This window comes from Rattus norvegicus, chromosome 3, assembly GCF_021556685.1.
Source record: "Rattus norvegicus strain SHRSP/BbbUtx chromosome 3, alternate assembly SHRSP_T2T, whole genome shotgun sequence".
NCBI classification, from domain to species: Eukaryota; Metazoa; Chordata; class Mammalia; order Rodentia; family Muridae; genus Rattus; species Rattus norvegicus.
This window is the reverse complement of record NC_141536.1, coordinates 60,730,911-61,303,793: the sequence shown is the minus strand read 5'-3', so window position 1 is coordinate 61,303,793 and position 572,883 is coordinate 60,730,911. Positions and strand designations below refer to the sequence as shown.

The following is a 572,883-nucleotide window of genomic DNA, read 5'->3' as shown; positions in this document are numbered from 1 at the left end:
AGGAGACAGAGGCAGGCAGAGGTCTGAGTTTGAATCCACCCTGCTCTACACAGCAAATTCCAGGCCAGTTAGTGCTCACAGGTAGCATTTTGGGGAAGTGTGTTACATATTTCTAGGGATTTCAGATATCTGTGTATTTATTAGATTACCAGTATCTGGAAGATAATGTTTTTTTACTATCTTGAATCAGTGATGGTTGTATACAACTAGAGAAAGTTAATTCCTTCATAGTTTATTCTTTTAAAATTCTGTTTAAAAGCAAACATTTAATTTCTATTTCTAAGAGCACCATAGAGAAGAGACATGTGAAGAAAGTAAAAACCTCTGCAACCCACCAATGCCGGGATCATGCAGCAGCATTTGGTGCATTTCCTTTGCGCTTCCAGTAGCGCATGAATACCCAGCTTAATCCCCATCCTTGTCCTTACACCTCACACTTCCCTTGATGAACACTTGTTTCCTGTGCAAGCCAATGCGAGCCTTTCGTGATACATGGAGACCACTCTTTAGGTGACTTGGTGGTTTTACTCCCGTTCCTTCTCTCTGATCTGTGCCATTGTGAGCAGTGGCCACTGTTTACCATTTTGGTGGCATGGAATCTTGAGGGTGCTGATGGTAGAAACATTGACATGGAGTTATCTTTATTCTTTGGCACATGCCGTGCTGAATTACCCTCCCTGCAGCTGCGATGGGCAAATTCATGATCCCTTCAGCCCCAGCACCCAACATGAATTTTTTTTTTATTCAGCAGAGAGGGTTTTAATTTTTTAAAAATCTTTTCAAATCTCAGACAAGACCAATTGCATTTACATGATGAACCGAAAGTAGGGTACTGATTAGAGGCATCCACTGTGCCTTGCCATTGGTGACTTAACTACTTTTCTATACTTCTCCTTTAGAGCCCTAGCATTTTTCTTACCTGATTGAAGAAACTTTTCATAAAAGTATTAATTCACCATATTGGTAGCATGCATTTTCCCGTTTGTTGTTTAGCCTTTGTGAATGACAGTGATGTTAACACTCACATGACTGTGTGACCTCTGTTAACTAACTAGCTTTGATTTTTTTTTTTTTTTTGGCATGGCTTTGATGCTTCGAAAACCCTTTAGCCTGAGTTCTATTCCTCTAGTACAGTTTCCACTTGTGCATCTCGTACAGCCACACGTAGCTCTGGTGTATTGTACGAGGTGGAGATGGATAGATTGCCTTCACTCATGTCAACTGTTGTGAACACCGCATACTGAAGAGTTTATCCCTCCCGTTATCTGCTGGCAGCATTTGAAATTATGTTGAGTTTATCAATCCCTAGTCCGAAGCTACACTGGCTATTCCAATCTGTTAATCAGTTTGTTGTTCCTTTGCCAGTACCACATGGCTTTCCATTCTGCTTTAATGGAGACAAGAAGGGTAAGATTTTTGGTTGGTTGGCTGGCTGGTTGTTTGTTTGGTTGGTGGGTTGTTTGGTTGTTTGGTGGGTTGGTTGGTTGGTAGGTGGGTGGGTGGGTGGGTTGTTTGTTTGGTTGGTTGGTTGGTTGATGGGTTGTTTGTTTGTTTGGTTGGTTGGTTGGTGGGTTGGTTGGTTAGTTGGTTGGTTGGTTGGTTGGTTAGTTGATCGGTTGGTTAGTTGGTTAGTTGGTTGGTTGGTTGGTTGGTTAGTTTGTTGTTTGGTTGTTTGGTTGGTTGGTTAGTTGGTTGGTTGGGTAGTTTTATTTCCATATGTTTTGGCAGCATTGCTTATGAATAGCATCTTTCAGAAAGCACTGTTCTTATTTTGCTTGGACAAACAAGGAAATCTCCATAGGTGAACATAGATGCTGTCAGATCGGTGGGAATGGAGAATTATATGACTAGTCAAAGCTAAGTGGAAAGGAGGGGAGGGGAAGGCAGCATCTGACTGAGTGGATTACCCACACAGTTTACAGCAACACAGTGATCTGGAGAATGCTACAGAATGCAAAGGAGAAAGAACCAGCTACAACTGGAAGAGAAGAAAATGGAGGGACAGTGTGATCGTTCTGAGAAGGTGGTAATGACAGCTAATCCCATAGCTGTTTTCAACATTTGCAGTAACACTTTTGCTTGTAAAAAGCAAAGCACACTGGAGTCAAATCCCATGAAATCAACAAGGCACACAAAGAAAACAGAATAGCTCCATTACTGACAGAGAAACAAGTGACCCCGGCCCTGGACCAGCACACCACAGCCTCTTGTTGGTGCTATTTTTTTTTTTTTTGAGCTACGTTATTGAATTCGTATCCCTGTATTTTCCTTCCAAACCCTCAACACTAGGTAGGAGAGAAAGAAGATTAGAGAGAAAGGGGGATAGATCTCCATAGACTACTTCCTGCTGATTAGGGGCTTCAAGTTTCCTCAGGCAGATCCAATCAGCATTGTCGGGATATCTCCAATTTCTTCTTTTGGTCAAACTGCAACAACACAACCAGGACCAGCAGAGGGAGAAGCAGCCTTCTTCTCAGAGTGCCTCAATCTCTCTCAGGGTTCTGACATGTATCCCCTCTCCACAGTCCTCAGAATTAAACTACCTAAGCTGTGCAGTCATCACACCCCTGCTAGTGTGTGAGGCGAATCAGACTCGCCTGCTGTGAGGCGGCCTCTGAACCCACACCTGGGATTAAAGCAAAAGCATATTCATATAACATAACTGGGTGTTTTAAGAAACCAAAATTCTCACTACAACTTCTCAGTTACAGCGTGATCGAAGAAATTTACAAGTTTGCCTAGCTGCTTCTGCATTCAGCAGTATTTAAAAATCTTTTTTAGTTTGATAAAACTCAATCTCGTATAGACTTATTCAAAATAAGATGTTTCAGACAATAAGACACAAATGGAACAAACTGAGTTTCCATGATTTACAGCCTTTGGTTGAGACGCCCGCTTTGGGCATCAGGTTGGCCTGGGTTAAACCTTAGGCACCTTGTCGTTACAGTGGAGTTTTTAAATGTGTCTGGGTCAGTGTCCTCAACCAAAGGAGAGCAACAACAGAAGTGCTACTTTCCTGGTAATTAAAGGAGGGAGCTATAAGGTGTTTAGTGAGCAGCTGGTTTGTAGTCAGTGTCCTACATTAATATTTCCGTGTATATTTCTGGACATAAAGTCTCTGAGGGCAGAGGCCTGTCGTCTTCCTCAGGTTTACTGTCTCGAAAGCCAGTGATATACATCCCAAATTCTCGGAAACCATGTGGTGTTTCCTCGATGTTTTGTTGGTTTTTTAAGGAAAATGGGTATTTGAATAGGATTTAAAATGCCATTAAGCTTCTGTTACCTTTTTTTGTTAGATATTTTATGCATTTACATCTCAAATGTTATCCCCTTTCCCAGTTCTCCCCTCTCTCCCATCCCCTACCCTGCTTCTATGAGGGTGCTCCCCCTCCCACTTACCTACCCTCATCTCACTGCCCTGGTATTCCCCTACACTGGGGAATTGAGCCTTTACAAGACCAAGGGCTTCTTCTCCTATTGATGCCAGACAATGCTGTCCTCTGCTCCATACGTGGCTGGAGCCATAGTGAGAATTGCTGATCTGACCCCAATGAGGAGCTTTTCATTTCGGAGTAACAAGCATGATGTTGAGAAGGTGAGAACAGAGAAGATTGGCAGTCTTGTTTTGAGAGTCCATTCTCCAGATGGAGAGCCAGGCCTCTGTCCAGGATCCTCTGATGTAGCTTCACCTAGGACGGGCTTCAGGCTGCCAGCCTGAGCCAATGCCCTAGGCTGTAAGACAGCTCTGCCGTGATGCCAGGTTTTTAGACAGTGAGGGACAGGGGGCTGAGGGCAGGGGTCCAAGGTAGGTGTGGTGTTTCGTGATGGAGGAGACCAAGAATTCTACCGTGCAATTTGCCATGAAATGGTTCTATTGTAGTCTACAAACTTGGAAATCTAATCTAGTTATGAGATGGAATTCTAAATAAAACACATAACTGTCATCATCCTGGAATATACCTTTTCAATCAAGAGCTAGCTTCCTTTTAATTCTTTGATTTAAAAGCTTTGTTTCCAAAACAAAAAAAAAAAAAAGGTTTGAATTCCTACTTGGGTTTGGACGGTCGTAACGAGCCACTGCCTCGACCATGATACTCCCTGCCTTCCTAAATGTCAGAAGGAAAAATCATTAAGAAAACCATCCAAATTGTCGTTTTGCCAGCCTGTCTGCAGATGCCAATGGGGAGAGATTTTACTTCGTGATTTACTCTGCTTCATTCCCGTGTTTTGCCTGCCCTGTTTGATCTGCCTCACACATCCATCTGGGTCTGGGAGTGACTAAGGACAGTAGCCAAGCCACCCTCACAGACTGGACATGCAATTGTCCATCAGCTCCAGAGTGGTTTCAAGATGACAGAGCAACTGTGGCCTGCGCTCAGAGCAGGTCATTGTCCTTAGTGTGCTCTGTGCCCTCATCTGATGAGACACTGAGGACAGAGGTCAGGTCCTGTGCTGCTTTTGGTTTTTGTAATTTTACTCCTTGTCAATCCTTCTTTCCTTTTTTTTTCTTTTTTTAATTTTTTGTTTTGGTTTAGATAGGATCCGACTTTGTAGCCCACTTTGGCTTGGCACTGTCTATTGTGAACCGTTAGTAGGGAATAGCCAGCCAGGGCTGGAAAGAAACCGCATTTCTGCATAGCAGCTGGACTATAAAGAGAGACCACACCCTCCCTTGCAGCTGGGGTGCCACCTCACTGCCTTTATTATCTCCCTGGGCCAAGGACCATCTGGGCTGAGGGGGATGAAGTAATGGGAGAGGGAAGGAGGGACCTGAGGAAGGAAAAGGGAAGATTAAAAGATGGGAGAGTTCAGGATCCTGTGAACGACCAGCAAAGAGTCCACAAACCGGTCCACCTACTCTGGATACTCCGCCCTTCTCTACAGGGTGTTTCCTGCCCTAATAAATACCTGGTCTCACCTTTTCTGAGTCTTTACTTTGTATCCCTAGGTGTTCAACTCTTATTTCGCCTCTGTGAAGACGGTGGACACCTGGGCAGTCAGCCCAGGCCTTTGTCTTGTCCATTGCCCTATTGTAGCACAGGCTGGCCTTGAACTAGAAGCCATCCTCAGTGCTGAGCTACAAGCCTGTGCTCCAGTGCCTGACTGCTTGTGTCTCCTTATAAGGTTTCTTTCTATGCTCTGACACAGAAGGCCCCACCACAGACTGCTCCGCTGTGGAGAGTGGAGAGTGATCCAGCCATGGACACTAGAGATTTTTATCTAACATTTAGGAGAGAATTTACTCTCTCTGAGACTGCAGTAAGAAATTCCCTGGGAAGCAGCTGGGTTCTTGGCTCGTTTGCTTCATGAACCTGGATGGGCCCTCTGACTTTCCTTGCTTCAGCTTTCCAACTCATGACAGTAATAGAGTCCGAGCCTAGAGTTCAGGCTGTAGAGAGGCCCCGCTCCATTACAGCTGTGTGCTGCACAAATCTAAAAGGGCTGTGGCAACCAGGTTGCTGACAAAGGGGAGGAAGGCCTTTATAAGCAGTGGGTGAGGCTCTGAGCTTTCCCTGCTATCTGCTCTCCCTGGGAGCTCAAACACAGCGGATGGATGCCAGAACCAGAATCCAAACTCTACCTAACAGACTGAGTTAGTGTTTGAAGTCTTTCCTTTCAAGAGGGTGGAGTTTGCGATAGGAAGCCCTTTGCTCCCAGCGGTGGCGGGGGAGTCAGGTGGGGTGGGGTGCGGATGACCTACTACTTTTGTTTCCATTGGGATTTCCAGCTTTCTGTGAGCCTCTCTCATCTCGCTTCCTGTTTTTCTCAAAAGCTTGTGCATATAAATATCGCTTTCCCTGCAGGTGTCAATAACTCCTTTATTCTTAGGGGCAGTCTCTGCCTTTCATGTGGGTTCTGGGACACCCACCCTTCTCCAGTGATGTGTTAACAAAAGATTCCCATAGCAGGGACTTGCTTCTGTGTGAACTGGAGCGAAACATATTTACTTAGAACAAGGACATGGGCCTTTAAAAATAACAGTTTTTTAAGCTAGTTACAGTCTTCTCTTTTTTAAATCTACAGTTGTAGGGGCTGTAGAGATGGCTCAGAGGTTAAAAGCACTTGATCTTAACAGAAGATCCCAGTTTAGTTCCCAGCTCCTATGTTAGATCACAACTGCCTATAACCTCAGCTCCTGGGAGTCTGACCTCCTCTTCTGAACTCTGTAAGTAACTAAACACACCCCCAAGCCCCCACCCCATGCACACACGCACACACTCACCCTGCACACCCCCATCCACACATACATACTCATAGACACACACACCTTTCCATCCCCCACATACACACCTCCTGCTACCCCATATATACACATACATACACACCTCCCCACCCCCACAAATGTACACACAAATGTACACATACCTCCCCTCCATCTTCCCCACTTCCCCCCATACACACACATACCACACACCCATAGGCACACATATACACATCCTTGTCCACCACACACATACGCATACTATACACACACATACACACACACATACACACACACACACACATACACACACACCATACACACACACACACACACACACACACATTTTAAGAAATGAATCTTAAAAAATATCTATGGTAGATCTTACTAAAACATCTTTGTCATTAAACTTAGGCCTGAAAACTATCAGTCAATCATGAAGCCACCACAAATAGCCGAGAAAACCCAGAATAAAGTTTCTACAAGCACTTACCATGTTTAATAGTCTATAGATACATCAGTCTCCTTTTTTTTTTTTTTTTTGGTTCTTTTTTTCGGAGCTGGGGACCGAACCCAGGGCCTTGCGCTTCCTAGGTAAGTGCTCTACCACTGAACTAAATCCCCAGCCCCAAATACATCAGTCTCCTTAATTGTGTCTTAATGTTTCTTAATAAAACACATATTATAAAATTCTTCCCTTCTAACCTCTTATTTCTTGCTTGGACTCTATGGGTAAGAGCTACACCACTTGGGGCATCTGAGTTTTATGCCATTAGGTTTTGGGTTAGGTCATAAGTCTTCCCGGTAGAAGGCACAGAAGTGTCAGCTCCCTAAAAGTATCCCTCTGGCTTCCCCAGAATGACTGTGGCCTTGAGACCTCCCTGGGGATTTGAGCTGGAAAGTCTCAGCCTCAATGGGAGTTTAGCAACAGTAAAGGAAAACAAACGAAACGCAATTTTCCAAAATCAAGTTCAACAGATCTCGTGTGTGTGTGTGTGTGTGTGTGTGTGTGTGTGTGTATGTGTTTGTGTATGTGTGTGTATGTGTGTGTATATGTGTGTGTAAGTGTGTTTGTATGTGTGTGTATATGTTTGTGTATATGTGTGTATGCGTATATGTATGTGTGTATGTGTGTATGTGTGTGTATATGTGTGTGTATTTGTGTGTGTAGTGTGTGTGTAAGTGTGCTTGTATATGTGTGTGTAGTGTGTGTGTAAGTGTGCTTGTATGTGTGTGTGGTGTGTATGTTTGTATGTATGTGTGTATGTGTGTATGTGTGTATGTGTGTATGTATGTGTGTATGTGTGTGTATATGTGTGTATGTGTGTATGTGTGTGTAATTGTGTGTATGTGTGTATATATGTGTGTGTGTGTGTGTGTGTGTGTGTGTGTGTGTGTGTGTGTGCATTTAATCGCCATCTTCCAGACTTCTAGAGGTGGATTCTCCACACATTTCCTCATAGGAGAAGGAATAAGAGGGACTTCAGCTATGTTAGGTGCTGAGTTTGTAGATCAGGACAGGCAAAAAGTGATGTGGCTTAAAGATTTAAGATGGTTTGTGCAGGAAAAGTTTTTTGATGATTTTTAAATAATTCCCACCCACCAGCTTGAAGTATCATAAAGGATATTCTCACCCACAAAGGAATTTGCCAGAATCACCAAGATTCCTTTGTCTTTTATTCATTTTAACTTTGCTAATTTTTGAACTCTTTCTACATTATTTTAACGCTTTTGGTGATTTCTTGAGAAGAGCTGTACATTCGTATGTGTGTGATGACGGAGAAGTGTGGATTGCACTTCACACACCGGTCGGGGGAGTCCTCTTCTGCCTGGATCTCTTGACCAACTTATGTAAGCATTTAACTTGCTAAGTTTTCTTTTGCTTATCAGTTATAGGTAGCAAAGGCATTGGATATAAAAGTTGCTTGTCTGTAAGCATTCTCCCAGATCTCACGGAGGAAACTAAGGACTAAAATAGGTCATTCAGCAGTCAGTTGTAAGGAAATCTATGAGTTCAGTTCACAGAGAGAATAAAGCTGCAGGTAGGAGCCTTTATCTTTCAGACAAATCATTCTTCTTCAGCATGGCTTAGGTGTTTAAAACGAAGCAGCTCACCGTGGCCCTATGTGGCCTTTGCTGTACCAGGTGGTGTGGTGGTCATCTGACATCTCTTTGTGATGACTTTGACAGTCTCTTTCCCACAAAGAGTTTCTATAGCAACATTAAGTCAAATGATGCTATTCTTTGGAAGTGAGCCCAACAGCTTTCCATCTCAGAATGAATTCAAAAGCGTCAGTATTTGCCTTACCAATAGGTTTAACACATAATCGATCATCCAAATGGAGTCCTTTGATCGTGACAGGGGCCTTAAGAGTAATTATGGCAGAACAGGTGTAAACCAGGGTCATCTGAGCAAACCAGGACCCAGTGGCACTTACTCAAGAGGCCCTGTGGGAGCTAGCCAGAAACCTCTCAGTTCTATCTCTGTCTCCTTCTCTGGCCTCACTTTGCTCAACAACCTATTGGATGCTTTTCAAGAATAAAGACATGCCCCAGCTGCCTGGGATACTCTTTCCCTGAGATACAGAATGCCTTGTTCTTTCTATTTAAACCAAGCCTCTACTCCGATCTTACCTATTAGACCTCTACTGACCCTCCTAAATGCCCTCTTCCCCCATTCACTCCTTCCTAGCCCTGTCTGTGTGTTCCTTTGTAGTTCTCATGATGGTGCTCTGTCTGTCTGTCTATCATCTGTCCACCCACCTATCATCTGGCTATTCAGCGTGTTTCAACAGACATATATTTGGTCTTCCATGATGAATGAAGATACACATGAGCACATGTATGGAAGAATAAATTGCTGATGAGGAGACTGCAAATAAAACCATCATAATACGCTTGTTGGGGGTTATTTATATTTGGGTCTGTGTAATTTGTCTTTGTGAAGTGAAAAAACAACATTAATTATACAAACACCTGGAAGTGTTTATGAAAGAAAAAGGAGCCCAGTCTTCGTGTAGAGTCGGAAAGAAACAGCGTAATGGATGCCATGTTCATAGATAAAGCTGAAAAGACCTGCACAAAGGGTCTTCCAACGTCAGCTCTCTCTTTATTTCCTTAAGAACCCACTATTTGAAACTCTACCAAATTCAGCCATAGCTTTATGATTCCCCATAGAGGGACATTTCCCTGAAATTCAGCTTATATCAAACCAGCCATTTCCCCTGAGGGATGAACAGAGAAGGTAAACTCTGCCAGATCGCCTATAAACTTCAAAGGCAGGAGAATGCCTGCAAGGTTCTCTCTTCGTTTTTGGCCTCTTTTTTTTTTTCTTTCTGATGTTGATAGGGAGTATAAATAAACTAACTCAGAGGCTTTTTACAAACACTTTAATGTGACTAAATCCACCTGAGCAGCGTGTGGCAATGTCCTTAGCACCAATGTATTTCTTACTAACTATTCCCTAAATATGTGGTGGGGTTGACAAGCTGTGTGACTAAGCCCTATTCTAGATCAGTGGTTCTCAACCCAGGAGGTGTGGCCCCTTTGGGCGTCAAATGACCCTTTCACAGAGGTCACCTAAGAGAATTGGAGAACACAGACATTTACTTGGTGATTCATAACAGTAGCAAAATTCCAGTTAGGAAGCAGCAATGAAAATAATTTTATGGTTGTGGGTCACCGCAATGTGATCAGCTGTATTATAAGGGTGGCAGCATTCGGAAGGCTGAGAAGCACTGCCCTAGAGCAAGGCTAGAGGAAGGTGTTACAGAAAATAGATGTCGATGCTGTGATCTGAACCACGTGGTTTCTGTAGATTTCTAAATTACTGGGAGGTGGAGTCCAAAAAAAAAAAAAGGAAAAATGTAATTATTCAAGTCTTTTGCAAGTTTTAAGACCAGGAATTAGAAATAACCCACTTTAAATGGGTGCATGCAGCTTTCCTTAATGTTCATGTCCACCAACGCAGAGAACCTTTTTTTCTTTTTCTTTTTTTTCATTCAGTACCCTGGATCTGCTCCATCTCATTAAGGGAAAGGTCATCCACACACAAAATATGTTGCTGAGTGGCTGGATTAATCTTTTAACAAAGTCCTATTTCTAATTCCCCTTGCCCTTCTGTCTTGGGTTTAAACTAGCCTTTCAGCCGCATGCTCTCCTTTTTCTGTCTCTCCCTCCTTTCTGTCTAACTGACTGCCATTTCAGAAGTCCCTCGCTGTCCTCCAAGCCTTGCACACAGTCTTCCGTCCTAAGTGAAGCTTTGTGAGGGGAGCAGCTGACAGCCTGCGGTCTTTGTAGCTCGCTGCCCCAAATTCCCTTCCACTCTCGAGGGCCTTTGTGCAACTCGTGAGCCGTGCAGCCGGGGTTAACTTAGGGTGAAAGCGTGCTGTTTGTATGCGGGTTGATGTTTGCTGTTCTGGTTGGCAAGGTGGATAAGGACCTTAGCAATACCCGCTGTGCATTTAGTTTAAGCCATGGGTGTTCTGGATCAGCCGAAAGCTGGATGTAATTGAATTGTTTTGGTTTACACAGCCCGGTTCCAAGACTGGCTCAGTGGAAGAAACGGTCTTTAATATTCTGAAGTGGTTATTTCTCCACGAGCTCCTCAGCCCCGCCACCAAATGAAACCAGGGTAGAGTAGGTTCTACACTGTCCAGGATCTTGGCATCTGCTGACCAGAGCTCACTCCGGCTGCCATCTTCACGGTGTCGGGTGAAGTCTAGGAACAGGGATCTTGGTGATCAGAGCAGCAGGCAGAAGCCCAGGTTCAAGGGTGTACAGTATGCAGGGCAGCCAGGGCGTGCTCTTGGAAAGAAGAGCAACGGCTGACACTCACGTACGTGTGCACGCATCCTCCCACACCTTTCAACTCAAGAATACGTTCATAAGCCTTAGCAAAAGAAAGCAATGGCGCTTACTCGGCCCCCTCCGAATCAGCTCGGTGTCTAACATGCTTTAACTCAGAGCTGGGGGTGGGGGCGCTGCACAGGGAGTGGGTTCCTTTGGCACCGTGTATGGCTCCGTCCTCCGGTTTATCTTTCATTCCAGGGCTCTCCAGTGGTTTCATCAGATTTGGAGTTAGTGTCTCTGATGTGTTTGCCTCTAACCTCTGACCTAAACTTCAGAAGTGTTATTTTCAGCTGTTCTTTGACAGGGATCCAACAGCTGCTGCTTAATACCACAGACAACTTCTGACAGGGGCAGAGCTTCTAGCAATAGGATTAATCTGTGGGCCTCACTCTGATTTGAAGCTAGTTGCAATTTTTTTTCCTCCAGGTAGAAATGGGGATTTACAAAACGGCGGGTGGGGGGGGTGGGAGTTGGGGAGTGGGGAGCCAGAACACTGCTAGGAGGCTAAACAAAGGAAAAACAAAAACAAACAAAAAAGGAAACAAAATGTGCACAAACAAAGAAAATACATCTCTTACAGTTAACAAGAAGCACGGAAGTGCCGAGCTTCCTAACGGCTGTTTGCTCGCTGAATTTGAAAATACTGTTCAGAAAAACTGTCTCAGAGAAATCCTGGGAATATGTGTAGCTCTTGATCAATCCTGGGTGAGATGTTTAAAAAAATACGCCTAAGAAGCTCTGAGGAAATAGGACCACTCCACAGACTTCATTTGGCAAAGCCTATTCAGTTTTAGAAAAACAGATTTTATTTTGAGCAATTTTGTGACTGAACTCCTCAAACAAATACCAGAACTGAGAGAGAGAGAGAGAGAGAGAGAGAGAGAGAGAGAGAGAGAGAGTCATTTTTAGCACTTTTCTTTGCGTGAAGAAGACTTGAAAGAATTGGTATCCAGGTCAGTGACTTTCTGGTTGCAAAGTCCATAGTTACAACTGTTTAGTTTCAATGGCAAAACTAATTTGGGTTGTCAGGATGTAGGTTTTTTTCCATTAGCTATCAGACATCAGCTGATAGGCAAAGAGCTCAGAGCTGTCCCTCGAGTTTCGGATAATGGCAAAAATAACAGGCACTTACTGATACCATAGGGGTGTGGCGCTCTCTCTCTCTCTCTCTCTCTCTCTCTCTCTCTCTCTCTCTCTCTCTCTCTCTCTCCCCTTTCCCCCGCCCCCTCGATAAACTCAATGGGGCTGTCTATTTTTAACTTCCTGTTCTTTCCTTTTGGCAGGGTAATCATTGTGAGCACAGAGCGTTTCCCTGAATGAGTCCGGGTAGCCTCATGGAAGCCTTCTGACATGACCAGCAGACAGCATCCCTCCCAAGGCTACTCAGGGTTTAAACCCTGCTTCTGAAGTGACATGTCCTGCAAAGAAAGTCCCCACGTGGGTGTTTCCACCACCACTGTCAGCTCTGTAGCTGTGCAAGCTGGGGACTCCAAGATCGTGATAGCCGTTGTCAAGGTAAACTCACAGCTTTCTTTTCTCTGTGTGGCTGGGGGGGCTCTTTGAGGAGTGGCTGAGAGCCCTGGAGGATAATGCACTGCATAGCAGAAGACAAATAACAAGTAATCTTCACACTTAAAAGTGACAGAGGACTGCTAAGTTTCAACAAGTTACCAGTTGCTTTTCAGCCTAGAAAGCCAGCGCCTCAGAACAAACTTTACTGAGCACTTTCAGTTTGGTCCTTAAAGGCAAGGCGCATGTATGTGATGGGGGGTCAGGAATTCCAGGCAAAGGAGAGTCCGGGGGCCGGGATGGTGCCTGTGATTTTTGAGTGGATGTCATGGAGAATGGAGGAGGCAGGTCAGAGGGAGACACTGTCCTGAGCATGGGAGAACTAGAATCACCAAAGCAAGTGCCTCCCAGAACCGGTTTTCACTGGGCAAGGCAATGCTAAATACTTCTCCACAGACTATGTATTAGACTGCCTCTTGGGAAAAGGAAAGTGCAGGGACTTGGTGCTTAACTCTGTGTTTTATGTCCAGCTGTTTGCAAAGATGGCCACACATTTGGGGGTGGGGGTGGGGTTTGTAGAAGGCTCCCATGATTTTCTTCCTGTGATTGAAATCATCATGAAAGATCTTCTGGAAAATAAGCTTGCTCTTTTAGATGATTTGCCACCCAAAGAATTCATGCTTAATGAAAGCAGACCTGGCAAAATAATAAATAAATAAATAAATAAAGAAAGAAAGAAAGAAAGAAAGAAAGAAAACAATAAAAACCCTGACTACAAGGCCCGTTGAATTTAATTGCTGCAAAATTTTATAGTGGTGTGTAGGTGGTAGAAAGGAAACCGAGCTTGACATTGAGCAAAAAGCAATTCACTGAAGAAGCTTGGAAAGCAGGGCTCTGCTCAGGGCGACGTTCCCAGGACTAGGAGAGACTTCTACACAACAAGCAGGACCTCAGATCCACTCCCAATCCTCCCCTCTGCAGAGGTGTGAGTGGGAATTCCAAGGCACTGCAGATTCCCCAGTGAAATCAGATCGGTCACTTGCACACGACTGAAAGACGCTTTAGGCAACATGCAGATTCCAGCAGGGATGGACGAGAAGCAAATCTAGGAGTCTTCTTTTTAAAGTAAACATTACTTCTCCTCAAACTTAAGATACTCTTAGAGTAGACTGAGTCACAATGCTTAGGGAGTAACCTATGGGATGGTCAGGGGTACAAACTGGGACAATTATATAGGAAGTTCTTTTAAGCTGGATTCTATGTCTCAGAAAGGGCACCGATGGTCCTCTCTCCAGCTCCTTTACCCTACTACCATCTCCAAATAAAAGGCACTACAGCCTCCTTAGAGAGCGAAGTCTGTTTGATGGGTGAGAAAGCCTGGGTCTCATCTGTTGTGAAGCAACCTCCCGCTTTACCTGTGTGAAGGGTCGCTCACTGTCCAGAGATGTTTTTCGTGAATTCATCCAGTGACTTGGGGATCGTCTAACCCACACACTTCTCATTTGGGAATTAAGAGGATTCAAACCTGCCATCCATGAGAAAATGTGTCCCAGAGATGAGAGAAGAACGCGGCATTTAGACCTGTTGTGTTTCAACATTAGGCCACCTCTCTCTGTGGAAGGAGAAAGTGTTTGTGGTGCAACTGGAAATTATAATTTAGATGTGGGAAAAGGAGAAGGGTGGGGAGGAGAGAGAATAAAAGTTCACTTCACGTTTTTTGTTTTTAGTGTGGCAAATGGGTGCGGCTCCAACTGGCTGAGGCACAGCCCAATCTCCTAGAAATTGGGAGCAGTCAAGATGAAACCAGAAAACTGCTTCACGATCACGAGCTCCTTCTGGCCAAGCTTAAGGTAAGAGCAAAGTCAACGCTCCAAAGGAAGGTGAGGCCCGTTCTCGCCTTCCTCTGGTCCCACTGCTGTGACTCACTTTGGCCATTTTAATCCGATGCTGTTAGAGAATGGAAAAACCGCTGCTGCTGGGCGCAAGCATCAGCCTAGGAAAGAAACAACGAGGGCTGGACAAACAGCTCAGATGGTGGAGTGCTTGCTTTGAAAACATGATGACCTGGGTTGGATCCCTAGAGCCCACGGGAAAACGTCAGGCGCCGTAGCACAGGAAATGGGAGGATCCCTGAGGTTTGCTGGTCCAGCCTAACTGGTGAGCTACCCGCCAGTAAGAGATGCCATTCCAAACGAGGTGGATGGTACTCCTAAGGGTGATCCCTGAATTGTTCTCTGGCCTCCACAAGGACACACGCAGAGAAAGACAGACACACCGACACACGTGCATGCCCAATAAAATACAAAACAAGTCGTATTTTTAAATTTGCCCTAAATGCAATAGAAAACACAGAGGCACAATACTTCAGTAAGAGATCCCCCTCCACGGTCCACCTCAGTGAAAACAAACTCCAAGATCTTTTCATTCCATGCATTAAGTTTCCAACACACAACATCAGAGCTAATCTTTCTTTTGCTAGAGGGACCTTCTGATAAGAATAGTTTATACCAATCATTTTTTTTTAAAGTACCTGATTTTATGCTTAGTACTACTAAGAGTTATTGAAACCGGATCACATTGTTAGAAAAATTAGGCCCAACACATTGTGGTTAGTTAAGAATGTAGAGTTAACACTGATTCGGGATGCCAAGTGAGGAGAAAGCCAGCTACATAATTTGCGAGGTTCTGAGCAAGGTGAAAATGTGCAGGCCCTTGTTCTAAAAGCTATTATAGTTCTGTGTTTAATATCTGTCTGCTTTGGGTACTAGCAGACAGGACACACGGGTGAGTGCAGGCTATGAATGTGGAGTATCATGTTTAGCTCACACAGTGAACTCTACGGGGAGCCAACTGGTTGGGGGGTGGGTAGACAGACAATGCCCCTCCCCCAGAAGATGGCTTCCTGTTCCCAGATCCCAGCATTTGCTTCGTGATCTGTGGGATTCACTTAGGGAACACAAACTGAAAGAGAAGCATCCTTAACTTTTCCAAGACAGTGACAGGCTGAGTGTGAAATTCCCATGATGCCTTCCTCTGAACAGGGCAGTAGACTGCAGCTAGTTCTCTGTGTCCTGAGCAAATAGATGTCTTTGTTAAGATCAAAGAGGCTTGGTGAAGATTCAGAGTCCTGAAATGGTCTTCGATGTCAGACTTAAATAATACTGGCTTCTCTATGTTTCTAGGCTGAAACGCGTGGTTGATTTCTAATTCAGAGTCAGGTGTAAACTGCATCTAATTTATAGACTGTGGGAAAAGTAATTAATTGGGTAAAACTGACTGAGACGGTGATAGATGAACAAGTATTGAAGAAGGCAGCCTCTACAACCTAATATTTACTCCCTTGTTTGACAACTCCGTACTCTGATGTCTGATCTTAGCTGTCATTCAAGGCAGCAGGCCCTGTCATCACAAAGTCTTGTGTGTGTTGAAAGAAAGAACGCCGAAAACAAAACACCATTATAATGTGAAAGAACATTGGACCAGGAATCAAAAGACCTTTGTGAGGCTTCAGTCATGTCATAAGCGAATGTAACTTGACAAATAATTCAAGGTCTTCCTGTTACAAAGAAAGCTTCAATACATCCTTGAACCTACTGTTCTACGAACTACAGAAACCCAATACCGTTCCCCGTTTGTTCCTGAGGTTTGCTTCCCCATAGTCCTTGGGTCCCCGTCTCCTTTCTATGCACCTGCCAACATCCGTGGGAGGTAATCTGGACCTGGAGCTACATTCCTCTCTCAGTTCCCACTAACTCATGCTGCCTGGTACTTTCCGGTTCACTGATGAATCATGAATGGTGGCTCACAGCAGACTGGGCCTCTGGGGACTATGGCTCTCATCTCTCATATCTTTGAGAAAACACCACAAAACATGCTGTGCATGTCTTAGATGGAGCACCCTGGATCTCAGCTAGGAATAAGGGTTCCAGTTAATAGGTTCTGATTGCCTTTCGGGGCATTTTGGGCTCTAGATTCTAAATACCTGGTTCTTTGGGGCCAGACTTCAGAAGGCTATGGATGAGCTACCTAAGTCTTCCAAACTTCAGGGGTTTTATCTGCATGCTAAGGAGACAGATCCGAGGCTTGAATCTGTTGGATTTTATCATTATGTGCCATGAAATCTGGAGTCATTTTCGACCTCCCTGCAAATGGGTCTAAAACTTAAGCTCTCGGGCGAACACGCATTTTGGCTTTACCTGTGGTTCTAGTCATAGGCTCTGAATAGCCATCTCTCATGCTGTCCTTCACCAGGTTGTTTGCTAGGAACTCAGCCAGCTCAGCCCCTGAGTAGCTTCTTTATCAGGTCTATCTTTCAAATCGCACCGGTATTTAATCTTTTGCTTAATGATTGTAAGAAAGAGAGGAGGGGAATTATTAAGGAGTTTGGATCCTATTTCAGATTTGCCAACTTAAGAATAATGGGAATTGAATCTTTCAAATGGATCCCAACTAATTTACTACTTATTATGCTAGCGGGGCCATCACCACTTAACCTGTGGCAGAAAATTGTTGGTCTCAAGTTAATTGTAATATGAGGTTTTCAAAGGAAAAGGCTGGTAGTCGTTCAAGAAGCCAATCATATTTCATATTTGGTGTCATTCTAGGCCTTTCTCAGGGACCCTGCAGTATGTTCCAGTTGTAGAGGAAAAGATTTTTGAAGGGGTTCTGGGAGAGCGTAGTAGTCAAGGGGGGGGGTTTTAATCGTAACACTCATCCTCTCCAGCATGAGGGCGTATATTTAAAAAATTAGGGTAATAACAGTTACCTTTACGCTTCCAAAAAGAAGATGTGGGAAGACAAATGTGGAGCTGCATGGAAGTCCGTGCTGTCTTTAAGAGGGAAAACGGTGGAATTATTATGCTAATGAGGAATACATCAGACTAATGTGAACATTTACTAAAAAAGCTATTTTGTGCCTTCCATTAAAAATTATCTCAAACCCTCAAGTGGAAGAATAAGGGGATAGTGTTGGGAACACGAGGTTTTCCTTAGCGATTCTAATGCTTTGGATGTCTGTGCCCCGAGGGATTTCATTTTGCCTTTAGCTGTGTACTTAGCCATCCCTCTGGAGTATCCAGAGAAAACACACTTCCCTGCTTCCAGTGGAAGAAACAATCAAACAGAAAGCATTAACTCCCAAGGCTTCTAGATTCCCACACTGCACTGAATCATTTCCAATGAGAAAGAAGGCATCCAGGAAGGAGACTAGGGGGACACATGCTGGGTAAAGACCTGCCTGTGGCTGCTGTTGACTTTGTGTCCTCAGGTAGGCGCAGAATGGTCAATGGCAGAAACGAAGAGGTGGGGGGTCCTTGGGGATGTTGCTTAGGATGCCGCTTTCCTCCGTGTCCGTCTTTTAACTGCATCTCTAAGTGTCCAAAACAATGCTATGGTGCCAAGTGAGTCTTGGGCACCAGCTCCTTGTTATGGGCGAGTGACCCTTCAGAGAGATTGCAAACCACCACCCACTTGACCTCTTGTTTGACTCTCAGAAGTCTAGTGCTTTCCTGCTTCAGATGGGATCTCTGGCCCAGTGTGGTTAATACTTAATCTTATTTCTAATTACTGATCTAGACACAGGCGCGCTATGAGTACAACATTTGAGTAGCAAAGCAAAATCCTCCTGTTCAAATTTGCCTTAAACAAGAGATAGTGTCAATTACTGAAATTAAGCTATAGGATTTGCTCAGAATGCATTTAAAAACATGTTTTATTGCACCAAGATATAAACAATATTAAGTTTACCATCTTATCTACTTAGATGACTACAATTCAGTAGCGCTGATTACTTTCAGAGTGTTACAACCATCAACTGCATTTTTTTAAAAAAAAAGTCACACCAAACAGAAACTCTGTATCTCCTAAGAAATAATTATTGTCTCTGCTTCCAGTATGATCTATTTTCTCTGTCTATGAATTTGCCTGTTCTAGACATCACATAGAAATGGAATACTGTATTTGGCTTTGCTTACCTGGCTTTTTTCTTCTCATATGATACTTGCATGTATTTTGTACAACAATTTCATTTCTCCTTGAATAACGAATAACAAAAAAATGAATGAACGAACGAATGAATGACGAATAACAATACATTGTAATGGTGGTTTTCTTTAGTATACCTGCATTTTGCCTGTGGCCTATGGTATGAGTTCAGGAATGGAATTTCCTAAGTGTTCTGCCATAGCTGTGCTCAAGTTTTCCGTTATGGAGTAGTATGTGGATGGTTAGATTTACTGTCGACTTGACGCAAACTAAAATCATCTGGAAAGAGGGAACTTTAACTGAGAAAAATACCTCTTTCAAATTGGCCTGTCGGCAAGTCTTTGGGGTGATTTTCTTTTTTTTTTTTTTTTTTTTTTTGATTCTTTTTTTCGGAGCTGGGGACCGAACCCAGGGCCTTGCGCTTCCTAGGCAAGCGCTCTACCACTGAGCTAAATCCCCAACCCCTGGGGTGATTTTCTTGATTGATGACTGATATGGGATGGCATAGTTTGTGGGCAGCACCATTCCTGGGAGGTGGCCCTTGGTTGAATAGGAAAGCAGGGTGAGCAAGCCATGAGGAGCCAGCTGATAAGCAGGGTCCCTCTGTGGCCTCTCAATCAGTTCCTGCCTCCAAACATGACTTCCCTCCATGATGGATAGTGAGCCTCTCCTCCCCAAAGCTGGTTATGGTATTTATCATAGTGACAGAAAGGAAACTAGGAGTGTGTGTGTGTGTGTGTGTGTGTGTGTGTGTGTGTGTGTGTGTGTAAGAATACAAACACATGTGATCTATGCTTGTGGAAACAGAGGTTGTCACCAGGTTCATCACTCTCCATGTCAGTTTTTGAGATAGGGTCTCTCACTGAACCTGGAGGTCATTGATTTGGCTACTCTGGCTGGCTGGTGAGTCCAGGGATCCACCCGTGTCTACTTCCAAGCACCAGAGTTATAGCCATATGTCACTGTGCCTAGCTTTTACGTGGGAACTTTGAACTCATGTCTTAATCCTTCTCAGCAGGCACTTTACCAACTGAGCTCTTTCTCTGACCCCAAATTTTGAAGAACTTTTGATTTCGGATTTCAGGATGAGGGAATTGTTTAGTCATCTGTCTGAGGGCATGCAGATTGTTTCCTTTCTGTCTTCTGTAAATGGTGCTGCAGTCAACACTGGGACAAGTCATTTGCTTGGAACATCTAACTCTAGTTCTTTCAGGCTGACAAGTAGCAGCACGATTGCTGGATTGCATGGCCTTTCCATGCTTAGGTTCTGAGGAAACGCTAAACTCTTACCCCTGGTAGAAAATAAGAAGTTTGGTTGATGCAATGGTTGGGTTTAAATGTCAGCTTGCCACAACTGAGAAGCACTTGAGCAGCGAGTCTCAATTCAAGGGTCATCTCCATCAGATTGGCCTGTGGGTGTTTGTAGGGAATTGCCTTGATGGTCTTTATCAATAGATGTGAGAAGACACGCCCCAAACGTGAATGGCATCTCCTAGTAGCAGCCCAGATTAGAGGGGGGAAAAAAGATATGGAAGAAGGAAGAGTATGTGTTTTTTTGCTCAACTGACCTTACCTCTCATCACTGTATTTACCCTGCTGCTGCTGTTTCTAATTCCTCAGCTGATGTTAGAACCAGCTTTTCCAGGAACCCAGCAGTCCCAATCTAGTGCCAAAAGCCTGAAGGATTTCTGGAGAGCTGCAGGCCCTCTCTTCACCTTGGAATCCTGAAAATCTGGTTCTAACTTAGGGAGGTTTCTATTGACCTTTCTACTTTCTGTTCTAGCAAAGTGAGAACATGCTACCTGGCTGGTGAGACTTGGGGGAAAGGAGTGGCCAATGGGGAATGAAGGGCTCTTTCTGAGGCTCATGGTGGACTGCCCTCTCCCCTCTCTGCTGCTGCTGACCAGGCCGGATATCTCCACCTGGTAGATGCAGACTACAGTCCAATCCATGACAGCCATGTCCCCAATCTAATTCTTCTTGCAGGCCGGTTCCAAGGTGGGGCCTAGATTTTGGAGGTGGGAGAAGAAAGCCAGAACAGTCTTGTCTTCCAGTTCCTTTTTCTCATTAGTGAGAATAAATATCTTGAGCCATACTTGATTTTGATGTCAACCTCCCAACCAATATGGCACATTAAAGGGAGATGGCCAATGGGCTTGTGCACAGAAAGCATCTGCCTTACGTTTCAGTGATCATTTTGAGTGAGGTCAGTGAGATAAGGTAGGGACAAAGCAGAAGCTCTGGAGAACTTTTCTGACACTTTGCTATTAAGAAACTTCTCTACAAAAACAAAAACCAACCAACCAACCAAACAAACAAACAAAATTCTCCCAACCATGAAACACTAAAATTTCCTGGTGATGTTCCTTGTCTCCCCAACATTATTCTAGTCAGCAGGTTGTTTCTTTCCGGGGATATTTGGTTTCAGTGAACAATATATGCTACAGAGTGACCCAGGCAGCTAATTTTGAGTAGAATTCGTTAGAGCTAGAAAATTCCAGGGATAATCTGGTAAAAATGCTGTTTTTATAGATAGAAAGGAGAGATTATCTTAGTCCATTTATGCTACTATAACAAAATATTGCAGATGGAGTAATTTATAAAGAACAGAAATTTATTTTTCACAGTTGAAGAAAGCCAGAGTTCTGCTCCCAAAATGGTGCCTTATGGTGGCACCATGCAAAGGACAAGAAAGTTGTGTCTTCTTCGGAGTGAAGGGAGGAAGGCAAAACAGGACTAAATTGTCTCTCCTTCTGGCTCCTTTCCTGGCAGACATTAATCCTTCTGTACAGCAGAGACCTCATGATCTACTCTTTTCTAGAAGGGCCCAGTTCCTAATGCTATTGTACGAGGGTTCACGTTTCCCAACCTGGGAATTTAAATTTGAGGGAACACATTCAAGCCATAGCAGAAATGCTAATTTAGCAGATCCTAGAGAGTCCATAACTTGTTTCTGTGATATAGGAATTGAAAGAGTATCTATTATTGATGAAATATTGATGTGAGCTCACTTTTGGAAGCACAGAAATTATAGAGGGAGGCATTTCTTTAGACACAGAGATGGAAGAGACTTAGCTCTTGGTTTAGGAGTAAACATTGGGATCCCTGGCAAAAGCTGAAGGGTCTACGGGAAACGTGAGGCCCAAGCATGTATATCTACGTATTTTTATATCCTGAGAAATCAATGACTTTGATTCAGTAAAGAGAGATCTCCTCCTTTGTGCAGGAAACAGATCATGTGCAGGTTATAGCAGATACTTGACATCACTTCTGAGAACTCAGAAGATCTAGACCACAGCAAGATTGTGGTGAACTAGAAATCCTTTAAGGTACCCTACCCTCCTCTGATAGAGAGTGAGGGTCTATGGCCCTTCTCTCCAGGGTATGCGGACCACTCCCCTTCCTTGAAAAACACAATGTAGCATGTTGTTGTAGGGTCCCCAACTTCAAGAGACTGACTACGTGTGTAGTCTGTGATATACACAAACACTGTGCTCTAAGTCATAGAGCTGTGACACTTAGCATATACTCCACAGGGGAGAGAGCTCATCAGCCCTGTAGAGTGATGGCCAGTGATGTTGCTGGGCTCCTGGGCAGCATCTGTCAAGATCCCAAGTAACCAGCAAGTGATTTGCCAGCCTTGTGAGGGGCTCTCCAGCAATCATTGCAACCACACCATGCCTCTGAGGCGCACAGAAAGCCTTCCTTGTCTCCTTCCCTAACTGGGCAAATAAATGACTGCCTCAGGCAACCAGAATTTGGGGTAGCTTATGGCATAGCAACAGAAAACGAGGACAAAGGGTATCAGGAGCAATCAGCATCTTCTAAGGACAACGAAGGCAGCACGTTGCGTGAGTAATCACAGGCAGAAGAAGATGAGAGTTTTTATAGAAGCAGTTGAGAAATGTGACCAGACTTCTCCCAAACAGAAACTGGTGTGGATGTACCATTGAGGGCAGAGCATTCCTCGGAGGTTTGTGTTGCTTGTTTCTTGAAGGAGAAATGAATGAGCATGCATTCGAAGATTGAATCTGTAACGACACTCGGATGTTTGGTGTACATTCCACTCCAGCTTTGTGATCAAGAGGGGAAGAGTTATAATTACAACTCTACACACAGAGATATGCGCAAAATATTGTATGCGGAAGGAGGATTGATTCTGTCAGGGAAATCAGATAACACTTGATGGAGAAGGCAGTTTATGCTGCCTAGGAAGTGAGCATGAGTGATCAAGACACCGCAGATAAATTCAAAGGGAAACCAGGAAGCGGGCAAGAAATATTGTGATGCATGTGACAATTAAAAGTGTGTGTGTGTGTGTGTGTGTGTGTGTTGCATGCATTTTGTGTGTGTGTACATATGGTGTATGTGTATAATTGTTTATGTGTGTGGGTGTGGTCACACAAAAGCCACAACATGTATGTAAAGGTCAGAGGATAATCTTGAGAGTCATTTCTCACCTTCTACCTTATTTGAGGCAGACTCCGTGTTATTCACTGCTATGTAAGCCAGGCTAGCTAGCCTATGAACTGGACATCCTCCTGTTTCTGTCTCCAATCCTTGAGTAGGACCTTAGAGCTGATATATATGTGCTCTACTGTGCCTGACTGGATTTCACAGAGTTTCTGGGATCCCGATGTGGGTTGTCAGGCTTTTCCCCTAAGTGCTTCACCTACTTCTCCATCTCCGCAGTCACAACTAGCTTTTTCGAGGCCTTACTCTTACAGCCTCTGACCTATAAAGTACTTATTTTAAAAGACAGCCCTCTGGGAAAATGTAATCTTCAACCAGTGACAGTAGAACCCATAGCTCTTGTTGGCAGTGACAGACAACCTGGTGGTCTGTGGCTTGGAAAGTCAGGATGACAGACCTGGAAGAACCTGACAGTCCTGGATGGAGATGCCCTTGTGATAGAGAGCAGGTGTAGAACATGACATCTCTGCTTTCCATTCCCAACATGCAGGCTTCCATTATGAGTAGGATAGCAATACGCCTCTAAACTCTAACAAGAAGGTGACAGGTTCTTCAGTTTAGGAAAAGACCTTCATTCTATGTAACTGAAAATGAAGGATTCTTTGTTCTGTTTTGTTCCTTACAATCCCTGCCTAATTAGCATTAGCTCAAATGCAATTTTGACTTTAATACATAATAATGTATAAATGTGACAAGCTCAAGGGATCTTAAAATGACTTGGCTCTCATCCATATGACAAATCCATCTAGCCATTAGTCATCAGGAGACTAAGCAGAACTCCACAGTTAGCCCTGGCTTCTAAATTACTTGCACCTCCCAATCTCTGTACTGTAGCATGGTGGCGTGTGGCCCTCTGCTCTCCTCCTCAAAGCTACCTGCTTACTCCTCAGGATTCTTGGCAAATGTTCATTCTATCAGAGGATCACGAACACATTAGTGGAAATAATATAGAGACTTTTTTCTGACCTGCTTGGACTTGGAACCAGTAAGACATGTTCTAGGCTCACTCAAGTGCTTGGGGTGAATTGACACCCTTTTCTCCCCTCTCTGTGGTGTTCCCACTTAATGGAGAACAGTGGTGGGGAGAGCTTGGCCCAGTGAGTAAAGTCAAACCTTGGCTTTTCAGTCCCCACTATATATTTCAGCCACTAACTTGAGCTAGGAAAGTGAGACTTCAAAGAAGGCAATTCCATACCTCATGTTGTCCAGATGCCTCATATCATCCACATGATGATCTGATGGTCGTGGAAGAAAGCCGAATGCCTTGTCATTAGATGAGAGAAGAACTGGATACCTCAGATTCAGTTTTATAGAATGTATTTATTTTTTTCTGCGAAGGGTCAACCCAAAGCACACCCTGAGTTTTCCATAATTGGAACTGGAGAAATCTGAAGTACCCAAGGCTATTGCTTACTGCTTTCTGAGTGCGTGAGTGTTTTTGGTCCAGTGGTCCCACAAGCTATTAAACTTTTATTAATGTGTTGAAAAGAAAATGCTTTGCTAGAGCGCCACACTTCTTGGAGCAGCGATAAATAGGAATATTTAATATAAACGGCAAGGGCCAGCCACATTTGTAACTCAAAGTGTGGAGGAGACATGTGCAAATTTTAGGGAGTTAAATGCTTATCTGGGAAAGAATAAATAAATACCCTAAATTGATCTAGGCTTAAGAGACTAGAAAAATAAGAGCAAATTAAAACCAAAGCAAGCTGAGCAGGGGAAACTACAAAGAACAGAGATCGATGCAATTGAAAACAGAAACACAATAGAAAAATCAATCCGGCAAAAGCCAGCTCTTTGAAAAGGTCAATTAAATTGATGAACCTCTAGCCAGACCAAGAAGGAAAAAGAGAGAAAGCAAAAATTACCAATATTAGACATGAAGACTTGGCCTTACTATGAATCCCGTAGTCATTAAATGTATAATGAGAAAGTGCCAAGAACATCTGTCTGTACATGAATCTAACAGCTTAGATGAAATGAGCCGAGTCCTTGAAAGCATAAATTACCAAACCCAATCAAAAAGCAAAATAAAAAGAAACAAGTGAAAGTAATTTAATAATATGCTTAATTTACTCCAATATATACCAAATATTACCATTTAGCAAGTAATCATTTTAGAATTACAGATGAAATATTGCATCAGACCAGTGAGATGCTGTGACTTTAACCTACCCCTTGCAAATGATTACTGGTCACTGTGTGTCCAGGATGGTAGATTTGGGGAATAAAGGAGTCTACATCTTGGGATTTCTTTGCCTTGTTTTCTACCTCAAGGGCAACTTAGACTCAGTGCCATGTAAGTCCTGAAAAAGAAAACAGTGGCCAGATATTTCTGTCAGGGGAATTCAATTGTTTTTTCAAAGAGAGTTTTCCATTTTAACTAATTTTTATAACTAGTTAAGCAGTATTGTTGAAAATGGTTATAGGAGGAATACAAATGGTTTTCTAACGCAATACTTGTGAGAAATACTATGTAAATGTGTGTGAATGTGTTTGTACCTGTGGCCGAGAAGCATATGTATGTGTGTGAATGTGTTTGCCTGTGTGTTTTGGGACTGTTTGAAACTGATTTTGCTTTCAACAGTAGTTTTCTCAAACTCCTGGAAAGATGGCTCAGTGGTTAAGAGGGACTGCTCTTTCCGAGGACCCGAGTTCCGTTGCCAGCACACACATCAATGCAGCTAGTTCTAGAGCCAGGGGATCCGATGCCTCTGACCTTTGCAGACACTCGCAATCACCAGCACATACCCACACACAGATGATCACATATACATAGAACTAGAATTTAAAATATAATTTAAGAATTTTAAAGGAAATCGCTATGATGGTTTGAAGTAATGGAGAGAAAACTGAGTGCTGCTACAGTTTGAAAAGCCACCCGCAGACAACTGTAATTAAATGGCGGGTTGCCTGGCTCTCACTTCTGGCAGCATTACCGCACATCCCATTAATACTTTTATGTGTAATTAATTTGTTGTCTGTTGTTCATTCATGGCTCACATATTGCTCAGTGGGTTTCTCATGGTTGCATTGTGCAATGATGATAACATCAGAGATGAAATGCAATTCCGAGTCTAAAAATAACTGAAATTGTTCCTTAAATATGTTTTTGCCTAATTGTGCTAAATGTTGGCTAAAAGGTCATTAAAGGTTTTGTTACTTGAGTGATGGGTGCTATAATGACAAGTGACGATGTGCTTTCCGTGACTGGAAACCCTGGAGGCTTTTGTATTGTTTAATTCGTTTCTATATATTTCACATCTGACTAGTTTTCAGTAATGGCATAGGTAATGACCCGGATGTTGAATAATAAACAAAAGGGGTAGTGTGAACACGGTGATGAATCGCTGGGCGTTCCATCCAGTTTCCTTTTAATACTTAGGGCTTGGGGAAAAAAGAGGGGGTTCACTGTCTGGATTTTACGTGTAAAAATAAAGGTAAAGGTTGAAATATTCTGTGAAGTCTCTCAACCAGGCTGGCAACAGCATCATCTGAATGCCTCAGAAGTGAACTGGTCCTCAGATCCAAGCCCTGAACTATGTACCTGGGAAAAGTGATGGAGAGTTAAGATTAGGACGTCGAGGAATCAATGCGGGATTTTCCTTTGCTTCTAAGAGAAAACAGTTTCTGTATCACTGAAGATTTACCACTGGTCTACAAAGGAGTTTAGCAAAGTATAGGGAGATGGAGCATTCTCAATCCTGATAGGCCTGCTCTGTGCCAGTCAGTAGTCAGCACGACTCATTGCTTCTAATAGAGGAAGTTTGGTTCTACCATTGCAAAGGAAACAGGCAAGCAGGCAAACAAATAATGATATTGATGATGACGACGACGACAACGATGATGATGATGATGATGATAAAGAAGAAGAAGAGGAGGAGGAGGAGGAGGAGGAGGAGGAGGAAGAAGAAGAAGAAGAAGAAGAAGAAGAAGAAGAAGAAGAAGAAGAAGAAGAAGAAGAAGAAGAAGAAGGTAAAAATAATCAACTAGCTAAACTTGAAAATAATTTTTTTCCATAGTTGATAGAACACCACCAACTCGTTGGTGCCTTGTGCTTCTGTGAGATATCCTGTGTGTGCGTCACTCAGGGTTGGTGTGCATGGGGTTGTAGATGTGAAACATTTAATAAGTTCTTCCTTCTCTTTAAGACGTTTTAGAGGTGATAATGGCTGTTCCCTGTATCCATCTCCTGTGCCCTACACATCCTGAACTGAGTATTTAATCCTTAAATCAAACAGGTTCAGAAGTGGCTAATGACCAGTCCCACAGTGGTTTATGCCAGACCAAGTCATATTGCACAATAATATATGAAACCTATGTTATGAAGTGGTGAGGGATAATTTGATAGAAAGGATAGGTGAAGAGTGGAGAGTGTTTTCGGATCTTGAGGGAAGTGATGTGCTAGGGTGAGAGTCAGCAGCTATGAAGGACAACGGAAGGAGGATGCTTGCAGGAATATTAGATTAGGTAACCCAGACTCAGAAAAGCGAACATCACATGTTTTCTCTCTTATGCAGGCCCTAACTTTTAATGTTTATATGTACATGAAAAGGTAGTGTGAGCGTGGGCCTAGACTACTAAACTAGGCAGAAAACCATGGAGTGGAGAAGCAGGAGGTGTTGAGGAAAGGTAGGAGAGGTCAAAAGGTCAGACAAGATATTAAAAATTGAAAAGCACTATAGAGGAGGGAAGTGGGGAGAGAATCAGGAGGAGGAGCAGAAGAGGAAAGGGCCACGATGACACCAAGCTCTTTACATGCTAATTTTTATGAATACTACATATCTAAATAGAGTAAATATTTTGCAAAGCCTTTTCTATATTTTAAAATTAAGAGCAATTAGAAGTCAAAATAACATACTTGGGTAGCAAGGACTTGGTCTGGCATAAGCCACAGTGGAATTGGTCATTAGCCATTTCTGAACCTGTTTAGGCACCTATCCCATCTGAAGGTGTCCTGTCCTGTTAGATTGTTTTAAGAATTGGTTTTAAGAATTAGGGTTGGGGGATGGGCTTAGCAACACTGTGGGGCTAAATACAAGCAAGATACACAAAGCCCCACAAAGAGCCCTGTCAGGCATCAGAAGGTGAGACTCATTGGTATGGAAGACACAGGCTAGAGCCAGAAGATTGTGTGCACGCGGCTCAAGATTGGGTTTAGCGGTGGTAGTCAGGCAGGGGGTAGATTTGACAAAATAGTTTCATGTCAGTTTCCTTTGTAATTATTTACAGCGCAGCTGAATGGGAAAGCTCTAAACTTAAAGATGTAATTGGAAGCCATTAACATTGAGATTTACACCGCAATTCTGATGGAAATAGCAAAATGAATCAAACCTAAAAGTCCTTGATAGAGTTCTTAGCACAGTGTGTTTGTTTAGTAGAAATGGTTTTTTTTGCCAGTGAATTATAAATAAGATGTTTCAGTATCAGTTTATTTTACATAAAGAGAAAGAGAATAGTCAAAGATTATTCCACACCCTTAATCCTGTTGGATAAGAATAAAGGATACCCCAATGACATCATTATGCTGCTGCCCATTTGCAATCAGAATATCCTATATATGTGGTCACTGCTAATGTTTGCTAGATGGTCAGTTATCAAACGCGAAAGCGCACCAGTTTAGTGAAAGGAAGAATGGACAGAGAGCCCAGGAGAAAAAAAAGTCCTTTCCTGATATCTGACTGCTCTGTTCACAATAGCAAGAACCTGGAATTAGCCTAGATATCCACCAATGTAAGAATGAATAGCAAAATGTGGTTCATATAATGGAATTTTATTCGACTCAAAAGAAAAAAGTGGAACAATGAAATTTGTGGGAAAAAAAATGGATGGAACTGTAGAATATCAAATTGAGGTGACCCAGGCTCAGAAACACGAATGCTGAATGTTCTTTCTCATATGCAGAACTGTAAAAGTAACTTTTATTGTCCTATAGTAACTGTCATCTCAGGGGCTTACTGCTTCCATCTAGGCCTAGTCCTGGAAGGTTCTAGCCTCTGTATAATCAAATCTAGGCCTAGAATATTTTTAGCCTCAGACTTACTGCTGAATAAGCTCACCCTTTCTAGTTCTTTCTGAACTCTGGCTGGCTGGTTGAACTCTGCTATTCTGACTCAAACTCTTCTCCAAGCTGACTGATTCAATCTGGCTTCCTTTTCAGCCTCTGACTGAATTGCTGTGCTTGGCCTCAAATTAACTCTGACAATCTGTTTTAATCTTTTGGCTCCTTCTCATTCTCTGACTCATTCTGTCTTTACCTGTGTCTAGCTTGTTCTCTCTTCAAGCCATCCCTATGAAACTCTTCCAGTAAAACTGTCTCCTTCTCTCTCTCTCTCTCTCTCTCTCTCTCTCTCTCTCTCTCTCTCTCTCTCTGCAGCGCCCCTCAAGTAGTTTCCCTTTCCTCTCTCATGAGAATTGGGCATATAATATTGTGTCAAATTTTTCTCTGATTCATCACTTTGTCTGCCACTCAATTGGACATCACTTAGAAACATGGGTGCTTCCTTCTACAAACTAACTTAACTGTCTTGTTTGGGGTTAAAGGTGTGCGCTAAGGACTGAGCCTCACTACTACTAGAAACAGTTTGTTTTGTTTTTGGTTTTCATTAAATAACGCAATCACAATGTGATCAAATGCCCTGCAGCAGAGATCCTAGCTTCTAGTGTTTGTTTGTACATGTATGCATGGTGTGTATGCATGTGTATGCACACATTTACCCACAAAAGTGCATGACCTGTGTAAGTACACGTATGGAGATCAGAGACTGTGGTGGTTTGAATAGGCTTGGTCCATGAGAAGTGGCACTGTTAGGCGAGTGGCCTTATTGGAGGAGGTGTCACTGTGGGGGTAGGCTTTTGTGGTCTCCTGGTGCTCAAGCTCCACCCATTGTGGAAGAGAGTCTCTTTCTCTGCCTTTGGATCAAGATGTAGAACTCTTGACTCCTTTCGCACCACGTCTGCCTGCACAATGCCATGCTTTACATCCTGAAGAGAGTGGACTAAACTTCTGAAATTTTAAGCCAGCCCCAACTAAATGTTTGCCTTTATAAGAGTTGCCTTGGTCATGGTGTCTCATCACAACAGTAAAACCCTAAGGCAGAGATCAACTCCAGATGTCATTCCTCAGATGCTGTCCACCTTGTTTTTTGGAGACTTGTTTCTCATTGGCTTGCAACTCCTCCAAGTAGTGTAGGTCTCGTGTACCACAAGCCCCAGAAATCTCCTTGTCTCTGCCTACCCAGCAGAGTATGACAACCACACCGCCCATACCCAGGTCTTTTATATGTGTTCTGGGGATCAAACCCAGGTCACGGTGCTCACGCAGCAAGCGGTTCACCAGTGGGCGCTATCTCCTTTGCCCCAGATTGCACATTTATATGTGCTTAGTTATGTGTGAATGAATGTGGGCAGATGTCTAGAAACGAGATAGGGAACCATGAGAAGGGGAAGGGGATGAGAAGGCTAGTACAATCCATATGATTGGAAGGTGAAAAGGGAAATCCAGGTGGGACAGAGTCACATGGGCTGGCAGAGAGGTGAGGCAGGAAGAGGAAGGGTTTGGTTGAAGAAGATCAATCAAAGTGAAGTGTGTATAAAAACACAAAAAGAAACCCATCTTCTTTTTAAAAAAATTCAAAAAAAAAGGAAGAAAAGACAAGAGATGAGGCTATGGAAAATTTGAAGCAAAAACATTCAGAGACAGGGCACCCAAGTATGAGGGAAAGGAAATTCCAAGACAAAAATATAAAATAACATTAAAAATAGCAACACACTGGAAAAACTTAGTGTTAGATCTGACAGCCAGAAAATGGTTGCTCTTGTGGATGTCTGTAGGGCATTCCTTTCTTAGTGACCACGCTGCCCTCTGGGTACTTGTTGTAATTGTCATCTCCCTATAATCCACTCCAGCGTCCTTTTCTTCAGAGATGCAAATGTTCCACGTTGCCTTGGTTGTTGGTCTGTGAACACAGGCCCCTCCCTGAGTCCCGGCCCTGTGTTTGGGTTATATGTTAAATAAATGTTTATAGAATGAGGAAGGACTGAATGAACACATATCTACTCCATAACTGGGCAAAAGAAACACACCAAAATGGATCCAGGTAAAGAAACACACTGGAGAGATCACTGGAGCCTCACTCACAGACTTGCTCCTCTTGAACTCGCCAGTTGGAGGGTTTGAAGAATCAATAATTAATGTATAGGACATTCTAGTTCCTATAAAACACATGGTGGGACTGATGAATTATTAATACTATTAGTGTTTCTGATTTGTATCATTATTCTTCTAACTGAGCTGGAGGATGGATTTCCAAAGTGAATTATTGATACCCTCATTTTGGAATGCCAAAGAGTCCTCCCTTGTGAAGTCTTTGCTGAGCCCTGCCCTGCTCTTTGCCTGTCTTTCTCCACAGAGTTTGCTGGGGCTTCTCAGTTCACACTTGTTAGATACAGTGCATCACACCCGAGTGCTGGCTTCATGTAAACTCGGTCTGTGTGAAGTGCTGTAAGTGCGCCTTACGCAGTATTTACACCTACACTATCTTGTGCACCTGACAAAGGCCACATCCTTATCCCATATGGGGCAAGACTGCTTAAAGAAAGGCCTTCTGCAGTTGGTACTCTTGACTCTAACATTTAGCATTGCTTTTAAAATCGGTTTGCTTGAATTTTTATACATGTATATGTTTCCTGTAATACTGCAAGCTTTCCTCTGTGTAGAGACTGTATATCAATACCTAGTTATTATCAGGTTCATTTTTGTCTAAATTCTCCATCTGAGGTTAAGTCTGTAAGAGACAGCATCTTATGGGTGGAGCCTGCTAGTTTTTCCTGTCCAGACCCGGATCCAGTGTTGTTATATTGTGGTGTAACCTTTGGGGAGCTACTCATCTCTCACCTTTTCAGTTTCCACACCTTTTCAGTTTTCACACCCACTCAGAAGGTGGGTGTTAGAGTTTAGGAGTTGAAAGAGTTAACGCCTTTAAGACAAGGGTTACATAGAATGAGTGTAGAATGATTGTACCCATCACTATTTTAGTTGGCTATCATTTTCTTCTTCCATTTCCATGTGAATGTGGTGGATGTGTGTGCATGGTGTGCATGTATGTATATGCATGTTTGCATGTGTGGGGCACATGTGTGTGCAAGTGCATATGGAGGCCTGAAGTTGACATCCAGAATCATCCATTGGTGTTCTACCTTATTCGATGAGGTAAAGTATCTCAGGCAAGTCTGGAGCTCACTGGTACAGCTACTCTTGCTAGCTAGCCAGCTTGCTATAAGGATCTCCTGTCTCTTCTTTCAGAGGTTTGGAATGACTGACAAGCAACCATGTATACTTGGCATTGGGTGAGGGGGAGGTTCTAGGGATCCAAACTGTAGTCCTCATGGTAGTTTCAGCACATTGACTATTGGGTTATCCTGAAGCCCCTATCACTATTTGAAATTTTTTAATCAATTAATTTTTATATGTATGAATGTTTTGCCTACATGTATGTATGTGTACTATCCACAGATTACAGAAGAAGGCATCAGATTCTCTGGGATGTGAGTTGTCACTGGGTGCTGGAAATGAAACCCAGACCCTCTGGAAGCAAAGCCAATGCCCTTAATGCTTAAGCTTCTCTCTAGTCCTCACTGTAATCCTCATTTTACAAACGAAGAAACTAGTGCACATTCCAGACAAGCTATTAGTCCAGTTCTTATGGTTAGGAAGCACTTGTCCTGGAACCCCAAGCCCATTATGGTTGCCTTTGTGTCAAACAGTGACCGGATGCAAGCCCTTCAGTCATTGGCTGGACTGTAAGGACCTGCTCACTGAGGAAATGTGTAACAGTGAGAGTTAAGGAACATGGGCTCCTTCTCACCTGACTCAGTAGGACCACTCAGTAATATCTATGTCACAGTTGTGGGTCTCATCTGATTTAGAGGAACCAAGTTGCCATAGCAACAGAATGGCTTGTTCCAGCAGGCCAGACAGAGTCCATTCTGTCTGCCTGCTCTGTGCTGGGCATCGCCAAGGACATGAAAGAAATGTAAGAGGCACTCTTGGCTGCTAGAAGTTTATAATGTATAATGCATAGAGGACAAAGTGACCCTGTTAGGTCCATGAAGCAATTAAGTAGCTGCGATCACAACATCAAGGCTCGGGATGATTAATTGAGTCCCCAGATGAAGGACGCTGATAGCAAAAACACCATAGGCAAGTTTGGGGGAGAAAAGAAGTTAATTCAGCTGCAGCGGTTTCATGGAGAAGGTAGCATTTAAGGACAGCTTTGAAATAACAGTGTTGTTGGGGTCAGTGTGTAATGGAGAAGAAGTTTCTGGAAAGGAAGACGGCTACTCTCAGGTCCGAAGTGGCTGCTTCCGCTTTGCTCTGTTTCATCTCGAGAACAGATGTTAGCTTAGGACTTAGGTTTATTTATTCTTCTGTTTGGTACAAAAACTTCCTAATGTTCTAGCTTTCATCATGCCTCAGAAAATAAGTCATTGCCTTTACTGTTGTTGTTGTTGTTGTTGTTGATCAAACCTGAAGAGTTTCAGTTACCACACAATGCCATCCTCGATAAGTCTCCAGGGGTTTGCTGTTTTCAGTCACACTGAAGAGCTGGGAACAGTGGGGAAGGCAGTGAAACCTCAACAAATCCAAGGGCACAGAAAGCTCCTCAAACAACAGAAAGACCATTAAGAATCCCAGCTAAACACCTGTAGGTGATTTCTAATTACATTATTTACTTCAATTCACGGAGCAGACCTGGGAGAGTCATTTATATGCAAACGCCAGGCAAGGAAAAAAATAAGAAAACGCATTTATGAAAAGTAATGGTGGAGAGGTTCAGGGTTCATTTGAAATGTTTCTAAAATACCGTCTTTCGCTGCACAAAAGAAATGTTTCTGAATAACAATTATGATGCAGCAAATCGAGAGGAAAATGCCTGATTTTATTTACATTTAATTTATACAGGCTCTAAGTCTCGAAAGGTAAAAGTTGTGGCAATTCCGTTATGATGGAGTTGTTTGTGGTCCTTTAAACAGGTTTGAAAAAATAGACCAAAAAAAAAAGTCCTTATTTGGTTTTTAATCCAAATGGACTGGTGTATGGAGTTTTCCAGGTTTTTGTCTCCCTGTCATTGCTATGTGGCCGGCGTTTCCGACTGACAACAGAACCATTTGATGTTTTACCAGCGCCTTGGCGTTAGCACAAGAAGCCTTGTGGATGAAAGCGTGGGCACGCATTCTTAATTACCTCAGGACTGCGGATCCGCTTTCAGGTAGAGGCTACTGGGGGCTTCCACCCTGTGCTTGGCACGCAGGGCTCTCCGCAAGCCTTTCAATGGGAGTGAGCCAGACCTTCTGTCACGGGCCAGTCCAGCTGAGGGGCAGCCTTCGAATAGGGAGTGAGGTGACCACCGCCAAGCATGATAGGTTCAAGAGATGGCGTGTTGTTTCTCTTTCGCCGGGAGGGTATTTTGAGGTCAGAAAGTTGTCTGCATACAGTCTAGGCACTCAAATGGCTTACAAATGGAGGCCTAAAGGACAGGAGGAGCAAAGGAACGCATCGGAATCCTGTATGAGGAATCATGCGATTTTCATGGCATTTACTCTTAATAGACTTACGTCTTTGTCACCGCTAATAACTGTGATAATGCGGTGTTGCCGACTTATGGATGGCTGGCCTATGCTAGGTGCTGCACCACACAGCTGACCCGGTGACATCTCATTTTAAAAGTATTAAGAGGAAAGCAATGTTAGTGCGTATCTTCCAACTGTGAAAAACCGAGGCTCAGCGATTATACAATCTAGATGGGTTAGCAAGCAGCAGGCTCAGTGTGATTCCAGGTGACAGTTAGAGGCTCCTCCCATGTTTGTCTCCTCCTGCATTTCCTGTGCAGGCTCATCCTGAGCCACACTTTCAGCTGTCAGTGTCATTGTTTAAGATTATCAAGAAAGTGCTCTTTGTTTGACTCTGAGTAGAGAGGGTCACACCCTCCTGTTGCCTTTTACTCCCTCTACCTCCCTTGTTACCCGAGATTTTAGGGAAAAAGCTTGTTCACTCTTCCAGTCCCAACAAGCGAGGCTCAGCCACGATCTTCCAGTCCCAACAAGCGAGGCTCAGCCACGATCCACAATGCCCAAACTAGAAGCATATGTAATGGAAGAAACCAGAGAAAGGTTGTAGAGTCAATGTGGCCATGTACTGTGGAAACAAACAATTCAAGGCGTCTAATGATCCCATGTCTGCCTTCAGGGCACTGGCATAAGATGTAGTTTTGAATAAAGGGTAAGAGGTATGCATACCTGGATGCAGCCTGGACGGAGGTTGGTCCTGCCCATCATTGACTCATCACTGCCTTGCCAGCCTCTATTGCCTCCTGAACTCTGGGCAATCTCTTCCTTTGGTTGATGTGTGGGGAACCTTTAATTTGCTGGGGTCTTTTGTTTCAGTACTCTAAAAGTGGAAGGGAGGAAGGCTGGGGACACTGTGACCTTCAAGTCTTTTTTTTCTCTTTAAAACCAAAGCTGGCTTCCTCTTTAAAGAGTGGAGATAGTAACATGAATGTTTAAAGAAATAAAGTCCCTCAAATGTGAACCTCCTCTGTGGTAACATTGCTAGCACCTGCCAGCACCTGGGAAGAATTTACTGGGATTCTCAGGCTTGCCCTCATAGCCCTGAATCGCCATGCATCTGCTTATTTACTCTTCAACAGTTAAGGCTTCCGCAGCTGCCACCGGAAAACGCCTTAACAGCAAACCGTGTCTGTGCGCAGGCAGTGCCCTCTGAAGTCAGTGGAACAGGAGGACAGAGCATAGAAGAAGCAGCCAGGATCAATGCTGACATTGTTCCCTTGAACACTGTATCATTTTGGGTTACACATTAAGGAGCAATATGGTCTGGAGTCTCTTCCAGGGGAGGGAACTGAATCTGAGAGGTGTTCAGGGGCTTCTTAGCCTCTATCACTGGGAAAGCTGGAACCCAACCAAGGTCTTTCCGTTATGTTCTGTCCCAGAGTTTCCTGAGCAAGCTGGCCACAGAGGTCTCATCATCTCTAGACAGAGCACTTGATCCTATGGAAAGAGAGCCCCGTCGCATCACAACTAAAAATAAGGATGTCTTGTTTTCCGGCATGGAGGTCTGCCCTAAGGCTGGCCTAACATGGCGTATTCTATTGTGCAGCTTCTGAAGGCCTTGGGTGTAATTGAGTGTACACATGTGAGGACTCCACAGAACTGATACAAAGTTCACCAACTGCATTATGCAAGAGTCGTACCATCAGAACTTAGCTTTTGAGCATCTTGGATGGTTGAAGAGAACAAAAATAGCTACTTGAATTTGCAACTTGGAGTTGCCATCTAAGGAACTCTGGATTCTAAGCGGTAGAGGACGAGTGTCTTCATGGCTAATCAATATGAAGCCCTTTCTCGTATCAGACCTATTTAAATCACCCTCACATTGCTGTGAAGTAGTCAAGAGCTGTCCTGATCTATTTGAATGTCCATTATAGTCAATATTGATTATGAAAGGATGATCTCCTACTGTAGAATGTTCATTCTACTTCTGATAGGAGGCAGAGTATAAAGAAGATAGAATGGGAAAAAAAAGATACATAATAGTTTATTAGTAACTTTGCTTTCCTGTGTCCTGCTAAATACTTTTCCACATGAAGCGTCTGTAGTTAAAGTGGAATTACTTTCACAAAAATAGAAATATCCCGTCTGAACAGCAGACTACGTGTGCATCAGTGATATCTCCAAGCTGATGGGCCTTTAGAATAGATGCTTTTCTCTCATCATTAATGTTCTGCATGTATGAAGAAAAGGCTGCTGGGACATTTGCTTTTGTTCAGATAAAAGATGCTTTGCTTATTGGTGTGTAGGCCATGAGCATGTTCTTATTGACTTCTGGACTCCCTGGGTGATCCATCAAATATTCAGAATATTTACATAGGAATATTTGGGACATCCATTAAATATTTTATTGTGGTTTATATTAAGCATTTGGCCTAAGTGAGACCTTTGTTATATGTCACATTGGCTTGATGGGCACAATTCTATTTTTAAGTCACTAAATGGTAGTCATCATAGGCAAAGTTGAACCTGGAGCATAGTAAGCCAAAGGAGGACATGGGTTTTGGGTATTTATAATTGAATAGAGGCTAAGCCTACAGTTTTCTCTTTATTCCTGGTGTGTGTGTGTGAGGGGGGTTATGTGATGCACACATGTGAGTTTGCACATGTGCGCACATGTATGTGAAGGCCAGAACAGGATGCTGGATGTTCTCTCAAGCTTTCTGCCTTACTGTCATGAGGCAGGGTCTTTCAGTGAAGCAGAAGCTGGATTTTTTTATAGGCTGGTTGGCCAATAAGCTCTCCAGATCCACCTGCCTCCATACTCTCATATTGGATTTACAGGCACACACAGTCAGTATATAGGTGCTGGGGATTAGAACTCAGGTCTTCATGTTTGCAGAGCAAACACTTCTTACCCACCATGCCATCTCCTCAACCCACATTTTTATTTTAAAGATGCACTTTTAAGTAATTATTAAATGGAAAAATTGAAATAACCTATCTGTACAGGCTAGTTTTGTGTGTCAACTTGACACAAGCTGGAGTTATCACAGAGAGAGGAACCTCCCTTGAGGAAATGCCTCCATGAGATGCAGCTATTGGCATTTTCTCAATTAGTGATCAAGGGTTTGAGTGTTTATATAGCTAGTTATATAGTTTATATAGATCGTGAGTGTTTATATAGTTTATAGAAAGGAGGGTGGAAAGGGACAGCGGCGTCCACAGGAGAGAGGAATTGCTCTTGGCTGATGTGGGTAGAGGGCCTCATGGAGGATTGACATTGAGATTGGAAGGCAAACAGGCTTTTAGATAAGCAACAATAAACACGAGGAATGTTCTAGTTCCAAAGAACAGCAGAGCCCGTGGATCCCCAACGCTCCATGCAAGAGATTGACAAAAATAATTAAACTTAACTACTTACTGTTTCAAAAATGTTCATTATTCTTTGCTTCCAAAGGTCCTAAACTAATTACTTTCAGCTCCCTTGGTAAAACTCAGGTGAATTTCTATAAACAAAAGGACTGCCTGTTTCTATTCCGGGTAGACGATGTTGTCAGGTTAACATATGCAGGATGTGCCACATCTATTTGGTCTTTTAGTAAATTGCTATTCAGGGCACCATTTAATGCTCCACTGAAAAGAAAGTCGGTAATCTTTTTTGTGCTCTGTATGGCAGCTCAGGTGATACAATGACCATAAAATATGCTCTACTTAAAGCTGACTATTGAGAAGCCACACTTAAAAAGACAGAGTACATTTTTTGAGGAGTCTGGAATAGCCTTGGTTTCCCATGCTTCTGCAACCCAAAGGGAAAGTAGTTCCTGTAGCATCTCTTTAAATAACAGGTTTTATGATGTTGGCCAGAATGTCTTTTTCTCTGATCCAATTCCAAGTTACTTTGCCTGAGTTTAATGGCCAGACAAGTGGGAAAGGAAAACTTAAATTAAGCTGGCCTTGACTGAGTCCTGAGGCAACTCATTTTTCATGGATTGCTCGTCTTAAAAGCACCATAGCTCATTGTCAACACCAAGTCTGCTTACGCTGTAAACCAGACACCCCATTTGTTTTATGAAACAACTAGCTTAAAAAAAAACCATATTACTGCTGCTGTCAATTAATCTGAGTATTTCATTTGGTGGCTGCCCTGAGGCTTCTTCAACCTGAGAATGGATTTTTCATAACTGAGAATATGTTGTGGCTTCTTTCTCAGAGTAAGGACAGAATTTGATATTTTTTCCCTTAGACTTTGGAAACAGAATGGAGTCAATGTTGTCACCTCAGGCAGTGTCCAATTTCTCTATATGGTATTTTGTGTAACCTGAGTGCCACTTTCGTTGACTTAAAGGTGACAGCAAAATGAAGAAAGGGTTTATTTAGTAAAGCAGGTATAAGGAATAAGCATCTGAGAAGCCACCGAGGAGACCCAAGAGAGGGTACCCAGAATACATGACTCCCGAGGGGGGCCGGGGGGGGGGAGAGAGAGACAGAGACAGAGACAGAGACAGAGAGAGACACAGAGAGAGACAGAGACAGAGACACAGAGACAGAGACAGAGACACAGAGATAGACAGAGACAGAGAGAGACACAGAGACAGAGACACAGAGAGAGACAGAGACAGAGAGAGACACAGAGAGAGACAGAGAGACAGAGACAGAGAGAGACAGAGAGAGAGACACAGAGACAAAGAGAGACACAGAGACAGACACAGAGAGAGAGAGAGAGAAAGAGAGAGAGAGAGAGAGAGAGAGAGAGAGAGAGAGAGAGAGAGAGAGAGCGCTGCGAGCTGACCACACAGGGAAGATACACTTGTAAGGAACTTGTAAGTGCTTGGATGTCTCTAGTTTACAGTGGGGTCATCTGGCTCTCTCACAGGTTCTATGTATCACAGCCAAAAGATGCACCTAGAGTGAAATTATTTACTTGTTTAGGAGAGTCAACTATTCAGATACAAATCCAGAAAAAGCTGGGAGAAATTCCACTAGCTCGCTACTGATAGGTGCCTACTTTAGTCATAAATAATTATTTAAAAGCTCAGGACAAGTGAGATGGCTCAGTGGGAAGAGGTTTTTGCAATGGAACTAATGACCTGAGTTCAATTCCTGAGACCTACTTTGTGGAAGAAGAGAACCGAAACAACTTGTTCCCAAAAGTTTGTCTCTGACCTCTGTAAATACACCATGGCATACCGCCCACTCCCACCCCACAACAAATAAATGAATGCAATACAATTTTAAGGTTCAAAGTAAGGTGGAATCTCAGGGTCACTTTGATTTGCATTTCCCTGATGGCCAAGAATGTTGAACATTTCTTTAGGTGCTTCTCGGCCATTCGAGATTCCTCAGTTGAGAATTCTTTGTTTAGCTCTGTACCCCATTTTCTTTTTTTTTTCCTTTTTTTTTTTTTTTATTAACTTGAGTGTTTCTTATTTACATTTCGAGTGTTATTCCCTTTCCCGGTTTCCGGGCAAACATCCCCCTAATCCCTCCCCCTCCCCTTCTTTATGGGTGTTCCCCTCCCCATCCTCCCCCCATTGCCGCTCTCCCCCCAACAATCACGTTCACTGGGGGTTCAGTCTTAGCAGGACCAAGGGCTTCCCCTTCCACTGGTGATCTTACTAGAATATTCATTGCTACCTATGGGGTCAGAGTCCTGGGTCAGTCCATGTATAGTCCTTAGGTAGTGGCTTAGTCCCTGGAAGCTCTGGTTGCTTGGCATTGTTGTTCATAAGGGGTCTCGAGCTCCTTCAAGTTCTTTGAGTTCTTTCTCTGATTTCTTCAACGGGGGTCCCGTTCTCAGTTCAGTGGTTTGCTGCTGGCATTCGCCTCTGTATTTGCTGTATTCTGGCTGTGTCTCTCAGGAGCGATCTACATCCGGCTTCTGTCGGCCTGCACTTCTTTGCTTCATCCATCTTGTCTAATTGGATGGCTGTATGTGTATGGGCCACATGTGGGGCAGGCTCTGAATGGGTGTTCCTTCTGTGTCTGTTTTAATCTTTGCCTCTCTATTCCCTGCCAAGGGTATTCTTGTTCCCCTTTTAAAGAAGGAGTGAAGGATTCACATTTTGATCATCCGTCTTGAGTTTCATTTGTTCTAGGCATCTAGGGTAATTCAAGCATTTGGGCTAATAGCCACTTATCAATGAGTGCATACCATGTGTGTTTTTCTGTGATTGGGTTACCTCACTCAGGATGATATTTTCCAGTTCCAACCACTTGCCTACGAATTTCATAAAGTCATTGTTTTTGATAGCTGAGTAATATTCCATTGTGTAGATGTACCACATTTTCTGTATCCATTCCTCTGTTGAAGGGCATCTGGGTTCTTTCCAGTTTCTGGCTATTATAAATAAGGCTGTGATGAACATAGTGGAGCATGTGTCTTTTTTATATGTTGGGGCATCTTTTGGGTATGTGCCCAAGAGAGGTATAGCTAGATCCTCAGGCAGTTCAATGTCCAATTTTCTGAGGAACCTCCAGACTGATTTCCAGAATGGTTGTACCAGTCTGCAATCCCACCAACAATGGAGGAGTGTTCCTCTTTCTCCACATCCTCGCCAGCATTTGCTGTCACCTGAGTTTTTGATCTTAGCCATTCTCACTGGTGTGAGGTGAAATCTCAGGGTTGTTTTGATTTGCATTTCCCTTATGACTAAAGATGTTGAACATTTCTTTAGGTGTTTCTCAGCCATTCGGCATTCCTCAGCTGTGAATTCTTTGTTTAGCTCTGAACCCCATTTTTTAATAGGGTTATTTGTCTCCCTGCGGTCTAACTTCTTGAGTTCTTTGTATATTTTGGATATAAGGCCTCTATCTGTTGTAGGATTGGTAAAGATCTTTTCCCAATCTGTTGGTTGCCGTTTTGTCCTAACCACAGTGTCCTTTGCCTTACAGAAGCTTTGCAGTTTTATGAGATCCCATTTGTCGATTCTTGATCTTAGAGCATAAGCCATTGGTGTTTTGTTCAGGAAATTTTTTCCAGTGCCCATGTGTTCCAGATGCTTCCCTAGTTTTTCTTCTATTAGTTTGAGTGTATGTGGTTTGATGTGGAGGTCCTTTATCCACTTGGACTTAAGCTTTGTACATGTACCCCATTTTCTAATTGCGTTATTTGGTTTCCTGGAGTCTAACTTCTTCAGTTCTTTTTCTATTTTGGATATTAGCCCTCTATCAGATGTAGAGTTGGTAAAGAACTTTTCCCAATCTGTAGGTTTTATCCTATTTACAGTGTCCTTTGCCTTACAGAAACTTTTCAGTTGAGGGATGGGGCCTCTACCCATCTCAAAATCTTTAATCCAGAATTGTTCCTGTCTAAAGGAAATGCAGGGACAAAAATAGAGCAGAGACTGAAGGAAAGGCCATCCAGAGACCATCCCACCTTGGGCTCCATCCCATCCACAGACACCAAAGCCCAACAGGATTGCTGATGCCAAGAAGTTCTTGCTGACAGGAGCACTATCCTGAGAGGCCCTGCTAGTACCTAAGACAGGGGCAAATACAGCCAACAATTGGACTGACCCCAATGGAAGAGTTAAGGGAACAACTGAAGGAGCTGAAGGGGATTGCCACCCCATAGGAAGAACAATTATCAACTAACTGGACCCCTCAGAATTCCCAGGGACTAAACCACCAACCGGAGTACACATAGAAGGACCCATGGCTCCAGCTATATCTGTAGCAGAGGATGGCTTTATCTGGCATCAGTGGGAGGGGAGGCACTTGGTCCTGTGGAGGCTCAATGCCCTAGCAAAGGAGGATGATAGAGGGGTGAGGTGGGAGTGAGTGGATGGGTGGGGGAGCACCCTCTTAGAGGCAAAGGGAAGGAGGAATGGGGTGGGGAGACTGGGAAGGGGAACAACATTTGAAATGTAAATTAATAAAAAATAGGACCAAAAATGTTAAAATAAATGAAATAAAATAGAATGATTGATAATTTTAATTTGTAAGTATTCGTATTATATAGCATACTAAATTCCAAAGATTAGACTGTGTTTATGAATATAAAAATCTTTTAAATAAATATTAAATATAAAATATTTAAAATCTTGATTAATTGATTCTTGAATTATGGGAAAGAATGTATCTGATGCTTGCCACAAGTGGAGAAGTTACTCAAACTTCACATCTGGCACCTTGTACATTTCAGAAAGACAGGGTCTCAGCGGATTTGGAAGTCCTGTCTGTTCTTCATCTAACCCTCCACAGGAGGCTGTACACCTTTCCTTCCAACTTGAGCCAGAATTCCACCTGTTCCCACTGAATAAAAGTTCACAAACATTGGAGTAAGAAGTAACCTCATTCTTGTCCAGTGATCAAAAGATGTCAAGAAATTAAAGTGTCATTTTTCTGTCACTTGCTGATTCTCTAGTGGTCAAAAGGGTAACCCTGCAAGAGCGTCTGGGTTAGATCTGATCAGTGCAGCTGTCAGTACGAAATGGTGACTTCAAGTCTATAGAAAGTCTTTATCTAGATATACTAGTTATCAGGATTACCCCATATACTCCTCCTTATCATGTCTCTAAAATATGAGTATTTGCATATAGTACTTTTCGAAGAGGAATGTACCATTTAAAAGTAAGTTTCAATACTACAAATAATAGGCCTTTAAACAAGTGTAAGAAGTTTGTAAGGGATTTGGTATCTTACCTGCTGTGCCATCTCCATGACCCACTTTTTTTTTTAAAGATTCACTTAAAAAAAAAGATTCACTTTTAAGGAATTATTAACTGAAAAAGATTGAAATGAACTGTTTTGTCAAGATACAAATTTCAAAACCCTGTTCTTACTTTGGCTATTTACCATTCGCGTAGACTTTTGTTGAGATGGAAAGATTCGTTGTCTGGTGAGGCACAGAGGGAACAGGACAGGCCTCGTTTTCACTGAGCGCCCTGCAGAGAGCATAGGTGGAGAGGGCAGCCGGGACTGTGAGACAGAGGAGAGAGGGAGAGAGAGAGAGAGAGAAAGAGAGAGAGAGAGAGAGAGAGAGAGAGAGAGAGAGAGAGAGAGAGAGGGAGGAAGAGAGAGAGATAGCAGACAGTGAGAGAGAGAGAGAGAGAGAGGAAGAGAGAGGAGGAGAGAGAGAGGAAGAGAGAGGAAGAGAGAGAGAGCAGACAGTGAGAGAGAGAGAGGAAGAGAGAGATAGCAGAAAGTGAGAGAGAGAGAGAGAGAGAGGAAGAGAGAGAGGAAAAAAGAGGAAGAGAGAGATAGCAGACAGTGAGAGAGAGAGCAGTAAGAGAGAGAGAGAGGAAGAGAGAGGAAGAGAGAGCAGACAGTGAGAGAGAGAGAGGAAGAGAGAGGAAGAGAGAGAGGAAGAAAGAGGAAGAGAGAGAGAGCAGTGAGAGAGAGAGAGGAAGAGAGAGGAAGAGAGAGAGCAGACAGTGAGAGAGAGAGAGCAGTGAGAGAGAGAGAGAGGAAGAGAGAGGAAGAGAGAGAGCAGACAGTGAGAGAGAGAGAGGAAGAGAGAGAGGAAGAAAGAGGAAGAGAGAGAGCAGACAGTGAGAGAGAGAGAGCAGACGGTGAGAGAGAGAGGAAGAGAGAGGAAGAGAGAGAGGAAGAAAGAGGAAGAGAGAGAGAGCAGTGAGAGAGAGAGAGGAAGAGAGAGAGGAAGAAAGAGGAAGAGAGAGATAGCAGACAGTGAGAGAGAGATAGCAGACGGTGAGAGAGAGAAGGAGAGAGAGGAACAGAGAGGAAGAGAGAGATAGCAGGCAGAGAGAGAGAGAGAGAGAGAGAGAGAGAGAGAGAGAGAGAGAGAGAGAGAGGAAGCAGTGGGCAGAGTGTGGAAGACTAGGTGTGCCGTGGAAAGACGCTCCTCCTCAGTTTATCTTGCAGATGATGAAGAATCACATGTGTTCTGTCACCAGAACTTTATTGATGACATCATGTAGCATGTTACAGAAAAAAGAAAGAAGAAACCAACAAGAACAAACAAACAAATCTACCAAGGTAAAATTCACAGGCACCTTGACAGGTCTGTAACTAGGTGTAGTTCTGAGAACTCATGAACTTTTAAATGCCCTAATATCTTACTTATGAATTGGCGTCCTATTTTCTTTCCTTTTCATAAGGGTGCTTTTTGTTTTGTTTTGTTTGTTTGCATTTTCAGTTGAATAGTGCCCATTTACATTGGGCCATTTGTCATGTGAAGAATGAACGAGAAGAGTATCTGTAAGACAAAATTCTTTTCCTTTGGCAGTCTGGGTCAAGTTTGCTAAGGTTGCATAAGGAAGTCTTAAAGTATGTACTTTTAATTAATGCCTGGTGATTGCACGCATTCACGGGGCACAAGTAGCACTTCCAGCCACATTACAGTGCACAATAATCAGTTCAGCATAACTGATGCTTCATCCACTCAGGCTGCTGCCATTTCTTTGTGTTGGGTTCATTCAACGTCTTGTCTGCTAGCTACATAAAACTGTTTCATTATTGTCGAAGTTAATCAACTGCGTTTGAGAACACTCAAGGTTATTCCTCCTATCCAGTCCTGTGTTCTGTCTCCAGAGGAGTCACTAAGTAGATGCTGCCCTCAGCCCACAGCCGTAAGTCAGGGTCAAATGAGGATCCCAGCAGGGATTCCCAGTTCTCATCCTCAGAAGTCTGGAGCCTGGGAATCTGCCTTTTCTAGAATGGGGGTGTGGATACACCCAGTTACTGCTTGACTTGGGGAACATGGAGCTGTAGAATTAGAATAGGAAGGACTCAGCAGTAGAGACCCAGACTGAGAACTCAAAAGTAGTCAACAAACTCAAATGCTATGAATGCATGTTTATCACGTCTGCTGTGATGGTCAAGATGCAGCGTCATAGGTCATTTGGTGCCCTTGGGAAGCTGCAAAGTGTAAAGTACATACTGGAGGGAAGACTGTAAAAATGTCTGACAGCTGAATGGAACAGGCATGGCATCACTCTGACGTTAGCAAAAGAGATGGTCAACAGTGCAGTTGTGTGCGTTGGGGTAGCCAAGGAGTCTAGATATGCCAGTGTAGTAGAGCGTGATACAGACAGCCTATACAACTGTTTACTCAGACTTAGGCAGGTTCATTAACTTGAGAATTTAATTCGGGGGCTGACCACTGTGTGGGAATATCTGCTTAAAGAAGATAAAAGAATGCAGAGGATGACATTAGTCATTCTGTAGCACCGCCGTCCTCAGAGTTTATAGTTTAAACTCAGGAAACATATTCCCTTTGTCATTTATCACTGTGGTGTGGCTATGACAAATAATCTAAGTGACAGCAGGCACAGATAGCGATTGCAGTTAACCAGACCTGCATTAAACAACAAAGATAAGTGCAATCATTTGAGGCTCAACTTGACATTTATTCCATGATATTTGTCTCAAATATTTTTGGAAATAAATGATTTAAAATATTTCCTTTTTCGAGTTGGCAGAAGAAGGGATGGTATGATTTCATGTCCTTAGTTCATATCTCATTAGAAATGTCAAAGCAAAGTTCTTATTATTCTTTAAAAAATCACATTTTTTCTTGTTTTGTTTGCTTGCTTTTGATTTGTTTTGATCCTCAAATATCATAGAGTACAAATCTTACATAGACACCATGGATGTGTGCTGTTGTCAAGGCTCTGGGTCTCTGACTTCTGGGTAAGTTCTACTCGTGGTTAGTAGGATGGCCACCAACCTCCTCCAATTCAGTGGCACAGGAACTGACCATTGCGAATAACCTTGTCATAAAGGGCTCTGTGGAACTGGATTTCCCAGGAATTTTTAAATTGTTATTTTTCATTTTATTATCATTTTATTTTCTGAATCAATTATGTTTTAATCCACAAGCTGGTCGACTTATGTATGAGCTAAGCCAATGCCACTGGCTTCTCCTGTCGGTGGGTGAAGGTGAGGGGGGTGGCTATCATCATCTCTCCTGCATCCTTCACATACAAGAGGGTTCTGTTCTGTTGACAGGGAAGAAAAGGAATAGTTTTTGTCAAAACAAGTGACGGGGAGGCAGGGAAAGAGAAGGAGGAAGAGGAGGGAACGAGGAAGGAAAGGGAAGGGAACATAAACAGACACTTTCTATAATGAGTTAATTTGCCAGTTGTGTTTTTCTGTCTATGGAAGGAAGAGAAAAGTCAAAGGCAAAGTAAATTATTGCCTGAATAGACCTGAAGAATGAAGAAAATGTCTTTCTTCAATGTATGAAGAATGAATGTTGTCTGGCCTTTGAGTAAAATTATGAATATTATAGGCTTCTCACTAACGTAAGATCTAACTTTAAACCCTTGTGAGAAATGTTCCACATACAAAGGTAGACTCTGCTAGTTCTTGTGCCTTGCAAATGTACCCAGCAAACAAGGACTCTAGTGGATCTGTGGCTATGAGCTGTAGAATTAAACAAGACCATAGAAGCCACCTAGTCAACATTGTGGGTGGGTGCTGACTGCCTCCGTGCCAGTGTTTGTAGAGTGATGTGTTGAAACACTCTTTGGACACTTTGAATGAAACTTTATTTCCCATCTATTAGTTTTATTCAGTAATGGGATACCATTGAGCAGAAACCTCCAAAGTTGTTAATTTAGCTTATTTTCTTCACCCCCTCCCTCTCTCTATTGATGTGAACAACAGATTCCTATCCATGATATATTAAACAATACTACCTCCATTGAACAAGTGACCTATGTTCAAGGCTTTGTGGAAATTTCCAGGCAGGGTATTGTTAGAGGAAGGAGAGGGGAGGATGCTATGGGCATCATTCCAGGTCCAGGCCCCTCTCTCCAGCTCAGAGCCTCAAAGGGAGGCTTCAGGAATGGCTGTCTGAGCTAGCTGATGCCTGGGGTGACATCCAGTGTGGCTTCTCCCTCAGGCCTGGCAGAAAGAGTCTTCATTGAGGTTATAGACAAAAGAATATGGCTTTGCCTTATTCTCTGGAAGGTAGGAACAGACAGAGGAGTCCAGGGAATTGGCTTCTGCCATGTTAGGAAATACACACAGACTTGAAGCAGGGTGGGCTAGTGAAGCACAGATCCCATATTTCTTGGACTGTTATTTGTTACTTAGGGGGACAGAGGCTCTTTAAAGTGCATAAGAATTCTCATTGCCCTGTTACATGTGGTTTTTACACAAATAGATTACAAATGCAGACCCCTAGACATATCCTTGTTTTGGTTTAACCTGCTCTGTCTTTTATTCCTGAATTGTATATATTCAATACATTTTTGGTCATTGAATATTATTAATTTGCTGTGTTGAGATTTTTCTATCCTTCTTATATTCACTGAAATATTTGTTCAAATTATATTCACAAGAACACCTGTGAATAAGTGCTTATGGAGTAGAGCAAATCCATTTACTTTAAAAAATAACTTTATTATCGCAAATGCTCAAAATTTTGAGTAATCACCACCAATCGTGTGTGGGTGAGAAGACTACAGGCATTCCCAACTGTTTGAATAGAACACTTCTACGATCCCAAATTAGTTTCAGAATTTGAAAACTCTCAAGTCAAAAGGTGTTTTAAGGGATGAAGGGGTTTTGTGTCTGTGTTTTTAGACCATTTTCTTTACTTAGGAGGTGTTTTGAATTGCTTGACAGAAAATATAAGATGTGGTTACATAAAACTTCAGAAAATCATTATCCAGATATATCCAAAAAATAGAACGTTCAAATGGCATCCTCATCCTGATCCTGACATGTTCTGATTGATAACAAGTGACACTTGGCAATACAGCCAGAGTGACAGTTAACTGGACACCACTTAACTCAAACAGAGATAGTTCACCTGTCACCAAAGGGCTAGCACTGTTTCAGTGTGCTCATTTACAAGTACTGTATGGTGGGATTTTAAACAGACATTTTAATTATTGGTTATTTATTTACATTTGAAATGTTCCACTTTCCAGTTTCCCCTCCACAAATCCCCATCCCTCTCCCCCTGCCTCTATGAGATGCTCCTCCAGCACCCCCCCCTCATTCCTGCCTCATTGCTGTAGCACCCCCATATGCTGGGGCATTAAGCCTCCACAGGACCAAGGCCTCTCCTCCCATTGATGCCAGATAAAGACATCCTCTGCTACATATGCAGCTGGAGCCACTGGTCCCTTCATGTGTATTTGGTGGGTAGTTTAGTCCCTGGAAGCTTGAGGGTCTGGTTGGTTGATATTATTCTTCCTATGGTATTGCAAACCCCTTCAGCTCCTTCAGTCCTTCCCCTAACTCTTTCAATGGGGTCCCTGGGCTCAGTCCAATGTTTGGCTGTGTACATCTGCATCCGTATTAGTCAAGCTCTGGCAAAACCTCTCAGAAGACAGCCTTACCAGGCTCCTGTCAGCAAGCACTTCCGGAAATCAGCAATTGTGTGTGGGTTTGGTATCTGCAGGTAGGATGGATCCCTAGGTGGGGCAGTCTCTGCTCCATTTTTTTTTTTTTTTGTCTCTGCATTTCCTTTAGATAGGAACAATTCTGGGTTAAAATTTTTGAGATGGTTGGGTGACCCCATCCCTCAACTGGGGGCTGTGCCTATCTTTAAACAGGTGTATTAGGAAGATTATTGATGTTTAGAAGAACCAGCAAAAGATGACTACAAAAATTGATTGAGAATTTTGCATCAGCAATAATTACATCTGCTTCCTCTTGTTCACCTTCATTGGAAAAGGGAGGCCCTAGACATGGATCAAAAGGAACTTGTGCATGTTACCCTAGTCCTTGCTACAGTCTTCAGTCCAGATGAACTGCATGTCCCAGATGAAGTACTCTATTCCCACACACAGATCTCCGAAAGTCGCCATCCAAATTTTATGTTGCTGTTGGATTTACCTTGAAATCCAAATATGATTTAAACTTTTCACAACTCATCATTGGCTACATTTGTATATTTTACTTTTACATAATAAGTATTTTACTGTCCATATGAAAATAGGTTATGGAGTTATTTTTATACATGAAATAACCATATCACCATAGAGAATGCATTTGTATTTATACATAAAGTAATCATCTTATTGTAGATAATTAGTGAAAAAATAAAGAACAAAATAGATGATTAAATCATGTTTTTGAAAAAAATTTCAGAGATATGTTTTGGTACATAGTTTTTAAAAAGTGGATCATTGATGCTTAAACTCAAAATATATTGTCTTATATTTTCAAGTATTATTTCTGAAATCACTTATGGGTATTCATTATCAGCCCTTCAGATCATACATAGCCTTTTGTTTCCTAATTATGGGTATAATAGTTTTAATTTATCCTTACCAGTTTACAGTATGTTCTCCATTCATTTGTTTTATAAGTGAATAATAATAGTCAATATTAATGAGAAGGTATACATGAATATAAAGGAAATTAAAGTACCATCTAAAATCTATTGACTGTTAATATCTGTCAGGTGCTACCATAGGGACTCACATAGATCACTCATTTAGTCTTCATAACTTTACAAGATCAATATTGTCTGAGATTGAAACATGCTGAGAAAAACTGGTTTATGAAATGTGCAGGGTTTGCAAAGTGGCAGAGTCAGCCTGTAGGCCTTGGTGCTGGTTTGTGGCACTTAAGGTCATGTGTGTGCTCTAGCACCAAGATACACTCCTAGCCCTAAGTCTAACTCTGAGTCATGGTGTTATGTAGAATGCCTGCTATAAATCAAAAGAGGCTTGACATATTGCTTCTCACTGTGTCCAAAGGAAAAATGTTCTCAGCCTCTGGAGAGATAACTGTGTTTTTGTTGTTGTCATTCAAAAAGGACTATCTTCATACATGAGAAATAGGATTACTTCAAACTTTTCTTCATGTGAATTTTTTTCTGCACATCATAAGAAAAAAATAAATTCATAAATGAATTTTTAAAATAGAAAGGGGGAGATATCAGGGCAATTTCATGTTGTTTTCTGTGCTGAAGAAAAAGACCTTTATGCTATTTTCCAAACTAAACGGACACACCAGTCAGATTATCTCGCCATTTGCTATTGTAGGAATAGACTTCCTATCTGTTGAGATTCCTCAGGAAGTATATCATGACCCTTTGTAGTTGTGATGTACCTTTGCAATGTGTCTGCGGTGCTTCCCAGAAACTGTCCTGTATCTTCCCAGCTCTTGTATTTTCCCTGTAGTTTTTCCCATTTCCTAGGAGGCTTTCTGACTTCTTTATTCAGTCCATTCAACTCTGTGAAGCTTCCTCCTCTTACCTCCCACCAGTGAACACACATCTGGAGGGCTGAAAAGTTTCTTTGTGAAGATCCTTAACATCTAATATAAGCCTGTTGACGTTGCCAGCACCCCCACCCCACTCTTTCTCTTAGGATAACTCTTCTCCTGCATTGTTCTCAAACTGTGCTTCCTAGTTCCCTGAGAATCCACAAATGTCATGCCAGAAGACCCATGGGTACCTCCGGTAATTTCACCTTTTGGATGCTTATCATGAAATGCTATAGGCTGTTACGATCCAATGCGTCCACTTACACTTGCGCTTCAGTTTTACAACAGAGCAATGGAAGAGAAAAGCTTGGCTTTCTAAGAATGGCTTAAAGTACTGAGGGTCCACAACTGTCTGAGTTCCCAAGTTCTTCCGATTGAAGAACTGGATTGCTCTAGTTTGGAGGTTGGCGGCTGCATGGATAGTCCCACAACTCAGCCTGACTTTCCCACTGTGGTGCACGCTAGGAATTGCATAAAACAAAAGGTCCCTGTTCTGTTAGTTGGTGGTCACTGCGGTGAGTAAAGAGCAAATTGAAATCTATTGTCACTGGTTGGTGCGAATCTTCTGGAGAACAGGTTAGTGCCTTTATCAGTTTCCTTGAAGTGTTGATGGCCCACCAAATCTACCCATTATCAAGAATTTAGTTTGTGGAAATAAGAGCACTTCACAGATTTATAGATGAGGAGAGCAAGGAGTTAGATGGAGAGATTATTGGAATGAACTCAACCCGACACTTCCCAGTAAAGATGGAAACCAGATTTGGAGTTTAACCATATGAGAGTAGTAATAAATCATGGCGCTGCATACGATGTTACATTTGGCACTAAAAGGATATTTTCCTACTATTTCTTTTCCGTTAAAGGTCATAGAGTAATATTATGTGTTTTGTCCTGTTTAAGAGTTAAATGGGGACTATTTTAGGCCTTGTTGATGATCTTACCCTTTGAATTGCAATTCTCTAAACTCTGCTTTTGTGACATGAAAATAGCCATAAATTCAGAAATGATCGTGGCTGCATTCCAATAGAACTTTATTTGTGATCACTGAACTTTCACTTTTGCAGTTTTTAAAAACATAGAAATAAAATCTTAAACATTTTCCTCTAATATTATCCTTGGTAATGCCACATACAATTTCAGTGTATTTTGGCCATATCTCCTCCCACTCCTCCATATCCTACCTTCATGTGTTCATTTTTCATTATTTCCCGCCTAAGTCTTCCCAGTGCTGATGAGATGTAGAAGTGTTCGCTCAGATTCTGGGCCCTAGTATAACACTGTTGCAAGGTGAAGAATACCTGTATGTTAATTTTACAATCAGAAGAAACAGTTATGGTTGCTATACACCTGAAGGTAGTTTTAAAAGGTTAAGGCCCTAAATTCATTCAAGAGAGACAGTCGAGGGTCTGGGAAGATTCACAACTCTGGTGTCTTGACCAATGGGGGAAAAACTGTTTGGACAAGCGCACCATGGGTGGAATAAGGAGAGATGTGTGACTACAGGGAAGAGACGTCTAGGATGAGTTAGGGATAATTATCTGTAAAGGAGAGGATTCCTGAATAGAAGTAAAATCATGTCCTGAGGCTTGATTTGCTGGGCTATGACTGAATTTTATCTGCAGCAGGAGCATGAGGACAAACAAAGGAAGAAACTGAGGCATGAGGTAGAAGCAGGGAAGGAAAGGCTTTGTAGGAAGCAGGCTATGTGACTGACTAGGTCTTGGAATAGAAGGGAACTGGAGAACAGGAGGAGAGAAATGAAGGCTGTCTCTTACAAGCGCCTCTTCTGGGTAGTCCAGTTAAACATGGCAATGGCGGTGTGAGGAGATTCAGACATTTTGAATTTGAGGAAGTTGTTGAATCAAGTTTTGGTAAAGATTTTCAGAGGAACTTAGAGATCAGGAAAAATATAAAATTTATAGAACTTGTAGGCATAAGAGCAGAAATCTTCACTTGGAAACAGGAGGGAATAATGAACCTCCTCATCAAATATGATTTGCATTTATCAATTATTAATTATCTACTAGACTTTCCTGGATCACATAAGGTTTCAGGAATCTGGGCTTAAAATGTGGTCCTTTCTTTTCACACTGACTCATATATGTCGTTTTCATGGTCTTAGGCCTTGGAAGATCGTGTGTGGGGACTCTTACAGGAAGCAGACAGGACGGCTGAAGCAAACAAGGAGCAAAGTGAGGTATACGATGCCATGGCCCAGACTCTGGGCGAAGCATGGGCCACCCTGGTCTCCATGCTTGAAAGAAGAAGGGAGCTCCTCGGACTGACATCTGAGTTTTTTCAAAGCGCCTTGGAGGTACGTGTTTCAGAAAGCATTTGCTACTCCGTAGCAATGCAGACAATCAGCACGCTCAGAAATGTTTGACAAGCTAAAACAAATGTCACACACGTTTAAGATGGCAGGATAAAGGATATGTAGACAATACATTTTGTAATGTATATATAGCATAATATAATATATACACACATATATGCATTGTATATGTTGCATAAAATATATACATATATGTATTGTATAATATATAAAGTATAAATAAAATTAATACTTTTTTTTCAGAGCTGAGGACCGAACCCAGGGCCTTGAGCTTGCTAGGCAAGCGCTCTACCACTGAGCTAAATCCCCAACCCCAAAATTAATACTTTAAATATAGATTATCAGTCATATAGTTAGTTAAGTAAATGCAGAACTCTTACACATGTCACTTTGATATAATTCCTTCTTTAGAAGAGAGCAATATAATATAGTTTAGAATCCAAATGCTATTACCATACAATTATTGGGGAATGGCAGTGTGGAGGATTTTTATTGGCTAAAAGTCAGAGGATTAAAAAAAATTTCACAATATTCCATAGAATGTTTGGCTTGTAAATATCTCATCTTAGAGTATTTTCCTGAGGAATATAGGCGCTGTTCTAAAAGTTTAAACCCATTAAAATACAAGGAAAGGAAGAAAAAGGTCCTGAACTTCAGATTGTTTCTGGCTCTAGTTGGCCGCATGAACCTGGGGGAAACAGAGCTTAAAAATGAGGCAGATTCAATCTCATGCAATAACCAACCTTACTCAGAGCGTCTGACAAGTTACACACCGCAGGTTAAGAGGCATCACTTAAGCAAAGCGTCCAATCACAAGGACAAGCTGCACTGCGAAAACATGGTTTTCAGAGGCACACGAACGACAACAGCTGAAGTAAATTCTGCTACACTGGGTAGGAGCAGGAAAACACATTCCAAGAGCAATTCTGTGCTTTGAAGAGACCAAGGTCAGAAGACTCTTGTCTTGTTTTCTCACAAGCACTTAGAATTCTCCACACACACAACTTCATTCCTGCATTATGTTCCAACATAGATGAATGGCCACTGAACCCTTCTGTAATTTTTCTTATTTTTTTTTACATTTTTTTCTTCGTGGAGGTTATTAATTTTAAAATGTGAGATTCCCCCTATTTTTTCAGAAGATATATATTTTGTGCCAGACAATTACTGGAAACTTCACATTTTTAACTCCTCTGTCAGTGGTGGCAACATCTTGTTGTGCGACTGCTACTTGGTTAAGATAAAACACTAACTTTGCAAATCAAGATGTTCTTAGAAGGGAAAGTCAGGCGTTAAATCCAGAATTACAAAGGTAAAGAGATTAGTCACAGAGCCTCAAATTTGAGGTGGACAAGATGCTCCACGAACTGATTTAGAAGAGGAACAAAACCCGCACTGTAGCTCTTAGGACACACGCCACAGCGCCATGCTGAAGCGCTACTCGTTTTATAGACCGTCTTCGGGGAAAATTCAATATATGGTCTCCTTTCTTGAAAGAAGAAATAAGCCAGCTGAAATATGCTCACAGAAGCCAAATTACAGCTCTAGCGGAGTCATTCCATCTTTGTGGGAGGGGAGTAAATGTCACCGTCTTTGAAACTCAGCACTCTTGAGATCGGCAAATCGTCTTTTCCTAATGTCGGGCTCAGTATTTGTTTCTCGGTGTGGTTTAGAGTTAATGATAGCTAATTTTCTCCGTGATGTAGAAATAACTTCCAGATACTGCAAGGAGTAGAAGGAGACACTAAATCGAACCAGATCAACTGGGCACTGTTATCCGTCCACTCAAGTGAGCTTTCATTGGGTCTAGGGAAATAATGAAATATGTCGGTATTATCGAGCTTCCCATTCCGCAAACCGCTCAGACTGAGTGGAGGGCGGAGTCCTTCATAATCTGCGGGCGGCTTCTCTATGGCAAAGCAGTTTTCACCAATGATCAAGAAGGATGAGGAAATTAATTTTAGTTCTTGTTGAAGTCCCCATTACCATTCCTACTCTGGACAAGCATCAGAAAGAGACAGGGAAAAATAACCCACAAGATAAGAGTTAATAGGAGGTCGAGGAATTTCAGACCATTGTTTTTGTTTCGGTTTTACCAATTTTGAGTAAAGAATCTGAAATAGAAATATAAACTACACCATGGCTGTAAGTCTTCTGTACTGTTCTTCTGGAAAACAGCAGATAACCTACAGGGGTTCTTCTTTTGAAGATTCTCTTGGAATAATATCTTTAAAAAACCGGATGAATGAGAGACGGAGAGCTTGTGTGCGTGTGATCCCCTGTAAGTTTAATCACACCAGAGTTCTTTAGAGTTGGAAGAGAAGTTAGGGTGAGCTGCGGTGGCTATTATAGGATAGGATAGCATCTGACTCACGAGCTTAACTGTCAGATGGGCGTCTTCTCAAACACTGCTGTGTCTGGGAACAATGCACCTGAGTGACAGTGGCCAGTGGCCTGACATACAAGACGGCAGAGGCCTTGGGTGCTTTTCAAAGTGACGTGCCCAGCAGCGCCTCTCCTCATTCCATACCACTTAGAACTGCATTTTCTGAAGCTGCTATAGTACTCAAAGTGTGATACATCCTCTTAGTCAACTTGTCTCATAAAATATCAAATACCACCAAATTCAAAGACGGTACTTTAAAGAAAGCAAAACAGGAAGTCTAGTGCAGTGGGCGGCTTCTTTGTCTTTCTCATGGATACTTTGCCTTGATTGTTTTGTTCTAAACCATATCCAAAGGTGGACATTTTACCAGGCTCTTTATGAATTATAATAACTTCTACTGAACCTTGGTGTAAAAACATATGGCCTGTATGTAAATACGTGTCCCAGCATGGGGACATTGCAATAGAATAATTACCTCTACTTTGCCCCACCTAAAATTTATGTTTAAGATTATCTCCCTGAGTTATCTCAAATTTACTTAAGAAAAATGTTTTTGAAAATGAAGTTGATCGTATTGGTCAGCGTGTGTGTGTTATACACTGTCCTTGACGTGGAGAAAGTCTCCAGTTTTCATTCGTGATTTAGTCACACAAATAAGGCACAAATACCATGGACACAACTTCAAGTAGAGTTGCCAGTTACAGCTTCAAAGATTAAAGCTCGCCTCTTCTCTCATCCCCTGCAGCATTCCTTCTTATGAAATGAATTCATTTTATTTTAAAGTTTATTATGTACTTTTATATTAAATTTCATTTTAAATCGATTTGTTTTCGTCCTCCATCTCTTCTCCCTTTACACGTGTGTCTGTGTGTGTGCACGCGTGTTTTCTTCACGAACATTAGACTGCTATTCAGAAACATCTATAGTTTATATCTAAGCTTAAACACACAGAGGGGGGGGGAAATCACAATATTTAAGTAGATTTTTCTCTGAGCAAAGTTAGATTTACTTTGATTTTATAGAGTATTTGTTAGCCAACCTTTTGTCGATTTTTGTCAGTAAGTTTTCTGGCTATTCTTTGAGAACTATCTTAGAATATTGATAGTTACTGAAGTTATGGCTATAGGGAAGATATAATCTCTATATAATCTTTCCTATATAATATCTTTATAAGGTAATTCGGGGTGAAAATGTACTAGATATTTGAAGATTGTTTATTGGGGTATATGATGTGTTTCTAGTTACAAAGGGGAAATGGAGGAGAAACTGTGGCATTTCGTATGATTAGAAAATGTAAATACTTTCACAATAATCTAGATTAGAAAATACTAACATGTGCCCCCCCTCTCATATTGAGTCATCTAGGTCATTGGTATATGAGATCCATAAGTATAATAAAGCATTCTGCTAGCTTTTTAAAAATCATTTTCATGTCTTTCCCTGTGCTCTTTCCATAGTTTGCTATAAAAATAGACCAAGCTGAAGATTTTCTGCAGAATCCTCACGAGTTTGAGAGTGCCGAAGCCTTACAGTCACTTCTTCTGCTTCATGACCGACACGCCAAAGGCAAGAAATACGGGTTCCCCCTTCGTCTCAGCTCTTGCAGATTTCCAAAAATGTTAATATATGATTCTTATGAATGGCGGTATTTGGGGTTTTCCTACTGTCATACTTTTGTTTGTTCCAAGAAAGGGTGAACAGAGCTTTGCTTTTGGCCACCTTCTGAAAGGAAGCACTAGTTGTAGGTGACTGCAGGGGAGGTAGAGAGGGCCCGGGGAAAGTTCCTGGGCCTGCTAGAGCTTCATCCACAAGGACAGAGGCTGCTGTGTCCCTCTATCCCCAGCATCTCTCAAGGTGCACAGGATCCTTAAGCTCTACTCACTGGCTGAATTCGGTAACCGTTCCTTCTAAGGGTAGATAAATGCAGACCAACCTTTAAACATCAGCCTAAAAAGTTCCTCTTTTCATCATTTCAGTGAAAAAGAATGTGGATGGAAAGTCCGATAAAACACTAGGCAGAGTGCTTTGGACTCTCAGAGTGTCTAGAAGTATAACTGAGTTGTCAAAGCACAGTTTACATTCCAGGTCTTCACCACAAGACTCGGGCTCCGTGGAGAGGAGGTGTCACCTATGAAAATAATGTAGATAAATGGTTTGGAGAAGGCTCCTTTTCTTTTTAAAAAAATGTATCATAATCTGTTAATGGGCCTAAGTAAAATGCCTTCGTAGATTTATCACAAATTTTTATTTCATTGTTAGTGTTTGTTCCATTTTATTTTGACTTTTACAAAGACTCCATGTAGTCGATATTTGTCACTTTTAACTTGATTTGATCCCCAAAAGTTTGGCCATGCTGGAAAAGGAACAAAGCAATAAAGTGATTTTTTTAAAGACACAGTGCACTCTCCTCTGTCTCTGTCTCTGTCTCTCTCTCCCTCTCTCTCTCATTCTCTCTGTCTCTCTCTGTCTCTCTCTCCCTCTCTCTCTCATTCTCTCTGTCTCTCTCTGTCTCTCTCTCCCTCTCTCTCTCATTCTCTCTGTCTCTCTCTGTCTGTCTCTCTCTTGTTCTTTCGTTCTCTGTCTCTCTGTCTCTTTCTGTCATCTGTCTGTCTCTCTCTTGCGTGTGAGTGTGCATCCACGCACACACACACATACACACACATACACACAAACACACACACACATACGTGCATACTGCATATTGCTCTCCAACTCTCTATAAAATAGTTCTTCATTATTAATTGCTTGCTACAAATTTCCCATAATAAAGTGATTAATAACTCTGTCTTTCCAGTGTAAATTTTTATGGCAGCCTACCAAATGCCTAGATGTGTTTCTCTGGTGATTTCTCTGTCACACCTGTCACTGAGAGATATAAACAGTAACAGTAGACTCAGCACTAAAGCATCAGCTGGCTGTTTTGACAAGGCAGCAGTTATCTCCCTGGGTCCCCTGAGGCTAAGCTGAATCACTTAACATTCCTGGTAGGAGGCTGGAGAGACTCAGGTCCAGTGACCAAGATGGGTTCTGTGGCCTCAACTCAATCTCACCCAGCCAGTGTGATTCTCACACAACTTCACTCACTGGAAGCGAAGTAACTTTACCCCATGGAAGTGGGGACTTTCCCATAAATATGTGGTGTTGAAGAGGAGACTGTTTAATATTCCTTTTTCTGCACTTGCTGGTATCTTCAGATTTCATGGGGTCTGTGCCACAAAGAAGCCAGCTGACACAGATGCACCCTGTTTTTATTTGGAAGCCTGAGGCTCTGCTGTCCTGACAATGGACCCGTGTCTCACTTCTCAGTGTAACCTTTGAGAGTCTACTGAGCATCATCTAGGGTTGACAAGATGGATGAAATGCTAGCTGAACACAGGAAGCATACTTTGTCTTTGGTGGCATGAATCTTGGCATAGTTTTAAGCCTCTCTGTGTGATACTGAAAGATTGTAGGGGGCAGTGATCAAAAGGACTGGATCCTAATGAATAATGCCCAGTGGTGGCTTCAAGAGCTTTGTTTTTATAAGATGGGATTTAGACTAATCAGCCCGTTCAGTGGGATGTGATTAAGATGATATAATTTGAAGTGCACATTAATGCATAAAATTTCTGATTGCTAGGCAAGGGCTTTGTACCTATCATCATCATTAAATTTATGGGAATAAAGTGTGAGTTAGCAGTTCTAGCAAATTTGTGAGTTGCTGAGCAATTGAGTTGTATAAAGTATAAGTATTGATAGCAAAATATAACTGAGAGCTATGATGAAACTTATCTCCAACTTCCCTTTTCTTCATTTAGCTTCACTTGTGTGATCACTGTGTCCCATTGTGTCAGAACAAGATGACTGGGTTGAGGTTTCTGCCTTTCAGAATGTTCCAGAATGTTCCATCAGGGTACAATGCTTTAGATAGCTGAAGACTAACATGGCCTCACCCATCTTCTCTCCTTTTGAGCTAACATTGTCTTGTTAGACTTTTTCGAGAGAACAGTTTGCTGATTACTTTCCCATCTTCTGTTTTGAATTCAATGATATAGAAGAATGTTTCTGAGCAGTTCTTGATGAGGAACCCAGGGTCCTGCCATTATACTGTACTAGAATCAGTAACAAGGGCAGTTATTAGCTGAATATTACAGCCAAGACAAGAGCTATGAAAGAAAGTAATGTTGTGCTATGGAAGTGGTTAATAGGAGTATTTGGTTGAGTTTATTCTTTGAGGAACTGACAACTGACAGGCCTGAATATGCATAGAATAGTGGTGTGAGGAAGAGAGTTAAGGTAAATGACATTCTTGACAGAGGAAATAGGCGAGAATATAGAGGCAGGGGGAAGCATAAATGTGTGAAGAATTTACAGAGGTAAGATGGAGCCTTTTGGAAAGGAAACTAGAAATTAGGTTGTGCCAGATGTGATAATCTACTTTAAAGGAGCTAGCCCTCCATCTTAAAGCAATAAAGCTGTAGGTGAGAGAGGACGACAGGAAAAAGTTGGAGGTTGGCATCGCAAAGGGAAGAGAGAAATGGGGGACGGAGATAGAAATAGGTAGAAGAAGATGGAGTAGGAGAGAAAAGAGAGACATCTCCTGGGACAAATGCCTCTTATCTTAGATGGGGCACTAATCACAGACTAAAGGAAACACTCATACATTTAGCTTGGTGAAATGATAAGTCTATTGGGGTAACTTACGGGAGCATGGCTGACTCAGAACCAGGGAAGCCACCTCACCAGGGTCATGACTTGTAAAAGCTACATGCCTAACAGCTTTCTGCTGAATTTGCAGACAGATTTACTGAAAGGACTCTTGCCCAATAAATATTTACAGTTCATGTAAACATTCCACCCCCAGGAATGTTGTAGATCTTATGACTTTAGAGCACTTGGGTCTTGTAAGTTTAGTGAAGTTCCTGTGCCTCATAAGTACTATAGTTTCCTGAGTCTCAGGAGCCTTCCTCCTCCCTTGAGGAAGGATTGGGAAAAATAGCACTAATCACAAAGCATATTTGAAAGGATCTCTGTGGCTAAGTGTGAAAAATGGATGAGTGGGTTAGGGTGGGGGATGCAGTCAAGAGAGGGTTGCACAAGTCCAGGCAGCAGGTGACACATTGGATCATGAGATGGAGAGAAGTGACATAAAGAAAGTGAGATGGGTGTGTAAAATAGAAAAATCATAGATGGCCAGATAAGGGAAAGCATGTGTCAGAGAATTCCTACTCCTGGCTTGTAAAAAAGTGGACATACTCTAAGCTGTTTCTTCCACCGATGCTGGTGTATAGATCTTCAAAGCACTGCTCTCAATCCTACCTACCTCTCAGTACCCTCTCCTCCAGGGGATCCTTCAGTTCTTAGGATTTAAATCCCCATTCTACAGTATACAGTACAATCACTATAGAAGTTGTTAACTGGTGATCCATTTGACAGACACATGTGTTTGATCACATGGGATTAAAAAAGACAAAAAAATTGTAAAGCATTTAAAATATTTAGACATTTACTTTCTTTTCAATGTATCTTCTCATTAGCATGCTATTTACACATAGTGAGGCACACAGAAACAACTGCACAGGTGTTCACTACTGTATTTTTTTTCTTTCCGACTTTCTTCTAGAACTCTTAGAACGATCTCTAGTCCTTTTAAACAAAAGCCAACAACTCACTGACTTCATAGAAAAATTCAAGTGTGATGGATCTCCTGTGAATTCTGAGCTCATCCAGGGAGCTCAGAGCAGTTGTCTGAAGATCGACAGCCTCCTTGAACTTCTGCAAGACAGGAGAAGGCAGCTGGACAAGCACTTGCAGCAACAGAGGCAGGAGTTGTCTCGGGTTCTGCAGTTATGTCTGTGGGACCAACAAGAAAGCCAGGTAAACATAACTGGACGTGGGGTGAAATCTCGGTCTTGGCCAGTTAGTTATTCTATGGCCTGGTGATGATCTGAACTGGTATCGCAATTGCCATGGTAGCATGTGTTAGCGGCTAGCCTAAGAGCATTTTCTCCTATGTACTGTGAAGCCTTCCCAAGTAAGTATGCATATGAAAATGAAGAGTCCCATCTCCCTTTCCTTATTGTGTTAACACCGCAAATGGAGGAATGTCTAGGTGAACATTTGAAAATAAGTGTTCTATCACTGAGCTTGTAATCTCCCCTCTAGATCATTACTTTGGGGCTTTCCATTTTTTTTTTTTGGTTCTTTTTTTCGGAGCTGGGGACTGAACCCAGGGCCTTGTGCTTCCTAGGTAGGCGCTCTACCACTGAGCTAAATCCCCAGCCCCCCATTTTTTTTAATTCTGAAGTATGAATTATGATTTCCTGGGAGTCAGAAAGATGCACCGAATTGTGCTCAGTTGCTGCTGGTGCCATTGAAACCAATCTGTAAGTGCAAAATAGAGTGAGCTTTCCTGGAAGACGGGTCCCATCCCAGTGGGAAAAGGCAGAGCTTTGCTCGGTGTCTGGATGTTTGTGGTTATAGGAGTTTAGAACTCCGTGGGTTTGCAGACTCAAGAGAGCTCATTATTCAGACTGTAGATATACCGTAATCATTTCAAAGTTATAGTGGCCAAAGGCCCTGATCTAATGGCTGGTGTGTTTACTGCAACATTTCTGTTTGCTCCAATCCCATGCTCACAGATGTATAGATTCAGTGGCAGCAATCATATGGAGGCTGCCCTCCTGGTCAGGATGCATAGGAGAGGGTTCTTTCTATGTTTTCTACTTTTATAATGCAAACTAGAAGACAGACATACAGCTAGAAGGATATGTGTGACCAGGAGAATTTGGTTCTTATGACAGGCTATAAGTGAGATTTAACATGTAACATTTATATTTTTCTTATGGAGGAGCTGCTATTTGCTGTTCTCTAAGTGTATCTGTAAAGATACACACAACAAAAGTCAGGGTCACTTTACCTCTTAGTCTTTGATATTTGGTGGTGGGTAACTCTCACTCTGGAGGAGAGTGTCGGGGGAACACTAGGAAGCAGAATCTCTAAGGTCTGCCACCCTCCTTTGAGTAGAATACTCTCAGGACATCTAAAATGTCACCAGAATTTGCAAGGTGTGCCCCAGCATGTGAAATTGTTGTCACTTGAGAGGTGTGAGACCGTATGATGAGAGAGTTATAAGTGAATAATGACAGGTCCAATTGAAAGTCCAGTGGGATATGAAGGTTCGCATTGCTCCATTAATCAGGCGAGCCTCTTGCCGAAGCTACCACAGGTTAGAGACCCAGTACAGACCCCTCCGGCCATATATTCTACTTGCATCCTGTTACCTTCTCTTACAGGCTCACCTTCTCTGTAAGCTTCCTCTTCCAGCATCTCCTGCTGGCTCCCACCTACTTCTAATGCTCTACTGCCTGTTCCTCATTTCCTGAGCCCATCTTTATCCCCCATCCCACCTTCACACATGTGTCAGTCAGGGTGCGGCCATGGAGCACCGTCGTCTTTCACTGACAGTGGGGGGTTTACCAAGATAAGCATGTGCTCAAAACTGTTCATTAAACAAATGCTCCTGAGTTCTTTGTCTTCTGCATCACAAGCAGGCCCATTACAACACATGCTCTTCCTTCACCCTTCCTGCTCCCCTATTCCCAATTTAGCTTCTCTGGCATCCAGTTCTCTCTTAATCCTGACCTGCCGCCATGTTCCCAGAGTGACCGCCTTTGTAAGGGAATTTCTCAGTGATCCTTTTCTTCTTAGGTTCACCGTTCAAACCCTTAACTCTGATGTTTCCAAGATGGACTCAAAAGTCCTCTCACTGTCATGTATAGGAGATTGTCGTTCATTTGTGTTAACCCAGAGACCCTTCCTCTCCCAAGGAAAGACACGTCTAAGAGAATTTTGCTAAGCAAGAACAATCGCTCCAAAGGTGGAAACATAGTTACAGTAGGCTTTATTTATTTCTTATTTTTGAGATGGTAATTTTGCCTTCCCACTTCACTGCTGCTAAACTAATCAGTCACTTCAGTTCCTGCAGTATAAGAAAAAAAAAACCAGAATCAAAAAGTTCTAAGTGAAAATATACTAGCTCAATTACATACTGAAGGAAAGTTGAGGTATCTTGACGTCCTTGGGAAACTGAGATGTTTGGTGATAGCTACAACCAAATATGGTAGGTTTCCTTCCCCTCCCCTCCCTTCCCTATACCCCCTCCCTCTCCTACTCTCTTCCCTTCCCTTCCCTTCCCTTCCCTCCCCTCCCTTCCCTCTACCCCCTCCTTCTCTTACTCTCCTCTCCTCCATTCCCTTCCCTTTCCTTCCCTCCCCTCCCCTCCCTTCTTTTCTCTCCCTCCCTCCCTCTTTTGGAGGTTGGATTTGGAAAGACGCCCTTCATCTTTTAGAGAAGTTTTCAGTTGATAGGGTAATTGAGCAGAAGGTAGACATTTTCTATACATCCCACCCCAGCGACCGTATCCTCTACCTGAAGAGGACGTTAGCACCGCTGATGTTCAAGCATTAAGGCATCATTATCATCTAGGGTACTGTATCCACTGAAGTTCAGCCTCAGTGTTGTACACTGTGTGAATGTGGACAGATGTATAATGGCCGATGTCTGTCGTTATAATACAATGCAGAATAACCTGACTGCCCATCAAGTCCTCTGTGCTCTGCTAGTTTATCCCTCCCTCCCCAGCTGTGTACACTGGTCCCCTTTACCTAGATTGTCTGGTTGAATTATACATTATGTAGCTTTTCACGCTAACTTACCTTTCACCCAGTAATAAGCAATTAAGTTTCTCTTCTGTCTTCCCATGGCTTGATAGCCGATGGTCTGTCTGGGGCTGACTGATATCCCATTGTCTGCATATACAACTGCTTATCCCTCTACTCACTTGCTAAGGAACATTTTAGTTGCTTCCAGACTCTGGCAAGTGTGAATAAACAGCCATGGGTAGGTTTTAGTGTCAAGTTAGATTTCAGTTCGTTTGAGGAAATAACAAGGAGCATGTGTTGGACAGTGTGCTTAGAATATGCTTCCTGCCATCCAAAGTTAGCTGTGTTTTCTGCCAGCAATGAAGGAGATTTCTGCATTCCATTTCTCTGCCTACAGTGGATTCTACTGGCCTTTCCAGTAAACATATAGCAGTATTTCATTGTGATACCTTATCTTTAAACTGAGAATAATACAAAATCAGCGAGTTGTTCTAATAACAAAATGCAATAGCGTGCACAAACATATAGCACACACTAGTTTCTCTGTTTTCTTTTCAGCTAAACTTACATGAACTCCTTCCCCAGGTTTAGTGATACCACACACGCTGGGGCCCCCCGATGGTATACATTGTTGGATGCCCCATAGGCCTAGCAAGAAGATCCATTCATGGAGAAGATGATGGATCGTCCATTTGTATTCCATTCCTAACAGTCACGAGCCAAAGCTAATATAATTATTGGGTAAGACTAAACAGTGCTTAAATATAACTCACTGATGAGTAAGATAGTTATGGCCTTAAACACAAAGTTAGACTTGTTCTCTTAAAACGGTCCATGGCACATTTTCTCTCGCTAACTGCAGTGCAGCAGCAAGAGCAATTAATAATAACTATGCTTCGTGCTTATGAGAACACACATCCTCCGGCCAGACTGCTAGGTGGGTTTGAATTATGGCTGCACCATTTATCAACTGAGTAACTGAGCCATTATTTAAATTCTCTGAAATTCTATTATCTCTAAAAATGTATATAAGAACAGTAATTGGCTGGAGTCTTATTAGGATGACCAAGTAAGTTTTTTTTAATGTCCAGTACTTATGGCAGTACTAGGCATATAGAGACTGCTGTATCAGGACAGCACTTTTTGTCCTTGTACCTTAGAGGGAGAGTGTAGGTTCAAGATAACACCCATACTACCCAGAGCAGGTAAAGATTGGTCTCGGACTGAAGGACAATCTTGTTACTTACTCTGGACTCATAAAAGTAAAGCCAAATAAACAACTTTTATAGTCTTAGTAGCCATATTCATTGACGGGCACTCAGTTACAGTTTTTTTAAACATCAGTATTTTCCTAGCTGTATTGCATACTAATTTTCATGTGTTGGAAGTGTGGGGAGCACTGTCCACTCAGATGATTGAGGTAAGCATTTGGCATATGGTCTGCCCATTCTGGACTTTGGTTCCAGCACAAGTCTAGCCATGTTTATGAACATTGTGTGTGTGTGTGTGTGTGTGTGTGTGTGTGTGTGTGTGTGTGTGTAACAGAAAAACATAAGCAGAACCAAAGGCGATCAACTAATATGGCTTTCATAAATAACCAAATAGTAGACATATCCTTGGGTCAAGAGAAGAATAAGAAATTTGATGAGTCTATTGTATGGATTGTAACATGACGTAAGCAGTGTCCCCTCGGTGAGGAGGTAGAGCTATAAAAGTTTTAAGTGTGCAGCCTTGATTGCTATCAGTCTAAGTAGACGTTAATGTAGTATCCAAAAAGCTGAAAATGTTCTGTTCATAGTTCTGTAGATGATATGATATAGATGATATAGATGATATAGATGATATAGATGATGATATAGATGATATAGGTGATATAGATGATATAGATGATATAGATGATGAGATAGATGATGATATAGATGATATAGATGATGATATAGATGACATAGATGATATAGATGATGATATAGATGATATAGGTGATATAGATGATATAGGTGATATAGGTGATGATATAGCTGATATAGCGCTGCACTTGGCTGCATGGACACTGGATGGAGAGATTGCTAGGGAGTTACGGAGAAGAACGTGATATTCCTGTACAGTGTATCTGATAATCCTAGAACATGGTGGAAACTTAAGAGGAGAGTCTTGTTGTGCTGTGCTTGTTTTATGGGGCATAAGGACTGGGAACAGATACGTTAACAAAATGGCAGCTCTGTCAATTATTCTATCCACTTAAGAAAAAGAGAAAGGAGGTGACTAAACAGAACAAAGACCATGGATGTCTGACCATCTGAGGCATCTCCCCTAAGGATTATTTGAGACAACTGATACTTTGGTGACTCTGGACGCTTGTGGCCTGATGCTTTTGAAAAGGTCAGTTAATTCTCTTAGGAGGTAGGAAGCTAAAAGACTGGCATGATAGCAACTAGAGATGTTCATTACTCACAAAGGGAAGTGAGTGGAAATGAATTCCTTTTCTGTCTTATTTGGGATGTGATCATCTGAAAAGCACAGTCCCTGGGCGCCTTCCTTTATCACTGTTTTTCATGTGTAAGACAGTGTGTGCGTGTCTCATGCCGACAGACAAGCAACCTGCCCTTTCTTTCCAGCCATAGCAGCATCTTAGTTAGCAGATAATCTGCCTCATTAATGAAAATCAGAAGCAGCATGGAATATTTTGTGCATAATTAATTATCTTGGCAAGAAGATTTATGAATGTAATTTTTCTCAATTGTTCCAATCAGACATAAGTGAGGCAAACAAATATACTAAAACTGAGTTATTCGTGGCCTCTTTATGCAAGGCAATGCCAAGGGCATCTAGAGAATTAAGACAGGGGGCAGGTCTACCCAGGGTGTACCAATATATATATTTGTGTATGTTTTTGCAAGGAGGGGAGAGTAACAGAGTTTTTGGGGACAGCACAGCCATTATGAGATCCCATATTCCCTATTAGCTACAGAGATGGCTTCTGAGATACCCTGTAAATGTGTGGCTTCGATGTGATCTTGTGCCTATGAGACACTTCCAACATTTGCTTATTTGTGTGTCTTCCGGCACATGCTGCTGCCTCCTCATTTACCGAAGAGTCCGAATGAATGGCCAACGTAAGTTATTATGAGACAGCGTAGACGGAGTTAAGAAGCTTAAATTTTTTTCTTTAAGTACATTTTTCTAATATAGTCTTCTGTAAGGCAAAAATAGGCGGGAGCGAGGGAGAGTTATAATTAGCTCAGTGATACTGGAATCTGGGAGTTTGGTCCAATAGCAGACATAAATATCAATCCATATGTAGCTTAAAACTATCATAGAATTTTATTTTGGCACACTGGATGTGCCTGGAATTCTTCTTTAATTCCTTGTTAGCAGGAAATGCAAAGTATCTTAATGTTTACAGGAGGAGCTTGGCATTCTGAAAGCGCTAGACGCTTGCTGACTAGAGTGAGTGCTGATTGTCATTGCTTCAGCCTGGTCAAGGGCCACAGCACAGGGGCTCTGGGGCAGAGGGCACGGATACCTTTCTAGGCTTTTATACTCACCAGCAAGGCTATTAGCCTCTATGTGCTATTTTTTCTTTGTGTGAAATGAGGCTAATAATGGGAGCTATCTATTCACTTGTTATAAAAATAAAGACATAATTATGTATGTAAATATGTGGAATGCATAATGCTTACTAGAGCACTACTTGATATCTAGATGTTCAGTAAATCTTCAAGCGTTCACTGTATGTCATTTTCGAGCTGTAGCAAGAGCTGGCGTGAAGCTGCACTTTATCCAGACCCCAGCTCATGTCTAACCTGCTAGATGAGTTAGCCTCACTCTATGTGCGAGAGAACAGAAGCAGCTGGGTATCTGGCCTAGTTCAAACATCACCCTTCTCTGCAAAGTAGTTAAAAATCAACTTCTGTTGCTGTGAAGAGACACCGCAACCAGAGGAACTTATACAAGGAAGCATTTAACTGGGGCTCGCTTACAGCTTCAGATAGTGAGTCCATGACCATTAGGGTAGGGGATGATGACCGCAGGCAGGAAGCATGCTGGAGCAGTAGGTGAGAGCCTACATCTGATTCATAGGAACTAGAAGGGGCGGAGAGCTGGCCCTGGCCTTGGCTTTTGAAACCTCAAAGCCCATCCCAGGTGACATGACTCCTTCAACAAGACCACACCTCCTAATCCTTCACCTACTGGGAAGGAAACTCCGAATATATGGGCCAATGGAGGGGGGTGGTATTCTCATTCAAACTAGCAAAATCTCTTTAACTCTGCCTTTTAGCTATTTCTTTAGCACAGTTATACTTGTTACGTTTGACCACATGCTCATTAGACTCATTCTTGTCACCTGTATAGATTACCCATATTCAGCCCTGCTGCAAAATATTAAAAAAATCCCAGAAATAAATAGTCCATACAATTTAAATAACATTTTTTACAATGTATTATTATAGTAGTTCCATTTGGGGTGTGCATATTTTCAATGGGGAAGTTCTTCTAACAACTTGTGTTAGAACTAAAGCTGTGTATGAAATCCACCAAGTTGTCTGGCTTAGGAGTAGGGATGGTGATGTGAGAGAGTCAAGCTGTGGTCTTAGTCCTAGTGCCTGTCTCTCTGTCTCCACACAGGAGTAGAGTTGGTCCAGATCTCCAGGACCCTAAGAGTGTGTCTTAGTTCATTACTGTTGCTGTGATGAACACCATGAGGAAAACAACTTGGGGGGTGGGGGATTTATGTGGCTTACACTTCCATATCACTGTTCATCATCGAAATAAATCAGGGCAAGAACCCAAAATAGGGTAGGAACTTGGAGGCAGGAGCTGATGCAGAGGCCATGGAGGGATTCTGCTTATTGATATGCTCCCCATGGCTTGCTCAGCCTGCTTTAAAACCCAGGACCACCAGCCCAGGAATGGTACTACCTAAAATGGGCTGGGCACTCTCCCATCAATCACTAATTAATAAAATGCCCTACAGGCTTGCCTGTAAGAAAGAAGACATTTTTTAAATGGGGTTCTCTCCTATCAGATGATGTTAACTCGGGTCACGTTGACATAAACTATCCAACACAAAGTGGAACTAAGTTGTGTCTGGAATACTTTGCCTTAGGTAGCTTTGGCACTGTGATTCGTATTGTATAGGACTCCATCCTCTTTCTTGAATAAAGAGGTTTTTCCATTGCTCTGAATTTCCCCACAATGAACTAGAGGTATCATTGAAAATAAAATTCAGGTCTAGAGACTTTTTAATTCACCGGACTATGCAGCTTTCTGCTAGCAATTAGGTGTAGTTAAAGAGCCTGCCCAAAACCTAAAACAAAAACAAACAATCCCACAATTTGAGGGCAATATTGAAAAGGAAAGAGCCCTTAGTATCATTATACTTGGAATACAGATGCCAGAGGGCATTATATGCTAATATAAACACAATAATTAAGTAGATGGCTTTTTAAATGTACATTTTAAATAGGAAGATTATCTGTGAGGGTATTTATAAAGTAACCAGTTTTTCTCCTGACAAATGGTTCCAGCCGCCTGCCTGCCACCTGTCACCAGATGCCTAGGATTTGAGAATCTGGGGAGACAGTGATACTTTCCTGCTGACTTCAGTAATTTGAGAAAGGCTTACAAATTCTGCAAAAGAATGTGACTATTGTCCTTCTCAAACTTGAAACTAGGCCCCCAGATAATAGGCTAAAAAATTGTATCAATTCAAAAATGTTTCTAAAAATAGAAACAAAGTACAAAATTTTGGCAACATTAAAAGATGACATTGCAACAAATCTAGTTTTTAACTTAATAATTAGCTTCACAGAGATTCCATAATCAGGCACAACTGGGACAAAGTGGTTTAGACTGTCCCACTCTGCATGTGGACAGGTTTTAGTTATAGCCAAAGGAAAAGGTGACCTGGGCAAAGAGCAAGTATGTTCTACAGAGATGTCTGGACTGATTGCTCATAACTGTTTTTCTTTGAAGGTGGTTGAATGGTTGGCTTCTTGAGGTTGACTGAAACACCACCCCTTGTGACAAGTGTAGGTCAGCCTGTTTGCACATCTCGCTACTATCCTCTATGTATTGAAAAGCCAGTTGAGACCAGATGACTCAGGTGCACAGCAGCAATCCAGCTCTCGAGTCCTGTGGTACAGAATCAGCAATCTGGCTCTGCTGCCTAGTCTAGTGTACGTTCCCACCTGATGTGACAGGTGGGTTTCTCACGTCTTCTTATCGCCTCGTTAAGCACCACAGCACATTTGACCAGATTGCCTAATGCAAGATAAAGACAACTGTTTCCTCTGCTCTAAGCAAAAGAAAGTAGAATCAAAGTAGACATTGGAACTGTGACACCGGCTATAATTGCAAACATGTTGGTGTTTATGGTAATTGGATGGAAGACTGTCAAAAATGCTTGGGCCGAGGAAGATAAAAAACAAAACAAAACAAAACAAAAAACCCCACAGAAAACCTGATGCCCTTTTTATTCTTTGCCAATCTCTTTCTTTCCTTTTTCTTTTGTCTGAACAGTAGCTGGTTCTGTGCCAAGAACTGTTCTGTACAAGGAAGAGAAAACCAAAGTAATTTGAAGAGATCATTATTTTTTAAATGTGTTTCTGTTAAGATGGTTAGAATGCTTTCTTTCTTTCTTTCTTTTTCCTAGCTCGCCTTGCCTAGAATAGTTTTAAATAAAGGTAAAAACTAAACCTCATCTCAGTTTCTAGAACAAATTGCTGAAAAGAGAAGCAGGTTGCTTGTGGCAGTCTGGGGCAGGGTTTCTGGCTTCCACAGCCCTTCATCTTTTTTGCTTCCAGACTTTTTGTCTTTGACCTTTACAGGACACTCTATGCTTCTTATATCCTCTGTGTTTTAAACCGTGTATCATTCACAAAAATAGAAGTCTTAGTTTGAGTGCTATCGACCACCTCTGCCCATGACTGGTTTCTGACGGCTTGACACAAATGCTTCCACTGTCCTCTCTAAGTGCAGTTTCTGTTGTGCCCCCGATGGTGCTGTCATGTTCCAACAGATCCTATGGTTGCAGCCTTGTCTTACTGTTTTAATGTTAAGAATGTTCGTAGACATGGACTTCTCCAGAATCCTTTGTTTCAACATTAGGGTGTGATGGGGAGAAAGATAAATACTGGAACAGAAAACATGGAATCCGACCAGGGAGGGCATTACTGCCCCCAACCCTCCTTGCTGGTTGCATGAACTTGGGCAAGTGATTCACCCTTGTTCCTTGGTTTCCTCATTGGCTGTCTCAGTTGCAGGAAGAGGGTGGACAATGGCTGAGGTAACATTATAAGGTGCACAGAGCAGTGCCTGTTGCCTCTGAGAAGCTCACCATCATCTTTTTCTTTGTTTATTTCTTTTAGTAGGCATGGTTGAGGTAGAATGTGCAACTGATAAGCCCTTCCTTGTCCAAGGCTAGCACACAGCAGTCTTCAACTTCCTGTTTAGTTCTTAGTCTGGTTCACCCCTCCCTTCAATTCTTACATACCCTCAGTTCCCCACACTGAAACGAACCAAACCTCTTCCAGTAAAAAAAAAAATAGTTTTTAATAAGCTGAAGTGAATAGTTCTGCCGTGTCTGCAGAGGCATCTAAAACCACCTTCCAACACTTAGCTGATGAGATCAGTCAACATCTGCAAAAGGCTCCTTAGATCTTCACCCCAACCTGGACGTCCTTGAGTGTGTGCTACTAATACCTCACTCCACCCTTCTCTTGGCTCTGCTGTGTAAATTCTCCTTAATTAAATCTGAGTCAGTCTTCAAATTTACACTTAACAACTAAAGATATTCTGAGTTCCGTTGACTAACAGCCAGCCAAATAAAATATAATGCAATGGATATATGTGGTTTTAAATATCCCAGTGGTTAGAAGTGTAAAAAGGAGAAATATTTAAAAAGTAGAAAGCCACATAACAAGTAAAACATTATCTATCTATCTATCTATCTATCTATCTATCTATCTATCTATCTATCTATTATTTACCTCAGCATATCCAAACATATAATTTTGATAGATGATGAGTACTAATATTGCTAGTGAGATTATTTGCTCTTTTTAAAATATCCAAAGACCATATTCTCTGATGTGCAGTTCACACGTACAGCCCTTTTCAGGTTAGACTAATCGTAGCCCAGTCAGTGTGCTATGGTGGCTATTCTCCTGAGCAGTGCAAGTCTACTTGACAGAATTTTTCTGCCAGTTTTCTTAAACTTTAGAAATAATTCTTGATTTTTATTAACATCCCATTTTTTCTTCCCTCCCTCTCTCCCACTTTTCTTCCCTCCTTTCCTTCTATCCTCTCTCTCTCTCTCTCCCCATCCATTCGTCTTCCTTCCTTTCTTCTTATCTTCCTTTCTTCTTTGTATCTTTATTGACCCACTTCTCTCTGTCTTCACCCTCAGCCACCCAAAGATGTCTCAGCCACCCAAAAGATCTGCCCCATATCTCCTCTGACTGAATCCTGTCTCCTCTAAAGACCTAGAACCCATGCCAACCAACAGAGTGATTGTAAGTTCATGAGTTGAGTCAGGCTGGATGGTAAGGACAGAGACAGGCAAGGGAAAGTTTTCATTTCTCCCCTACCCTATTGATTGATACACAGATCCAATTTCCAGTGACCTCTCTGAATGTTTTCTGTTCTCTCTTCCTCCCCACATGCCTCCTTTTGTGGCAGTATTCTGCAGAAGGGTTCACTGGCTGGACTCATCACTCAAGCTTTTTGGATGGCAACTGGTGCAATTTAAAGGCTTATAAAAAGAACCCTTGGAATAGCCGTGCAGCTGTCTGTAGTAACTGCTTGTGGGATGTAGTGAGTGACTGACTGGGTATCAGAGCACTGTGGTGGATACTCTTGTGGTTATTTTGTGTCTTATTTTAGCTGGAGAAGGACTCTGAGCCCATTTGTGTGCAGCTCAATAGCACAGGTGGTAAACCTAATCTATGAGGCCGCTCATGTGGCTGAGTGCCTCATGGTAAGATATAACTGGCTAATGACGATCTACTTTAAGCATTCATACTAGTTTGTGTTTTTTCCTGAAGTGTATCTGGTCAGAAAAAAAGGGGTCGTGTGTCTTGAAAGGCAGAACAAAATATACTGACTATCGCCATAGTTTTCTACTTCCAAGGCACTGCTTGGTAGGAGTACTAGCTTTTGAAGGGTGAAATAGTGTCAGTCAAATCTACAGGATGAAGTCAGTCAACACTATTTACAAATCAAAACCAGCTGTTGTAACAGTGTAGACCTTCAATCCCAGCACTTGGGGAGCAGAGGAAGGCAGAACTCTGTGAGGTGGAAGCCCACCTGGTCTATGTGCCAAGGTCCAGGGCCAGCCTTTCCATATCTAACTATATGGTAAGATCTATATCCACAAAAGAAGGAGGAGGAGAAGGAGGAGGAAGAGGAAGAGGAAGAGGAGGAGGAAGAGGAGGAGGAGGAAAGACCAAAGGAAAGAAAGAATAAAGAAAGAAAGAAAGAAAGGAAGGAAGGAAGAAAGAAAGAAATCACAGAATCTCTCTCCCTCCCTTCTAGATTTCATCATCTCTGACATGTGTTAGATGACAAATTTTTGACTCACAAATTAAATAGGATTATCTGAGGCCCTGGGCTTCTCACCTGTTTAGGGAGATTAAGGAACACCTGCTTCCTCCTTTGTTTCATTCACTCAGCATTCATATTAGCTGGCCCACAATAAAACATTCTTGAGAAGTCTACCCCCACCCCAACTTTAGCTAGGAATAGAAAACACTCACTTCTAGTCCTCAACAACTAAGTAATCTCCGGGAGATACTTATATTTATGCTCTCTTTGAGGAAAACTCCCTAATCACTCCTCTGGTCACATTTTTGTAAGCACTCACTGGTACTGTTGAAAGAAACTATTTTACATAAAAGTAAAAAAAAATTTAGTGCTCTTCATTAAGTGCCCTCTGTGGGTTCTTATATGTATATTGTACTTATCTAGTTTTAATTGGATACCAGAAAAAATGGCTTCAAGGAATAATAAATATATAAAAATACTATATACATGTTTATATAACGTGAAATATGTATCACATACATTACCAATATTATGAAGAAGATTAATTTCACATGACAATAGCTACAGGGTAAATGTGGGATTTTTGTTTGCACTGATAAAGGGCAAACGTTTTGGTAAGCTGGAGAAACCCTGTTGCTTCATAACTTATTCCCTATTCTGTGCTGGGAAAACACTGAGTTAGTTCAGACCTTCTGCTCCCAAGATCAGCTGCCACACCAGCTCCCTCATGGCCCACAGGCATTTTAAGGCATTCTATTAGGGTGAACCTAGTCTACTGTTGCCATCTGCGGAGTGTGAGGCACATTTTCAGTTTGGAACTTTAGACCTGACACCCTTTCCTCAGCCGCCTGTTTCATGCATTCTTTCCTGTTACAGGAGCTGGAAGAAGGCCCATGACTGTGCAGACAAGATAACTAAGGCCTCAGAAAGACACAGTATGACTCTTGGCTAAGCCCACCATTTGGAGCAGGCTGCCAATTTTCATCTTTGAGGTTGGCAACAATATCCCCAGATAACAGGGCTGAAAGACTGTAGGTTACATGAGCATAGTGGTGGGGCACAGCGGAAGAGCATGGATTTTGGAATTATGTACACTTGGGGCAGATCCTTCCTCTGCTGTTACCATCTGTCTCTAGATAAACTGCTTCAGCTCTCCAAATTCATTTGCTTCTTCTGTGCGTTCATCTGATTATATTGCTCTTGTTGTGGGCTTACTGAGAAAAACGAAGGTGCTCTCAAACAAACTGGCAACATATCTACGTTATAGCACACTCTCTTACAAATTAGTCATTCTGATATGATTCAGGGATAATACTATACAGAAGCAGATAGTACACATCTAGCTGCAATTCATTTTATGGCTATCAAGGTTCTTGTGTTCAGGAGTCAAGTCAAAAGTCTCGCATGAAGTTATAATGTCTCCTAAAATTCAGTCTCGCTAAAAATGCAACCCTACAGGCTTAACGGCAAAATGCTTGTTTTGTTTGTATGAGATCCTGGGTTCAATGTCAGCATTTCTCCAAACTTAATCAATTAAAAAAATTAAAGTAAATATTTACTGCTGCATTCAAGTTTCACCACAAAATTTGGTTGTTTTGATATGGTGTGTCGCGTACCCTATACATGTATCTGGTATCTGAGTCCTATTCTTACAATGTCAGTGGAGTTTAACAACGGTTCCATTTCATTTCTCAGTACAGATTTCTGCCAGTGACTAAAAGTGAAGTACTTTTGTATTTTCTTTTTGTATACTAGAAAACATGATTCCACATACACTGTTCAATATCTTTAACTGGGTCTGTGTAACCATACCCAGATTCGTGTTTATATATAGAAAGAAACTTCTATTGAAAAGAAATCGAGATGTATGGACTGCATGGGATATATTGTTGCTTTCTGAGAAAATGCTGATTCATTTCCTCATGCCTTATAAATCCACTGAGCTGCCAAGGGAGCCGAGCCCTGTACTCTTATCTGATTTATTTCATCTATTTTTCCTTAAGCATTGAGAGGCTGAAATAAGAGAACATTAAAGACCTGGATGATAGTAACATCCTATATAAATCATTGTATGTAGAAATACATTGAAATACTTTGTTTTGAAAGGTACTACTATGTCTGAGTTCAAATCCTCTATCCCAATCGTTTAAATATTGGTTCTTTCTTCTCACCTCTTTCCCAGGTTTCTTGTTGGTTTCAGAAAACAATAAGAGATCTGCAGGAACAGAGTCTGGGTTCATCCCTTTCAGACAACAAAGAGTTAATCCGTAAGCACGAGGACCTGACCATCAAAGCAAAGGTAAGATACATTATGGTTAGTGGGAAGTGCAAATGGGATTGCTCTTGAAATAGGCTTGAATCATTTATAGGGGACAAAAAAATGAACAATCCACTGTTTGCATAGAAATGATTGCTAGAGCATTAGGTAATGACACGACCCAGTAACTTCTAGACAACAGTAAGGCAACAGCTTGTACACACACACACACACACACACACACACACACACACACACACACACACATTCACATACTTATTCACAGACATCTACATACATACTCACATGTCATAATGATCACAGACCCCTAAGAAGTTTATCTTTTTCATTTTTTTAATGATTTGACTGAAACAAATCAGAAACTTGGGTATAGAGAGTGTCCTCATCAAAGTTACATCTTATCCCAGGCAGAGGTGGAATTCAATTCTGTCCAATCCAAGGCCCCAGTTCTTCAGTATTAAGCTTCACGATATTTCTGCAGGTTGTTTCTTTGCTGGTGCGATGGTTTTGTTTGGTTGTTTTCTGCACATTGTACTGTCACCTTGCTGGTTTCCCCACTTGCTTCACATTCCTCTGTTTCCTGAGAAAGTGGCTCCCAGCCAGGCATCATTTGCAGGTGGTCTGTAGAGAACTAATGGGAATTACACCTAGAACATCATAGGTGATTAGTAACACGTTAAGTGAGGTCATGAAAGCTGTGAAACACTTATTAGTTGGTGGCTGAAAGCAAGGAAGAACAACCATCTACTCATTTGAGACTTGATGGAAGGCTTGCAGGGCTAGATTTATTTAATTAGGGTTAAAGATTCTAAGGACATGATATTCTTAGTTTCATGTGACCTTCTTGATGTGGTTGAATGCCACAAGTATATTGTAGGCCTTCAAAAGTCTAGTCTCAATGTTTAAGTGACTGTTAAAACGTGCAGTTGTGAAAGACAATTTACCCTGTAATGACTGCTCATATAAAACATTTTCAGCTTTACTTGCATATTAAGGCTTTTCATTGAAGTAATATAGCAATTTATTCTATATGTATCAAACTCACACTTTATCAGTGAGAATGAACCAGGAATGATTCAAGTTGCATAGGATACCTACTTTTAAAATCACACGAACAAAGCCATCATGCTCACATAAGTTAGAGGTACTTGGAGTTTAGTGACTGTGCATATAAAGTTATGAGAGTTCTTTAGCCTGGAATATTTGTTCACATATGACTTTGGTTCTAAGAGTGTACTGCGTCTGGGGTTGTTCACAGTTCACATTTGAAACTACAGAGTATATGAAAAGAAAAGGGTCATGAACTTGCTGTGTCAGAAACCTAGATGAACACATTTGTTTCTTTTCACGATTGTCAGAATTATTTGAATAAGAATGAGACAAGCTGCAGCAATGTCAAAGCAGTAATTTGCCAGATATTCCCACTTTCCTTGAAAGCCTTGGTGGAGGTGAATATTCTAACTTAATTACTAACATTAACTCTGGTCACATGTGTGTGTGTGTGTGTGTGTGTGTGTGTGTGTGTGTGTATACTATATATGTATGTATATACAATATATATACATATACATACACATGCACACACATATATATACAATACACACACATACAATACACACACACACACACACACACACACATATATATATATATATATATATATATATATATATATATATATACCCTACAAGAATCACTGTATGGATAAGATCATATCCAACAGGGCTGGAGAAGCAGTGTTGGCTGTGAGTCAAGCCACTGCAAGGCCACAGGATTGAAAGAGAAGCTATAGGGTTGAGTCCAGCTTCTGAACTAAGAGGTCATGACTGGTTCCAGATGAAGGAACGGGTGACTGAAAGGATGGCAGTTGAAGACAAGTGATCATAAGGTCAGACAGAAGAAGATCTGAGTAGAGAGTGTCTACAATGTAGACTAGCCAAGTGGAAACCTCTGGGGCAGCTGAGGGTTCTACACTCTGGCCAGTTAGCCACCATCCACTGCACAAAGAAACTTTTCTGAAGAGGTCTGAGAACTGTACCAATCTATAGGTAGTAAGATACACATTTAGAGGGAAGTTTGATACTCTACCACTTTATAAAATATTTATTCTTGGTGCTTGTAAGCTCTCCCATAATAAGTAAAATCTGGTTTTCCTTCTTCCTTTTTTTTTTTAAATAAAAAGAATCCTCAGCCATAAGCTTTGTCTTATTCCTCAGCTAGCTCGTAATTTACTTAACCCATTCAAACTAGTCTGTGTCTTCCACATAGTTTGTTACCTCTCCTCAGCTTCATGTGCCAAAGTCCGGGGCGAATCTCCTCCGTATCCTTTCCTGAGTTCGTCTATGTGGCTGGTTACCTCTGCTGAACTCCCATGCTTCTGACCTCCTCTCTGCTCCTGGGTGAATCTCTTGGGCCTCTCACTGAGCTGAAGTGGGTTGTATCTCTGTACATCAGAAATCAAAATGAAAATACAGCAAAACGGGGTTTATGTTCCTGCGGTGTCATTCAGAACATTGGGTACACGTTGCTTCTCCATGCTTCATTTTCATAGGCACCTGGAAAGAGGAAACTTAGGAATTTTGGAGAAAATTCTTGTGCAAACAATTACCTATGGAGCAGTAGTCCCAATCTGTTGTTTGCTTTTCTCTCCTTCGGCCAGACTTTTGGGTGGTTTTCAATAATCTCATTCCTTTGAGAAAAAATTCAATTTTTATATGTTCCAAATTGGATGCAGCACACTGCATTCGGACCCTTGTTTGCGTGGAGGTGTGTGGAGAGGGATGGGAAGTCGCTTTCAAAGAGATGTGATCAGAAATAAGGCATCGAGTGGGGATCATTACTGAAACTCACGTAAGTAATCAGGTTTACAGGACCTGCGCTTCTCACAGCGAGACTGGCCAGCAAGTCTTTTCTAAATAAGCTGTAAAAATGTCTCCATTGTTTCTTGCTGAAATACATTCAAATGAAGAAATGGGGTAACTTCCACAGCTCTCGGTTAGGTTTCAGAGTGCATTGAAATAGTTGAGCTGAACCTTGAAATATGAGTCCTTGTTTTAGCTATGCCATCTTTAATTTTCTATTCATGCATATAACTGAAAGGGGAATAGCAAACGTGGATGGTTTTAAATCCCCCTTGAATAGCACCGTACGTTAACTTGATGTCTTAAGGCTTAATTGCAACTTAGAGGTCAGAATCAGTTTCATGTTCCAATCTGGGCCCCCATGTTGTCAACCTTCCCTTCAGTTCAGCCCTTTGCAGTTGGTGAGGTGTGGAGTATTGGGACCCAGGCTTCTCAGCACTGGCTACTCACAGAGTCCTGAGAAATTCTGGAAGACTGTTGGCATCTGGATCTCATTGCCAGAGAATCTGTGTAGTTGTTTTGGGTACATAAGGCTTAAAAAATAGAAACAGAAATAACTCACTGTCAAGCTTAAAATATTAGAGTTTTAAATTTAAAAAACATAAAACAACAAAATAACAACAACAATAAGAGAGTTTGGGCTCCTCTAAAGCCTCAAAGGTCTCAGGGGCTGCAGAGGTGGCTCAGTGGTTAAGAGCACTTACTTCTCTTGTAGAGGACTAGGGTCCAGTTGCCAGCACCCACTTGGCAACTTACAACTGTTGATAACTCTAGTGCCGGGGTATTCAGTGCAATCTCCCTGCATTGCATTTATGTGATGCACTTACAAACGTGCAAGCAAAATACCCATACGCCCATCTACATAAAATCAAAATAAACAAAACCTTAAAAAAAACTTCAAAGTTATGGCATCCGCAAGCCCACTATTCCACCTAGACATAAAAGGTTTTGGCTGGAGTCCAGTATTACCTGTTTCTTGGTTTTTTTGGTTTGTTTGCTGTTTTGTTTCTTTGGAAAAGACACATACACCCAAGAACTTCCCACAAAACACGCTGTTCCCCTTTAATGATGAATACGCCTCATCTTCCTACCTGTTCATATTTTGTACCAGTGAGTAAGCATCAGCGTTTGAGAGCCAATGGGCAATGAGATGCCCTCCAAACAAGGGAATCTGCTCCGTGGTAGAGATTGCGCTGTAGGCAGTCAGCATGAGGGCAGATGAGAAGGGAGTCTAGAAATACTTCTGGAGTGCAGTGAGGAGAGAAGTGGCTTTAGAGGTAGGTCCTAGTCTCTAGCGATGGAGATTATTAATCTGCATCTTCTAGGGAGACTTACAGCCATGCAACCCAAGAGTCTCTCCCAGATTTTCCATCAAACCTAGAGGTAAAGCCTGTGTGTAACAATTCCCCCATACAAAGTTATACTCATGATAAAATGTACAAGAGACTTAGAGGTTTTATTCATGCATTCCTATACTCTCCTGGTTCAGTGGTGAACCAGGAGAGTGGTGGTACTCACTTACAGATGAGTGTATAATGGCTGTATTATGCATAGTCATGTGTATGTATATATACGTATATGTATATGGTTTTATACATACATACATATATGTGGAAGAGAACAGAAAATAGATGCTCACACAAAATCACGTACATGAATGCTCACAGTAGCAGACAAAGGGTAGAAGTAACTCAGATGTATGGATAAAATAGTGTAGTATATCCTTATAATAAAATATTTCTCAGCCCTAAGAAGTATTACACCACAGTGAGAACAGGCTGGGAGAAGCCAAACATGACAGGTCAGTTTGTGCACATTCATTTATGCAATACATACAGAAGAAGGAAATGCCTAGAGACAGAAAGCAGTGGTTGACTAGGGCTGGGGAGGAGGGCATATTGACTGTTTAATGAGCCTGATTTGTTCTTTGGGGGGCCTTGGAAATTATTGGTGACACACAATGTTGTAAACTTACTAAATGCCACCAAGGGTAAATTTTATAATCCTCTTATTTATTTAAGTGCCATTAAGAATCCATATGCCAAGCATTTTGCTGAACGTAGTTGTATATGAACACATTTAATCCTTAAAACAACCAGACACGTAGGCAGCAATTACTGTCCCGCTTTTACAAAAAAGAGAATAAAAGTGAGTCCAGTTTTTTATTTTAGAGCCTGAGATGGCACCAGAAATATGCATATGTGTTGAATTTTATCTTTATGTCTTATACTTACTTCCAATAAGAAGAAATATATGTATGCACTGACAAACTGTGTGTGGTGTTAATGTTTTTATTTCTTTTATGGTGTTAATTTTCTATGATTAGTTTTGTGTATTTTTTCACAAAATAAAACTGTATTGTTCAATTATAAAGACAGAATGATAAGGAGATTATAAAGAGTCACTTATACTGGCTGTATAGGTGGGAATTATGCATACAAATTATTCAAATCAACTTGCAGGAAATTCTACTTCATTTTCTTGTCTTATAATAGAAAGCTTCAAGGTTGACTTTTCCCCTTTGAATAAAGTTTCTGTGGGACCACAGCACTGGCACTTTTCACAAGATATTCTAATGATATTATTTATAGGAACTTGGGGCTAAGATCATAGAGCTAGTTTATGAAGTCAACCACAACTGGAAAATATTTTTCAATGACTTGGAAAACCAGACCAGCTGATGACTCATGGAAGCTGGTCTTAACCTTGAAGCTGGTGAATGTGAATGCTACTGTACCAAGTCATGGGAGGTAGTGTGTCTGTACAGTTTGCTTCTGAGAACTGTAGAGACCATGTGTACACACACACACAGGCACACACATGTATGTATGAATGTATGTATGGGCATACACACATGTGTGTATGTATGCATGTATGTATGTATATATGTATGTATGTATGGGCACACCCATGTATGCATGTATGAATGTATGTATGTATGTATGAATGTATATATGTATGAGCACACACATATGTATGTATGCATGTATGAATGCATGTATGTATGAATGTATGTATGTATGAGCACACACATATGTATTCATATATGAATGTATGTATGAATGTATGTATGCATACACACATGTATGTATGTATGAATGTATGTATGTATGGGCACACACATGTTTGTATGCATGTATGTATGTATGTAGAATTGCGGTTATATGCTGTTTCTGTTTAACTCACTGGGGAGTCACCTCAGTGACTTCTATACACATTTTATACTCAAGGGGTCCAGTTGCCCAGTGTCCCCCCAACACTCGCCTTTTCTGTTTTGTTTTATCATCCTGTGCATGGAGAGCTAGTTGCTTGAGACTTCTTGCCGTTCTCTAGCAGCTGATGACTTTGTAGCCTTTCCCCATGGTCGTTGTCCATTGTGTACATTGCTTTGAGGAAATTTCCATAAAGTCCCTCTAACCATAGCATCTTTCCATGAGCAAAAGCTTTTAATTTTTATAAAATCCAATTATTTTAAATGCTGGAGCTTATGGTTGTCGTGTGTGTGTGTGTGTGTGTGTGTGTGTGTGTGTGTGTGTGTGTGCGCGCGCGCTATGTCTGCTAAAATCCAAGACCACAAAGATTCCTCCTGGGTTTCCTCTAAGCATGCTATAGCCTTATCTTCTGTATTCAGATCATTATTCTGTATGGCACAGGTTACGGTGTATGGCGTGAGGCAGGGAACGAGCCTCATTCTTTCTCTCTCGTGTGGTTCTCCAGAGTCCCTGCAGTTTAGGAATTGAACAGAACAGTTTTCCTGATTGAATGATCTTGGCGCCTCTCTCAGCGGCTGCAGATGTTGGGTCTTCCTCTGGTTTCTCATCCTCTTCCACTAATCTGCATTTCTGTTACACTGATGTGCCACATCACTTTAATTTGAAAGAAAAAAAATAAATTTGGACGGATAAGGTCTCTTTGTTTCTATTTCAATATTTTTAAAGGCCCTTTTGGCTTTTCTGGTTGCCCTGCACCTTCATGTGAACATTAAGATCAGCCTTCTGCTTCTTCAAGCAACTCCCTGAAGAGCTTGACAGGAATTATTTTGTATCTAAATATTTGGAGGAGTATTAACTGTCTTAATTCCTTTAAATTCCTTATTGTATGTATGGTATGTGCCTGGGTGTTTGTCTGCATGAATGTCTGTTTAACACATGCATGCAGTGTGCACAGAGGCAAGAAGACGGTGTAGGATGCCCTGGAACTGGAGTTACAGATGGGTCATTTGTCACTGTGTAGATGCTGGGAGTCAAACCCAAGTCCTCTGGAAAAGAAGCCAGTGCCCTTAACAACTGAGCCATCTCTCCAGTCCCTAGTATTGCCATCTTCACAATATTGAATTCTGTGGTCCATACTCACATATGGTCTTTTCCTTTATGTATGCGTTTTCTGGATCTCTCTCCCCTTTCAACAATGATAAGTAAATGTCAGTGTACTAGTCTTATACTTTTCCCCATTAAATTTATCCCTGGCTATTTTACTCTTTCTTATTTTACAATAATAGAATTGTCTTCTAGTTCCCTGTTCAGACGGGTCATTGCTGCTCTTTAGAAACACAGTGGATCGGAGCTGGCAGTGCATTAGTTCTGGGAGGCTTTGACTATTCCACTGGATTTTCGTTATGTGAGATCATACCATGGGCAAACCTCCTTTACAATCTGGTATGCATCTGTCTAACTGGGGGGAAAAGACTGCTTTTTCAGAGATCTGTAGGCCAGAGGTTCTCAGACTACAAGAGGATTTGAGGTACACAGCTGAGGATGTGGTCGCCACAGTGTCTGCATTTGGAGTCAACTCCTATGTAGTGCTGGGCTACGAACCACACTTTGGAGGTCAAAGATATAAAGAAAAACACAAACAAAGCAGCAGCAACAGCAACAACACACCAAACCAGTGGAATCAAAGACAATGTAAGTTATTGACTTTCCAAAGACAGTGTGAATTGTAGCCAGTGTTAGAACACACAAGGTGTAAAACATCTGTCTTAGATTGATGCATATGTCTGTGAGTATTTGCCTGTGTGCACATATGCGTACCTTGTGTATGGCATGAAGGGTGACTGCAAAGGTCAGAAGAGGTCATCAGATCTTCTGGAACTGGAGTTATAGACAGTTGGGAGTCACTAAACCCAGGTCCTCTGCAAGAGCAACAAGTGCTCTTGACCACCATGCTACCTTCCCAGCCATGATAATGCAAATCTAACTAGATACTATAAACGGTAATATAAATAGCCTCTGAGGTTACGGACAATATTGTCCATGCTTGGGACTTAGTTTCTTTCTGCCGCTTATTTCTCGTCCCCCTTGGACCCATTACACAGGTGATTGTAGATCAAAAGATAAGCCTTCGAAATTTCTGATTATTCCTTTAAAAATGTAAGGGTAAGGAGTGGGGATGGGCCGGAAGGAGTTGGGGGAGGGGAAAAGCATGATCAGAGCGTGTTTTATGAGTGAAGCTGTGTTATTATCTTCCATAAGTATCACTGAAATGGAACATTTTGTGTGAAGGAACTACTTGTCTATTTCTTCGGTGCCTCATGAGGTGTGGGGCAATATCCGGGATCAAAATAACCAGTTTTCAGGCTGTCCAAATATTTGCTTAGTGTGTCACAAGCGTGTGGAATGCTTTCTTTTCTTCCTGCATATATTAACTCATACATGGAAACTCACTATTGAATCTCTAGCTACTCCCTGGTGTCCTTCACTGAAGATCACAACATTTGTGAAGTTATGACAGAAACAGATTCCTTCCTTAACTCAATCGACATCGTATCTAATGACTGTGAAGAAAACCCTGTGAAATGGAGGAGAATCTGCTCCTTTTACACAGCTCTGTCTGCACTGAAAATCAAATCTGAACTGTCTCAAGGCAAAATTAGCTGCCTTCTCCAAACCTTGAGACACCTGCATCCTTACATCTCAATCCCTCTGTCTTCATTTTAGTGAATGATTAGTTTTACTTGCCTGATTTTTAGATGAACCTCCCAATTATAAGCAGATGTCATTTTTCACAGAACATAAATTAGAAATAATTCCATCACTAAGAGTCACAAATCTGTATGAATCGTATTGAGTTTGCCAGTGAGCCTTGGGAAAATCCATCAAACAATGAGAGTCTTTTTTTTTTTAATTTTAGTAACACAATTCTTGCCTTTACTTGGGGTTAGTTTCAAGCTCAGCGAGCCACATCCTTTTAATTTCCAAGGCGAACTTGCGTTTTAAAACTCCCTCAGAAATATGCTGAGTTCCAAAACTTGGAGTGCTAAAATTGCTAGGCTGGAACCATCATCTCTGGAGCTCTCAGCTCATTCTGTCTGGGCTCTTGTTTTCTTTTTTGCCTCCTCTTCTTCCCAATTCTTTATCATTGGTCAGTCATTAAGTGGAAATTCCCACAAAGCACAGCTTCTTGTAGTTCCTCTTTTAATGATGCATAATCACAGGGTAACAGTGAAATAAAGTCCACTTTAAGAGGCTGCCTGCAAAGACGTTTACTCAGTGCTTAACATGGTCATGTCCCAAACCACTATGACCGTCTGAGTTACTGTAATGTGTAGTTTGGTGAGTACCCGGTTCCCAGCCGTAAGTTTTCTTCTTGGAGCCCATGCCTTATTTCACAGCCTCATCCTGAGCTGCTGTCTCACAAACTCCACTCCGTTCTTTGGCTGTGTGTACCACTAAGCCTGGACCACAGTGGCTGTTGTCAAGTCAATCACCCTATCTCCATGTTAGAGTGCTGTGGTTCTGCCGAGTCACAAGCTGTATCAGATCCAGAAGGGGAAATTCACAAGTGAAATTCCAGTCTTGACTATGTTTTGTTTGAAGGCAGATGATGTCTTTCTTATCATTAGAGGCAAGGGTTTGTTCCTATCATGAAGAGAGGAAATATAAACATTCTACATACAGCTATAAAGGTTTTACATGAAAAATTTAAAATAACTACATGGGTATTCAGAAAAGTTGAGGAAAGAAAAAAAAACTAAAAAATGCGTTGTTTTTTTTTTCATTTTCCCTTGACATCCATGGCTCCATTGTCTAAGACAATAACACGAGGAATGGAGTAGAGCACGGTGTGTGAGTTCTTCTTCATGAATCAGGATGATGGCCAACATTACATCAGAGATATCACACATAGACACACGCACGAGCACACAAACGCACACGTGCATGTAACGTGCACATCTCCCCACCCCGGCGCATCAGGTCATCAGAGATATTTTACATTTATGATAGTTTGCTATATGAACCACTCATCAAGAATAAAACTAAGGAATTTCTTACTGGATTTATAAAGCAATTTAGATTTTAGGTTTACAATTCATCAAGGCAACAGCATAACTTTAAGAGTCAGGTTTGCTGAGTTTGAACACTAAAAACTCCCATGTTTATACAATCCAGCCACCATTTATTGATGAGACTGTAAAGAGTTGTGGGCCACTTGTTCCTGTTGAACAGCCCACACCGACAGACCTAACATTTGACTGGTTAGAAGTATTATTGCTTCTCTCTGACTTCAAATGAAAATTTGGTTTTTTTAAACAAAAATTTCCACCCTACCAATAAAAATTATAAGTGAATATGAAATGAACCTAAAATATGTTCTTAAAACTTTCCCAGCAGATATCAATGGATTTACAACCATTGTTCTAGTTTTTAATCTGTTGATCATTGTGGGCAAAACACAAGACACCTACCTTCTATTAATTTATTTCAAGAAGGGAGATTTGCCCCGTCATTTCCTCTATGATTGATTTGCTCTTGGACCCCCAAGAAGTGCCCAGCAGACCCTCCAACAAGCCCTGCAGGTCATCCACAAAACTACTTCACTAGCCCATAGGCCAATAGGATTGTGGATAAATTATGTTTGACAAAAAAAAAAATTTGGGCCAGTCAGGCTTTAATTAATTTTGATTGAAAATAGAAAGGCCAGTCTGAATGAAGTCATAATCAGCCAGGAAAAAAAATGTTTGAAGGGGGCAAGAAATCTAAAGTATACGGCAAAAGATGAGCCATTGAGGAAAGGGTGGTGGTTCTCAGAAAACATAAATCCTGCCCCCACCCAATTCCTCCCATTATTAAACTCTAAAACTAAGGGCGAACAGGTGGATTCACTGGAACTGTCTTCTGCAGATTTGTTTATCGTGTGCTTTATTGGTTTTACAATTTGCTTTCAAACTTTATTGTGTCACACGGCCGTTTGCTTCAGTTCAGGGCACAAGCACCCGTCCTGCACCACTAGACCATGGGCTCCACTCAGGGGCCAAACACCACAGAGTGAAAAAAAAAAAAAAAACCAAGAAACTTCCAAGCTGGGATTTTTGGGTGTGTGGCGTGGTGTGTGTGTATGTGTGTGTGTGTGTGTGTGTGTGTGTGTGTGTGTGTGTGCTTGTTTTGTTCTTCTTGAAATGAGAGAAAAATTTTAATTCATATTTCATATTCAGAAATTAATTTGGGGGTTTCTGTCCATTTCTATTATAGCATATCAATCCCAGCCCCAGCAGGGTTATTTATGAATAATTATTCTGATAAACCAATTTTGGGGAGCACTTCAAATCCGAGAACGTGAAGAACAGCAGAGTCGTTGAATTAACACAAACCACTCCAGAAGCCAAGCACCCGCCACGTGGTGGTGCCGGCATTGATTAGCTAGGAGAGAGACCACGAAAGCAAACGGTTTGCCTGGAGCTATTTAGCAAGTTTGGAATAAAAAGCATTCTTCCAGGCCCACTTCCTGTTCACTTCCAGAATTCTCTACTGAAAGGCTAAATTGGACATTTCTTTCATCCATAGGCGAGACCCAGTTCTTTCTGTCTCTGGACCATGCCTTTGTAGAAATGTGCACAGAAGGGCATAGTTCACATGGCCTCTGGGCACCGCACTCTGCGTGCCGGGAGAATGAGGGACTCCTTTTTTCTCTACGATGACCCTACAATTGTACAGGTCAGCCTGGAAACCCCTGGAAGGGAACATGATGGGGGGGGGGACCTATGGAGTAGTTACTGTCCAACTCAACACAATCAGAATTGCACTTTCTGCCTGCTGGCTGCCATTCTTCCAAAGCATAAACATTTCTTTCAAAAACATGCCTGCTCAAAGCAGACTTTCAAATGTTCTCTGATTAAAATTGCCAGGTTTGTTTGTACCATCTGCTAATGCAATCACGTAAAATTCTGATTTTCTGTCAATGAGTTAATCCTCCTGACGCTGAACCAAATGGGCTTGAACAGGAAATGGGGAGCGCGCAGTAAGACGGCTTTGGACTCAGTCGAGCTCTGGGAGCCATCCGTGAACTCAACTTGGGCTTCTGCCCCATCTGGTTTGGGCAGAGATAGCCATGGCCAGTCTTTCTCAGTCTCTTACACATGCAGTCCTGTTTGCAATTTGTCTATCTCCCCTCACCTCGCAATTACATTTTGATATCGAGCACGGGATGAAAGTGCATCCTAAGGTATTGAATTATCAGAGCTTCTCCTCGGTGGGGAAGTTTTGTATGAAGAAAAGCTTATTACTTGCACTGCCCTAGTTACTTCTTTTGTTTTTCAAATTGGACTCGTGAACGCGTTTTACGTTTTGAACCCACTTAATGGGCAATCTATAACTTCATTTGAAGATCTAGCCTAGGACTGTAACAAAAATAAAAGAAAGAAAGAAAAGAAAGAAATCTTTCCCTCTTCTTGTCTGGCCACACTAATCCCCTTTAAAGTACCTTTCCCATCAAGGGAGCTCAGAGAAGCACAATTTCTATGGCAAATGGAATACCGAGTGGTCCAGTTTAAAAGGGTTACTGTGAGTGATAAATGAAAATATTGGAAGGACCCGGAGAGACACCCTGATATATTGCCACTCTGCTTTATTGGGTCGGGGATATTCATATGCTTCTGTCTAATTGGGAAGCCGAGGAAATGGAAGACCTTGGCTTCTGCCAGTGGGGATGCACCCTGGAAATGTTTCACTGCAAAGTGATTAAAACGCTGTAAGAAGTTCAGCAAGCAGGAGGCAGGGGGAATGGCTCAGCGAAAAGGAACTCCATTGCATTCCTCCAGCCTTGACAAGATTGACAAGTACATATATATATATATATATATATATATATATATATATATATATGTATGTGTATATATATATGTATATACACATATATGTATATATGTATATATATACACACATACATATATATGTATATATGTATATGTATATAAAAAAGATATACATATATTTTTTAAAGTGTGATGGATTCAGATGACTCTAGAAAGTTCTATCTTAAAAAAAAAAAACATAGGGGCTGGGGATTTAGCTCAGTGGTAGAGCGCTTGCCTAGGAAGCGCAAGGCCCTGGGTTCGGTCCCCAGCTCCGGAAAAAAAAAAAAAAAAAAAAAACATAGAATGGTTAAAGTGTCCCCTCGGAAAAATGCCTGGGGAAATACATCATTGCAATGGTATAGAAATGCAGCAGGAAGTGCCTGCAGATTGCCCAAAGAAAACAAAGCCAATTTTCAGAGAAGATTGGTTAGAATAGCGAATGTGCCCAGCTTCATTTAATGCCCACGGAGTTCGCGTAAGAATGTAATTAAGAATGAAAACAGATAAGCCACTGAACCTGGTTCTCTGAGTTTCTTCAGAAGGCCAGGGCCCAGTCTCTCTAGCAGGATTCAAAACAGCAAGTGACAGTGTGTGTTTGGAGGTGGGTGGGTGGGTGGGGTGGGGTAGGCAGGTCCACACACTCGGCTCTGTACCCAAACATTCTCTCTCATGTGTCTTTAGTTATGAGTATTTTTTTAAAGAACAAACCTTCTCATTATTTATAGAAAAGACCTTTATTATTTTGTCCAACTGGTAAAACACAATTTCTGTTTGGGCAGTACATTCTTTATTATATTTATGTAGATAGGTAGACTATATCTATACTAGATAGAAATATGGCATTTGTTCTGTGAAATGCTTTTATCATCACAGAGGCCTCGTCAGGGCCCTACGGAAGTTTAACCATAGCAGCTCTCTCAACTAATATGGTAATGATGTGATGGAAAAAAAGAATGCTATATCATCCTCTGTGGAGAGCTGGGGCAGGGATGGTGCCCTGACTCAGATACTCACACACACGCAGGTGAGCAGCCTATCCTGATCATGGGTACCAGCCCAGGTGTAGATTCTCACTCTTCCTCATTGGTGCCAAGACCTTGACAAGCACATAATTCCTTTGAACTCTAGTTCTTGTGGTTAGAACGTGGATAGCGGCTTGGGCCTTGTGGGGTAGTGAAGATTAAGTGAGTGGCACAGGAAAAGTGGTTAGCACAGTGCTACGGAATAAAGGAGAGGCAGAGCTTAACCCTTGGTTGGTAGTCAGTACAGCGTCGTAAAGCTTCAAGCTACCAAGCAGAACACACAATGGCTAGGAACCATTTCCCCATGTTCTGATTACATCTGCATTTTCCTTGCACACAGCATGCTAAGTGAGCTCCACATTTCACATGTATGAAGGGTTTCTCCTTGCTAACAAATGCAGGACATTCTAGTCAATGCCAATTACAAAAAAAATTTTTTTTACCTGTTTTATCCTGCACCCTTCTACATTTAAGTATTTCTTCACCCTAGTTCGAGGTTAATTAGTTCAAGATCTTAACAGGTTGCAGAAATAATGGCACAAAGACTTGCGATGGATCAAGTGGGTCCTTAAATGGATGAAGAAAGAAGAGGGCTGGAGAGATGGTTCTGTGGCTAAAGTACATTTCAAGCAAGCATCGGGGCTGGAATTTGGAGCCCCAGAATTGCACATAAGTGGCCTATAATTGCAGCCTAAGATGTGCAGAGAGTGGACCCAGAGAACAGACTCATTATCAACAGCCATTACATCAGTGAGCTCTGGGTTTGATTGATGCACCCTATCTCAGAAGACTGGTTGAAAATAATCCTTCTTCTCAACCACAGGCCTCCACGTACCCACACTCCCGTGTCTACACATGCATACCAAAAGATACCCATACATACACGTGCATAGCACACCATGCATGCATACATAAAAATGGAAGCAAATAAGAAAAAGCAAAAAAGAAAAGAAAAGCAGGAAAAATTGGGTTAGCAGGAAAGCCAGTAGACAGTTCAGGCCTCTTAAGCACAGGTGTGTTTCCAGACACTCTTCTACCTAGACAATTGGATTCCTGAGATGATTAGCAAACAAAGGGTTTCTTTGTCAAGAATGTTTACCCAAATATTTCGAATGACATTACCTTCCAGGAAGATCTTGGCACACGGTCAGCATAGCAGACATTTGAGAACTACTGAGACATAGAATCCTGTTCCTCTTAATACTGTTTATCATGGTACCCAATAATATTTGGAGAACAACCCACTACCCTTATCTCAACTGGGAAAAAGGGACACTCATTCACGAAGATCAAATATTAGATGACAGGGCCCATGATAGAGCTGTTGGAAAGAAGTGTGACCATCCTCAATGAGGGTATGCTGGAGACTGCCATTCCGAGAACATTTGTTCTTTCTCAACAAGTCTGCTGGTTTTGAAGCAAGAGGGCTAAACGCTTCAGAGATGAATGCCATGAAATACAGTTCTGTTCAAGTGGGGACACAGAGATCTTTTTAAAATCTTGAGATGCATGTAGTACAGAGCCTGCACCTATGAGCACAGCTTTTCTAGGCAGTGAGAATGATGGAGAATTTGGAATCTGTATCCTCAATTCCCTGAAAGGTATCACAGTACAGAGACCCATGAACTAGCCTCTGTGGTCCTTCGTTGGGGCCATGTCAACATGTGGAACATACTTTTCTAAGGCTGCACAAACACTAGGGAAAAAAAAAGCAAAACCAACAACAACAATAATAAAAAACACAGCCAAGCTGAGGATTTTTGAAGATTATAGTCACAAGCCACACTTAAATCAGGCTCTGCCCACTTCCCCCACCCCCAATGCTAACTCCTTAACCGACCTTCCTTATTTTCACATCACTCAATCAAAATAGTTTTCTATTGAACAAATACTGAAACTGTTTCCATGGGCATTACAAAAGACTATGTACAATTTCTGCATTTAAGGCCCACTCATTGTCACTGGAAATACTACCATATTGTGTATGGTATTGTGATTGAAAAATCATTTATGTATTTCATAGTGAAAGTATACAGGAAGTTGTATGAAATATCAATTTGCATATTGCTAAAGAATGAAGCTACATTTTATCCTTAGCTTGCAGTCCTAGATTGTGGTGTGTATGTAGCATTCACTGGTGTCGTGTGAGAGTCATGGAAACTGTAATGACCCTAAAATTAGACTCATGCTATACAACACAGTATAACCAATGAAATTTAGTAACAGGACACTTTGCGTAGCAGAAATGCCAGGACAGAGCCAGGCTGAGATGTTTGAAGTCTGACGTTACATTTCTTATGCTTCACGAACTGCCCCGTGCTTTGCTCAATGTCACTTGAGATCAGTGTCAGAAAACACACCAGCAAGGCAGCCATCTTAGAGGTAATTGTTACTTTATGAGGCTGAATCTGACAACCCTTCAATTTCAAGAAACGAACTTCCTCAAGAAGTGAACAGAAATACTGGTTTATTCCAACTTGTATTCTCTCTCTCTCTCTCTCTCTCTCTCTCTCTCTCTCTCTCTCTCTCTCTCCCTCGGTTGCGTTTTAAATCCTCACGCCACTAAAGGTAGAAAGCTACTTCATTTTCTGACACGCTTAGACATCAACAAGTGTGAAGCATTAATATGCAAAACTAGGACCAAGAAGAAAGCAGTGCGTGGTATTTATTTTACAGTAATGGATCTCAATCTCTCTGTTTAGGCTAACACAAAACCAATAGCCACAGACATTCCATTTCTCTTCCTTTGTTGAGCATATTTGCTCCATTGACAAGGAGCCTGAATTGTGGGGCAGGTACTCTTGTTACACTTGAATGAGTACGAATAGAACAAAACGAGTCAGAGATGTGTTCATTTAGAGGCACAGGTAATGGGAGCATAGAGGTAATGGTTACAGGAATGGATGTGACCTGCATGTAGGGTGACCCATCAGTCACTCTGTCCTTCCCCCATCTTCCCCTTCTGGTGCCTGTTTTCTGTATCTCTTTCTCTTCTGGCTGCATATTGGTTCTCAGACACACAATGTTACTTCTACATGGTTTATTAGACTTTATAATTGAAAAACATAATGACAGGTTTTGGGTATATGTCCCCCAAGACGTACCAGGGATTTCAGGCAGGCGTCTTAGTTCCAGTTGCTATAGCTTGAAGTAACATAGACAGGAAAGCTGACAAACAGAAGTGATGCATCTACCAGATTCTGGAAGGTTCTGGAGGTTGGAAGGGTGAGATGTGGAAGGGACAGGTGTTCCTTCGTGGTGAGGGCTCTCTCCTGGGTTGTAGACCAACTTCCCCTTGTGTTCTCACGCAGCAGAAAGTGATGTAGGAAGACTACTTTTAGAACAAGGATTCCACTGTTTGACCCAATGACTTCCCAATGCTCCACCTCCTGAAACCATTACATTTTGGGGGATTCTATGCCAGTCAAGACTTGGATTTGGGGACAGTGGCACAAACATTCAGCTCCTGACAGGGTCTGTGTACTGTCACTAAAGAGAACGTTCTCTTGTAGGAATGGGATTTGGCCATGGAGAAGCTGAAGAGCCAGGCTCTGGGGATTCTGCTGTCAAAGGACTTGACAGAAAAGGAACATCTGCAGCTCTCTAACCAGAAACTCAATCGGCTTCAAGAAGAGTTTGGACGACTCATGGTGGACAGGAAAGCCTGGCTGACAATGGCGCATGACTTCTTTACCAGTGCTAACGAGGTCTGTGTGGGGCCCAGATGACGATCGTAGGGACTCAGTCTAACCAATAAGAGTCCTACTGTGTTAGCTGGCTACGGAACGTCCCAGAAGGCTCGCTTTCTGTGAGAAAACTAACGAACTGAGGGAAGCATTTCAAAACTATGAGATTGTGTTCTGATGGGTAACGAGTTTATTTTTAAAATAACTCCAAAGCCAGGCATCTTTAACTGTGGGTTTGAGGTCCAGCCTGGTCTACTTGTTCCAGCCCAGTTCTACAGTGAGACCTGTCTTATAAATAAAAAACAAAGACATAAGCAATAAAAAGAAAATAATTTGTAAAAAGTTTCATTTTAGAGCTAATATTGGTCTGTTTGGGATAGATATTATTCTCCGCTTTAAAGTGTTTCTCACAGACATGAGGAAATATTACAAAATATATCCAGTTAAAAAGAAGCCTTATCAATGTTGCCAGTATGCCCCTTTGTTGTTTGTTTTAAAGGTAGTTCAGGCTGGCCCCGGAGTCCCCAAGTAGTGAAGGTCTGACCTTTCTGTGTCCACCTTCCGAGTTCCGAGACTGCAGGCATACATTGCCACTCCTAGTTTACTTAGCTCTGGGAATCTGTGCATGCTAAACCCGCACTCTACCGCCTGAGGTACATCCCTGATTCACTCTCGTTCTTTTAGAACATTTTTCTTTAGTTTATTAAGTAGAGATACCTGCGTATTGTGTCTTTTGCATATGAAGCCAGCCCTAAGGTCAGAACCTGCCTCACCTCAGACATCCTGCCTTGGTCTTAAATTTTTAAGTAAGGCAGAGGGAGCCTCGACACAGACCATCAATGGGTCTTTCTGAGTATCTCCTGGCTAAATGCCCTCACTGTTGGAGTGAGCCCTCCTGGGGGTGGTCAGTTAGACGTTCTTAGGTCAGAGGGTGGAGTCTTGTGAATAGGATTTCCACCTTCTGCCACTACATGAGAGCACGTGAGGTTAGTCTGCAGCCCAGGAGATGGCCCTCATCACAACGGAACCCCTTTCTTCCTGATTTCAGCCTTCCAGCCTCCAGAGTCATGCGCAATGTGTTGCTGCTGTTTATTCGCACGGGTGGTGTTCAGTGTGTGTGGCTGGGGGTGTTATTTGGAAGGTTTTTGACCTTTGACACTGTCACATAGACTTCCAGATGCTGCACTGGAATTGCTTAACCAGCTACACATCAGCAATTTAAAGTTAGACAAGATAAAAAGCAGAGGATGAGAGGAAGCTCCCGGAAGCTTACATTCTCCGTGCATGCCCTGAAATCCGACACTGGCACTCTGAGGATAGTGAACCGTATCTGGGTTCTAAGACAGTGAGAATGGAATTACAGCAGACCTATTAGAGAAGGACGTCTTGGCTAATTGAACTTTGGGAGGAATCTCTCTGTTTTCACAAAGGAAACAGATACAGCACAGAGCTGGAGTTACTGAACTAAGTACATGCTAATTACTCCTTAGTTTTCTCTTCAGCAGCCCAACTTTCAGGTAAGAGGTTGTAAAATCTCCATCACACTTTTAATCTACAGAATGAGCTGGCTGTTTTAATCTACAGAATGAGTCAACTGTTACCTCAGCTAAGAGAGAGCAGAATGGAATGTGTTTCTATAAAACAATGCTTCTAATGGAGGCCGCGTAGCTCACAGCTCACATAGATGTCTCTCCTTTGCTCCCTCTCTTGTTCCCTCGTTGTTTTGCTTCCTCTGCAGTCATTATTTGATGCCTTGCCATGGTTATCTATCATCTGACTTTATTCTCAGGCCCCGAGGGAACTTGTAAAAGTTAGAGTTGGTGGAGGAGAGGAGGAAGGCAAGAAGGAGACAGGGGAGGGAAAAGTCAAGAGTGGATATGTAGGACCTGATCAGCCCTGCGTTCAGGAGGTTCCACTCATGAAAACACAGAGATGGAGATCGATGCAATAAGCAAGAGGTTTAATAATCCAGTACACTGGGGTGACCCTGTACTGGGGACAGAGGCGACCCTAAAGAACAAAGGCCCACACTCTTTTTTTTTCCCTCTGGAGCTGAGGACCAAACCCAGGGCTCTCTACCCAAGCCCTCTACCACTGAGCTAAATCCCCAATCCAGGCCCACACTCTTATACTGTTTCAGGGTATGGGCTTTAGGTTACAGCATGAGTTGGTTATTTCTCATTGGTGGGGTCTATTACTTTTTGAATTCATTGCAGCCTATTGTCCTTTGAATTCATTGGAGGCCCTTGGTGGGGAAATACCTTTGGCATGCAGAGGGGGTGGTGAAGGACCCCTGCTAAGGGCGGTTAGCTCATTTCCTAGAACAGGGTGTTTTCCTAAATTCCACCAGGCCTTTGCCTAAGGCAGCCTTTGTCCTTACGTTTGAATCTTACAGATAACTTTCTCAATCTCATACAATAATGCAAGCCTGGTCTGGAGAACAGAACTCTCATATCCTTAACCCGGAAGAATAGATCCCTAGACTCCCCGTGTCATCTCATGGTTTGATGCCACAGCACAGTAACTATTCAGCTTAAAAGTCGGCTGACATTGACCAGTGCTCTAGTTTGTGGCCAGATGGTTCTCAGAAAGGCTTAAGGTTCTTTCTTGTTTAAGGTAATAATATTCGAATTAAAACTAGAAACTCAGTGTGAAAGATGATGGATATGGGAACTGGGGTGTGGCCAATGCCAGCGTCTGTAGAGTGAATGGTTAATTATGTATCCACGTACATGGCTTCTATGCTATTAAGGTAAAAGAAATGAAATTATGTAAAGTATAAGTCTCTGTAAGCTAAGAACTAAACACTAAACTCCTCTTATGACTTTTAAGTAACATTTTTCCTCCTGATTCATAGATTAGACTCTCCAAATTTTATATATATACAAAATTACTTTACCTGATCTTGGCAGGAAACTCATCAATAAATCTCTAGAGGGCTGGCTTTATAAAAAATTATTTTAACATCAAAAGTCTTTAAAATAATTTTCTCGGCTAGAATTTCTGTGCATACTAGTAAGTGGGGTAGTGCTTAATTTATTTCATCAATTGTTTAGCTCAGAAGTGCTATGTTTTTCCCTTTGAAAATTGCCTGTGCTGTGTCCGGAGGACGCCGGATTTCCTTGCTGTGTGCACTTGTGTTTGTAGGTGAATTCATGCTCCCAAGCGCTGAGGACTCGGTTTACCTGACTTTTAGGCTCTGGTGCTGTCCTTCCATGGGTGCTGGCAGCAGATGCATAGGTTAGGGGTCAGCGTTGAGGATGGACGACAGCATCAAAACAGTAGCTAGGCAACAGCATGCAAATGTGCTCTCTATGTCCTAGTTCCAATATGGGTGGTGCCCCACAGAGGAAGGTGTGAGGAGAGGAACTCTCCACTCAGGGTATCTGCTGTTTTATAGCAAACAGTAACCAAGTCTGCTCTTTGCCTCCGGGGGTGACATAACCTCTGATTGGGAAGACTGCTAGCTGCAGAGCCTACTGAGAAAGGTGGCCCGCTAAAGAGGTCAGGGCCTTCATTCTTGGCATACAAGAGAGAGGGGTGAGAGAGCATGCATGCAAGTGTGTCTGTTGGTGCTATGGAGGACAAAGAAGTTTCTGCCTGAGGGCTCTTACCGCAAAGAAATATGAATTAGTATCTCAGTAAACAAACGCATTGGCTGAAATTATTCATGTTGTGTCAAATGCCAGTAAGCAGAACATGCTGGTGCTGTGGACAACTGTGCCACTGGGATGTGTGAATGTCAGCTTACTAAAAAGTGGGACAGTTGGGTTTAAAATGTACCTGTTGAGAGGCTGACCAGGTGGCTCAATGGGTAAGAGCGCTTGCTGTACAAATGTAAAAAGTTCAGATCTCAGGATCTTCATGAAAAGTCATGCATAGTCCTGTGCATGCCCAGAACTTAAGCATGGTGGAGGGCAGAGATGGCAGGAAAATGGGAGCTTGGTGGTTGACTGCTTAGCTGTGGGTACCTTGAAAGACCTTTTCTTGGGGGAATGAGGCAGAGTGACAGAGTGGAAAGCCTAAAATCCTCTGACTTCTACATATCCATCTTCACACATGTGCCTGAACACCACCATTACCACCCCCTACTGCTCACTCCCCATCCCTCCCCTACACCACCATCGCCACCCACACACCACTCTAGTCCCTACCCCTACATGTTACTGTGACTGCCACCACCACCACATCAAACAGTATGTTTCAACATTGTGTGAGTAGAAAGGGAAGAAGGCACAGTTTCTCTACAGAGTAGACAGTACGTTCTCATATCATGTATACTTACATTTCTACCATGTTTATTGTTCCACTCATCCCTCAACTTCTTTTCACTTCATTCATTCCTCTCTACCAATTCTAAATTGAGTACACAATTCGTTTACTGAAGTCACTAAATAAGCAGTATGGCCAGTCCACAGCAATAACAGCTCCATCTTTAGGCATTCCTGTATTTATTGAATATTTATTGAGCAACTTCTCTGTGACAGGCACTGTTCCTAATCCTCAGGATACATTACTTAGAGCCAAATGTGCAGAAATCTATTGGTCAGTAGCCTACAAATTTTGAGATCCAGTAAGCTGTAACAATCCCCTAACTGTCCACACTGAGAACAAGTCCCCAAATATCTTGACTTCGATAATCCCACTGGTACGTTGTTGTAATTTGCCTTAGGAGCTTGGGACAATTACTCAGAATTTGTGAGTCTGTTTCTCAAGCAGAGAAAATGGGAGCAGTGTATTGTTCTGGAGAGATGGCTGTTTGAATCGGACTTAGCAGTAGGTGGCAATGTTGAGACATGGGCCTTAGGAATGCTGCTCTGTTTGTCCTCTACAACACACACAAAGATTGAACCGGGCTACTTAAGGAATTGATATACCTCCTTTTCAGAGTTTCTTCCTGCATTTGGTGAGCTCATTTGTCGAATCATTGGGCAACAAATTAGCTAGTATTGCTGATGGTTTACATTGAGCATGAGCTGGCTGGAGAGGAGCCCCTCTCTCTGAATTGTACCCTCATAGCTTGAAATACAAGCATCACATCTGTTACAGAACATTCCTTGATCCTTCCAAATTTTTATCCTTCTCAATTGTGGATTATCATGTGTGCTATATTCCCAGCATTTTCGTGGACTTCTCTTAATACCTGTAGACCATCCAAGTTACAACTGTTTGGGGTTTGTGATGAGTGTCTAGTGTCTTTGAAGATCGGAACAGCGTGAGCCTTTTATTTATGCAACAGTCATGGCTGAACCCAAATCTCTCAAGCGTGGCCCTTGGGTTATCAAGATTCTTGCCCATACTTCCTGTTCCCAGGCACATGATTTCTCTGGGAGAAGCAAGCAGAAGAAACAAGCAAAGTCCGTTTCCTGAACGTGGTCTGATCTTTGGATGCTCCGTATGAGCGCAAAGGGGAAGTCAATCTGGAGCACTCGAAGAAACCCCTGAGTACTCACAGGAAACGAAGTGACATGGCTTCGTTGCGTCCCTGTCACTATTGCAAATGTGGTGTCTTTTAGAAGATGTGGTTGCTTTTCAAAACAATTATGCACCAGTAATGCCTAGAGCTACGTTTCTGTTTGACATGAAAACAAAATAATTAAGCATGACATTTGCTGTACTTTTCCCATTTACATATTCCTCATTTACCATTTAAAATACATGCATCTTAAGCACCATGGTGGAAAACAATTACAATGGCCTAATTATTGAACAGATTGAAAGAGGAAACATGACCAGATAGAGAACCTGAAAAGTATTATTGAGAAAGAATTTCTTAAAATGATGTAAATAAAAATCTAATTGTTAGAGATTTTTTTTAAAAGTTACTTTTAGTCGTTTTATTCTTGAGCACCATGACTCATCTTTTTGATAGATTGAGGTAAGTATGTGTGCGTGTCTGTGCACATGAGTGCAGGCTCTAGAAAGGGAGGTGAGCTGCCTTGGAGCTGGAGTTATGAGCGCTTGTGAGCTGCCTAACATGTCTGTTTGGGAACCAAACTCCAGTCCTCTGGAAAGGCAACACTGGCCCTTAAGCACCAATCCATCTGCATGGTCTCATCCTTCTGGACCCTCGTGGGTTATTTACAATACAGAGTGGTGAGCAGTAGGAAAGCTATGGTGGATTAAGCCCAAGGCAGTGGAGAGCACCGACCAGAGCCCTGTTAGGGGAAAATGTGTCAAGGAAGGTAACCACTGAGTGGAGCTGGGAAGGATGACTCACAAGGAAGGGGGGAAGGCTGGAAGATGCAACATCAGCTATGCTTGGGAGATGTAGGCTAAGCCATTGCCTGAGGTGTGGAGGGATACACCTCAGATCAGATGTGAAGAGTGACAGAAACACTAGAGAGAGCCAGGGTGCAGTGAGGAATGTGGACACCATGATCAGGAGTGTGTGTGTGTGTGTGTGTGTGTGTGTGTGTGTGTGTGTGTGTGTGTGTGTGTTATATGTAGTTGTTGCTATTATATATCATTTACTATATAATATATAAGAAAAATATTTAAGGACTTGAAAAGTTATCTTAAGTCAAATCTCACCCAAATAACTGATGATGATATCATCATTTAACCTACCTCCCTTCTGTCCCTCTGAGAGAACGGTTGACTCTGGGTTAGGACCTTTGACTTTAAAGCTCAGGCCAGGTTGTTTAAACCTCAGCAAATAGACAATGAAGGTGGGCAAACTGTTAGTACAGAAGTAGTAAATAAATATATGATCGAAAGGTGTGGAAACTCTTCAACGTCATTCATCACAAGATCCCTAAACCCAGTTCAGGCTTAATCATCTGATTGTCAAGATAGTCAATTTTGGGGTGCTATAAATCAATAGTAGGGTGTTTCCCTGGTGTCTCTGAGGTCCTGGATTCTACCTCCAGTTCTGCAAATACAAACAGAGATATTTCATTTTATTCCTACTCAGCAGTAAACATTTTTTTCCAGTAATTTTCCAGTAATTCATAGTAAGTAAATCTGTCAGTGGCCCTTTAAGTCATGAATGTATTCACTGGAAGTCCTCCCATGTGTCCTTCCACACTACTACATATCTCTTTTGGCAGTGAACATGTTCAGGCTTGTGGTAATCATTTCTTGGTAGATTTATTTTTCCTTGCCCAATTAAAATTCTTTGCAGCTAAGAAGCACGTCTATCTTACTTTGTATTTACCCAAACAGTCTAGTGCCTTCTATTTAATTATTTGAGCCATTGACAGCACGAAATACAAACTATAAAGGAGTGGCTGGTCTGCTGGAGACTAGGCCGCTCTGAGCGTGACAGCTCTGAACGTCATCAGAGCTGCTGTGGCGACTTGTACGACACCTTCAGGACAAAACCTACTGGTTATTGACATATTCTCATAGTAGAGGAGGCATTGGCCCCTCACCTGGGGTTCTCGCCATTGCTTCCGGTACATAGATATATAATTTGCTCCTAAATGTACATAGTCTCGTCATCTCAGGGGGAGCTGGTGATTATAGTGTGTGCAGCAGGTAAAGGGACCAGCGTCGACCTCTTAAGCTATGGGAAGGTTGTCATCTGTGCTGCAGTGAGACTCTGCATTGATGCGGCTGCTTTGCAGTCATGCATGCTATGGGAAGGTTGTCATCTGTGCTGCAGTGAGACTCTGCATTGATGCGGCTGCTTTGCAGTCGTGCATGCTATGGGAAGGTTGTCATCTGTGCTGCAGTGTGACTCTGCATTGATGCGGCTGCTTCGCAGTCATGCATGCTCCTATGAGTAACTCCATGTTCGATAAGTAAGCCCAACAGACTCATTGGTTTCCCGGGTTGGACCTTGAGAGAATTCTACTTACAATATAAGTAAACATTTTTTTCCAGTAATTAATAGTAAGTAGACATTTGTTCCCATCTCCCCAAGAAAAGTTTATACAACCAAGAACAATATACTATGTCCTTCGTAACATTATATTGACACACTGAGATAAGATCAATTTAAAAGGAAAAATCTTACTAAGATAACGAAAGAACACAGATTGCCAGTGCAAGTTCTGCGTCACACCCGAGCAGCTAAGTAGAGTTAAATAAGAGAAAATACCACATGTGTCACCCTTCCACCGACTCCAGGCAGTACTGATTGTTTATTTATTATTCCTGTCATGTTCCTCATCGCTCAGGAGAGAGGTTGACTTCATCATCTCCTCATGCCACCTAGTGTTCAGAATTCTTACGTTGTCTGACAGAACAAACAGCTGGTTATATGGCATGTAGATTTAGCCTTTGAACGTGAGTTTTCTCTTCAAAAAACAGTCGAACAACCCCTCATTTACTTTAGAGAATATAATTCCATAATCTTTTTAGGGTAGGTGACGAGTTATATATGCATTTAAGGGTATAGTTGGAGTATAAAATAGAAATGATAGGACACTGAGGAAAATTTAGAAGTATTTATTAGCATGACTGCTAAAATAACATCCTGGAGCCAGGCTGGGGACGAATTTGGCCTGACACGTTTACTAACCACGTGGCCTCGGATATGTACCTAACTTCTCCCCGTTACTGACATCTTCATTTGTAAAGTAGAAATCCTAATTCTGCGTTCTTCCAGGATCTCCAGCCCATCCCAGTATGGTGATACAGGACTAGGGTGTAGCCCAGCTGAGGGCTTGCTGAGTGAATGCACATCAGAGCACTTGCCCTAGCTCTGTCATTCCATATGCATTCCACATTGCTTCAGCCACTCTAATGTGGCAAATCTATGTGCATCACGCAGTTGAGTCTCTAGTCCATAGATATTGCTGGATATTCCTTGAAGGGATTAAAAACAGAAACAATTCACACGCGATGATTTCCCTTATGAATAGAACAAAGGTCATCCTAAAAATCACTTAAGTCAATGAAGATGAAAGAAAAACATAGTGAATAGACTTGAGATACCTAAAGTTCTACTTAATGAGTCTCATTTCATCTGTAAGATGAATTTGCCTCAGGAAGCCTAAGACGTCAGTATGTAAATTTCCTTCATTCTCTTATGGATAAAACACTGCTGACACACGCATTCGATTTAAAGCTTCTTTTCCAGCATTTTTCAGCTTGTGGAGAAAACCTGCTGCGCAACAAATGCCTTTAAATACAGCTTAATAGGACCACTGTCTACCCGGAGACCGGAAGGGATGGTGCGGGGCAGCAAAACAACTTTGAGAAAGTAGGAACCCATGGGGGCAGTGGAGAATTGGGAAAGGGGACCTGAAATCCAGTTACACCTCTTCATTGGTTTGCAAGCGGGAACAATTTTGGTCAAACGTCCTGAACATGAGTTACTTCAGCAGCCTGAGCCACCAGCGGGTGTCTGAGGTGCTGCTTAGGGAAGGAAAGTGAAGACGTGGGTCCTTATATAAGCCGCCCAGAGGAGATCGGACTCTCTGACGGCAGTGGGATCAGGGGCTCTGATCCGAAGCTGTTTTGTGTCCTTGGGTGTTTTCCAGGGTGTGTCATTTTGCTGTTTCCTAATATTGACTCTTCCACATTTATTAGTCAAAAATCTAACGTTGTTATTGACCAGCGTCTTTGGGAACCAGCATGGCAGCAGAATTACTCTGGATGGCTCGTGGTTCTTAAATCATGGGTCTTGTCGATATTTAAAAAGAGTAAAACATGCCATTCCCCGATACCATCTATGTTTGATTTGGTAAAGTTGAGCTTGGGTCTGCATTTAACACAGTGAACAGGGGAGATTTTTATTGGCTTCTTTAAGAACAAAAGCCAAGCAGTTCCTTAATCTTTTCCAAATTAGGGCCCAAAGGAGCTGACCTGTCCCCTCCCTGTGTGGAGGGACGGAGCGGTAGCATGTGAGATGCTTTGGATGCCTGGGACCCAGCAGGAGAGAACACTGTCCTTGTGCTTTTATCTCTGCCCCAACCCCCAGTCTAGACATAAATGCTTATTCACTCTGGACATATAAGGCTGAAGAAGCAGGAGGCTATGAAAAGAAAGGCCAAGGGGGAGGAGACTTTAATTCCAAGAGAGTCTGTCCGAGGCTCACAGTGTTCTTATCTGCAGGAAGACCTTCTGTAGTGTATTTGCAACAAAGAGATCCAGTATATCAAGTTCCCTACAGGTCGGGTACATAAGAGATCGGGTCCGTTCTATTTTGGGAAGGGTAATGCTTAGATCATTTCTGGAATTGGCACATGGATTCCTCACCAAATTCTACACGGGAATGAGAGAGAGGAATTTTGCATACCATTCAGCCAGTCACAGAGAGTTTGATTTTGAAAGAAGACTTCTTTCCAAAGCCTGAAGGTTTAGCTGTTATTTTTGTGTCTACAGAACTATCCCTATTATGCTTAAAACTAAGTATGCTGGTTAGTGTTGTCAACCTGACTCAAACTAGAGTCATCTGGGAAGAGGGAACCTCTGTGGAAGAATTGTCTCCATCAAACTGGCCTACAGGCATGTTTTTTTGGAGCATTTTCTTTAATTAATGGTTGTTGTCGGAGGATCAAAGCCACCTCAGGCAGTACCATCCCTGGGCAGGCGATCCTGGGTCAGAAAACAAGGAAAGCGAGTAGCTGTGTTTCTCCTTGGTCTCTGCTTCAGTTCCTGCCTCCAGCTCCTGCTTTGTCTCCCCTCAAATGACGGACTTTAATCTCTAAGATGTTATAAACTCTTTACTCCAGAGGGTGCTTTTGGTCTTGTTTTATTGCAACAACAAAAATCCAACTAAAACATTAAGTAAGGAACTCCTTCATAGGATCCTTCTCCCTCCACTCAGAGAAACATGTCCACTCTGCACAGGTTTGTGTTAAGCTAATGAAAGGAAACCTGTCATCTCCTTTATATTGCTATTATATTTTGTCATTTGCTTTATTATGTAGAGGAAACCATGAAATGTATTCCTAACAGTTGACCTATTTGCAAAGAGACAGTGGAAGAAAATCGGAGTTCTTTGATTCCAAGCTAATGAGTTACCTTTGCTTTTGATTTAAGACTCTTATTTCTAGTGCCTAGCTGGCCCTTCAGTTTATCTTCATTCATTTCGGAAGTCATACCTTTATTATAGCATCGTGACTAAGACACAGTGACACTGCATGTGCATCCAACAGCCTTGCACTTTTAGCTCTGACTCCTATGAAGATGACACCATGGTTGAGGTCTGAGAGAGGTCTTTCACAGAAGAAAGCCCCGTAGAATGAAATTCAGGCACCAGGTGGCTGCCTTCTTCTAAGAGATTCTTTTAAAGATGTGTTCGATTGATCAAAATTTAGAACAGCAGCTAACGGTGTCTGAGTACTGCCCATCTGTCCTCATTCTTAGTTACTTTCATTATTTTTCTTAATTTTCAAAACAACAGTGAGCATAGCATGATTTATTATTAAAACAGAATGAGGTTAGCTTTGTAACCAAGAAGAGATACCATAAATTCTCCATCCCTCCCCCCATTGGTAGAAGGATACTAAGACTTCTCTTTAAAGGAGGAAAGGAGACCACATCCTGACCTTTACATGTGGACTTTCCATTTATCTCTTCCCTTGGTGGACCTTGGAATTTGTCAATCTAAACTACAAATATAACACGGAACAATTCACCAACCTTAAACTGTAAGTGGGACTTAAGGGAAGCCAAGGTAATTTTAGCCACCAGAAGTTTGCTTTAGGCATTGACTTTAAATCTTATCCTTGATTAACAAGAAGCACCATTTTGTCCTAAATAGACAACCCCATATTTAAAATAAAATTGAAATCCTAGAAACAGAGCTTGCTCCTCAGTGATGCCTCAGTGAGCTATGGGAAAGTCATAAAACCACATCCTCTAACATCGGCATACCGCCTGACTTTGCTCTGTTTCTAATTGCAAGAAAAACAGGATCAGGTAAGAAAGGGTCCTTGGGTATCAAAGTTTCTTTAAAAGACTTAAGTGACTAAGAGAGCAAACCTGAAAGATGTGAGGACATTGGAGGAAGAAGAGAATTTCACCATGAAAGAGCATCTGAGAGATTTCTATAGATTTTAACTCTGTCTAGTTGAATTTGGCCGTTCACTTTGGGGCATATCAAACTGTCTTCTGTGAGAATGAACTAAGCCCCACCTTGCCTCCCTCAGGTCTCCACTAGCCTACCTCTTCTTGTCTCTGATGGTCTGGGATCTTCCCTGACAGTCTTCTGTGGGTACCCCTTCTCCATTCTCCTCAGAGGATTCCCACTTAGCAATCTGGAAAGACTAGACTTCAAGGCTTTTGCTGGTGTTACCTGGTGTTGCATGGTGCTATATACCTTTTATGATAGACCTGTTCTTCAGAGTGGTATAGAACATTCTGAAGGGTGGCTTTCTGCAATAGCACTGACTGGAAGACGACTTCTCTAGATGGTCAGCCTTTTATTGACTCACTCGTTCCCTCTCTAGCCCAAAGGTCAGAAATGGCTATCAGGAGACCGACAAAGACTGCACTCTGCTTTACCTTTTTTAAAAATATCTTTAAACATTACAGTCCTCCTTATTTTTCTTATTTTATTTTTATTTGCATAGTGTATGTGTTGGGAGGGGTATATAAACACAAATACAAGTGTCTGTAAATTCCAGAAGAGGACATAAGGTTCCCTAGAGCTGGAATTGCAGAAGGTTGTAAGTCTCCCAATGTGGGTTTTAGGAACAAACCTCAGGTCTGCTGCAAGAGCAGTATGCCCTCTTAACTGCTGAGACATCCCTCTAGCAAAATGCTTCAGTGTCTTAATGTCACCTAAGCCTCCATAGCCAATAAACAGCTCCTTCATATTTCATGTTAATTTTGTAAACTCCATCCTCTACATTGGGCAGTCAGTCTGTTTGCCAATGCAGGAAAAAAATGGAGTTTAAAAATCTTATTTTAAGACAAAACCTTGAGCAGAGGTGGCTGGAGAGATGACTTGATGTTAAGAGCATTGGCTACTCTTCCAGAGGACAGGGATTCCGTTTCCAATACCAACCTAGCACTTCACAACCATCTGCAACTCCAGGTCAAGGTAACCCCATGACCTCTTGTAGTCTTCATAGGTACCAGGTATGCAAGTGATACACAGATATGTATGGAGGCAAAAGACTCATACACACAAAGGAAAAAATGTAAGATAAGGAGCGCCTTTGTTTGAAGGGGCTATGTTCTTTCTATATATCTGATATTGAGCCTATCAGAAACTATTACTTTGCTCCCGCTCTCTGCACTATTCCATAACTGAATTATAATCTCCCTCCTGTGGGCATATGGATGCCTTGGTTGGAATAGGTCAAGGTCATATTTTAAAGGCAAGGAGGAAAAGGACAAAAGTACTTTTCTCGGTGTCTCTCTCGAGTGCTTCAGGTTCAAAATATAATTCTTCAGGAAGCCCCCCTTTCAGACTTATTACAGAGATATTCAGGCCATGAAAGGCTACTGAGTTTTTAATAGCTCACCCATTGTATGTGTACAGTATAAAATATGCAAACTATCAATCTGACTCTCTGAATTTCATACCGTCTTAGCTATCTGTGTCATACAGATATCGTCTCAGTGTGAGTGGTTTTTGGTGACTTTGTGGTGTTGTCACTTATTAATGTTGGACTAAGCTCTAAGTTCCCCTACGTGGGCACTGCACTGCTGTTTTTCCCCGAACTAAGACCTATTTTGTCGTGGTTGCTGTGATCAAACTGCTAAGTTGAATGGCCTGGTTTAATCGCTAGTGTTTCGTGTACACATTGATGTAGTTTTAAACTAAAAGAGTAGAAAATAAAAGTATGGGGTATTTTCTTTGGCAGGCATTTGATGTACTTGGAAAAGTTGAAGATTACCTTAAGCTCCTTAAATCAGAGGGTTTAAGCCTGCCTGCCTTGGCAGCAAAACATGAGGAATTACACAGAGAAATTAAAGACTCTACAGCCGCCGCTCTGCAAAAGGGACGGACCTTAATCAGCCAAGTAGACTCCTGCCGGTGAGTAAAGTCTGTTTTATCCCCGGTGTAGCAAGGTTTTTCACAGTTTCCATAAACGGGTTAAAAAAAAAAAGTTGAGCGAAGGCTTCTGTTTGTTTGTTTGTTTGTTTATTTATTTATTTTATTTTCTGCTTCTGATGTGTGGCTGCATTACGACGTGGCTTAAAGGGTTCTATTGAATTACGCTCAACAGCAATTCCAAACACAGCATCGCTCACCCAGAAGTGAAGCCACAGCCCAAGCCTGAGGACTTAAAAGATGATAAAGCTTTGTCTCTGAGTGTGTCTGAAGAGGGGGGAGAGAAACACTAAACTGGGAGGGGCTCTGCTTCTCACACTTCCCACATAATGCCACCCTCAAGCCCCTCACCGCCAGGCTTCCCGCCCCCTGGGTTCAAGAGCCTTCTTTTTCTCTATTGCCTCATTTTTTTTTCCTTTCTAGGAACAAAACAAAAAAACAAAAAAAAAAACCCCACCAGAGTTCTTCTTTCCCTTTGACCTTGCTATTTCACTGAACAAAACCCCCAATAAAAGGTAACTATTAATAACAAAGGCTCGCACTGAGTGAGAGCCTGCTATGTGCCAGGCACCGTGCCAAGGGCTTTAGGGACATTATCTCATTTAATCCACACAGCGACTCTATGAAACACAAAAAATGTTTTCCTTCCACAGACAAGGTGACTGTGACACGGGTTTTTAAGAAACTGACTAACAGGATCACACAGCCAGTTTGTGACAGAGGCAGCTTTTGAATCCAAGGCACAGGCTCCGGTTTCCATGCTCTTGGGCAATGGGCCAGGAGGATCACGTCAATGAGTGTGTTCAGTGGGTGCCTTAGAGGGAGCTGAGGACTGTGTGGGCATGAGGGGCATTGGGAAAGAGAAAGAACGTATTTGGGAAGTGTGAGAATTTGAAGCCAGGGAGACAGCATAGCTCTTGGAGCAGGTTATCAGCCAGGAAGAAAGGAAGGCAGCGCTTCCACTTGAACATGAGGAGATGAAATCTATTTACCCAAAGAGGTTGGACCCCGGCTCTCATTTTCCCCCCTATCTTCCATATCCTTGAAACTCAAAAACACAATTTGAGGAATGAAGTGGGTGGGATGTGGTAAACGTGATTTCGTTTCCTTTTAGCCTCCTGGTCTGCTCTTTTCAGCTGTGTTTTAAGAGCAGACGTGAAAGCCTAGGCTTGGGAATTTTCTTTCCAAAACAGTCTGACCTGGACAGAGGCATTGGATGTGGGGATTAAGTGGTTGCTATGGGACCATGCAAAGCTGAGATTAGAATTAATCCAAGATCTCCCAGCAAAAGCCAAGAATTGGAGGCCATGACAAGGGCAACCAATTTCCACAGGGATATAACTACCAGTGACAACTGCGGGTGCTTAGTGTCTTGAGTTAGGTGTTGCATCAGATCCAGATAAGGCTGGAGCCCGGGCAGGTGCCATCTGGGCCCAAGGGCGCCTGTAGCGGTCGCTTCCCTCATTTCCCCTCATGGTCCATGTCTATTCCTTATAAATGCCTTGAGCTGTGCAGACAGCTGTAAGATACAACAGGCATTCGTATGTTAGTGTGGGTCATGTGGCGTCTAGAGGAGGGCCGAGGCCTGCCATTATCACTGGGTCTCATAGTCTTGCTAAAGTCACCTTTCCCGTCAAGCGAGTCTTTGCTTGTGCTATTCTCTCTGGCTTTGGGGAGATTCCTCATGTGCGAGCAAATAAACCCAGCCAAAGATCCCCCCTCCTGACTTCTGAGTGCTGGTCTGAGTTGTCCCTTCCTGCCCTGTATTCCATCCCACAAATGCTAGGTGCTGAGTTTCTCTGAAGATTGATCTTGACGTCTCTATAAATTAATTAATTACATCCTAATATCAGCCCCTGCTCCTCCCAGTCCTTCCCGTTCATGGCTCCTCCCCCTATTTCTAAGAAGAGGAGCCCCCCTGGGTATGTTTGCCCACCCCACCCCTCAGGACAAATTACATCTTTACCGACAGGCAACAAAATCAGAAACAGCCCCTGCTCCAGTTGTTGGGAGACCCCCACGAAGATCGAACTGTATATCTGCTACATGTGTGTGTTTGTGTGGGGTGGGGTGGGGGTGGGGTGGGGTGGGGGGTAGGTCTAGCCCATGCTCACTCTTTTGTTGGTGGTTAATTTAAGACCTCTGAGCTCTTGGATCTCACTTCTCTGAGCTCTGATCTAGAAACTCTCCCCAGGCGGGAAGCTGGTACCATTCCAGTCTTGTGGTTTTGCCTCCCTTCTCCGGGTCACACCTTTGTCTTTTCTCAGTCACTTGAGGGCCAATGACAAGTTTAACTCCTGCTTCTTAACTCAGACACAGAGTTTTTCTGGTTAAGATTGATGCCTCATCCCTAGAGTCAGAAAGGTGGTCACGGATTTTCACTGGTAAACTTTATCTGGTTTGCTCTGGTCTGAAATACTTTAATTTCAGTACCTAAATTTTTGATTGACAGGCTTTGTGCTTTTACTTCATGATCCTCTTCCCCTCCTCCTCTCCCCTCCTCCTCTTTTGTCTTTAGTACGGCTTGCATATTTATTTACTCATCCAGTCCAATTCTTCCGCCTTCCTCATTCTTCCTAGTCTTGATTTTTATATTCCCCCATTTATAGGAGGTAGTTTGGGACTAATAGAAAACCTGGAAATTAGAACCATTGCAAGAAAATTAAATTAACAGCCAACTAGCTTGATTTTAAAGAGAATTAGAGTATGTTTCTGTCAGCATCTCAGAAATGTAAGATTGCTTCATAATAGTACCAAGATCTTGTCTTGCCATGGGATTTGACAATTTTGCAGATCAGTGTCACTTTCATTTTGATGGAGGGAATGAAGGTAAAGAGAAAGTGGATGCAAAATAGAAACCCATTAGAAACCAAATCTCAGTTGCAAACCAGAGGGCAGCACGGTTCCTGGCCTCAATTCCATACGCCCTGTCTGGGATTTGCTTCCTATCTCCATCTGATCCACCTCTACACACCTGGGTTCCCGGAGACAGAAGGAACTTTCCAGCCACAGCCACTCTGGAGTGAAGCTAGGGTTTAGAGTCGTGGCAAGGACGACAGACAGACAATTGGACACGTAAAATGTATACATGAAGTATCACATGGGCTCCTAGGCTTTGAGATGCCAGCCATACCACCAGGTCACAAAACGATGTTAGCAGATGCTTCCAAAATAGCCTGGATCAGAAACCTAGGACTTCATTTCAAGGAGTTTTGCTGTGGGTATTGGGAGTGCCAGGATAGTGGTGTGACTTTTAAAGTTAACTCTTTGGGTCTCTTTCTTCCTCTGTAGAATGGAAATTCCCATTTAATACTTTCCATTAAATAACACAACACCATTCCTTGCACATAGAAAGCACCCAATACATAATTACGCTAGTTTTCAAAAATCTGTACAAAGCTCCTTCAAAGCAAAATGCTAAGAGTCACACGACTGTTTCAAATAACATCAGCAGGGTGATTTCAAGAGTGACACACATTTGAATTAGGGAGGAAGGACGAGTTAAATTGCAGAAGGCAAGTATTCCTCGTCAGATATCAAAGGCAGAATTTAGAACTGGGATATCGGCAGGTAAAAATTTCAGATGCCCTTTTATTTAACTTCTTGTTGTTGATAATGGAAGAAAAATCTGAGTTTACATTTGCGTGATGTGAGGAAATGACCGCTCCAAAGTAAGGTTGAGGAGGTTTTTGTTGTAGATATGAGGGAGACTACAGCCACAGGCATCTGGAAGAGTGCACAGCAGGTAGAGAAAGCAGTAGATTAAATAGGATCAGTAAATTGAACCAGGCCATGAGGATGGTGGGAGAAGAAGGAGGGGACAAAGGAGATGGAGAGGAGAGAGGAGCAAGAGAGCACATGGGTAAAATGTTAGGCTTCTATAGGAACAAGAAGGGAAAAGGGAAGCCCATGAGCTGGAGAAGTTTAGGGTAGAAGAGAGCAGGGTGAGAAGAACTGGGAGGGGCCATAGGTACTAAGTGAGCCCTTAGGCCAGCATGCACTTTGGTATCCTAACAGTCACCTCAGTTGGCCATTTCTTCTGAGTTTCACTTGAGCCTGTTAATGTTTATCTTAGATAAAGTGTTCTGGATACATCTGAGATGTTTGTCATGACTGTTCTGTAAAGAATGCCATCCAAGGGACAGACTCCCACTATTTTCATATCCTGGAATCAAATACGTTTGAACCAAGCAACCTCACAGAATCAGCAGTGGTAATGCTCATATTTCCCTGATTTCTTCTAAGTCTAACCCTCAGTCTAATGATAATTCTGCTTTGTTGAGTGTTTTTTTTTTTTTTTTTTTTTGAGCTGGGGACCGAACCCAGGGCCTTGTGCTTGCTAGGCAAGCGCTCTACCACTGACCTAAATCCCCAACCCGAGTGTTTTTTTTTTAAATCTGTTTTCGATGGAAACATCTGTCATATGGCCAAGAGACACTGCGTTATGATTTTTGTGTTGCTTTGCATGCAGTTATGTCACACGTTATTTATAATAGAATGTGATAACAGCCGAGCTTAGACTCACAGCAAGGCCGAGAGCCCTCGGCTTCTGGTCCCCCTCACCTACTCCTCCCTTTGTTCTTTTTTTTTTCGGAGCTGGGAATCGAACCCAGGGCCTTGCGCTTGCTAGGCAAGCGCTCTACCACTGAGCCAAATCCCCACCCCCAGGCAAATCCCCAACCCCCATTCGTTCTTAATGAAGGTGGCCTGCTAGCACACAGTGTTTGGTCTCACACCATAGGAAGCTGGGGTTGTTGGAGGTGCTCAGTCTGAAGCTTACATGACAGTGATGACTGGGAGCGAGGGATCTCCGTCTCTTTCTCTAAGCTCTTTCTCTAAGTGCAGTTTCCACTTTAGGACTCAAAACATAAAACACACGGCAGGGCCAGGCTACCTCCTAAGCCATTCATTTGCCTCTCTTGTTTGTTAAAGTTCACCTAGGAGTTACACTCGAGCGAGCGAGCGAGCGAGCGTCTCTTAGCTCAGTCTCTCTCCCTGCATGGAAGATGGTATCGCGCTTCACTCTGTCTTGCCATGGCGAAGTTAAATGTGTGAGTTACAGCTTAGCCGGGTATTCTGCTTCTGTGTAACTTTCAGTGTCATCTACTTTGACCCAATGCATGTGGCTTCTTTGATATAAATTTTTCCATCCTTTGTATTTCCCAGAGTAAGGAAAAAACAGAGCTAATTGAGATTGTGCTTACCTCCCCACCCCATTCTTCTTCCCCCTACCCCCACCCGCTCAGTTTTCATTTATATTGGCTACCACCACCTTTGTTGTTACTACAGATGATAATGAACCTTGGGCCGAGTTTAGCCCATTCTTTTATTTCTTCATTCCAAAACCACGCTCAATGTTTAGTAAAGCAGGTGGTCCCAAGTACCTAATACCACATGTGTCCTCATGCTGTTTGCATTGTGGTGGGAAGAGTCAGTCTGTGAGTGAGATGCCCCTTTGTAGCAGGATGTATCATATAAAGCGACTGTGTGGTGGGACTGTTTCAGGCTCTGGGGTCAAGGGAGGTCTGGCTAAGACCAGCAACCATGCAAACCCCTGAGAGGTAAGTGAACCCCCCTCCCCCCAAAAAAGCAGCATTGCATCAGGAAAGACAGTGTCGCTGAAGGAGAAGTAGACAAGAGGAGGAGGGAGCATGAAAAACGTGGCGAGAGTTGAGGGGACTTTGTTGGCAAGCTCATTAACCATCACAGGAAACACTATCCTTTATACAATACTTGATGGATTTAACGATCACATTCTATCGTGTACCTGATCCATCATTGTCCCCGTTTTACAGAATAGAACTCGGGGCACAGAGAGGTCCAACAGCTTGCTGCGGTTATGTGTCGCACAGCAGCAGGAAGTGGAGGACTGGGTTGCTTGTCCGAATCGTTCCGTTAGATTGCTCACTATGGCTCTCTCTCCTCTTGTGATTCAACTTCCATTGATCACCAGGAACCCGCTTGCTTCGTGGCCATGGATTCTTTTATTCTAGTGTTCTCAAGGAGTATCCCATCTCTGTCCGGCTTTAGCTCGGGTTCCATTTTCTCTGTACTCTTCTTTGGTTTGTTTAAGAAAGTATTGACCATGCAGAAAATGGCCACAACCTCAAGGCTAGCCAAAGATATAGAACCTGTCTCAGAATTGTAGGAACCTACTGGTATCCAGGCAAGAAGGTACACATTGAGTATATGTGCTGTAGGAAACAGGACCCATGGGGTCAGAGGCTGAGAACAGAGGAGTCAGAGTGAAGTTGATGGAATTAGAGGGAACGCCAGGGAAGAGAGTGTATCTTCAAGCCAAGACGGCCAGAAAGAGCGCCTACTATGTAATACTTTGTATCCTTTCCTGCCTCTCACATCCACCCATTTTGTTCCCTTCTCACTCGCCACTCTGGCTTATCCCTGAGTCCTTTCTGTTGTCCTGTATCAGCTCCGTCACAGGACCATACTGTCTAGAGTTAAACCAACGAAGGAAGCACCCATCTTCCTTTCTGGATATTTATTCACAGGGTAACTTCAACTATTTAGGAGCAGGCATGACATCTGAGAAAAGCCACACCACAGTAAAAATGCATCGTTTTAACCTTAAATGGTAAACAAAAGCAGTACCATCCCTCCATGGGGGGAAGGGCACATTTTCTCTTGCCTAGAAGATTTGTTTGTGATTGCATTCTCTGAGAATTCCACCAAATACTTCAAGATTTAGAAATGGCTTGTTTTGGGAGGAACATGGTGGTGCACAGCTTTAATCCCAGCACTCAGGAGACAGAAGCAGGCAGCCTCTGAATTTGAGGGCAGCCTGATCTACAGAGAGAGAGAGAGAGAGAGTTCCAGGACAACTAGGGCTACACAGAGAAATCTTGTCTGGATGCTCCCCCCATACACACAAGTGCTAACTGCTCTTAATGGAGTTTGATGATATATTTAGGTGGTGAATGACAGATACTGAAATTTGGGAGATTACAAGGTTGAGTTCTTAGGACAGTTTGAACTTTAGAAGCTGTTCAAATATCCTTGTGTCTGTAATAAGCTGTTCTTTCAGATGTTGAGTAAACGGCAGCACTGCAATCTCAACCTGCTAGCACTTAACAAACAATTAAGGCTGATGACTTTGTTTTCCCTTCATTTTGAAACTCCTAGTATAAAATGTATCACAAAGCTTAGACTGCATTCAAGGAGTAGCTATCAATTTATTCTTCACAAAATATGGACAAGTTAGTCAGTCACTCTAGTGCAAATTTACATCATCATCATCATCACCATCATTATGATGGTGATGATGATGATGATGATGATGACGACGACGACGACGATGATGTGAAGTTGCCTGAATCCTGTCGTGGGTAAAAAGCTTGGGAAGAGCAGAGTCAGCAGAGGGAGGCTGCCTTGAAAGGTGAGAAAGCTTGCCCTGTGTGGTTGAGGAGTTCTCTTAACTCAGGGGGTTTAGAAAGAGAAGATAGAGAAGAGGATGTCTGTAGACCCCCTTATGAATGGGGACTTCCTTACAGTACTGGTCAGAATATAGCCAACCTGAAGATAACCTCTGCATTTGCCTTAAGTAGAAAAATGTTGGGCCAGTTTAAGGGGGATAGCGTGTTACAGGACGACGTAAACACACGTGAAAATGAATTTCGTGAAGGCTGTGTAATGATAAAGTTGGAAGTAGGTAAACACAGACACCAAATTGAATACATGACCTAATACAAACTATGTGCTGGACGTGAAGGAAATATAAAAATCAAGTTTATTGTTATTACATAACAGTTAGCTATATACTTTCCAAACGATCTCAGATGTGTGAATTTGCCCTTTACCTCTTGCTGTACCATTTTGTCGAAGCCTATCACAGAAGACATTTCGGGCATCATCCTTTTGAATGCTGCCTTCATATGGTTCATGTTTCTCTCTTCAGTACTTGCTATAGGAGGCTGTGGGAGTCTGTCAGTCTGTCAGGCAGACTGTCCTTCATGGCTCCCTCTGGCTGCCGCTCTCTCTTGTTACATTCGCCTATGTTTTCAACCATTGATCTTTCTGAGTGGTAGTAACTGATATTCCCTTTTCTAGTATTTCCATTATTTTTTGGATCACATTTTGTTTTGTTTTTGAGTATTTTTTTGTTTTTTCCTTTAATTTCTTTTGAGAATTTCTCGTGTGAGTGCTTTATCTACATCATGTCCACCCCATGTCCCCACCACTGCTGTTTAAGTTCATGACCCCTTCTTCTATAATTATTATTGTTAAATATATATACATATATGCACACATGTCTGAACACATACAGATAGACATTCATACATATAAACACCAACCCAGTAACTCCGTTCAGTGTCGTTCACCTGTATGTTCACGTGCCACGTGTTCACATATGTACACAGTACACATGGCTGACCACTTGGGACTGGATAACCCATGAGGAAACCATATCCTCCTTCTCTCAGAAGCCACTGACTGCCAACAGCTCTTCATGGGGGAGGGGTGGGGCGTTGTGTGTTACTGGGTTTCCTGCCCTGTCATCTTGAGGGTTGGTTTTCCCTTTGCCTCTCCTGACTTCAGGTGTGTTTATCTCTGGGTCACTCCCTTCATTTGAGCTGGAGTGCATTCCTCTGCTGCTGGCTGAGGGTCTTCTCTTTGCTTTGCCTTGCCTTGCTCATCTGGAAGATGGTCACACTTTCCCTTGGAGGAATGGGATTGGTTCTTTGGCGTTTGGCTGCTTTGCTCTCCCCTTATTGCTTCTTGTTTCTTACTGGCTTGGTGATGATATCTTCCGGAAGTCTCAGCACCTCCAGTCCAGACTCGGGCTTCTGTAGTCAGATCAAGGTCACTTTGGCTGTTGCCTGCAGTGTTTTTCAGTTTCCTTTTATAAAGAGAACTCCACGGCTTGAGTTCCTGTAGAATCCCAGCTACGGCATTGTTCTCACAGGACACGTATGTTGATCCTCCATGGTCTTATAATGATGAATCCTTCATCCATTAGCGCCAAACCTCGGGAGCCCGTGACTTCAGCCTCTCTTACTTCTTTCTTATTTTCTAGGCATTTATTATTATATATCTACAAAATGTGTGCGTGTACGTGTATTCTATGGTTTGCGGAGAGAAAGTACCGGAAATGTATATAACAAATCAGCAAAAATGAGCATACTTTTAACATTTGCTGTGCAACCAGCACTTTCTCAAAGCAAAGATAAAAGGGAGACATAGTGCTTGTCTCCTCCAAAATGAAGATAGCAACAAACAAGAAAGGACACTGTTCAGGTCTCGGTTAAAAGGAGCAGCAAGCTAAAGACAGGAGTACCTCTCCCTTCCCCCATCCTCAGTGTCATTTGCCACAAACAGAAGAAGATTCTGGTCAGCTGATCCCTTCTGCTGAGACAGAGTAAGCTGTCAAGTGCTCGCCATCTGGTCCAGCTCCTAATCCAGATGGGCTGCCAATAGTAATTTATGAAAGGGTTGCAAGCAACTTGCCATACTCCGGCATGAATCATTCGAATGCATTAACTTTGGGATTTGCTCCCCTCCCCCAGCCTCTGCTTGCGACAGATGCAGAGATAGGCTGACTGCTTCCCTACAGTAAACAGAACAGTCTATTTGGGAAGCAAAAGTCAATATGTCTTTCCTTTCTGAAGAAAAAAAAAAAAAACCATTTATCCCCCTCCTTCCCTCGGTTGACTTAATGAATACAGGATTAAATACCACCCCCGATGGAGCTTCTAACAAATGTCTGAAGAAGACTTCTCGATCTGACACATCTGAACATCTGTGATACTGGACTGTCAAAGTCAACATCAGGAATGGTCTGACGAGCCTCGAGCTCACACGGCTGACAGGCACCCACAAATCCTTTCTCAGGGAGAAAATCCAAAGGTCAATCAATGTATCCAGTACAATCCGGAGTCACAGAACATTAGCCCCTTGGTCATCTTTTTCTCTTCCCCAGCAGATGCACACATTCAGTGTGCTTTCGAATGGGAACGGGGCAACAGGGCACCGTGGTTGGCTTCAGTCAGATTTCTTTTCGTCACCATCAATCTGAGTTCCACTGTTAGTTGAGTACAGCTGTAGTGTAATGGCCCTTGTTCCTTGTGAACGATAAAATTCTTTTCATTTATCTTCAACTCATGTGAGAATGGCTAGAAAATTGAGGAATCATAGTTTATCCTTTGTTCAAGGCATTTACTATTAAGGCACTGGAAACCGTTGCCAGTGTGTGTGCTACCTATTCTTTAAGGGATTGAAATTAAGTCTGGAATCAGCATGGAAGGTTCTAAATGAAAAACAATGGCATCTGGGCAGCTTGTAATCTACAGATCAGGGTCTCATTAAGGAAGCCTAATGTAGGGGAAGGGGAGGGAGGGTTATGGTCATGGGATTAGGGATGGGCCAGGTACTATCATTATATGCCTCCTGGAAGTGAGAAATAGAAGAGATTAGCATCCAATCAGAGGGAAGCAATCTTCTGAGGACTGAGAGAGACAAAGGGTTGGCTTGCGTAAGCAGGGCGGTCGGTGATTTCTCCAGCCCAGGAATGAATCTCCCACTGCAGACAGCAGTGGGACAGAGTGGATAGTGACTCTCGTGGGAGCAAGGTGACTCAGAGTGTCCTCATAAAGCTTCATTAGGGGACAGACATGCACACTGAACCAAACTGTTTGTGTTAAGATTGCTGAAACCTAGCCATAAGTGCCAACACACCGAAGAAGAAACCAGGTATCCTTGGTGGCCTAAAATGTCTGCCATGGTCTAAAATACAGCCATTTTCCCACAGGTCCTAGGATACTATTGCTGTGAAAATTAAACTCCAATTTCAGGATGTCTTACTTTTTCCCTTTTAAAAAAAAACAGTGTGGTTTTTTTTTTTTTTTAGAATTTTGTATATTGCATATTGAATTTTGGTCATTTTTGCCCTCATTACTGTCTCTTATCTTCTTTATTCCCTCACTGAAACTCCTTTTCCCCATGAGCCTCTCTCCTACTTTGTTTTTTTTTTTTTTTTTGGACCTGCTGAATATAATTACAGCTGCTTGCATGAGCATTACTAGGGAATTATTACTGAAACCATGGACCATTTATCAAAGGCTATACATACCACTGAAGAAATGATATCTTACCCAAAACCCCATAACTACCCACAATCCCTCAGTGGGAGGTGAGGCCTCATAAGCCCTCTATCCCTTGCCTGAAGAAATGTTGATGGCCAAATCTTATTTTTCTCATATCTGTCTGTCTGTCTGTCTGTCTATTCACTGTATATTCAAATTGCTGTCCTCCTTCCCAGCACCCCCTTCCACCATCCCACCTTCCCCCTCCCTCTTTCTCTTCTGAGAGGGTAGAGTGCCTCCCACCCCCACCTCCACCGTATCCCCCCCATACGGGCACATGAAGTCTCTGTGAGGCTAGGCCCATTCTGTCCACTGAGGCCAGACAAAGCAGTCCATCTAGAAGAACATATTGCACAGACAACAGCTTTAGGAACAGCCTCTGCTGCAATTGTTTGGGGCCTGCAAGACAATGCTGCACATCTACTGCATATGTGTGGGGAGGCCTAGGCCCTGCCTGTGTGAGTTCTTTGGTTTGTGGTTCAGTCTTCGAGATCCCCCAAGGGTCCAGGTTAGTTGACTCTGTTGGTCTTCCTATGGAGTTCCTATCCCCTTCAGGGCCCACATCCTTTCCCTAACTCTTCTGTAAGAGTCACCAAGCTCCATCCAATGTTTGGCAGTGTCTGCCTGTATCTGAGTCAGCTGCTGGATTGAACCTCTCAGAGGACAGCCATGCTAGACTCCTGTCTGCAAGCATGAGAGTATCATTAATAGTGCCAGGGATGCTTATGTAGGTTGTATGCGGGTAAAGATAGCTACATAGAGTTTACGAGTGCAACAGCTATGTCAGGCCCTAACGACCTGCTTTACAGTACCCCTCTCCACCCTCCATCTCTTACCCTCCTTATACCCCATCTATGTTCTTTGAGCCTTGGACGGGCTAGTGTCCCCCCACTGTTGCTTACCTGACAACTTAAGAATGTTTACATGAACTACTGCAAAAGGAAGAGTCTCTGAGAAGCACGAATCTATGAGTTTAAACATGAGTGTGTAAGTATTCAGAATGCAGTTTGACACCATGTCCTTTTAACAAGACAACAGTTAGGTTCTCCCTCTAGAGTCTATGGCCTCCTCAATCAGAAAGTGGTTGGTTGCTAACATAATAGGTATGTCGCTGCTGTACCAGTGGGGCATGTCTTGACATTTTTAGTATGGCTACTAGACATATTTTTCTCACTCCTTAAATATATGTATTCTTTTCCCTTAAACATTGATTGGGCAGTATTTTATTGAACTTTAAAATTAATCAGTCTAGAGATGTAGTTCAGTTGGTAGAGTGCTTGCCTAGAATGTATGATCTCCAGCATCCCATAGACCAGTGCCTGTGATCCCAGTACTCAGGAGATGGACAGAGGGGGATTAAGAGTTCAGGGAAGAGAGAAGCAAAGATTAAAACAGAGACTGAAGGAACACCCATTCAGAGTCTGCCCCACATGTGGCCCATACATATACAGCCACCCAATTAGACAAGATGGATGAAGCAAAGAAGTGCAGACCGACAGGAGCCGGATGTAGATCGCTCCTGAGAGACACAGACAGAATACAGCAAATACAGAGGCGAATGCCAGCAGCAAACCACTGAACTGAGAATAGGACCCCCGTTGAAGGAATCAGAGAAAGAACTGGAAGAGCTTCAAGGGGCTCGAGACCCCACATGAACAACAATGTCAAGCAACCAGAGCTTCCAGGGACTAAGCCACTACCCAAAGACTATACATGGACTGACCCTGGACTCTGACCTCATAGGTAGCAATGAATATCCTAGTAAGAGCACCAGTGGAAGGGGAAGCCCTGGGTCCTGCTAAGACTGAACCCCCAGTGAACTAGACTGGTGGGGGGAGGGCGGCAATGGGGGGAGGGTTGGGAGGGGAACACCCATAAGGAAGGGGAGGGGGGAGGGGGATGTTTGCCCGGATACCGGGAAAGGGAATAACACTCAAAATGTATATAAGAAATACTCAAGTTAATAAAAAAAAAAAAAAAAGAGTTCAAGGTCCCCAGGCTACAGGGAAAGATTGAGGCCAGGCTCGGAGAGCTGAGACTCTGTCTCAACCTTTTTAAAAAATGTATTAACCTTCCGTTATTATACGACCATGTGCTCAAGGCTGCAAGGATTATAGGAGTAAGTAGGGCACCAGCCCTTACCCTGGGAGAATTTGCAGCACAATAGATACAGTGCCTGATAAGGAACAAATAAACCTCCTAGGTGGTTGGAAAACAAAATCAGAAACAGACAGACTCTCTTCTATTGGTTTTGGTTTGTCAAAATTAAGATGATGGTTTTGCAAAGGTGATATTTTTACTGAAGAAATGCTTGATTTTTGGTTTTGTTTTCTTATTTTGTGTCCTCTGTGCTGGAAGGACCTTTAAGATATGCAATTTGAACAAGGTATTACATCCCTCTAGTGGCCATTTTCCAGACTACATGCAGACATAGCTTAGAGAAAACAAGCAATTTCAAAAGAGCATGCCAACCAGGTCAATCTATTTGAATGCAAGTAAGCAGCAGTCAATAAAAGAGCACCAGGAGAAAAATACTTCATTATGCTTTAGGCCATGTGTTCCAGGCTCAGAAAGAGGGCAAGAAGATTGGGGAGAAAAGAATCGACTGTAAGATCAGATTCCCAGGTTCAAGTCTTGCTTCTGCCTTTCCGTGACTGAGCAAGTTAGTGAAAGGGGCAAAAAATTAAAATTAAGTGAAGAGCAATTGAGGAAGACACTCAGCATTGACCTCCTGCCTCCACATGCATGCACACCTGTACACACCTTACAATATACACATGCACACGTGCACACAAACATGCACACAAATGCACACACATACAGACAAACATGTACACACAAACATGCACGTACATGCACCTACATACACATGTGCACATACACACATGTGAACACACACATACACACATACATACACACAAAGCTACCTGGGAACCAAAGAGTAGTATGAATAGTGTTTTGCTTTGCTAGATTTATTGACTGACAGCTGCTGTCCCCCAGGACAAAATTTATAGTTGTCTTCCAATTTTCTTCTTGGAGGTGTCTATTCTAAGTGTGGTCAGTAAGCAAATGTCCAACTATAGCAGATGCAGGATGCGTGCTGGGGTTGGGGATGAGGAGCCGCAGGTGACTAGGAAGTAGAAGGAAGCATCCATCTGGGCTGACATAGTTCTTTTTTACGAGTTCTATATTATGAATTTAGTAATAACTTGCAAATTGCCACGTGTTTCTGCCACTTCCCACCGTCCCTTCCTTTACCCTTTCCTCTGCTCCTTTTCCATGGTGCTTGCTACACCATCACGTTATCTTTCTCATTCTAGATTTCAGTATTCTACCGAAAACGTGGAACATACTACTCATGGGACAACTGGACTTTAAAGGCCTTTTTAGTACACCTAAATCCTAGTCAGAATAACTCATATTGCCAGGATCTAGCTTTTGCAGAATGTGTGGGTTTCTGTCAGTAAGAATTGGTTCTAAAAGTCTCCTGGTGTTTTATTATTGTCTTGACTGACTTTAAGTACTGAGTTATCAAACTAATTGTTCTAAATGTGCCCGGAACATTGTATATAGGAATAATATTTCTCATAGTAGCTTCATGTCAATTTCATAATTATTCTTATCTGGGACCCTTGATGTACCCCAGGCACATCCAAGCACGACTCTCTTTGGAACTATCTCTACAACCATTCTAGTGAGGTTACTGTACCCCTAGGTCTTTTTTGATCTTGTCCTCATTTCATTACTAATTTATTTTTATTGACTCATACATTAATCATTTGAGGTCAAATTCCTGAAATCTGTACCTAGCTCCAAGATCTTAAAAAAAAAAGAGAAAAACTAAAATACTAATTCTCTCAGGAGAATTAAAGAGCTGTCATGTTAACTTTTGCTAGTAGTTGAAGGAAAATGGATGGAGGGAAATTAAAGACAGACTTCTAACAGAGTAGGCAAGGGGCTGTGTTCTTTCTGCTGTTGCACTTCTTGCATGGTGGAATCTTGGAGATGTTTGGGAAGCCTGTGGCTGTTTCTGCAGATGGGAGCAGTTGGAACTCAACTCAAAGCTGGTTTGAAAGGCAGTCCTTTTATGAACCCCCATGTCACCTTCGTCTCATGAGGTCAACATATCAACATAGGTTATAAAAATGATAATGTGAAGATGAAATACGGACAAGAATATTTGATACCTAATTGCTAGTGATAACTAGGTATTTATCTAGTGAATGTAGCCTTGGGCATTCATAACCACTGAGAACAAAATATATAAATATTTTACCCTATTGGGTTAGCAAATGCTTTGTTAATTGGCCGATTCGCATTCCTATTCAAAGAGCATCTTGAAATAAATGAAGCTTTTAAATGATACCCCCAGGAAAACTTGGTAAGCATGCTATGCCTTTCACCATAAGATCCTCGAAGTATCTTAGAGAAATATTAAAAAGTAAACCTTTAGAAAGGATTAGACCTGCTGCAGAAGCCATAATTCATCCTTCCCTCAGGACTGACGGATGAACAAAGGAGCATACTCTGGCTTTGCTGCCCACTGTAGCAGAACTTCCATTATCCGAAGGCAGTAGCTTGTAGCTTGTACCAACTCGTACTGCCCATGAGGGGAGAGACCTGTCTCCAGATGTTTCCTCCTCTCAGGGCTTCTGGGTCAAGGTCAAGTGAACTAACCACTGGCTTGTTCCCTTCAGCGCTCAGGTGACGGGAATTCATGAGACGATGGGACGCATTCAGAAGCGAGTGGATCGTCTCAGCCAGCAATGTACAGCGCACCAGGAGTTTGCCCTTAAGAAACAGCAATTAGCAACGTCAGTGGACGACTACCTAAGGAAGGTAGTTTTCATAAAAGAATATATACACACCTTCTATTTGGTGTTCATGGATTGTGTGCCAACTGTGAGCACTGTGGGATGGTGGGGCACGTCTCTTTAGACTTCCTGCGTATTAGATAGTGGGTCTGTTAATTGGGTGAACAGTAGTTGCAATTCACCACTTTTGCCCCGGTTGCCAATAGTAAATGACTAATGTCGTTGGCTATTCCAGTCCTGAACGCATATATATCAGAGTTATATACTCCCCATAGTTCTGTGTTAGCCACTTCAGACATGCACTGAAAGGGCTGGGGCTTGGTTTGTATGACTCTGAGCAAAGTCACATGCTAGCTGTCATCATACTGGCACAACTGGACAGAGGACTTCAGACAGACAAATAGTTATCAACAATTTCGAGGGTTGTTTCTCTGGGAGAAAAATATGTTGTCATCATCATACTGATTGAACAAAACCAATGCAAGAGACACAGTCATCCATGTAAAAGCACTTATGGGAAAATCCTCTCTGCAGAGAGATCAGCAGCTTTCTATGGAAATACTTTCCTTCCTGTCCACTGAAGACACAGTGGTAGTGAACCGTGCTGTAGACACTGCGTCTCAGACGTTCAGCCATCTTTTTATTCAATGCAACCTACTCATATACTCGAACATTTAGGAGCAGAGTTAACAGACTTCATAGGACCTGGCATTAAATAACATCCCTGCTAGGTTGCCTCCCCTCTGTTATCGACCTGGTAGCTCACGACTGTGAGCTGTACCTCATTGCCTGGGTCCCAGGAGAGTTTAAGCACGGGAGCAGCTGTGGTGTTGCATTCCCTACCACTTGAGAGGCCAGCTAATTTGGTGATTGTAGAAACACAGCAAAAATTTAAACAACCGTTTCTTGTCTTATTGCCGACTTAGCTGTGGAGAGTGTGTTTTCTACAGAAAGCAAGGGATGAAGGAAATAACTCGAGTGGAGCGAAGCCCTTCCAGGGTCACCTTAGCCACTGGTTCCTGTGAATCAAAGATCAAGTCACAGTTCCCTCACCTCATCAGCGAAATAATTTTCCGCTTTCACTATCTATCACTCAGCCTGGGCGTTTCCCAGAGCTCCTCAGCCTTAAGTCCAACTGCCGGTAGGGTAGTCTAACACCTCGATTTGGAATGTGTGCTTAGGTGTGCCAGCCAATTGGTCTCATTCACCATACAGATGAATTCATCTCCGCCAACGTGTTAGCAAGTGTCTTATCATCCTCTGTCGGTAATAAAGAAAAGCTCTTCGTGGGTATGTGGGGATGATAGATTGTAGTCATTGCTGTTAATGGAAGAATGGATCTATAATTTGCCAGTATGATATTACAGGAAGATCAGCATTATCAAAATATGAAATTCTTCAAAATTTAAAACTATTTTATACCAAAAATTATATACATTTAAAATGCACTGGTGATGTATGAAACAGTATCTCCTTATATGTACACTCCTTTATATAAGTATACATTATTAAGACTACGATATATTCTCTATTCGCCAAGGTGGAAATGTCAGTTCAAGAAATGAGGTTGGTTCTTGCTACCACATTGGATGTCAGTTCTAGTCCTTCTGAATCAGAGAAGATTTTAAATAAATATCTGGAATTGGATATCCAAGCCAAGGTAAATGAAAGTTATTTCCAGGACCATAATGTAGTAAATAATTGTCTAAAAACACTTTCCAAAGTTATGGGTGGAGCTTAATCCCAGCTCCTTTAAAAGCTGCAATTCTAAGTTAATACAGATAATGACGTGAAGTCACACACACTGTTCTATGTGTCTAAGTTATGTGTATTTTTGTGTCCATGTATTAGCATATTTACTTATACTCGTTGCAACTGTGATGTTTAGGTATTTAGCTGGCATTGGTTCTCTGCCTGAGAACAGACTCAGGCGTTAGCAACATTTTCGAGGCGCCAGACTAGGCAGGAGAGCACTCCTCTAAGACTGAGTTTACAAGAATGAAGTCACACAGGATTTCCAGAACCAACAAACGTCACTGTAATCTCTAAGGAGGCAAATCGAAACTTGCTGTACCCTTCATATTCGGACATTGAGTGCCTGCCCCTAATTATTGTGGATCCGCTTTGGATTCAGTGACTCCTGGCGGGGGGACGCTTCTCACCCTTCCTCAGGCTGTGGCCCTTTAACACAGTTCCTCATGTGGTGACCCCCGACCGTAACATTGCAATTTTGCTGTTGTGAATCATAATGTAAATGTCTGATAGGCAGAGTATCTGTTAGGTGACCCCCAAAGGGGTTGTGCCCCACAGGTTGAGAACTTCTGCACTAGAGGTTCCAAAGCCACACTGCCTGCCCCACAGAATTTAAATTGAGTTCCTCCCCTACCCACTCACCTGCATCAGCAAGAAAAGCCCTGTTTCTCCTGGTTTCCACAGAAGACTCTCGCTCAGAACAGCCACCTACTGCAGAAGGCCTCCCTTGTTTTTCTTTCCTTCTTATTAGGATGGGATTTAGAAAAATCTTCATTTTTAAGTGCCTAAGCCATGTCTGAGAGAATTCTCCCTTTAAATTTTAGAAGCACGAGAGAGAACTCAGGGGGAGAAATCCCTTGCTCCTCTTTTATTCTGCAGTGTGTTGTCACAAAGCAGGCCAGGCAAATTGCGATTCAGTGCAGCCAGTGGGGTTCCCGGAAAGCAAATTAAACACAACCTGAGGAGAAGGGATTCCTTGTGCTGCAAGTGAGAGTGCAAACATTTTAATTCTGCTGATTCCTCCCTTGTTCTCAGGACGTTTTACAGGGGTCTCTTTCTCTTAGTCATGTATCACTTAGTGAGGAGGATACCTTCTGAGAAGCGTGCTGTAATATGGTTTGGCTGTTGTGTGAACATCACAGTGTGCATAGGCAGTCATTAGACATCGTTCCTTGATGCCATGGAGACATGTAAACCCCATGTCTGCGGCTGCTGCCAGCACAAGAAGGTCTACTCTCTTACGGTCCGTTTTTCGTATGTGCAGAAGAATGCTCCAACAATAAAAATAGTGCATAGCAAATATATGAACCAGGAACATAATTAGGAAGCATTATGTGTTGCCAACTTTTATATGACTGGCAATAATAATTTTGTTTATACACCATCAGATTAGACATGCAGGTAATCTATTAAAAGGGACCAGAAAGACCAGCTCTCCCTAAGGGCAATTAACTAGGAGTTAAGCACTGCTAAATACTCTTTAAGAATGCTAATGCTATGACAGTTCTTTATTGTAAGCACCTTTTAATGTTTACTTTCCCCACAAATAAACTAAGCTATTGGGGACCCTGCCAGTTTGAGCTTTTGACTGATAGCTGCCCTATTTTGACTTCTTTGCATCCTATTACCTTGAATGAACAGGGCTGAGAGCTTAATAACCCCTCCTACTGGCTGCTGGCTAAACTGTCAGTGGAATCTTGGCCTTGGGCACTTCATGGATGCCTTAAAGAAACTAGACTTGGCTACAAGGAGTACAGCAATCAGGACTGTGGCTGAGACCACAGGTTTCTGCCTCCGCAGGCCTTGCTCTTCTAGACCAGGGGTCCCAACCTATGGGTCGCAACTCTACTGGGGAGTTGCTCAGCAGACATCCTGCATATCAGATTGCATTACCATTTGTAACAGTAGTCACATTACAGTTATGAAGTAGCAACAAGAATACTTTTATGGTTGAGTGGGTCACCACAGCATTAGAAACTGTGTTAAAGGGTCGCAGCATTAGGAAGGTCGTGAACTACTGCTCGAGACACTACTACTCTAAGCCTGTACCATCACCAACAAACCTCCCTTGAGCCATGCCCTCCTAATGGCCCTGCCCAGAGCTTGCACAAAGGACTCCTTACCCACTCCACCTCCCAGCGGCTCTGAGTCTAGTAATAACTATTCTCACCCAGGTCTGGGAGGAAGAGTAGGACTGGGCTTCAACACTAAGCTTGTGAAGCTGTGCCTACAGGAGGCCTAGGAGTGGTGCTTGTATAACACTTGTGAGTGGTAGAACAGGAAAGCTCACATATCCAGATTGTCTCTGAGATATAGGATCAAAATCTTAAGCACCAGCCTGTGTGTCTCTTTACCGCCTGTACAAGATTGTTCATCACTATTGGGGGTCTGAGGAGTTCCTCTCCTTCGTGATATCCCTCTGTGTTGCAACAGTAGGACGCAAGAAATTCCTCTCCTGAATATCTCGGTTGGCTTGTGGTCTGTATCATGGGCAGAGCAGGCTGAACTGAATTGTATAATGGGCGGAGAAGACCCCTGGGGCTTCCGGCATGGGTGGCAGAGGAAACAGCAGCTGCAGAGAAGCAGCAGAACTGTAGAGTTTCAGAGAGTGCCCAGGAGCTGAGAGCCTGATGCTTGGAGTTAAAGCCTGCACAGCAACACCAATGGCAGAACCCTAGGATAGCTAAGAAAAGTCCGAGAAGCCGAGAGGCAGGGAAGTTCTAAAAGCTGGACCGGAGGGTTCAAGCATTCTAAGCGAGGCTTGCTAGAAGTTTAAGAGTCCTACCATGGACTAAGGAGCCCAGAGTCCCAGCACAACACATCTCAGGAGCTGTCAACTGCTTACTGGGTCTTGATTCTCTGTGTGCTAGAGTATTATGCCTCTACCTTAAGCACCAGAACAGAAGGGCTTCAGCTTTGGACGGAGCCAAAGAAGGACTGGAGATGGTTTCAGATTCAAATGCCTTTGCCACTTCCTTTTTGGAATTCTGCAAGTTATGCCTTTCTTTGATTGAGGAAATTCTCAGTACAAGTTCAATTAATATCCGTAATAGATGGATGAGCCGAAGGGTAATGGAATGTGAACGTTCACGATTCCCCTGTCAGCTCCTGACCCCCTGTGCTTTGCTTTCATAGGAGACAGCACATGCATTAGAAGCAGCAGCAAAAATCACGACAGAGAAAAATGAACTTGAACTCAATGAAGTGGCATTGCTTCCTTTTAAAGTGAAACGGCTAGAAGAAGAATTAAGCACGCTTAGTCGAAGCGTCAGCTACAGGTCACAAGTCCTGCAAACTTACATAGCATTTCGAAAGTCATCCGAGGAGGTATGGCGTAATGTTGACCTTTAGCAAGATGGCCTCTGTCTATCTTTCTGTTTCCTGTATAGAAATTCCACCCAAGTGGAGAGTTTGTGTTCCTGCCAGTGCTTGTACTTATACCCTTTACTCTTCATGGTACCATCTTAAACCTCAAAGTAATTTTGCCTAGAAAAATATAAATAGGTATGTATAAATAATTTATTATAACATGCATCCTTATTCCTATCTTAAAGAAAAATTGTGAAAACATCCATCATTTACACCATTAGACCATAGATACTTTGAATACTAAGAGTAGTAGAGTAATGGGGTTCTTTTGTTTAAGTTATTATTATTATTATTATTATTATTATATTATTATTAACTATATGTGTGAGTTTGGGGTGGATTTGAGTGTGGTAACCACAGAAGCAGGAGGAGGCTGTCAGTACTGTGTGGATCGGGGGCTACAGGAGATTATGAGCTGCCTGGTGTGGGTAATGGACCCCAGGCCTAGCTCCTCTGTAAGAGCAGTCTGTGCTCTTGACTGCTGAGCCATCGCTCTAGCACCAAAGTATGGTGCATTTCAAATGAACAGAATGGGAAGACAGAGTGGATCGACTCATTCTTGGAGCTACCTTGTTTGATGCCCAGATGCCTTGAATGTTGCTCCAGGCTTCTTCTGAAGCTTCATTTTTGACATGGTTAGAGTAAGCTCTGCTAGTCCCTCAAGTGCACGGAGATTGCACTTCTCAGAGGAAAGCTTCTCAAGGGTGGTATTGGTCATGAGAAAGTCTAGAGTTGCTCCTCACTTAATTCTGGCTCCAGAAAACCCTGTGTGATTGCAGATAACCCTTCTGTGAAGGTTTACAGGCACTATGTGGATGGGAGGAAGGTCTTAGCTTGGCTTCTGGTTTCTCACCTCTGCCTTCCTAATACTCCTATCCTCTCTTCCCACCAGCAATCTAAACAGAGCACCATTCCAACCTAATTTGAAGCCTTGATGTTAGAGCAGCTACAAAGCAATGCCCAAGATGGTACCTACCTATTACCATGCTAGGCACCTCCTTCCACATCCCATCTTGGCATTTGGATCCAAGATCATCTGGAGAAATGGAGCTTTATAAACAACACTCCCTGAAACACATGTCCTTCAGTTTTCCCACTTCCACTCCATCTCCTTCCCTACTTGATAGAACTTTCCATCCCCATCTGTCACCCCCTGTACCCCTGACCTTCCCTTTTCTAACTCATCAACTCTTGGTCACTCATTCCCATTATACCCTCTGAACCAACTCCCTGCCTTCTACCCCATGTGAATCCTGTCAGCTTCCGACACTCAGTCAGTCCAGCACTCTACCTACTCAGCTTCTTTGTCAAAGCTTCCAGACACAAAAGGGGACAACTGGGATGATTGGTGTGGTTACTCATTTATGGGTCTGTGTCTCTGCTGGGCTCCCATTGGCTTATATTGCTTGGTGTTCACAAGGACCTTATTCTGGTTTCCATTCTCAAATCTCAGCTGATGTCTTTGGACTTCAGATACTGTAGGAGACAGTGAGACCATTGAGGCTCACTGTCTGGACTTCCTTCTACTTCCCAACTTACTGAGGTATACTCCCTTATCTCTCCCATGACTCCCGGAAAGTGACATAGTCCTACTGAGCGAGCCCTGATCAGTAAGGGGGAGCCCTGTGTAGTCCATTTCCTTTGAAATCTTGCTCTCTGTCCGTCTATCATTTTCTGCCCTTCGTTATAAACTCTTGGAATGGGAAGATGACATTCTTCTACCTGTTCATCCTCCACAGACTTCCTCCCACTGCAATTCAGTTCCCTCCCTTGTATGGTCTGCCATGTGTCACCTCTTCTTGGCATTTAGCATCTCTTCTGAGATACCTATCATGAGAAAGTCAACCGTGGCGTTTACATTCCTCCTCCTGCTCGAGTTAACCCAGCTGCCTATTCTCCTTTCCTTTGGTGTTTATGAAAATTATCAAGGTATGCTTTATTAACATAAAGTTTACAGTGTAGCATAAAGTGTTTCAGTGCAGTGATATTTACTGTATTTATTGAATAGTACAACCTTAAAGCATGCCAGTTTGAGTACTGTCCCAACTTTTAAAAGGCGATTTATTAATTTTTACTTTTATGTGCATTCGTGTTTTGCCTGCACGTATGCTTGTATGAGGATGTCAAATCACTTGGAGCTGAATGACAGACATTTGTGAGCTTCCACCTGGTGCTGGGAATTGAACTTGGGTCCTCTGGAAGAGTACCTAGTAATCTTAAGCAGAGTCATCTCTCTGGTCAACCAGCTTTCTACTAAGAGCCTTATTTGACATTTTAGTTATTCCCTGAGGTCAGTATCTTCTCTAGTCTGTCTCTCAATGAGCACTTACTTTGTGCCCCAGGCCCTTAATTCCTGACTCACTGTGTTCCTATGATTCTGTGTCTTAGTTACTTAGCATTATCTGTTCACAGATGAGGGAAACTGAGGCTTGGAGAAGTTTGGCATGAAGTATCATCAGCTTCTGTCCCCCTTGCCTTTCCTGTTTCAAAGGCCACACATCCTCGTATCTACTGAGACAACCACAGAGATTTCTGCATACCTTTCTCTCAATTTTCCCAAGGGTTTTACCAATCCAAGTGCTCATCACTTGCTCACTATTGGCTGCATCCAACTAATGAGTCTGTGTCATGATTCTGCTGGCTACAATAGAATGCAAAGTGAAGCATCCTACCCAGCCTTATCTTTGATCCTCCTGGACTCCTCCTTGTCAGTCAGCTGAAGAATCTGAATTTCCTTCATGCTGACAGCATGCCAGTGACTCCACACTTTGCTTTTGCCACAGTTCCTTCCATCTAAGACCTCCGTTCGCTCGTACCCTAGAAAGGGACAGACCAAATGTCACCTGCTGGAAAGTTTTTCTGTACTTACTCCATGTAGAGCTGTTGTTATTTCCTCCATATGATTTTGCTTGTGTGTACATGGGCATGTCTTATTGGCCTTTTTCTCACAGAACTAACTTTGGTCTCTAAGGAAGTAAAGAATTCTTAGTAGGGAATCTTAGAATCCTCCATGGAATGAATGAAAGATCTTGAAACCTTCAAAGTATGACAACTCTTGCTTGAAATCTCATACTGTGTTTCCCTGGCTTTTGTAACTTAGGCGTTCCATGACTTTTGTCTTAGTAGTCATTAAATATTATTCAAAATGCATACAAATTAGTTCCAAATGCTTTCTACCAATTCTATATCAGCCCATTACTTGTTAATCTATAGTTACACATTTGATTGTATATTAACTCTGCTCAGGAGAGTAATTTAAAATAATTGAGTACTGCTAATAATTGGTTAACAAATGCTTAAATGTAGTTCCAGGGAGCCAAAGTAGTATGTCTTAATACAATTAGCTTGCAAAGGTTCTTAATATTAATGCTTACCCAGAAAATTTGTCATTGTTGCTACCTTTTTAGTATGGTTCACCATGATTAAAAATAAATTGTATAGTAGAATGCTCAGCCACAAATGGGTATATACTTCACCCAACCCCTCTCCAAGGCCCAGAGGGTGAGCAGAGACTATAAGAGCCAAAGGTCCCAGAGAAGTGCAGGAGAGCAGTGTCCTCTAGACAGGACAGGAGCACTCTACTTGTGAATTCATAGGAACTGGAGTTATGTGCATAAAATCAAGCCAATCAATGTTCTAGCATGGAGGGTGGGGGAGGGCTCTAACTGAAGAGCTATTGATAGTTGATGGCTACTGGGGGTGGGGGAGAGTCAGTTTTCTTTTTATTTATTATTGCATCAAATCGTACCGTATCATAAATGTGTATGGGTGTTTTACTTGCATGTGTGTCTGTGTGCTTCATATATGCCTAGTGTCGGTGGAAGTCAGAAAAGGGTATCAGTTCCCCTAGTACTGGAGTTACAGATGGTTGTGAGCCATCACATGAGTACTGGGAATTGAACCTGAGTCCTCTGGAAGAGCAGCCATTGTTCTTAACCACTGAGTCATCTCTACAGCCCTGAGATAGTTTTCTTTAAGGGGTAACCTCTGGTAGGTTGACTGTGCTTCAGTGGATGGTCCCACCCTGTGGGTAAAGATGGGCAGCACCCATCAGACTCTGTAGGTTATAGCTACAAAACAAAGAAGAGAAAAAGAATTTGGGAGGGAATCGGGAGGTGGGGGTGGATCTGGGAAAACTGTAGAAATAGGTGGTGAGTGTGATCAAAACACATCGTATTACATTTTCAAAGAATTTATAAAATATTACATTAAAATAACAAATCACAATACTCTAATATACAAAGTACTAATTGTCTTTTGTTGAATTGCTTTTTTCCTGATTTGTATTTTCCTGATTTTTATTTGTTCCTTTATTTATTATAAAACTCAGTTTTAAACAGAGCAGCCACCTGATCTCTGAAATAAATTATTCTCATTGTAGAATATGCATAAAAATAATCTAGAGTACAATAAATATTTCTGATTGGCAACAACGACCTTACCAACTCCTTTTGTTATGCAGTGGGACTCCAGTCTGTCAGCAATCTGAGCAGCTTCTCTTGGTTTTCAGAACCCTGGAAATAGTCAATAATTATTTAAAGAATGCCGAAAACTGGAGTTTCAGTTTAATTTTATACTAGCTCCAAAGGGACTCTGTATCTTTTTTATTTAAAATATTTCTTAACTCTCATCTGCCTTCTCCTGTTTTAGGTAGAGGAGCAGCTTCAGAGCCTAAAGGAATTTTATCTGACCGAAAGCCCTTGGGAAGATGAAGACGATGCTGTGGTCACGTGCCAGTCTAACTCTGCCGAAAGAAAATGGCAGCTATTTCTAAAGAAGAGTTTTTTGACCCAGGACTTGAGCCTCGAGTTCCTGAACTTAATAAGCATGGTGAGAATAACATTAAGAAGCCAGTGCCTTTTTGTGGATATGATTCCTCAAAGTCAGAATCACGTTCAGCTTGTCCGTTAGTTAGCCATGCTGCCTGAGGAAGGCCTCCTCATCTTCTGTCAAGCTAGACTTGTTCTGAAGCCCAACATTCAGAAGCTTTACTGTCGCAGAGCGCATGTGTCACAAGAAAGCTGCTTTAGCCACCCTGAGTCAAGTGCTATGTGATTATTAGTATAGACTTCCCAGAAGTCTGTGCGGAGGTTTTGAGTTATGTTGACAGCAAGGTCCTTACAAAATTTACAGGGACCCAGAGACAGTGATTAGGATAAATCTTTGTTCTGAAGAATTTCTTCCCGGCTTAACAGATCCATATTTTTAATTACAACTTTTAATTAGCTTGCAAAATAGTGGGATTTCAACGATTGATTTTATCCATTTTTGACGTTGCTTTAACGCTACCTCCAACCCTGTGTTCTTCTTCCTCACTCCCTCATACCCACCCCTGCTTCAGCCTCTCACTCCCAGTATTCCCTCCCTTTGTGTTCACGTGGCATATGCTCTGTTATCTCTCCCTTGGCATCTCCTCTATGCCCAGTCCTTGTAGAGATCCACTGCATTTAGAGCTACGTCCTAAGCCTTGGTTTCCCTGAGTTCAATGAGCAAACCCCACAGGGCCCTTTATGTCAGCCATTCATGTATCTGAAGCTGCCTAGAGAATCCTTAAAATGTGGTTAATTCACTTCTCCCTCAGAAACCTCATGAATTTCCCCAAACAGCTCGTTTTATTGTTGGAAAAATGCTAGCTGTTTAAAAAGGAATGTTTTTAAAATGTTAAATAAGTCCGTCTTCGTATCTCGTACTGCACCTCTGTAGCGAGGCAGGCATAAAACCATCCATAGGTAATTTCTCATACATATGAAATCCTTTCCGACATTGAAAGCAGTTGCCACGTTTAATGTGAGTCTTTCCTACAGCTACACATTTGCAAATTTATCTTTTATGATGTAGTTTAATTTCTTCCTTCAGGCTGATCTGCTTTGCCAAAATTTCTGCTTGCTAAACCCATTCAGAGGCCGAATGGCAATCAACCAGACATTTTCCTTGTAGCTGAGACACGAGGGTGCTAACACTTTAAGCAGTAATCTCTCTTAATTGTTCTCTTATTACGTGTCGATCCAGTACCACTCGTGTGACCTTTGAAATCCTAGATTCAGTTTAGTCAGGGCTTTCTGCATCTGCCATTTAACTTTTCCATAAGATGTGGGCCCGGATGGTTCTCACCTTACTTCATTTGGCCTTAGCCGGCGATTCATCTTGTTAAACTAATTTAGATCTATCTACTCTCTTCACTACTTCTCTCGGGTTTCATTCTGTAGATTTGTCAAGCCAGCCTTCTATAACTGTAATTACTTCTTTAGCAAAAATGTCTGAAAGGAAGATTGACATCCTAGTTCCTGAAGTAATACATTGATTAGCAGGTTTTATTAAAAAAAGGAACAATTAATGCTTTCCCCCTGCTTTAATCTAATCACCACTGTGCCTACGTGTGTGTGAGCCACAACTCCTGACTCCGTTTTTTAAGCCATTCTTCCCGGATACCCAAGCGATCTGTAAGCACAGATCTGAACACGTGGTCAGTGTGAAACTTATCCATACACTGAATGGCACCCCTCAGAGAACTAGGCCATCTTCCTTTCTCTAATAGTCTAGACCTTCTTTCTATAGAGGTTTAAAGATGGCTGACATTTGCCATTTTCTGGAGAGCTGGGGAAGGAATCTGGAGACAGAAGTCACTTGGCGGAATCGGGTTGTAACAGTCATCTCCTTGGCCTTCAATCACCAATTTTTTTCTTTGCTTTGGCTTGTGTTGTTTGAAGAACATGAGTGATGAGCCCGGGTAGAAGCACAGCACTGAATAGTTATAAATTAGTTCACACCCTCGTTAGGCAGCAGAAAAAAATCTTAAGTGATTTATTCATATTGGGAAACCAAGTTATTTTTCATTTGAAACATTGACTCACTCTATACTTTTTAAATACTTGCTTGACTTGGTGTATCTCCTGCCATCTCTAGTTTAGGCATTTATACTTTATATTACAAGAAAATTAAACTATTTGCAATTTGTCTTTTTTTGCATAGTCATTTATTGCCGAGTTTTGGAATTTTTTTTTCAATTGTGGAAATGCCAGGTGGTCTTAAAGGTAAATGTAATTGTTGAGGTTTTCACTCACATTCATTCTTCATCTTTCCCAACACTTCCTTGGGCCATCTTCATCCAGGCTGTGTAGAGTGTGTCCCAGTCACCTCCCGTAGCTGAATCTGGGGACACTTCTGCTGTATGGGTTTTCTCTTGCCTTCTGATCTGCAGTCCTGTCTTTTATCCAGGTTGGTGAGTCCTTACTAAGGGTCAGGAATCACATATAAATAATCAGATGACATTATCTTCATGTGGAATGGTTTGCAGAAGGAAATGGATCCAAACTCGAATCTTGTATCTATGCCTAAATTAGCAAGTTATTAGGAAATCCCATGTCATAGAGTTCCTGGAAATAGACCATATCATCCCACTAACTTCCACAGAGTCTGATATCTTGACGTCACCATTGTTACTTTAAGTTCTTTTCCATATTCTAGCAATAGGTTCCTTGTTGATAAAAAATAAAGTCTACATAATAATTAAGTTTACTGGTTGGCTGACCTACTGATAGGTGAAATTGCTGATAAAGATATTTCTCTTCCTACACACAGAGCACTGGTCGTGTAAGAGCACACTGCTGAAGTGTGATGACGGGTTAGCCAGGGGTAGGGAGATGGGAGCTGGCTCTTTGTCCCGAGTTGGGTATGTTTCTGAGACTAGTATTTTCAAGCTTGAAATTGATTTTTTCCATCTAAAGTTTGTCTGAATGAGATTGACTTTGGCCAGAGTTCTGGCAGATAAATGTGCCAACGTATTAATCCACAGTGGTGAATACTGAGAATTCTGTCAAGCATTAGCTTCCTCGCTACCAAGGCATCTGAAAAGAAAGATCAGAGAGCAGTCCATGGTACCTGGATATAAACGTAAAATGAGTGGATAATTTAACACCTTATTTAGACTACATTACAACAAGAATTTCCAGGCACTACACTGAAGTAAAATGAGGGTCATGTTCACTAACCAGACAGAAAGCAAATTATTGATACTAACTCTGCCAAATTCAAAATCACTTACACCCTGCTTGCTAACCATCAACACGTCATATGATAGCTTGCCTTTTCTAGGCCCTACTGAGACCACTGTACCCTTAAGACTATCGATGAAATACATATCGATAAAAGTTGTCATCGATAAAAATACAATTCCCAGCTTATATTATATTAAAGGATATTTTATTTTTTAATAGCTTCTTAATAATACATAAAAGATACCATGACTTTATAACATATATAAAAATATACTGTAGTTACTCCCACTGTGGTCTAATGTCTCTAATAATTTATGAAATTTAATAATCACAATTACAGAATATAGAATTTTATTATTCAATCCCCCCCCTTAAAATCACTGAAACACTGCTGAGGCCTTTAAAGACTCTGCACCTGATGTCTACAGAGAGACTGTAGGTCTAAGCGTTTAGTTGTGCCTCTGTACACAAACTCAGGCTTGTCTGTGTCCTGCTTGGGTGTGATGAAGTACTTGCCGCCTAAAATAGCCGAATGCAAAAGAAAAATATATCTCTTAGGAAAGAAAGCTATTACACGGATTATTAATTCAACAGGCAAAAGAGAGTGAGATATTAAATGTTAAAAAGGAAATGCACATTGTGGAGAACGTGATGGAAAAGCAAACAAACGGAAGGGAAGAGCTCAGCCGTCTCCGAATGGCATGGCACCTCAAAGCCATGGAAGGCAAGCCTGTGAAAGAACGGTGGGAAACGTTCAAAGAGAAACTTAAAAAGGTAAGGCTTTGGGTGGGCAATGGCTCAGTGCAAGGCCAAGCTTACGTAAAGCTCCAGGTTTGTACCCTAGTATGGAAACAAACGAAAAGGAATGTCGAATGTTACCTCTCAAAGAATACATTTTCATCTGTGCAACGTGCTGGAGCCTTAAAACCATGAGGCAAGAGAAATCAGCCCAGCACAGAAGCACAGAAATCGAGTGGCTCTGCTTATTTGCAGCCCTGTAGACAAATTCAGAAACGAAGATCAGTACGGATGCTACCAGAGGATGCAAGGAGGGAGGAGGGAACGGGGGTGCTGCTTGACAAGTTTGGAGGTCCTGTTCAGGTTGATGAGAGCACCTGTAGGTGATTGGTGGTGACTTAATTGTATACAAGAAAGGGTAAAATTGTGCATTTTGTTATATGTTATCATGATTTAAAAAAATAACATAAGGGCTGGAGAGATGGCTCAGAGGTTGAGAGCAGCCCTGACTGCTCTTCCAGAGGTCCTGAGTTCAATTCCCAGCAACCACATGGTGGCTCACAACCATCTGTAATGGGATCAGATGCTCTCGTCTGGTGTGTCTGAAGACAGTGACACTGTACTCATATACATAAAATAAGTAAATCTTAAAACCAACAAACATAAAAACCACAGGAGATCAAGGGATATGTGTGACCTCTCTGGCAAGGGTCAGTGTTTACAAGGCTTGAAAAGCTCTGCACACCGCATCACCACTGAGGCGACCACATGTGCTGAGTTGCGAGAAACACGTTCTTAATTGTCAATGTCTGTTCCAGACAACTCACAATGTAAAACTTCTCCATGAAGTTCTGATGCCTGTCTCTGCGCTGGACCTTGGAGGGAACCTCCAGAGCATGTCAGATCTGCGAAGAAGGTGGATCGCAATGCAGCCTCAGCTCCAGGTGGAGATGTCAATGAATGGATTTGGGTGAAGAATCTCCCCAGAGTCCCCAGTTATAGTTTGCCTTATAAGCATCCCTTCTCTTTAACAAAAGTACTCCCTTTCTCTTAAACCCTATAACGACAGGTTTTCTCACTGCTCCCAGACATACTTTTGTATTTGATGATACCCAAACATGTAAGCCGTAGTGGTGTATCCTGAATATATTTTCATCATTAATTTACTTTATATTTCAAGTTAATTTATTGATATATTTATCATGTAGTCACTATTCCCTTAGGGAGGGAGAATTAAGGCCACCTCAGAACAAAATTGGCAACCTCTGACCTTTATTATCACTGGTCCACAAATCCCTGGTATGTCACTATTCCAGTGACTCACAAGCATCCGGCTCTGACCACACCCCCTTCCGGATCATTTTTTCGGTGGGCTTCAGTCACCTTTCAAGGAAGCTCTCTGAGGACAAGATATAAAGTCATAAGTCAGGTCGTAGGCCCTTAACTGATTAACCCCAACCTCCACCCATACCCCTGCCGTTCTGTGACACAACTTTTAAGACAAGTTGACTGTCAGCATTTATTTATGAGACAGAGTCTCAACCCCAGGCTAACTTCAAGCTTATATAGCCAAGGGTAGCCTTGAACCCTTGATCTTCTTGCCTCCATTCTCCCAGTCCACATGCTATTAGATTTCTGGGTTTTGTTGAAAAACTTAAGACACATCTATCTGTTACTACTAAATACGTATTGGCTCTGAGGAACTCCTGAGTTAGCTGTTTGGAGATTCCTTTGGGGGATATCTAATTGCAGGTTCTGTTAAGATAAAACACATGTGAAGCGTAACCACTGTACTCCGTACACACATACACATACATGGCATCTCAATCCACAGCAAACTCTCCTATCCAAACTCACATGAAGTGGGACTAGCCCAACTTGCTAGATCCTGTGTGGTACACAAGCTTAAGAGCCATTGCTATAAGTATTTAGTTCTGTTGCTATGATATCTTCCACCTATTTGAGGTCCAAATACTTAATTTGAACTCGGCAATCCTAGGCAAGCCAGTCTTCTGAAGATTATGTCCCTAGCCTACAGCATTTCTTTTACTGTTTCCTTTGATACAAGATCCACTCCTGGGATAAGAGTAGAATTCTCTTGAAGCAGCGTGGCATTTGGAAGCTCTCCTCTAGGGTCTGGATTCCTACATGGGATGCCTGAGCAGTGCTGACTGAGAGGGAAGGCCGTTGATCCCTTCTCCATGTGGTAGCTATTTGTGGACGATGGCATGACAGCCTTGAGGCAGCAAATCTTGTGCGCTGTTCAGCTGGTGGCTCATACTGATCATTCTTTCCTTGTGGAGCACAAGTGATTCCCCTGATGTATTTTTATACTTCTCTATGTGTCCTTATCATACTATACGATTCTACTCTATATTAAATGTCCGAAGAAGTATATTGACTTAACAGAAGTCCAGTGCAGTTGATATATTGTAGACGCATGTGGCCTTCCATTTTTACCTCTATCTCTGAAACCCCTGCCTTTATCCCCCATGTTGCTTACAAAGTCCTGAGAAGATAGGGACTGAACCGCGTGTCTCTATGTCTTCTTCATTAAGCACAGTATCTGGGTCTTGAGAAGGCTCATAGGGATCTGTTAGTTAGCAAGTGAGAAAATGATGCGCTATTTAGACAATCAGAACATTCACTGCAAAATAAAAACTCACTTCCTGCACGACTTTCATTCTTTCCAGCAACTGCATGAGGACGTTCAGCAAATCATGAAAGAGTGGGAAGTGCTAAGTGGTCAGGGAGTTCCTTTGAAGGAGAAGGCTGAACAACTGAAGGACCTTATCCATCTCCATCAGAGGCAGAGAGAGCGAATCCAGGAATATGAGGAAATCCTGTACAAGACAGTCCAGTTCCACCAGGTCAAGGAAGAGGTAATTCTTGCTGGGGTTGTTTAATAAAGGTTTTGACTGTGCAATAAATGAAAAACAAATCACTCGTCTAAGTCTAAGAGGTTCATTCACCCTGACGGCTAATTCTATTTCCCACTATTCCTCTATCCTGCTTCATACTCTAGCCAGGCTGCTGCCTTCCCTGCCCTTTGAATATGGCACACGCATTCCTACAGCTAAGCCTGACTCCCAGCTTGGCCCTTGCTGGCAGATCTCTTCTCTCAGTTGCCTCCTTCCAGCCGCCCTCTCCCAAGCAGTGACCCTCTCTTCTGCCGTGGCACTCACAGGCCATGTCTGGCGCCTCAACTTGATTTTACTATTCCCACTCAAGTCTTAGTTTTGGGGAGGAGGGGTGGTCAAAACCCAAGTTCTTTCTTTTTTATTTTGTCATCCCAAGAAGCTTTCAGCGTGACGTGCTCAGGAAAAAAAAATTCATTGGTTATTTCATGGCAGTTCACAACCATCTGTATCGCCAGTTCAGGTCTCCAACACTCTCTATACACTTGGTACGCAGACAGGTATGCAGGCAGAAACACTCGTACACATCTAAAAGGAAAATATTTTTTTCCCCCGGAGCTGAGGACCGAACCCGGGGCCTTGCGCTTGCTAGGCAAGCACTCTACCACTGAGCTAAATCCCCAACCCCGGAAAATATTTTTTGAGTTTACATAAACCACAGACTAAGAGCTTGCTAAAGTTTGGGGTCGTGGGCCCAGAATGCATCGCCTTCTTTCACAGATTTGAAAAATGTGACCTGATCCATGTATTCCTGTTGGGGTCACACTACTGCAATGTGCACCTCTATCGTCATCCATAGGATGGATGATTCTGGGTGGGCTAGTGAGTGTCTCACCAAGCTAGCATTACAGAAAGTGGGCTTTGGGAAAATCCAGTTAAGGGCTAATGTTCTGAATTCCAGCTGACCCATCTCATCAAACCAAGAGAACTGGAGCTCCTAGCACAGCCCATGGAACTGGAAGGTTCTAAGGAGGTCCTGATGCAACTGGGCCGTTCTCAAGGAAGACGGGCACACATAGACCATCTCCATCGGCTGGCCTTATCCTTAGGAGTGGACATCATTTCATCCGTGCAACGACCTGTAAGCGTCTTGGAGTATCGCCATTGCTATCTCTCTCTCGCCGGTACTATGAAAGAAACAGGCAGATTGCTGAGTATATGTTAAATATGAGTGGTTGCTTTTGTGTGCGGTGCTGGGGATTGAACAAAGAACCTCATACCAAGCGAATCATTGTTAAGCCATCCCATAGCCCCAGTATGTTAAACTTTAAAAGGCAGAAAGTCATTAATCATTGGGGTGAATATTAGTTCTAATTTCCACCACCATCAACAAACAAACAAGCCTAAGGAGAACAGTCTGAGCCTATAAACCCTATTTTAATGCATCTTATTCTCCTGTTAATTTATATAGAGCCACGATCTCAGGTGGGCATTAGGTTTCTGCATTTGAAATGTGTCTAAAGCAACTAAGAACCTAAACTTTTATTTAATTCGAACTAAGTTAACTGTAAATATTATTGTTGGAAACCTCTTAATCCATTCAGAAACTACTTGAGCATGTGACTCCATGTAAGAAACTGTACGTTTTGAGAAATTTAAATCTACATCAATTATTTCTGATAGAAATTTAACTACAACTGAGAAAAATTCAAACAATACACCTATTAGATTTCGAAGATGTGAGGTAAAAAAAAAAAGCTAATACTTCTATATTGGATATGTGATATAAAGTGATGATATTTGGGCATACATGATAAACTAAATTATACTATGAAGGTTAGTTTTGCTTATTTCTTCTTTGACTTTCAATGAGACAATTGGAAGTTGTCCAATTACTTCATGACTTGTAATGCATTTCTGCCGGGCAGTGATGCTTCAGGATTGCAGGTCTGGAAGTCTACTAGGTCCTTGAGTCTTACCGGATGAGCAGCCCCATCTTATAGAGGAAAAGTTGAAGTCAAAGACACTGGCCACTCATCCATAAAAGCCCAGAGGGGATGCTCCAGATCCTCTGTTTCTGGCCTGGGCTGTGGCACCAGTCTTTTTACTTGCTTTATTCCACTGGTCAGATGTTAATAGAGGAGCCTAAAAGATCAGAAAGCACCTTCTAGTCAAACATTCATAACTAATTCATAACTAATACACTGAACTCTGATGTTTACGAATTCCCTAAACTCGTACTTTGAGAGGGAAAGGTTATGTTTACTTCACTACGAATAAAACCACATGTCCAATTTTACTTCAAAGCTCACTTAAGATCTCCACCAGGCTCTATGTGATATAGAGAGCCCAGCATCTATTCTTTAAGTTAAAAGGCAGAATATACGAATTTGTTACTGTTAAAAAGAATTGACTTTTGCCAGTGTCAACATTTTCTAAAGAGTTTTATTATATTTGTAAAGTTATTGTTTTAAAACTAAGAAGGTAGAATGTCTCACTTTGCACACATAACACAAACTGTGCTCCAGCCCTCTCCTGGCCTCGGTTCCAGCATCCTTCCTGCACTAGATAGAGATTGGAGCACTCGCATAATGAACCTGAGGTTAAACTCAAGTTGACGGGAAAATTACAGCGCCGTGGCAGAATGTTTCTAATGCATATTTTATGCTTTTTGAAGTAAAAATTAGACCTTATCATGAGTGGCGTCTCTGAGGAGTTGGGCATGATGATGAGAGTCAAGAATAGAAACGTCTATTCCATAATGTTGAGTGTCTGGCTTCTTTCTCAAATCATTAGATTCAAATATGTTTAGGGTAAAATAAATTAGGACCCTATATCTCCTTTGAAGCCATTTGTGAGCATTATAATGCAGGCAAATGGTATATTATGTGGCCATCTCACGGGTTCCTCTTGTTATTTCCACATCCTTCATTTCCAGAATTGCTCGAATATTTCTGCAAAGAGCCTGCAGCAGCAGCTGGAGGCCCTCGAACTGGATAGCAGGGATTGGAGTGCCAAAGCCAAGGAATATGAACAGGTCCTGGCCTGCAGCTTGGAGTACTGCACCACACGAGAGGAGATCAATGAGGTAGGGCTTTGAAAGGACACCTTGGGTCCAAAGCATGTGTCCCAGTGTCTGTGCATGTGCATATATAATGCTTACACACACACACACACACACACACACACACATACACACACACACACGGTGGGGAAAATATCAGAACTCGGTTTTCTTACCCATGCCCTTTTATTCTCTGTAGCCTCAGAGTACCCAAAGCTTGAGGAAACATCAAACTCCCAAAACTGTCAACGTTAGGATGGTGTCAGTGCATAGAAAAACCTCAAACACAAGATTGGAGATCTGGGACCTTAGTTACTGCTTTTCGTGTGTGTGTGTGTGTGTGTGTGTGTGTGTGTGTGTGTGTGTGTGTGTGTGTTCTAGTCTGTGCGATTGGACACAGCTTTTTCAGGGCACAGAGGGAAGGGTGGCACTGTCCAATGTGGTAGCTTGCTCTAGCCTGCTGACATTCTATTTAAGTTGCATTGACTCAGGGTGTAGGCAGTGCTGAGGGCAGAGAGAAGGCACTTCTCCGGGAGACTGCAGAACATTTTCCAAAGTCAAGTTGCTGTTGATGTAAACAGATGCCTTTTCTGACTAAAGAATTTTCAGGGAAAAGGAAAGGGTAAGAGGTCCTCTATGCTCCTACATCCACACAGATACAACTTCCCCTTGACTCCATCAACAGTTCTCAGCCAGGACACATATTCACTTCCAGCCCCACAGTTGAGATTTGCATTCATGGGCTGTGGGTTGCCTGACTAGTGCTGAGCATAGTGGTTTTCCATCAATCATGCACTTGCTCTGGGGAAGACACAAGGAAAATGACGACGCCACGTCTGTCTGTCTTTCTGAGTCCACTGAAAAGGGGGCTGAGGGGAAAGGCAGCTAACTTTCTTGAATTCTTGGTTTATGCCCCATCGGCATAATTTAGGTCCACCGGGTACCGATAACCATTAACTCACGGGTTAAAGAGTGGGTAATGGAGCTTTAATGATGGTTTGCTCTGGAGCTCCTGCCCTTCTGGCAGATCACAGGCGGGTGCAAGAGGGCACATGCTGGAAGGAAAGTGAGAGATGGGGAGAAGCTGCTAGGATCCGGTTCAAAAGGAGGGGCGAGGGAGAAGGCGCTGACTTGGCTTTTACCATAGCAGTGTGCTCCGACACTGCCTGCTTCCCATTCCTGGCCTGGTTCACTTTCTGGTGAGCCCACAGTGTATTCTGCCCTGTACACAGGGAGCAGCCTCTTCCGCTTCCCTCTGCCACAGTTTACACTTCTGTTAGCTCTGTTTCGTCCAGAGCTTCTTGGTTCTCCCAGGGCTATGAAAGATTCATGGCCATTTTCAAAAAATGATCTTTTTCTAAATTTCCTTAGTTCTTCCCCTCCCTTTCATCTGCTTCTTTCTCCTTTTCCTTTGCTTTGCCCAAACTTCTCTCCCTGCAGAGATGGCGCAGCTCTGCAACTACAGAGAGAGAGAGAGAGAGAGAGAGAGAGAGAGAGAGAGAGAGAGAGAGAGAGAGAGAGAGAACCGGTTGGTGAAATGCTATGTGCATTTCCAGTCCCAGTGAAGCAGGCTACATAGGTTCCCAGCCCCGCCTCTCTGGGTTTCCATGTCCCTGAAGAGCTGTGGCATTTATGAAGCTTGGTTCCCCTGCTTAAAGCCTCCCAGAACTTCTATTTACAGGGACAGCCTCATGATGAACTAGCATTCAGAGCCAGCCCAGAGGACAGATGACCCTTCCAGTCATAGTAGGGATGCCCCAGGATTGTCTGTACCACTTCAGGAATGAGCAAGCAGAGACATGCGGGTTTAGGAATCAGGTATCACGTTAACACACTCATAATTACTGAGAGAAGTATCATTCTCCATCGCTTCTGCTTCTAGTCCAATTAATCTTCAGGCTATCCTTTCGCAGTTGAAAGACCTTTGAAAACCTTGGGTAATTTTGACTTTTGTTTGTTTCTGTCTTTGTGGAGATACAGCAGGCATGTTGAAGTGGGACATCCATACGCTGAATTTTACAAACACCAAACCAGTGGCAAAATAATCAGGAAGAATACTTTTTGATGACCTTTAGCAAAATAAAATGAAGTTATGTCTTATTCTACTTTGGACCATGACTGCAAGAGGGGACTTGGTTGATATTTCCATGGTGACAATATTTGGCATCTATATGTGTCATTTGTTTAGACACAGGTATCTAGAGTATTACATAAAATGAAATGAAGCCAAGTAAGATAGTACATGCCTGCTTTTCGGCAGAGAGAGCAGGAGTTCAAGGCCAGTCTTGGTTACAGAACAAGTTCGAGGTCAGTATGGGCTACATAAGACCCCATCCCAAAACAAACAACAAAAAATTGAAATGTAGTGTGTGAAGTGATTTTTCTGATACAAACAAATAATATTCTGCCAAGGAACTAGACCATACTTAACATTTAATTTTTAAAGTTGATCATAAGACACACTTCTACTCTCAATGTGACCAAAATCATCCCCAAAAGTTCCCAGACACTGAGTTGCAGTAGACTTTGGAGAATGTCTGGCTTTATGTCTTCATTTTCATATGAGAACATGAAGATATATGTGTGTGGGATTCATCTTAACAATGCACTAGAAGATTGCAGCGCTTCTGTCTGTAGTTTTGGGTTTTTTTGGGGGGACGGTAAACTTTGAGTCAAGATTCACCTGCCAGCCATGAACTATTGGGATGAGTTAGTCTCAGTATAGTCACATCCAACCACATCTATTCCTGCTTCCCAATACATCTATTATAATATGTAAGAATGATCTGTCACAATTGATTTGATTGTTCCCAGAAAACGTTTTCTTTTGACTTTGCTGGAACTAACTTAGTGCTCTTCACTCAGGCCCTTACAGAAGGACTTTGTACCTCAAGGTGAGAGAATGGAAGCCACTCTAAATGCCATTTTAAAAATAAGATGTGATTTCCTTTAAAGGCATGTAACAATGCCTTTTGTGTCCATTATCTTCGCATATTTTTATGCACAGGAAGTTTCTGAAAAACTCGTTTTCTTCATGTTTACCCATGAGAAGCACAACTGTCAAGCTGCCAAGTTTTATGGCATTTCCCCCCTACCCATTTCATGCAAGGATACATTTGTATGCATAACGGCTCAATAGCACTTTGCATTTTCTTGCTTGGCCATGTGAATATATCATTAACACACAAAACATTCTAGAAATTTCCGAAACCATATTACATTACAAAGGAACATCATTTGTTTATAATCTACATTTTAAAAGTTAGTATGCTGATAGAAAATGTGTTTCCTTCTTACAAGCTGACCCAAACAAAATGTATCCTTATATTTACATGATGTTAATGGGGATTTATGACTTAAAGGCTCCCGTTTTGTGTCACAAACAATTACTTTGCTGGGAAGAATAGGATGACAGAATCAGGCCGGTATCCATTTTCTCAAAATAAGTTTTCCACACAAAAGCTTCCAGACTATTATATTACCTTACCCTGGAAAATCTCCTCTAGGATAGCAACATCTTTCCTATCAGAGAGTAAGAAGGAAAGGATTTAGCATATATATTCCACATGGCAGGCATGAATTCTTCAAATCCTGTTGTAAATTTGAACGGATTGGTCACCTGAGAGCCAGACACATAAACTGGATCAGAAGCAGTAGATCTTAACTAAGGAGTGTACTTTTATATAACACGAATAGGTAATAGAATGAAAACCACGTTCCACTGTTTGGCACTTTGCCCCTGACAAAATGAACATGGATAGCCATCCTTGTCAAGAAAGGACACAGAAAAAAGTGTGGACAAACCACTGGATGGGGCATCACTGGGAAAATTACAGACAACATGCGTTGTCCCCATTCATAACCCAAACTTGTTCTTGAAAAAAAATAGTAAATTATCTTTATCCAACAAATATATTTAATGTGGCTACTCTGAACCAGGCTGTAACACTACAAATGTCCACAAAACACCAAAGAGTCTTGAGAAAATTAAAACCCACATGGCGCTTCACAATCAGAGCCGTTTGCTCAGCAGGCCCTGACCCAACTGGATTTGGGTGGCATGGATAAGTGGACAGGAAAAACGACAATTTGTTCAGAAAGTGTTCATTCCAAAGACTCAAAATTTTAAATCGTAATGTTTGACAGTACTGTATAGGCTCTTCTGGAGGGTCTGGACGACTCACATATAAATTATAGTTACTGCTTGCCCGAAGAGAACGAATAAAATGCATTAAATGCATTATGAAGATGCTACGCATTCAAGATAATGTTTACTGCTGAGACTGGCTGCTGCCTGGAATTTGGAACAGGTCTTTGCTTTACGAGTTGTCTCACTTCCTGTTGCTATGCGGCTTGGAGCTGGAGGATGTGCTGTGGTTACCGAGTGGGAGAAGAAGGCCAAAGAGACTTCTCCAGAAATCCGTCCAACATTGAGACCCAGTGCCTTCCAATAATATTTGCAGCGTTTCGTCCAGATTAGATTTTGAGTGTTTGGATGTCTTCGTTTGGAATTCAAGCATCTCTGGGTGGTGGTACATTACAACATTTCATTACGGAGAAGGAGCCTCCGAAAGCGTTGTCATCAGGAGGGGGCAAACAGAGGCTAAGGAATAGAGCTTTTGAAGGGGATGGTAGAGAAATAAAAACCGACTGCTCATTTTGAATTTGGGGGTTTAGCCAGAAGTACACCATAGTTCTAATGCAAGCTTTTCTTTGCAAACCCATTGCCTTGGCTTTAAATAGACCATGTCCCTCACACCAGTTAGTAAGACATTCCTGTGAAAGCTGCCTCAACCAGCTTAGTCAAGACTAAGAATAGCAAGCCAGGCTAGCCTGTCGGGAGCCTCTTACCCTTCTGTTTCCATAGAAGTTTCCTCATTTCTAGTCCTGAAAAGAGACTTACCGCTCACTGGGAAAATTGTGAGAGGATAAGTTTTGTAGTTTCAAAACAACGCGGAGCAGTTTTAAGATTTTAGAATTTTTTCTAATTATGGCCATGTAAGTTTGGGCTACTTTACTCTATACAAACATGAAAGAGCTGAGCTTGTACAAAGGGGGAAGAATCAAATTACTCACTAAGAAAAAAATATCCTAACATCCATAATACATACATTTTGCTAATGTGTATTATAGCATTTATAGATTGCTAATGAATAAACCATTCTTCTTCCCCTGCTGTTGGTGCATGTGGCTGCTTATATACACAAGCGGGGCAGTTGTCTGGCCCATTTCCACCATGCCCTATTGTTGACAAGCTCACTAAAGTTAGAAGCAGCTGCATGGACAATGATACCTCAGGGCAGTAACCAGAGCACCCAGTTCCTTTAAAGCTATGATGCCAACTTACGTGGGGATTAGATTACGTTTTCATATTGGAATGTGCAGGTAAGAAAAATGTGGGGTGGCTGGATTCACTGATGCTTAGCGGTACTTCGCCAGCACTTCCTTCTCCTTGTATGTATAGTGGGCTTGAATTTGCATTGAGGGAGGCCCAAGAGATTCGATTTTGACTGGATGTCCAACGTGACTAAACAAGAATAGTGCCAGCAACTCTGTGGTGCGAGCTCGTGTGTCAGAGTGAAGCTATCCTGTTTCACATACCCATAGCACCACAGGCATTCGTTCGCCTTCTAGATCGCCTTCCGTGGAAATGCATGCATGCTGGTCATGCAGAAATGAAGTCATTCTTACCAGGCATAAGTCGGATATTTCTAAAGTCAGTGTAAACTAAAAATGTGCATGGTTTAGAATGAGAGTGTTAGAGATCCGTCTCCCTACACTGCTCATGCAAGCACTCAAGTAGACAGTAAGCCTTCCTGGTTGAAAAAGCAGATAAAACCCTTTGGCTATCAAGTTGATGTTAGAGCCTCTCTTTCTTTCTCTAGACGGATCAATAACAGAGACACAATTCAGTAAATAGGTAAGGTGCAAAATAGTGTCTTCCAGTGTAAAATTGTCAGTGACTGAACACCTTAGTTCCTTTTGTAATGTTTATTTCATGTATTACTTCATCGAATTCAATTTTGTGTGTGTATGATATATATATATATATATATATGAGTGCATGTTTGTATATGTGTGTACAGATCTGGCATAGTACATCGTATGCATGGGAGCCTTGTATGACCTTGTATGACTCTTGTACCTTGTTTGCAACAGTCTTTTTTGAGCTTCTGGGTTCCTGGGGATCTGAACACTGGCTCTCATACTTGTGCATCAAACTTAACCCACTGAGCCATCCCCAAACCTTTTTCCTGTCTTGTCTTTTCTCTTCTCTTCTCTTCTCTTCTCTTCTCTTCTCTTCTCTTCTCTTCTCTTCTCTTCTCTTCTCTTCTCTTCTCTTCTCTTCTCCTCTCCTCTCCTCTCCTCTCCTCTCCTCTCCTCTCCCTCCCTCCCTTCCTTCCTTCCTTCCTTCCTTCCTTTCTTCTTCTTCTTTTTTGACCAGCTTTCACTATGTAATCTAGATTGTCCTTGAATTTGTTATCCTCCTTCTGCAATGAAGGACTGGGGTTTTAGGCAAGCACTCTCACACACTAAATAACTTGGTTGTTAATGATGGCACCATTTGTAACATTACCCTGACGATCTTAACCACTTTATGTGTGCTGCTCAAGGGTGTTTCGTACATACACCTTAGAGTGCACTAGAGGCATTCTCCATCAGCACAAGTTTGTAAACATCTCAAACACCATATCTATACAGTTAAACAGTAACTTGCCACTGAAGGACTTTTAAAATAGCAGTCTCCGGCTGCCTCAGATATGGCATGTAGTAATTTATAGTTGTAGACTGAAAATAAGGGATATAAAATATCTTACCTCAGTTTTCTATTAACAACTCAGGAATAGTTTCTTTATATTTGAGTATCATAAATGGCATTTCATTTGTCCCTTCCTGCTGGAATTAACATATGTGCATTAAAACATCAAGTGTCACAGAATGTAGATATGTATTTAATAGCTATTTCATAACTATACCAACTTAATAGAACATTTTAAATATTTCCTGGTCTTCTGATATAGAAGTTGTTTTCAAAGTCTGAAGTTATAGCCTTTTCCACTCTTTCTGGACATCGTTGACTTATCTGCTAAAATGGTTTATATCATCTCCGTTCTTGATTCTGTCCATAGTGTAAAACTAATATTCAGCAATGTCATTTTCTAAGTAAAAACAATCAATATGGGTTGAGTATATGGATATTCTATGAAAAAAATTGTATAATAATTTCTCCATAGTCAGATCTGCCAGGGCCTTGCTGATGGTTTGTTCCAAGAACAGTTAAGGGTAAAATCAATGTTTTATTTTCACACCATGGAAACTTTGGAGTGAGCATTTGAGAAATACATTTTCTAGGGCAGATGTATTTTTCTATATTATGAACCTAAGGTGTAACGTGTGCATGGCTTTTATACACTCTCTGGTAATTTGTTTGCTGTCATTGAAAAGAATTTTAATGTATCTCTAACTTTTCTTTCCATCATTCAGATTTATCAGGCATGACATGATTCCTTCTTGTTGTAAAAGTCCCCATATAATCTTAGGTTTATGTTTTCTTTGTGCTCCCTTTTGCTGATAATATAAAGTGAGAGTTGCCTGGAAGGGTACTTAGCCCTCATGCATATGTAGAAGCAACAGAAAGTGGAATGTCTAAAAGTACCAGGTTGCTTAGACTTTTAGTGCACTGGTAAAGATGAACTGTTTGTAAGACCTTCATAATATGACCTGCCTGGACCAATCAGCATTGCCCTCAGTGGCAGTGACTCTGGCTTTGGGTTTTTTAATTTGTTTGTTTGTATTTTCAGAGTTAATAGTCTACATTTAAGAAGTAAAGCTATCTAAATTTTGCTTGTGTGAATAACTTTAGCTGGATAAATAAAATTCATTTCTCACTAAATCTCACATACTGTACTAAATATTCTAACCATCAAATCTCTCACTGACCTCTTCATCATGAAGCTCCTTGGAGCCTTAATAATTTTTTTATACATAATGACTGTGAGAGAGTACTGTGACATGGAAAGATCTGAGACAGTAGTAGCCTGCGTAAAATAGAACGAGTGTCAACATTTATACCAAAGATACAAATAAGAAAATTCGAGTTGGCAAAAGTTTATGTTCAAGATGTTAGACACTTTCTTGTTTAGCAACCAATGAGATGGCTGTACTCAATTAAAAATCATACACCAGAAATTACTCTCATCGAAGGATGGGTGTCCACCTAAAGATTTGGCTTTGACTGAAATTATTCTGAACACATTTTTAAGATGATGAATTTGAAAATGTTTAGCTATTTTGATTCATACAAATGAATATTGACTTTCTAATTTTAAGGGGATGATAATTTTATGTTTATTAAATTATAGCTCAAAGAGTCATTCAAAGATATAAAAAAGAAATTCAACAATCTGAAGTTTAATTACTCTAAGAAAAATGAGAAATCTCGAAACTTAAAGACTCTTCAATATCAAATCCAACAAGTGGAAACATATGCTGACAAAATTCAGGTAATGAGAAAGTAGTGTGTGTGTGTGTGTGTGTGTGTGTGTGTGTATGTGTGTGTGCATGTGTGTGCACACATGTGTATATGTGTGTGCGTGCACGTGTATGTGTGCATGCACATGTATGTGTGTACACATGTGTGTGTTTGTGTGTGCACGTGTCCACGTGTGCATGTGTGCATGCACATGTGTGTATGTGTGTGTATGCACGCACATATGTATGCATGTGAATGTGTATATGTGTAATTTCTATAATTAGTGCAAAATAATTGCAGTCCAGGCATAACTATTTTACAGAAATAGTTCTCGACATGAGAAGAGTAGTTTTCTAATTTTATAAAAATTTGACTTCTTGTAGGAAATGATGATTTATCTCATTTTCCCTTTAAAAACAACAGCATTAGTCTCTATAATTCAGAGTTGGCTTTCCTGGAAAGGTTTTGGTTATTTGCTTGGTATCCAGTCATGCGATGCTGATTTTAAACAGATGGACAGGAGAGTGTTCATAGAGTAATACATGGCAGCATTCTACCCAGAGAACAGTTTTTATTGCATGCCATCAAGCACAGTGCCATTCTGAAAGCTCTCTAGCTTACTCACTTTTCAAATTTCTTGCTGACACATAAAAACAAAAGAAATGTGCGTACTCTGGGGGGTACCATGTATATTTTAGAGCATGTGAATGTTGTGTATCATTTAAACCAGGTGAGAACTATCTCTACAAATGCTCATTTGTTTATTCCAAAAACATTCCAGTCCCCTGCATTTGACTATCGCCGTGACCACCAGCATGTGTGCTTGCCCTGGCTGGCTGCAGGAATACATCAGAGCTTCTGGCTTCATGTCTGTAACCTAGCACCAATGATGCATGTTGAGATGTATGTGCTGAGTTAGCACTGGAATAGTTTCTGCCAAACACACAGGTCTGTGTGTTTCCATGCTTCTTATCACTTTTTCATGCATGCGTACACATGTCTCTCTCATGCCCCCTACCCTCTTTCCTTCCTTGTCCCCGCTCATGCCCAGAGTGTCTACCATAGATTCCAGAGATCCCAATAACTACACACACACACACACACACACACACACACACACACACACACACACATGCACACACAAACACATAAACACGCACACACACATAGACACACACACACGATCTAGATGATCTAGGTTATGTAGGCTTTTTATAAATACTGACTGGATAAAATATCTTGGAGAAAACCTATTTTTCCAAAGTACATTTACAGTGATTATAATTTTAAGATATCAAAATGGCGGAGGCAACAAGTTTTCTCAAGTTATTCTGTCTTGCCACTAGCATCATACATAATATACAATTTCCTGTTAAAAACCTTCTTTACCCCCACATATAGGCTTTAAGGAAGAAAATGGAAAAGGTTAATAAAAAGACATCCGATTCAGTCTTAAGTTATCCAAGTAATAAAGCTAACACCCTTGTGGAAGCCATGGAGGATTTGAAAAAGCACGTCGATGACTTTGACAAAGTTGTGACAGATTATAAGATGAATTTGGACCTGACTGAGCATCTCCAGGAAGTAATAGAAGAGGTATTTTCTTCTTGTTGTAATTCTATTCTTGCCATAACATTGCTTCAGAAAGTACATTGTCCTGAGCATGGCGTGGTCCCAGTAGCTGGAGGCAGAGGGGAGTTTGCAAGCTCAGGTACAGTTTAGCCTCTATAGTAAGACACCGTTTCAGGAAAAAAAATCTTGCTTCTTTTAGACAATAAATGCAGTGTTGGTTATGCTCTCATGACAGCCCTGGTCATGTTTCTCTTTGTTATTGATTTAAGGAAATTCCTTGAAGTTGAACTGTCAGGTCAGAGGCGATGGACGGCACAAGGCTTTTGTTTTTCTGCACTTGTCCAGTGGCTCTTGAGAAAGCGCTGGTTAATTTACTCCTCCCAGTACCATAAGAGTTTCCATTTTCTTCATAACCTCTATTCAAACTGTCTAACCCCTGCTATCACAGCCACTGGTAGAAAGCTGTTTCAATACTCAAGCAGTATACTTAATGTCACAACATTTGAAAGCACTTCAGAATAACCGGAGACGGGGAAATCTCAGGTGCTCCACTACTGGTCTTGTAACCTTTGTTACTGCAAGGGTATGGTGGTACTCCACCTAAACTACAGGATCAGGTCGTTGCCTCACATTTTATATCAGAGAAACAACACCCGAGAGCCTTGTGTGTTCTTTGTCGCCTATTCTGACATACAGACTCTCTTTACAGTTAATACAGTTGAGTGTTTGGACTTAACCCCACATTATGAATGATTATTCTGTGAAACATGATGTAACAGGGTTGCTGAAGCACCTTGGCACTTACTTAATGCTAGCTTTTCAGAGTCCTGTTCTGCTATTTTTTTTTTACCCAGCACAAATGCCTCTGGCCTGGGGCAGACATTCCTCCTGTCGCGGTTATTATTTTTTTTTTTAGAGAAAAATTCTTCATACCTCCACTGTGCTTCAAAATAATGCCTAGGTTTATTTCCTGAAGGTAGAATTCTATTCTTTGGGTGATACTTCCTTGATCCGTATCTAAATTTCATCCTTAAAAGAAAATATATCATTAGAATATTGCTAAGAAAAATTTTCCTTGTGGATTACTAGCACTGTTTGTTGATTACACTACATTTTGAGTGTTGCCCACCCAGTGTCTTTATTCTTTTTAGAGAGCAGATGGTTTTGCTGCTTGCTCTTAAAAGTGTACAATGGTGTCTTAAGAACTGTATTTTAGATAAATCTAGGAAGGCAAGAGAATCAAAGCTGTTTCTATACTTTTGCCTTCTAAATTTTCTTGTGTGTATTCTAAAATATGTGCCCTGGTACATGCGAAAATAGATATGACTGTGTGCTGATATTTTCTTTAACATGACTTGGAAAGTTTAAAGACTACATGAGCATGAAGTTTGAGAAAAATCAAGATCTGAAGCATCCTTGGTGCGCGTGAAGAACTTCAGAAGGACAGGTCTCTTTACTCTGTTTTCTTCCGTTTGAATCTAGTGTAACTTTTGGTATGAGGATGCTAGTGCCACTGTGGTAAGAGTTGGGAAGTATTCCATGGAGTGCCAAACAAGGGAAGCTGTAGACATCCTCCACAGGCAGTTCCAGAAGTTTGTTACTCCCTCAGTGCCCCAGCAAGAAGAAAGGATTCAGGAGGTCGTCAGCCTTGCTCAACGACTATATGGTGAGCATCTGTGTGACAGTGATTTGCCACTGAACAAATCTATTCTGAACCTGATCCAGCAGGAAGCAGATCAAAGCCCTCCCTATCCCCACCTAGGCTGAGAAAAGTCTCAGGCTCTCTTCTACATCTAGCAAAAGTAAACAGTAGGGAATAGCTTCCCTACTGTTCTCCCCACAGCAGGAGATGAAGCCTGGTTTTAAACTCTGTGGTATTAGCCCTCCTTCCCTATTCGCTTTGTGGTCTATCCTTTCTATTCTCAGAACCAGGACCACACTCTATAGACACAGAGTATAATGTCCCCTAAGTGAGCATACAAAGATTCTGTGACGCTGGTACAAAGCTTCCCCTAGGGTTTTCGGTCCTCTTGTTCCCATGAAATTAGATTTGTGGACTTGAGAAATGACTAGAGAACTCTCCCTAAACACACAAGAGAACTTGTCGCCAGAACTCTGTTGCCTCATGGCTTTCTTCTCCTACATTATGAGCAGAGAGTAGAAGAAACTTCTTCATAAAATAAGTCCCTTGGTGGCAACAATGCTAAGAGAGCAGTTCCACGGAGTCTCTGATGGGACTCCTCTGAAGCGAGATCCCCAGGGACCAGGCCAAGGCAGCCCAGAGCAAGACATTAGAAGGTTGTTCAGAAAGCATCCTCTGGCTTCCCAGAGCTGCTCCAGGCAGACGTTCAGTCTGCAGTATGTTGCCCTACTCCCAGACAGACGCAAAATGCCTAGCAGGATGCACTGCACTGCCTAATGGGCAATTCTTGAGAACAAATTGTTTATTATTTTCCAAAGGAAACATAGTAGCAATACACAAACACTAAAATATTAGCTGGAAAGCTAATGAGAAGAAACAGATGTCTCTCTCTCTCTTTCTCTCTCTCTCTCTCTCTCTCTCTCTCTCTCTCTCTCTCTCTCTCTTGCTGTTATGTAAGCGCTCTAAGGGGAAGTCTGAAGGGCATCACTTGCACTGCAGATGTCTGTTTCTATTTCATACCTGATAGTATAGACACTCCTTTGTCTGTTTTCCGTGCTACCAAGGAAAAGAATATAATACGCTGTATTACAAACAGGGCCTGTTCAATGTCAAGACAAGGTAAGTACTTACAAAGACCCTATAAAGGTTACAATTTTCTATACTTAGCAGAGTTCTGTGTCCTGTCTTTTGGGTATTCTGACTCTAATTACTAACTGGTATATGCATTCTTTAGTCATTGTTTGGATTACCCCCATTGGAATGTAATCTCCATGAAACACAAAGCCTGGCCTGTTAACTTGAGCATCATAGTATATACTAAAGGCTCAATAACTGTTGCAGGAATAAAGGAATAATTGAACACTATGATTGAAAATATGAATTCTATGAGTTTTCACACACTTATTATGGACTCTGCAACCTTGTGAAATATTTTATTTATTTTATGCCTCTCTCTCTCTCTCTCTCTCTCTCTCTCTCTCTCTCTCTCTCTCTCTGTGTATGTGTGTGTGTGTGTGTGTGTGTGTGTGTGTGTAGATTACAGACCATTTAGAGGTCAGAGGACAAACTGCAGAATTAGCTCTTTCCTTCCACCCATGTGAGTCCTGGGAATTGAACCCGGGTCACTAGGCTTTGGCAGCAAGCACCTTAATTCACTGAGACATCCCAACAGACCACGGGGCTATACGTCTTTCCACCTGCATTACACAGTCACTCTGGGGATATGAAATAAGGTTGTGCAGACAAACATCACTGAACCCTGAACACTAAGATTTTGCGTTTATTTTGGGTGGGGTAGAGAGATAGACGCCGCAGTGACTGCATGGAGGTCAGAGGACCACCTGTGGGAGGCAGTCCTCTCACAACACCATGTCGAGCTCAGTGCCCTAACACAGGTCACCAAGCTTGAAAGCAAGTGCCTGTCCCTGCTCAGCTGTTTGAGCAGTCAGAATCCGAACTTTTAATGCAGATAAATTTATCTCAGACATTAATGGTGAGTGCCTGCTATGCCTACTAGGCCTCAGGACGTATCTGCACTGTTTATGAATAACTAAGAAGATACTGCTCCTACAGCCAAGAAACATGACTAGGCCTAGAAGTCACCGCATTGCAAACGCTCGTCTTTTGTTGTATGTGTGACTTTTAGCTTCTGTTACTGGTGTTCGGGATTGAATTTGGGGCCTGTCATGGTTAGTTTTGTCAGTTTAACACAAACCTAGACATGCTTGGCAAGAGGAAATCTCAGTAATAATTGCCTCTGTTGGATTGGCCCGTAGGCATGTCTGTGGGACATTTTTGCTGATTGACGTGAGGATGCCCACCGTGGGTGGTGCCATTCCTGAGCAGGCGAGGCTGAGTTATATAAGAAAAGTGATGGAGCAAGCTAAGCATGGAAGCTTATCAGCGACATTCCTTTATGGTCTCTGATTCAGTTCCTGTCTTGAGTTCTTCCCTTGGCTTCTCTCGATGATGGATTGTAAACAATAAGCTAAAATAGATCGTTTCCTCCTCAGGTTGCCTTTGGTTAATATCTCCCCAAAGCTACAGTAAGAGAACCAGGACAGGGACTCACAGGTATTAAATAAGCACTTGGTTCCTTTTACATCCATGGCCCAGAATAAGAAGTGAGTGTTTCCAGCTATCACTGGCTTTCAGATTGGTCTTGAGGGGACATGCCTATGTGGTTTTTTGGTTGCCTGGGTTCTTTTGGATTCAGACCCCTCATCAAATGTGAACCAGAGGCCAACCTTGTCTCCCACTCTGCACAGCGACAGTGCCTCAGTGAGTTGTCCCATGTCTCACTCTGCAGAGCCTTTTTCTCTGAGACACTCCCACATACCTGCTTGCTTTTATTCCCTGGATTTTCAGTCTCAGTGGAAAACCCCCACTCAGATCCACATTCCTTGTGTTTTCTCCTAGTAGTTTTAACATTCCAGGTCTTGCAATGGATTCTTCAATCCATTTCAAATTGATTTTTCTAACTCATAACCTGGGGAAAGATGTTAGTCGAGGCCCATTCCTCTACTATATAAGATAGATGATAGATAGATAGATAGATAGATAGATAGATAGATAGATAGATATGATATGATATGATATGATATGATATGATAAATATAGAGATGATAGAGAGACAAAGAGAGTACGGATAGAGATAGAGAGATGCGGGAGATAAAGATATGTAGGAATTTTTGAGCATAGATTTACTGTCTCATCTTGGCCTTGAATTAAAATATTTCAGAGAATTAAAATTACACACATCTGTGGCAGACAGGTTCAAACCAGATGATGGAGGGCCTTGAATGCCATCCTGGGAAATGTATGCTCTCCAAGTGGTGGAGCATTTCTGAATGCCCTGGATAGGAAACTGTGATCAGCCCTGTGTCTTAAAGGCACTAGTGTAGTGTCATTATTTAGGCTTCATACAAGTGGCAGTGGTGCAGCAAATGCACTCCTTATTTTAGAACTCCTGGGTTAGCGAGTTTCCACTACTGTCTAGCTGGCTCAGAGTTTCAGAGCTGTCATTCCATGCTTGGCTTGTTCTACTTCTTTGGGTTGGGTTAGGTATAATGTTTGGCAACAAGAATGTGAAGCAGAAAAGGCTTCTCTCACTTTACAGCATCCAGAAAACAGGAAGTGACAAAGGAAAGCCTTATAAGATATTTCTTCCAAGGCAGCTCATTTCCTCTGATCCTCCCCACTTTCCACAGGATCTGCTACCTCTCAATGGTCAATTCAGTTACTAACTGATCAACAAATGAGTCCATTGATTCTGTCAGATGTCACCGGATCCTTTCCACAAAAAGAAAAATGTTCCGTCTCTGAGCATAGCATTGAGGACCAAGCCTTCAACATGCAAGGCTGACATTGATATTTCCTAATCAACCCACAAGCTGGACATGGTGATGGTGCACACCTATAATGCCAGAATTGAGGAAATTAAGATTATATATATTATATATATATATATTAATTTAAGACCATGTCTCACCTTCATCCTCCCCACCCCACAACCCCATATCCAAATATATCTAAACGATAGCACTTGGCTTTTAAAAGTGCCTGCATTCACTGAGTTCTGTTCAGTGTGTGCTTGCTAGAAGATTGTTATCCACCAGCATTTACAAAAGACACATAGGAGATGAATTAGCATCCAGTTTTTTTTCTATTTTCTCATTAAGAATTCCCTTTACATTTGGGCTTATCTTTGCTTCTTCCCAGGTTTGGAAGAGGGGCAGAAATACGCTGAGAAAATCGTCACAAGACACAAGGAGATTCTTGAATCTATTACTGAATTATGTGGGTCTCTCGTGGAACTTAAAGAAAAACTGATGGTAATTTCCTCTTTCTAGAATATGCATTATCAAGTGATATAAATGAAAATGTGTTAATCAAATGTCTTCTGGTACAGGGATGTTCTGCTACACGTTCTCAAGAGACACAATGTGCACGTTTGTCCCACAGCATTCTAACATAATTATCTAGGGGGTTGTGATAAATAATCCTGTTTCTTTCCCATCACTCCAGAGAAAAATGTTGCTGGGAATGAGGGCTAAACACAATTAAGGTGTCTCGCTTACATTTCCATGGGTCGTATCCCAGACGATAAATGGTGTGCTGTTAAAACCAAAGTTTATATTAAGGAGTCTCGTGTTTATATTAATAAACAATAGAGGTGATAGTTTTCTTCCTCCAGATTATGGCACCAAAGAAAATAACACTAATGTTGAGGTACTGTTTTTGTTGAGCATTTAGTACTAAGGAAGTAGTAAGCTAACCATCCCAACCTTCATGGAATTAAAATAATATGATACGTAAAAAGAGGGTAAATACTTATGATGGCTATGATGGACAGACACCAACTAATGGAAAAATGCTGTTGTGCTCTGAAATGTTTTGATTGATGCTGCTTTGACAACTGAACGAGGTGAGCTGGTTTAGGGTAATAGCTATGTCACCAAGAATGTAGGTTTTACATGAGAACTCAGTATGGTAATAGCCACGTTACCAAGCATGTAGGCTCTACATCAGAACATAGTAGGGTAATAACTGTGTCACCAAGAGGGTAGGTTCTACATCAGAACTCAGTTGTCTTGGAATACCCTTGAGTTACAACTTGGGTAAATCGTTTAATCTCTATGGGACTAGATTTTCTAAGCCCCTAAATGGACACCACAGTGGCCCCAAGGCTTGGCTGGGAAACTATTCACTGTTACTGGGTGTATCATTGCTGTGGTTCATGCCTACTAGTGAACTTACAGTTCTGGTAGAGTTATATATTCCATGGCAAAGAGTTTTATGATTTTTCCATGTCATAAACTTGAGCGTTGATTCAATTTAGGTAATCTGGAGGAATGTTAACTCAGCAGTTGCATAACCAAGTCACAGTTCCCTTCTGTGAAGCATCGAGATTTGTCAACTTATTTTCTTTCCACCATTATTTTTCATCGCACTTTAGTGAACGTCTTTGTGCTTGGATTTTTCATGCTTTTGCTGTATTCTGTATTATGGACACATACATTCTCCAACATGGATTTCAAAATTTAATTGAAATTCTACTGTTTCTAATATATATCCAAAATGACTTTTTTATAAATATTTAACAATTGCTAAAACACTGGTAAGGTGTGATCAAGTTACAGATCTTACATTATCTTTGTGAACATTCTACCTCTACTTCAAACCATTCTCCATTACACACATGTGTAAGTTGAAAATCCTTCTTTCTCTGACCGTGCGGGCCACCATCTACAGTACCCTCCTTTGTATTGTGCATCTTCAGCTTAGTAAAATCTTGTCTTTCCAAATGCTATTCCTTGCCATCCTTCATTTCCATGGCTCTGACCTTGGAAGAGCTGTTTCTGTAACCTCTGTAACCTGCCTCTAATCTCTCGTTTTCTATGCCTTGGATACTCCCTTCAGTTAGGATTATATTCCTGTTTTGTGTTTCCATTCTGGTATACAGATACTCTTCATCCTACTTGTAAGTCTCTTGATTCTATATCTTGTTTGATTCCTCTTCCTAAATATTGCTGGGCTCCTGTCCTTTTATGTTAAAAGCCCTTGGCTACACAACCTGTCTATGGTTTTGTTGCCTTTCACCTTCTCCATTGCTTCTTCATTTATTGCAGGTTCCTGTCTCACCTTCCTTAGTGTTTCTAGTACTAGACTTTTACTGCAAACACATGACCCTCTGGTTATCCAAATCTTACCCATACTGAAAGTTAAATAGAAATATCCCCTTCTCTACACAAGTCTTCCCTATTCCTCCCTTGCTACTCACCCGTAACACTTGTGCTCTTTCTCTTCTGCCTTAGTCTGTTTCAGCTGCTCTGTCAAATACTATTCACCTGGTGGTGCATAGGCAACAAAAATGTGTTCCTCACCACTCCAGAGGTTAGTAAGTCTGACGTCAAGACGAAGGCGGTTTAACCATTGGGGATTCTGCTTCCCTATAGTCACCTCATTCCAAATTTATGCAGTCTGAGGGCAAAGGGACTCTTAAATCTCTTTTACAAAGTCACTAATGCATTTCTGAGGGTCCCAACCCTTCTTACGTGGGAGCTATTAAAAAGATATGCACAAAATGTAAAGGATAAAATAGTGATAAAAAAATCCACTGCTGTTTGTGTACCAGTTTGACACTTTTGCATACTTATTAAGGCTCCAAGGAACCTCAAGATGGAGATAATATCTTCTTTGTTTGATATTTTCTGTTTTCCGGTGTTGTCTGTTTATGACAGAGTCTCACTATAAAACCCTTGGCTGTCTTGGAACTCACCATGTTGACTAAGCTGACCTCAAACTCAGAGATCCAAGTGCTTCTGCCTCCTTAGGCTGGGGACTAAAAGCGTGTTCTATGAGTGTTGCTTTCCTTCTTCCAGAAGGAAGATATGGGTCCAAAGAGATTAGAAGTCCCTGAGTCTTCACAGTCACTGCGAGTAGATCTGGAATTTGAAGTTACATCTAATTTAACACCTAGAATTCTTTCCACAACAGCTGTCAATGTGCTTTAGATTCCAAGTGTGAATCAGTGCTGAGTGGCTCATCTAGTAATACAAACCAGTTTCATTTTAGAGTAGAGATTCAAAGCTGAATTTCCCCAGTAGGTTATCCCCACATGCTCTGAGCAAGTGTATGTGCACTTTGGGGAGTGTGCCTGTCTCCATAACACAGGACAATCTTCTACTATTAGGCAAACATTGTTTATAAACCGTGTGCTCCTTCACTTAGGGCACCTGTGCCTCCATTTCTCCTCACATACACTTGGCCCTTGTACTGCCCCCTGCCGGTTTGTAAAGCCCCACTACCTCTGTGACTAAAGCTGAGCCTCATAAAATGCAGGAAGAAGTAATACTCACAGGAGATAGCCTGTGTTTCCCACTGTTCTGTTTCCTTCCTCTTTTTCAATATTCTTCCAGTTTGCTTGTGTGGATTCTCGGGCTCTCTTCTTTATTCTCCTCCAGAGACCTCGTCAGCTCTTCCTCCTGGATGCTCTTCAGCTTCCTAATGGCTTAACCTGTCCTACACAGTGATTCCCATCTCCAGAGAGTGTGCTTGTAGGAGCATCCTATGGTAACAGTCACTTCATCCTTCCCAGGGTCTTTGAACAGTTGGTTTTACTGGCAAAGAGCTTTACCAAAGGGCTGAGCAAGAGGAGAGTTGGGAGCTTGAAGGGAGAACATTGGTCTCTTGTGGAATGCATTTACTGAAAAGTTGCTGTTGGCTTATTTTTTTTTTCTGAGTGGTTAGCATATGGCATTATTTCTCCAACTTTCCTGGCTCTCAGTCTCATTAAACTTGCTTTGTACAGCAGGGAGATGTTCCAAAGGTGAATTCAAATTTGGAAGATTTCCACGGCAATTCCATTGATCTGCTAAAGGAGCCAGGGAGGGATGAGCAGACAACATTCAGTGAAGAAAGGAGTGAGGTAATGAAAGTATTTAGCTTCAGCTCCGTGTTACTTCGCCTTTGCAATTTGTCATTGTTTATTTAAAAAAAAAAGAATCGGTTGTGTCTCACCCATCAAATCGTTTGTAAATATAAACTCTGTGTGAGTTTTCTCATCCCTACCATGCTAGCTACTGTTACTTGGGCATTCTCTCTCAGGTTTCTCTGTGTATCCTCTCTACTGAATCCTACAGTGATAAGCATTTCATAGACATGTTAGCCTAGGCTGGCTCTACTCTCCCATCTCATGCTCCAGTGCCCTTTTATAGTCAATCTGACTTCATTTTATTTGAATATCTGTTAGATCATTACCAAAAAGGGAAGTTTTAAAATTGTTTTACACTACCCATTAGTACAAAAAAACCAGGTTCCATATTTTCCCCTAAACTCCAACACTTAAAGGATATCTTTAAGTGCCTGTAGTAAGGCACTGAATTCAGTTGAGATATAAATACTGTTTAAACAAATGTTTAAACCTCTTATCACATACATGTAGATTAAAACAACTAACTAGGGGACTACAGATACTCACGAATACAAATGCATCATGCTTTCAAATGTCTTGTCTAAGTGGCCACACCCTTCTGGGCCTTCCCTGTGAATATATGCTTTATTTGTAGCTTCTAGATTATAGTTATGCTTTTTTCTTTGTCGATGTACTTGTTTCTAGTTTTATTCTTCTGGATGAACAGCAGACCAAACATGATCCTAGCGGCCTCCAAATTAACAAATTATACTTCTCTGATAAAAGAGTTACACACGCACACACACACACACACACACACACACACACACACTCACTCACACTATTTGTAAGTTATTTCATGAGCCAAGATTTCTTGCAGTGAGTACAGTTCCTCTGGATTCTTTACAGGTCTTTATTCCACAGATTGAATCTGTGTCAGAGTTCAGAGCAATCACACAGCTCCTAGGCAGCATTAATACCATTAAGCAAGCTCCTTTCTTGAGTGGTACAATTTGGAGCCATTTACACCTGGGTACTTAGAGTACCAAAAAAGCTGGCTAGCCTTAGTCATCTGTCTGACTTCAATCTCCTGTCGAATGGTCATTAGTTATTCTTATCCAAGTCAGGGTGTCTCGTCTGCAACATTTCTGGCATTTTACCCAGAGAAAGAACTTCTGTAGGGGGAGAGAAGGTCTTATGTATCATAAAATATGTAACAGCCTTGCGCTCCTTCTGTGAGCCCTCCTTGTTACTCAGCCTGCCAGGGTATGTGGACTGTGGTATGAATATCCTTTAATCTACAGCTAATGTCCGTGTATGAGTACGTACCACGTTTGTCTTTCTGGATCTGCGTTACCTCATTGGGGATGATTTTTTTTTCTAGTTCCATCCACTTGCCTGCAAGTTTCATACCATTATTGTTAACAGCTGAGCAATGTGCAGAGTCCCTTACTGTTTCCTGCCCGATCTTCACAGCACTGCTGTCTGCCCAAGCTGGACTAGAAAAAAGATGTCAGTGGGCATAGCCAATATCCCACTGGGGAGCAGTATCATCCCTTACCCATGTACAAAGACGAACGGTTCAAATGATAAAGAATAGCATTAGATACACCGCAGTTCGAAATCTACAATTTTAAATATTTTTTTTTGATTTGTGACAATAGCATTATTTTTTTAGCTCTATATATTTTCCTATGTTATGTATTAGGCACATTTGATAAAGACCCGGAAACAAAAATCACTGCTGCTAAAGCAACCGCACGTCTTTTATACCTAGTTAAAAAGGTTTTTTATCTCGCTTTTATCTATTTTCTATTAAAAGGAACAGATGCCTCTAAATACAACAGATGCAACTTATTCTCATTGACAAGTGACTTTTATTTTAAAACAAATTAAAAGCCACACTAGATCATCAGCTCTTCAGAATGAAAGTGAAGGTCCCCAATTATAGCTGTCAAGAGTTCTCACTGACATCATTTCCCACCCAGTCTGCTGCCGTTGGTACAGACAGCATAATGAATGGGCAGCAGCGTGCTTCATTTTCAGGCAGCTCAATCACGCTTACCCTCTTATGGTCTCTATTATTTACGTATAGGTCAGATGTAATGATTCTCCAAAACCTCCAACGGGCAAATTATAGGAAGCCCCAGGTAGAAGCTTAGGATCACACTGCACTCAGTCCTGATACTCTTAAATGCTGTGAATCTTCCTCCAAAAATTATTTGAGCTGGGAAAAAAATGCCAGTTCTACAGAATGATTATAAGAAGAGATTTATGACAGGGACTTTCTCCTAGAGATGCTGAAGCCCTTCTCAATTATCCTGACCCCCAGACGGGGTAGAAGGCATCAATCACACCAGAGTAACTCACATAGATAGCACGGGCACGAGATTAGTACTGGTGTTTTATCCCCAGGCTGGGTGCTGAAGCTAAAGCCGTAACGATATCCAAAAATTCCCAAGGTTAAATGGGGGCACAGAGTATTAAAGGACTTGGCTAAAGCATGGAACCACTTGGTAGCTGATGAGGGATTTGGATGCCAGCACTGAGAGGTATAGAATTTAGAGCTAGGAGGTATTTACCAATCATCTGATGAAATCTCATGTGAGAATTGAAGAAACTGAGACAAAGGGGCATTAAATAGTCACCCCCTCCAAAATGACAGAAACTAATACCAGAGGCAGGCAGGTAGCCTGGTCCTTTGGGTTTCAGTAAAATACCTTTTCCACGAGGGCCAAGAGGCTCTCCCAGGGACTGCGTCCTGAACGTGAGATGTTTGTAGTGATGCTGAGGATGCCCATGCTGACGCTTCCCTCTTCTGTCTAGCCTGCTGTGTGCAGGAGAATTAATAAACGGCAGAATGAGAGTGCTTCTCTCTTAGACAGTTCAGTGGAGTGTGTTTATCTGGCTTGGAGGATGGCCCCTGGTTCTTCTCTTCGGGTCATGGAACCAGTGTTAGACTTTGCAGATGCCTTGGAAAACTAGGAAGAGTGAGGTATTCTCTTTGCTTTTCTGCTCTCTTTCCTTACCATGCTATGCAGGTGCCCAGTGGTCTCTGGTCCCTTTTTATCAGTCCATGAGCCTTCCATGGGCCTTCTTCCCAAATGCCTTTATACATAAAGTCCTATGCCCAGTATTTTTATTTGCTGTCCACTAACCCCAGCAATCCTATTTATCCTAAGGTAAGAACACTGATATAGAGATATTTAGGAATGCAAAGTGTCTTGTGTTCCTTTACCTGTGTGATGTGCACGTCTCTCTATGCAATGCACTTTGAGGATCAACTGACCCTGAGTTAAGTCAATGGGTCTTCCAGATCTGGCCCTACTTACAGGCAGTGGTTAGAAACCCAATTGACTGTGTTCAGCTGTGGAAATTAAAGTTCACCAGTTATGCCAGACATATGAACCAGGGCAATGGGTGTGTAATTAATTAAAAAGTCAATTTATCATTAGGTATATAAATGGCCAGAGATTTTAGAGGAAGGGTACACCTAGAAGTACCACTATGGCCTGTGATGCCAGCTCTGAGGAGATGAGGCGGGAAGATCCCTAAGGCCTGCTGGTGACACACATCTGAAGGGATAATTAGTAGCCTGCATGTATCAGATAAAAATAAAACAACAACAATATCACGGGAGGAAGACAGCCAGTGTGTATGCCTGGCACCCAGATCTGCACATCAGTGAGTATGCACTCATACATAAACATATATGCTTGCTAGCACATTCCTAGCAAAAAAAAGAAAAAAGGAAAAAGAAACCACAAAGCTATCTACACCAGTTTAGATGGTGGGAAAAGGGCCTCAGCATGGAAGCAGACATCAGAGAAAGATTTATGAGAAACAGATTTAGAACAGGGTCCTGGTCAGCAAATCAGAGCGGAATTTCCTGTCTGATTTCCCAGAACTCATCAGAAAGATGCAAGTGTCTTATAGAAACAATGATCCCATGCTGGGAAAATTAGAAAAGATAGTCGCTACCTGTGCCTGCTTACATATACCTCCTTCATAAATGAAAAGTGTAGACATTTGGCTAACTGTACCTCCTTGAGCTTTGAAAGCAGTGATTGTAACATTTTAAAATGACTTGGAGGACCCCCTGCCCATTTCCATGTTGATAACAGAGGCAGAAGGACCAAGACCCAAATGAATGTGGTCAGAGAAAAATATTTACATAAAATGTATCTTATTTTGCTTGCTGAGATGACGGCTCTGTGGGTGACTCTTGGTTAGCATCAAAGGCATAATTTACTGTGCTTTCAGGAAATCACTTATTCAATAAACACACACGGAGTATCGCCCTCCTAAGATAACTGAAAAGAAATGGGAACCGAATAAGGTTTGTTTGGCCAGGGGAGAATTTTGCCTATGACTGTTAAGTAGTATTTCAAGTCACTTGACTATGCTTTGAATATTTTTGGTCATGGTCATGGGACCATTTCCAGTAGACATTTGGAGTTCAGGGACTCCTGCGCCTACTCCCTGAGGCTTACCTCAGCTTTTCATCTCACACTGAGTGTCATGTTAATGGGAGGCTGGGGGAAGAAGTGTATCCACCTAATGAAAACTTGGCTCTCCTCCTCTGAAGGGGCAGGCGCAGGGAGCAGATGTGTCGGCCATCAATGGAACAAGAGAAGATGGGCTTCCCGTGGGCTTGAGGCAGTCCTTTGACAAAGAGGACAGTGCCCAGGGTCTGACCCTGCCAGAAGACACGCTCTCCGGAGAAGACTCTGAGTGTATCTCCTCTGATGACATTTCTTTGCCTCCACTGCCAGTGACCCCCGAGTCCCCTCTGGCACCATCAGACATGGAGGTAGAAGAACCTGCCAGTTCTTCAGCCCTCGCCCTGCATATCAGCGGCTACAGGATGCGTACAGGGACAGGTGGTCTAGGGAAGGCCCCGGAGTCTGTTCTGCCCCCACCCACTGCTTTTACTGATGGGTACCATAATAAGAAAGACACATTTACAAGTCATTTTGAGAGGCCCTATCCACAGTTCAAAGCTGAACCCTTATTAACCTCCAGAGGGTCAGGAGAGATGAGTACCAAGTTGCACGTCAATGTGAAATGTCCAGCGCGCATGCCCCGTGAAGTGCACGACAAAGCTTTGCCGCCAAGCTCCCAGGCTCAGGAGATCTCGCTAGGAACGCAGGAGAAAGTGCATGCTGATTCTAACGTCACTAAAACCCAAGACAGGCTGCATGCTGCCCTTGATGTATCCCCTGGCCTCAGCTCTCAATCAGACACCAGCAGAAGCCATCAGAGGCAAGTGGGTCCCCAAGGAGACAGGAAAAACTCATCAGCAGAAAAAAGCGTGGTCAGCCTAGCTGGCCAGGCGCCTCATTTCTCCAGGCTGCTGTCCAATGTAACTGTCACGGAAGGTTCCCCGGTGACTTTGGAAGTCGAAGTAACAGGATTCCCAGAGCCTACACTGACATGGTGGGTAGCCTATAATGACAAGCCATAGACAGAAACAAATAACTGCTGAGAGGATCTCATTTTGTGTGGACTAACCTAGAGGTTCAGGGCTGGCTGACTAACCCTCAGGACACTCAACCCTGCATGACTCGATCTTACGGCACACCTCTGTTTTCATTTAACTAAAAGCTTTTTGGTGCCCTGGGAGGGGGGAGTAACCATCTAAAATAATGATTGGACGCCCCCCCCCCACACACACCCTCCAGAAGCTCCGGAAGTTGATTCTGTTTGGTTTTCTTTCCATTTAACATTCCTCATTTTTTAATAACCCGGTCTTGACATGCCAACCCTATTGTCTGCTTCTGCATTGGAATGGCATCGTCTTAGCATGACACCCTTCAGGGGATTAAGAAGCCTAAGACACCATAGACTTTTTCTTCCCCTTTTCACTCATTTCATCTTCCCGACAGAACCTCTGGCACCTTTGTGATATTTATTTTGCTAAGGTTCCTTTTAATGAATACCTTCAATATGAAGCATTGAACTAGTGCTATAGTCACTCCAGGAGCCTGAGAATAAGCTCCTTTCTTGGAAAGTGACGTAATAACCTGAGCCACGAACGGTATGACCTCACTCTAGAAACATGATTGTCTTTTCTTCTTTGTAAGAGTAAACCTTAAAGTCAAGGCTCTGAACCCCTTGCTGTGAATAGCAAAGTCGTGCTAGCCTTTTCCAAGGGGCTTGCTTCTAAACCTTCACAAAATTCTCATCCTTAAGCAACTTCGCTTGAGAGCAAACTAAGGAGAGACGGTGAGCTTTTACTGACAGGCTAAGATAAGTGTGCTGGATTTTCTTTATCAGGAATTTTCCTGAGAGTCGTTTTGGTTTTGCATGTCTCATCGATGGTACTTGACTTGTGAAGCAGATGCCTAAAGAATTTAGGAGCAGATTTTGGCACTCAAATAGTGCAAGAATCTGCACTTGTGTACGTGCAGATGTCAGCACTTTTTGTTTTGCTATTTTTGCAATTGCATGGTTTTTTTTTTTACAAATAAAAACTTTTGTATTTATGAATTCAACAGATATTTATTTCATAATTAAATACTAGTTTATCCCAAGGAAAGATATCATCTGAGGTGTTTCTTCTTTTTCTCCATACAAACAAACAGCTCCATTAGGGTTAGCACATCCCACTGAAGAACTGTGGTGTATGCATTGTTAGAGAACTACTGCAAATTGTGAAGCATCAAACCATTTGTCATCACATCTAGAGTTTTGCCTAGTGAACAGTTGACAGGCTAAACGAACATTGTGCATTCCCAGAACACTCTGAAGATGCAAAAAAAAAAAAAAATCAATTAGGTAACGGGGACAAAAATCAACTCTGGGAGCTGGACCAAGCATGAGGACCTGATTTCATATTAAAAGTTGGATACAGCGACAGGCACCTGTAATCTCAGTCCTAGGGTAGTAGAGGCAAGCTTAATTCGTGAGCTCTAGGTTTTGTGGGGAGACCTTGACTCAGACGATAAGATACAGAGCAGTAAAGGAGGACATCAGCATCTGGCCTTGACACACACGCATACATACATACACATATGCACATGCATCCATGCACATACACACACACCCACACAAATACATACATCCCAGACACATACAAAGAAAACTGACTTGGCTTTCTCATCAGTCCTTGTATAGAAGGATTTATAAACAGACGTAGAATATGAGAAATAAATTCTTTGCTGTCTCAGATGATCCAGGTAAGTATTTGTGCACATAGAGAAATTTTAGCAATAGGTAGTTAATATTCAAGATGCAATGTCACAAATACATTCTATAATGAGAAGTCATTGTCTCCTAATGAATTTAATTTCACCAATAAAGTGAGTTCCTAGCAGCAGGAGTGGTTGGTGTAAAGCCCCTTCTTTTTCATTGTGCATTTGTCCTGCTGGGAGACTCTGGCAAATTAACACTGAGAGCCAATCAGCCTTCTCCCATACCGATGCCAAATGGGAGTCAGGAGTCACGGGTGCTGCTAAAAGCTACAGAGAGGATGAAGTAGGCTGGATACGCAAGTGCCACTTCACACTCAAGCTAATTGTTGGTGCCCCTGTATGACCAGATGGCCCTTGGTGAACCAGTAAAACCAGATGGCCTGCGCTTTGATGTATTTGTTTGTTTGTTTTTGTTTTGTGTGTGCGTGTTTTAAAGAATAACTGGATGTATGTCTTTTCATCTATAATATTTTAACTGTTAAATGTTATCACAGAACTTTCATAAACCTGATCTGAGTCAACCAAGGTAATTTCCTGGCTACAGGTTCATAAACAGTCTCCCTTGTCTCTCCATAGCTAGACAATCCCTGCTGAAGCTAGGGAAGAGCGCAGTGCGGGGCGGGCCTGCTGGCAATAGCCGGGAGAACTCGGGGAAAAAATGGAATCAAGGAGTGACCCTGACTTAAAACTGACTCTCTGCTTTAGGTTCAAGAAGGGCCAGAAACTGTGTGCAGATGGACACTTACAGGTTTTGCACAAGGACACAAAGCATTCGGTGTTCATCCCGAAGGTATGTGAGGCAGATGCTGGCCTCTATGTGGCTCAAGCCCAAAACTCTAGTGGCACCCTGTCTTCCAAAGCCATCCTCCATGTGACAGGTAACCATGGGCCACCAATTACAAGAATAAACTGGATTGTGCTGTGTATCATCTATGTCAGCGTATCAGTAATATACTGGCTACTTACACAGTAGTGATATGTTGCCATCAATGGACATTTTTATGAGCCTAAAAGACAATATGGTTGTTTATTTTCTCATGCATCACACAAAGCACCCCCTAACACACACACACACACACACACACACACACACACACACACACATGCACACACACCAATTCATCTCCACTTTGACTAATCCCACTGCTAGGTGGAATAATTGTATTTTCTCTACAATTCAACATACTTGGGGAACACGGGAAATTATATACAGTGAGTAATGATGCATTCTGTACTCTAGGAAGAGAAATATTCTGTATAATAAGCTGATCTCTTGTTTAAAGGCATGTGAATGCTCACAGAGATCACAAGGATCATAGGGTTGTGATCTAATTTTCAAATCCAAATTTTTGATAATTTCTCTTTAACCGTGTTCACAAACCATCTCTTTGTAGGGCATTACATCAAATTGAAGTTGTGATTCTCAAAATTGTATTAGCTCTCCTTTCAACTGTGCTTTTCCCATTTTGATCTTGTTTACTGAGCAAACTTGACCTGTGCTGTGTCAACATACTCTACATTCCTGAGTCTGAGAATGTCACTGTCCATAACCATTCCACGAGAAGGTCTCTTGGGCTTGATGTTGGAGAACAGATGTGCCTTTAGCTTCAAAGTGGAGTCAGCCTTTCTGTTAGCTCTGCACGTCCTATGTCGAGATGGAATACAGGCTGCAGGAAGAGACCAGTTTTCTCCCCATTCTTCCACTGCTGTGTATTGGCCACCCTGTGCATATCTGTAGGCGGGCCCTACTGCGTCTGACATTGCTGCTGCTGCTGCTGCTCCTGCTGAACACTCGTGTAGCCATTCACAAGGCATCTCAGTGCCTCACCTTCTCATCTGGAAGAGGGGCTCATCTACCTCTTGACAACCGCGTTTTTGTCTTACGTCCTGTGGTGATGCGGCCAGTGGAAAAGTACTCAGTGAAGACTCATTACAATGCTTGGTATGATTTGCCATCTTGCTACTCATCACCCATTAATTCCCTTTCAAATGCAGATCTTTTAGAATATTAAATGAAAAGAGTGCTGTTAATATGTAATTCCCCACTACTCCCTTGGGGGAGGGTAAGACTGACGTTCTATGAATTAGAGTTTAAATTCCTTTCTAACTTCTTACAACTACATCCTTTTCAAAGGCTTTGGACAGTAACCTCCGGAGGATATAGTTAGTGTATTTTAGGGGGGAGTCTGGGAAAGATAGGAGAAGAAAAATCTAGCCTTCTTTTGTGCAATTATTACTGTAATATTGAAGAATGTTATATGGCTTTCTAATATGCATTATTCAAAAAAAGAGAGGCATTTGTTTTCATATTTTAAACTTTGTCATGCTAGGGTAAAATCTTCAGTTGAAAGAATAATTTATTGCAGAGTTTTGATGAAGGGAAGAAATTAATTATGTTGCTGGAAGACTGTCTACAAATAATCAAAATATTTAAATAGGATGTATTTGACGTGGTATTAAAAAGCTACTGAATATTGTGGAAGATAAGAAATGTCTAGTAAAAAGTTGGCTATTTTTTTTCTTGTGCTGTGTATTGCATTTAATTAAAAAACTGTAACTGTTTTCTATCAACTTTTGACAGAAAGCTATTAAAAATCATATGTATAATCATGTGTGTGTGTGTGTGTGTGTGTGTGTGTGTGTGTGTGTGTGTGTGTGATCCTGAGGACCTCAGTCTTTTTGTTGTCATCATTTTGTCCAATTCTAAGATTTTCCATATCTTACCTAGCTGCTATGGCCCATGTGGAAGCTAAATCATAAAATCTGTTCATGCTCAAAGGAGGGAAGCAGGTAACAAATTCCACCCCACACACTTTGTGGCACTTATTAATCTGATGAGGTCTCTGTTCTGATGCCATCACCCTGGTGGTATTTATGTTTGAAGACTGCCTGAGGATGTGAAATGCAAGCTCACTTTACCTGTTTCGCTTCAGTTAATATTCTTCCTTCAGGGAGCCAGATGACATAGACCTTCATCGTGATGTATGACCCACTACGACCTGTAAACCCCGCCCCCCAGGATGCACATTTGTGTGTATGTATAAACTGAGCCTCTGTATTGGAGAAAAATACTGTGTGGGTGTTCAAGGTATAATTCAAACAGCTTTGTAAATATCTCATCCATCGAGGGTATGAGCGGGCTATTCATGTAGCAGTGAGGAATTAGAAGCTAGCCGCAGGCTATTTTTATATTCATTTTGAAAAACGTAAGTATGGGTATCCTTACTGCTGGAGCTTCTATCTTTACTGGAGTTTTCCCTTGTGAAGGCGTATTGAAACGCCAGGTTTAAGGTTAGCCCCTGATGAGTTATCCGTCTTCCAGTGACCAGCTTCCCACCTATGTTTACAAGCACCACCCAGTAAACTCTGTGGGCCACACATACAAAGAAAATGTGAAAATGACAAAGGGATTTGTTGGAAAGAACATTTTCAGCAGCAGAGGAGGAGGGTGACAGAGGGGATGTGAAAAATGACTAAAATTCATCATGTACAAGTGTATGAAACTCTCAAAGAACTAAAATGGAAAAGAAATGTGAGAAAAATTCAAGTAAGGCTTATACTACATTAAAGGTAAATACATAATTTATGTCTATCTACTTCTAGGAACTATTCTAGACAGTAAATATAACAATATTTTCAGAAAGGAGATCAAAATGGAATGAAGGTAAAAAAAATTATATATGTGCTTAACATGTCAAAGGAAGGCAGAGACGTGTGATTTGGGTTGCTGGGAAGGGGGAAAAAAATCACTGATATTCCAATAAAAACATGTATCGACACTGGGTGGTAGTTTTACACTTAGTTCCAAAATAAATATACTATAGGAATTCTTTGTGTTTCTGGATCCTTTGTAACATGTAAAACATTTGAAAGTCATGACTTCAGGTAGATTGCTGTCTGATTTCCCTCAGGCAGTGAGTAGTTCCATCACTACCCAGCTAACATCTCAACTTCCACCATGCTCACTGCCCTCTCCTCCCCACAGTTACTCTGTAGGGCTCTCCTTTTCCTAGACTCCTCTTTATTGGAATTCCTTTATTATATTCTTCCGTCTTCCTGTGGCTTCATTTCTGCCTATCCCCCATCCGTCGGAGACACCAGGAAGCCTTCTGACCTACCCAATCCAGTGCAGACAGGCCTGCCTTGTGCAGCCACCTGGCATCTGGCCCATGTCATGCACCTCAATATACAGCGTAAACACCACTCAGCCGAGCCTCTCAACAGACCAAGCTAGGGATCTCAGCAGCATCCAGGACAGCCCTGTTCTTTATGTCCCCAGTACCCATAACATACTTATGCTTAATAAGGACTTTCCAGATGAAAGGTTGTCGGAAATATACAAAAATAAACCCAGCTGGATGTGTCTTAAATCTCATTAGAGGTGTTGTGGGGGATGTAAGGGTAGCATGATTGCTCTCCTATTGTATGCACAAATTCAGGGAGATTCAGGTTCTAGCTATGAATCTTCCAGAAACAATCCCCCTTCATCCATGAGACTTCTACAGGAAATCTTTACCCTGGAAGCTAGACCCTGGCTGAAAATTTAAACCCAAAAATAGATAATTGTGGGGTCGAAACAACAATGAAGGCGGAGTAAAGTGTAAGCTTAGATTTTCTTAGACCCGTTTTTAAAAAGGGTTCTTAGCAAAACACCATGTGAGTCTGTATCACCTGACGGATCCAAAAACTTCTACTTCAGTAAAGTCCTGCAATCATTCCTCCTTGCTTTGTGAATGTGGTGTTGGGGATCAAACTCGGGCCACCTTCAGGATGGATAAACACTCAGCCACTGTGCTACACTCCCAAGACACAGTAAAGGATTAATCACTGTCGAGTCTGCGTGCTTCCCTCTCAATAACTGAATCCAGTCCACCGTAGGGTGTGTACCCTTCTTTTGAATACTGTATGAGTGGTCAGTGTGGTAACTGTGGTAAGGGTTCCATAATCTCACTGGGAACAGTTCTTTTTTGAAGTTAGTAGTTCATAAACACTCATAAAAGCAACAAGATCTAAAATCCATAAACTATTTGAGTTCTAAATGAAGGCAGGCAAGGATACTAGGTCTTGTCCCATTTTACATTGATCTTTATTGATGAAAATGCTTTGCTAAAAAAACAACCTTCTGGGGACTTGGACATTTCTGTTGTCCATCAGGTTTCCAGGTATGGCCATGAAGCAAATTAAATCTTTCCTCCCAGGATACTGTGATGTGGTGCATGTTATGGAAACGCCAAAGCATGACAGGCCCTTTTCCATTTATAACAAGCATAGCATTGAGCTGCATCAGGAGTGCAGAAGATTTGCATTCACTAAATGAAACAGTGTCCCGCTTAAAGCAATAACAAATCATTTTCCCCGGCTAGCCTGGCAGGAGATGAGATTTGAATGCTGCCTGCTGTGCGCAAATTCACCCTAGACCCAAAAGGCACAGAGCTGCTCATCTGGCTTCCCCCACTAGTCTCTACACTGTTTTGTACCAGGCAGAGTTTCTATGACATCACAAACCACCTGAGCATCAGTGGCGGGTGCTGGATGTGTGACACTCCTCCCAGTGAAGTCTTGGAAGCAGGATTATGAAATATGGATTTCAACCTGGTGATTAGATTGTTTGGCCAGCAAGTTCAAGGGCCAGTCTAGCTGCTGAGTTGAAATCAATCAAGGTTTCTTGATCCATCTCAAAACAGTAAGGTAGAAAAAAAAAACTGAGGAAGACCTCCAACTTTGACCTTTGTACCCTCCCACTGCATGCATGCACACACAAAAGAAAAAGAAATAGGCACACGTGAGAGAGGGGGAGAGGAGGGGGAAGGAGGGGGGAGAGATCGAACATCAGGGCAGCCATAGAGATAGAGAATACCCACAGAGGGAAAGCCCCTGTGTCAGCAGAGGCTGAACTAGAGATCTGTGTCTGCTATAAGCCTTGAGTCCCTAGAGATTGTATGCAATAGAAGCCAACAGAAGAGTGGGTGTGTTCTCCCCTAGAGACCCAGACAGAGCATGGTCTTGCTAATTAGTACTTTAGGGTTTTGTTTCTGTTTTTGTTTTTTTTTTGTTTGTTTGGGTTTTTTTTTGTTTTTTGTTTGTTTGGTTTTGGGGTTTTTTTTGTTTTTGTTTTTTGTTTGTTTGTTTTCCTTCGGCCTTTAAAACTATAGCATAAATTTATCATTTTAAGCCACATGGCTTGTAGTATTTTGTTATAGTAACCTCGGGATTTGGATGGGGGGTTAAGCTCATGCTGAGCCATTTCAGTCAGTTAACAACCATCACTTTTTTTGGTGATCTTTACCTTAAGTCAACCATGGTGCTAAAAACTCTAGTAAAAAAGCAAGAGCTTCCAGACATGGATTTGTCACTTGTGTGTTTATGTGTACCTAAGAACAAAAGGGAAACAAAGGCAGAGCATACACGGTCAAAGTGAGGGTGGAAAATGGGCTCTCCAGTAGGAAACGAAAGGAAAGTGTGGTTATAAATGTAACCAAAACAGGACTATGCAGTCCAGTCCAGTGGAACGAAGGAGCAGAGGGGAGTCTAAGAAATAACACTGCTAACAAACAGAATATGTACCCTAGGCCAAACAACATTGTGTGCTTGCTTTATTGATACACAAAATAATCAAAATAATCAATCCAGCTGCTGCAGAGTATGCACTCCTGCTGTACTCTCATGGATCATTTGCCAAGATAGACTACACCCTTGGCTGAATGTTATATTTTAATAATAATAATAATAATAATAATAATAATAATAACAATAACTAATAATAAAAAGAAGCATTGGTAGAGGGAAATAAACAGTCTTTAGAGGGAAGTTTGTAGTACTACATGTATATACTAGAAAAGAAAATATCCACAAAAGAAAAATAATTGACCAAAGGAGCTATAGGAATAAGTAAGAAATATGTGTATTAGAATATATAATCAATGACACTGAAAATAATAAAATAACAGACAACCAATGAATTAAAAAATTGTTCTTGTCGACCAATAAAAACTGATACATTTCTAGCCAAGTGTAGTTTTGACTTTTCATGTTGCTTTAACAAAATACCTAACAGAAGTGATTAAGGAGGAGTGAGTTTGGGCTCAGTTTGGAGACAGAGACCACCGTGGTCGGGAGACAGGCCTCAGGTGTGTGAGGGAGCTGGTCCTGTGGTCTGCAGTCTGAGGCACTGAGATGCATGCTGGCATTCCACTGTTTCTCCTTTGTGTCCCACATTCCGACCTGTAGAACAGCACCATCTACATTCAAGGGGGACCTTTACCTCTCAGTTAAACTCTAGAAGATACATCCAGATGTGTGTCCTTGGTATTTATAAATCAGATCAAGTTGTTAGCCTTAACCATCATACCAGCTTAACCAAGAAAAGAGAAAGAACAAAATACCAAAGTCAGAGATGGGTGAGCACTGTAGATCCACGGCACAAGAGAATAAGAGAAACTGTTAGCAGCTGGATGGTCATGGCCTTGGTAACTAAAACGAATCAGATCAATTCTTGAGTGAAATAAACTAGTAAACTTACCTCAGGCAGAAATAGATAACCTGAGAGCCTTCTAGCTATTGCAGAGTCTAAATCAATAACCCGTCCTAATAATACAGCACAGGATCGTATATTTTACTGATAAGGCAACCAAGTACTTAGGGAAAAATAATACGAATTACCCATAACCTTTTCTAGGAAAGAGAAACAGTTCTTTTCAAACCATCCTATGAATTCAGAATTACCCTAATAGTAAAACCAGATACATATTTACATAGAAAAAAGGGGACCTGCATACCAAAGCCAGTAAGAAATTATACATTCTGGAAATAACTTTTTTTCTAGACGTACAACACATTCAAACAAAAACTCAGTGACTTCATCTATAGGAGGAAAATAATAGAAATATCATATAATGCTAATTCATGGAGAAATAACATTTGACAAGATCATTTTTTAAAATTCTCAAACAAACAAACAAACAAACCAAAAACGAGCAATAGGAGAAACAGCTTCACAGAGAACACCGACAGAAGGCATAGGCAGCTTTCTGTTTCAGGGCAAGGGCCTGGATACCTTCCCTGAAGTCTGAGAACAAAGCAAGATGTTATTCCCATCACCGGAAACCGTAGCTAGTGAGTCTCACACAAATAGAAGGTAGAGAGATTGGAAAAGAAGTGAAACAACTTCATTGGTGGATATTGTAATTCTCTCTGTAGAAAGCTCTGAGGGAATCTACCAAAATGCTCTTGAGGTAGTGAAGATAACCAGGTCTTGAAGAGCAGATGGCCTGCAGCATCTGGGAGACCCCGGGGAGCCAGGGGCTATCCGAAAACGAACCGCAGCAAACCATGTTTTCAGAGACCACGGCGAAGGTGGGCAATTGGATCCTTACCCTTTGCGCTACAGACGCTACAGAAAATCAAAATCAAGTTGTAGCCTTCCTCTCTTTCTTTTCCTCCCGGCTGCCTGTGATGTCTGAGTGGACCTTGAGGAAGGTAAATTAGCAACAGGAGGCAGTGTTCATCAGAACAAGAGGACATGCTTGATGAGAAGCAAGAATCAAATGTGGTCGTTTTTGCCAGCCATTATCACCATCAAAAGAACCAAGGAGACATTTTATTTAGAAAAGCTAGAAAACCTGGTTAGGGCCTCCCATCTGGTGTGAAATTACAGGGTACCAAGGACATCAGCTTTCCCCAACAATTAATAACCATAGCAGGAGGGAAAAAAGCCTTTTGGACTCAGAAGTCACTTCACAGAGGGATGGTTTGTCACTTCTAAGCTGCAGCAGGGAGTGAAGCACTGTAGTTCTGCAGGCAAGTCCTTTCCTAACAGAGACAATGGGAGCACGCTGCTAGTATATTCCTAAGCCTTTTCATTAGGAACCTCTGTTAAAATACACCACCCATTTTATTATGCTTGAAACGGCCATGTTTCAGACTCATAACTCGGCCTGTTAATTAAGACTACAAATGACTACTTTGGCAATTATAGTTAAGTAAAAACTTTTCAAGGGAGCTAATTATTTTGCATTATCTAAAAGTTAAATGTAAGTGCTTTCTTCTTTTCTATTACTCAGGTCCTTGAAGGTAATTTTGGTCTGCATTGTAAGTCATTTGTCTAAACTAGGACAGTGCTGTTTTTTGTCATTTAAGGGACAATTCATGGATGGAGCACAGAAGCCAAGAAATCAACTGGAGTTTTCAGAGGCTTTGTTCACATAACCAAACACGCAGCAGAGCTCCTCGAAGCCCCACCAAGCACTTGGAAACAGGTTCTTATAATGTGCAACCAAATACTTATTCAAGACTTTGCTCAAATCCATAGCAACACATCGCATAATCACACAAATACTGGTTTGTTACTACAACTCAAAATGGATCACGAGGAACAGGTCCTGTGACACATACCACTAATCCCAGCACCCAGGAGCAGACAGAAGCAGGAGGGTCATAAGTTTGAGGCTACCCTGGACTACCTACACAATGAGTTTGAGGCTAAGGTGAGCTATATATTAAGACCCTGTCTCGGGCTGGAGAGATGGCTCAGTGGTTAAGAGCACTGACTGCTCTTCCAGAGGTCCTGAGTTCAAATCCCAGCAACCACATGGTGGCTCACAACCATCTGTAATGAGATCTGATGCCCTCTTCTGGTGTGTTTGAAGACAGTGACAGTGTACTCATCATATATAAAATGAATAAATAAAATCTTTTTTAAAAAGACCCTGTCTCATTAAAAAATAAGAAAGGAAGGAAGGAGGGATGGAGGGAGGCAAGGAAGGGAGTAAGGGAGAGGATGAGGGAGGAAGGAAGGAAGGGAGAAAGAAAGAAAGGAAGGACGGACGGACGGACTGGGTAAGTTCAGTGATAGAATCCTCTTTTAGGGGATTCCCCTGGGTTCATTTCCACAGGAATGGGAAAAGGAGAGGAAGTATGGAGAGAGAGAGGGAGGGAGAGAGAAAGAGAGAGGAGGAAGAGTTAGAGAAAAACCATCTCAGAGAATCTCAAAATGAGAGCCTGTGTGGTCTCTAAATACAAGGCATTGTTCTTACCAGCTTAATCACTGATAGGCAGCGGGTGTGTCCGGCTCGCACACACCAGCACCTGTGATTGGGTAAGGACTATTTGTTTGGTTTCCTTTCATTTGTGCAGCTGAGGATGGAATTCAGGGTTTTGCAATGTGAGGCAGATGCTTCACCATTGAGCTATCTCTGTAAAATCCATTTTGGATATTAGTGAACTAACTCTCTCTCTCTCTCTCTCTCTCTCTCTCTCTCTCTCTCTCTCTCTCTCTCTCTCTCTGTGCGTGTGTGTGTGCCTGTGCGTGTGTTATAGTAGAGGTTCTTGTCTGTGTGAATTTAGTAACTCACCAAAAGTCCAGGTGATATTTGATGTCATCAAATCAGAAAGCACCTCATGTTGACAGCCCCTGCATCCTGAGCAATGGGAGCCCACAGTTAAGGAAGAATAATAATCTTGGAGGGTTATTTACATTTTTCTATTCTACAGATAAAATACTCAAAACACTCTAGTGTTTAAAATGAATGCTTGCAAACTAGCGTGTTTCAAACAAGATCTCCAGTCAGCTGTCGGAATGGGGGAACCCTAAAAATATGTGCGCACATGTATCCACTCTAAATATAAGTCCATTTAAATTCCTCATAAACAGATATTCAAAAGGGATTATTTCCAGTTAGGACATAGATGTTACTTTTATTTCAACACAAGAACAACGTCATAAATCTTGGTTGAGACCCAGCTGTTGGCTTTTAATTCATTTGGCTGTTGTGTTTGAATTTTCCTTAAGTAGTGGTATAGATCCTTAAAAAATATTTTCCCAGCTCACTTCTCATAGCACACAGCTCACAACGCACATATGATCCCTGCAGGAACAAATGCTTTAGTGTTCATCTCCTGTTTCTTGCTAATGGGTCCTGTGGATAATGCAATGTGGATATATTAAATGTCTATAAATAACAGATCCACTCACCTGGCTTTAGCTTTAGTGGGAGTTCTTTAAAATGTAATTTAGCATTCGTTTCCTATAAGGGTAATAACTCATTTGCTGAACTTACTCAACACGTGGCAAATAAGAGATCTTTATTCTTCTTTTTCTTTCTTTTTCTTTGCAAGCTTTTTCTTACAATTTATTGTATAGAGACAAGAGAGCCACATTTGAGAGTCAGTTCTCCTTTTCTGTAGCTCCTGGGGACTGAGCTGATGTTCTCAGCCTTGGAGGCAAGGGTCTTCACTCAGGAGTGGCCTTGCCAGTCCAGGAGATGTTTGTTCTTGTATGAATATTGACTGACAAATGCCCTTAATAATGCAATTGCTAAGCTGGGAACAAGGGGGCAAAACTGGAATTCCAGCAGTCGGGATGTTGAGACAGGAGGATGGCAACAGGTTTGAGCCTGGCTTAGGCTACCTAGGGGATGCCATCTCAATGAAAAATAAGACAAAATGAGAGAACACGATTGTCCCAGCTCAGCAGGAAACATCATCATTGTGGTGGGTGACCTTTGCTCCTATTAAACATGCTCTGGTTTAATAGGATAATCTGGTGTGTGGCAGTAGGCAAAGCAAGTGAGGACAGTTTCTAACGTGAAAGGCACTTGATGCTTGGTGTGGTATTTCCAGTCTCCATGCGTGGACACAATAGGACATGGGCCTTCTTCTCCTAGTCAGAAGCCAGGCAGGTCAGTCCCTATGCAGTGCAAAATCTTTATGGTTATGTCAGTAATACACAAATCTGAAATCAGAGTATAGTTGATATTTGAGTTTTATAACATTGACTATATACACTATTAGAAGTGAAATTATGACCAGGTTTTATTTTACTTCTTTTATTAAGGATACCTTTATCTAATATGGAATTGCCATTTAGATAGGAGGTTGCTGAGATACAATAGCTTCTTTGTTTCTGTTGCCTTAAAACACATGCTCCTTGCATTTCGTGAATTAATGTGTGTGTGTCTGTGTGTGTGTGTGTGTGTGTGTGTGTGTGTGTGTGTGTGCGCGCACGTGCATACACCCCAGATGGTGCCAGATGAAGACATAATATGTGCACATACAAACAGGTTAGTAATTAGCATCCCTAAGCCACAGCCCTAAGATCTTTAATGCAACAATGCCACTGATGTCCAACAACTTTGAATGATGACACAATTGGGACATCAGTCCTAATAGCACATTAAAATGTATCACTATGGAAATTAACACAAGTCTTCTTCTCCTCCAGGGAAATACCCCTTTCAACCAGGTGAACATTGTCTTTCTGCGTAACAGTTATGAAAATGCACAATGGTATAATTGAACACAAAACATAAAAACCATGTTCCCATGTAGATTCATGAAGGGCTTCAGGGATGCAGAACTGTCCAAGATTGAGACCCTGGACACATAGCCAGCAACATGTCTGCCTAGCCAAGGCCATGAAGAAAAATTAAGTTTCAGGCAATTAAGAAAAAAAATACTAGCTTTTATTATACTGAAGTGGAATCAGTGTATTTTCCTTTGCTTTTGGAAGAAACTTTTACATTTATAATGCTTTCTTCAAAATGTCTCTTATAAACTAATGCTTTTAAAAATTGTTTTATCTTCCCTTTGATGCATTTTAGATCTGTTTTTTTTCCCCAAGAAAGAACTGTTAAGTCGCCATTTAAAATGAAACATTTTAAACATTTAAACATTGTATCTCCCTACCATAACTAGAATAAATATCACAATATCCTTCTAAATTAAACTTCAGGCCTGGGTAAACATATCTTGTCAAACTCAGATGTTATGTGTATTGCTGCTTTCATGGGAAGAGGTGCCATGTTTAATTAAATACCCAGATACGAACGGGAAGGGTGAGTTCGTAAATGGCAGGTTCTGGTTGCCGGAGCCACAGCAACTCTGCAAGTGACAAGCGCAGAATCTTGTCTGACTGACATGGCCCCTCCTACCTCATTCTCCACCAGGGCAGCCAGACTAAAGGAGGTGAGAAGCCAGAGGCCAGCCACACAGGGCAGGTCAAGTAAGAAGGATAAATATAGCACTGCCAGCTCCCAGAACCACCAGCTCTCAAAGTGAGCCAGAGGACGGAGCCCAACTCTAGCTTCCAAGAGAAACAACCTCACCATCCTAGTCAGCTGTGCAGATGTAGGACCCAAACAACAGTCAGTGGTGTCTTCCTGGTGGCTATGGATCAGATAGCCACAGAGAGGTATCAGTTGTGGTACTTAATCACTTGGCAGTTTAATAAATGCGTGCGGTCACTGTATTCTTAGACCCGGTAACGTGGTAGAATGATTCGCTAAAGTTTTGACCTCAGTATGCAAGGACTAGAAAGTATACACATAAACTATAAAAAGCCATTTTGCATAATGTGTTGGGTTTTTTATGATGAAGACGTCTGTGTATTCATTAGAGTTATTTAAAGGTGAGGAAAATGCAGTATTCGTGGCCTAGCCTTTTAAGCCAGGCTCCTCAGTCTTGGCATTGTGGACGCGTGGGGCTGCAGGATTCCTCACTGTGCTAGCTGATCTATGTATGCACCGTGGGATGACCAGCAGCACCCAGGGGCTTCACACGGCAAATGCTTTTGTTGTCTCCTCTCTCAGCTGTAGCAGTGTAGAAGACCTTCACTTAGGGCCACCTTTTCTGAAAACTACTTGAAAGATGCATGCCAGCACTGATTTGGTCAGGATCAAACAAGCGCTATTCAGCAAAATTTAGACAAAAAAAAAAAAAAAAAAAGAAAAAAAATCAACAATCACTGTCTCCTTCACAGAGCAACCTCACTTTCTGTAACCTTTTCTCTGTCTCTTCTTCCTCTCCTTCCTTCTCTTTCTTCCTCTCTTCCTCTCTTCCCTTCCCTTCTTCCTTATTCTCTTCTTACTTCCGCTCTTCTAGATAGATTCATTTCATTTGAACAGATTTGTTGGGAAAGTTAAATTTCTGACATTCTCCAGCAAAATTATGATGATTACGATTGAAACCATTGAACAAATGCCAGCAAAGCCCAACAGCTGGAAGTGTTTGTCTCCCTAGGATTTTAGAGGAGGAAGTGTAAAAAGTATAATTTTTCTTGACAAAAAAGGGCAACTAATGCTCTAAGAAGGTCTCCAGAATTACTTCTGTGTGCGTGTGTCCTGTGGTCTCCAGAAACACAGGCCTCTACTGTCTGGACACCCTTGGATTCATCCACTACAGAAAGTAATATTTTAACAGCTTAAAAACTTGTTGGGAGCAAGGCATGGTGGCACACCACTTTAATCCCAGCACGGAGGCAGAGGCAGGCCCACCTCTGAGTTTCAGGCTAGCCTGGTCTACAGAGTGAATTCTGGGACAGTCTGGGATATGCAGAAAAACTCTTTCTTGAAATAGCAAACAAACAACACCCCCCTCCCCAAATAAAACGACAAAAGACCTTTTGTTGGGATCTTCGTTGGCCCCTTGTTGGGACCTTTCTTTCCTTTTTGTTATATGAAGATCGTAGAATTTCACACAGTGACAATACTTAGGAGTCTTGATAGGAAGTGACTTTCATAAATTTTGCTTTTGATTCCCCTTTCCCCCCCACAAATATGGCTTATGATTTTTTTTTAGTCAAGTCACTAGATATTAGTATTAATACGTTCTAGGAAAAAGAAAACTGATTTTGTTTATGCATACTTCTAAGAGTAAATATTGAAAACATGGAGTCTGTGTCTTATCTTGGCATTTTTAAAATTTAAATTTAGTACAAGGCAAAATTCCAGAATTTCTAGAAAGTGCGAACTTGTGACCTCCAGGAAGAAGGGTTTATTCCATGTCCCACAGTGACTGAAGTTCAGAGCCGCCATGACTGGCTTCAAAGATGACGTCCAAGAGAAAGGTATAAGAATGTGACGTGGCTTGCCCTTGTTTTCAGAGATGTCTTGTACCTTCACAGTTGTGTGTATTGGCTTTCCGCAGTTACCATTCAGCACTTTGAAGGTGACTCATCGGTGAGATTACACATAATAACCATGGAAACATAGAAGATTTCTAGTTCCTGGAAACACTTCCGTCCTGAGAATAAGAAGGAATAATTCGCAAACAGCAGTTGCAGCTCAATTCTCCTTCAGGCGGCGTTCTCAGGTACACGAGGGAGGAGTAAATAGAATTCACAAGACGATACATGCTTTTCTCTCCAAGAAAGAAAGCAGTGTCACATTTCAGACCAGAATTTATACCTGAGAAGCCAACAGCCATAGCGAAAGTGTTAAGGCAAGAACTGGAGGCTGGCTACACGAAAGAATGGGACCAAACATCCCGAGCACAAGCTGTCTCTACGCATTTATTTTACGTATAGAATTAGCCACACTCCATATAAGGACTGGACACCTTTCAGCCCTTTATTTTGTTAGCATGCATCGATTGCACAAAACACAGTGACATTTTTATACATGCTTGTAACATACTTTGGTCATGTTCACACCACATTATCTTTGTAGCCTTTGTCGGGTATTGAATGTATTCATGTGTGTACACCTATGCACACGTGGAGGCCAGAGGTCAACGTTGAGAACGTTCGTCAATGGCTCTCCATCTTGGTTTTTGAGACAGGATCTTCCACTGAATCTAAACTCACTAATTTTGTTAGACTGGCTGGCCCTGGGCTCTCCCTGACTCTACTTCCCTTTTCTGAGGTCTGTTCCTCCATACCTGGTTGTTTTGTTTGTTTTGTTTTGTTTTGTTTTGTTTTGTTTTGTTTTTTTTTGTTGTTGTTCTAACTAGGCATCAAACTAGGTCCTCATTCGAGTACAGCAAGCATTCTACGGACAGATTCATCTCTTCAGGACCAACATTAAAACCTTTAATGCACAAACAACATTATGAATAATCCCAAATCCCATCTCTGATTTATTATGCCGCAGATTTTAATCTGTTCCTAGGAAGCTATTGCATAAAAATAAATTTTAAAAAAAAAAGCACTCTCATTTACCCAGAGAGTCAAATCTAAAGTTACTGTTTTGGCTTTATTTTTTTCATTCGCTTCCCAGGATGACATACACACTAATTATGCCAAGATACTTACCTATTTTGTTTGAAAATTAGTCCAGAATAGGCCCATTGAGAATGGCTAGAATCCAAAGCAGTGCCAAAAGTCAAGGATGTGGCCCCATAGGAACCCTCGTTTATCATGGAAATGCAAAAATGGTGCCGCCACTTTGCAAGTCGATTTGGCATTTTTCTACAAACTAGACGCTATTTACCATATGATCTAGCACCAGCAATCCAAGGAAGGTACAGATTCAAACGAGTAGAAAACCTTAGACCGCATGGAAGAAAACCAATAGCAATTTTAATCATAATCACTCAGACGTTGATGTCACCAAGAGGTCCTTTAAGGAGTACGTGGAACTGGATTACACCCATGCTGTGGAATATTCAGCAGTAAATAGAAATGAAGTGCCAACCACAGAAATTCATGGAATAATTTTAAGTGCATATTGCTGAGCTTAAAACAAATGCTCATTTGAAGGGGCTGCAGACCATCTGGCTCCAACTGCAGTATAGCCTGGAGAGGCAGAATGTGGAGGGAGGGAATAAAGGCCTACGTGCTTGCCAGGGGGTGGGGAAGGAAGAAGGAAGTGAGTACGGAGTTGTCAGAAGATTTTTAGGGCAGCGAGATTATTACGTATGATACTGTAATTGGGACCACATGCCATCACACGTGTTCGTGGAAACCCAAAGGATGGATATATAAAAAGAATGCTGGTAATACAAAACTATGGGCTTCAGTTAACAATGCGTCAGCTTCAGCCCATCCATCGAGACAAACGCATCACATTTAAATGTAACTCACTAATGCACTAATGCTAATAGGAGAAGTTGTAGAGGGATTGTGGTGCTTTGAATAGGAATAGCTCCATAGGCTCATAGATTTGGATGCTGGGTTGTTAGGGAGTAGGGCTACTTAACAGGAATTAGACATAGCCTTGTTGGAGGAAGTGTGTCACTGGAGGGTGGGCTTTGGGTTTTCAAATGTTCAAACCAGACCCAGCATTAGCTTCCTGCTAGTCTAGATGTAGAACTCTCGGCTACCTCTCCAGCACCGTGTCTGCCTGCGTGTTGCTGTGCTTCCCGGCATGCTGGCAATGGACCGAAGTTCAGAACTGTAAGCCACGACCAATTAAACGTTAGAAGAGCTGCTGTGGTTACAATGTCTCTTCACAGCAATAGAATACCGACTAGGCCCAGAGGAGTTAGAGCTCAGAGAGTTCTGCTCACCTGAGTCCGGTAAACCTAAATTTGTTCTAAAAAGGTGAAGAGTCCTCATTGGTAAGTGGATCAGGACAAAGCAGCAACAAATGTTTGAAGTGGTTTAAAAAAAAAAAAGAAACCTAACCAAAGTTTGATTGTTAAGTATAAATAGAGTAGGTAAAGTTTTAGAGATCTCTTAAATGATTCTTTGTTGACGTTCTATTCTGGCTTGGTCTCATTAAGGAGACCTTAACAATCTGTCTCCCACACAAGAACAATTTGTATAGCACCCTATCCTCCCATTTTCCAGTTCTGGGTCTCTCTGTTGTTACTACAGGTTGTAGTTTGACTCTTGGTGTGGAACATTACGAAAGTAGTCTTGGTTCAGTTGTGTCCTACTCCCTCTCAAGAGCCAATTCCAGTGCCGTTTGGAATCCTCAGTTCGCCTTCAGAAGCTTCATTCTCCAGGCATCTCCGTCTATCACGTGGTCGTGAGCCCCTACCCCTTTCATCTTCAACTTGGAATTCGAGCTAAACAATGAAGGCAAACTCGACCCACCCATCACCATCATCACAGTGAAGATGCTGCCTGCTTGCCCATCGCTGTGAGGAATTGGGTGACATGTCCAGCTAAGCCTTGAAGAATGCTCCCGCTTCTACTCTTTGTGCTCTCCGCCCTCCACAAAGGACTTCACATTCTGCTGTCCTATGCAACTTGGTGGGAGATACTCTAACATTAGCAGGGACACATTGCAGCCCGGTTTGGACTACTTTCTGAACTGTGCACTCTCCTGCTGCAGTTTGAGATTTCAATCACAAACTCTGGATTCTTTCATGTGCTTAGCACTTCCAGGTCAATGTCCCAACATCTCAGTTTTGCTCGCATCAGGAGCTATCTTTCCTCGAGCTGTCCTTTCCCCTTAGCTCAGAAAATAAGCTTAAACGGTATCTCAGTTGCTTTGAACAGGAACTCCTAGACTCATCCTTATATCCATTTCTCTCACACGGGCCATTTTCATCCATAAAATGACTCACACACACACACACACACACACACACACACACACACACACACACACACACAATGTATTTGTTAATTACTTTTTATTAAGTAGATTTTATATTCTTGCTTTATTTTTAAATTCTGTAACTGATTTAGACACTTTTTGTTTAGTAGCAAAAGTAGGGCAGGCTCACAGTACAAACTCAAACATCTGGAGATGACAGCTATATGATGGGCTTTCACCACAGTCCAGAGTCTGTTGCTTTCCCATTGGAGTTTACAGCCCAGTAGGAGAACCAGGTAATAATGAGAACAGCAAAACAAACAACAGGCAAGTAAAAGTCCAAGTGAGGGACAGTCGTGATTGAAAACGTACAACCTGCATATCATCCTGCAGCTTGTTCTTCACACACTATCATGGCCATCTTTTCTAGGACAAAGCATGGATCTAACACATGATCCCTTATCGCTAGGTAATAGCCACATCATGACTATACCGCATGACTATAAAGTCATTTGGCCACTTTCTTGTTCTGTAACATTTAAGTTGTCAAGTGTCTTCCACGTCAAACAATATTAGAATAAATGTATTTATATCATACCTTCACACTGTGAGGCAGTCAATCCTTATTCATATTTTCAAGTCTTTTCCTTTTGGGGAATATTGCATCATCCAGAACTCGAGAAGTCCAAGGTTTCCCTTGTGGATTAATGTTAGTAGTTACTTAAGAAGTTTCATCTACTTGGAGGTTCCCCAATATTTCCTTATGTATTAGTGAAATGTTTTACTATTCCTCTTCTACTTTAGAGGTTTATTCCACATTGTTTGAGATATTTCCTTCTTCTGAATAAATACTCAGTTGCACAGGTCTGTAATCCCAGCTACTTGGGAGGCTCAGGCAGGAGTTCAAGGCCTGCTTGAAGAACTTAGTATGATTCCATCTCAAAATAAAAAAAAAAGAAAGACTGGATTGGGGCTGTAACTTAGTTTCGAGTGTTTGATCCCCAGCACCCGCACCCCAAAATAGCTGGCCTTGCTAGCACAACTGTAGACTAATTCATCGTATGCTAACTCCTCAGAGTGTCTTGAATCAATTTCTAGAACACATTGGCTACTTTTTATACTAGTGTGTCAGTACCTGGGGTGGTTTGACTGACATGGTCTCATTGTAGGTTATAATTTGTAGCAAGCCAGATTCCTTTTTCCAGTTGCTTTTATTGTGTAAGAGATTCCTAATATCTGCTGTGTTGGTACATAAACTCTCTGTTGGTAGACAGCTAGGTTGTTTCCCACTTAAATTTCCTATTACAACTCCTCTGAACATGCTTTTCACCATTTAATTCAATTCTCTGCGGCACAAGAGAGAGAAACGAGGCCGGAGGTCTGGGATAGAGTTTAGTCCATCAAATGCTCCTCACAAGCTTGAGAACTGGAGTCCAAACCCCAATACCTACATTCCGAAAAGCAGCGTTTGGTTGCACACACCAGTCATCCCAGCACTGGATGAGTGAAGTCAGGAGGGTCCCTGGGGCTCAGTGGCCAGGAAGCCTATCTTTGCATGATTCTCAAGTCAGTTACACGAAGACAAAGAACAGAAAATCTGCTCACTTCTGTCTTTCTGATTTACTCTAAGCCTACCTAGTAGAGAGGAGTGGGACTAGCTCCCACATGTGCTGTATCATAACACAAATCACATTCATGCTTCCCCCGAGTTAATTGCTATAAACTATAGTGCCATTCACAAGATCTCAAACTCACTAGTGTCAAGGATCTCAACAACTTGTACCTGTAGTGAAAACAATTTACGCTTATTCCAGACTAGTTTACAAATAAATGAGACTCAGACTATGGTTATTTTATTTGGCTTCCACAATCACTGGGGGTCACTCCTAATCTACTATTCTAACTGCAGACCTAGCTACCTCCCCAGCAGTGTACCCCAAGACACTTGCTGTTTCTCCTGGCCGTGTGTTCATGGTCCATCTCCACTCCTGGCGGCTTCATCCTCCTTCTCCTTCTTCTTCTATCCCAGTACTCCTCCTCCAGTCAGGTCACTTCTAACCCACCCACCTCTAATCCCACCTCTAATTAGCTGTAGCCAATTTTATTTAAACAATAGTTTTAAATCAAGGAACAAGGTTTGCAAAATAAAAGGTCGTAAACATGGAATGGCACTGGTAGGCCTAGGCCTTCAGGCACAGAATTTAGCATTGCAGTGCATAGCAATAGACCAACCTGAACCTGGGTCCCATGGATTGATTGTATTGATAGTCAGATGTCTAACCTTAGTCCCTCAGAGAGCAAATGTTTAAGCTGACTAATCCTCTCAGTGTCTTTATGTAGCAGTAATTCCTACTCAAGTTGCCAAATACCATGCCCTAAAGTCGTTCAGATAAAAATCTTAGAAACTGGTCATGTTGGTGCATACCTGTAATTTCAGCACTTGGGAGACAGAACAAAAGGACTTCAAGTTGGAGACCAGCCTGAGCTATCTGGCAAGACCCTGTCTCAAAGAAAGGACTTAGAGACCATAAGAACAACAATGCCAACCAACCAGAGCTCCCAGGGACTAAACCACCATGCAAAGACTACACATGGACAGACCCATGGCTCCAGCTGTATATGTAGCAGAGGATGGCCTTGTTGGGCACCAATGGGAGGAGAAGCCTTGGTCCTGCCAAGGTTGGACCTCCACTGTAGGGGAATGGGGGGGGAGAAGGGGGGAGATGGATGGGGAGGGGAACACCCTTATAGAAGAAGAGGAAGGGGAAGGTATAGGGGACTTATGTCTGGGAAACTGAGAAAGGGGATAATATTTGGAATGTAAATTTAAAAAAATCCAATTAAAAAACCCAATTTAAAAAAAAAAGAAATTTGTGCTTTACTCAAGAAAGAAAGAACGGGCTTAAAGAAATAGGCACAAAATAAATGGTTACTTTGTTTCTAATGTCAAAGACAGAACATGACTTCTTCAAAGACCCTGTGCCTCAGACCTACTGAAACAATGTGTACCTGGAACCTTCAGTCTTGTATCTGCTGATGACACGTTTCAAGGGCAGATTTAACCTTCATGTGACCTTCTCCCGGTGCCTTCCACTTTCTCAAACGAGAAAACAAAACAAAACAAAAATCCATGCTAAGACCAGTATTCTACAATGCAAGAGTGTGATTATCGGGGTTGGGGATTTAGCTCAGTGGTAGAGCACTTGCCTAGGAAGCGCAAGGCCCTGGGTTCGGTCCCCAGCTCCGAAAAAAAGAAAAAGAAAAAGAAAAAAAAAGAGTGTGATTATCAAACTGGAACTGAGCTTACTTTGAAAACTATAAATTACTTTGAAATGAGAGTTGCCTGTTGTCAAGGCCAGTGGGAATTATTATTATTATCATTATTATTATTATTATTATTATTATTATTATTATCAATAGGTACATGAGCTTTTGTAAGCTGTTTGAAGCTATGGTAATCACTCGTCAGGTGCTATACAGAACACCAGGGTACCAGTCGGGGAGGACCTTAGTCCTCAGCTTTAATTCCTATGAATGAAGCCCTAAGAGGGCTGATATGACCATTTGTACATCATAGATTCTTGGTATGGATCAAGAAGAAGCCCCACTTCTATTCCTAACTTCTTAAGCATGACATGAGTCTCATTAATTCATCCTTTAGGCATATTTAGGAAGTTGCCTTGAGGGCTTATGTCCTTGAATTTCATAAAAAATAGAAAAATAACAGTAATATCAGTATTTTCAATTAAGTCATTAAACTTGACATAAGTATACTAAAGACTTCAAATCCCCTCTTTATAAAGTATACATAATGTATAAATTAATATATTATATATAATAAATATAATAAACAAATTAATATGTATTAATTTATCATTCTTCCAGGGAAGCTTGATATATTGTTCTCTGTTGAAAATTGAGTCTTTGTGCTTGTTGGTTTGTTTTTACTTTTTGTCTACTTCGTTAACTGCTCACCAATGTATCAGGTCAACTCCAGCAAAAACGGTGACCTTCTTGAATGGAAACGGTCTTGTTAGTTTTTGCCAATGTGACACAAACTAGAGTTACCTAAAACGAGGGAACTTCATTTGAGAAATTGCCTCCTCAGACTGGTTTGTAAGCAAGTCGGAGTAGCATTGTTCTGATCACTAACTAACAAGGGAGATGGGAGGGCTCAGCCAGACCTGGGCAGGTGGCCCTGGGTTGTAGTTGAAAGTCAGATGAGGAAACCAGGAGCAGCCAGGTAAGCACACTTGCTCTGGGGTCTCTGCTTCAGGTCCTGCCATGAGCTTCCTTGGATGATGGACCTTTAAGCCAAACAAATCCCGCCCCCCCCCCCCGCCCCGGTTGTTTTTGTCAGTGTTTATTCATGTTTGGTTTCTGACCCAGGGAAAAGGGACTGAGGGGCATATTTTATATACCAAAGCTTCTAGAATCTCCCAGCATCCCTCAATCCCTACCTGGTTTATCCTGTCTACCCTTGACCTTGACTTTCCAGCCCAGCTGAACTACCCATCCTCCAGGGGTCCTTCCCTATATAATTCAAATACTTCTTCTTCTTCTTCTTCTTCTTCTTCTTCTTCTTCTTCTTCTTCTTCTTCTTCTTCTTCTTCTTCTTCTTCTTCTTCTTCTTCTTCTTCTCTCTCTCTTCTTCTTCTCTCTTTCTCTCTCTCTCCCCCTCCTCTTCCTCTCTCTCCCTGTCTTTTCCTCTACCCTCCCCCCTCCTCTACTCTCTCTCAATTCCTAGTTTCAGAAAGAAAACTGGAACAGTGATTTTCCGTTGTTCCTTGTCCTTGGTGTGGTTTTGCCTTTCTATTTTCACTTCTCTTATATTTTCTATGTTTAAAAAAAAACACCCCAGGGGGCTGGAGAGATGGCCCAGAGGTTAAGAGCACTGACTGCTCTTCCAGAGGTCCTGCGTTCAATTCCCAGCAACCACATGGTGGCTCACAACCATCTCTAGTGGGATCTGGTGACCTCTTCGGTTGTGTATGAAGAAAGCAACAGCATACTCACATAAAGTAAATAAATACATCTTTTTTTTTATATTTCCTTTTGTTTAATTGGATATTTTTTATTTACATTTCAAATGTTATTTCCTTTCCTGGTTTCCTGACCATAATCCCCCTATCCCATCCCCCCCCTTCTTCTATGAGGGTGTTCCCCCTCCCTAACCACTCCCCTTCCCACCTCCCTGACAAAAAACAACAAAAACAAAACCAGTTCTGTTGTTGAATGGACTACAAACACCCAACCCCAGTTCTCCCCTGCGAGCTCTGTTTAACTTCAACCTGCAGGACTCTGCATTCCTGAGCAATTAAGCTGCTCCCAGGCCCCGGTGCTTGGCTTTTTTTTTTTTTTTTTTTTGGTCTGGTTGCATTGCTGCATAGCCCTCACTCTCTTAACCAACATCTAGGTGGAGAATGTTCAGGTCTTCAGCAGCTCTAGTCCTTGGCGCTTGGAGACTCAAAGGACTCACTTGAAAAGGACAGGAAGAAAGAAAACACGTCTCTGAGCTTTCCTTTGTTTTCAGAGACAATGGCACTGCTGTCAAGGTCGCCAGCTTTATATTCTGCCAGTTTGGAACTCCTGAGTTAATGAAATGCTGACACTAAATGCTCACCCTAAATGCAGTGGACGGGTTTGCATGTCTGTCCTTATGGGCATTGGATAAACCCATGATTTTCTTCTCTGCAGGCTTCCACAAGATTCTGGTTTTGCTTGGGCTCAGCTTTAAATGTCATATCATCTTCCGAAGTCCTTTGGGGAAGGACATCCTGTGTGGCCATGAGGTCACTTTTGAGTCGTCAAGGGTTTATTCGAATACACCCTCTTCCATATTTAATCGGACAGTTAGATACTGTCAAATCAGTGTTGGGAAAGCACCGGAAATATTTGTCTTGTGTCATGCTCAACAGGAACCAAACGACTGTGAGCACCCGTGGTGTGTCAGGTTCCCACTGCCCTGGCACTGTCCTTGTGTCACTTAATCTTCCTGACAGTTCTTTGAAATGGATATTATAATCCACAACCCACAACAGGCAAATCAGAGACTCAAGTTGCCTATAGCCCACTGAGAGTCAAAGTAGGACTCCCTCCAAATGGCCCTGCAGTTGGTGCTGTGGAGAACTTGAAGAATTATACTTTCTGATTTCTTACTTTGTCAAATGTTTGTAAAATGATATTTTTGCTTTTGGATGCTAGTTATGATATTAGATATGGTACTGACCAGTAGCACAGGGTGAGGAGTAGTAGAAACTGATTCCTTTAGCCTTGCTGATGAAGAGACAGTCTTCACTTAAAGTTTAAGCAATGATTTCTGCCCTTCTCCCACCCCATGTAGCTTCTCTGACTTTGTCACCTACAGAAGGCACATGTGAACAAACACAAGCTGCTGGACTCAGCCCTTCCTTCCCTGTGCACTTCCTGAACTTGCTTTGTTGTACTTCCTTGTGGTGGGTCCATGTTTGCCTGTTGGAGTTGTGTGAGTGGGGGAAGGATTAGACAGACGCTGTGTGAATACACACAGCTGGGCTTACTAACGCACAGACTCCTGGGGGACAGATGTTCGATTCCTGTGAATTACCATGATCCCATTGCCAGTAGCAATGTATGCTTTATATTTAACAAATATATATTTTAATAAAGTGTAAGAGGCACTAATGTTGCTTGTTTCCCTTAGATACTACTCTTGAAATTGAGCATTAACATTGGACCTACTCCTCAAATGACTCTCAGGAAGTCAGAACTGTGGTACGCGGTTCTGTATAACACAAAGGAAGTCTGAAAGCAGCAGAAGTGGGGAATGAGTAGCCCTTCGAGTTCGCGGATGCTCTTACCTTCATCTCAGTCACTGAATAGTAACAGTTTATCAGTTGTCTGGGAAGACCTTCTTCCATAGGAGTTTAAACAACGAGGCTGTCTTCTCTGAGGGTGCCACTGACCTCTAGCACAAGGCTGGGCACAAAGTCACCACCCAGTCCATATTAGTTGCCAGGAAAGAGTGACAGACTGTAAGTCACAATAATTTAAACTGTTCAGCACTGAGCATGTGTTTGATAAAATATTTACTAAATTACATTGACTGCGATGCTCAAAGGGAGAATCGCGCCACACATTCCGAAACTAAGTAGGCATTATATTTGAATTAGCAGCTGTTAGGGATTATCTGTGTGACTCCCTAGTCAGGATACTAAATGGAGATCTTACAGCATCAGCAAACTCCTCAGTCTGAGAAGCGGCTCATTTCCAACGGGTCGACTTGCTAGGCTCCAACTCTGCCATACTTAATGCAAAAGCTAATGCTTCCCGTGGTGCTAGACACATTCTGATACTGTTCAGAGATCAGTCACCCTGCCTCTTTTCATGGCACCGCGTGAGTGTTTGCTGATTCCCTTTCCCTTCCCCACTCTCCCTCTCTCCTTCTTAACTCTGAGCGTTCTCTAAACATGAGCACCCAAAGGCAAGTACCTCAGCCATACTGAAAGGTCTAGAAAGTTCAAGGACAGCGAACAGACAGGCAGCTCAGGAGGAGACACACATGACTTTAGGCTTGCAATATATGATGTGTTTTCATGGCTTATCTGCTCCCGGAATTGTGCTGGGCTGGGCTCCGGATCTCTAGTCAGTTGTTCAGTTGTTAGTTGTAGTTTCCAGGACTAAGATGGCTGGACTTGCCCTGATTAAACATGACAGGACACTGACATACTCCAGATTAGAAACATATATACTGCACACACACACACACACACACACACACACACACACACACACATACACACACACAGAGAGAGAGAGAGAGAGAGAGAGAGAGAAATAAATGCACAGATGAATTTTAAATAAATAGCAAATTATTTTGAGCACCCCAAACAAAAAGTTGACTTATTGCCTATTATGACTGACATGTTCCCTTTTATCAGGAGTCTCTGTTGGATTCTTGGGAGTCATTGTCAAGGTACACAACATGAAGCGGGCCCCTTAGGGAAGAAAGGGATGGAGTGAGTTATAGCAGGCACAGTCTGGTGGGGGTGGGGCTTGGTGGCTCCAGGACAGAAGGCAGCACTTAGGTGAAGGAGATAGCTGTTTAAATAAGGACGGGTGGTGTCAGCTTGTTATCAGAGCTGCACCACTGACAGTCGCTGGTAAATTGAAGCTGTTAAATGTTAATGAACTATCACTCTATAGGTAAGCAGGAGACAGAAAAGCCTCAAAATGTTCAAAGTCGACTGCAAGGCCAATTTATCCCACAACAGGGAACTTTTTTTTTTAATTACAAACATAAGGAAACCTAACTTAAAATTTAATTTTTTTAGTCTACTTTATTGATAAAAGTGTCTTTCCTTTATCAATGAGTCAATTTTCTCCGCTCTAAGCAGAATTTTACAAATCCCTGAGTTGAGCCACAACAAAGGCTGTTTGATATGATCTTTTGTATTTGAACTGTCTGTTGCTTGAAATTAAATTCACTCCTAAAATAGCAAGTATATCATGCCCTAAGCACTTCCCATTAGTGACAGCGAGCTGCAGAGATTAGGAGCTCACCCTGGTACTAACCTTACACCGAGTAAAACAACACTGTGGATAGTTTAAGCTTGGACTTCACCAGGCAGCAAGGGCAGCCTGTGGGTATCGGTAAATATTACTGGCAGGCAAAAATGAACTCTCGTTAGAGCAAAGGCATTGTCCCATACAGTGCACTGCATACATTATGCAGACTTTGCCTTTGGGTCTTATTTCCTGCAGAACTGTGCCACACATAACTCACTAACACTGGGGTGGCTATTCCATAGAACCAACAGGACAAATGGGTTCTCTTCAAGTGCTAAGTTTATCAGAGAAGATGAAACCTATGTATGATATAAATTACTTCATCAGCTGTCATGATTGGCAGGTCCATTTGGTTGGGTTTAGAGGGCAGGGAACAGAAGTGGAGCCTGACTCACAGAGCACCGGGCTCAAGTTCAGGATTCTTTTAGATCTACAAATGTCCAAAAGTTTTATCCTTTGTCACATTCTGGCTTCAGGTCCACCTGGGTAGATTTTTCACGTTTGCAACAAACACTCCTGTCTCTGAGCCCCTGTTGAGGTCGTTTTTAAAATACAATTCTATTTCCTCGGTAAAGCCTCTTCTAAAAGGCTAAATTTAGCACTGCCAATCAGAGGAACAGGTGGTTTGTGCTACTCCCAAATAGGTCCTCTCCCATCATGCCTTCCTAACGGAGCCAATCACAGAGCCAGGCTCTAAGGATGTTGGGCTGTCAGCAGATCTGGGAAATATAAGGGCCAGCCAGCCCCTGGCTCTGGAGCAGTCGCGCATTCCCACCTCGCCTCGGGTGTAGGGATTGCATAGAAAACAAAACTACACAGTCCTGACTGTGTGGTTTTGTTTGGAGGGTTAGAGGCTCACCGATTCATGTCGGAGATGGTTGGAAAAACCAACTCTACGTAGGACGTCGTTTCAGAACCTTGGGCTTGGTCCCACCCTTTTTGGGCACTCTTGAGAAATCAGGTGAGTGAGAACCAGTTTGTTTGACTCCTAGACCTCTTTCTGATTGGTTGCTATTTGATGATTTGAGCCACGAATGCCTTCTGTTAAAGGTTTCATCTTGCTGACCTACAGTGTGAATCTGCATTTTAAATTTGGTTTTGAAATGTACATTTTCTGAAAGAAAGAGAGAGAGAGAGAGAGAGAGAGAGAGAGAGAGAGAGAGAGAGAGAGAGAAATCAAGTACTTATGCCTATAACCATAGTCAACCATTCTGATTTTTAAAGAGATGCCCTAGAACCAGGAGTCTGAAGTGGGGGCTTAAATGTTTGCTTCCTTAGTAGACTTGTCTGTGGAGAATGTACAAGGTCATGTGACCAGGTGATAAAGCAAGGCAGGCCAAGAATAGCACAGAGAAAACCCATGTGGCATCAGCTACACCCAGTGACTTTTTAAGGGAATCAACTGCTAAGGTATCTGTTGCGGACTGTGGAAGAACACTTGTCTGCTGTCAGTCAAGCCGGATGGTTTATTTTGGGAGTGTGACATTTGAGATGCATGCCTGCAGCCTTAGGCCTCCAAGAAGCAAGTGCTCACAGAAATAAATTTAGTCTTCCTAGACAATGAGAATATCAAACCTATCTGGGCTCTTTAATTCCCAACATTTTTATAAGTTTTCAATGAAGCTATAGAATTGCTTTCTAGAAGATTCCAAATCTCATTATGCATTTTAATTCAACCCACAATCCAGTTATATGGTGTGAGATAATGTTAATGCTAAAAAGGGTAAGAAATAAAAGATTCTTAATTTCTAAATACACTTTGATTTCCTATCTTCCTGGGATTAGATTACAAATTGTAAATGCCCGTTATTAGATAAATACATAATTATACGTGGTTTATCTAAGGAGATAGCTATTTTTTGAGAATACACTGGCTTGCAGACAGGAAAAACTAGACATAAGATGTGTTCACCCGAAAGATAACGTGCTGGAAGCAAGAGTTCCTGAGAAATGGTTCCTGGAAATTTTTGGGTGACATCTGGATTTTTATGGGGTATGAATTTTGTCTCAAAAAAAAAAATCAGTTACAGGACTAAGAAGGATATTGCAGGGTAACATTTAGTGAACAAAGACCGTTGTGAAGGATAAGAATGAGGCAATTGGCAATTCTGCCCTTTAATGTCAGAACATTGGTGTGCTTCAAGGAACTACTTAGGTATTTATGCATAAGAATTTTCTCATGTAGTCTCAGAAAATGGTAGATGAAATACTTTCCTCCACTTACAAAAGGGCTTAACTGCAAATTTTACTCGTTTTTTTTTCTTTTTGTTGTTGAATATTTCACATAATGAAGCACAGATCTTTTTATTCCGATGAACAATTCCCACCAGCCCTCCGTTATTCGGTTCACACACAGCTCCGTTCATGTGAAGAACTCAAGGCTGCATTTTTCTTTCAGACCTATAATAAACTTTGGCCTGTTACATATTCTTCCTGAATATTACTTCAACGGCATTAACTGTGCCATTGCATACAATGTACAGAAATACTAGGGTGTGGGAAGCTCCTCATGCTGTCGGAAAGAGCAAAAAGCTTGAGGAGGAGAAAACACTTGCCAACACTTTTCAAGTCAGCCAACTGCTTGCAAAGTACAGATTTTTTCGTTTGGGCGGTGATTTTAAGTAAGGGGACAGAGCCTGAAGCAAGGTCACCTTATAAAACGCTGGCACTACGCGTGAGAACTGCTGGGGAGGGAACTGTTGTTTATGCGATTGTGTCTTACACGCTGTGTCGATGCAAAGGTTCATTTGTCACACCACGACTCTGAAATCCCTTGGCTGCTCCTGTGTTCTAGCATGGTTTTCCCTTTCACTCTGGCCCAACCTGAGTTCTCGGTGTTAGTATGAGCGAAGGTTCCGACTCTGACCACTAGGGGGCGCTCCTTGCTCTGTTTGTCCAACCAGGAGAAGGTGTCCTCTTGCTCTAGTGCCTCATACTGGACAAATCCATTTGGGGAAATACATGTCTGTCTCCACCAAGAAGATGCTGAGGGGCCTTGAGCATCAATATTCTTACTGGGTTTTTCTTTTTTTCTTTCCAGAGTGCCTAAAAAGATGACTACTCAAGCACCGACGTTTACGCAGCCGTTACAAAGTGTTGTGGTACTGGAGGGTAGTGCCGCAACCTTTGAGGCTCACATTAGTGGTAAGCTCTTATGAAGGCTTTCCCTTCCCCTTCCACCTGCCTCCTCCAATACACGGAACGTTCTCTTTGTCTTGAAACCAAGTTTAAAAGCTGCTTTTACTATGTAAAATTGGCATAACACGACAGAAGGGTCATTTTAAGGGCACACCATTCACAGGATGCTGACAATATAATGACTTAAAAATGCTTTGAAAATGTTTTATTCATATTTATAGTTCTACAAAGCAAAAATAATTAGCATTAGGTTAAAATTTGCTGTCAGAATCCAGCAACTAAGAAGGATCAAATTTGGTCATTCTATATTTGGGTTCGGGGGCAGATCCAGCCTGACAGACTAGAACCCTAGTACTGTGGGATTCAGTGACAGAGATTCTTGGTAGATAGTCTGGGAACCCCAATTTTATACATATAAAACACACGTTTTATATACCATATTTAATAAGATGTATATTTTATGTATCATTATTAAATACACAAATATATGATATAATTTAACATTATATAATTTAATATATAAATGTTATAGTAAATATATACTATATATTGTAAATACATGCAATTATATATTTATATGTATATAAGGCATTCATCACAACTTTCCATAGGAGCAGACACAGTGACTACTCATGATATTTATTTTGTTGTTTTTCCATCTTTATTAAATTACTCTAGTGAATTAAAGAACTCCCTTTTGTAATGAATGGCAAGACATAATATCGTCTCTCTTTTTTAGCTTCTTTATTCAAAAGGGTACAAACATTTTCCCAATTTATTTAAAAGGAAATTCACCCATTTCTTTTTTCTTCATCTCTTGTTTTAGGGATGATTCTAGACCTTGCATGATGTATAACAAGTGGGCCTTGTCTGTAAACTGTACTGTTATTAATTTCAAAATGATTTAATCAATCTGTCTTCTTCTATAGTACCATACATAACTGGCTGTGTAAGGTTATAGGGTTAACTGATATTCACGATTAGTTCATAATTTAATGTATCCCTGTGGTGAACACATTTTCTCTATCTTTTTAAAATGTATGCTTGTAATAAAGATATTAACTAAAGCTTTCTTTCCATTTCCTTTTTCTGTATTATGTGTGTCTTACCTACTTCATAATGCTTTGCAAAAACATCATAACTTCACCCATCTGCTATCGATGGAAATCAGTTCAGCTTTCCTCTTGCATGATGAACTCTTAATCCCAAATGATTCGCTTGTTTTTCTTCAAGTCCTCTGTAACTTCTAAACTGAGCAGAGCACACATGGTGTCTGGGGATTTTCTCCTTTGTGTAGCAGTGAGCTGGCATATTCGCATCCTCAATTCCTTCTAATTATGAGCCTTCAAGCTCTTAGAGATACGTCACGGTTGACATCTGACACCATCAAGTTAGTCTAACAAACTTCACTCTCCCATAATGGGAGGTCAGTTGATATAAGGACAACACAGGAACATGCTAATACCATCGCCTCCTGTCTCAAGGACAGCAGTCACAAGCATTTATGTCAGATGCAAAGTAAACCTTTCCTGAAGTAGCCTTCCAAATTCTGAACACACTAGACTTAAATGAAACATGAAACCACCGATATGGTTCTAGCAGTGAGGGAAGGGAATCTGGCTTTCCTCTCACTGGAAGACTGGGTTTGGCTCTAGAGTTAACATGAGGAACAGCCTGCCCCTGTGAGGACATTTTTGCTGCAGTGACATTTGCAGAGACATTCTGGACGGTGTCCCTGAGACAGCAGAGGAGGGGACCAAGCATGCCCTTCTGAGGCAGAGCTGTAAGATGGCCTCGCTGCCTCGTGTTTTCAGAGATGGCAACTGTCACTTTCTCCTTCAAAGTTTCCACAGCTCTCCATGCTTAGGAACCCCTCTCATCATTCTAATGATGTCTCCGGAACTAAAGCCCATAGAGCACTGACCAGAGGATAGAAGATGAAAGTTCTACCCAAATTTGTACCACTGATGGCTGAGAGACCTTGGAAATATAGTGAAACTTCAGTCAAACCCCCAATCTATAAAATAAAGGGGCATTTTATAGACTATGTAATCTGCCACAAATGGCCCACAGTTTTACATTTCTAACTTATGGCTGTCGTGGTATCACTGTGGGTTCCACTCTGGCTGCTTGGCTAGGCTAGTGTAAGTTGCATTGATGAGAGAGAACAGAGGACTGGGCAACACCCACTCCAACATAAAGATGGCTCTGCTTGCCTTCCAGGTTCCCCAGTTCCTGAGGTGAGCTGGTTTCGGGATGGCCAGGTGATTTCAACTTCCACTCTGCCCGGCGTGCAGATCTCCTTTAGCGATGGCCGCGCTAGATTGATGATCCCCGCCGTGACTAAAGCCAACAGTGGACGATACTCCCTGAGAGCCACCAATGGATCTGGACAAGCGACTAGTACTGCTGAGCTTCTTGTGACAGGTAAGTTGTTAGGCACCAGCCTATCAGCTAGGCCAGAGGGCGTCTGTCTCCTGTGCAGGACAGCAGTCCAGATAGAGCTCTAAGCACAAGGGAGGCCGCTCCCAAGCTGAAGGTGTATCTGTAGGATAAGTGACCACGATGGCATTGTCCAATTCTGTCCTCTTTGAAGGTGAAGCATAAGGCATCTGAGAAGCAGGGTCTCTGTACACATCACATACTCAAAGTATCTTGAAGAAACACTAAACATCCTGTTCCTCAGCCAGTGGAGAGTTTAGAGCCTGCCCGTAAAGTTATCAAGGAAGGAGTGATCTGGAAATCACTGGGAGTTTCTATTTTAAGGAACATTCCCGTAATTCTGACATGAACAGGCCATAAGGCAGGCATTGAAAGTATTGCACAGTAAACATCCTCAGAAAAAGGCCAAATGCTTTCATTCAAATATATGACACCACTTTCCCATAAAGCCATCACCTTGGCAGGTTCTGTCCAGGAGCAACATCGTGTCTGAACTCTATCGTGTATTAATCCCATGGTCATAAATGACCTCAACAGGAAGCACACCAGGTCGCTTAGGGATGAGCCTTACGTGCACTCAGAAAACTCAGAACGGGAAGAAGTACAGTACCTTAGAAACACCTTGGGTCACACTCTACGCTTCATCAGGGAGCTGGAAGCGCAGAAGGGCGTATCCGAACCTGGGGAGTCCTGGCAGTTAATGGTAGTTGGAGGAAAGGTATCACTGTTTCCAGCAGTGGAGCTGCTGATCAGATGCTCTTGTACAAAGACCCCGATTAAACTCAGTTTATCACACACAAACAGAAGACAGAAGAAGGGTACCAGTGGAAGAGGGAGGAGGATGAGAGGAGGGAATCGGAGATTAAAAAAAACAGCTAACATCCATTGCAAAATGTTTGCAAATGCTAAACAGTTAAAAATTAAAGAGGAAACTTCTCTCTTAATATAACTAACCAAAAAGCCTTCTTTTTTTTTTTTTTTTTTTTTCCTGTAGCGTAGTTAACACAAAGGCGTGGGTGGGTTAACATTTTAAATGCGAGTACATATTTTGGTCATTTTATTATCAATCTAGTTATCTAGTTGGAGGATTTTTTTAAAATCAGATTAAACCTGAATGATTCAGTAAGTTCTTGGATACACTCACCTTACTAACCACAGGGATTCACTTTGGTGAGACTTAAGTAGCTTGCAAAACTACCTTAGCGTCCTAGCGAAAGGCAAGGTCTGGGTTAGTACAGCAGCATCTGGACGTTTTGGTGAAGCATGAAGGGCTAGAGAGGTAGCCAAGCCGTTAAGGAGCTCACTCCTTATAGAGGACCGGGTGTGGTTTCCAGTACCCACGTGGTTGCTTATAGCTCCAGTTCTGGAGTATTCTGGCTTCTACGGACAGACACCTGCAAACAGAGGGCACACACAAGCTTGTCCACACATGCATATACATGACTAAAAAATCGAAAGTAATCATGGTAGCCTAGAACCACTCACAAGAGCAAAGCGATTGAAACTGAATCGTGAGCAGAGGGGCCTTCTGCTCCTGCTTCTGCTCCTGCTTCTGCTCCTGCTGCATTCTAGATGTTTTCTGCTGAGTGGGAGAGCTGGGATAGTCAAGGATGCTGGGCCTGCGCAAGTCAATCCCTGCTTTAGGACTCAGAGCTGTCGGGAGCACCCGACTCCCGGGCCTGATTTTCTTCTCTGCCCCTGGCAGCCGAGACCGCACCACCCAACTTCAGTCAACGGCTGCAGAGCATGACTGTGAGACAAGGAAGCCAAGTGCGACTCCAAGTGAGAGTGACTGGAATCCCTACACCTGTGGTGAAGTTCTACCGGGATGGAGCCGAAATCCAGAGCTCCCTTGATTTCCAAATTTCTCAAGAAGGCGACCTCTACAGCTTACTGATTGCAGAAGCATACCCTGAAGACTCCGGGACCTATTCTGTAAACGCCACCAACAGCGTCGGGAGAGCTACTTCCACTGCGGACCTGCTGGTCCAAGGTATGTGATGGGGCTTAGAGAGAGGGGACCTACAGTGGGAGCTTGTGGGGCTGAGGTTCTGCTCGCTCCCCCATATGGCTATCCTGACAGTGTTAGCGCGAGCTAAGATCGAAGCGGCCTTTTCCAACCCCCAGCAGAAGGTCTCTGGCAGAGGGTTCTAAGAGTTCTATGTTGAAGCTCACTACAGTTGACCAAGTGATAACCAGAACATGTGTCAACCGAGTAATGCAAATCTGCATGTTGTTGGCAAATAACAAGATATTTAAATAAGCAGTCCACAGAAATTCCTCTCTATCAAACACTTTCTGTTTCTCCATCTAATGTATATTCACACAAAAGCCACAACCGTTTTCCTATTGTTACATACAGGAAATCAGGATGACTTTCTAGTCCCAAGTAATGGATTCTCTTAAAAAAAAAAAAAATCACGTTTTTTCCCCTCCTAAAAACGCTCGTCCTTCCATTTCTGTAGGTGAAGAAGTAGTGCCCGCTAAAAAGACAAAGACAATTGTTTCAACGGCTCAGATTTCAGAAACCAGACAAACCCGGACAGAAAAGGTAATTTTCCTATCAAGCAGCTCCCAGCTCTCCCCATTCTCGCTTCCCTGGCTTTTCCCACTCACCATGGCCTCTGCTTTCATGTGTTTTAGAAGATTGAAGCCCACTTTGATGCCAGATCAATTGCAACAGTTGAGATGGTCATAGATGGCGCCACTGGACAGCTGCCGCATAAAACACCTCCCAGGATACCTCCCAAGCCCAAATCCAGGTCTCCAACACCACCTTCCATTGCCGCCAAAGCACAGCTGGCCCGGCAACAGTCCCCATCACCCATAAGACACTCCCCCTCCCCGGTCAGACACGTGCGGGCACCGACCCCATCTCCAGTCAGGTAAGCCTTCCCTCAAGAGACTGTGTTGTTTGTGCATTTTTACAATTAAGGGTTAAGCAGTCAGAAGCATGTGAAGGAAAGAGACCAAGAAATCCTCAGATGTGAGCTTTACAATCCTCACTTTCTGTGGACGTTTACAAGCTCTGGTTCTGAATTTGTATTTGCAGTCCATTCGACAGATACACATTTGGAACCAAAATGTGACAAGGCAAGTAGGGGTAATGGTTACACAGAATTTAGAGTTAAATCCCCCTGACTGCTTGCATATAGTTTGACTTGAGGTGCGAGTTTTAATAATAGCATAATCACTATGACATGTGGTCTGTCACCTCAGTGATAAGTTCCTTATGTGTGTTATCTCATTAAATATTTTCAACCCCTGGAAAAAAAGGTGATTCCCCAATATTCTTGGTAAGAAACCAGAGCTAAAGAGGGTAGGGGCTTTCCCAAGGTCTTAGTTATGTCCTCCGTAAAAGAAAGGGAGGCACAGCCAGACTGGTTTGGAGTGTTTTGGAAGAAATCAATGCGCTCATCAGGTGAATTTATCCCTAGGAAATAGGAAACCTTTATCCAAAACGCTCACACTCTCAAATAGTAAGCAAAAATGCTCCAAATATTTTCCATATGTTTATGTTATTTTCCCCAAGAAGAAAAGTAAATTTCTACCCTTAGCTAAAATGTAGGTATTTTCCAGGGTGAGCCTATATCATCAGCGCTCGGAAATTATACAATCATATACAAATCACTCACAGCAACCGAAACTTTGGGATTTAGTCTATAATGAGGCTTTTAACATGATGAGCTCTACAAAATTTGAACATACACACAAAAAGTCTATTTTAATCAATTCAAATGAACTTTTAAAATGACATAGATCAAGTTCTCTTGCTAAGAAAGCTAAAGCGCCAAAATGAGATTGTTGGCCTAAAAAAGAAAAAAAAATCCAAATTCACTGTAAAGTCGCTGTGATCAAAATAATATGGTGGGCGTAGGGTTGGCCTAGAGGAAGGTTGCTCATCTGGCACAGGTAAGATCCCGTATTGATGCCCACCTGTGTAAAAAGGAGAGTGACAGACAGCACATTAAGGACACAGACTAGAGAGCACAGATGTAGATGTAAGCATATAGGGAATTTGTTTTTTAATCAAGGGGAAGGGATTTTACTTCACAAATAAGACTGGCCTAATTAGGTGTCTGTTGGGAAGAAGGCCAACCTGGGCTTCAACCTCAGACGGAGTGCCAAGTAAATGGCATCTTGATTAAGGTTAAAAAACTAAAGGGAGTCCAGCAGGATGTTTTGGGGGCAGTGGCACTCACCACCAACCTGAAATCAATCCTTGGGATCTCACTGGTGTACAGAAAGAGCTGACCCCAGAAGCTGCTCACTAACTCCACATACCCACACACACACTCACTTAGACACACACTCACATGGACACACACTCACATGGACACCCATTTCACATGGACACGCACACAGACACACAGACAGACATACATGCACACGAATGAATGAATTAAGCACGAACTAAAAATGAAAAGGATAGAAGAAATGTTTATGGGGGAGAGCTTTTAAAATTAGGTTTGCAGATCCACAACCAAACTTAGGACATCTCTATCTCTATGGCGAAATGCAAGGTCATTGTTTGACTAAATAGTACATTTATGTGTGTGTGTGTGGGGAAGCCATGCTCTTTTCTGAGGATGAGTCATTGTTGCTAACTGCTCACAAAGGACACCAACTAGCTACAATGTGAACAATGTCAGACCAGAAACAGTTTGCAGTCTTCATGCAGGAACAAGACCTTGTAAGCCATCTAAACACAGGCAGTTCTAGAGGAGAGTTAAGATATAGCTATCCCGGCTCGAGACCCCATATGAACAACAGTGCCAAGCAACCAGAGCTTCCAGGGACTAAGCCACTACCTAAAGACTATACATGGACTGACCCTGGACTCTGACCTCATAGGTAGTAATGAATAGCCTAGTAAGAGCACCAGTGGAAGGGGAAGCCCTGGGTCCTGCTAAGACTGAACCCCCAGTGAACGTGATTGTTGGGGGGAGGGCAGTAATGGGGGGAGGATGGGGAGGGGAAGCCCATATAGAAGGGGAGGAGGAAAGGTTAGGGGGGTGTTGGCCCGGAAACTGGAAAGGGGAATAATAATCAAAATGTAAATAAGAAATACTCAAGTCAATAAAGATAAAAAAAAAAAAAAAAAGAAGATATAGCTATCTCCTGAGAGGCTGTGCCAGAGCATGACAATACAGAGGCAAATGCTAGCAGCCAACCATTGAATTGAGAATGGGGACCACATGGGAGGAGTTAGAGAAAGGACTGAAGGAGCTGAAGAGGTTTGCAACCCCAATACCAACCAACCAGACCTCCCAGGGACTAAAGCACCATCCAGAGAGTACACATGAACAGACCCATGGCTCCAGCTGCATATGTAGCAGAGGATGGCCTTGTTGGGCACCAATGGGAGGAGAAGCCCTTGCTCCTGCCAAGGCTGGACCCCCTGCCCAGTGCAGGGGAATTTCAGGGTGGGGAGGCAGGAAGGGGCAGGTGGTTGTGAGGGAACACCTTCATAGAAGAAGGGGGAGGGGAGATGGGGTAGGGGACTTGTGGACAGGAAACTGGGAAAGGAGATAACATTTAAAATGTAAATAAAAAAATCCAAAAAAAAAAAAAAGAAAGAAAGAAAGAAAGAGAGAGAGAGAGAGAGAGAGAGAGAGAGAGAGAGAGAGAAAAGAAAAAACAGAACAGAACATAGGGACTACCAGATATATTTAGGAATTCGACCAACTAATTTCTAATGAAAAAAACCAATCATACAGAACAAATTTTAAAATGTGGGGAATGATATAAATGCTCAAATAACATATTATAACATGTTAAGTATCTTCTAATTTTTATTTTGGTCACTTAAAAATGATTGAAGGTATTTGGGCAGAACTAACATGAAATCTTAACCAAAAAGCTCAGTTTTACAAAGATACCTATCATTTTTTTTTTAAAAAAAAATGTGTTTACTCTCAGGCTGTCTACTGGTTGTATACCATGAAATCGCTCACAACACATGCCAAATGTAATCTCTGAGAGATAACAGCTTTTCTGTATTTTATACTCAAGCCTGAGGGTCACTTAGAATTACAGATGCCTGACCCCCATGGAGCACAGTGGTCATCTTAGCCTTCTGAGAGTCTATTAGTAGGGATCCAGTTACTTAGTCTGCAAATTTTGCTTTAAAATAATTACAAAATATAAATGCCAGCTTCTGAAGAAAATAATGGTTATCCCAGATAGACTCCTTCCTAAAATGTTCCATGGCTTAATTTTGATTCTTTTTGTAGATAAAGCAAGCATATTTCACTGGACGAGGTGCATTGTGGCTAGCTGTGACCCAGTGATTATTTTTTTTTTTATTGTAAGTGCAAAAATAAGCACTTTCCGGTAATGGCTCAAATTACATTGATTTTCACAGTCATGGGCTTCCCTGAAGCCTGCTGTTAATCAGTCACGTAATGCTAATCATGTCGCAAGCTCTTTCTGAATTAAACCCACTTAGCAAGGAGCAGCAAGAACAAAGCAAGTCCAAACCCAAGCTCCTGTCTCTCTGCCTTTCTTCAATTGGCGTGGACTCCCTACCATTCTAACCTGGTCTTTGTTAGATCTCCAGGGCAATTTCTTTTCACGATAGAGACACATTCGTTAGCCCACCCTTACGCTTGACTACTGTTTCTTACCTAAAATGTAAATTGCCCCCCCCAGCACAGATAGCCTTTTATAAGAAAATGATTAAATGTTTCTTCATGAAACAGGTTGATGTAATATTCTGCCAAGTTCTCTTGTATTTTAGAGAAAATATTACTGGACCTTCAGCTTAATTGGGGCAATTGTTTTATTTATGATTGATGTAGACTACATACCCTATGCAAATACCAGAATACATTGATAAACATGGCCTCGTGTGAAGAATTTGTAAAGCAACACTGCCACCAAGAGGTAGAAGAGGAAAACAAATTAATTGAAAATTAATTTTGAAAACTGTGTTCAGATAGTTGATCTGTACTTAGAATGATGGCTGACAATAACAATGTGGCTTTTGGGCTACCACTGTCAGGATTCAATGCCCACAGCCGTTGACAGGTCCTATTTGCACTTTGCATACACACACGAAAGGCAACCACGAAAGTATTTTGGAAGAAGATACTTTATCAATTTAATGAAAAGGCTTCGAAGTAGCCGACTGACCAGATAGTTCTAATATCATATAAAGGGAATTCTCAGTGTAAGAAGTTGATGATGGGGAGGATAGAAATAAACCTAGAGGAATTAAAAAGGGTTAACCATGGGTACTTTGGGCTAGAACAGCAGTCCCCTGCTGCAGAGCTCAGCCAGTTCCCAAAACAATTCTGCAAAGCTCAGCAAGAAAGCTTCCGCCTGACCTGGGAATTCACAAGACACTGAAGTGGTTTCGACTGTGGAGAGATAAGGGGAAAAGGGACAAGGGGGGCGGGAAGGACAAAGGGAGGAGGAAATGTGGGTTATTTTTAGTCTAGAGTGGCACAAGCACTTAGTTACTAAAACCATGTGACACCCATCAAATGCTCTCCCATCCCCAACTGGAGCTGGGAACACACTGTCCTTTCTATGGTGGTCGGTTTTTTTTTTTTAAAGCTTATTAAAAATATTTAATGACTGATATGAGGAACTAATTACACAGGACGTCCTTCATTTACATATATTTCAATGTGCATGCCCAGGCTACTAGCCAACATGGTCCCTACTCTTATTTTTTTTTATTGGATTTTTTTATTTACATTTCAAATGTTGTTCCCTTTCCCGGTTTCCCGGCCATAGGCCATAAGCCCCTCTCCCATCCCCCTCCCATTCTTCTATGAGGGTGTTTCCCCTCCCCAACCACCCCCCTTCTATTCTCCCTTGACATTCTCCTGCACTGGGGGTGGGGCCAGCCTTGACAGGACCAAGGGCTTCTCCTCCCATTGGTGCCCAACAAGGACATCCTCTGCTACATATGCAGCTGGAGTCATGGGTCTGTCTATGGTGGTGTTTTAAGGAAGCTCCTTTAACTCTCTGTTTTCCCCCTCGGTGCCAGAAGGTGAGGTGAGACACACAAATCTTTAGCTTACTTAGAATTCAGTCACATTCCCTTCCAGGGTGACGACAGATAACCGTGGGGTTTATTCGGATTTAAAACAAACTGCTCTCAGGTGCATTATGTCCCCTCCAGATAGGTTATGGAAACTCACATTTTAACACCCCGCCTTAGAGCACTGTCAAATTCCCGTTCTATCATCTAAACCTCACCATGCCTGCTGGCGTGCCTTGCCCTCATGCTCTGACCTCTGCCCTTGGGTTTCCAGGTCTGTGTCTCCAGCAGGGAGGATCTCCACTTCCCCCATCAGATCTGTTAAGTCACCACTGCTCATCCGCAAGACTCAGACCACCACCGTGGCCACAGGCCCCGAGGTGCCTCCCCCTTGGAAGCAAGAGGGCTACGTGGCCTCCTCCACCGAGGCTGAGATGAGAGAGACGACGATGACAAGCTCTACCCAGATCAGAAGAGAAGAGAGGTGGGAAGGGAGATACGGTGTCCAGGAGCAAGTGACCATCAGTGGAGCTGCGGGCGCTGCGGCCAGTGTGTCAGCCAGGTCGTCATTCACGGCAGAAGCCGTCACTACTGGGGCTAAGGAGGTACAGTCAGAACCCTTTCCTTTCTTCATTTCATCTTTGGTTCCTCTGAGCCAGTTTCAGGCATGGGGTAGCCTGCACAGGTTAGAGAGGCGATACATGGGGGGGGGGGGGCAAATCTATAATCAATATGGTGTCCTTTATCGAGGCATCTTTCATCTAGTCAAAGACTAATCTGGGAGGCTGTCGTAAAGTATGAATTTTAATGATGGCAGACCTTGTTTTCCTGGGCAAAATGGGTAATTACGAATGCACAAATTTTGCTCTTCTTGGTAGTTGAGGTTTTGGAACTTTTCTACAAGTTAAAGTTGTTTTTGAAAGCACTGTACTTGTCGATACAGGTGAAACAGGAGACAGACAAGAGCGCAGCTGTCGCGACTGTCGTTGCTGCTGTTGATATGGCCAGAGTGAGAGAACCAGTTATCAGTGCTGTAGAACAAACTGCTCAGAGGACAACCACGACTGCTGTGCACGTACAACCTGCTCAAAAACAGGTAATCGCAAGGCCACCAGGGGGTGCTGGAACGCCCCTGGCTCAACTCCTGCTTCCAGTAATTGGACATTCAAATCCCCTGCTGAACCAAACAGTGCTGAAGGCAGGAGGCCACCCAGTGTGGCCCAGGCTTTTAGAGCTTCCTGAGGAAGAAGGTGGCTAGAAATATCAAATGTGTTTAAGCTGTAAATATCACAGGAGCAGACCAGGTCAGAAGAAATACCTGGGCTACGTGAGGCGAGCAAAAGTTAACTATGTTTTCGAGGCATCCAGGGACTGCGGGAGCCTGGCAGACAAGGAAGAAAAGGCCGCTCAAAGTCTGAGGGCGGTTCCCACCACAGCTAGCTATGGAGACTACTATCTCATGGCAGGCGTTAGGTTCCTCTAAGCTTCCCGGAAGGACCATGGCTTTTACTTTCCTCAAAACAAATGTGACATTTTGATTCACGGCTGCAAAGCAATGTGAATGCAAGGTCACCGGCCTCCTGGTATTTAAGTAGACTCTGTTATAATCTAAAAGCTCTTGCACTCTCCTCCCTGTCCTGTGGGTTAATTGTTACACCTTGGTCCTGATGTAGCATCATACGTTTCTGAGTGGCCTGTACTGAAATGATTCCTTTCTTTTGTTAATTGAAACCAGATGAGAAAAGAGGCGGAGAAGACCGCAGTAACCAAGGTCGTAGTTGCTGCAGATAAAGCCAAGGAACAGGAACTAAGATTACGAACCAGAGAAGAGATTATCACAAAGCAAGAGCAGACGCACATTGCTCATGAGCAGGTGGGAATGATGTTTGGTTTGCGAATGCACCGGTGCGTGGGTTAATTCCAGGGCCACGCATCCAGTTTCACACAGTCATGTGTGTCAATGTCTACTCCTGAGCACTTGATACCCATGTCCCTTAGAGTCACTGAGTATTCATACTGGAAATAAAATGAGGATTTATCTCATCTAACTTCTTTTTTTAAATCCCTTACACTGATTATCGGTTAATTATACGGCTGTGGATAGGGAACAGGCAGAGTTAAAATGGGGGAAGGCAGAGCAGGTGCTGTGGGTGTAAGAATGTAAGGGAAAACCAAATGTGTTACCTTAAAATCTTGGCGCTGCTTTCTGACCCTGTGGACATTAGCACGTGGGTTTCATATAGGATGTGTAGCGTATACCCCTAAGTGTAGTAGGACGAAGAGTGGGTGATTGGATTAAAAGCATTTGGGGATAGATGGGAGAAGGCCTGTTGGTCCTGGGAGCCAATCGTCTGTAGGATAATTTGAGCAGAACAATTTTCAAGTCCCTTTCTACCCTGTGGTCCTGAGGTTCAGTGATGAGACACCTGGGCATGGGAAGGACTCGCTCCTCAGACATCAAATGGAGGCAGAGCATCCTTCTGTGGCTCGGGCTTTGAACAATGCTTTTACTAAGATAGATGCCAAAACTGCCTTCCCATTGTGCGTCTCAATTTTAGACAAGCCTTGATATTCAAAACCATTATCATATATAGGAAAAAAACCGACAAAATAGAGTAGGGAGGCAGACTGTAAATTATGCTTGGATTCTCACATTAAAATAAGGGTCCAGGCAAAATTACTTCCATAGTAATATTCTGAGCTGTCAGATTACTTTCAGCAGATGAAATTAACACCTATTTAAATTACCCTATGACCATCCATGGAAGGCACAAATCTTGCTAAGGTAGATTGCAACCATCTGTAAAACCTGCAGTCCTGGACCCAACATCCCATTCCCTCTAAGGAGACTAATTTATGGTTCAGAGAGCTAACGAATGTGTTCATATTAATTGAGATATGAAGATTTAATTAATGATATTGGAAACGGAGTTTCATTCTTTCAGTTTCCTACGTCATTGTGTCTAAGATTGTGGTAGCCCCGTTGTAGATTTGGAAGCAATAAGATTCTGCTTTTAATCGTTGATTGCAGATAAGAAAAGAAACCGAAAAAGCATTTGTGCCAAAGGTAGTGATCTCCGCAACCAAAGCCAAAGAACAAGAAACTAGAATCACTGGAGAAATTACTACTAAACAAGAACAAAAACGAATAACTCAAGAAACAGTAAGTCCAGCTTTGAGTTTTACAAATGGCTCCTCTCCAGCTACCAGCTGTGTGTACATTATACCCAGAGTGTCAGACCAGACTCGCTTGTGTCCCTTTCCCTCCTACTGTTTGCCCGTGTCTAAGGTTAGAACTCTTTTGTGTTCACTGTCCTGTGCCCACGTGAGCAGTTTATGTAAACTCTACTCAAATGGTTTTGGAGGTATATCCTTGAACTGTAGGTCATCACATAATATAAACAGAATGTGCACCTCACTTCTGTCCGCTAGCCACTAGCATATCAGTTTTAAACATGTAACCTGAGTCCTCAGTCACTCAGATTGGGACATTTAGCCATTATGCAGCGGTGAGACACATGCCTGTCTACACTCATCTGCTGACACACATGCACACACCTTAGCCCCAAGCATCTTATCTTAGCAGCAGTGGGCCACTAGAGAAGACAGCATCTGTAATTCCTGGGTGATAAACACTGGAAGAAACATATGGGATATGGGAAGTCACACACACACACACACACACACACACACACACACACACACACACACACATAATTGATGTCACTAAAGTCTACTTTTCTTCCCTCTATCAAACCTTGAAGGGACAGGAATTTTATTTTGAATTCTTTGACCCATGCTCTTCTCGGAGCTCTTGGTTGATCTAAGAGCTACTTTCTTTTGAGAACATTGTACTTGTAAAAGGCTAAGCAGAGTCCCAGGTTTCCCTTACCTTGTCCTTGGGATAAAAGAGACTTCCCATGGCCTGGGAGTCAGGCTAGATGAGATTTGGAACATAGGAATCTCTATGACCACTGTAACATAGCAGACTGATGAGTTCAGTCAACCTCATTTTTCAGTCTTTCCTTATCGGCAGTCGTAGCACAAAGATATCACCTTTTCGGCCCTGGTACAATTTATTAAGCTTGGCAGCAATGTTTATCCCTCAGAAAAGCAATGGCAGGTGGTAAGCGCACACGTAGACCTCTGAAACGGGGATGTGACATTTTCTTTTCTTTTTTCTTTTCTTTTTTTCTTTTTTTGAATTTTCTAGAATCCTTTTATTCATATTCGTCACTTCCCATTCTCATGGTTGCAGTAAACAATGTAATTTAGAATGAGATACGCTTGTGGTAGCCATTGAATTAAACCCTATGCTGCTTTATCTTGGCATCTTGTTTTTAACTTAAGTTTTTTTTTATTGGATATTTTATTTATTTACATTTCAAATGTTATCCCCTTTCCCGGGTTTCCCTTCTGCAAATCCCCTATCCCTTCCCCCCTCCCCCTGCTTCTATGAGGGTGCTCCCCCACCCACCCGCTCCCCCTCCCCACCCTGGCATTCCCCTACACTGGGGCATCATCTTCATAGGACCAAGGGCTTCTCCTCCCATTGATGCCCCTTCAATTCCTTCAGTCCTCCCCTAACTCCTCCACTGGTGTCCCTGTGATCAACCTCATCACTAAGCCTCCAGCACTCTGACTGTGGCCTGGCCATCTTACCATTTCTTATGTGCCCTTTGAAACGCAAATCTTCATTTCATTCCACAACATCAGCTAAGGCAGGAAACTGAGACAATTGCTGCATCCGTGGTGGTTGCCACCGCCAAGTCCACAAAGCTAGAGGCAGCTGTGGGAATTCAAGAGGAAACTGCCATACAACAGGATCAAACTCACCTCACTCATGGACAGGTGATGACTTCCTGGTGGTGTGAAGTGTCACGTGCCTCATGTCACCCGCAGCCATCCACATCATCACGGCTCTGCAGCGTCACTTCTCTCCACAGTCTCATGGCCCCTCACCACCCATCTGGCTTTCACTCTCATTCCTAACTTTCGCCTTTTCTTTAGAATTGCTACTAATAGATTATAATTCCTCTTAATGTCTTTCTGAATACCGAAGGTAGACTCCAGTATTCAAGACAAAATTAGGTAGTGTTAATGGAACTCTGCCTAGATTACAATATGTCGCATGTGACAGAGAGAGGGGATATGTATGTCTCAGTTTTTCTTTTCTAATCCCATTTTTCCTTATAGCTGTACCCATTTTGGCATTTTTGCCAGCAAAATGCTGTGGATAATCAAGACAATCCAATGATGTTTAATTAGCTGTGGATTACAGGGAAAACTCTGCCTCTTTTCCCAGTTAATTTGTTTTTTTTTTAATTAGAGACTCATGAAATTTATTGACATTTTCTTACCTTTCTCTTGAAATCATATAACCAGATAACAAAGGAAACTAGGAAAACAGTGGTACCCAAAGTCATAGTTGCCACGCCCAAGATTAAAGAGCAAGATGTAGTATCAAGAAGTAGAGAAGCCATCACTACCAAAAGAGATCAAGTTCAAATAACTCAGGAAAAGGTGAATTAACGGATGTGAAGAGTTCATCTTTAAGCTAATGTCCAGTAAACCATTAACTATCACACAGTATTATTAATCCATTTCCCTACCAGGTTCATAACAAAATATAGTAAATATGTGACTAAGTACCGCTAGTTTTCCCTTCCCGCTTGGTGTTCACCCACCTGTAACATTTGTAACTCATTTTGCTCAACGCCATTATTTGCATGAACATCAGCATTTTAGTTTAATTTTTAAAAGCCACATAGGAGAGCATCTAGAGGATATTTTGCAACTAACTTTGCTACGTACAGTGATTCTCAGTCATTCTATGCAAGTGTGGCTAAGGGAGTATTTAACCCTGGGTGATTTTTTTTGTCTTCGCATCCTACAAGCAGGGGAATGGAGTATGTGCGTTTGTGGGGGGGAGGGTCATACTCTGTTTGTCTGAAGGCCATACAACTTAAAACTTTGCTTTTACTGTAATGATCAGAAGAGAAAGGAAACCGAAACAACTGCCCTGTCTACAATAGCAGTTGCTACCACTAAAGCCAAAGAACAAGAAACAGTTCTGAGGTCTAGAGAAGCCATGACCACTAGACAAGAACACATCCAAGTTACCCATGGAAAGGTGACTGTGTTATTCCAGTGTGGAATCCACGATAATCTATTAATACCAGATCTCATCTGAAAACCCCCATCATAACACATTAATCCCAAACATCAATCTTCTTGTGTAGGAGATGCTGTTAATCAGATTTATTTTCAGATAATTATACCATATGAAACTAAAAAGTAAAATGATCCATTGTTCTTAACCTAGCAACATATTTTTCTTCCAGTTTTGTTGTTTTCATTTTAATAACCTTTTGTTATTAACATGTAAAAATCCTCCACACATTAATGACTGAAATTGCATGTGGGGTAATTTTAAGAGACTCGACGAGCAATAAAAAAATTGCATATGAGCAGTGAAGGGCCTTACAGCAGTGGTGTGTGTGTGTGTGTGTGTGTGTGTGTGTGTGTGTGTGTGTGTGTGTTGAAGAGTCATGTGTTCAATGCATTATGCTACAATCTAAGGATTTACTTCAATTATATATAATTTTCTTCACATGAAGCTCTATCTTTTTTCCTTCTGTAAGTATTAGAGGTGAGAGAATTATAGTGGTTTCCACAGAAGCTGCACAAGATGCAGTACTGAGGAAATATATATAGAGAGATATCCAACCAGAACTGTTCCACATAAGCTGTGAAAAGGTTACCATATCTAATTGTAGCTACACAAACCTTATGAATTAAAATACCTTCCATAACCATGACTTCCCTCTAAATGAGCTATCTACCAGAGTTTACTCTCCACTGGGAACTGGCCACTAATGTTTTCTTCTTTCTCTCTCTCTCTCTCTCTCTCTCTCTCTCTCTCTCTCTCTTTGCTTTTGCATTGTTTGTATGTGCTTCTGTTTCTTCTCAGTGTTGATTTCTATCACAAGATAGTCAATTTTTTTCCCAAGACAAGATTTAAGATAAGATTTTCAAACCTTTGTCTAAGCCTGATATTTAATGACACATCTGCCTCCTAGAAGTCTCATACGCAGGCAACAGGCTTTACCATGACCCAAATTTCAAGAATTGTGGTTAATTTTCCTTTCTGTCCCTATTAGCATAAATACGTCTGTCTTGTTTTCATTGTTGATTTGTGAGGAATGGAGGCTGAGGAAATCCCCCTCTCTCAGTTAATAATAACCACTTTAAAGTGTGGTGATCCAGACCCCAGAAGGACTAGCCATTAAACAAGAACAAATATATTTGCAGGAGGAGATGAAAGCCCGTGTCGTGGAGGTGAAACACAGATTCATCAGCTCATGTAACGTCTCATCCGTCAGGAACCCATGTGCTCCCTCCCAGTGGTCCCTTTAATTGCTTCACTTGTCAACCAAATGGGAGAGATGATTTGTTTTAGCCTGAGACCTCCAGAGGCAGAGTTAGCATTTCTAGTTATAAAAGACTACACTGCACAACACTTTCCTTAAATTAATTCTCAGCATTTAACTGGTGTAAATTGGGGTCTCCTGATCCAACTTATGCTTATGCTTATCTGGGGTCCAATGGTACAAAGGATACTTAAGTCTACTAAGGAATAGGAAGGGCCACCAAATGCCATGTGCATGTAGATTTTGATCTATCTGAATTCAAGGAAGAGGTATATATTTTCCACAATTTAAAATATGCTAACGTGGTTTAGACTTCGAGGGCATACTTTTAAAATTAGGAGCAATGTTTATTATTGTGCTTGTGCAATTTTTGGTCAACTGAAACCTTGAGTCAGTTTTCTCATCATTAGAATGAACTTAAAACCTCCTCAGATTTCCTATCACAGTCTGCCCAAAAGGTACCAATGAGACAAAATGAGAATTCAGTTTCTCTAGGTAAAGTAATATGCTTGTATTAACTGAAGATGAACACACAGAAACATCTATAGAGTCAACTAGTTGTCCACATGCTTTTATAAAAGAAACCAACAAATAAAAGTAATTGGCAAGCTTGATCTAGATAGCGTGGCTCCTTCCAAAATTCAGTGTGAAGGGAGGATGCTATTTGCAGTCTTTCATGGCAGATTAGATTTTTATACTTCTGAGAAGGAAATTCTCAATAAAACCCATGCTCATTAAAGGCTCAAACCCATCTTCTAAAAGGCCATAGTTATGCCTTAAATATGGTTCCGAGGCTACTCCTTAAAGGGCTTCTTTACTTGAAGCACACGTCAGATGCATATTAAACTGTGCTCAAAGCAGACGTAAAGACTGGGGATTAATAGAAAGGTACAGCTTTCCTTCTGAAGTACACTGGACGGCCCCAGCCACGTGGCCTCTTCAAGTTTTCCCGGAGCTGCACAGAACTAAAATACGCATGCCTCGTCAGCGGCTTCACTCGCCTTGCGAGGAAAACGCCTTTGCGAATTGTGTTCTCGCTCGTGTTAATCAGATTCATAGGAAGGAGGAAATAATATTTGTCTTCGTCTTGGCTTTAACTCCCAGCAAAGATGAAAACAAATTGAACTTCAGTGTGAAAGGTCGTTCTCTTGATTCCAAACGTGATAACGCTTTCCTTTCAATCACAGTGTTTTCCTTCGTGTGCTTTAAGAGAGCTATTTTTTCTAATAGATTGAATGAAGCTATCCCCCCGTGAGCCGTAAGTAAATCCGGGTGCTCGTTCTTTGATCGAGAGCTCTCTTTTTATCTTGCGTTTGCATACAGCCATGTCGCTCTGCAGCAATTGATTTTCCTGGATGTGGGGATGACAGTATTTGAGTAGACTTTTATCTTTGCTGTTGTCATGCCGACACCAGACTAAATGATTGACAAAATAATAGGAATAATCGATGGAGACAGCCTGCTCCAGAGTCCTTATTTCCCAGGTGCTAATTGACTGTCTGCCTAGTCTAGGTAAATTCCTTAAAATACTCAGAACGTCCTTAGGATTTTATATACATATTGTCATATTGTGCTGTCCTGTCTTGCGCGTGTGTGATTGACTGTCTAGTCTCTCGTAGAGAGAGGTAGTCTATCTACGTAGGAGTCTTTACAATATAATAATTAATGAAGCTCAGATTCTTGGAAGAGCTGAGTTATGGTTCTGAGCAATTAACATTGTGATATAACACAAACGTTCTACACTTACCATACCTTTGTGTGTCTGAGTGAGTAGAGGGGCTATTCCAGGAGTCCAAGTGTAGCGTTGACATGATCATCTACTGACTTGGGAAACCTTGTCTCCAGGTGGGCGTTGGGAAAAAGGCAGAAGCCGTGGCAACCGTTGTAGCTGCTGTGGACCAGGCCCGCGTGAGAGAACCCAGAGAGCCCAGGCACGTGGAGGAATCCTATTCTCAGCAGACCACTTTAGAGTATGGCTACAAAGAACACATTTCCGCCACAAAGGTGCCTGAGCAGCCCCAGCGCCCAGCCTCAGAGCCCCACGTTGTCCCTAAAGCAGTCAAGCCTGTTGTGATTCAGGCTCCTTCTGAGACTCATATCAAAGCTACTGACCAAGTGGGAATGCATATATCATCACAGGTAAGTCCTCTGTGTGTGGGGCTGCAGCCACATGCGCTGGGAGCACCTGGTGAGCAGCGATGTCACTGAGCTTCGTTTAATGCAGGTCAAGAAAACTACAGATATCTCAACAGAAAGATTGGTCCATGTGGATAAACGCCCCCGCACAGCAAGCCCTCACTTTACTGTTTCAAAAATTTCCGTACCTAAGACAGAACATGGATATGAGGTAAGATGTAGAGGATAATAATTATATATATACATATATACATATATAATTATATATTATATATATTATATATAATTCTTGCTTGTGATGTAGCTAGAGCACTTTTGTGTAGCCACTTTTAGTCCCTTTTAGATGAGGGACAGGATGTATGGTGGACTTAGATGCTCTGAGCTTTGTCTTCTGACAGAGATCTCCTAGGGAGAAGCCAATACAACGTAGTTGTCTTTCACCCCTGAGGAGATGAAATCCACACAGGTTTCTCTCTCTCTCATTTCAGCTATGGTTCAAATTCAGTTGCTTTGATGGTAACATATTGCTAATCATTTTGTACATGGTCGTGGTTTATGCAGCCTCATATGCTGTGAGACACTTTGAGTAACTTAAATGAATATGTTTTAGTAAGAGAAGACAGCGAGAAGTCGGATATTCACAGGATGGCAAAGTGAGGATGTCTGTTTTCACCTGTCACATAGACTTGTGGCTGTCACTCAAACGTGCAATCACAAAATATACCTAGAGTTGATCAATTAAAAAATAGTTTGAGTTCCCCATTATAATGGTTTTGAGTGCATCGTTCATTACCATCCTATGATAGTTAAATTGTGGAATGACACAGCCCTGCATTAGAGTCCTGCTAAAGCCCGTTTCTTATTAGTTCTGCTGTGTGGAAAAGCACAGGACAGCCCTCTGTCTTAATCACTAGAGTTTGAATTATAATATAAGGACTTGTCCTCTCTGTCCTCAAAGGATCATTAGCAAGGCATAACACCTGTGTTTGGGGACATTCTCAAGTTACTACTGAAACCAAATAACCACACACATACCCCAAAAGAGAGACAAGGAGGAAGCGGTTGAAATACTTCTCTGATGTTTGCTTTCAGAACTCATGTGAACTCATGGCTGACATCCAAGTGTACAACCACAAAGTATCTCTTAGAACTTATCAATATTTTAAATTGTTATCCTGAGTCGTCTCTGGTAGTGCAGGTTCCGAATGCAGTGTTCATCAGAAGTGAGCGAAGACCATTCCTGACCAGGCTCTAGAAGCATCATAAAATAAGGGTTACCTCATGCAAATCTTTAAAGGGACAGTTTTAAAGTTTTCTAACTAGACAGAAGTTACCAATAGCTTTATGAATTGTTTAATCTCTGCCTTTTGAGTAATGAGAGTATTTGGTCATAGAGAAAATAGACCAAAGCCGGCTCTGGTACATGTGTCTGTAAAGCCAGCCCTCGGGGGCAGACAGACTGAGGCTCATTTCTGAGATACCAGTGCTGAGCGTTTCCAAATGGCTTGCCTGACACCTCAGTAATTCCATCTCTTTGCTCCTGCATCCAGGCATCGATAGCTGGTAGTGCTATCGCCACATTACAAAAGGAGTTGTCAACCACGTCTTCTACTCAGAAGATCACCAAATCAGTGAAGGCACCCACCGTGAAGCCCGGAGAGACTAGAGTAAGGGCAGAGCCCACTCCTTCCCCAAAGTTCCCCTTCGCTGACGTGCCGGCGCCAGATACTTACAAGAGTCAAGCTGGCATTGAGGTGAAGAAGGAGGTCGGGGTGAGCATCAGTGGCAGCACTGTTCGTGAGGAGCAGTTTGAATTACTGCGTGGACGTGAAGCCAAGGTGGGTCACTGAGTTATGGTGGTGACTGGCCACAGGGATGCTTGTCCCCCTTTCCTGGGCTCATGCTTCATTTTATCAAGCGTGCTCTGGAAGGTTTTGCAGAAGTAACTTTTATTATGTTGTACGTGCTGATGGTTTGCAAGACTTCCCTTAACTCCTACTGTAGGTAACAGAGACAGCAAGAGTGCCTGCTCCTGCCGAAGTCCCCGTCACTCCACCTACCTTAGTCTCGGTGAGTAGACACACCAAGAGTAGGCAAACCCCTTCAGCATGTGCTAGCAAAGACCAGCTCTCTGCCCTGTTTGGCCAGGAAAGCGGAAGTCCATGCAGCCACCATCATATTGTTGTATACTGGTCCTGATACACATACAGTGTTACATCAGGACCCATGGGGATAGAAAGAGCAGGCACCCTCACTGCCCCCTGCCATGAGCCTTTGATCTGCCATCAGACACCGTTAATAAAACATGACTCTCAGCTCGCTGATGGGCAGAGCATAAACCAATCATCTCTTATTAGGGATCTCTTGGAAGAGCTTTGTTGACTGGTGGTGTTCGCTGCTGTGCCCTTCAGCTCCTCTAGAATTTAAACGTGAGGATAACAGAAGCCTCGTGATGATACGGTGTTCATGTAATTCCACTACAGAGATTGGGACGTGCCTGGCATTGATTTGAAATTGAAAAAATTCCAGTTTCCACATCGGTGCTAAATTGTACTGGAGGCCTCCTTGTAGGGCATTTTGTGCCATTTAAAATATTCAGGCTCCAACCATGTATCTGATCTAATTTGTAGAGGGGATTAATGAATCTGTGCACTGGAGTATTCCCCCTTTCTTCTCTTTTCAGGGCTTGAAAAATGTGACTGTCGTAGAAGGCGAATCTGTCACCTTGGAGTGCCACATCTCTGGATACCCATCCCCCAAAGTGACATGGTACAGAGAAGACTACCAAATCGAGAGTTCCATCGATTTCCAGATAACCTTCCAGAGTGGAATTGCTCGTCTCATGATCCGCGAAGCCTTTGCAGAAGACAGCGGACGGTTCACGTGCAGTGCTGTGAATGAGGCTGGGACCGTCAGCACTTCCTGTTATCTTGCTGTGCAAGGTCAGTGGCTTCTCCTCCTCGATCCTCACTTCTGCCTGGGTCACCTTTTCCAGCAGCTACACACTTCTGTAGCAGTTTCTGTGCACATCAGAATAGAATGTGTGGATGTTACAAAACAGATGACAGGGTGCACTAACTCCCCACCCTACCTGTGGTCACTAAGGGGGCAGATGGCATGCTCACTTCAGTGCCACCTTCTCTCTTCTAGTGTCAGAAGAGTTTGACAAGGAAACAACTCTGACTGAGAAATTTACCACAGAAGAGAAACGGTAAGCCTCTCTTTCGCCAGCTTAGTTGCTGCTTTTGCATGGTTTTGACGTTTCTTTCCTGTAGTTAGTGGTCCGTTGCTGCCCTGCAGCTAACAGAAACAACATTCTCTCTCCAGCTTCGTGGAGTCAAGAGATGTAGTAATGACTGACACCAGCATCACAGAGGAGCAGGCAGGGCCTGGAGAGCCTGCCGCACCTTTCTTCATTTCAAAGCCGGTGGTCCAGAAACTGGTGGAAGGTGGGAGTGTTGTGTTTGAATGCCAGATCGGTGGCAACCCAAAACCCCACGTCTACTGGAAAAAATCTGGTGTTCCTCTTACCACTGGATACAGGTACTTTGATGCTTGGATAATAGAATATGTGTGTATATATAGATATATAACTATATAGATCTTCTAAAGAGTATGTAGATATGGAGATATCTGGAAGAGAAGTAGAACTCGCATTTCCCATCAATACCTGAATGTAGATTATCTCATAATGAAGCCTGATTAGTTATTCTGAGGTGCTTTATATTCCTAGAGAGTTTAGAGGGTTATTTTTATGGTACAAGAGATTGACATAAGGCATCTTACATGCTTGACAAGCACTCTACCATGAAACTATATTCCCAGCCTTTCATACAGAGTTTTCTCAAGAAATAAAACTGAGGGGCTAGGGGAGACATAGTTTACAATCCCAGCTCAATTAATTGACAGTGTCGTAAAATGGTATATTTTACATACCCAATTCCAGAAAATATTTGAGAGAACGTACAACAAATTCACACTAAAATTAAGTTGCTAGACAATAAAATAGAGTTTATGTAATGGAGAAAGCTAGTGAGTTATGTATGTGTATTAACACACATTTACACATGCATATATAAAACATATAACACATGCATGTATTAACACACATTTTCAATGGAATGAAAGGACAATGTGAACACATAGGTGTAGTTTCTTATGAATTGAAACTATGGTGTACCAGGGTCTAACTACTGAGGTATTTAGAATTTATAGTTTGATTATTCATTTTAACCTTTAAGTGATATAACTAGCAAGTAGGAAGTTCCAACCATTTAGATGACCACATCACTGTCAGCATAAGTGCGGACGCATTATGTGGTGTTGTATTCTGGTTTGTTTTGTCATGATGCTTTTCCTTATGTTGCCCAGATGGGCCTGGACTTCTGAAATCAAGCAACCTTTGTACCTCAGCCTGCCATGTTTCTGGGACTATAGTAGCCTGAATAATGTTTGAAATAAAGACATTGGGCTGCTGTCCCTCTATATACATCGCATGCCTTTTCTCGGTTTTCTAAAGTTTATGAAACTTGGCAGAGCTTAGACACGGGCCTTAGTCACTGACTTCTGTACCACAGAAACAGTTAGACGTAAACTCGGCTCTTTTACTCTAAGAAGGGCCGCTCATGACTGATATGTTCATTGATCCATTCCCACAAAGATACAAAGTGAGCTATAACAAGCAAACTGGGGAGTGCAGACTGGTGATCTCTATGACGTTCGCTGATGATGCTGGAGAATATACTATTGTCATCCGAAATAAGCATGGGGAGACTTCCGCGTCTGCCTCCTTACTCGAGGAAGGTAAGTAAGGGCAGTGCTGAGTGGTCCCTAGGAGAGAGGCTGTGTGTTGGCAGAAAGACACGTGGCAGTTTCCTGTTTGCACCCATTCCTTTCAGCCCCCCGGTTATGTACACAAGGCTAGAGTACTTCGTGTTTGGTGAAGGACACTCTGTTATGTTCCCTGGAAGATGCAGGGACCCTGCCCCCGGATGCCTTGCAGGTCCAGGCAGCTAGCGTGCTGGGCACGGAGGATAGTGGCAGACTGGAGAATGTGCTCCTTGCCTCCGGAGAGCAAAGGCACCTCACTTCCCGATTAGTGTTGCCTGGCAAATACCAAGCTTAGTAGGATCTTCCAGTAAAAGCTGAAAGTCAGGATGTATCAGTGTCCATGATTGAAAGAAGAAACAGTGGTAGTGTTCATGCCAAACAAAATGTGTTCTTGAGCCACCGTTGGTCTCTGCTGGCTTTTCATATTTGCAGAAGGCCATCCCGTAATCGGTCTCACCTGCTCCAGACCCCTCAGAGGAAGTTATCTTTTTTAATCCTCATTTAGCAATTAATGCACAGAAACCTCCAGAAGCTAAATGAATTATTAATAGCTCCATAGAGAATGAGGAAGACCTATGTCTGGGGGTCCCAAAGGGCTGACTTGCTATCGACTTCTGTGCAAAATAGTTTTACTTGTTAATGTGTATTACCTTTGAGATAAAAATCTAATAAACATTTATGGAACAGTTGTTGGTAATAAAAATTTGGAAAATTTGGCCTTGGTTCATTTATCTTAGACATAGTTTGCCTGATTGGATATCGGTATGGATGCTTTCAGGTAAGAGCACCAAGTGTTGACTTACATGTTCTTGTCCCTCAGCCGATTATGAGGCATTGATAAAGTCCCAGCAAGAAACGCTTTACCAGACACAAATGAGCACGTTTATTCAAGAACCCAAAGTGGGAGAAATAGCGCCTGGATTTGCATATTCTGAATATGAAAAGGAGTATGAAAAGGAACAGGCCCTAATTAGGAAGAAAATGGCCAAAGATACTGTGATGGTCAGGACTTTTGTTGAAGACCAAGTGAGTATGGCAACAATGACTAAACCAACCATTTCATGAATCGCATTTTCTCCCATAATTCCCCAGTTTTAATATAACCACCCTCTGCCATTTGTAGGTCACATTCACTGCTAACAAGTTTTTTTGATTTTCATAATATGTTGCACTGGGTATTTCAGGCTTGGGAGGGTGTATGTGGAAAATATGACTTTAGAAACAGGGATTACAAATTCAGAAAAAAAAAAAAAACTCCAAATATTACCGTAACCAACTCTACAATGCCATGTTCTCTCTATCTCTATAACAAATACCCACGAATAGCCCAGACTCTGGGAATACTGTTTTATATAACATGCCGCCACATCCACTGACGCCTTCTACGCAGAATAAAATTAAACCAAATAAGGAAACCTAGATTCCCCACACAGTTAAAACTGTCAATAAGTCTTTAACACTGAACCTAGTATGTGTCTTTAAAGCAGTTCTATCACGAGGAGGTAACCTTTCATTAAGCTGCCACCTTTTTACCTCATAGGAATTCCATATCTCTTCGTTTGAAGAGAGGCTTATTAAAGAAATTGAATATAGAATTATAAAGACGACTCTGGAGGAGCTTCTTGAGGAGGATGGAGAAGAAAGGATGGCCGTTGACATTTCTGAATCTGAAGCTGTCGAATCAGGATTCGATATAAGAATAAAAAACTATAGAATTCTTGAGGGGATGGGAGTCACTTTTCATTGCAAGATGTCTGGATATCCGTTACCCAAGGTAACATAAAAATATTTACGGAAGGAAGCCTTCGTGCTGCGGTAAAGCTACAAACGAGTTATAATTCCAACTGCTCAGTTCTAGTCGGTTCTCACGTACATGATTCTCTCTGCAGATTGCGTGGTATAAAGACGGCAAGCGCATCAGACGCGGGGAGAGATATCAAATGGACTTTCTGCAGGATGGCAGAGCCAGCCTGCGCATACCCGTTGTCCTTCCAGAGGACGAGGGCATCTATACCGCGTTTGCCAGCAATATCAAAGGAAATGCAATTTGCTCAGGGAAACTCTATGTGGAGCCTGCTGCACCGTTTAGTGCTCCAACTTACATGCCCACCCCAGAGGCAGTGAGCAGAATCAGGTGAGACCTGAACTCAGAGTCGAGTGGTGTTGTGCTTTAAACACCAAACATCCCAGGAGCAAATTACTACCTTATGAAAAACAAGTACCGAAATAGCGCAAAAGCTGAGCACTGGCAATGCAGACAACTGCCAAGGGATTTTTCTCTCCTGCTCTTCGATGAACAAAGGGATTTTAATCAGTATAGCAAACCGTTTTCCTATGTATCCAACAGAACACTAGCACCCGTTCATTTAATGTGTGGTCTTAATGAACGATTCCCTGGGTTTATATAGCAACCCTGCCATGGAGTGGGTGTTGCTGCTATTTTGGAAATGGGAACACTGAGATCCCATGAGGCTGTGGAAATTCATCTAATTCACCCAGACTGATAGTCACATTATAAATGCTAGCCAGTCTGAATGCAGAATTAGCACAGTTTTGCATTTTTGTTAGCAAATATAATTTCTACCTTTTCCTCCTCTTAGATAAAATAATATCTTTCCTATATTTGTTTATTTGGTTTAACCAATAAACACTTATTAACGTAGTTTAGTAATCGAACCAAGAGCATAGGATGACTAATTTAGATAAAGGCCAACTAGAAAGAAGGTATTATGAGCTGCCTAAAATTTTGAGTCTGGGTACCTGTATGTGTTGAATGATCAGGTTTCAATATAAGCAAAATACAGTGTTGTGGAATATAGTAATATATTATTCTTGTGCGCTCAATGAGTTCGAGGTCATTCTAGACCACGCAGAAGCAAATTCTAAGATAGCAGTAACAATTAAGACAGAAAGGGCTTTGTTCCTGTGTTGTTTTCTACATGGCTTATGAAAAATTGCCGTTTACTTTTGATTTCCAGGTCTGTCTCTCCACGTTCAGTGAGCAGGTCACCTATCCGCATATCTCCTGCGATGTCCCCTGCACGGATGTCCCCTGCAAGAATGTCCCCCGCACGGATGTCCCCTGCACGGATGTCCCCTGGACGCAGGCTGGAGGAAACAGATGAATCTCAACTGGAGAGACTCTATAAGCCAGTCTTTGTATTAAAACCTGCTTCTTTCAAATGTTTAGAAGGACAGACTGCCAGATTTGACTTAAAGGTTGTGGGGAGACCCATGCCAGAGACGTTCTGGTTTCACAATGGTAAGCATGGGACAGCTTTGCTCGTGAGTCACTGGAATAAGCTTATATGTGTATATCCAACAATGAAGAAAAAACCTGACCTTTACACTGTGTTTTTGTTTTTGTTTTTGTTTTTGCTTTTATGTAAAACCAGGACAGCAAATTGTCAATGATTATACACATAAAGTCGTCATTAAAGAAGATGGAACTCAGTCACTGATCATTGTCCCTGCGTTGCCCAGTGACTCAGGAGAATGGACCGTAGTGGCCCAAAACAGAGCAGGAAAATCCACAATATCTGTGACTTTAACTGTGGAAGGTAAAACAAGAGTTGTATTAAAATGAAAACATGCTATTTTATCAGTCATAAACAGGTATTCCAACCCGAACTGCTCTAAACCGCGACCTTTCTCTTTCAGCTGTGGAGCACCAGATCAAGCCAGCATTTGTGGAAAAACTGAAAAATGTCAACATAAAGGAAGGTTCCAGGCTTGAAATGAAAGTCAGAGCTACAGGCAACCCCAATCCTGACATTGTGTGGCTGAAAAACAGTGACATCATTGTACCTCATAAATACCCAAGGATCAGGCATGTTTGAAAAGATAATTAAATTAAACTCCTTATACAAACCTAATAGTCAAATAAGCAGAAAGTGCTACCACTTTATTGATGGTTTTGTTTTCTTATTTTCAAATAGGATTGAAGGAACCAAAGGAGAAGCCGCTCTTAAGATCGATTCCACCATCAGCCAGGATTCTGCCTGGTACACTGCCACAGCTATTAACAAGGCGGGCCGGGACACCACAAGGTGCAAAGTCAACATTGAGGTTGAGTTTGCAGAACCTGAACCAGAACGAAGACTGATTATCCCACGAGGAACCTACAGAGCAAAGGAGATCAGTGCCCCAGAACTGGAGCCTCTCCATCTGAGATACGGTCAAGAGCAGTGGGAGGAGGGCGACCTCTATGACAAGGAGAAACAACAGAAGCCATTTTTCAAGAAAAAACTCACTTCCCTCAGACTGAAGCGCTTTGGACCTGCCCACTTTGAGTGCAGACTGACACCAATTGGCGACCCAACCATGGTGGTCGAGTGGCTCCACGACGGAAAGCCACTGGAGGCAGCCAACAGGCTCCGTCTGATTAATGAATTCGGGTACTGCAGCCTTGATTATGAAGCTGCGTATTCCAGAGACAGCGGCGTCATCACCTGCAGGGCCACTAACAAATACGGGACAGATCACACCTCTGCTACTCTTATTGTAAAAGATGAGAAAAGTCTAGTGGAGGAGTCTCAGTTGCCTGAGGGGAAGAAAGGCTTACAGAGAATAGAAGAACTGGAGAGGATGGCGCACGAAGGTGCACTTACAGGTGTAACAACAGATCAAAAGGAAAAGCAAAAGCCAGACATTGTCCTGTTCCCAGAGCCGGTGAGAGTGCTTGAAGGGGAGACAGCCAGATTCCGATGCCGAGTGACAGGCTACCCTCAGCCCAAGGTCAACTGGTACCTCAACGGACAGCTCATCCGGAAAAGCAAACGGTTCAGAGTCCGCTACGACGGCATTCATTACCTGGATATTGTGGACTGCAAATCCTATGATACAGGCGAAGTCAAGGTCACTGCAGAAAATCCTGAAGGCGTCACAGAACATAAAGTAAAACTCGAAATCCAGCAGAGGGAGGATTTCAGATCTGTCCTCAGGCGTGCTCCCGAGCCAAAGCCTGAGTTCCATGTACACGAGCCAGGAAAGCTTCAGTTCGAAGTACAGAAGGTAGACAGACCCGTTGACACCGGCGAAACCAAAGAGGTGGTGAAGCTGAAAAGGGCTGAGAGGATTACCCACGAGAAGGTGTCCGAGGAGTCTGAGGAGCTCCGCAGTAAATTCAAGCGCCGGACGGAAGAGGGGTACTATGAGGCTATCACAGCCGTGGAGCTGAAGTCTCGCAAGAAGGATGAGTCTTATGAGGAGCTCCTCAAGAAAACTAAAGATGAGCTGCTGCACTGGACCAAAGAGTTAACAGAAGAGGAGAAGAAGGCCTTGGCTGAAGAGGGCAAAGTCACCATTCCAACCTTTAAACCCGAGAGAATTGAACTCAGCCCTAGTATGGAGGCACCCAAAATCTTCGAACGAATCCAAAGCCAGACAGTTGGCCAGGGATCTGATGCTCACTTTAGAGTCAGAGTTGTGGGGAAACCAGACCCTGAATGTGAATGGTATAAAAATGGTGTAAAAATCGAGCGATCTGACCGAATCTACTGGTACTGGCCAGAAGACAATGTTTGTGAACTGGTCATAAGAGATGTGACTGCGGAAGACTCGGCCAGCATCATGGTAAAGGCCATCAACATAGCTGGGGAAACCTCGAGTCATGCATTCCTACTTGTCCAAGGTAATCTGAAGATGTTTTGTTTAATAGTTCTCTCTCTCTCTCTCTGTCTCTGTCTCTGTCTCTGTCTCTCTCTCTCTCTCTCCCTCTTTCCCTCCCTCCCTCTCCACCTCTCTTCTCCCTCCCTCCTCCTTCTCTCTGCTTATGAATAGCTCTTATCATATTTAAATGCTTTTCTTTTCCCATTATTCAAATTGAAAGTTTAATTGTATTCTCATCCCCACCCCCATAGCCAAGCAATTGATCACTTTCACACAAGAATTGCAAGATGTTGTTGCTAAGGAAAAGGACACCATGGCAACATTTGAATGTGAAACTTCAGAACCATTTGTCAAAGTAAAATGGTATAAAGATGGTATCGAAGTTCATGCAGGAGATAAGTACAGGATGCACTCGGACCGAAAAGTTCACTTCCTGTCTGTGCTGACCATTGACACATCTGATGCTGAAGACTACAGCTGTGTACTTGTGGAAGATGAAAACATCAAAACAACAGCGAAACTTATTGTGGAAGGTAAAAGAAATTAGTGACTGCATCGTTTGCGGGAGTCATCGTTTAAGTCGTTCCATTCGTTTACATCTCAAATGATATCCCACTTCTTGGTTATCTCCCCACCATCCCCACATCCCACATCTGCCCTCCCCTTTGCCTATATGAGAGTGCTTCCCCACCCACCCACACTCTCCCACTCCACTGCTCCAGCATCCCCCTACACTGGGTTGTCAAGCTTCTCCAGGACCAACGGCCTCCCCTTCAATTGCTGGAGTCATTGCTTTTTATTCTATGATAAAATGAGCTAGACATTTTTCCTTTCATAAAAATAACTTTAGTGAAATTAGATACAAACTTATTACCAAATGTCATCAACGTACATTGCTAATAGTATTGAAATTTGAATTTTTTAAAAGTAGTATTCTTTTCTTCCCTCATTTTAAAATGTCTTGATTGAAGCATATCTCCCTGATTCCAAAAGAATTCAAAAATTAAAATAACTGATTTGTATTAAAATTTTCTCAGCCCACTAGCAGAAAGATATGTGAAGAAGACAATCTTGAAAGTATAAGTCGGAGATAACAGATATAAGGCAACATCTCTATCCACACTCTAGTGGCATAACTCTCCCAAGACATTAATTCACCTTCATTTTATTCTTCAGGTGCTGTAGTTGAATTCGTGAAAGAACTTCAGGACATAGAAGTCCCAGAGTCATACTCAGGAGAGTTAGAGTGTATTATATCCCCAGAAAACATAGAAGGTAAATGGTATCACAATGATGTGGAGTTAAAGTCCAATGGCAAATACTCAATTACATCCCGCCGTGGGCGCCAGAACCTCACAGTCAAGGATGTAACCAAAGAGGACCAGGGAGAGTACTGCTTTGTTGTTGATGGGAAAAAGACAACCTGTAAACTGAAGATGAAACGTGAGTCTTCCCATCCTTAATAACTTTACTGTGCATCATCAGTAGGGTTAAAGATAAAATAATAACATTCTTTTCTTTCCATCACAGCCCGACCTATTGCTATTCTCCAAGGACTTAGTGATCAAAAGGTCTGCGAGGGTGACATTGTTCAACTTGAAGTCAAAGTCTCCTTAGAAAATGTAGAAGGCGTCTGGATGAAAGATGGCCAAGAAGTACAGCACAGTGACAGAGTTCACATTGTAATAGACAAGCAGTCCCACATGCTGCTTATTGAAGACATGACCAAAGAGGATGCTGGGAATTACTCCTTTACTATCCCTGCCCTTGGACTCTCTACCAGTGGGAATGTCTCTGTCTATAGTGAGTCTTACATAGTTTTTTGTTAATTCTTACTCTTTAAAAATGTTTATGATGCTGGGGACCAAACCCAAGGTATTTCACATGCAAAGCAAAGTCTCTATGTTGAGCTATAACCCCAGATCTAGTTTTATGTTCCCATCGGTATTGAGCCACAGAACTTGAATGTGCAGACATTTTAAACAAATTTCACATTCATAGAATTCTTTCTGTGTCTCTTCTTTTGCAGGTGTTGACGTGATAACACCTCTCAAAGATGTCAATGTGATTGAAGGTACCAAGGCTGTACTTGAATGCAAGGTCTCGGTTCCAGATGTAACGTCTGTTAAATGGTACCTAAACGACGAACAAATCAAGCCTGATGATCGTGTACAGTCCATTGTCAAAGGCACCAAACAGCGACTTGTGATTAACCGAACTCATGCTTCTGATGAAGGGCCTTACAAACTGATGGTTGGCAGGGTTGAAACCAGCTGTAATCTCTCTGTAGAGAGTAAGGATGGTTCTCTGCAACTTGTCATTCCTTTAAGCATTTTACAGTCTTGCCGTAATAATGACTACCGAATGTTTTCTTTTCCCCCTAGAAATTAAAATCATCAGAGGTCTCCGTGACCTGACGTGCACAGAAACTCAAAATGTGGTCTTTGAGGTTGAGCTGTCCCACTCAGGAATTGATGTTGTATGGAATTTTAAGGGCCAGGAAATTAAGCCCAGTTCTAAATATAAAATTGAAGCTCATGGGAAAATATACAAACTGACAGTCCTGAATATGATGAAGGATGACGAAGGAGAGTATGCATTTTATGCTGGAGAAAATACAACATCTGGAAAACTTACCGTGGCAGGTTTGTACATCGATCATTCAACCTAAGTTCTTCGGGGAACTAAGCAACTATTACATTTATGAAGTCCTTGTTTCCCATTTTCCCACAAATCCCCATCTATCTCCCACTGCCATGCCTCTTATCACACTGATCTAAAGGCTCATAGTGTCCTCACCTCCATCTCCACCAGCCTAATCTGTGAGTGTTCACTCAACTCCGATGCCATCTGTAAGTCAGTGTCAGGTGCCACCTCCATGAGAATTTCTTTAATCTCTCCACTTCCTTATCCAACCCCAGGATTCTTTTGTCATCATCTCTTTCAATGTCCTTATTAAGCACTTGTCTTATTCCCTATTTCCTTTCCCACACAAGAGCATATAGCGCTTGCATGTAGAATTAATGTCTTCTTACTCTTCTCTGTGTACCCCTCAAGATAGAGGATCAGTAAATGTTTGCTAAACTGAGTTTCATTTTAACTTTGCTTCAATAAAGATTTGTTTCTTTTTTAAGTATTCTTGCTCCTTAAAATGTTTTTCTCTTACTTCATTTTTGTGAACCCAATGAATATTTTCTATTATAAAACAACTTGATCCGTGTATCTCTTATGACATGAAGGGGATGCTCAGCCTTTCCTATTTGGCAGAAATTATTAGCTTTCCAATGAAGATTCATAATTAGTCCACTTGTCAACACAGAAGTAGAAATCATCACTAACATTTTTTTGTTCATTACATTTGAGTGTTGAGGAATCAGATTCACAGATTCAACCAATCTTGTATGTAAGCAGTTCATATGGTAAAAGTGTGTTTTAGTTGGCGTGAAAGTCTCATGGTCTATACTTTATGACCTAGTATTTCCTTAAAGAATTGGCCATAAAAGACCATCAAATAAAGACTATCAAATAAAATCTCAGGTCCTTTACTTTTATAAGGTATGTTACATATCTTCTTAAGTGTGTAAAACTACAGGCTTTAAAACCCTATGTGATTTTACTTGGCATTTTAAAAGTACCTACCACAGGCAAGATATTATAAGAAGGAAGTGGATTTGTGTCTTTTCTTGAAGAATTCAGAGTTTAGAGGAAACAGATGCCTAAGCAACTAAGTAATTAAAGCAGCAACCTCTCCCCATGCTGTTGGGGAGAGGCTCCAGTAGAAAACACTGGAGAAGAAACTGTACTTTCAAACCAAGGATCTGGATATATAAGAAACATGTTTAATGCTTCTTTTCAGAACACTAACAAATGCTGGACATCATTATAGGTTTGTGCTTATAATTCCAAGGACTCGAAAGGCTCAGGCAGAAGGATTTCCATGAGTTTAGAGTCACACCATGTTACAGAGTAAGGCAGTGCCTCAAATAAGCAAATAGTAAACACGCTTTGACATTTTGTTCAGCAAAATTTTCTCAAATTCTAAGGAGAATATACTAAGGATATAATTCCTAAAGGACCAAAGAGTATGCTTTCAAACACAAGAAATTGAGTTGAAAGTTGTCTGTATGGCATGTTATGTGTAACAGATTTCAGAATTTGGTAGTAAACCTTTTTGCCCCTTTGCACACTGTATTTTCTGTTTTCTATTTTCTGTCATGCATACTTAAAATAAGGAATTTCTTGGTACTTTCTAAATATAGGTAAAAATTCATGTTTAAAATCATGTTTTACAATTTGACATTTGATGTGAGGTTACGCGATGATTTCTTCAGTCTGTGAATATGCTAAAGGACTCACCTGTGTCCTCTGCTTGCTCTGAAGGAGGGGCCATCTCCAAACCACTCACAGACCAGACTGTGGCTGAATCCCAGGAAGCTGTGTTTGAATGTGAAGTGGCCAACCCTGAGTCTGAGGGAGAATGGCTGAAAGACGGAAAACACTTGACTCTGAGTAACAACTTCAGAAGTGAATCCGATGGCCACAAAAGGAGGCTTGTCATCGCTGCCGCCAAGTTAGATGACATTGGAGAATACACCTACAAGGTTGCAACCTCCAAAACGTCTGCCAAGCTGAAAGTTGAAGGTGAGTGACATAAGGACAGCCTCACCCTTCCCAAATCCTGCTACTGCCCTAACTGCTACCACTGAGAAAGTCAAGTTGGTGAGCATTTAAAGCCACATACATCTTCAGTTAAAAACATCATCACTTTATCAACTTTTCCTTATAAACCCTTTATGAGAATGTTCAAATTTTTCATCAGATATGTTTTTGTTTGTTTTTGATAAAATCATTGCTTGAGGCCTTTGAAATAGCTGCCTCAGACACTCTGATACCACATTCCATTTTTACCCATCTCCAATCATTTTAGTAAGCTGTTAGTGTATTATAGGCAAACTTCATATCACTAAAGTACAGACAAATCATTGCATAATGTACACTTCCAACTGGAGCTCAGATTTTAAGTGATTGCCAAGTGTCTTTCAAAATGAGGGACTGCAGAAATATAAAATTCTGGCTAACCATTCTTTTCCAAGCTAACCAGCTTGGAAGTGACCAGGTTCGGAACTTCTTTGGCTTGCTGGTCATCACTGACATTATCTAAACCAACTCTTAATTCTGCTGCAGCTGTCAAAATTAAGAAGACTCTGAGGAACCTCACAGTGACAGAGACACAGGACGCCATCTTCTCTGTTGAACTCACACACCCAGATGTCAAAGGGGTCCAGTGGATCAAAAATGGAGTTGTCTTAGATTCCAATGACAAGTATGAGATCTCGGTCAAAGGGACACTTTATTCTCTGAAGATTAAAAACTGTGCCATGGCAGATGAATCTGTGTATGGCTTCAAACTGGGAAGGCTAGGAGCCAGCGCCAGACTGCACGTTGAGAGTAAGTTGACTCAAACTTGTATAGGTAGACAACCTGTGGTTACCGCTGTGCTAGCTGCAACCCTGAATGTCTCCAACTTTCTCCATTAGCTGTCAAGATTATTAAAAAACCAAAGGATGTGACTGCCTTGGAGAACGCCACCGTTGCCTTCGAAGTCAGTGTTTCCCATGACACGGTTCCAGTAAAATGGTTCCACAAGAATGTGGAGATTAAGCCTAGCGACAAGCACAGACTGGTTTCCGAGAGAAAGGTTCACAAGCTGATGCTCCAGAACATCTCCCCCTCGGATGCTGGGGAGTACACAGCCGTGGTGGGGCAGCTGGAGTGCAAAGCTAAGCTGTTTGTGGAGAGTAAGTGTTTGGCAGCCTCCGTGGCATCTCCCCAGGGAGTCTTACGCATTTGCGACTCCGTTTTCCTTCATCGGTGTCTAAAAGTAATTAACCAAGTCACTTTCTGATTTCCCCCTAAGCACTGCATATCACGAAGACTATGAGAAATATTGAGGTTCCTGAAACCAAAGCAGCCTCTTTCGAGTGTGAGGTGTCCCACTTCAATGTCCCTTCCATGTGGCTGAAGAACGGTGTGGAGATCGAGATGAGCGAAAAGTTCAAGATAGTGGTGCAGGGGAAACTCCACCAGCTGATCATCATGAACACCAGCACTGAGGACTCAGCAGAATACACATTCGTTTGTGGCAATGACCAAGTCAGTGCTACCCTGACAGTGACCCGTAAGTAAATATATAGGTGTGTGCGTGTGTGTGTGTGTGTGGATATGTGATGTATATGTGCACATACACATATGTAAATATTTAGCAGACTTACTCTTATGAATCCTACACTTTTCCCACAGTCATTGAATCTATTAAAGCATTCTTGATAAGACATCTTCTGTGTGCTCACAACGAGTCTCTGCTAGCCTCTTCATCTGCATAAAAGTTTCTAATTGCAATATCATCAGAAGTCTTCCTAGAAAATGATCTGGGTCTATCACTTTGTGTCCCTGTCACTCTCCCAGCTGGTCTCCACTCATACATGGACGGTGTCGAAGCTCCCATCTCTAAATTATAATCACATCAGCACATAGACCAAAAGCATTAGAAACTCGCATTCTGCACCCGTCACAACCCACCATGTCGTTACGCCGCATATCCAGGTGTCTCATTTTTATTCTCCTCTGCAGCGATCATGATTACATCCATGCTGAAAGACATCAATGCTGAAGAAAAGGACACCATAACTTTCGAGGTGACAGTTAACTATGAAGGCATCTCTTACAAATGGTTAAAGAATGGTGTGGAGATCAAGTCGACTGACAGGTGCCAGATGAGAACCAAGAAGCTGACACACTCTCTGAACATCAGGAATGTCCACTTCGGAGATGCTGCGGATTACACTTTTGTGGCTGGGAAAGCCACATCGACGGCCACCCTTTATGTGGAAGGTATGAATTCCTAGATGTAGCCGTAGGGGGTATGAAGTCGAATATACCACGTGAAGTATTAATCTTTCGATTAATGAATGGATAAATAAAGTGAGGTATGTCCATCCAATTTGGGTGGTAATTGGAAATTAAAAGGAATTACCAGCACATATGAGAAATGATAGAGGCCAGCCACAGAGCAACACATGCTGTATGAGTCCATTTATATGAAGTGGCCCTGATACACAACTCTATCGAGACATAGATCATTAGCTTCTGTCTAGCAAGAGGTCATGGGAAGTGGTCTTGCATATGATGCCTAAGAACTGTCTGATATTTTCTGGGAAAAATTAAATGGTTTTAAAATTATGGTGATGCTTATATAATATATACCATGAAAGCCATTAAATTAAACATTAAATCAGAACTGTTTAACCTTTTGGCTTCTCTGGGCTACACTGGCTTGGCCTAGGTGTCCACGGTACATCACATGTATTAACCACATGAAGACATGTACATGTTTATTTTGCATGGCACTGTAACAAGATGGTGTCTTGTTCATGTTTAAGAACAATGAGAAAAATTTACAAACTAAGTTCTAAACCATTCTCAAAATGTTTTAAATACGCTTATAGATTTCGAGTTGGGCTACATTCAGAGCTATCCTGGGGGTGGATTCAGCCCCATGTCTGTGGATCAGACACCCCTGCAAAAGGATAAATCAAATAGCATGTGACTTATATATCAATAAAGATGTCAATTGGTAATTTTCTATGTTCTGTTTTCCAGCTCGTCATATAGAATTTAGGAAACACATTAAGGACATTAAGGTTCTAGAGAAGAAACGAGCCATGTTTGAATGTGAAGTTTCCGAGCCTGACATCACTGTCCAGTGGATGAAAGATGGCCAAGAGCTTCAGATAGTGGACAGGTAAGTCACTTGGCGTCCCCGCATCCCCAACTATTCCAACTTCCTTTTGAATCCTATGGGCTAAGCTCCCACTTCCTTCCCTCCACAGAATAAAGATTCAGAAGGAGAAATATGTCCACCGCCTTCTGATTCCATCGGCACGCATGTCTGACGCTGGAAAATACACAGTGGTGGCGGGAGGCAACATGTCAACTGCTAACCTCTTTGTAGAAGGCAGGGATGTCCGCATCCGGAGCATTAAAAAGGAAGTCCAGGTATTGTCTACATACTGGGTTTTTTGGCAAACCATTCTTTCTCCGCTCTTATGCTTTCTGTTTTACTTTTCACTTTTCTAATCATGGTATTTTAAAGACTGAAATCTTGTCCCCGTGGCTTAGATTCTTATGCTGCCATCAGTTGACTCAGCCTCTTGTCAGTCAACAAGTATCCATTATCCAGCTGATTTCTTCCATTAAGAGAGATGCAGAGGAAACAGCTGTAGATGGGTTGCAGAGATGGCTAAGGCATTAAGAGCCCTCATGCCTCCCCAGAGGACCTGGATTTGATTCCAAGCACCCACATGGCAATATATAGAGTCTCTAACTCCAGTCCCAGGGACTCTGACGCCCACTTCTGGCCTCCTCTGGCATTAGGCATGCAAATGGTACACAGGCATACATTCAGGCAAAACACCCAAACACATAAGGTAAAATAAAATATAGACTTTTAAAACAGCTGTATAAACTTTGCCATAGAAGAAGTGACTATTTACTGTGAAGCTTCAATCAGGCACAAACTAGCCGATTTTTTTTTTTTTTGAGCTGGGGACCGAACCCAGGGCCTTGCGCTTCCTAGGCAAGCGTTCTACCACTGAGCTAAATCCCCAACCCCCTAAAGTTCACCTCTCCTGTGCTGACCATTACGGGCTAGGTCATTGTGTGCACTTTTTTTTTTTTTCCCCCGGAGCTGGGGACCGAACCCAGGGCCTTGCGCTTCCTAGGCAAGCGTTCTACCACTGAGCTAAATCCCCAACCCCACAAACTAAAATTTAAATTGTGACACTCACACATTAGCTATCAATAAGAAGAACATCTAGGAGATAGCATATTCTCAGGTTTTTTCCTGTGAAGAGGTATGTAGGGTTTGCGTGTCTGTGCATGCTTGCTGTGGGCCTAAGAGTCGTCCCAGTGTGAACAACAATTCCTAGCAAGAATGCTGAGCAAACACTTTTGCCATCTGTCTCAGTCATTGTTCTATTACTCAATGAAGAGACATTGAGACCAAGGCAACTCATATAAAGAAAGCAATAATGTATTGCTTACAATTGCAGAGAATTAATTATGATCATCCTGGTAGGAAGCAGACATGAACTTCCAGGTACTGCTGAAGAAGAAGTTTTCCAGCATGATCTATAGGCAGTAGGCAGGGAGAAAAGACTCAGCCTGGCATTGGTGGTTGGAACCTCAAAGTCCAGGCCCAGTTACACACCTACTTCAGCAAGGCCACACCTCCCAGTCCTTCCCAAACAGTTCCACTAACTGGTGACCACACATTTGAACATAAGAGCCCATAGGCCCATAGAGGTCATTCTCATGCAAACACCCCACCATCCAGTGTGCTTATTGTGCTTATCCTGTGGGTGCTGATCTTTCCAGATGACATAATGGAGAAAGAAGTATGTTCCAAGAAATTAATTTTGAGTTTAGCTCCATCATTTTTCTCTTCCAGAAAAACAAACAAACAAACAAACAAACAAAAAACCCACTATGCTTTAGAGAACCTGTGTTGTATTAAAAACATTTGCAGTGAAAACTCATACAATCCAGCTGAGTCTCTTTCCCCTTATATTCTAGCTCTGAACCTTAGTTTTCTTGCTTTTAAACTGTAGTCCATAAAGTTATAGTTCATTTAGTGTGAAATCAGACTGAAGAGTAGCTTTAAAGACCTCTAATAATCAAAAGCCCCCAGGTGTAAAATGCCATCAATTCAGTTATTACTTATCAAACCATAAACAATTAAAGATGAAACGATTGTCACTTGGGCAGCCTCCCTCATTAGCGCAGGTATAAGCTTGATTCCCTACATGAGAGATTTGAGTGCTATTTGTCCAAAATATGAAGGAAACATTAAAATGTGCTGTAGTCAGCCAACTTGTTGGGCCACGACGTACTGATTTTTAATGCCCTGTAAGTGAAGAGCTTTAGAAATGGATTAACAGAACTGAAATCGGATCCACTCTGTTTTCTCTATTGTTTCCTCAACAGGTCATTGAGAAGCAGCGTGCTGTTGTGGAGTTCGAAGTCAATGAAGATGACGTTGATGCCCACTGGTACAAAGACGGCATCGAAATCAATTTCCAAGTTGAAGAACGACACCAATATGTGGTGGAGAGAAGAATTCACCGGATGTTTATATCTGAAGCGAGGCACAGTGACGCAGGCGAATACACCTTTGTGGCCGGCAGAAACAGGAGCTCCGTGACTCTCTATGTCAATGGTACGCAGTTAGACTTCAACCCATGCCGTTACTACAGTAGTGGTGCCTGAGAGTTTTCTAACAAACCCACGGCACTCATCTGGATATAACTGCATCTGTGTTCATACTGGCCCTGTGGGGAAAGAGAGCAGCTGCTGAAAGGGTTACTGGGATGTCATTTCCAGGAGGCACCTGCTGGCCAGAACGCCATTTGTTTGATTGACACTACTGAACATCCACTGCGTGTCAATTGTAATATACTCCAGATGCCTTTTCATATACTGCATTAAGTTGCAGCTTTCTGTCCTAATGGTTGAGGTGTGAATAACACTTCTATACAAGCAGTGAGGGCATTTTCAGTCTTCATTTTAAAGCTTGGGAAAATCCAAAGATCTCCTTGGAGACCATGGAGTGCTTAGAGAGCCACAGGCTCTCTCTGCCCCAGGCTCTAAGATCAGTGCTTGGTTTTGGAGGTGGAATTGTTCATCTCTTACCAGGAGCTTCCTAACAGTCCTCGGGAGGGTCTCAGTAAACCTCTTTCCTCATCAGAAACCCTAGCTCTGAATTTAAAGCTTGTCAGGACCTGAACCTAACCTAGAGACAGAGAAAGGAACAGAACCGGTCTCCTGGCCACACCCCTGGCTGTCTTGAAACAAAACTCACCTTGAGTCAGATGGAGGGGAGTTGGGAGTTGGTCTTAACACTCATAAAGATGGTCGGTCCCTTGACCGTGCTCTCCTGTGTCCCTGGGAGATGCAGTTGCCATGGCATCGCTTTGTCTCCTCTGCAGAGGTAGTAGAGTTGTGGAAGCATAGAGGAGTGAAGAAATGTAAGAGGCTGGCCTTTATTTTCTTCTGTCTGCGGTCTCCTCATCCAACACCGAGACTATACGCTGATGAGCATAATCATAAAGCTGAATTTTGTTAAATTTTTAATTGCACTCTACTGATGTAGAATAATATCCAACCAGTCCATGCTTACAGGATATATCCCATTGGCCTCTGTACGTAACAGCAACTGTGGCTTAATCCATAATACTCACTTATAGAATGAACAAACCTGGATTCGATAAGCCCCTTCACTGTGGAATTTGCTCAAATGACTTTTAAAAATAAGCAGGATATGAGGATTGTTCTAGATGTTTAATTGTCTATTAGTGTACCCCAACATCACACCAGAATGACAATGCTATACATAGGTACCTGGCACTCTCAGCACCCCTCTGTGAACATTTTCTTTTAAAAAATTCTTCATGAAGTTATTTCCTTTCCTTGAAAGAAAAAAAATATTCCTCTTAGTGCAAAGAATATTCTGATATCCTGAAACAAAGGAGTGTAGAGATGCACACTGCCTACTTCCTCCTTCATGGGCTGCTTTCCGCCATTGTCTTTTAGCTCCAGAGCCTCCCCAAGTCCTGCAGGAACTTCAGCCTGTCACCGTACAGTCTGGCAAGCCAGCTCGCTTCTGCGCTGTGATAGCAGGCAGACCACAGCCCAAGATTTCCTGGTACAAGGAAGAGCAGCTGCTTTCCACGGGCTTCAAGTGCAAATTTCTCCACGATGGGCAGGAGTACACGCTTTTGCTCATTGAGGCCTTCCCAGAGGATGCAGCTGTCTATACTTGTGAAGCCAAGAACGACTATGGAGTAGCCACAACATCAGCTTCTCTTTCTGTGGAAGGTAGGAAGGCCCTGGGGCTTCCCAGCTTACAAAGAGGCCCTTAGGAGCCAGCCAGAAGCTCTCCCAGGGTAGTAACAATAGACTGTCCCCAACTCTGAAAGCACTCTCTTGGGATGTCCAGCCAAGAGGGCTATGTGGAGACTTAACCTTGACAAGTTCTAAGGTCTCTTTCTTTAGTTCCAGAAGTTGTCTCTCCGGATCAGGAAATGCCAGTTTACCCGCCTGCCATTGTCACGCCACTTCAGGACGCGGTCACTTCTGAGGGGCGCCCAGCGCGTTTCCAGTGCCAAGTTTCAGGGACAGGTAGGCACTTCATAAAAATGTACCCTTACTGGAGTTTACAGAGGACGCGTAAAGCATAGTGTTCTTAATCTTTCCCACCTTGTAAACATCCCTCACAAATGATGTTTTTGAACCTGAATGGAAATCTAACAGCAGATATATGAAATGACTTAATTAAGAATTATATCTTCATTATACACACACACACACACACACACACATATTTTGGCTTGTATTATATATACTACTTGTTTGTACCTTTGAAAATGGTTAAGATGGTGCAATTATTCTTTCTGAAAACCTTTGAAGATTTTTTTTCCCCACAAGTATCTTTAAAACATCTATTTTCCTCATGGTTGTGGCTACATTTTTAATCTCTTAATTGGGAAACCATGGCAAAGCTTCAATTGTTATGAATTTAATTGAAGTAACCATTTTATAGATTTCAAGAGAAATCACTTATATGTGAGGTATTATGTCTATGGACAAGGCATGTGGAAGGTATTTCCCAGTTGTGGACAAAAGTTTAAGCTTTAAATACAAAGGAGAGATTGGAATTGTGAATTCATATGAATTCTTCAGTCCTCTGTCTCTTATGAACCTAATGAGAATACTATTAAATCTCAGAATGTGTATCTCACAAAGGCAGGGATTGGCCTTTAGTGTCTAGAACCTGGTGTTTGAAAATAAGAGTTGCGCCTTCTAATAGGGAAGAAGGTCTAAAAAGCGTGGGAATCCTTGCCCAAGAAGAATACTTTGTCCATAGTAGAGTAAATAAAATGGCGAAGTATGAAACGAATGGCTGTAAAATAAATAACATCAAGCACTTCAGATCATCAACAAGGCTGAGTTAAGAAAGAGTCAAGGCTGCATTTAACACAATGCTTGGCATATAACTACCATTCAATCGCAGTTGTCTGCTTTCGGTTTTAATTGTGGGCATGCATCTCAGATACCAGCAGCAATTCCCCTCTCTTGACTTTGAAAAAACAATTAAAAAAACCAACAAAACAGTGTAAATATGATTATGGTCTGACTCAGATGCTCACATGATAAATCAATGGAATGAATGATTGATTTACCCCCGGATGAAAAAAAATACTTCCTCATTTTTCTTGGTGTGTATGTGTGTGTGTGTGTGTGTGTGTGTGTGTGTGTGTGTGTGTGTCTATGTGTGTAGCAACACTACAGGGGGATTCTCAAAGCGTGGCAGTTACTGTTTTGTTTATTATGCTGCTTCCATTAGTTGATAACTCAATTTCTGCCTTGCTAAGAGCTATTTTCCTAAAGAAGTTAGTATTTCCATAGATCTTCTGACCTAATGGCGTCTTCCTCTGGGATGGAGATGCTAATTTAAGAACCTAATAGACCTGCTTCAGTATATGAGTATAATTAAAGTATGATGTATGTAAAGCACCTGTAGGCATGGTTCCCAAGTGACCGGTGCTAATGTCCTCATCTATTAGAGCCTTAGAGGCTAGCACTGGATGGAAACTGAGGGCCAATTCTGTGGTCTTTGTGTCTTAGAAGCACAGTTTTTGAGACCTGCTGAATATGAGTGCAGGACAGCAGCTTGATAATGTTCTTCTGATACAGTCATTTCACTCAAGAATGAAATATATGCTAACTATTAAATGTATTTACGAATTGGATCTTAGAGAAAAAATTTATATACACAGAGAGATGCATGTCACTAGACAGCAATAATTATAACACTGCATATAACAATTATGCATTTACAAACCATACTATAGTTTTATCTTAAATGTTACAGCAACGCGTTCTGAATCTTCTGTAACACTCTAAAAATCAATAAAGAAGAATCACTTTGGCACGATTGACGCTTGATCAGAGAAGACCTTGCAGCTTTGTGACTCATTAACTCCTTATGTGTGGTACTATTTATGCACATGTAAACACTGTCCCCTCATACAGACATGCTTTTAATAGGATATAAATTAAGTTCATGAAATGGCACTACCTTCCAGACACATTCAAATTAATGAAGTTTTATTACTGAGACTGAAAATATTTACCCATCATACCCTGACCATGTATTTCCTAAGGAAGTGGATCATGCCTTCTACAAATTGGAGAGGATTCTGAGTTTTCAAGTTCCTTTGTCCTAGGGACAAAGGGAGGAAGGCTTTGTCCTAGGGAGGAAGGAAGCCTTAATACTTTCTGAAGCTTGAGCAAACAATCTGGGGCTACTGTCTCCTTGGGAAAACGGTATTTGCTGAAGGTCTCTGGTGCCCCCTTCTGGTAAAAAAAGGAAATTTGGAAAAGCGTGAATGTGAGTGGCCAGATGAAGCTTTTGCCTTCCAAGAGGTGAAGAGACACACGGGTGACTAGAACACATAGTCACAGACACTGTCACATAAACCGAGTGTTCTCTGTCAGAGAGAGAGAGAACTGGAGAGGTGTGTGCACTGAACAAAGTGTAGTAGGACTAGAGTACACACAGTGTGACAGGCAGAGAAGGAAGCTTTTATAAGTCACAGAGAACTTTGAATGAAACCTGTGGATAGTTGGCGTTTAGTGGAAACACAATGGCAGGAGTAGGCAAGAGGCCAACGCCAGACAGCAGAGTGCCCCCGTTTTGTGCCTGGATTTTATTTAGTTGATCTTCTTTGCAATCAAGGAGCAGCTCAAGGCGTAATAAGCTTCTAAGCACCACAGTCTAGCCCGTCTTTAGACATCATCCTGGGTTGGGCAGAAAGGTACAGATGGATGTTGGCCAGGAGAGAAGCTTGGATGGTGTTGATGAGGCCTTTATCAAGGAGACCCGGGACAGGAGGAAAAGAGTAGCTAAGGATTCAGGAAGAGGAAGGTATGGTTAAGGAGCCAGATACAAGGGTGAGAGGGAAGGAGTGGGAGACCGGAGAGCCTCCCAGAAGCCATAAGCTGGCAATGAGCAGCAGACTGTGGCAGGCCAGCCAGATGGACCGCCTCTGCCAAGAAAGGTTTTAATTTCGTTTTTCCCTCCACTTACTGCATTGGTTGTTAGCAGTTCCTCTCTCTCTCTCTCTCTCTCTCTCTCTCTCTCTCTCTCTCTCTCTCTCTCACACACACACACACACACACACACACACACACACTCGAACATGCATGCACACACACACAACACATGTATACACACATGCAAGGAATAGTTCATGGAATGGCTGTGTAATTCATTGTGTCATTTGCCTATCACATGCCCTTGGCCTTTTACTGAAGACACCACTGATCTCCTTTGGCATCTGTTTTCTCTAACAACTCCCTTATCTCAGTGGCTTGTGAGTCATTCCACACGTGCTGTGTCACTGAGCTCTGCCAACCACTGTATGCAGTGTTTAGTCCATGAATTCATCCTATCTGATAGATGAGGAACATGATTCAGAGATATTAAATGACGTGGCCTGGGTCAAAAGCTAGCAAACGATATTATCACATACCATTTTCTAATTACCGTATAACCTAGGGAATGTCAAAGATTGTATCCTTAGAAAGAAGATCTTGTACTTCATAAATAGTGGCTATCACTGGGAGGAGGGTGACATTCATAGATTGACAGTGGCAACAAAATTCTGAATGATCGGGATACTAACTAGCATAGTACTCGGTAAGGAAATGGTGTCCCAACTGTCTGAGATGGCTCAGTTCTGACCTTAACCACAATCGACTAAAAGTGTATATTCTTGTAAAGTACAGCCATGTGGTAATATTTTATTTCATCCTTGATTTCTATATTTTCTTTTCATGAAGATCGCACAATGGAAACATAGTTAAAGGAGTTGAAGATGCCTAAACTCTGAGGTTTTTTCTTCTCTGTCCATTTGAGCACAGCTAATTACGACATAACTATTTTTGCTCAAGTCTTTTGACATCAGCTCATTGGTCATAAAATGGAGAGATATAAGGCTGTCCACTTGAGGCTTGATGGGATGTTGATTTGTTTCTTGATTATTTACCTTCTGCAAGCTGATGTAGGTGCTTGCCTGATATTCCATCAATTGGAACCCTGGCCACAATTTCCAGATCCTTCATAGTGCTTCACAAATAAATTCTTTCCCAAGCCACTGATGCAAATGCCTGAAAAGAATAAACCCCATGGCTAGGATTGGTATCACATGCGTGAAATTTCCAACATTAGGACTTTAGAGGCAGGAGCAGGAAAAGCCGATGCCAAGGTCACCAACCTAGCAAGTTCAAGGGCAGTGTGGGAGACGTGGGACTCTGTCTCAAACAGCTGGGTTTTAAAGAGTGAAATGAACACTTTAGGGTTTGAAACATTGCACCTAGCTCAACAATTGAACAAGCTGGATCTTTCTAGAATCATATTCCTTTCTGGAAGATGAGAGACAGATAGCGCAGGTGTGGTGTGTGCAGAAGAAAAATATAAGATCCTTAAGCTAAAAAAAATGGAAAATGGTCTGTAGCCTAATCAAGATTGTGTTTATAGATAAATAGAAAGATACCCCTCATTTAAAAGATTTAAATGTTTTCTTCTGCAGATTTGAAGGTGTCTTGGTACTGCAGAGACAAGAAAATCAAACCATCTCGGTTCTTCAGGATGACACAGTTTGAAGACACTTACCAGTTGGAGATTGCTGAAGCCTTCCCTGAGGACGAAGGAACTTACGCTTTCGTTGCTAATAATGCTGTGGGCCAAGTGTCCAGCACCGCCACCCTGAGACTGGAAGGTAGAGTGAGATTTTTAAGAACTTCACAATACCAGTAACAGTTACTAAGGACGTCACATAAACCATTTGTCCTTCATTCCTTCCATTTAATTCACAATTTCCATGTTGTGCAGTTTCTGCTCCCCGTTCTCCGTGGGCCCTTGTCTTTTTACTTGCCCTGCTTTCTCTCCATAAAGCTTTGTGATGTTTTACTGTCTCCGATGGCTTCTCTGCTTCCTGATCAGCATGTATCAGACTGTAGCAAACAGTGCTGGGGGGAAATGGGGTATATTTGCTTTCTTACTGAGCCAGGATAGAGATCTGACCATCTTCACGTGGTGTTGACAGAAGTCTGATTTCACTAGCATTACGGTAGACAGTTTCAGATCTGAGCACAAGGTAAATATACTCACCAAGACTAACAGGACCCAGACTAGAGCCACACTGCTAAGGTGCCTTAATGTTTCTGTTCATTAGTTAGAGTATAGTCAGAATCAGTTTCTCAATCACTGAGGACTTTAATTCAAAACAAGAGTAACAGTGGGCTGGGAGTGTGGCTCAGTGGCACTTGCCTGGCACGCTCCAGGTCTTGAGTTTTTTTCCTCAGCAACACACACACACACACACAGTCATACAACACACACTCACACACACATACACACACACACACACACACACTCCTAAACATACACACACATCACCCACACATAAATACATATAAACACACATATATACACCACACACACACTCCTAAACACACACACACACATCACCCACACATAAATACATGTAAACACACATATATATACACCACACACACACACTCCTAAACACACACACACACATCACACAGACATAAATACACATAAACACATATATATATACCACACACACATACACAAATACATACATACACACACTAAAATAAAATTTAAAAATTATAAAAGAATTTCACACACAATCATGTTATTTTTTTATCAATGTACTCTACATGAAGTATAAAGAAAACAAGGATTTAGGGAAACTTCCAGTTTCTTCTTTAATTTTAATGGTTATAGTGACAGATTTTCTTAATAATGAGTCTAAAGTGGTTTGCAAAATAGAAAGGCTTGATTTAGACACAGAGTGGGAAAGTTAATTCCTGAATCTAGTCGCACTCTCCACTATTACATCCCTGGTCTGTGGCATTTCCTTCATTCTTTCAACTGATCGTTTCACCTTATCTGTCTGGAAAATGGTCAAGAATTTGTGCAACTTAGATTCCATAGTGTCAAAGCCTTAGGATCAGATTGAATTCTAGATCATCGCTGAAATCTATGGTAACATTAAAATAGACAATTCCAAATGAGTTTTTACTTAAACAGGGAAAGGCACTAAAAACTGGCGTGCTTCTTTTCAGGATTTAGCAAATCTGAAGGAGTTACACCAGAGTCTCAGTGGCATGCCTCGCCATCAGTTTCACTTATGAAGGAGGCCCTTGGCCAAAAGCCCATCTTCATCCAGCCTCTGCCAAGCCTCAGGGTGCACAGCGGGGAGACAGTCAGATTTCACGCGAGGGTTTCTGGTGTTCCCAAACCAGCAATCCAGTGGTTTCATAACCACCAGCCAATTCTACCATCAAAAGATGTAGTTTTCCATTTTGAGGAGTCCACAGGCATGGCTTTAATGCTTATAGTTGATGCTTACCCAGAGCATGCTGGGAAATACACTTGCAGAGCAGCCAATAGCGCTGGGGAAGCCACCTGTGCAGCTACACTCACAGTGACTGCGAAAGGTAAAGCCCCTCTTGCTCCAAGGACTTTGATTTGCTGTCTACCACCCCGTTGCTACTAATAAGAGTCCCCGCTGCTTGCTTCACTGTATACGTCGATCGATTCCCGCTTTACTAACCAAGTAGCATGCAGTACATCTCACTAAGCCTCCATCTGCAGGCTTAACCCACATAGTTGAATCTGATTGGAACATGTGTTTCGTGAAATAGGAAACCACTGTTTTGTTAGACAGCAACTTTGTTTGCCTGGTTTCTTTGGGAGGAGAGGGGTTGACTTTGCCAAAGGCGTCTGTTACATCGCCTCACCACCAAATGATCTTTCTGCTTAATAATATATTAAAGCATATGATGGAGAACGAATGGTTTACCAAATGTAGTCAGCTAAAGAAGGTGGAGATGGAGAGGGAACCAGATTGTGTTACTTTGCAGGCCTGAAGAGAGGACAGAAGGAAGGAGCCAGATGCCGCATACTGTCCCCATTAGCCTTCAGAAACCACCCACTGCTGACCGTTGGCAGTGAATGTTCTCCTGTGGGGTCCTACATTCTAGCACACTGCACCTGGCATGACCTTTTCACATGACAGTGGCCTCCTTCATCTTCTTCTTCCGTGCCCTTTGTGTCACTGACCTAGGCAAGCAAGGAAGCATAACATTCTTTTCTTTTTCAGGTGGCTTAAATATATAGTGCAAGCTCCAGATAGACAGTCCTAGGAAGGACGTCAGAGTCCACAGACAGCAGCCACTTCCTCTTTCACTGAGGAGGGTTGCAAAATAGCCCCAAAGGAATGAAGTCATGTCAAAGATCATTGCATGAATACGAAGTGTAGCTTTTTTTAGAACGTATCTCAGAGCTCTTCCTACACAGCAGCCTCTGTTCCACGATGCCGTGCCCTGTCCTGAGTGATCAGGGAGATCTGCCGGAAAGTCCAGGGAGAGAAGGGTATGCTGAAGGTTCTCCTGCCTCTTTGGGACCTCACTATTAAGTGTGGCAACACTGCTCAGTTCCTCTGTAGTCTAGATGACTTTTCTGTTGATAGAATCTAGACTCACGAAGATGTAACCACAGAGGCGTCAGAGTGGGGCAGCCACGGAACGGAAACATCAGTGTGCTGGCATAGGCAACGTTCAGCTAGTAGACTAAGGACTGTAGTGCTGTGCTGTGCAGTGATTACAGAGAGACGGCCTCAGCAGGGCTGGGTGCAGAATTGGTCACATGACATTTAGCCATGTATAACTTTTTTTAGTTTCACCTTCATCATTTTATGAAGCTTCCCAGGTGACCAAACTGAGTCAATGATCATGTTCCTTAACCCACCTCTAGCATCTAACCCATAAGTACTTTATGAAGGTAGGCTAAGTCGTTGGCCAAACTTGTAGGAGAATTTAACTCTCAGTGCAGATTCACTTTGAAAGCTAGCGTCAGGAAATCCAATTTATTTGGCATGGACTTCTTTTTCTGCTATTTATCAGAGACAAAGCTTGAAAATAGCACCAAATAGGGCTAAAATATTGTAGTTGCCAGCTTCTTCTTGGGTAGTTATCATTGTGTCTGGCGCTGATTCGAACTTCAATTGAATTGATTCCATAGTAAGAGTTAAACAGATTACCCTAATGATGAGTGAGTGTCCCATTCAGCAGTCACTGTCCTTTTCTTTCAGGCCTGAAGGTTCTAGATTTATATGGGGAAGCCATGAAAACAGAAAATTGGATATTGACAATAATAGGTTTCTATTTGGACTACGATTAATGGTCTATAGATAGTTTTTCTATAAATGATACTGCTTTTACAGTCTTGTATTCTCTTGAAATTATGGCAATTTTCTCCTGGCAACATCATGACTTAAGTTGTTATTGTACCTGAATCTCTATTGTATCTGAAAGAATGCAGAAAAATTTGTCTGAGAGAAGCATAATTTTCCCCTTATCCATGACCTTGCCTCTTAGGTACAAATATGATGAGAATGTCGTATCTGAAGTGTCCAGAGCTTGTGTTATGTATCTATAGGCAAAGGACCTTTACTGGGTCACGTGGGAAGGGGTCAAGCAGATGTCAAGCATCCTAGGGGTTATGGGAAGGAATAGCCACAAATTCCTCCCTGATCCTCTTCAAATGGTGGATGGATACTAGAGATAACAAGGGAGCAGTAAAGTTCTGTCTTGTGTATAGCTATCTCTGTACTGAATTTTGGTTCTCTTTCTTGCCAATTGGGAGAATCAGTTTCATTCATTCATTCATTTACTATGTCTGCAATCCCTCTCACCCAAAGTGGAGTCTTTGCCGAATCTGAGATTTTTGTTCCTTGGCAATCTCTGGATCTAGTTCCATAACGAACAATGCAAATGTCTAAGCAAACAAAGTGGCCCTGTCCAGAGCACTGGCTCTCAGTCTTACTAAAGTTTTTGCTAGCACAGTAATCACGCAGAACGATTGTTCATACAGAGGGGCTGTTTGTGACTTGTGTAGGTGACAGAGGTAACAGCTTTACCACGTTGCGCAGTTGGGAGTTGTCTGTGTTGTAGAAGTGGGAAAAGTGTTACTCTTTCAGATCTCTTCTGTAAAGTACAGTGAAGATGGCTGAATGTCATCTTCACAGAGTAGATTGAACTGGGCGCTTTTGGCCCAGGAATTCTTCTGTACTCCATTACAATTATGTTATCAAAATGTTATTGGAACAGGAGAACACTTCTTTTTAAATCCAAACAGCATTTCTTGCACTTATAAAAGTATTAAGGATGAAAAACTTTTGGGTGTTTGAAGAATGAAGGATTGGGCACAAGCATCTAGTTATTTAACATGAAGTCAGTATTTGTATGTGCCCTTTTATTTTGATCTAAATCATTTATGTAGGCTACATGGCTGTCCATAAAGATCAGATGGGGACGTGAAGGGCTTGTTAGTCTGTTTGAACAATGGTCTTTAGTGCATAACAAAATAGAAACATGGGATGTTGCTTTTGAGACTGTCCCAGTGACAATCCATCTTCTTGGGATTCAGCCTGCGTTGTGTTCTTCCAAACACAACTAGTGCATAGCTTTCCCTAGCTACAAAAGAATCACAAGGGAGAGTAGTTACAAACGTTACTCCACTCAGATACTGAGAGTGTAATGATACCTTTAACGTCTGAAACTAACAAATGAAAACAATTCGTAGAGAAAAAAGAATTAAAGGAAACGTCAGGGTTGTCATTTATATCGTGCCAAAGATCACAAGGAAATGCAAGAAAGGCCCTCATAGCCAATGCCAGAACTACAGGAATTGAGGAACGTGTGTCCCAGGCTACCAGCCTTGTTCTGGAAGCTGTCTTAGAGACCACTGTGCCCTAATCCTAAACCTGTACCTTGTATAACAAAAGAAATTTAAGAGTTGAGAAGTCTTTGTCCACTGGCTGCCATGTCATTGAATGTTGTTATCATTCCAAATTTGAGAGGACACTCAAATCAAGAGGCCAGGAAATAAACAGAAGTGGCAAGCGATCAAGTGCATGTTCCTAATAAATGTGGTTTCCATGTCTTACACGTGTGCAGTTGGCAGGACATGACGAAGAGAGTATTTTTAGTTTGGGAGTTGCTTTTCTGGGTGCATGTGAAGGCATGGGGGAGTGGAACATGACTCTGTAATAATCTGTGATCCATCCGCTCATCGATCCCTTTGGCATGGGTATTTGGGGGATGCATCTTCTCATTTTACAACGGAAGGGCAGCGATTGTCACATAAATCGTGTGTTGATTCAGAAGTTGTGGGCAGTCACTCACCCAGGTTTCTTGTTGCTTTTCTATTTTAGCCCCTGAGTCAATTTTACATGAGCAGATCGGCCAGCAAATTGAAATGGAGATGAAAGGTACCGTTATGACGAATGTGAGGTTACAGTAGCAACTCTGGAGGATTAGCAGAACCCTTGACCTACTTGATATCTCTTAGAATTTTCGAGGATACGGCATAGATGTACAAATATATCTCTTTGAGAATATATTCCTATGTCGCATGCCTGGTTTAGTATGCTGACGGTTCTGTGCATTTCACAGTAAATTGTTGAATGGTATTTTTTTTTTTTAAAAAAAAGTCTTACATTGAAACTTTATCAGCCACGTTCAGTTTTATGTTTGCAGCCATCTTGGAAGGTGTGTACTATGAACGGTTGTCATTTTAATGCATGAAATCATGGACGTAGAGGTTTGTTTTTCAAAATCACGGTGACTTGAATTGAATGACGGGGGTTAACCTGCAATTTCCAGAATGCAATGTCATGAATGAAATTATAATGGAAATGCTACTCTCTTTTAGGATGTGTGAAAACCTTACATTCCCATTCTTGGTCCAGACCTCATGCACACAGATCACTTTAACATGACATGTCTCTTATACTGGCTTGCAGATAGCTATCTCGTGACCCTTGCCTGCTTACTTTGCATACTGTTGTGACTCTTATAGCTGTATTAGTTCGAATAAACGCCTTCTCATTTTATGTCATCTAATTCTTTATGATTTTAGTTCTATATATTTTTTAAATAGTTCATTATCAAAATTTTAATATTTCAATCTACAATCAAAAGGATCAGAAAGGGCGTTTATTCTACACTCTGCAAGTCGGGTAAGATTTCTCTCTTAGCCATCAAACCAGCAAAGTTGTCCTGCTCACAAAACAAATACACACAGGAATTTGTTACTTTTGAAATGCACTTTTGCTTGTTCAAGAAGAAATTTCAGCAGTCTGAAGAAAAGACCAGACAACGAACGATTGTCGTGTCAGAATCTTTTAAACAGAGCATGGTGTTGCGTTTATTCGAACAAATATGGTGAGTGACTTTTTTACGGATTTGTGAGACTCTGTAGCATGCACTTCCTTTCATTTCCCATTTTAAAAATTTCATTTATTTTCAACTTCTCCAAGTGCTGCAGAAAATAGTAAAATGCTCTGTAATTTAATTATCTTTCAGAAGAGCTCTTTGAGGGGGAAGCTGACGGCGCAGGAGACACTCGAGGAGCCTTCTCTGACTCTGAAGACATAGACCACCACTCCCTGATGGCCAGGAGATATGCAAATAGAATGTCGTCCACAAGCTCCTGGCCCGAATGTTTCAAGCCTGCTTTTACTCAAAAACTCACGTTTCAGTATGCTTTAGAGGGCGAACCTGTTGTGTTTACATGCAGACTGGTGGCCTATCCAACTCCAGAAATGACTTGGTTTCACAATAATAGGCCCGTCCCCACAGGTTTCCGTAGGGTGATAAGAACCGAGAATGACTTACACCAACACTCTTCCAGCTTAGAGGTGCAAAGGGTCCAAGCCCGAGATTCTGGCAGTTACAGGATCTTGGCAGTAAACAGTGAGGGGACCGCCGAGTCCAGTGCATCACTGCACGTTATCCAGAAAGGGCAAGACGAGAGGTACTTAGAATTTCTGAAAAGGGCAGAACAGACATGTGAAAACACGGGGAGTCTAGGGGGAAGGAGAGAGGAGAGGATAAAGGTGGGCCTGAGATTTACTGGCTCCCCCTTTAACAAAAGGCAAGTTGTGGAACAGAAGGGGATGATGAGAACCATACACTTTAGGACAGCGAGCCCTGTCAGGAGAGCAGCTTACGTGTGCAAGGACGAGTGGTCAGAAAGCAAATTCGATGTCAGAGGATGCCTGAGTGTAGGTGAGAATTTCCTAGATGAGGAAACCAAAATGAAGTTGCAGCGGTTACGGGAGGCAAGAAAAATCTTCTTAGAGAAAAGGAAATTATGTCTTTTAGACGCATCGTCTGAAATGAACTTGATGACCATGAGAAGTGAGGATCTTGTTAGGGAAGCCCCATTCTCTAGAGAGGAAGGGAAGATCGGGTTTGTGCATGAGTTTGCTGAAGACAGGGATAGGGTGGATAACTCAGTCAAAGGAATCATCCAGAATCCATACCCCCTTCCTAATCAAATACATCAAAATAGAGAACCTCCTTCAAGTGTCCAAACCACTGGTGATGAAGATCTCCAGGCTGAAAACAGCCTGAACCAAGAGACATTTCAAGAAGAAAGCCTCCTGGAAGGCTATTGGATTGAGCAAGACCTCGCAGGTGAAAACCCTCAGGCCAGGGAGCAGTTGGAAGATTCTGTGAGCAGCATCGTGGTCAGAGAACCATCCGCATCCACCTCTAATGAGGAAATGTGTGGATATGCGAGTAGCGGGATATATGAGGCTTCTGAGATGTCTCAAGTTCTCACACCATATTCCAGTGAGGCCTTGGGTACACTTGCAAATGCTGAAGACGCCGAAGACATAGACAGCAGAGGAGGAACACAGAGGGGTTGGCAAGAGGGGCAACGCCATGCTTCCACGAAAGCAGAAGAATTCAAAGCAGAGCGTGAGGAGAAAACAAGATCTTTTGAAAATTACATCCATAAACATCCGCAACGCTGCCCACCTTCATTTCTCCAGGATATTGAATCTCAAGAAGTCTATGAGGGTGACAGCTGTAAATTTGTGTGTCATTTTCAAGGATACCCTCAGCCCATTGTGACATGGTATAACAATGACATGCCCATACCACGTAGTCAAGGTTTTACCACTCATACATTCGAAAACTACTCAACATTAACCTTCCCTTCTGCTCAGCCCCATCATGGAGGCTCTATTACCTGTGTGCTGTTTAACCAGTATGGGACAGTGAAAGCAACCAGTATGCTTAGAGTGAGGCCAAAGCCAAGGTATGATTCCCAGCCTCATAAAGTCCCAGTATGGCCTGACCTCGCAGATGAAGAAGAAGAGCTGGCCTTGGTGTTTGACCAGGCAAGAAGTATTCATCCATCTTTTAGTCAAGAACATCCTCATATGTTAAAAACTCACCCCTCAGTCCTCCCCTCTGCAGACAGAGAGCTGCTTTCCTTCCCTGTAGAAATTCAGATAACAGCAGCCACTCCAACCCCAGAACAGAACAAAGAATACGGGGAGTTGTTTGAGTTGGAGCCTGAGGCAACATCTCGAGATCAAGCCATCCAGTCACCAAAACACAAATTTGTATTCTCCTCTGATATTACTAATGAGCCACCAAAAATGCTACAGGAAATGCCAAGGAGTGCCAGTTGTAGGGAAGGGAATTCTGTCATGCTTGAATGCCTAATATCGGGGGAGCCTCAGCCAGCAGTCGCATGGTTTCATAACGGGGTTCCTATAAAGCAGAGTCAAAAGTTTGAGATTGAAGAGGTTAATTATAGCTACAGATTATACATCAATGATGTCGATTTGCACGATTCTGGAAGGTATCAATGTGTGGCTGAAAATGATTCAGGCATAGCCGAGAGCATTTTAGATTTAACCGTGGAACCCATCCCTTACAGGGAGTATAGTCAGTTGGAAAATATAAGTGGAATTTATGCACAATATTCCAAAAATCAACAAACACAAGTTCAGGAGGAATCTGTAAGGACACATTTTTATGATAATCCAGTTGGTCCATTTACTGCCCAATCAAATGTAAAAGAGTATAGTGTAAGGGAGTGTTTTCAAAGCCTTGAGACAGTTGGGCAAGTGGACAAGATAAAAGAGGTATACTGTCCATCTCCTAGTGAAAAACTATCCAGGTCTATGCAGGATGCTTCTAGACCCTCAGATATCAATAAGTCTCACAGAACTGAATTCCTACAATGCCAAAATGGGGGACATATTCATGAGAGGTCTCAGTCAGAGGGTACCATTTATCCGTTTGTTGATGAGTTCAGAGAAGCTAACATTAGAAACGAAGTCAGAGATGGTTTTGGACATCATGGACCAGAATGGGGAAATATGAAAGTACATTCTCCAAGTGATAATATCCACTCCAAGAGAACCTCTGAGGCAGTTCAGGATGTGGAAGACTCGTCTGTCGTTACCTATGACGAAGCCCTTGAAGGAGAAAGGTACTACCCAGGCAAAAAAGTGAAGCATAAGATCATTGCATTTGAAAAGCTGCAGCGTGCAGAAAAGGGAGTTTTAGAAAAAAGAAGGACCAAGAAATCCTTTGTTACAGGCCCTCAAAAGAAATGGGGTAACAGAGAGTTTGCATTAAAGCAAAAGCAATCAGGCTGGAGCAACATGCATCAGGCAGAGGAAGTGGCTTCACACACAGAAGCAGATTCATCGAACATTGTAATGGATTTGAAGCAACTTTCCTCTCAAGCTCATGACGAATTTGAAACAGAAGAGAAGGGACAACAGGAAGAAATGCTTCCCCTAGATCAAGAAAAGGCTGAGCTTGAAGCACCTGTTACATTTGACCTCAAGCAGTTTCACTCACAGATAGAAAGTACAGACATGAATTTCCAAGATTTGGCCAATGGCCAACAAGGTAAAAGGCCTTTAGAACCTCAACAACCTGCTTCAGAAATGGCTAACCCCAAAGACATTGTCTTTGATCTAAAGCAAATGTATTCTCACATAGACGATCCAGGTGAGGCGTTCCAGGGCCAAGAAACTGAGAACAGGCAGGAAATGTGCCACAAGAAAGAGATTTCTGTCAACCAAAGCTTTCATGATGCCCAGGAAGAAAACACCTCAATTTTAAAAACTGATCATGTGCCTGAGTCTTATTCTGAAGTGGTCCATGGTGAATCATGGGCTTTATTTCAGACTCCATCTGCTGATGTGAAAGAAACTAACGTTTCTGAGACAAATGCTTCTGTAGAAAATGGAGACAAGAGTTTCATCTCCCAGTTGAAAAGGGCGGCGAGTGAGGAAGAGCTTTTGGAGGATCACGATATGGGGGACGGATCCACCATGGGACCAGCATGTGGTGTGACTCAGGAATATGAAGGAAATCTAGAAAACCCCAGAGGTGATGTCCATGGAGCAGATGTGCCTCACAGACAGCTGTCTCTGAGTCAGGACTTGCCATTCTTGATGACTGGAGAGCAGCAGGACCTAAAGGAACAGATAAGTGAGTCAATCCAGGTCTCAGGAGAAGAAACCTATCAGGAAGTTACCGTTCAAAATGAAAGCTTTGTCTCCACCATGGAAGGAGAAAAGACAGAGGAGAGTTTGCCTGAAAATCTCCCTAGATTGGAGGAGACCCAAACAACTGAAGAGGGGGCATCTGAGACCTCACTAACACAGTACTTACTTGCTGAGGGAAGGTATGAGGTGCCTGAAGTTAGAGACACCAAACGCAAGGCACAGCTCGTTCAGAGTGAGTCAGTGACTTCAATGGAGGTCGAAGAAGTAACTTTCAATACCGTGTATGAGTATTACAACCAGAAACAGGAATTCCTAGGGCGACCCTATTCTCCTGAGTCTGATATTTCAATTGATGTTGGGAGCACAAGCAGCGAAGACATATCTGAGTTAGATCAGTTCTATAGCCCACCATCGTCTGTAGAAAATTTAGAATCTCCAAAGTCTCTTGATTTATATTTTAAGCCTTCAGGGATAATTGAGCCATCCGTAGCAAATTCAAGAGCTGACACTCTTGAGAGATACTCAACACCTTCAGAGGAAAATGGAGAAAGATACTCCACACCCTCTGAAGGTGAAATACCAGAAAGATACTCCACACCCCCAGGGGAGGCTCTAGAGAGATACTCCACTCCCCCAGGAGAGGCTCTAGAGAGATACTCCACACCCCCAGGGGAGGCTCTAGAGAGATACTCCACTCCCCCAGGAGAGGCTCTAGAGAGATACTCCACTCCCCCAGGGGAGGCTCTGGAGAGATTTTTCACACCCCCAGGTGAGAAACTAGAGAGAGGTTCTGTTCCTACTAGAGGACCAAACCATAGTAGGAATGTAAGCATGAATCTGTCAAAACTAGAGAGGGAAGACAGCACTCCAAATGAGCATTTCCATACACCGACGGACGAGAGGATTTCACCTTATGAAACATGGCGTTCAGACTCATTCGGTACACCCAATGAAGCCATCGAACCCAAAGACAATGAAATGCCTCCATCTTTTATCGAGCCTCTAAGCAAAAGGAAGATATACGAAAATACAACATTGGGCTTCATCATTGAAGTCGAGGGTCTTCCGGTCCCTGGTGTGAAATGGTATAGGAATAGATCTTTGCTAGAGCCAGATGACAGAATCAAAATGGAAAGGGTGGGCAATGTGTGTTCTCTGGAAATTTCCAACGTTCAAAAAGGAGATGGGGGAGAGTACATGTGCCACGCGGTGAACATCATAGGGGAGGCAAAGAGCTTTGCAAAAGTAGACATCATACCTCAAGAGGAAAGAGCGGTGGCCCTGCCACCACCAGTAACCCACCAACACGTCATGGAGTTTGACGTGGCAAACGCCAACTCATCGAGAACACCGTCTCCTCAAGAGATCGTCCTGGAAGTGGAATTAGGTGAAAAAGATGTGAAGGAATTCGAGAAGCAGGTGAAGATAGTCACAGTTCCTGAATTTACTCCTGATCATAAAAGCATGATCGTGAGCTTAGATATTCTCCCGTTGAACTTAGTGGATCCCAGTGCGGAGTCCCAAGGGGAAGAAGGCAGAGAGTTTAAGATCGATTTAGAAGCCTTTGAAATGCCTCCTCGCTTTATAACGCCCATCTGCGATTTCAGAATTCCAGAAAATTCCACTGCTGTGTTCAAGTGTTCGGTCATAGGCATTCCTACCCCGGAAGTCCAGTGGTATAAGGAGTACATGTGCATTGAACCAGATGACACGAAGTATGTGATTAGCGAGGAGAAAGGGAGGCACAGCCTTAGAATCCGAGATGTTGGCCCTTCTGACAGTGCAACATACAGATGCAGAGCTCTGAACAGTGCAGGCGAGGCCATCTGCCGAGGCTTCCTCACCATGGGAGAATCCCAGGCCTCTGCTGTGGTCACCAGGACAAGCAAAGTGACTTTAAGCAGTCAGAAGGAGGAGCTAGTCTTAAGGAGCAAATACGCAGACAGCTTTTTTGAATTCCAGGTGGTGGAAGGCCCTCCCAGGTTCATCAAAGGTATTTCTGATTGCCGTGCTCCCTTAGGGACAGCGGCGTATTTCCAGTGTTTAGTCCGTGGTTCACCGAGACCCACCGTTTCTTGGTACAAAAATGGAAGAGTGGTCCAGGGATCAAGGTTCAGTGCTGAGGAAAGTGGTATAGGGTTCCACAATCTGTTCATAACAGGCTTAACTAAAGGTGACGAGGGGGAGTACAGCTGTGTAGCTACGAACAACTCAGGAACAGCTAGGAGCAATGCCATCCTCACCCTCTTAAAGTGGGATGTCTCAGGGCCTTGGTCACCCCCAGAGTCTACGGATTAGCAACCTTCCAAGTGTAGCCACTATATTTGGATCATGACACAGAAGACCCCGGGAGATAGTCTTTCTATGTAGAAATCTCATCTTCTTCATGCATGTAAATATTCTGTGATCTAAACCCTGGAACCATCACCTGTATCAGTTATACCATGTGTCATCCAGCACGATTAAACACCTCCTTGGACACCTGATTGTTTGTGTTTGTACTTCTCCGTCACCTCTCCTCCACAGAGTGTCTCAGCGCCTTCTTTTGTCCCGTATACTATAGATGCATGGTGGAAGGAAGGGTGACCATATCGGATAACTGTGGATAACCTGGTAAGAGAAAACTCCCTCTGGCCCTAAGTAATGTTTTAATTAGAAGCCTCTTCGAATTCAGACACACCGATATTGATTTAGTTAGATGTCAGAGGCCAAAACCAGCCATAAACTCAAGGTTGCCCAAATGATAGCCAACTTAACAGTCTGTTTATGTCGCAGCCTTGGTAATTGGGCATACATAAAGGTAACGGTCTTTTCACATTTAAAAATACTTTGTTTTCTCATTTGGGGTATCAAGTAAAGTGCAGTGTTTAATTTATCATTGACCTGGGGGTATTACCACGTCCATCTAAATATAAATTTTTAACTATATGCCAGTGTCAGAATCTCTGAGTTAGACAGAACAAGGTAGGACATGTTTATAATTGAGAAAATATGGTAGTTTTTGTTTAGTATATATAACGACAGAGTAAGTTTTCTTATTATTTTTATAGAATGTTTAAACATTAAAAAACAACTAGGAATCAACAAATATTCAAATTCCAGTAGGATGTTTATGTTTATAAGGTGAAAATTTAAGTTTGTTTTTCCATTTTAATAATTCACGGTGCTTTGACATTGCGATTATGAATCAATGTGGACCTTGGCCTTTGGATGTAAGACATAATAAATATGAAAAAATCCGTTTTCTTATGTAACAGTGTAGAGTTAAGTCAAAAGGCCTCATAGGTTATAAAGCCCATAGAAAGATTCTTTGTCACCCAATACAACTAAACATAACAATTTTCATCTTGTAATAGAGGAGAACCACAGAAGAGACAATGAGATTATTAGCCTAGCCTTCCTTTCTTAAGTTATGATCATGGCCTACTGGTTGCACTCAAGGACTGCATTCAGCAATATTTAAGGATCATAATCGTATTAACCATATTAACATTGATTACCAAATACCATTTATGTCAGATTTAATTTCCATAAGAACTTATATAGCTGCCACATTAATTGCTTCTTTTATCTGTTGATGCTGTCTTTGCAATGGAAGTTCCCACACATCATCTGAAACAAAAGATTAGAAGCATGTGTAGGAAACGGGCAGACCAGTCAGTCGTCTCAGTCCTCTCAAATTTTTAAAAATCGTATTTGTTTAAAGTGACCACCATCTAGTGATAGATTAAACAACTGTAGAAGAACGATTTTTACTTCAACCACAGAGTACATAATACCTTTGGTAATAATTTAGATATAATATACCACACCAGTGTCCCTGCAGTAAAACTAATTCTGTAGCAAAGGGACTTAGTGTTTTTCCTACATTTAGTCATATGCTGCATGTTCTCTTAATTAGAAATCCATGCAATAGCCAACATGACAGGCACACTTAACCCACGTTATCACAAGCACCGTCTCACACACACACACACACACACACACACACACACACACACACACACACACAAAATCCAGAAAAGCAAATGTAAACAGGGGAGGAGGAAGATGTTTTCATAGTTGTTGATTTTTAAATGTATATTTTCACTCCCAGAAGAATGAAGGCTTTGGTTTTCTTATTATGATTCCATTAGTCTCAGATGCATTGGTCTTGAGGGTGTGTTGGATAATAACTGAAAGGAAAAAATAAGCCTCCCCCACACTTATAATCATGCGATGGAATCTTTTATTTTCTCACTCAATGACACACAACTTGAAAGCTTGGGATATGAATTTCCCCGACGCTTGATAAAGAATTCCATGTGTTACACAGAGTCGTTTAGCAGTCATCGTGAGATACTGTAGACTCGGGTGATTTTAGCTACAGCTTTCATAGTTGGGCCCATGCGAGGCTCGTGCACTGTATTTTTGTGTGTATGATAAATACTCCGTGTTTTGGAACAGGGGAAATTTTTTAAAATATTTTTACATATTAGCAGCTCAAGGTTCTTTAACTACATCCACGTCTGTTCCCTTCCCAAGTATTTTGGGGAGTAAAGAGAAGGGAAAGCTAATATACTTAGCACAGAGGCAAAGCTAAGTGGCCACTGATAGTCTTTTGAGTATGAAGTCATCAGTGGCTTATTAGGACAGTCACAAGTAGCTTAGTAAGTAAGTATGCCACACTTGAACTTCTCTCTGAGCCTCCAGCTCATTCTGCCCCCTTTGACTCCAGACAGGAAGGCGCTGCCCCAGTTTTCATCAGAGAAATAGCAGATGTTAAAATAAGCGTTGAAGACGTAGCTAAATTGTCAGATTTTTTACATGCTATAGACAAGTTTCCCTAGTGTTTTATAGCCAGGAGGCATGAGTCCTGTCTTCCAATATGCTAAAGCACTTGACCAGCAAGGAATTAAGGCACAGAACTATTCAGTGTAAAATGAGAGAAGTGGATTAATAAAATTAAACTACCATTTATTTAGGGAATAAAACTTGCAGTAACAGGGCAGTCCAATATCCCCAGCAGACTGAATTAAGAACCTACTTCCTTTTGATAAGCTACCTGTCTCTCACTTGGTTGTTTGAGATCCTGTTAAAAGAGTGCATGTTACTCGGTGCCCCCTATACAACTGCCTTCCCATAAATTGTCATCAATGTTTGAATATTGGAGTCATTTTTTCTTATTTCTGCCTTCTGCTTTCTTAACTGTCTTATTATAAAATATCTCTCGAAGTACGTTGACAAGTTATGTGAGTGACAGGAGACCTGATTTCCTAATATCAGCAGTTCCTGCAGGAGTCAGAAATCAAACCTTTCCTATAGCCTCATATAGGAAGGGCACCAAACAGGCCTAGAACTGGGAATGCCCCTGCCTCAGTCTTTGAACCTGGGACTATGCCTGGCTAGCCTTTGGTTTTGTTATTGTTGCTGATATCTGTTTAGAAGGGCTAGTTTAAACATGTTTTCTTTGAAAATGATCACTAAATTCAAGAAAGTCCCATATAGCAATTGTATGTCTTGTTAGAAGTTGATGCAAGTGACCCTGGATTTACGATTTATTAAATGTTTATCTAGCACTTCTTCAAACTTCAGATCCAGATGTGTATTGCATTCGTGAACCTGAACAGATGAATTGGGTATAAAGTTGCTTTTTGTGCACTTGTTATAATTGCTTGATTTTCCTCGATAGCCTAAGAAAGTTAGGAACGCTGCGGGTTTTTGATAAGTTAACCTCACCACAACCTTGTTTCAATGCAGAAGGTCACTAATTGGTGTCTAATTCTTTGATACTGTTTGTTAAATGAAATCGTATGGTGACGTCATAATAATTTCTCTCCACACAGAAATTGCTAGCATTCTGTCTGCCAAGGAAGATTTTCAAACCTATAGTTCTGACCTACCTAATGAGAATGGAACACTTGAACTTCTGTCTGGGCCTCCAGCTCATTCCACCCAGTTTGATTCCAGACAGGAAGGCGCTGTCCCAGTTTTCATCAAAGAAATATCAGACGTTGAAATAAGCATTGAAGACGTAGCTAAATTGTCTGTTACTGTCGTTGGCTGCCCCAAGCCTAAAATTCAGTGGTTCTTTAATGGGATGCTATTAACCCCTTCTGCTGACTACAAATTTGTCTTTGATGGGAATAACCACAGCCTAATCATTCTGTTCACCAGATTTCAGGATGAGGGGGAGTACACGTGCATGGCCAGTAATGAATACGGAAGGGCAGTATGTAGTGCTCACCTAAAAGTAAGCCCTAAAGGAGAGAGGAGCAAGGACAAGGGATCAGTAGTGAAGGAAACTCTGGAGAAGCCTGAAGAACCTTGTTTGCCTTACTTTCTCAAGGAGTTAAAACCCGTGCACTGTGCTCCAGGAATCCCGGCTGTCTTTGAGTACTTGGTGCATGGAGAGCCTGCCCCCACTGTTTTATGGTTCAAAGAAGACATGCCGCTTTATACCAACGTTTGTTACACCATCATTCACAATCCTGACGGCTCTGGGACCTTTATTGTTAATGACCCTCAGAGGGGAGATAGTGGCCTGTACATCTGTAAGGCCGAGAACCTATGGGGGACATCCACCTGTACCGCAGAGCTTCTTGTGCTTCCGGAAGACACAGATGTGCCCGATGCCTCCTGCAAGGAAGAGTCCACCTCAGGAGTTCCTGGTGATTTTCTGGAAACATCTGCAAGAGGCCTTTCCGTTCAGGCATTTGACTCAGAGCAGGAAATTACAGCTTTTGCCAAGGGTGCTTTAGTTGCAGAGGAAAAGCTGCAGCTTCCTTATGAGCATAAGGTTGACAGCAGTGAACTGGGTACTGGGGTGACTCTAGGGGCTCAGAAGCTGCAACCCGTTATCATGTCCACTCTCCAGGGCACTGGGGAGCTGCCTTCCATAGATGGTGCCGTTCACACACAGCCAGGCAAAGAACCGCCCCCCACTTTACACCTGCAGACTGTCCAGTCTCAGAGGACCCTCCCCAAGGAAGATACTCTACAGTTTGAAGAGCCTGAGGAACTCTGCCCGGGTGCCTCATCTGCAGCACAAGTGAGTTCAGTCACCGTCAAGCCTCTGATAACCCTAACAGCTGAACCCAAAGGGAAGTCTCCACAGTCTTCAACAGCAGCTCCTGATGGTTCCCTTCTGTCCTCTGTCACTGAAGAAACACTCCATCTAGGAGAAAAGATGATCTCGGAAGTGGACAAAGAGCAAAGAGCTCTCCTCCTGAGTCAGAGCATAGCTGAGGGGTGTGTGGAAAGTTTAGAGGCGCTTAATGTTGCAGTCTCTGAGGTGCGCTCTGAGCCCCAAGTCCCTTTCCAACACACATGCATAGAAGAAGGCAAAACCCTGATGGCTAGTGCAGATACTCTCGAAAGCACAGGGCAAAACGTTGCCCTGAGGACCGAGGAGGGCAAGTCCCTAAGCTTCCCACTAGCACTTGAGGAAAAGCAGGTCCTACTTAAGGAAGAGCAATCAGAGGTCATGGCAGTGCCCACTAGCCAAACCTCTAAGCCTAAGAAAGAGCCCGAGGCAGTAAAGGGAGTGAAGGAGGTACAAGAAAGTGACCTGCTTTCTAAGGAAACATTGTTTTCTAGTATTCCCAAAGAGCAGCGACTACATCTGAAAACTCAGGTCCGAAGGGCTTTGCAGGCTGCCGTGGCCAGGGAGCAAGCAAGTCTTTTCTCCGAGTGGCTAAGAAACATTGACAAGGTGGAGGTCACAGCCGTAAACTTCACTCAAGAGCCCAAACGTATCCTGTGCACCTACCTTATCACCTCGGTGAAATCACTAACGGAAGAGTTAACCCTCACCATTGAAGACATAGATCCTCAGATGGCTAACCTGGAAACTGAACTTAAGGATGCCTTGTGCTCCATTGTCTGTGAAGAAAGAAACATCTTAATGGCTGAGGATCCGAGGTTTCAGGAAGAAGACAAAATAGGTGTGCAAGCAGGGAGAGGTCACCTTTCAGATGCACAGAAAGTTGAAACTGTCATAGAAGCTGAAGCCGACTTGAAGTACCTTGTCCCCAAAGAAGAGGTCAGCTGGTTGAACGTGGAGAGTCACTTCAAAGATGGAGATACCGATGAGGTTCCACAGACTGAGACTCTGAAGGTGGCAGAAGAGGGTGATACCCAGAAGACCAGTACAGTGAGGTCACAAGAAGAAGCTGAGGGTCCCTTAGCTGACCTTTGCCCTACTATACTTAAACCCTTAGTGGATACCATTTCTGAGAAAGGAGATACCGTCCACCTTACGTCATCCATATCAAATGCTAAGGAGGTGAACTGGTATTTCAAGGGTGACCTGGTGCCTCCAGGTGCCAAGTTCCAGTGCCTAAAAGAGGAGAATGCATACACCCTGGTAATCGAGTCAGTAAAGACAGAGGACGAAGGGGAGTATGTCTGTGAAGCCTCAAACGGCAATGGGAAAGCAATGACATCAGCCAAGCTCACTGTGGGAGAAAGAGGTTGGACTTTAAGGAGTAAATGCATCAGGCTCGGTTCTAATGTCCACCACTTTGTAATGATGTAGGCGTCACCACTGACTTTTCACTGTTGGCCACTGTTTCAGGATGCCAGCCATTTTCAGGAGGATTGAAAGTACAGACATAATCATGGTTATTAACGTACGTTTCTCACTGCCTGGTTGGGTCGTACATTATCATAGCCTCACTGCTACTTCTTCAATAAGACATATTCTTGTATGCTTTATGGTGATGAATACATTTTCCTACGAAAATGTTTCGATAATATATAATAATAAAGTTTTCAGTGCACGGGCGCTCCGAAACCACCAGGCTCTTCTCTAAACTCAGCGTGACCATGATTAGTTGTCTTCTCTTTCCGTCTGTTGGCTGTTGTCTCACCTCACCACGCCAGCTGGTCTATCTTGTGTTTGCACCTTATTTTCGGTTCCTAGACGGCAGGGTGTGTTTCAATGGTACACCCTGTGGTTGCGCATGCACACACACTGCGTTAGGTTTTAATAATGCCCCCCCCCCCGCAATTCACTGCAGAGTAACAATGGAAAATGTCACGTGCTTCTTTTTTGTCCTTTGTTTTTGTTTTTCTTTTTTTCTTTTGCTTTGCCTTCACGACTGTTCTCATCTCCCAGCCACGCGCCTTCGAGTGCTGCAAACCGTCTCACCAATTTCACCTGTCAATTTTGTTAACAGCGACAAAAGTTAGCCTGCAAAGAGAAATGCGGGATGCCTGGGAAGGGGGCATGCTAACGGGTTCTGCTTCTGTTCGCAGCTGCCCCTGTGATCAAAAGGAGAATTGAGCCCTTGGAAGTAGCTCTGGGCCACCTAGCCAAATTCACCTGTGAGATCCAAGGAGCCCCCAGTGTCCGGTTCCAGTGGTTCAAAGCTGGCAGAGAGATTTATGAGAGCGACAAGTGTTCCATTCGATCTTCGAACTACATCTCCAGCCTGGAGATCCTGAGGACCCAGGTCGTTGACTGTGGCGAGTATACCTGCAAAGCCTCCAACGAGTATGGCAGTGTCAGCTGCACCGCCACGCTGACCGTGACAGGTAAATGCCACACACTCAGCCAGGGGTGCAGTCACCTCATCTTAGGGTGTGTGGTGCTTTTCGTACAGGTGCAGAGCGTGTCACCACTGGGGGGATACTGACATCCTCTGTGGTATCACGTTGACTGAGGACCACAGAGGGCATGGGGACAAGTCATTCTTCAGTCACATTTCTGCCTGCAGCCAGAGCAAAAGTTTCGTGATTGGAGGGGAAAATGTTAAGTCATCAATTGAGCCTGACTTTGCTCTTAATGTGAAACATTTGAGAAATGTTTGGTGCTACTAAAAAATTAAAAAATAAATAACCAGGCAGTGGTGGTGATGCACACCTTTAATCCCAGCACTCAAGAGACAGAGGCAGATGGAGCCATGAGTTTGAGGCCAACCTGGTCTACAGAGTGAATTCCAGGACAGCCAGGGCTACATAAAAAAAAAAAAAAACAAAAAACAAAAAACAAAACAAAAAACCCTTGTCTCAAAAAAATCCTCTATATACTTGATTATAACAACCCAAATAACCAATCAGAAATAGTGACAGAGTTACAAATAAAGCCAGAATATGCAGCTAACATTAAACAAAGTTCAGTAATAAGATAGGCACTAGGGCAGGGCTTCAAACTAAGGATGCTCACTCCGGACTTCTAACTTTAAAATAAGGGCAATTACACAAATACTCTATTCTCAATATCCTAATTGACATGAAGGGTAAATTTCAATGTGTTAATCCCCAACAAATGATTGAATTTCCTCCTTGTCAAAAAAAAAATTAGTCCCTCTTTCTTTCTTTCCTTCCTTCCTCTCTCCCTTTCTTCTCCCTCTGTCCCTCCTTCCCTCCCTCCTTCTTTTCTTTCCTTGCTTCCTTTCTCCCTCCCTCCCTTCCTCCCTCCCTCCCCTCCCTCATTTTCTCCCTCCCACCCACCCACCCTTCCTCCCTCCCTCCCTTCCTCCCCCCTCCCTCATTTCCCCCTCCCTCATTTCCTCCCTCCCACCCACCCACCCTTCCTCCCTCCCTCCCTTCCTCCCCCCTCCCTCATTTCCTCCCTCCCTCCTTTCCTTCCTTCCCTCCCCCTCCTTTTCTTAGTAGTGGCTTGAAACTCAGCAGTGATCGAAGAGACTCTCCCTGGGTAGGAGGGCTGCTCTTAGGTGCAAGTCTTACTCAATGAGAATGTCAAGGAGAAGGAAGCCTGCTCATCCACCTCAGAAAAAGGAGTTCTTTGAAGCATTTTTTTTCTTTGAAACTTTATTCCACAGTAGAAAATCTCCAAGATTCCAGGAAACCTCTACAGTGGCGTTTCCATGCAGATAATACTGTGGCATTCTTCTTCACTTTTATTGGTTTGAGATTAAGATAATTACACTATTTACCCTTTCTTCCCTCTGCCCCCTCCTAGATAACCCTCCTTGCTTTCTCTTTTCATTATTCATGGTCTCTTTTTTGTTAATTGCTGTAACATGTATAACAGATATAGATTCCTAAATAAACCCCGTTCAGTCCGTGTAATGTTACTTGTAGGTTTTCCTGACTGTTGGGTATTAGGTAACCAATTGGTGTGTTCCTCCCTGGGAAAGACTATGTTTCCCACCCACAGTTTTCTTAGTTGCCTGTAGGGGCTGAGGCCTCATGGACTTTTCTCCATGATGCTACTATTCTTAATGACAGCTAAGGATTTTTTTTTTACACAAATTAGCCCAGCCCAGTAATGGGGCTGACCCAAATCTTTAGCTCCTTTGTTTTTAAAGGACAGGGAGTTAGCGTCTGTGTCTCTTATCAGCAAGAGAAGAACCTCAAGCTTTGCTTCATAATGGTGAATGGGAATAGGAAGTTTCTGCTGTGAAATATTTTGCATGATTTGATGTGAACTGATATAAGGATTTCCTGCCATCCCAGAGGGTTAGAACGACCTCTGTAAGGTTCCATAATGTTTCAATCTTACCCCATTTTCAGACGACCCATGAATTTTCTCAACCTTTCTTCTGGTCTTCTAATTTACAAAAGTAAAATTACTGAATTTTTTTATTACATAGTTCTAACTTTTGACCCTCTGGTGTAACAGAGAAAGCCTTAGCAACACTGCTTCTCGAGGGAACAAATGTCTTTTCCTTCGCTAGAGACAATTCATCCTTCTCCTTTCCCAACCTTTGGTCTTATCCCCACACTGTTGTTTAAGGCAATGTCTTCTGTTCACCTGGCGACATAACTTATCTCTTTCTGCCTTGGAATATGTTATTGCAGTGGGAACTTTGGTGCAGACCACATGTAACACGGAAACCTTTCTTTTGCAGAGGCGTATCCACCAACCTTTCTCTCCAGGCCCAAGTCCCTTACGACTTTCGTGGGTAAGGCAGCCAAGTTTCTCTGCACAGTGTCAGGGACTCCGGTGATTGAGACCATCTGGCAGAAAGACGGTACTGCCCTGTCGCCGTCACCTGACTGCCGGATCACAGACGCAGACAACAAGCACAGTTTAGAACTCTCAAATCTTACTGTTCAGGACAGGGGTGTTTACTCTTGTAAGGCTTCTAACAAATTCGGAGCAGATATCTGCCAAGCCGAGTTGACCATCATTGACAAACCCCACTTCATTAAAGAGTTGGAGCCTGTGCAGTCCGCCATCAATAAGAAGATCCACCTTGAATGCCAAGTAGATGAGGATAGGAAAGTTAGCATCACGTGGAGCAAAGATGGGCAAAAACTGCCCGCTGGGAAAGACTACAAGATCTATTTTGAAGATAAAATAGCATCACTTGAGATTCCTCTGGCCAAACTCAAAGATTCGGGAACCTATTCATGCACAGCTTCCAATGAGGCTGGGAGCAGTTCCTCGTCTGCCACAGTCGCGGTCCGAGGTAAGAGTGCCTGGCAGCTCTCTGCCACTTCCTGTCTGAAAGGAAGCCTTGGAAGGGTCTCCCTCTTCTGTGAACATTCTCTGACAGCTCTACCATCCCTATCCTTTGTTATTAATTAAATTCTCAACGTAAACCTCTGGGTCTGGGAAAGTGGTGACATCAGTTGGTAGGCTGTCATTTGGTTGGTTTTATTTTTGTTTAATCTTCTTAAGAGTCCGCTTACTTTTTTTTTTAACAAAGGCAATTATAAATCTCGCTTAAAATTTAAATGTGTGGGCAACTCTTAGCCGTCTTCTTTTTAAATAATTTATTTTGAAGTGATAATGAATTAACTTAATTTCCCTTTCCTCCCTCTTCACCATCCCATACACCCCTCCTTGTTCTCTTGCAAATCTACCGCCTCTTTTTTTTTTAAATTATTATTAACTGTTGTCTATACACACATACCCTTAAATACACAAATGCGACCTGCTTCATCTATAGAATGCTATTGGTACATATGTTTTCAGGACTAACCGTTTGGTGTTGGATAACCAATCGACATGCTCCTCCCTGGGGAACACTATGTCTCCTTCTCTCAGCTTTCCTCAGCTGCCTGCAGTCCTTTGTGTGGGTTGAAAGCTGGTGGGACACCCTGCCCCATCCAATAGATGTTAGCATGTCTATTATTGCTGTCTTTGTTCAGAAAGTCACTCTTCATATAGATATAGTCTGCTTGCTTGTGTCTTTTTTTTTCTTTTGTCCTTTCTATCAAGGGATGAGAAAAGTGTTTCTGAATGAAGGGAAAGGGCAGAATGTATCATGGCTTGCTCAGAAGTTTTGTCAAGATTCGTTTTCTGTCTTTTGTCACATGTGTCTGCTTCTCTTTTGTGGTGTGTACGGTTCAGTCATCCTCTCCATTTTTTTTCCCTACGCATCATGTAGAACCGCCATCCTTCGTGAAGAAGGTGGATCCCTCTTATTTAATGCTCCCGGGCGAATCAGCGCGCCTCCATTGCAAGCTGAAAGGCTCACCTGTGATCCAGGTCACTTGGTTCAAAAATAACAAAGAACTTAGTGAAAGCAACACGGTCCGCATGTCTTTTGCCAATTCTGAGGCTATCCTCGACATCACTGATGTAAAAGTTGATGACAGCGGCACATACTCCTGTGAAGCCACCAATGACGCGGGCAGTGACAGCTGCAGTACTGAAGTAGTTATCAAAGGTTTGTCCGCTGAGCCGCCAGCGCTCGCTTCCCTGAGAACATTTGCCTTTCTTTCCTTTGCTTGTAACTCACAGCTCACTCTGTGCTTTGTGCTTTTGTAGAGCCTCCCTCTTTCATCAAAACTCTTGAGCCTGCACACATAGTGCGAGGGGCCAATGCACTGCTTCAGTGTGAGGTCGCGGGCACGGGACCCTTCGAAGTTAGCTGGTTTAAAGACAAGAAGCAAATCCGAAGTAGTAAAAAGTACAGGTTGTTTACTCAGAAGACCTTTGTGTTTCTGGAAATCACATCTTTCAATAGCGCCGACGTTGGCGATTACGAATGTGTGGTGGCTAATGAAGTTGGAAAGTGTGGCTGTGTTGCCACACACTTGCTAAAAGGTCAGTGAGGGGGGGTGGGATGTTCCTGTAAATGGCCCAAATAGCTTTCTTAAACCGTGGAAAGAAAGCTAATTCTTTTCCTTTCTTCTGACCTTTGCAATGTGCTTTTGCCTTAGTTTGAACTCTGGGCCAAGGGCTTTTATTCGAGTCTTCATCTTGATATGAGCAGAAATGTTTATTAAATCGTAGCAAAAGGGAATTACGTAAAAAGTCATTTTGCTCACTGGCATTTCTTTCTGTGCCTCTCTTGAATGGAATTGATAGTTCTTCTTGTTAATTTCTTTCTTCTTTCTAATAAATGAGGGATGGGAAATGGTTGCATTGGACAAGGGAAACAACCTGGATGACCCCCTGCAGCAGTGGCGATGGGGCTGAGAGTGCCTGGGAACTGACAGCCTGTCTGCCTTCTTTCCTTAACTAGAACCACCAACCTTTGTCAAGAAAGTAGATGACTTTACAGCCCTAGCAGGACAAACTGTTACCTTACAAGCTGCCGTGAGAGGGTCAGAACCCATTTCTGTCATGTGGATGAAAGGCCAAGAAGTCATTAAAGAGGATGGAAAAATCAAAATGAGCTTTTCCAGTGGAGTTGCAGTCTTGACCATCTCTGATGTTCAGATCGGTTTGGGTGGCAAATACACGTGCCTAGCTGAAAACGAAGCTGGGAGCCAGACGTCTGTCGGGGAGTTGATAGTGAAAGGTTCGTGTAGGGACATTTTAACTTCTAAGTGCCCTTTTCACTTAAAGTGAAGCCTTAATTCACACTAAGGAACCCTAACTGTCTGATGCCTTTGTAGAACCTGCCAAAATCATTGAGCGAGCAGAACTGATCCAGGTGACCGCAGGGGACCCAGCCACTCTGGAGTACACAGTCTCGGGCACCCCAGAACTCAAGCCCAAGTGGTACAAAGACGGGAGACCCTTGGTTGCTAGTAAAAAGTACCGAATCAGTTTTAAAAACAACATTGCCCAGCTGAAATTTTATTCCGCTGAACTGCACGACAGTGGCCAGTACACATTTGAGATTTCCAACGAAGTGGGTAGCAGCTCATGTGAGACCACGTTTACTGTGTTAGGTTAGTATTTTTAGGAAACCATGTTACGTCGTGCTCTACAACCCATCAAAGCTGTCCAGAGGTGAAGCACTGGGCAGTCTGCCATATTGATCTCGCTTTCTTTCTTATACCATGAACAGATCGAGACATCGCTCCACTATTCACCAAACCCTTACGTAACGTGGACAGTGTCGTTGGCGGTGCCTGCAGGTTAGACTGCAAAATCGCCGGCTCACTCCCCATGAGGGTTTCCTGGTTTAAGGATGGCAAGGAAATCGCTGCTTCTGACAGATACCAGATAGCATTTGTGGAAGGCACAGCCTCTTTGGAGATCAGTAGAGTAGACATGAACGACGCAGGGAATTTCACCTGTCGGGCCACAAATTCTGTGGGCAGCAAAGACAGCAGAGGAGCCCTGATTGTGCAAGGTTGGCTAGGAACTTTGTAGTCTGTTTTACCAATGTTCAAATTAAGCCAACTTCCATTGGGTCCAGACTTGTAACTCCTTCAAATTCTGTCTTCTACCTCTTCTTCAGAACCACCCAGTTTTGTAACTAAGCCAGAGTCCAGGGATGTTCTGCCTGGCTCGGCAGTCTGTCTGAAGAGTGCTTTCCAAGGATCTACTCCCCTTACCATCAGGTGGTTTAAGGGCGACAAGGAGTTGGTTTCTGGTGGGAGCTGTTATATTACCAAAGAAGCCTCAGAGAGTTCCCTGGAGCTCTACGCAGTGAAAACCACGGATTCGGGCACTTACACGTGCAAAGTCAGCAACGTAGCCGGGAGTGTGGAGTGCAGTGCAAACTTGTTTGTGAAAGGTTTGCATTCTTCTTTTGACACCTTTGGGCGGCCCCGAGACCCTTTCTACATAAGCGTCTTCCTCTTTTCTACTGCTCTTCTTAATAACTCCCTTCCTTCCACAGAGCCCGCTACATTTACTGAAAAGTTAGAACCATCACAACTGTTAAAGAAAGGAGATGCCACTCAGCTAGTCTGCAAAGTCACGGGCACCCCTCCAATTAAGATAACTTGGTTTGCGAATGACCGAGAACTGAGGGAGAGCAGCAAACACAAGATGTCTTTTGTGGAGTCCACTGCGGTTTTAAGGCTTACCGATGTGGCCATTGAAGACAGTGGGGAATACATGTGTGAGGCTCAAAACGAGGCTGGCAGTGACCACTGCACTAGCATTGTCATAGTCAAAGGTCGGTTCTCACCTCATCCCCATGTGACCAAACTTTGGGCTCACAGCACAGGTCCTTGCCCATTAACACAGGCCATTCTTTTCTACTATAGAGTCACCTTACTTTACCAAGGAATTTAAGTCCATTGAAGTATTAAAGGAGTATGATGTCATGCTGCTGGCCGAGGTGGCAGGCACCCCTCCCTTTGAGATCACTTGGTTCAAAGACAACACAACCCTTCGAAGCGGTAGAAAGTATAAAACCTTCATTCAGGATCAGCTGGTGAGCCTGCAGATCCTCAAGTTTGTAGCTTCAGATGCAGGTGAATACCAGTGCCGGGTGACCAACGAGGTGGGCAGCAGTACCTGCAGTGCCCGGGTGACATTAAGAGGTCAGTGTTGGCTTAGTTGATGGACGGGCTCTCCTACCCAGACACATGTTAAGTTTCTAGATTCGGTCTTGCCGTAGCACTGATTGAGAACCCGTTCTTCTGATAGAACCCCCGTCCTTCATTAAGAAGATCGAAACCACCAGTTCCCTCCGTGGAGGTACAGCTGCCTTCCAGGCCACTCTGAAAGGCTCCTTGCCAATCACTGTGACGTGGTTAAAAGACAATGATGAGATCACCGAAGATGACAATATAAGAATGACTTTTGAGAACAACGTGGCTAGTCTATACCTCAGTGGTATTGAAGTCAAGCATGATGGGAAATATGTCTGTCAAGCCAAAAATGATGCAGGCATACAAAGGTGTTCTGCATTACTCTCAGTGAAAGGTTGGTCCGGAAATCGACCTTGGGTTGGAGGGAGAAATAGATAATAGACCATACAGCGGGGCACTTCATAGCCCATACCTGTCCTTTGTCTTCTACAGAACCTGCGACAATAACAGAGGAAGCTGTGTCCATAGATGTCACTCAAGGAGACCCAGCCACTTTGCAAGTTAAATTTTCAGGGACTAAGGAGATTTCAGCCAAATGGTTTAAGGATGGCCAAGAACTTACCCTGGGTCCAAAATACAAAATCAGTGTCACTGACACAGTCTCAATACTAAAGATTATTTCCACAGAGAAGAAAGATAGTGGAGAATATACTTTTGAGGTCCAAAACGATGTTGGGAGAAGCAGCTGCAAGGCTAGCATTAATGTCTTAGGTTGGTATTGTTTCTACTGATAGAAGTTGAGTGTTTCAGGGGCTCTTCTTCTTGTATGATTTAAGAAAAAACACAGGGCTCTGGGTACAGTTCAATAAAAGAATACACTTGCCTTGTGTGTACAAGATACTGGGTTCAGGTCTTAGCACCTTGTGGTCAGAGACAGAGAAGTGGGGAAGAGAGGAAGAGGGAGAGGGAGAGAGAATGTTAAGAGAGAGAACAAAAATAGTTAGATTAACCTAACCTTTTCTTGCTTTTTGTTGGCTAGATCTTATTATACCTCCTTCATTCACCAAAAAACTGAGAAAGATGGACAGCATTAAAGGGTCTTTTATCGACTTAGAGTGTATAGTGGCTGGATCACATCCCATAAGCATCCAATGGTTCAAAGACGACCAAGAAATCTCAGCTAGTGACAAGTACAAATTCTCTTTTCATGACAATACTGCCTTCTTAGAGATCAGTCAGCTGGAAGGCACAGACAGTGGAACTTACACCTGTTCTGCCACCAACAAGGCAGGCCACAGCCAGTGCAGTGGTCACCTGACAGTCAAAGGTTGGCAATTTTTAATCTCTATCTTTCCAAACTTTATTGCCTTACACTTCTTAATTTCCCCTTCATTGAGTTCTAAAATAAATTGTCTCTCTCTTTTGCTTCCTGTTCTTTCATACCAGAACCCCCTTACTTCGTGGAAAAGCCACAGTCACAAGATGTGAATCCCAGCACAAGGGTTCAATTGAAGGCTCTTGTGGGTGGCACTGCACCCATGACAATAAAGTGGTTTAAAGATAACAAGGAGCTGCACCCTGGGGCAGCTCGCTCGGTTTGGAAGGATGACACCTCCACCATTCTTGAACTCTTTTCAGCCAAAGCTGCCGACTCCGGGACCTACATTTGCCAGCTAAGCAATGATGTTGGCACGACAAGCAGTAAAGCCACCATCTTTGTAAAAGGTCTGGTCTCTAGATCGTCTCTTTTTTTCTTGCTTGCTTAACTGGTCTTTGGGAAGGGAAAGTTCATTAAGAAAATGGTTTCGTTTGTTGAGCTTTGTTTTAAAAACCATTCAGCATGTTGCTCTCTTTTTTCCTTCTTCTTTAGAACCTCCTCAATTCATTAAGAAGCCCAGCCCAGTGCTAGTGCTGAGAAATGGACAGTCAACAACATTTGAATGCCAAGTAACAGGCACCCCGGAAATCAGAGTGTCTTGGTATTTGGATGGGAATGAAATAACAGATCTTAGGAGATACGGCATTTCTTTTGTGGATGGTTTAGCCACTTTCCAGATTTCTAATGCCAGGGTTGAAAATAGTGGGACTTACGTCTGTGAAGCTCGAAATGACGCAGGCACTGCGAGCTGTAGCATCGAACTAAAAGTGAAAGGTTCGTTATGGAGTCCGCTTTGCGTTTTAGCCGGGCTGCCTGCGGGGGCCGAGGTTTCTCTTGAGTTAAGCTTCTCTCTGTCCTCCTTTTGACTCTGTAGAGCCTCCCATCTTTATCAGGGAGCTGGAGCCTGTGGAGGTAGTAAAGGACAGCGACGTGGAACTAGAGTGTGAGGTCATGGGGACAACTCCATTTGAAGTCACTTGGCTGAAGAATAACAAGGAAATCAGAAGTGGCAAAAAGTACACAATGTCTGAGAAGATGTCAGTGTTTTACCTGCACATAACCAAGTGTGCCCCTTCAGATGTTGGTGAATATCAGTGCATCATAGCCAACGAAGGAGGCAGCTGTGCTTGCACTGCACGAGTTGCCCTGAAAGGTCAGTCACGTGCTAGGACCAGCCACCAAGTCAAAATACTGAGTGCTCTTTAATGAGTAGGTAATGAGTAGGAGTTAAAAGGTGCCTTTTCTTGAACCACTGTCTCATTTAATCACAGAACCACCATCGTTCATCAAGAAGATAGAAAATGTCACCACCGTCTTGAAGAGTTCCGCCACCTTTCAGAGCACCGTGGCAGGCTCACCTCCGATTTCTATAACTTGGCTAAAAGATGACCAGATTCTTGAGGAAAATGACAATGTCCATATTTCTTTTGAGGATAGTGTGGCCACACTTCAAGTCCGGAGTGTGGACAACGGGCACAGTGGGCGATACACATGTCAAGCCAAGAATGAGTCAGGAGTGGAGAGGTGTTATGCTTTCCTCTTAGTACAAGGTCAGTGAGCTATTCCCTGAGATTGTGTTCTATAGGGATAGTTGTATATGTGTGTTTGGGTTCTAGTAGAATCACCAATCTAATTTATGCACGTTTTCATTCTTACTACAGAACCTGCTCAAATCATAGAGAAAGCTAAGTCAGTTGATGTTACCGAGAAAGACCCAGTCACCTTGGAGTGTGTGGTGGCAGGAACACCAGAACTCAAAGTCAAATGGCTTAAAGATGGGAAACAGATTGTACCCAGTAGATATTTTTCAATGAGTTTTGAAAATAATGTGGCCAGTTTTAGGATTCAGTCAGTAATGAAGCAAGACAGTGGACAGTACACGTTCAAGGTGGAAAACGACTTTGGAAGCAGTAGCTGTGATGCCTACCTAAGAGTGCTAGGTGTGTACCTTTGCCCCTACCTTACCTTACAGCATAGACCTTGTAGACGAGGAGCAACAGACTAATGGCTGTGTTTTTGCTATTTGCCTTGGATAGACCAAGACATTCCTCCATCGTTCACCAAAAAGTTAACCAAAATGGATAAAGTTCTGGGATCTTCTATCCACATGGAGTGCAAGGTTTCTGGGTCACTTCCTATCAATGCTCAGTGGTTTAAAGATGGAAAAGAAATATCTACAAGTGCAAAATACAGACTTGTATGTCACGAAAATACCGTGTCAATGGAAGTTAGTAATCTGGAATTAGAAGACACTGCAAATTATACCTGCAAGGTGTCCAATGTAGCAGGAGACAATGCTTGTAGTGGCATCTTAACTGTGAAAGGTCAGAGCTCATTTGTATCTTCTAAGTTCTTCTTTGTAGGCACTTCCAAAACACACCACTCTTAACCTTGTATCCTCAGAAGTAAAGCTCTTAATAATTCTGTTTCTTTCCATTCACATTCATTGGGCTCAAGAAATATTTAATCGTTACCTCTTTTCCTGAGTTGTTTTCTTATATGTCTATAAAAATCATTGAGCTACAAGGGCTATAACTAAATATGATTCTCTTAAAATCTGTAGAACCACCAAGCTTCCTAGTGAAACCTGAGAGGCAGCAAGCTATACCGGATTCTACAGTGGAATTTAAGGCTGTGTTGAAAGGAACACCACCATTCAAAATTAAATGGCTTAAAGATGATGTGGAACTTGTCTCAGGACCTAAGTGTTTCATTGGCTTGGAAGGGTCAACCAGCTTCTTAAACCTCTACTCAGTGGATGCTTCTAAGACTGGACAGTATACTTGCCAAGTTACCAATGATGTTGGTAGCGACTCTTGCACTACAATGTTGCTTGTGACAGGTGTGCAAGTTTCCTTGTCTTATGTTTCTGTCCGATCCATGCCTCCTTTGTTCCTGTGCTCTGTTACAATGTAGCTTTCTAACTCAGTAGAGCCTATTTCCCAGATCTTGGTCTGTCTCTCCCTTTTCTACATACTGCCCAATTGGACTTTTGTGACTTGTTGTTGTTCTTTCATAATTTCCCTTTTCCTGACTCTTTAGAACCACCGAAGTTTGTAAAGAAATTAGAAGCTTCCAAAATAGTAAAAGCAGGTGACTCGGCACGATTGGAATGCAAGATTACTGGATCTCCAGAAATTCGAGTTGTGTGGTATAGAAATGAACATGAGCTCACAGCCAGTGATAAATACCAGATGACGTTCATTGACTCAGTGGCAGTCATGCAGATGAACAGCCTCGGGACAGAGGACAGTGGGGATTTTATCTGTGAGGCTCAGAATCCTGCTGGCAGCACCAGCTGCAGTACCAAGGTTATAGTAAAAGGTAGAAATATCTTTCTTTTTCTCATTCATGGAAACCCATCACCTTCTCCCCTGGGTCTCATGGCTTCTTCACTGCTTTCTTAGTTTCTATCTCAAAGCTAGAATATTTCATAAATATAGACATATGTCCTTGATTGAATGTCCTTTTCCTATTAAGTTTATTTTACATGCAGGTGATCATTTTGAAACATTTTTCTTGTAATTTTAATGCTATTATTCTGATCACCTAACACAGTGACCAAGCATTGAATTAGATATTTTAAAATGAATTAGATATATGAAAATAAATAGAAAATTTTTAAATTAGTCATTTGATTTCAATCATATTACAGCTATATCAGGATCCTTAGTATGGTCTGTACCATAATGATGTAATGTATAAAGAATACAGGTTTTAACATTGCATCTTTAAAAGAGCAACAATGTTTTTCCTCTTTCCCGAGAATCAGCTCCTATCTTTAAAAATGTAATTCTACTGTGGTGCAAATAGTGCTGATATTTTCCACAGCCATCTCCCAGCATGCTTTGCATAATGCTCAAATTTGTCATGTGAGTTAATTATTACAATAACCAGTTCCTGAAGTGGAAGACTCAGATCACAGCTGTGATTGTGACTTCTGGGTACCTCTGTTGTAAAGCATAAATGACATTCTTTTTTTTTTATTTTCTAAAGGCAAGATTCCACAGCTCATAAAATTCCCACTTACTGATATACTTATTCATCTGTAAATCCTGCATCAATCTTTATGGTCCAAAATAATCAGCACATTGAGTTTCTCAACTGTGACCCTCTTAGATGTGCCTCGGCTCTCCACCTATCTAGCTGGTTGTCTTATAAAAGCTCCTTTGTGATGTTGCTGCCCACGCATGATAACATCTTAAACCATGCTTCTGATTGAAAAATAGAAAACCCTTTTCCACCGGAGGAAGTCGAGTAGCCCAACTCATGAGACATTCTTGTCTTTTTTTACAGAACCACCGGTTTTTAGTAGCTTTCCGCCTGTAGTAGAAACCCTTAAGAACACTGAAGTTAGCCTTGAGTGCGAGCTTTCGGGAACACCGCCCTTTGAGGTGGTGTGGTACAAAGACAAGCGTCAGCTCCGAAGCAGCAAGAAGTACAAGATCGCATCCAAGAACTTCCACGCGAGCATTCACATCCTCAACGTGGACTCGACAGACATCGGTGAATACCACTGCAAAGCCCAGAACGAAGTGGGCAGTGACACTTGCATCTGTGCTATAAAGTTAAAAGGTAAGCATGGTCTCTGGGCATGGCAGAAAGATCAGGCACATGCCAAATGCTCAGCATGCCCTCTCTCCCATCACCTGGAAAGCGCTGTGAGCAATCTCTATTTATCTTTTCCTGCTCAGAACCACCAAAATTCATCTCCAAGCTGAACAGCCTCACGGTGGTGGCTGGCGAGCCTGCTGAGCTGCAAGCATCCATTGAAGGTGCCCCGCCCATTTCTGTGCAGTGGCTTAAAGAGAAAGAAGAAGTGGTCAGAGAGAGCGAGAACGTTAGAATTTCTTTCGTCAACAACGTCGCGACTCTGCAGTTTGCTAAAGCGGAGCCAGCTAATGCTGGGAAGTACATTTGCCAAGTCAAGAATGACGGCGGAGTGAGGGAAAACATGGCCTCGTTGACTGTCTTAGGTACAGCAGTCCCCTGTTAGCATTTGGGAGCAATCACTGGGATGAGCTTCCGTGCAATCTTATGGTTCTGAATTTCTCCCAGAACTGTATTAAGCCTCACTATTTAGAAGGCTTAAGGGAAAAGGACCAACTTAAGCACTCTTTTCTGATTCCCGCGGTTCTAACGAATGATAGCTAGCTGTTTTATTGCATCTGCACATTTTCTTGGTGGGGAGCAGATATCCTGAGTATCTTTGCTTTCAGTGTGAACCACTTGGAGGCCTTCTATTCTTACGTACACTACTGTATTATAGTAGTGGCTAAGCTGACAAAGGAGCAACGTTTGAAGAAAGATATGCATTGTCATCATTGAGCATATTAAATTTCAATCCATTAATAAGAAAGAAAGTGAAGAGATCTTTCAAACTATCTTCTCTAGCAACTTAGCACAGAGGAGAAAGCACCAAGTAACTCATTTAACAGGGACCCTCTGCTCTAAAAAGGGTCAAGTGTAAATCAAGACACATTATCTGGGGTCCAATGAGACGGCCCAGTGAGATGGCCCAGTGAGATGGCCCAGTGAGATGGCCCAGTGGGTTAAGCTGCCTGCCATCATCCCTGAGGACCTCAGTTCAATCCCTGGGACCAATTGGGACCTCTGACCTCTACATGCATTCCATGGCATAGACCCCCACCAAGCACACATGTGCACTCATGAAGTAAATATAATTTATACCTTTCTAAAAGCCAGATCATCTGGTGTACATTGCCCAAATTGTCTTGGAATTGAATAATGCCCAAATATGTTTTTAATGAATGCTAATAATTTTATGAAGGCATAGAATTATGGAGTCACGTTTTAAAGCCAAGAGAGAGGATGATATAATCATCACTGGGAGAGATAATCTTAGTGCGATTCATAGAGGAGATGCAGGGAAGGTCTAGGTTTTTAAAGAGGCATCTCATGTTTTATTTCAGAGCCTGCGGTCATTGTAGAGAAGGCAGGGTCCATGACGGTGACCGTGGGAGAAACGTGTTCCCTGGAGTGTAAGGTGGCTGGCACTCCGGAGCTGTCTGTTGAGTGGTATAAGGACGGAAAGCTCTTGACCAGCAGCCAAAAACACAAATTTAGCTTCTACAACAAAATCTCTTCCTTGAAAATTCTCTCAGTTGAGAAGGAAGATGCCGGTACCTACACGTTCCAGGTTCAGAACAATGTTGGAAAAAGCAGTTGCACGGCTGTGGTCGATGTGTCAGGTGAGTTCTGGCATTTGCATCGGCTCGCAGATGCCCCCGTATGCAAATTTCTCTTATGAACTTTCCTTCTTTCACAACTCTTCTGTCCCTTCCAGTCACCACAAATCATGTGTCTTTCCTCATGCAGACCGAATGGTCCCTCCCTCTTTCACCAGAAGACTGAAGGATATTGGTGGCGTCCTGGGCACCTCTTGCGTCTTAGAATGTAAAGTGGCTGGATCCTCTCCTATCTCTATTGCCTGGTTTCATGAGAAAACTAAGATTGTCAGTGGAGCAAAGTACCAAACGACATTTTCAGATAACATCTGCACATTGCAGTTGAATTCTCTGGACTCATCGGACATGGGCAGTTACACATGTGTGGCTGCTAATGTGGCTGGGTCGGATGAATGTCGTGCCCTGTTGACCGTACAAGGTCAGTGATACACAGTCAGTATTGCATGACATGTATTAAAAATTCCTCTCTGGGAATATGTCCAGATTGATACACATCTAAAGTACTCTTCATTTCTTATCCAAAATTGAAAGTAAGTACAGAGCTTACTGGATCTTTCCATTGTCTTCTATGTCTGTGTAGAGCCTCCCTCTTTTGTGAAAGAACCTGAACCCCTGGAAATCCTTCCGGGCAAAAACATAACCTTCACAAGTGTTATCAGAGGAACCCCTCCATTCAAGGTTGGCTGGTTTAGGGGTGCCAGAGAATTGGTGAAAGGAGACAGGTGCAATATTTATTTTGAAGACACCGTGGCAGAACTGGAATTATTTAATATCGACGTATCCCAGAGTGGGGAATACACCTGCGTGGTTTCTAACAATGCCGGCCAAGCGTCCTGCACTACGCGTCTCTTTGTGAAAGGTTTGCCAAACACACTCCCTCTCCTTGCTTTGATTACTGAAATGTCTATGGCTTTACGATGTGTCTAACTGCAATGTCTGTCACTTATCAGAACCGGCCACATTTGTAAAGAAGTTAAGTGATCACTCTGTAGAGCCAGGGAAGTCTATAATTCTGGAGGGCACCTATACTGGGACACTTCCAATTTCTGTCACCTGGAAAAAAGACGGAGTTGTCATAACTCCATCTGAAAGATGCAACATTGTCACCACGGAGAAAACATGCATCCTGGAGATTCTGACCAGCGCCAAAGGAGATGCAGGGCACTACTCCTGTGAGATTGAAAACGAGGCAGGAAGGGATTCTTGTGACGCTCTCGTATCTACATTAGGTGTGTTACGTTACCCTCTTAGGAATTTTGGATTTACACGCAGGGTGGGACCTTTGCTCTTCTGCTATTCATTGGCTGATTGTGAGCCTTTCTTCTTTAGAACCACCTTATTTTGTGACGGAATTAGAACCTCTGGAGGCATCAGTTGGAGACTCAGTTTCCTTGCAATGCCAAGTTGCTGGGACACCAGAAATTACAGTATCTTGGTTCAAAGGAGACACCAAGTTAAGGTCAACTCCAGAATACAGGACCTACTTTACAAACAACGTGGCCACGCTTGTGTTTAATAAAGTGGGCATCAATGACAGCGGAGAGTACACGTGCGTGGCAGAGAACAGCATAGGAGCAGCAGCCTCTAAGACCGTCTTCAGAATCCAAGGTGATGGTTTTATCTTAGACATTAAGAAAGTTGCTTTCGGGGCTGGGGATTTAGCTCAGTGGTAGAGTGCTTGCCTAGCAAGCGCAAGGCCCTGGGTTCGATCCCCAGCTCCGAAAAAAAAAAAAAAAAAAGAGAGAAGAAAAAAAAAAAAAGAAAGTTGCTTTCCCCTCATTAACTCCTTTATCTTTAAGGGGAGGGTCGCACTTTATCCACTAACTCCTCAAGTATAACTTGTCTTCCTACAGAGCGCCAACTCCCGCCTTCCTTTGCAAGACAGTTGAAGGACATTGAGCAAACCGTTGGCTTACCAGTTACCCTCACTTGCCGACTAAATGGCTCTGCGCCCATCCACGTGTGCTGGTATAGAGATGGGGTACTTCTAAGGGATGATGAAAATCTGCAGATGTCATTTGTGGATAATGTGGCAACATTAAAAATTTTGCAAACCGACCTGAGTCACTCTGGCCAGTATTCCTGCTCGGCTTCCAATCCACTTGGCACAGCATCTTCTACGGCTAGACTAACAGCAAGAGGTGTGTTCCCATGACCATCTTTCTCTTTATAAACCCTGGGGTTTTTTTTTTTTATTTAATTGTGAAGAAAAAAATAACTGACAACCGAAACCGTTTCCTCTAATCTTCCAGAACCTAAGAAATCACCCTTCTTTGACATCAAGCCAGTGTCCATAGATGTTATTGCCGGAGAAAGTGCAGATTTTGAGTGTCACGTCACTGGCGCTCAACCGATGAGAGTCACGTGGTCAAAAGATAACAAGGAAATCCGACCTGGAGGGAACTATACTATCACGTGTGTGGGCAACACTCCCCATCTGAGGATTCTTAAAGTGGGCAAAGGAGACTCTGGTCAATACACTTGTCAAGCCACCAATGATGTTGGGAAAGACATGTGCTCTGCTCAGCTCAGTGTGAAAGGTATCATGGCAGAGTATTTGCCAATGTTTGTTGTGTCATGTGCCTGTGTTACTGTCCTCTAAGGGTCTTTAGGTTTTCCATTTTGAGGCTGGTGCTATAACTCAGTATGCGAGCATTGGCCTCATATATGTGAAGCTGTGAACTCAATCTCTCGGTAGTGCCAAAGATGAGAAAGAAGTTGTGGTTTTGCCTTGTTTGTTTTTGTTTTTGAGAAACTGTCTTACTATCTATAGTCCATGCTGGCCTGTAACTTATAGGAATCCTCCTGTCTCAGCCTCCTGGGAGCTAGGATTACAGGTGTGAGACACTATTTTCAGCTGTCTTGAGTTTTTAAACTTCTGGGTTAAACTAACAATCATATCTGATTGATGCCTACATGTTAGAGGAACAATAACCAAAGTTTTGCCTTCTCTTCATATTGTCTCTTAAGTGAGCATTCTTTCATTAAACCTTGTTGACTACGGTTTCAATCATTCACTCTTCCTTTTCATCATTTCTTGTTGTATAACACCCTGACTTATCATTACAAGTTTTATATCAAATACAGAATTATATCAGCTAGTGCATTTTCCCTTATATATCTGGACTGCAATATATCAGCTACATTTTCTTATAAATATTTTAAATTACTTAATAGGAAAAAAAGATGACTTATTTTATGATGAAATCATTAGAAAGTTCATTCTTAATAGTAAGTCTGTTAAATGTGAACTTCGGGGATTGTCGACTGTAAGGATAAACTCTCTCGGCACATGATTATGCATTACTGATTGTTTCCTTTGGTTTACTAGAACCTCCCAAGTTTATTAAGAAATTAGATACTTCAAAAGTTGCCAAGCAGGGAGAATCCATCCAACTGGAATGCAAGATAAGTGGCTCTCCAGAGATCAAAGTTGTGTGGTTCCGGAATGACAGCGAACTTCATGAAAGCTGGAAATACAACATGTCCTTCGTGAATTCCGTGGCACTGCTAACCATCAACGAAGCCAGTGTTGAGGACACTGGGGACTATATCTGTGAAGCTCACAATGGCGTTGGTCATGCCAGCTGCAGCACAGCCCTGAAAGTTAAAGGTTAGACCCCTCTTCTGCTGTCTTCCTCCTCTTCAGTGGACTCCTTATGGTCTCAAGGTCTTGAGCTGTCCAAATATCCAGAAATGGAATCAGGCTAGACTTGTGCCTGAGGATTTCTGATGGTTAGAAAAAAGCCAGTATTCCTCGGGTGTTTGTGAAACCAGTTCTCCTCTAACCAACTTTTCACTACAGAGTCAATCAGTGAATTTGGAAGATTCAAATCTAAAAGCTTACGGCTCTTAAAAGTATGTTTTATGAATTTCCACGTGTCACTGTGTGTTGCCATTATTCCTGCCAGTCACTCTTAATGATCTCCTATTCATAGCTAATATCTCTAGATTATGTGGACACTAACAGCATTTGTTCTCTTTGGTTAAGCCGTTCCTCTCATTGCTCATCCTCTTTTCTTCCGGTAGCTCCTCCTGTCTTTACCCAGAAGCCTCCTCCAGTTGGAGCCCTGAAAGGGTCTGATGTGATCCTTCAGTGTGAGATTTCGGGAACGCCCCCCTTTGAGGTGGTGTGGGTTAAAGATCGGAAACAAGTACGGAGCAGCAAGAAATTTAAAGTCACCTCCAAAAATTTTGACACGAGTCTTCATATCTTTAATCTGGAAGCCCCCGACATAGGGGAGTATCACTGCAAAGCCACTAACGAGGTGGGAAGTGACACGTGTGCTTGCACCGTCAAGTTCAAAGGTTTGTACACATAGACGCACACAAGCACCCGCCTCTTCTTTCGGTCTGTCTCTGTTCAACTAATAACTTACGCCGGTATGTTTCTAGTCTTTCATTTAACCACGCGTTTCTTTCATCAGAACCACCCCGGTTTGTGAAAAAGCTCAGTGACGTGTCCACCCTTATTGGGGATCCTGTGGAATTACAAGCTGTGGTGGAAGGTTTCCAGCCAATTTCTGTTGTCTGGCTGAAAGATAAAGGTGAAGTCATCAGGGAGAGTGAAAACGTTAGGATTTCCTTCGTGGATAACATTGCAACTCTCCAACTGGGAAGTCCAGAAGCATCGCATTCTGGAAAATATGTTTGCCAAATCAAAAACGATGCCGGAATGAGAGAGTGTTCGGCACTCCTGACTGTCCTAGGTTAGTATCGAAGCAGAGACTCAGAAAACAAAGGAGGGAGTTGCCCTATAATCATTTCCTGAAGACGACTCTTAGCCAACTAGCCACTGACTAAGGTGAATTTGTCCTGAATGCAATATGCTTCTTCTTCTTCTAGAACCAGCCAGGATTGTAGAGAAACCAGAACCCATGACTGTGACGACTGGAAATCCCTTCACACTGGAGTGTGTAGTAGCTGGGACTCCAGAACTTTCAGCCAAGTGGTTGAAAGATGGTAGAGAACTATCTTCAGGCAGCAGACATCACATTACATTTGTCAGAAACCTGGCTTCCCTTAAGATCCCCTCCGCAGAAATGAATGACAAGGGCTTATATAGCTTTGAGGTGGAAAACAGTGTTGGCAAAAGCAGCTGCACTGTGTCTGTCCATGTCTCAGGTGAGTAGGAAGAAGGGGCCTTGATAAAGATGGCCCCTCCAGTCGAGGTGGGAGAGGAAGAAAGCTCCTTTCTAAATGGAAACTGTTCTTCTCTAGACCGAGTTGTTCCACCGTCCTTCATCCGAAAGCTTAAGGACACGACTGCCACGCTTGGGGCCTCTGTGGTTTTGGAGTGTCGGGTGTCAGGCTCGGCCCCAATATCAGTGGGCTGGTTTCTGGATGGCAACGAGATCATCAGCAGTCCCAAATGTCAGCCCAGCTTTGCGGATAACGTCTGCACTCTGACTCTGAGCTCCCTGGAGCCCTCCGACACGGGCGCATACACGTGTGTGGCTGCCAATGTAGCTGGTCAGGATGAGAGCTCTGCTCTTCTGACTGTCCAAGGTCAGTGTACAAAGATGCTCTTCTGCTTCTCTCCCCACTGGCCAGCCTCGAGTGCCTTGTCTTCGTTTGTCTTCGTTTTTAAGTGACCTCTTTTCTTTCCCTCTCCCTCCTATCTGGGCATTTTAGAACCACCATCTTTTGAACAAACCCCTGACTCTGTGGAAGTTTTGCCTGGAATGAGCCTGACCTTCACCAGTGTCTTTAGAGGTACCCCTCCCTTCAAGGTCAAGTGGTTTAAGGGCAGCAGGGAGTTGGAGTCAGGGGAGGCTTGCACCATTTCTTTAGAAGACTTTGTCACTGAGCTGGAACTCCTGGAGGTGGAGCCGTTGCAGAGTGGAGATTACTCTTGCCTCGTGACCAACGATGCTGGCAGCGCGTCCTGTACCACGCACCTCTTTGTGAAAGGTTCGGTCTTTTCTCTAGTACCCACTACTTCTTAAAAGTCTTCCCGTGCTCCATTGGAAGGTACAACTCAACCCTCATATTTGCTCCTTACAGAACCAGCCACTTTCGTGAAAAGGTTGGCTGACACCAGTGTGGAGACGGGCAGCCCCATCGTTCTGGAAGCCACGTACTCTGGCACACCACCTATCGCCGTGAGCTGGTTGAAGAATGAATATCCTCTGTCACAGTCTCCTAACTGTGGCATCACCACGACAGAAAGATCTAGCATCCTAGAAATTCTTGAGAGCACAATAGAGGACTATGCGCAGTACGCTTGCCTGATAGAAAATGAAGCCGGACAGGATATCTGTGAAGCTCTTGTGTCTGTCCTAGGTGTGCTGACAGTGCATTCTTCCTGTTGTTGTCTCTCCCTGTCAATCACTTTTAGTTGGTGTTAACAAATCGCTTGCTATCCTTTGTACCCTAGAACCACCTTACTTTATCGAGCCCCTGGAGCATGTGGAAGCAGCTATTGGCGAGCCCACAACGTTACAGTGTAAAGTGGACGGAACGCCTGAAATCAGAATTTCTTGGTATAAGGAGCATACAAAGCTACGGTCCGCTCCTGCGTATAAGATGCAATTCAAAAACAACGTGGCCTCCTTAGTCATCAACAAGGTGGACCACAGTGATGTGGGAGAGTACACCTGCAAGGCAGAAAACAGTGTGGGGGCTGTTGCTTCTTCCGCTGTGCTGGTTATCAAAGGTGATGACGGTTTTGCTTGATAAGTCTTGCTGTGTGTTGACAGACCCATTCTATTAAGAGCTTTTCATGGAGAGACACATACTGTGACAAATAAGGATTGTCTATATCTTCTTTCCAGAGCGTAAACTTCCACCTTCCTTTGCGAGAAAGCTGAAAGATGTTCACGAGACTCTCGGCTTCCCAGTCGCTTTTGAATGTCGAATCAATGGCTCGGAACCTCTTCAGGTGTCTTGGTACAAGGATGGCCAACTTTTAAAAGATGATTCTAATTTGCAGATGTCTTTTGTTCATCATGTTGCCACTCTACAGATTTTGCAAACTGACCAGAGCCATGTTGGTCAGTATAATTGTTCAGCCTCTAATCCTCTTGGGACTGCTTCGTCCAGTGCGAAGCTCATCCTGTCAGGTGAGTTAGTAACTCATCATATCACCCTCTTCCTTACAATACAGCTTCACTTCCTTGGGCCACCAAAGGATTGGTGCTATTTGGTTTCTATTCCTAATCTTGGATCATGGAAACTGACATCGCCATGTTGGTCTTCCTTCTTTCCAGAACATGAAGTGCCTCCCTTCTTTGACTTAAAGCCTGTGTCAGTAGACCTTGCTCTTGGTGAAAGTGGTTCTTTTAAATGCCATGTCACTGGAACAGCACCAATCAAAATCACCTGGGCTAAAGATAACCGTGAGATTCGCCCTGGAGGCAACTACAAGATGACTCTGGTTGAAAATACTGCCACTCTGACTGTGCTCAAAGTAGCCAAAGGAGACGCTGGACAATATACCTGCTACGCCAGCAACGTTGCTGGAAAGGACTCTTGTTCTGCTCAACTTGGTGTACAAGGTACTCCTTAGAGTGAAGTGCCAAGATCTCTTTCACTTTATCTATGTCTTGAAATGTGGATGGGAAATATGACTGTAGAGTGTGTGTGTGTGTGTGTGTGTGTGTGTGTGTGTGTGTGTATACAAGGACATGCCAAGTTGGAGCCCTAATATCATAATATGGAATGAATTAAAGAAAAGGAAGGAAAGAAGGAGGAAAAAGGAAGGGAAGAAGGAAGAAAAAGGAAGGGGAGGAGGAACAGAGGGGTCACAAATGAGTCCAGGATCTTCTAAATGGGAAAACATCTTGATTTGTTTTTAAAGTAGAAAATTACAAAAATGTTAAGTGGAAAATAAATTTTCAAAGATTAAAGAGAAAATGAACCAAAAACATTCCTATAGTTATATGAAGAGCCTAGTCTGAAAAGTTATCAAAGGGAAAAATATTTTCTGCGGTACTTAGTAAGTTAATGAATCTGTTACCCTCTAAAACATAGCACACCCAAGTTCTTCAAGAAGAGTCAGGTCAACTGTGAGGTTAAATTCTTTCCCACCACCAGCTATGCTTCGTCAACAGCAGAAGCCGGTGGGCCAGGATAGCGATTTGGATCAGGAGTTTCCAAGTTCTTGTTCAAATAGCATAGTATTGAGGATGAGTTTTGTTTAAGGGTCATGCAGAAGTTCGTGCTTGATACTCTGAAAGATGACATCACTGTCAATGAGTGTTGTTTACTCAAAAGTCCCCTGGTCACTGCTTAGGGCTTTTGTCTATGGAGCCAGGAAGAAGAAGAAAATCTGGTTGCTAGGTCTGGGGTCTGGATAGTTGTATTGTGGTTGCTAGGTCTGGGGTCTGGATAGTTGTGTTGTGGTTGGTAGGCATGGGTTATGTAAGACCTAACATGCCGTGCATGTCCATATCCGAGATGCATTTAATTTTAATCAGATGCATGCCCAACCATATACAGGAACAAATAAGGGACTTCTCCAAAAAATCCATTTTGAGGACACGATTTGTCTTAGTGTACATGCACCCCAAATCCATGAAGGCTGAGTTGACCCACTGTCTCTAGTTCCAGAATAAGTATCCAGGTGCATTTGACCACAAAAAGGGAGGCTTTTGAAAAGTTGATAGGGAGTCTTAGATCCAAGTTAACATGGCTTTGTTTGAAGAGCAGTGAACATGGAGCTTGATGTAGGTGGACTCGAGGGTTGCTAAGTGCATTGCCGGAGAAGCCACACGTATGCACCTGAAGCCGAGCAAACTTCAGATTGCTAAGATCTCCTTATGCATGCCTGCCTCATAGGATTCAGGTGCCTCAGCACCCAATGTTATGCAAGAATATTTCACAGCTGAGTAGCAAGGTTGATAGATTTGCCTCCATAGACTACCCTCTAATCAATTTTAGTATCTTTAAGCTTCTTAGAGCAGTAGTTCATAAATATCTTAAAATTTAGATTGATGTTCAAGACCCTTTTGCACCATGAGACAACTAACCATTTTACCTATAAGCCCGAATGTTTAAGAACATTGTTCTCACTCTCTTCAGAAGGAAATGATGGACGCTGAAGGGATATATCTTTTGAAGGCATATGAGAGATAACTGTACTTTAAAATCTTAAGATATCCCTTTTGCTCTGGCTGCGTATGGTACATAATGAATACCTTTGAAGCTATAACTCCCCTCAGACTCACACACAGGGCACTCAGTCTCTCCCTCCATCACAGAGGATTTCTGTGATGTTGCCTGTGAACTCAGGCCTACAGAGATAATTCTGTTTCTGGGAGGCGGGCTACACAGTAGAGAACATGACCTTCCTTTTCTTCCTATAGCCACGGTTAGATTATAGGTGTTCACAAATGTAAACGTGTCTCACTTAGGGATTTTCTACTTAGATATCACTTAACTAGCCTTCCCTAAGCTGTATCAAATGAACTTGTCTCCTGGAGATGAAGTCCACTCTGACTGATTTCTTCCTTCTTGTAACTCACCTGTCTTTTCTGTCCCTTGCCTTGTGCTTGTCCTTGTGGTTCCTTAGAACCCCCCAGGTTCATTAAGAAGCTAGACCAATCACGGATCGTGAAGCAGGATGAGTATACAAGATACGAATGCAAGATAGGCGGGTCTCCAGAAATCAAGGTTTTGTGGTATAAAGATGAGGTGGAAATTCAAGAAAGCAGTAAATTCAGAATGTCATTCGAGGACTCAGTGGCCATCCTGGAGATGCACAATCTCAGTGTTGAAGACAGTGGGGACTATACCTGTGAGGCTCGCAATGCAGCAGGAAGCGCCAGCAGCAGCACGTCGCTGAAGGTTAAAGGTCAGACCTCATTCTACCCCCACTCTGCACATCAGCTCCTCTACAGTTCACTACATTCTCAGTCTTACTCTCCCTCTGACAAACTTTCAAAACTGTTCAAGGATCCAATAAAAAGGGGAAGGGATCCCAATGGAGTAGAAAGCTAGTTCTTACCCTTGTCTGAATATGAAATTCATCCTAATTTTCTCTCCACCCTACCCTGCCCCCAATCCTAGAACCACCTGTGTTCCGCAAAAAGCCTTTTCCAGTTGAGACACTTAAAGGAGCCGATGTTCACCTTGAGTGCGAGCTTCAGGGAACACCTCCCTTTCAAGTTTCTTGGTACAAAGACAAGAGAGAACTCAGAAGTGGGAAGAAGTACAAGATTATGTCTGAGAATTTGCTCACAAGCATTCACATCCTGAACGTGGACACGGCAGACATCGGGGAATACCAGTGCAAAGCCACAAACGATGTCGGGAGTGACACCTGTGTGGGTTCTGTCACTCTGAAAGGTAGGAGCCATTTCATTCTCTTCTGCTTGCTGGTCTCCTTCTAATTTTAATGCTGTACCTTGGTTACTGTGTGGTGTTTCCTTTTATCCTTAACAATCTACAATCTATTCTATCTAAACCTTCCTTGTATAATATATATGTATGTATGTATATATATATATACTAACTACATTTTCCTATATATAGATAGATCAATATATACATAACATCATATGTATATACACACACACACACACATATATATATATATATATATATATATATATTATTGGTAATGATACATTACCATGGGGATGATTTCTCACATTCATAATGCAGTCCTGTACATATTGAAGCCCTGTCTCCCTGTCTCCCCTCCTCAGCACCACCACAATTTGTGAAGAAACTGAGCGACGTTTCTACCATCATTGGCAAAGAAGTCCAGCTACAGACAACAATTGAGGGCGCTGAGCCGATTTCGGTGGCGTGGTTCAAAGATAAAGGGGAAATCGTCAGAGAAAGTGACAACATCTGGATTTCTCATTCTGAAAACGTCGCGACCCTCCATTTCTCAAGAGCAGAACCAGCCAATGCTGGGAAATACACCTGCCAGATCAAGAATGACGCAGGGGTGCAGGAGTGCTACGCCACGCTGTCAGTGCTCGGTCAGTAAAGCGGGTGTCCTCGTGAACGCAGGAAGTGCACGCGGGTCTGTGTTTCCTTTAGTTTCCATCTTCAGTTTCACTCTTAATGATGGTGTGATCATCCACCTCTTTCAGAGCCTGCCACAATCGTGGAAAAGCCAGAATCTATTAAGGTGACTACAGGAGACACCTGTACCTTGGAGTGTACGGTATCTGGGACACCTGAGCTCAGCACCAAGTGGTTTAAGGATGGAAAAGAGCTCACGGGTGACAGCAAATATAAGATAAGCTTCTTCAACAAAGTGTCCGGCCTCAAAATCATCAGCGTGGCACCTGGCGACAGTGGGGTGTACAGCTTTGAAGTGCAAAACCCTGTGGGCAAAGACAGCTGCACAGTCTCCATTCAGGTCTCAGGTTGGTAGCCTGTGTGTTCATCTTTATGACGGCGAGGACCCCAACTGCCCTAAATGGGAGAGAAGCTCCGTCCTCACAGTGCTATGTGCATCTTGTATCACTGGATGCAGCAGGGTCAGAGGCAGAGGACTTGTGCAAACAGAAGGAAAACACCAAAGTCGTACCACGTCACTTTCTGTGGGAAGAGTCTCTAAAAGCATTGTAGAAGTAAAGCCTGTGCTTGAGTGGTGGGTGGGGGACGAAAGGGCTTTTCTAGAAAAGTCACCACTAAGGACTCATTACACCAAGAAAGAGAGACCCTTTATGAAAGCAACTTCTCCACACTTACTCTCCAGGCTTGACCTTGCATAATCCCATGGGTGAAACTTAGGGAATCTTTCAAAAGAGCCAGACGGATCTAGGGATGTCCCATCCAAGGGACAATTCTCTCTGAGACATTTTATAACTGACACCCCTTGATTTGTTCGTTCTTGTCCTTCTCAGACCGAATCATCCCTCCCTCGTTCACAAGAAAACTGAAAGAGACGAATGGTCTGTCCGGCTCCTCCGTTGTGATGGAGTGCAAAGTGTTCGGGTCACCCCCAATCTCCGTCTTGTGGTTCCATGACGGGAATGAGATCAGCAGTGGCCGGAAGTACCAGACCACACTGACAGACAACACCTGTGCCCTAACCGTGAACATGCTGGAGGATGCTGACGCCGGCGACTACACGTGTATAGCTACCAATGTGGCGGGCTCTGACGAATGCAGTGCCCCCCTGACTGTGCGAGGTCAGTTCAAAACACAGTCATACACAGCCACACCACACAAGGGACCAATCAAAAAGTCCACAAACCTTAAAAATGTCCCCAACTTGTGTTTTCTTTCTTTAGAGCCACCATCTTTTGTTCAGAAGCCGGACCCGATGGATGTCTTGACTGGCAGTAATGTCACTTTCACGAGCATTGTCAAAGGAACACCTCCTTTCACTGTCAGCTGGTTCAAAGGCAGCAGCGAGCTTGTGCCTGGGGCCAGGTGCAACGTGTCTCTGCAGGACTCGGTGGCTGAACTGGAGTTGTTTGATGTAGATACATCCCAAAGTGGAGATTACACCTGCATAGTTAGCAATGAGGCCGGCAGGGCTTCCTGTACAACGCAGCTCTTCGTGAAAGGTTGGTTTGCTATTCTGTTTATACAGCTGAGTCTCACGGAGCCATCAGATGTGCTGTGCCTGGGTGTGTGTGTGGAGGGGGTATATGTGTGTGTGTGTATTTGATTTTGTTTTATCAATTTGTCCACACCAGCCCCAGCCATATTTGTGAAGAGACTCAATGATTACAGCATAGAGAAAGGCAAGCCCCTCATTCTAGAAGGGACCTTCTCTGGAACTCCTCCGATCTCTGTCACATGGAAGAAAAATGGCGTAAATGTCACTGCTTCCCAACGGTGTAATATCACCACAACCGAAAAGTCAGCCATTCTAGAAATTCTGAGCAGCACTGTTGAGGATTCCGGGCAGTACAACTGCTACATTGAAAACGCTTCTGGCAAAGATTCCTGCTCCGCCCAGATCCTGATACTAGGTTTGTTTCGATTGCACATTCACAGCCTCGTACCCAGGCAGTGGTCCCAACTGGTCCTTCATGGCTGCTTATCTCTTTTGCTGCAGAACCGCCGTATTTCGTCAAGCAGTTGGAGCCCCTGAAAGTGACAGTTGGTGACTCTGCCTCTTTGCAATGCCAGCTTGCTGGGACTCCCGAAATTGGGGTCTCCTGGTATAAAGGAGACACAAAGCTAAGGCCCACCACCACCTGCAAGATGCATTTTAAGAACAACGTGGCTACACTGGTTTTCACCCAGGTTGACAGCAACGACAGTGGAGAATATATCTGCAGGGCTGAAAACAGTGTGGGAGAAGTTTCTTCATCAACTTTCCTGACTGTTCAAGGTGAGCACGGCATTTTGAAAGCAAATGGATCAGTGCTCCTTTTGAAACATTTAAAATACCCGATGAGGGCCTTCTTTAGGGGAAAATCAAAATGTGATTTTTTTTTTTTTGGCTTAAGTGATTCCAGTTAGAGTTAGCAACTCACCCTTTTCCTTTGAGGGGTTGATTGTTTTAGCTTGTTTTTCTGGGGCTCTTGCTATATAACTTTTATTGGGTGAAACTCACTAGGTAGAATAGGTTGATCTCAAATTCTTTTTTTTTTTTTTTTTTAAAGCACGAGGTAGCTTTATTAACGAGATCCCAGGTCTTAGCGGGATCCCGGGTCGACACGTATCTCACACAGGAGACAGAGGAATCGATCCCGAGCTTCCAAACTCGGGGGTTTATATAGGGAAGGCTAGGGGGGTTGGCGCGGTTACACACAATTGGCTAATTTCTGGCGGGGCTATAAGTGATTGGCTCATTTAAACATGGCAGTGAGATTACAGCACAGCAGGAGAGTACGTATTGACTAGAGCGTACAGGATCTTAGGAGCTAGGGGCGTATCAGGGTTTGAAGGACATCTGGTTAAGGTGTGACTCTGAGTAAGCTGGGGGAGGTGCCCTTCTGCCAGATGGTTTGAGTCAGTCCTGATAACTCGGGCTGGTTCCTGCATTCCTTTTCTTTATCTTTATGGTCTGTTAGTCCTAGCGGCAGGGCGGGGCTGCCTGGATTTGCTTTTCACAGTGTTTAGTCCTGAGTCTGAATTTTCTTTTAACTTCATATTTTTAAACCTTAAATCTGTATAATTTTCCTTTCATTCCCCTCTTCTTCTACTAAGTAATTCTAATCTTAGAATTTTGATATCAAGTCTCATATTTGGTCTCACCAGTTGTCCTAACTGACTGGTACTGTTGTCTCAGAACCATCAACCGCACAGCACCCACTCGATTTTTAACAAAAGCAATTAACCTGTTTGTCACACAGGGTCCAAAAACTAAAACCAAGAAAATTACTAGTAATGGCCCAGCTATATAGCAGAAAGTAGGGTAGTCATCCAGGAAGACCGAGTGAACCAAGACTCAAACCAACCTTGTTGAGCGTCTCTATCTTTTTGTAGGAGTCAAACCTATTAACTAGTTTCTTTAACACACATGGACCTATAATCAAAAGCAGAAGCAAAACTAAGAAGGGTCCCATAAGGGAAGATATCAGAGTAGTCATCCAAGGAGATCTACTAAACCAGCTCTCGAACCATCCCTGATGCGCTTCTCTGTCTTTTGTCTAACCTTTCTCTAAGTTTATTCATGGGGTCTTTAATTACTACTGAATGGTCTGCATAGAAGCAACATTCTTCTTTCAGTGTAGCACACAGACTCCTTTAAGGAATATCAGGTCTAATCTTCTCCTATTCTGAAGGACTACCTCTGAGAGGGAGGTTAGGTATTCTTGGAGGTCAGCTAAAAAGTCTTTCACTCTTTTTATGTCTGAGTCAATGGCAGTTCTGAATTCTCTATAAGCCTTGCATTGCAGGGCAACAGCAGATGTCCTTGTGCTGCCCTTGCAGCACCTAGATAGCTTAAGTAATTCTCAACTCTTTTTTTTTTGTCTTACTAAGTCTTTAGCATCAGGATTCCAATCTGGACACTATCTAAACCTACACACCAAGGTCATGACTAGCTTTTAGAACTTCTAAACTTATACAGATTGTGATCCCTGAGGCACAGTCCCAAGAAGTGTTAGGAGTACTAACATATGCAATGTTACATCATTTGTAATGGAAATCAAGCCTATCCCACACCTGTCTTGATAGAACCCAGGACAAACATGACTGAATTTCCCTCTAGGTCCCAGCTCTCAGCCCCAACAGCTAGTACATGGCTGGTGAGGGCTGAGAATTGACAGCTGTCAGGGTGGTCAGCAGCACCAGGTACAGTCCTTTCCAGCGAGGCTCGAATGTCTGGGCTCAGTGTAGCTGCAGTCTCCGACCTGGAACTCAGGGGTCTCCGGGGCATAGGCTGCTGTCAGCTGTGAGCAGATTTCTTTCTGTATTGATCTCAAATTCTTGAGACAGCTTCCTAACCTTGCCTCTGAGATTATAGGTTTGTACTGCCACCTCTGGCCCCTCTCTTTCTATGCCTTTTGTATACAGGGAGGTGACCAAATGGTCACTTGGAAAGTTCATGCTACCCTTTACCTCTATAAACCTTAAAGTGACTTACATTTTTAAATCCACCCCATACCTTTCTTATTTGGATTGCTAGAAGGTGATCTAAGAAGCAGAAGGTTCTGCTGGGTGCCAGAGACAGGCCTTTAGCTGATCAACATTTTGTTGGCTTACAGGTGTTTTGTTTTGTTTCTCTTTGTATCTCCTACTTTACAAACATTTTCTCCGAAAACTCACGTGCTATTTTCCATCTCCAAGTTAATTTGGTACTCCCCCACCCCAGTCTCCCCTCGTATTTTTAAAGGCATTTCCTGTACATTGGCAGGGTGGCTATGACTCAATTTAACGTATCCAGCTGCGTTCATTGCTTTGATCCTGTTCCCACAGAGCAAAAGCTTCCGCCATCCTTTTCTCAACAACTAAGAGATGTGCAAGAGACGGTAGGATTGCCAGTGGTTTTTGAATGTGCCGTAAGCGGGTCTGAGCCCATCTCCGTGTCTTGGTACAAAGACGGCAAGCCGTTGAAAGACAGCCCAAACGTACAAACATCATTTTTAGACAACATCGCCACTCTGAACATCTTTAAGACCGACAGGAGCCTGGCAGGCCAGTACTCTTGCACTGTTACGAACCCCATCGGCTCTGCCTCTTCAAGTGCCAAGCTCATCCTCACAGGTTCGTGGATAGAAGACATCTGTTGCTATAATTGAAATTTCTGTAATCACTTACAGAGTTTAAAAGAAATCATTGCTGTTTCTTCAATGGGCATAGCCCAAGTCTGAAACCTGAAACCTTGTCCTTGTGATCTCTCTACAGAGGGGAAGAATCCACCCTTCTTTGATATCCCTCTGGCCCCTGTGGATGCTGTGGTGGGAGAAAGTGCTGACTTGGAATGCCATGTCACAGGAACACAGCCCATCAAGGTCACCTGGGCCAAGGACAACAGAGAGATACGAAGTGGTGGTAACTACCAAATCAGCTATCTGGAAAACAGTGCGCACCTGACCATTGTCAAAGTGGACAAAGGTGACTCTGGACAGTACACCTGCTATGCCATCAATGAAGTGGGAAAAGACTCCTGCACAGCCCAGCTTAACATAAAAGGTAGAGTTTATTTTGCATGTGGTCCAATGGAGGGCAGCCATTTGAGAGTAGAACCTAAGAGCCTTAAACAACACCAGGTCTCTTACGGTGGGTAGATTCCTAGGAAACGTCTGAAAATAAATAACATGAAAATGTTTACCAGGAGATAAGTTTGAATGAGGAAAAACTGATGCCATCTAGTCTGTATTTCCTAGAAGTTGATATGTCCTCCTCAACCATAAGACTGAGTCTCTCTTCTTACAAATCCCTGGTTCTGTAAATGCTCATGTGGCAGAAGACAGCCGAGAGTTAGCTGTGGGAAGAGGAGTCACTCGGGAACATGACTTGCTAGGCTGGGTTTGACAAGTTATCCCTGACAATTAACCAAAACAGGACTCCCTTCTCTCCCACGGTGGTAACCCACCTCTGTCTCCCTCTCAGCCGTCTTCTTAATTTCTTACAGAGCGCCTCACCCCACCGAGTTTCACTAAAAAGCTCTCGGAGACGATAGAAGAGACGGAAGGGAACTCATTCAAACTGGAAGGGCGTGTGGCAGGGTCCCAGCCCATCACCATTGCTTGGTACAAAAATAACGTGGAGATCCACCCGACCTCCAACTGCGAGATCACGTTCAAGAACAACGCTCTGCTGCTGCAAGTCAAGAAAGCCAGCATGGCCGACGCGGGCTTGTACACCTGCAAGGCAACAAATGACGCAGGCTCCGCCCTGTGTACGTCATCCATAGTCATCAGAGGTTAGTGCCTTCAGACTCTGCCCTGGTGTGTGTCCCTCCACACGTTTCCATCTGGGCTCAGTGTGGAGCCCCAGACAGAAATGTATTATTTAATAGATTGCCATAATTCCACGTTTGCTAAAACACGTATTATTCATAATTTTGTTCAGTGACCCCCCTCCCCCCAGGTAGACTTCACTTAATAAATAGACTCAGATGTCAGGTTTCTAAGCCATGTCCCCAAATTCTCTCGCGTAACTAGAATTCAAAGCCTTTTTGACATGTGTGCTCAAGTGACGGGTATTTGATAAAATTCGTTTGTTTTGAACATTTCTTTTTAAAAACTATCACAGCATATTATACTTTGCTTATTCCCAGCTACAATGAGAAACATTTCCTTTTGTTTGTAAAGAATAATTGTTGATATATATATATAGTATATTATTGTAATATACAATATATTGTATTGTAATATATATACATATATACATATATATATACATATATATATATATATTACTCTTATCATTTGGCCTAAAATTGAATAGTAATACTAGACAAAATGGTAAAATTTAATCCAAAAACCAAGATTTTGGTAGAAGAATATTATGTATTATAAAAAGATATACTTAAACACAGAGCTCTTATTTTAAGAGAGGAAGCAGTCTCCATCATCTCAAGTCTTCTCTGGCTTTCTAACTGTAATCCTGCAGACAGACAGACTGCCACAATTACTGCACCAGCCAGCTTTCTGGAAAGCATGCAATGGCCACCTCAGGGTATACTGGATGAGCTAATATCATTAGTAGGTTACTATTGTGAACGGCTTAGTGTTACTGGTTGTCTTGGCTACAAATTCAAAGATTATCACCTAGACGATAAAACCAAAATGCATGTAGTCTCGGTGCACACGTGAAGGTCAAAGGTCTGTGTTTAGTGGCGGCTTGTTCTCACGATGCCTTTGCTGTCGGATAGAGACTTTCTGTGGAACTCTGAGTCTGTGTTCACATAGAGATGTATTGAAGCACGTGACACCGGAAGTCGTGATCGGGAATGTTGCCTTACTTTAGCTACAGTCTCAATCACGTTGACAGAACATGACGTCACATGTATGCATTTTTGCCAAGTGACCCAGTCTTGTGTTTGTTTGCACTTGAACACTGAGTTTTGACTCTTGCTTTCTTTGGTCTAGATCTGGAGGTTTTTTTTTTTTTTTAGAGTAACTGTAGCTGCATTTAAAAATCTAAAACTGGGCATCAGAAAAAACATCCATTAAGATCTAGGCATCTCCCTAATTCCGATGGTGGCTTTCTTCCACAGGAGTTCGCAATCATTACTGCTCTATGTGAGCACAATTTCCTCATAAGCCTTTAGGTTTTAGAGTTTGGTAAAAAAAAAAAAAAATGCTGATGCCTGTGGTTTTAAAATGATCCAAATCTTGCTACATTGCACCGACATCAGTAGCAACGCCAGTGTGGTATTTGTGGGGCTTAATCAGGACACAGATGCTGGATGGGTTTGCGGGCAGCTCAGCAGCTGTTCTTGGCTTCTTTTTAAATCTGTCTGTCTTTCTTTCTTTTTTTTTTTTTGACCTTTTTCATTATGTTCTTTTTTTTCTTTTTCTTTTTTTTAATCTTTATTAACTTGAGTATTTCTTATTTACATTTTGATTGTTATTCCCTTTCCCAATTTCCCGGGCCAACATCCCCCTAACCCCTCCCCCTCCCCTTCTATATGGGTGTTCCCCTCCCCATCCTCCCCCTACTACCACCCTCTCCCCAACAATCACGTTCACTGGGGGGTTCAGTCTTAGCAGGACCCAGGGCTTCCCCTTCCACTGGTGATCTTACTAGAATATTCATTGCTACCTATGAGGTCAGAGTCCAGGGTCAGTCCATGTATAGTCTTTAGGTAGTGGCTTAGTCCCTGGAAGCTCTGGTTGCTTGGCATTGTTGTTCATATGGGGTCTCGAGCCCCTTCAAGCTCTTTCAGTCCTTTCTCTGATTCCTTCAATGGGGGTCCTGTTCTCAGTTCAGTGGATTGCTGCTGGCATTCGCCTCTGTATTTGCTGTATTCTGGCTGTGTCTCTCAGGAGAGATCTACATCCGGCTCCTGTCGGTCTGCACTTCTTTGCTTCATCCATCTTATCTAATTGGATGGCTGTATATGTGTGGGCCACATGTGGGGCAGGCTCAAGGAACACCCATTCTTTTTTTTTTTTTAACCCAACAAATTTTCACAACTGCCCAAAGAGGAATAGATTGTGACATAATTCCATCCAGCACAGTGTCCACTGTCACCTGTTGGGGGAAACATACTATATCCTTGACTCTGTGCTCTCTGTCCTCCTCATGAAAATTCCTCCTCCATTCCAGAGCCTAAGAAGCCTCCTGTGTTTGACCAACACCTTACCCCAGTAACAGCCAGCGAAGGCGATTTCCTGCAGCTCAGCTGCCATGTGCAGGGATCCGAGCCCATTCGCATCCAGTGGTTGAGAGCCGGCAGGGAGATAAAGCCCTCGGACAGATGCAGCTTCAGCTTCGCTAGCGGGACAGCTGTGCTGGAACTCAAAGACACAGCTAAGGCAGATTCGGGAGATTACGTGTGTAAGGCTTCCAACGTGGCTGGGAGTGACACTTCAAAGTGCAAAGTGACCATTAAAGGTACAGAGCCCAAGAAAGTGTGATGAACGTTCTGACAGAAACTGCCCACGGTGCTTAGCTTAATTATGACTTAAATAAGAATGGAGTTACATGTGTTAGACATGGGTTGTTTGCCATTTGTAACCTGTAGCCCTCATGGTGAAAGTATCCAGTGATTTAATGGAAAGATTCGCCAGACAAAGTCTTTAAAGTTGCCCAGAGTTCAACAGCTTATTTCTTGAAACTTTCACAGCATATCCACAAGGATATGTTCAGAGTAGGTACCCAGAACGATGCTATGGTGGAATAGCTTGCTGTCGTAGCCTAGAAGAAATCTATACAATAAGGTCAGGTCTATAAATTCCACATTGGACGCTAGTAATCCACTGGAGTTCAACCTCCTAGAGCCGTCAGTGGAATGAGTGTGTCTGAAACTGCTTTGTCACAAAGATCTCACAGCTAGTGAGTTTGGGAGCACACCCCAAGGCTCTCTTAAAGTTTGTTTTACACACCAGAATAATTATTACAATTTTCAAGTTTTTACTAATAGACCCTGGAAATGTGTGTTTCAGAAAAACCAGCTGCGGCCCCAGCAGCCAAGAAAGCCGCTGTGGATGGAAAACTCTTCTTCGTGTCAGAGCCTCAGAGTATCAGAGTGGTGGAGAGTAAGTGTGCAACCGCCTGTCGTGTGCTATGGGTTCAGTTGCACGAGCCCCCATTCACTAAGGTTGATTTATTTTTAATGTATTTATTTTCACCACTCCTTAGAAACCACTGCTACCTTTATTGCAAAAGTTGGAGGTGACCCGATCCCGAATGTCAAATGGACGAAAGGGAAGTGGAGACAACTGAACCAGGGGGGTCGAATTCTTATCCATCAAAAGGGTGACGAATCAAAGCTGGAGATTCGTGACACCACAAAAACCGATTCTGGCTTATACCGCTGCGTTGCCTTTAACAAGCACGGCGAAATTGAGAGCAATGTCAACCTGCAGGTGGACGAGAGAAAGAAGCAAGAGAAGATTGAAGGTGATCTCCGTGCGATGCTGAAAAAGTAAGTCTTGTTAGAACTGTGAAGAGGGCTTCTTATTCACAAAGGGTTCGTCAGGAGCTGTGGACCAGCTGGCATGGCTTGTCTGTGGGGGACGAGCTAGTCAATCATGTTGAAGTGGAATTCAGTGATGGGATTTGTCTCAGAATAATGGTAAGAGACAGAATGAGATTCCTCTAGAAGCTTTTAAATGACTAAAATACTACGTGTCCAAGTCTGAGAGACTTGCTTTTACAAAGTTTTTTTTTAATGCTACAGTTTCATCGATCGATTATTTTAAGCATTTCCATAATCAATAATTTCAAAATAACTTGTGTTTCACCATAAATATTGAATTATTGATTCACTCACCTTTTCACAGTTCTTTTTCATGATGTGATATTTAAATAAAGTTTTCCGTTGCTATTTCATATAACTCTAATTAATTGAGCTCCTGGTTATAAGGTTAATGTCTCTGTATTCTTTCCTCTCTTCCATTCACTGATCAGATTTCAACCCTGGAAAACAATAGCCCAATATTAACCCACTCTATCACCAAACTGACTTATTGTTTTGGTCAAAGTGGTAAAATTTGCATCTAAAATTCATTTTTAATAAAGAATTTTCTTAATTTATTTATAACTTATGGTATAAGTTTATAAATTTATTTATTAATAAAATTTGTTTCTTAATAAAGAACATTCAACTGTTGTATAGGAAGGGAAGATACTGAGACAGACCATCTTTGGTCATGACAGAAAGCTCAAACTTCTAAGCAGAAGACAAATGACTGACTTTAACTTCTTTTTTTAGGACTCCAGCCTTAAAGAAAGGGTCTGGGGAAGAAGAGGAAATTGACATCATGGAGCTTCTCAAAAATGTGGACCCTAAAGAGTATGAGAAATACGCTCGCATGTATGGAATCACCGACTTCCGTGGCCTCCTGCAAGCATTTGAGCTGCTGAAACAGAGTCAGGAAGAAGAGACTCACAGACTGGTATGGCCTTTTGCTGCAGCTGAGTCCTAAGGGAAAATCCATTTTTTGAGATGCCAAACGTCATTTATAGTAGCCAAATAACTTGAATTCCCATGACACTAAATTTCTAAGAGACAATTTGCTATAATAACCTAGCTCTAAGCTTTACTTTGACCTAACGAACATCAAGAATGGAAGCCAGAGGGCTGGAGAAACATTTCAGTGGTTAAGAGCACAGGCTGCCCTTCCAGAGAGCCGGGGTTCAATTCCCAGCACCCACATGGCAGCTCACGTTTGTCTCCTACTCTGGTTCCAGGGATCTGCTGCCCTCTTCTGGCCCCTGCCTGTACCGTACTTACATGGTGGGCATCATACAGGCAAGCAAAACACACGCACATAAGAGAAAAATAAACCTTCAAAAAATACCAATATACATAAATAGAGACAAATCTTTAAAAAACACCAATACACATAGAATTTTTATAAGTTTAAGGAATGGAACTCAAACATAGTCACGTACCTGCTGATTCAAATTTTTGTTCCTAATGTATTATTTTCCCCCCTCAGGAAATTGAGGAACTAGAGAAGTCAGAAAGAGATGAAAAGGAATTTGAAGAACTTGTATCATTTATTCAGCAGAGGCTGACACAGACCGAGGTAACATGAACTATGTTAATAATAAATTATACAAAATTATCACTGGGAATTATAGGGAAAGAATGACTAACATGCGTTCATTCTTTCTTCTCCTAGCCCGTCACCTTGATCAAGGATATTGAAAATCAGACAGTTCTGAAAGATAATGATGCCATCTTTGAAATTGACATTAAGATTAATTATCCAGAAATCAAGCTCTCCTGGTACAAAGGGACTGAGAAGCTGGAGCCCAGTAACAAATACGAAATAACCATTAATGGGGACCGGCACACGCTCAGAGTCAGAAACTGTCAGCTTAAAGATCAGGGCAATTACAGGCTGGTCTGTGGTCCTCACATCGCTAGTGCCAAGCTAACTGTGATTGGTGAGCTAGAAACCATTCTAAAGGCTTGTGAGAGTACTGTTGGGCTCATCTGTATATGACGCTGATTCTGAGCACCATGCGTTTCTTTCTGTGTTGCAACAGAGCCCGCGTGGGAGCGGCACCTCCAGGACGTTACTTTGAAAGAAGGCCAGACGTGTACCATGACGTGTCAATTTTCTGTACCAAATGTGAAATCTGAGTGGTTCAGAAATGGCAGAATCCTTAAACCTCAAGGCAGAGTGAAAACAGAGGTGGAACACAAGGTCCACAAGCTGACCATTGCCGATGTCCGTGCGGAGGACCAGGGTCGGTACACCTGCAAGCACGAAGACCTTGAAACTTCGGCAGAGCTCAGAATCGAAGGTGGGTGAAAAGCTGGGCAGTTACTGGCGGAGCAGAGAGCACCAGCAAATGCTGTGCAGGCCCCTGCAGTCCTGCCCTCAGATTAAACACAAAGGCCTCATGTGCTCTCACTCTTCCACAGATGTGACACACTTGTCCATGTGTCAAAACTCATGGATTCAAAGTGAAGAGAGCCAACCAAACATGCCTCTCTTTTAGACAAAAATAGGATTTTAATCCAGACGAATACATGATTTGTTTTAATGGCCGTGTCTTCTTAAAGGCTAAAGTTTATAATTTTCGTATTAATGACTATGGTTCCTAGAATAGAATCATGGAAAAGACAAGAAGTTGTAAATATAAGTCTAAGGAATTGTGACTAGGAATTTCTACTTTTGTGGGACTTTCACGTTAGGGGTATGAAATTTTATGGATAAAATTAACAACATATGTGATGAGTAATAGCTTTTTAAAAAATATTGATTTCATTTAAAAATTATATTCCTACTGTCTGAATCCCTGAATTAAATTTTCCGACTTAAAGAGCAATAATATATAATTTCTTAATTGTTAAGATTTAAGGAACTAACCTTTAATTATCCAGGGGATTTTTTTTTAACTGTCTCGCTACTTAGTACCATTTTTAATTGTTAAAACTATATTAATCTTATGTTCAGAGGTATTTCAGGTTTCTGAGTTATTTTGCAATTGAATATTAGTACCTCATTTTGAAAGTTAAAGTTAAATAGCTTCATATTGGAGTAAAGTTTTAGGTGCTGGTCATTTTTAAATAAGTGTTTTAAGTATATTTATCAATGGCAAAGCTCACCAGAATGCCATTGCCTGCAGGATGCACATGGTACTGTTACATGTGTAGTCTCAGGCTTCCGCATAAGTCTGAGGGGAGGGCTGCTCCCTCCCGGTCTGCTCCTAAGAGCACCGGCTGTCCCCAGGGGGATGGGGCCTTTCTGTTTACCTGTCTGTGCTTGGAAAATGTGTTTCTGAACTTGGGAGAGTCCTCTGAAACTTAGAATTGCAAATTTCCCATTGAATTTGAAGCCATTCCTGGGGGAAATCTTTATAGAAAAGAAACTTCTAGATCTTAAATAACAACAACAAAAGAAAATAATTTTCTCGAGGTAAGAAAGGGTTTGCAAGGGCATTGACTGCAGGGTTGTTTATGTATACCCCATTATGAACCTTCCATTTCACCAACAGCTTTTGAAATGTAATTTGACTTTGGGTTCAAGTCTCCCTGCGGTATTTCCCTCAGATAAATATTTTAAGACCTCCTGGGCATTTCTTTACACTGTCCACTCTCCATCCTGTAGGAACGGCTTTGAAGAATGTGAATAGTTTGGTTACTAATACAAGAATGTGTCGCTCTTGTCCTGCGTTTGCATTTGGGGTTCTGGTTCTTTTCCGTTATTTTATAAGTGGATAAAAGTTGAAGGCAAGTTGTGGTAACACAGACCTGCAAGCCCAGGTATCTGGGGGGCTGAGGCAGGAAGATAGAGGTCAGCCCGCGAATCTTACCTATACTTCATCTCAAAAGTAAAATAAAGTGCGAGGATAGGACAGCACTTCTGTATGAGGCCCAGGTTCAACAGTAATACCCACCCACCCCCAAAAAAGCTAATCGTGCTGGGTTTGGAGGTGCACGTGTTTACCACCAGCACTTGAAAGACCAAGGCAGCGGGGATCTGCTTGGGCTACAGGATGAAACCCCAGCCCAACCACCAAGAGCCTTAAGGATCTGAGAGAAGTCACATCGACAGATTTCTGTCTACACGGTCTAACTTTGCATCCTTCGCATCCCAACAGCCGAGCCGATTCAGTTTACAAAGCGCATACAGAACATCGTGGTGAGCGAGCATCAGTCGGCCACTTTTGAGTGTGAAGTGTCCTTTGACGATGCCATCGTCACCTGGTACAAAGGACCGACAGAGCTGACTGAGAGCCAGAAGTACAACTTCAGGAACGACGGCCGCTGCCATTACATGACGATCCACAATGTGACCCCAGATGACGAAGGTAACTGCACGGACAGTTTGCCGGGGGGATACGTAATATAGTCCTCACCAGCACCTGCCTTTTTGGTATTTCTACGCTTACGCTCTGCAATCCTCTGTGACATACTTTGTAATGAAAAGAAGAGACAGGCAGAAGTAAGCATGTTACGTTTGACTGGAGAAGCGTACTGGGACACTAACACCGATGGCTTTATTCTCCAGGCGTCTATTCCGTCATTGCTCGGCTGGAGCCGAGAGGTGAAGCAAGAAGCACGGCGGAACTGTACTTAACGACCAAAGGTGAGGACAGGCCACGTGGAGAACTACAGTCACGAAAGCCAGCCTCTTGCCCAGACAGTTCTACATATAAAAAACATTCTCTTTTTCTTTTGCAGAAATAAAACTTGAGATGAAGCCTCCTGGTAAGCTCTTATTGTTTATAATAATATAAATATTATCGTTCGATTTTTATTGTTTGATTTTGGCTTACAGTACATTCAGTGTAGTTTTATAGAAACAGAAGCCCAATTAAAATACACGACGTTAGCATTTCTCTTTTCAGTAAAGTGCAACCCAGTAAAATAATTTCGGGCAGAATGGTGTTACCCTTTATGAATTTGGGGGAGTGGAGATGGTAAGGTTGCTGTTAGGAGCACACAGATAGTGTGAATGCAGAATTAAGCAAGGTCTCATGAGCAGGGAACTGTGTGCCACGCATGTTATAGCATGACTATCATGTCTGCATGCCTGACCGGGCTGTCGGGAGTGACCGAACAACGAACACGTGTTATCACTCCCCGGTGCTTATCACTACATGTTTCTCCCAGATATTCCCGATTCCAGAGTTCCGATCCCAACCATGCCTATCAGAGCCGTCCCACCGGAAGGTAAGATGCCAGCCCTAGCGTCTGGGTGTAGAGAAGTAAGATTCTACTTCATCCTCTCCACTGTGAAACCAGGGGAAACATGCAGTTAACGTTATAAATAGATACCGGTGCCTGTTGTTCTGATTAAACCCTTGATGTCGCATAAAACAGGAAATTAAAACAGGATGACGATTTGATACGTGTTTTCTTCTTCTCAGAAATCCCCCCTGCGGTTGCTCCTTCCATTCCTCTTCTGCTGCCATTACCTGAAGAGAAGAAGCCACCAGCAAAACGAATTGAAGGTATTACAGGACACTGAAGTGATCAAACAGAATTCCACTGCCTGGCCTTGAAAATCTGACTTCCTGTCACTCGAGCTCCCTCTTGTGGTCAAGAAGCAAAACTGACTTAGAAATGTTGAAGTTCTGAAAATTATCAGATTAACCCAAATGGGATGTTTACTTTTAAAATACTGCAAAGGAATCACTTAGATATTAGTTAAAATTAATGTTAATGCCCCTAACTATTATGCCTAACAATTAATATGATAATAATAAAGCCAGTTAGTGGGGCAGCTTATGGAAATATACCATATTAGTTGAGAAGCAAACTGAAAATCGTGGTTTGTCTTCTTTTCAACTATACTTCTAACTACTCTTTCTAAGTCACCATTTATGCAAAAACATAGCTGAGACCACCTTTGACCTGTTTGACTGGGTCTTCTGTGGGGATTTATGTTTTATCGTGTTAACTAAGGAACAAGGTAATAATAAAGACATCTAAACAGGGCAGCATAGTTCCCAGCTCAGAAGGCAGAGACAGGACAAGTAGCACAAACACAAGGCCCGTGAGACAAACCAGATAGAACTGTACAATAAGACCCAGTCAGAAGCAAAATGAAACAGACAAGCCTTTAAACATACCAACGAATTCACCATCTAAAATGCTAAACACTTACGCAGCTGTAAGGTACTATTTTTAACCTGAAGCTATACAGTCCAGACAGCAGGTTGCCTGAGACTCCCTAGGGCTACAAATTCAGAGTTGCTAGGAGAATTCTGTCAGCATAGCCAGAAAACATCTACTGGCCAAAGCCATGTTTGTCACAGCCTGGTGACTACCACTGTCCTAATATCATGAGAATGACATGTGGGTCCTCTAATGCCCACTGCAGGTGATATTAAATGCTTGACCCATTTTTCAGCCAGTTCCGAAGAAATTCAATAGTTTTTATCCAATTTTGTGGCAAATACACCTTCAGTAAGAGAGAAGCATGTTTGTAATTTATGTGAGCAAACTTGAATGTGTTTCGTGTACTTGTGGCACAGAGAGGAATAATCAAAAATCATAAATTAGATTCCATGATGTTTCAGTGGTCAGAAGCAGTAATTTCTGTTTTAAGAAAGGGCTTTGTCCTTTAAATGAAATGCCAACATGACTGCTGGTATTCATTGCAAAGCCCGAGAGTTTAAATCAGATTTTTAAAATCACAGCGTGTTCCCTGTGCACAAATGCTAACAGCCACAGGCAATATGGTTCAGAGCCATGACCAATATATACCCCAAAACAGCAGCAGCCACACCCCACAGGTAAGACACAGGTTGGACTTTAATTCTCCTATTCCATTTGCTGTTCTCCTGACAGTTTTGATCTCCACACCCAAATGAAACACAGAGGAGAGGGCATACCTGCTCTCCTCCTGATCTTCTGATAATGCTAACTCCTCCACCATACAATCAGTGGGCTTATAAACCACAGCATATATTCTACCAAGTAGATCTAAAATCTCTCCTCTCTCTCTCTCTCTCTCTCTCTCTCTCTCTCTCTCTCTCTCTCTCTCTCTCTTCCTCCCTCTCTCTCTCCTTCTCTCCCTCTCTCTCTCCCTCCCTCTCTCTCCTCTCTCTCTTCCTCTCTCTCCTCTCTCTCTCTCCTTCTCTCCCTCTCTCTCCCTCCCTCTCTCCTCTCTCTCTTCCTCTCTCTCCCTCTCCTCTCCCTCTCTCTCTCTCTCTCTCTCTCTCTCTCTATCTCTCCTCTCTCTCTCCTCTCTCCCTCCCTCTCTCTCTCCTCTATCTCTCCCTCCCTCTCTCTCCCCTCTCTCTCCTCTCTCTCCCCCTCTGTCCTCTCTCTCTCTCTCTCTCTCTCTCTCTCTCTCTCTCTCTCTCTCTCACACACACACACACACACACACACACACACACACACACACTCACTTTTTAGTACAGGATTTTCTGAAGCAAGTACCTCACAATAAAGTTTATTTTCTCTTGTCCTCATCTTGAAAGCCTTTACTTACAGCTAACTTTTTTTTTAGTGACCAAAAAGGGCGTGAAGAAAGACACCAAAAAGGTTGTTGCAAAGCCCAAAGAAGAGGCACCACCGCCACCACCAGGTAATACAATAAAATTTTAAAGACAAATAAAAGTTTAATCAAGAAATGGCATTAGGGTTTCGCGGTGGAAACCTAGGAGTGTAGGAAGCAGGAAGGACAGGGGCTGGAGTCACGAGGTAGGACATTCCCTCATCTCCCTCATCCGCTGGGATTTCTATCTTCTCGAGCCCACGCCTGCCTCTAGCAGCCGATGGCACAGACAGAGAATGCTTGCTGTCTACAGCTGATGACTTGAAGGAGACCTTCAAATCAAGGTCCCACTGCTCTTCTTGACCAAGTCCTCCCAGAAAGAGTCCAGTGGTTGGTGCTCCAGGCTGCTGCTTTAGCCCAGCTCAGGATCCTTCTTGGCTTCTTTTTTATGGGGGAGAGGGGGAGTAGGGTTTTTTTCTCTTTTATTGGATAATTTTACTTTACAATTCAAATGTTATCCCCTTTCTCTATTTCCCCTCTGGAAACCCCTATTCCTTCCCCCCTCTCCCTGCTTCTATGAGGGTGCTCTCCCACCCACCCACTCCCTTCAACTTCCCTGCCCTGGTATTCCCCTATACCGGAGCATTGAGCCTTCACAGGATCAAGGGCCTCTCCTCCCATTGATGCCCAAGCAGGCCATCCTCTGCTACATATGCAGCTGGAGCCATGGGTTGCTCCATGTGTACTCTTTGGTTGGTAATTTAGTCCCTGGGAGCTCTATGGGGTCCAGTTGGTTGGTATTGTTGTTCTTTCTACGGGATTACAAACCCCCTCAGTTACCTCCGCTATTGGGGACCCTGTTCTCAGTCCAATGGTTGACTGAGCATCCGCCTCTGTATTTGTCAGGCTCTGGCAGAGCCTCTCAGGAGACAGCTCTATCAGATAGATTCCTGTCACCATGCACTTCTTGGCATCAGCAATAGTGTCTGGGTTTGGTGACTATGTATGGGATGGATCACCAGGTGGGGCAGTCTCTGGATGGCCTTTCCTTCAGTCTCTGCTCCACACTTGGTCTTATCTTACCATTTGAAGACAGAAAATGGCACTGTTAGGAGAAATGTAATTTATCTTGGAGGGGTTATGGAAGACTTTTAGATGACAAATGTAAAAAGGCAGCTCTTATCCTCTTGACACAGAGGGAAAGCACAGCAACCTCCCACCCAAAGGCCAACACGGGTGCAGGCACCGACCACCACACAGGCTTTTCTGAGTGGTCATTTTGAAAGCATGGGTGTTTGCTGAACTTTAAAGTTAGTAACTGAAAAGAGCAAAGGCATGAGTTTTAAGCACTAGACCCGATATGCATTCCTTTGCTATTTCTTCTACATCTGAATTCTTTCAAACCAGCTTAAACTGGTTTAGGCTGGGGTTAATGAAACCCCAGCTTCCAGGCAGTTTGTTACCCTGACTTGTCATAGCAATTCATATTAACTTGGCTTGGAAATGATGGGGGTTCTATGCCGCTCGTGTAAGGGATGCTACATTAGTAATACTTCCTATGCAAAGGCCCACAATCTAGGTACTCTAGATTAGTAAGCATTAAACGACACACAGCCTAAATGTAAACATGCACTTTGTGTTTTTTTGAAGTCCCAGAAGTTGCCAAGAAGCCTCCACCTCCTACTCCCATGATTCCAGCAAAACGTAAGTAAAAGGAATTATTAAGCATTTTACAATTCACTCCTGAAGTTTACACATATTCTCTTTATTGTTTTAAAATATCAGTCTTCCCGGTTATTATAAAATGTTCCAGTTCTCTTGGCCATTGTGGAAAAGGCCAGAAACAATGGTTATTTCCAGTAAAGGGAAGAGCTTCTAAACTTTCCATTGTAATCCATACGAGTATTAAGGGTTTATAAGTAACGTTGATCTCAGCTTCCTGGGGAGTTGCTAGGAGCTCTCCAAACTGGAGTTCACATAGAACAGTGGAAGGAATAGCAGTGCGAAGCTGTCTATTGAATCCATACTTTTGACACTAGAATAAAAATCCTCAAATCAAGAGCATTTTGATACTGTCATGTTGTCTAGTTAATAAATGGAACCCATGCAAAGCAAACCGTAAGAGATTATCAGCCTACTACTACAGCATCTGCCACGCTCGGTACTGACGACTGTGGATTCCTCTTGCATAAAACTTTCCAATGGGCATAATTAATATGATCCCCCCCCTTTGTCTTCCAGCATCTGAAATTATTGACGTGTCCTCTAAGGCTGAAGAGGTAAAAATAACAACCATCACCAGAAAGAAAGAGATTCATAAAGAAAAAGAGGCTGTGTATGAACGGAAGGAAGCAGTCTACGAAAAGAAAGTTCTCATAGAGCCTTGGGAAGAGCCCTATGAGGAGCTGGAAACAGCGCCGTACACAGAGCCGTATGAGGAACCGTATTATGAAGAACCAGATGAAGACTATGAGGAGATCAAGGTGGAAGCTAAAAAGGAAGTCCACGAGGAATGGGAGGAAGACTATGAAGAAGGACAGGAATACTATGAGAGAGAAGAGGGCTACGATGAAGGGGAGGAAGAGTGGGAAGAGATTTACCACGAAAGGGAAATAATTCAGGTTCAGAAGGAGGTTCACGAAGGTATGCATCCACTGCGTGGCCATTCTTCCTCTACGCCTCATTTCCACTCCTTTTTATGTTATTTCTTTGATGTGTGATGGCCATGAAAGTAAAGATGAACGTTTTGGTTTCCATAAGGCGATGGGTCTTTAATCCTTTGATCTCTAGAGAAAACATCATCTCTAGTGAGATGATGCTGTCGCATTGCAGTTTGAACCATTAATCCCAGTACTAAGGCTACACCCCAGGTGCCTTCATACTTAATTCTGTCTTGAAACTCTGAATTAGAGTTATGTTGGTTACATAGTCTCCAACATGACAAATTCCTTATATGATACAAAATTATGCTTAGCCTTTTATCATCTGCAAAAAATGCAGCCCGTTAGAATTGGCTGACTTAAGCATCTCGGTTTTATCTTGTGTTGTTTTTTTTTTTTTTATTAAAGACTTACATGAGAAGAAAATCCCAGCCAAAGTGCCTGAAAAGAAAGTACCACCTCCCAAAGGTATGTGGTTACGATCATTTAAATAAGCCAGAGTATTCCTGTCCTTTTCGTGGCTTGTTTGGCAAGGCTGACTGAACCAACAGTTAAATCCAATAGGCACAACTTCTCAGACATTATTGTACCTGGGAATTCTCTCTTCAGAATTTATATCTACTCGAAATAGAAAAATACTAAGATAAAAGAACGTTACAGTAAAATTAAAATAAATACAAACAGCTCCGGGAACTCGTACTTAAGGTTGAAAACACGAAACCTGCCTGCCTCTCAAACTATTTTGTGTATCTCTATACATATTTGCATACCTATGGGTGTATGTACAGAGCAAGAGAGAGGATTTTAATAGAAATTCTAAAAGTACTGCAATTTCTTTAAAATGTTTGCAGTTGTAAAGAAGCCAGTAGTTGAAAAAATTGAAAAGACTACTCGAAGAATGGAGGAAGAAAAAGTTCAAGTCACCAAAGGTATCGATGCCATTTAAAGAATCTTCTAGTAACCTGTACAGACGTCATCTGCTCACATGTTATTTATATAGTCACCCAAGCTGACATTTTTTTGAAATTTTGTGCTATGAAATATCCTTCACAATGCAAATATATTTGTACGTATTTTTAAAGTACCTGAAGTTTCCAAGAAGATTGTTCCACAAAAACCTTCCCGGACTCCAGTGCAGGAAGAAATAATTGAAGTGAAAGGTATACGTCTTTATTTTAAGCTATGCATATAGATATCTGAGCATACATTGCTGAATTATTCAAAAGCACCGTGAATACTTTACAGTTTCTGTCGTACACATTTTATTTTGGATTATACCTCTGTATAATCCGATAACTTTATTTTTGCTTCCGGTCTTGCTTAGAAATGACTTTCTTTTTAATTTAAGGAAGGTTTTGTGTTTGACGAGTAATCTTCTAACTTCGCCATGCAGTGTGATTACATTGCGTGTCATATTTCCCATTTAAACAAATTGATCCTAATAGGTTTGGGGAAGTTGTGGCTATTTGATTTTCGTTTAATAGCACTTGATACGAGACCACATGGGTGGTTTGTCCAGACAGAGCAAAACATGATTTGTTTCCTCCTTGAAACTGAACCCGTTCTTAATCTCTCATACTAACCCACTCAGTCTGTGTCTGGAGATTTGCACATTGTATACCGTCCTATGGTAGACTCTCTGTGTCTCACCTGATGTCCCGTCCTGGAAAGAGAAAGACTAACATGGCAATGCTCTTTTTAAAGTACCAGCTGTGCACACAAAGAAGATGGTTATCTCAGAAGAAAAGATGTTCTTTGCCTCTCACACCGAGGAGGAGGTGTCTGTCACAGGTATCTGCCAGTTTTGAATTTGACAGCTGAAGACAGAGAGTTTAAGATAAAACCAGAGTTTTCCAATTCCCTTCTTGCCTGGCGTGTGATGGTATAGGCTTTTCCATCTCTTTGTATTTCTCTGTTATCTTTCCCCTTTCATGTCTGTTGCCTTTAATTTTTTTTGTTTTGATATTCTTAGTAAATTACAATTGCCACCCTCAGCATGAGCTATCAGTAATTAAGATGTATATTTTCTTAAAAGTCCCCGAGGTACAAAAGAAAACTGTCACTGAAGAGAAAATTCACGTTGCAGTTTCCAAAAAGATCGAACCACCACCCAAAGGTATCAGTAATTCATCCTATGTTTAAAAATATTTTCAGGCAAAATTCATGGTCAGTGTGTAACTACACTGATACTAATTATCAGAAATAGTCACAGAGTTGACTGGATGGACAAAGAGCTCACTGGAGAGAGAGTAGGATGGCCATAAGGAAAGCACAAGGGTAAAGCATACACGGTTCCACTCCCTGTCTCCGAGCACTTCAATTTGGTGACATGTGTGTTTGGAGATAAGATGTGAGGAAGCCCCTCATACCAGCTCACTAAAGCTTGTATGAAATGTGAAGAGAATCTTCTCAGTTAGGAGTTTGATATACCAGAAGTATTAAAACCTCAGTTTTGTAAATTATGTTAGAAATTCCTTAATACTCAAAACCTTTAACTTCTGGTTTTCTGCATTTTATCACTCCCTCTGTTTCTGGGTTTGTCTGCATCTGCTCTTTGTGCAGCAAGGATGCAATGTGATGGTCGCCTACTGGCCAAATCTCTCTAACTTAGAACTGTAAAATACTAGTCACACTGTCAGCCAGATGTGTCACTATTTACCCCACCTCTGAAATCAAAAGATACAGTAACCATTGGACAAGGTAGTGCACATCTTTAACCCCAATGGTAGGGAGGCAGAAGCAGGCAGATCTCCATGAGTTTGAGGCTAGCCTGGTGTACATAAGCAGTTCCAGGCTAGTTGGACCTCATAGTAAGACCCTGTGTGGAAGGAAGGAAACAAAGAAGGAAGGGAGGGAAGAAGGGAGGGAGGAAGAGAAGGAGGGAGGACTCTAGACTCTACACCAAAGTTATATCCTCTTTCCCTAGCCAAATTTAAAAAACACTTAATATCACCTAATTGTTCTCATCCAACTGACTTTAAACAAAGCAAGAGTTCTTCCACTATTTCCACTCTTGAAACCCGTGCCATTAAAGTGATAATCATGGTTGTCCCTTTTCTACTTGGCCATTCAGCCATCTCCACAAATCTTGACTTCTAAGCTATGATTTTCTTGTATCCAACTGGCAAAAAGGAACATCTATCTATTCTTTACTCCAATCTTATAAGAATGTATGTCTTGTCAACACGAGCGGTTTCTCAAACATGGTACCTTTCTTTTAAAGTCCCCGAACCACCTAAAAAGCCAGTTCCAGAAGAAGTGGTCCCTGTTCCCATTCCTAAGAAGGTGGAGCCCCCAGCAGTCAAAGGTAGAATGACATTTCATGGGTTCTATCTTTTTGCCTCTTTTGTATGTGAAACCTACGTATTAACAAACTGTCATCAGTAAACAGTCTCTCCTATGTTTAACTCTCCGTCTGTCAGTGTCATTAATTTGCGGTAACAAATATTAATAACAGTTTTAGATGCCAGACCACCCTAACTGGGTGTTCGTCTACCTCGTGTCATGTGTATGATGTCTATCTGGTATTGATGTACTAAACATTCCATTTAGCCACAAGCAGAGCACACTAAACTACTTTTTAATTCTTAAGCTCTTAGTGACGCTTTGTGCTTTCCTGTAATCTTAAATGTCTCAGAAGACTGTAACATTCAACACTGTTTCGACAATGTTATCTTTAAAGTTCCCGAGGCTCCCAAGAAACCTGTGCCGGAGGAGAAGAAGCCAGTTCCTATTCCCAAGAAAGAGCCAGCTGCCCCTCCGAAAGGTATCCAGAACACCTGGTGGAGACAGCTGTCACCCCTGGGGGCCAGCTGTGCTTTGCACAGTCTTCATTTGTACTGTGTTGTCCTTGTCTCTTATCTCTTCAGCAAGTTACCCATGTTTAAAGCATGTGTGTCACCTTTGGGGTTGTACCCTTGTTATATATCATTTATTGTTCTGAACATTCCTAAGGCCGTGCCCAAAAATGCATTATAAGAAGTAATTATGTCAAACCTTAAATGTTTAATATCATCCTTGGGAAGGATTTGTGGAACATCTTTTACAGACATGTTTATACACCCAAACATCTGTGTTTCACCCTTATGTGTGTGTCTTCTTCATTAAGACATTGTTGTGTGTCCATGTTGAGGAGACTGAGGGAGCCTGTGTTAATGGGAGAGGGTTGGCAGCCGTGAATATGGCAAGTCTTCAGTCAGGGAGAACAGAGTTTTGACATTGATTTTCCCTGCCTGTCTTGGAATTCTTTAAAGCTACTATAAACATTTGGGAGTGTATTGTAAAGGACAGAATTTCTTACAGAAAAACACCTGTGCATACATACACAACATTTTATGACATAAAGGTCCCTACAGCCATTGGCATACTGTCCTACTGAAGGACTGTTCTAGAGGGTAGCCTACATTTTGATTATACTTTAGGCAACCAGAAACAGAAGCTCAGAATGTGGTCAGCAGGGGGACAGCTACACAGGTATAACTGTTCTACAGTGTTATAACTGTAATTTAGAAAGGTCATATGGTATCATGATTTATCCCTCTTTCAAAACAGTGTATGAAGACTTTTTCCTACACACTCTACCCACATTCTTCATTAGCAGTATACTAATGGCTGAAGTGTTTGCATCAGATCATACTGATGCGGGTGAAGCAAACTTAGTAAAATGCTGGCCTTGACTATGTTTGATACTTGGAAATCATGCACCTGCTTTAAATAGAATAAGTAAAAGGCCATAGTGGAACACTTGTATCCCAGAACACTTGAGGGTTGGGGAGTAGAGACAACTGGCTTTCCTTGGGGGCTCACTAGTCAGTGAGTATAGCCTACATGGCAAGGTCCAGACCAGTGAAGGACCGTGTCTTAACAGAAAACGGTGGAGTGCATAGCACCTGAGAAATAACATCCAAGGTTATTTTTACCCTCCCAAAACATACACATACACACATGTACCAATATATACCTATACACATATACACACAAAAAACATACTAACATATAGGAATGAATTCTATGATAGATAGGAATTGATTATATATATATATATATATATATATACACACTTCTGTTTCCTAACTCGTTTCAATCTTTTAAATGCTTCTGAAACATTGTATGTGACAGATAACTTTACCATGACTTTAAAGTGGGATCTTTCTACTTATACCAGTGAACAGTCTATAACATTAATGCACTGTGTGTCGCTTTGGAGATGTGCCCCTGTCTAGTCACTGAAATGAAACATGCCTATACTGACCTGCTATTTTAAAACCTTAAGTCCCAGAGGCTCCAAAGAAACCTGCTCCTGAAGAGAAGACTGCCGTTCCTGTGGCAAAGAAGAAGGAAGCCCCCCCACCTAAAGGTAGGCTTACTTGCCTAGTCAGGGGGCCCAGGTGTTATGTCTCCAGTGTGAAACAATGTGTGTCTGTCTGTTAACTAGTTTGTTTAATTCAAAGTGGATATGTTTTGGTCAGTGACAACACAACCCAAGCGTCTACCTCTCTGGGCTCTTTCAAAATAATTATATATGTGAGCTACTTTGAAAAATATACCCAATCCCTCCCTCAAATGTCTTTTCAAGTTACTGAAGTGCAGAAGAAAGTTGTCACAGAAGAAAAAATAACCATCATTCCTCAAAGAGAGGAGTCCCCACCTCCAGCAGGTACCCCATGACATCTCTATAAAATAACCGTGTCTTTCTTCCAAGCTTCTTTAATTGCATGTCTTTCTTTGTGGGCTTGCCTGTTCTGTGTTCAGTTGCCTATGAAATTTTCAAATATATACATATATATATAAATGTTATTCTTCAAGTACCAGAAATACCAAAGAAGAAAGTTCCCGAAGAAAAAAGGCCTGTTCCTAGAAAAGAGGAAGTCCCCCCACCAAAAGGTATTGCCAACTGTCTTACAAAAGCTATCGTTCACAATGTTATGCTTCAAGGCAAGGATGACTTGTGGGCTTTGTGGTGCGTGAAGAGCGTGGGGGGCACAGGCTCTGCACTGGGCTTCAGCTACAGAGCAACAGAGCTCTAACTGTGCGTAATGTTTCTAACGTGCCAGCGCCACCCAAGAAACCCGTTCCTGAGGAGGTTGTTCCAGTTCCCATCCCTAAGAAAGCTCCTCCCCGAGGTAGGATTGCCCTCAGTCTTCTATAGAAATCTTGTAGTGCTTCTTGCTGTATCGGTCCAGTGTGTTCCCTCTTTGTCTTGCTTCTGAGAGACTTCCGTGTGTGTGTCCTTGGGATGTGTAATGTCTTCATCCACTTTGCTAATGAACGTGGTGTACTGCAACACCTTTCCAAACTCTAGGGGGACTGGGGATTGGTGTAATTATTGATTTTTAAGCTTCAACCTTGATGCTTTCTTAAAGCTGAGGTTTCTAAGAAAACTGTTGTAGAAGAGAAAAAGTTTGCTGCTGAAGAAAGACTATCTATGGCGGTTCCTCAGAGAGTGGAACTCATGCGGCACGAAGGTATATAACCAGAGGGGAGGCAGGCGGCATCTGTGAACAGCTCTCTTGGAGGAGTCTCTCCTCTTTAGGATGTAAATGTTTTTGTGAGAACATGTTTCCGTCTCGTGTTGGTATTGGAATATATCTGCTGTAGCCTTCTGGAACTATCTTTTGTGTCTACTTTAATCTTGAGTCATTCTTATAAAGTGAACAAGGCGACGAAAAGGATATCGTTTTAATTTGGACCCTCTGGGGCGTAATTCAACTATTTCTCTTGGTCTTGGGCTTTAGTCTCCTCTTGTCTTTGTCTCTTTCCCTCTTGTCGTTAGAAAGTCCCATGTCCTAAGCAGATAGAAGAATCTTCAGCCATCTGTAGTGAACACATGGCAGCTGGCTGTATTCTTGCCCACTGAGTTTACATCCAATGTTATCTTTTAACCCATCTACAGAGGAGGAATGGACTTACTCTGAAGAAGAGGAACAGGTGTCTGTTTCGGTGTATAGGGAAGAGGAAAGAGATGAGGAGGAAGCAGAGATCACAGAATATGAAGGTAAATGGCAGAAAATAAGTGAGGAATGATTGCTGTATGGGACAATTATGAAAGTCCTCCAAGAGGCATGACACAGATTCATCTACTGGCCTTAGAACAGGTACCTTATTAGTCAAAACAAACGATTCAAGAGCATTCATTACATGAAAGTAAATGCCCTGTGAACTTCTTTTCCATGTCTTCCTGAGCTGTTCAGAGGTAATGGCTTTGTGGTTACAGACAACTGAAGGAGGTGGGCATCCTCCTGTGGGTACCTCCTTTTATGAAGCCTCCTTTTATGAGGACTTGGCTTCAGTGTGGTAGGCTGATAGACACTTCACCTTGGTGATCTGGTGTATACATGGTGTTTCTCAAACCATGTTTCCCACAACACACAAACGGGAGTACTATTAAGTGGACTGTCCAGTTCCTAATTCACATATTCACTTTTTATAAGGAAACAAGAAAATATATGATACACTAAGCTTGTAGAAGTCGAAGGCATATTTGTCAAAACATAGTGAACCGAAGGAGCTTTCCTTTAGTCCACATAGAGAAAAGAGTGTCACGTAGTATCTGCAGACTTGTAGACAGACTTGTCCGGCTGTTGCATCAGCTATGAAGACAACTCATGATGCTTTTAACAATTGAAACAGAAAACTTCATCTTGATGAGATTCCCTTTTGGTCAAAAAAGCACTGCTGTGTTCCCTGTGAAAATCCCACTGTCCAGCTAATGCTGTATATCCAAAGGAGCCTTCCCAATAAGGGACTAGGGTAGCTCTGTTTTAAAGGAAAATGGGTACACTCATTACCAACAGGATCCTGCCCTTGAGTAGATTTTGAGAACCTCAGTTGTTCTCACATACATCTCTGGCTAATAGAAGGGGACTCTTCACATCCCCTTCCTTCACTTGGAATGAAACTCCACATGAAATCCAGAACTTACACACTTAGAAGAATAATCTAGGTTGCAATGGGGTGGGCCATGACTCACAAACAAACCTAACAGTCTAGCTACGTTTCCTATAATGGACCACAGAAGTGGTCGGGAACCTGGTGGATTTGAAAGCTATTCTTGCTAGAAATGTGTGGGGAATTATACAAAGCACACACGTGGAACATCTCATCTCTTAGGTCTGGGACCATTTCAGTTTCTGATGCAGGATGCTATACAAACTTTTGGTGCTTCCAACAAGGAAGAACAAGTTGCTCAGTGATTCTTGTGTCTGCATTAAGCTGAAAAGAAGGCAGGACCTGCAGCTTCTTTGCATTTTAGGCAACACGGGTGTTTTTAAGTAGCCTCTTCTACAATCATCCTATGTAAACTTTATACACGCAGGCTCAAAAAACATTGCATGAAGTCTCTTGTCTCTTCTACCACAGCTACCCCACAAAACTGGGGAGCGGCCACATGGACTATCTTGCTTTTTACCCCTAAGTTTATGTTTCTGCCTTTCTGCCTTCAAACCCAGAGTCTTAGGGTGTTTTTTTTTTTAAACAAAACAACCCAGCTTCCAATCCTGTGGTATTTGTTTAATCTCTTGAACTGGTATTTTGTCGTGTGCATGCCCTGTTATCCCTGTGAATCAGAGCCTTGCCGTCTGTGTGATATACAGTAAATTAGTGAAGCGAGTGCTCTTTATTACATTATTAGCTCTGGTTCAAATATTCTGCGGGGATTTCAAATGGAAACCATCAAGGATTTAGCAAATGCTAAAGTTTGACAATGTTGATTATTGCTTTGACGTGGTAAATTATGGTTAAAATTAAACATGAAAAAAATGTCTACTTTTCTTTTTCTTCTTTGAATTCAATGTCCTTAAAGTGTTGGAAGAGCCTGAGGAGTATGTTGTGGAAGAAAAGCTGCACGTTATCTCTAAGAGAGTAGAAGTTGAGCCAGCCAAAGGTACCCCAGCTCTTAAGTATTTTACCCCTATGTTTGTTATGCTCGCCCATAAGAAAATTACCATCCATATTGCGAATAATAAATAGCATGACTAATGAAACGGTCCCTTACATATTTATTGAAAAAAGTGTACATTTTCTACAAGTATATTTTATAATCTTTTCAAGTGCCTGAGAAGCATGAAAAGAAAATTATACCAAGACCAAAAGTTCCTGCTAAAATTGAGGAGCCTCCACCCACTAAAGGTAAGGTTTCTCTCACAGACGTGCAGTTCTGTCTGTCTCGCCATGTCTGGCAACACCTCCATGCATCGTTAAGGTTTTGTCAGAATTTGTACAGACACTTTGTTACATAGTCATTCGTGTTGGTGTACGTGCGAGATCTTTACAAAGAGGGTGATGCGGCCCCCAAATAATATTTTCTTAAAGAATATAAACTAATATTCTTAATATTTTCAAAGTTCCTGAACCACCAAAGAAAATGGTACCAGAGAAGAAAGTTCCTGCACCACCTCCTAAAAAAGTGCCACCAGCCAAAGGTATATTGGGGTCCACTCTACTCTCAGGCTCATTCTCTGTCTTGGGGGTGACTTGATGCACTCTTCAGATCTTTATCCCATTGGGAAGAAAGTAACTGTGCATAGGTTTGGCACTCTTTGCGCCATGTTTGACCACATTGCGTGATGTTTTCAAAGCACCTGAAGAACCAAAGAAACCGGTTCCAGAAAGGAGAGTTCCTGCAGAAGTGGTTGAGATAGAAGAACCTCCCCCAACCAAAGGTAAATGACATCCCCCTAAAGAAAAACAAAAGCTTAGAGTCTTGCCTTCCTTCCTCCAGCCACCATCTATTGGGTCATAGTTTTTCTGTGTAGACTGTTAGTTAGCGTCTGTTTGTGATGGTGGTGTGCTGTGGCTTTATGAAGTATTACTTACTTATTGTGGTGTTCAGTTGTGTGTGTCTTATAAAATCTTCTAGTCTAAAACCACAGCACTTTCTGGCTTATATGTGTGTGTGTGTGTGTGTGTGTGTGTGTGTGTGTGTGTGTGTGTGTGAATATGTGTTTGTGTGTATGTGTATGTATATATGTGTGTATGTATATGTGTATTTGTTTGTTTTGTGTATTCTACTCTAAATGTTATAGAATGTTAATTCTAAAATTATCTTCCAAGTGACCGAAAAGCACATGAAAATTACCCAGGAGGAAAAGGTTCTTGTGGCTGTAACTAAAAAGGAGGAGCCTCCGAGAGCAAGAGGTACACCAGCCCTTCCATAAGTCAGCGTTGCCTTGTCTTGCTCTCGTTAGAAGTACACTGACTGAGGGGCATAGAGGGGAGGGTGGTCATTGTCTTCTTTTAAAATATCGTAGAATGTCTGAAGTTTGGGAAGGGCTGAATCTTTTATGTTTGTGTCACTCCTCTGTGGTTTGTATGTATTTTTTTTTTTGGTCTGAATGAAGAAAAACAATTCTTTAAAGTGAAATCTGTCTTTAAAGTGCCAGAGGAACCTAAGAAAGTTGTCCCTGAAGAAAAATTTCCCAAACTCAAACCTCGAAGAGAGGAGGAGCCACCGGCTAAAGGTATAATGACTCTTTCCAGGGATAGAAATAAGCTTTGAGGTCTTGAGATGAGTGGAGTAAAACTGGCATCGTTAGGGAAAGTGACGTAAATGCAGATGGAGAATGGGATAAGTAAAGCTGCCCCCCATCACTGCAAAACTAAATAATTCCGATTGCGGGAAGGACCTATTTGTACCCCACACGCAAACATGCAGAGTTTACATTAAAATGTACTTGTCATCTAATATGTCTGTTTGTCCCATCTCAAACTCATCTGTCTTGATGTTTATTCTATGTGGTGACCTTTGGTGACAGTTTTGATTTCCTTAACTCCTCAATGTTCTGCACTGCCCCAGTGGATCGGGGTGGGAGGATTGGAATCAGGGTGCCAACACTGTTGGTGAAGTTCAAGTGCCTTCTTAAGGCTGTTCTCAGTTTAACATCCATTGTTGCAGCTTGTCTCTCTTAACTCTCTCACAAATCCCACCTGATCATCCAGCACCTCTGAAACACTAAGCAGCTTGGGGAAAAGTATTCTCTGGTGTATGGAATGATGTGGACTTTTGGGCCCATTGATTTTTCTCACGATTTTAGTGAAAGTTTAAAGGAGCGTCATGTTTGGGTTTTTTCTTGAGTTGTTCTTGCCAACGTTCTCTTAACACGGTTATCTCCAGACACTTGCCACTTACTTCTAACCATTGCTCTTTTAAAGTGACCGAAGTTAGAAAGAGAGCCGTTAAAGAAGAAAAGGTGTCCATTGAAGTTCCAAAGAGAGAACCCCGCCCCACTAAAGGTACATTGCCCTTTGATTCGATCGCCTAAAGCATAAAGCCGCATGTGTCTCCTTGTCTGCTAGTTGCCGGTTTAACCCCTCTACTCTCCTTGCTTTACCGATAACTGGAGTCAGGCACTTGAACATTCAACATCGCGACTAGTCGATGTGCATTTTATGATGCTTTTACCATCAAAAGATAACCAAGGTCACCCCTAGCCAGTGTGGGAGACTGTCATGAAGGAATGAAATCAAAGCACATTGTCACTAAACGTTTGGGCCTCGAATAAAATGCTGCCTGGTGTCAATATTCTTCCAGAAGTAACTGTAACAGAAGAGAAGAAATGGTCTTACACCCGAGAAGAAGAAACTGTTCTGGAACACCGGGAGGAGGAATACGAGGATTATGAGGACTATGAGGAGTATAAAGAGTATGAGGAGTACGAGCCCACAGAAGAATATGACCAGTACGATGAATATGCAGAGCGTGAGCTAGAACACTACGAGGAGGCTAAAGAGCAGGAGGAATACGTCGTCCCAGGTATGGCGGCCCTGCAGACCACACTAAACATGCTTAGAACCCACTACGGTAGGATGGCAGTCGAGGGGAAAGAGCTTTGTCAGTTCGTAAGTTCACTTCTGGAAGAGGAAAATAGCTCTATCAATCTGAAGGCTGTTGTTAGGTACCCACAGGGCACCCAGCATCAGATATTTGACACGGACTGCTTTTCTAAGAAAGACAAAGCAGTCTTTCCCCTAACGAAGATGAGGTGTGTGCCTGAGGAGCTCCGAATCTGGGCGCCTCCTGTGCTGTAAAATAGATAATGAGTTCGTGCAAATCAACTCCTACTAGAAATTTGAAACGAATCTATGTCCCCTCACTGCTTAAGGGTTTTGCTTGTTTCTTTGAGAGGAGTCTGCATGGTTTCAGAAGCCCTTGGACCAATGTCCAAGATAGAAAACTTTGCATCGCATGTTGCCTATCTGAGATGAAATGAGAATTTGTGAGCATGCCCGTGGCCTAATTGAGGTGAATGGCCACAAGGAAAGCAGACATAGCTTGCTCTGCCGGGGCTCTTGGAACCTATTCTACTCACCTCTAACTCCTATTCTAGAGACTGTGGTTGTACTGTGGACATAGAAGACCAATTATCTTAACGAGCATTTTTGACTTGTGCCTTCCAGTCTAACATTAAACACTTTGTATGTGCTTTTAAAGAACCCAAGAAGCCTATTACACGGAAACCTGCCCAAGAACCAGTGCCTGCTAAACCCAAGGCCCCCCCACCAAAAGGTAGAGTGAGAACATTACCAGTTATAGAGTCTTTTGTTTTCTCTGTCTGTCCATTGTGGAGATGTGTTGAAGTGGATGTGTATAAGTTGTGCGTTTGAAACTGTTATGTTGTGTCATATATTTCTTAGCCTTTTGTTCTCCCCCTTGAGAATCTAGTTCGGGTTGGTAAATCTCTTACTATTGGTCTTTTAAAGTGCCAAAGAAAGCCATCCCTGAAGAAAAAGCTCCTCTGCTCATTCAAAAGAAACTCAAACCTCTACCACCCAAAGGTACACGATAGAGCAGTCACTGTTCCAAACAGTACCGTCACCTCTGTCCTGTCGTTGTGTCGACCTTGACTCACGGCCGTGTCCGCTGTTCTCTGTTGTTGCTGAATATGTTGTCTAGTTCCATTTCTTACATGGCAAGTCTTTGTGCCTTGTGGATATTTATTTAGTCTATGACATTTGTGAGATTTATTGTGATAATCTTCCATGATCAATATCTTTAAAGCTCCTGAAGAACCAAAGAAAGTTGTGGAAGAAAAAATACAAATTTCAATTACCAAACGTGAAAAGCAGCAGGTGACTGAACCAGTTGCCAAAGGTATAACCTCCTCTTCCCAGAATGGCGCCGTTTGCTGTCTCTCACAGTGCTTGTCTCCAGCGCTAGCTCTAACATTACTTCAGAATATTCCTACAGCCTCATGCACATTGGCTCTGCATTGCCCCGGCACAACAATATTGCCAGACAGAGTATTTTTGTTTGAATGCAGTGACCGTTTAGCATATTCCTAAGATAGTTAAATTAATATAAAGAAAAAAAACACTGAAAAGTCAAAACTCTTCCAAAGTCATTTTGAAGATTTTTTTAAAAAAAAAACTAATTGAGCACCCAGGTTTTCTTCTTTTATCTTAGGCAACTTCCTTGCAATCTTTGGACTTTTTGCAAATTTGGACTTTTTAGGATATCTCAGTAAGCAGAACTATATTAAAAAAAAAAAAAAACCTGGCTGGAGAGATGGCTCAGTGGTTAAGAGCACTGACTGCTCTTCCAGAGGTCCTGAGTTCAATTCCCAGCAACCACATAGTGGCTCACAACCATGCCCTCTTCTGGTGTGTCTGAAGACAGCTATAGTTCACTTATACATAACAAATAAATAAATCCTTAAAAACAAAACAAAACAAAAAACCCCACACCATTTCCAATTTGTCCCTGTTATTGCAAACTTGCTTGAGTACATCAAACTTGTTCGAGCACCTCTAAGGGTTAATTTCCCTGTGAGATTCAGAGTCCTTCCCATGGAAAAACAGAAGGGTTTTGACACAGAAAGCTACATGTTCTATTAGGGACTGCTACAAATTTATTCTGTCTATTTAAAGTACAAGAAGGTTAGAGATGGTTAGATGGCCTGTTTCTGACTCTAAAACTCCTTTATACTTAATGCTTCAAGTGCCCATGAAGCCCAAGAGAGTTGTCCCAGAGGCAAAAATACCCGCCCCTGTGGCAGCACCTGTCAGACGTACTTCCCTTTGCTTGTGTTCCTCCTCCCCCTCTTTACTCTTGAATTCATGCTCAGTTCTGTGTCTAAAGTTATTCTGTGGTTAACGGAAAGCCTATCTTTTGTTACACTGTCCTCTTAAAATGTCTCAACTTTATTGAGGAATTGCAAAGTAGCCAACTTAAAGATGGTATCTTTAAAGTGCCAGGGGTGCCTAAAAAACGAGAACCAGAAGAGGTCGTCATCTTCAAAGAAGAGGTAGAAGCCCACGAAGAAGAATACATCGTAGAGGAAGAAGAGGAGTACGTCCACGAAGAGGAGTACGTCCATGAAGAAGAATACATTCATGAAGAAGAGTATGTCCATGAAGAGGAATATATCCATGAGGAGGAGGAGTACCTCCATGAAGAGGAGGTCATAGCTGAGGAAGAGGTGCTGCCAGTAGCCCCAGTTAAAGGTAGATGAAAACTCCTACCAATGGAAAGGAAGCAGCAGCTCACACAGTGGGTGGTCTGACTGGGTCAGATTCTGGGAGTTATTGGCACTGACCCCTAAGACCCTTTCAGATGCTAAAGCTTGTGATACTCTTGTGCTCTTCACATTTATATCCTCCTACAATGTTTTCAAATCTTATTGCTATCTTTGAAGTGCCCGTGGTACCCAAGAAACCTGTTCCGGAAGAGAAAAAACCCGTTCCTGTTCCCAAAAAGAAGGAAGCACCCCCGGCCAAAGGTATAAACCCCTCCCACGACGCACGCATAGGAGACTCCATCTGTCTTCGGATGCTTGCCTTTCTTCTGGCTACAGCCACCTGTGTGTGTTGCCGTGTGCTTTATTTATGTGGGCGTCGGTCCTCGCGATCAGAACCTAACTGTACACACTGTCTTTAAAGTGCCTGAGATTCCCAAGAAGCCTGAGGAAAAAGTTTCTGTGCCTGTTCCTAAAAAGGAGAAGGCTCCGCCTGCCAAAGGTACGGCTCTTAGTGAAGCCATTTCCCCGTGCGGTGTAACTTACCGAGCCTCAGTCATCCCTGCCCTGTGGTGATGTTAATAACATTAAAACCAGAGCAAAAGCCACCCAGCTGGTCACAGAAGCCAGTTGCCCTATGTCCATCTCCAAATGTGGCCATTGACACATGCGTCTGTTTAACACCTGTGCCTTCTTCAGTGGCAAATTCTTAGCGGAAAAAATAGATTCACACCATCGAAATGGCCAAAACCTATTACCAAGCCTTGTGTGCTGTTCGTGTCTCTGTCCCATGTTATTTGGTAGTTTTTATTGTAACTCCCATGCATGTCTAGCAACTTGTTTTGTGGCTGTTATTAGCTTCTGTCTTACAGTGAACTTATTGACAGATCTGCGATAATTCAGTTGTCCCTAAGTCACTAGACTCCTTTGTGCTTAGGAAAACGTGACAGTGACCTTATTTATTATCTTTTAAGTCCCGGAAGTGCCCAAGAAACCTGTACCAGAGGAGAAGGCACCAGTACCTGTTCCCAAAAAGGTGGAACCACCACCAGCCAAAGGTATACAAACGTGGTTGGGGCACCTGATCTAGTTTCAGATTTATATGAGAATAAAATGTTTAATTGGTTCAATAATATGTTCTTTAGGTCTACCTCTTTAATATCATCTCTTTACAAAAGCATTTCTATTTTTTTTTAAGATTTATTTATTATATATAAGTACACTGTAGCTGTCTTCAGATACACCAGAAGAGGGCATCAGATCTCTTTACAGATGGTTGTGAGCCACCATGTGGTTGCTGGGAATTGAACTCATGACCTCTGGAAGAGCAGTCGGGTGCTCTTAACCGCTGAGCCATCTCTCCAGCCCAAGCATTTCTATTTTTAACATGAAATGCTGCTTTGGGGTTTCTTCACTATGATTGTATTGCCTTATCATAATTTTCCAGACTGTGCTTGGACTCAATGATTTTGTGTTACATAAAATTTTCCCTAAATCGTTTCTCTAAAGTGCCAGAAGTACCCAAGAAACCTGTGCCTGAGAAGAAGGTGCCGGCGCCTACTCCCAAGAAAGTAGAGGCCCCGCCAGCAAAAGGTACGTTATTTCGTCATTTATACACGGGTGTGGGGGGGAATCTCACATTAGTGTTCATTTGTAAGAAAATGTCCCTGTACTAACTATGAGCTTGTAAAAGTGTCCCGCTAAAACTGTCTTCCATATCGTGTGATCCTTTATCACATCTATGGCTAAAAAACACTGTGGAAGGACACATGCTTAAAGACACATGGTATCTTTAAAGTGCCAGAGGTGCCCAAGAAACCCATCCCAGAAGAAAAGAAACCAACACCTCTTCTGAAAAAAATGGAAGCCCCACCCCCGAAAGGTACATTAATCTCAGGCAGAACCAGGGCACAAAGGGAGCATAATGAGTGCTGTCCAGCCACACTAACCTCGCTTGCTTGACAATGTCAGTGACGATTGCAATCAAAGAATGTTTGCTTTACGTGTTGCCCTGGAATCGTTCATATTTTACACAAACATACAATTTGTATAAACTTAATAAATATCTTTAAAGTGCCAAAGAAACGGGAAGTAGTCCCAGTTCCTGTGGCTCTGCCTCGGGAAGAAGAAGAAGAAGAAGCTCCATTCGAGGAAGTCACTGTTCCTGAAGAGGAAATTCTACCTGAGGAAGAAGTTCCACCTGAGGAGGAGGAAGTTCCACCTGAAGAAGAGGAAGTTCCACCTGAGGAAGAGGAAGTTCTTCCAGAGGAAGAAGAAGTTCTTCCTGAGGAAGAGGAAGTTCCACCTGAGGAAGAAGAAGCTCTTCCAGAAATTAAGCCTAAGGTGCCAAAACCTGCACCAGGTACAGTAGCTCTTGGAATCAAGACCCTTTCTATGTTGGTGTCTGCCTTCCCATCTTTTTATTTGTCTCTTACTTTATAATGGTGTACGATGTTGTCTTCAGAGCCTTGTGTTATCAAAGGCTCGACTTCATCTTACCCTCTGCACCTGCTTTATATGTCTGTCCATTGTAAATTATCTTCACGTCTTCAAATTCCTTTTAATGTTTGATTTCTTTTTTGTGGTCCTGTCCTTGGGTGTATTTTGTTATAGGTGTGATATTGTGCGTGGTTCTTAATGTCTTTAAATGAAATGTTTTTAAGTGCCAAAGAAAACTGTACCCGAGAAGAAAGTCCCCGTTCCTGTTGCTAAAAAAGTGGAGCCTCCACCACCTCCCAAAGGTATACCCCAGGGTGAACGCACAGCCCTCACCATCTGAGAGCTTTATCAGATGGGTCTCTTATAAAAGGGACAGTAACGTTTGTCTAGTTTACTCCTAAAGCTGATGAGGCTACAAATAGCCACTATTTTCTATTAGCTGCTACTCACACAGCATTATTTTACATGAAAGGTTAAAGGCAGAATTACCATAAAGCTACTACAAAATGTCTACTCCACTTGATGTAATTTTATTCAAACCATGTAATGCCTCATATAGATTCTCTGACCATCTAAATTATCTATAAGAAAAAAATTTTTACCTAAAAATGGATAAGTTCATGTTTTTTAATTGTTTTATTTATTTACATTCCAAATGTTGCCCCCTCCATAAGTTCATGTTTTAAATTTCATCCTTCATACTTGCAGTTGTAATAAGTGCCTTTGGGGCACTAGCCTGAAAAGAAAAGAAAGAAAACCAGTGTATTTCTCAAAACACTGATTAATAGTTTATGTCAAAGCACTGACTATATTAAAACATTGAGTAATAGTTTATACCTTTCAGAACACAAAAGTAAATGGAAACACAACACGCTTTGATTGGACCTTGACTTTGAACTTTGCTGTTCTACTCTAGTCCTTTAGCCAATCTGAGCCTTAGTTAGCTCCTTCATAAAATAGGGATACTAATAAATGTCTAATATTACTATAAGATAAAATAAGACAAGAAATATTATCACATCATTGAATGAAGAATATTAGTATTTAACATCATAGATCAGGCCATGGGACAGTACCTAGGAAGTATATTTGTACCTTAAAGTACAATAATGTTCCCCCCAAAAAAGCAGTGTCAGCAATATTAAATCAGTATAATGTTTTCTGCCAGGCTGTATAGTCACTTGATAGTTTTAGATAGGTATTAGCTAGGTTTTTAGCAAAATTTAAGTCAATGAAATGATAGCATCTGGCCTCAGATAACCAGCCATTTGCTGATTCCTTGCCCTGAAAATTCCAGTCATCCTGTTGGGCTGCCACCCACATTCCCTCCCTGTTCTGAGTGAATGTTGCATGATAGTTTTCCTGTGTGTACAGACTTCTTGCTTTCTTTCTTGCTCTTCAAAATACATTCTTATCATGAAATGATGTCTTTAAAGTGCCGGAGATCAAGAAGAAAGTGCCAGAGAAGAAAGTAGTTGTTCCCAAGAAAGAGGAGGCTCCTCCCACCAAAGGTACAACACCTCCAGTGTTCTTGCGTTCCCAAGCACACGGGACACTCTCCTTCCTTCGCCTACTAAGTCAAAATGTCCTATTCAGTGTTTGTGAGCATAGCTTCTCTTATTGTTGTGCACGGTGTCCTTGTGTTTGTGAGACTGAAATTTCAAAATATCTTTAAAGTTCCTGTGGTGCCTAAGAAACCTGAACCAGAAAAGAAGGTGCCTGCCCCTGCCCTTAAGAAAGCGGTGGTTCCTCCTGCCAAAGGTACATGCTCATTGGCTGCACCATGGTTGACCCGAAGGGTCATCCACATGGGATGTTCGGCATACGTGCTGGCATTCTCTGGTCTGCCACTGACCTTCATCACTGTGCTTCTTGTACCTGTGCTGCTGTTTTGTTCGTTCCCCACTTTGTGCTTGTTTTTCTTCTGTATGTTATTCTTGAAAATTAAAATGACAGCTACTATCCATTTTTAAAGAGCAGAAGTGACCAAGTACTTGTCACTCTTCCTAAAAAAGAAGAGAGTCCAGCTGCAAGATAACCTCACGATGGACCCGCAAGCCCCTTCACTTGCTCTTTAACTAACTGTGACCATGTGTCTTCCCCTTCTCTGTGCTGTGCTTTGCTCTCTTGGGTTGAAAATGTGAAGTTTGGTCTTTAAGCATTCTTCTTCAGCATATGAGTTTCAAGTGCCTAAAGCAATCAATGTCTTTTAAGTTCCTGAGGTACCTAAGAGGGTGGAAGAAAAACGGATCGTCCCCCCTAAAGAAGAGGAAGTTCCACCAGCCAAAGGTAGATAACTTCCTAAGGAAACAGCAGCTCTCAGCATTCTTGTCTTATTGTTGTCTCATACATAAGGGAGATAACATACATTTCACCCTAGAAATAAATAGACCTTCTAGCTCTGACAGAAAGTAGTGCTTGCCTAGGAGGAGCTGGGCTGGCCAGTTCCTCCTTCTTGCACACTTAGCCTGTTTGCTGAAGGCTTGTTTCAATGGAAAACTGAAATGGACCCACTAATGTCTCGATTCTTCTCTCCTTCACTAAGTCTGTGAAGTCATCAGCGTTTTGTCTTTTGTGTGTGAATACCGAGGAGAATTTCCTCACCCAATGCCTTCAGGAGCCATGATGGCTGCCTCAGAATAAGCACAGATACACTTGAGCAACTGGTGCAGAAAACCCGACTTCTAAATTATTAAGGAACAGGATAATTGCTTGTTACAATAATTAGAATAATGTAATTAGGATAATTGCTTTTAAAAAATCTTCCCACCTTTCCCCCCCCAAATATTAATAATTCCAACTAAATCCTCTGGGGCCCCTTCCAGTTTCCACAACGAAAAGAGCCTAACATATTCTAAAGACTGGGCATATTTTTTTTCCCCCAGATTAGTGAGTGTTCATGAGCTATTAAGAGGCCGAGTGTTTTTTCAAGATGGTGTCATTTCATTCTAACATATCTAACATTCAAAGGACTTAAAAAAATAATTTGCAAAATAATCTGTTTCAAGTCTATGAGGAAGCTGAAGAGCCTACTCCGGAGGAAATTCCAGAAGAGCCTCCTAGCATAGAGGAAGAAGAGATAGTGGAGGAAGAGGAGGAGGAGGAGGTGCCCCCGCCCAGAGGTACAGCCGCTTTGATGAGTTCAACATTCCAAAGCCTTGGTGCTGCCGGACCCTACTCATTAGCCATATACTTTCCTGGAAGCACAGCCACGAGGCCTGGAGGGTGCACACTCGTAATGACTGGAGCTTTGTGGGCCTTTCCTTTCCCCTAACGTTTCCTCCTTCCCCGCAATCTGACCATAAATGAGGAGATTTTTTTTTCTCTTACTACACTTTTTGCAATCCTAGTTTGCAATCCTCAGTGTGGCTGGCTTTCAGTTCAAATGCTGGAGAACCATGTATCTGTGTGGTGAGAGCATTCATTTTCAAGACTAATTCTTAAACCGCTTATCCCCGGAGACAGAAACCGTGGCAGAGTTGCTATCCTCTGAGCTGGGGTGGTCACGATGATCAGTTAGGTTACTAACATCTTCCTAAATGAATCGGTGTTTTGTGTTGCTCTGTTTTCATTTGGATGACGGGGTGTTGTTCTGTTTAATGCGTGTGGGTTTTTCCAACATGTCCGTAAAAATATCTTTTAAGCACCAGAAGTAGTGAAGAAAGCTGTGCCTGCAGCACCCGCTCCTGTCCCCAAGAAAGCCGAGGCGCCCCCCACAAAAGGTATAGCAACCCCTGCCAATTCTTTAGCCCACAGTGATGTTGTTTTCTAAAAAAAAAAAAAAAAATGCTGTCTTCTTTCGCCTCCACCTTAAAATACCTGTCACTTCAAACTGACAATTGCAATTGAAAATGTCATGCATTCCGTTTCCTTAGATGTTCCACGGTTTCCACATAATGGGTCCACACGTGCACCTGGTTTCAATTATTTTAGACGTCTCTTAATTTAAAAAGCTGGAAAGTTTGGTGCCCCCTCATGATCTCTCTGTATTTAAGAACATAACAAATAATCCTTTCTATCCTCATGCTATTCTCAGACTTCATTCCACTGTATAACTAAATTTTCATTGTGTGTTATAACAGTTTTCACTGTATGTACTATTTTATACAGAAAAAAAATTGTTTTGATTGTTAGATAACTTTAAAGCTCCGTAGTTAACCTGGAAATTCAAGGTTATAAAGCATCCCTTCTTAGCTGATTCTTAGCTCAGTTAATGTCCCAGACTGCATCTTCATCAACTGTGGTCCACTGTCCGTATCACTGAAGACTCCTTGCACATAACATCATGCCCAACAGTCCCTGAGGCCTAGGTCAGGGTCCAGATACTCTAGGGTGATAATTGGGTTAAAAAAATTCATCAAATTAAAAGTAGTAAAATTAGGCCCAGTATTGGTAACATCTGCTGTTTTAAAAAATAGCAAAGCTTCTTTGTGGGCACAGGTTGACTTCTAGGGATACAGACAACACAAATGAGTGCTTGGAAAAGTATCCCTGTCACCTGTAAAAGAGCTGTCCAACAGCACAGGTTAACTCTCTAGATGCATTGATGAAGCCACTCGTCTCTGAGGTTTTTTGTATGTGTGTGCGTGCGTATCATTGAGCATTGTCGTCTGACTGAGGCACCTAATGTCTTTAAAGTGCCCAAGAAAATTCCTGAGGAAAAGGTTCCTGTTCCAGTCCAGAAAAAAGAGGCCCCACCAGCCAGAGGTACACTTTCTCTTTTAAACCCAAAGTCCTTCAACTGCTCTTCATTAAGCTATGTTTTATGTCTGTGTGTCTTATTTTTGGTGTGCGATGTCCAGGCTTACTCTTGGTGGTTGTAAATATTAAAAATATGTCTTTAAAGTGCCCGAAGTACCAGCGAAAGTTCCAGAAAAGAAGAAGATCCCCGAAAAGAAAGTCCCTGTACCCAAAAAGGAAGCTGTGCCCCCTGCTAAAGGTATTTTCTGGAAAGTTCTTTGATCTTCATGTCCTTTCACAGGAGCCTTCTTTTACTCGTTTTTCTTACATTTTGAGTTGACATCTGTTTTGTCTTATTGTTTACAAAAAAAAGGCAAATCTCTTAAAGTAGATGCTCTTCCAGGGAAAGCTGTTTTTGAGGAAAAAATATCAGTTGCCTACCAGCAAGAAGAACGAGTCCAAGAGAGAATAGAGCTAGAGCTCGTGGAAGCACAAGTGGAGGAGGCCTTCGAAGAAGAGCAGTTCCACGAGGTACAGGAGTACTTTGAGGAAGAGGAGTTCCACGAGGTGGAGGAATTCATCCGGGTGGAAGAGCGCAGGTTCCAAGAAGAACACAAAGTGGAAGAAGTCCACAGGGTCATTGAGTTTCTAGAGGCTGAAGAAGTGGAAGTCCACGAAAAACCCAAAATTCCACCTAAAAAAGGTATAGGGGATCCTGCAGACACTGTAGTTGGTTTTATCTTGCGCTTACCAACTTTGTTTTCAAAGTCCCTTGCAGCCCCCTTCAAGCCATTAACCCGTGAACTACTTTAAGCATCAGTTTAGATTGTGAGGAAGTGATGAGGTGTAGAGGGTAACCACACAGAGTCATCCATTTTTACAGGCATGAGAATTAAGCATCACACTGACTTAGCTCCATGCTCCTTCATTGCTGTTTGATTGGTTATGTGGGTTCATTTTTATAGTCTAGCAGGAGTTACGTGATTCTCACAGGGACCAGCATAACAGGTGTCATTCACTCACTGACACACTTCTCAGTTGACTGAGGAATTTATGGCCTCAGCAGAGTAACCGTTCACACCCGAGTCACCTGTGCGGTAACTACTATTTACCTACTGAGAGCAGTGGCCATTTTGTGGTTCTCTTCATCAGAGAAAGAACAGAAGTAAATGAAGCACTGGCCACGATACCCAAATTCTGGTAAATTCTAAGGGCAAGACATAATCTTGCACATGCATAGTCTGCAGGACTACCAGATCATGCCCAAATCATGCCTAATATAATGGAATATGTATGTTTTATGTAGTTAATGTATTGTATAAATGACAAAACCACAGCTTTCTTGAAGCAGGCATAATATAAATGTAAAAGACATGAGCTGTTTTATGAGACCCTGTTGTACAGTTTAAATATAAGTAGTGCTTCATAGTATTTTATGAGTCTATTCTAAACCAAACACTAATATCTTTAAAGGACCTGAGGTATCTGAGAAAGTCATCCCTCCAAAAAAGCCACCCACTAAGGTCCTTCCTCGAAAAGAGCCACCAGCTAAAGGTACTTTATGCCAAAACTGAATTCTTGGAACTGTCTTCAGTCGCTCCTTCCTTGCTTGACAACTTTGTGTTTGACTTGGTGTTTTTGTTCTCTGTTTTGTGTTAGGGGAATGTCAAAATAATTAATATCTTGAAACAGCCAAAAGCCCACAAGCAGTCTATGAACACGATGTCACTGTTGTGTTTATCCCGAAACAGCCAACACAAAAACCAACTTACCTGTGACCGTGGGCATCCTCTGGTGTATTTGATTATCTGTTCCTTCTTGATAGACGTCTGTTTCCCTATTCATCATTGATAGACCTCTGTTTCCCTAGTTATTATTGATGTATTAAGCTGTTGGTTGAAAATACTTCATAAATATGTGGTAGTGCCCCTCCCTTATTCATTTCCATCATCCTCATTAATACGTAATTTGAGACTATGAATGAGTATATAGTAAAGCTATCACTGAAGAAAACGGTGTAATTAAAGGGCACCACGTGACAATATGATGTCGGTCGTCTATGTCAAGTTTGGTTGATGTAACTTGAGTGCTCCATGGACTTTCACGGTCATGTTTGTTGTCAAAAGCCAAGTGTGTAAAGTGCCGTCTCGCGTACGTAAAGCCACGTCTCTGTTTTGCAATGTGACTCTGCCATGCTTTCATCGTGACTCTCTTATGTTTTGCCTGCTAACATCTTTCTGAGTGTTTCGAAGTAAAGGAAATTATCCCTGCTGTCTTTAAAGTACCTGAGGTGACCAAGAAAATGGTGGTTGAAGAAAAAGTCCGTGTTCCTGAAGAACCGAAGGTGCCAGCACCTAAAGGTACCTGCCTCTGCTGATTCCTCAGCGCCAGTAGATCCCTGTAAAAAACTTTCTGTGAAGGAGAGAAAAAGCGAGCACTCTTTCCACAGGACCAGGAGGAGTGGAAAATGTCCTTAAGTCCAAAGACCTTTCTCATTTTGGCCATCTTATTGGGCAGTAGTGAGCACTGGTTCCTCAGTTTTTTTACCCTATGGAGTTGACATTGGAATCGCTGCCTTATAGCACTAGAAATAAGTCCTAAATAACAACAGAAAGCGCTACTGTCCCCCAAGAATGAGTTGTCTCTAATAAGAATCATGGACAGTTGAGAGACATAGAGTGCACTGGCTTAACATTTTGGACATTCTATTTAATAGATCTCCCCCTACCCCGGCTTTACTCTTGATGTTTTCTACCTAATTATGACATTCTTGAAAATAAGACAAATAAATATCTTTAAAGCACCAGAAGTACCTAAGAAAATCACTCCAGAAGAAAAAGTCCGTGAAGCTGTTCCTAAAAAGCCTGAGGCCCCACCGCCTAAAGGTACACACTGATGCTAACTCCAGTGCGAAGTGACTCTGGCTGTGCTCATTGGGTGGCGCGAATGAGTGTCCCCTCAAATCTCTGTGGTTTAAAAGTTTGTATTCTTAATTTCCTTTATATGTCATTAATAGTAATTAGTGTACTAATATCTTTAAAGTTCCTGAGGTGCCTAAGAAAATTATTCAAGAAGAAAAATTACCAGTTGTTCTTCCTGAAGACACAGAGATATACAGTGAGTTCAGAGAAGCTGACGGTGCTCCTTTGTTTTGTCTGTGTTCTGAATCTTCTGTGTCTGTCAACTTAGTATATTAAAATGCAAATATACTAATATCTTTGTAAAAGCCATGCATGCTAAAAATGTTGGCTAAAATTAAGACATCTGAACATCCATCACCCTTAGAGAAGTTACTCTTCTTCGTCGATGTAAAAACTAAGTTGTCCTGTGCCTACAACATTATCAAATTTTGGAAAAGTCCCATGTCCTATTATCTGTTCTATACCCAAACATCTCTTCACTTTGAAGCAATTTACATTTCTCAGGCCATGAAGTAACTCACCTGAACTCCATACTGATAGTGTAGTTAGAGTATTCAAACCTCAGGATGACCCAGTGTTACCATAAGTAAACATACGTGCACTTTTACTCTTCACAGCAATAATTAAGGTTTGGATAGTGCTGCTCAGATGATCATAAATTTATATGAATTTAAAAGACCAGTCGAGCCCTAAGAGAAGTAGCAATGCCTTTTATTTTCTTTTTTCAAAAATTCTAAAATAAATTAAACAGTAAGATAACCTTAATAGTAAAATGTTCTGAGTAGACTGGCTATTCTAATGGTAAATGTGCTAATACTCAATATAATCTTCCACTTCTTATTCAATCTAGAAAGCTCCCAATTAAAACTGATTTTGTAGTAGTTTGGGATTAATGTACACAACTGCCTCCTCCTGCCTGTTCTATCCTAAAGACTGGTCATTGTTACCAGACAAAGTCCTTTGTAAAGGCTGGAGGAATCATTCATTCTCCTCATATGCTTTTCTCCCATTTATTTCCTCACTATAATTCCCGGTCAAGCATTCTACCACTGAGCTGTAACCCCCTCTCCTTTCTTTTTGGCTTCTAATCTCTAAATTGATTCCACATGTATATCACGCTATGAAGTCACAAAATCAAATTTTGATTTTTAAAATGTATAAAAGCATTTGCCTAGAAATTCAGAGGACCACATGACTCTGACAGGTCAAATACAGAAAGTGTGCTTTCCATATTCAACTCAACATCATCCCTATTCTTAATACATGCATGAAATTAAACATAACACCAATACGACTTTATCAATGGCTTCCCTAAGGTATAATGAAAAAAAGAAATTACATGGGGTCCTGTTTGGTAAATTCCTCAATTTTGTTACCACAATCCTGAAGCAATTCTGAGCATCCTTCATGCTAAGACTGGAAATGAAACTCGTTGCTGCTCCATTCATGTTTGTCACTAATGTGTGTGTTTCACCACTGTGAACTTGGGTGATGGACGTGTACGATGTGTCATATAAGTCTTAGTACTGTCCTCCACCTATCTTGAAACACTTGTAGTTACATTATGCACTAATATCTTTAAAGTTTATGAAGCATCTGAAGAGACAGTCATAGAAGAAGAACATGTGATTCACCCTCAGAAGGCAAGACTCAAAGTGGCGAAAGGTATCTAGCACCACCGACTCAATCTGAATGAAATTGACTTGGGAGCTCTCTTTAGAAACAACATTTTTCTTTACTGTGTCTTTTAAGCACCGGCACCACCTCAAACAGTTTTTACAGAAGAGAAAACCTATGTGACCATTCGTAAAACGAGGGAAACCCTGGCACACACAGGTACATTTCAACTGCTTGAAAATGTAGATGATTATCATTGGCTTTAAGAGCCCCAGACTACATGTTCTATAATTCACTGGTTTTTCTCTTACAATATCTAAGTGTAAACCCACTAATATCTTTAAAGAGTCTGAAACAACCCGAGAAGCATTTCCAGAGCTGAAGTCATATGAGGCTGTTCCTGAAATTCCTGAACCCCCCTCACCTGAAGGTACACTCTTGTCATGGGATTCCAAACAAGAAAACCTTTCATCTTGTGTTTGTCAAATGTTCCGTGTTTTATGTGTATGGTCCCAACCACTGAAATACTAATATCTTTAAAGCATCTCTCAGAAATGCCAAAGACAAGGAACTACCTAGGACCTTCCCCAAACAAGTCAAGGCCCATCCAGACTGTGTGCAAATACAGGCTATTAGAAGAAAACGAACATTCTAACTTAAAGTCTCCTTGCTTAGCTATCTTTGTGTATCATGTCATTGTTTTTGCATCTTCTCAATTATATTTTTTTTTAAACTAATATCTTTAAAGACCTTGAAGTCATCGAAGATGTACTTACAGAGAAGCAGCCTCCCCCAACCAAAAGAAGAAAACCTCTGCTGCCAGCAGGTACAAGCAAGGAGAACGTCAAGTTTCTTATCTCATTTATAGTTCTGACTAACACGTGTGAACATACTAATCTCTTTAAAGCCCTATGGTGGCCAAAGAAATGGATCTCCGATGATTACACTCAACCAACTGAATATGTACAGTGAACCATTTAGAAGGAAGAAACCTCAGCCATGAAAGAACTTACAGTCTATCTATAAGAACTGCAGAGGAAACATGAAATGTTTGATGTTCAAATATGACTCAGATATGTTCTTTCATGAGGAAAATGACTACTACTTATAAAATAAAAGCCAGACTAGCTAGAAACAACAGGAGAGCATTATGACATGTATAACTCTACAACTAGATTGAGCTGGCTTGACTCATGTGCCTCTAAAGCAGGAATCAGTGACATCAGGTGACAAAGTTCTGTCATGTGCCTCATGACAGTGTTCCGGCCTTCCATAGAAGGCCCAGTTTATATTACCATGCATACTGTTAGTTGTCAGGACTGCTTTCCTACAAACCCATTACCCAGACAAGCACGGCCACACAACTGACTTCAAGTTTGACTTGGATGTCATAGAAATAAGCTTTACTGAAAGCTCAGGAGTTGATGTGAACTTGATTTACCTGTGATAATATCCTAGAGCCAAGGACAAGCCATTCCAGTCCCATGGCCTGTGTTTTTTTAAGCATCATACTTTTTTTTCTTACTTCAATTACTTTTAGATAAACCAAAACTCAGGGAGTTTCAAAAGCCTCAGGATCACAACCTCCAAGTATTGTAAATGCTATTCTATAATTTAGAAGATACCCAAACAATTTGACTTTTTTGTTCTTTATCTGGAATCTTTTGCTCATCCTCTCAGAGCCCCTTTAGGGTAGGTATGAGGAAGTTCAAAGCAAAAGGAACGAGTCTTGGTTCCTCTCCTCAGGAGCCCACACCCCTTGTATCCTTAAAGGACCCCAGCAGCAACAGAAAAAGCACCTTGGTTCACTTTGTGGGAATAATGTCTCTACTGACCATTTAACCTCTGATTCTGATACTAATATCTTCAAAGCACCAGAAGCTATGAGAGAGATGACTCCTGAAATGAACACCTTTGAAGATAATTCTGCAGAGCCAGAAACGCCACCTGTTCAAGGTACATGTCACCACCGAACACGTATGAAAGAAGAAAGTACCCGCCTTCAACACTTAAAACTATTTTCCCTAATATTCTTCCTCACTCATATCTGTAAATATACTAATATCTTTAAGTCAGCTGAAGTTCCAGTACGTTCCATCTAGAAAGTATTTGTGACAATTCTGCCAGAGCAAAAATCCCACTACAAGCATTTACCCAATAAGTAGAGTCCTGTCTCAGTCTCTTTGGGGAATTCCAGGATGTACCCAGATGCCACAATCTCTGGGGACTCAAGCTCCTTACTTAAAACCAGATCAAACTTGCGTGTAACCGAAGTACTGTTCGCACTTACATTCAGGCACCGTCAGACCATTTATGGCCCAGTAGAATGTAAACAATAAATAGTCTCAAACTGTGTCGATTGGGAGCTAATTACAAAGAAATGATATATGTATGGGTCCCGTGCAGATAGCTTTTCTATCTGTGGCTGAATGCAGGAGGCAGAAAGCTGGCTTTTATTCACAGAGACTATGTAGGAGGAATGCAAACCCCTCTTCTTCTGAATCACACAAACTCCTGCAGGGTAGTTTATTGGTGGATGAGGGAGAGTAGGGAAGGAGAGAGAAGCAGTTTGTAGAAAGTTACAAGCTATTTAACTTTGACTGCCGTGTCCATTAATCATTTTAACTCTGCAATGTGAAATACTAATATCTTTTAAGAACCCGAAGGCCCCCCCGAAGTTGATGATGCAATGAGAGCCCCTTCAAAACCCAGAAGAGCTCCCTCAGTTACAGGTACAAGAAGCTCTTGCAGGCCTCAGGCACTAGCAATAGTAGTTTTTGAACAATACTTTCTTCTTCCTGGCGACTCTCATAACACTAAATGTAAAAACAACAATTTCTTAAAGTGCGGGACACTTACCAAGAAGCCACGGTTGAAAAGAAAACACTTCGGATTTCTCACAAAAAGCCTGAGCTTCCTCCAGATGAAGGTATATCTTTCTTCAAGGGCAGGGAATGTCTTCTGCTGTCTACATGTATTTTCTGTTTGTGATGACTTCGTCCAGCTCCTAAATGTCAAAATATTAATATCTTTAAAGTGCCCGAGGCTCCCAGAGAAGTTGTGGCCAAAAAGAAAGTGCCCCCTCTCCAAGTGCCTGAAGTTGTACCTGTGAAAGGTACATGCTTGACTGTCTCTTTCCATGGGAGGGCAAGGGGGAATACAGGAAGGCTTGAGGTGCCTGGGGTGTGTAAATGTAGCTTCTGTATGTGTGGGCTGCTTGGACTCAGTGTAAACATACTAAATGTCCTCGGAGAGCCTAAGGAAGCATCGCCAACAGAAAGTCATGAGTGTTAACACTGAAGGGATTCAGGAGATAAAAATGAAAGTTCCTTTGGCTTAAATACTGTTCATGTGTGTCTACTGATACTTGTACTTTCTGCCTGTAAAACCTACTAATCTCTTTGAAGCGCCTGGGACTCCTAAAGAGGTTGTCTCTGAAAGGAAATTGCTTGAGGAACCATCTAAAAAGCCAGCAGTCCTACCAGTCCCAGGTACTCCTCAATGACCTCAGGCTTCATAGGACCTAAGTCTGCTCTTGAAAAGATTTCTTTCTGCTGGTCTTTATAAATCTTAGACACATCTCACTAATCTCTTTGAAGTGCCAGAGGAGCCCAAAGAGGTCATCCCTGAAAAGAAAGTGTCCCTGGTGCCCGCTAAAAAGCCGGCAGCCCCACCCACCACAGGTACTTGTCCCTGGCCTGCAGCTTCACAGTGTCTAACTCTTGGTCTTCACCCTACTAGTCAGACATCCTAATGCAGTTTTACTAATCTCTTTTAAGTGCCTGAGGCACACGAAGAGGACTTCCCTGAAGAGGAAGTGCCCCTGGTGCTCCCTCAAGAGCCGGAAGCCCCACCTGCCAAAGGTACTCGTCTCAGACTTTAGGGTTCTTGAGATCTTACTCTTGCACTCTTGAAAATATTTCGGCCTGCTACTCTTCTAAGACTAAGTGGACTTTCACTGCTCTCTTTGAAGTGCCAGAGCCTCCCAAAGAAGTTGTTCCTGAAAAGAAAGTGTCCATGGTGCCTCCAAAAAGGCCAGAAGCCCCACCTGCCAAAGGTACTTGTCCCTGGCCTGAGGCTTCCTAAGACAAAGCTCCTCTACTCTAGAAAACATCCTGTCCTGGTGTTGTCACGTGTCTTAAATGTGCTCACTAATCTCTTTCAAGTGCCTGAGGCACCCAAGGAAGTTGTCCCTGAGAAGAAAGTGTCAGTAGCACCTAAGAAAAAGCCAGAAGCCCCAGCTGTGAAAGGTATTTGCTCTTGACCATAGGCATCATAGCGTCTAAGTCTTCCTCTCTTGAAAACTCTGTCCCAGGGGCCATCCCTGGTCCTAAGGATGATTTCACTATCTCTTTCAAGTGCCAGAGGCACCCAAGAAAGTTGTCCCTGAGAAGAAAGTGCCTGTTGCAGCTCCTAAGAAGCCTGAAGCCCCGGCTGCTGAAGGTAGCCACCCCCCATGTCCCTGAGCTTGGCAGTGTCCCTTTGTGTTTACTCTGTCTAATCAGGAAAATACTAATATCTTTAAAGTGCCTGAGGTGCCAAAGGCAGCTGTTCCCCAAAAGAAGATCCCCGAGGCCGTTCCCCCCAAACCAGAAAGTCCTCCCCCTGAAGGTATGGTCAAACTACACTAAGAGGAAAATTAATATCCATTTTAACCAAAATGTTACACATGTTTATATGTAAAAGTGTACATGTATTATGTAAATGTATTATTGCATAAAGGTAATATAAGTATAAAATGTCAATGACTATCCAAAATGTCTTCTATGATCATATGGTATAGGTAGCAATTGATTTCACCTTTTCTAAACACAAATTGCAAATTATCTTTGAAGCGCCTGAAGTGCCACCCAAGGAAGTCACTCCAGAAAAGAAAGTTCCGGTGGTTCCTCCAAAGAAGCCCGAGGCTCCACCTCCGAAAGGTATGTGTCCTTACCTGTCCTTGGCCACTGCATCAGGGCTGAGGGGAATTGTGTTCAAGTGTCTGTCCTCCAGTTTCATTAACTGTCTTAGCTTGAATAAATACATCTCTAGAGAGCCCTTTATAGTTCTAACTAAAGCCACTAATATCTTCAAAGTTCCAGAAGCTTCTAAAGAAGTCGTGCCTAAAAAGAAGGTGTCTGTGCCCCCAAAACTCTCAGGTCCCACCTGCAAACGGTGTTTTACTTTCTCTTCCTACCCTGAAGGGAAAAATCTTGTACGCCTCATATGCTTGCAAAGTATGCCTTCATAATTCATAATTTCTGACGCTACTAATGTCTTTCAAGTACCTGAAACCCCTCAAGAAGCTGTCTCAGAAGAGAAAACCCCCAAGGCACTCCCCAAAAAGGCAGAAGCTGCCCCTGTTCCAGGTACCCGTCGGCTGGACTAGCTTTCAGAGAGATTTTTCCTCCCATTCTTGAAAGTCAATGCAGACCATTGTCTCTACTAACCTAAATGACAAAACTACTAATATCTTTTAAGTGCCTGAAGTCCAAGAAACTGTCCCTGAGAAGACAAGGCCAGCAGCACCTCCTAAAAAGCCGGAAGCCACACCCATGCCAGGTACATGTCAGCTAAGTGAGACTTTAGAAGTAATCTCTCTCCCATTCTTGAAAGCAAATGTGTGTATTGCAGTTAACTAACTAAATATAAAACCACTAATATCTTTTAAGTGCCCAAAGTCCAAGAAATTGTCCCTGAAAAGACAAGACTGATGGCCCCTTCTAAGAAGCCAGAAGCCACAACTGTACCAGGTACATGTCACCCAGACCTTCTTCAGAAGAAATCTCTCTACTGTGCTTGAATACAAACACAGGCCATTGTACTTTATTAACCTAAGTGTAAAACTACTAATATCTTTTAAGTACCCGAAGACCAAGAAACTGTCCCTGAAAAGACAAGACCAGTGGCCCCTCCTAAGAAGCCAGAAGTCACACCTGTGCCAGGTATATGTCAGCTCAACTAACCTTCAGAAGAAATGTCTTTCATTCTTGAATGTGTGCATTGCTGTTAACTAAATGTAAAACTACTAATATCTTTAAGTGCCTAAAGTCCAAGAAATTGTCCCAGAAAAGACAAGACCAGCAGCATCTCCTAAAAAGCCAGAAGCCACACCCGTCCCAGGTATATGTCAGCTGAATGACACTTCAGAAGAAATGTCTCTTCCGTTCTTGAAAACAAACATACAGCATCACTCTTTATTAACCTAAGTGTAAAACTACTAATATCTTTTAAGTGCCTGAAATCCAAGGAACTGTCCCAGAAAAGACAAGAACAGTGGGACCTCCTAAGAAGCCGGAAGCCATACCTGTCTCAGGTACTTGTCACCCAGACCTTCTTCAGAAGAAGTCTCTCTTCTATGCCTAAAAGACAATGTAGACCATTGTCTCCACTAACCTAAGTAATAAACTACTAATATCTTTTAAGTGCCTGAAGTCCAAGAACCTATCCCTGAAAAGACAAGACCAGCGGCACCACCTAAAAAGCCAGAAGTCACAACTGTGCCAGGTACATGTCAGCTGAACTAATCTTCAGAAGAAATGTCTCTCCCATTCTTGAATGTGTGCATTGCTGTTAACTAAGTATAAAACTACTAATATCTTTTAAGTGCCCAAAGTCCAAGAAACTGTCCCTGAAAAGACAAGACCAGCAGCCCCTCCTAAAACACCAGAAGCCACATCTGTCCCAAGTACATGTCACCCAGACCTTCAGAAGAAAGACTTTGTTTGCTCTTGGGCAGCATTAGTTCATGGCCCATTCCTAACTTCAATCCATTACTACTGCTATCTTTCAAGTGCCTGAAACCCCTCAAGCAGTTGTCCCAGAAAAGAAAGCTCCCATGGCCCCAGCCAAAAAAGGTGAAGCCCTGCCTATCACAGGTATTTTTAAGTTGTCTTGATCTTCAGAATGAATGAGTTCTGTTCCTAAAATCATTTCTAGATCACTTCCCTCATTGCCCAAAATGAAAAGAAAAACCAACCAAACGAACAAACAAACAAAAAAAATCTACTAGTCTTTTTAACTGCCAGAAATTTTCCCTGAAACGAAAATAGTTGTACTTCCTAGGGAAGGCAGCAGCCTGCCTGTCACAGGTACTTGACAGTGACCCACATATTTAGAAACAGTTATTCTGTAGCCCTGAAAAACAGTGTGCTCTGTGGTCTCTATAAGACCTAAGAATAATACCACTGATCTCTTTGAAGTGCCAGAGGAGCCCAAAGAGGTCATCCCTGAAAAGAAAGTGTCCCTGGTGCCCGCTAAAAAGCCGGCAGCCCCACCCACCACAGGTACTTGTCCCTGGCCTGCAGCTTCACAGTGTCTAACTCTTGGTCTTCACCCTACTAGTCAGACATCCTAATGCAGTTTTACTAATCTCTTTTAAGTGCCTGAGGCACACGAAGAGGACTTCCCTGAAGAGGAAGTGCCCCTGGTGCCCCCTCAAGAGCCGGAAGCCCCACCTGCCAAAGGTACTCGTCTCAGACTTTAGGGTTCTTGAGATCTTACTCTTGCACTCTTGAAAATATTTCGGCCTGCTACTCTTCTAAGACTAAGTGGACTTTCACTGCTCTCTTTGAAGTGCCAGAGCCTCCCAAAGAAGTTGTTCCTGAAAAGAAAGTGTCCATGGTGCCTCCAAAAAGGCCAGAAGCCCCACCTGCCAAAGGTACTTGTCCCTGGCCTGAGGCTTCCTAAGACAAAGCTCCTCTACTCTAGAAAACATCCTGTCCTGGTGTTGTCACGTGTCTTAAATGTGCTCACTAATCTCTTTCAAGTGCCTGAGGCATCCAAGGAAGTTGTCCCTGAGAAGAAAGTGTCAGTAGCACCTAAGAAAAAGCCAGAAGCCCCAGCTGTGAAAGGTATTTGCTCTTGACCATAGGCATCATAGCGTCTAAGTCTTCCTCTCTTGAAAACTCTGTCCCAGGGGCCATCCCTGGTCCTAAGGATGATTTCACTATCTCTTTCAAGTGCCAGAGGCACCCAAGAAAGTTGTCCCTGAGAAGAAAGTGCCTGTTGCAGCTCCTAAGAAGCCTGAAGCCCCGGCTGCTGAAGGTAGCCACCCCCCATGTCCCTGAGCTTGGCAGTGTCCCTTTGTGTTTACTCTGTCTAATCAGGAAAATACTAATATCTTTAAAGTGCCTGAGGTGCCAAAGGCAGCTGTTCCCCAAAAGAAGATCCCCGAGGCCGTTCCCCCCAAACCAGAAAGTCCTCCCCCTGAAGGTAATAATGAAACCATTCAAGCTGTTATCTTTGAAAATATGAAATGTCTCTGTATTGTGAAAGCCTTTTTACTTTTTGCTTAATGTGTCGTACATGTCAGTCAAGCCTCCCACTAACAGGGGCTACTGTCTTTAAAGTGTATGAGGAGCCTGCAGAGGAGATTGTTCCAGAAGAGCCTCCAGAGGAGGTCGTGGAAGAACCAGAGCCAGCTCCACCTCCCAAAGGTACTTGACAAGCCCGCTGGAGTGTCTACACTGTCTTTACCCTACCGGTCCTCACAGTGCTGGGCTGGCTGGGTTGCCTGTCTTCTGTTTGTCTTTGCTGCTTCTTAAGCAGAAACTCTCCTACCTTTAGTGACAGTGCCACCTAAGAAGCCTGTCCCTGAGAAGAAAGCGCCCCCTGCTGTTGTCAAGAAACCCGAACCCCCACCAGCGAAAGGTATTTTCGCACTGCTAGCTTCTTGCAGACCAACGTGTGTCTCTGAAATGTCGTATTCCAAAACTGTTCTTAATGGTCTCTACATCGTTGAAACTATAAGTTAAAACCCACTAATATCTTTTAAAGCGCCTGAAGTACCTAAGGAAGCTCCCCCTGAAAAGAAAGTGCCTTCTGTGGTTCCCAAAAAGCCAGAGGCCCCACCTGCTAAAGGTACTCGTGGAGGTGGATTACTGGATAGAGGGGAGAATGGTGTCCAGTTCTTAAGCAGGGTTTTGTTGTGTGTATGTGATGGGTGACCAGTGCCGCTTGTTCACAATGTTACAATACTAATATCTTTAAAGTGCCAGAAGTTCCGAAAGAAGTGGTCCCAGAAAAGAAAGTGGCTGTTCCCAAAAAGCCAGAAGTCCCACCAGCCAAAGGTACATGTCAGGAATCACCCTCCTCAGAAAGGTCCTCCGTCTTAGTCCCCACTGTTTTCAATGTCAAACTTTTTGTCAGTCTTCATAACCACACCTTTTAAAAGTGTTTCTGGGAGTTTAGAGCTTACAGGGTATTCTTTTTAAAAAAACATCACCGCTTTACAAAATAAATGGTGAACGTCTTCATTCGCAAGCACTGGAGGTTGGCAGTCATCATTTTATAATACTTCACAGCCCTCATTTTGCCACATTAGATGAAGATCCAAGTAAAGGTACTCACCTTGCCAACCTTCTTCTTGGATCTATCTGTCCCTGGCTTATTTGGCAAAATGTGATATCAAAATAATATAAATGTCCTGTGCTTCTTGACTGCCCAAAAGTAAAACTAACTACTATCTTTAAAGTGCCAGAGGTGCCAAAGAAACCAGTCGTTGAAGAGAAGCCAGTCATTGAAGAGAAACCAGCCATTCCTGTTGCCGAGAAAGTCGAATCTCCTCCCACAGAAGGTACACACGGGGCCATGGTTGAGCTTACCATTTATGACCATTTCTAACTCGGACTTCATCTGCCTCCTTGACTCTCCTCTCACTCTCTCTTCCTTGGTCATGGTCTTCCTTTTAATTATCTAAATTAGCTTGGACCTCAAGTTGACAGTCAGCAGTAGCTATGCAAGCCACAGGTCACTGTTGCCATGATCTGTACTGAGCCAAGCTTCTCCGATGCCCTTAAGAAAGGAGATGGGGACGTTGATGGGTGTGGATGGCATTAGAAAGCAAGTCAGGACGGGTGTCATCTTAATAAAAATCCCAGCGAGGGAAGGATTCAAGACCATCGCCTTGGGTATTTTCTGCGTTTTATAATTTTGTCTCACACACTGACATGCAATTGACCGATATCTTTAAAGTATATGAAGAACCGGAAGAAGTCGCCGCTCAGGAGGAGGAGCCAGCCCCCGTTGTAGAAGAGGAAGAATACGAAGCTCCACCTCCACCTGCACCAGGTATGGGTCAGGGTCTGCTGCATAGACAGGAAAGTGTGGTTGCCTGGGTTTTCTGTGGATTACACACCATATGGCAATATCCATCTTCTTCCTTCTTTATGGAACTTGCTACTGCTGGCAAAACAGAAAACCAAACAAAACCCTATTTCACTTATGAAATCTGCAGAATTTTAAAAGCTACCAAAATCTACAATCTGCCTACAGATAAAAAATACATGCTTGTTAAATGATTTTTTTCACTTGCTTTGTGCTTGCAAATACCTGATTCTAAAAGAAATTCCTGTTCCTCAAGTGCCTGAAGAGCCTAAGAAGGTTGTCCCAGAAAAGAAATATCCTGTCATCAAAAAGCCAGAACCTCCACCTCCTAAAGGTACTAAGGTTAAAATACATGTTTGTGTAACATCTATGACTTTTAAAAAGCAGACTGTGTTGTGTATCACGCCGTGTTGTGTCTGTTTGCTGTCATATGTTACAGTGTTGCACAGACTTGCAGAGCTAATGTGAACATCTTACATTTTTACATTAAATGCTACTAATATCTTTAAAGTACCTGAGGTGTCAAAGAAGCCTGCGCCGATGAAGAAAGTTCCGGTCGTTAAGAAGCCAGAACCACCAGAAGCTGAAGGTATTCACGTCATCATCCAACTCATCGTCCTTAAAAGCTTAGCCTAGAAGTGGGATCCAGTAAGAGTCCTTTAACTTATGACTTACCAGGGGCAAAACTGTCCTCGTTTCTTCCCATTAAGTCTAACACTGCTCCATTAATTGCAGATAGTTTTACTCATAAGGTGTTCTCAAACTGTCTATCTAAAACAAAACTAATATCTTCAAAGTCCCCGAGGTGCCGAAGAAACTTGCTCCAGTCAAGAAAGAACCCGTGCCTGTTACCAAAAAACCAGAAGTCCTGCCAGAAAAAGGTATCTGTCAGGAAGAGACATACATCTTCACCCATAAGCATTTCATAACAATCCTTAGAACAAAAAAAGACAGCGCTCATGTAAAAAGCACATTTCATAAATACGATGACAGCAAAGAGAGACCAACAGGATGGAGAGAGTGAAGCTTGTGTTGATACAGTCCATGGCTGCAGGGCTAGAAAAGGCATCAACAGCTCAGTCCACCACATTGGGTTGATATTACTATCAAGAAGATGACATTTTAGAACGTGTAAAACATGCCCCCATCTTCAAGCAACTTAAATATGGTGGGAGAATAGGACGACCGGACAACTCTATAGACAGGAAGTGATAACATCCCAAGCGAGGGACAGAAAGACAGACCAGCAAAGATTCAGGTAGAGAGACCACAGAAAGCTATGAGGAAGAAATGGTTTTTATTTTGATAGATATTTTGACAGATTTGTTTTTTTTACATACAGAAATTAGAAAAAGGTGGCAGCTATATTGAAAGATCCAAAGGCAGAAGGGTGTAAAACTTCAGGGACTCTCAGATAAAGTATAATTTGGGTATGGGTTTGTAGACCATCTTAAAAGATAACTCCAGATAGAAAGGCTTTTTTTGTAGGAATAAGATTTTCTCGTTTTTGTACACATCTGCAGCAGGAGGCTTCGAAAGTTTTGCAGACTATAAATGAGTAGGCTTGGACTATAGAAACTAACCACCCACAGTGCTGAGAAAACAAGATCATTGTAGGAACTGAGGTTAAGTGACCAAGAGAATAATTCTCTGGATTCTGGACTGTTGTTAGAAAGAAAGAAATGGTGGACAGATTCTTTTCAGGCATGGAGTTAGGAATATGCATGAGGAGCTTAGGGTCAAGGTTACAGACATCAATCTTAAGGTTATTTGCATTTAAAAAGAGTCACATTGGTAGGATATACATTTACCCAGACAAGGTAAAGCAGGCGTTTTCTCATGTGTCAGCATCAGTCTAGTAAGGACGATCTACTTGTAAAACAATATCACGATGCAGATAGACAAGGAAGGCTGAGAATGCACACACATAACCATGACTGACTCAGAAACCATTCCCCCCATGACATCTTCTAAGACCGAGGTCCGAGTTTTCTGCACTGTGCTCTTTGCCAGCCTTTTGAAGAATCTTGTTCATCTTCTAAGTTCTTAATGATAAACAACATTAATGTCTTTAAAGTGCCGGAAGCACCCAAGAAAATTACCCCAGAAAAGAGAGAGTCTGCTCCTGTGCCTGAAGAGCCAGAGGCACCTCCCGCCCCAGGTACATGGCGCTCTTTACCTCTTGGGAAGATGACAACTTCATCACCTGGCCTTAGTCATTGCCACTTACGGTGGATCTTATATATTTATGTGTCTTCTGTCGCGTGTGTTGGCTCTATTGGTGTTTTAAGATAGCTGGATAACATGTTGTAAGGTATAACATAGCAGCCGTGGGGTTCCAGTCTGAATACAGCCTAAAACGCTATAACTGTTTTTAAGTGGAAGAGATTCCTGAGGAGACAATCTATGAAGAGAAAGCCACCATTACCATTGGTAGAAAAGAGACGCCCCCTGTTGAAGGTATACACATACATAAGTGTCTGTCTTTCACATCCTGGGGACTTTTCTTAGTGATGTAGGGTGACATTCCTGCTTAAATCATACACAGGAGCATCCCTGAACACGCCCGACTACCTTTTTTTTTTTTTTGCAAACAATTATGCTTCTTTCGAATTAGAATCTTTCATTTGCTTAGTCTCAACGAAAATGAACAATTCTGAAAGGTTCAGCTTACGGATGCAGAGTTTGATGGTAACATTGGATCCCCAAACGATTGCCAGTGGGGGTTTCAAGTCAGCTCGTCTACCACCAACCTAGTAATAACCGTTCATTAACAGAAAGCTCAAGTGTAAGAAAGTTAGCATCTGGAGGCTGGGAGGTAGCTCAGTGGTTAGAGCGACTCCCCACCATAAATGAAACCCTAGGCGCGTAGCACCTGCCTTTAGTCCCAGCTTCCAGAGGGAGGGGCAGGTGAGTCTCTGTTAGTTGGAGATCAGCATGGTCTACCTAAGAAGACCTGGTCTTTAATAAAACCAGAGAGGGAGATGGGGAGGCAGACAGACTCTGGCTCAATGCCCAACACCAGAAATAGAAAAAGAAAATGGAGATCTCCCCTCTTCTGCAGCGACCACCTTGCATGTGTCGTATGTTTTTGTTTTGTGACTCTTAGCATCCGTGTGTGTCTGTGTGAACACCTTTACGTTACCATCTTACATCTTCTGTTGACATTCTTTAAAGAACGTGAAATTGAAAGGTTTATCCAACCTGAAGAACCCGGAATGGAACCACAGCCAGAAGAAACCCCAGTGCAAGGTATCCAGTTAGCTGGACATCAGCCTTCATCATCATACTTGTCTCTTCATCTTGCTCTTGACCTATATATGATTTGTGTTGTCCTATATGTCTAGTAAGTCTTCCCACCTGTCTGTAAGACATTCTTTATGTGTGCGTCCATTCTTACGTTGTCCGTTATATGGGCTCTACCCAATGTAAATGTGCTTCGTCCGGATGCTTCTTTTGTTAATTTGTCATATATGTCATCACCTATGTGTACAGTGTTATTTCATGTTTTATGTCGAAACGCACTTTTTATTTCATACATATATAAATTTCTACCACGTATGCTGTATGTACACATTCTAATTAGCTTGCACTAACACTCCTGCAATACTCTTTCAAGAACCAGAGCCTGAAAAGAAGGTTATCGAGAAACCAAAGCTCAAACCAAGGCCCCCAATACGCGCTCCTTCCCCACCTAAGGAAGATGTGAAGGAGAAGATATTCCAACTTAAAGGTACACAGTGTCATCTCCATTGCCTGGTTAGCCTGCTTCAAGGGGCTGTGGAAATGGCTGCTTTCGGGGAATGCATTGCGGCTGGGAGTGCCAGCGTTCAGTCATGGCCATGCTTCAGGAACTGTGGAGATGTGTTTACACTGCCCCTGGGGTCCTAGGTTATGTTCTGAAGCCATGCCTGCTGCCCCAGGGTCAGACAGTTCAGTGAGCAGCATCCTTGACATCTGAATGCAGGGGGTGCCTGACTAACTTTCCTCGTGGAATGGGGAGGAAGGCATTTTATTTCAAAGGCCTGATTGCTGTGCATATCTTGGTCATAAGCATGTGGAATGTCTAAGGAATCTCTGAAAGACATTTTTAACATTGCAGTGAACACGTTTATGTGGAAAACTTGGTTCTTAAGTAACTGCATGATCTTTGAAATATAAGTAGCATCTGTGTGGTAGCCAATAGCTGGGGTGGGCATATACTATGAAGAAAGTGTGTGAGCTCCTCAGCGCTGCCGTTCTCCTGCCTTTGAGCCTAATAGAAAGCCAGTCATGGTCTATATGGTTCTCAGTGTGGCTGACGTGTGTAAATTTGATATCTAGCACCTCTTTATCACCGTTCCTTCATCCTTCCTGTGTGTTTTACCCTTTGAATTGATGCAGTATTATTTAATATCTTGAATCTCAAAGGCACACTTTCTGATCATGTTTTATATGATATACATACAATGGTTTATTTATTTGATTTTCTTTTTAAAGCTATCTTGTTTGCAATTTTATGTTTTCCAATCTAAAATGTTCAATGTTATGTACTCTTACATAAGGAATTCTATGAAGTGTTTATACATGTACAGAGTCAGAATCTTTTTAGAGATACTTTGGGTGATTTTTGCCCTGTTCATACCTTCCTGGGTTTTAGGTGACAAGAGAAGCAGGCTCCTCTGAATGTGACCCACCTGTTGATTGGTGTATTGTGGGGACACATGTCTGAATACAGGTCCCTCGGTGTAAAATGTCCTCTGTGAGGATTAGAAATCCTCTTCTTTCTTGACTGGTCATTATGTACAACCCAACCACGGAGCAAAACTGCACTTTACTCTCCTGTCTTATGGGCTTCTTTCTGAATGTTCTTTGGTGGCTGTTCTTGGCTGGTATTAATGCTTTCTGGTTATAAGAGAAGCTTGGCTTTGATTCTTGTGGTTAAAAAACATAATTGCTTGCTTCAGATTAAAGATGCAAAATAATGAAACTATATGCTTTAAAATTCTTTAAAGCTGTTTCGAAGAAGAAAGTTCCTGAAAAACCCGAGGTTGTGGAAAAAGTGGAGCCTACACCGCTAAAAGGTATCTCAGAGGCTGGCTGAGCCACCTGCAAGGGTCTCCATCCATCTCCACGCTCTCTGTGCCGCCATAGGGCACTCTGCCAACTCCCCCTCTTTTTCTTCATGACAGGGAAGGAGAATAGTTTCATTCATTTCTTAGACTTCTGTGGCTTCCATGGTCCTAGCTCATGAGTGTTGGCGCTTCCTGTGTCTCCCATCAATTTCATATTTCATATGGATGCATACTGTTCATCTGTGTCTCCCATCTCCATATGCCTAAGCTAAATAATAGCAAACTCTACCAGTTAGATGAAATTGATATCAGGAGACATTTTAGGTCAACATGCCGAACGTGCAAGCTTTTGGGGGTTTGCCTGGACATCGGCATTTTCATTTGTGTGAAAATCATTGCAAATCACATTCTTCTGGCACACTGCTGGACAGTCCCTGGGGATTTCCATTGCCTCTGGCTTCCTGCCTGCTTTCTTCTGACTAACTTGAGGCAGCCTCACAGGTGCCCAGAATTTTAGGGAAATACCATCATTGTAGATTGTTTTTTCAAGGTGATTTTCCTTTGGATAGTCTCTTCCTTATCTAATTAACCCATGAAGACAAATAAGACCATATCAATCTAGAAAGTATCAGTTAAGACTAGCTAATGTCTCTAATAAGTTCAGTGGATGTCAGAGCTCTTTTACAGTAATTGCACAACCCAACTCAGAACTGTAGAATTATTACCCAGATGAGCATATATTTCCTGACTCGTAAAATGGAGTTTCTAAACAATTTTGCTCAATTAAACTATAAAGGTATTAAATTTAGAAATTATTAAAGATTAAATTAGTATGTATTAACTCATGGTTTCTTTAAGAACAATAGCCACAATAATGTATGAGTTTCAAACATCAACATCTTAAAAATAAACTAAAAACAATATGAAAAAACAAAAGCATTAATATACTTTCATTATATGCATTGTGTAAATAAATAAATGTATGTTTTGCCATTTCAACTTACATTGTATAGGTTCAATCAATGAAAATAATTTTCCATTAAAAACACTGATAATTCACAAATGGTAATGAGGATCAGCATAATTAATATTAGTTAAAATTTGAACGTTCAGCTGAAAATTTTGCTTCAAACATTTAGCATTATCAAACATGATTGTTTTAAATGAAATATGCACTTAACTCTTTTATGCTTACATTTTTGAAGTGAAATTTAAGCAGGATGATCTTCATCACGTTAAAAGAAAATCAATGAACTGCTTAAGAGCATCAAATAGGAAACTTTATAAAAATATCTAAGAAACCCAAATTAATTGTGATTGAACAAAACTGTGCATCAAAACAATAGCTTCAAAGTGGTTTGGTGGTCACTAAGTTCTGCGTTAGAATCATCTTTGTATCATTGAGTTATGATTTTAATCATCGTATTTAAATCCATGCATTATGGTAGCAATGAAGTTTGCTGTACAACACAGCATTGTAGTGTGCACTGTGGAAACAAGGAGACATATATAATTCCTTGCTCATTTAAGTTCAAAGGGGGTATCGGAATTCCTGAATAATTTAGCTCCTGACACTGGCTTTGAAATCAGACTTCTATAATTTTTTTGTTGTATTTTTAAAAAAAGAATGTTCAGACAGGGAAATCCAGTCTTTCCTCAATATCAAGGTTCACAGCACGTGCTTTGGTTTTCTGTTCCCATCAATGGAGTAGACTACACAGTGGCAGTAACTTCTGCCGGCCCCCTGCAGGGTGTGTCAGCTCAGGAGACAACAACGCCAATGTGCGCAATTAAAACAGCTACAGGTTCAAGCAAGGATGCTGTTGAGAACCCTTGCATTCTGATGAAAGATTGGGAAAGCCATTATAGACCAACAGATTCTAAACTCACTAAAATAGCTTTGCAGTCAGTGTGACTGAACTCTCACGAGATGGTTTGAGGAGCAAAGAACTTCGAGTCTAATCACCTGCTTTTGAATTCTGTAAATGTGTGTGCGACAGAAATGGTTCTTTGACATACTCTAGCCAACTGGTTTGAGCAGGGTCACTTTTTTGTTGAAATTCCATTTTTGTATGAATTCACACCAAATTTGAAATCATATCCTTTTAAGTGCCCACAGCTGAAAAGAAAGTTCGCAAATTACTGCCTGAACCCAAGCCTCAGCCAAAGGAGGAGGTGGTGCTGAAAAGCGGTACAGTACTTCTCCACCACATGTCGATTTCCAACAGCTCGAGTAATGGACTCACCCCGAAAGCTCACAAAATACTTCTGCCCTCGATTTTATTTTAGCTAAAATAGATTCTCCACCAAAATTTAAATGTAGTTCCTCTAAAAATTAAAGGTTATCACTTATGATTCCTTTTAGAGAGAGGGAGATATTTTGTGAGCATTCATAGTCTTTTGAAATTGATAATGTTAACAGATACAACTAAACTGATAATAATCTAACAACAATGACCGTGGGTGTCATTTTTCATAACCAAATCATGAAATAAAATATACTCAGCTTTTAAAACACTGTATACGCAACTACTTAAGCCTAAAATGTATTCAATTTCAGTATAACACAAGATCACCACAACCAGTAATACTTTTTATAAAACTAAACATCTTTCCTTCTAAATATGAAAAGATTAGATGCGAAATACTCACAAAAGTAAATTTCTAACCTTGTTTCATATGCAGGTATTGATCTGTAAGCTTTATTAGTTCATTTCTGCACTTAAACTACCTTTAATTAGTTGTCAATACACTGTTTAATTATAAGAATTAGTTGCTATTCAAATAATTTCTTTTGTTTGAACCAGTTTTGCCCCACAGTTTTCTCTGGGCATAGAATCTGGAGAGATGTGAAGGGTTTCTAAGTCTGATATGGATTAACATAACAAGTGTGGTTGGGGGCCCATGGGAGATGAAGGCGTTTCTCACGTAAATACTAATCTCCACCGTGCTAGCTGCATGCCATCCATTGCCCTTGTTGTGAATCATCTGTGTTCGCTAAGCTTACTCAACACCTTCATTCGCTCATCTTGGTTTACATATAAACCTTTTTGTCTTTTAAGTTCTAAGAAAGAGACCCGAAGAAGAAGAACCTAAAGTAGAACCTAAAAAAGTAGAAAAAGTTAAAAAACCAGAAGGTAGGAACCATTTTCATAAGTGACGGGTTTATGGAATTCTCTTTCACCAAAGCAGACAGTTAACAAAAGGTTTATTTTGTAAACGTAATTGAAGTTGAACATCAACATAGCTTCAAATTTCATCTGTGTGTGTTGTATATGTTCCATCGTCTGCTTATGTCTCGATAATTTACAATATTTCCCAAATACAAGCACTTCTTGGTCTTTTGGCTAGGGATAAGTATAGCCAACTGTTATCAGTGTTAATAATGTCCAGATCCACTCATGAATCCCTCCATATATTTATTATTATTGCTTTGCTATATAAGTTCTCTCCACGGGAATGGCTGGAATCCTCTAGTTGGACTAAATTCATGGGGAAGGTTTAGCAATGCTTCCTAAATCTGGGAATTCTCAAGCGGATTGACATCTACCATTTGCCTACTGTCACAGGCTACTAAGACTGTGGTAGATCCGGCTTAGAAGGGGAGAGATATCAGAAATCGGAACCAAGTAGATAAAAGAATGAAAAAAAATGGAAGCACGGTAGTGAGAAAAATAGAAATCAGACTATAAAATACAATTTGCATAAAAACCATCCCTTAGAATCTTTGAGAATTCTTTGAGAGTTTCAGTGAGAGTTTTCAGGTAACCCGCTTTCTGAAGTAACACTAGACCATGACCTTCTTTCCTTAAAGAGCCACCACCACCTCCAAAAGCTGTTGAGGTCGAAGCTCCTCCAGAGCCTAAGCCAAAGGAAAGGAAAGTTCCAGAACCAACCAAAGGTATCACCCTCCGACACATTCTTGGTTGTCTCTCAGAGTGCATCCACATAGCATCCCAGTAGCATCATCCTGACATCCCAGCCAGGCATTACAGGCTTCCTGGCTCATCACCATTCCTGTACAATTTGCTAATAACACATACTTGTTAGATAAGTTACCTGGCATGAGTAATGAGATGAATAACAACTTCGATCCAGTCCAATACTTGCAATATTTTAATAGTTTGTTGAAAACCATATATATATATATACATATATATATACACATATATATATACATGTATATACACATATGTATGTATATTGATAACCACATATGTTAAATACTAATATCCTCATGCTGAGTTATAGTTCTGACTTTGTGAAAAACTTTACAAAGTATTGTGATAACCTGATTATTTCTGTGAATTATTTTAGTGCCTGAAATTAAGCCAGCAATACCCCTCCCTGGACCTGAACCAAAGCCAAAGCCTGAGCCAGGTAAACAAGCTAACTCTTAAGGTGAATGTTTCCAATCTCCACATAAATGAAAAAAAGGAAAAGATACTTTTTAAAATTAAAGTGATGTACGTTAAACAAAGACAGGAAAATCATCGTGCTTCCAATGACTGCTGAGATCTCAATATGCCTAGATAGCACTCTTAGAAAAACTAGGTTTTTGGAGATCTCGGCATTAAGTCATCAAAGGCCAATAGGCCACCAAACGTAGTTGTCCTAGGAAGTGACAAGCGGATGCCTTAATGCAGTGGGCTTCTTCTTTCCACAGAGGTGAAAACCATGAAAGCGCCACCCATAGAGCCCGCGCCCACTCCCATCGCCGCCCCCGTTACAGCTCCTGTTGTTGGAAAGAAAGCAGGTATGGATCCTGCAGTCCTAGATTCGCTAACTTGTGTGGGTTGAAGTCACAGGCTGTATGGTTAAACTCTTACATTTTTTTCATCTGAAATACCCCACCTAATATGTCACCCAGCAGATACGCATTATGTTTTAATTGTGTCGTGCAGTCCCACAAGGCATTTCTTACATATTCTTTTGAGATTAACTAATGGGTGTCAGGTGGTGATGAAACTCTAGGAGACAAACTCTCGCGGAACATAAATGGGAATCCCATGGAACAAACCCTACCCTTGTGCCCTATAGTGACATTTCTCATCTAAAAGCTAATGAATATTGAGATAATTCAAGTTTTACAAGTGAATAATTGATGGTTTCACAATATAGTAAATATATTTAATAAAACTAGGCCCAAACCTAAGATACTAACTACTGATGTTTGAACTCTAGAATAATTTCATTTATTTTCCATGAAGTAAACTGGTTTCTCTATATATTAATATTTATAACAAAGAATATGAGTCATCCCAGGTGACTTACTGATAAGTATGGAAACTGCACAAACGCCAATCTTTTTAATTTCAGAAGCCAAACCTAAGGATGAGGCCGCCAAGCCAAAAGGTCCCATCAAAGGTGAGTTTCATGCCCCTCAGACCTATGCAAGCATCTTGCCTTGTGAATTCTGAGACTTTACACACAAGGGGAAATGTTTTCAAATTCTATAATAATCTCTATTTCTGACATTGCTACTAGTATTATTCAAATAGATATTATAAAAGAACAAACTTTACCATGATAAATTCTTATCTTGAATTTTATTATAAATATATGTATATGTGTATACATATATTAAATATAATACACACACATATATATATATATACAAAACAAGTAAAATAATTGTACATTAATCTGGATATTTTAATACACAGAACTGAAAGTTGAGAAAATGAAATGTTCCTATTATTTCTAGGGCCTTTTCATCTTCATGGCTGAGTTTCCAATTGACAAGTTTTTATTTTTCTGTTCCTGTCTCCTGATCACTTTGTGATGCCTATGGGGATGCCCAGCTAACTCTCCACTTCCCTTTGAATTAGGTGTAGCCAAAAAGACTCCTTCACCAATAGAAGCCGAAAGGAAAAAGCTCAGACCAGGAAGCGGTGGAGAGAAACCTCCAGATGAAGCCCCGTTCACCTACCAACTGAAAGCCGTGCCACTGAAATTCGTGAAAGAAATCAAAGACATCGTTTTGACAGAGGCAGAGTCCGTGGGCTCTTCTGCCATCTTCGAATGTTTGGTCTCCCCATCCACAGCCATTACAACTTGGATGAAGGACGGCAGCAACATCCGGGAAAGCCCAAAGCACAGATTTATTGCAGACGGCAAAGACAGGAAGCTGCATATCATAGACGTTCAGCTTTCCGATGCTGGTGAATACACCTGCGTGCTACGTTTGGGAAATAAAGAAAAGACCTCCACTGCTAAGCTCATCGTAGAAGGTAACTCTCAGTCCTGCCCATGATCTGTATTAAGCTTTACAAAAGACACCTCAGTAGCAGCATTCATTGGAAACTGTAAATGTGATTGAAATTCTCCACAGAACTTCCCGTGCGCTTTGTGAAGACACTGGAGGAGGAAGTCACGGTGGTCAAGGGGCAGCCGTTGTACTTGAGCTGTGAGTTGAACAAGGAGCGCGACGTGGTCTGGAGGAAGGATGGTAAGATCGTGGTGGAGAAACCTGGCAGGATTGTGCCTGGTGTCATTGGCCTGATGCGGGCCCTGACCATCAATGACGCAGACGACACTGATGCCGGAACATACACCGTGACCGTGGAAAATGCCAACAACCTGGAATGTTCTTCCTGTGTAAAAGTAGTAGGTGAGTCCGTGTGAGGCGGAGGGGAAGGGATGCTTGAGCAGATGAACCTGAGACCAGTATAGGCAGCAAAGTGAGACCTACATCTGATAGATATACTACTGTGTATATTCATGTATATGTATGTCTATGTATATATATGTATATATGTGTATATCTATTAAAATATATAAATATTATGTAAGAACTAACTTACTATGTATATATATACACCTTTATGTACATATATGCATATATACAGACATATATACATATATATACACATACACATATATGGAGTTAGGAAATTCTTCTTTTTATGCTAAGCAAATAGGATAACTATTTCTCAATGTCTGAAGATCAGAAGTCTCATTGATACCTTATCTAAAAGGAGGAATATCAGCATAGTGTACAAGAATTACATCCAGTTTTGTGAATCTTTTCCTATTTTCAAAATCTCCTAAAGGACTCATTCCACTCTCTGTTTCCAATAGAAATCATCAGAGAATGGCTTGTGAAACCTATCCGAGATCAGCACGTGAAGCCCAAGGGGACAGCTGTTTTCACCTGTCACATAGCCAAGGACACGCCAAACATCAAGTGGTTCAAAGGCTATGACGAGATCCCCTTGGAACCCAATGACAAGACTGAGATACTGAAGGAGGGAAACCATCTCATTCTCAAAGTTAAGAATGCTATGCCAGAAGATATTGATGAGTACGCGGTGGAAATTGAAGGGAAAAGATACCCGGCAAAGCTGACCCTTGGAGGTATAAGAATCTTACCTGTTACTCTTCCAGATCAATTTTATGTGTGTGTAAAACAAAGTAACACATCAAAAGATACAAAAATGAAACAGTAGATGAACCTACACCCAGGCACACAAACGTAGCACTAGACAGACTCAGTGGTTCTGTTCGTCTTTTAAAGGAGCGATCACGTGATGTTGAGAGGGGAAATGAGTGGGTGAGACAAGAAGTGGAGGGGTGTATTTGATCAAAACATATTATACGCAATATGAAATTCTTAATTTTAAAAAGTGGCATATGGCTGAATCGTCTAAAGCATTGTGTTGCTTCATCTCTGACTGATACAGAGCGTGATGTCGAGCTGCTGAAGCCCATAGAAGATGTCACCATTTATGAGAAGGAGAGTGCCAGCTTCGATGCTGAGATCTCAGAGGAAGACATTCCCGGGGAGTGGAAGCTGAAGGGAGAGCTTCTGCGGCCGTCACCTGTGAGTGTCCCCCATTTGCAGTTACCACTCAGAGGCTACAAAGTAAAATCGCTCCTCTCGCTTAAATCTCATATGCAGGCTTCATTTAATAACAGTGCATGTGAGTTTCTAAACTCTCAAAGGAGGGAAATTATTTAATGCATTCTTTGTGGACAACTTGGATAGAATTTGGTAAGCTATTCTAATGTCCGAGCTTCTATGCTTGTTAGTATACTGTTTGGCACTTGATAGAAATCAGAAATACTCTCTAGGGAATTCATGTCATGCAAATTGGTAACAAAAGCGGCCATTTTGTTTCTTTCAGACTTGTGAAATCAAAGCTGAAGGTGGAAAGCGCTTCTTAACTTTACACAAAGTGAAACTGGACCAAGCTGGAGAAGTCCTCTACCAGGCCTGCAATGCAGTCACAACCGCCATTCTGACAGTCAAAGGTCTGAGGCGTTAAAACCCTCATGAGTGGGCTCACCCCCATTTCCCTCCCTCTGCATCTGAAACTTACTCTTTTTTTTACTCTTTGTTTTCAGAAATCGAGCTTGACTTTGCTGTACCCCTGAAGGATGTGACTGTCCCAGAGAAGAGGCAGGCTCGGTTTGAATGTGTCCTCACCAGAGAGGCAAACGTCATATGGTCTAAAGGGCCTGACATAATCAAGGCATCTGACAAATTTGATATTATTGCTGATGGAAAGAAACACATTCTTGTCATCAACGACTCTCAGTTTGACGATGAAGGTGTCTATACTGCAGAGGTGGAGGGCAAGAAGACATCAGCACAATTATTCGTGACAGGTAAGAGCCCACGGAGAAGCTCTGAGCGCTCTATTCAGTGTGCAGGTATCCTACTCTTATTTTCTGATTGATTAAGACAGGATGCCAAGCAGTAGCAGCAAATGTCCCTATTACTATTACGTTCCCAGTGTTATAGAAAACAGACGCCCATAAAGTCAACCATACCCCCCCAAACAAAACACCTAACTTTTAAAATGAAGAATAACCCCACTTCAAGCAGCTAGCTAATGGCCTCGTGGAAGAGCCCCGGTTATCCCCACACAGTGGAGTAGGCTCTTCGTGTAGGCGACCTGCGTTCCTGAACGTGTCACCTGCTCCCCCTGTAGGCATAAGACTGAAGTTCATATCGCCTCTGGAAGACCAAACAGTAAAAGAAGGCCAAACGGCAACTTTTGTCTGTGAGCTCTCTCACGAGAAAATGCACGTGGTCTGGTTCAAAAACGATGTCAAGCTGCACACAACGAGGACGGTGCTCATGTCGTCCGAGGGAAAGACTTATAAGCTGGAGATAAGGGAGACGACGCTGGATGATATCTCCCAGATCAAAGCTCAAGTGAAGAACCTTAGCTCCACAGCCAATCTGAAGGTCTTGGGTAAGTGGGAGCAGCTTCCAGACGGGTAGCAGCGCTGTGCGTCCAGCCCTAGAGCATGTGATAGGCTTCAGCCCCCACATCTCTTCTGCTGATAACGATGGGTGTTTCTGGCAGAGGCCGATCCCTACTTCACGGTGAAATTACACGACAAGACTGGCGTGGAGAAGGATGAGATCATCCTCAAGTGTGAAGTGAGTAAAGATGTGCCGGTCAAATGGTTCAAAGACGGGGAAGAGATCGTGCCTTCGCCCAAACATTCCGTCAAGACCGACGGCCTGCGCCGAATCTTAAAGATCAAGAAGGCGGAGCTGAAAGACAAAGGGGAGTACACCTGTGACTGCGGCACGGACACCACCAAGGCCAACGTCACTGTGGAGGGTGAGTTGCCCCCAAATGTAAAACTTTCCATCTCGGGGGCTGCCGTGAATTTGGCTCAGGCCCACTCACAAAACTTTGTGTACTTTCAGCCCGACTCATAAAAGTGGAAAAGCCTCTGTACGGTGTGGAAGTGTTTGTGGGTGAAACCGCCCGCTTCGAGATTGAACTGTCTGAGCCTGACGTGCATGGCCAGTGGAAGTTAAAGGGAGAGCCCCTGACTGCTTCTCCTGTAAGTGAGCACGGAAGAGCCGATCAGATAGGAGGGTGTCGATTGTTTTTTCAAGGTCCCCCTCCCCTAAAACTACAACTCCTTGGTGGCTTGCAGGAAGCCCCATATACGTAAATACCGCGTATGCTCTCTCTTCATAGGACTGCGAAATCATTGAGGATGGGAAGAAACACGTCTTGGTTCTGTATAACTGCCAGCTGGACATGACCGGGGAGGTATCCTTCCAGGCTGCCAATGCTAAATCAGCAGCCAACCTGAAAGTGAAAGGTACGCCATACACAGAGGCACCTTTTAGTGTTTTCTGTGAAAAGCTCTGTGCTTTGGAGCGGATGGGGTGGGGTGGGGGGTGAAGGCGAGGAAGGTCTGGCGTGGTCGGCTCTGACTCCCGCTTCTCTTTCAAGAACTGCCGCTCATTTTCATCACCCCCCTGAGCGACGTCAAAGTCTTTGAGAAAGATGAGGCCAAATTTGAGTGTGAGGTATCCAGGGAGCCCAAAACATTCCGTTGGCTGAAAGGAACCCAGGAAATCGCCGGTGATGACAGATTTGAGCTCATCAAGGATGGCACCAGGCATTCATTGGTGATCAAGTCGGCGGCCTTTGAAGACGAAGCCAAGTACATGTTTGAAGCTGAAGATAAACGCACGAGTGGCAAACTGATCATTGAAGGTACTCTTGTTGCTGTCGTTGTTGCTGTTGTATGGGCCACCTACAGAGTTATGGTTTATTTTGCATTTATTTTATATGGCTTTGTTAAGTGACAGAAATAAGGAGCTGGCTTTTTTTTTTTTTTCTGACAGGAATCCGCCTCAAATTCCTGACCCCACTCAAGGATGTGACAGCCAAAGAAAGGGAAAACGCGGTGTTTACTGTGGAGCTGTCCCATGACAACATCCCTGTGAGCTGGTTCAAGAACGACCAGCGCCTGCACACCAGCAAGCGGGTCTCCATGCACGACGAAGGGAAAACGCACTCGATCACGTTCAAAGACCTGTCCATTGACGACACCTCCCAGATTAGAGTGGAGGCCATGGGGATAAGTTCGGAAGCTAAACTCACCGTGCTGGGTAGGCATTTCTTGAGACTAAAATACATTCTGAATTCAACAGAAAGGGGTGGGGTGGGTGTAGTGTGGTATGAAATAGTCTTCTGAGGGTGATACTGCATGAAAGTGTATCACATGCCCTGTCAAATGTGTTCCTGAAATACATCTACCCAAAACTACAGAGAAGCAAGGGCTTCTTAGGCCTGCACAATTGCGAAAATCAGATTAAAATTGGCTTGTCGGGTAAAATAAACAAGCATTAGTGCTTTCTCCTTCCTTTACCGAAATTACCTCAGAGTAGTAATAGGTTTTTTGATTCCTACAGAGAGAGGCAAAAAGAATGTAGTAAGTCTTACTCTTCTCCTTGATCCTTTTCTATAAGACAGTCCATTTATGACATAATATATTTATGATAAACTATAGACACTCACAGCAAGCTATAGATGCTCTCACAGCAAACTGTTGATAGAGGAAAATGATCCAAACCTGAAGCTAATAGACCTAATACGAGTAGATAAGAACTTGGGATATTGGACAAATAACAAAGGAACATGCACAGACGCTCGACTGTGTGATATCTTTAAGTTACCAGTAATATTTTTAAAAGTCCAAACATACTGCAGATGCATTTGAATCATGTTACGCCCTGTACGCCGAGTCTCTTTCCAACATTTAGAAACGGAAGACAGCAAATGATGAACAATCCGGTACCATTTTAAAGCACTCTCGGAACTCTCTGGGATAGCAGTAAGCCTGCTGAGCAACCCCCAGCTCTCACGGTGTGTGACAGTTCTCCGCTTAATCTTTCCCCGCAGAGGGAGACCCATACTTCACAGGGAAGCTTCAAGATTACACCGGCGTGGAGAAGGATGAAGTGGTTCTTCAGTGTGAAATCAGCAAAGCAGACGCGCCTGTGAAATGGTTTAAGGACGGGAAGGAAATCAAGCCGTCGAAAAACGCAGTCATCAAGGCTGACGGCAAGAAGCGCATGCTGATCCTCAAGAAAGCCCTGAAATCAGATATCGGCCAGTATACCTGTGACTGCGGGACAGACCAGACCTCCGGCAAGCTGGACATCGAGGGTGAGGAAACTTCCAGGAGTCTCCTTCTAGATGCCTTGGCGGCCGTTTCTGCCAGAGACCACTGACCCAGGATGACGACCCTTCCTTTTTCCAGATCGGGAAATTAAACTGGTGCGACCCCTGTACAGCGTGGAGGTGATGGAGACCGAGACGGCTCGCTTCGAGACCGAAATCTCCGAGGATGACATCCACGCCAACTGGAAACTCAAGGGAGAGGCGCTGCTCCAGACACCTGTACGGCTATTTCTGAACCTGTCAGCACTTAGGAGGGATGGCGTGAGACGGAGCAGGACAGGCGAAAAGTCAGAGGGCATGCGGGGCATTTAAAACATGGTATCAGGTTCTGTGTGGGACCCGATAAAAAAAAAGAGAGAGGCTGGGATCTATGAATGGGCTTCGAAGGTCACCTTCACATTGATTCGTGTCCAGCACACTATATGAATTCTATAACATTTCTAGTTACATAGCGAAAAGTCATTTTCCTGACAGGACCCTGTAGCCGTATTTCATGCAAAAGTTGGGTGTGTCACTGTTGATTTGTGCCATTCTTTTATAGATTACATTCTGTACCTATGGGGGGGGGGAAGTCTCCACATTACTCTCTGTGAAATATCTTTCTCTTCTTTGACACAGGAATGTGAAATTAAAGAAGAAGGCAAGATACATGTCCTTATCTTACACAACTGCCGCCTAGACCAGACTGGAGGCGTAGATTTCCAGGCTGCCAACGTCAAATCTAGTGCCCACCTCCGAGTTAAACGTATGTATTATGGGTTTGTGATAAAATCTAACTCCAGATTTCCATTAAAAATGAGTACATGTGAAGTTAATTGGGATTAGAAAATACTATTCTCGTATAAAAACTTGCTTTCTTGTATTTACTTTTTGACCTCCTGATATAAAAGTCCTTCGGATTCTGAAGTCTTGATAATTTTGGTGACTTTGTCATTTGAACAAACACAACAAGCTAAACAAGTCGGATTTTCCTGCTCTAACAATCCTTCCATTCAAAATAGATAAACATATGATAAAAATTGAGAATTAAAAATTCTTAAAAACCGTTTCACTCTATCCAATGGTAGCCCTTTGCTGTGTGGGCATTTTTGACTCAAGAAGGGAGGCAGAAAAATTAGGCTCCCATTTTTGGAAGGTGCAAAGTAGTTGACGGACACCGACAGGCTGTGGGGCCAAGGACCCCTTGCCTCTCCCAATCAGAGCCTTAGTTATTTTGGAGGTCACATACCTTATGTAGCAGGAGGAACTTGACGCCTGGCAGAGAGACAGATGCAGCGCAGATTTCTTGCTGACCTTGTATATCTGAAGAAGGGGCTCCTACAAATACCAGCTCTTTGGCTATCAGCTCTCCCCTTCTCAGCACCACGGGGCCACGCATACATGGACGTTAAAGCCGCAGCCAGTCCTGTGGCTCTTCCCTTCTTGAAGAAAACAACCATGGAGATGAAGAACTAGATCTATTTATCCTTGGGGAATTACAGAATGAGTAACACAAGACATTTCCTTTCCTCTCGCAAAGCACGGGTAATTGGTCTGCTGAGGCCTCTGAAGGATGTTACAGTGACGGCAGGAGAAACAGCCACCTTTGACTGTGAGCTCTCCTATGAGGATATCCCAGTGGAATGGTACCTCAAAGGGAAGAAGCTGGAGCCTAATGATAAGGTAAAAAGCCGGTGTGAGCTGGTATTATGCCTTTCCCTGGGTGTTGCTTTCACCGTCTTTTGCTTTGTTCCTGCTAATGTTTCCTCCACAGTCTTCGCATTTTTCCCTTCCTCTAACTTGATTTCTGCTGAAACCCCAAGGCAGAGTTTTCAATTTTACGTTAGGATTAACTTAATGATATTTGGTTTGTTGTTTTTTGTTTGTTTGTTTGTTTGTTGTTTTTGTTTTTTACTAAATTAGAAAGAATTTTAATATGATCGGGTTGTAGTTTTTCTGTGAAAGGAATAAGAGAAGCAGATGTTCAGTGGCCGTCAAGGCTGGCCTGTAGGAGTGCTGAAATCACAGGCTGGAGCAAAGGGGCTTTCTGACTGGGTTCTTGCCGCTGCTCATTAGGTTTTCTGACTCCTTCCTTGCTATCTACTGTTCTGCATGTAAGTAGACTAAGAGGAGACTAGAAGTCCATTTCAGGCAAATAGAGCCAGAGAGATAACTTCTGAGCAGATTTTCTCTTCTAGCATTTCTCCAAGGCTATTTTTAACACTCAAGTGCTTTGGGCTGTGCAAATTCTGGAATGCAAGGGGACTATTTAAAGGGCAGCTGGCGGAACAGGGGAGAAAGAAGGGTGCTGAGAAACCTGTGTCTAAATGAATAAACTCTTGAGAACTTTCAGTAAATTATTTTAGCTTTTTACAAACATTCCTGAGGCTCAATATTCAACCCCAAAGTAGAAACTGAGCCATTTATTCAGAATGACCCAAATACAATTTGCCTAAAATTTCCCTACCATTGACCTATGTATGTACCTCTGGGGCTCTGTCTTAAACAGGAAATTTAACTTATACAACCCCTGTACAGTAAAGATGATACTCAAATTCGCTTCCATTGTAATTCACTATGTATTTTGAATTCTTAAAATCAAACTAAGAAAAACAGAGAACATTTCATTGTTCTGTGGCTTTCACATTGCTCAATATTCTAGAAATAATACTGACCATGTGGAAAACTTCCAGACAAATTAAGGGCTCAAACCTAGAAATCATTGGCAGTGCATTTAGTCTTACGAAGAAGCTGGAGTACTAGATGGCATTGCCTTCATGTTTGAAAACAGTTTTAAAAATTAGCATTCTACTAAAGAAGTCATAATTCTGTAACAGTCATGTGGTAGGTAAGGGCCACGACATTTAGTTTCCACTGTTCTAACTACAGAAGGCAGCAGAACATTCCAACGATAGCATAAGAGTTAATTTTCACACCAGAAAACTTCCCACGCAACAACTCTTTAAATACTGAACCTGGACTGGGTTTACCTCGTTTTTTTATTTTATATACATCTTTTTTCCTGTCCAGTCTAGGAGTTACTTTCTCATTTGGAGGTCAAACTAGGAGATTTTATTAGAAAAGAAAAAAGTTAACTCCATTCTAATGCAAAAAAAAATCTACTAAAATGCAGACACTCATGTAGACTGCTAAAAATCTTGCATTTTTTACTCAAAGGGGAAAATCTAGTATCATTAAATTCTTTCCTAGAGTTGGAAAGGGTGGAGCCATCAGAGCCCAGAGGGCTGCTCAGTGTCCCTGCATAGGAATGTTAATCCGTCCCTGCCCCTGCCAAGATAGGAATCCTTTCAGGAACTTGTTCTTGTACCTCTTAAATGTCTCCTTTCAAAAAGGATTTGGGTATAAATGTGAAGTTACATGTTGACTTATTACATTTTATAGATTTTGTTTAAATTAAGTCTGTTAGCACAAACTTGTTCTTGTAGGTTTAAGTCCGGCCTTTTATCGATGCTCTGTAAAATCTTTAACCTCTCCACCAACAGTCAGACGAACCCGCATGCACACACTGGTACTGGAAGACCGCCTGCTAGAAATGAACTGTCATTTTCTTTCACTTTTGGTTTTTTTTATCCCTTTGGCCAAATAAAAACGTCTAACTTCTCAGGGGCTTTTGGTAATTTTAATAGCTTGGTAATGCCTTCTGTGTTCCTCCAGTATGCCCCATTATAAATTAATATTTTAAAGAATAACTGTTTATAATATCACTACATATTCTACCAAAAATGTTTGGCATTCATTTTGTTGATTTGCTTCTTCTGTCTATTGTATTTCCTTGTTTGTTTGCTTGCTTGCTTTTCATTTGACAATACTGACGATATTCTACATAAGCCACCTACCAAAAACCCACTATATTCTCTGCAACATAATCAACAGCACAGAACATTCTATATCTGTCTCAGAATAATTCAGATGGCAAATCAATTCATTAATAGATATTAATTATTTGTGCATGTGTTAGAAACTGGAGTTCTTTTTAAGTAGTGATAAGCCAAAGTTCAAAATTCAATGTCAGACATCTTTTAAAAGTCCCATTCAGACCCTGTGTCCTCGGATAAGAAGCAGCTGCGCACCTAGGAGAAGTCTTAACTCCTGTCCCCTCGCTGAGTCTTGTTCTTTACTGTTGTTTTAGTGGGTCTCTGTATTAAGGACACTATGACTAACTATGCCATGTTCTTATCTGAGGAAAATACTTCTCAGTGAAACTGCATCCCTGATTCTTTCTTCTACCACTAGCAAAATAAATACAAATAGTTTCACCAGAAAAACTGACATAATTCTAAAGAGTTTTAATGGACACTTATGCATTGTAAACCCAATCTCAATGACAGGACTGAGCCTTTGAGATTCTTAGAGTCTAGAACTAGACATACGCCAATCTTCTTGTTACTTCAAGAATGATTCTACCACCACAGCACCAATGATGTCTGAGTTTCCCATTACTAACGCTCAAACACCGGGAAAGGGAAGAATCAGCATCAACAACAACAAAATTCAGAAACTGTGCAAATAAATCATGGACCACATTCATTTGCAAATGAGATTCAATTGCTAAAATAAATGGAAGAGTTTCACCTTGTGTACACAGTTGCCCTCACTTTAGAACATACACTTGACTTTTAGAAAAAAATTTTTCAGCCTACAGTGGCCAACCACTTTTTTCTTTTACTTTAACTTTTTCTGTATTCTTTCTCTCTGCAGGCAAACCCTGAAGCCCAAGAGAAATGCATACATATTTATAATTACATGTATTTTTCACAAGATCAGAAATACAAATAGAAATTGATCTGTGCAAGTTCAGTGTAAAAGGTCACCTCACACTTATATAATGGTAATTAAGAAAGGCTAACATGTTGCTAAAAGTTTTGAAACTATTGGCTGAAGTCACTTTAACACACACACACACACACACACACACACACACACACACAACCTATATAGTTATAAAGTAATGTGGGTAACACACGTTTCCATAGTTTACCTAAGTGGATTAAGATGCATTATGGGTGACGATTTCATTTATATGTTACCTGTGCGCCTTTAAATCACAACCAGGTGGTGACACGTTCAGAAGGAAGAGTTCACACGCTCACCCTGAGGGATGTGAAGCTAGAAGATGCTGGTGAAGTCCAACTGACAGCAAAGGATTTCAAAACTCAGGCCAATCTCTTTGTGAAAGGTAATTGGGAAGCTTATTCCTAAATACAGACAAAGAAGACAATCACAGATAAAGCAGCCTCTCAGTTGTCTTTGTTGGGGAGTCCATAGATCATTAAATCCAAGTTTCCAAAAGTCTAATTTCACATTTTGGTATAACAAAATATACATTGGTTTTTTTGTTTTTTGTTTTTTGTTTTTTTGGTTATTTTTGTTTTTTGTTTTTTTGGGTTTTGTTTTGTTTTGTTTTGTTTTTAATCGAGAGGCAGTGGTGAAGCACTTTTAATGCACCTTTAACCCCAACACTTGGGAGGCAGAGGCATGGGGATCTCTGTGAGTTCCAGGCCAGCCTGGTCTACAGGGTGAGTTCCAGGACATCCAGGGCCACACAGAGAAACCCTGTCTCAGAAAAAGAAAGAAAAGGAAGGAAGGGAGGGAGGGAGGGAGGGAGGGAGGGAGGGAGGGAGGGAGGAAGGAAGGAAGAAAGGAAGGAAGGAAGGAAGATCAAAACTAACATGGGTTTTACATTTATATATTCTTTCTGTCCCTGTCTTATTATTACATTTTTTACTAATTCTAATACAACTGCTAAAATAATTATTACCAATCCATTTTATGAGTCAGTGTTAGCCATTATCTCCTTTATGCTCCATAATTATTTTTCTTAGTGAGCTTCAAGAAGCAGAGGATTGCCACAAGTTTGGAACCAGCCTGATCTACATAGTGAGTTTCCAGGATAGCCAGAGAAAGGGAAAAAAATACAAAGGTGGGGTGTTTTTTCCTCTGTGTGTATAAATCAATGACAAGACATCCTTGTAGGAGGAAAACATCTAAGTGAAAAATAGCTTTACAAATGAGCAAACCGAGACAGAAGCAGCCCTGGAGATGCCAGAGGGAATCAGAGAAAGTTCTGGAACTCTTGGAGAAGGGAAACAGCTAATAAGTATGATTCTTGCAGAACCTCCGGTTGAGTTCACTAAGCCTCTTGAGGACCAGACGGTCGAAGAGGAGGCCACTGCAGTATTGGAGTGTGAAGTATCCAGAGAAAATGCCAAAGTGAAATGGTTCAAGAATGGGACAGAAATCCTCAAAAGCAAGAAGTATGAAATCGTTGCTGACGGCAGGGTCAGGAAACTCATTATTCATGGTTGTACGCCAGAGGATATCAAAACGTACACTTGTGATGCTAAGGACTTTAAGACCTCCTGTAACCTGAATGTCATTCGTAAGTATTCCTCCACAGGACTTGGCATTTGCAACTCTTTGTAGCCAAAACAACCAACACACATAATGCATGCCCTTCTTGGCTTATTCGTAATTCTTGGCAACTCACTGTATGGATGCTGATCTAACCTGATACTGCACACGTTTCTTTACAAACGTCCTTGTGCTCTGTCCGGCCTTGGAAAAGATACCAACCACCTTTCACTACACTGCTGTGCTCTTTGTCTGTGTGTGGTTACACCCACTATCCTGCTAGAGATGAAAACAGTCACAAAGAGGAGGACAGAACCATGATTCCATTTGGAAGATAAGTTTCAGACCTGGAAAGTATCTTTAAAAAAATAAGAGTGAAAAGTTGTTTGAATAAGAACTTACTTGAGAACAACTGTGCTATGATAACAGCCAATCACATAACACAATCTGAGAGTAATGATGGACGAGAAGCTGAGTGAACCCAGGATCTTTGAGTCCTGATTCTTTGAATGAAGAACTCTGTCGTTTTTTCACTATTGCTCTTTTCCCTGGCGAAGAGATCTCCCTTTCTCTCTGTAGGCCAACTGCTAGCTAGCTCATTTGCTTTCTTTTTTCCCTTTGTCCAGGAAAACATTTTTTGTGGTCCATTTTTGTGCAGTGTTTGTTTGGCTCTGTCGCTTCTCATCTGTCAACGACTAAAACCCAGTGGCTTTGACTGTGCTTCCTGCGTCACTCCTTCCCCGCTACTGTAGTGTCCTTTAGAGTAGCCCCTTGGGGTTTCTTTCCCCTTGTCATCTACTTCCTCTTTGAGAAGGCTCAGCCATGGTGGCTTATCTTCTAGCCTTCTAGCTAGCATTGGCCTGAGAGCCTCCAAGATCAAGAAGGGTTGGCTTAGAAAGGCTTCTTAAGGAGCTCTGAAAGTGGAAAGAACGAGGAAGCGGTGTCTCCATCTGGCACAGCAGCAGACAGCTTTCTGGAGATGCATGAATCAACAGATGTAAAAGCGGAATCAGTGCCCCATGCAGAACAGTGTTTGACATGCTAGCACACGCCTGACTTGCATATGAAATCTTTAAAGCTGAGTTAAAAGTGAGAAGCTGGATACACGTGGTTCCAATTAGACTCGTGCCTCGTAACTATACATACTTCAAACTACTGTCTTTGGATTCTACTGGGTTTACAATGAGGCTTCTTTCCTTACTAGTGTTTCCTTTGGCAAACAATTATCCTTCAGCTCTGGTAGAGAACCAAGAGAAAGAAGGCATTTGCTTCAGTAATCAAAAGAACTGAGATAGGTCCCAATTGGAAAGAACTAAGTTGGTAGCACAGTAAGACATCATTTACGAGAACTAGAAAGAGATCAAGAGGAAAGCATTATTCCCAGTGGCAGCTGCAAAGGGTTTCAAAGTCAGTGGCAAGTCTATCAAGATGGCCACAAGTGGCACAGGACTTTGATCCTAGCACCCAGGAGGCAGAGGAGACAGTTCTCTGAGTTCAAGAACAGCCTGGTTTACAGAATGAGTTCCAGAACAGCCAGGGCTACACAGAGAAACTGTCATGGAGAAAAAGGAAGGAAGGAAGGAAGGAAGGAAGGAAGGAAGGAAGGAAGAAAGAATGCCAGAGAAATATCAGGATAAATTTACAGAGGCCTCATTTGGATATCTATATCATTCTCTTACAGCTCCTCATGTGGAATTCTTAAGACCACTCACAGACCTTCAAGTTAAAGAAAAAGAAACGGCTCGCTTTGAGTGTGAAATTTCCAAGGAAAATGTAAAGGTCTGTAGCGACACAAGCATTATCTCTGACTATCAGGTTGCTTGGTTTACTTTTGGCCAAAATGGAAGGAAAGAAGAAACTAAGCCTTTTTCTGACTTCCATTTTAAATTAAAGAGTATGGTAGTGTTAAAGACGTAAATGTTCTCTTTAGTGCCACCCATTACTGTCACATAAAAAGACTCACAAGAGATTTATTATTCTGAGCCACAAGGAAATGATGTTTTCTTAGATAGAAAAACAAGGTCAAATAGCAGTAATTCCATATCTCAGCTGAGTATTTCTGGTTGCAGTGAACTGTAAGTATTGCCAAACAGACTTTCAGTCCAAATCAGTGGGAATGATTTGTGTGTTATCTAAGGCCCCCTAAGACACAAAACTTACATAATCTCACCATTTGTTTTTCCATAATTAGTAAGAATATCACATGAGATCAACAGTACTTCTGTAACTTTGTTCTTGATTTTTTAAATTTTTATTTATATTTTTCTCTGTCTTCCTTAGTACATACTATAATATTTAGGGTCTGCTTTCAAATATACTATAATGTCTCATAATTGATTTTAAAAGGACTCTTTGTGGTCCTAGTTCATGTAACAGATACCATGCAAAGGAACAACATAAAAACTGACTTAAAAAAATCTGTTTGTCTTAAAATATAGGTTCAGTGGTTTAAAGATGGTGCTGAAATTAAAAAGGGCAAAAAGTATGACATCATTTCTAAGGGAGCAGTACGAATTCTTGTCATCAACAAATGTCTACTGAATGATGAAGCAGAATATTCCTGTGAAGTGAGGACAGCAAGAACTTCCGGCATGCTGACAGTCCTAGGTGAGCATGAAGGCTTTCCTTGGCTAAGCATAGCAGCCAGGAAAACCAGCGTCCAGTTTTACTGACCGAATCTGGGTTCTTTTTCTGCAGAGGAAGAAGCTGTCTTCACCAAAAATCTTGCCAACCTCGAAGTTAGTGAAGGAGACACCATCAAACTGGTATGTGAAGTCTCCAAGCCTGGGGCAGAAGTGACTTGGTACAAAGGGGATGAGGAGGTCATTGAAACGGGAAGATTTGAAATACTTACCGATGGAAGGAAGAGAATCTTGATCATTCAGAATGCACAGCTTGAGGATGCGGGCAGCTACAACTGCCGACTCCCAAGTTCCCGGACAGACGGCAAAGTCAAAGTACACGGTAGGAAAGTCTCAACGAAGGACATTTCATTCCTGGCACCCACCCTTGCCGTATCAAGATACAAATGCCAATGTCCTCACTGTCTCCCAACTTTTTCTTCCCAGAACTTGCTGCTGAATTCATCTCAAAGCCTCAAAACCTTGAGATTCTTGAAGGAGAAAAGGCCGAGTTTGTCTGCACTATCTCGAAGGAAAGCTTCGAGGTCCAGTGGAAGAGGGACGACCAGACGCTTGAGTCTGGAGACAAATACGACATCATTGCTGATGGCAAAAAGAGAGTCCTCGTTGTGAAAGATGCCACATTACAAGACATGGGCACTTATGTGGTCATGGTTGGGGCTGCCAGAGCTGCAGCTCACCTCACAGTCATTGGTAAGTTTGTCCTTGCTTCATTGGAGGCTTAGATCTGCAGGCTTGATCTCTCGTCATACTACAAAGTCTTTTTGACTGTTTACAGAAAAACTCAGGATCGTAGTTCCTCTCAAGGACACCAAAGTGAAGGAACAACAAGAGGCTGTCTTCAACTGTGAAGTCAACACCGAAGGTGCCAAAGCCAAATGGTTCAGGAATGATGAAGCCATATTTGATAGTTCAAAATATATCATTCTCCAAAAAGACCTGGTCTACACCCTCCGAATCAGAGATGCACGGTTAGATGACCAAGCCAACTTCAGTGTGTCTTTGACCAATCACAGAGGTGAAAATGTTAAAAGCGCAGCCAATCTCATAGTGGAAGGTATGTGACTTACATGACACTAGAGATTTTTTTTTTTCTCCAGCAATTTATATTATACCAACAACTAAATTCAACCTTGTTTTTCTCTACCAACACAGAGGAAGATCTTAGGATTATCGAACCCCTTAAAGATATTGAAACAATGGAGAAGAAGTCAGTCACGTTCTGGTGCAAGGTGAATCGTCTCAATGTAACCCTGAAGTGGACCAAAAATGGGGAAGAAGTGGCTTTTGACAACCGTATATCATACCGCATTGACAAGTACAAGCACTCTCTAATCATCAAGGACTGTGGCTTCCCAGATGAAGGTGAATACATCGTTACTGCTGGTCAAGATAAATCCGTGGCAGAGCTGCTCATCATCGAAGCCCCAACGGAATTCGTGGAGCACCTGGAAGACCAGACGGTCACAGAGTTTGACGACGCTGTCTTCTCCTGCCAGCTCTCCAGAGAGAAAGCAAATGTAAAATGGTACCGAAATGGAAGAGAAATCAAGGAAGGCAAAAAGTATGCAAAAAGTGTCTGCCCTCGCTCTATTGTTTTGCGTGCACTTCAACATCAGACATTTGCCTCATACTCATGCTTCAAGCTAACTGATCATTCAATCTCTTCTTTAGATACAAATTTGAAAAAGACGGGAGCATACACAGGCTCATCATAAAGGACTGCAGGCTGGAGGATGAGTGTGAATATGCTTGTGGCGTAGAGGACCGGAAGTCCAGAGCCAGACTTTTTGTCGAAGGTTAGTACTGGCTTCAAGAAAATTCTAGCAGAAGTAACAATTTTTTACAGTGCTGATGAAAATACAAGCACATATGTTTTTATTTTTATTTTCTCTCCAGAAATCCCAGTTGAGATCATCAGGCCTCCTCAAGACATTCTTGAAGCCCCTGGTGCAGATGTTATCTTCTTGGCTGAGCTCAACAAAGATAAAGTGGAGGTCCAATGGCTTAGAAATAACATGATCGTTGTCCAGGGTGACAAGCACCAGATGATGAGTGAGGGAAAGATACACAGGCTACAGATTTGTGATATTAAGCCACGTGACCAGGGCGAATACAGATTTATTGCCAAAGATAAAGAAGCCAGGGCGAAACTCGAATTAGCAGGTAAATCGCTTTCTTTTGCTTTGCGGTGTCCTTGTCATATCGCAAACCTCCGTAGAGTTCAGATTTTACAGTTATAGCACACACTCCTCCTGAAAGCATGTGGCTGGAATCCATGCTCACGTGTTAGCCATTCTACTCTGTCTACCTACAAGCAGAAATGGACAGAAGCATCTTTGCATGTCAAACCACTGGGTCATTCCTGGCACAGGGCAGCTGCTCATGACTTCATAGAGTTAATGACTGTCCCTCGAACTACTGATATGCAACTCCTGTGGCTCTTTTAAATATGTCCTTATCTCGACCTGAGAAACCTGCATAGATTTCCTCCCCAAAACCTCATCGTACACAAGAAAAAGCTGTCTGATTTATTCTGAACTAAGTATACAGTACTTTATAAAAAAACATATTTTATAAAATAATTTCAACAAGAAAAGCAAAACCTGTTTCACCATATTCTAGGTCCTCTGCTATTATTAACTGATAGGATGTTAGTGATTGTATGCCATCTTCATCAAAACTCTGTTTCCAAACACTGATAGTTTGGAGTAGAAAAAAATTATTATAACTTTCCGACAGAATTCACTGCTATGAAATGACTGTGGTTTACTTTCAAGGTTATAACAGTGTTTGTTATCAAATGTACAGTAAAAAAACAAACAAACTATGCCATAGCATGACTATAATGTATAACTCAAACATGTCTGCGTGTTCTCTGTCTCACTAGCTCCACCTAAAATCAAGACATCTGATCAAGATCTCGTGGTTGACGCTGGCCAGCCTCTGACAATGGTGGTGCCCTATGATGCCTACCCCAAAGCAGAAGCTGAATGGTTTAAAGAAAACGAACCTCTTTCTACAAAAACCGTTGACACTACAGCTGAGCAGACTTCTTTCAGAATCTTAGAAGCCAAGAAGGAAGACAAGGGGAGGTATAAAATCGTGCTTCAGAACAAGCATGGGAAAGCGGAAGGCTTCATCAACTTACAAGTTATTGGTAAGCCACCAAATCACTCAAACTTGATTGGCTCAGCACAGCTTAAAGACATAACACCACTAAAAATTCTGTGATGTGCAAATTGCAGATGTTCCCGGGCCAGTTCGTAACTTAGAAGTGACAGAAACATTTGATGGCGAAGTAAGCCTCGCTTGGGAAGAACCATTAACGGACGGTGGGAGCAAAATCATAGGTTATGTCGTTGAAAGGCGTGATATCAAGAGAAAGACCTGGGTTCTGGTCACTGACCGGGCAGACAGTTGTGAGTTCACTGTCACTGGTCTACAGAAAGGAGGAGTGGAATACCTGTTTCGTGTGAGTGCAAGGAACAGAGTTGGCACTGGAGAACCCGTGGAGACTGACAGTCCTGTAGAAGCAAGGAGTAAATATGGTAAGTGTTTTTGGTAAATTGCTGATTCATTTAGCTTTGTGTTCATCCACAACATAACCCAAATTCATGTGTGTTTCTTCTGTGGTGATATTTAGATGTTCCAGGCCCTCCTTTGAATGTAACCATCACTGATGTGAATAGATTTGGTGTCTCCCTGACATGGGAGCCACCAGAGTATGATGGGGGAGCCGAAATCACCAACTATGTGATTGAACTGAGAGACAAGACTTCTATCAGATGGGACACTGCCATGACTGTAAGAGCTGAAGATCTGTCAGCAACGGTCACTGACGTGGTTGAAGGACAGGAGTATAGTTTCCGTGTCAGAGCCCAGAACCGAATCGGAGTTGGGAAACCAAGTGCAGCCACACCATTTGTCAAAGTTGCCGATCCAATAGGTAAGATCATTTAACAACAGAAAGGAAGGAAACATTGCATGCAACCCAATAATTAAATCTATTGATTCAAATAATTCTAATCTAAAAAAAAAAGTTAGAGCATCAAAAAATTCAAACAAAATTATAAAGGTCATGACTGTGCCCACATAATTCATAAACTTGTCTTGTCGAGGTCATTACGATCACTCCATGTCTTAATAAATTACCGCTCGATACAATTTTATTGCTTCCTGCCATTCTAGAGAGACCAAGTCCTCCTGTGAACCTAAGTGCCTCAGAACAGACACAGTCATCAGTTCAGCTTACATGGGAGCCTCCTCTGAAAGATGGCGGCAGCCCCATACTGGGCTATATAATCGAAAGACAAGAAGAAGGAAAAGATAATTGGATTCGCTGCAATATGAAACCTGTCCCTGAGCTGACTTACAAGGTAAGGGGTGTACATCTAAAAAAATGTGATTTTACATATATATATGTGTGTATGTGTATATATATATATAAAATATATATAATATATATCATATTACATATGTAGTATATTTATGTTCATGGTTTAAATTTTACATGGATATGCTGTTAACAAATACTAACTTGTAATTCTAGGTCACTGGATTACAAAAAGGGAACAAATATTTATATAGAGTATCTGCAGAAAATGCAGCTGGTGTTTCAGATCCATCCGAGATCCTTGGTCCTCTCACTGCCGATGATGCCTCTGGTAAGTAGATGTTTTATTTTTTAGATTAGCGAATAGCACAGACCTTCTTTGGTGTACTGGGGACACCCGGTACTAGAAATCATTGATTTTTTTTTCTTTTTGGTAGTTGAACCAACAATGGACTTAAGTGCATTTAAAGATGGTCTGGAAGTCATAGTCCCCAATCCCATCAAGATTCTAGTCCCAAGTACAGGCTACCCAAGACCAAAAGCAACCTGGACTTTCGGAGATCAAGTACTTGAAGCAGGGGACCGTGTGAAAATAAAGACCATATCAGCCTATGCTGAACTTATCATTTCTCCAAGTGAACGACCAGACAAGGGCATTTACACGCTCACATTAGAAAATCCTGTGAAGTCAATTTCTGGAGAAATTGATGTCAACGTAATTGGTAAGGAATTTCATTCTTGCTATTATGATTTGGTTGAACTAACCCACACTGGCTTAAATCATATTGACTTTCACTGCCTCTCTTTTTTAAATTAGCTCGTCCAAGTGCACCCAAAGAACTGAAATTTAGCGACGTAACAAAGGATTCTGTCCATTTGACTTGGGAACCACCAGATGATGATGGAGGAAGTCCACTAACTGGATATGTTGTTGAAAAGAGAGATATGAGCCGGAAAACGTGGACTAAAGTGAGTGTCGCATACTAACACAGCGACTTAGAATCCCTGGAGGAGGCTGGGAGGCCATAGAGACTGGCCATGCCTCAGGAAAGAGAAAGTGTCAAAACCCTTTTGACATATTAATACTAATGCTTCCCTGGATAATTTAACCTGCATTTGGCATATTTGCTCCCTTTTGTTCTCAGCTTGGCTTATTTACCACATAGAAGAAAGCTTACCTCCATACTTGGTATCTAAGGAGTCCCCACATGCATATGTTGAGCTACAAGCATTTCAGAGGAAGTATTCATTGCCCCTGCTTCTCAGTGTACTGGATTGACCGTAGTTGATTGATCTGCCACTGTTTTCTTCATCTATGCTTGTTATAAAGTATATCTACTATCTATATCTAATCTATACATTTTACAGTTATAGAAATAGAACTTAGATGCTTATACATGCTAGACAGCAACTATGTTACTGAGTTCACCCCCAGTCCATTATTAATCCTATTTACAATTAAATTTCTAATAAATACCATCTTTTTAGTGCATGCAAACTATGAATCTGTTTCTCATTGTATTAAGAATATTATTATAGTCTCTATATTATTATAACACACCTTGGTGCTTTCCCCTAATATAAAATTAATATGAAAATAACACTAAGTTTTCATTCAAAACATTTATAGTAAGCAGGCTGTAGTGGTACATACTTGTGGAGGCTGAGGCAGGACTGTGAGTTTAGAGCCAACCTGGACTATACAGTAGATGTAGACTCTAGGCTAGCCTGGGCTACATAGAAAACCTCAGTCTTAAAAAACAAATAGTTTGTATCTGTACTCATGCTTAAAAATATTTTTTGACTTGGGAAAATACTGGAGGAAGATAATCAGTGAACTGTTTCTTTGTCCCAGGTTATGGACTTTGTTACTGATCTAGAATTCACAGTTCCTGATCTTGTTCAAGGAAAGGAATATCTATTCAAAGTCTGTGCTCGAAACAAGTGTGGCCCTGGAGAGCCTGCATATACTGATGAGCCTGTCAATATGTCTGCCCCTGCAAGTAAGTGAATGTCCTATGGGTTTATGCCTGGCCTGACTTTAGGCCCAGAGTTGAAGTCTGGGGAGAGGGCACAGGTCAGAAACATGGAGCTAATTTAGAGCAGCCTGTCTAAGATGAGATCCTTCTTTTATTAAATATCACAGCGGTCCCTGACCCACCAGAGAATGTAAAGTGGAGAGACAGAACTGCCAACAGCATCTTCCTGACCTGGGATCCTCCTAAAAATGATGGTGGCTCACGCATCAAAGGATACATAGTTGAAAAATGTCCACGTGGTTCTGATAAATGGGTTGCCTGTGGGGAACCTGTTCCAGATACAAAGTAAGTGTTTGGGTTTTTTTTTTAATTAAAGTTTTTAAAATATTTTTAAATCGAATTATTCTGATTTCTACCCAGTAGAATAGGTTTTACCTGGACAGTGTTGAATGGTCATTTTCTTCACCAACAATTCCCCTAGTATAGCGTTCTGCTTTCATAAAGTTCAGCTGAGCATAGCCTTGTTAAAGGTTTTCATCAGTTATGGTAATAAAAAGGCCAGAAAAGAGTCAAGCACAGCTTGGCCCTGCAAACCTGACTGGGGCAACCCAGGAAGGAATAGAAGGTATAACAGATAGGCGAAGAAAAGCTGTGGTGCAGGGGGCGTGCTCTCTGTAAGGAAGTCACTTTATTATTATTATTAATCATTCCATTCATTTACATCTCAAGCAATATCCTACTTCCTAATTACCCCTCCACAAGCCCCTCATCCCACAACCTCCCTGTCCTCCCTCCTCTTTGCCTCTATGAGGATGCTCCCCCACATACCTCTCCCACTCCACCCCTCCAGCATCCCCCTACACTGAGGCATCAAACTTCCACAGGACCAAGGGCCTCCCTTCCCACTGATGTCAAACTAAGCCATCCTCTGCTACATATGTATCTGGAGCCATGGATCCCTCCCTGCACATTCCTCGGTGGTCTAGTCCCTGGGAGCACTGGATGGTCCAGCCAGCTGCACCTTCTATGTGGCCAACAAACACAGCAGGCTTATTCTGTACAGCAAGAAGGAGAGGGGTTAGACATCTCGGTGGAAGGTCTTAGTAGGAGAGATGTTAACACCCAGGAGGAAGACGCCTTACCTGAAGGTCAATTGTCTGTCAACACTAGCACTTAGACCAGAGGAAGGCTTGGCCATTTCCGTGGAGGTCTTGGTTGTGCTCCTTTCAACAACACAATTCAGGACTTCATCCATTCTTGACACCCTGACATACAGTGCTTTCTCCACTCCCCACAGCGCAGATATTTAATTGAAAAGCTAGTAGCATGTTAGTGGTGTGAACTTTAGAAAAGTAACTCTACAATACATGATATATATTTACACATATATTACACACATGTATAACTATAAGCATAATAGATTATCTACATGGCAATAAAACCCCTGTTTTTCCTGACAGAATGGAAGTGACAGGTCTAGAAGAGGGAAAATGGTACGCCTACCGCGTGAAGGCCTTGAACAGGCAAGGAGCTAGCAAGCCAAGCAAACCCACAGAAGAAATCCAGGCGGTGGACACTCAGGGTATTTATTATTCCTTCTTGCTTGTCCGTCAGGCCTCTGACCTTGTCCGCTTGAACTTGCTAACAGCTTAAGTAATCTTTTCCAATTCAGAGGCTCCTGAGATCTTCCTTGATGTGAAGCTCCTGGCTGGCCTCACTGTGAAAGCTGGAACAAAGATCGAACTTCCTGCTACGGTGACTGGAAAACCGGAGCCCAAAATAACTTGGACAAAGGCTGATACCCTTCTGAGGCCAGACCAAAGAATCACCATTGAAAATGTTCCTAAGAAATCCACAGTGACAATCACGGACAGCAAGAGAAGTGATACGGGCACATATATCATAGAAGCTGTGAACGTCTGCGGCCGGGCCACTGCTGTGGTGGAAGTGAATGTCTTAGGTAAGAGAGGCTCTTGTTTTCATAAGATTCCAATTCACTGTGGCTACTTTCTGGAACAAAACACAAGTTAAAATACCATGTAATACCACCCACAGATAAACCCGGACCGCCAGCTGCTTTTGACATCACGGATGTAACCAATGAGTCCTGTCTGCTGACCTGGAACCCACCAAGAGACGATGGTGGGTCAAAGATCACAAACTATGTTGTGGAAAGAAAAGCAACAGATAGTGACGTGTGGCATAAGCTCTCATCAACTGTTAAGGACACAAACTTCAAGGCGACCAAATTGACCCCCAACAAAGAGTACATCTTCAGAGTCGCTGCAGAAAACATGTACGGCGTCGGTGAGCCCGTTCAGGCTACTCCGATAATAGCCAAATATCAGTTTGGTAAGATTCTCAATCTGCTAACTGAAAAAACAAAGGCTTCTATGTTGATCCTGCGTTAGGGTGTTAGGGACAGAACGTATGACTTTTTATATCATTATTCTGTCTACAGATCCACCTGGACCTCCAACTCGCCTAGAACCTTCCGACATCACCAAAGATGCGGTGACACTCACGTGGTGTGAGCCGGATGACGATGGTGGCAGCCCCATCACTGGATACTGGGTTGAAAGATTAGATCCTGACACCGATAAGTGGGTTCGATGCAATAAGATGCCAGTGAAGGACACAACATACAGGTAAGCCCTCCCACACGTCCGTCATGTATTACAGCGGCGACATACTTAGTCCTTTGCACTCCAGCATTCCTTTTGATCATGTGGTTTTATCACTTTTACTTTTATCGCCAGTTGTCACATAATTTTTAAATGACATGAATCCCATCCAATGGCATATATGTTATCTATAAAATATTACCTAATAACAAGTATAGGTATAATTAAAGTGATGTATTTTGTCTAATATAAAGAATGTGACCGTTAAAAACTATTTTAAGTTTATGTTAAAGTATTCTTGGTAAGATTTACAAATTTATTTCCATTGTTTAAGTAAATTGGCTTTTCTATGTATAGTATAGAAGTTACTATTTCTTACCATGATGCTACCTTGTCTGTGTTTCAGGGTGAAAGGCCTCACCAATAAGAAAAAATACAGATTCCGCGTGCTTGCTGAAAACTTGGCAGGACCAGGGAAACCAAGTAGATCAACTGAACCAATCTTAATAAAAGATCCCATAGGTATAGTATTTTTATGATTTTCAGTGGCTGCTTGGAGGCCTATATTAACTTCCTTTGGACAAAACAAATAATGATGTCATTGGCTTGCAGATCCTCCATGGCCCCCTGGAAAACCAACTGTAAAGGATATAGGCAAAACCTCATTAGTATTGAACTGGACCAAGCCAGAACACGATGGAGGGGCAAAGATTGAGTCTTACGTCATTGAGATGCTAAAGACTGGAACAGATGACTGGGTCAGAGTGGCTGAGGGAGTTCCGACCACTGAGCATTTGCTCACAGGGCTGATGGAAGGCCAGGAATACTCATTCCGAGTGAGAGCTGTGAACAAGGCTGGAGAGAGTGAGCCCAGTGAACCCAGCGACCCTGTGCTTTGCCGGGAGAAACTATGTAAGTCCCTCTTACATTCTCTGTCTGAAAACGACAATCTAAGGGAAAATATAAACCTCACTACTATTATTTGCATGAGGAGAACATTTGAAGAACACTAAAACTGGATTTATTTTTCCTTTTTTTTATTTTTTTTTCAGATCCTCCATCACCACCTCGCTGGCTCGAAGTGATTAATATCACAAAAAATACAGCTGACCTGAAATGGACAGTTCCTGAGAAAGACGGAGGGTCACCCATCACCAACTACATCGTGGAAAAGAGAGACGTGAGGCGGAAAGGCTGGCAAACCGTGGACACCACGGTCAAGGACACCAAGTGCACAGTAACCCCACTGACAGAGGGTTCTCTGTATGTGTTCAGAGTTGCTGCAGAAAATGCCATAGGACAAAGTGACTACACAGAAATCGGAGATTCCGTCCTGGCCAAAGACACCTTCAGTATGCACTATAGCTCAGTCTTTGCAAGAGCATTTTCAGTATGTTCTTAACTTTCCCTCAGCTTTCTCTCATCATTGTGTATTTTGCTTTTAGCCACCCCTGGACCACCCTATGCCCTGACAGTGGTTGATGTGACAAAACGACATGTTGACCTAAAGTGGGAGCCACCTAAAAACGATGGCGGAAGACCAATACAGAGGTAGAACTTCAGGAGCTTTTATTTTAAAAAACAAAAAGTCAAACCTGGCTGGACATTATCAATTTCTGTTTTTTCTCAATGCTAAATGGAACACTTTGTTCTTGCAACAGATACATCATTGAGAAGAAAGAAAAATTAGGTACCCGTTGGGTGAAAGCTGGAAAGACCTCAGGCCCTGACTGTAACTTCAGAGTAACTGATGTCATCGAAGGAACAGAAGTCCAGTTCCAAGTTCGGGCAGAAAACGAAGCAGGAGTTGGTCACCCAAGTGAGCCCACAGAAATTCTGTCAATTGAAGATCCTGTTGGTAAGTCATACTGATTATTCAAAGAAATTATCTAAGGGCCTGATGATGAGACTGTGGTATCAATGCATCACTGTCTTCCCAGGTCCTCCGTCACCTCCACTTGATCTGCATGTGACTGATGCTGGGAGAAAGCACATTGCCATTGCTTGGAAACCTCCAGAGAAAAATGGCGGAAGTCCTATCATAGGCTACCATGTTGAAATGTGTCCAGTAGGCACCGAAAAATGGATGCGAGTTAATTCTCGCCCAATAAAAGATTTGAAGTTCAAAGTTGAAGAGGGTGTTGTTCCGGACAAAGAATATGTTCTGAGAGTGAGAGCTGTCAATGCTGTCGGTGTCAGTGACCCATCTGAAATCTCTGAAAACGTGGTCGCCAAAGACCCAGACTGTAAGAACGCGATGTCTTTTAACAGTTAATAAGATGCACTGTCTTCCCGATCATTGCATTTTGACATATTTCCCCCCCATCTCTTGGTGTTTTGTAGGCAAACCAACCATTGATCTAGAGACTCACGACATTGTTGTTATCGAAGGTGAAAAGTTAAGCATCCCTGTGCCCTTCAGGGCTGTCCCAGTGCCAACCGTGAGCTGGCATAAAGATGGCAAAGAAGTTAAAGCCAGTGACAGATTGACAATGAAGAACGACCACATCTCTGCACACCTCGAGGTTCCCAAGAGTGTCCATGCAGATGCTGGAGTTTACACCATCACTCTGGAGAATAAGCTCGGCTCAGCAACCGCGTCAATCAACGTCAAAGTCATAGGTAACAATCCTGTAATGAAACACCGTTCTTCACGCATTCCAGAAATTGTAATAGCTAACTATGTGATAGTCTGTAGCTTCAAGAAATGGCACTTGTAAACTGAACATTCCCTCAGGTTACTTATTTCCATTTGAAAAGTAATCTTGAAGAGATTAAATTGATAATTAAAATCCGGTTAGACTAATTTACTTTTTTAATTATTTGCATATAAAACACTAATTTAAATAAAATATCTAGCACACCCAAAGAATGCTTGAATGATCAATCTTTCTTTCTGAATTATATAAATTCAGTTTTCCACAGTCTTCTCCTTCAGGAACGATAATTTTTTTCTGTCCTTTACTACCATTCCTGGTAGTAGCTGGAAATTTATGGGGCAATTTTGCTTAACTCGAAGACTCAAAGGCTAATTCTTCTGATTAATAGATGAGGAAGAGGGATGCTAAATACCTTTTATTCATGGGGATATAGCACAGAAAAGATTACCCTGTTCAAAATGTATATAGCCAAGTTAAATAAAGTTCACTATTAAAATGAAAATTTTTAAGCATATGATAGTAATTATCAATTTTATGTGTAACAGGTCTACCTGGCCCATGCAAAGATATTAAAGCAAGTGACATAACCAAGAGTTCTTGTAAGTTAACATGGGAGCCTCCGGAGTTTGATGGTGGAAGCCCAATTCTTCACTATGTCCTGGAACGGAGAGAAGCAGGGAGGAGGACATATATACCAGTCATGTCTGGTGAGAACAAACTGTCTTGGACCGTGAAAGATCTCATACCAAATGGTGAATACTTCTTCCGAGTAAAAGCAGTCAACAAGATTGGCGGAGGCGAATACATTGAACTCAAGAATCCTGTCATTGCTCAAGATCCAAAGCGTAAGTTAGAACATATACTTATGATAGCTAGACAAGAATATGCAATAGTCCTTGCATTTGCTTTAAGAAGATTGTTTCTCCAGCGGTAACCAGTGTTTTTCTTTGTTCACCAGAACCTCCTGATCCACCTGTAGATGTTGAGGTTCATAATCCTACAGCTAAGGCCATGACTATCACATGGAAACCACCTTTGTACGATGGAGGAAGCAAGATAATGGGTTACATCATAGAAAAGCTTGCCAAGGGTGAGGACAGGTGGAAGAGGTGCAATGAACATCTGGTCCCTGTCCTGACCTACACAGCAAAAGGACTCGAGGAAGGGAAAGAGTACCAATTCCGTGTGCGAGCGGAGAATGCTGCTGGCATTGGCGAACCTTCCCGGGCCACTCCCCCAACCAAAGCTGTGGATCCTATCGGTATGTTTTATTGATTGGGAAGGGGTGCTACATCCGTTTTCTTTGTAAAATAAATGAGGATCCTGTTTTGTCAAGAATTAAAAACAACTCTGGCTTTTAATTATTACAGACGCCCCAAAAGTCATCCTCAGAACAAGCCTGGAAGTAAAGCGGGGCGACGAAATAGCGCTTGACGCAACCATTTCTGGCTCACCTTACCCAACAATCACGTGGATAAAAGATGAAAACGTCATTGTCCCAGAGGAAATTAAGAAGCGAGTAGCACCCCCAGTTAGGAGGAAGAAGGGCGAGGCTGAAGAAGAGGAGCCATTTACCCTACCTCTGACAGAGCGGTTGAGCATCAACAATAGCAAACAAGGAGAATCTCAGCTACGCGTCCGTGATTCCCTGCGGCCTGACCACGGCCAGTACATGATCAAAGTTGAGAATGACCATGGTGTTGCGAAAGCTCCTTGCACTGTGAGCGTGTTAGGTAAGTAGTTTAAACTACACTTTCCAATGGAGAGAGACAAACTACGTAAGAGTTTTAGCAAGGCATAAACGTAGGAGCGTGGAAACCCATCAAAACCAACAGCTTCAGCAAATGATCCTCGCTTACTTTCTACCACCTAAGCCGGACACTATTGAAAAAAGATCAACTGACCAGCTATTTGTTAGCTAATGCAATGAAAATAGAAAGGTTTGGAAAAACTAGAAGTTGTATCAAAGACCATACTAACATTTACCTTTTTCCATAGCTACTGGTTCTGTACAAAATTGTAACCACTCTTCTCCTTTGACATATTAGACACGCCAGGACCGCCAATCAACTTTGTATTTGAGGATATTAGAAAGGACTCTGTCCTCTGTAAATGGGAACCACCCCTGGATGATGGTGGCAGTGAAATCATCAACTATACCTTGGAAAAGAAAGACAAGACCAAACCCGACTCAGAATGGATTGTTATCACATCGACACTCAGAAACTGTAAATATTCAGTAACAAAGCTGATTGAGGGAAAAGAGTACCTCTTCCGTGTAAGAGCTGAGAATAGGTTTGGACCTGGACCACCGTGTGTTTCAAAGCCACTTTTAGCCAAAGATCCATTTGGTAAGGTTCCTTTAGCATCATAAATTGACCTTTGCACCATATTCTTTAATGTACAACACTATCATGATTTTGCAAAGCTGTCATATTATAGAATTCCAATTCTGTTTTTTTATCAGAACCACCTGATGCCCCAGATAAGCCCATTGTGGATGATGTCACCAGCAACAGTATGGTAGTAAAATGGAATGAACCGAAAGATAACGGTAGCCCCATCTTGGGTTACTGGCTTGAAAAACGTGAGGTCAATAGCACACACTGGTCTCGTGTCAACAAAGCCCTTCTCAGTTCTTTGAAAACCAAAGTAGATGGCTTACTAGAAGGGCTCACCTATGTCTTCCGAGTCTGTGCTGAAAACGCTGCTGGACCTGGAAAGTTCAGCCCACCTTCGGATCCTAAAACAGCTCGCGATCCAATCTGTAAGTAACTCCCTAAGAAGACAGTAGGGGGAGTAGCCCACTCCACACTTGGAAAGCATCGGGGAATTTGACCTGTGAATTCTGCATTCACCCTAGCTCCGCCCGGACCGCCTGTCCCGAGAGTTGCTGATACAAGCTCTACCACCATTGAGCTGGAGTGGGAGCCCCCAGCTTTCAATGGCGGCGGCGAAATTATGGGCTACTTTGTCGATAAGCAGCTGGTTGGCACAAATGAGTGGTCACGCTGCACGGAGAAGATGGTCAAAGTCCGTCAGTTCACTGTCAAAGAAATCCGAGAGGGTGCGGACTACAAACTTCGAGTGAGCGCTGTCAATGCGGCAGGTGAAGGACCGCCTGGGGAAACAGAACCTGTTACCGTGGCTGAACCACAAGGTACTTCCAAGTTTTCTAGGGGGAAAAAAATGAATGTTTCCCAGTGTGGGACTATATTTTCTTTCTTCTTGGTGCTAACATATACAGTTGTTCTCCTTCGACAGAGCCTCCAACTGTGGAACTCGATGTTTCCGTCAAGGGCGGAATACAAATCATGGCTGGGAAGACTCTCAGAATCCCAGCCGTGGTGACTGGCCGTCCCGTGCCCACAAAAGTGTGGACCATAGAAGAAGGGGAGCTAGACAAAGAGCGTGTTGTAATAGAGAATGTCGGAACCAAATCCGAACTCATTATCAAGAACGCACTGAGAAAAGACCACGGCAGATACGTGATCACGGCAACAAACAGCTGTGGTTCCAAATTTGCCGCAGCCCGGGTTGAAGTGTTCGGTAAGGAACGTTCTGGGGGTCTTACAGGATTTCCCCCCACCCCATGTAATGTGAGCTTGCTACATTATTTTCGTTTTGTTTTGTATTTTACTGTTTTTATTTCCCAGATGTCCCGGGTCCAGTTCTTGACCTCAAACCAGTTGTAACAAACAGAAAGATGTGTCTGCTTAATTGGTCTGATCCAGCAGACGATGGCGGAAGTGAGATCACAGGGTTTATAATTGAAAGGAAAGACGCCAAGATGCACACATGGAGACAGCCCATCGAGACGGAGAGATCCAAGTGTGATATCACAGGCCTTATAGAGGGACAAGAGTACAAGTTCCGTGTCATCGCCAAGAACAAGTTCGGCTGTGGGCCTCCTGTTGAAATAGGACCGATTCTTGCAGTTGATCCACTAGGTAGGAAAAGACTTCCACCGGGTTTTACCAAATATTCTGTTAATAGATGTGCCAAGTATTTGCTGAGACTTATGGCTGCAAACACACAACAGACTCAAGATCGTGGACTAGCTAGAGGGCAATAAAAAAAGTCATATACCTACTAGCAATTTTAAAGAACCATATTTGCTCAATTTTAGTGTATTTTTGCTTTATGTATATAAATTTTAGTTTCCTGTGTCAAAAATTTTGGATCTTCCAAGTCTTGTTAATAACCTACGAATAATTTAGAATCATTCAATCTTTCCAATGTTATATACTAGGGAAAATTAAATATAACACTCTGGTAGTTATATAGAATTTTATTTGCTGCTTTTCTAATATAAACATATGTTTATATATTATAAACATATATATGTATACATATACAGATAGAGATATATATGGCAGTCAATTGCCACAGGATAAATTGCTTAGTTTTACTACACTTCTATAAGTCTCCATAGTCAGCGGATAGGAAGACCCAAATAGAAAGAGCCACCAAAGAATAGAAAAATTCCTATAAAATCCATGGAACATTCCATTAATTTCAGGTTATGGCAGAGGCCTCAGAATAGGGCTGGGATTCTCCGGCTTCTATCTGCAGTAGCAATCAGCTAGGGTGGGGCAGATACACCAGTTAGAACCATTTCTTAAGGACACAAAACCTTTATGGTATTTCAGAAACGATCTTTCCAGTGAGGCAATGTGACTCACTGTTCAGCAACCACATCTACTGTCTGGTCACAGAAGACAGAAACCACTTTGCTCTCTGTGACATTGAAGGCAGAACTTCACATACCTATTTTCCCAGTTTTGCAGGATTAGAAGTTTTGTAAATACCACAGGGAAGAAAGATAAAATACTAAACACAAAGCACACATATTCTTGATTTGATTTTAATTAACGATTTTGATGAGGCAGTCACCAGGGGTAAAATACCATTAGTGAGACTGGCTATCATGTTTGTGACTGACTGGTATGTTTGAAAATGCTAATTAATCTGTTTTTCACACAAATAGAAATGAAATACTATTTCTTATGCAAATACTTATTTCATGCTCACCATTTTCAATTGTGTCTGCTTTAAGGCCCTCCGACATCTCCTGAAAGGCTCACATACACAGAAAGGACCAAATCCACTATCACCCTTGACTGGAAGGAGCCCCGCAGTGATGGTGGCAGTCCCATCCAAGGATACATCATTGAAAAACGTCGTCATGACAAGCCTGACTTTGAAAGAGTTAACAAGCGACTCTGCCCAACCACATCATTCCTGGTTGACAATCTCGATGAACACCAAATGTATGAGTTCCGTGTCAAAGCCGTCAACGACATTGGTGAAAGCGAACCATCTCTGCCTCTTAATGTGGTCATACAAGATGATGAAGGTATGGATTCCATATTTAATACCATGAATGTACTTTATGATGATTTGAGGAAACATCCTTAAGACTTTCTCCCTCTTCTTTCTGCAGTCCCTCCAACTATTAAGCTGCGCCTTGCTGTTCGGGGAGACACGATCAAAGTGAAGGCAGGAGAGCCGGTTAACATCCCTGCAGATGTGACAGGACTCCCTATGCCTAAGATTGAATGGTCCAAGAATGAAAAGGTGATTGAAAAGCCCACCGATGCACTGAACATAACCAAGGAAGAAGTCTCCCGAAGTGAGGCAAAGACTGAACTTAGCATCCCCAAAGCAGTCCGAGAGGACAAGGGCACTTACACCATCACAGCTTCCAATCGTCTTGGCTCCGTGTTCCGCAACGTTCACGTGGAGGTGTATGGTAAGAGACTTGCCTGCCGTGTGGGAAAGAAAGCCACTTCCGGTTTGAGAACGATGTCTCAATCCCATCCGCTGTTCCTTCCCAGATCGCCCATCTCCGCCCAGAAACCTCGCCGTTACTGACATCAAAGCTGAGTCTTGCTATCTGACATGGGATGCCCCGCTAGACAACGGAGGCAGTGAGATTACCCACTACATCATTGACAAACGTGATGCCAGCAGGAAAAAGTCTGAATGGGAAGAAGTCACTAACACTGCCGTTGAGAGAAGATATGGGGTAAATGCTTCCAAACTCATGCACACTGTGTGAGACCGTCTTTAATGTAACTTTAGAACTGTTAAACTCAAAACCCTACACAAGCAGAAGCTACTTGTTGGTTCAGCATTTATCACTGTGCACATAAGGTCACTTAACGCATACAGCCTACCACTCTCTCTTACTTGAGCTCCACTAGAAATTACAAATATTGATGTCTTGTTTTTAAAGGGTTTTTCTCTTCCTCTGTCTTTTAGGTTTATGTGTTTGTTTCTTATGGCGATCCAGCACCAAAATACATTGAATTTTAAAATAAGTAAAACCTCAGCCCAAGCATATTTGTTCTAATTTCTTTACTCATCTAAATTCCTAGATCTGGAAGCTCATCCCCAATGGTCAGTACGAGTTCCGAGTGAGGGCAGTGAACAAATACGGAACCAGTGATGAATGCAAATCAGACAAAGTCGTCATTCAAGATCCCTACCGCCTCCCTGGACCTCCTGGAAAACCAAAAGTCTTAGAGCGGACCAAAGGATCTATGCTTGTGAGCTGGACTCCTCCCTTGGACAACGGAGGGTCTCCAATTACTGGCTATTGGCTAGAGAAGAGAGAGGAAGGCGGTGCCTACTGGTCACGTGTTAGCCGAGCACCAATAACCAAAGTGGGACTGAAGGGTGTTGAATTCAGTGTTCCACGCTTGATCGAAGGGGTGAAATACCAGTTTAGAGCCATGGCAATAAATGCTGCAGGAATCGGCCCTCCCAGTGAACCATCAGACCCAGCTGTTGCAGGAGATCCCATATGTGAGTATGCTTTATTTCTAGGACCCGTTTCTAATGGCTGAAGTTACTAAGTAGGTTACTCATAAATCTCTCATATTTTCATTAGAACAATTTATAGTGAAATATGTACACATATACACATGCACAAAATCGTTTTTAAATTCTAGATTAACATTAGTAGGAATTTTTTTTTTTAAAATACGCTGTTGAATCTCTTTAGTAGGGGTTGGGGATTTAGCTCAGTGGTAGAGCACTTACCTAGCAAGCACAAGGCCCTGGGTTCGGTCCCCAGCTCCGGAAAAAAAAAAAAAAAAAAAAAGAAAAGAAAAAAAAATCTCTTTAGTAGGATTTCAGAAGTGAAATGGCTCTTCATCAATGCCATGTTCACAGACTACATAGATCTAGTCAGAGATGTCATGTAAGCTTTTCCCCCAGGGATTCATGTGCTTTCTGTTTCTGTATTAAGAGTAAAAGAAAATATACTCTCTTGTTTGTTATACTTTTCTAGCACTTCAATTTTAATATTATAATAGACTACAATGTCTTACATAGTGACTATCTTATGATACATATAAAAAATAGCATTACGTTTGCTTCAAAATGTGATGTTTGTTTATTTGTCCCTTTTTAGACCCCCCTGGGCCACCTTCTTGCCCAGAGGTTAAAGATAAAACAAAATCAAGCATCTCACTAGCATGGAAACCTCCAGCCAAAGACGGTGGCAGCCCAATCAAAGGCTACATTGTGGAAATGCAAGAGGAAGGTACTACAGACTGGAAAAAAGTCAATGAACCCGATAAACTTCTCACTGCCTGTGAATGTGTGGTGCCTAATCTGAAAGAACTCAGGAAGTACAGGTTCAGAGTGAAAGCTGTCAATGAAGCTGGAGAATCGGAACCAAGTGACACAACCGGAGAGATCCCTGCCACTGATATCCAAGGTACCCGTTCAGCTTATGTGGTCACCTTTGGATGATACTGTGAAGTCAATGTACCGGGGATAGATCAGTTACCGCTCTGAAATGTTAGCTGACTGTTCTCCTATTACCTGGCATATTCCAGAAGTTCCAGAGGTTTTCATTGACATCGGCGCACAAGACTGCCTGATCTGCAAAGCTGGCTCACAGATCAGAATCCCTGCTGTGATCAAGGGACGCCCAACACCAAAATCATCTTGGGAATTTGACGGAAAGGCAAAGAAGGCGATGAAGGTAATAATTCTGTGATATTCCTATGTCTTCCATTGAATGACCTGAAACAGTGTTTAAAACATAATTGTCTTCTTTTCATTATAATAGGATGGAATTCACGATATACCTGAAGATGCACAGGTAAGAGACGATAGCATATTTAATTAGGAATGTGATTGCGCTTAGCAATGCTATGATCTCATTCAATGTACTGCTCCAATTTTATTTGCATAGCTGGAGACTGCCGAAAACTCATCTGTCATCGTTATCCCAGAGTGCACTCGAGCTCACTCAGGCAAATACAGCATCACGGCCAAGAATAAAGCAGGACAGAAAACTGCCAACTGCAGAGTTAAAGTCATGGGTAAGAAAGACATTCATAGTTATGACACGATCGAAGCAAGCTGCTTTCACCTTCTAAGAGCTGATATTTTCACTGTGGCTTACAACCAACAGACGCACCAGGCCCCCCCAAGGATTTGAAGGTCAGTGACATCACAAGGGGTAGTTGCCGCCTCTCGTGGAAGATGCCAGATGATGACGGAGGGGACAGGATCAAAGGCTATGTCATTGAGAAGAAGACGATTGATGGGAAAGCCTGGACCAAAGTCAATCCAAACTGTGGAAGCACCACCTTCGTGGTGCCAGATCTTATCTCTGAGCAGCAATACTTCTTCAGGGTTCGAGCAGAAAACCGTTTTGGAATTGGCCCACCTGCAGAAACCATCCAGAGGACCACTGCCAGAGACCCGATATGTAAGTTTTAAAATGCAAGTTTAAAATGCAGTCTAAGAAGAAGCCATGTCACTAACAACAGTGTTTGACAACTCCTATAATCATTTTTACAGATCCTCCCGATCCTCCTATTAAACTCAAGATTGGTCTTATAACAAAGAACACAGTGCATCTGTCGTGGAAACCTCCAAAGAATGATGGGGGCTCTCCTGTTACCCATTATATTGTTGAGTGCCTGGCATGGGACCCTACTGGGAAGAAGAAAGAAGCTTGGAGACAGTGCAATAGGCGCGATGTGGAAGAGTTGGAGTTTACTGTTGAAGACCTCGTAGAGGGTGGGGAATACGAATTCAGAGTCAAAGCTGTCAACGAGGCCGGGGTCAGCAAGCCTTCAGCCACTGTTGGTCCTGTGACTGTCAAAGACCAGACATGTGCGTATTTAACAGAGAATGTCCTCCTTTGGGGTTGCCTTCTTGTGTCTAGTAATAGAGACAGTGCACCTATCAAAGTGCCCCCATGGACCTCATGTAGGCATGGACATATTATTCAATTACTTATCACCCCATTATGGACAGAATTAGCAGATACCCTCCCACATTGCTTTTACTACAAACAAGAAACATCTAATTTCCTTTCTTCTGATTTTCTACAAGGCAAGCTCTCTCATCTATCAGAAGTGAAAGGAATTAAAAGGAACAGACAGCAAGTAATTTCCTTAGCGCCTATTAAGACCAATGGAGTAGTCTCCAAACAAGACTTTCCCTCCATCTGAGAATACCCATTTTAGTTTTTGAAAGATAAGATACATATGCAAACTAATAAGTCTCTTCAAGTCATCATTACCATCTCTATCACTGTGTATTTTATCTGGTCTTGTGTTTGTGCCAATCCCTTTTGCACACTTATAATAAATGTGTAGAAAATAGAAAAGTGGCTTCTACCAGCAATTATTTTTTATAAAAATTAATTCACATCAGAACCTCTAAACGAGCATTAAAATGACTTCATCACCCTGGAAGTTAGAAAAGAAAGACATGACTGAAGTGCCAGGCATACAGTGCCATGACGTTCACGCCTTGCTGCCCTTTGTCAGCATCTCTGCATGTATACTGAAGCATGGTGAAGGAGAGAACGGCAGATAGGTGTCTGCACAGACCCAGTAAAGGATCTCTGCATTCAGCTGCCCCCAGACCAGTATAACAATGCTAGAGAGAGACTACCCAGGCTTTCTATCAGCTTAGGCAATGAAGTGTAACCACAGTCCACCCAAACAGGCCTCATAACCACAGTGAATTCCACTGTCTGTCCTTCAGTGCATTTTGTTCCTTATGTTAACATTTGTTCTTGTTGTCAATATTCTAGGCCCACCATCAATTGAGCTAAAAGAATTCATGGAAGTTGAAGAAGGAACTGATGTTAACATCGTGGCCAAGATCAAAGGGGTGCCGTTCCCAACGCTCACCTGGTTTAAAGCTCCTCCAAAGAAGCCTGATAGCAAAGAGCCCGTTGTCTATGACACCCATGTCAACAAACAGGTGGTGGACGACACTTGCACTTTAGTCATCCCTCAGTCTCGCCGGAGTGACACTGGCTTATATTCTATCACAGCCGTAAACAACCTGGGGACAGCATCAAAGGAGATGAGACTCAACGTCCTTGGTAATTGCTGCACTGTTTGGTTAAAACACGGTTTTGTTAATCATAAATAAAATTTGGCTTTAAAGTCATTCAACTAACACAATATTCTTTTTTTAAAAAATCTTTGTAGGTCGTCCTGGCCCCCCTGTGGGACCCATAAAGTTTGAATCTATTTCAGCAGATCAGATGACATTATCTTGGCTTCCACCTAAAGATGACGGTGGGTCTAAGATTACAAACTACGTCATTGAGAAAAGAGAGGCTAACAGGAAGACATGGGTACGTGTCTCGAGCGAGCCTAAAGAATGCATGTACACAATCCCCAAGTTGCTCGAAGGCCATGAGTACGTCTTCCGAATCATGGCGCAGAATAAGTATGGCATTGGAGAACCACTCGACAGTGAACCCGAGACGGCCCGGAACCTCTTCTGTGAGTAGGGTGGCATGTTCTTGTGGGACACCGTCCCTTTTGTTTGTTTCTGTTTTTGAATAGCTTCTTGCCAACTAATGGGTTTCTCTCACAGCTGTCCCTGGAGCTCCAGATAAACCAACAGTGAGCAGCGTCACCCGCAACTCCATGACTGTCAACTGGGAAGAACCAGAATACGATGGTGGCTCTCCTGTGACAGGCTACTGGTTAGAAATGAAAGACACCACCTCAAAGAGATGGAAGAGAGTTAACCGCGACCCCATCAAAGCCATGACTCTGGGCGTTTCTTACAAAGTGACTGGCCTTATTGAAGGCTCAGACTATCAGTTCCGGGTATATGCGATCAATGCTGCTGGTGTGGGTCCAGCCAGTCTCCCCTCAGATCCAGTGACTGCTAGAGATCCAGTCGGTAAGCCTTGGAACCATTCTTTGAAAAAAAAAGATGTTTCCAAACGTACCATAGAATATTAAAAATATTGATGTGTCCTGGTTCTTTCCAGCTCCCCCTGGTCCTCCATTCCCCAAAGTGACAGACTGGACAAAATCATCCGTGGACTTAGAATGGTCTCCTCCGTTAAAAGATGGTGGATCCAAAATAACTGGCTACATTGTTGAATATAAGGAAGAAGGAAAAGAGGAATGGGAAAAGGTAGCTAAAACATTCAGTCGAAAGATGTGCTGTGAATGTGTTTTAAGTAGTTCTCACGCCCATTTGTTCCTGCCTATGTTTTAAATTTTAAAAAAATCAGGAAAATAACACTCTTAATCAGGTCAGGAGTGGAAGTGCAAAGAAGGCCCTACGTTGGGTACCAAAATACTCAGAAAGAATGAGTTCCCGCATTCAATAGCATACTCTGACGACTATAATTCATAAGAATTTATATACTTTATTAAAAAAAAAACTGGAAGGGTTCGAACTCTCCCAACAGGTAGAAATAGTAAATATTTAAGGAGATGGAGATACTCATTGCCAGCTCTTTATGTGTAATGAGTTATTATACAGTAAGTACAGTCATGGTGGATCAATTAAAACTAAAAACTGAACAATTAAAAATTGTCATGTTATTTACCTACCTTTCAGTTATGAATCCTGGAAAGATGGGACATATGAACAGTACGTTTTTTTCCCCAGTCATTTGCCACTAATTTTTAAACACAATTTTATGACCAGTCATTCACTCCTTGTCTATAATAGCTGGTCCCTATTGCCTCCTGAGAAGAGTAAGTAGGTGTGGCTATACTTGAGAGAATGCTGTAAGCAGCAAGATTGTATATTAGATATGGGATACATGTTTATATTAGAGAACCTCTAATTATAAATGTTTGTTACTTTCCCCCAGGGTAAAGACAAAGAAGTGAGAGGGACAAAACTGGTTGTGACTGGGTTAAAAGAAGGAGCATTCTACAAATTCCGTGTGAGAGCCGTCAACATTGCTGGCATTGGGGAACCTGGAGAAGTCACAGACATTATTGAAATGAAGGACAGAATTGGTAATTACCGATACTTATGCTAGTTTACTGATAGCTTTGCTCTATGTTGAAATATGGAAGTCACATTTGCCATGTCCAATTGTTTCCCAGTGTCGCCTGACCTCCAGCTTGATGCCAGCGTCAGAGACAGAATAGTGGTCCATGCTGGAGGGGTGATCCGAATCATCGCCTATGTGTCTGGGAAGCCACCTCCCACTGTCACCTGGAACATGAATGAAAGAGCCTTGCCTCAAGAGGCCACCATTGAGACCACAGCAATTAGCTCCTCCATGGTCATCAAGAACTGCCAGAGAAGCCATCAAGGGGTCTACTCTCTTCTCGCCAAAAACGAAGGCGGAGAAAGAAAGAAGACAATTATTGTTGATGTGTTAGGTAAATACTTTCAATTTGTCTATGCAACAGTTCATGTTATTTCATCTTACCTTTATTATTTTTCAAGATAGGATTCTCCCTGTGCAGCTTCAGCCTAGAACTGACCTAGAACTCACTGTGAGGGCCAGGCTGGCCTCAAACTCACTGAGACCTGGCTGCTACTGTGTCCTGAGTGTTAGGGTTAAAGGCATGCACCACCACAAATGCAACTTCTTGGTTTTAATTTTTTATAAGATTTATTTATTTTGTTTGTGTATATGAGTACACTGTCACTGTCCTCAGACACACCAGAAGAGGGCATCAGATCCCATTACAGATGGTGGTGAGCCACCATGTGGTTGCTGGGATTTGAACTCAGGACCTCTAGAAGAGCAGCCAGTGCTCTTAACCCCTGAGCCATCTCTCCAGCCCCTTAGTTTTAATTTTATTTTTAATTTAATTTAATTATAATTATAAATCTACAACAGTGCTATGTTGTAATAAGACTATGTTATAAATGGTTTGGAAAAAAATCCACAATTCACTGTCCGTTTTAGAATTCTTTAACTGTTTCTTATATTTTTTTTCTTTTCCTACGTGTATTTCACATTGCTGAGTTCCTACTCTACATGAAGGTTTATTTTGTTTTAATATCTTTTTAGTATGTATTATGTTTTGCCTGCACATATGTATGCATGCCATTGTGTGAATCATTCAAGGAGGATAGAAGAGGGTGTGGTATCCTCCGAAAGTGCCATTTCCCTACGTGAAGTTTTGTATGCTACATTTTTTTGACAAGGACCTTAAGGCCCTCCTTTATGATTACATGATTATAAAAGCATCTTTCCTAAAAATATTCATAAATGTTTAACCATACAATGGTTTGCCAGCAGTGACCATTTTCATATCATAAAATAATAAGGATAGACTTTTAACAAATGCAAAAGCTTCTCATCGGGATTCTGTATTCCAAGAGAATCCGTGTGTGTGATTATCAGCATTGCTTTGTTCATCACTGGGGCTAAAGTTCAGTTCTACCTGCATCCTGTGTGTGTTTTCTCTGCTTTACTCCCTGATTGCTCAGAAAGTGACACTATCCCACTTAGTCCTCCTAACTCAGCAGAGCCACACTCCAAACAGCTATCGTTTCAATATAATAATAGGATAAAGGGTGGTCAAAGGTATTTCATGCATTGGTAACTCTAAAAGCTTTTACGTTTCAAGTTTCTAAGCCACTTTACTAATCTAAAACTATTACTCCAATTGGATAACTGGTATGTTTCTATACTAAAATCCTAACCTCTAAAAATCACGGCCTTCTGTATCCATCAACTAACTAGTCACTCAGAAAACCACCTCTTCCCTGTTTCCCTTTAGAAAGGGCAAGAGCGATCAAACCACTATCTACCCCAATCCTGTAGCTCCTCCCTGTGTCTCACAAGTTTTGCCTCTTTAACAGGAATTTTATTCTCTCTACTTATTATTAAAACATGGTAGCACAAACCCACTTCATTTTAAAATATGATTGTGCTCTAATCCCAATTATTTGAAAAGCTGAGGAAAGAGAACTGTGAGATCAAGGCCAGACTAGGCAATGAAGTGAGAGCCTGAGCTAAGGCAGGCAGGTAGACAGACAGGCAGGCAGACAGACAGATGATAGTTAGATAGATAGATAGATTAGACAGAAAGACATAAATAATGTAAATTATAGAAATACAGATGTAGTTAAATAGGTAAGAAAAAACTTGATTAACAAGCACAAAAACCTTATTTTCTATGGTATCACATTTTGTCTTCACTTTAAAAACAAGGTAACATTGATTGAGCACTGGAGACAAATGGCTTAACATGTTTCCTCTTGTCCCCAGATGTCCCAGGACCTGTTGGAATACCATTCCTCTCTGACAATCTAACCAATGACTCCTGCAAACTGACATGGTTCTCTCCAGAAGACGATGGTGGCTCTCCAATCACCAATTATGTCATTCAGAAGCGGGAAGCTGACCGCAGAGCATGGACCCCTGTCACATACACAGTCACTCGACAAAACGCTACCGTACAGGGTCTTATTCAAGGAAAGTCCTACTTCTTCCGAATTGCAGCTGAGAACAGTATTGGCATGGGCCCGTTCGTTGAGACACCAAATGCCCTTGTCATCAGAGACCCAATAAGTAAGTAAAATTGAGAACAAATATAATTAACACACTATTCATTTAATACAACACTATGGTGTACACGTGAATGTGTGCTTGTGTAAATGTGTGCACATGTGTGTGTGTGTTAATGACATAAATGTTACTCATTTGTCAAGCACTAAGGCAACTGTTAAATACCCGATGTTGTTGCATTTGTGTCTGTGATAAAAAAAGGCGTCAAAGCAATTGAGTCATCAGATTCTTCCCTGCACCGATCCCTGTCACTGTTGTTTCCCATTCTGAGTAAAACTAAACTGAATCATTGTTCTAACTTGAAAACTGCTGACTCTAAAAGATCTTTTGTTATAGATGAGGCTCCATTTCCTCATCTATCAGCTGAGAACATCAGGTCCCTTGGAATCTGTTCTCACTTTAATAGTAATATGGTGAGAACAGTTTTGAGAACCATTGAAGCAGATGGCTTCATTTTTAAAAAATAATGCTCAGGAAAGGATACTTCTGCCAATCTTTTCCATTCTCGCAGTGACACTCTTTTCATTGTAATAATATTTACAGCTGTGCCAGAGAGACCAGAAGACCTGGAAGTCAAAGAAGTCACCAAAAATACTGTGACTTTGACTTGGAATCCTCCCAAGTATGATGGCGGATCAGAAATTATTAACTACGTCCTCGAAAGCCGACTCATTGGTACTGAGAAGTTCCACAAAGTTACAAATGACAATCTGCTTAGCAGGAAATACACTGTTAAAGGTTTAAAAGAAGGCGATACGTATGAGTACCGCGTCAGTGCCGTCAATATTGTCGGACAAGGCAAACCGTCATTCTGCACCAAGCCCATCACTTGCAAGGATGAGCTAGGTACGTGTCTGCTATAGTTTATACTTTGAGAAGTTTCATAACCATGGCCTTATCATAGGACAGCAAAAATGACTCCTGTCTGTAATTCTAAATTTTAGCTCCCCCTACGCTTGACCTCGACTTCAGAGACAAGCTTACAGTCCGGGTTGGTGAAGCTTTCGCCCTCACTGGCCGTTACTCAGGCAAACCAAAGCCTAAGGTTGATTGGTTTAAAGATGAAGCTGATGTGCTGGAAGATGACCGAACTCACATAAAGACCACTCCCACAACACTCGCTCTTGAGAAGACAAAGGCCAAACGCTCCGATTCTGGGAGATACTGTGTAGTTGTGGAGAACAGTACAGGCTCCAGGAAAGGTTTCTGTCAGGTCAACGTTGTGGGTAAGTTCTATATATCAGAAATAGCAGACTCTGTCCATTTAGAAGCAGAAGTGATGATAACATTTTGTGCTATGATTTATTTTTTTTTTGTTCTGCAGATCGTCCTGGACCACCGGTAGGACCTGTCGTTTTTGATGAGGTGACCAAAGAATACATGGTTATTTCTTGGAAGCCACCTCTAGATGATGGAGGAAGTGAAATTACCAATTATATTATTGAGAAGAAGGAGCTGGGTAAAGACATCTGGATGCCTGTGACATCTGCCAGTGCCAAAACAACATGCAAGGTCCCTAAACTGCTCGAAGGAAAAGATTACATCTTCCGGATCCATGCTGAAAATCTCTATGGAATCAGTGACCCTCTGGTGTCGGACTCAATGAAGGCCAGAGATCGCTTCAGTATGTAATACGGCAGGGGATGACCCAATGCTTGACACAGGTAATAGGAGCGTTTAAACTTCTAACACATTTGGTTGGCATCTGTTACAGGAGTTCCTGATGCACCTGAGCAGCCAGTTGTCACAGAGGTCACCAAAGACTCTGCATTAGTAACCTGGAACAAGCCAAATGATGGAGGGAAGCCCATCACAAACTACATCCTGGAAAAGAGGGAAACTATGTCTAAACGATGGGTTAGAGTTACCAAAGAGCCTATCCATCCATACACTAAGTATCGAGTTCCCGATCTTCTAGAAGGATGCCAATATGAATTCCGTGTTTCTGCTGAAAATGAAATTGGTATTGGAGACCCAAGTCCACCATCCAAACCAGTCTTTGCTAGAGACCCGATTGGTACAGTATTGAAACATTCGTCTCAGTTTTCATACTGCCTAACTTTTCTCCGCTGTACTTGAATTTCTTTAATTTTATTTTCTCTTTTATTTTGTAGCTAAACCAAGTCCACCTATTAATCCTGAGGCAATAGATACAACATGCAATTCAGTTGATCTAACTTGGCAGCCACCACGTCATGATGGTGGGAGCAAGATCCTGGGATATATCGTGGAGTACCAGAAAGTTGGAGATGAAGAGTGGAGACGAGCCAATCACACTCCTGAATCATGCCCTGAAACTAAATATAAAGTCACTGGTCTCAGAGATGGCCAGACCTATAAGTTCCGAGTGCTGGCAGTCAACGAGGCTGGTGAATCAGACCCAGCCCATGTTCCTGAACCAGTTCTAGTAAAGGACCGACTTGGTAAGTGAAATGTTGTGATCTGTGATTGTGAAAAAAAAGTAGGTGTCCCCTGTATATGCAGTATGGCTATTACAGTATGCATTAAGGAATTAACCTCAAGGCATTTTCTTCACATTAGAACCTCCTGAGCTGATCCTTGATGCTAACATGGCAAGAGAACAACACATTAAAGTTGGTGATACTCTGAGACTTAGTGCCATCATCAAAGGCGTGCCATTCCCAAAAGTGACCTGGAAAAAAGAAGACAGAGAGGCTCCAACAAAAGCACAGATTGATGTTACTCCAGTTGGAAGCAAGCTTGAGATCCGTAATGCTGCCCACGAAGATGGTGGAATTTATTCCCTAACTGTGGAGAATCCAGCAGGTTCAAAGACAGTCTCAGTAAAAGTATTGGTCTTAGGTATGCATTTTAATATTCGTGTTATTAAGAAACTCACATATATATTTTTCTTGTCACTTATCTAGTATTTAATACTTTTCAGATAAACCTGGGCCACCTAGAGATCTGGAAGTCAGTGAAATTAGGAAAGACTCTTGTTACCTTACATGGAAGGAACCATTGGATGATGGTGGTTCTGTTGTAACCAATTATGTGGTTGAGAGGAAAGATGTTGCCACTGCCCAATGGTCCCCTCTTTCAACTACATCAAAGAAGAAGAGCCACATGGCTAAACATCTGAATGAAGGCAATCAGTACCTTTTCCGTGTAGCTGCTGAGAACCAATATGGACGTGGTCCTTTTGTAGAAACACCTAAGCCCATCAAGGCTCTGGATCCTCTCCGTGAGTTATTCTCTCTGAGTAGAGAATTATTATTTGGCTAGCTTGGGGATTATCACTCATTTATGATAACTTTTCTTTCAAAGATCCCCCAGGACCGCCCAAGGACCTACACCATGTAGACGTCGACAAGACTGAAGTCTCTCTTGTTTGGAATAAGCCCGATCGTGATGGTGGTTCTCCAATCACGGGATACTTAGTGGAATATCAAGAAGAAGGTGCCAAAGACTGGATCAAGTTCAAGACTGTGAAAAACTTAGAGTGTGTTGTTACAGGCTTACAACAAGGGAAGACCTATAGATTCCGTGTAAAAGCTGAAAATATCATAGGTCTTGGACTCCCTGATACAACTATCCCAATCGAATGTCAAGAGAAACTAGGTGACTTTTGGATTGGCACTCTGATATCTTCTTTAAATTATTCATACTGTGAAAATTCAAATCTAACGGCCTTGTGTGTGTTTTTTTTTCCCTAGAGCCTCCATCTGTTGAATTAGATGTGAAGTTAATTGAAGGGCTCGTGGTGAAGGCTGGTACCACAGTAAGATTCCCTGCCATCATAAGAGGTGTACCTGTTCCTACTGCAAAATGGGCAACCGATGGGACTGAGATTACAACAGATGACCACTACACAGTTGAGACCGACAGCTTCTCATCAGTGCTGACCATTAAGAATTGCTTAAGAAAGGATACTGGGGAATATCAACTCACAGTTTCCAATGCAGCGGGTACCAAAACAGTAGCTGTCCATCTTACTGTTCTTGATGTACCCGGTCCACCAACAGGTCCTATTAATATTCTGGATGTTACCCCTGAATACATGACTATCTCATGGCAACCACCCAAGGATGATGGAGGGAGCCCAGTGATAAATTACATTGTTGAGAAACAAGATACAAGGAAAGGTACATGGGGTGTCGTCTCCGCAGGAAGCAGTAAGCTGAAGCTGAAGGTCCCACATCTCCAAAAAGGCTGTGAATACGTTTTCAGAGTCAAAGCAGAGAACAAAATGGGTGTCGGTCCTCCCCTTGACTCCATACCTACTGTTGCTAAACACAAGTTCAGTCCTCCATCTCCTCCTGGTAAACCAGTGGTAACTGACATTACTGAGAATGCTGCCACAGTGTCTTGGACCCTGCCAAAGTCTGATGGTGGCAGTCCCATAACTGGCTATTATGTAGAACGCCGGGAAATAACTGGCAAGTGGGTGAGGGTCAACAAAACACCTATTGCTGACCTGAAGTTCAGGGTGACTGGACTCTATGAGGGAAATACATATGAATTTAGAGTGTTTGCTGAAAATCTTGCTGGTTTAAGCAATCCATCCCCAAGTTCTGACCCAATCAAAGCTTGCCGGCCCATCAAACCACCAGGGCCACCTATAAATCCTAAACTGAAAGACAAGACCAAAGAATCTGCTGACTTGGTGTGGACAAAGCCCCTCAGTGATGGCGGCAGCCCCATTCTTGGATATGTAGTAGAGTGTCAGAAACCTGGCACAACACAGTGGGATAGGATTAATAAAGATGAACTTATCAGGCAGTGTGCCTTCAGGGTACCTGGGCTGATTGAAGGAAACGAGTACAGATTTCGCATAAGAGCAGCTAATATTGTGGGTGAGGGAGAGCCAAGAGAGCTCGCAGAATCTGTGATTGCAAAAGACATCCTTCATCCTCCAGAAGTAGAACTTGACGTTACATGCCGTGATGTCATTACCGTCCGGGTGGGTCAAACTATCCGCATTCTTGCTCGAGTCAAAGGCAGACCTGAGCCAGACATAACTTGGTCTAAGGAGGGGAAAGTACTGGTCAAAGACAAGCGAGTTGACCTAATTCATGATCTACCTCGTGTCGAGTTACAAATTAAAGAAGCTGTCAGAGCTGACCACGGCAAGTATATTATCTCTGCTAAAAACAGCAGTGGGCATGCCCAAGGGTCAGCCATTGTTAATGTCCTTGACAGACCTGGACCTTGCCAGAATCTGAAGGTTAGCAATGTAACCAAGGAAAACTGCACAATTTCTTGGGAGAACCCACTAGATAATGGTGGCTCAGAGATTACAAATTTCATAGTGGAATATCGTAAGCCAAATCAGAAAGGCTGGTCAATTGTTGCCTCAGATGTCACCAAGAGACTGATCAAAGCCAACCTGTTGGCCAATAATGAATACTATTTCCGTGTTTGTGCAGAGAATAAAGTAGGTGTTGGGCCAACCATTGAAACAAAAACTCCAATCTTGGCTATCAACCCTATTGACAGGCCTGGTGAGCCTGAAAACCTGCATATTGCAGATAAAGGAAAGACATTTGTCTATCTAAAGTGGCGACGGCCTGATTATGATGGTGGTAGCCCGAATCTATCATACCATGTGGAAAGGAGATTGAAGGGCTCTGCAGACTGGGAAAGAGTGCATAAAGGTAGCATTAAGGAAACCCACTACATGGTTGACAAGTGTGTTGAAAACCAGATTTATGAGTTCAGAGTACAAACTAAGAATGAAGGTGGAGAAAGTGACTGGGTAAGGACAGAGGAAGTTGTTGTGAAGGAAGATTTACAGAAGCCAGTACTTGATCTAAAATTAAGTGGGGTGCTAACTGTCAAAGCAGGGGACACCATTAGACTCGAGGCAGGTGTGAGAGGCAAACCATTCCCAGAGGTTGCCTGGACCAAAGACAAAGATGCTACAGATTTAACAAGATCACCAAGGGTCAAGATTGATACCAGTGCTGAGTCATCGAAATTCTCCCTTACCAAAGCGAAGCGAAGTGATGGCGGTAAATATGTAGTCACAGCAACTAACCCAGCTGGCAGTTTTGTGGCCTATGCGACTGTCAATGTTTTGGATAAGCCTGGTCCCGTAAGAAACCTGAAAATCGCGGATGTGTCCAGTGATAGGTGTACTATCCGCTGGGATCCACCGGAAGACGACGGCGGCTGTGAAATCCAAAATTATATTCTAGAGAAATGCGAGAGCAAGAGAATGGTCTGGTCTACCTATTCCGCTAATGTCCTGACACCAGGTGCTACAGTGACTCGTCTCATAGAAGGAAATGAATATATTTTCAGAGTCCGTGCAGAAAACAAAATAGGCACAGGGCCTCCAACAGAAAGTAAACCAGTCATTGCAAAGACCAAGTATGACAGACCTGGTCGCCCTGATCCTCCAGAAGTCACTAAAGTGAGCAAAGAAGAGATGACTGTGGTTTGGAATGCCCCCGAATATGATGGCGGGAAGTCTATCACAGGATACTATTTAGAGAAAAAAGAAAAGCACGCAGTCCGCTGGGTCCCTGTTAACAAGAGCGCCATCCCCGAGCGCCGTCTGAAAGTACAGAATCTCCTCCCAGGGCACGAGTACCAGTTCCGTGTCAAGGCGGAGAATGAGGTTGGCATTGGAGAGCCAAGCCTACCATCAAGACCAGTGGTGGCAAAAGATCCCATCGGTAAGATGTGCCCACTTTTCCTGATATTAAACCAATTTTTTTAAGATTTATTTATTTTATGTATGTAGGTACACTGTCGCTGTCTTCAGACACCCCAGAAGAGGGCACTGAATCCCATTACAGATGGTTGTGAGCCACCATGCCATTGCTGGGAATAGAACTCAGGAAGAGCAGGCAGTGCTCTTAACCGCAGAGCCGTCTCTCCAGCAACATTAAACCAGTTCTTAAAATTGCGTGTGGAAGGATCTGACAAAGTTCGTTTGTTCCACGTTTTTTAAACTGCATTTTTTAGCTAATACTCCAAAGAAGTCTTGGGAGTTTGAGAAACTAGAATGACCTTCTTTGGGCTTATTTGAGTATCAACTATAAAATTAGACACTAAAATATCACGAGGCTGGGTACATGACTTAGTGGGTAAAGCAGTGGTCACATAAGCTGGAGGCCAAAGTTCAGATCATCAGCATATGTACAAAGTCATGGACATATCTCTAACCTCAGTGCTGAGAGGGAGGCAGAGATGGGCAGATTCCTGGAGTTCACAGGCCGGCCAATCTAGACAACTGGGAGGCGATTATTTCCGTGAGAGATCCTGTATCAAAAGTAAGGTGGAGAGCAACACAGGAGGACACTCGGGGTTGACCTCTGGCCTACACGTGCATGTAAGGAATTGCGTGTGCATTTATTTTTACATGATTTATTTTCAGAACCACCTGGCCCACCCACCAATTTCAAAGTGGTTGATACAACCAAAAATTCCATCACTCTCGCCTGGGGAAAACCAGTCTATGATGGTGGTGCCCCGATCATCGGATATGTCGTAGAAATGAGACCCAAAATAGCAGACGCATCGCCCGACGAGGGCTGGAAAAGGTGCAATGCTGCGGCTCAACTCGTTCGCATGGAATTCACAGTCACCAGTTTGGACGAGAACCAGGAGTATGAGTTCAGGGTGTGTGCCCAGAATCAGGTTGGCATTGGGCGCCCTGCAGAACTAAAGGAAGCCATCAGGCCTAAGGAAATCCTAGGTAAGGCCCCTCTGTAATGCTAGGTACTCATCCCCATTCGTTCTCACCGGTTTCCTCATGTCTGAAGAGTCCGCTGATGTCCTTTATGTCATTTGTAGAGCCTCCAGAGATTGACTTGGATGCCAGCATGAGAAAATTGGTCGTGGTGAGAGCAGGCTGCCCTATTCGACTATTTGCCATAGTGAGAGGACGCCCTGCCCCCAAAGTCACATGGCGCAAAGTGGGTATTGATAATGTGGTCAGAAAAGGACAAGTCGATCTAGTGGACACTATGGCCTTCCTTGTCATTCCCAATTCTACCCGTGATGACTCTGGAAAATACTCCCTGACCCTTGTGAACCCGGCAGGAGAAAAGGCTGTTTTCGTGAATGTCAAAGTACTAGGTGAGTTATCCTAAAGCTTTTTTTTTTTTTCCTGCCCCCAAAACAAATAAGTTAATAAGAATGCCGATGAGATGTGTGATCTGAGTCTGTGGTCTTTACAGATACTCCTGGACCTGTGTCTGACTTAAAAGTTTCGGATGTCACTAAAACCTCGTGCCACGTGTCCTGGGCACCTCCTGAGAATGATGGTGGGAGCCCAGTGACACATTATATTGTGGAGAAGCGTGAGGCAGAGAGAAAAACATGGTCAACAGTTACCCCTGAAGTGAAGAAAACAAGCTTCAATGTAACCAACCTTGTCCCTGGGAATGAATACTTCTTCCGAGTAACCGCTGTCAATGAATATGGCCCTGGTGTCCCAACGGATGTCCCCAAACCTGTGCTTGCCTCAGACCCTCTCAGTAAGCCATCTCCTTTCTTCCCTCTTTTAACTGCCGTCCTCTAGTTCAACAAGGCCATGGGATCAGAATGGTTATAATTCACCGAAAGGGACTTGATTTGTCCCTTGAAGCTCCAAGAGCACAGTGAATCTCTCTCTCAGACAAGACTTACCTTAGTTTGCTTCACCTTATGCTCCATGTTCAACGTGTTGAACTACACATCCTACATACTGGGTGCAAGGGTCACACTGAAACTCCTACATGCACATCGGCAAAGGGGATTACAGAGTTACCGAATATTCTAAATTCTGTTTTTTCTTCTAGGCGAGCCAGATCCTCCAAGAAAAGTTGAGGTGACCGAAATGACAAAGAACAGCGCTACGCTGGCCTGGTTACCTCCATTGCGTGACGGAGGCGCTAAAATCGACGGCTACATTATTAGTTACAGAGAAGAAGACCAACCTGCAGATCGCTGGACAGAGTACTCAGTGGTCAAAGACCTCAGCCTTATTATCACTGGCCTAAAGGAAGGAAAGAAATATAAATTTAGAGTTGCGGCTAGAAATGCTGTTGGAGTCAGCATGCCGAGAGAAGCCGAAGGTGTCTACGAGGCCAAAGAGCAGCTGTGTAAGTCGTTCACTTATTTTCATTTTATATGTCTGGATGTTTAGCCTGCATGGAGATCTGGTCCTCCTAGCTGGCTTTTCTGAGTAGTATCTAAACTAAATGACCAATCTTCGTAGTCATTGCCTCCTTTGTACCACGCGATAAAAAGCTGGTCTAAGCAGACATTTCTCCTTGAGTTAATAGATTCGAGAACTGCAACTACCTTATATGTGCTATATCTGATACTTTCTGTTGCATGTAAGAAGTTTTTAAAATATCCGTTATAAATTCACTCTTTAAGTTGAAACCCCTAGTGGGCTACAACCCAAAATCTTACAAAAAAAGAAAAAAAAAAAAAACAGGAAAAACTCCCCACCTAAGGAATGGCTTTTGTCTTTGCTTTCAGTGCCACCAAAGATCCTCATGCCTGAGCAAATCACCATTAAAGCTGGGAAGAAGCTCCGGGTCGAAGCTCATGTGTATGGAAAGCCTAACCCCATCTGTAAATGGAAGAAGGGAGAAGATGACGTCGTTACGTCCAGCCACCTGGCCATCCACAAGGCAGACAGTTCCTCGGTTCTGATCATAAAGGATGTCACTAGAAAAGACAGTGGCTACTATAGCCTCACGGCAGAGAATAGCTCCGGGACAGACACTCAGAAGATCAAAGTGACAGTCATGGGTAGGTTACACATGAGACAAGTGGCTGCTAAAATATGGAGATCAGAATGGTTGCTTTTTTTTACTTTTAACTATTAAATCTCTGCCCTCACATTTCTCTCCTCTTGTTTTGTGCAGATGCTCCTGGACCCCCTCAGCCTCCATTTGACATTTCTGAAATAGATGCTGACGCTTGCTCCCTGTCCTGGCACATCCCTCTGGAGGACGGAGGCAGTAACATCACCAATTACATAGTGGAGAAATGTGACGTGAGCCGTGGAGACTGGGTCACAGCCCTAGCTTCAGTCACCAAGACTTCCTGTAGGGTCGGAAAGCTGATCCCAGGCCAGGAGTACATCTTCCGGGTCCGAGCTGAAAACAGATTTGGCATCTCAGAGCCTCTCACATCTCCAAAGATGCTTGCTAAATTCCCATTTGGTAAGAGTTTTATTTGTGTGTATGAGAAATAAATACATATATACATGCATACATGCATACATACACACTCATATATGTGTGTACATGTGTGTGTGTGTGTATATACATGTGTGTATACACACACACACACACATATACACACACATTTTCTTGGAGGCGGAAACTGACATTTCCCTGTCTTCACCTCTAGATGTCCCTAGTGAGCCGAAGAATGCACGCGTCACTAAAGTCAACAAAGACTGCATATTTGTTGCATGGGACAGACCAGACAGTGATGGAGGAAGCCCCATCACTGGTTACCTGATCGAACGCAAAGAAAGAAACAGTTTGCTCTGGGTGAAAGCTAACGACACTATCGTCCGGTCAACTGAGTATCCTTGTGCTGGCCTCGTTGAAGGTCTAGAATATTCATTCCGAATCTATGCCCTAAACAAAGCTGGATCCAGTCCACCTAGCAAACCAACGGAGTATGTGACTGCTAGGATGCCAGTTGGTAAGTGACCCTTGTTTGGAATTAGAGAGGTACATTAAAATCTTGCTTCTGAAAGTGAGCACTTCCGTCCTAGAAGAGGACCTATCTCTTCCCATGAAAATGTACCCTCGGTCTTTCCTGTACAAGTAGACCAAGCCCTCAAAAGTCGATAATGGGGTGGATGGTTGGCAAGAGAGAATTGCTATCCTGTTGGACATCACAGGGGTGATGCTGTGTGGTATATTTCAACTTCTAGTAAACATCAACATTGAGAATATTTATTTTTGGCTTTAGATCCACCAGGGAAACCTGAAGTTGTTGACGTCACCAAGAATAGCGCATCGCTTATCTGGGCCCGTCCAAAGCACGATGGAGGCAGCAAAATCATCGGCTATTTTGTAGAAGCTTGCAAACTTCCTGGTGATAAATGGGTTCGGTGCAATACCACACCTCACCAGATCCCGCTGGAAGAGTACACAGCTACTGGGTTAGAAGAGAATGCTCAGTATCAATTCAGAGCAATTGCCAAGACTGCTGTGAACATTAGCCAGCCTTCTGAGCCTTCCGACCCAGTGACCATTCTTGCAGAAAATGGTAAGATTCTATTGCATATTATAACAATTATAACACTTAGAGCATCCATGATGATCATGTCTCCTAACTACACCACCCCAAACAAACAAACAAACAAACCACTAAACCCATACTTGTGGAAAAGGCACAGGATAAATGATGGGACATTTACTTTGTAAACTAAATTTACACAGCTCTAAAAATCATGCTTTGGAAGAATATTTTTTTAAAAATCTATTTTTAGATATATTTATTTATTTTATGTATACTGTACACTGTAGCTGTCTTCAGACACACCAGAAGAGGGCATCGGATCCCATTACAGATGGTTGTGAGCCACCATGTGGTTGCTGGGAATTGAACTCAGGACCTCTGGAAGGGCAGTCAGTGCTCTTAACCGCTGAGCCAAGGAAGAATCTTAATAAGCAAACTAAGAAAGGAGTTACAAGTCTGAAGGCTGAGAGATTTTAATGATACATACTCACAGAAAGATGATAAAGAAGCAACACAGGGATAGTGCTGAAGCCAAGTCTTGGGATTCCTATTTGCAGTAGTGTCAAATTTTTATATTAACCCTATTTAACTCTCACACAATGTATATAGCTTAAAAATAAGTGGCTGAGGGAGATAAGAAGAGAACGCCAAAGCTTCAGTCTGACAGGAAGAATCATTTGAAGTGATCTACTCCCCTGAGTGGTATCATAATTTATAATGTATTATAAATTTCAAGGTTACTAAAACAGCAGATTTTAGTAACACTGAATAGGTGAGGTCACTGTTGTATGAGTTTGCTTATCATTCCACAATGCACAATTATGGCAAAATACCCATTTTTTTACCCATAAATGTAAATAATAACTAAATGAAAATAATTATGAAGAAGTAGGGGTGTAGCTCAGTGGTACAGCACTTGCCTACCGTGTATGAAGACCTGGGTTCAATCCCAAATATTAAAAATTCATAACTAATAATAAGATAAAATCTCACTCATGAAATAAATTTGAATTTACCACAACAATCAGTAGTAATTGCACAATACAGTTTTGCATTCATTAATACCTTCAATCTTCTTTCTCCCCAGTTCCTCCTAGGATAGAACTCAGTGTCGAGATGAAGTCTTTGCTTACCGTGAAAGCTGGGACTAACGTCTGCTTGGATGCGACTGTCTTTGGTAAACCGATGCCCACAGTTTCTTGGAAGAAAGACAGCACACCAATAAAACAAACCGAAGGCGTAAAGATGGCGATGAAGCGGAACTTGTGTACCTTGGAGCTATTCAGTGTGAACCGGAAGGACTCAGGAGACTATACCATTACTGCCGAAAACTCCAGCGGTTCCAAATCAGCCACCATTAAGCTTAAAGTACTAGGTAATTAAAGTACTTGATTACAACCTCATGCTTCACTTAGCCTGAAGGGCTGCAAACAAGTTTATAAGCTGTGCACGGCAATGAACTCCTGAGGCGGCGGGAGGTTCAGGAGTTCAAGGTCATGCTCCCCTACTCAGGGAGTTCTAAGCCAGACTGTTGTACAAGATGCCCTGTCTCAAGCACAGCAACAATAAACAAAATATGTCCTAAGAATAAAATCAACAGTATTACAGAATAGTGGTTTTGATTTCTAAAGAGTATTAGTGGCCACATATTCCAGCATCACAGGGGTCTGAGAAGTGAGGTGACTTCTAGAGTCACACGGGAGTGGATGACAATGCTGAGTGTAACCTACTCTCTAGACCTCTTCTTTATTCTCATTTCCCTTTTTAGTAAAGCACTCCACTCTTTTTCTCCATTCTCCAGATAAACCAGGTCCTCCAGCATCTGTGAAAATCAACAAGATGTATGCAGACCGTGCAATGCTGTCCTGGGAGCCTCCCCTGGAAGATGGAGGTTCAGAAATCACCAACTACATCGTTGACAAGCGAGAAACGAGCAGGCCCAACTGGGCTCAGGTCTCTGCTACTGTGCCCATCACCAGCTGCACTGTGGAGAAACTTATAGAGGGCCATGAATACCAGTTCCGTATCTGTGCCGAAAACAAATATGGAGTCGGCGATCCCATCTTCACTGAGCCAGTAATTGCCAAAAACCCATATGGTAAGCAAGAACATTTTCCACAGGTGGCCCCTTACCTTTTTGAAATGCCACCTTTTCGCTTAGGAAAGCAACTTATCATTCCATCTCTACAGACCCGCCTGGACGCTGTGACCCTCCTGTCATTAGCAACGTCACTAAAGATCACATGACGGTCAGCTGGAAAGCGCCCGCTGATGATGGCGGCTCACCCATCACTGGATACTTGGTTGAGAAGCGGGAAACCCAGGCAGTTAACTGGACCAAAGTCAACAGAAAACCGGTTATAGAAAGAACGTTGAAAGCGACAGGTCTCCAGGAAGGCACTGAGTATGAGTTCCGAGTTACTGCTATAAACAAAGCCGGACCTGGCAAGCCCAGTGATGCGTCCAAAGCCGTGTATGCGCAAGACCCACTGTGTAAGTTACCTGAGGGAGCCCCATACTCTGTATTCAGCATTAAACAGCCAGAAAGGAAGTTTTCACTAATTCTCTCCTGTTGTCATTTATCCTCAGATCCTCCTGGCCCACCGGCTTTCCCTAAAGTCTATGATACCACCCGTAGTTCTGTGAGTCTATCGTGGGGCAAGCCAGCCTTCGATGGTGGCAGCCCCATCATTGGTTATCTTGTGGAAGTAAAGCGAGCTGATTCTGATCACTGGGTGAGGTGCAATTTACCAGAGAAGCTACAGAAAACCCGCTTCGAGGTGACCGGTCTGATGGAAAATACGGAGTATCAGTTCCGAGTGTATGCCGTTAATAAGATCGGGTACAGCGACCCCAGTGATGTGCCAGATAAACACTGTCCCAAAGACATCCTAAGTAAGTGCCATCAAAAGACAAATGAGACTTTCTCTCCATTGTAACCTAAGAGAGAGTTCTAATCAACTCCTAGGCATACATATCTACAAGTTCCAGGAGAACAGGTTGAGAAGAGTAGGTGGTATGTAACGTTTTTACCGGGCCAAATAGAATGAAGGTCACAGGTGGTTTTCAAAGGAATATAGGATTTTATTCTAAGAATAAGGAGGGTTTTTTTTAAGTTATGACCTATTTATTCTCCTCCTATTTGTTACTTACTCATCCAACAAACCCTTCAGTAAACACACAACTGGGAGGCTCTTGTAAGTTCTCTTCCTCTTGTTTCTTCTATTTGTTTCCTCTCTATAACTCTTTCGCTCCTTTAAATCTTTTCCTAGCAGTCTATTTTATCTACTACATACTTTTTCCCCTACAATAAAATAGCAAATAGAGTGACGTATATGCAGGATGCCTTCGGTGAATGGAGAAAAGAAAAATCAAAGCTGGAGGAAGCGTTCTTTCAACATAGAGTCTTAGATACACAAGGTTCATGTGCGAGGACTACGGATCCTCTAAGGAATATTTGGTTGTGTCAGAAGTTCATTGAAAAATGAAAATACCTTGGTGGCTAGAGAGCTAGCTCAGTGTTTAAGAGAGCATTTGGGTCCCAGCACTCACTTCAGGTGACTTGCAAACGCCTGGCACATCATCTCCAGGAACTCCAACATCCATTCCTGGTTTCCATGGATTCTGCACTCACATATTCAAACATACACAGAAACACATATCTAGAAATAAAAAACCAAGTTAGAGTATTGAATTATTGAGGATGTTTTAAAACAACAAGAAATCAGTTTTACAAAGGACATGCATTTTAGAAATCATAAAGGAGAGCCTTTAGCAATATATGTGATGCTTACATTCCTATGACTTCTTCTTCACCCCCAAACTACATAGTTCCGCCTGAGGGAGAACTTGATGCTGAACTAAGGAAAACACTGATTTTACGTGCTGGAGTTACAATGAGACTCTACGTGCCAGTAAAAGGACGCCCACCTCCAAAGATTACTTGGTCTAAACCTAACGTCAATCTAAGAGAAAGGATTGGCCTGGACATAAAGTCGACAGACTTTGACACCTTCCTGCGCTGCGAAAATGTGAACAAATACGATGCAGGAAAGTACATCTTAACCTTGGAGAACAGCTGTGGCAAAAAGGAGTACACCATTGTAGTGAAAGTGCTCGGTAAGTCTGCTGAAGGAAAGAATCATGTGTGTGAAACCGCAGTTGTGTGTTTGAAACCATAGTTCGTATATCTTCTAATGTGTTCCTGTTCATTTCTTATTTAACCTCTACTTGTTACTCAGACACCCCTGGGCCACCTGTCAATGTGACTGTTAAGGAAATATCCAAGGACTCTGCATATATTACCTGGGATCCTCCTATTATTGATGGCGGGAGCCCTATCATAAACTACGTGGTTGAAAAACGGGATGCAGAGAGGAAGTCCTGGTCGACAGTGACAACTGAGTGCCCCAAAACGAGCTTCAGAGTCTCTAACTTGGAGGAGGGGAAATCCTACTTCTTCAGAGTGTTTGCTGAAAACGAGTATGGCATCGGGGATCCGGGTGAGACACGTGATGCTGTCAAAGCCTCTGGTAAGCAACAAACTAGGACCCATCACATTGAACTACAGCCTACCTTGGTTGCCTGGGGTTTAGACTCATCTCTTCTCCGCTTTTAGAAACTCCTGGACCTGTGGTTGACCTGAAAGTGCTGGCAGTAACCAAGTCATCTTGTACCATTGGCTGGAAAAAGCCTCGCAGTGATGGCGGAAGCAGAATCACGGGCTATGTGGTGGATTTCCTGACGGAAGAGAATAAGTGGCAACGGGTCATGAAATCATTGAGCCTACAGTACTCCACAAAAGATCTGAAGGAGGGGAAGGAGTATACCTTCAGAGTGAGTGCAGAGAACGAAAATGGCGAAGGAACCCCAAGTGAAATCATGGTTGTGGCCAAGGATGATGTTGGTAAGCATCTCCCTAAGCAACTTCCCTTTCCCCTGCTTGTCATCAGAAGTGTCTGCCAGAGTCCCAACACACTGGCTTACTGAACATATATACCTTTTAAGACTATAGTGGTCTGAGGTGACTTTCTAATCTCAATAATTTCAATACAAATAATTTGTGTCTACTTTGTTTTTTTAATAGTGGCTCCCGATCTTGACTTAAAGGATCTTCCTGATTTGTGCTACTTGGCTAAAGAAAACAGCAACTTCCGTCTCAAGATCCCCATAAAAGGCAAACCAGCACCGTCAGTATCTTGGAAGAAGGGAGAAGATCCTCTAGCAACAGACACAAGAGTCAGTGTCGAATCAACTGCAGTTAATACAACCCTTGTAGTATATGATTGCCAAAAATCCGATGCTGGAAAATACACAATCACACTCAAGAATGTTGCTGGCACCAAGGAAGGAACTCTCTCCATAAAGGTTGTTGGCAAACCTGGCATCCCCACCGGGCCAATCAAATTTGATGAAGTCACGGCAGAAGCCATGACCTTGAAGTGGGGTCCTCCAAAGGACGATGGAGGTTCTGAAATCACCAACTATGTACTAGAGAAGAGAGACTCTGTGAATAACAAGTGGGTGACATGTGCTTCGGCTGTCCAGAAAACCACCTTCAGAGTAACCAGACTTCACGAGGGCATAGAGTACACCTTCAGGGTCAGCGCTGAAAATAAATATGGCGTAGGGGAAGGCCTGAAGTCAGAGCCAATTGTTGCCAAACATCCATTTGGTAAGTATGTTAAAGTTGAAGAAAAAAGGGCAAAATGTGGCTTTACGGAGACTCTTAGAAATCTTACATTCTCTGCCTTTCTCTAGATGTGCCTGATGCTCCCCCACCTCCCAATATTGTGGATGTCAGACATGATTCAGTGTCTCTAACATGGACTGACCCCAAAAAGACTGGTGGCTCACCAATTACAGGTATGACATACTCTTATCACACTCGAATCATATACTCTTATCCTCTGAGTTTTTATAGCAGTGTTTCTTAGAAATATGTTGTTTATATATGTACACAATTAATATTTAACTTTATTTAAAAGACAATAAATAGTTCTTAAAGAAAGTAATTTTAGAGTAAATATCTACTGTTTTTCCAAAAGAAATGGTAATATATGTGTATATTGCAAGAGAAAAAGTGGCACTACACCCAGAAAATAAAAATATAGATAACAAAAGTTATTTTTTTCAATATATCTGCAAATAACTAACTTGGGTAAAAGTATGTGTGAGTATATAAAATTTTATAAAATTATATACTTATAATTATATATATTATATATGTATAAAAATATATAAATTTTATATATTTATAATTATATATAAATTATATATTTATAATTATATATATGTATATTATATATAATTCAAACCAGTCTGTATAATCTCAATCTGAATTGATATGTTCATGGTCACTTGTAGGGTATCATATTGAATTCAAGGAAAGAAACAGCCTTCTGTGGAAGAGAGCTAACAAGACTCCTATAAGGATGAAAGACTTCAAAGTGACAGGATTAACAGAAGGTCTTGAATATGAATTCCGAGTCATGGCTATCAATCTAGCTGGAGTGGGCAAGCCAAGCCTGCCGTCAGAGCCAGTTGTGGCTCTTGATCCAATTGGTAAGCCATTAATAAAGAGATTAAGCCTGGGGGGGATTATGCTCCATGAAGCAAGCATTGGAAATTTGTTTGATGGACTTTCTTTTCTGTTTTAGATCCTCCTGGAAAACCTGAGGTTATTAGTGTAACAAGGAATTCAGTGACTCTCATCTGGACAGAACCCAAATATGATGGTGGCCATAAATTGACAGGGTACATAGTGGAGAAGCGGGATCTACCCTCTAAGTCTTGGATGAAAGCCAACCATGTTAATGTCCCAGACTGTGCCTTTACCGTAACTGACCTTGTTGAAGGTGGAAAATATGAATTCAGAATCAGAGCCAAGAATACAGCAGGTGCTATCAGCGCTCCGTCGGAGAGCACAGGAACCATTATTTGCAAGGATGAATATGGTGTGTAAAGCTTACATTTCTCCCAAATCAAAAAGCAGAAAATTAAACCCCCCTTCATTTTCTGATGATTTTTTTTTCCTTTGCAGAGGCACCAACCATTGTCCTTGATCCAACGATTAAAGATGGACTAACAGTCAAGGCAGGGGATAGCATTGTTTTAAGTGCCATTAGCATTCTTGGCAAACCTCTTCCTAAGTCAAGTTGGTCGAAGGCAGGAAAAGATATCAGACCATCAGACATAGCTCAAATAACTTCAACCCCTACATCTTCTATGCTGACAGTTAAGTATGCCACGAGAAAGGATGCCGGGGAGTACACCATCACTGCTACCAATCCTTTCGGCACAAAGGAAGAACATGTGAAGGTATCAGTCCTCGATGTACCTGGTCCCCCAGGTCCCATTGAAATCAGTAATGTTTCTGCCGAAAAAGCAACACTTACCTGGACACCTCCCTTAGAAGATGGGGGCTCACCAATTAAAGCTTATGTTCTTGAGAAGAGAGAAACCAGTCGACTTTTGTGGACAGTGGTGTCTGAAGATATTCAGGCTTGCAGGCATGTGGTAACCAAACTCATCCAAGGAAACGAATACCTCTTCCGTGTGTCAGCAGTAAACCATTACGGCAAAGGAGAACCCGTTCAGTCTGAGCCTGTCAAAATGGTGGACAGATTTGGTATGTAGAGCATATGGTAGAGGTGGTAATGATTATCATGAAAGCATTCACAGCAGGTCAGAAAATCAAATCATCTTCTTCTTTTGTAGGTCCCCCTGGCCCTCCTGGAAAACCAGAGATCTCAAACGTCACCAAGAACACGGCCACCGTCAGCTGGAAGAGGCCAATTGATGATGGTGGCAGCGAGATCACAGGATACCATGTAGAAAGGAGAGAAAAGAAAGGCCTGCGGTGGGTGAGAGCCACCAAAACACCAGTTTCCGATCTCAGGTGCAAAGTAACTGGACTACAGGAAGGAAATACCTATGAATTCCGCGTCAGTGCAGAAAACAGAGCAGGGATCGGCCCACCCAGTGACGCCTCGAATCCTGTTCTGATGAAAGACGTTGCATGTTAGTACCTGTGATCTTCTCCAACACTGCTCATTTGAGCCTTCTGATATTTTATGTAAACTACCCGAAAGCAAAGCCCTTAATATATGCTTTTATCTTTGTTTCTTTTGTGCAGATCCTCCAGGACCGCCTTCAAATGCACATGTCACCGATACCACCAAGAAATCAGCTTCTTTAGCATGGGGCAAGCCTCATTATGATGGTGGTCTTGAGATCACTGGCTACGTGGTAGAGCATCAAAAAGTAGGAGACGATGCCTGGATAAAAGATACAACGGGAACGGCCCTCAGAATCACTCAGTTTGTGGTTCCTGACCTTCAGACTAAGGAAAAATACAATTTTAGAATTAGCGCCGTCAACGATGCAGGTGTTGGGGAGCCAGCAGTGATTCCAAATGTTGAAATTGTTGAGAAGGAAACAGCTCCTGATTTTGAGCTAGATGCCGAGCTGCGAAGAACACTGGTGGTTAGGGCAGGGCTCAGTATTAGGATTTTCGTGCCAATTAAAGGTCGTCCTGCACCTGAAGTGACATGGACCAAAGATAATATCAACCTGAAGCACAGAGCCAACATCGAAAATACAGAGTCATTTACTCTTCTCATTATCCCAGAATGTAACAGATATGACACTGGTAAATTCGTGATGACCATCGAAAACCCAGCTGGGAAGAAAAGCGGCTTCGTTAACGTCAGAGTCCTAGACACCCCAGGCCCTGTCCTTAACCTAAGGCCAACAGACATCACAAAGGACAGTGTCACCCTACACTGGGACCTACCTCTGATAGATGGGGGCTCACGTATAACAAATTATATTGTGGAGAAACGTGAAGCCACCAGGAAATCATACTCCACAGTCACCACTAAGTGCCATAAATGTACATATAAAGTGACCGGCTTGACGGAAGGGTGTGAATACTTCTTCAGAGTGATGGCAGAAAATGAATATGGGATTGGCGAGCCAACAGAAACCACAGAGCCTGTAAGAGCCTCCGAAGCACCATTACCCCCAGATAGCCTGAACATTATGGACATTACCAAGAACACAGTCAGCCTGGCGTGGCCCAAACCAAGGCATGACGGTGGTAGCAAGATCACTGGTTATGTGATTGAAGCCCAGAGGAAAGGGTCTGACCAGTGGACCCACATCTCAACGGTGAAAGGGTTAGAATGTGTGGTGAGGAACCTAACAGAAGGAGAGGAATATACCTTCCAAGTGATGGCGGTAAACAGTGCAGGCAGAAGTGCCCCTAGAGAGAGCAGACCTGTCATTGTCAAAGAGCAGACAATGCTCCCAGAGCTGGATCTCCGTGGCATCTATCAGAAGCTAGTCATTGCCAGAGCTGGTGACAACATCAAAGTTGAAATTCCAGTACTTGGTCGACCCAAGCCCACAGTCACATGGAAAAAGGGAGACCAAATCCTTAAGCAGACACAGAGAGTTAATGTTGAAAATACAGCAACCTCAACCATCTTAAATATCAATGAGTGTGTTAGAAGTGACAGCGGAGCCTATCCATTAACAGCAAAGAACACTGTAGGAGAGGTTGGTGATGTCATAACCATTCAAGTCCATGATATCCCGGGACCACCTACAGGACCAATCAAATTCGATGAGGTTTCATCTGACTTTGTAACCTTCTCTTGGGAGCCTCCCGAGAATGATGGAGGTGTACCAATAAGCAACTATGTAGTAGAAATGAGACAGACAGACAGCACTACGTGGGTGGAGTTAGCAACAACCGTTATACGCACCACCTACAAAGCAACCCGTCTGACGACAGGAGTGGAGTATCAATTCCGTGTAAAGGCTCAAAACAGATACGGAGTTGGGCCTGGCATTACATCTGCATCTGTAGTTGCTAACTATCCATTTAAGGTGCCTGGGCCTCCTGGTACCCCTCAGGTTACTGCAGTCACCAAAGACTCCATGACAATTAGCTGGCACGAGCCACTTTCTGATGGTGGAAGCCCCATTTTAGGATATCACATTGAAAGGAAAGAACGGAATGGCATTCTCTGGCAGACCGTGAGCAAAGCATTAGTACCAGGCAACATTTTCAAATCAACTGGACTTACTGATGGCATTGCTTATGAATTCCGAGTAATTGCAGAAAACATGGCAGGCAAGAGCAAGCCTAGCAAACCATCTGAACCAACATTTGCTTTGGACCCCATTGACCCACCCGGGAAACCAGTACCTCTAAACATTACAAGACACACAGTGGCACTGAAGTGGGCTAAGCCTGAATACACTGGAGGCTTTAAAATTACTAGTTACGTGGTTGAGAAGAGGGACCTTCCTAATGGACGGTGGCTGAAGGCCAACTTCAGCAACATTTTGGAGAACGAATTTACAGTCAGTGGCCTAACCGAAGATGCTGCCTATGAGTTCCGTGTGATTGCCAAAAATGCCGCCGGTGCCATCAGTCCACCATCTGAGCCGTCAGATGCCATCACGTGCCGGGATGACCTTGAGGCACCAAGAATAATGGTGGATGTTAAATTTAAGGATACCATCACATTAAAAGCTGGAGAAGCATTCAAGCTGGAAGCTGATGTTTCAGGTCGCCCACCTCCGACGATGGAATGGGCTAAAGACGGAAAGGAGCTTGAAGGCACAGGGAAACTAGAAATAAAAATCGCAGACTTCTCCACTCATCTGATAAACAAGGATTCCTCAAGAACGGACAGTGGGGCTTACATCCTGACAGCAACCAATCCTGGTGGCTTTGCCAAACACATTTTCAATGTCAAAGTTCTTGATAGACCAGGCCCACCTGAGGGACCTTTGGCTGTGTCTGATGTGACATCAGAGAAGTGTGTGTTGTCGTGGTTGCCTCCGCTGGATGATGGAGGTGCCAAAATCGATCATTACATCGTACAGAAACGTGAAACCAGCAGGTTGGCGTGGACAAATGTTGCCACAGAAGTCCAAGTAACAAAACTGAAGGTCACTAAGCTCCTGAAAGGCAATGAATATATATTCCGTGTCATGGCTGTAAATAAATATGGGGTTGGAGAGCCACTTGAATCAGAGCCTGTGCTTGCAGTGGATCCATATGGACCACCTGATCCACCCAAGAACCCAGAAGTTACAACCATCACCAAAGACTCCATGGTTGTCTGCTGGGGGCATCCTGACTCTGATGGTGGAAGTGAGATTATCAACTACATTGTGGAGCGGCGTGATAAAGCTGGCCAACGCTGGGTAAAATGCAACAAAAAAGCCCTTACTGACTTAAGATTTAAAGTATCTGGGCTGACAGAAGGACATGAATATGAGTTCAGAATTATGGCAGAAAATGCAGCTGGAGTCAGTGCTCCAAGTGCTACCAGCCCATTTTATAAAGCTTGTGACAGCGTGTTTAAACCTGGCCCGCCGGGTAACCCGCGTGTCCTTGATACAAGCAGGTCATCCATTTCAATTGCATGGAATAAACCTATCTATGATGGAGGGTCAGAAATCACTGGGTATATGGTTGAGATTGCCCTGCCTGAAGAAGATGAATGGCAAGTTGTCACTCCACCAGCTGGGCTCAAGGCAACTTCCTATACCATCACCAACCTCATAGAGAATCAGGAATATAAAATCCGCATCTATGCCATGAATTCTGAGGGACTTGGGGAACCTGCCCTCGTTCCTGGAACTCCAAAGGCAGAGGAAAGAATGCTTCCTCCAGAGATAGAACTGGACGCTGACTTACGCAAAGTTGTTACTATAAGAGCCTGCTGCACCTTGAGACTCTTTGTCCCTATCAAAGGGAGACCAGCACCGGAAGTCAAGTGGGCCCGAGAGCATGGAGAATCTTTGGACAAGGCTAGCATTGAATCCACAAGTTCTTACACCCTGCTCGTTGTTGGAAATGTTAACAGATTCGATAGTGGCAAGTACATCCTAACTGTAGAAAACAGCTCAGGAAGCAAGTCTGCATTTGTCAATGTTAGAGTGTTAGATACACCAGGCCCTCCACAGAATCTAAAGATAAAGGAGGTCACAAAGACATCTGTCACATTGACGTGGGAGCCTCCTCTCCTTGACGGAGGCTCAAAAATAAAGAACTATATTGTTGAAAAGCGAGAATCCACAAGAAAGGCATATTCAACTGTGGCAACAAATTGCCACAAGACTTCCTGGAAGATAGACCAGCTTCAAGAAGGATGTAGCTACTATTTCCGGGTCCTCGCCGAAAATGAATATGGAATCGGACTGCCCGCTGAGACGGCAGAGTCTGTGAAGGCATCAGAACGACCTCTTCCTCCAGGAAAAATAACCTTGATGGATGTCACAAGAAACAGCGTGTCTCTCTCTTGGGAGAAGCCGGAACATGATGGAGGCAGCCGAATTCTAGGCTACATCGTAGAGATGCAGAGCAAAGGCAGTGATAAATGGGCCACATGTGCCACAGTGAAAGTCACAGAAGCCACCATCACCGGGCTGATCCAGGGTGAGGAATACTCTTTCCGTGTTTCAGCTCAGAATGAAAAGGGCATCAGTGACCCGAGACAACTGAGTGTGCCAGTAATTGCTAAAGACCTTGTGATACCACCAGCCTTCAAACTCCTCTTCAATACATTCACTGTACTGGCAGGGGAAGACCTGAAAATCGATGTACCATTCATCGGACGCCCTACACCAACTGTCACTTGGCATAAGGATGACGTACCGCTGAAGCAAACAACTAGAGTAAATGCAGAGAGCACAGAGAACAATTCTCTACTGACAATAAAGGAAGCCTGCCGTGAAGATGTCGGACATTACACAGTTAAACTGACTAACTCAGCAGGCGAAGCCACCGAAACCCTTAATGTTATTGTCCTTGACAAGCCAGGGCCTCCAACTGGACCAGTTAAAATGGATGAAGTGACAGCAGACAGTGTTACTCTTTCCTGGGAACCACCAAAGTATGATGGCGGAAGCTCCATCAATAATTACATTGTAGAGAAACGGGACACGTCCACAACTGCCTGGCAAATCGTGTCAGCTACAGTCGCAAGAACCACCATAAAGGCCAGCAGACTAAAGACTGGTTGTGAATACCAGTTCAGAATTGCAGCGGAAAACAGATATGGGAAGAGTACCTACCTCAATTCAGAGCCTGTTATTGCCCAGTACCCATTCAAAGTGCCAGGTCCCCCTGGCACGCCATTCGTCACTCTTGCCTCCAAAGACAGCATGGAGGTACAATGGCATGAGCCAGTCAGTGATGGTGGGAGCAGAGTCATTGGCTACCATCTAGAGCGCAAGGAAAGAAATAGCATCCTCTGGGTCAAGCTGAATAAAACACCTATTCCACAAACCAAGTTCAAGACGACTGGCCTTGAAGAAGGCATTGAATATGAATTCAGAGTGTCTGCAGAGAACATCGTTGGCATCGGTAAGCCAAGTAAGCCATCAGAATGTTATGCTGCTCACGATCCATGTGACCCACCGGGACGTCCAGAGGCAATCATCGTCACAAGGAACTCTGTGACTCTTCAGTGGAAGAAACCCACCTACGATGGTGGGAGCAAGATCACCGGTTATGTTGTTGAGAAGAAAGAATTACCTGACGGCCGCTGGATGAAAGCCAGTTTTACAAATATCATTGACACCCAGTTTGAGGTAACTGGCCTAATTGAAGATCATAGATATGAGTTCCGAGTTATAGCTCGAAATGCCGCAGGAGTGTTCAGCGAGCCCTCCGAAAGCACCGGGGCAATAACAGCCAGGGATGAGGTAGAGCCACCCAGAATAAGCATGGACCCCAAATACAAGGACACGGTTGTGGTTCAGGCTGGCGAGTCATTCAAGATCGATGCAGATATATACGGCAAACCAATACCAACCACTCAGTGGGTAAAGGGTGACCAGGAGCTTTCAAGCACAGCTCGGTTAGAAATTAAGACCACCGACTTCGCCACCAGTCTCAGTGTCAAAGACGCAGTACGTGTGGACAGTGGCAATTATATCCTGAAGGCCAAAAATGTTGCAGGGGAGAAATCGGTTACTGTCAATGTCAAAGTTCTTGATAGACCAGGGCCACCTGAGGGACCTGTTGCTATATCAGGAGTTACAGCAGAAAAATGTATGCTAGCCTGGAAACCCCCGCTTCAGGATGGTGGCAGCGATATCATAAATTACATTGTGGAGAGGCGAGAGACCAGCCGCCTCGTCTGGACTCTGGTGGATGCCAATGTGCAAACTCTCAGCTGTAAAGTTACGAAGCTTCTCGAAGGCAACGAATATATTTTCCGGATAATGGCTGTGAACAAATACGGTGTTGGGGAGCCTCTTGAATCTGAGCCATTGATTGCCAAGAATCCATTTGTAGTCCCAGATGCACCCAAGGCTCCAGAAGTTACAGCTGTGACCAAAGACTCAATGATTGTTGTATGGGAAAGACCAGCATCTGATGGTGGCAGTGAGATTCTAGGATATGTTCTAGAAAAACGGGACAAAGAAGGCATAAGGTGGACAAGATGCCACAAGCGTCTAATTGGAGAGCTGCGTCTGAGAGTGACTGGACTCTTAGAAAATCACAATTATGAATTCAGAGTCTCTGCTGAAAATGCTGCTGGACTTAGTGAACCAAGCCCCCCTTCTGCTTACCAAAAGGCTTGTGACCCCATTTATAAACCAGGCCCTCCAAACAACCCCAAAGTCATGGATGTTACCAGATCTTCGGTTTTCCTTTCTTGGACCAAACCCATTTATGATGGTGGCTGTGAAATCCAAGGATACATCGTGGAAAAATGTGACGTGAGTGTTGGTGAATGGACAATGTGTACGCCACCAACTGGGATCAACAAGACAAATCTAGAAGTCGAGAAGTTGTTGGAAAAGCATGAATACAACTTCCGGATCTGTGCCATTAATAAGGCTGGAGTCGGGGAGCATGCTGATGTCCCTGGGCCTGTAATGGTTGAAGAAAAACTTGAAGCGCCAGATATAGATCTTGACCTTGAACTAAGGAAAGTTATTAATATAAGGGCAGGTGGCTCCTTAAGGTTGTTTGTTCCTATAAAAGGCCGGCCTACACCAGAAGTCAAGTGGGGGAAGGTAGATGGTGAAATCCGGGACGCAGCTATAATCGATGTCACTAGCAGCTTCACCTCTCTTGTTCTTGACAATGTCAATCGATATGATAGTGGAAAATACACTCTCACATTAGAAAACAGCAGTGGAACAAAATCTGCCTTTGTGACTGTGAGAGTCCTGGACACACCAAGCCCACCCGTTAACCTAAAAGTCACAGAAATCACCAAGGACTCGGTATCAATTACATGGGAACCTCCTTTGTTGGATGGAGGATCAAAAATTAAAAATTACATTGTTGAGAAACGAGAAGCCACAAGAAAATCATATGCTGCCGTTGTAACGAACTGCCATAAGAATTCTTGGAAAATTGATCAGCTCCAAGAAGGGTGCAGTTACTACTTCAGAGTTACTGCTGAGAACGAATATGGTATTGGCCTGCCTGCCCGCACTGCAGATCCGATCAAGGTTGCAGAAGTCCCACAACCTCCAGGAAAAATAACCGTGGACGATGTCACCAGAAACAGTGTCTCTCTGAGTTGGACAAAGCCTGAACACGATGGCGGCAGTAAAATCATTCAGTATATTGTAGAAATGCAAGCTAAAAACACCGATAAGTGGTCAGAGTGTGCTAGGGTGAAGTCCCTTGAAGCAGTTATTACCAGCCTAACTCAGGGAGAGGAGTACCTTTTTAGAGTCATTGCTGTAAATGAGAAAGGAAGAAGTGACCCCAGATCCCTTGCGGTTCCAATCACTGCCAAAGATCTGGTCATCGAGCCGGACGTAAGACCAGCATTCAGCAGTTACAGTGTACAGGTTGGCCAAGATTTGAAAATAGAAGTGCCAATTTCTGGACGTCCTAAACCAAGCATTTCTTGGACTAAGGATGGGGCGCCACTGAAGCAGACCACCAGAATCAATGTTATCGATTCCCTTGACCTCACCACACTCAGTATTAAAGAAACTCATAAGGACGATGGTGGACACTATGGAATCACAGTTGCCAATGTTGTGGGTCAGAAAACAGCGGCTATTGAAATCATAACTCTAGATAAACCCGATCCTCCAAAAGGGCCTGTTAAATTTGATGAGGTCAGTGCTGAGAGTATCACATTATCCTGGAACCCACCCTTATACACAGGGGGCTGCCAGATTACCAACTACATTGTTCAGAAGAGAGATACGACCACCACAGTATGGGATGTCGTCTCTGCTACTGTTGCCAGAACTACACTCAAAGTAACCAAACTGAAAACGGGTACAGAATACCAATTCAGAATATTTGCTGAAAACCGGTATGGACAAAGCTTTGCTCTGGAGTCTGAACCAATTGTAGCCCAATATCCCTACAAAGAGCCAGGCCCTCCAGGAACACCATTTGTCACAGCCGTCTCCAAAGATTCTATGGTTGTACAGTGGCATGAACCGATCAATAACGGGGGAAGCCCAGTCATAGGTTACCACCTTGAGAGAAAGGAAAGGAATAGTATTTTGTGGACAAAAGTCAACAAAACCATTATTCACGACACCCAGTTTAAAGCACTGAACCTTGAAGAAGGCATTGAGTATGAATTTAGAGTTTATGCTGAAAATATTGTTGGGGTAGGCAAGGCGAGCAAGAATTCCGAATGCTACGTAGCCAGAGACCCCTGTGACCCACCAGGAACCCCAGAAGCAATCATAGTTAAGAGAAACGAAATCACTTTACAGTGGACCAAACCTGTGTACGATGGTGGCAGTATGATTACAGGTTACATCGTAGAGAAACGCGATTTACCAGAGGGCCGCTGGATGAAAGCCAGTTTCACAAATGTCATCGAAACTCAGTTCACTGTGTCGGGTCTTACTGAAGATCAAAGATATGAATTCAGAGTAATTGCAAAGAATGCAGCGGGTGCAATAAGCAAACCCTCTGACAGTACTGGACCAATAACTGCGAAGGATGAGGTTGAACTCCCACGAATTTCAATGGATCCAAAGTTCAGAGACACAATAGTGGTAAATGCTGGAGAAACATTCAGGCTTGAGGCTGATGTCCATGGGAAGCCCCTACCCACCATTGAGTGGTTAAGGGGAGACAAGGAAATTGAAGAATCTGCCAGATGTGAAATAAAGAACACGGATTTCAAAGCTCTACTTATCGTAAAGGATGCCATTCGAATTGACGGTGGACAGTATATTTTGAGAGCCTCGAATGTTGCCGGTTCTAAGTCATTCCCAGTAAATGTGAAAGTGCTCGACAGACCAGGACCACCAGAAGGGCCAGTTCAGGTTACTGGAGTCACATCTGAAAAATGCACTTTGGCATGGTCCCCACCACTTCAAGATGGTGGCAGTGACATTTCTCACTATGTGGTGGAAAAGCGAGAGACCAGTCGTCTTGCCTGGACTGTGGTAGCTTCAGAAGTTGTGACTAATTCACTGAAAGTTACCAAGCTCTTAGAAGGGAATGAATATATTTTCCGAATAATGGCTGTCAACAAGTATGGTGTCGGAGAACCTTTGGAATCTGCACCAGTCCTCATGAAAAATCCATTTGTGCTCCCTGGACCACCAAAGAGCTTGGAAGTCACGAACATTGCCAAAGACTCCATGACGGTCTGCTGGAATCGGCCGGACAGTGATGGAGGAAGTGAGATCATCGGTTACATCGTGGAGAAGAGAGACAGAAGTGGCATTCGCTGGATAAAGTGTAACAAACGCCGCATTACAGATTTGCGACTCAGGGTAACAGGATTAACAGAAGACCATGAATATGAATTCCGAGTCTCTGCAGAAAATGCCGCTGGAGTTGGAGAACCAAGTCCAGCTACCGTTTACTATAAGGCATGTGATCCTGTGTTCAAACCTGGCCCACCCACCAATGTACACATTGTAGACACCACTAAAAATTCAATTACACTTGCCTGGGGCAAACCTATTTACGATGGTGGCAGTGATATCCTGGGCTATGTCGTAGAAATCTGTAAAGCAGATGAAGAAGAATGGCAAATAGTTACTCCACAGACTGGCCTGAGAGTCACTCGATTTGAAATTTCCAAACTCATCGAACACCAAGAATATAAAATACGAGTTTGTGCCCTCAACAAAGTTGGTTTAGGTGAGGCCGCATCAGTTCCTGGTACTGTGAAACCAGAAGATAAACTTGAGGCACCTGAACTTGACCTTGACTCTGAGTTAAGAAAAGGGATTGTTGTCAGAGCTGGTGGATCTGCCAGAATCCATATTCCATTCAAAGGCCGTCCAACACCTGAGATTACTTGGTCAAAAGAGGAAGGTGAATTCACAGATAAGGTCCAAATTGAGAAAGGAATTAACTTCACCCAACTCTCAATAGACAACTGTGACAGAAACGATGCTGGGAAATACATCCTCAAACTGGAAAACAGCAGCGGATCAAAGTCAGCTTTTGTAACTGTGAAAGTACTCGACACCCCGGGACCCCCACAGAATTTGGCTGTCAAGGAAGTAAGAAAAGACTCTGTCCTTCTAGTATGGGAACCACCCATCATTGATGGCGGGGCAAAGGTCAAGAACTATGTCATCGACAAGCGTGAATCCACCCGAAAAGCATATGCTAACGTGAGTAGTAAATGCAGTAAAACAAGCTTTAAAGTCGAGAATCTGACCGAAGGAGCCATCTACTACTTCAGAGTCATGGCTGAGAATGAATTTGGAGTTGGTGTTCCCGCCGAGACCTCTGATGCTGTGAAAGCCTCTGAACCGCCTTCCCCACCAGGAAAGGTAACACTCACGGATGTGTCCCAAACCAGCGCATCCCTTATGTGGGAGAAACCTGAACATGACGGAGGGAGCAGAATCCTGGGTTATGTTGTTGAAATGCAGCCCAAAGGAACAGAAAAATGGAGTGTTGTGGCTGAATCCAAAGTCTGCAGTGCGGTTGTGAGTGGCCTGAGCTCTGGACAAGAATATCAGTTCCGTGTCAAAGCTTACAACGAGAAAGGAAAAAGTGACCCAAGAGTGCTTGGTGTTCCTGTCATAGCCAAGGACTTGACTATCCAACCTAGTTTTAAGCTGCCATTCAATACATACAGTGTCCAAGCAGGAGAGGATCTGAAAATAGAAATTCCAGTCATAGGCCGACCAAGACCTAAAATTTCTTGGGTCAAAGACGGTGAGCCTCTTAGACAGACCACAAGAGTAAATGTTGAGGAAACAGCTACTTCGACTATTTTACACATTAAAGAAAGCAGCAAAGACGACTTCGGGAAGTACAGTGTCACAGCAACAAACAACGCAGGCACCGCCACAGAAAATCTCAGCGTTATTGTTTTGGAAAAGCCTGGTCCTCCCGTTGGACCAGTGAAGTTCGATGAAGTGAGTGCAGACTTCGTGGTCATATCTTGGGAGCCTCCCGCCTATACTGGTGGATGCCAGATAAGCAACTACATTGTAGAGAAGCGAGATACCACCACTACCAACTGGCAGATGGTGTCAGCAACGGTTGCCAGGACAACCATTAAAGTAAGCAAACTGAAAACAGGCACCGAATACCAGTTTAGGATTTTTGCTGAGAACAGGTATGGGAAAAGTACTCCCCTGGATTCTAAGCCCGTTGTTGTACAATATCCATTTAAAGAGCCCGGGCCACCTGGCACCCCTTTTGTGACATCTGTCTCGAAAGATCAAATGCTCGTGCAGTGGCACGAGCCTGTCAATGATGGAGGCAGCAAAGTTATTGGCTACCATCTTGAACAGAAGGAAAAGAACAGCATTCTGTGGGTCAAGCTGAACAAGATCCCCATCCAAGACACCAAATTCAAAACAACGGGGCTTGACGAAGGACTTGAGTATGAGTTCAGGGTTTCTGCCGAGAACATTGTGGGCATCGGCAAGCCTAGCAAAGTGTCAGAGTGCTATGTTGCCCGTGATCCATGTGATCCGCCAGGCCGTCCTGAAGCCATCATCATTACGAGAAACAGCGTCACGTTGAAATGGAAGAAACCTACTTATGATGGTGGCAGCAAGATCACCGGCTACATCGTAGAAAAGAAAGATCTACCTGATGGCCGCTGGATGAAAGCCAGCTTCACCAATGTTGTGGAAACGGAGTTTACAGTGACTGGGCTTGTAGAAGACCAAAGGTATGAGTTTAGGGTAATTGCGAGAAATGCGGCCGACAACTTCAGCGAGCCATCTGAGAGCAGCGGCGCCATCACCGCAAGGGATGAAATTGATGCACCCAATGCCTCGCTCGACCCAAAATACAGAGATGTCATCATTGTTCGTGCAGGAGAGACCTTTGTTCTTGAGGCTGATATCCGTGGCAAACCTATACCTGATATCGTGTGGTCAAAGGATGGGAACGAACTGGAAGAAACAGCAGCTCGGATGGAAATTAAATCTACCCTGCAGAAAACGACTCTCACTGTCAAGGACTGCATCCGCACTGATGGGGGGCAGTATACCTTGAAACTCAGCAACGTCGGGGGCACCAAGACTATACCTATTACTGTGAAGGTGCTGGATAGGCCAGGGCCTCCCGAAGGACCTCTGAAAGTTACTGGAGTCACGGCCGAAAAGTGTTACCTGGCATGGAACCCACCTTTGCAAGATGGTGGTGCTAGTATTTCACATTACATCATTGAAAAGAGAGAAACAAGCAGACTCTCCTGGACCCAGGTGTCAACTGAAGTACAGGCCCTCAACTACAAAGTCACTAAGTTACTTCCTGGGAACGAGTATATTTTCCGGGTTATGGCAGTGAATAAATATGGAGTTGGAGAGCCTCTGGAGTCTGAGCCTGTGATAGCCTGTAACCCTTACAAGCTTCCAGGCCCTCCTTCAACACCTGAGGCCTCAGCGATCACCAAAGACTCCATGGTACTGACATGGACGCGTCCAGTGGATGACGGAGGTGCTGAAATCGAGGGGTACATTCTCGAAAAGCGAGATAAGGAAGGCATTAGATGGACCAAGTGCAACAAGAAGACATTGACAGACCTTCGGTTCAGGGTGACTGGCCTCACAGAAGGCCATTCCTATGAATTCAGAGTTGCTGCTGAGAATGCAGCTGGTGTTGGGGAACCCAGCGAGCCGTCCGTTTTCTACCGTGCATGTGATGCCTTATATCCACCAGGTCCACCAAGTAACCCCAAAGTGACGGACACCTCCAGATCTTCTGTCTCCCTAGCATGGAATAAGCCAATTTACGACGGTGGCGCACCCGTTAGAGGCTATGTGATTGAACTCAAAGAAGCCGCGGCTGACGAATGGACTACCTGTACGCCACCATCGGGATTACAAGGGAAGCAGTTCACAGTGACCAAGCTTAAAGAGAACACAGAGTACAACTTCCGTATCTGTGCGTTCAATACCGAAGGCGTGGGTGAGCCTGCAACTATACCAGGCTCTGTTGTGGCTCAGGAGAGGATGGAAGCCCCAGAAATAGAACTCGATGCTGATCTCAGGAAGGTGGTCACTCTGAGGGCAAGTGCCACTTTGCGCCTGTTTGTCACTATCAAAGGTCGCCCAGAACCTGAGGTGAAGTGGGAAAAGGCTGAAGGCATTCTCACGGAGAGAGCCCAGATCGAGGTGACTAGTTCATATACAATGCTGGTGATTGACAATGTGACCAGGTTTGACAGTGGTAGGTACAACCTCACCCTAGAAAACAACAGTGGCTCCAAAACGGCTTTTGTCAATGTCAGAGTTCTTGACTCACCAAGTGCACCTGTGAATCTGACTGTAAGAGAAGTGAAGAAAGACTCGGTGACGCTGTCCTGGGAGCCACCGCTTATTGATGGCGGAGCAAAGGTTACAAATTATATCGTTGAAAAACGAGAAACTACAAGAAAAGCCTACGCGACCATTACAAACAACTGCACCAAGACTACTTTCAAAATTGAAAATCTACAAGAAGGGTGTTCTTACTACTTCCGAGTCCTGGCTTCCAATGAGTATGGGATTGGTTTGCCAGCCGAAACAACAGAGCCTGTCAAAGTGTCTGAACCACCACTGCCACCTGGAAGGGTAACCCTTGTAGATGTGACCCGGAATACAGCTACGATTAAGTGGGAGAAGCCGGAGAGCGATGGTGGCAGCAAGATCACTGGCTATGTTGTGGAGATGCAGACAAAGGGCAGTGAAAAGTGGAGCACATGCACACAAGTAAAGACCCTGGAGGCAACTATATCTGGCCTGACCGCAGGAGAAGAGTATGTCTTCAGGGTAGCTGCGGTTAATGAAAAAGGAAGAAGTGACCCAAGACAGCTTGGAGTGCCAGTCGTTGCAAAAGACATCGAAATAAAGCCTTCCGTTGAGCTTCCTTTCAATACTTTCAACGTTAAAGCTAACGACCAACTCAAGATTGACATACCATTTAAAGGAAGACCTCAAGCTACTGTGGCCTGGAAAAAAGATGGTCAGGTTCTTCGAGAGACAACCAGAGTCAACGTCTCTTCTTCTAAGATTGTAACAACGCTATCTATTAAAGAAGCTTCAAGGGAAGACGTTGGAACTTACGAACTGTGTGTTTCAAATACTGCTGGATCCATAACAGTTCCCATTACTGTCATTGTCCTTGACAGGCCAGGACCTCCGGGACCCATACGGATTGATGAAGTTAGTTGTGACAATGTGTCTATTTCTTGGACTCCCCCAGAATATGATGGTGGCTGCCAAATTAGCAACTACATTGTTGAAAAGAGAGAAACCACTTCCACAACATGGCAGGTAGTTTCACAGGCAGTGGCAAGAACGTCCATTAAAATTGTCCGTTTGACAACAGGAAGTGAGTATCAGTTCCGAGTCTGTGCAGAGAATCGGTACGGGAAGAGTTCCTACAGTGAATCCTCAGCCGTTGTTGCTGAGTATCCATTCAGCCCCCCTGGGCCTCCTGGTACTCCTAAAGTCGTGCATGCCACCAAATCTACCATGGTTGTAAGCTGGCAAGTGCCAGTTAATGACGGAGGGAGCCAAGTCATTGGCTATCACCTTGAATACAAAGAAAGAAGCAGCATTCTGTGGTCAAAAGCAAACAAAGTCCTCATTGCAGATACTCAGATGAAGGTGTCCGGTCTGGATGAGGGGCTGCTGTATGAGTATCGCGTGTATGCTGAGAATATCGCTGGAATTGGGAAATGCAGCAAAGCATGTGAACCGGTCCCTGCAAGAGATCCTTGCGATCCTCCTGGACAACCTGAAGTCACCAACATCACAAGGAAATCAGTGTCACTTAAGTGGTCCAAACCACGTTACGATGGGGGAGCTAAGATCACTGGATACATTGTGGAGCGCAGAGAGCTCCCTGACGGCAGGTGGCTTAAGTGCAATTTCACCAATGTCCAGGAAACATACTTTGAAGTAACCGAGCTAACTGAAGACCAGCGTTATGAATTTAGAGTTTTTGCAAGAAACGCTGCTGACTCAGTCAGTGAGCCGTCTGAATCCACTGGACCTATTACGGTGAAAGACGATGTTGAGGCGCCAAGAATTATGATGGATGTCAAATTCCGAGACGTCATCGTCGTCAAAGCTGGAGAAGTCCTTAAGATAAATGCGGACATTGCAGGGCGACCTCTGCCAGTAATTTCCTGGGCCAAAGATGGAGTTGAAATTGAGGAAAGGGCGAAAACAGAAATTGTCTCGACAGACTCTAACACCACATTAACAGTTAAAGACTGTGTAAGGCGAGACACCGGGCAGTATGTCCTTACCCTGAAGAATGTTGCAGGGACTCGGACTATGGCAGTTAACTGTAAAGTACTTGATAAGCCTGGCCCACCAGCAGGACCACTTGAAATAAATGGCCTCACTGCCGAAAAGTGCTCCCTTTCCTGGGGACGTCCCCAGGAAGATGGCGGTGCAGATATAGATTATTATATCGTAGAAAAGCGTGAAACAAGCCGCCTCGCATGGACCATATGCGAAGCAGAGTTAAGGACAACATCTTGTAAGGTGACCAAGCTACTCAAAGGCAATGAATACATCTTTAGAGTAACTGGTGTTAATAAATACGGTGTTGGTGAGCCCTTGGAGAGCGTGGCCGTGAAGGCACTAGATCCATTCACCACTCCTAGTCCACCCACGTCATTGGAAATTACATCTGTGACCAAAGATTCCATGACACTTTGCTGGTCAAGACCTGAGACCGATGGAGGCAGTGACATCTCTGGATACATCATTGAAAGGCGTGAGAAAAACAGCCTACGGTGGATGCGTGTGAACAAAAAACCAGTTTATGATCTGAGAGTGAAGTCTACAGGACTCCGAGAGGGATGTGAATACGAGTATCGGGTTTTTGCTGAAAATGCTGCTGGCCTAAGTCTTCCAAGTGATACTTCTCCCTTAGTTCGAGCGGAAGACCCAGTGTTCTTGCCGTCTCCTCCATCCAAACCCAAGATAGTGGACTCGGGCAAGACAACAATCACCATCGGCTGGGTTAAACCTTTGTTTGACGGTGGGGCTCCAATAACAGGATATACTGTAGAATACAAAAAGTCTGAGGAAACTGACTGGAAGGTTGCCATTCAGAGCTTCAGAGGCACGGAATACACAATGAGTGGGCTAACCACAGGAGCCGAGTATGTTTTCAGAGTGAGGTCACTCAATAAGGTTGGTGCCAGTGACCCCAGTGATATCACCGACCCCCAGGTAGCAAAAGAAAGAGAAGAAGAACCTGCATTTGATGTTGACAGTGAGATGAGGAAGACCTTGACTGTCAAGGCTGGATCCTCGTTTACCATGACAGTTCCTTTCAGAGGAAGACCAATCCCCAACGTCTCCTGGAGTAAGCCCGACACTGACCTCCGCACAAGAGCGTACATCGACTCCACAGACTCTCGGACATCACTTACTATTGAGAATGCCAACAGAAACGATTCTGGAAAATACACACTGACGATTCAGAATGTGCTGAGCGCTGCTTCCATGACCTTCGTCGTCAAAGTCTTAGATTCCCCCGGGCCTCCAGCCAATATTACCGTACGGGAAGTGACCAAGGAGACCGCTGTGCTGTCCTGGGATGTTCCTGAAAATGATGGCGGAGCACCAGTGAAAAATTACCACATAGAAAAACGTGAGGCCAGCAAGAAGGCGTGGGTGTCTGTCACAAACAACTGTAGCCGCCTCTCTTACAAAGTGACCAACTTACAAGAAGGAGCTGTCTACTACTTCCGCGTCTCTGGGGAAAATGAGTTTGGTGTTGGTGTGCCAGCTGAGACAAAGGAAGGAGTCAAAATAACAGGTATGAGAACGAAACAGATCCGTAGTTTGCTAGAATAACGAGAATCGCTCCAATTGGTCATATTTCACCTGAAAAGACTTTCAGTTCATGCCCCCAAAATATTTATGCCATCGCACAAAATGACTCTCTAATCATTGACATAGCTAGAAAGTCAACATAAGGCTTGTTAGATTTAAGGAGAATTCTAACTAACCACACATACATTTAGTGTAGGTGCAAAAACTATATGAAACATGTGCTAAGATTGTTTCTATTGTCCTTCCATTGTATGCCCACAATGAATTTTGGGCAAATTTTATCATTTTATCTTGATATTTGAAACGTAATTAAATTTAAATTATGTTTAGCATATGATGGCATAGCTCAGTGGAGCTTTGGCTGGCTAAACAGTCAAAGTTACCCCATGAATAGACTCAAGTCAAAGGACACGCATCACTTTGATTTGCCAAGTTCTCCTCTGACACTGTATGAAGGATGCATGTGGGGGAAATGCTGTAAACATATGTTACCGTTCTTTCAATGCTTCATTTTTATTGTTTAGAAAAACCAAGCCCACCAGAAAAGCTTGGAGTCACAAGTGTATCCAAAGACAGTGTCTCGCTGAGCTGGCTGAAGCCAGAGCATGATGGTGGGAGCAGAATCCTACACTACGTTGTTGAAGCACTAGAAAAAGGACAGAAAAACTGGGTTAAGTGCGCCGTGGTGAAGACAACCCACCATGTTGTTTCCGGTCTGAGAGAGGGTCATGAGTACTTCTTCCGGGTCTTTGCAGAAAACCAAGCTGGTCTGAGTGACCCGAGGGAGCTCCTGCTTCCCGTCCTCATAAAGGACCACCTAGGTATGTCTAATTTTATGCAGAAACAAATCTTCTGCATTTAGGTAAGTTAATTCTTTTAGCCATTTTCTCACCTTTATTTTTCATACTTCTGGGTTTTCTTTTTCTTCTCAGAACCACCTGAAATTGACATGAAGAATTTCCCAAGTCACACTGTGTACGTAAGAGCTGGCTCCAACCTTAAAGTCGACATTCCGATTTCTGGAAAACCACTGCCCAAAGTGACCTTATCAAGAGATGGTGTGCCACTGAAGGCCACCATGAGATTTAATACCGAGATTACCGCTGAGAACCTGACCATCAATCTTAAAGAAAGCGTCACCGCTGACGCTGGAAAATATGAGATCACCGCTGCCAACTCCAGTGGAACAACCAAAACTTTCATTAACATCATCGTGCTGGACAGGCCTGGTCCCCCTACTGGCCCTGTAGCCATTAGTGATATAACTGAAGAAAGTGTGACCCTCAAGTGGGAGCCACCAAAGTATGATGGCGGAAGCCACGTCACCAATTATATTGTACTGAAGAGAGAAACAAGTACTGCTGTGTGGACTGAAGTATCGGCAACAGTAGCAAGAACCATGATCAAAGTCATGAAACTAACCACAGGAGAGGAATACCAATTCCGCATCAAGGCAGAAAACCGCTTTGGCATCAGCGATCACATAGACTCAGCTTGTGTGGTTGTCAAACTACCATACAGTAAGTTGACCTTAGACACCCCATATTGGTGTTTACTATAAAACTGTGCTAAGTGCTTGTCTTAACCTGTGGGGTTTTTTTCTCTCTTTTCTAGCAACACCTGGACCACCATCTACACCCTGGGTATCTAATGTTACGCGGGAAAGCATCACTGTGGGTTGGCATGAGCCAGTGTCCAATGGAGGCAGTGCAGTCATAGGCTACCACCTGGAAATGAAAGACAGAAATAGTATTTTGTGGCAAAAAGCCAACAAAATGATCATCCGTACAACTCACTTCAAAGTTACGACAATCAGCGCTGGACTAATTTATGAATTCAGGGTGTATGCAGAGAATGCTGCCGGTATTGGAAAACCCAGCCATTCCTCTGAACCAGTCTTGGCCATTGATGCCTGCGGTATGTAACTGTCATGTACAGAACAGTTCTTATAACTGAAAAAATGTAAAAGTTCGTTTCTTCCAAGCAAAATGAATTGGCCTGAGTGCCACTGACCTACTTTCTCATTATTGCAGAACCCCCAAGAAATGTCCGGATCACCGATATTTCAAAGAACTCTGTCAACCTTTCATGGCAACAACCAGCTTTTGATGGAGGAAGCAAGATAACAGGCTACATTGTTGAGAGGCGCGACCTTCCGGATGGGAGGTGGACTAAGGCCAGCTTCACCAATGTTATCGAGACTCAATTCACTGTCTCTGGACTGACGCAGAATTCCCAGTATGAATTCCGGGTCTTTGCTAGAAACGCTGTTGGTTCTGTCAGCAACCCATCTGAGGTTGTAGGCCCCATCACATGCATTGACTCTTACGGTAAGCAGGTTTCACTCAATGTTTTCTTTAATGGCTTTCACTGTGTGTTTTAATTAAATTTAATTAAAATTTAATTAAATTGTGGGAGTAACTATAAACTAGCTGGAATATTTAGGAACCTATCATTGATCGGGCAAGTTCCATGAATGCCCTTGAATTCCATGAATTCTCTTGCTTTCAACAACACAGATCAATCCACTTTACAAAAGTGATGGTCTCATCCCTGATCCTGTTCTCATCACTAAAACCAAATACCTATAAGAAGTTAAAGTATATTTAGAAAGAACTCACTTCCTCATGCACTTATGGTAGTGTTCCTGAGGCTGACGGTCTATTCAGTCTGTCTTCCCCATCGGAGATATAAAAGTGACTTATAAAACTAAAAGTTTAAGTGAGTAGGCTTAGACCTGCAGAAAGTTCATACAACACACATGCACACGTGTGCCCACAAATGGTCAATTAACCTATTTCGAAGTTCAGCAACGTTTTTTCATTTTTTCACCCTTCTAAGATTTCAACTGCTTTGTCTGTTTTCTCGTAGGCGGGCCTGTGATTGACTTGCCTCTAGAATATACAGAAGTTGTCAAATACAGAGCAGGTACATCTGTGAAGCTCAGAGCTGGCATTTCTGGCAAACCCGAGCCTACGATTGAGTGGTACAAAGATGATAAAGAATTACAAACCAATGCCCTGGTGTGTGTGGAAAATAGCACTGACCTTGCATCTATACTCATCAAAGATGCTAACCGCCTTAATAGTGGAAGCTATGAGTTAAAACTAAGGAATGCCATGGGGTCTGCCTCAGCCACCATCAGAGTACAGATCCTTGGTAGGTGCTTCACATGCGCAATGTCTTATTTTGTTTACCTTTGTAATTGAAAGTCACTTGGCCTTTTAAAGGCCCTAACATTGTCTTCTTCTTTCATTGGTAGACAAACCAGGACCTCCAGGTGGACCAATTGAATTTAAGACTGTCACTGCAGAGAAGATAACTCTACTCTGGAGGCCTCCAGCTGACGACGGTGGGGCAAAGATCACCCACTACATCGTGGAGAAACGTGAGACAAGCCGAGTCGTGTGGTCTATGGTGGCTGAAAATCTGGAAGAGTGCATCATTACAACCACCAAAATTATCAAAGGGAATGAGTACATCTTCCGAGTCCGAGCTGTGAATAAATATGGAATTGGCGAGCCACTAGAATCTGAGCCTGTTGTAGCCAAGAATTCCTTCGGTGAGCTATAGCTTCGTTACAAAACTAAAAGATGTGAAAAACACACTCAGACATAAGCTATTCTGATAGCTTATAAGTGTTTTTCTTAAAATGATTTTCTTTTGCATCTCATCTTGTCTCATTACTATCCTTTCCACAAGACCAGAACTGTCATTACTAAACTAATATTTTAGCATTAAAAAATGCTTAAGTAGAACCTGTTGATTCTTCAAACTCATCTGTTCTTTCCTTCTTAAATAGTTACACCCGGGCCACCAAGCATCCCAGAGGTGACAAAGATTACCAAGAATTCAATGACTGTTGTCTGGAACAGGCCAACTGTAGATGGTGGCAGTGAAATAAATGGCTATTTCCTTGAAAAACGAGACAAGAAGAGTCTAGCATGGCTTAAAGTATTAAAGGAGACTATTCGTGACACCAGGCAAAAAGTGACAGGACTCACGGAAAATAGTGACTATCAATATCGAGTCTGTGCTGTAAATGCTGCTGGAATGGGTCCGTTCTCAGAACCGTCTGACTTCTATAAGGCTGCTGATCCAATAGGTAAGCACTCGTATCATGGCATCTTCACTTGTCCCTTTGTGTGACTGAATCACTGATTATTACGTAATGGCTGGATTGTAAATTGCTGTTCCAGATCCTCCAGGACCACCTGCCAAGATAAGGATTGCAGACTCCACTAAATCATCCATCACTCTTGGCTGGAGTAAACCTGTCTATGATGGCGGCAGTGATGTTACCGGATATGTTGTTGAGATGAGACAAGGAGAGGAAGAAGAATGGACTATCGTCTCTACCAAGGGAGAGGCCAGAACTACGGAATATGTGGTATCTAACCTGAAACCTGGAGTCAATTACTATTTCCAAGTGTCAGCTGTAAACTGTGCCGGTCAAGGAGAACCTATAACAATGACTGAACCTGTACAAGCTAAAGACATCCTTGGTATGTACAACCAGTGTGACGATGCTTGATGCCTTCCTAAGAGTTCCAGGCAGGCACTCGCTTTCTTTTAAAACTCACTGTAAATGTCCATTTTGTGTCTACAGAGGAACCAGAAATTGACCTGGATGTGGCTCTCAGAACATCTGTGATAGCTAAAGCCGGTGAGGACGTTCAACTACTGATCCCCTTCAAAGGCAGACCTCCCCCTACAGTCACCTGGAGGAAAGATGAGAAGAATCTCGGCAGTGATGCCAGATACAGCATCCAAAACACTGATTCATCCTCTCTGCTGGTTATCCCTCAAGTTACCCGCAATGACACAGGAAAATACATTCTGACAATAGAAAATGGAGTCGGCCAACCAAAGTCTTCCACCGTGAGTGTTAAAGTGCTCGACACACCGGCGGCTTGCCAGAAGTTACAGGTGAAGCACGTTTCCCTAGGCACAGTCACGTTGCTATGGGATCCTCCTCTCATTGACGGGGGGTCTCCCATCATTAACTATGTCATCGAAAAGAGAGATGCCACAAAGAGAACCTGGTCTATTGTGTCACACAAGTGTTCTGGCACATCCTTTAAAGTAATGGATTTGTCAGAGAAGACACCCTTCTTCTTCAGGGTTCTGGCAGAAAATGAAATTGGAATTGGCGAGCCTTGTGAGACTACAGAGCCTGTGAAGGCTGCTGAGGTGCCAGCACCTATCCGTGATCTCTCAATGAAGGATTCCACAAAGACATCTGTTGTCCTGAGCTGGACCAAACCTGACTTTGATGGTGGGAGCATCATCACAGACTACCTCGTGGAACGGAAAGGGAAAGGTGAACAAGCGTGGTCCCACGCCGGCATCAGTAAGACCTGTGAAATTGAGATTGGACAACTTAAAGAGCAATCGGTCTTAGAATTCCGAGTGTCTGCTAGAAATGAGAAAGGACAGAGCGACCCTGTCACCATTGGGCCACTTACAGTGAAAGAGCTTGTAATCACACCTGAAGTGGACTTGTCAGAAATCCCCGGGGCACAAATATCCGTGAGAATTGGGCATAACGTACACCTTGAATTACCTTATAAAGGAAAACCCAAGCCGTCCATCAGTTGGCTGAAAGATGGCTTGCCACTGAAAGAAAGTGAGTATGTTCGCTTCAGTAAAACAGAAAACAAAATCACCTTGAGTATTAAGAATGTGAAGAAGGAGAATGGAGGGAAATATACCGTTATCCTCGATAATGCGGTATGTAGAAACTCATTCCCCATTACAATCATCACCCTTGGCCCGCCATCAAAGCCCAAAGGACCCATTCGATTCGATGAGATCAAGGCTGACAGTGCCATCATGTCGTGGGACATACCTGAAGATGACGGAGGAGGAGAAATTACCTGTTACAGCATCGAGAAGCGGGAAGCCTCACAAACAAATTGGAAAATGGTGTGTTCAAGTGTTGCCAGAACAACTTTCAAAGTTTCCAATCTGGTCAAAGATTCCGAATACCAGTTTAGAGTTAGAGCAGAAAATAGATATGGCGTCAGTGAGCCACTTGTCTCAAACGTTATCGTGGCAAAACACCAATTCAGGATTCCCGGTCCTCCAGGAAAGCCGGTCATATACAATGTGACTTCAGATGGCATGTCACTAACTTGGGATGCACCAGTTTATGATGGGGGTTCAGAAGTTACTGGATTCCATGTTGAAAAGAAAGAAAGAAACAGCATTCTCTGGCAAAGGGTTAACACATCACCAATATCTGGGAGAGAATACAGAGCTACCGGCTTAATAGAGGGGCTGGACTACCAATTCCGAGTATATGCTGAGAATTCTGCTGGCCTAAGCTCACCTAGTGACCCAAGCAAGTTCACATTAGCTGTTTCCCCAGTAGGTAAGTGACTGTTACCCAAATATGTTTAATTAAGCAACCAGATATACTAGCAATAAATACACCAAACACTGCTTCTCTTTTAGAAGTTACCCTCTTGGCTCTATCTTCCTGGCATTATGGAACCAGTCATGTAAAGCCAGAGGAATTGGTTTTGGAGGGGTTGGGGGTGATTTTGATTTGGGTTTTGGAATTGTCTGGGTATCCTTGGCTGTCCTGGAACTTACTCTGTAGAATGGGCTGGCCTTGAACTCAGAGATCTTCCTGCCTCTGCCTCCCAAGTGCTGGGATTAAAGGTGTGTGACACCCACACCCAGCCAGAGGAATGATTTTAACTCAATCCAATAAAGTAATTTAGAATTCTTCAATTCTCCAAAAGACTTTGAAGCAGAAAGTTGAAATTAGTAATGCAAATGAGCCTGGTTTGTCCATGTTGCTTTACTTTACTGATAATCAAAAGATGGTTACAAATATAGCACTGGTTTTAACTTTCCTATAATTTTTCAGACCCACCGGGCACTCCTGACTACATTGATGTCACCCGTGAAACCATCACACTTAAATGGAACCCACCATTACGTGATGGGGGCAGTAAGATCGTGGCCTACAGCATTGAGAAACGGCAAGGAAGTGACCGCTGGGTGAGATGCAACTTCACTGACGTTAGTGAATGTCAGTACACAGTTTCAGGACTCAGTCCTGGGGATCGATATGAGTTCAGAATAATTGCAAGAAATGCTGTTGGCACTATAAGCCCTCCCTCACAGTCTTCTGGCCTCATTATGACAAGAGATGAAAACGGTAAGCATTTCCAACCACTTTCCATTGTGGTAAAGAGTGTTCAGAGTTTTAAAAATGCTTTTTAAATGACTCTGGTCTATAAAGGAGTACAGGGGTCTTTTTCTGTAGATGAGCTATGGCCGCCATGTGGATGATGAATTAGGTCCTTTTGTATGTCGATTCTTTTTGTCCTGTCTATTATTTTACCCCATCCCATGTAAAGATCAAGTATGGGAATGGCGTTTAGGTTTCTAGCCATTTCTACTAATATACTAGGAATAGCTGTCTATCTATATTAAATATACAACTAATATATATATATATATATATATATATATAATATATATGAAGCGATGTAATCATTTTCTGCCTGTATGAAGCTAATGGTTTCTCCTGGGAACTTGTTTGGATATGCAACACTATTTAGACTTGCAAATGTTGCAGTTCTCTTTCTGCAAAGGATGATGCAAAGACATCACAAGTCAGGAGTAACAAGGGGAATAATTCAGTCATGGGTAAATGTTTAATCCCATTACCTACACACTCAGACACCAGCCCGACTTTCAAATGGCCTTTGGTAGACTGGAAATGGTCGCCTCCACAGACTTCATAATATGGTCCTGATGAAAACTATTTTTGCATCTATCTTCATTAAGCCAAATTAATGAATGTTTCTGTTCTTTTACAGTTCCACCAACAGTAGAGTTTGGCCCTGAGTACTTCGATGGTCTTGTTATTAAGTCTGGAGACAGTCTTAGGATCAAAGCTTTGGTCCAAGGACGACCAGTCCCACGAGTAACTTGGTTCAAAGATGGAGTTGAAATTGAGAGGAGAATGAACATGGAGATAACTGATGTTCTCGGCTCTACCAGCCTCTTTGTCAGAGATGCAACTCGAGATCACCGTGGTGTTTATACTGTGGAAGCCAAAAATGTATCTGGTTCCACAAAAGCAGAAATTACAGTGAAAGTACAAGGTATTTTAAAATAAATTCAGTTTGATTTATTAGACTTAGATTAGGGATGTGGCTAATAATACTTTAATGGACAAGAAAAAAAAGTAACTCTTCAAACTTTTTCTTACAGATACACCAGGAAAAGTAGTCGGGCCAATAAGATTTACTAATATTACTGGTGAAAAGATGACCCTGTGGTGGGAGGCACCACTCAATGATGGCTGCGCTCCTGTCACCCACTACATCATTGAAAAGCGAGAAACCAGCAGACTTGCTTGGGCATTAATTGAGGATCATTGTGAAGCCCAGAGTTACACTGCCATTAAACTCATAACTGGCAATGAGTATCAGTTCCGGGTTTCTGCAGTTAACAAGTTTGGTGTTGGGAGGCCACTTGAGTCCGACCCTGTGGTTGCTCAAATACAATACAGTAAGTTTCCTGTTCTACTAAGGGGTATTGTGTCATAAGCCTAACTTTCTAAGCAAATTAATCTAACTGATTCCCCTCCTCCCACTCCACTCCATTCCAGCCATTCCAGATGCGCCTGGAATTCCAGAGCCTAGCAATGTAACAGGCAACAGCATTACCCTGACTTGGACGAGGCCAGAATCAGATGGTGGCAATGAGATTCAACACTACATCCTCGAGAGGAGAGAAAAGAAAAGCACAAGATGGGTAAAAGTGATCAGCAAGCGACCCATCTCCGAGACAAGATTCAAAGTCACTGGTCTAGTAGAAGGCAACGAGTATGAGTTCCATGTCATGGCAGAGAACGCCGCGGGCGTGGGACCAGCAAGTGGCATCTCAAGACTCATTAAATGTAGAGAGCCCGTTAACCCGCCAAGTGCTCCCGCGGTAGTCAAAGTGACAGACACATCCAAGACAACTGTGAGCTTAGAATGGGCCCGGCCAGTCTTCGATGGCGGGATGGAAATAATTGGGTACATAATAGAAATGTGCAAAGCTGACTTAGGGGACTGGCACAAAGTAAACACGGAGCCGTGTGTGAAAACAAGATACACAGTCACTGATCTCCAGGCAGGCGAGGAATACAAATTCCGGGTCAGTGCCATCAACGGTGCTGGGAAAGGAGACAGCTGTGAGGTGACTGGAACGATAAAAGCAGTTGACCGATTATCAGCTCCTGAGTTAGACATTGATGCAAACTTCAAGCAGACTCACATTGTTAGAGCGGGAGCTAGCATTCGTCTCTTCATCGCCTACCAGGGTAGACCCACTCCTACAGCGGTATGGAGCAAGCCTGACTCTAACCTTAGCATCCGTGCAGATATCCATACAACAGACTCCTTCAGCACCCTCACTGTGGAAAACTGCAACAGAAACGATGCAGGGAAATACACACTCACCGTGGAAAACAACAGCGGCAGGAAGTCAATAACATTCACTGTGAAGGTGCTAGATTCTCCAGGACCACCTGGTCCAATTACCTTCAAAGATGTGACCCGGGGATCTGCCACCCTGATGTGGGATGCCCCTCTCCTTGATGGCGGTGCCCGGATCCATCACTATGTGATAGAGAAACGGGAAGCAAGTCGCCGTAGCTGGCAGGTTGTCAGTGAAAAATGTACTCGCCAGATCCTCAAGGTGAGCGATCTGACAGAAGGAGTCCCATACTATTTCCGTGTTTCTGCTGAAAATGAGTATGGTGTTGGTGAACCCTATGAAATGCCAGAACCGATTGTAGCCACGGAACAGCCTGCTCCCCCTAGGAGACTCGATGTCGTTGACACTAGCAAATCCTCTGCAGTCCTGGCCTGGCTTAAACCCGAACATGATGGAGGCAGTCGGATCACTAGCTACCTGCTGGAAATGAGACAAAAGGGATCTGACTTCTGGGTTGAAGCTGGTCACACCAAACAGCTGACTTTCACAGTGGAGCGCCTCGTCGAGAACACGGAATACGAATTCCGGGTGAAAGCCAAGAACGATGCCGGCTACAGTGAACCCAGAGAAGCTTTCTCATCTGTTATCATCAAGGAGCCTCAAATTGAGCCCACTGCTGATCTCACCGGAATCACCAATCAGCTCATAACTTGCAAGGCTGGAAGCACTTTTACCATTGATGTGCCCATCAGTGGTCGTCCTGCCCCCAAAGTAACATGGAAACTAGAGGAAATGAGACTCAAGGAGACAGATCGAATGAGCATCACAACAACAAAAGACAGGACCACCCTGACTGTAAAGGACAGCATGAGAGGTGACTCTGGCAGATACTTCCTGACCCTGGAAAATACAGCCGGTGTTAAAACTTTCACCATCACAGTTGTAGTCATTGGAAGGCCAGGGCCAGTAACTGGTCCCATTGAGGTCTCATCTGTCTCGGCTGAATCCTGCGTCCTATCGTGGTCTGAACCGAAGGATGACGGAGGCACCGAAATTACAAATTACATAGTTGAAAAGCGGGAGTCGGGTACAACAGCCTGGCAGCTTATCAATTCCAGTGTGAAGCGCACTCAGATTAAAGTCACGCACCTCACAAAATACAAAGAATACTGTTTCCGTGTCAGCTCAGAGAACAGATTCGGGGTCAGCAAGCCTCTGGAGTCAGTGCCAATAGTTGCCGAGCATCCATTCGGTAAGGAAAATCAATACCAAACTTCAAAGTCTACTTTTAAAATTTTTAAATTTCTACTGAGTTTTATTTTAAAAAAACCCATAATCTTATATATCTCCCTGTCTATATTTAGTTCCACCAAGCGCTCCTACCAGACCCGAAGTCTACTATGTGTCTGCCAATGCTATGTCGATTCGCTGGGAAGAACCCTACCATGACGGCGGTAGTAAAATCGTTGGCTACTGGGTTGAGAAGAAAGAACGTAACACCATCCTTTGGGTCAAAGAAAACAAAGTGCCGTGCCTAGAGTGTAACTACAAAGTGACAGGCTTGGTAGAAGGACTAGAGTATCAGTTCCGGACATATGCACTCAATGCCGCAGGCGTCAGCAAGGCCAGTGAAGCTTCGAGACCTATCATGGCTCAGAACCCAGTTGGTATGTAAGAAACTGCTAAAACTACAGTCATTACTACTTCTGGTATTAGAACCCACTTGTCTTTTTAACCTTATTTCATATCCCTTCTAGATCCACCCGGTAGACCGGAAGTGACAGACGTCACAAGATCAACAGTGTCACTAGTTTGGTCTGCCCCCATGTATGACGGAGGCAGCAAAGTTGTGGGCTACATCATAGAACGGAAGCCAGTCAGTGAAGTCGGAGACGGTCGCTGGCTCAAGTGCAACTACACCATCGTCTCTGATAATTTCTTCACTGTGACCGCTCTCAGTGAAGGCGACACTTACGAATTCCGTGTGTTGGCCAAGAACGCGGCAGGCATAATTAGCAAAGGTTCTGAATCGACAGGCCCTGTAACTTGCCGAGACGAATACGGTAAGAAATAGCCAACACGTGCTCCCTTCAGCTAACTCCAGTGTTCTCCTTTTAACTTAAGTGGACGTCCGAACTGTCGGGCATTCATTCATATCTATTTTGCCTATTAACAGCTCCACCGAAAGCTGAATTGGATGCCAGGTTACAAGGCGATCTGGTGACCATCAGAGCAGGTTCAGATCTTGTTCTCGATGCTGCCGTTGGTGGCAAACCTGAACCCAAAATCATCTGGACCAAAGGAGACAAGGAACTGGATCTCTGTGAAAAAGTTTCCCTACAGTACACCGGCAAGCGAGCAACCGCTGTGATCAAATACTGCGACCGGAGCGACAGTGGGAAATACACACTGACCGTGAAGAACGCTAGTGGGACCAAGTCCGTATCTGTCATGGTCAAAGTTCTTGGTAAGCAGATCAAAGGCCCTCTTTCCGATAACTGTAGCACTCGCCAAGTATGCCGTTCATCATGACTTGTCATCCTGCCTGTTTCAGATTCTCCTGGCCCATGTGGAAAACTCACCGTCAGCAGAGTGACCGAGGAGAAGTGCACCTTAGCCTGGAGCCTTCCGCAGGAGGATGGGGGAGCAGAGATAACTCACTATATTGTAGAGAGACGGGAGACTAGCCGGCTCAATTGGGTGATCGTGGAAGCGGAATGCCTCACTTTGTCCTATGTGGTTACCAGGCTCATCAAGAACAATGAGTACACATTCCGAGTGAGGGCCGTGAACAAATATGGCCTTGGCGTGCCCATTGAATCAGAGCCGATTGTGGCCAGAAACTCTTTCAGTGAGTATTAACTCTTTAAGACACGTTAGCCATTAAAACGCTGATGCTGGTCAAGAAGGGTAGTCATGTTCAGAGTGGTTTTCTGCAATCCTGATCATTCTGATTTGCATTCCGTACAAACAGCGATTCCATCACAACCTGGCATACCAGAAGGAGTTGGCGCTGGCAAAGAGCACATCATCATTCAGTGGACGAAACCTGAGTCGGACGGTGGCAATGAAATCAGCAACTACCTGGTGGACAAACGGGAGAAGAAGAGCTTGCGCTGGACCCGTGTCAACAAAGACTACGTGGTTTATGACACCAGGCTGAAGGTGACCAGCCTCATGGAAGGATGCGATTATCAGTTCCGGGTGACCGCCGTGAACTCTGCTGGCAACAGCGAACCCAGCGAAGCCTCAAACTTCATCTCGTGCAGAGAGCCATCATGTGAGTCCTAAGACAGTAACCCTGGGCTCAACCAAAACCACATGACAAGTATTTTCCAACATGGTAACTCTGGGAACTTCAGAATTTATGAAACACATATACCCAGTATAGCGTATACTTACTGTGATCGTAAATATAGGATTTTAACCACATTACTGGTAGCAGCTAGCATTGCTGAAAACTGTTGCAATATTTGTCTAGTCTATGGAAAGCAATAGATTGTTCTAATTCCAACGTGAGAGATATATTTTTGTAAGTCTTCTAGAAGAGTCAAAAAATAAGTTCTACTGATTAGTATTGACAAGGAAAAAAGAGCGAAAATTCCTTTTGAGCAGAGGCTTAGGGGAGCATAAGGCATCCAATTTTATAACCAGAAGGTACTAACAACATGATTATTACATGACCTTCAAAAGTAACATAGAGGGGTTGGGGATTGAGCTCAGTGGTAAGAGTGCTTGCCTAGCAAGCACAAGGCCCTGGGTTCGGCCCTCTGAAAGAAGAAAGAAAGAGAAAGAGAGAGAGAGAGAGAGAGAGAGAGAGAGGAGAGAAAGAAAAGAAAAGAAAAGAAAAGAAAAGAAAAGAAAAGAAAAGAAAAGAAAAAAGTAACAGAAGCATTTATAGAGTTTCAGCCCAAGAGCTAAAAGGAGTAAGTCACAGAGGAAAAAGGCAGGACCAGATTCCTACAATAGAGATGTGTCATATTAACCCAGTGAAAGAGGGACAACTATAGAAAAGTCCCTAAGAACAAGCTAAGAAAGTTAAGAGAGACTATGCTATTGCCAGCCAAAGTGAGAGACAGAAATAGCTGCATCTCCGGAGAATCTAAATCTTGAAATAATTATAGGAATAATACAGCATGAATGTTGCCATAGGGTATCAAAATTTAAAACGCTGTTTACCAAAAGGGCCTTCCTAAGTCCTGAATGCCTCTGGAAACAAAACTGTCTTGAAAACAAAACTGTCATTCCCAAAGTCTCCTCCTTTGTGCAGTGCCTTTATCTCTTTTAAATTTCAGACACCCCTGGACCACCTTCTGCCCCGAGAGTTGTGGATACCACCAAGAGCAGTATTAGTTTGGCATGGACCAAACCCATGTATGACGGTGGTACTGACATCATAGGGTACGTCCTTGAAATGCAAGAGAAGGACACAGATCAATGGTGCCGAGTGCATACGAACACCACGATAAGAAACAACGAATTCACTGTGCCAGACCTTAAGATGGGCCAGAAGTACTCCTTCAGGGTTGCTGCTGTGAATGCGAAGGGTATGAGTGACTACAGCGAGACGACTGCTGAAATTGAGCCGGTGGAAAGACTAGGTATTTAACGCAGGAGCGCTTACAGGTGTTGTTTTCTTGCCCCATCTGTTCGTGAATTGACTGCGTTTTCGTATTTACAGAAATACCAGACCTTGAGCTTGCGGATGATCTGAAGAAGACTGTGATCATCAGGGCCGGAGCCTCACTGCGCCTGATGGTGTCCGTATCCGGAAGACCTTCTCCTGTCATCACGTGGAGCAAGAAAGGCATTGACCTTGCAAATCGGGCAATTATTGACAACACGGAGAGCTACTCTTTGCTCATTGTGGACAAAGTTAATCGGTATGATGCTGGAAAATACACAATTGAAGCCGAAAACCAGTCTGGCAAGAAATCAGCAACGGTCCTAGTTAAAGTCTATGGTAAGCACTTTCTTAGGTTGAGCTAATTTGCAAGTAGAGCCCACAAAAAGTCACACCTTGGCCTATTATTGATTACCTCAGTAGAAGAGGCCAACATTGATTATATTTTCCTGTAACATAGACAAAAAGTATCAATCGAGCAATAAAGAGTAAGTATGAATCATTCCTTCTGATCTTTTTTTTTTTTTTTTAGATACTCCTGGTCCCTGTCCTTCAGTGAATGTTAAAGAAGTTTCCAGAGATTCTGTGACCATCACTTGGGAAATCCCCACAATTGATGGTGGTGCTCCGGTCAACAATTACATTATTGAAAAGCGAGAGGCTGCCATGAGAGCTTTCAAGACAGTGACCACCAAATGCAGCAAGACTCTTTACCGAATATCTGGACTCGTTGAGGGAACCATGTACTACTTTAGAGTGCTCCCAGAAAACATCTATGGTATTGGGGAGCCTTGTGAGACATCAGATGCAGTTCTCGTCTCAGAAGTACCTCTGGTGCCCACAAAACTAGAAGTGGTTGATGTCACCAAATCCACCGTGACTCTTGCTTGGGAGAAACCACTCTATGATGGCGGCAGCCGACTCACTGGATATGTCCTTGAGGCCTGCAAAGCTGGCACAGAGAGATGGATGAAAGTTGTCACTTTGAAGCCCACGGTCTTAGATCACACCGTGATTTCCCTGAATGAAGGTGAACAGTACCTGTTTAGAGTGAGGGCCCAAAATGAGAAAGGTGTGTCGGAACCAAGGGAGATCGTCACACCAGTGACTGTGCAAGACCTCAGAGGTAGGTACTGAATGCCTGCATAAATGCAAAATAAATGAAAACATTGAGGTTGCAGGACACTCCCTCTTCAGATCATATGTGAGAATAAATGCCTGATTTCTTTCTTACAGTATTGCCAACAATTGACCTTTCTACAATGCCTCAGAAGACCATCCATGTCCCAGCTGGCAGACCAATCGAGCTGGTGATACCTATCACTGGCCGTCCACCACCTACTGCTTCCTGGTTCTTTGCTGGTTCTAAACTGAGAGAATCGGAGCGTGTCACCGTGGAAACCCACACTAAAGTCGCCAAGCTAACCATCCGTGAAACCACTATAAGAGATACTGGAGAATATATGCTCGAATTGAAGAATGTTACGGGAACCACCTCAGAGACAATAAAAGTTGTTATTCTCGGTAAGTATGTCTGGCAGGGTTACCATTTAGTCGTCCAATGGTTAAATCCCCAGTTTTGGTTTGAAGTAAAAATTCACCTCCCGATTTCTACACCTTTCAGACAAGCCTGGTCCACCAATTGGGCCCATCAAGATTGATGAAGTTGATGCCACCTCAGTGACTATATCCTGGGAACCTCCTGAATTGGATGGCGGTGCTCCACTGAGTGGCTACGTGGTAGAACAGCGCGACGCCCATCGTCCAGGATGGCTGCCAGTTTCCGAGTCTGTAACAAGACCGACATTTAAGTTTACCAGACTCACCGAAGGAAATGAATATGTGTTCCGCGTGGCTGCAACAAACCGCTTCGGGATTGGCTCGTACTTGCAGTCTGAGGTCATTGAATGCCGAAGCAGCATCAGTAAGTTCTGGAACTCCTCCACCATTTTCCCTATAGCTGACTCTGAATTTAGAGCCTATCTCCCCTGATGAGCAGAAATACAGCTTGTAAAATTAACTCCTGGGTTCTCCTAAGGTTTCTAAACAGCCGTGCTCGGCAGCTTTCGACAGTGTTAGATTTATTCATTTTTTTTAACCTTCTTACTTGGTTAAAAGAAAAGGAGTTGGAGGAAAAAAGAATGGAAAAATGGAAGAAGAAATAAAGGGAGGAAGAGAAAAAGCATGCAAGGGAGGAACTATAGACAGCCCAATAGAGGAAAGTATAAAATGTGTGCTGAATCAATATTTATAAATACAGCAAAAATGGAAAAGGCACAAGTGAAAGTGCTAGGGAAATGGTCATTTGTCTTTCATAGCAACTGAAACCACAGTACACACAAACTGGATTCCTTTGCTCATGTTGGCATATTGGGTTTTTTTTTTTCTGCCTTCCTACAGGTATTCCTGGACCTCCAGAAACATTACAGATATTTGACATCTCCCGTGATGGCATGACACTTACTTGGTATCCACCTGAAGATGACGGTGGCTCCCAAGTGACCGGATATATCATTGAGCGTAAAGAAGTAAGAGCTGATCGGTGGGTCCGTGTAAATAAAGTACCAGTGACTATGACACGGTACCGATCCACTGGCCTTATTGAAGGCTTAGAATATGAACATCGGGTCACAGCCATTAATGCAAGAGGGACTGGAAAACCAAGTCGTCCTTCCAAACCCACCGTTGCCATGGATCCAATTGGTAAATATTTTTAGTATACACCAAGTTTGTTGAGATACAATTGTTATGTGGTGAAACTCATCCTTCTAAAGTATGCAGCTGTATGAGTTCTGAGAAATTCAGCTATGGAATCACCACCACAACAAAATTACAGAATACAAAAATGTAAAAACCAAAAGTGCTAACAGTCTACGTATTCAACAACACATTGAATTTGTTATACCGCATGGTCAATATATGACTTTGCAGCAACTGTAACAAGGATTTTTTTTTTTTGTCTGTTCTTTTTTTCCTAGCTCCACCGGGAAAACCACAAAATCCAAGAGTTACAGATACAACCAGAACATCAGTCTCCCTGGCCTGGAGTGTTCCAGAGGACGAAGGTGGATCTAAAGTCACAGGGTACTTGATAGAAATGCAAAAGGTAGATCAACGTGAATGGACCAAATGTAACACCACCCCAACCAAGATTCGGGAGTACACCCTAACACACCTACCTCAGGGCGCTGAATACAGGTTCCGTGTCCTAGCCTGTAATGCTGGTGGACCTGGAGAGCCTGCTGAGGTACCAGGAACAGTCAAAGTCACGGAGATGCTAGGTAAAATACATGGCTGCTTACTTGTTGCCAGAATTGCCTTATGACTTTTTCCTACCTGCCATTCAATATATATATATATATATATATATATATATATATATATATATATGAATTGTAATTCTTCCTTTTTCCTCAGAATACCCTGACTATGAACTTGACGAAAGATACCAGGAAGGGGTCTTTGTGCGACAAGGTGGAGTCATCAGGCTTACCATACCAATCAAAGGAAAACCATTCCCAATATGTAAATGGACCAAGGAAGGCCAAGACGTTAGTAAGCGTGCCATGATTGCAACGTCTGAAACACACACTGAGCTTGTGATCAAAGAAGCAGACAGAAATGATTCTGGAACTTATGACTTGGTCCTGGAAAACAAATGTGGCAAGAAGACAGTTTACATCAAGGTCAAGGTAATAGGAAGTCCCAACACTCCAGAAGGGCCACTCGAATATGATGACATACAAGCCCGCTCTGTAAGGGTCAGCTGGAGACCTCCTGCTGATGATGGTGGTGCTGACATCCTGGGCTACATCCTTGAGAGAAGAGAGGTACCTAAGGCTGCCTGGTATACCATCGACTCCAGAGTCCGAGGCACATCTCTGGTAGTAAAAGGCCTCAAAGAAAATGTGGAATACCATTTCCGTGTCTCAGCAGAAAACCAGTTTGGCATAAGCAAACCCTTGAAATCTGAGGAGCCAGTCATACCAAAGACGCCACTGAGTAAGTGTTCTTTCAGCCACAGAGGTAGAAAAGTTGGTTTGAATGCTTACACTGCTTAAGTTACAACCGCCGGCTCACCAGATCTGATCCCCATGTGTGATTTCTCACCTGTGTTTATAGATCCACCAGAACCTCCAAGCAATCCTCCTGAAGTACTTGACGTGACCAAAAGTTCCGTCAGCTTGTCATGGTCTCGACCTAAAGATGATGGTGGCTCTCGAGTTACAGGCTACTACATTGAACGCAAGGAGACGTCCACTGACAAGTGGGTCAGACACAACAAAACCCAGATCACCACCACCATGTACACGGTCACTGGCCTTGTTCCTGACGCAGAATATCAATTCCGTATCATCGCACAGAATGACGTGGGCCTTAGCGAGACCAGCCCTGCTTCTGAACCCGTCGTTTGCAAAGATCCCTTCGGTAAGCAGAGTTTCCAAACGGGACCAAAAAAATAAATAAATAAAAACCATGGAGCAAGCCAGTTTTCACCTTTGCCTGTTTCCCACCAGTAAACCTAATTCTCTTCTTAATCATCTCGAATATTTCAGATAAGCCAAGCCAACCAGGAGAACTCGAGATTCTTTCGATATCCAAAGACAGTGTCATCCTCCAGTGGGAGAAGCCCGAATGCGATGGTGGCAAAGAAATCCTTGGCTACTGGGTTGAGTACAGACAGTCTGGGGACAGTGCTTGGAAGAAGAGCAATAAGGAACGGATCAAGGACAGGCAGTTCACCATCGGAGGTTTGCTAGAAGCAACTGAATATGAGTTCCGAGTATTTGCTGAGAACGAGACTGGGCTCAGCCGACCACGGAGAACAGCTATGTCTGTCAAGACAAAACTAACATGTAAGTAGATCAAGGTTCTCTCTCTGTGGGTGACAAACGAAACCCGTGGAAACTAACCCTTTCCTGCAGTCTAAGTTAAACTCTCCTGCTGGCATTTTGTATTTAGGGTGGCTTCTGACCAAATGTATTTACATGCGTACGCTTGTCAAAGCCCTCAATTTTAACTCCGGTCTCCAATCAAGCCTGCTGGAGTTTAACTTAGACTACAGGGCCTAAGCATTTCTCCTGAGCAGTTTCCCCTTCTGATGCAATAAGGCTTTTTGGGTTTTATGACCTCTTAGCAAGATTTGGAAGGTTAACAAACATACTTCACTTCAGTGAACCAAAGTAAGGACAAGAATCCTTTAAACTGGCCAAGAGACTCATTCCCTCAAAATCTCACACTACATCCTAATGCCCTCTCAATCATAGAGTTGCAATGTGATAGAGTAGGGTGATGCGCTCACTTAATCACCATTTCCCATCTGGCCCTAGAAACATAGAGGACTCTTAGATGCACATCATAGCACCTATTAAAGCTTAGTCAATAGGATAATCCATTACCACCATGCCCAAACAGATTACAGATTCAGTAGTGACGACGCGTCTAACATACTCTTTCATCATGTGCAGCCGGAGAAGCCCCAGGAGTGCGCAAGGAAATGGCCGATGTGACCACCAAGTTAGGCGAAGCCGCTCAACTCTCGTGCCAGATAGTTGGAAGGCCCCTTCCCGACATTAAATGGTACCGATTTGGTAAAGAGCTCGTACAAAGCCGGAAGTACAAAATGTCTTCAGATGGGCGCACACACACTCTGACAGTAATGACAGAGGAACAAGAAGATGAAGGCGTCTACACATGTGTAGCCACTAATGAAGTCGGAGAAGTAGAAACCAGCAGTAAGCTGCTTCTTCAGGCGGCACCACAGTTCCATCCCGGTTACCCACTCAAAGAGAAATATTATGGTGCTGTGGGATCTACACTTCGGCTCCATGTTATGTACATTGGTCGCCCGGTACCTGCCATGACTTGGTACCATGGCCAGAAACTTTTGCAAAACTCAGAAAGCATTACCATTGAAAACACTGAGCACTATACCCATCTCGTCATGAAGAATGTCCAGCGTAAGACCCATGCCGGGAAATACAAGGTGCAACTCAGCAATGTCTTTGGGACGGTTGATGCCATCCTAGACGTGGAAATACAAGGTATTTGGCTTTTGCTTTCGAAAAGTGAGTTTCCTTTTAGAGGTCTCAGGGGGACACACTGTGAAACCCACCGCAACTGTGCTTTCTCTCAACAGATAAACCAGACAAGCCTACGGGACCCATTGTGATTGAAGCACTACTCAAGAACTCGGTGGTGATCAGCTGGAAAGCGCCCGCTGATGATGGCGGCTCCTGGATCACCAATTACGTGGTGGAGAAATGTGAGGCCAAGGAGGGTGCTGAATGGCAATTGGTGTCTTCAGCCATCTCAGTGACAACTTGTAGAATTGTGAACCTCACAGAAAATGCCGGGTATTATTTCCGAGTCTCGGCTCAGAACACCTTTGGCATCAGTGAGCCACTAGAGGTCGCCTCCGTGGTGATCATCAAGAGTCCATTCGGTGAGCAGAAGTGAAGTCTGAGGGGGAAATGGAAGATTCAGATAACACATAATCTTTCTCACTTGAAAATTGAATGTTTTTGTATTTTAAAGGGGAATGTGCATACCCTATCCCTTCTTTGTAGTCGCACAGAACTTTGGAGTAATTCTGTTTATTTAAAATGAGATTCCTTTTTCAAATAAAGCTATTTTAAACATGGCAAATCTTTTTATTTTCTAATAGAAAAGCCAAGCGTTCCTGGTAAACCAACCATCACGGCTGTCACAAAGGATTCTTGCGTTGTGGCTTGGAAGCCACCCGCGAGCGACGGAGGTGCAAAGATCAGAAATTACTACCTCGAGAAGCGCGAGAAGAAGCAAAACAAGTGGATTGCTGTGACAACGGAAGAAATTCGAGAAACCGTCTTCTCCGTGCAAAACCTTATTGAAGGTCTTGAATATGAATTCCGTGTAAAATGTGAAAACCTGGGTGGAGAGAGTGAATGGAGTGAAACATCAGAACCTGTCACTCCAAAATCTGACGTTCCGATTCAGGCTCCACACTTCAAGGAGGAGCTGAGGAACCTGAATGTAAGGTACCAGAGCAACGCCACTTTGGTCTGCAAGGTGACCGGTCACCCGAAGCCTATTGTGAAATGGTACAGACAAGGCAAAGAAATTATCGCAGATGGACTCAAGTACAGAGTTCAAGAATTTAAAGGTGGCTACCACCAGCTCATTATTGCAAGCGTCACAGATGATGATGCCACGGTGTACCAAGTCAGAGCTACCAACCAAGGGGGATCCGTGTCTGGCACTGCTTCCTTGGAAGTGGAAGGTAAAAGACAAATCTCTGACCATTGGTTTGGTGTTAGACAACCTATTGTTAATTTGTGGGGCCAAGTATTATGAAGTCTTGCTAAATCGTGTTCTTTGTTCTCTTACCTTGATATAGTTCCAGCTAAGATACACTTGCCCAAGACTCTCGAAGGCATGGGAGCGGTTCATGCTCTCCGAGGGGAAGTGGTCAGCATCAAGATCCCCTTCAGTGGTAAACCAGACCCTGTGATCACCTGGCAGAAAGGACAAGATCTCATTGATAATAATGGCCACTACCAAGTGATTGTCACAAGATCCTTCACGTCACTTGTCTTCCCCAATGGAGTGGAGAGAAAAGATGCTGGCTTCTATGTCGTCTGTGCTAAAAACAGATTTGGAATTGATCAAAAGACAGTTGAACTGGATGTTGCTGATGTCCCCGACCCACCCAGGGGTGTCAAAGTTAGCGATGTCTCACGAGATTCTGTCAACTTAACTTGGACAGAGCCAGCTTCTGATGGTGGCAGCAAAGTCACCAACTACATTGTTGAAAAGTGTGCAACTACTGCAGAAAGATGGCTCCGCGTGGGACAGGCCCGAGAAACACGTTATACCGTGGTCAACTTATTTGGAAAAACAAGCTACCAGTTCCGAGTAATAGCTGAAAATAAATTTGGCCTGAGCAAGCCATCGGAGCCCTCAGAACCAACCGTTACCAAAGAAGATAAGACCAGAGCTATGAATTATGATGAGGAGGTGGATGAAACCAGAGAAGTCACCATGACTAAAGCATCACACTCCAAAACTAAGGAACTCTACGAGAAATACATGATAGCTGAAGATCTGGGGCGTGGCGAGTTTGGAATCGTCCACCGTTGTGTGGAAACATCCTCGAAGAAGACATTCATGGCCAAATTTGTTAAAGTGAAAGGGACCGATCAGGTTTTAGTCAAGAAAGAGATTTCCATTCTAAACATCGCTAGGCACAGAAACATCTTATACCTCCATGAATCATTTGAAAGCATGGAAGAATTGGTTATGATCTTTGAATTTATATCAGGACTGGACATATTTGAACGCATCAATACGAGTGCCTTTGAACTTAATGAAAGGGAAGTTGTAAGCTATGTCCGCCAGGTCTGTGAAGCATTGGAGTTCTTACATAGTCAGAATATTGGCCACTTTGACATTCGGCCAGAAAATATCATTTACCAGACAAGAAAGAACTCCATTATTAAAATAATAGAGTTTGGTCAAGCACGTCAGCTGAAGCCAGGAGACAACTTCAGGCTTTTGTTCACTGCCCCTGAATACTACGCCCCTGAAGTCCACCAGCACGATGTTGTCAGCTCTGCCACAGACATGTGGTCACTTGGTACACTGGTGTATGTGCTGCTGAGTGGAATCAACCCATTTTTGGCTGAAACGAACCAACAGATGATTGAGAACATCATGAATGCTGAATATACTTTTGATGAAGAAGCATTCCAAGAAATTAGCCTTGAAGCAATGGATTTCATTGACCGGCTGTTGGTGAAAGAGAGGAAATCTCGCATGACAGCCTCAGAGGCCCTGAAGCACCCATGGCTAAAGCAGAGGATGGACAGAGTCAGTACTAAAGTCATCAGAACACTGAGACACCGGCGGTACTACCACACCCTGATCAAGAAAGACCTCAATATGGTTGTGTCAGCAGCCCGAATTTCCTGTGGGGGCGCGATACGATCTCAGAGGGGAGTGAGCGTGGCTAAAGTTAAAGTGGCCTCCATCGAAATTGGCCCGGTGTCTGGGCAAATAATGCACGCCATTGGCGAAGAGGGCGGCTATGTCAAATATGTATGCAAGATCGAAAACTATGATCAGTCTACCCAGGTGACCTGGTACTTCGGCGTGAGACAGCTGGAAAACAGTGAGAAATACGAAATCACCTATGAAGATGGAGTGGCCACCATGTATGTCAAAGACATCACCAAATTCGATGATGGGACCTACAGATGCAAAGTCGTCAATGACTACGGTGAAGACAGCTCTTACGCAGAGCTGTTCGTTAAAGGCGTGAGGGAAGTTTATGACTACTACTGCCGCAGAACCAAGAAAGTCAAGCGCAGAACAGATGCGATGCGGCTCCTTGAAAGGCCACCAGAATTTACCCTGCCTCTCTATAACAAGACGGCGTATGTGGGTGAAAATGTCCGTTTTGGGGTAACTATTACCGTCCACCCAGAACCTCGTGTGACATGGTATAAATCGGGTCAGAAAATCAAGCCAGGTGATGACGACAAGAAATACACGTTCGAGTCCGACAAGGGTCTTTATCAACTAACAATCAACAGTGTAACCACAGACGATGATGCCGAATACGCCGTTGTGGCAAGGAACAAACACGGTGAAGACAGCTGTAAGGCAAAGCTGACTGTGACTTTACATCCACCCCCGACAGAAACCACACTCAGACCCATGTTCAAGCGGCTGCTGGCGAATGCCGAGTGCCACGAAGGCCAGAGTGTCTGCTTCGAGATCAGAGTTTCTGGCATCCCTGCACCAACATTAAAATGGGAGAAAGATGGCCAGCCGCTGTCCCTGGGGCCCCACATTGAAATTGTCCATGAAGGCTTAGATTATTACGCACTGCATATCAGGGATACCTTGCCTGAAGACACAGGTTATTACAGAGTCACGGCCACAAACACAGCCGGATCCACCAGCTGCCAGGCTCACCTACAAGTAGACCGGCTGCGCTATGTCAAGCAGGAATTCCAGACCAAAGAAGAGCGTGAGCGCCACGTGCAAAAACAGATCGACAAGACACTGAGGATGGCTGAAATTCTCTCTGGAACCGAAACTGTGCCATTGACTCCGGTAGCCCAAGAGGCTCTGAGGGAAGCTGCCATTCTTTATAAACCAGCTGTGAGCACCAAGACTGTCAAGGGAGAATACCGACTTGAGACGGAGGAAAAGAAAGAGGAGAGAAAACTCCGCATGCCTTACGAAGTCCCTGAGCCCCGCAGGTTCAAACAAGCCACGGTGGAAGAAGACCAGCGCATTAAGCAGTTCGTGCCCATGTCTGACATGAAGTGGTACAAGAAGATCCGGGATCAATATGAAATGCCCGGGAAACTTGACAGAGTTGTCCAGAAAAGGCCCAAACGCATCCGCCTTTCGAGGTGGGAGCAGTTCTATGTGATGCCTCTTCCTCGCATTACCGACCAATACCGACCTAAATGGCGCATCCCCAAACTGACCCAAGATGATCTGGAAATGGTGAGGCCGGCCCGACGGCGTACCCCTTCCCCTGACTACGATCTTTACTACTATAGACGTAGGAGACGCTCTCTGGGTGACATCTCAGATGAGGAACTCCTCCTCCCCATCGATGACTACCTGGCAATGAAGAGAACGGAGGAAGAGAGGCTACGTCTGGAAGAAGAGCTTGAGCTGGGCTTCTCAGCTTCACCCCCCAGCCGAAGCCCTCCCCGCTTCGAGCTTTCTAGCCTGCGCTATTCTTCTCCGCCAGCCCACGTCAAGGTGGAGGACAGGAGGAGAGACTTCAGGTACTCGACCTATCACATCCCGACAAGGGAAGAAACCAGCACGAGTTATGCAGAGCTGCGGGAACGGCATGCCCAAGCCTCATACAGGCAGCCGAAGCTACGGCAGAGGATCATGGCTGAGAAGGAGGAAGAGGAGCTGCTGCGGCCAGTGACAACCACCCAGCGTCTCTCAGAATACAAAAGTGAGCTCGACTACATGTCGAAGGAAGAAAAGTCTAAAAAGAAATCAAAACGACAGAGGCAAGTGACCGAGATAACCGAAATCGAAGAGGAATATGAAATCTCAAGACGGGCTCAAAGGGAATCGTCCTCCTCTGTGTCCAGACTACTGAGACGCCGACGCTCCCTGTCTCCGACTTACATCGAGTTAATGAGACCCGTGTCTGAGCTGATCCGGTCCCGTCCACAACCTGCTGAGGAATATGAAGACGACACAGAAAGAAGATCTCCTACCCCAGAGAGAACTCGTCCACGTTCTCCCAGCCCTGTGTCTAGCGAGCGATCCCTCTCAAGATTCGAGAGGTCTGCAAGATTTGATATCTTTTCCAGGTACGAGTCCATGAAGGCTGCCTTAAAGACTCAGAAGACATCGGAGAGGAAGTATGAGGTTTTGAGTCAGCAGCCCTTCACCCTGGACCACGCCCCTCGAATCACACTGCGGATGCGGTCCCATAGGGTTCCGTGTGGCCAAAACACACGCTTCATCTTGAATGTCCAGTCTAAGCCAACTGCTGAGGTCAAATGGTACCACAATGGTGTAGAACTCCAAGAGAGCAGTAAGATTCATTACACCAACACAAGCGGGGTCCTGACGTTGGAGATTCTGGACTGTCAGACGGAGGACAGTGGAACCTACCGTGCCGTGTGCACCAACTACAAAGGCGAAGCCTCTGACTACGCAACCCTGGATGTAACTGGTGGACATTACACCACCTATGCCTCCCAGCGCAGAGATGAGGAGGTTCCCAAGTCAGTCTTCCCTGAACTGACGAAAACAGAGGCATATGCCATCTCATCATTCAAGAGGACATCTGAGATGGAAGCCGCTTCTTCGGTCAGGGAAGTGAAGTCACAAATGACAGAGACAAGGGAAAGTCTCTCATCCTATGAGCATCACGTCTCTGCAGAGATGAAGAGTGCCGCCTCTGAGGAAAAGTCACTGGAAGAAAAAGCCACAGTCAGAAAGATCAAGACCACACTGGCAGCAAGAATTTTAACAAAGCCTCGGTCCATTACTGTCCATGAAGGTGAGTCTGCAAGGTTTTCCTGCGACACCGATGGGGAGCCGGTACCTACCGTGACCTGGTTGCGTGGAGGACAAGTGGTGAGTACTTCTGCTCGCCACCAAGTGACCACCGCCAAGTACAAATCGACCTTCGAGATTTCTTCAGTGCAGGCTTCTGATGAGGGCAACTACAGCGTGGTAGTCGAAAACACTGACGGGAAGCAAGAAGCACAGTTCACGCTGACCGTGCAAAAGGCCAAGGCTGTTGAAAAGGCTGTGACGTCACCACCCAGAGTCAAGTCCCCAGAGCCTCGGGTAAAGTCCCCAGAAACAGTGAAGTCTCCCAAAAGAGTGAAATCTCCAGAACTCGTAGCTTCTCATCCAAAAGCCGTGTCACCCACAGAGACAAAGCCGACAGAGAAGGGTCAACAGCTTCCGGTCCCTGCCCCACCGAAGATAACTCAGTCCCTGAAAGCAGAAGCTTCCAGAGACATCGCAAAGTTGACCTGTGCAGTTGAAAGCAGTGCGCTGTGTGCAAAAGAGGTCGCCTGGTATAAAGATGGCAAGAAACTCAAGGAAAATGGGCATTTTCAGTTTCATTACTCAGCGGACGGTACCTACGAACTCAAAATTCACAACCTGAGTGAATCTGATTGCGGGGAGTATGTTTGTGAGGTCTCTGGTGAAGGAGGAACCTCCAAAACCAGCTTCCAGTTTACTGGACAGTCCTTCAAGAGTATCCATGAGCAGGTGTCCAGCACAACAGAAACCAAGAAATCCGTTCAGAAAACTGCTGAGTCAGCAGAAGCCAAGAAAGCCACTCAGAAAACTGCTGAGTCAGCAGAAGCAAAGAAAGCCACTCAGAAAACTGCTGAGTCAGCAGAAGCAAAGAAGCCAGCACAGAAAACTGCTGAGTCAGCAGAAGCAAAGAAGCCAGCACAGAAAACTGCTGAGCCGACAGAAGCCAAGAAGCAGGAACCAATAGCTCCTGAATCAGTGTCCTCAAAGCCAGTAATTGTTACTGGGCTGCGGGATACAACAGTTTCTTCAGACAGTGTTGCCAAATTTGTAATTAAAGTTACTGGAGAGCCCCAGCCAACTGTCACCTGGACGAAGGATGGAAAGGTAACCAATTTTAAAATGTCCTTTATTTTCTAGAAAAAAAAAATCTAATGCCTCCCCCACTCATCCACACCTCCTAAGGAAATTTCCATATTAAGCTATTGTTTAAAACTCCAATCACTTGCTTTCCACAGGCTATTGCACAAAGCAGTAAATACAAACTCTCTAACGACAAAGAGGAATTCATCTTGGAAATCCTCAAGACTGAGACTTCCGATGGCGGACTTTACTCCTGTACAGTAGCAAATTCTGCTGGATCTGTGTCCTCTAGCTGCAAGCTAACAATAAAAGGTGTGTAGTTTTGTTCTTAATAGATGTGTTCCAGAGAGCAGTATTAATAGTTTCTGAACACAAACATACACAATTCTAAACATTTTCTAATCTAGACACACAGATTTACAGTTACAATATTAGCATAAAAGGTGTACATGCTTCCATAAATGCCACATGTGATCTCACAGACCTTGCAATCTGTTCACAGAAATATTTAAGAATAAAGTCAGGCAGGTCTAGGGGCTCTAGCCTGGAACCATTACATGGGGTTATGGCAGGAGAGGAAGGAAGTTAGGCTCAGTTGTACAATGAATCTGAAGTCACCCTGGGCTACATGAGGCCCTGGTTCAAAAAATAAAATTATATAAATACAACTGAGTGAATACATAGCATGGTAGTTCCTCTCAGTCTTTTGTGCTTGCCATTTTCCAAGGAGCACACGCTTAGTAAATGAGCCACATTCATATCCCAGTTAAAATGAGTTCATCTCAGTCTTGCAAAAGGTAATTTTTCAGTTGCTTGAAATCTCCAAAACCCTAATCCAAATCTTTGCCTATCCTGCTCAAGATGTTTCCCCTCACATTGTAAAATTATCTTAATGTAATCTAGTTTAAGAAACTATTAGCCCCAATCTCAAAAGTCATGATTTTCTACAACTGGAAATGAGAATTGGTGTTACCTACAGATTATATAGAAGTTGACACTTTGACTACATCCCAGAGTAGAATCGACAAAAGTCACATTCCAATTAAGTCTACTTACAGAGGTTTCTCTTTTAGCTGTAAAAGACACAGAGGCACAGAAAGTATCAACCCAGAAGACCTCTGAAGTTACAGCCAAGAAGAAAGAAAGTGTCCAGCAGGAAATTTCTCAAAAAGTCCTAACTTCTGAAGAAATCAAAATGTCAGAAGTAAAATCTCATGAAACACTGGCCATCAAGGAAGAAGCATCCAAAGTGCTGATTGCTGAAGAGGTCAAGAAGTCAGCAGCAGCCTCCCTAGAGAAATCCATTGTCCACGAAGAAGTCACCAAAACCTCACAGGCATCAGAAGAAGTCAAAACTCACGCGGAGATCAAAGCACTGTCTACCCAGATGAACATAACCAGTGGGCAGAGAGTGACCCTGAAAGCCAACATTGCTGGGGCCACAGATGTGAAATGGGTCCTGAACGGCACTGAGCTTTCTAATTCAGAAGAATACCGATACGGGGTATCTGGCAGTGACCAAACCCTCACTATCAAGCAAGCCAGTCACAGAGATGAGGGAATCCTCACCTGCATAGGCAAAACCAGCCAGGGAGTTGTCAAGTGTCAGTTTGACTTGACCCTGAGCAAAGAACTCTCAGACGCGCCAAGCTTTATCTCACAGCCCAGATCTCAAAACATTAATGAGGGACAAAATGTTCTCTTCTCTTGTGAGATCAGCGGGGAGCCGTCCCCTGAAATTGAGTGGTTTAAAAATAACCTGCCAGTAAGTTTACATTTTGAATATCTATTGGAGAAAAATTTAAAATATCACATCCCTAGCCAAAGACTTCAATGCCCCTTTCCTATTATCATTATTATTGTTTGTTTGTTTGTTTTTTAGATTTCCATTTCTTCAAATATCAGTGTAAGTCGCTCCAGAAACATGTATACTCTTGAGATCCGAAATGCATCCGTAAGTGACAGCGGAAAGTACACAGTTAAGGCCAAAAATTTCCGTGGCCAGTGTTCAGCTACAGCTTCCTTGACAGTGCTTCGTAAGTACACCTTTGCCATTTTCCCTAAGATGTCAGGGGGCGAAGTGAGGGTCGCTGGTGCTTTAGGCACAGAAAACTCTCAAAAGACCTAGGAAACCCACATGTGTAATAGAGACAGGTGTCTTGTGCAGAATTCATCCTCATCATCAGTTTGTCTAAATGGAAATTTTGGTTAAGTTAAATTTTGGAAGTAAGGCCCTATAAGAGTTCCCAGGGTATTCCAAATGTTAATCATCTTATATAGAGTTAATCATTTTTCTCCTAGCAATTTCTGGTACCGGCATGCAATAGTAGAAATTTAAGGATCGTTTCTCGGAGCCATCGAGCTGGCTAGCTCTTGGCAACTGTTACGTTTGTATATATGTCTTCGCTTTACGCTTTGATAGCCAACTGTTCGGATTGTGTTTTCTGTGTGTGTTAAGTTTTCATTCTCGTTAAGTCGTCGTCGTCAGATGTCACCAAGTAACCAGATGTCTTTGATGTCCCCTGCGTATCTGCTATGCTCCGCAGCTCTAGTGGAAGAACCACCCAGAGAGGTAGTATTGAAAACGAGCGGTGACATGAGCTTGCAAGGAAGCTTCTCGTCTCAGTCAGTCCAAATGTCTGCCTCCAAGCAGGAGGCATCCTTCAGCAGCTTCAGCAGCGGGAGCGCTAGCATGACTGAAATGAAGTTTGCGAGCATGTCTGCCCAAAGCATGTCCTCCGTGCAAGAGTCCTTTGTAGAAATGAGTTCCAGCAGTTTTATGGGAAAATCTAGTATGACACAACTGGAAAGCTCTACCAGTAGAATGCTCAAAGCAGGCGGAAGAGGTGAGCCACAAAAACTCCCGGTAGAGGCAGACAAAGCCACGTAGCACAGCAGTTTTAGAGCAGTGGTTCTCAACCTTCCTAATACTTTAATACAGTTCCTCAGGTCGTGGCGACTCCCAACCATGAAGTTACTCTCGTTGCTGCTCCCTAACCGTAATTTTGTCACCATTATGAATCATAATGTAAATATATTTTTGAGATACGAGTTGGCCAAAGGGGTCGAGACCCACATGTTGAGAACCACTGTCTTGGTGCATTAAAATTCGATAGAGAGCGAATGGGATTTCTTGTCTCGGTGATCCTAAAACTCTTCCATTGCTGTTTCATAAAGGAATTCCACCTAAAATTGAAGCTCTTCCCTCTGACATCAGCATCGATGAAGGCAAAGTTCTAACAGTGGCCTGTGCTTTCACTGGGGAGCCTACTCCGGAAATAACATGGTCCTGCGGTGGAAGGAGAATCCAGAGCCAAGAACAACAAGGAAGATTCCACATTGAAAACACGGACGACCTGACAACCCTGATCATCATGGACGTACAGAAACAAGATGGTGGACTTTATACCCTGAGCTTAGGGAATGAATTTGGATCTGACTCTGCCACTGTGAATATTAATATCCGCTCTATGTAAGAGGGCCAGGGCCCGGGGCGGGGGCCCTAACACTCTAAGCTCATTCACAATCTCTCTCAAATGATTCACATGGACTAATCTTTCTGATCTGTAAATATTTTAAGTAGTTTTGTATCCATCTGAATAAGTCACAGTTCCAAAACTATGCATTTCGATCCTTTCATACTTGACCTGAGAATATTTGCTAATGACATGTACATACTGTATACAGCCGGATTCACGGTTATAAAGTTTTGTACCATTTATTTTATGACATTTTACACTGTAACTTTTGAAACTAACTGTTGGTAGGAGAAAGTTTCTTATGGATTATGGAGCGAATACCCTGCCGATACTTAACCAATCTTTGTGCCTCAACATAATGTTGATGTCTAAGTATGCCTCAGTGGGTTGAGAAATTCCCCACTGAAGATGTCCTATCCACCTAAGAAAGGATGCTGCTGTACAGGTCCCTGACATGTGCACTGATACCTACCGAATCAGAGACATAAGGCATTGGTGATGTTTGCATCTACCCTCCTGTAAGCAGCACTTTAACGTCTTATGTTTTCTCTGATGATGTCACACTTAAAATTATCATGACAAACATGACCAGAGCAAAGTGTAACGGCCAACACTTTGTTCGCTCACTGCACGCTGTCTCTGACATAAAGAGTGCGTGGATGGCTTGGGAAAAGTACCATCTCCTGGCCATCCCCTCGATTAACCAAGCTATTCATGTATTCTTATGCCAGAGCAGTGTCAACTCCTGGAGGTCCCGGGTGCAGCAGATGCCTCGTGTGGTAGTTCTAAATTTAAATTTCACTGGAAACTGGGCAACCAAGCAATGAGCCACAGCAAAATAAGAGAAGCATCACCACCAATGAAGCTGTTGTTAAAACCATACTACCAACTGCCCATAAAAAATTACTGATTTGATGTAGTCTTTTTCATGCCAGCATATGTTCAATTGGTAGTTATAAATGTTGGACCTCCTTGAGATTAAAAAATAATAATAATAAAGCAAGCTATCTGCACCTCAAAATGTGTGGTTGGTTGTTTTCTGTGCAATTCTGGAGAGGAACCATGGCTTCCGCACAGCACATGAATTAACTGCAAGTTCCAATATTAAAAACATCCTCAAAGCACACTGCTATATTAGATGAATTCAATAATTTTGTTTTAAAAGCCTATTATAGTTCTCAGGAATAAGTTTATCCACAAAAGTTTCTCTTCCAAACTTATCAAGAAACAATTCAACTAAGTTGACTACAATAGCTCCAGAGCAAATAACAGGTCTTAGGGTTAAATAAGAGCTTAGGTAGGGGGCTGAAGAGATGGCTCAGTGGTTAAGAGCACTGACTGCTCTTCCAGAGGTCCTGAGTTCAAATCCCAGCAACCACATGGTGGCTCACAACCATCTGTAATGAGATCTGATGCCCTCTTCTGGTGTGTCTGAAGACAGCTACAGTGTACCTATATGTAGTAAATAAATAAATCTTAAAAAAAAAAAAAAAAAAAGAGCTTAAGTAGGGTGGTCAGTTCAAGCAACTGAAAGCCCAGGAGAGATGGCTTGGCGGTTATGAGCACTAGATGTTCTTTCAGACAGTCAGGGCTCCATTCCCAGCATCCACACAGTGATTTACAACCGTCTATAACTCCAGTTCTAGAGTATCAGGCGCCCTTTCTGGGCACCAAGCATGCACGTGGTACACATACATGTAGGCAAAGCAACCATTTCCATCAAATAAAATAATTTTTAAAAACTTATATGCACTTAGTACTAAAAAGCTTATGCCATAAAAACCTGTATTTGTCTACTTCGAATAGCTAAAAGTAATTATCAACATACAAAGATGACCGCTTGCCTTTAAGCGACATCAGTATTAACTGTAAAAGGTCAAAACCGAAGACAACATACCTTAATTTCTTTTTTCTTCTCTAAAAAAAACAGTTTGGATCTTTCAGATTCAGCAAGTTTTCTGGTTTAAGTCAGATTTCCTAAAAGCAGAACCCTGGTTCTTGCATCAGCACAGTCTTGAGTACGATCTTGTTAGCTGCCCACCTTAGGTGGAGACATGCCCTACTCACAGGTAGGCCTGCCTAGCTGGTCAATACTCCACAGGAGCTCAACAGTGGGTGATCAAGACTAACATTCTCTGCAGCTAGGTCCTTGATGACTATCACAGAAAGGAGCAACAGGACAGAGGATAAGAACAATACAAGAATATAGCATCTGCCAGCTGCCCCCACCCCAACCTGATCTCTCACGGAGCACAATGCCACTGAGATACTTCAAAAAGCAAGGATACTCCTTTGTGTGCCCTTTAAGTCAATCAGCAACTGTAGTCTTTGGGACTGGGGAGGGGAGGAAAGACAGAAAAAGGAGTACAGACAAGAGAGTCCCTGTAGGGCAGAATGATTTTCTGCTTACTGGGGCAGCTAAACAGCCAACACTCAAGGAAATTCAAGTGAAAGAGATCCCAACACATATCCTTCTGGCAGCAGTGAGGGAACCAATAACACCAGTCGCACACCTCACCTTTGTTAACTGTCCTTGCTTTAGACTGGGAGACTGGGGCTGATAACTCGGCCAATAGTAATGTTGGCCAAGCAGGAGAACTTGAACTCATTCCCCATAAAACAAAACAAAACAAAATGCAGTGGCATAGATTTGTAATCCCAGTGGCAGGGAGGGTAGTCCAGCCAACCCAGCCTAGTCAGGGAGCCCTGGGTCAATGACAGTCCCTGCCTCCAAAACCCATTGTGGCAGCAGCCAGCGCCTGAGGAGGAATGGCACCTAAGACTGTCCTCAGGCCTCCACAGGCCACGGTGCACCCTCACTCCTGTGAAGTGATTCCCCAAGGACGACTTGGGTTTGATGTGCGTGCAACAGCGGTTTCTTATCAGCCACAGCCTGTGGATGGTCTGCTCTGCTCTGTCAGCTCCCACATCCTCCTAGTGCCTACTGGAGGGGAATGTCAGCAACTTCTTTCAAAGGAAGGAGGAGTGGACTGAAGCCAAGACCTGATTTGCATTTTCACCTCAGTGGAAGCTCCTGGATGGACCACAGGACACTGCTGATGGTTACACGAGGGGATTGCCTTGGGAGACAGATGGAACTCTGACCCTGGCTCCTGCCACCTTTCTCCTAGCTCCTCTGAAAACAGCGCCTCCCACTGAGGTGGACGTCATGGATGCTTCCAGCTCTCCTGCCCTCAGTAATCTGGGGAATGGTCCCTGGTTCCTCAGTGCTTCATCTCCAAGTCATATTAATTCTACTTTCCCCATTCCCATCAACAAGGGGCAACAGAGAGCAGGAAAAACAAAGAACAAAAAACCATAGCCCTCCCAGATTCCAATCCACAAAACTTGCTGGCTCTCATCACTACCCTCTTGTCCTTCACCCTTCCTTCCTGTTTTATAATCCACACCCTGGTTACGCAGCAAGCAGAATATGTAGAAAGTACACACCTGCATTGAAGACATGGGAGGTGACCTGAATGCTAACCTCAAATCTAGGTTCTGCTTACTGGCTGCATGAGTTGGAGTTGGTTATTGAGCGGCACCGTTCCTCAGGGTTCTCATCCATAGTTCGGAACACTCTCAGTAGTGTTGGGAGGACTAGGCAAGTTACTACATGTAAAGTTCATGTAGTGGTGCTGAGCATGGCACCCGAGACAGTGAGTGAGCTCTTCTTAGGGGCCGCCATGCAGAAGAGAGAAGCTGCCCAAGAGTCTCACTGATCATCATCGGACGCATTAGATCGCTAGAGCAGTTGCAAACAAGTACCAGTGACTGCCTTGCACAAAAGAAAACAATCTCAGCTCTGGAGATCAGAAATCCAAAAGTACGCGTCTGCAGGCTTGTTCCTGATAGCTGTGAGGGGAGAACCTGCCCCAAACCTCAGTTCATGAGTATCTCTCTCCCAACCTCTCCCCTTCAGGGCGACAGCCATTCCAGACCAGGACCCATCTTAATTCACTTTATCTCTCCAAATACATCACAAATATCCTCCTGTCCAAGGTACCAGAGGCTGAGAATCCAAGGTCTCTTTGGGGGAAGAGTCAAAACTCAACTTGTAACACTAGAAGCGACAAGCACAGCTACGGTCTCATAGAAACACATTGATGGAGTCTTTCCAAACATGGTCAGCCTCTATCCAACAGCAGTGGGTTAGAGAACAAACACATGGCAGTGGGAAGATGATGAACCAGGAATGGTCAGTTAAGAAGAAAGCTGGAGACCCACTTCCATGGTGGCCAAACCCAGTAAGAATATTTTCAGACTGCTCCAGGACAATAAAGGAAATACCGGAACCAAATGAATTTTTTTAAGAAACTTGACAATGTCCAGTTTCCTTGCGTCAGGAGAAAGCAGTCTGCTGGGTAAAGGGCTTTGGACATAGGGTGGTTCAGAGATCTGCATCACATGGCTGTGGGTTACAAAGGCTTGGTTTGACATCTTTGAGTAGTCATGAGTATTTCCTGTTCCTCAGGACATCTATTAACAGAGAAATTCCTATACAATTCCTCAGAAGCAAAGAGGGATCGAACACCACCCCTGAAACACCTGTGAAGGGCCTGGTGCTCGGAATTCCCTTTCCTTATGCAGTCAGGAGAGGCTGTTAATACACCGTAAGGCCCCTTGCTAGGGATAAGGTATAAATTCCCTGAGTTTAAAGGAACAACCCCAAGGCTTTCAAGGGAACCTTGGTGCCAAACAGCCTTAGAGGAACATGGGGTCAGAATTCTTCCCTTAAACTGCTGCCCATGACTGAAGCCAGCTTCTATTTGGCAGCTGCCAGCTCAAAAAAAAAACCATCATAATCTGCTCTGAGATTCTGGTCAGGTGAGGAATAAAGGTCCTACTAGCTGCCCAATGTGCTGTGAAACTTGACCTATGTCCATAAGGAGGGCAACTATCCCTCCCCTACTCCCACTTAGCTGTTTAGAGCTCAAGAGGGAGGAATCATCAATACACCCATGAGGCTAGCGGGCACAACTAGGGAAGCTGAACTGCCTTGTCAGTATAAATAGAGTAGAGGGACTTACAGGAAGGAAGGCTACTGGTGGACGCACAACAAAACGCAGCTTGTTTCCCCACTGCTCAGACAAAACGCTAACCCAAAGCAACTTAGAGCAAGACAAGCATTGTTTCAGTTTCCACCACAGGACTTCAAGCCCACACAAGAGCTTGAGGCAGGAACTGAAGCAGACTACAGAAGAGGGCAACTTGCTGGAGATGGCCTGTGGCTTCCCCAGCTTCCTCTCTTGACCAGGCCCACTGGCTGCAGGATGGTACCACCCACAATGGGCTGGGCCTTCCCACACAATTCACTCATGAAGAAAATGTTCCTCATATGGGTCCACAGACCAACCTGATGGACGGAGGCAGATCCTCAATAGAGGGTCCCTCTTCCCAGGCTGAAGGGGACTCTGGCCAATGGGAGCTTGGTGGGCATGGCTCTGGCAGACCTGGCCCTTCTCTCCCATTCCCTCTGCCTAGCTAAAAACCCTACATTCCTAAAGGGAGCCCCCAGGGTCTATTCCCTTATTTGGCCATTCCCTCCTACTGAGGTGACTTCAAAGGTCTAGCTATCTAAGTATTTAAGTCTTGCAATCAAAAGGCCCCTTGGCTTACCTATCACACCCAATTAAAATGAAACACCTAATCCTTACACAGGGTTTCCCCCTTGTACCTTTATAAACCTTTTTTTTTTTTTTTTTTTGCTGTGCCACATCTGTCTACTCTCTATCTAGAGGCAGTTCTTTGTCCCACTCTTGGAGAACTACCCCTGCCCCATCTCCCTTTCCCCCCTGTCTCCTCTCCCCCTTGTTCCCTTCCCCTCCTCCCTCTTCCTCTAGCTTCTTTGTTTCTAATCCCTACCCTCTGTCCCTGGGGCACATAAATCTTGTTTGTGTTGAGAACTTGGTCTTGGGGAGTCCAGAGCAGATAGTTTTCCTGGCTCTAGTTTTTGTCAAGTTGATAACAGCTAACCAGCATATTGCCCAAAGCCACTCAATGAGCTGCAGACCTGGATCTTCAAAAGCCACAATGTCTCTCACCCAAAAAGCCAAACCCACTGAAGTGGAAGGTGGGAGGCAGTGCTTGTTTAGCTTGGCTTCTGTTCCAATTTGAAGCTCAGCTCTAAAACAGACAAACAGCAAAATCCCTTCAGTTTCTTCCCTATTTGTAAAACAGAAAACAAAACCCCACTTGCAACGCAGCCAACCTGTCATCTTCTCAGAAAGCTGAGGCTAGAAACTCTGACCGCTGAAACTTTACTGAGGTCTGTAAGAGCCAGGAACTAGGGAGGGTGCTTACCTGACTCCTTGTGTCACTCTGGGGCAGTAGTGAAGGCAGGAGCTTTCTAACAACTATGTCACTTGGTCCTAAAGTAAAAACAAAGCCCACATTTCTCCATCCATTCCTCAGATATCCTGACAAAATATTCTGCCTGATTCCTAAAGGCTGATTTGAGGAAATGGCCTCCTGATAGTCCTTAGATTGTTGAAGGTGGAGTGTTGCCATGGTAATGGAGCTTTCTTTGTGTGGTAAGTGCTTGGTGGACATTCTATACTAAGAACCTTCTTCTGGACTTGGCCCTGACTGAGAAAACAGCCGAAAACAATTGTGCTGGCTTGTTTTATGTCAATCTGACATAAGATAGAGTCATCAGAATGGAAGGAACCTCGATGGATAAAATACCTCCATAGATCAGCTGTGGGCATTGATAGGGGAGAGCCCAGCCCATTGTGGGTGGAGCTGTCCCTGGACTCGTAGTCCTGGGATCTAGAAGAAAGCAAGCTGAGCAAGCCATGGGGAGCAAGTCAGTAAGCAGCACCCCTCCATGGACTTTGCATCAGCTCCTGCCTCCAGGTTCCTTGCCCTGTTTAAATTCCTGTCCTGACTTCCCTCAATAATGAATAGTGATGTGGAAGCATAAACTAAATAAACCCTTTCCTTTTCAATTTGCTTTTAGTCATGGGTTTCTCATTGCTAGGACAATGATGTACCAAAATCCAGATTTAGTTCCTTTACGGAACAGTTCTCAGAATTCCGCTAATCTTGGAACCCCTGTAGACAAAGAGGGAGCAGGCACCAGAAACGAAAAGCAAGCACTGAAGTCAAGAGTCTCCAAGGATCTCAACAACCCCATGCCTCAGACAAAGCATGAGACAACCCACGAGCCACAAGTCAAAGTCCTCACCCACAAGCCTCGCTGCTGTTACCTTAAAATCCAGAAAAGTCAGCACGATCTAATCCTCAAAATGTAAGGTTCCCTTAGGCTTCATACAGATTAAAACCTTGACAGAAGCCAGGGGTGGTGGTGTTCATCCACAGTCCCGGGTAACCTGGAGGCTGAGACAGGAGGAACCAGAGCCTGGGAGATATGGCTTAGTCTGAGAGCAATGTAACAAAAACTTCAAAGAAAAAGTAATTCAACACCTACGCATAAATTAAGGTATACTTCCTCAAAAGAACAGACTCCACAGATGTGTGTGGTCAAGGACAAAGGGCTCCAAGGTCACGGTTTCAGGGACACAGTGACCTACCAAAGCCTTCTATGTAGAGGGGGCAGAATGCAAACTAAAAATGATTGCCTTTTATTTTTAAAGTATTTATAATGAAATCATTTACAAACATGTCTATTTGGGGAAAGAAATAAAAAATGTTATTTCCTCTATTTCTACAAGTTTAGAAACTTGTAATATTCACTTTAAACCTATTAACTTAGGGGGAAACAACTACCAGAAAAACTATCAGAAATACCATATTCTGCAAGTTTATACGGCTTAAAAAAAAACAAAAACAAAAAAGGACTGCCTACATCATCAATTTTTCTCCAAGTTGAACGAATATAAGAAATGCAAGTTATGAGTGGGCTGATTCCACTGAACCAAGGATGCTCTAATGACCCGTTTGCTATTTAAAATGACAAGCACTTTTAGAAGCAGTTAATATGTGTAAACATTTTAAACTTGGGGAAAGGGACAGGCACATCTTAGTAAATACCTTACTAAATATTTTGCTCATAGAAAAGATAAGCTAACCATATAATGGGTGCATGTTCACCTTTACGCTTGAACACAATAAACAAAATAAAATCAATAAAGAACACAAAAGGCATTTAATAGACTAGACAGAGTATCAATGAATATAAAAGATACAATGTATCATATGACGAACTTGAATGTAAAAACCATGTATTTGTTAAACATGACTAAAACTTAAAAACACAAAGCCAATTTTTGAAAGTGCTGCTCATTCAAACTCTGGAATAAAATCATCATCAACCCAAAGTGATTTAAAAAAAAATAGTGCGGAAGAATAACCCGGCAATAGATACGACAGGCACTACCAAAAACCGAAAATTGTTCTTTAATTAAATAATGCCATTCTCAGGTGATATAGAACAGTCATCTTGACAGACTCATTTTTTGTATAAATATTCATAAATTAAAAATGTCTCTAGATATATGCCAAAGAGCTGCAAATCAGACCTTACAGCAGCAGCTTAATGCCTATTTTTAAAAAAGCACTAAAATCCTCTTCCATTGAAAGCCGTTTATTTCTCTGGTGTAAGGTCAGGGAGGCGCTTGCCTCGTGTATCTTAGAACAACGTAAATAACAACTATGCATATACATCTTAAACTGGGGAGGCCATAAAAGTTAGGACATAACCATCTTCTGATGCAGTAAGAAAATAAATAAATAAAAATTAAATACTGTAATCTGATGTTTGGTATTGACAAATCAGTAGGTGTCAACTTCACATATGAAGGACAGCGGAGTCTGATTTTTTTTTTTTTTTTAATGCTCAAAATGTCATGGTATTTGGGCTAAAGGCCTTTAGAATATCAAGCGTTTCCTTTTTACTTAAAGGAATATGGTAAAATCACCATCAAACGGCTATGGTAATTAATTTTAAGCTGGGGTGAAGTGACCTTTGGGTCCATGGCACAAGTTACATCTATATCACATTTCTGTCAAATAAACCTGGCGAGATTTCATGTTTATATACTACAATACACACTGACCAAGCTGTCAGTCCCTCACAGTTTTTTAGAAAAATATCTACATTTGTCCTTATGGATGTCAAAATGTTACACCATCATTTGTTTAAAAAAAAAAAAAGATGCACATTCATACTGTGAAGTTATTAGGAAAATACTCTTGCAAGTAAACTATAGAAAGATAAAATACACTTCAAAAGTATGTGGGTTGTTCGTTTACAATGTTCTATAAAGTGCAGAGAATCCTAAGGAGGGGGAAGCTACCCCAGAACGAGTTTAATTACAGCAGCTTTTGCATAGCGACACTCAGAGGAAGCCGGACATGTCCGTTTCCTCAGGAGAAGGGCGGAAGAGGTTCTTCAGATTCAGAGTGTGTCTTGGCCGTAAGTCTGCTTTCTTCCCGAATGGCTGCTGATGCCAGATCTCCATTAAGTGTGTTTCCTGAACAGTGAAGAGGTCCTGTGGAAAGTGATTGACAAGGTCAGCAAAGTACCACTGACTGACTCCTGGCCCCTGTGAAAGAACATCTCAGGTCCGTTCGGAGAAACGAAATCCCACCAGTTTCCTGATAACCTTTGGCTTGTTTGAGCGGGAAACTCACTTTTCTACCTCCGCCAATCATAAGGAGAAACTTTAGCATTCCTACGATAAATTATGTAATTACCAGAGGCAAGGATCTGTTCTGAGCACTGCCGGAAGGAGGGCTGGCACATCATGTGCCACCGACCTGCTCAGATGAACTTAGCCGAGCTGATGGTCCTTACGCTGTTAGTACCTTCCTGTGAACAAAGACTCAGAAACACTGCAGGATTTTCCCACGATCACACATTTAGTAACAGAGCAGAGCCTTTCTGAGCAAAGCTGGCAAGAGTTCTTTCCACATGGCTCACAGGCGCCAACCGTAGTGCTTGAATTTACCAAGGCTTCTTTACTCAACCCCCATTTGTTTTCTTTTACTTACATTTATTTACTTTGTTCTTTGAGACAAGGTCTCAGTCTGTAGCCCAGGGTGGCCTAGAACTCAGGACACACCTCCAACTGACCTCACACCAATCCTCCTGTCTCAGTTTCAAGAGCCACCACACCTGCTCTACCGTCTTACTTTTCTCATCTTGAAAGCAAATTTTCAAGATGAAAAGTATCTCATAAGAAGAATATTCCCATAAAACTACTTTCATGAGCCGGAGTGAGAGTGCAGGGGCAGACCACACTCGGGAGGCCATGAGTTCAAGCCCCATCAGTGAATAAATCAGGAACGGTGGTGCCAACCTTTGATGCTAGCAGTCAGGAGGGGAAAGCAAAAGGACCAAGAATTCAGTCAACCTCCAATGCAGAGTTCAAGACCAACCTGGGCTACAAGATACTGTCTCAAAGAAACTATCAACTGATAATTACAATATACACAATACTAACAAAGTTCATATAATACATGAATATATACAATATGCCAATTCTCTGCTTCATCAACTAAACTGTTAACTTTAGCATAAGGAGAAAGGAATCTAAGAATGACACCTCTCACCTTGCCAATGCGGAGGCTTTAAGGTAAACCGAGAAGGTATCTGTGTGATATGAATGTGTGACTTGTCTGAAACAGTCCTAACAACTAAAGTAGTGAATGTCTTTGCCTTCTAAATATTTAGAAATGAGCCAGGTACGGAACGTGTGCCTGAAATCCCAACCCTGGGGAGGTAGAAGCCATACCACCAAAAGTTCAAGGCTAGCCTGCTCTATCTATATGATGGGTTACAAGCCAGTCAGAGTTATAGAGAAAACAAAACAGGCTAAGGAGATACCTTGGTGGTTAAAGGTATCATACGCAAGATGAAGCAGCTGGCTACTGACACTAGCTGTAATCGTGAGCTCTGAGTTTGATTAAAAACCCTGCCTCAAAAAGTGAAAGTTGATCACAGTTGTAGACATTTTTAGTCCCAGCAGGGAGGCAGAGGCAAGGGAGTCTGAGTTGGAGGCCGCTGGTCTCCTGAACAGGGCAGAAAGGCTACACAGAGAAACACACCTGTCTGTCTTAAAACACACACCACCCCCACTAGAAAAATAGTAGAGAATGAGGGAAGATCACCAACTCAGCCCTGGGCCCTACACATGCAAATCCACATATGCTTCACACACAAACAGATTAAAGAGAAAAAGGTAAGTTTTTAAAAGTATGTCTCAAAGTGCTCAATGGCTCTGTTTGGAATCAGCAGCTGCTTCCGTTCTTTAGGTAAGCGGGGGAAAAAGGCTGCTGTCTGGCCTCTACTCAAAACCACAAAGGTACTAACTCATCCCACTCTAGGACCTGGCTGTCTGGAGGACCTAACTACCATTTATTCTGTCATTTCCGTAGGGAAATCAGACCCGTATCCCACACAACTGATGTCCAGCGAACTCTTGAAGAACAATCTGTCCTTTTCTTGGGAACTCTCTCACATGTTTTGTGGGAGGTAAGGACTCTAACAAGCAACATTGTAGCCATGAGATGTAAGCCTGAGAAGACATGGTCCTTGCAATCCAACAAGGTCCAACAGACACACTGTGAAAGATCTTGCTCCTTAGAGACAAGTGCAAACCTTACAGAAATTACTACTCTCCTGAAATGACAATCTGCTGGTCTGAAACAAGGGGAAAAGGTCCAAGGATGCGTATTGTCATAAACAACCATACAAAATTACTTTTTTTAGCTACTTTAAGGCAGATAAATATAATGTAGCACAGCTAATTTCTCTGTGGATTTAGACCTTTACTTTTCTCTAGGATTCTACCTACAATTAATGATTTTTCTACAATACTTTAAAATGGAAATGAAGTGGGAATAAAAACATATTCACTAACTCTCTGTAAGAGAAAGTATCTAGCAAGATTCAGCATCCCATAACAGAATAAGCAGAGTAGCAAAGCTGCTTGGAAGAGAAGCAATGTAGTAGGAGACTGTTAGGGCTCATGTCCCTCTGAGGAATTCAAAGAGCAAAGCACTGTGTTCCAATGATACCAAGTGACGGACGCTTCAGTCCCAGGAACTACTAGAACCTTCTGGTGCCGCTTTGGCTGACGTGGACAAAGAAAGAGTTGTGGAACTCACTCTCTGGGTCTTCTGGGGGAACATCGTTACAAGAGTCTGTGTCCGAGTAGGTTCTGCGGCGTCGCTGAGGAAGTCGGTGAAGGGCAGATGCTGGTTCTTTGATGGAGCAGCTACTCCTGCACATCAAGTAAAAAGTGTTAAGCTGTGAGGCACTAAACCATAAAAAGACCATTTCCTCACTGGAATTTTACATGGTTGCTCTTTAGGGTCAAGTGTGGTGATGCATGCCTTTAATCCCAGTGCTCTGGAGGCAGAAAGAAGCAGGAGGATCTCTGTGAGTTGGAGGCCAGCCTGATCTACAGAGCAAGTTCCAGGATAGCTAGAGCTAAATAATTAAATCCTGAGTTTTAAAAAAAACACACTTTAAAAAAAAGCTTTAAACAAATGAGACACTCTTCTGGTATTTAGTCCTTACATTAGCAACCTGTACTCATTCAGAAGGGAAACATGGAGACCAGTGGGTCTTCTTGTAATTCAGGCAGAAACTCTGAGGTCATGTTCTAAATGGGAAAGGAGAACCAAGATGTGCTTCTAGGAAGAGCATCCCTGAAGCAGCAGACAGAGGTAGTTTGCAAATATCTAGTGGCAAACTCACTGTCAGCAAAAACAGAATATAAAGAGGGTGAAGCGGAAGCAGGGAAAATACTTTTCAGGGCTACGTATGCAGCTTAGTTGGTAGGGTGTTTATCTAGGGTGTATGAAGCCCTGAGTTTGAACCCCCAGCACTGCATAAACCAGGGATGGTGGCTTGCTCCTTACTCCTAGCACTGAGGGGGTAAGTGTGGGATTAGGATTAGGCATGCCGGACAGTGTAGCCAGTTTGAGATCAGCTTTGCTACCTAAGGTCCTGTTGTCAAAACAAAACTGTTTTCTAAAATCAGTCTTGGAGCTGGAGGAGAGACAGTTCAGTGGTTAAGCACTAGCTCAGAAGAAAAAAAAAAAATCCAGTGTAAACATGCAAACACAGAAGCAAAAGTCACCTAACAGGGGCTGGAGAGATGGCTCAGTGGTTAAGAGCACTGAATGCTCTTGCAGAGGTCCTGAGTTCAATTCCCAGCAACCACATGGTGGCTCACAACCATCTGTAATGAGATCCGATGCCCTCTTCTGGTGTGTCTGATGACAGCGACAGGGTACTTATATAAAAAAAAATAAAACAAAACAAAAAACAACAACAAAAACCCCACCTAACTGCCTAACTGCACCTTAGCTTCTGTTTTGCAATGGCTCAATATAACTGTACAACCTCGACAGATCCAAGGAAAAATATTATCCCTTTAGTCTTTTTACAACTTTCTTTCTAAGGCAAAAAGGATAAAATACAGCTTAGAAACTTCTGTCACCAAGAAATGTTCACCACCAAATGACTTGGCTTCCACTGTTCTGTAAGGTTCAGCTGTTAACATGCTTTATACCAGGACAGGGCTGGATCTATATGTTACTGGCTTCCTCTGAGCAGGTCAATCGGACAAGGATTATCTAATCACCAGAGAGAAAGGCAAAACAACGGCAAGGTTTGGGACTGAATAGTCAGCATGGAAAAATAAATGGTGAAGAAACCTGACATCACCACTTTGCTGAGAAGAGAGAGGGTAAGCCCAGCCACTGGGAGGAGGATGCCCAGGGAAGCAGTGTCCCAGCAGCTGGGACACCAGCAGGATCCACCCGGAAGGCAAGCTTTCACAGTGCTGCTATGGAAATGGCTTCCTCTCTTTCGGTGAGTGCTTTCTCAGTAACAGCCTAGCATGAATATACAGTTCTATAAAACACTGAGATAAATATCAGCTGTTGTGGACACTCAACACACCAAATTTTCCTCTAGCCACATATATAGAAATGTTAAAAATATATTTTTATTCTTTTTCTTTTCTTTCTTTTCTTTCTTTTTTTTTTTTACAAAATTTATTGCTTGGTGGCAAGCACATTTACCTGCTGGGACTTCTCGCTGCCCCCCACTTCTTTGATATTACTTCAGAAACCTCAGAAGCTACAACAGCCAACACGGTGTCACCTCCATGTAGTTCATTTACATAGGTTTCCTTTCCATTCTCCTTTGTGACGCCAACCCCTGACACAAGACCTACTGGAGGTACTCCACGCAGAACTGATATGCACAACGGCAGGCGTGGGCCAGATGAACCTCCCCAGGGAGGCGTCACTCAGACAGAATTCAGTCAGGAGCCACGGTTAGCTTACCTCTCGGAACTGCAGGGACCAGGGTGGCTTGCTGAACGCTTCATCTGGAAATGTGAAAGAGAGAAAGGTCTTAGCTCAGCCTTTAGTCAAAGAGAACAATGCGCCTCTAAGTTGTTATAAGTAACATAAACCTGTTCAGAGGAATAGATGCCTGGAGAAGACGCTTATCTTCTATAGGCTCAAGTAACAACCCTCATACAATGTCAGACTTTCTCCCCAATGACCATTAACTGGAAATCTCTCTCAACACATACCAAAAACCACTAAAATTCTACCTATGTGTGGATTATGTAATGTGTAAGAGTATCAATAGTGCATACATAATAACCTACGAGTCATCTTTATAACAAAAAGGGATATCTAACAAAAATAATTTATCTACTTTTATTTTTTAGGTACCGTGTTTTGCCTGCATGTATGTCTGTATGAGGGCATCATCGGATCCCCTGAAACAGGAGTTAGGGATGTCAGCTGCCATGTGTGTCCTGGGAATTGAACCTGGGTCCTCTGGAAGAGCAGCCATCTCTCCAGCCCCAGAGAATACTCTTAATAAAGGTCCTGTTCTCCTTGCTCTAAGGGGCACGGGGGGGGGGGGGGGGTGTTAGGGAAGCTCTCCCCTGCCACTGTTTATTCTGGCAGCTCCGGGCGGCATTGGCTGTAGTGCCTATGAAGAACTCAAGAGCCTAAGCCTCAGGTAGGGTCCTAAAGTGTTTATCTAAACAAGGATGCAAACTTAGTGGGCAACTGCCCACCATATACACAGGCCCAACGCCCAATCCATTAAAGCTAAAAATGTAAAATAACATGATGTTAAAAAAAAACAAAACAAAACCCAAGTCTAAGCAGAACATGCCACAACTATGGTGGACACAGAACATCATTTAAAAGAACCAACTGGCCCACCAAAAAATAAAGGGTGGCAGGAATAAAACAGATTAGTTCACTTTAACAGGGTGACAGGGAAGCTATGAATGGTAAAGGTTTAGTGTGTTTTGCCCACAGCTAACATCTATATTTGTGACCTTGGCTGCCAGCTGACAAGGTCCCCAGTTACAGCGGCAACAGACAGCTCTAGTCCAACGGCTGGTAAGGACAGGCTTGAAGATGCAGGCAGACTGGGACAGCCCTTTATTTTTTAGGTAGAGTGTTTTGCCTGCATGTATGTCTGTATGAGGGTATTGGATCCCCTGAAACAGGAGTTACAGACAGCTGTCAGCTGCCATGTGCATCCTGGGGATTGAACCTGGATACTTCACAGTCACTTCCCTCAGAGCTGCTCCCTCTGAGGGGCAGAGGAGACAGCTCAGCAGTGTGAATGCTAGTGCTGACAGCAGGCGGGGCCTGTGCTTGCCTCCCAGAATGCACACTAAGTAGCTCACAACCACCTGTAACCCAGATCCCAGGGGATCTGACACTTCCGCTCCAAACAAGATGTTCTGCACAAGAGAAAACCGTCACTAAATCAACTGAAACTTCCCCTGTTCGTCTGACCAAAATGCTTACTTTCGTGGACTCGGTTAGCCTAACATTCGCTGATGAAGGCAAGATTCTCAGTGTGAGCAATGACCTTTATTCCTTCTCCATAACTGAGCTTGCTGGGGTGGGTAACAGGAGTGAGCTGGGCCCCGCTCCGTAACAGGAGTGAGCTGGGCCCCGCTCCCTCACAGTCAACATCAGTGATTGCTAAAACATAGCCAGGTGCATTCCTCGTCCACGAAGGGGCTCCTAACAGCACTTCAACAGAGACAATGCAGTGCTACCAACCCTTATCTCGCCGCAGGCTCCCCAGAACACGCCAGAGCACACTTAATAGCAGGAAAAGCACAATGAGTTCACCACCCCCGGCAAAGAGTTCTTGGTGTGCAGAGTAATCAAGAAACTAACGTTCTGCACCCACCAGTAAGTGGCTCAGACGGTCTGCAGTGACCTTCTGACACAGAAGACATTTCGCAGACGCAGGACCAGAGGAACTAACTTGCCTACTCAGAGAATCGAAACCCAAATGCTGACTGCAGAACACTGCTCTCACTGCAAGTTTCAAGCTTTGCTTAATAGCGCCCCTCGAGAATAAAACATCACCCCGTGACAAAGCTTTCAGGCGAATGGCTGTAGAGGAGCTGGGCAGGCTATTCTCAGCTCCTTCAAGGTGGAGAAACCAAGGCACTCACTCTCCCAAGTGCTGAGCGACTCAGCTGCGTGCGAGAACCCATTACCAGCAACAGACAAAAGCTGAATTCAGACTGCTTCCTCCCCACTCCCCATTTCCAATCTTACAAAGAAAACTATCAATAGAAGAGAGGCAGAGATTGCGGCTTGTGGGTAAAAGTGCCTGCCACTACTCAGTTCAGATTGTCAGCACTCAAATACAGCCAGGCATGGTGGAGTATATCAGCATCCGTTCACAGGGAAGGCAGGCTGGTGCTCAGAACTCAGTCTCCCAGAGAGACTGTCTCAAAAATAAGATAAACAGAACAACAGAACACACCTAACACTGAACTCTTATCTACACACACACACACACACACACACACACACACACACACACCTTTTAATTTAGTGTAAATATATTTATATTGCTAGAAGGAAAAAGAAAAAGTTCCAACCATCTGAACAGGAGAAGGCGACACAGGAGAGACCAGGGGATCCGGATGAGGCAGTTGAAACATCTCAGGTTTAAACTTGGCGTTCGCTATCTTCACACATTCCTCAAGGGTTGTGATGAATGTATTACAGGTGGCACTAAGCAAGGAAGAGGCTTCATTCATGTTCTGAAAAAAATAACACAGAAAGCCTGACTCATACTCAACCATGTAATCAGGCACAACCTGAGAATCAACTGAGAAAATTAATTAAAGCTTATCACTAAGAAGGAAACAAAACAAATCAAAACCAGCAGTTGTCTACTGTACTCCTGCAACTGGCCCAGAGGACACAGCCGGAATGCTTCTTTTCAAGCCCAGTCTCCAAACTACTGAGTGGCTGCAAAGGTAGCCCTTGACTCCCTGAAGAAATGAACTGCTTCAATGCTTGCCTCTAGCACAGACAGAATTCAGAAAGCACCATAGTGTTGGGAATTGGTTCTAAAGCTTTGTCTTAACTCAGCTCCCAAAACCCATACTTCCAGATGCTAAGGGTCCCTGCCCCGAGCTGGCTTTGATTGGTAACAAAGAATTGCTGTACAGCCAGTGGCTGGGCAGGGAGACAGAAGCAGGACTTTTAGATTAATCGGGCAAGGGACAGAGGGAGAGAGGGGAAGAAGACTGCCATGATTCGAGGAAGAGAGATCAGATTTAAGTGCTGCAGGATAGAAATCATCCAACAATGTAGAAGGAAAGGGAATGTGGCTGCCCAGAAGATAACACAGCAACAAAGATAAAATATAGATTTAGAAGGCATTATTAAGCCAGAGGAGTACCAGAGGAGAGCATGTGCTAGCCCCAGGAAGCTTTAGAAGTGTCTAGCCATTGAGCTAGTCAAAATATATCAGAATTAGCTGGTGTAGGCGTGTGGGTGTTTATGTGTATGTGTGTGTATGGTGGGGGTGTGTGGGTGTTTGTGTGTGTGTGTGTGTGTGTGTGTGTGTGTGTGTGTGTGTGTGTGTCTTTCATGCGTGAATCCAGAACTCTTGTGCGGGTTCAGCACACACACGACCCACACGGAGTCAAATGGTTAACTATTCACTGTTAAACTGTTAGGCCATAGCAAGTCCATGGTAATGTTTTTGTCATTAGAGGGAGTGGCTAAAGCAGTACCTCTACACTGGGCGATGAATGATCCTCATCATGGTGAACAAACTCCTGGATTGTATGAACCTGCTGCATTAGGAGGTCACAGTAGAGGCGAAGCTCAGACATTTTGGTTTTCAGAGATTCACTGGTCTCACTTATTTCTAGAAGAAACACATAAATATCAAACTAGATCATTTCCACAATCTTTGGCAATACAATTTAAAATTTTAAAAGCAAGCAACAGAGGCTAATGGAATGGCTCAGTCAACGAAATGCTTGTTGCATAAATATGAGGACCTGGGTTGGATCATCAGATTAAAAAAGTTGGACCCAGTTGGTTCTATGTAATCCTAGCCCTGGGAGGTGAAGACAGGAGGACCCCAGGTGCTTGCTGGTCAGTTAGTGGATATCTATCATTGAGCCAGGAAAGAGAAGGACCCTCAGAGCTTGCTGACCAGCTAGTGTACACCTACCACTGAGCTCAGGTTCAGCCTAAGACTGATAGGAAAGTAAGGTGGAGAGAGACTGACTTCCAACAAACCTCCACATGTATGTGTACACAAACACACAGAGAGAGAGAGAGAGAGAGAGAGAGAGAGAGAGAGAGAGAGACAGACAGACAGACAGACAGACAGACGGACGGACGGACATAGCTGGAGTGGGGAAGAGGAGGAAGAGAGAACATTGCATGCGTGCATGTGTGCAAGTACACATGCATGTGTCAAGACACGTGGAGAGGGCAGAAGACATCTCAGAAGTTGCTTCTTCTCCTGCCCCCTTGTGAGACCCAGAAATCGCAGTCAAGTCTCCAGGCCTGTACACAAGCACCTCTACTCATGGAGACAGCTTGCTAGCCTGACCACTGGGTGTTTTAATACAGAGCCATTCCGCTCTAAGACTTGCTTTCTTCCATGTAAAACCCACATTTCTACTTCATGCATGAGCATTTTTCTTTTGCTCAGACATTCTTCTCCAGCTCTGATATGAGTTTTTCTTTTAACACATAAGTTGATAATCTGTAAAAGTTCTAACTTTATTAGAAACAGTATTTTATCCACCTACATAACAAATGCTTCTCCAGGTATAAGTCCCCCTCCAGTTCTCTTCATTGTATATTTTCGCATGCAGAAGTTGCTGGTTTTAGGTAAGAAAAGCGACTGTACATTGACACTTACTAATTCTCTTCCTTTCGCTTCCATTTTCACGTTTTCCTGTTCCCAGAATGTCTAATGCAATATTTAAAATTTCTTCACCTTAGTGACTCTAGACATACTACATAGCTAGCCATCATCTCTCCCATTTATGGCCCACTTTCTTATAAAGCAGAAATAAAAACTGTGGAGGAAGAAAAACAGCAGCTACATAGTAAAAGTAGATGCTGGTCTTTCCAAAGTCACTAAGCCAGACTAGGGCTGCCGCTGCCTGGCAGAAAACAGCAAAGCAACAAGCACTCTGAGTATCTAACATAAATCAATTGTTGCCCTTAGCAGAAACTACAAGACACTGAGACCTTTAAGATGGCCCCTAAGGCTGTGGAAAAGAACTCTGAAAACCTGAATTCAAAAAATATAATTTCTCAATTATGCAAAATATAAGGACTCAGTATGAATTGTATAAGAGCTTCACAGATCTAAAGAAGCAGAGGCAGCCACACTGTGAGTCAGCATGTCGGAAAGATACAAAGGAAGGAGATCAAGAGATCAATTTAGGGAGTGGTGATCACAGGGCATGACCCCACCCAGCTGAGTTTTTCTGTTTATGCTTACAAAGGTAGATTCCTGAGTTCAAGGTCAGCCTAGGACAAAGGAAGTTTAGGTCTAGGCCCAGGCCTGGTAGGAATGGTAATTTCAGGGCAGGTCCCACCAGCTACCTTAGTGTCTGTACTTTAACAAAAGCACATCTCTCAATTCTTTCGCAATGTTAAAAAAGAAAAAATGGGGCTGGAGACGTGGCTCAGTGGTTAAGAGCACTGACTGCTCTTCCAGAGGTCCTGAGTTCAAATCCCAGCAACCACATGGTGGCTCACAACCATCTGTAATGGGATCCAATGCCCTCTTCTGGTGTGTCTGAAGACAGTGACCATGTACTCATATACATTAAATAAATAAATCTTTAAAAAACAATGTACTTGCTGTCTTGTTCCTAAGAGTCAGGGGGCTAAACATGGAATGCTGATTCATGGGATGGTCAAGAGGAAATCTGGAATAAATGACTGAATTGATATGTAAATAAAAGACTGGGCTTCTGGTCTACATGATGAACTAACAGAGCAATGCAGCTCTTTTTTACAATTTTTTTCTAGTGGGAACTGGGTTGTCTGGAGATCTCTGGAGAGCAAACACAGCTCTTACATTTTTTTTCTAATAAGATTTTTTTTTTTTTTTAATTGTGGTCAGAAATTCCATGGAGAACAAACACAACTCTTTTAGAATGTTTTCTAACAAGATTTCTGACCTTGCTTGGAAATCCCAAAAATTGCTTGGAGAGCTAACACATCTCTTTTAGAATTTTTGCTGGCTCTCTGATTTTGATGGGAAAACCCCAAGAATTACTTTTAGAATTTTTCTAACAGAATTCCTGACTTGGTCGGGAAAATTCAAGAATTTTTTCCTAGTAGCTTCTTTGATCAGAAAACCCATGAGCTACCCAGAGAGCATATAGGACTTTTTTTCTAGAATGAGAGAGCTGTCTCGAGCAGGAAGCTGTCTCCAGAGAGTGCTATGTCAAGAGCTATCTCGAGCAGAACATAGGCTGTCTTGACCTTGAGTCATTTGTTTCCCTGCTCCCAGACACCCCTTCTCTCAGAACCCCTCCCCAAGATGAGGAGGGCCCTTGGCACCTCCATACAGGCGCTACCACCACTGATCTATTTGCTTTCTTTTTTCTACTTTAGTTATTTAGACAATCTCATTATGTAGCCCCAACTAGCCTCCAACTCAAAATCCTCCTGCCTCAGACTCCTAATTGGTTTCATCCCCACTCAGATCCATTTTCTTTATCTATATAAATATTACTATTATTGGCATTGGAAACGAGTGCAATCAGTGTCTCTCTTTTTTTGAAAGGCCTAACTCACTAAGACTATATCTTTTTTTTTTTAAGATTTATTTTATGTATGTGAATGCACTGTAGCTGTCTTCAGACACACCAGAAGAGGGCATCAAATCCCGTTACAGATGGCTCTGAGCCACCATGTCCTTGTTGGGATTTGAACTCAGGATCTCTGCAAGAGCAGTCAGTGCTCTTAACTGCTGAGCCATCTCTCCAGCCCAAGACTATGTCTTTAAAGTTATGTTATAGTACATGCCAGAATTCCCTTCCTTTTTAAGGAGAAATAATATTTCACTCTACAAGTACCACGTCTGTTTATTCCTTCAGGTAGCTCTGGATATTTGGATTGTCCTATCTTTTAGCTACTTCTTATCCTAATCCTGTCCCTATTTATCAATAATGTTTCTTTGATATAGCTGAATATCACTATAAACTCCTGCATTTTCTAATATTACAACTTAGTAGTTTTTACTAGGTTAATTTAAGATTGTTTTTAATTTTTTTAAAATTCTTTGTATGCATACATGTGCCCAAAGGACACCCACAAGTGTCAGCCTCTGGAACAATGCCCCCCCCTCTTTTGAGATGGGATCTCTCAGTAACCTGGAGTTCACAACTGAAACTAGTGGCCGAGAGAGCCCCAGGGATTCTCCTGTCTCCAGCTCTTCAGGGATGGGATTCTAAGTATGTACCAATGCTGGGGATTGAACTCAGGTCCTTGTCCTCCTACTTTGTTAATCAATGATCTGTTAACCTTGGAGAGTTCCCCAAGCCATTATAAACTTCTCTTCACTGCATCATAATGCATCATCTAATCTAAGCACTGCTTTACCAACTGATCCCCTAAGCTTAGACCTTCATGTTCTTTACAAAGTATCCCACTATGCTTACAAAGTATCCCACTATGCTTACAAAGTATCCCACTATGCGGGATTCTAAGCATCCCACATTACTAACTTCCTTCTGATTACTGCAAGAGGCGGGCACACTTAGGCTTAGAGAGCAGTTATTACAAGAAACATGTACTCACCTTTTTCTTTTGCAGTCCTTGTGTCAGTCAAACACGCTTTGGAGCTCCCAAGGGCAACCAGCCACCTCTGCCTCTCGGCGGCATTTACTGCCTTCATGTAGAAATGCTGCTCTCCTGGAATGATTAATTCCATTCTTGTGTTGTCTGCTGAATGGACTGTGACAATACAGAGAAGACACAGTTACAGATTCAAGCATTTGGAGGGGTCCTGTCACATGTCATTAGATTGCTTCATATACCTAAAGCAAACCAAGACTCAACAGAACAATCAGGGCTACTTAGAAGCCCCAGAGGCACCATGAAAACCACCTTCTCCCTAACACTCAGGGTAGCAGTGGCCCCAAAACAATGCCAGCCACTGACGATAAAATAGGTGACTCACTTGTACTCATTCTAGACATATTTGCAAACTCATTACATTACACAAAGCATGGCTATAAATCCAAATAGAAGTCAGCCAAGTTCAGAAAAACAAGGAGAAGATCTGAAAGGGGACATTTAAAGAAGAGGACAAGCAAGAAGTAAGCGGCCGTCACTGAGCCACATCCTCAGCCCTGGCAAGTGTGCTCCTGACGTTTTGTTCACATGCATGGCACGCTTTGCTCAAGTCCATTATTGCAGATATGGGGTATTACAGTAATGGAGAGACTAAGCCCACCTCACCCCAAACAACAATACAAAGGGGGCGTATAGCCATGGGGCAGGTGGGAAGGCTGAAGAGTTAAAAATTATTAAGAAGAAATCTCTGGGGTAAGTACAGACTCTACTAAACTGAGCTAACAAGGGTTGCCTTGCATGTGTAAGACCACAGACCTAGTTCCAAGAACCACCCAGAAAAGAAAAAATAAACAAATACACAAACAAACAAACAAACACAAACCAGTGTTTTCTTTTTCCTTAACCACTTATTAGAGCGGAATGGAAGCTCTCTGAATGTGCTTTTGAAACCCACTGTACACTGGCTCGCAAGCTACTTACAAAGCAGCACTTCTGAAACATTTATGGGTGACACGGTGCGGCTGAAAATGAGCTACGCAGACCCAGCGATGAGCACACAGCAAACTAGCATTTACTGGTAAATGCTTTAGCCTATGATAAGTAAAGAGCAAAACAATGTTCCGTACATTCAGGGAACATACAAGAAAATTCCCCTGAACTGATCTATTTCCACAGCTTTCATAGCCATGACAGTCTTCTATTAGAACAGTACCAACTCTTCATTAAAAAGCGACCAGGGACCATATGTGTGTGCACACACACACCACACACTCAGCAAGCATGTGCTCTTTGGAAAAATCTCCCTAGACAGCGTGATCAACCCTATCTGTGTGATGATTATCCACAGAGACCCTGTCTTTAAAAAAAAAAAGAAAAAGAAAGAAGGATGAAGACAAAGAGGGAAGAGAAGGAGAAGGTGGAGAAAGAAGGAGAAACGAGGTGGGAGGGAGGGCCATACTACTAGTGCGTAAAGATAAAGGGGAAGAACTATAGCTAAAGAATATGAATCCAGGGCTGGAGAGATGGCTCAGCGGTTAAGAGCACTGACTGCTTTTGCAAAGGTCCTGAGTTCAATTCCCAGCAACCACATGGGATCCCATGCCCTCTTTGCACTCTTCTGGTATGTGTCTGAAGAGAGCAACAGTGTACATAAAATAAATAAATAAATCCAAAGCATAAAACAAAAAAAACAACAGCAGCAACAACAAAAAATCCCATATGCAGCCACCAAACCCAGGCACTATTGCTGATGCCAAGAAGTGCATGCTGACAGGAGCCTGATATGGGTGTCTCCTGAGAGTCTCTGCCAGAGCCCTACTGATATAGATGAGGATGCTTGCAGCTAACCATTGGAATGAACAAGGGAACCCCAATGGAGGAGTTAGAGAAAAGACTGAAGGAGCTGAAGGAGTTTGTAACCCCATAGGAAAAACCACAATATCAACCAACCAGACCCCCTCAGAGCTCTCAGGGACTAAACCACCAATCAAAGAGTACACATGGAGGGACCCATGGCTCCAGCTGCATATGTAGCAGAGGATGGCCTTGTCTGGCATCAATAGGAGGAGAAGCCCTTGGTCCTGTAAAGACTCGTTTCCTCAATGTAGGGGAATGCCAGGGCACTGAGGTGGGAATGGGTGGTGGGGAGTGGGAGCATCCTCATAGAAGCAGGGGAATGGGGGAAAGGGGAATAACGTTTGAAATGTAAATATATAAAATATCCAAGAAAAATAAAATTTTTTAAAAAAGGAAGAAAGGAAAAAAAAAGAATAAAAAAAAATGTTTCTTCCTCCTTGGCTAATCTTACTTAGAATTACCATAAAGTCATGCCAAAGTAGTGATCCAGTCCTGGAAAATGTAGCTCACTGCATTACACTCAGTAAGCAAATGCACAGGACTGTGGCTATCTGAAAGCTCTGAGCATGGCCTCATGCAGGATTAAAGTATTCAAGCTGTGAGGGGACACAGACAGGCCTAGAGGGGACTGAACATTCCCTCCCCTGTGCTGTGGTCCTTTCAGTCCTCCTTGAAGAATTTAAATGTCCTCATTATCATCTTATCTAACTTCATTCTGCCTTCACCCACACACTCCGACACACGCCAAGTGCAGCTATGGTCTGTGAGGTGAATCGCCATGAAAATCATACCGTGACCTACTATTCCCCTTTGGGAAGAAAAAGAGACCATCTCTATACTCATGGCTGCTCAACTCCAGTCAGCAAGCTTTTAACTCCTACTCTCACTTTATCAGAACCCCGCAGAGATAGCCTGCTTCATCTTCAGAGCTCAGCTTCAGCCTTCCGGATCTTTCCCTGAGAGTGAGGAGGGACGTATCTAGATGCCACAGAAATTTTCTACCAAGTCAAACCAGAAAAGGCATCTGACGTTTCAATGTAGGAGACATTTACAAAGGGGGAGTATGAACCTGCATTCAATAATGCTACATGCCACCCCTGATTACTTAAAGAGAGGATCTGAAATCTCTGGATGACTAGAAACACTTATTTCCTCATTTGGAGCAGGCAACAGAGCCCCCTGCTCCCTTACCTTTAATCTCACAGACCGCCATCTTTATACTCCCTTTGCTCCCTTTGCAGACATCGTCCTGTGAGTCATAGTAGGACAGGATTCCATTATCCAGAACAAACCATCGAGGCTGCCAACCTAGAGAGACCAGAAACCAAGACAGGTGGATGAATTATTCTTACCACAAAGGAAACTGATTTCAACAATGCCACACTAATTCTGTGCTCCCAGTAACTTACACACAATGAAATTTTTCAACCTTTGTAACAAAATGTCCTGTGGTCTCTACATAGATAAGAAAGAACTTTTTTGTTCAAGCTCACAACTTTCACTTTAAACAACCTAAAAGACCATAACCGCATCTCCACCCAAGCACAGCATAACCACTACCCATCATGAGAACAGATCATAATGTAGAATTAGCGTCTTTTCCAAAATGTCTGGAAGCAGCAGTGTTTCCCACATCAGACTTTGGATTTGTGTGTGCATATGAGATATATGGAAAATGGGGCCCAAATCTAAACATGAAGTTCATGGGCAGCTACTCCCGTCACCTAAAGGTCCCTTTATGGACTGGTTTGCTTCTGACTGGGCCCTATCATGAAGTCAGGCTCAGCGTCTTCCGCTTGTGAGTGTCCCTTCATCATTTAAATCCTTTGGGTTTGGGAGTATTTCACCTCCTCATCTCATCATGGAAAAAGACATACAGGAAACACAGAAAAGAGAGAGGAAACAGGGTTTGTCCCAGTTCTGTTACTACTCTTGGTGGCTAACCTAGAGTAAATGTTCTCATCCCAACAAGTCTTCAAAGTTTTTTCTCCGAAATAGGTGACTGAACAAGTTGGCCACCTCTCAAGTGTGATGTGCCCTCCCTCTTCTGATAGAAGATGCTGCCTTTAAGCAAATGTCCTTGGACACAGGGAAAACTAGAGATCCCGATGCTTATGCAAATATGACAACCTATAGAAAGAGCAAGATCCCACCCACCCTCCTTCCCTTCTGTGGGCTACACAGCTAAGGCAGAAATGCTATTAACTTCAGCTGTTCATCTCATTGACATTTCCTTAGCAATGAAAGCATAAACCCATTATCAGACTTGGTGGGAAAGGCAAAGCCTGTAACTGAGAGTGATGGCTATTCTCAACGCTGGCCTGGCACTCCTCTTGCCAGCCAAACTCGTGTTCCCGGGAATCTTATCAGACGTGCTACTAACAGATAGCAGTTCATCAACTGACAACATAGTGGTCGTGCTGGAAGCAGTGTGACTGCTGTTATCCTTCCCATTGCTATTAAGCCACAACACTGTGTAAGCATGAAACTCACCACCATTAAAACACTCTGACCATCAGCTGTGAAACAACTCACCAGTTCAACATTTCCCTGAATCAGACAGGACCAAGACAGTACCTCATCCTATAAACTGACACAAGGCTTTTAGGATCCAGGCTGGAGAGACAGCTCCATGGTTAAGAGCACTGACTGCTCTTCCAGAGAGGCTGACTTCAATTCCCAGCAACCACATGGTGGCTCACAACCATCTGTAATGAGATCTAAGGCCCTCTTCTGGTGTGTCTGAGGACAGTGACAGCATACTCATGTACATAAAATAAATAAAATCTTTAAAAAAATTTTTACTTAGGGCTTACCAACACTTTTGAAATGACAATGCTGTTATAGTTAGTGTTGTCAAACTGACAAAAATCTTCCAAGTGGTCTTCAGGCAGGCTATATTGATGACATTAATTGAAGTATAAAGACCCTTCTTAACTGTGTGCAGGATTACTCCTGGTAAGGGATACTGTATGGTAAAATGGAGACAGAGTGTGCAGTAACAGTCACTTGTTGCTCCTTTCTGACTTGGGACATGATGTAAGGCATTTGTCACTGTGATTTCCCAGTAAGGATGAACTATAACCTGAACTGACAGCCAAATAAAGTCCTCTTCTGGAAGCTGCTCTGTCAGAGCACTTTATCTCAGCAACAGGACACTGAGTCAGAAAGGAAGGTGAAATTTTATTTTCTATTCTATACCTTGCTTAAGAACACAAGGGTAGGATATTCCCATCGGCTCAGAAAAATAAAGCAAGAAAACTTCAAGCACCAGGAAAATTCATTTCTATAAATACTACATTCCCAAGGGAGGGTGGCAAAATTAGAGGAAAAGTTCTTTGGGTGTCTACACTTTACCTTGTTCCTCACTTCATGATGATGCCCTAGCACACTGCTTTAAAAAAGAATCTCTCCAGGCTAGAAAGACGGCCAGGCTGTTGAGAGCTCACGATGCTTTTCCAGAGGATCCAAGTTCAGTACCCAGCACCCACATCAGGTAGGCAGTTCGCAACTACCTGTAACTCCGGCCCCAGGGACACCCATGCATTCACACAAAAAAACACAGAAGTGTAAAGGAATGAGGAAAGGATGGGGCAGAAGTAATAGAGCACTCATGTGTGAAAGCCTAGAAAAACTAAAAAAAAAAAAAAAAGACCATAGAGGCAGCACATGCATGTTCTTAGCATGTGCAAGGAAATAATAATATAATAATTTTTAAGTGTAGTATTTTTCCAAATACTAATTCACCGTAGTAAACAAATAATGAGGAGTGGGTAGTGGGAATATAGTCTTCCGTCAGTGGCATCACTGCCACCGTATGACACAACAGCACTTCAACCGTGAGCAAAGTGATCCAGAAACGTGGCTGAGTACACGCATCTAATCAAGCCTGTTGATTATCTCTCCACACCTTTTTGAAGAATTATCTAACCTGACTTTCCCTAGTTGGTTCACACATTTATAGTAACTGGCTACAAGATACTGTAAAAGGGCTGGCAATTCCTTCTGTTGAAAAGGACCATCCCCTGTTTCAATTTCTACTTTAACAAGCACTTTTCTCAAGCTATTAGATGGTATGAAAACACATATTAAAATTAAAAAAAAAAAGTCAGAACACTGTCATGACACCGGAAGGTTCCTTAAAGACCAGTTAGTACTAGCAGCTGGTCATCCTCCTGACCCGAGATACTAAAATTAATAAATGAACATTCCACGGAGACAACTTCACATTAAAAAAAAATGGAATCGCTCCAAAGAAAAGGCTTCGCTTAAACTGAAACACACCATTAAAAAAAAAAAAAAACACTAAAGCCGAAGCACGTACCACAGGCTACGAAGACACCTCCCACAAGAACATTTCACCCCAAGAGCAATTTCCCCTTCAATTATGACTCATGGCTGTAACTGCCCATCGCTCTGGGCCCTGCTAAAAATATTCCTCCCCCATTACCTCCAAAGACGAGTACTCAAAAACATTTGCTTAAAGGATATAGACAACAAAGTTAATACGGCCGGCCCCTCAACCAGCAACCTGTGCCCACAACAGCCCAAATGAAAAACGCTTAGCAAAAGTGTCTGCCTGGTGTCTCGCTGCTCCCCAGAAAAATGTGTCATGTACATGATCACTTGGTTTTTTCATTTGAGCGGAAAACATTGGTGTATTATAAATATTAAGCCACGTGCCACCGTAAATCTGGCTCTAGCCAAATACAACCAAGCATTTAGTCCTAACAGGGTTTACCGGGATCCGTAGAGTGACTGCAGGGCTCCGTACTCTGGGCAGAGTAAGTGGGCAGCAGGGCGGCGATTGCGCATTTTTTGTAACTAAGTATCTGACAAATGCCCAAATTTCCCTTCAAGTGGTCAGTTTTCCTCCAGTTCGGTGAGATCACAGGAAGTTGGAAATTACCTCTGGGACAAAAAACCTAACCACCCAGGCCTTGACCAACTTGGATCCTGAAAGAGTACCGCACCTGCCTTTGGTGTTGGTTCTAGCAGAGATCACAGAGAATGGATTTAAGGTGCGTTTTAAAAGCCAGACTTTCACAGGCAGGGACAGCTCCCTGCTGCTGATCCCATCTCTACACAAACAGCTTTCTTCTAACTACCTCACCAGGGAAACCTGTCTGCTCTTCCTGTACTGTACTTCCAACTATTTCCCTCTCGGAATGACTCGAATGGGTTTTCTTCCAATATGCCTCACAATTTCCCAGACCTCACTGAAAACCACCAATCCCTAAGAACCTTCTCTGAGGATAGCTTCCAAAAGCACACTTGATGAGTTCTGTCAGCCTCAACAAGTGGAGTTTCAAACCTGTGGTAAGAAAATGTAAAGGAATATTAAAAAAAAAAAAATCTTAAAAGTAAATGACCACACACACACACACACACACACACACACACAAAACACACTTAACAAAATGCTGTCCATATAGCGTAGATGAAAGAGGAAACAGTGGATGAAAGAGGGTGACTGGATACTGTTTCTTTAGCACAAGGGGCAGCGGAGGTTTTTGGTGCTGTCCCATCCTCGGGATGGTGCGCGGCCTCGAACTCGCTGTCGAAGCCTCCCGGAACGGGCCCCACAAGGGCAGTGTGAGGGGGGAATCGAGCGTGGAACTGAGAGTGTCGCGGCTTGACAGGGGGTGCCCCAGGGCCAGGCTGCCCGCAGCCCCCCGCCGCCCGCCCCGTACCTGTGAGATAGTTGGTCCACTTGTACAGAACCCCCTCCATGCTTCAGAGCCCGGCGCCGCGCATCCTCCTGGCCCGGCGCCGGCCGCGCTGCTGCGGAGGCGCGGGCCCGCAGCCCTCCGCCCGGACCCGGCGGCCCTCAGAGGCCCGGCCGGCGGGCGCCCCGTGCTGCTCGGAAGCCGCGAGGCGCGGACATCCCCAGCGGGAACGGCGCGGCGACCCCCGGGACGACCCCAGCGCCCGCCGTCCTCCCGCTCTGCCGCCGCTCCACGAGCCCCGGCGCTGCCCTCCTGCACGCCCGCCTTCCTTCCCCCCGGGCTCCCGGCTTGTTTTCATTGACCCCGACGTCGCTTTCACTTCCTGGATGAAAGGGGCCGGCTCGGCCCGCGAAACCCCTCCCCGGCGGCGGGGCTGCGGGACGGCCGCGTGCCCGAGGCTGCGCCGCGCGCCCTCGTGGGGCGGCTCCGCTGTCCCCCGCTCCCTAGCTGCCTGGCATCCTCTCTGGTTCCCAGCAGACGAACTCCAGGGTCATCCTGCCTGGATAAAATCGAGGGTTGCCCATTTCTTGGAGCTTCCAGTGCTCATACTCCGGGAAAATCGGAAGTTCCCTCCTAGGAAAAGCTGGAGTCGTGGCAAGGCCTGGTAATCCCCAATACTCTAGAGGCTGAGGCAGGAAGGACAAAAGGCCAGCCTGGGCTACATCCTTCTGTTAAGATAGGTATGCGAGAGAACATCCTGTACACTTGGGCCATGTCACTAGCATTCCCCCTCACACACACAAAAACACACTCACACAAACATACACAATTTTTTCTCTTCATTTTTTTTTAAAATGTCATACATCATGATGTACGCCTTTAATTCCAGCATTCAGGAAGCAGAGGCAGGCAGATCTCTCTGAGTTCTGTTAGTTCCCAGCCTGTCTAGTTTACAGAGTGAATTCCAGGCCAGATAGGGCTACATTGTGAAACCCTACACACACACACACACACACACACACACACACACACACACACACACACAAAGAAAGAAAAGGTTAAGAAGGAACCATGTGTTCTATTTTTGTTGTGTTAATAAATAAAAGAATTTCTCTTAGTTTTTTTTTTTTTAATCTCACTTGGGGGAAGAGCCTTTACACACTTGAGAATTTTTAGATTTAGAAAGTTTTGCAAATTTCAAACAATCTAAAGAAGCGGAGTCAGTATTGAGGTAGTGAAATTCCTGACCTGTCCTTCCGGGAAGGCTGACTGAACAGGGTAATCCACTTGGTGGATTGATGAGTAGATGAATGTTCATTCAGCAAGTCACATACCGTTCATTAATGATAGTTCAACTGTGGCATTTCCTGTAAAATTCAAGTTTTGTACCGTTTGAAAGGTTTTCGTACTAAAAGAAGAAGGGGATGTTTCAAGAGTAGTCTCTGTTTATTAGCCAGCCGTGCGTGAGATTGGAACAAAATGTTCAATAGTCAGATTTCCTGTCTGATGTGAATAAATTCTCATGGGGAAAATTTTTTTTCTTTGCTAAAGGCCTTCACCTAAGGAGGCCCCAGGAGGTGGGGGACAGAAACGCAAACTAGCTTCTGCAATGCCAGACATCTGCTGCTGGAGGAGCCCTAGAGACACTCCACTGTGTGCTCTGGGGCTCGCCTGGCTGCATGTGTCAGAGACAGCCTGGAGTCCTTTTTATGCAGTACCCCGACCCGCATCTCCCCCAAAAAAGACCCTTCAAGGACTCCCCCCAAGTAAGAGCAACCAACCTATCTTGTCAAGAACCCATTCTTCCAAGAACGTCTGCCATCCACTGTGCCTGTCAAATCCCCGGGAGCCTTAGAAGCCTTCTGTGCCTAGAAAAACTGGCTATATTATGACTAGAACATCCCACCGTGACCTGTTTGCATTTCGTATCAATTTCTTGGCCCAACTTTTTAATATTTTTTAAATACTGCATTAAGGACCTTCAGTTATGTATCCTTTTTTTTTTTCTGGTCAAATGGTTCAATGTATCATTTAAAAATTTAAAACCAAGCCATCCAAGCAATCTCTTAGCAGAGGCAATGTTGGGGAGGGCATTATCAGGGCATCAAGTAGAGGCCATAGAATTTTGCAGCATCTCCTAAATGCCTAGAAAGGACCACCATAATGCCACTTTATTTCAGGAAACGCTCGTCTGACTACTGCAGGCAGAAGAAATCTGCGAGCTTAGCAAGAAGAGACTATTCTATTCTAGCCCAGGTACAGCCAACGAAGGCACCCAGCATCCTGGACGCACTCCAACCCTTGGCGATTTGCTGGTGCGACAGTGGGCGGAGCCTCACATAGCCCCGCCTTGGACCTTTGTGACGTAAGACAATGCCTGCCACGCGTCTGAATTCTGTCCCATCAGCCTGCTAACACGCTGTGGGGCTTGCACTGGGCCTGGGAGTACTGCTTTGGCAAACATGAATCTCCTATTCAGATTATCAGTTTTCCTTGGCCTGTGGGTTTGTTCCGGTGCTCAGGGACAAACCAAAGAAGAAAGCACAGAGGAAGTGAAAATAGAAGTTTTGCATCGTCCAGAAAACTGCTCCAAAACAAGCAGGAAAGGAGACCTGCTAAATGCCCATTACGATGGCTACTTGGCTAAAGACGGCTCCAAATTCTACTGCAGGTAGGAGATGCTCCGTGCAGTTCAAGATCAGATCTTGCCCACCACCAGCAGCAGCTGCAGTCAGAGCCTGTTTTGTTTTAAGGGTTTTTGGTGTTTTTTTGTTTTGTTTTGTTTTGTTTTTAACGGTAAATTAAGCCATCATGTGGATTTAGATTAGAAGACAGCCCCCGCCAAAAAAAAAAAAAAAAAAAAAAAAACCTGAAAGTTTTTAGTTATTTAAAATGTTAGCGCAATAAATTGACTGCAGATCCACCACGTCAGGCATAGTGCTAACCACCACCCCTGTCCTTGGGACACAGATGACTAAATCTAGAGGCTGCTTGAAAAGATATTCACATTTTTCTCCTTACCCAGAGCTGAAGTCTGATTCCAAACAGAGTGTATAAGGAAGCTACTGTGCTTTATTCTGGACTTCGTGGGTCATTTTCTAATAGAGACCCCGGTTTTCACATCTATTCTGCTCTCTGACTCCAGTCTGACTGAATGCTTTCTTTAGCTGCACTGGTACCCTCCAAAGACAGGCCTTTCCAACTTAGCAATCCTTTCCAACTTAGAAGAAACCTTATTCTTCCTATATAGAAGAAAAAAATTGACAGGATACTATTTTCCAGTTGTTCTTGAAATTTGGGGCTCACCCTGCCCCTTTGGTTTGGGGAACAAACCCAGAGAAGTTAAAAGAGTTATTTTGTTCAAGCCATGCAGCTAGTTAGAAGCAGGAGGCCCATTTTAAAAAGTGAACCGTTGGGTAGTTTTTGTAAGGACCACAGAAATCGGAAATCAGAATGGCTTCCAGTTATACACTATGCTAATTTATGGGAAAGTTTAAGCCAAACAAACACTTCATAAAGGACAGAGTTCTGAAGAATGTACTATGGGAAAAGAGATTCCAGTTTTAAATAACAAAATACCTAAGCTGCGTTTAAAGGTTTCCTTTATGAGACCAGCTTACTTACATACTAAGTATGGTTTCTTACAGCCGGACACAAGATGAAGGCCACCCCAAATGGTTTGTTCTTGGTGTTGGGCATGTGATAAAGGGGCTAGACATTGCTATGATGGACATGTGCCCTGGAGAAAAGAGAAAGGTGATTATTCCTCCTTCACTTGCTTATGGAAAAGAAGGCTATGGTAAGATTTTTAATATATCTTTTAGTTATTTTTTTAAAAAAGAAGTCAGTTATGAAATTCAAAACAAATCTGTATATTCTTTAAAAAAAATGGAAGTAAGTCTCAAAGAGATATTTGTATATCCATGTTCACAGTAGCAGCACAGTCCACAAGAGGCAAGAGCTGGGAGAAACCCAAGAGTCCAGAGATGGGAGAGAGATTAAAACAATGGGTATATGCACACAGTGGAATATTATGTAGGCTTTAAAAAGAATGAAATTCCGACTCATGCTACAGTGTAGATGAACGTTAAAGAGTATCACAAGTGAAATACTCCAGATGCAAAAATTACCAATATTGTAGGATTTCAAGTATATGAAGTGTCTCTAGTAGTCAAGCCAACAGACAAACGCAGAGAGTAATTTCCAGGGGCTGAAGGCATAGGACTGAAGGAGAGGTGTTGAATAGCATAGTGTTTCAGTGATCAAGACAACAGTGTTTCTGGATATAGGTCGCACAGTAACACAAGTGCACTTTCTACTTATTTAAAAGTAGTCCAGAAAGTAAATTTTGTATTAGGTGTATTTTGTCACAATTTTAAAATGCTATAGAAGAAATCATCACCGAAACAAGTCCACCAAATTCTTGTTATATTTAATTCATCCTATACCCTTCTTTTCACATCTAAAGAAAACAAAACAACCAACCAGAATACCAACCTCCAGCCAGAATCTCTTCCTCTGCATAGACACAGTACTCAGAATGACTCTGTATGGTCCATAAGCTCCCTTGGGCATTTTTGGTTTTAGTATTATATAAGTGTTTCTGGTAAAGATCTCTAGTACCAGGTTAAAACTTGGGAGTCAGGAACAATTTTAGAATAGAAGGATGGTACCCCTGAGTGATGATGGGTCACTGTTACCCCAACTCAGGAGAGTCCTTCAGATGCGGAAAAGATAAGTTTCAGGGTTTTGCTTACTTTTAAATCCTAGGGCAAGAAGATATATGAACACACAGAAAGTTGGGGAAATATGATTAACCAGTGGTTAAATGATATAGTCCTAGAGTAGACTGTGTTCATAAACTAAGAAGACACAAATGGTCTTTAACTCTAAGGGAATGCTTAACTATATTCATAATTGCAGCAAAATTGGGATACAAACAAGGTATCATTTTCTGCTTATCCCATTAGCAAGGACATGAACATTGACAAAGACATGGGAAAATGGGCCATTTCTTACATGATCAATGGGAAAGGAAATCATTTGACCAAGAGGTTTATCAGACGTAATTGTACCCTTATCTTCTGACTTAATAATTTTGAATTTTAGGACCATACACCAAAGTGTAAGAGAAGATTTATTGCTGTTAGGATTCTCAAGAGAAAGAGAACCAATAGAATAGGATAGATAGATAGATAGATAGATAGATAGATAGATAGATAGATAGATAGATAGATAGATAGGAGGGAGGTTACTTGATTGGCTTATATGATGTGGTCTGTGGTCTGGGTAGCCTGACAATGGAGAGAACCTCGAAGCTACTTGGTCTGCAAAGCTAGATGCCTCAGCTGTCCCATGCTTACCCTGAAGATCTGGAGGACTTTTGTAGAGCCACTGGACTTCAGTTCATGTTGGAAGTTAGACTCTGTCAGTCTCTGTCAGCAAAGAAAGGTGACAGCAGCGACAGCAGAGACAACAGGGTAAATGAAGCCAGCACAACATTAAGGCAAGCAGGCCAAAAGCAACCACTTTTCTTTGTCAGAATTCCTTTTCTCTAGGCTGCTGCCAAAAGGTACTGTAGAAATGTAGGCCAGGTCTTCTCACTTCAATTAAGTTTATTTAAAAACAGAATCCCCTCTAGATGTGCACAGTGGCTTCTCTGTTCATTCCAAATCCAGTCAAGTTGACAACCAAGATTAACTACCATAGTTGCCAGCTTCTTTTTGGTAGCAACATACTTGAGACTACCTAGTTGAGTGTCAGTACGAAAATTAAATCACGGGATATCCATAGAGTGAATTAGTATGTAGCCAGTGAAAAGAATGAGGTGAAATCACGTATATTAATAGAGTGTCGTGCTATATTCCTATGCTGAGTATTTACTGAGCACCCATGCAGGCTCTCAGACAGATAATAACACAAGGGAAAAAGCAGACACTACTCACAGTCTGCAGTGTTTGCATCATGAAGGGGAAGTTTCCTATACACCTATTTCTACACAGACTAGTGTAGCAAGGTTGTAGTCATCGGTGACAGTGTCGGGGAGGCAGCCTGAGGGTCAATAATAAGATGCTTTTTCTCTCACTCTGAAATGTTGAATTGTTTCACATTTTGTTGTTGTTGTTGTTGTTGTTTACCACTCGCGTGAATAACAATCTTCACAAAAGCAAATCTGAAAAAAGACAAGGAAATTTTATGGGAGAGAGTTGTCACCCTTGCAGGGATAAGCCCTTTCCTGTTGCAGCATGAAGAACCTTTGCCTGTTCACCTTGTGTAAAGCTCTTGCCAACTCCACCTATTTGAAATCGCTAATACAGAAGTAGCAGTCAGGTTCCTAAGGCGTGAGTTTGGCTTTATCCCCATATCTTGTAGAGGTAACCATCCTTAAAGCTGTTGACTGTCTTTAAGAGGTCATCCCCCTTGCTGTGTGTGTGTGTGTGTGTGTGTGTGTGTGTGTGTGTGTGTGTGTGTGTAGGACCCTGAAAAAAAGAGAATTAAAGATAATGTAAATACAATACTATCTTTAAAATGTCGTAAGTTGATGCTAAGGCTCAGTGATGCAGGTAAAGTTTGCCTGTCAGTCTCTTCTCTCAATTTCCAAGTTGTCACATCAACATTCAGCTTCCCCTCAGAGCACCCACATCCATCTTCAGGGGGTACCAGTCCTGGGTCCATTATCCCCCAGCAAATGACTACTCTACCCTTTACCTAAACTGATTTATGCTTAGTTAGGAATGGCTACCCAGCTGTCTCGCTTGCACCTTTATTTGACTTGGAAGAAAGCTGAGGCCTGAAGTGTGTACGGACCATAGTTACTTAGTTACTCACCTGTTGGCTTCACCATTGTGACAGCGGCTTAGATTCCATGGTTTTAGAAGTCATTGTGTTGTAGACCACAGCTATTTAGCAAAAGTCTGTTGATTGTGTAAGCTTTTGAAAAATATTTTTGTTTATTGAGAGTTTCATATGGTTGGGGATTTAGCTCAGCGGTAGAGCGCTTGCCTAGCGAGCGCAAGGCCCTGGGTTCGGTCCCCAGCTCCGAAAAAAAAAAAAAAAAGGAAAAAGAAAAAGAGAGTTTCATATATTCACACAATGTATATTGATCAGATTCACACTCACCCCTCCCCATAATTCTCAGATTCATTCTCCACCTCACCTCCTTTGTGTCACATACATGTACACACACACATATATCACACACATACATATGAACATCACACATATACACATCACACACATATACATCACATACATCACACACACATACACACGCATACACATCACACATATACACATCGCATACACATCACACACACACATACACATCACACACACACACATACACATCACACACACATATACACATCACACACATACACATCACACACACATATACATATCACACACACATATCACACACATACACATCACACACATACACATCACACACACATACACATCACACACATACACATCACACACACATACACATCACACATATATACACATCACACACACATACACATCACACACACATTCACATCACACACACATACACATCACACACACACACATACACATCACACACATATACACATCACATACACATCACACATACACATCACACACACATTCACATCACACACATACACATCACACACACATACACATCACACACACATCACACACACATATACATATCACATACACATCACACATACACATCACACACACATACACATCACACACACATCACACACACATATACACATCACATACACATATATACATCACACACACACACACACACACACACACACACACACACACGTCAATCTGTGTTGTCCACATACTCATGGGTGTGGAACCATCCACTGGAGTAAAGTCAACCTACCAGGGATACCAGGGACCAAAGCCTTAGAACTGTCTCTCCTTCCTGGCAGCTGTCACAGCTCCTCAGTTAGGGCAAGGGCAGGAATGCTAGCATGTTGACTGGTTTGGTCTTTACAGGTCTCGGTGAGCTTAATGTAAGTTGTTATTAAAACATAAAAGTTATAACTTCATTTTAGGTGATGCTTGAAGAAGCTTTTCCTCTGGCGAAATGTCCTTGGCTCATGTCCCAGAACACCCCTGCATGTCTTAAAGTGCATGTGGCTTTCTAGTGCTTTGATTAACCATCTCTGTGGTATGTATATACTCTTTACATTAACCCCGCCTCTCCGATCTACCTCTATAAGTGTAAATAATTCCAATGCAATGCGCATCTATCTCTTAGTCGGGCTTCAATCTTTTCTCAGGAAAACACTAATTAGCAACGTTTTCTGTTTTGTAATAGAATTGTTGGGGAACTTCCTGTGCATCTGTGGTCTTTTCCTGGGAGGTTTGAGTTTGGGCTTCAGGGTGGCTCACTGACCTGCCAGACCCCCTTCCATCACCAGCACCAAAACAGCAAAAGGAATTTGGGTTTTGAGTCTGTCTTAGTTTTGGTCAAAGTCATTTTTCTATCCTTCAAAGCTGGGTAATTTGTAGGACATTAGATCAAGACTTTGACAACAGGCACATGATGGTGGATAGACTTTTTCTGTGTTTTGATTTTAGAAATTTCAATGCACTGCTTGGGGCTGTAACTTCTACCCTTTCCTTTATGGACTATGTAAGTATTTTAGCAAGAATCATCTACTTGACTATCAAGGAAATCGCTATTTCTTTTGATGGACAAACTTAGCTAATTTCAAAGAGTGTTAGTCATTTTGCAAATACCCGTGGGCATGTCCTAGATCACATGGACATAAGGCCCTGGAAATACACTCAGCTGATCACTGCCTCTTGGCAATCCCATGGAATACTCAGCTGAAAAAGCCCCATCTTAAGTCTTACTAAAGCTGCCAGCAGCATCAGCTAACAGATGAACTGTATTAAATCTCTCCTCCTCCTCCTCTTCCTCCTCCTCTTCTTCCTCTTGCTCCTCCTCCTCTTCCTCTTCTTTTTCTTCTTCCATTTATTTATTTTATTTTTAGGTGTACAATGTAGTAGCCATCCTCAGACACACCAGAAGAGGGCATTGAATCCCATTACAGATGGTTGTGAACCACCATGTGGTTGCTGGGAACTGAACTCAGGACCCCTGCAAGAGCAGTCAGTGCTCTTACCACTGAGCCATCTCTCCAGCCCTCTCTTTTTCATCTTAATTATACTTATTTATTTATGTGGGGTGAAGCATGTGCCTTAGCAGGTCTGTGGAAGTCAGGGAATAATTTGTGGGAGTCAGTCTCTTCTCCCACTGTGTGGGTCCCAGGTAGTGAACTCAGGTCATCAGGTTTGGCAGTGAGTGCCACTGAGTTCTCACTAGCCCAACTGTGGAATGTTTCTGCTCATACATTTCTCCTCTATACCATATCTCTGCTACACGATGATCAAGTTATACTAATAAAGTCTTGGTTTATTTTAACTTAATCAGGAAACTTACTCTGGTCCAGAAGGGCCCTTTGAACTGACTTGGTTTAAAATACACTGGGGAAACAAAGATCTAAAATGTTTTATAAAATGTGGAGGGGAAGGGGATAAATTGACCAGCCCTAGTTCACTTTGATGTCAAAGAGCTGTAGATTTGAAAGCAGTTCCTGTAAAGTCTATAACCCTGATACTAACGTGGCCACAGAGCAAGTACCTGAAAGCTACTTTTATGTAAGTCAAACTGTTAAACTCTTAGCAGAAGGCAAGATTCCACCCAATGCAACTCTGATGTTCGAGATTGAACTTTATGCTGTGACCAAGGGACCACGGAGCATTGAAACGTTTAAGCAAATAGACACGGACAATGACAGGCAGCTCTCCAAGGCCGAGGTAATTCAACTTCTTGCGCTTGACTTTCGCCGTTTGATTTTTTTCTTTTTATTGTAACTCAAATCTTGTTGACGACATTTCTTATTTTTCGCTAGTATTAGGATTTGTGTTGAGGCCCTTTTGAGTTTCTCTCTAGAGTTGGCTCTGATTGTTCCAGCTTGCTGGAAACTCTGAAATCTGACGAAGAAAAGTCCTCTTCCGTTTCTCCGTACATAGGAAAGTCAGTAAGGTCATAATGCTACTTCATGAGGCAGACCTGTAGCTTCAGTTACTCCAAACCTGATGTAAGAAGACAGCACCTTGAAAGGACAGCCTGGGGCTACAGAGAGTTGAAGACTACCCTGGCCGACGTACTAACACCCTGTCTTAGAAGGTACAAAAGGGTCTGGGGATGTGGCTTGGTGACTACCGTGAGGCCCTGGGTTCAGTACCCAGTACTGTCAGGTCACTCAGAGTCACTCACTCAATCAAATAAGACAAGTCCCAAGCTGCCATGGCTCTTCCAGCCTGGACACTAGAGGGGACAGGCCTCTTTCCAATGGTACTGCATAAACATGTCACAAAACAAATATTTCTATGTCCCCTCTGGACCGTGACATAAATGACATTAGGAACTAGCAAGGCTCTGAACTGGACGGGCTAAGAAGTTGGTACGCTTGGGCTACGAGTTCACCTCCATCTCCTGAGGGTGAAATAATAAACGATTGCAAAGTCGATACACACTCTTCACACTTTCTTCGTCCCAAGCTACCATTTTAAGCATGAATTAAGTACTGAATCTGTCTAATCTCCAGGACCATTCATATGACAGACGCCCCTCTCATCATCATCACCTTGTTCAGGGGGAGAAAGCTACTCAGGAGTGTTGAGCCACGTAGCTGCAGGATCACACCCCAGGTTGTCTGGCTGTGGCTCGGAGCCTTGGCCACTCCATGGCTTTCTAAGAATTACCATCTCAAATGTTTCTGGGAAGCCTAAAGCCTTATCCAGTGCCACAATCTACACTTAGCTCAGCTGCTCTTCCTTTGTTTAGAGGTGGCTAAAAATGTGTGACTACCCCCTAAGTGGGTAATAAGAGGCAGGTCGTCCCCTGATTTCAAATATAATGTCAGTCCTTTTCTATTGCAGGGACTGTGGGGTCCAGATAAGGTCTTACTCTAGCCCCAAGCTGCCTTGGAACTTAAGTTGTATAGGCTGGTCTTGAACTCGTAGAATTCCTCCTCCTTCTCCCCAATACTAGAATTACAGGAATAAGCCACCGACCCTAACTAATAAGTCTTTTCCGTTTTTCTTTATTTTGCCTGAGGATTAGACCTAGAACTTCATGCATGCTACATAAGCACCAGGCCCCTGAGCTGTATCTCCAGTCACCTGCCTCTTCTTCATCCCCCCCTCCCCCTCCAACCTTCTTCCCACGAAACTCCAGCTCCTCCTCCAGGAACTTTGTATGTTGTAGAACTTCCTTGAGGCTCCCCAGTCAGCCAGCATGTCTGCCAGGTGTCTTACTTTGCTCTCTACTGCTGCAAGAAAGAACAAAACCAAAAGCAACTGTGGGGATAAGGGCCTTATCTGGCTTACATACTCTCCGTCACAGTCCACTGAAGTAGAGACTATGGTGGCTTCTTCCCCAGACCTTGCTCAGCCTGCGGTCTTACACACCCAGGAGCACCTGCCCAAGGGTAACACCGCCCACAGGGAGCAGCCTCCCACATCAATCACTAACTAAGAAACTACCTCCACAGCTTGCCACAAGCCAATCTGATAGTCAGTTCCTCAAAGAGATTCCCCTTTCCTACAGGACCCAGAACAGAGGCCTTTAAGAAGGACCCTTAAAGGGAAAGCCTTTTTCAGTGTTTCTTCTCAGTTGATGCCCTCTTTGGAATGAATGACAGCAGCGAAGGGATTCGCATAGCACTCTGGGAGCAGCCCGTGCACACACTATTCCTTCAGCCACACCCAGAGGTCCCTTCTGCATCATAAATACCTCTAGACATTAAGGCATCTCCAATTCTTTACTGAAAAATAAAAGTAGAGGAAACCCAAAATCCGATCTGTTTAGCCGCAGTTTCCCAGACATCTTATTGGGCATGGGTTATGTTTTCACCAGATGAGTAAGAATGACTTTTCCCCAATTGTAACGATAGTTATCTTCTGTTGACGCTGACCCTGTATCCCTCCTCTGGTTACAGATATCTCCCTCCTTTTACAGATGATATTCCTAGTGTTCAGAAAGGTTGTCGAAGACCATGTATGGGTCAATACATGTGGGAGCCCAGATTGGAAACATGAACTAACAGAAACTTTCTTGCTTAGGGATCAGATGCTAAAGGGATCAGTTTACATAAGGTGGGAGTGGAGTACAGTATTAAATTAAAAATTAAGGTAGTGTGAGAACCCATTAGTAGCTGAAAGTCATGGGGCCGGATAGATAGCTCAGCAACCCTGCTCTTTCAAAGGACCAGCGCATTTACCAGAGCCATCTCCAGTGTCTACCCCCCATCAGGCAGTTTACAGCCCCCTGTAACTCCAGCTCCGAGGGATCTGATGCCCTCTTCTGGTCTCTTTGGGTACTGCAGGTGAACATAAATAATAAATCTTTTTTTTTAAATTTGTTATGTTCTTGCCCACCACTTGTTTGAACCTCTACTACACTATATGGACAAAGACTAGATAGTGACCATCAGCTTTTATTGTTTAAGAAATTCAGAATGTTTGAGGCTGTTTAAAATGCTTTATACCTACATAGGCAGGCAGAGGGAAACAACGTATTTCCCTTCATACAGGACCAGTTGTCTTGGAGAAGCTGACTCAAGGTCTACTGACCACTGACCATTCCAAGTCCTTTGTGATGGACTGGGCATGCAATATGTATTACTAGAACGACTGTTCAACTCCATCTTTCAAAATGTCTCTTGCCATAAAAATGCCACATCAAAATTATTTCCAGGTCAGTGTGCCGTGCTTTCATTAGTAGAAATCGGCATTTTCGTATGGAGAAACAGTTGAGTTACATAGATAACTTTAACTTTAAATTATGTGGTGTACACGTATTAAAAAATAAACGGCACATTTGCCATGGTGATATTACCCACAGTCCCAGCTCTGAGGAAGTTGGGAGCAGAAGAATTGGCCGAGCCTATGAGTTGATGCCGGCCCTGGCAACACAGTGAGAGGTGATATCATTCACAAGACAAGGAAATGGGGGGGAAAAACATGATATTTTGTGACTTAGCTTAACTCATTATGTAGATGAAATAGTACCACTTCAACATGAAATTATATAAAAATGATTAGTGAAGTGGACTTTGAGTTACTATCTCTGAAATCTGCTGTGTGGCTTATATTTACAAGAAAATGTCTGCCATAGCCCCATTTCAAATGCAGAGGAATTGCATGTGGCTAATATCACAGTACTTTATTGAGTGTATGCTACAAAGGCAAGCAGTCAGTGTGCTTCAGAGCATCTCAAGCCCTTGGTTGACTTGATTATGCAGTAAACTCATTAATTCCAGAGACGGCCATGCTAAAGAGATTTTGTATTAAATAATAGGAATTAATCTGAATGTGTTTTTCTTTTCTAATAGGGACAGTGTGGATCATTAGAAAGTATTCAGTTTCAGAAAATTAAGTGTGGCTAATACCACCAATCTATAACCCCAGGGACAGCTAATTTGAATAACCACTTCTCTTCAAAAATTAAAAACAAAACAAAAAGTCTGAGGCCAAACATGTTGGCACAGGCCTATAATACCAGTACTTGGGAGGCAGAGGCGAGCAGATCTCTATGAGTCTGAGGCCAGCCTGGTCTACAGAGTGAGTTCCAGGACAGCCGAGCCTATGTAGAGAGACCCTGTCTCTAAGGTATTTCCAAACCTTGAAATACCTTTTTAAAATGGTTATGGGTTGGCAAGACTTCTCAGTGAATATAGCTCTTGCTCCAAGCCTGAGGGCATGAGTTCGGTCCTCAGTACCCCTCACATGGCAGAGAGAACCAGCTCCCACAAGTTGTCCTCTGACCTCCAATGCGTACCACGGCCCTTGAGTGCCCCTCCCCCATATACAGACCAATTATTTAAGATGTTTGCATCACTTGCTACGCTTATTCAGTACCGTCATCATTTCTTAGCGTGACTAGACGCCTGTGGTGCCTTTTTATTAACGATGTTGTGTTCCGGCCTCCAGATAGAGCTTTACTTACAGAAGGACTTTGAAAAAGACGCAAAACCCCGTGACAAGTCATATCAGAAGGCGGTTTTGGAAGATATCTTTAAGAAAAATGACCACGATGGAGACGGCTTCATTTCTCCCAAGGAATACAACGTGCACCAACATGACGAGCTTTAAGTTTGCTCCTTCTCTCTCATTAGCCGCTCACACACCGCGCTTTAAACACAGGGAACCACTGTTCTCTGTGTGGCCGCTTTCCCGGATGAGGAGATATTCGTGTCCTTCAATAAACATAATTTTGGTGTGAAAAGGGGAAGCTGTTTTGCAAAGCTGACTCTTGGGTAGGTGTGACTGTGTTTCCTGTTGTTTTCTTCGGTGACCATCGATCGCAGCACCAGGGAATGGGCTGGATCCCAGTGGCTGGCTTCCCTCCTTCAGGAGACAGACAAATGCAGAACGGGGGGGGGGGGGGGGGCTGGGGATTTAGCTCAGTGGTAGAGCACTTACCTAGGAAGCGCAAGGCCCTGGGTTCGGTCCCCAGCTCCGAAACAAGAACCAAAAAAAAAAAAATGCAGAACGGGTGCTCTCCACCCATAATGTTAAGAGCAAGTGTAATAATGTAATGATCCAATATGGTAGCCCTTATAATGCCTGTCTCTGAAAATACTCGGAGACCAGGAACTTATGCCTCTCTTATATGTGGTGTTATAGACAGTAGGATATTAAAAATATCATCATAGAATCTTCCTTTGGCGTTCATGCAGGAAGACGTCAAGTGTGTACAACTGAATCATGAAGAATTTTGACACAGTGTGTACTCTCTTGGTGCAAGCTTCTGGCTTTGGGAGTTTGGCTAAACCAAAGCTACACAAACCTACACAGACTGTGCTTCTTTAAACATCATTACAAATGCATCATTCCTCTGCCATCTTCCTTCTTGTCTACTATCTATAACTTTTTAAAAAATATTTATTTTGGGCTGGAAAGATGGCTCAACAGTGAAGAGCATTGACTGCTCTTCCAGAGGTCCTGAGTTCAAATCCCAGCAACCACATGGTGGCTCACAACCATCTGTAATAAGATCCGATGCCCTCTTCTGGTGTGTCTGAAGACAGCTACAGTGCACTGATACATAATAAATAAATAAATAAATAAATAAATAAATAAATAAGCAAACAAACTTTTAAAAATATTCATTTTATTATATGTGTGACACACACATGCATGCATGAATAAAGGTGTCTATGAAGGCCAGAGGCTATGACTTCCTAGAGCTGGAGTTACAGACCATTGTGAGCTACCCAAAGTGGGAATACCAACATTCATTCATTCATTCATTCATTCAGCCCTGGCTGTCCTGGAACTTGCTCTGTAAACTAGACTGGCCTCAGACTCACAGATCTGCCTGCCTCTGTCTCTCAAGTGTTGAAATTAAAGGCCTGCACCACCATATGCAGACAAAATTCAACACCTCTCCTACCTTTTCTTAACTTTCTAACACGTTCTCAGTCACTGAGTCTTCTGCCAGGCACCCCCCAAAACACTGAGCATGGAGTGTAAACATGAATATGTGAGCATCCTTTCCAGCCCATCATTTCTCCTACAAGGTATTTGTTTTTATGACGTGGCTTCGCTATACAGACCAAGTTCACCTGGGACTCTCTATGCAGCCAACCCTGGTGTCAAACTCTCAATGCCCCTTCCTCAACTTCTGGGATACTAAGATTACAGGCATGTACTACTTTACCAGCCCATACAAAGTACTTCTGAACTTGTTTAAGAGTTAAGTAGTCATCAGCTGGAGATGTGGGAGCTCGGTTATAGCACTCACCTAACATGCTTGAAGCCCTAATTCAGTCCCAGCACCATACATACTGGGAGTGGTAACACAACACCTGTAGTCCCAAACTTAGAGGTAGATGCAGGACAGTGAGGCATTCAACAGCACCCTGAGCTCTAGGGAGTTCAAGACCAGCCTGGACTCCATGAGACTGTATTTAAAAGAAAGGGAAGAAAAAGTACACATTACAGTAAATGAATACCTGTGCCACCATTGCTGTCTTCAGACGCACCAGAAGAGGGCATCAGATCCCATTACAGATGGTTGTGAGCCACCATGTGGCTGCTGGGAACTGAACTCGGGACCTCTGGAAGAGCAGACAGTGTTCCTAACCACTAAGCCATCTCTCCAGCCCTCAACTTATCTTTTAAATAATAATTTAAATATAAGTCACTGCCCATTCTACATACATGCCGAGTACTGTGTTCTGTATCTACATGATTGCTTTATGCCTTGGCCTGAATGGAATGCTGAATATTTTGAAACTGCAATTTTAAAATATTTTTACAATTATTTTAATGAAAACTAATAAATTAGCTGTCGGTATATGAAATTTTTAGATGTCTTAGATAGTAGATGAAAGCATATTTGAAGGGCTGGAGAGATGGCTCGGTGGTTAAGAGCAGTGACTGCTCTTGCAGAGGTCCTAAATTCAATTCCCAGCAACCACATGGTGGCTCACAACCATCTGTAATGGCCTCCTCTGGTGTGTCTGAAGACAGCTACAGTGTACTCCTATATAAATAAAATAAATAAATCTAAAAAAATCTGAAAAAACATAGTGGCATGTACCCATAGGACATCTAGTCCTGGGGTTCAGGTAGGTGGGTCCCTTGAGACCAGGATTTTTGAGAACAGCTTTGCTAACATAGGCATGGTCCTATTTCCCATCAAACATTTCCAAAGATAAAGCCGTGGCCTGGTTCCCTTAACTCTTAACAAAGGAACTTACTAGACAGACACAACCCATTACCACCACCAGTTACACTGTTAGCCATGCACAGAGCCCCATGCTGAGCTTGGGGGTTTTAATCTGATACCACAATTAAACATTTAGGAGTATATTAAATTATTAATAAATTTATTTTCTCCTCATACCAAACCTAGGGCACTAAAGTGACCACTTGGTGCCCATTTGTCATCTTTAACTGTTGAACTAAAAAGTGATTTTAAATATAAAATCTGTATTTAAAAAAATATGAATTATATAAGAAGCTACTTAAAATGATACAGTGATTCCCAAGTGGTTAGGGGGAAATGGACAGATTTGTGAAAGAGTGCCTGTCTTTGAGTTTTGCAATTAAGCTTTGTTTTGTATATGCAGTGTTATAGATCATAAAATCCTTGAGGAAGACAGTGGCAAAATCACCTCGTGGGAGGAAAATGTTACCTAAATGGCCTCTTGCTTCCCTGCCCTGAACCTGGGCAAGTTCACCCCTCCTTAGGCAACCTGGTGGACCCCGGCTCCTGGGATGCTAAGGACCAGCCTCTGCTAGGTCCAGGTTCCTGAGAGAGGGGTGTTTGGGAGAAAGGGCGCTATAAAAAAATTCTTAGGTCTTCCAACCAAGTCAGAAATGGTTAGAAAAATTCTAAAAGTAATTCTTGGGTTGTCTGATCTAAATCAGAAAGCCAGAAAAAGGAGCTGTGTTCGCTCTTCAGACAGTCTTCTCTGAATGGCTACTAGAGAACATTAACTAAAAGAGCTATGTCGGCTCTCTACGTAATTTAGAAAAAAAAAATTCTTGAAGAGTTGTTTTTGCTCTCCAGGGACCTTCAGAGGGCTCAGCTCTTGCTAGAGAAAATTTTAAAAACTGCTATTGCCTTTGGCTACCTCAACTCCTGCAGACCAAAAGCCCAGTTTTTTACTTACATATCAATTCAGTTATTTATTCCAGGTTCCCTTCTGATTATCCTGTGAAACAGCATCCAGTGACCCTCAGCCCCTTAATTCTTAAGGAGACAGAAAACACACACTTCCTTTTAACGTTGCAAAGGAATTCAGAGATCTGCCTGCCTCTGCTAAGCACAGACTAGCTGGGTGGGACCCAGTCCTGAAATTATCATTTCTACCACCCCTGTGTTTGGACTCCCTGTGTCCCAGGCTGACCTTGAACTCAGGAATCTGCCTGCCTTTGTGTCTTTCTGACAAGCTGGCCCATTCATGCAGCTGTCTCTGTTCCATTAGATTCGTGAAACCCCTCATATAATTCATATCGCATCCTAATTTTTGCATAGTTGAGAAATTATATATTTTTGAGCCCATGTTCTTAGAGTTCTTTTCCACAGCATTAAGGGAGGTTGAAGGTCCCAGTGTTTACCATTTTGCTGAGACATTAGTCACACCCTCACCTCCTGGATTCTTGCTGTCTCAGATTACCATGGAGTCATTAACGTTAACAGGACATTCCTTGGAGGAACGAGAGAATGTGTACAATATTATACAACAAGCCTTATGCCCACAGCAGCCATTGACACTTGTGGAGGCCCACACCTGCTGGCCCTGTCCCAGGTACAGGAACCATGTCATTCTGTTTCCACCAAGGCCATGCTGGACTCGACACCGGGAGGTCACCACATTGAACTTAGTGTAGACAGCCATTGTAGAACCCCTGGACTCATGCGATCTTCCTGTCTCAGCCTCCCAAGTAGCTAGAACTACAGGCATGCGCCATCGCTCCCAGACCGAAGCTAGAACTACGGGCATGCGCCATTGCTCCCAGTGCCTCCTGCTTTTGAAAAAAAAAAAAAATCTAAGCAAACCTAAAGAACAAAAGGAAGGCTTGTGGCACAGTAGTACACAGAATGCCAACAAAGCATATTCCTTTTCCTTTTATTTCATTCTCTTGTGCCAGATATCAAAGCAAGGAACCGCATGAAGCCTCACGTACTTCACGCCATCCACAGAACACTGAAAGCAGCCATAAACTGTCTCCCTTTTCAAGTTCCCCATTCCGCAGAGTATGCAGGGCCCTTTAGGAATGTTGTGGTTTAGTAAGTTCACTCGGATGTGAGTTCCCTCCTTGAGGGAAATGTCAGTCATGCTGAGAGGTTTGTCATAGAAGTCAGAAAAGAGATCATCCAGGTAAAGCTGGGAACGCGAGATGGCGTCCATCACTCTCCTATCTGCAAAATAGAAACCAGAAATGTGGTAGAAGTCCAAATAACTCTGCACCCCAAACTGTTTTTAAAGGCGTCAATCCAAACCGTCCATCAGGAAACAAATGGGCTTTAAACATGTTAACAGACGGTTACTATGTAGGCAGCTACCCATGCCGGTACAGGGAGAAGAATGCGTTCCCAAACACCCTTCAGTAGACTTTCTCCCTCTCCCTCTTCCTCTCCCTCCCCGTCTCCCTCTCCCTCCCCTTCTCCCCCTCCCCGTCTCCCTCTCCCTCCCCTTCTCCCCCTCCCCGTCCCCCTCCTCCCCCTCTCTTCCCCCTCCCCCTCTCTTTCCCCTCCCCCTCCCTCTGAAGATTTTATTATTTTTTTATTCACTTTTTGTCCCAATCACAGCCCTCCCTCCCTTCTCTCCTCCCTCTTCTATCATTACAAAACCCTCTCCCCATTACCCTCTCCTCTTCTCCTCAGAGGAGGGGAAGCCCCTCCCTTGAGTACCACCCCACTCCGGGGCATCTAGTCCCAGCAGGACTAAGTACATCCTCTCCCGCTGAGACCCAACCACGCAGTCCAAGGAGAACGACTCTGAGATCCCATCATACACCCATCAGAATGGCTAAGATTAAAAACTCAAGTGACTGCACTTGCTGGCGAGGATGTGCAGCCTGGACAGCGGAAGTGCAAACTTGTACAACTACTCTGGAAATCGATTTGGCGGTGTCTCAGAAACTTGGAATAGTTCTAGCCAGGACTCAGCTACTCCTAGTCAGATACCCAAAAGATGCCTGGGCATATCATAGGAATCCTTGCTCAACTATGTTCATGGCAGCTTTATTCATGACAGACAGAAACGGAAAACAACCTAGACGCCCCACCACTGAAGAATGGAGAAGGAAAATGTGGTCCATCTACCCAATGGAATACTAATCAGCTATTAAAAACCAAGACATCATGAAATTTGCAGACGCACTTCTTTCAAAGAGAATATTCCTCAGTCTGTAGAACATGGCAAAGGTTGTCGTTTCTTCCCTTTCAAATCCTCCTTTTGACACTGATGTGACACAAATGTCTACGAACAAATATGAGAAGATGTTATAACTTAACTACAGTTTATCGAGTATTTCATAGGCGATTTGAATTCTCAAGCGTGCAATTCATAGAGTTTTTTTTTAAATAAAGCTAAACTACACAATTGAGGAAAAGACATATTTGCAAGTACAAAATCCAGAGATTAAAATCATACAGTGACATGTCTCTTCCCACACTGTACCCAGCCTGTCTGGGCCTTGTATGCTTAGGAGCTCTGGTGTGCAGGCTTATGCATGTTTCCAGAACTAATTCCATAGCATACACAGTTGTTTAAACCACGTCTTAGAGATCATTGCGTGCCCAGAGGTACCCACTGGTCATGGTTTGGTCCTCCTCTGTTGTACTCATGGTCCTCTCGGTATGTTTCCAATATTTTGCTATTAGGAACTAAAGAACCTGTCCCTTGATCACTGTGCATATGTCTCAGTATACCTACAGCGGGACTTCCTGCAAATGGAAGGCCAAAAAAATGAGCTCATGGACAAGATTATGTTTCAATGACTGCCATTTTATACTCCTGCCTACAGTCAACGGAACTGCAAAAACCACCAGTTACAGTGGCTCAGGGGTGATTTTATTTAGAATACAATTTCCTTTCTCCACTTCCTAATCCCCCTTCCCCAGGACTACAGACAGAAGTTAACAAAAGAAAGTCTACAAATGTAAATTATCATGGCCAGGAGACTCTTTCGCCTGCTCCATTTGTAGATACATCTGGAGTTGTTCTGGCTGGCGGTTAACTAACTTAAAGTCCTGTGAAAGGCAGAAAGTGAGCTGCAAAAAGCTAAAGTGAGCTGCACTGACCTACCATGCAAGATGGCAAAGTGGATTTTTATTGTTCTTTTTAAGGAAGTGTGCAGCTAGGAAGTTATATCTAAACATATAAAAATTAATTAATACCACCTGTTTGGGCACTAGACACTTCAGACATCTTACTGCCTGCAGATTTCTTATCTGCCACTCCCGAAAGCTATCTATTAGAAGTCATTGATTTTCCTTCCACAAAAGCGAAGGCATATTTTGTTAGTGGCCCTCGTTTCATTCCCAATCCATAACTGTAAGCGGGGTAGTATGGAGCCTTTGCTAAGAACCACTAAGGAGGTGCTGGGAAAGTGGGAGGGGAAAGTTTTCCTAGCTGCTTCACCCTAGTAAGACTGACCATAATATGTATATGTGTGTATGTATATATGTGTGTATGTGTGTATGTATATATGTATATGTGAATATGTGTATAGGTATATATGTGTATACATGCAAATGTGTATATGCATACATATATAGACATATGTACACACACACACATATATATGTATACACACACACACACACACACACACACACACACACACATACACACACACACACACACACAGCCTGCTTCTATAATCATAAAATGAGATGGGAGACAGGAAGGAGAAGGGAGTCAGGGAAGGAAGGGAGGGAGGAAGAGGGGAAAGATTCACTCCTACTACATTTTAATTCATAATCGCTGGAGCTTTCAGGTGTATCTGTTACTCACCGAAGGCACCATCCAGGTAGATGAAGAGCTCAAAAACACTGAAAGCTATAGTTGTGTGGGCCGGGAAAACAATAGCCTTTTCCCTTCCTTTGGGATTCTGTTCATCCATAAAATGGAACTACAATAAACAAACATATAGTAAAAAAAAATAATAGTAGTACAAAGCATGGAGGGTAGCTTTTTGGAGAAACAAACTCTATAATCCTACCCAAACCAAACCACAGCCACCCACCCTGCCTCTGTTAAGCTTCATTATGGAGACCCAAGCACGGTCTATCAGCTTTCTCACGTGAGGATTGAAGCCTAGATTAGTCTCTCCAGAGTGCTCCTGCAGTAAACCCTTTCCTTTCAGCCTAACCCATCAGAAACCCCCAGCCTTCACCAGCTTTCCCAGTCACCAAAATGGCTACCATCAAGAAAAACATCTCAGCTTGTTAAATGACGGATGCTGATCCGAAGTTGGAGACGTCTGAATACACATTCTGAACAGAACCCTCATAATGAGGTGATGGATACAATTGAGGAACCCTTATGAAAAGGAATTTGGTGTTTTTGAAAGTCTTAGTCGTCTTACATAGACCATATGTAATATGTTCATCTCAACTGGAGAGGGCTGAATAGGTGACCCTTTCGTCCTGTATTTTTTAAGATGCAGTGCGTGTGGGGTGCTGTGCAAGCCACAGTGTATGCACGAATCAGTCCTCTCTTTCTACCATGGGTCCTGGGGAATTGAACGCAGGTTACCAGGTTTGAGCAGCAAGCTCTCTGGTCATTGAGCCATCTCAGGGACCCTTGTCTGTTATTTACAGCAAGTGGTTGTCTTTTCTCCTTTTGGGAATCCCCAACACACCACACTGTAAACCCCTACGAGGGGCAATGCACGCTGGACAGTGATCAACTCGGGATTAATGAATTAACCCGCAGCCTTAAACTTACACTGTTTCTTTACTGTGAGCACATCCCTTTTGTTAGCATTTCTTCTAGGCTCCACCCAACAGTTACCTAGCAACAGCCAGGTGTGAGCCTGGCTTGCTATAAAAGGACTTGTTTGGCCTCTTTCTCTCTCGGTCCCTCTCCCTCTCTCCCTACCCCTCCCTCTTCCTTTCTCTCTCTGTGGGCTCTTTCTCTCTCCCTGTTCACCTCTATCCCCTCTCTCTTCCAGTCTCTTCCCTTCTGTCCCTCTCTGTCCCCTTTCTTTCCCACACTCCCTTCTTAGGGCTGGTACCTCAGAGTGAGGATGCCTCAGCATGGGCCTGCTAAGGCACTCCCTCCTGCTGCCGCTTGACAAAACACATCACCTCTCTCCTAACCATTTCGAGAAATACAATACATTGTTAATTATATTCATTATGCTGTGCCACAGGCCACCAGAACTAAAATGTCCTATTCTTTCCAACAATAACATTGTTCCCATGGACTGAGCCCCTTCTGACACCCGTCTACTCCCGACTTCTGAGATGAGTTTCTCTCTCTCTTCCTTCCTTTCCTCCTTTCTTTTGGTGGGTGTATGTGTGTTTGTGTGTGCACGCGCATGCACACATGGGGGTACAATGTCACATGTGTATGGATGCATGTGGAAGCCGCAGGTCAACCGTAAGGGTTTTCCTCTGTCACTCTCTATTACTTATCTATTTATTTATTTTTGAGATAGTTTCTCACTCAACATGGAGCTCACTGACATGGTGAGGTTACCAGCAGGCCAGCAAGCCTCAGGGCTTGTCCTCTGTGCCGTCTCCTTCGTCCTGGAATCACAGGTCACACTGCCACACTGGTCGCTGCGGTTCAGATCCGCACATGTGCACATCAAGTGCCTTATAGATAGGGACATCCCACATCCCACTTTAAAAATGTAAAAGGTATACCAGCCCGCAGCTTCCCTAGTGATTCTGTGTCACATGCTCTGTTCTAATGTGTCCTCCATCACCGCCCTCTCCCTCCCACCTTCATTTCACCCCTCATGTTACGCCCTCTTCCACTCTCCTGCCACATTTATCCTGCTCCCTCTGTCTTCCTCACAATCTCTTCCTCCCCTTTCGTGGTTTTCATGACCTGCACATAAACACACGATGCACACACACACACACACACACACACACACACACACACATCCCCCTCTAAAGCTCAATTCTACATATGAGAGAAAATATGCCATATTTGTCTGACTCTGGCTTATTTCACTGAAATCTTTCAGTTTCATCCATTTTCCTAAAGATAGCATAATTTCACTTTCCTTCCTGTCACCTAACCGTTGGCTTTAATCCTATCGAATAATCACTAGGTGTCACAGGTCGGTAAGGATAAACAATATAAATAAATATATAACAATATAAATTTTCTAGTTTTTTACTTTCTAAAGATTTATTTATTTTTATTATGTGTGTACGTGAGAGCGCCTGCATGTATTGTATGCACCATGCGTGTGCAGTGCATCGGAACCTCTGGAGCTGGAGTTTCAGCCAATCATGAGCCGCCACGCAGGAGAAACCACATCCGGGTCCTAGCAGAGCACCCAGCTCTCTAACGTTCTAGACATTTCTCCATCCCCAGCCAACCACTCCTAAAGGGGTTTAACACAAAATGAAGCCTATTTGGTTATTGATAATGTTAATTAGAAAAACCAAATATGATATTTAATATAAAATATAGATCCAGGGCTGCTGAGATGGCTCATTGAAGAAGGGCGCTTGCCTCAGTTCCGACCACCTGGTATTGTGAGGGGAAAACTGAGTCCCACGATTTGTCCTCTGACTTCAACATGCACACTGGCATGTGTGTACTTGTATGCACGCACACACGCGCACACACACACACACACACACACACAGCACTGAATAAATAAAGGCAAAAAAATAGCTAAAATCTCAACTTTTAAAAATTAAGTATGAATAGAATTTCTTAAAAATAAAATCTAAACGGGGGCAATGTGGCACATGCCTTTGATCTCAGCACTCAGGAGGCAGAGGCAGGAAGACGTCTTGAGTTCAAGGCCAGCCCAGTCTCCAGAGCAACCTCCAGGACAGTCAGGGCTACACAGAGAAACCCTTTCTCAAAAATAAATAAATAAATAAATAAACAAACAAACAAACAAACAAACAAAAGCATACAACATCGGAACTTACAGGTTGCTGTGAATGCAACACTGAGGGACTTTTTACTTGGAGAGACTCCAGCATATACCTAAATTCACTAGGAATAGTGATTTGTCTGTATTGGAGTACACACGGTTAGAACCCGAGTTGTTTAGGTTGGTTTTCTTATTCTGAAGAACGACCACTCCAGAGTGAATCTCTACACAACCGAGGCTCTTTTTTTCCCCTGCCTTTGATGAAAGGCACAAACCTATTATGAGTATTTTTTTTAAAAAACTCCATAGTAACTGTGCAGTTAGTGAAGCCCTGGGTGTGTCTTACCCGCATGGCTTCCCCTCGAATCCCAGCATGCACTGACAGAGAGCACTGGCGTGTGGTTCTGATGCTCTCCATGACAACGCACAGCACGGCCTTCCTGCTGCTCCTTGATTGGCGGATCAAACTGTGGTCAAAGTTAATTTTTCTAGAATAAAGAAAAAGATGCAGGCATAAGACGCCCTAATACGTGCTCATACAGAATTGAAGGCACCCTTTGTGGTATTCAGGGCCCATCTTAACTGCGGGTGTGAATCGAGGTAGGAACCATGAAGCAGGAAATTAGAAGTTATAAGCAAAACTGCCTGACTAATTTGCCTCTCCCTTCTTTGTTTTGTGGAACTGGAGACTGAACCCAGGGCCCTGTGCATCCAGGCAAACACTCTATCACTGAGCCACCTCCCTGCCACCCACCCCGTCTTTATTTCCATTTTAGTTTGAGACAGAATCTCAATAATTTCCACAGATGGACTTGCAGTCACTATTTAGTGAATTTTTTTTAAATCAAACAACTGAAAATATTTATCAAGTAGTTTTTGATTAGGTAAAGGTAGTAACTAGCTGCTAACATATAGTCTTCCACATGAATATATGTATGTAATATATACATATAAACACATACATACATATACTATATATACATACATATACTATATATACATACATACACACACATATATACATATATATTATATACATACATACACATTATATATGCATACATGCATATACTATACATACATACATACATATAATATATGTATGTCTTAAGCTTTCTTTGCAGCGTAGGTTAAATCATCTACAAGAACAGTGCAGTGTATCAGGACCGTTGTACTGACCGTGCAGTAATTTCCTTGAGTAATGTTGATATTTCCACCTCATGTTTGGTCACTACACCAAAGGAAGCTTTGACCGCGATGCAATCAGATCCAGTAACATTAATCCCAACGTCATTCACAATATGGTTGCTTCGCCTTCCATAGAGGGAAACATCTGACTCGTCTTCATAATTCAGTAACTGATAAGATGAAATACCTTAGGAGAGGAAACAATGTTTTTCAAACGTCTCAAGTTCGTCTTACACACACTTTAGGTATTATCATGTTAGCATGACTGAAAAAGATTCTTTGACCCAGATATTAATTAGACAGCATTTCAAACTATATGGAAAGTAGATTTTCAGGCAATTTTACTACAAAGAGAAATGACAGAATACTTTAGCAGGAGCTCAAATTCTCTGTTCATACAACAGAATACATATACATCAACAAAGATCTACTGCGTAGTTGAAAGAAAGGCGAATATTCGTAACCTGTGACCAGTTATCACGCCTGCTTTATAATCTAGTTTTAAAAATTTATTTCAGGGTTCAGAGGCGGTTCAGTTGGCAAAGTGCATGTTTGTAAGCAGGAAATTCAAGTTCAATTTCCCAGTACCCCTATTCAAAAACAAAACAAAACAAAACAAAACAAAAGCAAAACAGAGCTTACCTATGGTAATAATAAACTGTAAAGTAATTCAAATTACTTTCATTTATTTGGTCATGTGAAATGGGTAAGACCCAATAATTTTCTAGATTATACAGGTCAAATTCGTTTTTCTAAGCCCCTTTAGTGAAAAACAACTTATAATTGGTTTTAAAATTAAGCAATAAGCGATTTGAAACCATAAAGACTTAAGCATTGTTCTCCTTAACGATATTACTACTACATAAAAGTTGATTTTATTATTAATGTAATTAATGTGTGTATTATTAATGTAATTAATCCATACAACCCCTGCTAAGTTATTAATGATATAACCCCATCAAAAGCCACTCCCAAACATTTAAACTTACCGGCTGAAATGTCTCGGTCTCCCAGGAGAATATCTTTCAGTGTGAAGGGTGTGGATGTGAATTTGCATCTAGGAAACAGAAAACACCGCTTCTTTTTTACCACCAGACTCAGGGGTTGGTACTTGTCAGCTTCGCTGAGGCTCGGGACAGGGATTAATCTCCCTCCGTCTCCAACTTGCTTGACGAAGCTCTTGGTAGCAGCAGCGAACATATTAATATCAAGATGTCATCAGCTGCGACCCTCGGCCAACGAACCCATTTCTGAAGAAGGGAATCAGTCACCAAACTGAGCCTTGCTTGATGTTGAACACAATTAATTACACAGGCTAGAACTATAAAGTGCACGCTCACCAAGTAGTTTACCGGTGTGCAATTCACAACAGCGCCTCCCTTCATGAACTCAGGTAATGAATAATAGAGGGCCCTGTAAATGATACACAGAAAGCAAGTCTAACTTGGAATGGCAGTCTTCAGAGCTAAAATATATATAGAAAACAAACTCAAACATACTGCCAACATCCTTGAGGAGATCACAGTTGAGAGGGCTTTCCCACAAGCATTAAGCCAGCTGGAAGGAAGTCCTACAGGAAACAATGGAATTGGGCTCTAACATTAGGCCTGGATATGATCTGCAGTGGCCATCATCCAAGAGGACTTCCTTCACAAGTCTAGCAGGTGAATTTTGGCAACAGAAAAGTGCTTTTTGAACCTTCACAGTGTACAGATCCTTACACCAGCATTTCTCTCATCCTGGATTTTGTATCCTTATAAAACTATGTGTTTAATACCAAATATCAACTCACAGGCTAGAGAGAAACAATTGGATGCAGATCTCTATAGGATATTGAAGGCTTTTAGTTACTATTAAGTTACATATTAAAAACTGCTATGGAGGTCTCTGACTCTGAAACTAATGGCTCAGACCACATCCCCTGAGGAGTCCTGCCGAACTGACGTCCTTTCTGTTGCTCACTGCTATCCAATTACTCAACCTATAAAAATATTTATATAAAGTTTTGGCTTATTTTCAAGGAATTTTTGTGTACCCATTTAAATTAAATTCTAGAAACAAACCTGTACTGTGTTGTATGGCCGTAGGTGGTTGATATATTTTGAGTGTCTCTGTGGTTGTTACAATATAATATTCATTAACACATAAGTGTAATAACATTATTGGATAGTAACCCAGAACTAAAAGAGAAAACAGGCTTAATCTAAGCCTCAATAGAATTCAATTTGGTTCGATTCTGGATATTTTGTTCTTGCTTCCAAGTGTATGTATGAGAATACAACCAAAACAAAATTTCATCACAGAACCAACTACTTTTGTATATCAACCTAAACATTTTATTAAAAAAAGCTTTTAGGAGTCTTTCTGTGAGAACATTTCCAGAATTCAATTCTAGAGCATCAAGTAAACACAGGAGCCATTGTGCGAGTAGTTCACAAACCTCAAAGACTCTCTGTGGTACTGTCTGACACACCCACAACACACTCTGAAGGTGCAAAATTCCAGGTTGACATCCTCACTCCCCGGTGCACAGGTCATTCAGAAGAGCAATCCTGGAAACTGGAGTAAATATCCTTGCTGTCCACCTCCAGCATCTCCTTGGGGATCCTACAAGCTCCCAAAGCAGAGGTTCTAAACCTGTGAGTTGCGACCCCCTAGGGTTGCACTAGAGTAGCAAAACTACAGAAATGAAGTAGCAACGAAATAATATTACGGTTGGCGGGGGTGGGGTGTCACCACAATATGAGGAACTGTATTAAAGGGTCACAACATTAGGAAGGATGAGAACCACTACCCTAAGCCTGCAGGCCACAAGAGCCTGCCAGGCAGCAGCGAGCTCAGGGATGCAGGACTCTTAAAACTATCCTCATCCCAGGATAGCCTGCCTACCCAAGATACCCTAGCCGGCCCTCTGCGGGTCTCAAGTTTCGGGGCCAAAATCGGAAAATTTCTTAGCAATTTAGCATTCGAATTTTCAAATCTTTTAAAAAGTAGTTCAACCCTTAATCTTTCTTCCTTGCTCCTCAAACATGCTAGGCTCGTAGCCTACTACAAGCTTTCTCTCCGAGAAGGAAGCCGCCTCCCTCTAAGGACAAAGGACTGAAGCTCTGCACCACTAAAGGCGGGAGGGGAAACTCGCGGAACCAACGCGGGGTGCAGGCCGGAGTTTGGAAGAGCCAGGACCCGCATGGAGGCGGTGCCTAGATAGATGAGGGGCGGGGCCGGGCGGTCAGAAGCTTTGGAAGCGGAGCGGGGGCGCCTGCAGGAGCTGGGAAGAGCCAGGACTGGCGGAGAAGGCGGGACCAGGCCACAGGAGGGGCTGAGAAGCTCTGGGAGCCCAATTAGGGCGCAGGCCATAGCTGGAAAAGACAGACTTGGCAAGGGGGCGGGGCCCGGGGAACCGGGAAAGGGCCGAGAACTGTGGCAAAGTGGAGCAGGAGCATCCGGGGGCGGAGCATGGCAGGGAGGGGCGGGGCAGAGAGGCCCGGCAGAGAGGGGGTGTGGCCGGCTCTTCCGCGCCGAGGCCCCGCCTCTCCTTCCCTCTCCTCCTGTCCTTTTGCAGGAGGGAAGCAGGCAGCGATCCGAGGGGCGTCCAAGCGGTAGCGCGGGCACGCTCCTCTCGGGAACTGGCCGACGTGGAGAGGGAGGACCCAGATTCTCACTGCTCCGGATTGCTGTGGCCAGCCGTCCCTTCTCGCCATGTCCCACAGCAGGCATCGTGCCGAGGCCCCGCCGCTGCAGCGCGAGGACAGCGGGACCTTCAGGTCAGCGCTGGGCCGTCGAGGCCGCAGGCCCAAGACGGGTGGGCAGCGGGGCAGGGGCGGGGAGCCGGCTGTCGGGCAGCATTCTGGGTAAAGCTCTCTCCCTCCCCCGGCCTGGCTCTGGGCCCGCCCTCCGGGCCCTGGGGGTCTGCCGCGCGCCCCGCCCCTCCCGTGACCGTAGGCTACTATCCGATCGGGAGGAATTGAACAAGGGTGCCTCGCAGACCCGGGTGTAGACTTGATCGAGCCTGCAGCGTTCAAGCCCACCCGGTTTCTTTCAGCATCCCTCCCACCGCTCTCAAGTTCTCTCTACAGACCTCTCTACTCTCCTCTGTGGGCTGCAGCACCCGGGGACAGGTGCGCGCCCAGGCCTTGCAACTGACCCTGGCTTCTGGCAAGCCACAGAACCATTTGTGACTGTCAAAACTGACAAGTGGATGCTTTTGCTTCCCTTTCAGCTTTGACATGCAAAGCATACGTTTTTCTGGTTTTTGCAGTTTGGGCAAGATGATAACAGCTAAGCCTGGGAAAACACCGATTCAGGTATTGCACGAGTACGGCATGAAGACCAAGAACATTCCAGTTTATGAATGTGAAAGATCCGATGTGCAAGTACACGTGCCCACTTTCACCTTCAGAGTAACCGTTGGTGACATAACTTGCACAGGTCTGTATGCAGTTAATTCCCCATGACCATGTGGATTGGAGGTCCTGGTTTTGTGTTGCTTTTCAGTAAGGAAAGTGCCCTTTTAATTAAGACGGCTGTAGGGGCATACTCTGAAGACAAGAGACTCCAGGAGCAACTTCATTTGTTTCGCTCCCTAGTTTTGTCTCGCTAAGATAAAAGGAAACTCAGAAACTCCAAGCATACCACACACACACTTTTCCCTATACCTGGGGAGCCTGCTAAAGTTCCTCTTAAGAATTAAAAACTGGAAATATTCTTGGAGCTCCGATAGCTAAGTCCGTGGGTGCTATCGCCTTTCAAAGTTACAAAGTTACCAATGCAGAGGCTAGTAGGCATGGAGTCAGAATTTTCCGAGGTTCTCTTTTTATGCACACATCTCGAACTTTGTATTCTTGGTACCACGCTTGAGTCCGGGTCCGTGGAAAATCAGGGAAAAGTAGAAGACTCCCATACTGTATCCCTCCAAGCTGCAGTGCACAGTGGCTTCTAGTTCTAGATACTATGTAGGTATTTTGTATAAAATTGTTTTCCCCTTTTACTCATGAAGTAGCAACTTCAAAGACCTTTTAATAAGCCACATGCCCAAGGTCACACAACAATGAAGTTTTAAAGTTCAGATTCATGCCTTCTTTCAGTCTGAGCCTGAGAAAGTGTTTCCCGGAGTTGCCATTTGTAAATGTGGACACTATTTTCCTATATACCCAATTAATTGAAAACATAAAAAAATTATTAAATAGTTTAATTTGTAGATGTATAAAGAAAAAGTTAGGAAAAGCTCAAGTTCCACTGTCTGCTAGTCTGAGTATAGCATAGATTCAAATGTGGGGATCTAGGGTTGCCTCTATTCATTGAAGTCACTTGAAAAGAACTGAAGCTTTTTTAGTTTTTGCTTGTGTGAAGATAGGTGGTTAGAGGTGCACTGAAGATTTCCTTATAGAAACCCACAGGGTTAGGATTGAGTTCCTGCTGTAGCTGGTCGTTTCCGGATATTTGAGAGGAATGTTCAAGAAAAGAAAAGGCCATTCTCCTCCTCAGTGCATTTGGGTTACAGATGAACAACCTATTTCAACCATTCTGCCTTAGATCTCCTCTCCCACAACCCTGTCTTCCTGCGGTAACTTCTTGGCCTTCCCGGCTTCAATTACTATCGAAAGAGGAATTCTGAAATCTTTGTCTTCAGCCAAGAACAGAACATATCCGCCTGGGTGCTTTCTGGGCTTCTTTGCTTGAGCATATCAGGAAAAGGCGTCTCAGACTACTGTCCCAAACTCAGCCATCTTTTCACTTAAACTCAGTTTTTTTTCTTACATTCTTTTTTTTTTTTTCTTTCTGGGAGGCACCACAGTCAGTTGGCCAATAGAAGCTTGAGGTTGTCTTCCTGACTCGGTCCTGTCCCCCTTTCCCCTGTCCTTGTGTCTCTGTTGCCATAAACCCCTATCTTCTGGAAAACCGTGGAGTCAGTTTCTCTCTTTCTCTTGCTGCCTGTGCTCCAGAGCAGCAGTTTTCAACCTTCCTAAGGCTGCAACCTTTTAATTCAGTTCCTCATGTTGTCCCTTAGAATTATTTTGTTACTACTTTATAACTTATGAAATTGCATACTTAATTTTGTTGCTACTTCATAGTTTTGCTACTGGTGTGAATTACAATGTAAATATCTCACCCCTGGGGGGGGGGGGTTGAGAACCTCTGGTCTAGACCATTGTTATCTTTCTCTTGGACTAAGGTTCCTATCTTATAACTGCCCTTTCAACTTGGAATCTTGTGGCATCCACTCTGTGCGACAGCTAATGTCCTTAGTTGTGAAGCAGAGACTTACTATGTAGCTCAAGCTGACCTTGATTTTTCTTTTAATCCTCCTGCCTCCGCCTCCCAAACTCTGGGCTTATAGGTATGCACCCCCATTGCCTAACTCAGAATGGTTTTCCTAGCATTCTAATTTGTCTCCCTCTTTTTTTAAAACAAAATTTATTTACAGTCCATTTAGTGATCCCCACATCGCCCAAACTTTTAAAATAAGCCCCAACTTGCTAGCATGATTTACAACCTTCTTACAATGTCAGCAAGGAGCCTCAATACCACACGGGCACTTGGTAGGAATGCAGAGCATCAGGCCCTTGCCAGATGGTGGGATTAGAGTATATGCTTCAAAAAGAAAAACTTCCCTGGCAGTCCTTGTACACACAAAGGATCGCAAAGGACAGATTTATAATGCGAGTCACCACCCCTTCTTCTGTACCCCTGCATCTCAGAATCCCTTCCATCGAGCCCACAGGCTTTATTCATTCTCATCTCCTTGGGGCCCTGAGAACACTGTGTACTGTGTTGCAGGTCCTCTGCTCAAGGTGTTGGTTGCTTAGCTCTTCCTCACTTGATTTGTCTTCTAGTTGTCCATATCATTCCCCTTTCTCCATGAAAACTTCCTGAGTATCTCCAAAAGGAGCTAAGTGGCTTTTTGGGGGGGGGCAGTGTCTGGTGGGGGCTCAAGCTAGCCCCCAAGTCTCAATCCTCCTGCCTCAGCCTTCTGAATAGGTGCAATTGCATGGCCACAGATGGCAAGCTTCTGATCTTGTTGCCACCTTACAGCTTGAACTGAGACTGGTTATAATATGTTCTTTGTATTTCAGCTATCTGTTAGCAGACATTGGGCTCTCGGCCCTAGAGAACAAGAGATTCTTTTAGTCTTGTGCCACATCCTAAGTGTCTGTTTTAGTAGATAAGAGAGTATCGAGCCCCGTGTCCTGATACTTCAGGGTCACACTTGAAAATATTTTTCCATGAGTTTGGGGATTTGGACTCAGAAGGAGACAATGGACTTCGCCATGTACCTTATGTAGCAGCTGAAATGAAGATGATGCCAGTCTTCCTGCGTCCTCCCCTGATCTACCCATGTTAGCTATACACACTGTGGGGAGGACTTGGGATACAAGCTTTACCTTACCCTTCTCTGTCTCACTCAGTGTGTAATCTTGCCTGCTCAGCTCAAACAGGGACTCTGTAGCTTCTCTGAGGAAAGCCTGCTGGAGAAGAATTTCTTATTTGTCTAGGAATAAACGAAGAACAAAATGCTGAGTTCTGTTTCTTTAGGAGATATGATAGGGTCTGGCTTATTCCCATTTTATATAATACATATATATGGTATAGAAATAGTGTTTTATACGGGTGTACATAAACTCAAATATGTAGTACTTTTAAAATTGGCTTTATGTGTCAATTTCACGTGTTGATAGTTTTACTAATACAATTGCACGTTTTGGTGGATGGTTTCAGTATCGAGTGAGCATGCGTCTAGTGACTTTGTTTTGCATTATGAGAACAGCTGTCTCATATGAGAATGAGACGTATGAGAAACCTATACGTCTTCACAGAGACTGAGAACTTTCCTTCCGTTTTAATTCAGGTGAAGGGACGAGTAAGAAGCTGGCGAAGCACAGAGCTGCAGAGGCTGCCATAAACATTTTGAAAGCCAATGCAAGTATTTGGTGAGCTAAATTTCTTTGTATTCGCAGCTCAGAGGTTTCATGGCTGAGGTAAGATGAAAAATTTTAATATGCTCTCGAAAGCGACAGAGCAAACAATCGTTAGTATCTTCACTCTAAAATTCCATGTCTGTGACAGCCTGCCATCCCTTATAGACAATTTAAGCCTATTAATCTGGTCGTTAACTGTGGAAGGTAGGCTGTCATGAGCTAGGTTTTGCTGGATGACGGAGAGCAGTTAGTATTTGTGGCAGATATTAATATTCTTAGTATGGATAATTTTAATCACACTAAGGTGTAAAATGGGAAAAGTCAGTAAAAGTAGTACTTTCTTTTCTTTTCTTCTTCTTCTTTTTTTTATTTGTTTTTGGTTTCTGAGACAGTTTATTAGTGTAGCCTTGGCTGTCCTAGAACCAGCTCTAAAGACCAGGCTAGCCTCCAACTCACAGAGGTCCACCTGCCTCTGCCTCCTGAATGCTGGTATTAAAGGCCTGTGCCACCACTACCTGGCCAACTTTTTTTTCTAGCCTAGCTGGCCTCAAATTCATTAAGTAGCCCAGGCTGGACTCCAGCTAACAGTTCTCCTTGAGGCTAGCATTAAAAGCATGTGTTGCTCTATTTAGCTGAAAGTACTCTTAGGCATTCTCATTTGGGAAAAAGGATCAAGGTGCATCTTTCCTGTATCAAAGCCAGGCGGATGTTAAGTGGGGCAGTATTTCCGGATAGTTCCAGATGGAAATGTCTGCTATTGTCAGTGCTTTTAGAAAGAGTATTGGTCCTGCAGCATCATGCGTCTCATAAATGGAGCCTTTGGCTTCCACTGGGCACACTGTGGAACATGGCTTGCCTTCAGCTTCTCTTACACACACCCAGAGATGCCTGGAGTTTAGTCTTGTGTGATCTTCCATAGTTGGTGTTATTGTTCTCTAACCATAGTGAGACTTAGACTTTAGGGGTGTATTTAGGCTCCATGCTGTTGCTCTCTCTTCCCCAGTCACTCTCCAGCCCTCGGGTAACTTTCAAATACCGAGTGACATACTTACTTTTAAGGTAAGTGGTTGCGCCAGGCCAGCCTTGGACCTCCCAGGTGCTTATCTCCCTGTGGTCCTGAATATCCGTGACTTACACTGGCTTTCAGTCACGCTTCCGATAGCTCAGCTTTCGAGCTCTTCCACTGGTTGGCGACCTTGCTGTTCTGTGTAGGCCAGAGGTCATGCCAGGGCGTTGGGTACATTTGTAGAAATCAGCACACAGCACGTTCTCGCTGTGTGTGGGCACTTCACTTTGTCACCATGGAACGTTCCTAGGCGTTTGTAACGGTAAGCAAGCTTCGCTGTGTATCTGTGCTTCTTGGCAGGTAAGATGAGAATCGGTAAGCTGTAGTCAGGCCTACAGCGGCCTGATTTAATACAGAGGCTTCCTCGCGCCTCCGTCCCCATTATTTGCATAGCTTCGGCATGCAGCATTGTAAGTGAAGACTTGTCTACTTCGTCAGCCTGGGTCAGACGTGCCAGTCAGAGGCGATGGTAGCAGCCGCGTCTCCTGTCATGGCGGGAGTGTCACGCCACGGCTTCAGTTGTTTAGGTGCTTGACAGCTTCTTCAAAACTAGGCACTGGTTTCCCAAGAAACGAGTCATTTCCAAGTCCCTTGAAGAAACTGTTCTCTTTCCCCGGATTATAATCCCCCTCCCACACACATGTTAAACCAGAGTCATATGGGACGTGTTCTCTCTGCAAGATACATCGAAATCTTAGAGGATTATATGGCGAGCAGATGACGGGACGGATTTTTCTTGCCTGGCTCTCTGAATGAAAATGCATTTATAACCTTTGTTACCACACCGCTCGGCTAACTTTCCTGGCTAACTGTTGTCTTCGTTTCTTTGTTTTGTTTTTGGTAAAAATCAGTTTTAATAGTAATGTACTTTATACATTCACACACACACACACACTTAAAACTTCAATCATGCATCTGTATGACTCCTACCCCTGTCTCCCTCCTTCCTCCTTGTCCAACCCTCCTCTCCATCCCAAATTTCTGATCTCTTCTTTAATTAGTATCACTCCATGTACTTTCCCTGGGACTGTTTTTAGGTTTATCTTTATGTGTGTGCGTGTTTTGTCTGCATATGCATATGTGTACTGCGTGTATGCCTAGTGCCCACACAGGACAGAAGGATGTATTTAATCCCCTGAAACTGCTGTTATGGGTGATTGTTTGCCCTCCTGACCCCATGGGGACTGGGAACCAAACCCAGGTTCTCTGTAAGAGCAGTGAGTGTTTTTAACCACCTAGACATCTTTCCAGCCCTTAATATGTACATTTAAAGTATTATTTATTAAGCAACTGTTATGTACAAAGCACCACAAAGCTTATCTAAATAGGTACATCAGTCCTACAACCAAGTAGTACGCAGTGAGATTCAGAAGTTGGGTGAGGAGTGCACAGGTTGTGTGCAGCATTGAATAATTTATGACCAGATGACTTTTTAAAGATCCAGGCTAAATTTTTTTTCTTTTAATACAGGGTCTTGTGTAGCTCAGGCTAGCCTCAGACTTGCTGTTTTAAGGGTAACTTTAAGCTCCTGATCCTCCTACCTCTACCTCCAAGCGTGACCCCAAATAGTCAGGGACTCAGAAGATTAAGATATTATGATCTATCAAAGTAAAACAATAGGCATCTGGAAACAAGGCTTGATGCAGCCCCAGGATAATGAGTGGATTCCCAAAGAAATCGGAGTGAAGGGCTTTCAGCCCTCCTAGAAGGGCTGAGCTGGTTAAATAGAGAATGCATTATCATTTACTTAGTAGCGTGGAGGAAGTCATTTTATTTAATAACACTCTAATAATGTTTAGCTTTGCAGTTCCTGACCCCTTAATGCCTGATCCATCCAAACAGCCAAAGAACCAGCTGAATCCAATTGGCTCATTACAGGTAAGTTAGCTTTCCACACTCTGTCTACTGACCAAAGGATAAGACTTTGTACTATTGTAAGGGCTAAGGCAAACAGTTGATGTTCTAAATACATGAATGTTTTGTTTTCTTTCTTTTTTGTGTTTTTGAGACAGGATTTCTCTATGTGTTCCTGACTATCCTGGGATCTTATTAATATAGACCAGGCTGGCCTGGAACTCACAGAGATGCACCTGCCTCTGCTTCCCGAGTGCTAGGCTTAATGGTGTGTGCCACTGCACCTCAGCACTGAGGCTTTTGTTTCTAAGTTGTGATCAGTGCACTCTGTGTAGCCAGCTTGAATTATTTTCTTATTAACCTGCTTCGGATTTTCCTCTTGTTCAATATTTGCCTTTGTTTGGTGGACTGGTTACTCAATATAAGCAGACCTTGGTGCAACAGGTCTATACTTTTCTTAGTCAAAAGGCCAATAAGCAGCTGGGTAACTGTTTTTATGCATTAAGGGTATGTAGTATTTCTCACTAATCTTGTAACCTACCTCTGTCTACTTCTGTCAACACAGAATTTACACAGAACCTTAGTTGTGCAACTAAATTCAAGAGAAGAGAGGTAGCCTACTTAATTGCTTGATTCCAGCAAAAAAAGAAAAGAAAAAAACCAAATGTAGCCTGACTTTCTTATTGAATGCAGGCGTCAGCTCACCAAGGAGCAGAAAGCACCATCAATGGCACAAAACTGCTTTGGTTTGGGCATTGTGATAGAATGATATAGAATGTGGGTCTGCCTATGCAAAATAACAGGGTGTTCCTTCAGTTTCCCATTGGCCAGCACAATGGTTCTTTTCAAGCACGTGACTAGAAACAGAATCAGCACTGAGGAACATCATTTATGTGACTGAGCCATTGAATAGTTAAATTTACTATTATAACCTCATCAATTTTACAGGAATTAGCAATTCACCATGGCTGGCGGCTTCCTGAATATACCCTTTCCCAGGAAGGAGGACCCGCTCATAAGAGAGAATATACCACGATTTGCAGGCTAGAGTCATTCATGGAAACTGGTACTCAATTCTTACAATTAGAGGCACTTGCACTGTTTTTAGATGGGAAATTGCCATAGAAATTTCTGTTACATGGCTTTTTGAGTATTGATGTCTCTTTTCTACTATCTTTGACTTTCTGAGAATAGTTACATTTCTTAATTTGATGTTTTAAAAATGAGGTTGTAACGGAAAAGACAGGCAAATTATAGGCTCTGTGCCGTAAGTAGTTATCACTGGATTGGAAAACGGGGGTGAAGAATGAGAGACTATGTGGCAAATAAAAGCTGTGGTGAGTCTCTGAGAGTATTTTTTCTAATGGTAGAATATTTGTTTAGTGCATATGAGGCCCTAGTTTCAGTCTCCAGAATCATAAAATATAAAGTAGAAATAATGACATAATAAATGACAAAGATAATAGAGTTTTGTTTTCTAGTTGTAGCAAATTTTGTGTTATAAAGGACAAACTATGACAAAAACCAGTCACTTTAAAAAGTCCTAGTGAGGGTCCCTGTGTTGACTTCTCTGGCATGCTTTGGTCAATTCTAAAGTCGATCAACATAGGATGGTATGAGCTACCGGTGCAGGACAGTGATAGGGCGTAGTATATGTGAGCCCTGGGCCAGTCCCCAGTACAGATGAGAAAAGCAAAATAGAGCACATAGGGTTCTACCTTAGCTGGAGATTAGACTCGAGTAACAGGCCAGGGTTTACTCTTAAGTGTCCATGTGGCCACCACGGAAGACACTGGGCCAGAAGCAGGGCCTCCCTTCAGCTTACGTTCTTCATGAAGTCCTGGATTTAGATGATTGAGCAAACTTCCTGGTCTCCTTGACTTCTGTTTGTTTGTTGTTTGCTTGTTTTCTGTTTAGTGATGTTGGGTATTTAACACTCAGCGTGTCATGTGCTAGGCAAGTGTTCTGTGACTGAGTTTATATCCATAGTTCTTTTTATGGTTTCCTTTTTGAGACGGGGTCTCCCTACTACGTATCCCTGGCTGTTGTGGAACTCACTCTGTAGACCATGCTGACCTTGAATTTACAGAGATCCAACCACCTCTCCCTCCCAAGCACAGAGATTAAAGACACGAGCTACCATGTCTAGCTATTCCCGGTTTTTAAATCTGTACAAGTATAGAAGTAGATATTTAACATGTTTTTCAATTCCAGTGTCTCCTATACCTATATTAATTTTTTTTAATTCACATAGTTGTCAGCATATAAAAGATTATAAGCAAGAAATAAATGTTAACAGGAATTATAATTCAGGTGTATTTGATAAGTCTACTTGGTCAGAATGAAATCATATATGCTTCCTGTGCTAGGTATAGAGAAAGATTGTAAGGACTGGGCTGGGGAGGTGCTTTGGTGGTAAAATGCTTGCTGCATGGACATAACTTTCATTTGAATCCTTGGCATCCATCTTATGGCCGGCTGGCACAAAGTAAGGCCAGCCAGTGCTCTGACATGGTGAGCGCCAGGTTCAGGGGCAGACCCTGCCTGGAAAACAAACAAACAAATTTAAAAAAACAAACAGAAATGGAGAACAGCAGAGGAAAATAACCAACATCAGCCTCTGGCCAGTATGCACCCTAACACGGGTGGGCTCAGACACACACACACACACCACACTCCCACACACACATCACATAACACACACACACACACACACACATCATACCACACACACACATACACCACACACACACATACACCACACACACACACACACACACACACACACCATACCACACACATCACACACACAAATACACACACCACATAACACACACACACACACCATACCACACACACACATACACCACACACACACACCACACACTCACACACACCACACACACCACACACACACCATACCACACACACACACACACACACACACACACACACACCACACACACTTTTAAAAATACAATAATTAATGGTTATTTGAGGACTGGTGGTATAGCTTAGTAATAGAGCATTTACCTAGCATATGTAGGCCCCTGTCCCTGGCTTTGAATCCCAGCAATTCTGTCTGTCTGTCTGTCTGTCTGTCTGTCTGTCTGTCTCTCCCCCCCCCCCCCTCTGTGTTTCACTTTGGTAGCTAAATGCTAAATGCTGGCAGATTTAATAAAGGTGAACACAGAAGGATGTGGGAGGTGTGGTATGTTGAGATAAACACACAGTGTATGTATATTACAACAAACAGAAATGTCAGTTCGGTAAAAAGTATTGGGCCAGCGTATGAAAATCCTGAGGTATTCACTAATAAAACACAACTCTGTACACATTCCATCATTCTCAGTGGGCATTAATTTCTAAATCTACCATTTCTTTTTCTTTATTTAGGAAAGGGGGCATCAAAAAAACAAGCCAAGAGAAACGCTGCTGAGAAATTCCTCGCCAAATTTAGTAATATTTCTCCAGAGAACCACATTTCTCTAGTAAGTAATAATCAGACAGGATTTGAACGTAACCGAGTATCTACTGCAGGAGATGCCCCTTCATTGCTGTGTTGCAGCTTTGGAGTTGCGATGTTTAAAAATCGTTGCATTTTATCTATGACTCCAGGTTGCATTGCCTCCTGTATGGGAGCCAGGGTTGGGTCAGGTAAGAGGACTTGGAAGACATAGTTAATTCAGAATTTCAGGCTGGGATCTGCAAATGGGAGCTCAGCTAATTGCTCTGCAACACTCTGTGCTTAGCATGCAGGAGGTCCAAAAAAGCAAATTAGCTAACAGGGCCTCGGGTGCTGCTTTTATTCATCCATTCTCGTCCGCTCATTCGTCTGCATGTTTAATGATGGTTCGGTGAGCCTGTACTGTGTCAGGTACCGAGGGATACAGTGCACAGCCGGCTTCTGCCTCTGACTAGTTTACTCGCCGGCCATAAGAGGAGAACACTAGAGATAGAGAGTCAGATAGCGCGGGTGTATGGCAGCACAAGAACATGGAAGAAGGCATCTGGCCAAGACTGGGGTTTCAGGAAAGACTCCAGGAGGAAGTAACGTCGAAGCTGAGGCATACAGAGTGAAAGTAGGGGGAGGGAATTCGAGAAGGAAGATGGCAGGTGCAGAGTCCCCGGAGTAAAGTGCTGCATTTGGTACAGAACCACAAGTGTTTCCTAGATACATCCAGATCCCAGGGTTGGAGGGATTCTCAGAGTGAGGCCAGGCCAGCGAAGAGAGGTCATGTCTTAATTGGCTAACTACACTAAAGGGACTGCCATATAGACATACTACGGGCAATGCAAAGTTGTTAATGAGTTTTATCCTGGCAGGAAAAAAAAAAACTAACTTGTTGGTTAGGAAGGAAATCACTTGTTTGGATTATAGGGAGTAAATGAATATTAGGACCAGAGAGACCACCGGAATGGTCTTCTAGAAAGTATATGCACTATAACCTAAACTAAGGTACAGCAGAAGAAATGGAGAGAAATGTATATATTTTTAAAATTCCTTTTAGAGGAACTGGAGAGATGGTTAAGAGCACTCACTGCTCTTGCAGAGAACCAGGCTTGGTCCCCAGCACCCACATCTGGTGGCCCAACTATAATGGCATCCTTACAGAGCTGATGGTTAATTTACAGGGGGGAAAAGCAGTCTTTTCAATATATGCTAAAAAGATACTTGTAGCAGTCAAAACTCATTAAAAAACCCAAAGTATTAGAAACATGGTCAATGTCTCTGCATTGCGATACTCTCATTAAAATAAAAATAACACAGGACACCAAGTAAGAAGTTTTTGTCTGGGGCTGGGGATTTAGCTCAGTGGTAGAGCGCTTACCTAGGAAGCGCAAGGCCCTGGGTTCGGTCCCCAGCTCCGGAAAAAAAAAAAAGAAGTTTTTGTCTGACCTTGTTCTAGAAACATAGATGACAGGGAACAGACTGAAGCCGGAAACAAGAAAAGATGAGGTACACTGATTACGAGATGCAAATAATCTGATTATTTTCCTGTAAATGCCTGGAGAGATGGGAACAGTGGCACATTTGGGAGGCAGATGCAAGAGAGGCAGAAGTTCAAAGCTGCCTTTGACTACACAGCAAGTTCAAGGCAGCCCCAAACTACATGAGACCCTGTCTTAAAGACAGTCAGAGAATGTGCCAAGTATTAATTAGCACGTCTCCAAAGTATCAACTGGAGGGGTTAAGAAGAGCAGGTTAACTCATCGCTTTGGGGAGGGAGCCTGAGGGCAAGGAGAGGGCGCAGCAGGTGGTTGTCCTTTGTTCATGCTGTGTGCTTTATTTTTCCCCTGTGGTAGATATGCGTAGATTCAGAACTGCCTGAGAGCTTGGTGATGAGCTGGCTCAGCTGATGAAGTGCTTGCCATGCAGGAGTGAGGACCTGAGGTTGGAAATCTAGCACTCATATAAAAAGCCAGGCACAATGGCCTGTGAGCCCAACCCTGGAACGCAGAGGCGGAAGGGTCCCTGCTGGTCAGCCAGCTGAGTCTGTGGGCTCCAGATTCAGGGAGAGACTGCCTCAAACAACAAGGTCGAAAGTGAGTGGGGAAGATGCCTCTGTTGACCTCTGGCCTCCACACACATACGTAAGCACGCTCTCACATGTACAACAAGCAGACATACACCATACCACACACACACACACACACACACACACACACACAACATATTATGACCAAAGTTTTAAATTTACAAATAAAAACACATATTTTATGGAAAAGTAGAAAGTCTATCTGGAAGAAAAAAATGGTATAATGGAAAAAGTCAATAATTTTCTTATTTATAAAGCCAAGAGCTGTTCTCAATATCTGGGGTAGACTTGAATAGAAATGTTCAGGATTCATGTAGAAATACTTTGAAACCCTACTGTAGAATATAATAGAAATTAAATTAACATGGCACTGTTTCTTCTTTTCATGCAGAGACTCAGTATAGTAAACATTAAAAATGTAAGCTGTCTTACTCTAACTACCAGAATTCATTTTGGAGCGCGGTAGGACTTTAACAAGCATATCTGGAAAAAGGAAAAAGCAAATGCTTGAGCACAGCACCTAACAAGCAAGAATTTGAGATGGGCTAGGGTGCTTGCCTCTCTGAGAATAATGCAAAGTATGGAACTGTAATAAAGCCGGTTACTGCTGGGAGCAGAACAAGACTCTGGAGTCCTGCAAATGCACAGCTGCCTTGTGATGGCAGCAGTGGGATTTCAGACCAGTAAGGAAAAAGAGATGGTCCAGGTATGGTGTGACAGCTGACAGACAGGTGAGAATGTGATGGTCCAGGTGTGGTATGGGCAGCTGACAGACACAGGTGAGGATGCGATGGTCAAAGTGTGGTGTGGACAACTGACAGACAGGTGAGGATGTATTGGTCCAGGTGTGGTGTGGACAGCTGACAGACATAGGTGAGGATGCGATGGTCTAGGTACAGTGTGGACAGCTGATAGACAGGTGAGGATGCGATGGGCCAGATGTGGTATGGACAGCTGACAGACACAGGTGAGGATGTGATGGTCCAGGTGTGGTGTGGACAGCTGACAGACACAGGTAAGGATGCGATGATCTGGGTGTGGTATGGACAGCTGACAGACACAGGTGAGGATGTGATGGTCCAGGTGTGGCGTGGACAACTGACAGACACAGGTGAGGATGCGATGGTCTAGGTACAGTGTAGACAGCTAACAGTCACAGGTAAGGATGCGATGGTCTGGGTGTTGTATGGACAGCTGACAGACAGGTGAGGATGCGATGGGCCAGGTGTGGTGAGGACACTGACAGACAGGCGAGGATATGATGGTCCTAGTGTGATGTGGACAGCTGACAGACACAGGTGAGGATGCGATGGTCCAGGTGTAGTGTGGACAGCTGACAGACAGGTGAGGATGCAATGGGCCAGGTGTGGTGTGGACAGCTGACAGACAGGCGAGGATATGATAGTCCAGTTGTGGTATGGACAGCTGACAGATACAGGTGAGGATGCGATGGGCCAGGTACAGTGTGGAGAGCTGACAGACAGGTGAGGATATATTGGTCCAGGTGTGGTGTGGACAGCTGACAGTCACAGGTGAGGATGCGATGGGCCAGGTATGGTGTGGACAGCTGACAAACAGGTGAGGATGTATTGGTCCAGGTGTGGTGTGGACACCTGACAGTCACAGGTGAGGATGCGATGGGCCACGTATGGTGTGGACAGCTGACAGACAGGTGAGGATGTATTGGTCCAGGTGTGGTGTGGACAGCTGACAGACAGGTGAGGATGTATTGGTCCAGGTGTGGTGTGGACAGCTGACAGACACAGGTGAGGATGTGATGGTCCAGGTGTGGTGTGGACAGCTGACAGACACAGGTAAGGATGCGATGGTCTGGGTGTGGTATGGACAGCTGACAGACACAGGTGAGGATGCGATGGGCCAGGTACAGTGTGGAGAGCTGACAGACAGGTGAGGATATATTGGTCCAGGTGTGGTGTGGACAGCTGACAGACACAGGTGAGGATGTGATGGTCCAGGTGTGGTGTGGACAGCTGACAGACACAGGTAAGGATGCGATGGTCTGGGTGTGGTATGGACAGCTGACAGACACAGGTGAGGATGCGATGGGCCAGGTACAGTGTGGACAGCTGACAGACAGGTGAGGATATATTGGTCCAGGTGTGGTGTGGACACCTGACAGTCACAGGTGAGGATGCGATGGGCCAGGTGTGGTGAGGACACTGACAGACAGGCGAGGATATGATGGTCCTAGTGTGGTGTGGACAGCTGACAGACACAGGTGAGGATGCGATGGGCCACGTATGGTGTGGACAGCTGACAGACAGGTGAGGATGTATTGGTCCAGGTGTGGTGTGGACAGCTGACAGACAGGTGAGGATGTATTGGTCCAGGTGTGGTGTGGACAGCTGACAGACACAGGTGAGGATGTGATGGTCCAGGTGTGGTGTGGACAGCTGACAGACACAGGTAAGGATGCGATGGTCTGGGTGTGGTATGGACAGCTGACAGACACAGGTGAGGATGCGATGGGCCAGGTACAGTGTGGAGAGCTGACAGACAGGTGAGGATATATTGGTCCAGGTGTGGTGTGGACACCTGACAGTCACAGGTGAGGATGCGATGGGCCAGGTGTGGTGAGGACACTGACAGACAGGCGAGGATATGATGGTCCTAGTGTGATGTGGACAGCTGACAGACACAGGTGAGGATGCGATGGTCCAGGTGTAGTGTGGACAGCTGACAGACAGGTGAGGATGCAATGGGCCAGGTGTGGTGTGGACAGCTGACAGACAGGCGAGGATATGATAGTCCAGTTGTGGTATGGACAGCTGACAGATACAGGTGAGGATGCGATGGGCCAGGTACAGTGTGGAGAGCTGACAGACAGGTGAGGATATATTGGTCCAGGTGTGGTGTGGACAGCTGACAGTCACAGGTGAGGATGCGATGGGCCAGGTACAGTGTGGACAGCTGACAGACAGGTGAGGATGTATTGGTCCAGGTGTGGTGTGGACAGCTGACAGTCACAGGTGAGGATATATTGGTCCAGGTGTGGTGTGGACAGCTGACAGACAGGTGAGGATGTATTGGTCCAGGTGTGGTGTGGACACTGACAGACAGGTGAGGATATGATGGTCCAAGTGTGGTGTGGACAGCTGACAGACACAGGTGAGGATGTGATGACCCAGTTGTGGTGTGGACAGCTGACAGACACAGGTGAGGATGGGAGGTAGTATGTTTGAATGTGTGTCCTTGTGTAGATAGATTGCATATCCCCATACTGAAGTAAATCCAAGATCAAGAATTGAACATGAATAGAACTCTTAGAAGTCACAAGCAATCTTTTGCAAAGAATCTTAGAAAGTCTTTTTAACTATACCTTAACATCTAAAATCTGAAAGATAATCAGTCCGACTAGAACCTACAATACAGCTAAAAGCTATAAATAAAATCAACATAGCTAAAACAAACAAAGAAGTCAGCTTTTGTACACGTAAAGCCAGTGCACATCAATTAAAAAAGAAGTCCAGTAGAAAAATATTCAGTGTATTCATGCCAAATAAGGTATTTTCAACCATTTAGGTTGGTGAAAGCTACACGGTTCGATAGATAACCAGCTGGTATTGGTGAGAGTGTGATAAACAACCAGGTTGGTAGGTCGTGTGTAAATTAGTTCAGAAGTCAACCTGGTAGTATTTCCTACATTACTTAGGTATGTGGCAGGGGGCAAGGTGCATATATATATGGAGGTCAGAGGATACCTTGCAGGAAGAGTCACTTTGAGTCCGAGGGATCAAACTTGGACATCAGACTTGATATCAAGAGCCTTACCTGCTGAGCCGTCACTCTGGCCCAAGTTGTAAGAATTTATCAAAATAAAAGCATTTCTGTGGGCAGTGTCTCTCCTAGACATACATTATACTGGAAGGAAACAAAGCCGGGTCCTCTGGAAAAGCAGCCTGTGCTCTTAACCCCTGACCTGTCTCTCTAGCCCCCGACAACTGTGATCACTTACCCTGGTAGTGATGCTGGAAATGGCCCAATTAGGAACTGAAGTTTCCCTCGTCTCTGCCTTTTAGACGAATGTGGTCGGACATTCCCTGGGATGCACTTGGCACTCCTTGAGGAATTCCCCTGGTGAAAAGATCAACCTCCTGAAAAGGAGCCTCCTCAGTCTGCCCAACACAGACTACATCCAGCTGCTCAGTGAGATAGCCAAAGAGCAAGGCTTCAGTATAACATACTTGGATATAGGTAAGCTTTCTCATCTGCCCCGACATGTTCTCAGGGTCTCATCCACCTCTCAAATACCTACCTGACCTTGCCTTCACCTCCCAAGTGCTGGGATTATGGGAGCAAAACACCACTATGTTCCACCTCTGGATGTTCATTTAATTCAGTTTATACACCTATGTGTGTGTGTGTGTGTGTGTGTGTGTGTGTGTGTGTGTGTGTTTAGTGTCATGATTGTAGCATCAGAACGCTGTGATACCCCTATTCAAACCTTAATGAGATGTGGAAACCTCCCCTGTCAGAGCTGCAGGCTCTGGGAAACTAGAGCTTAGGGGCTAGAAGAACCTGCAGTGGTCTTGGCAGCCTTAAGACTGATCTGTGAGTCAAATGCAGAGTCTAAATAAACAGCAGACGATGAAGAACCTGAGGAGCGAATGTAGACAGGTGGTCAGAAAACGGCTGACGAGAGACCATTTGTAAGTGTTCATCAGTGTCTTCAGTTTGCTGAAGGATTGGAATACGTGGGTAACTGAGCCATCATGAACAGGAATAAGGGAAAAGGCAAAAACAAACACAGAATGTGGGATAAAGAGGAAGCCTGTGAGGAAGGTTTAGATATGCGCTGATGGTGCTGTTGACTTGCTTCATACCAGCTACAGAGCTGAAGAGTTCAGGAGCATCCGGAAATGGCCTTTGACCAGCTCCAGTGCAGCTGCTGCCAGGGAAAACAGACAAATGAGCTGGGCACGATGGACAGCGTTTGGGAGCCTGAGGCGGGAGGATCACCATAAATTTGAGACGAACCTAGCTATAGAATGAGTTTTACACAGCCAGAGCTACAGAGTGACTTTCTCAAAAAAGGAGGAGGAGGAGGAGGAGAAAAGGAAGGAGAACAAACAAAGCCCCCACAGTGGTGTTCAACCTCATTAGTTCAAAGGGAAATGTAAGTGCAACAACAACCTCACTAGATTCACTACAGTCAAGAAAATAAATGGAAGAAAGAAAGTTTGTGAGATTTCAGTTTGGAACCTCATAGATTGGTGGTCAGATGTAAAATGGTTCAATTACCAGCAACTCATGTGACCAAGCAATTTCACTCCAAGAAATTAAAACTATTATTCAAATACCCGTAGTCGCGTGTTCATAGCACCTGAGTCCCAAGAGCCAAGAAGTGGAAACAACTCAGGTGTTCCTCAAGGAGTGAGTGGATGAGCAAACTGTCAAGGATACATTCAACGAGCTGTCACTCTGCCACACAGAGAAGCGTGGTCTAATGCCTACGGCAACACAGACAAATTGAAAAAGTATTGCGCCAAGTGAAAGAAGCCAGTCATAAAAGGCTCCGGGGTGATCCAGTGAAACAGTCAGCGCAGGCTGGTGGGTGCCAGGAGTGGGAGCGGAGGGACTTGGAAGGATAAGTGTCTGAGGGGTCCAGGTGTCCCATCAGGTTATACAAATAGTTTGGAAATGGACAGAACTGTGGGTGTAGTAAATGGCATGGAATTGTTCAGTTTCAAAATAGTTGGCTTCATGTCAGTTTTTCTATTGAGGGACAAAGTCCTTAGATGTGATAACTAGGATCACTCATTCAGTAATCCTTTTGCTATTGAGCTATGTCCTTGAAACTGAGTGACTAAATATTATGATTTAACCACTTTAAAGTTATTGTCGTGTGTGTGTGTGTGTGTGTGTGTGTGTGTGTGTGTGTGTGTGTGTGTGTGTGACAGCATGTGTGCGATCAGAAGACAACTTAGTGGAGTCAGTTCTCCACATGGGCTTCAGGGCCCGAGCCCAGGTCTCTAGGTTTATGCAGCAAGTGCTTTAGCCCCCTGAGCCATCTCAGCAGCCGCCATGGCCGCCCTAAGTAAACCACATTTTGTGTTTCAAACATGTACTTCTCTCCTTCACTTCACCACCTGTGGAGAGTGACTCATTGGTTGATGAGAGCATTTGTTCCCTGGGCTTCTGTGTTGTTTTTAGGACACCATAACCCAGAGTTCCCCATGTATGGTCTTTCTATGTATCCAAGTAGTCACATTTAGAGTTCCCTTGGAGATGTCATAGGAATGCAACAGTCAGCTACAGCTGACCCCAGCCCTGATATCTGATCGTGTGGGCTGATAGTCTGGTATCAGCACTTCTTTCAGGTTTCTTTAGCTGATCACGTTACAGCTGAGCATGTGGGGAGGATGGTGTGGTTGTCTTATTTTTGATTGATTTTTTTTTTTGATTGATTGGTGGTTGTTTGACTTTTTTCCCCCTGTGAGTATCTTGCTTTATAGTCCAGGCTGGCCTAGAAATGGCTTTATCTCCTAGGCGAACCTAGAATTCTTTATATGGCTCAGGATGGCCTAGAATTGGAAATCCCCTTGCTTCCATCAAGTGCCATGGAATTCAGATCTGAGCTGGCACCCCCCACTCCCTGTCCGTTTTGTTTGCATAAATATTGGTGCGTGACTGAGGTAACGTACTATGGATGCTTCAAGACCAATGAAAACAAATGCTTTTCTAACGGGTTTGCTTTACACGTACCCAGCGCTAACCGTCTCGTTGGCATGTGTCATTACAGAGGAGCTGAGTGCCAACGGGCAGTATCAGTGTCTCGCAGAGCTGTCCACCAGTCCCATCACCGTGTGTCATGGCTCAGGCATCTCCTGTGGCAATGCCCAGAGTGACGCCGCTCACAATGCCCTGCAGTATCTAAAGATAATAGCAGAAAGAAAGTAGGCTCGGAGCAAGTGAGTCTTTCCAAAGCGCAAAGAAGTTTCCCTCGCACCTCTTCCCAGTAAAACATTTACCGTAATGTACGTCTGAGTGTCCTTTCCAAATCCTCTTCGGATTCCCTCAACTTCCCAGATTTAATCGTCTCCTGGTAGTTGTTATTAAGCTCTTTTTAATGGCTTCAACTTTGTATTGGTATATTGTGTTTATAAACTTTGTACCACAAGGCTGAGTGTGGCATCCATTTTACAGGGTCAGACACATAGGTTGAACCTGCATGTTTGACTGTAACAGTGAAGGGATAAGAGCACTGCTAACAACAGTCTTACTGGTGCTTAAACTGTTCTGTGCAAAGCTTTGTGAAGTGGATTCTGAAGAGCCCTTTTAGACTAGAGCGTTGAGGCTTGTGATGAATGTCATTGCTAAATTTCAGGGAACATGGTCGGTTTGCTATGTATTTGAAACCATGGAATAAAAAGCTGTTCTTATAATGGGGACTCTGCTCATTTTATTAAACAGCTACTCGCTTGATCTTAAATTTATTCTTTGTAGACAAACTTTCTTTTGAACATTTTCAGTTATATTGTCTACACACCACTAGCTTACTGCGGAGAGTGAAAGTAAAAACCCGAGGCCTAAAAAGATCTGCAAATGTATGTACTGAATAAGTACTCCATGTATGTACTGATTAAATACTGTATGAATTGATTATGCAACTTAGGCCTTTGACATAACCATTTGTAGATGAATTGGTAGTTTTAAAAAGTGTTAACAAAATACAAACAACAACACCAGAAACCCTTTCAGTTCCCTCAATTCTTTTATTTTTTTTTTATTTTATTTTATTTATTTATTTATTTATTTATTTATTTATTTATTTATTTATTTATTTATTGGTTCTTTTTTTTGGAGCTGGGGACTGAACCCAGGGCTTTGCGCTTCCTAGGCAAGCGCTCTACCATTGAGCTAAATCCCCAACCCCCTCAATTCTTTTATAAGAATATTTCAAAGACATGATTTGATTCGAAGGCTAGAAAAAATGCCAGAGAGGTGGCCCAGTGGATAAAGGTGCAACCAACACTTAAGTTGAGTCCCTGAACACATGGTGGAGGGAGAGAACTGACTCTCACAAGGTGTTCTTTGACTTCCACAGAAGTGCTGTGGCATACATATGCGCACAACCAATCAATCAATAAATAAATGTAAAAATGCACGCATTTTAAGTTACAGGGAAAGGAAACAGTGCTCTGCTATATTTAAAGATAATTGCAGAAGGAAAGTAGGCTCTTAGGAACTCAGGAACTTTTCTGCAGTGCATAAGAAGTTTCCCTCCCATCTCTTTCCCAGTAAAACATGTATGTTTGCATTTCCTCCCCAAATCTCTTCAGATTCAGTCAACTTTCCATATTTAATTTTCTCCTGGTAGTTAGATTCTTAAATGCATGGTGATTTAGTCCCTTCTGGGAGAGTTGCTAACATTCAGACCTCAACTATCAAACCTTCTTCATAATTGTCTTAACTGGAGAGAGCCACCTATTATTAGTCATCCTTTCAAGAGCAGCCTGCATTTCAAAGAGTCACCATATTGCCCCATACTAAGATACACAGGGAGCAGCTGAGGCTGCCCTGTGGGTGTTTTGTGTTGTTTGAATTTGACTTTGGATTTTTGAGATTGGGGGGAGGGTCCTCTCTCTATAGCCCTAGCTATCCTGGAACTCACTATGTAGGTCAAGCTGGCCTTGAACTCACAGTGGTCCGCCTGTCTGCCGCTTGAGTGCTGGAATTAAAGGCATTCCATTCCACCCAGTCAGAGTCCTTCAGGGAACCCAAGCCATGATGCTTGGAGAAGTGAATACAAGAAAAGGGAACCAGTGGGATTTTATACCTCATTCTGCTGCCTGTCTTACAAAATGTGAGCCCCACTCAATGATGGTAAGCAGAGCCCACAATCCATAGGATGCCGGAATCACACGTTTGCTGCAACTTTCACAAGTGAGCTGAGTTCCACAGTAAGCACCATGGTTGAGAAATATGGAGAGACTAGTGCTTAAGGATGGTAGGGCTGACTAGCTATGACTAAGCACTCCTGGAGCACGGGACCACATGGTAGAATGAGAGTGACTTAATTAGATTCTGTGTCTGGTTTTATGTTGAGGTCTTTGACCTACTTGGACTTGAGTTTTGTGCAGGGAGATAAATACGGATCTATGTGCATTCTTCAACCTGCAACATCCAGTTAGACCGGCACAATTTGTCAAAGATGCTTTCCTTTTTTTTTTCGTTGTATGGTTTTGACTTCTTTGTCAAAAATCAAGTGTCCATAGGTGTGTGAGTTTATTTCTGTCTCTTTGATTTGATTCCGTTGGTCGACTTGTCCGTTTCTATACCAATGCCATGCAGTTTTTATTACTATTGCTTTGTAGAATAGCTTGAAATCAAGGGAGGGTGATACCTCCAGAAGTTCTTTTATTGTTCAGGATTGTTTTAGCTATACTGCGTTTTGGTTTTTCCATGCGAAGTTGAGAATTGTCCTTTCCATGTCTGTGAAGAGTTGTGTTGGAGTTTTGGTGGGAGTTGCATTGAACTTGTAGATTGCTCTTGGTAAGATGGTCATTTTCAATTTGTTGATCCTACTGATCCATTAGCATGGAAGGTCTTTCCATCTTCTGAGGTCTTCAATTTCTTTCTTCAGAGACTTGATGTTCTTGTCATATAGGTTTTTCACTTGCTAGAGTTACACCAAGATATTTTATGTATTACTTGTGGCTATTGTGTTGTTTCACTGATTTTTTTTTTCAGTTAAGTTTGTATCCAGCCAGTTTGCTGAAGGTGTTTATTAGCTTTAGGAGTTCTCTGGTATTTTGGGGGTCACTTATCTATACTGTCATGTAGGTTGATGTCAAGGCGATTCGTGATTGGACAGTAGAGAGTTGGGCAGGGACAAGTTTTTGTAAGGTGGGAAAGAGGAAGAAGGAGGATCAAAATGGAGTCTACAGTGGAGGATGGTTCAGATTTAGGTGAACTGGATTGATTTTATCTTGTCTAGGTGAGCAGTTTATATCTTTATCAATTGGCAGTGAATTTATTGTGTGGATGAATTGTGGATTGAGAATTTTAAAAAAAGATTTTATTTTATTTTATTTATATGAGTACACTGTAGCTGTCTTTAGACACACCAGAAGAGGGCATCGGATCCCATTACAGATGGTTGTGAGCCACCATGTGGTTGCTGGGAATTGAACTCAGGACCTCTGGAAGAGCAGTCGGTGCTCTTAACGGCTGAGCCATCTCTCCAGCCCCGTGGATTGAGAATTTAACATATAAATCTAATTGCTAAATTACAAGTTTCTGGAACTTTGAACCAGGTCAAAGAGAATGGTGTGTAAAAGAAATGGCTGAGAGGCCGTTGGAGTGTGCAGATCTGGTTCTGTTGCCTGTGCGGAGTGAGAATGCACAGGGCCGGCAGAATGAGATGTGTGTGTGTGCCAGGCATGGTAACTACCATCTAGGGGGCTATGCGGAGAGGGCGGCTAAAAGGGAGACATTTGGGAGAGGGAGGCATGCAGAGTGGCAGAGTAGCAGCCAGAGCAAGCAGATCCAGCTCGAGGGAACTGATAGAAAACGATCTTTTTTAATTTTTATCACAACACTATCACAGCAGTGGAGGCTCTGGAGCCTGAAGTGGCCACCTCCTGTAGCCAGGCAGGACTCCCAGAGGAGGGATTAGGTCACCAAATTACCCACAAAACCCTCAACCCAAAATGTGTCCTGCCTACAAGAAGTGCAGGGACAAAGACAAAGCAGAGACTGACTCCATCTAATGACTGGCCCAACTTGTGACACATCCTATGGGCAAGAACCAATCCCTGACTCTATTAGTGGTGTTCCAGTCCAGAATTAGCCAGACACTGACCACTCAGTCACCAGTCTCAGATACGATGAAAATTGAGCACTTGATTCAGACTGATTGATTAGGATCACAAAAATGAACTTGGGAGCCTAATTGTGGCACCAGCTTTTTCTAAGGACAGGCTTTTTACAGGAAAAACCAGGTTCAAAAATGCAAAAGGAAGAAGGGAAGTGGTACGGCATTTTTTGGCTAACTAGACAAAGTATTATCAACTAACTTTCAAGCTGATTGGTCCTAGAAGTAAGAGGGGTGGTGTACAGGTAGTGAACAAGGGAACTCCAGAATATTGAGATAACAGAGCATAAGTAACCTAACCATAACTTTTTGGCTTATTAGCAACATTCTTTAGTGTTGGTTAAAGTGATAATTTCACCTTATGAGCACATGAGGATACATTCAAAATGGCTACAGTTACATCACACCATATCAAATGATACTTTGTTATGCTTGCAGACAGAATGGCTGTACCAGAATCCTTAGCCAAAAGAGAAAAGATTTCTGTTTCAAGTTGGCTGGATCCCTTTGCTTTGGACTTAAGATGAGGTATAATGGGGCAGTAGGAGAAGGCAGCCCCTCATGGAAGCCAGGAAGCAGAGAAAGGTAACAGGAAGAGACAAGGGCCAAAATGCACCCCTCAAAGACACAGCTCTGGTGACCCACTTCCTGTCTAGGCCCACCTCTTACAGGTCTGTCTCCCAATAGCCTACTTAAAAGTTTAATTTGTTAATAGATTAAATTAGTACATTTGGTCATAATCTTCATGACTTCATTGTCTCTGGGACCCTCAGAGGCATACCGAAGAAGGCTTTACTCACCCCTGATATATTTTTACAGTTCAATCAAATTGACAAAATAACTGTCATAATTGGATATCCAAATCCATGTGTGAAGGCCAGAAGGCCTCCAATGAACGCACACAGTGCAGAGACAAAGCCAAGGATCAAACTTAGGACCAAATGGTGAAAAGAGCAGATGAGGTTCAAAGAAGTTAAAACTTTGATTAGGTCTGCAGAAGTCATGACTTCTGTTGGGGGGGGGGGTAGTCTTGGTTTCTGTGGCAAGAGATGTACTAATAATCGAGGCCAAGTGGGAGCTTTAGAAACTAGTTCTGTCCCCATATTAAATATAAACAAAATATAATAGATGAGAGAATAATAAAAAAAAGTAACATTGTTTTTCACAGAATATAGACAGTAATCTCTATCTCTGTATGTGTGTTATATGTGTATGCTTGTGCATACACATGTATGTACAGGTACACATGCATGTGGAGGCCACAGCTCCATGTCGTGTTGTCTTCCATTGCTCTCTGTCCCGCGCGCGACTTCCCGCTGGAAGGAAACACGCGGGTACATAGAAATCCTTACTGTGACCAACTTTATTAATCTTAGAAGAGGAAGCCCCGCCGCGCCAACATGGCGCGCTTATAAACACCCTAGTGCGGCGCATCCACACCTGATTGGTTGTTTACCCATGATCTCATAAGGCATGCCCCAGAGTGCGCAAAGACCTGGCACGAAGGCACTCTTGCACATGCGCACAGTTAACTTCCTGAAAGGGGGCCGGCTGGCGCGGCGAAGGCTGGCGCCATCTTGTAATGGCGGAGGCTATCCTGGCCTTCCACATTGACGCAGTGGAAGCCAGCGCCATCTAGTGGTGGCGAATGTTATTGCAGCCCTCTACATCTCACCCTTATAATTTATATTATTTTATAGCAGTCATGATCACCCTATCGCGTGCAATGAGGAAACCTCAGCGATGTGGAAGGGCTGATCAAAGGAACACTGAGTCTCTCTCAATCCCAGTGCAATGGATCCACAGATCCATGGGGTGCAGGAGCAGAGAACTCAGATACAGAGAGTATCCCTCTCCTCCCAGTGCAATGGATGCACAGATCCATGGGGTGCAGGAGCAGAGAACTCAGATACCGACTAATTCCTAAGCAAGATAACCAAATTCCAGGGGAGGCCCCTTGTACAATGGCCACAAGTGCTTGAGTGATAACGGCCTTGTCACGTTTCTGTTGAGATCTGAGTTTGCAAACCAACCAAGTATGAACACTGATCCACAGCATAGGGCTGCACCGGACAGAGCCACTCCCGATAAGTAGTGGGCACCTCATTTGGTCCTCCTCAGCTGTTACCACCAAGGGCCGTAGTCAAGCCACTCCTATAATAAAATTTAGAATTTCCAATTGTTAGTAACTACTCCAGAAAGTTCACCCACTGTACTTGTCTAACAATAGATTGGGGGAGGATAACTCCAGACACTGCAGACACAATATCTGCAGCAGTAATGGCTGCTACGATAGCAGCAAAAGTGTCAAGGTCTTTTCCAGGACAGTTCAGGACCAGTCATTTTTCTCTGGAACAACCAGCAGACAATGGAACCATTTCTGAGATCTGTATAACCAGGACAGAGTTCCCCAGTCCACTGTAGCTTTACGCAGGTAGCATTCCTGTAAAGCTACAGTCTGTAAAATGACCAGTTAAGGCAGCAAGAGTCACCAGGGAAAATGAAGGGGGCAGCAACGGCTGGAGTCCAGTCTTCCCCAGCAAGCAGCAGTGTACAGAGGGTCAGAGAGCAGGCCATAGTGGGACAGGACACATGCAGCGGTAACACTGACTGCAGCAATGGCAAAATCTCTGTGATGACAAAGGATGAAGGGTAATCTTCTATCTTCCTCTCAGGGCAGAGGAATGACTCCAGGGACCCGAACCAGGAGAGCTGAATCTTTATGCAACCAGGATCAGCAAGTCTCAGCAACCACTCAGGCAGCTGGCACACTCTTGTAGCATCCTGTAGAAAAAACACAAACATTCCCTCTTCCCCATATAAAATATCTGGACAGGATCATGTCAATAAGTGGATCTCTCTATTTCACCTAGGCAGAAGTATGCCTAGTTGTAGGGTGCCATAAACTTTGGCATCCAAAATTTTAAAATTGAAATAAAAGGAGCATTATTTAGCATACAGGGATAACTCCCCCTTTTTATTTATTAAGATATAGTAAAGATATTATTTATTAAGGTAAGTCCTCGAGGATTAAATTGAGGACACTGAGCACTTGTATTTATAAATTGACTTGTATACCAAATAATTGTCTCCAGCATTATTGTTTTGGATATATAAAGAATGAGATTTTTTGACTAATTGTTCCTATGTAAGGCCTATAATCTGTCTGGTATCTTGTCCTCCCTTGCTAAAGAGCCCAGGCAATCCAGTTTGAGTTCTTAAATGTCCTATAAAGGAACAGTATTTAGTGCTCTTAACCACTAAGCCATTTCTCTAGCACCTGACAAACTTTATTTACCTAAACATAAGCATTAATTAGAAATGTCGAATCTTGTAAATAACGTCTAGATTCAGTCTTACTAGAAATCCCTGAACTGGCAGGGTGAGGCTGGGAGTTGAAAGTAAGCAAATGGAGTCTTCCTCTTTTCGTGTGGGTGTGTTATCAACTCCATTACCATTTTTTGTTGGTTTTACCATTTTACCATGGTTTTGTTTAGTTGTCTGAGCCAGAGCACTGAAAGGACAGTGAGTTGTCAGACAATTTACACTGAAATCACTCACTGATTTTAAGTAGAAAACCTGTCTCTAATAAAGCATTAAGTAATTGAAATCAATTGTAAACCACAAGCCACACATTGGCTATCAGTATGTGAATTGAAAGTTTGATTTAAAAACAGTGGCTAAACTACAGAATTTAATAATCTGTGTTGAAGCAATAGAAACTCAAGAGAATAAACAAGTGATCCAATCATACCTGTAGCCTTTTCATTAGATGAACCACCTATGAATACAGTAAGCGCATTTCCTATGGGTTGTATGCACAAATATACAGGAAGTACAAAAGCATGTAAAGAGTAAAATTATCAATTTCATCTGAAAAATTTGTATATGCAATAGGCCAAATATCAGTATTTTGTAATAACCAATTAACTGTTGTTTGGAATAAGATATGTTTTACCAGGTTTCTTTTCAAAATACTTCTATGACTCCAATCCACAACTCTGTACTAACACAGCTGAAGCTTTATCTCCAATGTGCATAACAAAGACCTAAGTCCTCTGGTAGGGTGAGATACTTAGCCAATTAACATATCCTTAGAAGCTTAAAATTAGCTTCAAATATTTTTATCTGGAGTAGTGTAACAGCTACTCCCCAAATATTAAAGCTCATTTTGAGAGCAAAGGTTTGTAGTAAAAATTTCCATATACATTGAAAGATTTAAGTTCTAACTTCTTACACTGAAGAAGCAACAAAATTACCTAATATAAGGCTGTTAGCAATCCTCTAAATCTATCCTGAAATGGCAGTTGGAGTAAGTAAACTGGCTGTAATGTTCTCACAAGTTTCAAAACCTCATCAATCCTTCGTAACTCTTGTAACAATCTCTACCTGTTTGATTTTTTCTTAATTAAAAATAAGTTTGAGTTAGTCAATGTAACACTGGCAGTCCTAAATCACAATCTTCAAGTTCTCTTTGTAACACCAGAACACAGCCACAAGGTCACCTGAGTACGTGACTAGGCAGCTGTCCTTAGGGCAGTGGAATTAGCATCAAAATACAGATACAAAGTTTGACTGCCAATTCTTATATATGAACGCACGATGGTGCGGTCTCCAATACCTCAACAAAGAGACAATGTCCTAAATTCTTTTAGAAGCCTGGTTCCTAGAATAAGAATTCCATAAAAACATTACCTCAATTTAGACCTGTCTCCCTAGGTTGGCCCATGTCACACGCTATCTAGAATGACTTCATCCAGATTACCAGCTTTATGTCAACTTTCTGTTACCAATATTATACCCTTTTAACCATATCCAATAACTTGAAAGCCAATAGTCCATAACCAAGGCAAGTAGAGCATATTTATACATTTAAAACCAATGAGAAACAAAATTGAAGTGGCTACACATATCTTTAATATTTAGACCAAACACCATTTTTACCTTTTTAGCTATGATTTTAAGAGAAGCACCTTGTCACCTGTTGAGTCAAATAATAAGTCAGGGATCTCTCTAAGAGAAACAGCTATCAACTCTTGTATCGAAGAAGCTGAGAAGCTGTTGGCGCCTTTAAGATCAGCTCGTGTAGACGCTTAGCCTCTGGGCAGCTTCTCCAGCTAATCTAGACACCTGGCTCCAGGCACAGGGCTTCAATGACCTGATTGAAACTGTTTTTTATTCATTTGTTCCCTTTTGAAACCAGTTAAAACCAAGTCAAGGTGTGAACGACCGGCAGATAAAGTTTTTACCATTTTTTCTTTTGAACATGAAACATAAAACATTTAAACAACGAGAAATAAAAACCACAGACATACACTGACAGACATGGGGACATCCTGGTGCACCAGAGACAAACAATAGACAAAGAGGGAAAAAACCAGATGGTGTTCACCGCGACTATCCACTCGAGTGGAGTTGATATGGGCGATGGATTGTCTCAATTCCTGGACTAGTCCACCAACGTGTTGAAACCCAATTCCTGTAAGATACTGAGATATATTATCTGAGCAGAACGACTGACATTTGCCAATGGTATGGAAGTGAAACACAGCCCTGAATATATTTACTCACAACCCAATTACATTAACTCCATCAGGCTGTGCACGGGCACTGAGATGTCCTTTTGTTTGATTCTCCTGAATAAATTTTCAGGCGGTCTGCCTCTATCAAATCTGATCAGTATGACTCTGTAAAGCTGTCGCGTCAGCGCAGGGACGCCACAGCGTCCCCAGAGCCGGCGCCGGAGCTTAAGCACACTTCTAACAGGCACAAAGACAAAATTTTTCTCCCAAAATGCTGTGTTCCTTTTATCTCCTCCCTTCTCCTCACCCGGGGCGTTCTTTCCCCAACCTTTCGCTTCCGCATTGGAAGGGCCTGGTGCTTGAGATCGGTCAGGATCCTTTTCTCGTTGCAACTTTTCACTCCCCTCTGTTTCTGACACGCTTCGTCCTTCCCCCAACACTCTCCGCTTTGCTGTTACAGCTGGGCAGTTCCCACGCGACCTCTGATGCCATTTGGCGGTAACTAGAAACTCAAAGGTCAATAGAAACAACCCGAGGGCTGCCAGAGCAACCATAGCGGCTCCTGCCGCGTCCGGCAGAGGACTGAGCTGGAACAGATCAAGGCTAAACATAGTCTCTCAGAGTCTTAACCCCACTCACTCACAGCTTCTGGACTTCTTCCGTGAAACGGAGCCTCCTCTTGGCACCGGCGATGATGTAGCTTTTTTATGTCCCGGGTTCTCGGCACCAAATGTCCCGCGCGCGACTTCCCGCTGGAAGGAAACACGCGGGTACATAGAAATCCTTACTGTGACCAACTTTATTAATCTTAGAAGAGGAAGCCCCGCCGCGCCAACATGGCGCGCTTATAAACACCCTAGTGCAGCGCATCCACACCTGATTGGTTGTTTACCCATGATCTCATAAGGCACGCCCCGGAGTGGGCAAAGACCTGGCACGAAGGCACTCTTGCACATGCGCACAGTTAACTTCCTGAAAGGGGGCCGGCTGGCGCGGCGAAGGCTGGCGCCATCTTGTAATGGCGGAGGCTATCCTGGCCTTCCACATTGGCGCAGTGGAAGCCAGCGCCATCTAGTGGTGGTGAATGTTATTGCGGCCCTCTACAGCTCTCCATTTTATTTTTTGAGAATAGGTCTCTCGCCAAACCTGGAGGTCATTGGTCTGGCCAGTGAGTTCATGGGATCTGCATGTCACTGTCACCTAGCACTGGTGTTACAGACATGTGCTGTCATGCCCCAAACACGAGAAATAAACAACAATTTTATGACAGATGCCTCATAACATTTTTCAAAGGCTCCATTGGCGATCCACCTTTTGGGGATCTGAACTCAGGTGCTCACGCATGCAAGGCAGGCACTTAATAGAGTAAGCCATCTCATCTCCTGTTAATGACAGCTCGAAAAGATTCAAGATGGTTTACATCACATATTCATTTAATCCAGTCTATATTATAAATGAATCCAAGCCACACAACCTCCTTCAGGCATCCTGCACCTAGCAGCTAGGTAATAAAGTCTTGATCTTCTGGTTTTTGTTTTTTGTTTTAAGATTTATTTCATATATGTGAGTACACTGTCACTGTCGTCAGACTCCAGAACAGGGCATCAGATCCTATTACAGATGGTTGTGAGCCACCATGTGGTTGCTGGGATTGAACTTGGGACCTCTGGAAGAACAAGCAGTCAGCGCTCTTAACCACTGAGCCATCTCTCCAGTCCGATCTTCTGGTTTTAATCTCTTTTAATTCAGAAACAGTGATCCACCTCAGAGTTGACCATGGGGGTCCCCAAGACCTCTGTAGACACTGCTGCAACCAACCCCTTCTCTCCTTTCTTATCTCACAGCCTGCTCCCTAGAAGTTGAACCTTAGATACAAAGTTATAGTGGAATGGGATAAAATGATAGATATAAATCATATAAAATTACAAATCTGGGCTATGTAGGTTTCTCTTTAGAACATATTATCCTTTTTGCTTTATTACAATTTCTAGAGAAGGGATGAGTTATGATTTTGTAGTTAATTTTTCTTCTGTAACTCTCTGTCGGCTGCGTTTTATAGATTTGTTTGTATGAATTTGCATTTACAATAGATTCCATGTGGGCCATAGCAATGCACACAGGGTAAAGGCTTGGTTGTGTAAGTCTGACAATGACTTTAGTTCAATCCCCAGATTCCACAGTGGGAGGAGAGAACCACTGATTCCCAAAACTTGTCCTCTGACTTGTACATGCATACATGGTACAGACATGCTCTCTATAAACAAACAAACAAATCTTTTATAATAAATGATTTATAAAAGAATCTTTATAACATTTTCCAAAACCCGTTGGAAATAGAATTCATCCTTGAGGGCAAGGATCACTGTGAGTAGTGCTGAATCCACACTTGTGAACTAGATCACGGTGTAACATTGGAAATGATAACGGGGTATGTACAGTGATGTCAGTTCTAAGATGGATGGATTTCACCCTTGAGGGCTCAGTGTTGTGACGGAACAGCAGCCTTTAACGTGCAGGAGTAATAGAATTTATTTCGATGCTTTGAAGTTCAGGTGACCCTGAAAAGTAAACTTTTGAAATTGATTAATGTGGTGGTTTGAATATGTTTGGCCCAGGGAGTGGCACTATTAGGAGGTGTGGCCTTGTTGGAGTAGGTGTGGCCTTGCTGTAGGAAGTGTGTCACTGTGAGGGTGGGCTTTGAGCACTTCCTCCTAGATGCCTGAGGGTGCCAGTCTTCTCCTGTTTGCCTTTGGAAGAAGATGTAGAACTCTCAGTTCCTCCAGCACTGCCTTGCTTCCTGCCATGATGATAATGGACTGAACCTCAGAACCAGTCAGCCAGTCCCAACTAAATGTAAGAGTTGCCTTGGGCATGATGTCTCTTCACAGCAGTGGAAACCCTAAGACAATTAAGAATGTCATTTACCCTGATGGGAAGAGTGGAACCATGTCACTAGACAAAAACTGGGAAGGTTGAGTGGATTCAGAAACTCTGGTAGATTCTCGTAGCTGAGAATGGTAGGTGGCTCATCTACTCCTGACTGGGTTCCTGTCCTGGAACACATGACCTTGAGACCCTGCATGAGGATCATGACAGCTAGTCACATAGCATGAACACAGAGTTCTCCATGCTAAGCAGGTTTCTAGATGAGCCCTGAAGGCCCAGCCAATAGGCTTCCCTTCCTGGACATTCCTTCCTACAAAAGGTATTTGATCTCTGGTCCACCCTGAGTAAATGGTATGCACCCATTTTCCACGATGAACAGTGGATAAACAGTTTGGACAAGCAAGGACTGTCTCTCTCATCAAGAACTGGCATGGGGGAAGCCTTCGTTGTCTCTTGCAGAAGACTCATTTGTCCCCCTGACATGGACACTCACCCCTGAACTAAACCAGGATTTCCCATCCCCATGGCCCTGGGCATTGCTGGCTTGAGGACCTCTTCTTTCCCTACCCCTCACACTTCCCAGTGGTGTCTGGGTGTCTGGGTATCAAGGCCCAGCTTTGGCCTTAGTCTGCCTTGTTTCTCATCATCATTCTCAGGTGGGGCGGGGGGGGGTGGGTGTTGCATTTTAGGCTATGCTTGTAGCCAGCCTAATGCTTCCTGTTTTGTCTACCAGAGCAGTGTTCACACACACCAGAGGTGAGGTGGAATTCTGACTCACACCCTGATGACTTTACTGACTTGACAACCTACTAGGAATTATACTGATAGCAGATTATGATGATTCTAGCTTCAAGTAAAGACAGTGCCCGGAAGGCAGTTTGCTGTTGTTGGGCATAAAGTAATCCAAGATTGCATTATTTGCATTTAATTTTCCATTTTCCCTTAAAATTTCATTACATTTAACTAGTTTTGTCTTGGGTGAGAGATGGGGTGGGTACACTGCCACGGTGTATGTGTGCAGGCCAAAGGGCACCTCTGTGGAGTTGTTTTTTTTTTTTCCTTTCAAGTGTAATTCTAGCAATAAAGAGGCGGAGACCGGAGGGTCAGAGGGTCAAGGTCACTCAATAGCTGCCTCTCCAAGTCAGCAAGGGCTACATAATGAAACCCTGTCTAAAAGGAAGGATGGGAGGAGGGAGGGAGGTTGGTTTGCATTTATTTATTTATTTATTTATTTATTTATTTATTTACTTACTTACTTACTTACATACTTATTTTGTGTGTGTGTGTGTGTGTGTGTGTGTGTGTGTGTGTGTGTGTTTGCACTTGTGTCATGGCGTGTGTGAGGAAGTCATAGATCAACCTATGGAAGCCACTTCTTTCTTTTTACCTTGTGGTGCCCAAGGATTGAACTCCAGTCACCAGGTTGGCAGCAGACACCTTTACCCATTGAACCAAATGGGAAGTAAAATTTAAAGGTAAAGTTTCTGCACAGAAACCTCTAGACAGAGGCACCTGGGCTAGCAAAGTCAAGTCACAGGCATGGCTAGCCAGGAGCCCGAGACCTTGCAAACAACTGTCCTGGAGTGCTTTGGTGTGGCAGTGAGTCTGGGGGTCTGGGGGTGACTTTAGCGAGGCTTGCTGGGTACATCCCATGATGAAGCATGAATTCATGCACTGGTGTTTGGCCAGGAGCTGGACCCCTTACTACTCCAGCTAAACATCTTACTTTCAAGTTCTTACAAAGCTATGGCAACTTGATTGCCTCTCTAGCTCTGTAAAGCTTGAGTATCATGAGTTTTATGCTGCATGGGCAAACCTGGGAAGTCTTAGTTTTGATCATGTGGGCCCATGCCCGATGCACAATGGTAAATGGGATGCAAAGCTAAGGGCTGAAATGCAAACCGTTTGTGTTTTTGCATAGATGTGTTCCTGAAGATTGGCAAAGGCTGGCCATTAAGTTGGCCAAGGTTGCCATTTATATATTAGTTTTCTTTCTTTGTTTGTTTGTTTGTTTGTTTCTTTCTTTCTTTCTTTCTTTGTTTTCTTCCACAGGGTCTCAATATGTAGCTCTGTCTGTCCTGGGACTCACTAATTAGGTCAGACTGGCCTTAGATTCACAGAGATCTGCCTCCCAAGTGCTGGGATTAACCTCATGTGCTACCAGACTCCTCAGAAATGAACTGTCATTTCTCTTCTGCTTTTCGTTTGTTTGTTTGGTTTGGTTTTTAATGTTTTTGAACATTGTATTTACTATTTTTATGTGCATGGGTGTTTTGCATGCATGTATGTCTGTTCACCCCAGGCATACAGTGCACACAAAAACCAGAAGAGGCTGTGTTTGCAACTGGAGTTACAAGCAGTTGTGAATTACCATGTGGATCCTGGGAATTGAGCATGGGTCTTCTAGAGGAAGCCTAGTTCTCTTAACCACTGACTCATATCTCCAGCCCTGTACTTTAAAATTATCTGCCTCATTTCAAATACTTGGTGTCAGTTACGTTAAACTTAAAAAAAAAATCCTGATTCCAGCTTGTATAATAAATAAACTAATATATATATAATATAAACTAATATAATAAATAAACATGCTCCATAATAAACTAATATCTAAAAAAGAATAAACAGCCTTGGCTGGGGGAGGTAGGGAGTAGGCAGGTTCCTCAATATGTCAACAATGGAACACGCTCCTAACATGTGTGAGACTCAGCACTCAATGCCTAGCACACTAGTCCCCCAAAAGAATGAGAAGTTTAAGTATGACCTAAAGGTATCCTTCGTCCCATACATGGTTGAAAGGGCACACCATCTTATTCCAGGTATTAAATAATTCATTTAAATAGCTTCCATATGCTCATTTAGAAACTGATGCACATTCATTTATAACTCTGAACCCTGTGGTCATGCCCGCAAAGTGGTTCTAAAAGGCACCTCTATTGCCTGCCAAGGGCATCTGCACAAGGTGTTTTAGGCAGCACCATGAACCAAAAATACTGAAGAACAGTACCGAACTTTATTCCACTGTGGTGTTTACCCTTCGGTTTTTTTTTTTAATTTTTTATTATATATTTCTTTACTTACATTTCAAAGGTTATTCCCCTTCCCGGTTTCCTGTCCATAAGCCCCCATTCCCTCCCCTCCATACGGGTATTCCCCTTATACATCCCCCTTATTACCCTCCCCCATATTACCCTTTGTTTTTATGCCGCTAAAATGAAACTCCACACTCTTCTGTTTCGGTGGCATTGCACATGACAAGAGCACTTGACCACCCTGAAATAAAGTACCACGCTGTCAATAGCAGATGTTAGGTAGGACATAGTTACTGCGTGAAGCATTGTGCATGGGTTATCACAGTTGATACCTGGGTCCTCTGGTGTTCCGATCACTCCGTTTTATAGCCTTGTCGACTCACTCTCAAGTTCCTCTTCCTGTCCAGGGCACTGTAATGATTGCTTACCCTGAGTCACTTCTGGAACATCCGTGGCAGCAGCGTGCTCGGCGTCCACTCCCCTGCAAATGCCAGTTTCCTCAGCAGGACACGTTGTTAGAAAGATGAGGTAAAAGGAATGTATAAGGGCTTTGAAGCCCTTGGAGAAACCTGAGAAAGACCTGTTCTTTACAGAGTTACAAAATCAAGGTGGCTCATTGTAGTGTACACTCTTTCTGTGACTGAAGCTTGAGGTATAGGCCTAAGGGATAGACAGAATGAGCAGCAAGCATTGGCCCCAAAGACATCATCCTCAGGTTGCTGATGACATTCTCCGACCCTCTATCACTTCTGATGTGATTTGTACTGTACTATCTGATGGCGGTTTGAATAGGTTTGGCCCCTGTAAACTCATAAGTTCGAATGCTTGGCCCCTAGGGAATGGCACTATTAGGAGATGTGGTTTTGTTGGAGTAGGTGTGGCCTTGTTGGAGTAGGTGTGGCCTTGGAGGAGTAGGTGTGGCCTTGGAGGAGTAGGTGTGGCCTTGGAGGAAGCGTGTCGCTATTGGGGCATGCTTTGAGGTCTCAGAAGCTCAAGTCTGGCCAGTTTTTTTTTGAGTCTCCCTTCTGTTACCTACAGATCAAGATGTAGAACCCTCAACTCCTCCAGCACCATGTCTGCCTGAAGTCTGCCATGCTCCGCGCCATGACAATAATGGACCAAGTCTCAGGAACTGTAAGCCGGCCCCAATTAAATGTTTTCCTCTGTAAGAGTTGCCATGGCCATGGTGTCTCTTCACAGCAGTGAAACCCTAATGAAGACGGTGGTCTTTTATCATAAGAGACACCCAGAGTTTCTATTGCTGTTAGTTAACAGTAAGGAATTTATATGTTCTGAAGAGAAGCTGGGAGCTCTTCAGTTGCCATTTGATTACCACTGTCTGAAAAAAATTCAGTGTAAACTACCTATGCACTTTTAAATTTTTCTACGAGAAAAGAAAGTTTACATTACCTTTAACTAATATACCAAAATATTTTGCTTCAAAATATAATCGGTGTAAAGATGTCTAGTGAAGTATTCTACACTCTGTGTTATGTCTCTTTGAAGTCCAACCCATATTTCACGCTTAACAGTATGTATGTAACTTGTGCTTTCTTTTTTTTTTTTTTAAAGATTTATTTTATTTATTATATATGAGTACACTGTAGCTGTCTTCAGATACACCAGAAGAGGGCATCAGATCTCTTTACAGATGGTTGTGAGCCACCATGTGGTTGCTGGGAATTGAACTCATGACCTCTGGAAGAGCAGTCGGGTGCTCTTAACCGCTGAGCCATCTCTCCAGCCCGTAACTTGTGCTTTCTAGATTTGTGTTAACACACGGTGTGAGGCACGGACCCATTTCACGGACACCATTCCATCTGGGAATGTAAAGGGCCTCAGATAATGGTGAGCTTTACGCCTCAGTTTCTGAACTACGTTCTGGTCAGATGTTCCTTCAAGGCTTTGACATTCAAACATGCGTCTTTGTATTTTAATTGTGATCTCTAATGTACAGATCTAGACTTAATTTTCTTAATATAAATCATGTCATACGTTGTCGCATATCAAACTTCTAAAATGGTGCCCTACACACAGGATATATTCCATCTTCTCTGAGTTTTACCTTTGAGCTAATTCTAGCTAGCAAATTCTTTAGCCATGGGCACTTCTTTGGCCACTAGGGGGAGACATTCATGGTCTAAGCCCATCTCCTGAATTAATTTTGCCTAATCAACCACAAAACTCTCTCAGTCTGTGATCCCAGAGAACAGACTTGGTGGCCCATGACTTTCATACCAGCATTTGGAGGCAGATTTGTGTGAATTTGAGGCCAGTCTGATCTATATAACAAGTTCTAGGACTGTCGCAGATTTACACAGAGACCCTGTCTCAACAAAACAAAAACAAAAACCAACCAATGAGCCCAGAAATACAGTTGATAAACCGTGTGTGTGTGTGTGTGTGTGTGTGTGTGTGTGTGTGTGTGTGCGCGCGCGCGCACGCGCATGTGTGCAAGAGAAAGGGGAGGTGCATAGATCAGAGGACAATTTTCTGGTTGTTTCTCTGCTTTACTGTGGAGCCCAAGGATTGAACTCATGTCATCCACTTGGCACTGTGAGCTCTTTTATCCTCAGAGTAAAACTCTCTGAGGCTTGCTCATACTGCCTGGGTATGAAGAAGGCATTTTAAAAAAACTTAATGTTTAACTATGCCTGTAAATATAACTGCCCTTTCATGTTCCATATACCCTTTAATCGATTTCTGTAGCAATAAAAGATAATTAGTTGAGAGGGACCCTGTAGGTGTCCAGGCTGGGAGGTGACCCATGAAGGGAAGAGAATGAAACCTTGGTTCAGACTGACTTCATCAACCTGGATCAGACTCGTGACAACCCCCACTAAGGATGGGCTATTAACTGGGGGCGAAAGATAATGGTCTAGGGAGGGAAGAGTCTGCAGTAATCTTCTGGGGGAACTTGAGTGAGGTCTGCCTTTATAGAAAAAGGCGGGTGAGGTTTTCCCCACAGGTAGCAAAAAGGTCAAGAGGTCGTTAACAGTGTCCATTCCCAACCTTCTGAGCAGGAAAACAGTAATCCCTCCTTTGAGAAGAGGCCCCTGAGTGTTTAACATTCTTGGTTCTCTAGTGCTCTGTGGGTGCAAGGACCTCTGTGCCCCCAACAATGAGCCTCATATAAACCTCTCATCAAGGTTAACTCTTCTCAAGGTGGTTACTCATCGAGGACTGAAGACTATTTTACTTCAAATGAGGTCCAGGCTTAACTTCACAAGTTAAATAAACAACTTCGCTCTGGAAGGAAGTTGATAATAGATGAGGAGACATTTCCTTTCATAAAAATGAGAAGTAAACTGTTTCCTAAATCACGTTCAGAAGTTTGACTGACAATATGTTTGTACACCAAACTATTCCTCTCTGAAGGACAGACGTTGGCCCTCTGCAGGGCACTGTAAGATCGGAAGGAAAACCCCTTATTAGCCCTTTGTAACAGCTGTCATAGGGTGATTTCAGTTCTGACTGTGCTAAGTGAGCATATCTTTACTTAGTTATAGTGATTTTTTTCCCTGAAATCCAGACCTCTGCTCCTGTTTCAGCCATCACTGCTTCATCTTGGTTTTTATATAGATGATGCTCACCCACCGTTTTCATCAAAAGATGCTAATGAGCGTACTAGCATCGACTACAGAGCAGAGGCTCAATGCACATGAGGTCCATGGTCATCCTCTTGGCTGCCCGAGCCTTAAGAGGGTCCTGTGCACTGGAGTCGAGGCATCTCCTGCCCAGAGCTCCTTCAAGAAAGGAGGACAAAGCAAACAGGTGCAAGAGCCTCACTGGGGACAAGGGGACAGGACAGACGACAGAGCAAAGCTGGTGACCTCAGAGGGAGAGAGCATGGCAGTTTTGAGTGCAGCACAGAGGGGGAGCCAAATGCCCACTCCAGCCTCAGGGAAGGCAGCGCTGGAGAACCCAGAGACGCCTTCAGACTCAGCATCAATGGAGTGGGAGGCTGGACTGTGGAGATGGGGTGGGAGCTGAACTGTGGTCAGGAGGCTCAACTCAGGGTATTAGGAGAGAGCAAAAGCTGGGAACTGCTTGAGATCTAAAACTTTTGGTTGGCAGAAGTTGTAGAAGAGACTGGGCAAGCCACTGGGTGGTGCCCCCAGGCCCTAACGTGTACTTTAAAACTTAAATGGCTGAAACTCACGAACTATGACAAGTTACCTTATGCAATTAAAAATACAAATGGTCTAGCAATATTTACCCGTGGAAGACCTATTTAAGATCAAGAGTGCAAAAAGGCAGGGAACATCAATGTGAAAGAAAGTTGTGGCAGTTTTTATGAACCATGAGCACTTGGAGAGGCAGATTTAATATCGGGCAAAACTTAACTGAGGTGAAAAGCATCAGAAGGAGCAGAGAGGAGCACAGCAAGCAGTTAGAAGTGATAATCAAGAAGCCACGGTGACTGCAGAATACATGGTTGTAATAAAAAACAGGAGCTAGTAATGGAAATTAGTAAATTCTATTTAAAGATTTCGCAGTGATTCATAGACGATCATCAAAAAGGAAGAGCAGGGAAGCCCTCCAAAGAGCTAACCTTGGGCAAACCGTGTTTTCTGACTATAATGACATAGAACTAGAAAAAAGTAGCACCTTGAGTTATAAGCCCCATTAAATTAGGAAACAAAAGACAGGAAAATAGTAAAATTATAAGAAAAAGCCCAAAATATTTGTAGCAGATGATACACACACACACACACACACACACACACAGACATAGACACATACAGACACAGACACACACACACACACACACACACAAACAAATGCACACACAAACACATGCACACATACAGGCACACATATGCACACACTAATTATGAAATTCTGTGCAGGACAAATAGCATCAAAGGGGAGACAAGGGTCTAAGAAAATTCAAGAGAAATCAGGTAAGGGACAAGTGGTTACAAACAAAGCAAGAAACCTAAGGACCATCAAGAAAGTGTAATATTGGAGGTTATTAATAAAGCCATGAACAATTCTGCTAGAGACACGCCTGGCAGGATTTGTAAAGGAAAAAAAATGTCAACAACCCCAGGGAGAGAGGGTATAAAACAGAACGCATAAGAAGCAGCAGCCGCAGGCACAGCTGACTTGAGATTTAAGCCAATATTATGAACAACCACGCAGTAATAACTTGCAGAGCCCAGATGAAAACTGCCAGAAACTCTGAACATAAAGCCCTCAAACCACACAAATCTGAATAGAATAATAACTGTTAACGAAATTGAACTGGGAATGGAAGCCTCCAAAGAAGCAGGAAGCGGGTGGAGGCGAGGCTGGTGCGACATAGTTGAACATTCTTAGAGAAGTGCTCAGTCAAACTTCCAGGAAACAAAGGAAACTTGTCGTGAGTTGCTTCAGGAAAGAGAGGAAGTAAGAGTCACATTCCTGCTCAGGTTATGACCAGTTAAAGAATTAAGAGGCAGGAAAGTCTGAGGACAACAGAAGCCTCAGACAGGGCAGTAGACGGTAGGTCAGCCTTGCTGTCTTGTGTGTCTTCATCATTAACAGCTCTTACGTTTTAGTAACAGGCCGTAAATGTTGGTAAAATGGAAAAACAAATTCCCAAGGCAAAATTTTCTGCTTCACATATATTTCCTTAGTAGTCATTAAATTCTGCGCTAGCCAGAATAATCTTGTCTCCAAGGTGTCTGTGCTGTAACCCTTGGAATCCATGAATACGGTCATGTGGCAAACGAAAGCAAGACTGATAACCAGCTGACTTTAAAAACATGACCTTATCATGCTTGGCTGCGGGGGTGGACACCTTCAATTCCCCTTTAAAATGCAGAAGAGGGATTCAGAGAGAGAGAGAGAGAGAGAGAGAGAGAGAGAGAGAGAGAGCGCGCCAGAAAGGGAGGAGCATGAAAAGGAGTTAAAGTTACAACTTGGGAAGATAAAGGGAAGAGGCCATGAGCCAAGGTCAAACCCCAACACAGAGTCCCAGGAAGGCACTGTCCTGGCTGACATCTTGATCTTAAGCCAGCGTGACTGGCCTTGGGCTTGTTATCTACTGAGCTGAGTTGTCCGGGAATAAAGCGTAAGCTCCTGCTTGTGGCAATTTGTTGTAACAGCAATAAAAACACAATACTTTGCTAACTTCCATTGTTGATATGTAAAACTTTAGGCCCTTTATGATTTTCTTATTATTATGTTTCTTGTCAAAGCACTGGACTGCGTGCTTAGAGTGCGTGGTGCTGAGGTTTTCAGTCTTTGTCATATAAGTAGCGAGCAGTCTTAACCGGGGCCATGATGCTTGGGAGGTGCAAAGAGCAGAGTCTAATTGTCCTCACAGTGCGCACTAAAATGACTCCAGAAGGACTTATAGTTTTAACTTTAGAATAGTTGGTCAAAAATGTACCTTTTATTTCTTGATTAGGGCCTTGGTGTTCTTGCTCTTAACTAGGAAGTCCTTTAAGACGTGAAACCCACTCATCTTTGGTAAACCCAGCATTGGGTCTTTTAGAAACGCATGCCTGGTACTGTAAATCTGATCAAGAACCAAAGGGCCTTTCTTTAAGGGCATGGCCCCAGATAGGCGGACCATATTCCAGTGGGCTGCCTCACACTCATGTGTATGTGACCAGCACAGACTGGACTCAGTGATTTATAGAACAGCAAAGACATGGAGTTGGGGGGGACCTGGTGGGCAGTTGAAGAGGTAGAGATCTGGAAGGAACCAGGGGTCATACAGTCAAATTACACTGTAGAAACGTAGGATGGAATTATGGAAGAACTGGCACAAATACCGTGCTAAAAGTAAAAAATCAACGCATATGGCAAGTTGTAAAAAGAAATTAATTCAAATTAATCATCAGAATCCTCTGTATGGAGTAAGGTGGCGAACAGAAAAATTGGAGACTATTAAAGTAAGAATGTTGGTGGTTAGGGGAGGGGGAGGGGCTAGGGGGATGTTGGCCTGGAAACCGGGAAAGGGAATAACAATTGAAACATAAATAAGAAATACCCAATTTAATAAAGATGGAGGGAAAGAAAAAGAATGTTGGTGGTTGTGAAATGCTGGGGGCTTATGCGGACCTTTGTGACTGGGAGTGCAGAAACTGATATTTTTCTGAGGAGCAGGATGGACCCCATCTTGGGATTTGTAAGGGAAAGTCTGACATGGAGGTCGGCATGAGCTCCAGGCCATACTATCAACTCTGTTGTCAGGGTGTGACAGCACGAGAAGAGGCTCTGGGCTGTATCTCATGGCTTGCTCTTCTGGAATGAGGTATTTGACATGCAAGGAGCTTAACGCTGGGGACTCTGCTCAACAGGAGGGCATTGCCAAGGCTGTATGCCAACAGGAGGGTTTGCTAATTCAACATCCTTTAAAGGTTTATGATTTGCAGTGATCAATGCTTAGATGACTCGGTCCTGCTGGGACCCAGCTTGTGAGAATCTTACTGATCAAAGTTCCTCTTTCAGATAGGCCGGGACTGACCATGCTATCATCTGTGTTCAGAAAGTTATGCTATCTTGCTCCAAGTGATTGGATTACAGTTTTCTTTACACAAGCATAAACACTATGAAATACATCTTGATTTTCAGTAATCAAAGATTCACAGGGAATTGCAAAGGTAGAATGTAGTGGTCCCTCATAACTTTCAGCCAGAGTCTCTCAGTGCAGCACCGTAGGTAAATACAGATAAGGAACACCACCATTTTTATGTTTATGGCCAAACAGCAAACTCAACTGTTGTGCAACTGAGCTCCAGAACTGATTTCTCTTGCAAAACTTTAACTCTTTCCATTAGACACCATCTCCCCATTCTATGCTGCACTGGTCCTTGAATCTCCCTTTCCTCTTTGTCTTTGTGATGTTACTAGTTTAATTATCTCATATAAACAGAAACGTGCAGTGCTTATCTATTTTAATTTTTTTTATGTATGAGTGTTTATCTGGGCATGTGCATGCGCACCATGTGCATGCAGTGCCCAAGAGGGCCAGAGATGGCGCCAGATCCACTGGAATTATAGACAACTGTGAGACACCTTGTGGGTTCAAACAGCAGACCCCAGGTAATTAAATTTTTTCTCAGTACTCTTATCAAAAGAATGAACAGGCTTAAGCCTGGTGCCAGCCAGAAAAAGAACTGTGAGATTTCATATAGTTTGACAAATTGTTAGGCTTCTCGTAGGGCATATTAGAGCTAAGACAATGACCGATTAGTGATGGGCAAGACCACAACTTGACCTGGACTGCTCAGCTTTTGCCTTCTGCTTAAACCTAACCCTTTTGTCAGTAGCCCAAAGTAACCTTGGGGAATGACAGACCTCTGTTTGTCATTCTTTCTGGTATGGCCACAATGAATACATCTATTCTGCTTTGGGGACCCAAGATTTTGTCCTGAATTCTGATAATAATGACAATGGACATTTGACCCACAACCTCAATTACAACTACTCAAGGAAGCCATCTATCAATCATAATGGCTAATCATTAACTCGGCTGCTGCATTCTGTTTCCTTGCTCCTCTTCTAACTAAGGATCAATAAAGAAGGTCAAATTTTCTCTTCAAACCAAACATACTAGCATGCCTTGCCTCTAGTTAGTTTGCTTGAGTTTCTACCAATGGGAGAGAAGGACAGTTTTTATTTTTGTTTTCTCTTGTTTCTTTTCCCCTCTCTCTCTTTTTTTTAAGTAGACATTGTCACCAATGGCCTCTGTTCTCATTTGAGGGTCTTCCCTTGTCTCCACTTGATTTCACTACTCACCTGGTGGTGTTGCCAATAGTGGTTGCATGGATTATGTATTCTTCATTGACATTTGTGGGAAACAGCACTTAATTGTTCATTATGCATGGGCTGTTTTGTTTTCATTTCTAGATAAAGTGTCATTCACTCTTTAGCCCTGGCTGGCTTGGAACTAACTGTGCAGATCAGGCTGGCCTCAAACTCAGGCCCTCTCTCTGCAAGGGCAATAAGATCTCTTACCTGCTGAAGCCACCTCCCCAGCCTCTTAAAAAATCACTAAGAAATTTTTATGAAAATCCACAGTTTTACAAATTTCTTCTGCTGGCTAGAAAAGCTGTTAAGGAACCTTTTGCAGTGGCTCTGGGGTCATCAAAGTCAGAAGGCATTTTAGAAAAAATAGGCTACAGTTCTGAGTCTGCCTCCCACTGCATTCGTTCTATGTACAACATCGGTGGTAACAGCCACAGATTTGGCGAGATTAGTCTCAAGTGCTAACGATTTAAACTGAAGAGTAAGGGCACAACGGAGAGACGCTCGGTGAACAGGTGAATGTGATCCCTGGCCTCTCAAAACAACCGAAGAGCCTCTAAGGTGTGCTGTCTCAATCCACCTTGTGTTGTTCCTACAGAAGCCTGAGGCTGGATAATGCTTGCTTTTGTGACCCTGGCGACAAAGACCCAAGGCCTCCCTTTTGCCAGGCAAATATTCGCATTGAATATCGAATATTCTATTGAATATTGAATTACCACCAGCCCAAAGATGAGGAGGACTTTCAGTTTCTGATCCTCCTGTCTTCACTGCCTGAGTGCCAGGGTTTCTAGCCTGTGCCACCGCGAGAGGTTTATGGGGTTCTGGAGATGAACCTAAGGCCACACCCGGGCTAGCTGAGTCAATCGAGCTACATTTCCACCCATGACTAGGACATGTAAAGAAATGAATTGGTCACAATTCCAGAGGCAGGGGTGCTCACAGGTACCCACGTGTGGCGAGTCCCTCCATGCTGGCTTGCCTGAAGCAGACGCAAGAGCAAAAGAGGGCCAGGTTGCTTTGACAGTGTGGCAGTAAAATGCAAAAAATGCTTTCTTTTAACCCGCACTAGATTCCGCACCATGGTGCCCCATGACGTCTGTCTGACATCTTCATCTCAGTCAGCAAAGCGTCTCACCCGCCCTGCTCCATCCCATGTCACACTGCTGATGGCTGCTCTCTGAGCCGTCAGCAATCTCTCTACCTGTCTAGTTCCCAAGGCAGGTTGCCACCACGCCAGACGTACGCATCCCAATTCCATGGCGGTCCTGTGTCTCCAGCCACCACCCACTCTCTTGAATTCAATTAAAT

The 572,883-nt window shown here is 42.9% G+C and overlaps 6 protein-coding genes and 1 long non-coding RNA gene across 19 annotated transcripts; 4 read left to right on the top strand and 3 right to left on the bottom strand.

Moving 5' to 3' along the window:
• The first annotated feature begins 12,317 nt into the window (after positions 1-12,317).
• Positions 12,318-172,546, top strand: Ccdc141 (coiled-coil domain containing 141). 3 transcript variants are annotated; one of them, XM_087651716.1, is made up of 25 exons: positions 12,344-12,568; positions 14,290-14,412; positions 52,848-53,039; positions 56,901-57,009; positions 61,046-61,299; positions 75,814-75,930; positions 93,374-93,568; positions 107,263-107,435; positions 123,247-123,388; positions 124,904-125,023; positions 128,251-128,442; positions 133,135-133,314; positions 137,073-137,252; positions 138,035-138,160; positions 139,910-140,098; positions 141,036-141,215; positions 143,013-143,162; positions 151,502-151,642; positions 153,013-153,207; positions 154,666-154,849; positions 159,047-159,159; positions 162,639-162,755; positions 167,329-168,179; positions 170,642-170,814; positions 171,331-172,546. In XM_087651716.1, exons 1-25 carry the CDS (start codon positions 12,467-12,469, stop codon positions 171,354-171,356), a joined length of 4,524 nt encoding a protein of 1,507 aa, XP_087507842.1. In that variant the 5' UTR covers positions 12,344-12,466; the 3' UTR covers positions 171,357-172,546.
• Positions 172,547-197,438: 24,892 nt separating this feature from the next.
• Ttn (titin) lies at positions 197,439-469,765 on the top strand. Of its 2 annotated transcripts, XM_087654755.1 has the most exons (345): positions 197,439-197,644; positions 199,724-199,827; positions 202,045-202,248; positions 203,969-204,256; positions 204,729-204,814; positions 204,907-205,148; positions 210,534-210,864; positions 211,203-211,355; positions 211,995-212,132; positions 213,291-213,422; positions 214,976-215,110; positions 215,645-215,782; positions 216,255-216,392; positions 219,538-219,831; positions 219,917-220,039; positions 221,379-221,666; positions 221,833-221,898; positions 222,512-222,770; positions 222,979-223,039; positions 223,156-223,371; positions 224,489-224,631; positions 225,479-225,684; positions 226,199-226,432; positions 226,548-226,792; positions 227,637-227,920; positions 228,054-228,218; positions 228,319-228,487; positions 228,597-230,290; positions 230,520-230,801; positions 231,445-231,711; positions 231,799-232,071; positions 232,298-232,561; positions 232,653-232,913; positions 234,649-234,909; positions 235,453-235,716; positions 235,806-236,066; positions 236,186-236,446; positions 236,899-237,159; positions 237,928-238,069; positions 238,158-238,323; positions 240,313-240,544; positions 241,918-242,202; positions 242,380-242,505; positions 246,981-247,169; positions 252,702-252,758; positions 263,648-266,275; positions 267,063-267,341; positions 269,624-270,187; positions 271,112-271,393; positions 271,495-271,773; positions 272,195-272,473; positions 272,571-272,849; positions 272,969-273,256; positions 273,365-273,643; positions 273,749-274,030; positions 274,122-274,400; positions 274,507-274,785; positions 274,884-275,162; positions 275,431-275,718; positions 275,838-276,116; positions 276,262-276,543; positions 276,644-276,922; positions 277,041-277,319; positions 277,431-277,709; positions 277,806-278,093; positions 278,333-278,611; positions 278,812-279,093; positions 280,066-280,344; positions 280,464-280,745; positions 281,703-281,981; positions 282,109-282,396; positions 282,559-282,837; positions 282,929-283,207; positions 283,308-283,586; positions 283,832-284,119; positions 284,231-284,518; positions 285,310-285,591; positions 286,008-286,286; positions 286,406-286,687; positions 286,824-287,102; positions 287,199-287,486; positions 287,613-287,891; positions 287,985-288,263; positions 288,358-288,636; positions 288,755-289,042; positions 289,190-289,477; positions 291,493-291,774; positions 291,990-292,268; positions 292,631-292,912; positions 293,027-293,305; positions 293,789-294,076; positions 294,179-294,457; positions 294,590-294,868; positions 294,955-295,233; positions 297,768-298,055; positions 298,197-298,484; positions 298,927-299,217; positions 301,572-301,859; positions 302,411-302,503; positions 302,607-302,892; positions 303,682-303,865; positions 304,412-304,501; positions 304,598-304,865; positions 304,968-305,228; positions 307,032-307,241; positions 307,442-307,519; positions 307,615-307,641; positions 308,047-308,106; positions 308,304-308,387; positions 310,397-310,474; positions 312,035-312,088; positions 312,626-313,027; positions 313,453-313,512; positions 313,896-313,973; positions 314,127-314,204; positions 314,749-314,835; positions 315,080-315,160; positions 316,268-316,351; positions 316,727-316,810; positions 318,317-318,400; positions 318,620-318,700; positions 318,850-318,927; positions 319,098-319,166; positions 319,407-319,508; positions 319,937-320,038; positions 321,845-321,925; positions 322,093-322,170; positions 322,386-322,463; positions 322,620-322,703; positions 323,095-323,178; positions 323,418-323,501; positions 324,193-324,273; positions 324,572-324,793; positions 325,472-325,546; positions 325,741-325,815; positions 326,039-326,131; positions 327,229-327,483; positions 327,675-327,758; positions 327,919-327,996; positions 328,469-328,552; positions 329,004-329,087; positions 329,293-329,376; positions 329,569-329,856; positions 330,158-330,235; positions 331,370-331,444; positions 331,611-331,694; positions 332,148-332,222; positions 332,942-333,055; positions 333,578-333,655; positions 334,572-334,640; positions 334,780-334,872; positions 335,017-335,316; positions 336,087-336,167; positions 336,896-336,973; positions 337,415-337,498; positions 337,656-337,730; positions 339,119-339,199; positions 339,287-339,370; positions 339,498-339,581; positions 339,900-339,977; positions 341,024-341,107; positions 341,809-341,883; positions 341,997-342,080; positions 342,189-342,266; positions 342,559-342,642; positions 342,751-342,834; positions 342,931-343,014; positions 343,125-343,208; positions 343,318-343,401; positions 343,511-343,594; positions 343,679-343,762; positions 343,987-344,073; positions 344,419-344,502; positions 344,615-344,695; positions 344,806-344,886; positions 344,998-345,078; positions 345,176-345,256; positions 345,369-345,449; positions 345,560-345,640; positions 345,928-346,011; positions 346,336-346,419; positions 346,516-346,599; positions 346,710-346,793; positions 346,903-346,986; positions 347,096-347,179; positions 347,264-347,347; positions 347,485-347,571; positions 347,702-347,785; positions 347,912-347,995; positions 348,127-348,204; positions 348,609-348,710; positions 349,109-349,204; positions 349,497-349,574; positions 349,752-349,829; positions 350,038-350,121; positions 351,318-351,401; positions 351,620-351,700; positions 352,418-352,492; positions 352,860-352,973; positions 354,235-354,303; positions 356,405-356,485; positions 357,357-357,431; positions 358,109-358,195; positions 358,612-358,674; positions 358,961-359,050; positions 359,614-359,661; positions 360,126-360,527; positions 360,629-360,907; positions 361,378-361,653; positions 361,980-362,119; positions 362,424-362,550; positions 362,644-362,907; positions 363,234-363,500; positions 363,615-363,878; positions 363,968-364,107; positions 364,248-364,374; positions 364,509-364,775; positions 364,907-365,173; positions 365,967-366,233; positions 366,328-366,467; positions 366,867-366,993; positions 367,768-367,910; positions 371,301-371,424; positions 372,361-372,627; positions 374,281-374,378; positions 375,038-375,206; positions 375,297-375,563; positions 375,668-375,934; positions 376,020-376,298; positions 376,397-376,805; positions 376,916-377,040; positions 377,141-377,407; positions 378,132-378,401; positions 378,490-378,792; positions 378,888-379,190; positions 379,433-379,620; positions 379,794-379,908; positions 380,015-380,299; positions 380,395-380,546; positions 381,433-381,580; positions 381,724-381,901; positions 383,017-383,138; positions 383,229-383,516; positions 383,612-383,908; positions 384,018-384,204; positions 384,587-384,702; positions 384,793-385,092; positions 385,233-385,532; positions 385,626-385,731; positions 385,842-386,038; positions 386,121-386,426; positions 386,524-386,802; positions 387,386-387,685; positions 387,799-388,101; positions 388,211-388,573; positions 388,889-389,191; positions 389,308-389,607; positions 389,704-390,000; positions 390,105-390,389; positions 390,497-390,790; positions 391,900-392,199; positions 392,287-392,595; positions 392,681-392,871; positions 393,224-393,653; positions 394,264-394,572; positions 394,694-394,842; positions 394,930-394,962; positions 395,056-395,185; positions 395,278-395,577; positions 395,670-395,987; positions 396,919-397,215; positions 397,325-397,624; positions 397,719-398,033; positions 398,125-398,273; positions 398,965-399,115; positions 399,206-399,487; positions 401,335-401,637; positions 402,178-402,480; positions 402,579-402,860; positions 402,959-403,258; positions 403,349-403,651; positions 403,749-404,057; positions 404,176-404,457; positions 404,540-404,839; positions 404,923-405,216; positions 405,312-408,278; positions 408,983-409,303; positions 409,402-409,686; positions 409,788-410,087; positions 410,391-410,693; positions 411,079-411,354; positions 411,471-411,770; positions 411,961-412,263; positions 412,537-412,836; positions 413,897-414,184; positions 414,611-414,907; positions 415,000-415,302; positions 415,399-415,704; positions 416,641-416,928; positions 417,051-417,341; positions 417,428-417,715; positions 417,896-418,483; positions 418,570-418,674; positions 419,176-419,373; positions 419,469-419,765; positions 419,852-420,439; positions 420,529-420,831; positions 420,947-438,052; positions 438,594-438,890; positions 439,002-439,589; positions 439,684-439,986; positions 440,103-440,399; positions 440,941-441,228; positions 441,332-441,631; positions 441,872-442,174; positions 442,269-442,574; positions 442,679-444,445; positions 444,950-445,243; positions 445,911-446,198; positions 446,308-446,607; positions 446,708-448,774; positions 448,887-449,189; positions 449,280-449,585; positions 449,699-449,989; positions 450,077-450,373; positions 450,497-450,802; positions 451,818-452,123; positions 452,204-452,485; positions 452,679-453,272; positions 453,383-453,670; positions 453,771-454,070; positions 454,547-454,849; positions 455,125-455,427; positions 455,564-456,148; positions 456,269-456,574; positions 456,703-457,002; positions 457,615-458,190; positions 458,286-458,591; positions 458,814-459,407; positions 459,525-465,289; positions 465,421-465,577; positions 466,339-467,030; positions 467,148-467,301; positions 467,812-468,111; positions 468,443-469,765. In XM_087654755.1, the coding sequence occupies exons 2-345, from the start codon at positions 199,737-199,739 to the stop codon at positions 468,739-468,741; spliced, it is 105,795 nt and encodes a 35,264-aa protein (XP_087510881.1). In that variant the 5' UTR covers positions 197,439-197,644; positions 199,724-199,736; the 3' UTR covers positions 468,742-469,765.
• LOC120101583 (uncharacterized) lies at positions 303,241-475,249 on the bottom strand. 4 transcript variants are annotated; one of them, XR_015684437.1, is made up of 9 exons: positions 475,048-475,248; positions 438,962-439,007; positions 420,207-420,415; positions 417,385-417,549; positions 416,362-416,471; positions 348,739-349,318; positions 342,011-342,158; positions 325,857-326,041; positions 303,241-303,386 (listed from the first exon to the last, which is right to left on the bottom strand). It is a non-coding gene; the product is annotated as an uncharacterized LOC120101583 (long non-coding RNA). The 4 variants fall into 4 exon arrangements; XR_015684436.1 differs by lacking the exon at positions 348,739-349,318 and having other exon boundaries at positions 475,048-475,235; XR_015684435.1 differs by lacking the exons at positions 348,739-349,318; positions 438,962-439,007 and having other exon boundaries at positions 475,048-475,249.
• A 2,274-nt stretch (positions 475,250-477,523) lies between these two features.
• On the bottom strand, positions 477,524-498,670 carry Plekha3 (pleckstrin homology domain containing A3). Its single transcript, NM_001013077.1, is given in 8 exon segments — positions 477,524-478,199; positions 480,820-480,935; positions 483,016-483,059; positions 485,619-485,783; positions 486,768-486,904; positions 490,825-490,980; positions 493,870-493,986; positions 498,372-498,670. Coding segments are annotated over 8 exon segments (900 nt in total). The 5' UTR covers positions 498,412-498,670; the 3' UTR covers positions 477,524-478,074.
• Positions 498,671-500,736: 2,066 nt separating this feature from the next.
• On the top strand, positions 500,737-512,670 carry Fkbp7 (FKBP prolyl isomerase 7). Of its 7 annotated transcripts, none has more exons than XR_015682743.1 (5): positions 500,738-501,018; positions 501,995-502,146; positions 508,060-508,190; positions 508,407-508,563; positions 512,373-512,667. XR_015682743.1 is itself a non-coding variant. In NM_001106485.4 (4 exons), exons 1-4 carry the CDS (start codon positions 500,810-500,812, stop codon positions 512,532-512,534), a joined length of 657 nt encoding a protein of 218 aa, NP_001099955.2. In that variant the 5' UTR covers positions 500,737-500,809; the 3' UTR covers positions 512,535-512,670. The 7 variants fall into 7 exon arrangements, 5 of the variants coding, with proteins under 5 accessions (NP_001099955.2, XP_087506944.1, XP_087506945.1 ...); XR_015682742.1 differs by having other exon boundaries at positions 508,057-508,190; NM_001106485.4 differs by lacking the exon at positions 508,407-508,563 and having other exon boundaries at positions 500,737-501,018; positions 508,057-508,190; positions 512,373-512,670.
• Positions 512,671-517,012: 4,342 nt separating this feature from the next.
• Positions 517,013-527,311, bottom strand: Pjvk (pejvakin). The gene is given in 8 exon segments (NM_001447238.1): positions 517,013-517,320; positions 518,285-518,383; positions 519,923-520,040; positions 523,333-523,474; positions 524,166-524,361; positions 525,164-525,424; positions 525,515-525,587; positions 526,615-527,311. Coding segments are annotated over 6 exon segments (1,059 nt in total). The 5' UTR covers positions 525,375-525,424; positions 525,515-525,587; positions 526,615-527,311; the 3' UTR covers positions 517,013-517,027.
• Positions 527,312-527,746: 435 nt separating this feature from the next.
• Prkra (protein activator of interferon induced protein kinase EIF2AK2) lies at positions 527,747-547,956 on the top strand. Its single transcript, NM_001024780.1, is given in 8 exon segments — positions 527,747-527,938; positions 528,433-528,602; positions 532,021-532,102; positions 534,956-535,034; positions 535,959-536,076; positions 538,407-538,501; positions 544,591-544,765; positions 547,314-547,956. Coding segments are annotated over 8 exon segments (942 nt in total). The 5' UTR covers positions 527,747-527,873; the 3' UTR covers positions 547,472-547,956.
• The last annotated feature ends 24,927 nt before the right edge of the window (positions 547,957-572,883 follow it).

Coding starts and splice junctions, on each gene's coding strand:
- Ccdc141 (XM_087651716.1), top strand. CDS start 12,467: ATGTCCTGCAAAGAAAGTCCCCACGTGGGTGTTTCCACCACCACTGTC. Junction 61,300..75,813: donor GGGACCAACAAGAAAGCCAG/GTAAACATAACT, acceptor CCTCTTTCCCAG/GTTTCTTGTTGGTTTCAGAA. Junction 137,253..138,034: donor TCAAAGAGAAACTTAAAAAG/GTAAGGCTTTGG, acceptor TGTCTGTTCCAG/ACAACTCACAATGTAAAACT.
- Ttn (XM_087654755.1), top strand. CDS start 199,737: ATGACTACTCAAGCACCGACGTTTACGCAGCCGTTACAAAGTGTTGTG. Junction 273,257..273,364: donor AGGAGCCCTGATTGTGCAAG/GTTGGCTAGGAA, acceptor CCTCTTCTTCAG/AACCACCCAGTTTTGTAACT. Junction 389,192..389,307: donor TTTAGCCAAAGATCCATTTG/GTAAGGTTCCTT, acceptor TTTTTTTATCAG/AACCACCTGATGCCCCAGAT.
- Fkbp7 (NM_001106485.4), top strand. CDS start 500,810: ATGAATCTCCTATTCAGATTATCAGTTTTCCTTGGCCTGTGGGTTTGT. Junction 501,019..501,994: donor GGCTCCAAATTCTACTGCAG/GTAGGAGATGCT, acceptor GGTTTCTTACAG/CCGGACACAAGATGAAGGCC. Junction 508,191..512,372: donor GGCAGCTCTCCAAGGCCGAG/GTAATTCAACTT, acceptor TCCGGCCTCCAG/ATAGAGCTTTACTTACAGAA.